Source organism: Haemorhous mexicanus, chromosome 13 (genome assembly GCF_027477595.1).
Source record: "Haemorhous mexicanus isolate bHaeMex1 chromosome 13, bHaeMex1.pri, whole genome shotgun sequence".
NCBI lineage: Eukaryota > Metazoa > Chordata > Aves > Passeriformes > Fringillidae > Haemorhous > Haemorhous mexicanus.
Genome location: NC_082353.1, coordinates 13,010,041 through 13,586,756, shown reverse-complemented (window position 1 = coordinate 13,586,756; position 576,716 = coordinate 13,010,041). Strand labels below are relative to the sequence as shown.

Genomic DNA, 576,716 nt, shown 5'->3' with positions numbered 1-576,716 from the left:
TTTTGCTGCCATCTTATTGCAGGGGTTCCATACTGTTGTCTCCTTATCACAAAAATTTCATACCTTCTTGGTGTTTCTCGTGGGCTGCTCCTCAGAGCACTGACTCTTTCTTCTTCACAAAGCAGCCAACTAACTCCAGTTCCCTTCTCAAACAGCCAACCCACTCTTTTACAGCACTCTTCTTCTCATTGGCCTGTTCCTAATCTTTGATCATTGGCCCAGCTGCAACTCCTCAGGGGTGAGATTACTTTCTACACTATCTTTATTTGCTCATATTCTATCCCCCTACAACATTTCCCCTTTAGGTGTCATCCAGGATACACTGAGTGCAGCACCAAGGCTGATGTCTAAGATAATTCTGCTTTGCAATTATTATACATTGTTTATAACTGAACAGCATCTAAGTCTGCACTCAGTCCAAGTCCACCCTCTGTCCTCAGCTGCACACAAACATTACACACTTTTCTCCCATAAAGCCCAACAACAGAGATAAGGCAAGATATGAAACATACTGAAATCATGAGGGTCAGAGAGTTGTTGTTAACTTTCCATGACAGCCCCATGTGCAGCAAAATGTTCCAGATGCACAATGCCATCTCTGGAGGAAAAGAAAATAAACCAAACAAACTAAGCCCTTGTCTTTGACTTTTCAAAGCAACTTGCAAATGCACAGAATAAGTTTTTATGCCAAAAAAAAAAAAAAAAAAGGAGTAGGGATAAGATGATGGGGGATACGCACAGATTTGTAAACACATGATAGGGCAACCACAGTTTACAGTCCCAGGTGTTTAGGATCCCTCCCCAAAAAGCTGCATAATCTTGGCTTACAATTACCATCAGCTTAATCCAGGCCCTTCATACAAAGAACAAAAGGGATTCAAGGGATACTCCACTGCAATCCTCAGTTTCACTCAGACAACAGTACTCAAGTTTCCCCACTTACTTTTCCAGCCCTGGTTTTCCACACCTTTTTTTACACATGCTCAAAGCCAAGCATTTAATTTTATTCCAGATAAGAGATGTTTTTCAGGGTTTCTGCCAGAATGGCAAAGTCAGCAGGATTTTGACAAAGTGCAGCAGGAATTTAAAGAGTAAAGGCAAAGTATCCCATCACCTGGGAAGTGCTGATAATGACAGCAACCAAGCTGGAGGAATATTTAATCAGGCTGTGGTACAGATTAATTTTATACTGTCTTTAAAGTGCTTTGAAGATGAAAAGCATAACTTAATTGTTTTATCTTCAGCCTCATCACCACCACTGTGCCTCATCCCACCTAACGGTGCAGGGCAGCTGCTGAACTTCTGCTGTCCCACTGGGCAGTGACAAGGGAGAACTGGTTCCAGCAGCACCCAACCCCTTTACCTGCTCTCAAGCAAGTAACAATTGATTGCTGTGTAGATATTTGTAAAAACATTCTACTCTTCATTCACATCAGCCCAGCTGTGCAATTCCTAATGTATTCTGGCTAAAAGTCAAATCAGTATCTAATGAAAATATTTAAAAACCATTAACAGTAATAGTGATTTTCACTTTCAAAGCATCAGCGGCTGTGACAGCACCCAGGCAATTAACAGGTTCCTTTGGCCTTATTTTTTGTATACAAACACTGTAACTCCTACAGCAGTTTAGGTAGATGAGAGGACACTCTAATCCAAAGACTGTTTAACACCTCTCTTTGAAAACTGCTTCTACCAAAAGAGTGTGAGAACAACACAGAGAAACTATTTTACGTATTAAAATAGACCAAATTTGGACAACAGTACAAATACATAGCAAGTGGTGTCTTCAGTCTTCAATTAACTCTTGAAAAAGCAGAGTTCTCTTAAAGGGATGACAGGCATTCAGACATTCTGGGTCTGACTGCACATTCATCAATCAGCAAACATGGTACAGTTATACTGCATTAAAAAATGCATGATTTTTCTTCATTCAGAGGCTATCACCTCTGGCTTCTAACCACACACTCAAAGACAAAAGCATAGGAAAACTCAACTCAGTTCTGCAGTGCTTCAAAATGCCCCAATGCTCAAGACAAGCACAGCACACAGAACTGCCAGGGCTATGCATCTTTCTGCACCTTCTGAGAGAGTGAGCATTTTGCACTAGTGGGCATCACATTCATCTCATATTACACCAAGGAATGGGCCTGCTGGTTTTTTATGGTGCTTAAAAACTCATCTCTCAAGCTTTGGGGATTTTTTGTGCCTTTCTTTTTGGTGGGTGGGCATGGGGAGGTGTTGGTGATGATTTGGGGGAGAAGGACACCTTGCCTTAAGCATGCAATACAGAGAACTGCACTAAGAAAAGTAATATTCTATCAGCAACAGAAAAACTTGGGGATGAAAGCAAACATAGGGAAAGAGACTGGAACTGCCAGGCTACCCCATAGCAGACATCCTGTGCAAACACAACACCTGGCAAATGTCTGAACCACCACCTGTGGTAACAGGGAGAGCACACCTGAAGAACCTCACGGACTGGAACAACTCCTAGGCACACATTTAAACAACTAAGGTATCAATCAAAAAGTGTATTTGTAAAAATTGAACATGTTAAGAATGAATCAGAGCTGACTTGCTTTCTTGCTTTTCTCAGACAAAAGAATCAAGTCACCTTCTCAATCCTTTTTATTTTCCTTTTTTTTTTTAATTTGGCTTTTCCTCATAAAAAACAACACTTAAATAAAAGAAACCACACAGCTACCATGAAAGATTTTAAAGACTTTCCTGGGAGAAACAAGGTGCAGCATTAGGAACACACGAGAGCCAGAGTAAAGAATTACAAAGTTCTTCATGGCTCTTGTCATAAATGCTTTCAGGCTTCCTTTAAGTTTATAAATACTTCATGTAGGGTTAACATAGGGCTTTATTAATTCATCCTCCTGTTGAAAGGACAGGATCCTACAGCAAAGCTCTGTGACACAAGACACAGAGAATTCACAGTAACTCAGAAATCCATTTGATTTCTATCCAAACAAATTGAATCAAGCAGATTGCAGATTTATTACAATTCTCAAAGTCAAAGAAAAATTCTGCAGCCTTTTCCCAGAATCCTGCTTTGTGGCTGGCTTTAAAAAATGCTAGAGGATTTCCCACTGCAGTTTACATGCCTTTTTTTTCACATGGCTTATTTCATTAGCTGTCTTAGAGCTGAGGGACCACATGAGTGTGCACTTCATCCCCTCTGGGCAACAGCCCCTCCAAAATTATTGATTTCACAAGGTTGGTAATTCAGCTGGAGTGTCAACCTCAAAATCCATGAGAGAGGCCTAAACATAAAAGACTTGACAAACATCATGGTGCCTGGCAAAAGCTCCAAGGTTTTCCATGCCTGTGAAGTCTTCCATTTCAAAACACAGGAACTTCTCAGTGGAATATCAGCAAGGTGGTTATGGCACTGGTGAAGCAATAGGACCCTTGGAGGCTCACCACCAGCTTTTACATACAGTGCTCTACACATAAGTTGAGAGAGACTTCAATGGAAATGTTTGCATTTCAACACAAGTCTCCCTGGTGAGTGGTCTAGCTTGTCTCCAAGATCAAAGAGATGTGCATTAACATCCTCTGGCTTGCAGGGGAAAACACACAGAACCCACCCCTAACTCAAAGTGTAGTGAACTACAGAAAAGCAGCCAGGGAAAACAAGAGGAAACAGAATGGATAAAGCAGATCATCCTCCAGAAACAGGACTAAATACAGATGCAGATTAGCCTGGCAAACTGAACATTTCTAGGAAGTGCTAATATGTCACTGTATTGCCAGAATTAGAAAAACTGTGTAGGAAGCAATTAGCTACTGTAGCTTCTCCCCACTTTAAAATGATTGTTCAAGGCTTTATTGTAATATGTGGTTGGTCATACCAATTCAGCATGCAAATGCTGGCATGAAAAATGCCATTTATTCAATCTCAACTTCAAAAAAAATCAAATTGAGTCGAGAGAAATAACAGTTCTTTTCTTGACCATTCTACATTTACACTTCAATTCTATTCCCAACACACAGCTTTGCTGTGCACATTGTATGTGTGTCCTCCATAATTAAAGCTTTATTTGAACCTCCCCCCTCTTTCCACAACTCTCTTGGTTAGATCAAAACAGCAGAGACAAAAACTGAAACATGCCTGGGGTGCAGGAGAGAACAAGACAGACTATTTAGTGAACTAGGCTAATGGTGTTGCAGAGGAAGGGGGCTGATTTTCACATCTCAGAACTGTAAAGCCTGCAAATATTACTGAAATCACATCTGGGAACAAAGCTCTGCTTTAAGTAAGTTCACCCATGAGTGTTGCTAAGCAATGGAGAAAAGATGAGGGAAAGGGAGGGTGCCTGACTTTAGGATTAGGAGGATGGATAGAAGATAAAGTAAGGCTTTTGCATAGCTTTATTTGTAAAAACTTTCAAGTTCTTTGTTTTTATTGCCTGTCTTCCAAACTACTTGTACCTCAATTAATCAGCTCTCATTCTTTGTCCACCCCAGTGCACAGCCAGCACAAAGAGAGGTGCTGCATCCTGGAGCACGGGCACAAGCATCTGAGCACCAGAACTGCCAACATCTGTCTCTGGATTTAACAGGTAAGAACAGGAGAAGCTTTCCTGATGCAAATACTACAGAATTTAATGTCTATGTTTTAGAGAAATACTGCAAATACTTGTTTTTATGTAACTTAAACTATGCAGTGTATGGGAAATAAAATACTTGTGATGGCTAGAGCTTGCTCTAACTCTATTCTTATGCTGATAGTTAGAGCAAAGTGAAGTATTTTATCTTATAAATTCAATAAATGTCATATCTTCACCTTGCTTAGATGAAGTTTTTCTGTCCACTCTCTACTGGCGTCTTGATATTGTAAAAGTTTCTTGTTCTGCTTTAGCAAGGTTGCTTCCAATCCTTAGGAAAGCAACTACACACTTTCAGCTGCAGACAAATACATTGCCTCATATTATTTCCCAGAAAACATTTGTTGCCTTGTTCAGCTAAATGCCTCCATAAACTATAGCATGTGCATTTGTAAAGCATGCATTGTTGGAACAGTAAATTGAATTCTTTGATTCATTTTTACATGGCAGCAGTGTTATTCTTTTTTTTTTTTTAATCATCACAGACCCTCTGGAATGCTCATCTCTTTATTACTCAGCATTATATTCCATATGCTAAGGCATTTGCAGCCTCACAGGTCATTTCATAGGCATTAAAGTTTTACTGTATACCTGTCTTTTCAACATTTGCTAATAACTCATCTGGAAAGAGAGTGACGTTTGTTGCTGAGTAACAGATGTCTGCACACACAGCATGAACCAGGAGCATTTCTCAGCCTGAGATCCTAGATTATGATTAACTACCTAGTCAGTATTCCAGTTAGAGATATTATGAAGGCCTTTCCCAAAACTCAAGATATTCAAAACCTATCACTTCTGCAGCACTCCAGCAGTGCTCCCTGCACATGGGATGCATTTCCCTGACAGGCAAATGGCATTTAACAGACTAAACAATAGAAACTAATTAAGAAGATTGAGTGTTGTAATCACATTTTTATTTTATGCACCTTTAATGTTTTCAGAAGCAGAGACTCTGAACCAAACATTTTAAGCTCAAAGAAGCATGGACACTACAAAGGCAAATTAAGCCACATGCTGAAAAAACAACCTACAAGTTTTTCTCTGAAGGGTGATAAATTAATTACTGAGATTGGGAAGTTTCCCATGCCTAACACATAATATAGGTCACCTCTTGTACTACATTTTATTTGCAAACACAGTCAGAAGCAAATCTATGGGCAGTTGCTTTAGAGCTGAACAGGCACACTCATATCATTTGTCATCCTCCAATAACTCATCCAGGCAGTCCAAAACAAAGTCATCAAGTGGAAATATAGACCAGGATGGAAGAAAGATGCTTTGGATAGCCCAGCAGCTACAAGTTTCATATAGCAAACCTCTTGAAACGGATGACATGCAGGAAATGCACTGAGATCCATCATGCTGCATTGCCTAATTGACTTTTTTCCTCTTTTGCTTTTTCTTAATGAAAAGCAAGGAATGAGAGAAGAAGAAATCTTCCCTATCAGCAGCAGCAGGGGTTGCTGCAGCAAGATGATAACTCCCTCCTGCTACTCTGCTGACAAGCACCAAGCACCACAGGAAGAGCAAAGCATTTTCATCACGGGATTGAAAAATGCAGCAGTTCCTAAAGCTTCACCTTCCCTTGGCTGATTCACATTAATTTAGGATCAACTGGCTTTCAGAGGAATAATGTTATCCATGGAAGATAACAGAGGAGGAAAAAATTCAGTGGAACTTCGAGTTTCCCTGTGCATAACATGCAAGGATCTTTGTATATAAACAGTTTTAGAGCATCTTAGATAAGCAAGGATTATTGACTTCCTTAAAAGCACAGTGCCAACTTGAGGGCTCCCTAATTCCACACCAAATGTTTTTTAAGTGCCACACTTGCAAATACACACCATTAAAAGGATAAAAAATACATCAGCAACTGGCAAGTGGGGGTCCAATCCAGTGTCCATTGGAACCACCAAAAATCCTGTGACAGAGGCCTCAAGGTTTTGTCTCTGCCTCTTTCATCATTTATAACAAAGGCACTCCATGAGGAGCTGCTAAGACAAATGCAAATCTTGTGTCAAAGACAGACAGACACCCCCCAAAATTAAAAATTTGAGCACACAGCAGCTTCCAGGCAGCAGCTTTGGGCATGTGGCACAACATCTGCTACAAAAACACTCGAAAGCAGACCTGCAGCAAACTGGAGCAGTGCCAGCTCCCAGATTATCACCCCTCCAAGGCTGCCAAGGCAATGGACAGATGGCAGCCAGTGCACTCACAGGATAGTTAGCTCAGTTAACAATCAAGTATGCTAAATGATTTCAGATTCACTCTGCACCAAGCATTGTACTTTCCAGTGAACCATTAACACTGTGTCCTAATAGAAATATGGTTTGCTATGAAGGAACTGGCAGATCCTGTATTTTACAAGACAGTTTCTCTGGAACAATTTGTCAGGGAACATTAGATCTGCCTTCATGAATAAAGTGAGAATCTGCCAAGTTTGCCAGGCGGGTTTGTTCACAATTTTAATTCTGCAGCATTTGAAGAGCGAGGATGGAAACAAACAGGAAGATGCAGGTGAGTTATGCACACGAGCTGCTCCCAGGGATGCACTCAGAGGAAAGCAGGAGGGCTGTTAGGAGCACACAGGATCTCACACCCCAGCAGCTGTGCCCCTGCAGTGCTGCCTGCCTGCTGTGGGGCATCACACAGCTCTCCTGCTCTGGACAGCTATCACAAGCAGCCTGCTGGGTGACACACTTGTCACCCGAGTGCACAGAGTGACAGCTCATCCCAGAAAAGCTAAAGGTTCTTGGGTTTAAATGGGTAAAATCTGTAAAGAAAATTTGGCTCTCATATATCAAGGGGGCAAATAATTCAGTACTGAGCACTAGCACATAGCATACAAGTGGACTTTTGGCCTCAGCATTACAAGACACACCTTGAAATTCTTCCTCCTAATCCTCCTTAGATATGATTGCTTTTAAGAACATTTGTAGACCTAGTGACAAATTTATTCTATTGATTTGCTTTTCCATAAATGAGGAGGTCAAGACTAGTGTTTGAAAAAAAATGTTGGTTTCTTCTCCCACCTCCACCTTCTGCTCCTGTTGCATATCCCCTTTATCTGTCCACCCAAAATCCCATGTAGCTAAATAGCTGGTCAAAAGTGTACTAGCATTTATTTATTACATATTTGGCTTCCATAACCATTTTATTCATCATTGCTGCACCTAATAAATACCCTGAGGAACTAGACACCACTAGCCCTTTTCTGCCTGCATTGGAAAAATCCTTCAGCAGAAAGCAGGGGAGAAACCCAAGAAAAACAAGGGGAAAATAGAAGGACAGGGAAGGGAGAGAACTTAGTGAGCTCTGTTGAAGGAGGTAGGAGTTGTGCCATGGATACCAGAAAAGCAGCACCTCACACTTCTTATCTGTTATCTCAGTTCCAAAGAGCAGGACTGTAGCAAACTGGAAACCCTAAAGCATTTCTAGTGGGCAATCAATCAACAAATGAGTTCCCCACACAGTCAGGTGAGTGCCAGCTGGAGAGCAGCAGCTTCTGACCCGTGCAGTGAAGTCTTGTGCTTTGGGCTCAGAGCTCTCCCAGTGCACAGAGCTCACTCTGCTGCAGCTGCTGAGCCCAGAGCAGCTGCATTGCATGGTGCAGGGCTGCAGGAACCCCAGCAATGCTGTGCCTGCTTGGCTCAGCGAGAGGGCATCACAGAGGTGCTCATCTGAGCCCAGAGCAGCTACATTGCATGGTGCAGGGCTGCAGGATCCCCAGCAATGCTGTGCCTGCTTGGCTCAGTGAGAGGGCATCACACAGCTCTGCCCACTCTCCCTTTCTGCTCTGACACCAGTTTCCTTCAGAAATGTTTCCAGGGCATTGCCAAAGCTATGCCAGGAAATCAGCAACAGCAGGCAAGAACTCCTATTCCCTCTCTTCCCATTCCACCGTGGAGAGGTGGCACAGACATATCAGAGCTGGAGCAAGAACTCTGCCAGAGCATGGAGCTCCTCAGCTGTCCTCCCTGCAGCTTTGCTCTCTCTTGAGGAGGCAATGTTGTGACCCAAGTGTGTGATCACCAGAGCAGGGAGCCAGAGATGCAATTTAAACAAATAACGAGCAAACTGGTCAAAGATGGAGACAGAAGCAACCTCATTTTCTGGCTCAACTTTATGAAAATCTGATTAGACCTCAGTGAAATTTAATCTTTGCCTTCCAGACCTTCTGAGACAACAATAAAAATCTCCTGAGCTCATAAAGTACACAGAGAGGAGAGATACCACCCAACCAGGAAAATAGCTGAGAAAAATTATTTTTCTTGGCCCTAAACACCAGGTAAATCTGCAAAAAACATCATTAAAAAGTAAATTATAAAAAGCTACACGTCACTATTTTCAAATACATGAATACACTTTATCAGACAAAGTAATAAAATAATATGAAAAAGACAAGACAAATTAGCTACACCAATAATCAGGAATGCCAGACATTTGTTCAAATTACTAAGGTAGTCAAGAGAGAGAAAATTTGACTCCCAGCAGTCCTAGAGTACTAATATTTCTTTTTCCTACTACAAATTTACAGCAAAAACAAACCAACCTACCAGATATATTTTTATATAATCAGCCCCTCTCCAGAACAATTCTGCTTTAAAACCACTCATTAAGCTGGAACTGGCAAAACCCAAAGTTCCAGTCCTTTATTCTCAGCCAGAGGATCCACATTTCTCCATGTCCTTGTAACAGCTGTTCCTACATTGCCTCATGAGACAAAGAAAAATGGGAATTTTTTTACTTTCCTCGAAACATTTTTACTTTCATGGACAGATAATACATGGAGGCATTAGCCCACAAGAGGCCACACTAAATTCTGCTTCTTGGATGTGCTGAGCACAGATCAGCAGGAAGCTCTCACTGCAGGAGGTGCTGATTTTTGGGTGATGTTCCCCTCTGCCAGCTCAGCAGTGGCACCAAAAGAAGCCTTTCTGTGCATCTGTGCTGGAATATTTGCCAAGGGTTTGATGTTGGCCCCTTGGTTTGTGCCTGCAGTGCTCAGGGTTCCCAGGGGGTCTCACAGCCAGACCTTTCCTACTTGGGGGTTGCTGAGCCCACCATAAGCCATGTTTTGCTGGCACAGTGTAAAACCAGCAAATCCTACAACACTGATGTTCCTTGGATTCTTCCAATGCCCTGCTCAGAGTCCAACAAGATCAGCTTTTGCAGCTTGCAGGAAAGAAAGCAAACAATTCTTACCAAAGTACAGAAATCTGGGAAATTAAAAAAGAAAGGGAAAAACCAGATATGAATGGGTGGTAAAATTGTATTTCCAGTCTTCTCCTCTAATAATGTAGTACAGCAGCCATCTCCTAACCAACTCATCATTGCAGACAAAGTGATATGTGCAGGAAATGTCAACTATTAAAGAAACAAACAGATGCTAAAAAAATCCTAAACTATGGGGTGTGCAGAGCCAAAATAATTGAGGACAATGTGCATGCACTAAGTAGAGTTAAAAACTAGAGGATGGTAGATATATATGTGTGTGTGCATATATATATATATATCAATCATCTAGGAACTCAATTTAATTTTTGCATGCACTGATTCCCCCATGTCCTCATTGCTGCTTATAGAATCCTTCACTTACTAATTCCATGTCTCATACAGCCATGCAACAAAAACATGGTTATGTTGTATATAGTTACCCAGCAGAATGCCTGTGGAATAAAGTTTGCTGATTAAAATCCTATTTTAATCATGCAATTAAAAAGTCTACACTAATATTGCAATTACATTACTTTTAAAATGCATCTGTGCAGAAAGCTAGAAGACTGGAATGAATATGGTGTTCTGATCTCTTACTGTACAAATGCACAATAATTCTCAATCTGTTCCTGCCTGGGCAAGTCAGAGTGTGTGCAGCATTCAAGATTAATTAGAAGGAACACGTGTTCCTCATGAATGATGCCATGTCTAGTACTATATGTAAATTAATTCATGTCAGCATGGGCCATGTTGTGTCATGATTTTTCCTTTTTTTTGGAAAAGGATGTACAATTTTTTGACTGCAACTGCTATAGGTTGTCTGTTGATTTTACAATAGCTATAGAGAGATTTTATAAAAATAAAACATTGGGCAATATGTAAGTCGGTTTTCTGCAAGGTTTTTTGTTGTTTTTTTGTTTGATCTTTGCCAACTAACTGGGATAAGAGAATTCATAAGGCATGAATACATTATATTCTGTTTGGGCATCTCTACCATGAACAGAGTGGTTATCACAAAGACTCCACAGCAGCCACCTCTTCCCTGCTTATTGCCTTGAGGAAACCTCCAACACCAAACACAAATAACATCACATTACACATGCAGAACCCAAGGTCTCAGCTTTAACTCTCCTTTGATCTTCCATAACTGAAGGAAGTGTAAACCAAGATCAAGTTTATTAACTACAGATCAAAGTGCAGCCTAGTTCTTCCCTTTCCAACAGCAATTAAAGACTGGAGGTAAATTTCTAGAGAAAATTATTTTGAGATATATAGGTTATTTTTGCCATCATTGAATGTGCCATTCCAATTTAAAACCACAACTTCAGGACATTATGACCCATATTTCTCCCAGCTCCTACTTGGAGATTTCTGTTCCTCTCTGGCATTAGGGTGTTTGTTAATTGGGAGAGTGGACATGTAGCACCATGTTAAGGGCTAACAGAACTACTGTGGTAATACAGTAAAAACTTAGATGTTCAATCATTTTAAAATGCATTTTTTCTCAAAACACATTCTTCCACCTGATTCAGCTGTACTGAGAGTTTGGCAGTACAGGTTATTTGAAAACTCATTGAATATAAAAAACCAAATATATTTCTCCAGCCTTGGAAATTGCCTTCTGTTCCCAGCATCATGTGAATTCATCACTTAAGTGCACTGCAAAACAAAAAGCTATGGTGCACTTGGATTTCACTTTTAGGAGCAGTTTAGTCACCTTTTATAACCCAAGAATTGCAGTTCCTTACCATAGCAGCAGTTTCAAAAATATTATAGTGTCTAATCTTTTTGAAACTTAATTGTAGAATGCTCTTAATGTGGCCTTTAAAATAAAACATAATCTAAGTACCATAAAAGCCTTGCAGCTTCTTAGAATTAAATTCTTTGAATGAAATGACTTGCAGTTTTGCAAGTCAAAGCAGCAGATGCATGTGCTAAAGCACAACTCAGAGTAAGCAGATGCCATTAATGACTGAGACTTATGACTGAACTTTTTTCCAAATATAAAGCAATATGAAACCAAGATATCTGTGAATTACATGTTTTTTGAGGGCATTCATACAGATCTATCAGTCTTGAAAGAGGACAAATGTTTTCATTAGAGGTTTGATCATTCCCACAGCAGTCAGCAGGAGGTTTGAGGTACAGTTTGGGGCACAGGTGTCAGGAGCACAAGACTGGTTCTTGTAAAGCATCACCACCCTCAGCTTCCACCATGCTAAGTCAGCCCACCTAAAACAACATGTCCTAAAGTAGATTTTATTTCTTAAAATACCAGTTGAGAGACAAGTGATAACAGCTAAAACTCAGACTACCTTCTTTATTAAAAATAACACAGCCCTGTCTCTTCAAATTAACACTTTCACCCCCTCTTCTCCAGCTCATCTCCTGTACCCTCTGCTACATTCCAGTGCCACCAGACCCCCACATCAGTGGCTGGATTGCATCCAGGGTTCATCATCTTACAGCTGGCTTCAAAACCACAAGGTCAATTAGCATTTACCCTTACAGATGCCCAGCAACCATTACCATACTATGTTCAGCTCTCTCCTTATATTGCCAACTCCTGCTCAATATAAAGAGTGGGGTTTAAAAAAACCCAACATTCTAAAACCACAGCCAATACTGACACGTTTCCTTACATTCCCAAATTAGTTGCATAATGCTGCTGCCCTTTTGTAAAGATAGATCACACTGGCACTTCGGAGATGGCTGCAGTTTCCAAGTGATGACAGAATTTCACATCCCCGCCCTATTCCCACCGAGTGCCAGGATCCTTTCCAACGCCTGCAGCAATGCTTTGAAGTAGGTGCAAATGCAGCAAATGCAAAAGATTAAAGGATTCTGGAGTTCATGGAAAGAGGTGCAGAGCTCAGTATCACCAGAAAGATTCAACTAAACATTTTAAATTTTTATTTAAAGAATTTCATCATGAGAGGAGTTACACCGTAGTACTTTTCCTCGGGATATATTTTACATAGCTGTCTATGCTGCCTGTGACTAAATCCTTAGATGCATAGAAATGGACACATGTTCAGCCTTCCACCATCCCAGCAGATCTCACACACAGATAACAGCATACCAAGAGCTGAAAGGTTAAAAAACGATCAAAATAGACAGCAATATTACCTCAACGTTTTCTTTTTTAAACAGCTTTCACACAGAACGTTTAAAGGAGAAGTTTCACATTTAAAACATCCTCCTACAGGGGGAAGCTGCAATATTTCTGACAGACATTTTCATTTTTGTTCAGCATTTCACTTACTCAGGATCCTGCCAGTTTAGGAGCTAGGAATCAGGGCTTTCAAAAATCAGCTGATGACATGAGTCCCAGTCACTGTCTGCCCCTCCAAAGGTGGCTTACCAAGCATTATTCCTTTTAAGGCAGGGGAAGAGGAAAAGTGGCTTTGATGATGATTTTTGTTTTGATTTTTTTATTGTTAATCCTTCAAATGACAACTGCTAGCCGAGTCAAAGTTGAATATTCAAGTCACAAAGGTTTCCACCTCAGTCACTGTTGCTGAATGTCCTGGAGTGTGCTAGTAGCAAGACCTGCATACCCACAGAGTATCACAAAATCTGTTCACTAAGACATTCTGACATCAGCTTCCATAAGATGCAATAATTCACAGGGTGCTGCAAATTCAGGTAGCTTTTAAAGTAATAGGCCATAAAAGACTCCCTAAAACTTTCTAATAAGTATACAAACAGTGGGAAATGAAGTCCATCAGCTGCAGTGATATTTTATTTCTGTTGTTGTCTGGAGATAAGTATGACAGATCTGGAAACAGAACTGGTCTTAGATTAAAGGCCATAAATTGAGCAGAGAAGCAGAAGTGCCCTTTGTTTCTCTGCTATTTCTATTCAGCTCTGGGTCTGTCTGCCCAAACCTCAAGCTCCAACCTCTTCCTTTCCCAGATGACATATCTCACCTTCCCCCATCAGGGCCTCAACACCACATCCCTTTTCCTCTGCTCCTAACACCACAGGCCTGCTCTCCCAGCCCAGCAAAGTCTTTCCCTGGCTGCCCATCCATGCTCCTTCCTTGCCCTGCTGGCAGTGCCCCGCTGATGCAGAGCAAGCAGCAGCACTGTGTGCAACAGCAGCATGTTGGAAATCCCCTGCAAGAGCTGAGCCACAATAACCCCAGCAAGATGCTTTTATATTTACTGAACCCTTGGCTCCACAGTCCCCACAAACCTGCATGCAAGGTGAGTTGTGCTGGATCTCTCCACCTTTCAGCTGACCCCAATAAGCACTAATTAAACTTCTGTTGCTGATGCACTTTCATTTTAGAATCAACACAAATTGTCTAAATACATTCAACAAAGGTTGAGTTTGGACTTGCTCCCAAGACCAGCATTGCTGAAATGAAGCTGAAGCAGATCCAGTTTCTCTTCCTGGACCTGTGATACACCATAACAGATTTGTCCTGTTTCTAATACTTGTCTTCCTCCCCCCTCCTAGACTGAGCTGCAGAAATAATTTACACATGGGCATTACCAATCTCAGTGTCCTTGTATAAGAACTCTTCCTTTTTCATCTGTTTCCCATTGCTTTATTAAAATTTAAGAAAGAGAGGAAGACTGGGAAAAAGGAGGAAATGAGGGAGTGTTGGTTACATAGTTTGAACACTTTGAACTGCTGCAAGGTGGAGAACACAGTATAACTAGGAGAAATATCTGTAAAGCTAAGTTTAAAGGCCTAGCACATAAAGAGTACTCTGAGTTACAGTGCTTTATCCTTAACAGAGTCAGCATGAGAGCCCTAAGGCTACAGTAAAGTTAATAAGCATGAACAACAGAATTGCCAACACCAGGACAGAGTTTATATGTGTCCTGTGCACATGCTTTGTCAAATGTAACTAATTTTTACTGAAGATAAATAGGAATACTAATGACTATCTTAGCCCGTGGCACTGGCTTGGCAAGGTACCACAAACAATGAGAAAGCACAACAAATTTAAGAACTTCTAAAAATATATTAGCAGTAATAGCAATGTTTAGCTTCTTGCTGTTTTGTCTTATATTTTCAGTGAGACCTAGTGAAGTCATTAGACTTATGCAATGATTTTATTTTCTTCACTTGTGTAGAGCAAGTCAGACTTTTCTAAGAGGGTCAGTGCCCAGATACTGGCATTTGACCCATCCTCTTTCCCAGCTGGAAGACCATTTGCTCTCCCCTGAGCCCTGTACCACGCGAGGTTAGAACACAACCCTAAACTACAACATCCTCAAACCTCCTCTGGTCTTAGGAGCTAAAATTATCATTTTTCACCAATACAGTCACACCTAGAGGCCCTGAGGAGTGAACAGCTAACACTGTTTAATCTAGTCTGCCCCCCACTCCTTCTCAACAAGTCCTTTAATAACCCAAAGGTGTGAAGAGATGAAAGCAATGCAGCAAAAGCCAACAACTCAAAATACTAAATAACTCTGTTCCCCGACTTGTGACTTCTAAGTTTCCTTGGCCAGTCCTCAAAGGTTCTTCCTGAGACCAGGAGGCCTTATCTGATGGAATTCAACATCAGAAACTTCAAAGCCATGCTCTGCAGGCATGGTGGGGAAATCAATCCAACTGTGATACACAGTTATTAGATCAGCTATTGCCACTCAGAAAAGAAACCTGTGAACCTGCCCGTGGAAGTGTCAGCTCACTGTTCATCAAAAAAGGAAAAAATGAGTCAGAGGAACAATCCTCCAAGGAAAAGAGAATGAAATCTAAGACACCTTCGTGTGTCTGTCGCTACAAACTTGGATGGAGGAATCCAAGCTTTGTTTCACTTTTTTAAACTGCATTCAGCTTACTTCTAATCCCAAAAGAACACTGGGGACAAGAACATTCTAGAAAAAAAAAAATTACAATTATTGATAGAAAATGCCATCAACACAGAAAGAGACTAGAAATATGATACTCTTTCAGACTGGATTAAAAAAGCCATTTAGATGGGAATAAAGTATGACAGCACAGTTTTGGATTTTAAAACACTTCTCAGTGCTGGAACACTTCTTCAAAGCACAACTCTGAAGACCCAGCTCAGATCCAGATGGCTATGGGCAAATCCCTCAGAGCCCCCAGCCAAAAGGTCATTTGAAGTGGCACACAGCAGTGAGAAAAGAATTGTACAGTATTTTCACCACCACCACCACCTCAGCCCAGGACAGGACCAGCCCAGGCTGATTCAGAGCTCCTACCAGATGGTGTGTGCCAAGAGCTCCCACAGAGCCCTGGCTAGAAGCTAAAGCTGCCCCTGAGATAACCTGCAGTCTGAAATGGGAGATTGTGCTAAGACACCACCTGCTCCCCCTTGCAGTGTAAGCAAGCCTCTGGATGGCAGCCAGTCCCAGGGGCATGGAATTCTGCTGCTTGTTCACACATACATGCACAAGAGATTGAATGTGTTTTTTCCTAGTGCAGAATTCTTATTCCAGAAAACATAGGGCTGTTGGGTATTTTCTCACTCCCCTCCTCTGTAGATGCCATGTAGTCTGAAGGGAGGAGAATGAGAAAAACCTGAACTTTTTTAAGTGACTTTAACTCCTTCCACTGCCTTAGGCAGAAGATTCAACCCAAGAGGAACCTGTGTTTTCATACTTTCAAGCAAGTCTCATCAAGACCAGGCTTACAAATGCAGCCCAGGAGTAACACAATCAATATTTCCCTATAATATGGCCTAAATGTAGAAGGCTTTTCCTATAAGTAAGTTGATGCAAAGAGCTTCCTCATTCTTTGAAACTTAAACCCAAGAATTTCTGCCAGAAACTGTCAAGTATTTTTCACCAAAAAGGAGACATGGCCTCCCAACCTCACAAGCTCTTGATACAGGCAGCTGTGCTCTCCCCTCCACAGCTCTAGTACAACACCAAACCTTTTGTTTTAATCCAGCACTTTTCTGTGAGACTGTCTTTGGGCATGGTAATCACAGCCTTTCTCCAGGCCTTCGTATCACAAAGTTATTGCAGACAGAGACCAAAGCCTGTGTCCACTGGTGTAAGAGCCCTGACCATGAAGGAAGCACATACCCCACCAGAACTCAACTGACACTGAATTGAATGCTCTGCTCTCTAATAAAGAAAAGGAGCAGAGTGTTGCTGCCTTTTCCCCAACCTGGATATGAAACTCGAGATAGTTTTAGTAAGGAGGCAATATAAAAGGGGATCTTTATTTGAAGGCCTTCAGGAGGCAATCGTGGAAAGACGTCCACAAAATCCTACCCACCCCCCCAGGGTGAGAACATTTTTACAGGTTGTAGGAAATTAGCATAATTGATAAAAAAGCACCAATAAGGGGGACAAATGGTGGTGCAATTCCCCCACAGGGCAAGCCCCCTCTCTGCAGTGCCCCCCTTGGCACAGGCTGTACTTTGTCCATGAGAATGTGTCTGGAAGAGTTCTTCTCAGCCTTGGTTCCCAGGGAGAGCCAAGATAGCACAGAGCTTGTACTTCCTGGAGCTTGGAGCTCTGGAATTTGTTGTGTCTTTCTGCTTAAGGACAGGCATGGAAAAGTACTGGGTAAACTAGTCACTAATACAATAGGCTGCAGAGAATATATGTGTGAGAATATAGAGAACATAGAAAAAAAGGCAAAATCTAAATGGCATCAGTGGGAGCATAGCAATTGTTATCTGAGATCCAGCTCAGGGGAGAATCAGCTCTAAGACTCTGTGTTGTAATATACCAGTCCAAAGAAAATGGAAATGAAATGTTTCAAATCCTGGTGCACCATTTATTTTCTACTTCAGGCACTGAGGAGAATAGCCTAAAGGTTGTTTGACATTACCAGCCCATTGCTCCAGGACTGGACCTGCAGATCAAACTTCAGCCTAAGCAGAGTTGTCCCTAAGGCATCCTGCAGTGCATACCTGGATTTTGTAGGTCTGATCTCTTCCAGGAGACACCAGCTGCCCTGCCTTGGGTAACAATCACCTATTAAAGGTTTCCACAAGTCATGACATTTAATAAATCTGAGGTTTGGGTTGGGGGGGAATTGCAGGGATGAAGATGAGGGGAGCAGTGGGAAGAGGCTCGTAGGTGACTGAAGCAGTGGGTCAGCTTTGCTCTCCTGGCTGGCAGCCTCCCAAGCCACCGACCTCCCAAAGAGTCAGTGAGGTGTCTGCCACAGGGCTTTCCCTCTGCAGTTTCACACCCCATTAACATGCCCGGCAAAGTCTACTGTCTGCACAGGAGGAAGCATCACCTCTTGAATCTTTACACCACTCACTGCTGTTTTGACAGTGCTTGATTATAACCTATGGTGTAAAAAAAATCAAATGCATTTGCCTGCCTGCATTGCAGAGTGAAGATATTTAGCAGATACACGGTATAACCTTTCGAAGTTATGTCCAGATATTAAATTGCAAACAGATATTCTGTTGACTGCTTCGAGCAGAAACACTCAGAGAATTATTTTAACAGTCTCAAAACTATTCATTACTGTGGGAGAAACCAAAACCAGGCATATCTGGAAGAGAGCAAGATCCAACAATACAGAAATACAAACTCATAACATGGAGGACAGCTGTGGAAAACAAAATTAGCAATGCTTTCACTGGTCAGAGCACATACTGAAATGATAACTAGAAACCCAGAGTGATATTATTATGCTTTTGTTATATGACCTTGTCAGAACTTCACTTGGCTGGAGAAAGTCTTGTAGTTCTGTTCTTTCATTTCACCCCTAGAGCCAAGTATCACTTAGATACATTTATTTTCTCAGCATGCCATTGTAGGAAGTTGTAATTTTACTCAATAGACACAAAGTCATTTCTCTGCTCACACAACAAAAAAAAAAAAAAAAAAAAAGAAAGAAAAAAGAGACCCTCTATCCAAACTTGTGCATTGTGCATCTAAACAGCAAAGAAAATCATTGCATTTAAAAAGCACTTCATTACCAGCCATTCAGACCACATCTTTGCTGAAAAATTGTAATGAATAGCACATTTATACTACAGGCTTCCTTATGTTGAAAACTATGTTTTGAGCACTATAACCACACTCAAAAACCTTCTTGTCCACTCTTGCATACCCCACAATTGTTACAGTGTAGAGTGAAACTCCTATTTTGCTTCCAACTAAAATTTCTAAACATACACATTTGCAGTGTAAGTCCTGCTGAAGTGCTGGAAGACAGAGCCTGTACATTTGCTTTTACTGCATCCATGTGGTCTGTGCTGCTTTCTGCTCCCCTGGTTAACAGCCCTCTCATTCCTGCTATGAAAGCTGCTGTGTTAAGTGGACCAATGCCTGGCATTTCCCCAGTATTCTTCAGTTGCCAAAGGGAAAACCTTAAACTGTAGATAAATCTTATCATGCCCCTGTATTAATTAGATGTCCTGAGCAGGGCTCCAAAGGCACTGGAACAGTAACACCTCCAAGAGGTCAATAGAATAAGGGTTAATTATAAATAAGAGAGGAAAAAGGGCTCGAGCCAGATGACCTCTGAAGGTACCTGAACCATTCCTCAGTTTCCAGGCCATTATTAGCAAATTCAGGGATGGCAACATTGCTGATACAGGTCAGACCTCCTTTATCATCACTTTGGTCTTGCAACTATATGAACTACCTGTCTAACAATCTAATTAAACCTTTTCCTGCTATGGTCAGGCCACATCATGAGCCATTGCATGACAAAGTAAGTTAGCAGAAGGAACAAAGCAGAAATTCATATCCAAAAGGTCAGCTCCTATTTGCTGCCTTTCTCAGCAGGGGCTCATAGCCCTGATTTTCCTCAGCAAACACCAGTAGAATGCTGATCAGCTTTTATAGACTTCAGATACTCACACACACCTTGTAGCAAATGAATTTTGGGAAGCAAAGTAGCACTGCAGGCTTGAGTAGGGCTTGGGCAGCCTGTCCTTTCCAAAGCAAGCATCCAGTTACATTGAGCACATACACCAGCCATTAAAATAAATATAAACCAACTTCAACCGGCCATGACCCTCCTGGGCTGACACCTCCCAGGTCACACCAAGTTTTTATCACAGGCTTGCTGACCCTTATCAGACAAAGCCAACCACACACAGAATTTCCACATCCCCTGTGCTGCCTTCAGTATGTGATGCCAGCCATATGTCACCAACTCCACACACCTGCTTCAAGGGCAAGCTAGACTGTGACTTTTACCAAATGCCTTCATCCTGCCAGGAATTAATTTCTCCCTACAGCCCTCCTGACATTTCTGTGGATCAGAAACTGTTAATTAAACACTTGCAGTCATGTCCTTCCTCCCAGTTTACATCCTGAATGCAACACCAGTGCAGCTGCAAGCAAGAGCCATTTATCTGCCTTGCTTCCAGCTGGATTTGTCTACAGCAAGGAGCAGAGCTGAACTCATCCATTTGTCCCCAGAACTCTTCTCTGGAGCCATAATGGACAAGGGAAGCCTAGCATTAACCTAGTGCAGCAATCATGAAGTAATTAAATCCTTGAGGAACACACAGGAACACACAGAACCCAGCACCACACAATTGCAGCTGCATTGCCATGGGTACACAAACATCAGCCATGCAGCTCTCCCCTTGGAACTCTTTGTGGGCTTCAACTGGCACACAGGGAGCCTGAGAGCTGCTACAGATGCCTTGAACCAACACACGGAAAAAGTTTCCAGCTCAATTCCAAGATGATATTTTTCCAATAGATTTTTATCTTACACATTCCAAAAAATGTGCACTCCTGGAGGTTTTTTCCAAAACCTGCTTCTGTGTAATTTTGCCTACATGCACAGGAGAAATACTTTAAACAAACCTGCTCCTTTAAGTGTTTGCTTTAGTGGATGCTATTGCAATGAATTATCTTTCTTTAGCCACAGCTGCCTCCCAATGGATTTCCTCTGTTTCTTACAGGGAATTTAACAGCAGTCTCTCCAATCCAAGAGAACTGACAAACTGCTTTAGTTTAGTGAGGCTCCATGCTGGGCGAGTCCCAGAACCTCCTATTCTTTACAAACAGCATTTCTTTTTAAAAGGTGCAGAGAGTTTGTTTCCATATGCTCAGGATTTCTCAATACTGCTGCTCTTACAAACTAGTAAATGAATGCCTCCAGCTAGCAGTAACATTTCTATCAATGTAACAGCCCAGCCCACAGGGATCTAATTTACTGAAACTGGTTAAGTGCTACACAAACATCATCTAGAGAGATTAATTGGCTGTTAAAGTTTGATTGCTTTGCAATCCCTTGGTGATGGTTGGAAAATGAAAAAGTGATCTTTTGTCATTACGTAAATACCTTAAGGTACAGTATATATGCAGGGCTTTGTGTACATTTTATAAACACAGCAAGTCTTCAGTGGGAAGGAGAGCCATGACCCATTTATTTATACTGAAGTTTATTTAGTATATTCATTATGGATGACATTTTCCTGAAGTTTATTTAGGAGCAAAGTCTTCCCAGGCTGTAATTAATCCAAATTAAAACACATTTATGCTGATCATTAAAGCAATTTGTTGCAGACAAGTTTCCATTTGATCATTTCCCAAAGTCTGTATTACTGTATTCTGAATCTTCCATTTCCTAAGTGCAACTTCTCATTTCTTCTTCTTCAAAAAAAAAAAACCACCATAAGCCAGATACCCCTGGCTTCTGGAATTTTTCCACTCAGAGATTCCCTGTAGTTATAGGGGAGTTTGGTGTCATTCTTCTATTACTCAGTTTTCTCCATTTCACAAGCTACCTCATTAACAGCACTTACATCTCCAATACCTACAGGCATGCTCAGAGGGATAGGTGCCCTTCATTATTGTTTGTATCAATGTTTAGGATGGTTCAGTAAGGATCAGAAATCCATAGGCAACAGAATAAGAACAAGTGCTGTTAACATCAGAGTGCAATTACTGAAATCACTACTAGCAATGTGAATGAGAAAAGAAACATTTTTTCAAATTCAGGAGAACTTGAAGCTCTTGCATTGTAGGAAAAATCCTTTTTATTCTTAGGCTCAGGAAAATCTGATCAAGAATCAGCAATACAAAATCCTCAGCATCCCACATTCAATTGCTCTTCCACTGATATATGACTAAATATCCATAATAGTTCAGCATCTGGGTTGCATGTAAAGCTGTAATACAGAGGGTGGGGAAAAACTAAGAGCCATAGCACAGACTTTATATAAAACAGTCTTAAAATAGACTTTCCAAAGGCAGGGCATGAAGAATTTAAACAATTTGCAGATAGTGATACATTCGTAGTCTGGATATATGAACAAAAACCACTTTGTTGTATGCTGTATGAGTGTGACAGCCCATTTATTGAGGAATTTGCAGTGTTCTGAAAGAGAGAAAACTGAATAAACCATCTCCTCCAGCTGGGGTGTAGGGCAGGGAGTGGGAGTAAAATCTTTAGTCCACAGCTGGTACAAGAAAATAGGTAATGGCCTTTGGGAAAAGTCATGGAAAAATCCATGGCAGGAGTGTCTGTTAGTGCACACAAAGTTACCAGAGCAGAACAAAGGTCTCAGACACCATGGAGATGAGCATGTTACTAAACAAAGAAGGAGTACCAGTTTACACAGTAAAGGGTTCTAGCAGAACTGTCCATCAAATGGGCCTGGACCTAGTTTGCTTAAAAAAAAGAAAAACAACCAAAAAACACCTAAACACACCAACACAGCCCCAGGAAAGGCATCTCTTGGCACAGGAGGTGCCTAGCTCAGTCCTTCAGAGCACATCTGCCTTGTTAATTAGAGCTTTCGACTTTCCTTTGGCCATTTCATCAGATCTTGGGCCAGCAGAGGTGAGGGAGGGGAGTTTGAATTTGGAAACCAAGTTCTTCCAAGCTAAATGCAGATGGGACCTCTGCCAGTCTTTTCAAAAGCTGGTGTACACATCCTTCCCCTTCCCACCCTCCTTCTCCTCCACCACCATTCTGGGCTGCCTGGAGAGCCATGCACTACCCAGGAGCACTTAATCCAAGAGATGCCACTTGCATCCAAAAGATTATCACTGGATTTGGCAGGTGAGATATGCTGGAGGCCAGGATTAGCAGGGGAAGAGGGAATGCACTGTTTGGAGCTGTTAATTATCGTCTACCAAGAAAACCATTTGCCACTGAAGCCTGAATTTGCCCTCTGCACTAGGGGTGAACACACCAAACTCAACTTTAAATTATTTGAAACTATCATGCAGCCGGCTTGGATCATGTTTGTGTAAAATAGCTGACACAAAACCTCAGATTGCTTATCCTGTTCAGATGACATTCCCTCACTCATTCTTGTATTTAAGTAAAAAGGTTTCCAATCAGGCACCTATATCACTTAGGAAAGAAATACACTTTAAAAGAAGTAATAAAACTGTCTCCTTTCTGCAGTGAAAAGGATCCTAATTGCCTTACACCTACTAACACCTCCCAGATTTATGGTGCCAGCTGGATTCATCTCCCCCATGTCCCATTGAGAGTGGCTATTTCCTGTCACAGATACACTGAGCAGAGCCTGTGCTCGTGCTCTAACCTGCAGATAACAAGAATGGCAGCTCCCTTATTTACTCTGCAGTCCTGGGGCAGGAGCACTGTTTGCCTTCTCTGCTGCAGCTGTGTATGTTGGGAGCAGCACTCCAAGGATTTTTATGTTCACTTGAAAGTGTCTTTCCTGGGCAGCATGCTCTGGAATCTCACCCATTATGTACAACACTTTAAACTGGCTCCCACCTTTTATAGCTTCCTAACTGACTGTTCTGCAATTTATGAGCAGAAATTTAAATGATCTGAATCTCCTGTATCTAATTGCAGCAAGGGAGGCCACAGCATTTGTTGTGCCTTTTCATTGATTTCTAGCCTCAAAACCCTTGCTTTGTACAGCATTGTCAGAGGCAATTATGGTACACGTGTAAAGCCTGGATTCCACCATAGATCCTAATATCTCACACTACAGAGAGCCTTCAGACCCTGTAAGGCTTACTGATGGTTCCAATTTCCTTTCTCAAGTTGGCCCCAAGTCCTTTCCCTCCTCCCCTTCCCACCATATATATTGAGTTTTTTGGTTTGTGGAGATTTTTTTTTTTAATGAAACCAATAGCCCATTTTCTTAATAACTTTAATAACTCTGGGCATGTTCAATACAGAATTTTTGTCACCTGGCTTCTATTGAGAGCAGCAAGACACTGATAACAGAAGAGCTGCCAGCACTTTGTAATGCCCAGCATCATCTCCACACAACTTTCCTCAGAGATTTCAGGATTCTGGAAGAATCTCCTTGGCTTTTCATACTGGTTTGCATCCTGCCAATGGGACTGGTTTGGAATTCAGGAGGTAAAGAGTTAATAATATGGCATTTTTTTTCCAAGTGTTTTCTCATTTGGACCATTAAAATTCATTTAAACTTTAAAACAGTTCCTAAGACTTTCCACTTGAATGACATCAAACAGTGCAGTCTAAAGTTTTCCAGTATGTTACTTGACCCCTCAACTGCAGGCCTTGTATGTTAGTCACATTCTAGACCTCAGGAATCTCTTAAACTTCGAGGTTTTATTTATTTGTTTTAAAGTCTGCTTAAAGCTTTTAATCTCCATTTCCCCATTCAATACTGGTAGATACAAGTTATGTTTGCCACATCCTACTTAGCATTTCTGTTATCTTAAAACAATTCCTGTGTTGCTTTTCTGGTAGAAATAGATCTGAATGATGACTAAAAGACATCTTTGCACTTCTAGCATACAATTACTGCACCTGAAAATCTTTCATCATAAGTTGAATGATTTTCCCATATTTTTCAAACAGTGCTTTCTCACTGAAGGAGTTACTAGAGTACCTTGCACTCCAGTTGGGATTTTTAAATCTAAAGTAACCAGAAAGTTATTTGACTTCCATAGATAGCCCAGTGAAGGGCTCCCTTAGTGCCACAATCCAATAGCATTCACAGCTTATATTAGATTGTTTTTGCAGTGATTAGATTGAAACCCTATACTGAATGCTTTTCTCAGCTCTGTTATAGGAAAAATTTTCCCTAAGTTTTGTTTATTTTATAAAGTAGAAAAAATTAAATATTTAAAGTCAGACATCACAAGAGCTTATGGATATTTACTTTTACAGATCTTAACTTGGTGTACTACTTTTCTTCTATGATGCTGAGCCTAATGCTCCCATTCATGCTATCACAGACAAACTTGAAATACCATCAAACCTCTGCTCACCCCAAAAATTTGGCCTTGAATTCATAAGATATCACATGCAAATGTGAAAGAGCTTAATAGCATTCCAGCCTTTTACTGAAAAGTCCAAGAAGTAACACTACACTTGCCATTTTCCACTGAGCTGAATTTTCTTTAGATCTCTTTGGTAAAGGGAGCATTGCCCACGTTTTACAGCAACAGAGGATTTAAATTATGAGAGGCTGATTTTGAAGTTCTCTGCTCAAGTGAGACAATAACACAGATACATGGCATTAGATGAGGTTGATAAAAGAATAGGTGAAGCCAAGCACTGCACAGATTTTCCATTTTCAGTTTTATTAAGAGCAGCACACAGAGGGGTAATTTACACCGTTTTAGCCTGGGGATAAAGGTGTGGGACAGAAGGGCTGAACAGGGCTACTGACCACATTTTCTCTATTAATTCCTATGTTTTTCAACACAACACAGACCTACAGAGAGTGGCTGGGTTGTGCCACAGTACCCTAGAAAGGAATGATGCTCTGTACACTTGCAAACAGAGCACTAGATCACAGCACTCATGTCAGTGTCAGCAAAGGGACAAATCAGTTTTGTTTCTACTAGACATAAAACAATGACAACACTTATCCCCAGTTCTTTCCCACCCAATTCTCCTCATGACTTTTCAAGCAAGAGCAGTAACCTCATTTGCCAGAATAAACACAAAGAGTGTTGTTACAGCCTATTTTGTTCATTTTTTCTTATTAAATTCTGACACATAAAGGCCAAACCCAAACAAAATATGCACGTTCCACAGTGTCAGTCATTGAAGACCTGCCTTACCCGAGCAAGCCTCTGTCTCTAAATATCATTAAATGTTACACAATCAGTCAATATCAACATACTGACTGCCTGCAAAAAGGAGCTCCCTCCACTTTCATGTCAACCCCCACCCAAAGAAGCCCCCCATGTTTGAGGTAAGGCCATTGTCAGGTTGATCCTTTGCAGAATAAAACTTTCAAGATAGTTCAAATTAACTAATTGTGAGTATTCCTATTAAGATTTAGAAACAAGCTTTCTAAACATAGTCCTGACAGCATTGCTGGGATTATAATTCTAAGAGTTTATGTAGATGCTGATCAGCTCCTAAAACCAACAGCCCTGGCATTTTTGTTAAAATAAAATAGCTTTCCCTGCAAGCATTCATCTCTTAGTACAGCCTCAGAATTACAACATTTCTTGTCATTCCTGAAGGAATTGCTCTAATATCCTTGACACTGTTTGTGTGGCAGATACAGGAGCACAGAGCACAAATGCAGACTTCCAGGAAATTTCACCTGTGCCTTTGTTGTCTTGTTTTCACTAGACAATTGCAAATATCTGGCTCTAGAATTACAATGTCTAATTTATTCTTATTAACCTTACTGAAAACTGCTACTCTACTGATGTGTCCCCCTGGAGAATCCATGGCTCCAGTTGCCCAAGGTGCTTTTCAGCTGTCTGTTTACTGAAGCAATACTTAAAACAGGAAAAAACAACCAGAAGACAGAGAAAAAAAAAAAAAAAAGAAAAGAAAAGAAAACCAAAACACAGACAAATGCAAGAGCTCTCAGGAGACTGAATTTAACAGCATTTGTACACCATAATGTGAAGACCCACCCCCCTCAAGTGATTGCTGTAATTTCTTCAAGAGAATTACAAATAGTATTTAAATTTATTTAAAATAAGGTTAATTAAACTGGAATGCCTAACTACAGTTTCTTTCCCTTGCCTTAGGAATAAAAAAAAAAAAAAAAAAAAAACCCAAACTTTGAAAAGCATTAAAAATGTTGAAGATGGGTTTGTTCAAAACATTTGTTCATAGCTCAGGTTACAAGGGAAATCTTTGCATCATTTTCCCTCATATGGGAATATTATGAGGGCATATTAATATTCCCTTTAAGTTTCTCAATACTTGAAGCTGAATATCACAGCCCTTTCAAATTACATAAAGAACAACTTGGCATGAAATTAATGTGGATGTGGGGCTTTGGTTATTTTTAACAAGTATTTCAAGCACTTTTTTCACTCTTGCCATGCAGCAAGAACTAAGAACATTTCAGTCAAAGTTTAAAAAGGCATTTGACTAAAAATTGGAAGTGGTTAACATTCTGATGCAATTTTAACTGCCACGTGAATATCTAATTGGGCAATCTCCTGCCTTAATGGACTGTTCCAAAGTGCTCTGTCCTCACAGCTAATGACTGATTCCGTTTTTACAGCAGAACCAACTCAGATTACACTTCTTATCAATTTTAATTCATATGATCTTAAGAGTTCCTCCAGAAAGTGTAGCCATTTACCAGACTCCTTAAGTAGATATTCCTCACACATTACCAGGGGGAGTGCTTGGGGGAAGCTGTGTGTGTGTGGTGTGTGATCCAAGACCTCCTTAAAGCATTGGGTGTCAGGAAATCCAAATAACATTTGGGTAGAGCAACTTCTCCCCAACACCCCACCTTTAGGTTTTTTAAAATATTTAAATAATTTATTTATTTAACTAGCAGCCAAGCAACTGCTAGTTAAATGCCACAGAAATGGCCATGATGCTACACAAACCCCATAAATCTCACTGCATATGCACTCATCACTCATATTCAATAGTGATGGGTATATTTTAAATTTCACATAATCCCATTATCTAGCAACACCAAATGCAGAAAACTGTATAATTTCCAAAGACAGCTTCTTGGCATATAAACAAAAGTTATCTCCTTGCTAATAAATTAAACAACTTTCATTGTGAACCAAAGAAAAAAAAAATATTGCTCTATGCCAAGATTATGCATAAATTTATGGGCTCCAAGAAATCAAGAAACTGTTATCTGTTCAGAAAGAACTCTCTGCACACACAATAACTCCATTCAGTCTCATGATCAGCATTTTGTTCCAGTCTCCTCATGAAGATCTACAGTTTCTTCCCACCTTTGGCTCCTAAAAGTAACTTTCTTTTACAAATAAGGAATAAATACAGACCCAGAGTCAGTGGGATCACCTAGCTTTGGCTCTGACCTTTGATATTTCTGAAGAATACCAAGCAGATGGACATGTGCAGCAGCTCTGTGTCCCCCTGCACTGAGGGAAGGCAGTCAGGAGGTGAGGGATGACCTTTAAATGAAGGTGCCAGGACTGGGCTGGCCAGAGGGACACAAGAACCTTCTCAGGAGCCAGCCCTGGTCCCTCTGCTCAGCACAAGATCATTCTCTTCACTGCTTTGCTGAACAAGACCTGGAACCTGCCCCATGAGTGGAGAGGCCTGTAAATGTACAGATCAAAATGTGTATTTGCTACAGATTCAAACTTAAATATGTTCAACAGGGGTGTTGCAGCCCAAAATAAATGACAAAATAAGCCACTTTTTTCTGATGGCTTTGATGTGACTGTAGAAAAAGCTGCTTCTCTCATCAAGACCTTTCATATTCTATTAAGTGACCTGGCCTAATCATTAAAAATTCATTAAATGCTACCAGCAGTTGTGAAGTAGGAAGACAAAGGAAAGACCAACAATTAACAAAGGTCTGACCAAATTGAAAGCACGACAAGAATTAGCTTGTGCCGATGGTTAGGAGAAAATGCAAAGCTTTAGATTTTAATAGGGTTTTTATTTGTCATTTTTCTCTAGGTTTAGGAATTGGGGTCAAAAGTGGAATTATCTGTTTGTTCTAAGCCATGACACTGTATTCTTACTTGAACTCCTCCTGTGGAATGCTGGATGAAGTCCATTGAAAAACAATCTTTTGGGTCTTTTCTGTTCAATCAGATGCTCATCCCTGCACCAACACAAGTTTCACATCCCTTACACAGCTGCCACCTCCGTGTGAGCTGAGGCTGCCACTGCTGGCTCCACCACCCCAAACCCAGGGACATGGCAGCAGAGCCCATGAGGAGCTGCAGCCATGAGCAATTTAAGCAGGCACAGACTAAGCATCTGCAGGAACATTACACTCCAAGCTTCAGTGGTTTGCTTTCTCTTCGCACTGGTGCTTGCATTTTTACTATGTGGTAAAAATATCTGGAGGCGTGGGCTGAAGGGGTTTTAATCTATGACTTGTTTAACTTCAAAACAATAAATAAAAAATAAAAATCAATTAGAACAGCCAGGGAAAGAGAGCTGCTTTTGTTGGCTTCAAATGAAGGAGTCTAATATATCCTTTCATAAACAAACCTCCTCTCTACTAAGTTTTCTTGTAAGAACAAGGCAGGCTTCAAAAGAGGCTCAGAGATTCAGTGAGGATAGGAACCCAAAAGTTCAGAAAATTCATTTGTCTGCAAAGCAGAGCTGGAAGTCCCAAGGGGACAGCTTGAGTGAGACTTTCTAGTACTTACCAGGTCTGCTCAAGCACAAAGGGCACTGTTAAAACAACCTCTCAGGGTGCTTTTCAGGAAACTAGACATTTTCTGCTGAACCAGCCAGAACCCATTAATTTCAATGCATAAAATGATGAATAGAGAGGCTGGCTGCCCTCAAAGGTAAACAGAGGTCAAGGTGGAGCTTGGCAAGCAGCTAGTTTTGGTTAAGATACCACCCCCAAAAAAATTGTTTCATGCAAAACCGCTCAAATTAAAGGAAGTAATGTACATAAAGATTTTATAAACTATTTTGTTCATCTTCCAGGAATAATTCACTTGATGAGTGTAAGGGCAGAAAAATTATCAGATCAGAACACTTCTAGGAAAACCAAAAAACCCCATGATTTTTATGTCTTATAAAGTGAAACCATTATTCCATTTAATATTATGGTTTCAATGACCAACTAACTGTGCATATACCTGTCCAAACAAGAGAGGCCTACAAGTCTCTATAGATTTTATTTCGCATCAAAAAGATTGCAAGTTATCTGCATTCATCAACAAGAGAAGGCTAAAAGTCCATAAATAAATTATTTCCTGCTTATTCTTCTTTGGATGTGAATAATTTTACCAAAATTGGCTGTTACTCCTTGAACCACAGAGCTTGATCTCTGCTGTTGTAACAGGCTCCTTGTTTAGACACCCAGGAGAGGGCCCAGCTTGCAAAGGAAAACTGACCAACAGTAAATTCTTTGAAAATATCTTTATGCTGTTCCAAGCAGACAAGAGCCTTGACTGACAAACCTTCCCAGGCCTCAGTTAGTGACCCATTGAACAGCACAGGTGCTCAAAAGTGAGATCTGCAGGGTTCCTGCTTTTTCACTGCACAGATGGAGTTAATAAAACCACCAAAACTGGGGCAACGAGAACAGTTCTGCTCTTTCCTTGCCACCCTCCAGATAATTCTGCTTTAATTTCTGCCTAACCCCACATACACCTTCACTCCCCTTCTGGTGCTTTGTTTTCCCTTCTCCAGACCCCTTTTAGCCCTAAGGCAAGATAGAGAAGGTGAGGAGAGTCAGAGGAAGGAAAGGAAGAGTGGGAGGGAATGCCCTTCCCTTGCAGCCTGGGCCTGAGCAAAACAGGGTTTCAGAAATTCCCCACTTTCTCATCTCAGGCAGTGCCAGAGAAAATAACTCTGGAAAGCAGTCACCTGAACCCATGGCCAGCTCTCCCTCACACACCCCACTGGCCTCTGCTTGCCAGCAGATGTGATCAAACACGTTCACAGCTCCAGGGATCCCAGACTGACACATTTCATACAATCAGCCCTGCACAGAAGCAGAAGGAAATCAATCACAAGGGTTACTCATCACTCAGTCCTAAGAATCAGCTGCTCGTGATGCCACTGGCTTGCTGGTGGATACAGGAAGGAGGCTGGAGGTGCATTTCAATTGCATCAACCCAAGAGATACCTGTCTGCCATCTTTATGGAGCAGAATCTGTGTAGAGGAATCTACCTTTACCCATGGCCAAAAAAAGCTTTGCAACAATGCAAATCAAAATGTCCTTGCCTTAGAAAAACATCACAAACTGATATTTTGCTTGCATTTAGAAATAAGACTCATGTTCTGACCCAGGCAAGTCCAGGCTAGGTTGCCCCTGACCTTGACTAATCTTTTCTTGGCATGTTTTTCATGTGTATCATCTCCCTAGAGCACAGCACACAGAGTTTCCAGTTACCAAAGCAGCTCCTTTTGCCTGAGTATGCCCAGATGACAAGTTGGAATCTAGATTTTCCATCAAACTTATTGTCATAGGACCTTTGAGGGCAAGGGAAGACTAAAGGATTGAAATAAATATATTTAGAGGAAAACATGGGATAAAGGAGAAGAGGGGAAAATTGGGATTCAGGTTCCAAAGGAGAATGGATAAATTCTTAGAGGGGAGACTAAAACAAGGAAGAGTGGCAATGCTAGGGAGAATAGGATAGAAATTAAGCATTATTATTATTATTATTTCACCCCCAGGAGAAACCCTGCATCCTAGGAGTAGGTGAAAGAGGGTTTCCCACAGGAAAAAAAGTTACCTTCCTACCTCTGACCCATCCTGCAAGAGCACTTGCAATCAGGGGTTTGGAAGGGCTTTGAGCATTGCACCCCTTTTTATTTATCACTGAGTGTCGTGGTCCTGACTAAAAAAAGACAATTCTCACAAAAATCTAAACTTATTAGCTGTCACTGAAAGGATATCCCTTGAGCTATCACAGTGACACGTGCCCAAGGAAGTGCCTGTCACACAGCAGGACAAATCACACACCTTGGATCACCCAGGTCAGCTAACAGCAAGGAAGAACTGGATACACAGTGCTCCAGTGCCTACAGAAGGGGTGTAAGGAGCTGCCTTAGCCAAAAGCCCTCATCCCTGCCCTAGAGCTATGGTTTATCAGATAAAAGTCGCTGTATGAATGCGAATTAAGTTATCCTATGATCCCAAAACCACTTTATAGGCCATGCATCCAGCATAATTTACCTATTCATACACACTCTCCAGCAGATGTAGCCACACCAAAGTCAGAAGTAATATTTCATTTTCACCAAGAGGTGAGGATGAAGCGTTTTCTTAAACCAGATTCCTCCTGCTAACCAGAGAAACACCACATGCTAAGTAATAGAATTTTCCTAATACTGGAATAAGAATCTAATTATTCCCTAATTTTGCCAGCTCCTATGAATCATGAGGAAGAGATTAAAGCGAAAGTAAACATTGGTTCCTAGTCCTATTTACAGTAATCACCTCAAACAATGAAGCTACTTGAGTCACTTATATTATTAGAAGGTGGATGTGGTTATATTTTCATCATGAAATTTGCAGATAACTCCCTGCAAACCAAGTGTTACTCTGGAGAATTACTGCAGTCTAAGCAGCAGCTGTGCCCATCCTACCAATACAATGCAATTTTTCTGAAAATTCAAATGCAATCTGCTCCAGGCATGAGCAGAGTGGCAGCGGAGAGCTGAGCATTGCAAAGCAGCAGCAGATTATAAACCTAACAGAGATCAACAGCCTTACATTTATCAGCAGCTAAAGATTTTCAAAGAGTGGGGAATAAAAAGCCTCTACCACTGCTCAGCCCCCCTTTAAAACACACCTCTCTTCAAAACTGGCTACTAAATTAATTTTCCAGGAGAGCTTCAAGTATCTCGAGCAAATAGCACTGTGCTGCACCCTGGCATTCCTCTCATCCCAGAGAGCACTGCACACATCACTTAAATCAAATACTTGTGTTTTCACTCCTGTTTTGTCAATGCCCAGCTGTTTGAGCAGTACTATCAGTGGTTAGGGAAGGAGCCAGAGAAGCATGATGAATAGCACCAGGATGAGTGGGCACCACTTCAAAAGTCTGTGCTTTAAATCCCTTAGAATTTAAGAGGTTTAAGTGCCACGATGCTCAATTCATTTTATCACAATGATTTAAATAGCCTGTTCTGCAACTGTAAGTCAGATAATCAAGGCATGAACATTTTAGTCATAAAAGCTTCAACAGCTACAACACTGGTTGATAATTATAGGTGTACAGTTTTATGGCAATAAAGAGCTCCTTAAACTGAAAGCCCAGATTTTTCTTCCTATAGCCTGGCAATCTTATTTACAGAAAATGAAAGTAAGACATGCTGTTTCCTAAAAAAAAATTTCAATAATGCTTCACCAAAAGATACCCAAGTCTTACTTGTGCTGGCCTTTGAAACAAAATCCTCCATTCAAGTGAAAGAAAAGCAAAACTGTTCACACACAAATACTCTTGACAGTACGAGTCTTTCAAGAAAAATTGGAATAACAAATACTCAAAAGTATTTTGGTGTAATCTCACCGTCCTTCTGATCTGAATGTCAAAAAGAAAAAGCAGAAAGTTAAAGTTCAAATCTGGTTTACTCAAAGTGTAAGTAAAAATATATCTTTCACACACTTCATTAGACACACTTCAAAGCTCTTTACTGGTTTTCTGTCTAAATTCCATTTCACCCTTTGCCTAGAAGAAACCAACTCTCCAATGGAATATGCAGCCTTTTAATGGCAAGAACTTTACTCTATTGGGGAATGAATATTGGAGAAAAAAATACTGAATGCCATATCAACCAGACCAATGAAGGAAAATTATCACCATCTTGGGAGTTCAGGTGCATTGAGGGTTTGCTCAACTCTCCTCTTAAAGGGGAAAAAAAGCCAACCAAGTCTCTTGAGCTCAGAATAAAGGACAAAGGATGGTTTTTCATCTGTGAAATGCCAGCAAGACACAGCCTTGCCACAAGTGCAGTGCAGGGACACTGCCTTGCTCTCCAGCCTGGGGAAAACATCACAGGCTGGAGACAGCCACAGAGCACACTTTGTGTCTGTGGCACTCTGTTTTGTGCCCAGGGGGCTCCTGAGCAAGAGAAAAAAAAGAAATAAAACACACACACACAAAAAGAAAAGTCAAAACATGCAAATAATTGTAGACTGAGCAGGAAAATGGAGAGAACATGTTTCAGTTCTGTCAGATCCCAAGGGTTTTAATCCAGAAGTATTACCAGTATGATCCACCATCCAGTCCAAAATTCCCTAACAACATGACAAGCTGGCTTGACAACACTGCTTGCAAAAGATAACACTCACAGAAAAAAATCCATAGACACACTTTCACAAAGGGTCACACAAAGAAAGAACAAGCAATGCAACATTTTTCCATGTCATCAGCACGAAACTCCACCAAAAAGCAACACTGAATTTTAAAGTGACAATAAAGTGACAATATTAAAAAAAAGTTTTCTGGCCATTTCCTGCATTTGAAGGCAAGCAACAGAATCTGAGTTCTCCCCAGCACATTCTAATCCTTCAAAAGCCTTTCCTCTTATGCCTGAGTCTGGGCTGAGGGATCCCTGCTCTCTGCACAAGCTCCTCACTCTTAATTCCCTCTCCTGCCACTCCTTACCCACCACGTACCACAGTCCAAAAACCTCTCCTCTGACTGCACTCAGCAGATCACTTTTCCCTCTCCTTCCAGATTATCTGTCCATTCATTCCTTAGAGAAAACTCCCCAAGCCAAAGTCAAGCAGCTGTCCACCACAGCTAGAAAAGGCACCTTGAAATCAGACCAGCTGTCATGACCTCCTGCCTCCTGTGGTCTCAGAGAGGCCACTGGAGAAAAGACAGCCTTCCACTTACCCAAGGGGTTGCTGCTTTTTTTTTATTTACTTGAAGTTCATCACTGGCATTGAAATTCTTTACCTATAATGCAAGGGAGACCATAACAGATACAGCAAAGAGTCTTACCACAGATGTTGTTTCTGCATTACCTCCTTTTCCAGAAAATGTGGTTATCTTGTATGGCATATACTAATGTCCTATAGTTCCCATTTCCTGAGTAAGACTTATAAATCCAGCCAGATTTGCATCTCCATTCTAAATCTCAGACTTCTTTTGAATGAATCTATTTGCTCCCACAGTTTAATGTTTCCAAGCTGCTTTTTCAACCACTAACAATAAATAATAGTAACAGTATTACCCCAATCAATACCACTTTTGTAACAAAAATCTCTAGTTACCTAGTTTTACCATATTCAAGTATTTAAAAGCAATGTTTTTCTGAACAATTTCCTTGGATAAGTTGCATTCTCAAATGCCTGTACAATAGTTTTTACATGACTACCAAGTCAAAGACAAAATGGTGTTCTGAGAATCACTGGGAATGGTTATCCTTAATTCCTTTCCAATTTTTTTAAAAGGTAATTTATAACATTACTAAAAAAACCTACTGGCAGAAACAACACACAGTTGCCAAAGATCTTTGATCTTCGTCAATAACTGCCACACCATGTTCAGTGAAGTGATTTATGATCAGACAAAATTCACAACTCTACATATTCCAGTCCCAGGCTCTCTCTCAGGCAATTGGCACGACCATGCATGGCATGCCATAGAAAATATTTTCTAAGAAACCTTGAAAAATAGGACTAAACCACTCAGTGACAGCAATAATGAGCCTTAGACATCTTAACTTGCTAGACAGTTTTTTTCAACCCTATCTTTGCTCCTGAATACTTTGCAGCCTTGAGTAGCTTGTTGTCTACACATACTAAGCACCTCTCAGCACCCTCCTCTTTCCATATTCCGACACCATGAAAGCTGAATTACATCAACTTCCTGCTCCCAGCACAGGTCTGGACCCTGTGACCAGTTCATCCTGCCTTCTAATGAACTTCTCAGGCACAAGGGGTCGGCTGCTGTCATAATCAGCCCTTTCAAGCTTTCATCATGAGGCTCTAAATCTCTTTGGCACACAACAGCTTAGGTGGGTTAAGAGTCAATTGAATCTTTTTAATAAAAACAACTATCTTCCACTGATCTGTGCAAATTTTATTTGCTTGATGGAGCTGATCAAACTCTAGAATCAATTGTTAGCAAGTGCTTCCAACGGTACAAGCATTGGCTTGTGCTGCTCTTTGTTAGTGATTGGTAAGGTGGTGATGGGGGATTTGAAGGATTTCCAAACAAGAACAGTCCTACAGCTATCAGTATGCCACAAGATGCAGGATCTATTTAAAGTTAACTTAAAATGGCTTGGAAAAAAGCTAACTTAAAATGGTTTAAAAAGTCATATGCTGTGAGCCAAGTGAAAAGGCATCCACCACAAAGGGTAGACAGCAGATCAATTAGCAAGTAGTTCATGTTGAAAAGAAACAAAACATGTTTGTGACTAAAGCAGTGAACAGCAGCCACTGAGAGTAGCACATTTATTTGCAGTTGAAAAATAAAAGGAGAGTATTTTCCAGCTCTGCTCCCAAACAGTATCATCTCTGAATGAAACTTGATCAAAATATCACCTAAGCTTATCCTGAATTCAAATAAGTTACTATATCATCCATAATAAAACATCTAAATAGTATCAGTGCTCCATTCACAGCCACCTATAATTTAAAATTAGAGTAATTCCCACTATTTTTTTTCTGCTGAGCATACAGTTTCATCAGGAAGTTTTAAACACACCCTTAGTCCAGTGCTACTCCTAATTAGGCAAAGACAAAGGTTTGTGATAACTCAGTCCTTAACTGGATTTAGGCTTCTTTCTGCTTTTCCCTCCAAGGCTGGGCAGGCCTGTGTTTTAATGTAGCAGCATCCTACTGGCAGACCCACTAATGAATCTGCAGAAGCCCATTAATCCAAGTAAAACTCAGTAAAACTCATTTGACACCGATTTAAACCTTTCCCTCTTGGCCCTCCAAGCCCCTTTTTCTCCAAGACTTTGTTTGAGTTGTTTGAGCATTTATTTCCAGCATCACTTGATTGGGTCCAGACATTTCATTGCATTTCAAAGTGAGATGTGGAGTGTCTGCCCGGGGCAGACAGGGTGCTGATCACCAGCATAAACATTAGGAGATAAAATACCCAGTGACACCTCAGCAGATCAACTCCCAGATGTGTTCAGCAAAGAGCAGGAAAGACTGAGGCCATTGCTCAGAAGGTGAGCACTGAGCACAGGAATTGCACATTGCAAATTGACAAAGGAGAATCAGACAATTCAAAATACTTTAAAACACTTGTTTCCTTACCAATAAATGCCAAAGGAAGCTAAAACACATTTTCTTTTTTGCTGCAGGCTAGGACCAAGCCACAGACTCCATTGAGTTAACACACCCAGCAGAGAACTGCACTGAAATAAAGGAAGAATGGACAACTGCAGTGAAATAAAGGACTGACTCTCTCACACAAGGAATATTATCAATATTTGCACTGAGGTAAAACCAGATAACAGGAGGAGGAATGCCAGCCAAACATTAAAGCCATAAAGATGGGGAAAATTACATCTTGAATCCATCAGTCTGTTATTACATCAGTCTTTGGCCACTAGACAACCAATTTATCTGGAAATGGCAGATTTTCACTTTTAGTGTATGCATGCCTGGACAGAGAGGCAGAATGTGAGATAGTTTTGTTTTAGAGAGTGTTTTGTTGAGGGGTTTTTTTAAAGCACAAGTACTCTCTACTATAATCCTAAGGAATGAAGCCTGTTGTGAAGGAAAAACTGCTCTGCACTTCTTAAAGTACAGCCCACCAGATACTTATCCTAAAAATAAGTTTTGACAGAACAAAGGTGAAAAGATAAATAAACTCTTTATCTTGTCCAGAGATGAAATTGTTATTGTTGTTTTTCAGCCAGTAAATTGTGTCAGTTATACTCCCTGCTCCAGTCTGTTCTCATAGACTGGAGCAGCATGGACAAAATAATAATGATTAATGGTCACCACTGCTCTGCTCTTCCTTTACCTGCCTGGAAATATAATTCTTTAGAAATAAGTAAATAAGCTCCTGAGAGACGCTTCTCAACTTCAGCCAGCCATTGGCTGCTTTACAGCATGGCTTAGATGGCCCCACGAGGGACAAGGACCACACTGTCCTAAGCTCTGTGCAAGCACACCAGAAAAGACAATCCCTGCCCCAAAGCACCTTCCTGTAAGCAAAAAAGAATCTGACTGACAAAATCAAGTTGGAACAGACTCCTGCATATAGGCCAAATAAAAGGAAGATTTCACTGGGTCAAGAGGTCTTCAGCAAACTCTCTGCTCCAGGATAATTTTCTCCCTAACTTAGCTTATCTAAGGTAAATATTGAGTAATGGATGCTGTCGTGGATAAAATATGCTCATAAAATTACATCAGATAAAGCAGCCTCTCATTTCATGTAATGAAAACCTTTAGACAAAGCTAAAAATACAAATTTAAACACACAGCTTTCATGCTGAAGTATCCAATCCTTCCATTACAGACACTAGCTATGTTGCACAAGAGAGCTAGTACTAAAGATCTCACATCTGCAGCATAGCAGGGTTTCCAGTGCTGCCAGCAGCATGGATTAGGACAAAGATGTCCCTGGACATCATGTTCAGCTCTAAGATATTCTGTGACATCTCAGGATGGGCATCCAAAACCATGCCCTCCTCTGGGCCCTGGGTGCTCCAAGATCTGTTCAAGACCTTCAGAAGGTCCCCAGCTGAGCAAGGGACACTGGTCCAGAGCCCTGTGTCCACATCAGGGCTGGTTTGGAGGCCTCAGTCAGCAGCTCAGGCAGATGTCCTGGAAATAACTGGATTCTTTGTAAAGAATGGAGTGACACTTGCATTTACTGGGAGCACTCCACAATTCTCAGTAACTGTTAGATTCAAAAATCTATTGTTGCACTGAACTTGACACTTCTGTAGATGACAGAAACTGTCATTTAATGGACCTCCCCAAGGTCAATAAGTGTTGGTGAGAGATGACCAACCAAGGGAGTCAGTACTGGCAAAGATGATAAATGGGCAAGTGATTCCTCCCTCCACATTTCATGTCTTCAGCCCATGAGGGGGGGTTGTTTGTTTTTTTAAATTTAGAATAACCTGCCTTTAGACCAACATAGCATTAACCAGAAGCCCAGATGGAGGCACACAGTTGACTACAGCTACTCATGCAATTTCCTCAAAACTAAAATATTAAAAAGCTGAAAGAGGGCTGTTTTTTAAGAAGAAAATAACAGTCTACAAGTCCAGTAAGGGGCACTTGAATCTTTTTTCTGCCTTTTAATAAAAAGATTCATTGCCACCACTACAGAGACCAGAAGAAAAATTATCTTCAAAAATCACAGATCTGACTGCAGAAGTAAGCAGGGAAACAGGTTTCTCTCCTTTGTGAAGTGCCAAAACCTTGATAGAGAGGTGAAAAACTCAGTGAGAATGAAACATGAGGTCAAATATTCAGAATGCAAATAATCCACCCAGACCTAGGAGTTTATATGCAGAGTAACCACAGTGAGCTGTCTGCCAAAGTTCTCTAGAAGCTCAAATTTCAAGAGGGGTGGAGGGGGAACCAAAAAAAAGCACAACAGAAGGCATCCATTTAGACTTGAACAGGGCAGTTCTAAAGCAGGCAAGAACAACAAAATTTTAGTACTAAACCCTGAATTTTCTTTAGTAATGCACATCTTCCCATGAATAATAGAAGAGTATCCTCAATGTTTTATGAGATATAGCTTGGTCTTGAAGACTATCTGCAGGACTTGCTTATACTGATACTTTTGCATTGAAGAGATCAGTAATATTCAGCTAACTTACAAAGGGCAACTACAGGCTACTGTGACAACCTCAAAAAGCAAAAATCAACAAGGTCTTTCTAAAAAATGGATTTGGAGCAACAAAAACCTTTTTTATTTCTTCACCTCACTGCAGTATCCAGGAGCCCTGATGAGCCCAGACCCCAGTGTGATAGATGCTACTGTACAGCCAATTCATGAACCAGACATGCTTCTCAATGGGTAAAAGAAAGTACATTCTAATAATGTTATTACAGCATTAGTGCAGCATTATCTTAGACAATGAAATGTGTGGAAGTTTTATATGCTATCTTTATTGTTATTAAAAGTAGCACTGTTACCTTGGCAACTGCTGAATCACTTGGGAGTTTGTTAAAGAAACCCAAATGTTACTTATACTTGCACATTTGCAATCAATTTAGGGAAAACAATTGGGGTTTTGTTTGGTGTATTTTTTTTAAACAAATCACACATTTTTTCCTTATGACTATGACCCTGCAAATTTCAGCATTTTTGGGGTTTCTTCTAAATAAATCAGTTCTTGGGATTTAATTAAGGCAGTTCATGTCTCATTTGCACACAAAGTAATCTGCACTTTCTTACACAACAAATTCTAATAATTCATCTCGGCTGTCAGTCAGAAATAGAAGCACAGACACTCTGCAGGGCACACAAAAATTCCCATCAGCTTCCCACCTCCTGTGCAGATCCTGGGAATGGGGACAGGCATTTTCCCTGGGGGAGTTGGGAGGGGGACAGGAATCCCAACGCCCTCTTTGGCAGGGGCTCAGACCACACTCCCAGGTAGAGGAGCACAGAAATGGGAAAAGGTGGTTGCACAGTACCCTAAAACACCCTTCCTCAGCAGTACCTGTCTGCTTTTAATGTAAGAACTGGGTGCATGAATAAAATGGGACACTGCAGGAGGATCAGTTTGTGAGATGTGATGATTGTGTGGGATGCCTCTTTTCTTTCTAGTTTTCATGAACATATTATTCCCCAAGTACAGGCCAACAGCAGTGAAATGCAGAATACTGGCAACTCTGTTTTTCTGTCAAGGAACCTCATGCAACTCAATTAAGCTGTAAAAGAGGGGCTGATTTTGCATCATCTCAAATTTTTAAACTGAAATTGCCACACACTATCAGTGTGTAAGTGTAGCCCAAATAAAATGCACATTTTCCTTAAAATAAACACAGCCTAAAGCACTTTAGACTCCTTCAGACTGTCACCTCTGAGGTGTACAGAGCCAACCAGATTAAAAGTCAAGGGTTACATACAAATTCTCCTAACCCACATTGCCAGCATAAAAGGAGGCTCAGGGAAAGCCTTTCCTCTCCCTGTACCTGAAAGGATGTCCTGGGGTTTTGTCTTCTCCACTAATTCTTTATCACATTGCACTTGGAGGGCCAACTTACACCATAGCCAGAGGAAGTCCTGTTTTAAATACTTATTAAATATCTTTGGTGAGAGAATAGAACTGAAACCCATCCTCCAGAAAACATGAACACTCATGAGACCAAGACCAGAATTCAGCTATAATTAAACAGAACTTATTTCAATAGGAATACTGAATAGTTACAGAGATCCTGAGATGGTTATTGAGGATTGGCAAGAGGATAAATACAGGGCTATTGGCACCTCCACCCCAGGGCTATGCTACCCTTATGGCCAATATTTATTAGTGTATTTCCCATACACCTTTAAGAACTGAATAATTCAATTGCTCAGAGCATTTGAACCTTAAACACAAAGTATTCCACATCTGCTTGCACATATATTGGTCTGAGACAATGACTCAGCCAGATACAACCTTAACTCTCAATTTCCTTTCATTTAAGCCTCTAATGAGATGATAACAGAAGGGCCTTAGGGTTTTGTTTTACAAGGTTGTGATAGGACTTTATAGCAACTAAAGACTTTTTCACCTGAGTTTGTTCTTGGGGATAAAGGAGGGCAGGACATGGAAATTTTTTTCTTCAAAAGGAACAGCAGAGAGCACCTCTCTAAGTGTGTGTTTGTCTCCCAGATCACTCTTTAAGAAGTGGCTCACATTAGAAACAACTAACATGGATCAGAGTGTTTATTCACACACACATTCCAATCCCCAGACATGTTTCAGCAGGAAAACAGAGTTCAGGCTCTGTGCAGAGACATGCATGCTCCAGCCATCATAAAAGTGCCATGCTTCTCCCACACCAACCTCTCAGATCTGTCAGTCCTCACTCTGGGCTGGCCCTCCTGCCTGTTCTAGTCCATGGGCTGGGGCTGTAAAGACCACAGAGCCTGGACCTGGGTTTGCTGGCTGCTCATGTCCCCTGCATACAACACCAGCCAAGCTCAACCCCTCTTTCCAACCAGAACTGCAGTATGGAGCAGGAAGATGAGCTTGGAAAGTGTGACTTCATGGGAGATGTGCCTTTAAAAAGTGCCCTGTTTCAGAGAGAGCCAGCAAAAGCTGGAGAGAAATAAGAGATATCACTGGGAGAGCTGTGCTGGGGTACAGAGCAGTGAGGCACACACACCAAACGGGCACAGACTTCTTTCAGATTCATTTTCAGACCCAAGTGACACGAATCTTAATAAAAACAAATACTGTGTAACATAAAGCCACCAAAGATTAAAAAAAAAAAAATATAGACAACAAGATTGGTTTTGACAACTCAGTGTTTCAAATTTGGTACTGATACCCATGTCCCAGAGAGGATACAGGTAAGAGGCTGTAGTAAAGGAGGGAGGAACAAAGCAAAGCCTCACTGCTATCTGTGGGTTCAAACTTGTCACTTTGGTCTTGACAGAATGTTTAGGGTCAAACTCCTGCAAACTGCAGTCCCCAGCCAGCTGCTCAGTTGCCACGAGTGCTGCCACAGTCCCCCTGCCTCACTTTGCTGCTGAATAAGCCTGAAAACAGCAGGAAGTTTGTGTACAGCTCCCTAGGCATAGAAAGGAGCTTGTCACCAGCACAAGTCTGCTCTCAGCACCCTCTCCTGAGAGGACTGGCAGCATTCACCCCCAGCACGTTCTGGGAGCCCCAAGAGGAAGAGCAGCTGCCATTTCCTCCTGACCTCACCAGGAAGGGGGAAGGCAAACAGGACAAGGGGGTGCCAGGGACACCCTCCTCAGAGCACTGAGCAACAGGACAGAGGTGAAAAGGCAGAGTGGAAGAGTTAGAAAGTTGCCATGAATGCATTCTCCTTATGTTTTAATTTTTCATACTAACCTAAGTTCTATTAGGCTGGTTTGTGTTTACCCAGTTTCACATGGCCCTACTACAGCACCCAAGGCAATTACCTCTGATTACAGGACATAATGACTAAACAGCTTCAGCACACAATGCCTGGTCTCAGAGCTGCCATACATTCCAAGATCACCTCCAATAAACGACCAAGCTGGGCACTTAATTCTGTTTCCCTGAGGGGAGAAGCTACCTTTAAAAATGCACCACCATCATGGTGGGGGGGAAGGAAATAATTACAGACTTCCATAGCAGAGAGAATAGCTCTTTCTTTCTGCCCCATGCCCACTGTCCCTTTCTGTACCCCTCCAAAGAAATGGCAGGGAGAAGGTCACAGGCAAAAGCACTCACACAGCAAGATTCTGCAGAAAGGTGCTGTACTTGTCCACTCGCTCCTGTGTCACCACATTTCCCACACAGCAGGATGCAGAACAGCAGCTCCATTTCTTCTCCAGCTGTTCTGCCCCTCTGCTTAAACTGCTTGTCACTTGCCATTGCTGCCTGCTACTCTGCTTTTTCCTATTCCACAGCCTCACAAGTGAGACCATGAATCCACACATCAGCCAAGCCTGCCTAGCAGAAAAGAACCCCACGGTTAAGGAACAGAAATTCTGTCTTGCATTTAAAAATAAATAAAAACAGGACAAAGAATAGAAGCAAAAGTTTGTTGCTGCATCTTACAAAAATCTCCCTTAAGCTCTGGCTGCTTATGTGCAAAGCAATTCACAGCAGTAAAAAGACAGGAGCGAGCTCTTGCTAAGCAGTGAATAGAAGCAATTAGCCAGGAGAAGAGCATAAGCAACTTGCACTGTGCCTTCATACAGCTTATCAGGTCTATTCTGCCCTGTTACATCTGGGTAATTTATATTAAAAAGCCAGCAGCTATTTGGCAAGATTTACATCTAGAAACAGCAATTTAATCACGTATGAGAGATCAGTAGAAGTGGATGCCTCAGGACATTGCAAACTTCTCACCTCCTACTAACCTGCCTGAAACTTGCCCTTGTCATATTAAATGTTCACTAAAAATAACTTTTAAATATCTGTTTCATTATTAGGCTCATCTCTCTAAACAGAAACAAAATTTATTAAGTTATCATGCAAAATATTGAATGCTTGCACAGCAGAAACAAGTAGCTTGCAAGTTCAGCAATCTTCCCTCTGCAGTGATGTAACTACTCTAACATAGCAGAATTCCTAGCAATTTCTTGGCCAGGCAGAAACAAGTTGAATGGCAGATGTTAGAGATTCATCATGAAAAAAATCCTGCAGAAGCAAAACTGTCAAACAGGACTTTACTCCCTAAAATAATAAAAGGAAGGGATTCACATACAGCCTGTATGAAGTAGCTAATCCCATCAAGTCCAGGGAACCCTGTCCTGTTGTTTCACTATTACATTTCTGATATTTTAATACTGAACAGCAGTTTTATTTACCAAATACTTCACCTTTGAAGCCTCTGACCTTAAAGTGTCCTGAAGTTTCAAATGCCAGCACCAGGACTAGCTAAGTGACTAATTTTAGGCAGTCCTGTATTTATTGCTGTTATACAAAGAACAGAGCTCTTAATCAGCCAAGGCTTTCAGAAGCCTCATTTCTTTCTCCTTTATAAACCTCTTTATGGGCAACAATCAGACAAGACCAGAAGTTGTTTACTTGCTGATTGGTGCTCAGAATTTTTTCTAAATGTGTGTGTGCCTGCACTACAAACACAGTTGTTGCAACAGGTACCTTCCATCAACTCTTAAGAATTGGGGTCAAGAACAGAAGGGGTTTTAAATTAGCATTAGTTTGCCAGACATGGCACTAATCACTCCCAAATCAAAGCTTATAGAAAGCATGGACAGCCTGCTGAGATGTACTTGATCTGTGAGTAACCCCTCTCACTTTATCAATATTCCACTTCAGAGGATGGAATTTCATAGTTGAAAAAAGGAAAATAACTTAAGTGTCCAAATCATAAGCAAAGCTCTGCCCAGTAGGCAAAAAATGACAATTCTACCACTTAATTGGAGCCCTAATGAAAAAGCAAAATACATTTCATACACAAAGTGCTACCCTTTCAGTAAACCCACTCTTAAGAAAAGAAGAATCTCTTTGGGAGCTATAGCCTGGGGGATTGTTTTTTGTTTGTTTTTGTTTATTTTTTTCAATAGTCATTTCTCTGCTTCTTGTAAAATACAAACAAGACCAGCACAGAGGAGAATTTCTACTGAGTCCATGAAAAAATATCAAGTGCAGAAGCTAATGTACATGTTGATGGTCAGAATGGTGGGGCTTTATACAATCTCATCACCTGATATCTGTGCAATGCCAAACCTCACTTCCTGCTGTGTCCAGCTGTTTGCAAACCTGACATTATCTCACCAGCTGCAAATCCCATGGGACTCCAAAAGCCCCAGGCCTTGGAACGTGCTCCTTAGCCCACAGTTATAATCAGACTTTGCTTGAAAAAAAGAAATTGCTACAACAGATTCAGCCACATCTAGGAGAGAGCAAAAAGAGATTCAGACTAAATTGGGAGCTCAATAATCAGTGTCCTGATTAAGATAAGCTAGAAGTAACCGAGAAAGCAAGAGACTTTTACACTGTGAGTCCACACCTAACAAACAACTCAATCCATCCATTTTTCCAGCAGCTCAGGCAATAAGTTCCACTGGGATTTTCTCTAATAATTCTACAAAAGTAATCATGGAAACCACCTTTTTCCACAAGCATCACTGAAATCTTAGAGCAGAGATTCTCTGTGGCAATCTCTCATTGTTGTTATTTTTTTTTTAATCATGCAACAACTGACTCTTCACTCATTTTCTTTCATCTCTGAAACACAAAAGGATTCTTGCAATCATGCTACTTAAAAACAAATCTGATTTAAAACAACAGTTGTAAATATTAATAGGTTTAAACAATAATGATGATGGCTTGCCTGCATTCCATCTGTAGCCAAACCTGTGTTAATTCACAGCAGAATTTCCAACTAATTTGTGTGGTGCCACAAGAAACAGAGCTGTGCTCAATTAGCATGACCAGTAAACTATCAAGATAAGAGAAAAATACATTTCTATATAAACACTGCCTTTTATTACAGCAAAAATACACACCTAAAATTAATTTATGCAATAAAAAGCTGTCATTTTCTGTAATTTATGATATTTGGACTCAGATGCATTCCAAGACAAGGATGCTAAAGAAGAATCCTTTATCACTACAAGGCTGCTGTTTCACATGGAGTGAAACAGTGGCAGAGTCCCTCTCAGCCTGAAAGGTTACCAGTCCAGGCTTTAAGGGGCACTCCCAAAATAAATAAAAAAATAAAGCAGATATTCCTTGCCATCTCAGACATGTTTATCAATTTCTGGTTTGTTTTTTTTTTTCCAAATCCTTAAGTGCAAAAACATTTCAAATTCTTACTCATCATCTGCAGAAACATTCAGAAAATCTAAGGCAAAGTACACACGTCAGTTCCACACTGACCCACTGGGACATGTGCACAAGTAATTTACACATTACATGTAAATGTAAGAGCCAACATCATCCTTCTGCAGCCATCTAAAAACCATAACATGATAAATCAGATTTTTTTTAAGAAATTGAAAATATAAGGAGTTTATAACCTAGAAGAATAACATGCACTTTATAATATCTAAGAGAAATTGTATAATATGTAAAATTTTCCTATCCTTCTTGATAATTCTCAAATTACTTTCCATAAACCTGGTCTATTTGGCAATTTCCAAGAGATGTCAGTAATAACAGCAACGTTTAACTCAGTAATGAATTTAAAAAAACAAGTTTTTTTTAAAGATACACTTCAGTTCTACAAACTTTGTTATGCAGGTTTTCTGTCAAAAGATTTTTCAGGTTCACAGGCAAATCTGAAAAGGCTATTAATGGAAAATAAAGAAAAGGTATTGCTTCAACCAGCTGGACCATGCTGTAGCTAACAGCAGTTTGGGGGGGAAAACAATAAATATGATCTTTCCAAAGAACACAGCCACACTGGACATGCAGTGCACACTTGTTCTGGAATACACCACATTTACACTCAAGATTATGGTATAATCATCCATGTGATCTAAATAGGGAATTAATAGCTTTTCTCTTCCCTCTTCCACAGAGGGAGCAGCTAATGAATGAGAAGGTGAAAATTATAGGTTTTAGAGACCTTTGAACAAAAGTCATTTAATCCACAGGAAATTAAGATCATATCTGAACAGAGTCCCTTTTTTTGAACTGGGAATAAAACTCTTCATAAGATTTTTCCATTGTTTCTCTGAGTTCTTCATCCTTTCTACTTGCTAGGAAAAAAAAAAAAATAACCAACCAAAAATACAGCCCTACAACGCACATGCCTGCAAAAAGTTTGGAATAACAGAAAATTTTGCAAACCAAATATATTTTAGAATTACTTTTTAAAATGCCTTCTGCACTGAGGGAGAAGAAATGCCTTCTCCCTCCACCCTCAGCTTCCTCTAAGTTTCAGCTACCTAAAACAGTTTAATGCTCTTATGTATTTCACATGTAGATCATCCAAACACATTTTCTGCAATAAATGCATTAAAATGCACAGAATGCAAAACTACAGTTCTCTCCTAAGAAAGCTCTTACAAAGTGAAATATGCAGCATTTTAATAATTTCCTTCCTTTTTTTTTTCTACCTAATAAGTTTCAGTCTCATAAGAGTTATACCACACATTATTTGAAATGTCATAAGACACCAAGCAATTATAGGTCTGATTATTTTTTTAAGGTACTAATTTAGAGCTCAAATCTGCATTTTCTAGGTTTATTTTCAAATTCATCTCAGTAATTTACCACAGTTCTTTCTAAACCTGGCCTCTAGTTAATAAGGCTTCTACACATATGGTCTGACTTTCTAAAGGGCCTATTAGGAAAGAAAGAAGAAAAAAGGAAAGAAATTCCATTACTGTTTTCATGCTTTTTCACTGAACCATCACCACATTCACTTGCAATAACTCTAAAGCAGGATTATAAAAGTGCTTTCCCAGAATGTGTGCTAAAAGGAAAGGAGCTGCAAACCTGGAGAGGGTCTAAAAGGGGCCTCTTGTGAAGAGAATTCTCCCATGCAGTCCTTTGAAACCCTTGGCCTGGTGGAGCTGCTGGGCCTCTAAATACAATTAGCCATTACTGCAGCTGACCCCAAATACTTTCAGCAGCCCAACACAGCAGTGATTAGGGAAGCCCTTATTGCACGTGTGTAATGGATGCATTAGCAGCATCCTACTTCACCTGAGAGCAAGTTGAAACAATTTTCACTTTCTTAACACATCTTCACTGCATGTGGGCTTTTGAAGAGCCACAGGTTAGTTACTTCTCTGCCCTCCACCATGAAGATTCTCTCCAGATAGCCAGGCTTCAGTGATCAGAGTTTTATTTGCAGTCCTGCTTTGACAAATATGAAATGTTCTGAGCTTGTTAACAGCGTGCATGTAAAGCAAAGCTCTGTTAAAAATCATTAATTTTATACACTAGGAGAAGTAAAAATAAAGCAAACAACCATCTGTACTCTTCACTGTTAGGCAACATTTGTTATCCTCTTATTGATGTGATCTCAGACTGACTGGCTAAAACCAATATTTGGGGTAGGCATCCAGGGCAGATGGAAATAGCTGCAATGTGGGCTAGAATTCTTTTTGCTCCCAAGGCAGCAATGCAGCAAGTGTCTATTTCTCTACATATGATCCCAAGGACATCATCCCCTTTGATAGTATTTATCTTTATGAGCCTGTCCCAGCCACCCCATTACTGGTATTTTCCTTGAACATAATAGCTGCACATCACCAGCTACCCATACTATGCAAAATCCCAAATCTTTTTATCCACTTATTCATGCAAGTGAAGAAAGACAGGAAACACTGTCAAATATCCAAGTAGCCCTAAAGACCATCCATGAATTAAATTTTAAAGAGAAGGGAACAAGGTCCCTGCACTTTTTCAGTTTTTGAACCAAAAACTTGAGGAATGCCACAGTACACCTTAAGCCACGTTGCTCCAGGGAAGAAAAAAATAAAGCTGCACAGTTTGACAATTGCACTGCATCTAAAAAGCAGAACTGGAAAATCCACAGAGGCTGAAGAAGTGCCAAGGGAAACAGTGGAATTTGCTAGAAGCTTTGAATTGCAAATGCAAGGGGAAATCCTCTTCTGGAAAATATATTCAAACTCTATATACAGAGCAGATGAATGCCAAAAGAAATCTGATACCTTTCTCTCCCTCTTCACCTTTTGTCTTTCAACCCTCTTTTTTCCCTGTCTCACTACTTCACCTTTCCTTATCTCTTTTTGTTCCCCTTATTAGCTGTGCTTTGTCACTGCTGTTACTTCCTTACAGAGACAAGAAACCTCAGTGTTTATTCTGCAGATCTTCTCAAAAAAAGGGCTCCGTTTTTTCCAGGGTACAGGGAAAGTCCCACAAGATCACCCATATTAGCAGTTCTTCCCTCACATTCAGACCTCTGGTGGTTTTATTTGTCCAGTGCACGAGGCTCCATCTGTTTTTTCCCCAGGTCATCCATCCCACCCCTGCAGGGGAAGGAGCATTCAGAGAACAGCACCACAGCCCAGGGCAGCACTGCTGGCACACACCACCATCACCTCCTGCTTTGCTCCCCAGCCCTATTTCCAGATGCAGATGGCTGGAAAACTCCTGGAATGAGAGAGAATCTCCAGTACAAGCCCCCAAAACCCAGATTCAAGCTATGAGCACAAATATAAATAAATGATGAATGAACCACTCACTTAGCTTAACATCAAGAGCTAATCTTACTGTCCAGCAGAACTTAAATCAAAGAGCAGACAAGGTTCTTTCCTCAGCAATGGAAGCATATCTCCAAGTGCCATGCTGAGCTCACTGTTTTAGTAATTAGGGTCTGATTCTGTACCAGGAAAGTCACTGATAGCCTTCAGATGAACAAAACTAATGCAAAAGCCATGGGATCACAACTAGGCATTCCGAAATTGCAATCCACCACATCTGCACGTGTTTCCCATTTATGTCTGATGTCACCTTTTCACTGTGAAAACTGATTTGCAGGCTCTGGCCATGCTTAGGAAATGAGGAGCAGCAGAGCTTTTACTGCTGCATTTACAGGACAAGCAGTTCAGTTGACCAAGCATTTTGGGAGCTCTATTGCTCTTGCAGGTACACAATTCATTAAATCCTTTTGTGGTATCATTTCCCCTTGGAATGGGAAATGCTGCACAAAACTTCAGTTGTGTAAGTTTAAACCAAGTAATTGGTACAGACCAAGTTGTGTAAGTTTAACCCAAGTACCTGGTACAGGATTTGGCATGTGCCTTCTCATTAAATCAGAGTACAAATGCCACACACTCCAATATCAGTAACCAGCAGGCTTCTTCTGGGAGATAGCAAAGGTTTTCCTAATTACAATTTATAACCAGAAAGGCACCCAAAAATCTGTTCTTCATTTGCCCAAGCACATTAAGCAATTAAAAAAAAACCCAAGCCAACAACCAAAAACAAAACAGAATTTCAATCTTGCCTTAGCAATTGGGTCTAGATATCAAAAAAAAAATAGAACTCCAGGAGTTATATCATGTACAAAGCTGGTGGACAACTCATAGGTTGTAGCAGTCAAACCTGGATTAATTAGACAGGAACAAACACTGAGAGGTCACACATCATGCAACATGTATGTAGCAAAGCAAAAAGCAGGTCATGGTGTGTTGGGGATGCAATACTAATTAAAAATAATAAGGCAGCACCATGCTTTAACTTTCTCTGTGTTGCTTCTGGGAAGTGTGAAAATCAGACTTGGTGTTTCTGTGAACCTCTCTGTTCTTGGTTTCCTCACCTCTATAATTTCCCTTTTTTGGAACACTGGATTTCTGAGCTAAACATGTATCTATGTGCCAGACTCTCTAGGCAAAGTATGCACCCTCCTGGGGCAGCCTGAATGGCATCTTTCAAGAAAGAATAAACACTGTGCAACACAGCAGCAAAAGACTTTAGGATGGCATAACACAGCCAAGTGAAACTGCAAGGGTAGGGCACTGTTAAGATGGGGATTCAGATGTCACCTGGTCTGATCTAACAATTCACTGCTACCAAAAGGGCTAACCCTTCCCCCCTCTGCTACCAAAAGGGCTAACCCTTCCCCCCTCTGCTACCAAAAGGGTTAACCCTTCCCCTCTCTGCTACCAAAAGGGTTAACCCTTCCCCTCTCTGCTACCAAAAGGGTTAACCCTTCCCCTCTCTGCTACAAAAAGGGTTAACCCTTCCCCTCTCTGCTACAAAAAGGGTTAACCCTTCCCCTCTCTGCCCAGCAGCTGGTCCAGTCCCCCTCCTGCCCTGAGCCCTGGTGCCTGTCTCAGCCCAGCTGTGCCAGCCTGCAGCCAGCCCTTGCCCCACCTTGCTGTGCCAGTTCTAGCAGCAGTGCCCTGCTCAGGGCTGGGCCATTCAATGGAGCAGCCTCAAACTCCCCAGGCCTGCTGAGATATACTTGTTACATAGCACCAAATAATTAGCAGTTGTCAAGCTAATTGTCATTATGTCCTCTAGAAAATTTCTGTCTTTTCAGTCTTGGCCATTTCTCTGCACACACCCAGGTGTAGCTCACATCTAATGTCTCTGTTTGGTTTGGCACCACGTGGGGCAGGATGCAGGTGTGGAAAGGGATTCCAAACCAGCCTTTCTGCTGCTGTGGTGCAGCCCAGTTTTTTATTTTGAGTGTGTCTCTCTCAGCAGGCAGACTACATTGAGTGGCAAATGCAACCCATACACTGTGCTGCTGGGCTATAGAAACTTCATTTCACTTTGGTTATTCTTGTGCACCACTGTAAATGATAGGAGATGCAGAATCCAACCAGCCCCAATGCTCAGACTGCATAGTTCTGAGTTTTCTTCAGCTTTCCCCTTTCAGAAGGTGGTTTACTTGGACAAAGAGGTGTCTTTGTCTCACCCTCGATTATGAAATTCAAATGACAGCCCTTTGCCTTAGGTGCTGCTTCTGCTTTTCCTCTCTGCTTCTTTCATTTCTCCTCCCTGCTGCTACACTGGAGTGAATAATGCATTTTTTAGCTAATTTCCGTGGATTAGGCTTCCAATTAATTCAAGACAGTTTTACAGACTGCCAATTCAGGTTGCTAAAATTCAGTTGGAATTATCGGGGTAGGGTGAAGGGGTTTCCTATAAATTTTTCCCAGATTAACTACAAGAATTCAGTGTAAACAAATTAGTCATTTTTACACGTGAGTGTATACCATCAGTACCTGCAGGATTTGTTTCAGCCCTAACTGAAAGCACAAATTACACTCTCCCTTTCTAAAAGGCCCAAACACGTATCACACCAACTGACAGTGGTAGTAATTAATGTGAAGGATCCCTGGGGTCTTTTAACCTCCTTTCTTAGCTTTTGATGGCTGAGACAGCACAACCTGTGTGCCATTTAACCATCTATAAAACTGAGGGGGGAAAAGCATTTAAACACGACATTGAGTTTTCTTTAAACTCTCTAATGAGCTCTAGATAGAGCAGGGAGGTTTTTACTGTGGATTTTAAGAAACACTTTTCCCCCTTCAATTGTTCTCCCTAGGGCAGAGCATTTCTGTCTCCTCACAGGCAGATGAAATCCAGGAACAGCTCCCACAAAATCCAAGAGCAAGGATTATGTGGAACAGGACTGCACAGTAAAAATCTGCTGTAGGACCATTTTACCCATTTCATCAGCTTGGTGCAGTTTGCCTTATCTCTTTTCAGATGTAAAATTGTGACAACTGTTTTCCCTTTGTTTCTTTCTTTGCTGCAGATTTGCCAGCTACTCCAGGGTGGTTCAGAATTATTAGCTCATTCAAATAATGCAGCTTTATGACACTTCACTTAAATCAGCTAAGCCCTGAGAGAGATAGCAAAGACTATCAGTTGCACCTGGGGTTGGGAGCTAAATTTTGCCACCAAACTGTGATATTGGACAAATCAGTCAACCTCCTCAAACCTAAATCTGTGTAATACCTCAGAAAGGAAGCATCCCCCTGGCAAAGCACTTCAATATCCTCTAACAATGGAGCTTGTTCTAAGTGTAGAAGATATTAAAGGACCAGGGAGAATTAGCTTTTAGATTGATTTCCAGTTCAGGGATTGCAAGTTAACAGCAGAGGAGCTGCTCCTTGCTAAATATTCCAGTACTTTGTACAGTAAATTACAAAATAACCTTTCCAAAATACACACCAAAAGAGAGGCTGCAGATGCAAAAAGAAGAGCTCACATGCTTGAATTGAGGCTGCCAATATCCAGGCTCTGCCAGAGAGAGTCCTGAGAAGGGGACCAGCAGCTGAGCCCTGCCCTGAGCCCCCCTCCAGAGGCACGCTCAGGAGCAGACCAGCTTTTCCAGAGGTGACATTTCAGCAGGAGCTGCCAAGGCCAAGGGGATGCACTGGGACAGGCTGAGCCCCGGGCAGCAGGGCAGTCCCTCTTGCAGGGCCCAGGAGCCCCAGGGAGGGCAGGAGGGCAGCAGGAAGCAAACAGCCAGGCAGGGAGCTGCTGCCACCCAGGCTTGCTCAGCAGAGCCCTGGGCTCCCCACTGAGGCTCTGCCCCTGCAGGACCTGACCCAGATCAGATCCCATTCCCAGGAACTGGGGAACTGCTTCAGATGGAGCACCAGCATGCACTTCCACTTACTCCTCCCCACGTTTGTCAAGTGCCTGAAATTCTTGATTTGGGCTGGAAGCGCAAGCAGAGCACGAGAATCCTTTTAAAACATTGCAGAATCTGCTGGTAATGAGAACAACAAAGCAGTTATGGTCTGAGCTTTATTCCTTTTATTTATGTAATGCTTTGACTTACAAAAACTCCTTTACAGAAAATTATGACACAGCCTTACCCTGTTGAAAATTAGAATTTAGGATCTGACATCTGAAATTAATTTAACATATGAGAAACAGTAAGTGAATAAATTGATTTTTCTATTTTGGGGTTTAGAAAAAAAAGAAATCAGTGAAAAACAGATCTGAAACAGAAGCTGTTGGCTGTTTGGAAGAATTCAAAAATAACAAACAAAATAACCAAAACCAAATCAAAACAAAGAAGGTCAGCTTCATCTTTCAACCCAAGGTGAAATATTTTGGAACATATTTTGGAAGTTTTCATCTATAAAATAAAATACTTTTATATGCTAGAATGTCATCCTAATTCTATCTTTTGGTTGAAATAATTCTCCAAATTTAACATTTTTTAAAATATTTCAGTCTTTTTATTTCCCAGCAAGATCACTTTATTTGAAAAAACTTTATCCAGAGAGGACTGAATTGGAATTTAATTTTCAAGTGCTAACCATAAGGATTTGAACCAATAGCTGCTTCCTGGGACAGCTACACACCATGACTGGGATGTAGACATTTAGCTTGGGAGAAGAAAAATCTTCAAAGAACATGCTGTGTGGATGCAGAAGCCCCAGAACAAACTTCTTCACTAACTGATCTTCAATTACTGCACTTATTTATGTCTTCATGTAGCCAGAGCATAGGACATCTCATGGTAACATCAGAAAACACCATCAAATCACAAACAGTTCCTTAAATTAAAAACAATAAAAGAAAACCATTTACAATATGAATCAAAAGAAAACAGGAAGGACACAGCAGAAAGTTTGTGAAATCACTGAACTTACATTTCTTCACAATAGTTTCCTGGTTAAGGCAGGCATTGATATCTCCTGTGTTAATACACAGACATCCCAGTGTCTTTTAGGTGATATTAGATAATATTTTCATAGTAAACCACCTTGCAGCAAACATATCAACAAGAGTTTTATTGGCAGAGAGATTGCAAAACCAAATACTGTAGCTGAGACAAAGAAATGCCAGCACTTTAATGGGAAAGTGTTCTTTTCCTATAATGGTCTTTTAAGAGTTAACATATAACTATGAATTCAGCCTAGGGTTTTTAATATGACCTCATACAGCAGTGTCTTGGCCTGGAACAAGCTGTGATGTCATATGCAAACTATCCATTACAAATCCACTAATTGAAAACTTAACAAAATCCTTTGGAGCCATATGCTAAAAATGTCATTTCTGCAAGCAAAGAGTAGAGATGAAAAGAAGCTGTCCTTCAGCTCCCAGCCCAAACATTTCTGTCCCAGCCCAGTCCAACACAAAAGGAAGAGGACATTTTTAAGACATTAGAGAAGTTTGCAGAAGTCTGCAAAATTACCAGAGATCCAATGGGTGAGACATCACAGACATTTTAGCTACATACAAAATTTCCACTCTGGGCCTGATGGGACACACCATGGTGGGAACTGCTGTAACACAGCCCTGATGTTCAGCTGGGGCCCTGGGAGCCCCCAGGACATCAGTGGGGAGCAGAGTGCACAGCCTCTGACAGCTCAGAGCTCCAAGGAGTTGGATTATGGCTCAGCATGCAAATCAGGAAAGCCTCATCCTGCTAAACACCTAAACCCCATCTCCTACAACATGTAGAAACTGATCACAGGGTCCCAGACTGGGGGAGGCTGGAAAGGACCACAGTGGTCTTTTCATCTGCTCCAACCTTCCTGCTCAGGAGAGAAAAAGTTGCCACTTGAGGACTCTTTATTATTTCACAGCCTGTGGGACTGTGGAACAAAAGGGATGGTAGCCATGTAAATGCTGAAAATCCACAACAGCTCTTTCCTTTTGGTAGATCTCACCTCTTGTCATTGGCAAATGGAAGAGTCAAAACCCAGCCTGAAAGACAGAAATAGGGAATGTTTAAAATAGAGTTAGAATTTAACAGATTTTCTCATTAAAACTTCCTTTTTTTCCTCCTTTGAAGACTTCTAAGGAATGCTCCACAGGTAGATAAAAAGCTGTCTGAATCAATTTTTTCCTTTACTCAGGGTAAGTTAAGCATCTGATCCTCCATGGTGACCCATCTCCTGGCAGAGAAGACAGCACCAGGCCTAGATATCATTTAAGTATAATTTTAAGAAATTCAGTACTGAACAAGCTCAGAAAAATCTCAAACACTGGTTTCCCTCAGAGTTTTACTGTTTCAGAATATAAATTCTCAGGCAATAAAACAGACATTTTGTGACATTTAAGAGAAACAACACCCAGAAACATGGAAAGAAGTAAAAATCTCCCTCTGTCAAGATTTGATCTGACTACAAGTCTTACATCTGGCTTTGTCAAACTGCTGCCATTGCCTCAACCATTAGCAAGAGAGTAGCCTTCCATAAAATTCGGGCAAATCAAAATTAAACATAATTTTTCATTCCCTGGGGAGCAGATAGGTCTGTGCTGTGAGGTGACCCACTAATTTTTTATAATCATTTAAACTGTAGCTCAGTACCAGGCAATCATATAATTTGTAGAGTGATTTTGTAGTTAGTTGGTGCCATTTCAAATAGAAACCAGGCTTCTCTCCTGTTGTGCCTGATAAAACATGAAAATGCAACTGTTTATGGCCAATGACCAAAGAGATATTTGGGGCAGGGGGTGGAGGGAGAGAGGAGGAAAGTGGAAAAGGTACCTCCAGAAAGATGACAAATAAAGCAATTAAATGAGTTTTGCAGTTCTGTGTGCCAGAAGACTTCATGGCTTCCTCTGGAGTGTCATGTCACCTTCCAGAGTTCCAAAATTCTCCAAGTGTGGGCTGGAGGAAACTCCAGTTTGGGGTGGCCAGAAGGAATATTTCAGCTGAGGCTTCAATATCAGCTATGAGAAACTTGGGTTCTTTCCTAAGTGTTTATGAAAACATGGGCAAGTGGTCTTGAGAGTATTCCAAGTTCAAGTTTATTTACTTTACTGGTTAGAATTAGATGTGCAGAGAATGGTTCTTGCATGAGAGGGGTGGGACCATGGTGTAATAAAACAGAACAGCTTTTTAGCATTTACAGATCAAACATGAGGGCTGAACCCATAACAAGCCTCTCTAAATTCCTAAAAACAACCTTTGGTCAGCCTGTAGTATTCAAATTTCCAGCTCATGCTCTCAGCAGAAGTAATTGATCAATACCAAACTATGAAGTCTCCAATTATTCCAAATACACTTTTTTTTGACAGGGTGCAATCCATCATGTGAGGATTACAGGCTTTTCATGTTAGGAAACTGCAATTTCTGAGATTTCAACACTTGCCATTACAAGTGGGTGTAGAGATAGGCCAGAGTTGGGGGCTGGGTAACACTGGTCTGAACAACCTGTGCAGTCAGTGGGGACTGTGGTGGGTCCATGGAGACAATCTAATGCAGTGTTTTAGGCAGACTGGTTAAACAATGAAAAGCAGAGGAGAAAAGGGGCTTCTTAAGAAGTTGCTAGCAGGAGACTCTACTTAGGACTGCATCTCATGACCTAGTTCACAACAGAAGAGATGCAGATGTTGCTGAAACCTTCATAAACATGAAAAAAAATAAAATACTGGAGTAAGATGTATTGTCTGAATGACTGGGATCATGGTTTTCATGAGCTTTCCAAGGCTTTAGGAAAACAATTGTGTCAATCTCCTTCATGTGTGGAAGGAAGCATCAATTCATTTCCCTCTGTCTGACAGATAATCAGTAGGATGAGAAGATCTATATGTTACAACTGAGAGGTTGCAAATGACAGAATGTGCCTATATGCTAGACAAGTACACAAAGTGCAGCATTAATAATTGTAAAAAGTGAAGGTGATGGCATTAACCAGGAGACAAGGGCATGGAAGCTCTGACAGAAAGGATGGACTGGATTGTTGAAAATGTGAGTTCAGTGTGAGAGATGCAGGTGAAGCATGTGCAGAAAATCTCACATCTTTCCAAAGAGGGAGGGTTCTGATGAAAGATTAATTTCTCACTGATGCAGATTCTAAGAGATACTAATTCTGGCCTTGTTTTAAAACCAGAAGGTTAAAGCTTAAAACCAGAGAATTTTCCAGGCATGGACCTGTAAAAGTAAAGCAAATTAAAATTTTCACTTATTTATACATTCACTTATTTCTCATGGTATTTTTGTACATTTCCCTTGTCTTACAAACTTGAGGGAAAGGTGCAATTTTGTGGTAATTATAAGACTGACTTACTTACTAATTTGGAAATACATGCACTGCACACAACACATCAGCCAGTCACGTTAGCAAGGTGGATGTGTTCCAGAGGTAGTATGAATAAATTGTTACCTGCAGTTGCCCTGGTAACTCCTAATTTGTCACTGCATAACAGATTTGTGTTTAAATAACTAGAAAACTTTCCTTGAGGCTGCTGCAAAAACACACAAATGCCATTTGCTTTTACTTTTCAAATTGCATACACGTCCTTGTGTGTACATATGGACATATTTAATAGGAAAAATGCTTTCCCAGCCTAATTTTACCTTTCTTACAGCTATGTAGCTTCAGGCTGCCATCATGGAAAGAAAGCATCTTCTCCAGGCAAAGGAAAGAAATCCTTGTCCTTGCTCTGGAAGAGAAGTCCTCCAGAACCAGCTGTTCTCCTTTTCAAACACCAGCTTTGTAATGACAGCCTTTAAAATTCCACTTTACTGGTCTCCTTTAGATGTTAGGAAGAAAATAAAAAGCAAATGTAAGATTTTTTTTAAACCTTATTTATCCCAGTTCTGATAGAAAATCAGAATGATTCAACATAGCTATTGAATGGTTTGATACTTAGCACTCACTGACAGTGAATAAGACTTTTTTAAACATTTGTTTCATGGTTTAAAATAAATAAGAACAGATAAGACTCATTTAAAATACATATACACCTCCTTATTAAAAAAAGAAAAAAATCCCCCACCTTCAAAGTTGCTTCTTTCAATGCTTCTCAACAGAAAAACCCAAAACCGAGAAAATGTTTTCATCAAATTTAACAAATAAAAAAGAACCTAATTTTAATCCAGTGACAATCTCGAAGTCTAACAATGAGGTAAAGCATCCATAATTCTATTTAACTCTGCTTGATGTCAAGGTTTTATTTTGTGATCATTTTAGTGCATAAACCCTGATGAATAATGGAATTTCAGAAAAAGAACCCCTATTGAGCCAAGCTTCATTGACATCTGACTGGTAGCCTAAGAGCCTGCAGAGAGGGTCCAAAGCAATGCATCACAGCCTCCCAGCAGGTCATTAAGGCATTACCCAATTAGAAAGCAAGGCTGGGGAACGACATTGTTCACAGCAGAGCAAACATAATTGATTTTTATTTCAACAGGGGGGGAGAACCTCCTTACTAAAGAGCTTTAGCATAATTTCTTATTTAGGAGAGGTTTAAAGAGATTTGTGCTGGAGTATTTAATTCCAAACCCTGGGACAGTCTCTGGCAATGTGTATAAATTAAGGGGCAGTTGACTTCACTCATTCATATTCAAAGTAGAGACCCGCTTGTTGCTCAAAAGTAGCATGAAGGTTTCTGAGCACTGGCATCCAACACCAGCTGTGCAGGGGCACAGTGCTTGGACCCTCCAAACCTTTATCCAGATCATGTAGCTACCAGCAAGGCAGTTTCCTGCCTTAAGGCTCCTCTCCAAGGCACTTTAACATGCTAATACACTGTTATGTAGCCCACAGCTCTTTAGGAGCACCGTGCAGATGGAATTTGCTCCCAGGACATCTTCATCATCCTCCATCTCCTTCTCATCCTGTTGTTTGCCCACTGCTTATTTTTAATCCCCATCTTTGCAGGCACCACTGGATGGGAATGTTCAGTGACAGCCTGTAACAAGAAAGGCTCCTAATGAACAACAGCTTGGGTTTTCCCAATTTACATTGTTGCAGTAACACAGGGGAAAACGTTAGCCCTGTTATCTCCCAGCTCCTTTTATATGTGAGTAACATGATGCCTCTTTTCATTGCAAGCCATGCAAATAAAAAAAAAATAAAAAGGTCCTATTGCAAGCACCACACTCCATCTTTGAGACTAATCAAATCATAAATTCTACAAATAACATTGTTTTAATTTATTAACACTCAGTGCTTCAATGGCAAGAAATAACTTTTGAAGAGAGATGGTTTTTTCCCAGTCTTTGCATTTAAGGTCCACTGGAGAACAGATAGCTGGAAAATGTAATAAAATTCTCACTTTTTATGAGGCCCAAAGCAACACAACTGAAGTTCTTACTGGAAATATTTGTAGATTACTATCTCCAAACTATGTATACAGTAGACTTGAAAAAAAGTTGTTCTCCTCTATTAGTTTTACTTCAGTATGCCAAATGAAACACTTAAAAAAATTCAAAGGACTTCTTAGCTGCAGTGGCAGAAGTCCATTCCCAACTTCATACTCTGGATCTGAACCTAAGAATCATTTGATTCATCAGTCTAATTTTCTATTTTCCAGCATGTTTCTGACAAAAACAATAATTTTAACTTGACTTATACCTTAGACACACTTTAAAAAAAAGAAATCCTATTTAAAGAAAAGCAGGGAAAAAAATTTACATGGCACTTTAACTGCAAAGCCTGCCAGCAACACAGTGACAATTTCATTCCACTTGGTTGTTCACAAGCCCACTTCTCTGTCTCTGTAAGTACTCTCCTGAAATACAAGGAAAGCAAAGATATGAAGCAAACAATTTTTATAAACACTTACATACTCAGATATATCACAAACCTAGCAGCAGCAAGGGCAATTTTGCAGTTGTTTGTCTTACCATGGCACTTAGGAGCCCCAGGCACAGATTGCCACCCCTTAGTGCTCCTCACAACACACATCAAAGCAGCAATCCCTGACCTGAAAAATCCTCCTGTAAAAATTTACACCCAGGACCAGCTGTTTATGAGTTTGTCCATATATTCACAATTCTGTGTCCCTTTTTTAATGTCAGGATCAAAATCAATTTTTTCCTGTTGTGCAGATCAACACAGGTATAAAATTTCAGCAGCAGCAGCAGCCATATATTTCCTGTGCACTGCTGCTCAGCCGGGTACCTGCAGAGTTAGCAGGTTTTTCTGAGGGCTGCAAGGCACACCCAGTGCCCACTTCACAAAAGAGCAGCATTCTCTCTTCCTCCAGTCAGAAGGACAGTGACTAGAATCTTCTTGCATGGATAATTTACTGTCAGTTGGCATTCAGTTATTCAAATCTGCCCACACTTAGCTGACTAAAGGATCATTGCTTCCACCACATCAATGCTTGAAAAAACTTTAAATTAATTGTGAAAAAAAATCAATGCACAAAGCAGTGTGATGATTTTTGTTAGTTACTACTACAGACAAATCTGCTACACCCCAAACTCTTTTAGCTGCAGTGATTCCTGGGAAATTTTCTTAACTCACAACGACATTCCCACCAACAGACCTGGTAAAAAGCTGCAAAAAGCCATCATTAAACACAGAAATTAGCTAGATCCACAAACACACAAAAGGATTAAGCTGATCCTAACTTCCAAAACAAATCATCTGAGCCGGTGCTGCTCCATTTTTGTGAACACCTAAAAGTTTTCTGGCTGTAACACAGACCCAGAACCATCCAGCAATAAGAACCTCTCTTTTTCTTGGGCTTGTTACAACTGTCATGCGTGTCTTGAGAACATTCACTGACAAAGAGGAGATTTTAGCCCCAGAGTGGGCTATTCCCACTCGGGGAGGGTATTTGCTCATTATATAGGGAGAGATATGAACCAAATACCTTGAGAGCATGTTGGAGTAAGGTAAAAGCTTTGAACTCTCTGAGCACAGCCCTGCCTTTCCCCTGCCCAGGCTGCACGAGTGAAGCAGCAAAGCTTCAGGGGTGCACTGTGCAGCCAGGAAACGTGGAAGAACAGGATCACATGCTGAATGAAAGCCAGACATGGGCAGAGGAAAATGCCCTTTCCAGCTTTAAGAAGGATAAGTGGAATGGCTTACATCTGGAATTAATAGGTCTCTTGACTTAATGAAAATAGGCAATTCATGTTTTGCATGCTAGGTTAGAGTGTTTTGATTTGTAATGAGGAAAGAAAGTGTGGAATATACTGTACACGTTCTCCCACAGGTGTGTGATGTGTGGGCTGGAAAAAATGGGCTAATTTTAGAACTTTCACCTTGTTAAATGTTTCTGGAGTTTAACTTTGTAATAGGAGACATGCTGATATTACGGTCCTTGAGCATTCCTCACCAGTGAGAAAACAGAGGGAAATGGTCTGAAAATTCAGTGCTTAAAATGATAACTATAAATTATACTGTAACTTCAGTCCTTTAAAAATGCTTATTTTACTGGAGGATGTTGACCAAGGCTGTGTTTTTCTCTAGGAAGAAATGCTGCAGTTGACCACAGTAAATCTGCATGCTGGCACTTACATGCACAAACAGCCATTACTCAGTCTATAAAATTCTTCTATAATATTCAGTAAATTGTGTGCTGTTGAGATCTTAAAAATAAATTTTGGAAAACTTCAACTTATTTGATTTTACATTTTACATAGTATCCTTTAGTCACCTTCTGTAACCTCCATTTACGTGCTGACTGGCTAACTGCATGTCCAATGCTGAACATGAATGTACAATGTATGTACTGTGTTTGTATCTATACTAATGGAGAGAGCAATTTTCAGAGAGGAAAGAGCATGAAGAGTCACTTGAACATAAAACAACTCCAAGGACATCAATAATGGGGCAACACAGAAAATATCTCCGACACAGAAGCTTAGTTCTTCTTTAGAGTCCTTCAAAATATAAAACCAAAATAACAAATGAACCAGCAAGGTAATTGACACGAAAAATTTATGTCACCGGGTTTCAGGTCATGGGCTTGATCAATATCACACAGACCAACTCAGTGTTTTGGGTTCATGCATTTATCCAGCCCTGACAGCTGCGTTCACAGACACCTGGGAAAAGGTACCCAGAGGTTCATTTACCTCTTCAGTGTTTCATGGCTAAAATCTTGGTGCTGAACTGCTCAAACTCCACAAACTTAGGAGATACAAAGTGTCCAGTAGGTTTATACCGAGCAAGAAACACAAAGCAACGTTGACTATTTAACTCCACGTTAGGAAAGGCTGTGGATAACAAGGTGCAGTCACAGTCCCAGCAGCAATGAAGTGGAAAAGGATACTATGTAAAATGTAAAATCTTTTCTTTAGCTCAGTGCAGGACAAAGAAGAGATAAATGTCACCAAGCAGCACTTCTGATCATGCAGCCAAGTCCCTTTAACTGTTCCAATAAGGTCTGTCCTGCAGCCCCATGGAAAGCAGATGGCACAGCAATGACCCAGGGCCTGCGAGCGTTTGAACCTGCTGGTGGTGCCATGCCCAAGGTTCACTGGTGTCACATCTGCCATGTGCCCCAGCACTAAACCAGGCCCATAAAAAACATCAGGCATGAAAGTGCTCAGCAGTCAGATGGGGCCATTCCTGTGAACCAGGATAGTCAAGAATAGATTTGCCTAAAATGGTTTCAAGCCTAAGGAGTTCATGGAAAAAGGTCAGAGTTTACCAGAGCATTTGTCAGAAAATGGTGCACCACTCTGAGTATCTAATTCATTTAATGTATTTCTCTAATATGTTACATATTAGAGAAAATTTTATCTAAAAGATGAAGACAGAGAAAGCAAGGAAGAAAACATGATTTTTCCAAATTTCTGTCTCTTGCTAATTTTCTACATAACAGTTTTGCAACTTCTCCTTTCAAATGGTTACATTAACTATATAAATTATATAAACATTTTAATCACTTACCACTGTGAAGATGTGGTCATAAACAACTATTTTGATTTGCACAACATTTTTTATTTTATGCTTTCCATAAGCCCCCGAAGTTGCAGGAATATACACAAGACAATATTTGGGTGGAATAAATTTTAACAAATTAAAAGCTGTGAAGAATATTACACTTTTTTTGACTTTTAGGACCAGGGAGCAAGTTCTGCCCATCTGATGAGAAATACACCATGTCCCTGAGAGGTTTCTCATTTACACCCCAAGAAGTGTTGAAAAAATATCTTTAATCTATAAATACCTACAAAGACATTCAGAAAACTTGCTACTGTGTCTGGGCAATTTACTGCTTATATATTTCAATAAATTATTCATCAGGATTTATTTTCCATAGCTAAGTATCACACATAAATTACTGATAAATTCTAGTGAAATCTGACAGCTGAAAACATCTGTCCTCCCATGCTTATACATCTTAATTTTCTTTCAGCTTGCCTTTATTTCTCAAAACTAACTATGCCAAACAGCTTAAGGATAGAGTATATTTGATTGATGTCATGCAAACCAGAGCTGCATGGCACACTAGACACTTAGAACGGATACAGAACATCGTTCCCCAGGCTGGAATCATCTCAGTCAGAGCACCAGCTCTTTATGCCTATGGCTAGCAAATTTATCTTCTGAAATAAATGTATCTTTTGGACTTGGATCAATGCATGCCTTAATTAAAACCATGTTTCTGTATAAGCATCTAGCAAGAAGACATGAAGGCCCTATTTAAATTGGAAGGGAACAGTATAAACCAGTATGGCTTTTAAAACTAACTGCTTCCAGGTGCAGAGAGAGTGGAAGTTTAGTGCTGTTTCCAACTTGATGCTTGGATGCCTTTGTTCTTGAAAGTGTAAGGTTTCTCTCATTCTCAGTTTTATGACTGCAGGTTTCTATGTTGCATAACACCCTATAATAGAGCACCAAAGGGCTTAGTTTTATTGTTTTGTTTCACTTTATTGACTGCATGTTTTATTCAGCTAATATGTGCCATGGAGGCAGGCAGTAACATCTCAATTACCATGCCAGGGCTCTTCCTTCTCTGTAAATGACCAGCTTCAATCTGCACTTTATTATATTCACATGCAGGTGTTAAAAGGAGAGGGAGGAGGGGTGAGGGAAGATGGAGTTGAAACAGACCTTTTAAAGCATTACAACTGGAAAGACTTTTTTTCCCAGGTAATCCTCTAAAGCTAAAGACATTTCAATATATGATGTTCAGGCTGTGGCAAGCCACCAAGCACCAGCAAGTATTGCATAGCAATGGGTGTGAGAAAGTTCAAATCTAAATAAAAACTCCTCCAGAGTTTGATCAGAGCTGGATCTGGCATTTCACTTTCCTCATTTCTACTATTGTGCATCCCTGCTGGAGAGCCAAAGAGACTTTGGCAATGCAACAAGTATACAAGCAAGAATTTGGCACTTCCTACAGCTTATTCAATGCCCTGAATATTAAAGCTTGTTTTACTAAGAAGGGGAATGCTGAACAGGATGACATTAGGAGTCTTCATGGTTCCTTTTCTAATGCCACTGGATTTTTTCATTCCCACATGATTCCCACAAGGGCAAAGAGACAGACCAGCTTCACATTAGAGACAGATAAAATCTTTTCCTGTTAATCAAAATATGCTGAGCTGGCAGGGCAATGGGTGGGAGGCTGAGGGAACAGAGGGGAGAAAATGAGAAAAAAGTAACCTGGAACTTCATTAATAATAGAGAAACAGGGCAATTCTTTGCAGGTGGAGATTAAATTTAAAAAATCTCCCTTATTTTACCTGAAGAACATCAGTTCTAATAATGCAGCAGTGTCAATCAGTTCAGCACATGAGCCCAAGCCCTGCTAATGGACTTGAAAGTTTAATGTCTGTTTTTCTGGCCATTGATAAATAAGATACCAACAGATACCAACAACTATCACAAATCACCATCCCCAGAAGCAGCAGACACTGAACACTGGAAGCTGTGAGAACAGCCCTTTGCCTTCCCATAGGAAGTGCCTGTGAGCCAGGAAAGGATTGCTCCTGTGAAGGCACATACTGTGGCATTTTGTAGCTTCAGACAAGGAAATATCTCTACAGTGTTTCAGAGATTATTAATAAATACTTTACTTCAGTTGAATAGTTTATACTGCATTGTGAGCCTTCTGGAAAATCATGATAATTTCATCTTGTGTGTATAAAGAACTCAAATATTCAATATCTAACTCAGCTAAAGGCAACTGCAAACAGCTAGATGTATTCACAGGGATACTTTGGGCCAATTTGACAACAATGAGAAAGAATGATTTCTTTTTAGCCTGCTATAAAGGGTAGCTTATTGCACAGACCTTTCCCTGTCTTCAAAGGGCAAAACCCTGGCTCAGCTTTTCCACATTTCTCCCACATCCTGACTTTAGTATTAAAAGCAAAGCCATACAGCTCAGCCCAATGCCAACATTAATCCCCTGTAGAAGGCACTTGAAGTCACTTCTCACTGACTACATCCAGAGAATTTACTGGGTGGGGAAACACTTGGCAGAGCAACCCTGCAAGGTGTGTGTGCTTCCTGCAAGGTGCTACCATCCCATGGTGACACCAGGTATCAACGTTTGGGCTGACACCTCACAGGAGCAGAGTCTTCCCTGGAGTTTTACCCTGGCTCTCCAACCAGCCCAGGGCTGATCCTAAAGTCTGCATGGAAACTAGATGGGAAACTTTCCTGACTGCTAGCAGCTCCAATTTGTTATGTCATACTGAGCTTGAGAAATTTTCCACCTTCCAATTCTTTCTTTCTTTAGTTCATAGCGAGTGTTTGGACAAGTACCTGTGGTGGCAGCTCTGTGATCAAAAACCATCCAGCCTCAGGTGTAGAAAAAGCTGCCTTACCCCAGAAGGGATGATTAAAAATTGCTTTTAGCAGCAGGCCAAAAGCCACTCCTTCCTTCCTTTAGGATGCAGATCCCTGAATCTGTCAGAGAAAAGGAAAAGGGAGCAGGCTGCAGAGTTCTGAGAGGACCAGGCATGGGCCAGCAGCTGCTCTGGTGTCCGTGGGCAGAATGTGCAGGCTGAGCAGGCAGCAGAGGTGCAGCAGCACTGGGACCCAGCACGGGTGGGTCTCATCCCCCAAGCCCTGTCCAAGACAGCTGCACAGATCCTGTTAGACTTCCTTGTCATTTATGATTATTTATTGAGCATCATCTGCAAGCCTGGGACTGTACAAGGGACAAACAGAGAGAATCCCTTCCCAAAAATGGAAACAATCAGGCTCTATGTGGGAACCTGAAATCTACCCAAATTAAAAGGTTTCAGTCTCCAGGCTGTTAATTTAGCACATATCAGGAGCAATACATTCACTCAAAAAAGGTTTCAGAAATCAGTGACATTTTGATCTCTGACAGTTTGCTCTGAACTAGAAGTTAGAAGTCAAAGACCAAAAAGTAAATAGATTTTAGCTGCAATCCTCCAGTTTCCATTTTTGCCAAAATATACTAAAGTACAGTGAATACCTTTGATATGCTGATATGATTCCTTCCCTGACTTTTATGGCCACATAAAGATAGTGTCTTTGACATGCTTTCCTGGCATAAATCAGTGTCACAACACTAAAACCAATGCAACTGCATAGAATGATACATAGAATGATATGGACACCTCTATGTGTCATTATTTTCTAAATGGAGAACAGGGCTTAATGATCCAACACGATTATTTCCTCCTGAAAGAAAAAAAGCTATTATTCTGATTGTACATAGTACATATTAAATTATTGTTATTGAACTTCCATGTTAAATCCCCAGTAATCTGAGTTCTGCTCTGTGGTGAAAACTGTATTGCAGCTCTGCTACTGATAAGATCATAAATACAGCATTATAATAACTAATGCTGCCCTCCTATGACACACTGCAAATTAAGAACATTATTAACAAAACCTGAAGTGGATGCATATTTCAAGTCTTGCTAGATGAAAATGTATTTTCTCCCTGGTTTACTCCCTTGACTATATCACAAAAACACCATTTTTCAGCTCTGTCCTACCATACTGTAAGCTTTTAGTATTATACTAAATGAAAAATCTGTTATTGTCTATGGAGGTTGACTCTGTCTGGACCCTGGGTGCCCACTAAAGCCACACTGTCACTCCCCTCCTCAGTTGCCCAGGGGGGAGAAAATACAACTAAAGGCTCCTGGGCTGACACAAGGACAGGGAGATCACTCAGCAATTACCATCATAACCAAGATGGACTCAACTCGAGGAAAAATTAATTTCATTTATTACCAATCAAATCAGAGTAGCATATGAGAAATAAAATGAGATCATAAAGTCACCTTCCCCCACCCCTCCCTTCTGGCAGAAGCCACTCCTGTAACCCCCCACCACAAAACTTTGCCACACAGGCCCAACACATTCCACCCCTCACCTCTGTAAAATATTAAGCATTACCACTGAAATCCACATTCATCCACAATCTTCACTCAAATCAACAAAAACAAATTTCCTACAAGAAAATCAAAACGTAACACAGAATGAAAGGGGGAGAATGACACTCAACTCATCCCTCCACCACAATTAGAACACCAACAATTCCCTATAACCATTCTTTAACATTGTCTGCTGGATGTTTTGCCTGTTATCTCTCCCAGTTATTGCCCTTATCTTGGTCCATGAGCCTTTTGCTCTGTTTTCTCTCCCCTGTCCAGCTGAGGAGTGGAGTGATAGAGCAGCTCTGCTGGGTACCTGCCATCCAGCCAGGGCCAGCCCAGAGATCCCCAGAGCTCCCAGGTTCTAGGAGCAGTGGCTGTTCTGCTCCTGCTCAACTGTGTTTGATTTTCTTCTAGTGAATTCTTTGGTCCTCCTTCCCTGCTCATCAGACCTTGATGGCTGAAAACCCCTGGCAGCCCCTGCAGCAGGCAAGCATGGTGGAGTTCTATGAGGCTCTTTGCTAACAGAGCAGAGTTTGAACCAAAATAATTGCCTCAGGTACTCTCCTCCTCCCTCTCATCCCAAAAATTATATTTTTTATATTTCTAGACATTGATGAGGTCAATAGTTCTTTTCTGAATGAAGCCTCAGCAAGCAAGAAGTGATGTGGCTGGGGAGCTGCTTTTTAAAGTGCCTATCAGAGTGCCTTGCCTTGCTGGGAGGTGAGTAACTATCTTGGGAGGGGAGGTACCAGTCTGGATCCATGGACTCACTGCCCCCCCTGGTTAAGGTGGTCCCAGTGTCAGTTAATCCTAGGGACTAATGCTGGAGCAGAAACCTGATGGAGCTGCTTCTAAGCCTTCCCTTGGCCCAGGAGAAAGAATTATAGGCTGAGAGATTTTCCTCCCTTACCAGAGGGGTGTATTCTCCACCTTACACCCGACACAGGCCGGTACCTGGAGCACCTGTTGCCTGAAAGAAACGTGTACACAGAGCCAACAACTCCAATTTTACTACGAGTTGTAAGTGCCCTTGAGTAGCTGGGAAAGCAGCAGTGCAGCAAGGACCACGCAAATGCACCATGTGAATATCTGGAGCTGTGAGCTCAATAAAAGCTCTTTACTACCACAAAGCATAGCTTATTATAACATTGTGTGCTGAGTATTTCTCCATGAACACTTTGGGTGAATTCCTGGTCCCACCAAAGACAGTGGGAGTTTCGCCCTTCACTTCAGTGGGATGCATTTCATCTTTTGTGTTTAATTGCCAGTTGTTAGGGAAAGGAATAAATTACACTCTGCTAAATCCAGGCACAGTAATAATCAACAAGTCCCTTTTTTAAAAAAGTAAATGCTACCAGAAGAGCCCTTTATATCTAGCTGAAGTCTCAGAGAGTCCTTTTTAAGTGTTCTGAAAGTTATTTTCTGATACTTTTTCGTATTCCCGGATGGTTTCACTGCATTTGCATCAAACCAACTGGATCAACAAGAAAAAACAAACAGGGGAAAGTCATTAATGGACAATAGGCAAGATTTAAAAACCTTTCACAACCATCCACTTAAAAGACTGCACTGTTTAGCTAGCTTGTCCAAATTTACAGTGTAGCAAGAGCAATAATCTCTGTCAGTGCTGCTTACAGCCCCTGCCAAGCTGAAAGCAATGTTCCCATTGGCTTCTGTATGCAGCTCAGATCCTGGAAAAGAGGAGCTCTGTGCCAGAGCTGGAACAATTAGACAAATGAACGTACACGAGATGGAGATATCCTTTCTCAGAGTTAAATTATTTTGCCATGAACAGGAGAGTTCAAGTTTGTATTGAGATGACCCATCTGTGTTTTAAAGCAGATTAGAGTGCACTGGGAAGCAAATGACACGCTGCCTTATTTAAGCCAAATGTTCAAAATTCCATTTGCTGTTGGTGCAAGCTACACACGCTGAATCTTCAGTCACGTGTCTGAGCACATTCCTGGTGAGCTTAAGCAGAGCAGAGTTAATTGAATCAGCCTATGGAATCCCTACCACACCACTGCAACCTGTCATTGTGATTTCTATTTTAGCAGCCTTTAAGAAATTTTCATCAAGATCCTCTGATTTCTCATCTTCTTCCCTACACTACCCATAAGGATTCCACTGTCCTGGTTCACCACAGTGTCTTTACCTTCATTTAGACATCTTCATTTTAGCTCTAACCTTTACAGCATTAAAAAACTCTTCTGTTCTACTATCATGGTGTTATGAAACCTGTCTGTGCTGATGCAGTTTTCACCAATTTAACACACAAAAATATAAGCACAAAACATTGATCTCATCCATTCTTCCCAGCTGCCTCTCCACTATCCCTTCCCAAGAGTCTCACCATCCAAGAAGCAGTTATGCAGAGCTGCCAGAGGTTTCCTTGCCATCCAGCCCTTGAACATTCCTGCTGCTGCTTGTGGCTTTCTCCAGGCAACTTGAGAGACAGTTTTCTAGAGTCTACAGATTTTATTGGTGAAAGCAACATATGCCATCAGCTAGAGAGAGGCTGGGAACGTGGCACTACCTCATCAGTCAGTGCTGCTGCTTAGGATAATCATTCAACATGTTATTCATGTTTAACACATCAGTTCATTGAGCTGGCACTCTCATCCCGCTTACAAAGGTAAATGAAGGCTAGAAGGGGCCTGTGAAACTCAAGCTAATGAAAAGGATGCAGCTGGCTCCAAACTACAATTCTGGCTCTGAGGTGCAAGATCTTGGCACCATCTGCTCCTTCCAGAGCTAATATTAATGAAGAACTCATCACACCCCTGCTGAGTGAGGGAATGCTAGCACACAGACCCCGATGGATGCACACAGCTCCCAGCCATATTTTAGCACTGCTGATGTGCAGTCCTGCCAGCTTTCTGTGATATGGAAATCTGAGCCACAGCATCTGTGGGAGCTCAGGCTGGAAGGCCAGGGCTGCAGCTCCTCTAAGCAGACATCCTGGGGAGGAGCAGGTCCAGGTGCTCTGGGCAGAGCAGGCACAGCCAGGTGGGTCTCCAAGCCATGTAGATCTGCCTGGGAACACAGTCCATGCAAGGTACTGCATCTCCAGGGCTTCCAGATGCTTAAAACCTTCAAAAATCACCCAGGTCTTCCATTTCCAGATTAGATTTTCAGGTGAAAAAAAGAAGGTCCAGGCAGCTCAGGTGGATGGCAGTCCTTTGTGGACTATAAAGCAATAAATCCATTTTAAACCAGATATCACACTTGAAAAAACCCCAAATGTGTACAATCCTTTTTCTGCCCCACACCCCTCTTGGTTCTATCCAAATCATGTCTTGTGGCCCCATTAGCCTCCACATACCCATCAGGCTCCCCTTTTTTAAGAAATACAAGCCCCAGAAAGTCTCAAGAGTCTGCTGAACACAAAATAATCCTTCTGTGCCTCCAAACACCCAATTACACTGCACTAGCATTAACACATGGGCAGACAACATGGTTTGTAGCAACATCCAAAAATATAGAGGCAAACAATTCCCACAGTCCAGGGTTTCCCACCAGTGCTTTTTCCCACTTAAATTCTTTTTCGGTGTGTCTGTATTCTGCATGCCACTGAAAGAAACAGCATTTTTCTATTTTACTCCAAAAAAACTTTTGCATGCTTGGTGTATTTTGAAACTCTGTGCAGCCAGACTGCCCAGCTATTTGCTTAGTTGCATAAGAGATCTCATGCTGCTAAACCCTCCAGAGTTATCTTGCCCCCACCCTACTGCTCAGAAGAGACTTCCAAAATAAAATAAATCATTGATCCAGTGTCAGGAAAACTGCCTTCCCAGTGTTAGCCAGTCCCAGGGTATTCTCTGTGGGACTGTTTCCTACAGATAGTAGGGATAACCCTGAGGCATTTTATGGATCCATGCACTTTAAATTTTACACACAGCCTTTGGCACTGACGTCCCTCTTCTCGAAGATCTAGGATCCCATGCCCACTGGCATTCCCAACAGACTGACAGTAACAAAATTGTGTGGAAAAAATTAGATTCTCATACTGCAGAAATTTTAAGATATGTGCAGTTGATGCTTAAATTGCCCAATTTATAAATATATACTTTGCACAAAACTACCCAGTAAGAACATTGAGGTTGCAAAGCAAAGTACTCACAGTTTCAGAGATGTTAGAATTAGGATTTCTTGGCACATAGTTTATCCACTTTCTGCATATCCCTTCAATAAGGTATAACCCCTGGAGGGCTGACTGCAGCTCAGTCCAGAGTGTGGCTGAAATTGGTTCTGGTTTTAGCTGCTAAATACACCAAAGCTGTCCCTATGCAACATGTGCAAATTATAAGTTAAGGAAATGCCTGCAACTTAACCAAATGTTCATAGATTAGAAATGGCAAGAAAAATATCCCTGAGTCAAGAGCCAGCCAAACCCTCCACACCAAATTTCAGATCCTTGCTTCAAAGCACTGAGATATTTTACCTTTTCAAAGTTCACCCCATTTTTTTTGACAGTGTATTGTTCTCTACGTCTATTCTCAGGCATAAGTTTGGATTAAATCTTCCTAAAGAGTTTAGGAGTTACTAAGCACAGCAAATTCCCTTCGAATTTTGTTCAAAAGGGTTCAAGTCTAGGAAAGCAAATGCCAATCAAACCAGGGCCTTGTTACACAATCTTCACAGTAAGAGACACCAGCAGCTCCGCCTGTAATATTTTTGCCACTTACAATTAATAGTCTGGAAAAAGACATCTTGAGAAAGTAAAATAAGTGGCACAAAGAGGAGGAGGGTTTCCAAGCAACTGCTTCATTTTCATTTTAAGCCCATGCTGCAGGAGTGTTAGCAGCAACTTAAGGGGCTAGTCTCATCCCCAGCCTGCAGGAGAGTGAGGAAACTAGGTTAGAAACAGTAATTTCTTTCATATAACCTCAGATTAACATACAACAGGAGGGATCAAAAGGAACAGGATTTTAAATTATTTTGCCCACAGTTAATTTCTAGATGCAATACCCCCCACAGTCAGCAAATGTATTTGTACGGCCAAGTTACATTCCCACTGGTTTTTGCAAATCCTCTGCTCCCCAGATCTTAAAATGATAGGGAAGAGAATTATAAAGAAAAAGCAAGCATAAGTGTTGCCTTTTCTTAGCCAGCACCTCCTGAAGAGCTCCCTTCCCAGCCCTGTTCCCACTGGTGCTGGCTCAGCGTGCCAACCTCACGCTGCCCAAGCTGCCCTCGCTCAGTCACCACTTACTGTTTCTTGGCTTTTTGCTAAACTGCACCTTGGAACTATCACAAACCCAGTCCCATATTTCAAAATCAGGCACCTAAAGAAGTCTTCTGATTTTTCAGGGGCTGCTGTGCATTGTCAGCAAAGCAGGAGGACTTGCACCCTGAATGCCCTGGAAATCAGGACGCTTTAGGCTGTGCTCCTGCTCTCAGCTTTTTCAGTTTTTCCTCCACCCAGTGGCCACTAACAGAAACAAATCACCTAATCAAATACACTGTACTACCACTCTATTCACTGGAATACTCTATTAGCAAGGCAGTAGTCTATTGTTCTCTGGACTGCTACTTACACAACATCACTGTGTTCCCCTGTTATAGCATGAAGTAGAGGATTACACCATGGAAAACATTAGTATGACATGTAGGTGACAGAAAGAAAGAAAATCACACTGGTTTTGGGGATGGACACAGGACCAGATGAAAATATTATATCCCCACAAAGTCTAGTAATAGAAATGCAGTCAAAACCAGTAGTTGCTGCCATGGACAGAAGCAGAAAAAAAGTCAAAATGGATTCAAAACTATCACCATGATCTAAGGCACAGAAATCTGCATTCATTCATACAAATCAAGCAGCTGATGAAATCTCCTGACCAGTTTCCTGCTGGTACTGCAAAAACACAGATTTCTTGACAGCTGTCTGCCCCACCTGAGCAGATGTGATGAGCTGCAGATCTGGGCTCCAGAACAGAGCTCCTGCAGGACACACAGCAGGGAGGAGCCCTCTTTGGTCTGGCTACAGACTGCCATCAAACCCTTTGGTAATTATAGTCTAATTTTGGATTTTAATATTCAGCCAGAGAATTGAAAAATGCTGTGCTTCTGTAGATGATGAGAGCACGTTACCTGAGCCAGCTGGCAAAAATGTGAAGTTGCATTTATGTTTCATTACTAATAGCTACTGAATTGACTCTGTAATTGAACCTTTAAGGGTATTTGCAAGACATATTCCACACAGTACACTAAAAAGCAGTTTTGCTAGCCATTAGCAGGGCTGCAGAGAAATGCAAACACATATATGCAGGTTTACCTGCCTGTTTACAAACACTGACACCCCTACACTTATATGCTGGATAAATATCTCCAGGAGGATTCAGGACTAGAGAAGCAGCTACCAGCTTACATAATTTACAGCTTAAGACAAAAAATACCAGGCAGACTGGTACAAAAGTACAGTATACTACCACTTACTGATTGAAAAGTACAATTTAATTATTTTTAAATTGATTCAAGGTTTGGTCTGTACCTATTTGACTGTGTCAGCAGTGCAGGGCTACTGATGCTGGTGAGCTGCTCCCCTTTGCACACCAGGTGCTTTCTCTTCAGATTCAGCCCCTTATTCCACTCTTTGACCAAAGAAGATGTTTTAGCTGGGCACTTGAGCACAACACACAAGTGCCCACTTTGCTCAGCACCATGAGGCAGCCCATTTCCACAGCTTGCAGCACTGCTCACTGCTGCCAGGACCTTTGAAGGCTCCATTTGCTCAAGGCTCTCTTGTTGGAAACCCCACTGCTAGAGAGCATGAAGAGCAAATAAGGGTTGGAAATACAATACCACAGATTAAACCTCTCTCTGTTTGAAAGAATGATTGAGACTTGCCCGAGTATTTGCCCAGCTCTGCCCATAAAGATTTAACCTTGTTTGCTATTTCTCCCTCACCTTGAGGCTGTAGTTTATGGCAAGCAGGGATGGTAGAAGGGTGGGGTAGCCCAGTATCTCCGTGGTCCTCAGAGTGCTTTAAGGCAACATCATAAAAGGGATCAGGGACAGAGCTCTTAGCCATGACCCCTCTCTGCAAACAAAGCAGGAATTACTGAGCAATAGTGTCATTCACAGTATTTTCCCCTTGAGAGCACCTCTGCAAGAGCCACCACACTTGGGCAGCAGCAGGCAGCTGTGTCCTCCAAGCAAGGAGCAGAGCCACGGGCTCACAGGGCTCCATGGCTGACCTGGCACTCCCTCCCTGCCCCACGGGGCTGCAGACCTGCCACAAAGCTCCATCAATTATGTTGATTGAGCAATTTTCAGTATTTCTCTGGCTGACAGCAGCAGTGGTGCTCTGTCTGCCAGCTCTTGGCTAGACAAAGCAGATTTAGTGTCCCCCATCTGGTAGTTGAACTCTGTGTGCAATCTGCATGCAGCCACAGCCAGCACTCAATCTGGGACCTCGTGGGGCCCTGGCAGGGCTGGTACCAGGTACAAGGGGTGCTGTGGCAAGCCCATCTCTCTGGGAAGCAACTCTGCACCTGTGAGGAGCAGCAGTGGTGACAGAAATATAACCCTAAAATGTAGCTAGCCAGCAATGCAGAAAAGAAGTTTTAACAGCTATGCAGATTTGGAAAAACCACAGATCTGGCAGTGCTTCTGGGACTTGTTTACACTTAATAGTAAACGCTGGTTACTAGTAATATCTTGTTTAAAATACAAGGCTATTTAAGAGGCAGCTATTGATAGTTTCCTGTGCTAAGATGAAGGCATTATTGCCAGATTTTTGCATTTAAATAAGCCATCATGGCCTATAAAAATCCCAGCTATTGCCTCTAGGCTGTTGCTTTGAATCTGGCTCAAATCAGTAATGACCAAAAGCAGTCACTGTGTGAGGCAGCTCAGTGACATGAGCACCCTGAGCTCACAGGTTCAGCCTCTCTGGGGTTTGAACACCTTGCCACAGTGCTGACATCCATCTCTGTGGCTGTCCTCAGAGGAGATGTGGCATTCCACCACCCCAGGGCCCAGGACACACACCTGTTAGCCTGATGTCACCCTCACCCCCTATGCTTGAGTCTGAAATTACCTGAAACTCATTTCTTCAAACAAGTCCCACTTCTCCCCCCGAGGGTCAGTTTGTTCTGTTCCCCCTCTGCTGCACTTCATGCATGGCATGTCCCAGCTGGGCACTGCAGGAGAGCCAGCCAGCACCAACAGCTGTCACCTGCCCCTGCCCTGCCAGCAGGGTCTCTCCAGGACCCATCTTCACTCATTCCTTACACTAGATGCTATCCTGACATGGAAGTAAATTGACCTAAATTTGGACCCCTTCTCCAAAACTGCTGCACAATACTGGACCTGAAGTACACCTCAGAAAGCTGCCTCCCTGCTCCCACATTGGCCAAGCAAATCCACTGCAGCAGGGCTCTACCCAATCATCCAAAGGCAGCCTGAACCCCCCGTGGGTGTTTCTGCCCCTGCATTGCACCTCTGGGCTCCTGAGGCTCAGTGCATGGGGCAGCTTTCTCTGTTTATGTCCTCAGGGCAGGGAGATGTGCAGCTTCCCTGCACCAGGGAGCTCCCAGCAGCTGCTCCTCCTTTATCACTGCTCCATTCAGGCCTTCTCAGAGAGCACGTGGAACCTGCAGGTACTCAAAGAACACCTGATCTCATTTCACCCCTCAGATTTTCTTATTAATTTCAATTAATTCATTATTATTCTTAAACTCATCACATATCCTCCTTGGATGCCCTATCAGCTCAGCACAGTGTGGGTATGGTTGTAGAGCAATGTGCTGTCCTCCCTGATCAGAACAGGGATGAGCACAGCCAAGGCCAGGCAGCACTGGAAGACAAGGCTGAGGGCTTACACACAGCAGCAGCCTCTGGAATCCTCTGACCCCACTGTACAGTGAAATCCTCTTGGTCTTCAGGGGCTCCTTCAGAGTCCATGACAGCCTGAAGTTTAATACAGCCATAAAAGCAAACCATTAGCAGCTTGGGCCTCCCAGTGACTGGATCCTCCCCATCCAGGAGCTCAGTCACATGTCCAAGCACTTGGTGTCACCTGTTTAACTCTTCCCCACACTCAGTTTAAAGCAGTGAGTGATTCTTATGACATTTGCACCATGTGCACGGGCATTGCAGAGCACACCACGGAATCTTCTGCTCTCCTAGCTGACAGCAGCTCTTCCTTTACCTACAAGAAGGCATATTGCAGAGGGCAAGGTCTGCACCAGCTGGAAGGGGCCCCTGCTGCCAGGCAGCTGGGCTGTGGCTGTGCCAGCACGCTGGGACCAGGCTGCCATCAGTGCAGCCAGGCACTGCAAATCCATCATGCCAGTCAATGCTCTGTGAGGGACCAGCAGCTCAGCCTGCTCTGGAGCAAGCCCACCAGACAGGCAGGCAGAGGAGGAGGCAGCACTAGATCTTCCACCTCGTCTTATCCCTAATTAGCTGGGGGATGATGGCTGCTCTGTCTCTGCTGGTGCTCTTCAGGATTTAAATAGATGCTCTCTGCCTGCCATGTCTGCACGGTTTTAGGCCAGCAATAATTGCAGGTATGAAAAATACACCAAGGAAAATCTGTGTGAGATTCATAATAATAGCAAAAAATTAAAACCAAAATGGCAAGTGTTCCAGTATTCTACAGTAAGCACTTGCTCCTTAATGTGAAACAATCAAACATTCAAAATATGCAGGGACACACACACACAATTTGTATGTATAAACATACATTATTTAGATCAGCTGAATTCTCAAGAGCTGCAAATAGTCCATGAATTATTCTGTAATTTATCCTTCCCCATCTGAGAATATGCTTCCACCAAAAGGATTTTTTTTTTTCAATTAAAATTCATTATGTTAGCATCCCAAGCAGGCAGCCAAGAGAACACAGAGGGACTGCCAGGTATGACCCACGGGCTTTGTGTGTCAGTCTGCTCCCAGACATCATTTTCTCCATCAGTCCCTCAAGGCACAAGCAGAAGCAGGCTCTGAGCCAGCTGAGCATTTCTGTTCACACACACCTGCCAGGCAGCACCTTTTCAGCAGGCACCTCAAACTCTGCTGCAGACTGAGACCAGCAAGAGCCTCCTGTGCACACCCCACTGGCCTGGTCCAAAACCAAGGAGTAACTGGGACTGGCTGCTCCTCGCTGCTGTGGGACCTGGGGACAACAAAGGGCTTTCACTTCTCTGAATTTGCGTGTTAAGCCAGCACTCAGAACTGATTTTAAATGTAAAGTTCCTGCTGCACATAGACAAGCAAGTTTCCTTAGCTCTGTCAGTCACACAGTGATGGTTTCCTCCCGTAGCATGGCTGCCCAGGACTGGATCCTGCACAACACCAGGGAAGCCACAAATATCTGTATTTATTCTGGAGGTTGTGGATTTTCTGCTCCTTTCACTTTTGCTCTTAACCAAGAGCTTCTGGAGGCTTCTCTAAATAATTATTTTTTTTAGAAAATAATTAGTTTTTTCTCTTATCTGTGATGCATAAAAAAACTTGTGAAGGAACTAAATAATTTATAGAGGAGGGAAAATATTTTGATATTAAAAAGCTAATAATTTGCCTATCCTAAAAAAACCAAACCCAAACCTATGAAAACTCATGCAATTATAGCTGCAAAAGAAGATGAAAGAAGAAATGTCAAGCCAGGCTGGTTCAAGTCCAATATCCTGATTTTTGCACTAACACCTGTTGAACCCAAATGCTTAGAAAAAAATTCTTCTAAAAACTAAATGCCTCTGACTCGCTGAGCCATGTTTCACTTTCCTGTCCTTGAAATCCCCAAGGAGTTGTCTAAGGAAAAAAGGGGGAGGGGAAGAGCAACAGCAGACTTAGTGTTATTTTTAAATATTTCAAAAAAAATCTCCAAGAAGAAATCTGGGAATATTCAAAGCTTCCCAGACCTTTGTACAACATTTTAAAACCCAAAGGGAAAAGCAAAACAAAAAGAAGTGGTAGGAGCTTATTTCAATGTTTCCTTAACAGGTCACCTCTGAGATGAAGTTACAGATTTCCTCGACAGAAAATGGTCTGAAAACACATTATTATGATATTGATGGTTTGTTTTCAAACCAGCAGTGCCAGAAATTAAATTAGGGCTGTCCCTCTCCAAAATACTGCTGAAGCACCCAGGCCAAAGTTTTGCTTTCTTGTAAAAAATTATGATCAAATAAAAACTCCTGTCCCAAATACAAGGGGTTCTACCTCTTGGAATAAAATTACAGCTATTGCTCTTAGTCCTGCAGAGACCCTTCCTATCAGCACACATCAAGTGGTACCACAGTCCCCTGCATGGCATTTTTGGCTCCTACTTCTTGCAAGCATCCCAGTTTGCATTTTGAGTAGCAGGAACACCACAAACATACATTAAAAAAGCAATTTGAAAGAGTCACACAGAAATATTGTTCTTAACTTCATATTTAAAGCCCCAGTTGAGGATTTGGTTAGAATTTCAGGTTAATTTAAAGAGAGAAATTCTGTAATTCACTTGGAGCAGCACAGTTACACTGAAAGTAGCTTCAAAACCTTGCTGAATGGTTTGCACTATTTTGCACTCTTACAAACTTACTGCTTGTGTTTGCCCACAGTCTGACAAGGCCACCTGACCCCACTTCCACACTGGAACAAAATCCAGACTGTTCAGACCCCACACAGCTCAGCTCCTGTCCCTGTACCCCTTACAAAGCCAAAGACACCTTTTTGGGGTCCCACTGCACCTGCCCAGCCATCAGCTGATTTTCCAGCCCTGCATCAGATCCTTGCTTGGCTGCACCTCCTGTGCACCATGACAAGCATTTCTAACCCAAATCAATGCTGTATTTGAAAATCATGTGGAGGGGTTTGGGGGCTGGTTTTGATTTAGCTCTGGCAGTCAAAGTCATGAGTGCACAACTTGCATCATCAGGCTATTGGGTCAGAATTTGAATGAGAAAACAGAAAGTAATGTTTTGCATTGTCCAAAACCATGATCTCCCATAATTTGTAGTAGAAACAGCCAGACTGGGAAGGGGGTCTGTATGCAAACCCTAAACTTTCCAGTTCTTCCCTGCACAATTTTTTGTTTCCACATTCCTTTGCTGCTTTCTGAGCAAAGCAGCCTGACAGGCTAAAGGCAGCTCAGACTCCCAACAAGGACTAGGACCCAAACTGTGAATAGAAAATACATCAATCCTAAGCACCCCTAGAAATTATTTATCTATTTATATCTTTACTCTTTATGAGATTAGACATGGAATCATCTTCAAAAGAGAGGTAGGGCAGAATCCTCCCCTCCCAAAAAATAAAGAAAGGACTTCAGCTCACAGCGTGCACATCTCCCTTTTATTGTGTTCTGCTGCTCCCTGAGATGGCCAGCAATGCCCAGCTGATCACATCTGATCTGTATAAAACACCAGCTTTACCTGACACTGTTTTGTCTGAGGGGAGCTCTCTAAATTAATTCCACAGGCTCAGAGCTTTGACAGCTCTTTTTTGATCTTCTCTGCTGCTTCTCCACGCTTTCAGGGATGCTTAAACCCAGTCAGAACAGCCCAAAATGAATGACAACTCTTCTCATAACACTGTCCCAATTGCTATGGGCACTGAGTTCCCTTTACACAACAGCCACAGGTAAATCAGGGCACCACACTGCCAAAATTAGGAGCACTGCAAGTTTGGGGTTTTTTCCCCCCTTCTTTTCTGTCCAAGTCTAGAAGACATTGTGAGCCTGTGTGCCACTAAGCCAAATCTCTGCAGCCTTTTCCTGAGCAGGAGTGCAGAGCTGCAGGGCAAGCACCACGGAGCTCTGGCTGCCAGAACCACCCAGCACCACGGCCCCTTTGGGGCAGGAGAGGTGGCACCACAAAGCCCATGGTGACAGAGGCCTTCTCATGCCAGGGTGGCTTTGCTCTTCACAGCACTGAGATAGAAAACATGCATTAAAAAAAAAAAATTAAAAAAAATCCACAACTTTGCCATTGTTGTGTCCACATATTTTCTCTCTCTATCCTGAAAAAACTTTTACATTTTCAAAAAAACCTCTCATCCACAGAAATTAGTATATAGCCATATTTCAGATACTCAAAATAAAAATAGCTCTCTCATCCAGGTCATCCTGGCCACACCACCAAATATTTCTCAGTGAATTAGACCCATCTCCAGTGGGAAAGGCGTGAAATAGATTTCCCTGATTTTCCTGTTCTCACTTGGATCAGGATTGGGTTTTGTCTCATTTCAGACCCCCCTGAGGATTCATTAGGTTGAGGGTGGGAAGCACACAGTGCTTAAAAGGAAAGCATTTTCCTGCTAAGGCTAATAGCCAGCATTTCTAAACTTGGGCCAGCCAGATCACAGTGGGCGATTACAGAAAATCCATGACATGCTAGAGCAGGAGCTGAAGAAGTTCAGTTTAGCTGAATTTCACACCATGTCAGAGTCCTATTTGCAGCTTAGAAAATGAATTTAATAAAGCTTTTCTGCTGTAACATGGAGTGTCAGCTAGCAGATTCTCTGACACCTGCTGCTCTTTGAGTCTGATACCATATTGCAGCATAATGTGGTCTAAAATTAGACTTCACACAACACACCAGGTTTCAATCTTTCAGAAAATAATTCTGTTCAGCACCTTTCATTCCCTAACAGGGCTTTGGGACACATGTCCTTTCTTTTGTGCCCCCTCCTGGATTAGCACTTGGAAATTTTTATAGCAAAGGTTTGAACTATTCGTAAAAAAAGAAAAATAAAAACAAACCAAAACTGAAATAGTTTCATTTTCACTTGATTGCAAACTATACCATGAAGAAATATACTTGCCAACTTATACAGTTGCTTCCTACCTGCACCCCCACAGACCAGAGATAGCATAAAGCTGGAAGGCTTTCAACTTTGGGTGCAGAGAATCATTGTCTGAGAAGGAAAAATATTCCAAGCTGAAATGACAGACGGGTGTTTGAATATCTATTTCAAGACTGAGAAGCAGCTACAGGAAGAAGCCAATGACAGCTCCACAGGATAATGCAATTTTTCTGTATAAATTTCTCTCATTACCAAAGAAAAGAATTAATCTGAACTATTTCTTTCTCCGATCAAAATACATTTTTGTATCTTCTTGTATAACTGTATTTAAATGCAATTAAGAGGTAGTTCATTCCTTTTATAGAGATCTGACTGCAATTAATGCTACCGTTTATTCTAAATACTAATTAGATTTTTTTAAAGTGTGCCTAGCCTTTAAATGCTAAGTTGGCTCCAAAACATATAGCTCAGCTAAAATCACATAGGAAGCTTCTTTCACAAGACAAATGCCTGTCTTGTCTTTCCCAGCTACCTGCAAAATCTTTAAGACAATGTGGAGCTTATGTACACAGCATGAATAGCATTTCACTGCCAAGAAATCTAGCACTGATTGGTGTGCTCCAACTGAGACATCAGTATTTTTCAAAGAATCTTTAAGGGGTAAAAATAAAATTTAAAAAACCTGAGCATAAGGTATAGGCTGTGGCAGAAAAGATAAAGATTTTCACTACCAAGAAGTGGCTCTGAGATATCCAATAGAATTAGTGACCTTGTCCTCATCCTGGGAATTACAATCGATCTACTTTTTGTATCAAAATTAAATTGCTTCCCAAGTTAGAATGCAACATCCTGTGTCAGCTTGCAAATGAGCTGGGGTGAGAAAGTAAACAGATCACAAACACTTAACTTTACAAATATAAATAGCATGCAGATTGAAGCAAATAAGATGTCCAGTGGGGAAGAAAAAAAATCCAAGTTCCCCATTTCAGCTCAATGTCCAGAATATTGTTTTGTACAGGACACCACCCATAGGAGTAAAACTGAATCTGACTGACTGCCTTGGCCAATTCATAAAGCCTTCCTTCACCAAATGTGCTGGAGAAGTGAACCTCCCTCGGTGGCAGCAGCAGGAGGGAGGGCAGGGAAGAGCTGCACTCAGGCCCTGCATGGCACCTGGAGCAGCACAGGGAGCTGTGGCTTTGCACCTGTGCCCCAGAGCAGTGCCACTGGCTGACAGACAAAGCCAAACCACAGGTTTCAAATCAAAATGCACCCTTCAAACTATCATCTCCTCACCCCTCTCTCACTAAATATATTTTTGACAGATATTGCTGTTTCCATTCAAAACGTGGGTGAAGACTGAAATTTTCTTCAGCACCAACATGTGCTGTAATGCCTGCAAACTACTAACCCCTTCCTGAAAAATAACATGGGGCTGAGCAGAAGCTGATGAGAAAGGAGAGCATAAAGCATTTCTACATCTCATTTGGTTAAACCAGCTTGACATCTTCTTCAAAATGCCATCTACATACTGAAACAAAGGATCCATCCTAATGGGGACACTACAACAACAGCTCCTCCCATCAGTCTCCATTTACACCCATCCATATGGAGAAAAAACTTGATAATCTCAACAGAGAGAAGCTTCTCCCAGCATTCTTGGAGTATTCTCAGGCTATTCAGCCCATGAAATTTACACTTATGTACATACCCATACCATTTAGAGATAATATTCATTAGGCTCATCAAAACTCTTCCTTTCTGTGATGGAGGTACAGATGCTTATTTACAGCTCAATTAAACTCTAAAAAAAGAAAATCCAACAAGTTTAAATTGCTATGACCTGCCTGTCTCAGAGGTCTTCTGCAAGTACTGAAAATGCTAGTGCCAAAGCCTGTCAGAAATACCAATAATCCAGAATCAGTGTGTTTGGTAACCTGGGTTGCAGTCAAGCCAGAGTCAGTCCTCCTTCCTACTTTGCACGACCTTTTGTTCCCCTGATGTATCTCTCTATAAACCAGGGGTATGACTAACCAGGCATGTAGGTGGCTTGTGAGAATTGTTCATTAATAAAAACGTACATTTGCAAAATAATGAACATTTTCAGTACCCTATAAATCTTCAGATTCATATAAATGAGGCTATTTTAAACTTTGAAACTCCACACATAAAAATTCTAAGATGGTCTAAGTAAGGCACATGAAACATCTTGTCACTTGGGACAGGTTTGGGGCCTGGAGAGGAGAACCTGTCTGCTCTAATTCCTGAAGTTTGGGCAGTAGCTCATTAGTGTTGGTTAATGGCTACCCAAAGCTGATGAGAGACTTATTCATAAATTATTTATCTTTTATTTTAATGTTATTTCATGAAAACCATCCATTAGATTCTGCTTGCTTATGGTGCTAGTTTGCATTTTAATCTGTTTTAATAATTTCAAACACTGTGATAAAGAGAGAAGCAAATTAAGAGGGTAGACCAGGACAGGCACAGTCTTGTCATACAAACCCTTAATTGATCCCAGGCTGAGATCAGGCTCATGTTCCAAATACCCCCAGAGCAGTGAGAAAGACCTCGCTGTCCTGAGGCACCAAACATTTCCACTCACCTCTCCCTGTGCCAGCCTGCAGCTCAGGCTGTGCTGGGTGATTCCCTGGGACACAGAGGGGTGTGAAGGAGTAGCTGGTGCTGGAGGACACAGCCAACGCAAGAGGCTGCACAGCATTCCTGCAGCAAGGCACAGGAGAGACAGAGTACGAGGGGGTGGTGAGGAGAGGAAATTGTGAAAGCTATTCAGAGGCATTGCCAGTGCAGAATATTTTTGTATCTCTCTCAACTTTGAAACAAGTGATATATTGCTTCATGTGTGTTCAATGTTCCCAGACCCAGAAGGACCTGAAAGCCAGCTCTGAAAGAGTGAAAGCTGCCTGGAGCTTAAGGCAGCAGTAGTGAAATCTTGCCCAAAAAACGCAGCAGAACGTCTTCAAAGCCAGCCCACAGCAGTGGCCTCCAGGACAGGCTCCATCCTCACAAACTCTTTCAGCTGTGGTGAAGAGGGAACCAGGGGCTTTATCCAGTGTGGTTAAACTGGCCACTTTCCTGTATTTGATAGATCTTGGCAATTCATGACGTGCACATGGCCACAGAGAACTCTTTCCAACACAAAACCCAAGAACTCATCTACCTGAGAGCATGGAAACCCAAACCCCAGTTTAGCCCTGTGTGACCCATTTCCTGCTTCAATATTCTGCCTGGATTCACAAGCAATGGGCAAACTCCAGTCTAACTCCCACCACAGTTTGGATGAATACTGTTCTGCTGCCTGAGTACTAAATGAGAAGGACTACTGGTAATTCCAGGTGATGAAACCAGACAGGTTGGAGAAGGTGGGCACAGAAAATAGCTTTAACTGCAGACTCTGTGCTGTACACAGAGACAATAAATGGACCATTAGGGGCTTACAACATCATAAGAAAGCTTTTTAGTTTTCAATTTTGATGGACATATAGTTCTGTACCCATTGTTGATCCAGACTAACTTAAATGAATTTTTTTTTCAGAAACTGGACGAAGTTATGGTTATTGAAAGAAACAGAGATTGTGTCACAAAGGCTCTGTGCCAGTACAACAGTGTAGGATAAAGCTGCAAATGGTTTTCTAAAAAAGTGCTTTAACATTTACCATTGCTGCTAACACAGCATGCAACCAGTTCCCATGGCATAAGGACAACTTAAGGCAATAATAACTTTCTTCTCTGCTTGGGAATATACCAGGTCACAGTCGGGTCCATGGTAGAGTGAGAAAACACTGGCATTACTAAGCACCTCAGAGCAGAACTGAGCATTTCAGACTCTGCATTCCAAACCAGAATGAGCTACTGGTTCCACAGGGGCAGATGAAGGACTGCAGTAAAACAGAGCAAAACCTTGCTGGTTTGCAATGACTGTTCCCATCAGAGCTCTCTGTGGGTTGCCCAGCCTGAGGGATGCTCTAGGAATGCAACACACAGAAGGGCTCTGACCACATGCCAAGGCTCCCTCCAGGAGAGAGAACTGTATGTCCAGCATTAGAACAAGTGGGAAAACCTGCACAAGCCACACGCTGCTTTTCCAAGAAATACTCCTGTCTAACTATAGCATATGTAGTCTAAGATTTGCCTATTCCATCAAATATGAGCAGGAGCAATGGGAGTTCAAAGCTTCCATCCACCCAGAGGTATGATGGATGGCAGGCAATAGATCTGTGACATACCAAACCGTTTCTTACTGGATCCACAGCAAGTTTTCCCTCGCTCACTGTTGCTAGGAAGTTAATCAAGATGTAGTCTAAAAAAAGTTGAATTATTTGTTAGTTCACAGTTATTGGCTAAAATGTGTTTCCAGTAACCTGGCTATTTGCCTGGTGCCTGATTTTTTTCTGAGATTCAGTCTATCAGGCAGTAATGAAGCCAAGATTCAGAAGAGATGTCCTCCTGTTTTAGCAGAGGAGGAGGAACTCACTTCCCTGCTCCCCCTCGCCGTAACTCCCAATTACCTCGCCTTGCAGAAGGTTGATCCAGATGGTGAACACAAGACTGCAGGCAAGCCTGCCTCCAATGAATTCTCAGTGTGGAAGGGTGGAATAAGCCATATGTTTTCACAAATTAGGGGTGACTCTCCAACGCCTGAATGATGAAGCAGATCCAAGAGTAAGTTATGCATGATCCTCCCCGATGAGTGAAGAGAAATGTTTTATTCAGTGCCTCATGCTGTGAGCTATATTTATACCAAATGTATCTTTGTACATTTTATAATATTATCTATTAGGGGATACTGCAACTGCAACACAGGACTATGTACAGCACCACTTAAAACCCAACAGCCATGGGAGAGCTGTAAGTGGCCTTGACACCATCCAGCTGTGAAGTTACTTGTCCAGGTAACTCAGGCTAAAGACCCTAAAATCCAGCCAGCAAACTGCCTCGAAGAAAGCCTTTTCCCTCTGTGCACAAGCTACAAAGCCTATGAAATCATTTGACCAGACAAATACACAGCCAACACCTTGTTTCCTTTGTTATGGTAACTAGCCAATAGCACAACGCTTGAGATTTATTTTTTTTTAAACCCCCAACTTCTGGATTCCTTGGATTATGTTACCTCTTTTCTTTTGCTTAAAACCTCTTTAAGAGAGAAAATTATACATCAAACTAAAATTAACATTCTTCTAATCTCAGAATCTTAGCAGGGACTTTGCCAGCCTCCAGCAGCAGGGAAGGCTGCTCGGGCGGAGCAGCAGAAGGCAGGCAGCCCTTGGCTTACCCTGCTGCCCCCGGGAGCAGCATCCCGAGGGAGCACAACTGCACAGGGGGAACCCACCCACCTCCTCGGGGACTGCCCTGCTGCCTCCAGAGGCCACTTGCAGCAGAGGGGAGATGCAGCCCAACAGTGCTTGTGCAGCAAGACTGTATTTCAGCTGGAAAGAGAATAATAACAAAAACAAAAGCAAAGATCATTCTGACTGAAAATCCATAGCTTCTCTTAAACATAATAACGACAACGGCATCTGTTGACCAAGTAACAGAGTTAAAGTCCACAGGCAAGGTCATCAGCTAAGTTGAATTGCCACAGCACCATTAACTTTACCCTTCCCTGCTTGATCTCACCCACTGTGCTCCCAAAATGGCCATGATCTTTTTTCTACTTTTATTGTACAAAAACACCAACCATTTTTAAAAGTACATTTGCTGCACAGCTTACATTTCAGTTATTTTACACCTCACTCTAATTCATTCCTCAGCCTAATCTATATCTAAACACACACAGCCATGCAGTCTACCAGCAGCCCACTTATGAAATTCATGAATCTAAGAGGCCATAGGAATATTTTTGAAGCCATCTCCTGACCTTTTAATCAGTTGTTACTCTCTGTAACTGAATTTCTCAAAGCTCAGCTGCTCTGAATCCTTGCCCATCTCATGTAATGAGCAGATGTGGCAAAGTAAGGATTTGAAACATGATGAAAGTTATGATGACAGGTCTTTCTCTGCCAGATTTTTATGTTTTTACAGCCTAACACTGAACTGCAGCAGGTTTTTTTTTTTTAATTCAGCTTCTGACAAGAACATATAAAAAGCATATCAAAGGCAACAATAAATTCACTAAAATAGTTCTCTCGATTCAAACAGATCTGCACTTTACAGGACCGTGCAGATCATGCTCTGTTTGAATTTCCTCATAAATATCGACCCCAGCATCTCACGGCGCCCTGCACGTCCTTTCTCCCACCTAAAAATAACCCCATGTGTTGCTTGGTGAGGGAAATGAAGATGATGATAAGGAGCAATGTTGAGCTGACAGAAGGAGGCATCACCCGAGCCCAGCAGCGAGGACAACGATGAGAGGAAGGCAGCGCTGTGCCTCCCCTGGGCACGCGGCAATTACGGCGCAGCGCTGCGCCGAGCCCGTTACTGCTGCTCAAGTGCGAGCGCTCTCCATGATTATCACAAATGTCTCCACTGGGAGGAGGCAAGTGGGAGGATTTACCAAGCAGCAAATCCTCCATTTCCCTCCCCCCACTCCCAGTGATTCCTGCTGAGCTGAGCTCTGGCAGCAGAGAGGGGCAGCCTCAGGCAGCTCCAGCAGGTTCGCACCCTGCTCCCAGCAGAGCCACACCAGGGCAGGGTGGTTGTGGTGACCACATCAGCACCAACCACCAGCTTGCCAGGCTCACCCTGAGCTAGTGAGGAACTTCAAGTGTCCTACAAGGCCTCGGGCTCAAAGCTGGGTCATCTTTGATGCTTTGAGAGGCTACCTAGAACAGAGGCTAGACAGAGTAAAGAACTAAATAGGGATTTATTAAAAAAGCCCTTCCAAGGGTATACCTTGGGCAGTGCAAGAGTCTGGCCAAGGATACACCCAAGATGGATGACAGGTCACACATTTTCACACTTCTATAAGTTTTGGTCCATTTACATTTTGGGGTTAGTTGTTCAATTACAGCTTCAGGTAATGAAGCCTCATCCTCCCAGTTTGCTCCCCACAGTTCGCTGTTTTTTGTAGTTCTTGGGCCTGAAGCTGCCATGAGGGCCTTGGTTCTCAGGCTGGAAAAGGATTGTTTTGTCTAACTAAACTGTGAAGAGGACCTGCTAACACTCAGAGTTATATACTAATGCAGCACAGAATCTGAAAAAGATGAGAGCTAAAACTTTAGGCACCATCTTGATATCCTTTCCAATACTTTTAAGCATGACCTTTTTAAACTTGACCTTGTATCCCTTTTGCTTTTAACTCAGGACAATTTGAAAAACATCTATGAAATTAAAATTCCAAGTCTTTTCTTTCCAAAAATAAAAAAGTCTAAATGCTTCTTGTTGGTGTCAACATCTCTAAGTGTTGTTCCACACCTAAAACTGTGCTCAAAATCTTTTGATGATAATAAGACAGAACTGGTAAGAATGAAATAAAATATGGTGATAACATCCCTCTGGATCTGAAAGGAAAAAAAAAAAACTTTTAGAAATAAGAGTTTCCATCTAGTTGCAAAAGCAAACAACCCTGGTGACACCTGACAGATCCCTCTAAAACAGGCTGATCACAGCAAGGCTGCTCCCTACACGAAGGGGGCTGATCACCCTGGGGAGCTGCTGGGGGTACACCTCTGCAACTCTTCACAGACTGACAAAAACTTGCTCGCCAGTGAGCCAAACCAAAAGTAATCCAAAATGCAATAAAGCTTGGCAGGATGCTAAGCCCAAGTCAAGATATTTCACCACTTTGGCCAGGTTTGAGAGCAGGGCTGTCCCCACACCACAACTGCTGCCCCATGAGGGGTATGACAGACAACTCCCAAGTGCCTGCTCTGAAATATGCTCCAGAAACTTTCTTCTAAATATACTGTAGACATTTGGAGACTCACAATAAGACCCACAAAGCTTCAAACACGTCACTATCCCTAGGACTACTTCCTCTGGAAGTGAAATGTGTTATTAGTGGGATAGAAGGGGAAATGGTCTGCATTGTCTCAGCAATACCTGGTTCATTAAGGGAAAAATCTGCCTACTGCCTGAGCATTTTCCTGGCTAGCCCAACATATGGTTCATTATTATTGTGCACTATGATAGCCCCCAAGGAGCCCAGCTCTGTCAGGGCCTCAGCCTGCTAAGCACTTGTACAAACACAGGAAAGGAGCCCCTCCTCTGAAGAGCTTGCTGTCTAAACAGAGGAGACAGACAAAGGGCTGCGACGCCGTGCGGAGGCTTGCAAAACTCATCTGGCATTCAGGGGGTTCTTTCCTCCAGTTGGTTTTGCTTTTTGATGAAAAGAGAATTTTAGTTTTCGAGAGACAAAGGAAAATGAAAGGAGGGACATAAAAAAGGCTGAGAACAGGGAGGTTAATGAGAAGAAACTGATATGAATAAGTACATACAATTTTTACGTTTCCAAAAGGAAGGGGAGCATCTTTCCACCACATGTGCAGCAGATAAAACAAAGAGAAATGGGCTCATACTGCAGAAAAAATATTAGATGTTACAGAAATCAGTTTTATGGACATAAAGATGGGGAAACTCAGGGACAGGCTGCTGAGAAAGCTGGGATGACACCAACATTGGATGGCTTCAAAAACACATTGAACCTTCATCAGGCCTGACTTGGACATAAGTGACTCTGGCTGGAGCTGGAGGCTGAGCTCCTTGCTCTTGCAACTGCTCTCCCATTCTTCTGATTCCAGGAGTGTCACCTCTATCCCAGTTTTGGGTGGGATCACTGCTCTTCCACAATGCCTGGAGGTAACAAAATGAGCATCTTTAAACTCACTCGGAAATAGAGTCAGAAGTCAAACCACCTCTCTCCTCATGTTCTCACTCATTTTTGTAATGATACCTCTCTAGGGTCCTCAGTAAAGAGGGATCACAGACACAATGAAACGTGCCCAGAAGAGGGAAAAAACCCACAATTTTTCCAGCTTCATGTAAAAAGCCAAGCAATTGCCAAAGTCCAAACTGAATTTCCTGAGAAATTACAAAGATGCCATAGGGCCACGTCAGATCATGCAGCCCACAAGCACGAGAGACAGCTCTCCAAAGGGAGGGACAGGCAGGAGGGACACAGCATGACAGCAGCACCAGTGGGAGGAAAGCCTTTGCTAAGGCCTGGAACAGACCTGTGACATGTTAGGCAGGGCTGATGTCCCACACAATCCCCTTCTTGGTGAAGGGACCCTTTCTACCCCTTCCCTGAGGACAAAGTGAGCACATGAGATTACCAGAGCTAGAAACACTGAGAGTTCACGGTGTGGGAGGAGAAAAAAATAAATACTGCTGAGCCTCCAAGTGTCTCCCTTGCCTGGTGAAGCAGCAGCAATGTCTAATAGCAGGAGAGAGCCCATCTGATACCTCCTGTTCTCTGCTTCCACTGCACGAGATAATTTTTCCTTTCCTCCAGAAAGAAGAGGTGGGATGCTTTCTCCCTGATTCACATTCTAGATGATCCAAAAAAACCCTGCCAACTCCCTCTGCTCTCCCTTGTTGAAGGGGACAGACCAGGTGACTCAGACAAAAATGTGAAGCACCATCCACTTATCCACCACTCCCCACAATCATGAACAAAAGCAAATTTAAGTAAGGTCCTAAAGGGTGTGGAGGATGATGCACTGCTTGCATTTTGGGCTGGCAAAGGATAATGCCATGTTTCTGTACTGCTATTGACTTTCCCACAGGAGAGTCCCATCATCCTTCAGATGTGCTTATCTGAAATACCTTTATTTTCCTGCAATGGTCTATTTTGACAGCATGTTCTCCCCTCCTTTCAAAACCTGTTGAGAAAAACACCATTATCCTGAATGAGGAAAGGGTCACGTGAAGCCTCTTCTAGTCTTGAGTGGGAGTCTTCCCACAGTCAAGACCAGCCTCCTGCAGAAATAGCACAAGTTAAGAGCCCTCTGTGTCTGCCTTCAGCATCACAGATGCTATTGTTCACAAAGCAGCACTTGGAAGGAGTGAAGTGCTCCAGAAACCCTTATCTTTATGACCTGCCTTCAGCAGAGAAACCAGCTCATTATTGTTTCCCTAAAATATTATTATATTAAAGTGTAATAATATTGTTTCATTGTTTCTATTGCAAGACCTTTGGTCCCACTCTCAGAAGTTTCTTGTTGGATCAGCCACACACCTAGAAAAAGGCAGTCTGTGTTTTACTGGATATAGGTTAATTTCAGAACTGCAGAGCTCTAGTGGTTCAGTTTCTTCTGCAGACTGAGGGATGGGGCCACAAAGACCATCCTCTGTAACAAACCCAGCTCTCCCCTCTCCATCACCTCCCCACCCCCACCAGAGTTATTAGCCTCAGCATTCAAGGAGAAATGGAAAAAACCCAAAACAAAACAAACATACCAAAGCTTGTAACCTGAAATCCTTATTCTGTACATTTTTCCTTCACTGGTTCATCTGCCTGTAGGGAATTCAGTCAGTTACATTGCTATCTTAAAAACCCTGAAGCTGTCCTTGAAATGAATGGCTCCATTCATTTAAGTGGGAGTGTGTTCTGCTTTTATTACCTGATCCCATATTTCTACCACAGAATCACAAGGCAAGTAAGTAAAACAACCTGCTCTCAACTGTGGCTGCCTGGTTATGTCCTCCTATTACATTATTTTCTGTTATTTTTCCAGGATTAGTTCAGTGCACCAGGAAAGGATAGTACCTCCCACCTCTCCATGAAAACACAGATTTTAAACACATTCTGAATGATTCAGTGCCACTCAACCCATCGAATTCCTGTCCCACCAATTAAAAAGAAGACCAAGAGAATTAATTTATAAACCAAGAGAAAAGTCTTCTAAAATAACCATTAGCAAAGCTCACTCAATGCTACATTAGCCTTCCCTTCATCTTCAATGGATTTTACATCAGATCCAAACTGCTGGCATTTCTTTCAAATAAAATAGAGCTGTTAAACAGCAGTCCAGAAAAAGCCCAACAGCATTCACACAGCTGAGTGCTGCTTTCCCCAACCTTTTCATCATTCCTTTGCAAGGTTTTCAGGAGTGCATCTCCAGGAATGCCCCTTCCCAAAAGCACTCCACAAGGCATTACCTCACAGGGGTGTGTCAGTGGCTGCACCCAGCCTTCAGCCCTGCTGCTCAAGCACCCCCTGAACCCCCAGCCCAGGGCATCCCAGAGCAGGGCTCACCTGTGCCAGGGCAGGGCTGGGCATGGGCACCCCCAGTGCTCCCACTCAGCACCCCCTGGGGGCTCCAATCCCTCCAACACACAGAAATAATCACACTCACAGTTGTGACATGATAGGCAAATAGATCTTGATCATTACCCAGCTCTGAAACAGATAAATACACTTTTGGACTAAATCATTATCTAACTGCCTCTTTCTAAAGGGAGCTGGGCAATTATTTTTAAACCCTGCTATGAGGAATAATAGTCTACTTCACAGGGCTGGCTGGGAATAGGCCATAACACTTGGGGAAAGTCCAGGCTGAAATGCTCTGTAGTTTAATGACATGTTACATAGGGAGAAAAATACATTTGGAAGGAAATACCATTAAAAGAGGTAAGAAATAAAATGCTGTACTGTGAAATGCTTATAAGAGAGGGAAAAATATTATCTGACTATTCCATTTTCAAAAGATTTCAGAGCTTGTCTGCCTGGACTGTGATGAGTAAACTACAGAAAAATGCCCTGGTTATGGATTGAGTCAAAGGTGACCTTACAGGACCTTTTTTGTTCTCAGAGAGAAACTAAGGAAGGTAAAACAGGTGCCATTGTTCAGAAAGGGATATTCAGCCCTAGGATGATTATGATCCTTCAAGCTGTAGAAATGCAGTCAGAAAAATCTGCAGCAGCTTTAACATCTATTAATAATACAGAAGCATGTTCTGGCATTAAAATAATGAGGAATGCTAATTCCAGATCCCTTTTGATCCCACCTCTCTTTTTTTAATGACGTATCTATTCTTTTCAGTTTAATGTTTCTGATTATTCAGGAGATAATTATTCATAAATTGTTTCTAGTAAAACCTTTAATAACCTATTTTCATTTAGCATCCCCAAGCAACACCAAATTTCTAATTGCTTACATCAGTGGTCACCTCTCAAAGATCACTGAGACCTCCCAGGAAAAAAAAAACCTTATTGCAAATGTCCTTCCCAGGCTTGAAAGTCAAAACCTGCCTATTCCACACTTGTGGTTCCTACAGAACCCATTTGGTGGCCATAACCCATGGAATGCTGGCATTTCCCAAGCACTCTGATTAGATACCCATTTCCTGACTATCCTTAAAGGAGAATTTTGCAGCTGAAAAATTAAAATTCTTTTAAAATTCTAACTGAGTAATTGATGCTTTTTTAAAAGGAGATAACAGATATTTTGCCTGCAAGTAGAAAGGTCACATGAATAGATAACACAGCACTGAGAGCTCTTTTAAACAATTTGAAAAGTCTTAATCAGCAATTCATGTATCAAGAGACCCATGAAACAATACAGAGCTGTGATGTATATTCAGTAGCTTCTGTAAAACACAGGCTTGAGATCCCACTGCAGCCAGCACCCTATAAATGAACAGAAGAAAGAAGCTTCAGCCCCAGAAATCTCATTTCAGGTTAAGATGGAGCAGATATCATTTTATCTTGTAAACCCTTCCAAGCTGCACTATTGCCTGTCTTGACAGCACAGAGGAAAACAGATCCATGTGTGGGGTGTGTAGGCACTGCCAAAATATAGGGAAAACTTAAATAAATTTATGATTTTTATTTTCTTTAAAAATTAACATAAGTACATATCAAGTGAAGAAGATGCAGCAAAAAAAGAAAAGAAGTGTGATGGACCAGTAAATCTGGTTTTGTTTGTTTGGAGAGGCAGTCTGGGTGATCTGGCTACTAACCACTCGCCAAATGTGATTAAATAATAAAAAAAAAATTAAAAACAACAACAACAAAATTGCTAATGGGAATTCCTTTCCAGGGCTGCATTTCCAAAGAGGAAGGTGGGAGATGACAGCCCAAGAGCTGCCAGCCAGTGCAGGGAGGGAGCTGCACTCGCTGGCGTGGCCGCTCCCTTCTCCCAGAGCTCAGGCTGGAGCTCAGCTCCCTCCTCGGGCACTCAGCAGGGCCCATCTCTGTCTCCCTGATGGTGACCTCATGGAATCCATGCTAATGGAGGGCATGTGTCACTGTGTGGAGTGTGGCAAGTCCCCTTTTGTGACCCAGGCTAGCAGAAGGATTTACAGCGCACGATTGAGCAGCACTTTGCAGCAGACAGGTAAAGCAGGACAAAAAATCTTCTCTGCTGCAAGGAGCTCAGAGCAGCACAGTACAATAGAAGAGGATGGCAGTGCTTGTAAGCACAGCGTTTGGAGGCTGGAGGGGAGCCCTTGTGCAAGCAGCAAGGTGGGAAGTTCAGTACAGCATCATTCAAACTATTCTTAACCACTTATCCATGTGGGTAAAGAGGCTGAAGGAGACCAGAGAATCAAAAAATATTTTAAAAATACAGCCTGAACAGAAGAAAGTGATCACTGAAGGGGTGACAAGGTGAGGGAAAACATTGGTGACTAGATGCAGTCATGAAGGAAATTGAAGGGCAAAGATAAAGAACAGGCTGCACTGATTGCCCCCTACTCACCATGTATGCACCACCACCCCTTGGGCAGCCATGGACAACCTCATATTCAGCAAGAACACACAGAGAATACCCAGCTGTGAGAAGGATACCTCCAGGGTCAGGTAGAGACTCTGCTGTTCTCTGCTGGTTGCTTCCCTAGAGAGCTAAAAGGCATCTCCTCTTTGGCTCAGCAAAGGTCTGCTAATTTCCACCTGGAAATAAGGTGTGCTCCTATCCCCCTGGGCAAGGGAGAGCCTGGTGGAACTGCTCTCCAAGGCCTCTCAGGTTTACTGGAAGAGACCCTGGGACAAGGCATGCATTAGAGGGAATTTCAAAAGCTTAATGTGGAAGAGACAATAGCAACAGTGGGAATAACCAAAATATCTACATCTCTGGTACCTGTCAACGAAAATCTCAAATTTTAGCCTGGCTCTCCAGCCCAAGAGCTGCCAGAGACCAAAGCTGTGCTCAGCAAGGACCAGCCCTAAGCAGAGCCCAGCAGCCTCTAACAAAGAGCAGTTCAGCTGAGTGTGACCCATAGAACCCCCCTGCCCCAGTGCAGTGTGACACAAGCAGGTGACACTTCACTAGTCAGTGCAATTCCTTGTTAGCAGGTACTGTAAGTAAAAGTGTGTTTCCAGTTTAGTGAAGCAAGTGCATTTTGCTTTTAACTTACCCTCTAAAGTGCTGTCTCCTGTCAAAATCTCCTCCCCAAGCCATGCTAGCTCACATCAGAGGCACTGCAGATGCAGACTCACTGCCTCGTGGCAAAGGGCTGACATTTCTGGTGAGGACCCACAGCCCTCTGCTGCTACTGCAGCAACATCCTGCCAGAAAAATCACTACAGCCTCTCTTTGAGGGAAAAAATTCCTGGAGATAAGAATAAAGAGCAACTAAAAAGCACATCCTCAGAGGAATACTGCAGCCTGGATGAAGGCAGAAAGAACATGGCAAATGGCTTTTAAACCCAGCTGAACCATACAGCCCTGCAAGCAAGGAAGAAGAAAATGAAAGGAGGTGGAGGAGGAAAGAAGAAGGAAAAATAACCCCACCCCACACCTCTACCCCTCACCCAGCAAGCCCTCAGGCTTCTAGGGTCCCTGTACAGGCTCATCCCACAGCTGAAGCACATCAAGCCATGGGGCCTCCAGAGATCACCTTCAGCTGCCACAAAGCCCCTTGATATCCAGCTGCATAGAAATGTAATTACAGCCAAACCTGAGCACTCTGTGATATCAACAAATTCTGAAAAATATCATAAATAGCTTTTTTTTATTCAGTATCACCAGGCTAAAGTTGCCTGCAAGCTTGCAAGTCGTTTTTAACTAGGTAATTGAGCTATTTAACTAGGTAATTGAAGCTATTTGACTGTCTGCTGGCTAGAGAAGCCAAAACACAAAGTGACCAACTAACACCTCTTTCCTCCAGCTCTGCTCTCACAGCTCAGGTGACCACAGGAAAAAATAGATGCCCTAGTCATGGTGAGGGGATTCAGGCACAGCTGGTAACAGCTTAGCAAGGTGCAACAACTGCACACCCAGCTGCCCCTGATGTTATCCCAGCCAGCTCTGAGCCCAGGGGTTGCAGCTTCACAAAAGACAAGTTTTTAGCCAGCTCCTTGAGGAGGTTTTACAGCTGCAGTGAACTCACCAAAATATCTAATAAAGCTCATGAATTTGTGTCTGAGGCACAGGCCCACACCTTGGTTACCCTGAGATCACACACCAGGAGCTGGTCTCTGCTATTCACCTCCACAGATAATTAATGAAGGTCTCTCAATCCATCACAACTCATTAGCAAGCCAGGACACTGACAGCTCTATCAGTTTCTTTTTACCAAAACTGGCAGGGACAGTGTCTCTTTGTTCCAGTGTTTGATGTGTCTGTATCTTCCCTCTCCTTTCCATGTGCCTGTTGTTGTTCCAGGAGGGATTTTGGTTGGGCCCATGTGGCACAGGGAAGCAGCATGCTCTGAGTCCAGGCCCACCAGCAGCTGAGGGCAGTGTGGGTATTCTGCCACTGAAATAAAAGTACTTTACAAACTGATTGTTCTTGGGGCCCAAGCATCAGCCCTGTGTGCCTACAGCTGTGACCATGGGCTTCTCTGGAGGAGCCAGTCCAAGAGAAGAGAATCACCTCTTGTGCAAAATGTGTCTTTCTGAAATAATATTCACTTAACCTCTGTGAACCACTGGTACAGGATGCTCAAAAAGGAGCCTTTCAGGGTCAAATTCTCCTGTGTCTGGTAACAGCCACTATCACCTGCATTACTATTCATCTCATTGGTTTCTGCCTCTAATATATCACTGCCTGAAGAACTGTTTTAGGAGGTAGCATGTTTGTGGCTAACACCTTTCAAGTGTTATTGTGGGTCTGCTCCAGAACTGAGTGCTATTTAGTGTGAGCAACAAGATCAGATTTGGTTCAGATGCTGATATTTGTGATATGTGGCACCCTTCCCAGAGATATTAGAGGAGATTCTCTGAAAAATAACATGAGAAATGGATGCTCCATTTTCTTCCTCTTCTGGTTTTTGATCCACTGCAAAGTACAGGTGTGATAGAATTAACTTGTGGAAACAGGATAATCAGGTAATTTGTCCTTTGCCTGACAAAGATAGAAGGGTTTGAGAAGTAAAATAAAACCTTACAGAACTACAGAAATCTTTTGAATTAAAAAATGATAAAGATTTTGTGGTTTTTAGCAATAGGACCTGTTCTTCCTGCTGCTTTTTGGGGTTTTTTTCTGGTGTTCTTCACATGCAGGACACTCCAAAAACCCACATGCACAAGGGACAACTGACCTGCACATACCTCAGCCCCTCTGTTTTTGAGAACCTGTCTCACTTTCCTCTTTTCCAACAATCCTTCCCACACATGGGGGTCACTCCACTGAGCTTTTGCACCTGAGCCTAGAAGAGCTGGAATCTGAAAACCAAAGATAAATTTCCCTGCTGACTACAGATATCCTTAGCATTCTTTACTTGTACTGCTATAGAATATATATTAATGGTGTTATCTGGATGCTTTGAGGATGCTTCCAGCGAGGAGGGGGTTGGTACAGAAGGCAGCAGTGACTTGGGGACAGGCAGACAGCAGAGAGCAGGATGCCATTTGCTAGCTGTGATGTAGAATAATGTGAATTTGCAGGAATGTCCTGATCAGCCTTCCAGGCTTAGGCATTGCCTCCCTCTGTGCAACTGCTGGCAAATTCTCCTTGCACATTAGCATATCAAAGCATCTACCGACAATAAAATTAACAAAACACAAGAATGAAGGAGACACGCTGAATCTGAATTGAAAAGGCAGCAAATCAGCACACCTGCCAGCATTTCCACTCGGGTGCACTTCCAGCTGAACACAAGCTGCCCTGCAGAAGCAAAATTGGGCCTGATTCTGCCTTGTGGAGCTTTTGCAATTCCACAGGTGACAAGCCTGTAAATGAACATCCACCTGCACAATGATTTATTGCTGTTGTAATTTTTAAGACTGTCTTCCACTCCCAGCCTGAGTGGGTTTTGGTCATCCTTCTGCAGAGTTTGGGAGGCAGGCTGGGAGCAGTTTACATGTATTAACCAATTTCATTCTGTAAGTGTGCCCAATATCTTGGCTAAATAATAATCTAATTACCACTTACAGTGGGATTATCCAAACAGTGATGGGTATCAAAATTCAAGGAATGTCAAAATGATGTTTATAAAGTTTTTTCAGATTTCTTATATCTTGATTTACTGAAACTGCTTTCTATCAAAGCCCAATTTTATGTGATAAACTTTATCTTTGTTATATCAAAGCAAGAACCTAGTGCTCTATTAGAGAATCCTCTATCATCTTACATCTTTCTAACCCTATAGGCAAATAAATATGGTATTAATGAAGGCATTTTTAAGTCTGAAATAGAATTGTACCCTGTACATTTCTTTTCTCTTCATTTAATCCAAATGAAATCCCTGAAAGGCCTATTCACCCCTCACAAAGGTTAACAAAAGGATGGAAAAAAAATCTGCTGTATCAAAATAATTATATAAAACATTAGTCTCAGAAGAAAAGGCTGGGATCACAAAACCCATTCAGCTTTCAGATGTAATCTTTTTAATATGAGGCTAGATTAAACAATGTGAAGTGAAAGGGGTTAAGTATAAATCCATATAGATGCCCAAAGTATTTACAGTGTGCATTAAATAAATCATTTCATGTGAAAGGACAGTTATTGTTACTGGAAAGGTTTCCTAATTCACTTTCAGATAAAAATTAAGAGGGCTGCATCAGGAAGCTTTGTACACTTTTTCCCTCCTGACAGCTTTCAAGTGGCAGCATATTATTTGGTGGCTGCTACATACAGAGCGTCTTAATTAAAGGTTGTCTAAAAATACAGAACATTTTCACAACCACATCTGCCATTAACTCTTGTGACAGGCTGGTGGCACGAAGCTCCAGAACATTCTCCTCTCCCAGTGCTCTGCCCCACTCCCAGCCCTTCTGCAGCACAGCCCAGGCTCTGCTCCCAGCAGAGAGCCCTGACACCCGGGGCACTGAGCCTGCCTGGCAGCTCTGGCCCATGGAAAGGAGCAGCTTGGCCTGTCTGGGTTTGTCACTGGCTTTGCTCACCAGCCAGAGGCTGTGGCTGGAGCCCAAAGCCAGCCCAGCTGGCTCACATTTCCCTGCCGGGCTGCACCCTGCCCACAGCAGGGACAGTGACCCTGAGCTGCCCCAGGCAGCCCTGCCACCACCCCATCCTCTGCCAGTCCAGGAGCAGAGCTGTGCCCACATCCCAGCCTGGCTGCCTCGGGGGCTGGGATGCACAGGGACACTTCTCCACCTCACACTGGGGATAGAATCAGTGCCAAAGAGCCCGAAGCAGAATCCAGGAGCTCTGAGAGGGGGCTGGGGATTATACAGCCAGGTTATTTATCCCAAGGGGACATAATGAGCAATAAAATCACTGAGGTTAGACCACAAGAGAAAAATCAAACCACTGCCCTTTTATGCCAAGGATTCATTGCACAGGCACCACTTCAGAATTCTGCTTTTTGTTCAGCTGTACCATGTGTGTGCATGGCAAAGGATCCTCAGGTGTCCAATAACCAACTGAGCCAACTCTGCCGTGTGCTCCCCAAAGGAAGCACTGATTTGTTTTCCCTCTGCTTCTCCTTATGAAATCTGCAGGACTGCAATATCCTTCAGCCCTTCATCTCACAGTCAAATTTGATTCAAATCAATGTTTCTCCACCAAGTTATATCACACAGGAGAAGCTCCAGCACTGACCAGGGAAGTGGGAGAATATACCTCATTTCCTCTAGAAGTTTGGCTAGAGCAGGACTCGTTTAACTCGTTTAACATCAGGTACATTTAAACACAAGGGAAATACACACTGCCCACAGAATTCCTCTCTCATTCTGACTACTTAGTCAAGCACTGTGGATTGCTACACATAAGCCATATTTGCAATTATCTGCAGTAAATACAGTTCATGGTTTAAGAAAAAGACCAACTCCCCTGTGAAATTAGGGAGTACACTTCCAAGTGCCTTGTCTGTCCCCCATTGCAATGCTGAGAAAATAAACTAGAGATTTTTATAACTCAGAAGACATTTTGCTCCCCTCAGACTCAGCTTTGTCTGATGCCCAAGCACACTGACTTTAGACAAGAACTGTGCTGCTCTCTAGCAAATGCTACACCCCTAAGACACACCCACTGGAAGAGAGATTAATTTATTAAACATCATGCAGGCAGTTTGTTGTTATTTAGAGTCTTCTGTTTTTTGGTTTGTTTTGCCTTTTTTTTTCCCCTTAAAACCTAGAATGCTTAAGCCACTTGTATTGATTTTTTCAAAGGTTAAAATACCTCTAGTGGATGTGCCCTAATGGAGCATTCAAGCTCAAAGAACAAGCTGTGTGACTCACCAGCTGTTAAGCAACCTTTAATGCACATGATTCTGAGAACTGCAAGGAATATAGCACTACAAAGTAGCCCAGGCTCCCTGGGAAGAGCCCGATAATAAAAACTACATTCTCACATTATTCCACTAGACAGATAGGTTGATTGGTGGGATATCAGGCATCTTTGGGGAAAAGGTGTTCCCATGCAAGAGGAACATCAAACTGGATGATTCCTTTATCATTCTGAAGGGGTTTTGAGGTAATTTATTCTAGTGTGAAAACTCACTGGAATATCACTGTAAAGGTTTCTTATGTTACAGACCTTCAGAGGCAGCACTTGGCTCCTCTCTGTCCTTGTACAGCACCTGAAACAAGACTGACCCAGCCCCCATTAGGATTTTTCTAGTAGGTGTGCTAAAACTGACCTCTCATGCCCTTACCATTCATTTTATTCACTCACCATCTCCTCCTGGGAAACAACACCAAGTAGGAAAACAGAAATCAGCTTTGATTTTTATTGACAATGATTCAGAGCTCCGAGATGTTGAACAATTCTGAACAGCACGACTGGCACAGAGTTAGCAATCCTGTGTGGAATTACAGCAGATAAGATGAAATTCATACAAAAGGCATGTAAAATGCACAGTGGCATGATCTGCCATGTTGTGTGCTTAAAGGCAGGCATGGCTTTAAGAGGGAGAGTTTTCAGTGGGAAGGAGGAGACTGGGATCAAAGCCACAAGGTGGGAAAGTTCAGGCTGGGGAGTTCCAGTTTGCTGTGCCTGTACTGCAAATGCCTCCTGAAGATGTTCAGGGTAAAAACTGCTCCAACAAATCATTGTTTGACCCACCCTTGTTGTTTGGAAAGGGATGTTTGGTGAAGGAAGGTTCCCTCATGTCCTTCAGCCCTGCCAAATGTCCCTGTTATGGTTTCAGGGGGCTGGCACCCTGCTCCCTGTGCTCTGCAGACTGGCAGAACAGCAGAAGCAGAGCATGTTCCATCCGAGTTCATTATTTTAAAAAGCAGGGAAGGGAGGGAGGAATGCCTATACCTCTGCATCTCCTTGCCCTGTTATTAATGCTTTTCAGCTGTTTTAAATTAAGATAAATGTCTGAAATACAATGGCATTATGTTTGAACTCCATTCAGTTCAATATAAGTAGATTTTAAACAGGAAACTGATGGTCTTTTTGAATGTGAAACTCTGTATTAGAACCAAATGTAGCTCTTTAATCTCATTTGGTACATATACTAAAATCATTATTACTTTATGAAACCTTTTTAAAGATTTATACATTCCATTGACTTGGACTTATATGGCAACAGCTTTTTCTTTTAGGTTTAAAATTAAAACAGGAAAAAAAATCTTCCACATTCTCAGAACTGTTTTATTTCTTTCTTGGCACAGAAAGCTGTTAAATGAAGTCATTTTCTCCATTGTGCAGCAAAGCTACAGCTACTTGTATGTCAGTCAAAATATACTTTACCCAGAAAGCTCATAGCTGCTTTGTTACAGTAAAACTGAGGTTTGTCTCATTGTTCCAGTCACACAGTAACCAGATATAACCTCTGAAAGGGAAAAATAAAGTGCACACAATTGCTATTAACCAGGTTCTCTTACTCATGCTGGCAGTCTGGCAATCACAGTGGCACTGAGTGTGGAATAATGTGGCTGTCACAGCCTGAGCAGAGGGTCCAAATCCAGCCAGCAGGAGAAAGTTATTTCATCCTATCTGAGAGAGGGAAGACTACTGCAAGAATTTTAATACATTCAGTGCCTGAAGTAGGTATTTGTAAAGGCTAAAATTATTACATGAGAAACAACATGAATAAAAGCATTATCCATCTGACAACTCAGAAGCATGCCCTGATTTCTAAGAAAACCATGTCATAAATAAGCTAAATAAATGTTCCTAGAGGTATAGAGCGAATCAAAGAACACATCATAATAAAATCCAATGAAGAGAGAAAGCTCACAGGCATATTGTTTGAGAACCTGTTTCTGAGTCAGTTACCTGATTGTCTGTGTTACTCTAACTGGAGACTGCACAGACCTCCAGCAAGATCAGATCCCTGCCGTGCTGGGCAGCCCTTGCACAAAGAGCAGCCCTGCCCCAAAGGATGGGTGGCACAGAGCTGTGGGACTGAGCAGGGACTGCTCCCTCTGCTTGGCCAGACCAGGGAGGCAGACACAGAGGCATTAAGTGACCCTCCTAAAATGACAGACCATGGCTGCAGCAGATCTGGGACCTGGAATCAGCTCTGCCACAGCCCAATTAATGCCTGGCCCAGAAACCACACTGCTACTGGCTTTTCACTTCTGCTGTCCTCGTGTGATTATGTACAGCTTCAGTTGTGCCAGGGCCAAGTGGACTCCCAGGTCAGTCAGCTTATCTGGGAGGAAGAGGAAAAATGGCAAAGCTGAACCATATGGAGAGCTCCTCTGCCAGCAACCAGGTCTGGCACAGAGAAAGTGTAACAGGGTCAGCCTCTTTCCTGGCACCATTCACAGTTAATTGAGGGATTTTGAAAGAAAGGTGGTTTCTAGAGAGCCAGTGTGGGCAGCAAGGGTGGAAAACTCCCAGTGGGGAAACCCGAGCGAGGAGGTTTGCACAGATGCCAGCGCTGCCTCACTCCAATGGGAGGAGGGACAGGCTTCCTCCAGAGAGGGAAAGTCACATTTATCACAAAGAAAATGAAAACACAACTGAATCAATTCAAATTTCTTGTTTGGATGATTTCCTTTCACTTCAAAGAGAGCAGAAAATGAGGTTTAAACATCAGTTTATCTACAGATTAATAGGTGAGCCTACTTTGTTCTTACAGAATCCATTTTCATCCAGCATGGCTGAAAACTTCACTGATGCCATGTAGAGTCTCAGGAACAGGCAGAACAGCTCCACTGGAACAAGGCACTGTCAGCAGTGATCACTGCATGTTCTGGGGGAAAAAGACAATTTGGAAGCCAATACCACCCTGAACTGAGCCAACACAGGGCTGAGATCTGCTCTAACAACGTCTGCAGTTGTTTCTTGTGACATGAAGATGAGGAAAGCAAGAGAAAGGAGTCCCCAGGAGTCCTCCCCAGCTCTCAGCTAACCTAGAGAAAGACTGGCACCTCCAAGCAGGTGGGTCCATGGCCACAATTTCCCCTTTAACTCTGCAGGTTTGAACAAGAGCAGCCATGGGACAAAAGCACACCTGGGTAAGCTTTTTAGGAGAAACTGTAGGGAGAAATTTCTCTTGCAGTCACTGTTTTTTTTTTTTGGGGGGGAAGACCCCATCCTTGTGTTAAACATCTTTTAACCCAATGACAGAACTATTTGGCCAAAGCTGCACAAGAGAAGATTGAGAAGCCTCCTCAGTTACTCCTGTCAGAAATGAGCATGAACACCATGGGAAGGAGTAACCTACACCCAGGAGTACCTTGGGTGCAATTCCAGGGCAGCCCCTTTCTCTGAGGAGCCCACCAGGCCCTGGTGCAGGGGGTGATCACAGCAGCTCACACTCCCAGCAGATCCTGACTGAGGGGAGCAACCACAGACAAACCTGGCACCAGGGCCACACTCAGGGAGGTTAAAATGCTGTACCAATATTTACAGGTTCTCCATTTGTTTCAAATTGTCTTTCACACATAAAGGAGATATACCCCTCCTCACACAAACACTAAAACTGGGGAAAACTGCTGAAAATTAATTGTCTGCTCTTTTAGCAGTGATATTTCCTTATTCCACGAAACATGGACTACCCTTCCCAATGATCCAATTTAAGTGGACCCATTTATAACAAGGAAATTAGCCTCTCTAACCCTTTGCCACTTCACAATTGAACCCACTTAAAGACAGCTCTTGATTAACCACCACTTATCCATCATCTTTACTTTAAATGACTTTCAATCTTTGAGAGAATAAAGAATAACATGCTGGGCTTAGTGATCCCACAAGGGATATCCAGTCCCTCAACTCTGGGCCCCTTTTGGAGCCAGAGCTTCCTTGGAGGAGGCACAGAGGGAAGAAGGAGCTGGGTAGAGGAAGCCTTTAACACCCATTTGGAAATCAGCAGAGACTTTAACAGCTGGCTCCAGGGAATGCAACCAGCATTGATAAAAACTCAGATATTAACCTGCCATGTCAGGGGAGGTCATTCTTCCCCAGCTTGCTGTACCTGCAGGAAACAACTGCAGGTAGCTCTTCAGAATTACAACTTGCATAAAGTTTTCTAACAAAACATCACTATTAGGATGATATGAGGCTCTGCACACACACACAGCACCTGCCAGGCTGCCCCTCCATGGGCTGGGCTCAGCCTGGGGTCACCCATCCCCCTGCTTAGGTCTAGAAAATTGAACCTCAGGGAGCTGTGCTGGTGACCTAAAGAGAAGCTAAATCTGCTTTTATGGTATTACACAACGTTGTGACCACTGGGCCAATGCAAATGCACTTTGCAAACTTCTTTTAAAAATTTTTATTGGGGTGACTCCGTACTGGAAGGCTTTACACCAGATCAGCTGCTAACCTTGCCTGGCTCACTGTCAGCTGTCCTCCCACAGCAGGCATAAAACTGATCTGGAAACATAAAGCTGCATAAACTTTGCATCATTCATCCAGGCTAATTTGACAGAAGTGTGATTGTGCTGCCTCTTGATTCAGATCACATTTATCTCACCAGGTGAAAACCTGTATCATGAACAGCCCCTCATTTATCATCAGAACACCTGTGAAAATGCACCTTGGCCATGCCCCAGCACTGCATCCCATCCCTTCTCTTGAAATTCTAAGGAATTTCCTGGAGTCTAATCAAATTTTATGCTAAGAAAAAAAAAAAAAAAAAAAAAGGCAAATTAAATTTACAGCATGGAAAGCTCCTCGTTTTGTGCCATCCAAAGCACCAACTGACCTGACAGAGGATTTCCCATTCATTTCCAATAATGAAGCAGCTTTCAGAGGGCAGTGCTGGTGGTCCTCAGTGCAGTCACCACAATGATGTGAATTCTTCAAGGAAGGCTTTTTACCCAACACTTGGCTTTCCCCTCTGTTGTTTTTCCAGCCTTTCTTCACTTCCTCCCCTTTTCCTCTGTCTGTTACATTTGTACTTCTAAACAAGCCTTCCCTTCTCCCATTTGCATGCAGAAGAGTGTCTCCAGACTGGTTTGTACCAGTAGGTTTTCCCTCAAAATTAAACTATTTGAATTTAGGAGGTTTAGCAACACCTGTTTAGATAGGTACCAGCAAACGATTCAGGTGATTGCAAATGCTCATTTCTCTGACATAGAACACATCTCACTGTGTGACTGGAAGGTCTGGATTCAAAAATTTTATTCCACCCCCCTGTGGAATAAAACTCTCTAGTTATTATTATTTTATTTAAAACTCTAAAGTTCTCTTCCCTGACTTTCACCTCTTACTTTGTGCCTGCAAGTTCTCAACACACTCAGGTAGCTGCTTGCCAGGTCTGGGAAAGTTTTGCTATATAAGTTTTGTGAGTCAAGAAGAAAAGAAAGAAAGAAAGCATCTTCAAGGTTTTCACCAGAAAAGCAGAAAAGATAATCCAGAAAGAAAACTCATACAGAGTCATGCAGTGGTTTCCAGTACCAACACCATGGTTTCCCATATAAGAGGATAGAAAGAGCAAGGCAACATGAAAAAAACATGACTGATCATTTCCAAGTCCAGGTGTAAACCTAAAGTAGTATAGAGGAAATGAAAAAATAACCAAGGTTTTAATAAATGCATCAGTGCACTTATTGACCTGGTGGTGGCTAATGCAAAGAGGAGCCATTGTGAGACAGGCAGGCTTCTGCTCCAGAGCCAAAAAATCCAGTAACACATTGAAATGAAAACCTGCAACCCCCAGCAAGCCCAAACCCAGACTCTGACTCCCTAAAAGATAGGAGCAACAAGAGGGTGGGGGAAAGAGATGAATAAAAAAATGTAAATAGTGGTGTATCACATTGAAGTGAGACAGAAGAGAAACTGGAGGAGTTTCTTCAAAGAACACAAATGCCCTTTCTCTTCCAGCTCATGATATTATACACAGATAACCTGAATAGCCCTCAGAGCAGGAAAAGCATGTTTCTGACAGGGGCAACACGTGCTGCCTGCATTCTCAGCCACACACAACACACCTGCTCCATGGATCCTCATGTGTGTGAGCACACAGGCAGCCAAACAATTCCTTGCTGTCCAGGCAGCAAATGTACATGGCAGGAAAACCCTGGATCCACTGAGATCAGAGAGAAAGCACACCTTGGCTCAGGTAGCTGGGGGTGACTTTGGACACTCCAAGAGTTTCAGTGCAGCAGGGCAAACCCCCAGTGTCCCTCTGCACAGCCCATCTGCTGCAGCTCATCTGCACACAGCCCTGAGCTGAGAGGGGAAAGGCAAGAGAGAGGCTGGATAAAACACCACACAGGAGCTGAACAAGTGTTACCTATGAAAACACACACAAATAAAAACTGCATTATCTGATAGAACTGATAATCCAACATGACAGTAAGTCTAAGAGTCAGCATATAGAGCCCACTGGTAAATATTACTGAAAATGACACCAGTCAAGTTACACAACTTTTCAACAACTCAGCATACAAGACATGTTTATTTTGCACAAAGTGTTGTGTGTTTTCCCAGCCATACAGAAGAACATCCCTGGTGCTGTTGGTATTCAGCACCAGCTGTTGACACCAGGAAAGCAATCCTGGAGTGATGGGGATGTCTCCTAATACAAAGCCATGTAGCTATTCAGCTCCTGGAATTCAGTTTTATGTGATACAATCAGCTCTAACCAGAAGAAATAGTAACACATTAAGCAAAGTTCTGAGAACACAACAAATCAAAATGCTGTTTCTCTGCAGCCTCCATCAGCCCAGCTGTGGCACATTTCTTAGTGGATCTGTTTTTCTGCCCCAGCACAGAGAAATTATTGCTGAATGCTAGGATAAACCATGGTGCTAATTCCACAGCATCTAACATAACAAGATGCTTCACATTTCTATCGAGCTCTCCAATCCAGAATTTGAAACATGTTTTAATGGCAGTTAACTTATCTTCACAGGAACTTAATACATCAAGCCCAGACTGTCTAAGAGCTAAATCAAACTCCCCAAGGATCATTTTTAGTCTCAGTTGCCCCATCAGTGCATTAAAATGCTTTGAGCTGCTCCAGGAATGGCTGAGGTGGACATTGGAGTGCTGAAGGAACACCACACACCTTAGTATTTCAGTCTGCTTTACACTATTGAAACAAAAGAAGCTCTTTTTATGTCAGAGCTGGTGGCTGCTTCATTAAAAATCCTATTTAGGCTGCAGTGCTAAGCTGGTCAGATTCAGCTCTCATTTACAGCAGCATCAGGATAGGGATAGCTCCTACCATTCTTATGAATTCATTCTGCTTTCAGAGATTCCCCCTCCAAAGGATCTGACCAAACTGGTCTGATTTTCTCTCAAATACACTGACTCCAGATATTTGCAATTACAGCAATGTCACCCGTGTTAACTGTGATTTACACTTGCCTAACATAATCAAAATTAGAAGCAAAGCACTTATAAGGAAACAGGAGAGATTTAACACTAAAATACAAGGGGTCAGCTCTTCTCTTGCAAATCACAGGTTTCACAAATCTCCATTTACTGGTGAAAACATAATCACCATGCATTTGCAGGTGTTAACGAGAAGATTCACCGGTTTTCCTGATTTGCAATTATTTTACTGCCACTACATCCATTACTATCCTAGCCTCAGATGTCAAGTCTTTCTGAGCCTACTGCCTAGTTTTCTGCTAGAGATAATGAATTTTTATTTATTGCTTATGAAATTTTAGCAACTACACTGCCATTTCAATCTCTAATGAAATTACCTTCCAAAACCAACACAGGGCTCTGATGATTACTAGGCTTTGATGTTTACAGAAAAATAGAGCAGAATTTGCAGAATTGTACAGAAAACAGTAAACTGATATTAGCTACATATTCCTGCACAGCAATACAGAAATCATCTCTCAGGTAATTCCCTCCATTTCTGGAGTGCTTAAGACTCTGAACCCTACAAAAACATCCAGTTCTCAAGAGGAGAGGTGATGGAGAGGCAGAGGAGGGTATCTTCCCTCTGAGTAAATTCCACAGCTGCAGGAATCCCAGCAAGTGTAGGGAAGGAGCTGCTCATGGCCAGCAAGACACAGATTTCCTGCAAACCCACCAGGACTTGAACCAGCCCCTCTGGTGAGAGCAGAGAGAAGGTGTTGGGGAGTGGGTTTAACTTCAACTCATGTCCCAGGAAACCAACAGAACCAAGCCCTGATACATGAAACCCTAAGTTTAACAAAGTTTTTTCACATGAACAGCAGTTAATTGTTTTTTTGATCCCTCGAAGTTAAAGGATACTCACAGATGCTGCTGTTGATTTATCAGAGAAGGACTAAATCAGTGTAGCTCCCTCAACTGAAGGGATGGTTCTGCTATTTATTGTAATTAGCATCTGCCTTGTGGAGGAACTGATAACAGCCAGCCAACATAAACTACCAGCAGCTGAGAACTGGCCTTGGCACTTTGGGCTGCAACTGGAACCTCTTACTTCTGGGAGAAAAAGAGAAGAATGTTTTTGGTGTTGTCATATTTTTTTTCCTCTCCAGACAGAAAAGTCACACCAAGCATCTTAAAACCAAGTTTTACCAGCTTAGTCTTTAATGTATGCTAACGTTAACTGATACTTTAAAAGAAGGGAAACTTTCTAAAGGGCAATAAGGCATGAAGAGAGATGTGTGCAAAGAAAAATAATCTTATCCTAAATACTAAAAATAAATGTAGCTTTAAAAGATCCTTTAAAAACAGCTGTTGACGTTAGAGATTCAATTAAAATGTAATTAGTTATACATTCTCCTTTGAAATGAACAAGCATATTACAGCCTTCATCTACAATGAATTGTGTTTTACATTCATACCTTGCTTTAGCCTTTAAAAAAGGCAGGCATTTACAGGAAGCATAAAGATAGGGTAGTTCTACCTAAAATTTTTGCAGTCAAAGAAAACATAAAATGATTTTTCTTTTAACCTATGGGTACAAAGCCATCTTCATTGTGCTTGCAGTGTTCATAAGACACTTCACAAGTGTTCTTAAATGCACAAAATAGAAGAAAAGATAGAGATAAATGGATGTGGGATGGTGCTTGCCATAAATTAGGATTCTGAATTAGGTCGCTAAAGGCTAAATCAATCTGACTCCTTAATTGTCATTTACCTGAAAGAGAAATGCACTGAAAACTGCCCACCCTGCACAGATTTGTACAGGCAACAAGCAACCAATGGCTTTCCCTGGGGCTAATGCTATATGGCAGCACCATTGACCTGGTTTTCTATGGAAACTCCACGGATGTTTTCAATTCCAGTGAGGAGCTGCAGCCTCGGTCATAGCCATCACACTCCACATTAGACATTCATGCAGCATTAGGCATCCCCTGGCTGCCAAGGGCCACACAATGAGACATTGTCTGACCCAAAAGTCATGTAATTAGGCTGATGGGAACAACACCAGCGGATGGTGCATTGAGCATATCCTAATTTTGGATAGGCCATTCTTTGGCTGCCTGACTACCAGTTAGCTGGGGAAGAAGTGAAGCCTGCTATTATCAACAGACAACTTTGCTGCTAAGCCAGAGCAATGATGAAAGGGCTGTTTGGCTTGAAAATCACCACTGGGAAGAGGAAGGGCAGCCACAGAGCTGAGATGCTCTCAGAAACAAACAGGAGACCCCACTTTTAACTACGACTTGTTTTTGCAGAGTGGGTGACCCTACCTTCTGGAAGCCATGTCCCCAGCAAGAGCTCCAGCATGTGGCTGCACCAGCTCAGTGATGGCCCAGCCCTCATTATAACATCTAATTCCAAAGGCTTCAGGGGCAGCAGGATGAACAGGGAGCTTGAGGCAGAGGGGAGAAGTGTGAAATTCCTCTCATTAGCAGCACTGCACATTTGTGCACAGACTCTCTCCTTAAAAGTCTGACCTCCTGCACAGCCAAGGAAGAGCTTTCCAAGAACCATGTGACTCCAAAGATCGAGGACATGTTCTGCCAGAGTGGGGTTTTAATTTAAATTAGTCACAGAAAATTTCATTTTTGTGGCCTGAAAACATCTTCAACTGTGTCAAACGTGAAGCAGTTTCATAATTGCACGTGATAGACTCTTCTTTTTAAAGAAGTGACATAAGTAGGAAGAAATACAAACGTTTGTGAAACTTTAAACCTCCCTGTCTGCACTTGTGTAACAGTTACAAATAACTCAAAAAAATATCTTGTGACTTCAATTTCCAACAAGGAGTGTATCAGGACATTTAGGAATGTGACTAGTCTCTGGAAATTGAAACAGGCAGCAACTGCATTCACCTCTTTTGTCAACTATGTACTCAAAATTGTGAGAATTCAGGTACGTGTTTCATGCTACTTAATTAGAACAAGGCTCAGACAAATTCAACTGTTTCCAGCTTTTTTAAAAATTATTTTTCCATTTTTAAACATGTAGTGTAAGACCTGCACAGTTGTAGCTGTATTTGTATGGAAACAGCAGCCCAGCCACGAGGAGTAAGAATGGACCCTGTTATCCACATAAATTGTGAACAATTTCACAACATCAATTCCCTTCTGACATTTCCTGGCGTACAACATCACTCCTCCCACCCACCTTCACCTGCAGGAACATCCAGCCCCTGCTGGGACGCTGGATGTTCCTGGTAACACTAACATTTCCATCCCCTTTTGAAAGGGCAGCACGTTTAAAGTGTTACTAATGTTACACCAGAGGAGGCAAGAAAATCCCAGGCTGAAGTTGCCTTTCTGTACCCACAGCAAAGCCTGCCAGAATGATACATGTATCACTGGGATCATCTATTTCCTCTCAATAAAGCCCATCTCACCCCTAAGTGCCACGGGAGGATGGAAGATTCTTACACTCACCAGAATAGGTGGTTCAAATAACGTTTAAAACCAGAAATCTGGGGAAAAAACCCCACCCACGGTTTGCAAATACAATCCAGTGTTTGTTTGCTGTAGATCAATGTGATTCCACAGGCTGGATTGTGGACTGATTAATTAGGAAGCATCAGTAATAGTACTTTGTACTTACATCAGGACTTCCACCTCAGGATACTTCAGTAATGTCAATTCATTAATCTTCACAATACTGCCTGTAAGTAGGTGTCATTAGTTCATTCACAGATGGAAATCCTGAAGCATAGAAAAGGTGAAATTAATTAGCTGAGATGATACAATGAGTCAGTTAACAGAACTAAAGATCCTGAAAAACACTCCTCTTTCTAACTCTTAGAGGGAGGTGATTTACTTGCCCTTTGCAGTTAAATCATGGAAATAATTTCCAAATGTGTAACAGAAACTTTTGTGACTCTTACAAAACCAGTGTTTACAGGTCATGCTCTCATTGAAATTTTCTTTTGATTAAAATGGCTTCTACTGTTTAGTACACCCATCAAAATACAAAGAACATCAAAATGAAATAAAACTACCACTAGATCTATAATGAACTGGAGCACTGCTACTGTTGTTTGAGGTCTAAATTAAAGCTCTTTTGTAGAGGGTAAAAGTGAATAAAACATAAAGACAAAGGACAAAATAAGAGATGACAGACTATTCACCCATTAATGGCCATCACATTTGCAAGGCAATTGCCATTCAAACTAATACAAAGTGGACCACACAATTCTACCAGGTATGAAAGGCAGAAGAGCCCTCGTACATAAGAGGAAAAAGCACTTTACTGCATTTTATCTCCATCACAAGTGGAAAACCAGTAATGAGGAACATCAAAAATCTCTTTCCATTCTCTATTGAAAGCTAACAAAGGACTTCTCTTGGTGCAATCTTATCAAAGGTTATAAATTTCTCTAGACAGCTAATGAATTACATTTGTCATGGCAGAGGTATAAGATACATTTAATACAAGAGTATTCAACTTTTATTTATAACTGACTGATTTTCCTAATCAATAATCATCTGAACAGTGGAGAGCTATAAGTTGTTGCAAAAAACAGGGCAACAAAAATTCCCTAACCGAAAGAACCACGAAACTCACATTAGGGAGAAATACTACCTGTGTGCCCTGGATAACTGTATATATGCAAACAAACCTTATTTGCCAGTTTACTTTATGAAGGGAACTAAATCCTACTATATCACGGAGGCCTAAACTCAGAAAAATGCAACCCAGGGCAGATACTCATGGCTTCTGTAGCCACATCCCCACCTGATATTCCTTAAGGCCACAAATTCAATTTCTCATTATAGATGCTATTTCCCAAGACTGCACAAATCTTAAAAGATCAGGGCTCTGTAGTGCTCCCAGTATTGTACATGTATGCATGTGTATACCTGGGGCACAGTCAGAGCTACATGTGCTGTATCTGCACAGATCACATTAAAGAATAATCCATACACCAAGTGCCTGGATAGTTTTGATACAGCTCCATCACAGGAGAAGCACATCGTGATAGAACCTATCTCACTAATACCAAATAAGCTTTTTGCTTTTTAATCAAAGTTAAAACTTAGATGAGATATAATTATTTCATATATCCAACTGTGAAAGCTTCATTAAAAACCTTACTATTAAGTAATAAAACTGCAATACGAGTTTTTCCATAATTACAGCAAGTTTCTGTTAACACCAAGGCACTAAAAAGGGAAAGGCTGTCTAACTGATGATTTCTCTGGGTGATTCTATGCAGTCAGTTGTGTACACAAGTACATATGGGATATATGGTCACATTTATCTGTAACTCTCCATGTTTCCTGAGTATGAAGCAGGAGAGCACAGGAGTTAGGAGTGCCTACCACATCACTCACCGTTGGGCAGAGCTCATATCCACCTGCAAACTCGGGCCCTTCGGCGCTTGCAGGCAGACTGACATAAACAGGTAAACCAGAAATGCAAATGATTCTACAGACTGAAGCCTCCCTTGCCCACCTTAGATTTAAAATAATCTTTGTTCTCTAATTAAATCATCTCTACTAGAGAGACAACTCAAGTTACAGGAAACACAAATAAGCGGAGGGAGGGTGAATAATTCCTTTTTGCTATTTCTACATCAATTAAACACAATACTCACCAGCTCTTCCAGCAGCAGAGTCCACATTTACTTCAGTGACAGCAAAGCATAATTTCAACTTCCAAAATGGCAAGACAAGGAGAATGGAGGAAAAAGATGGGTGATGGTGTTGGCAGAGAGGAGTGAGAAATATCAAACAAAAAGCAATTTAAATACCTTACTTTGTTAGATTCCTATTGCTAAATTTAAAGTTTGCTTTTTACTCTCATTTCAATGGATTCACAGAAAAAAAAATGTAAAGAGTAAATTTAGGTTTAATTGATCATTATAATTTATTTTATTAAAATAATATAGTGGAAAGACCTTTCTTCCAGTATAGGGTTCTGGCTTTGATGTCTGATTGTTATGCAAATTCTGTGAAGTACAAGATACGGACAGAGGAATAATTAAACTTAGGACTTTGTCTATAATAATTCTTACATATGTAAATGTACCCTGTTTTGAGATAATGATGTGTACACGCACTGGGAACCATACAGATGTGTTGGGAAAGCCAGGAAACTCCAAGAAACGAGCAGGTCCTCACCAGAGCCTCCAAGCAGGTGCTGGGCCAGCAGGGCCAGGCTGCTGGCAAGTGCCAGGGGCACCCACAGCCCCAGAGCCCCAGAGCACTGAGGAGCTCTGAGCTGGACACCCCCAGGAACAGCTCCCAGCACCGACACACAAACACTGGACAAACAGAGTGAGCTTTGTTCTGGAAGATAAACATTGACCATATACATCTATATATTTCAAAGCACTCAATTAGAAACTGAACTTTGCCCCTTTCTCAGGCTTTGAAATATTCTGGCCCCAAACATAGGCCTTTATTCTCCTTTGGTGTGGGCATCCCTCTTCCTCTCCTGCTCCAGCACACCATATGGCTCCCGACCCTGGGACAAATTCTGCACTGATTTATGGCCTCTGCACTCCGAGGGACTGACCTACAGCATAAATCCAGGGGCAGAGCACATGGGCAGCCTGCACACTCCTCCCCACACCGGCCCTGCTCCCACGTGCTCATCTCTGCCAGCTGAGGATGGGGGATTTACACCCCACACTGGCAGCAGATCCGGGCTCCGAGCACACCAGGGCAACACAGCAAGTGATGAGACCCTTCTGGTTTGTGCCAGCACACCCTCCGACAGAGAGAGGGGGATGCACCAGCCCTGCCAGCAGTGGAGGGTCCAGGCAGTGGAGGTGCCTCGGGTGGGTGAATGCTGCTGAGCCCCCTGGCTCTGCCACCACCACAGGGCACCACGTTTGGAAGGCTGGGCAAAAGGCACTCACTGAATGACAAAGCAAGAGTAATCCAGACTGGTCCCTCTGCAGGCAAAATAATTCCCAAAGAGGAGTGAACACAACCAGTTTTTAAGGTACTACAGCCCATCTTTCCATCTCGAGACAACACACACGTGGAGCACGTAAAGGGGTTGAAACAGTGTGCAGGGGCTGAAAAGGCAGCCAGAGCCATGGACCAAGAGGGGATTTTTGTTTCCACGACAGGCTGGTAAAGAAACAGCAAGTCCTGCAAGATGACCATGGACAACGAGGCCAGTTGGATTTACTGACAGGCTGGGCAGCCCATGGCAGGACATTAATGAGCTGCTGGCCAGGGGCTGCTCTCCAGAGGCTGATCACAGCCACCCATAACAGCACTGCCAACACCGGGGACACAGCAGGACTGTACATCACAGGGAAGAAAAGGAGTAGACTTTAGTTTTCACATTTTGTTCATCTTCTTTACCTCTTGGTTTCACTAAGCTTGAAAACCAAACAAAGTGATCAAATTCACTTTTTTATTCATAGTCATTTTCACAACTTCTCCCTGAAAACTGCACAGGATGTTTACACAGACATGAGAAATTGATCAACACATCTTGAGAGCATTTCCTAAACACGCACCATCAATATACACATGGACTTAAACTTCCTGATCTCTAAAATAACTGATTTTGCCTAGGGTTTTTTCAGTGTCTGTACCGCTTATGTATTTAAACACATCTTTGCCACTCTCTGAATTCTTTTCCACAGACGTAGGGTGGGGGGTTTCTGCCCCCCATCCAAACCTTCAAGATTCCTGACATAGATGCAACACTCAGTGAGGGATTTTAGCTCTACAAATCAGATGATACCACAACCACAGTTCAATGAAAGAAGCAAAAATCAAATCAAATCAAACAAAGAGATCCCATCATCCCCTGCAGCATCCTCCCTCCTCCCCCTTCCCACCCAACCAGCAGCTCTGGAGTCCATAAAGGAGATCGGGGCAGAGTAGCTCTGCCCATACACTGCTAAGCACGAGGTAAGGCAAATGAAATATGCTACACACTCTGCGTTTCCTTTGTTGTTTTCACTCACACACTGAAAAGGGCAATAGAAGCTCTAAGAGAAACATTTAGGGATGTGCAGCACCTTCTGCAATCTGCTCCAACACACATCAGCCAACAGCCACTTTGTCCCCATGGACTCCACTGAGCAGCACAAGTCCTGCAGGGCTTGCCCGGTGTGTCCGTGGGCTCGGCCGCGCGTCCCTCGCCCCAACGCCACTGCCGGCACCAGCAACGCCAAACCAACCTTACAGGGCAATAAATATCTTCTTCAAATAAGCCTGTCAACGCCAATTAGCCCAGCCACAACTGCCAAATACCACTGTCAAGGACCCAGGGAGGCTACTGCAGCCCTCGCTCTGCTCCAGAAGTGCCAAGTTTGGGATGCAGTCCTGAGATCCCTGGGCACGGCAGAGTCAGGAGAGTCCATCAGCACAGGGCAACAAAGGAGCATCCCCTGCTCCCTCCTTCACCTGCTTTTCAGTTTCCTACTTCCTATGCTTTGTCTGCCAAAGGTAACAATTCACATGAACCCAAGTACTTTTCATGACTAGAGATTTTAAAAAAAAAATAGTACTTTGTGCTGTGGAAAACCCCAGTAATGTAACACATATTAAAAAAAAAAAAAACACACCTCTTTTTTTTTTCATTAAAAACATATTATAAGGTATGATAGCTGGCAGGGTTATTCTGGTAGCCTCCATGAGTTCCAGCAACATTAGCATGACACAGTTTAAACTCCCATCATGTTTCACTGATACAACCAGGAAACAAAAATTCCAGAAAAAACTCTCAGCACATGAAATCAAATCACCACACAGAGTACCCTTTTTTTTCTGTAATATTTTATTTTATTTATATAGAAATACTTAAAAAAACATGAAGTAGCACCATTACTTAAGTTTTACTTTTATTATGTAGAACTTTAAATGTCAGAAAAATAAAACTCTTGATACAATTTCAAATCTTGTCTCAGCAAATATAATATTAGTATTTGACCATGAGGTTAAAGGCCCTTTATCATAAAATAAAATATACTTTGTTTTTAAACTTTGCTCAGTAAAGTACATTTAAGCTCAAGTAACGTCACCTACATATACATAAACAAGTGGTAAACAAATGTATTAAAATAGAAATACTAAAACTATAGTGGTGCAACAGAATTTTTGTAATTTCCACTGAATTCTATTTATACAAATGTTAGAAAGCTTCAACAGTTCCTTTTGACATATGTTTATACATTTCCATTTTTGTAATAATATAGAATAAAATATGCTTTATATCACTGAATAGAAAATATGCTGGGTGAAGCAGATTTAAAAGATTTTTTTCTGAACCTATAAAATCTCCATCCCAACAGAATACTGTTCAAAGCATTACACATTTTATGGTTTGTAATTCCGTTCACAATTGTGTGATATTAAAATAATACAGTGTTCTTTGCCATAAGGCCATACTAAAATAAAAAAGATTTAACCCAGCTACAAAAAGTTCACTGAACTTAAATTAAAATACTTGTAAACATCTTTGCAATATGAAATATAATTTTTCAAGTCAAAAAAGAATAAAATACTTCAATCTGTATTAATGCAATTTATCTTTAAAACCTTTAAACGTTTTTAATATATATAAGAGATATGTTACAGTTTTGTTGGTTTTTTTTTCTTTTTTCTTTTTAAAAGTCTGATAAAGCTGCAGTATCATGGTTTTTCACAGGAACTTCTTGCCCTTTCAAGAACATTCAGAAAAGTATCCACCCATAGATTTAATTATTTTGTAATAAGCATCCTAGAACTACCAGCACGTTTTACTAACAGTCCACACACCATTGTCATCATCATAAGCATCTTCTACTTTCAATTTTTTTTTTCTGTTTTTTTTTTCTGTTTGTTTGTTTATAAAAAAGGGGAGTTTTGGAAGCTTCGTATTAAAGTACAGTGTAAAAACTAGCCTAGCACTAGAATGGAGTCGCCCGTTATTATTTATAGCATGCACCCGCTGTCACACCACCCCCCAGCCCTCCCTCGGCCGCAGCCCGCACCCCTCGGCGTGCGGCGGCCCCGGCCCCGCCGGCCCCCCCGGTTCGTGCCCCCGGCGCTCAGGAGAAGATGCGGATGGCCTGGGTGACGGCGCTGTGGCACACGGGGCACTGCGGCTCCGTCTTCTCGCAGATGCGGTTGGCGCACTCCATGCAGAAGAGGTTGTGGCCGCAGGGCACCAGCGCCGCGATCACCTCGCTCTCGAAGCACACCGAGCAGTCGCGGCTGCCCTTCCGCCGCACGCCAGAGGAGGAGCAGGAGGAGCTGGACGAGGAGCTGGAGGAGGAGGACGAGGAGGCGGAGGAGTCGGAGGGCAGCCCGGGCAGGTGGGCGCCCAGCCCGTTGGCGTACAGCGGGTAGGAGGCGGCCAGCAGCCGCCCGCCGGGGTCGCTGCGCACCCGGCGCGCCAGCGGGTGCTCGGTGCCGGCCGCGCTGCCGTGCAGGGGCGGGGAGAGCCGCGCCGGGGGCGGGGCGGCGCCGCGCCGGGGGCCGCTCACCAGCAGCGCCAGGTTGGCATTGGCGGGCGCGGCGCCCGGGAAGGCGGCGGCGGCGGCGGGCGAGGGCGCGGGCGAGGGCGGCGCGGCGGGGCCGCGCTCGAACTGCGGCCAGAGGAGGGCGGCCCCGGGCGGCGGGGCGGGCGCCAGGTCGAAGCCGGGCGGCGAGTCGAAGGGCAGCTCGGAGCAGCAGTCCGGGGAGGAGAGGACGTCGCCGCCGCCCCCGCCGTACACGTAGCCGTTGGCGCTGTTGTTGTTGTTGTTGCCGTTGTGCGAGAAGCTCAGCGCCGGGCTCGGGGGGCTGTAGTCGGCCAGGCGGGCGCTGCCGCCCGCCCCGGTGCCGCCCCCGAAGTAGGAGTCGGTGGAGGCGCTGCCCAGCGAGCTGGAGCTGTCGTTGCGGTAGTTGCAGAAGGGCTTGCGGCCCGGGGTGGGTGTGATGCTGGGCGGCGTGGGCTTGCTCCAGAGGCTGCCCGTGCCGTTCAGCTCGAAGCCCACGTCCGTGCCGTTGGCGTGGAAGTCGTTCTCGTCCGTCAGCTCGATGATGCCGCCGGTGCGCATGGCGATGTGTGCCTCGATCTCCTCCCGGGCCCGGTCCACGTTCTCTGGCATGCCTGTCACCTCAAAGACCGGCTCCTTGTCCCGGCTCGGGGTCACGATGTACGTGTGCGTCTGCTGCTGGATGCGCTTGATGGTCGCCCCCTTGGGCCCCACGACCAAGCCCACCACGCGATAAGGCACCCGCACCTGGATGGTGGTTTGGCCGGGCAGGTTCGGGGGGCCGGGAACGGTGCCGTTCAGGGCTGTGTTCTTGTTCCGCGAGGCTCGGATCATGGAGAAGTGCTCGGCCGCAGAGATGATCTCCCTGCGGGCCATGGCCACATCTTCCTTTCTGCCCGTCACAACAAAGAGCGGCTCCTCCCCGCGAACCGGGGTCTTGATGTAGGTGTTGGTCTTTGCCCGCAGAGCTTTGATTTTACAACCTGGGAACGAGATGCGGAGATGGAGGGCGAAGGGGAGGGGGAGGAAGGGGAGGTGGTGGGGGAGAACCGGTTACAACCCATTGTTTGGGTGCAGCTAGGGAGGGGAAAAAAAATACACACCCACCCGAAACACATTGCCCCCAACCCCAGGTGATCGCTGGCATCTCGTCCGGGAGCCTCGGTCACGGTGTAAAGTAATGTCAGCCCACAGCCCTGGCACACGCCCAAAGGCATCGCAAGTGGCCACCGACACATCTGCCATGCAAACTGCCCCAAAACTACCAACGTGCAGTTCACAGGGTCGGTAACAGAGGGGGAGAAAAAAATAAAAAAGGGAGCGACAAAAAAAAAAAAAAAATTAAAAAAAAAAACCGTGCAGGAAAACTGCACCGCCAGAAAAAAAAAAAAATAAAATGCAAGCAGCCCTCACAAATCAACACACCCGCCAGTCCACATTCCTGCTCAGCACTTTCCTTTTGGAAAAATAAAATCAGTTCTTAAGGTGAGGAGCAGCGGCTGTACCGAATGAGCCATATTCCCCACTGCGGATGCTTTATTCCAACCCCATTGTTCCACTTCTCCACTCCATTTCTCTTCCTTAAAAATAATCCACGATTTCTAACTTTGGGGTGGTGGAGGGGGAAAGCACCGAGGCTCCCATTTTCCTCCCGTTTCCTCTTGCAAATCTTAACTTTTGCAGCCGGAGGAAAGGACAGATTTTTATTATTCTCCTGATTTTTTTCCCCAACCCGGCAGCTGAAAGTGCATCTCGAAACTGATGCATAACACTCCTCGGAAACATCACGTCTGCCGCTGCACTTTCTTTGTCTGGGGGAAGCCGGCACTGGCCACCGCCGCACGGCTGCAGCGTTCCTGGGAATGGCCAGTGTCGCATCTGAGCCGCCCGCCCGGCAGCGCGGAGGGGAGACCCGCGCCCCCACACCCCCTCGCATGCAGGCACCCACCTTGTCTCCCCACTATCTCAGCGACATGTTCCGAGCTGGGCACCGGGACGCATTCAGTCATGTTCACGCTCTTTTTCCGAGGCTCGTTGTCGTAAATGGAGCCCGTCTCGTCGTTGTCCAGCCCCAGCAGGGAGAGCTGATCCAGGGCGATCTGAAGGGCTCTTTGGTCATCCAGGGTCTCTCCCCCGCCACCACCACCACCACCGCCGCCGCCGCCGCTCCCGTTCCTCTCCATGTCTGCAAAAAGCGAGCTGGGCATAGTCCCTGTGTGTGGTGCACCCTCCGCCTGCGCTCGGCTCAGTAGTAAGAGATCAGACACAAAGGAGAACCCAAGGCAGATGGCCAGCAGGAGAGAAGGAAAGGGAGGGTGGGCGACTGCTGGAGACCAGGGAATTGTTGCCTTTTGCTTGTATATTTTGTATCTTTTTTGCTTTTTTTTTTCCTCCTCTCAGTGCAATCCGGTTTATAAGATGTTCTCAGGACCCCCCCCACGACTCCCCCCCGAGGTTTTTTTTCGGTTGGCTTTTTTTTTTTTTCCTTTTTTTTTTTTTTGTCGGCTGGGGGTGGGGTGGGGGGGGTGGGAAGAGGATAAGCGAGAGGAGCTCCGATGGCTTCCCCCCCTCGAGTTCCTCGCCGGCCACAATGCCAAGCGGCGGCAGCGTTTCTTTAAGGAGCCCCTCCCAGGCTCCACTCCACTCACTCAGCGTTTTTTTTTTCCTCCTCTCCCCTCCTCTGTCTGAGGCTCTGCTGCAGCCAGACGGCTCTGGAGAGGCGGGCGGGCGCGGGGCGGGGAGCGGGGGCCGCGCCGGGCGCCGCAGCGTAAGCGCCGCTCGCTGTCACCGCGCGCCGCCGCCGCGCGCCGCGATTGGCCGGGGCGGCGCGGAGGGGCCGGCGCTGCCCCCCCGGCCCGGCCCGGCCCGGCCCCGCTCTTTGTTGTCGGCTGCCGAACAATGCCGGGCACCGGCCCGCCGGCCGCCGCTTCCCCCCCCCCCGACCCCGCCCCGCGCCCACGAGCGCCCGCCGCCAGCCCCACCTGAGCGCCGGCGGAGGGGGCCGCGCTTGGGGTGCGTTTTTGCGGCGGGGGGGTTGGTTCGGGGTGTGGGGGGGTGCCCTTTGTGCGCCGTCGGGTTCGGGAGCGGCAGCGCCGCCGCTTGCCGGCAGCGCCGCAGAGCCCCCGGCACCGCCCCCGCACCGGCCCCGACCCCGCGCCGGCAGCGCCGCCGCCCCTTCACCGGCCCCGCGGGCGGCGGCCGCGGGCGCGCGGAACCCCCCGCCGGCTCCCGCGCGGCCCCGCCCGGCGCGCGCCCCGCGCCTGCGCGCCCCTCCCTCCCCCGGCGCGCGCAGTGCGCCCGCGCGGGGCCGCGGCCGGGGCGGGACGGGCCGAGCCCTCAGCCCGCTCCGCCCGGGCCCTAAGCTCGCTCCGCCGCCCCGAGCCCGTGCTGCGCCGGCGGAGGCGCCTCCTGCCCGCCCCGCGGGCGCTGCAGTCCCCGGCGGGCGCGGGGTCAGAGCCGGTGGGAGCCGCGGCCCCGCCCCGTCCCGCCCTGCCCCGGCGCGCCCCGGGCGCGGGGTGACGGCCGTGACCCGAGCGCGGCCGTGTCCCGGTGCCGGCCTGCGGCCCCGGCAGCGCCTGCCGGCCGGAGCGCCCTGACACCTCCGTCCGCTCGTAAAGAGCGCGAAGGATGGGAACGCCTCCCGCACAGCTGCTCCAGCGTACCAGCATCTTACACCGCCTCGCTAAACCACTGGGAAATAAATCACCTCTGCCTCTTCCTTGGACTTTGTATGACCAAATGACTTCACCTCTACCTCTACCACAGGACCCTGCACCCAGCAAAAGCGGTTTTTTTTGTCAAGTACTCTGTCACAAAGACCTCCCTTGATGGGAGTATTAGACATGAAAGTGCCCTCACCGTTGTCATAAAACCACCAGCATCACATTTGATTGCTCTGGCACTTTTCCGTCCGTAAGCATCCATACTCAGTCCTTGCCAGCTGTCAGGTACAAAGCCCTGATTTTTTCAGAGTAATCATATAACAAGCAATTGTTTTCCAGTATCAGGTATGACAGGGACTGACGTTTACAAGTGCACCCAGATCTGTTTAGCCAGCTGCCTGTACAAACAAGTGTAACAAGTCACAGGTAATTGTTTACATGCAGTGTTTATTGCAAATTACTGTCACTTCGCCAGGATGTTTGAATGTTGTATAACAAAGCTCCAGTGGATTGTTTTCCAGCAAGGGTACACACTGGTGATGTGCTTTCCTAAGTGCTGAGCATGTCCCATCAACTAAGGAAACTGAAGTTTCATATTTATAAGATTACTTATTATACAGATTTACTTGCATAGGCAGCAGGGCTGGTTTCCATAGGGTAAACAAGAGGTCACTTATAAGTGCTCAAGGGTCCCTAAAACTTACAACAAAATAATACTCTTTGTTATTAAATAATTTTTTGAAAGTTTAATTCTTTGCAATCTTTTTAGTTCAATGAGTCTAAAATCTATGAGACAGAACATCACTGTACCCATTTACCAGACAGGGCAGGACAGGACAGAGATGAGATGAGATGAGATGAGGGAAAGACACATCAGTGTAAGGAATTGGTATTGTTGGAATCCAACAGTGAAAGTCATAAGTAATGAAATGCAGGGATATGAGGAGAGTGGTTGCTTGTGCTTGGATTTTACCTGTTCTTTGTTTTGTTTCTTCACCAGACTTGTCAATTTTTTCTTCCTTCCTCTTCACACCCCATCTGCTTAAACAGATCACTGTACCTTACTGAACAAGGAGAAAAAGAGAAACAAGTTATCATCAGGTTTATGTTCCTCTATGGAAAAATTTCCCAAAGCAAGATTCCAGGCAGAGCTGGCTTTATTTTTAATGTTAAGCTAGAAGCTCTAATTTAAAATGCTTAAAATGCACTTCAGAATGAGCATGATACTTCCAGGGAGCAGGGGGAGAAGAAGATGCATTTCTGGGAGACTAAGCCTGCACTGGTGTTCCAAGAGCCCCATGAATCCTGTGGAATGCTCCAACATCTCAAACACTATTACTTTTTTAGTATTTTGGAAGACATTTAAGAGCAAACTAGAGGGAATAATAACAATTAAAAAGTTATACTGGTGTACCTTAAAACCCCCATGTGCCAAGAGCGCAGCCCTTGGGGAGCACAGCAGCTATGCAGCAGTATGTTCATATGGCAACAATAAACATGCACCAGATTCATACAAATCTACTCCCTCCACAAAAGTATTGCTTCAGAATAACTTAATCAGGTCTAAATTAAAGTGTTATCTGTCTCCAGAACGCCTTTCGTTCCATAAAACCTTGAAACATGCACAGAATTAAACTCCATCTCTGGGGGAGAGACCAACCATCCACCTAGCAATTTACAGCAACTTAACAAAAGCAGGAAGGGAGGATATATTACAGGCAAATACAGGACTCGGTGCAGGAGGAGTGTAATTCTCAGTCCTTTTAGTTTCTCTCTGTTATCATTTCCCATTTGTGACAGAAGTAATAAAACTTCCTTCCTCCAACCTTTATTTAATTAAAGTGTAAGGTCTTTGGGGCAGTGAGCTTACTGTGTGTATATATACAGCACCTAGCATGAAGAGGTCATGAATTCATCTCAGCCCTTTAAATACTCCTCTAAATACAAAGCATTAACAATAATAAGAATAGGATATAATTTTCATTTAGAATGGATGAGTCTTCTGTTTTCAATTATCACAAAGAATAAATTACATGCATCTCAGGGAATAATTAAATTAAGGGTTAAGGGAAAGTATTTCATACCAGAGGCTTGTAACTCTGGGGTTTTTTTACTTAAAGACACTGCTGCCCACTCTTACAGCATTTACTCAAAATTCTTATTTGCCATAATATTACAAAATAATGTCCCAAATCCCATAGGCCAGCTCATCAGTTAGTGTAGGGGTATGGTTTAATCTGAGGCAGTGCATGTGATTACTGTGATAACATACCCAAATTAACCTTTTGCATGTGCAATAAACTGCAATTAGCAATCTGCAGACAACTGACAAGTTCCTTCGTTTCCTGTAATATGCAGCAATACACAAGCCAGATTTCCTATTGAATCCCATATTAACCTATATTCGGTGGCAGTGAAATCTCAGAGCACCGTGTCAGAATTTATCATCTTTCAATGATGTCAGCTCCACCTCTTGACAGTTCTAGATGAGATGTTTATAAACAACTCATCCATAATCTGACCAATTTCAGCTGAAAATGTTTATCATTTTTTCACCAGTTGTTCCAGCCACTTTGAAGGCTATTACTAAGGGATGGGCCGAGCTCTCACAACAGTACGGTTGTGTTAATAAACAACAAGAAATGAAATGGAGATTGAGTAGTGAGTGGCTTTGTGACCCCTCTCTGAGGGGGAAGGAGGCTCAGGGGTAGGGAAGCTGCAGAAGTGCCTCTTTCCCTTGTGATAAGGAATGTCACATCAAAAACTACAAAATGGGAAGATGATGTTTCCACAAGCACTATCATTCCCATAATTCCACACCTCTCCCTGCTACAGAATTCATTTGCAAAATATTTTTTTAAAAACAAAGATCTTCTGGGACAAGTCATGAAAAGCAATTTTGCTGCAAACCAGAATAAGTCTTGCACCTTTAACAGTCACCATCAGTCTAATATGTTGATACAGTACCGTAAACCTGAACCAGCTCCTAGCAGCTTTACTGAACTGCTTGATTCCAATATAATAAAACAAAAAAGATTTTTGTAATAGGCATCACATAACTGCACTTCTTTCATATGCCTTTGCCGGTAGTGTGACATGAGCGATGAGCGTGTGCATGCATGGAGGGGATGAAGTGCCTTATAAGAATGCAGTTTTGTTTAACGTGAGTGATGGAAGGGAATTCAAAAAGCATAAAGATGCCTTTGTAATAAATCAGAACTAACCAGCCAGATCACCTGCCCACTTTAAGGCTCTCCACCAGGGTTTGTGAGTGGCCTCCTTCACAGTTATTGTTCCGCCCTGCCTCTCGCTCGTGAAGCAGCGTTATCGCACGGTGTATCTGAATGGAGTGGTGTTTAACAACCGTGCCAAACAGAGTTCGAAATTCAAATCCCTTCTGCCCCTCCTTTGCTTTCACACGACGTGTTTGGAGCCCATCCTTCCCGTCTGCTCCCGCGAGCAGCTCTCCCTCTCCCTCTCTCCCAGTGGAGCGCTCCCGCTGCGCGGCTGCGGGATTGGAGCTCTTTGTTACCATGGCCCGTGGGCCAGCTCTGCGGCTGCGATGCAGCGCCAGCGTCTCCGGGCTGCGAGGCACCCACCGCACTCGTGGGCACTGCCTCTTCAGCTGGGCTGGGTCAAAAAGGAAAAAAAACAAAACAAAACAAAACAAAACAAAAAAGGAAGATTTATATCTGTATATATATTTATATCTGCTTAGACTGAGCTAGATAACTCATAGATCTGTGAGGTACCTCATAACCTTGAGTCTTTTTTAATCAGTTTTAATCTCTCAAATAGTAAATTATAATTAAAATTTAATATCATTTTAATCTCTCAAATAGTTAATTATAATTATGGTCATAAAACATGTACAACCTTTGCTTCCTCTCTCCCCCATCCCTCACCTCCTACTCACAGCTGCTACATGAAGAAAAAGAAAATAATTGTCCCTTTAATGGTAATTGTTTATAAACTCCTTTTCACAAAGACTATGTTTATATACAATGCTTAGGCAAAAACCAGGCAGAAATGCAATACTCATAATAAACGAGCAAATAATATATTTCTGACCATAATTCCAGTGCTCTCCAACAAAAGAATATCTAATTCCTGTCACAGAATTGCCTTGTAGGTTGAAGTTCAGCATATAAATACACATGGGAAAAAGATTAGATTTTAATTGATAAGTATTAATCATCATTCACTGCTGTCTCTGCAGGAAGCCCCGTGTTAAAGCATCTAGTTAATATACAGTATAATGGATAACCTTGAGGCAGAAGCTCTTGCATCTGTCTCTATCCAAGAAAAAATGTCAACATCAGCCTTTGTTGTAGCAAAATACCCTGACATCTGAATGGAGTTGCTGCTGCTGGAAAATTGACTGTCCCCATTGCAATCCTTCCAAACATGGGTCCAGTGCTTAACCTAGAGATGAGGCCAAATTAAAAATCTTTATCTGTGCACACCTGTCCTTAGGAATATTTGAAATCTGGTCTGGGTCAGAATGCTGTGTTTGTGCATCTCCTCCTCTCTGAACAAACACATTCCTCATGTGATGCTCTCACTGCAACCACAAAGCATTAGCACTCACAAGAGCATCATTGAAGATACTCAGGCTGTTCATTGAGAACAAAGCCATTAATGATTAATACCATGGTAGGAGAAAATGTAGCAGCATTTCTTGGCAGCTGAAATGTGGCAATGTCTGTCCTACGTGCAAAAGACTCACAAATACCTTCAGCTCTTCTTACATAAAATCATTCTTATTAACTCTGTGGGAAAGGGAATCAAACAAATCCCCCAGACTAAAGAGAAGGAGATTTTCACATGTAGAACTGGATATATACAATACATCTCTCTCTGACTGACCCAGCAGATGCAGAGATGCATTTACGTATCACAGGCATTACTGTCCCAGCAGATGCTATAAAGTTGTCACTGACACAGACGCTCACTGTCCCCACAGATCTGTATTTTGGGAGGGAATTTTCGTACCACAGACACTACTGTCCCTACAGAACCACATCTGCTGGCCGAGTTATTGTTTGACATACTCTTTTGCCTCCAGCAGATGTGAGAGACTGCCAGGACAGCAGGCATTTCTGTCACAGCAAATCTCCATCTACAGGGAATTAAACTGCAGCTTAAACTACTGCACTCCCTGAGCCCTTTCTGTGGACAATACTGACAGGGAGGAGGCAGCATAAACCAATGAAAATGTAATGTTGGGCACCTAGAACACCATTAACTCTGCCTAAATATGGCTGTGTTTGGGGATATGCCAGGAGAAGAAAAAGAATTAATTGCATCCTTCTCCCACCCCTCCTTTAACAAATATTCCTTCAGAGAAACATTCAAAGAAAAATGTGTCTGACACCACTTTCATATAATAGATCCAAAAAGGCAGAAGTATCTCATGACTACAAAGTTGACAACCTTAATGCCCTGTAACAGTGACCAAGTGCTAGGTCATTTCCATCCTGATTTTGAACTGAACATTTTCTGAGTTTCTAATTTATTAACACCAGAATATTTGATCCCCAATTCTAGAGGTGCAGAAGTAAAGGGAAGGGCTTTGCTTTCAATCCCTTTAATTTGGGCCTTCATCTTTTGAGACTCTGCATGCCTCCTCTCAGACTCAGGGTCCAATGGCAGCAGCAGCCACAGGATGCTTTGCTCCTGTGCTGCTGTGCTGCCAAGCAAAAACTCTCCAGACACAAGGAAGAAAATCCTGGGCCTGTGCTAAGACATGACTATGGCTAGACTCTCTCTCTGGAGTGAACTCAGCCTAACCATACCAACACATGTACCTACATATAAATAATATGTATGGTATGTGAGCCTGCACTTGGGAGCTGTATGGGGCCTTTTTTTTGCCTGAGTAGATTTGGTACCAGAGAGAAAAACCCTCCCCTGGTAATCTGCAGTAATGCAAACCCTACTTGAAGACACACCATCCAGCTTTGGAATTCCCCTGTGGGGAGTCCAGGCATTTATCTTTATCTGAAGCATCAAGAACTGTCCATTGGCAAAGGCAGGACACACAAATTCCCAGGGTAATAATCTGATACAGCACAGCAAAACCTATATCCTTGGAGCAGATTGTGGGAAAGCATCAAGATTTTGGTTGCCCTGCCAAAGCAAACAAGATGTTTCAAGCCCCATCATCTGCTCTGCAGTTCACACCCTTCCAGTGCTATCTTTTTCAGATGCCACGCCACACTGGTTAGTGGCAATGCTGTTGTCATGTGTGACTCATTCCATTTTACTGGAAATTAGAAAACCACATGCTGCACTGAAGAACTGCTTATTTATGTAGTCATATAATCCCAGAGAGAACTCATCCTGCCATTATTTGTATGCAGATTATTTCAGAATTTTGGAAATGCAGGTTTTTACCAGGGTTCATCCAGAGGACAGATTAATCAATAGCACATTGCTCTTTCCAGGGTCTGTTGTGCCCTTCATACTTTCCAGTATACCCCCCCTGGAAATGCAAATGGTATTTCAGAACAGAGTACCTTCGTCATTACAGCATGTGTGGGAAGCAAAACAGAACACAAGGAGCAGTGGAATTGGAGGTGCCTTAGCACAAGAGTCTGTCACGTATTTATTTCAGCTTTAGGCAGGTGAATTTCACCCACAAGGAACAACACAATCTACTTGGTCTTGTTTGTTTCTTTTTTAATGGTGTGCCTTTCTAAAGCCTCCTCAAATATTTCCTGAACACATCACAATGCTACATTTAGTGATTAATTCTCAGTATGAGTGAGATGAACTGGCATATTCAGGGCAACAAAAAATTGCAGAGATGTCAACAGCACATTCTTTCTGTAGATTAAGAATTACTGGATTAAAAACATTAATGCTTTTAACCAACATTTTATGGTGACAACAAATCAAACTGGATAATTCTGAGTTCTGAAGCACAGGTCTGGAATAACACGTGATTCAAAGAACAATTCCCTATATTATGAGGTTTTCCAGTCTATATAAAATTGGTGTTGCTAAAGCAGCAGCACTAGGATCAAAAGTTAGATTTGATTGTGTGTTGACAGGCAAAGGTTCTAGAAATTCCTAAACTAAGAGATTGCATTACCTTTTACAGGTGGAGATAAACCCAGTCTTATCTTTAGATGAAGAAACTGTTAAAAAGTTTCAGGCACCGGACATTTATGAAGAAAGAAAATAGAAATGTGAGCCATTCTTTTTTAAAGGTTAGCATAGCTTAAAAATTCCTGAAAATATTTATTATCATAACAGACTAGACCTGCTGAAATGTTCTCACTTAGGATTTGGTCTTTGACATTCTCAGAAATTCTGTTCACTTCATCAAATGGTTGCCATGAAAAGCAGAATTTAGCAACAAAAAGGAAAAGACACAAAGTAGTTAAAGGCCATTTGGAAAAAGACATTTGCTTTTAATGTTACTGACTACCCCTCAGGACCCCGATTAGAGATCTGTTATGTTTTAAAGCATTGCTTTCAAGCTTGCTGGTAGTGTCAGACAATTTAAATAGATCTCCATTTTAATTTCCAATCTAGCAATATGGAACAGCTGCCATAACTTTATGCAATGTGGCAAATTGGACATTCTCATCCCTCAAATGGCAATCATCAAGAAGGGACTCTGAAAAAAGCATAATATGCTTCCATTTTTACTGCCTTTTAGTAACTCCCAGTCAAAATTGTACTTTATCTAAAGAACCCTAACTCTCAATTGTACCTTTAACTTGCACTGTCTACACCAGGAAGTAAAGGTCTTGGGTGAAAGTTGATGGAATTTCTAGAATTATTTTTCCTTCTTCCAGCGAGTGAGCTGGAGGTTTGTCCACATCCTTCTGACTTGCACATCACCATCAATGTTGAAGGCTCCCCAGTCAGGATTTTCCCCCCAAGCTGTAGAGGGAAGTTGTAATGGAACAAGTCCCAGCTCAGCCTCACCACATCTGCCTTGTCAAAGCCCCCAGCTTCTACAGGTCTTGCAGCTGGAGTGAGAATGTGAACTGAAGTGTGTCATCCTCATGCTTTTCTGCTTCCTAGCAGAAAGAAAACGTTGAAAGGAAGATGGAAATAACAATTCTCAATGTCTTTGTTTCTGTTTTTTTCAGACCATGTTGACTCAAAAGGGAAAACTGAATCCAAAAGGAAAGCACTCTGAGAGTTAGATGAAATTCCTTAGCACTGGGCCCCAGTCTGGGACTGTCTAGACCAGGACAAAGTTCAGCCACAGTCAAGGGAATTTGTGTGTTTGGTATATGGTACATCTCTAAGCACAAGCCCATGTTACATGTAGTTTGAGAAGGATTATCTCTTTAGAGTACTGAAGCATGGATGTGTTGGTCTTATTACAGGAACAATGTCCCATCTAGCTCTCATTGTGTATTCACTCATAGATTATACACTGTGTGCACTTAGGTGAAGCTGCCTCCCACTCCTCTCCTTCATTCCAAACAGAAAACTCAAAGGAGTTTTGGGACCTATCACCACACATGGTGCTGTCACCAGTGCACCCAGTATGAAGAAACAGAAACATTCAGGGTCCAGAGACCCTGTTGCTCCAGGAGGGACTATTTGTTTCTATAAAATAAAACACAATTTAAAAGTCTCTGGCATGTCTGATTTCAGTTGCTAAATTAACATCTCTATTCTTGTTTCTGCAACGCTTCTCTCCTACCGAGTTTGTGGTTTCTTGCCTTCCACACAACACAACCAGCTTCCGACCCTGAGATTTCCTCCCTTCAATCTACATTTCTCATGAAACTCAATCTCCAAGCACGAAACCAACTCTCACTAATCTGTTTTCTGTTATCAGTTTACTCACAGGTATATTTATAAAAGGACATACATGTGGGTAGTATGCATGTCTCTCACTTGAGTTTGCCTCTGGCAGTTGCCATTTAAACCACAGAAAGCAGAACAGAAATATTAAGCTCAGCATTTTCCAAATGGGCTCCAGCTTTGGATGGCTTACTTGATATCATTCACTTCCAGTCAATAAAAAATATTTCTTCACAAAATCAGATTTTATCCCACCTTTTACACAGTCAGCTTAGATCTCAAGGGAGCAGGAGCAGGTTAAGAACAGGTAACACAGAAAGGCAAATGGGGCAGGTTAACTACATCTCACCTCTGTCCTAGAGTGGCTGTGTATGGCTGCATGGGACTGGAAGCAGGCTGCAAGCTTGTGTGATCACCTCCAACACCTATTCTACCACTTTACATTTTTTTTCATTACTGGAGATAAGCATTACTTTGAGACCAAAAAAACTACATAAATAGAAATACAAAACAAGCTGCAATAAAGTGGAACCAGGACTCATTTAGAGATGGAAGCTTTCTGATTTGGAGGTTTGGCCATGAGTATGCCCAAGCCTTCCTCTACACGCAGGACAGCCACACCTCCCTAAGCTCAGCGGGGATCTGTTTGACCTCAGACACAGATCTCATCTGCACAGCTCCTCTGGGATCACCAGTCCTGCTCCTGGGAAGGGCCAAGTACTGATCCATTCCTTACAGTCACTGTAATTCCTGCCAGTGCAGCTCGTGGACACTGGTGGCACAAACACAGTAACTTCACCTGGCAATAAGCAGTTCTCTCTCAGCCCGAGTGCATGCCAAGAACAGCCTAATCTGCTCAAGAAATTATAAGCCATGCAGCTATTTGCACTGAAACCCCTGCAGAAACAGCCCTCCCCCACTTCCTTCTCTGCTAGCTTGCTCTAACAGCAGGCAGACATAAGTGAAAGGAAAAACAATGAGAAAGGAAACTTGGGAGGGACAGGTTAGAAGCAGAAGGAAGAAGCAAAAGGTCTGACTCTGCAGACCGTATTCATGATGAAAAGCATTTGCACAAATAACCTAATTGCATTCTGTGGGACTGCCGGGCTGAGTAAAAGTGCTGCAAGTGCAAGCAACAATTGCAGAGGCAGGAAACAAGTAGGAAAAGAAAGAAAAAGGAAGCCTCACATGAATCAGACACCTGCACAGAGGAGAGCAGTCTCACACACCCCAGGAAAAACAAATCAACCAAAACACTCACTGCCTTTGAGTTACTGCAGAAATATTTATAGCGCCTTTCCCGACCTCTGCCTTGCTTCCTGGCAGGCAACACCACAGAAAGAATCTTTACCACTGGCATCCCCTTCTTCTGCCAAACAAGAAAGCAGTCCCTTCCCAGAGCTCTGCAAAGGCAGGAAAAGAGAGCAGGCAGGCTGCAGCAGTGGCCTGGTCTTCACCTGGGGAAGGACCAGTGTCAAACCAGGCACACACTCACAGGAGGGAGCGTGGGCATCTCTTCCTGTGTGATGAACTGGGGCAAGAGCATGGATTTTGTATTGATTACTCTGAGCAAGGAATAACACAGGAGCCAAGGAAGTGATGGGTTCCAACAAAACCCCTCATCTTCTCTAAATGGTCACTTCTTTCCTTTCCCAACAAAGCATGATGAGGCACTGAAGAGAATCTGATGTCCAGTAACTGAATTGCTCCTTTTCCAGTGAGCTCTTCCAGGAATTCTCAAGACACCTTCTATGACAGAGCAATTCTAAGATTATAAATCACTAAAATAATGCATTGATTTATCAAAAGCTTTTCTCCTAAAATGAAACACTAGAGAGCAATCCAATCATTCCAATGAAGACATGCATTTGAATTCTCCAGGCTCACACTAATTGGCACTTTTCAAAATCTTTCCAGTTAGGTTTGTCCATAAGTATAAAAAGGAAAATCAAAATATGTCTCTCTGAGATGGGCTGATGTTTGTGAAACAGAGCTATCAAATCAGGGAAACCAGGGGACTAAATTCAAAGCAATGAGGGTTTGAAATCATACATTAAAGATGACAGGATCTTTCTAAGTCACCTCAAACATGAAACACTTGCAGTACTAAGTCACAAACTTATCTGAAAAACACACACTACCACCTACTGGCAATTATTCATATATGTTATTTACATACTGATAAGTAGCAACAATACATGCACATTTAATTTGCATGAACTTTGCTGGAACAAAGATCATTCTTCATCTTTACAATTACTAGACTTGAAGAAAAATATACTCCTGTGGATGCAGTTCCCACAGCATGTGACTAGTTATTGTTTTCTTTTCAATAAGATCTTAAACCAGAATAGCTGTTTAGTGAAACACTTCCCATTTAAGGTGGTTATTTTTGCCAGTAATGTAATACTGGGTTTTTTTTGGCCCATCCATAAGTTGGTAACGTGGTCCCACCAGGCTTACAGATCTTCCCATTTCACACCCACTGTCCTGGAAATGGGGCATAAATTATTACAGTGGTGGTATGGGACCAGGGAAGAAACCTGGGCAAGTGCTGCTCCTGGTTACAACCACTCTTCTGCCCCAGTCACGCAGCAGCCTGGGAAAAGGAGGACCATGGCTGATTGAGGAGCTAACACAAAGGAAAGATGACACTCTGAAACACCTTTTCCTCAGGTGATTCCCTGCCTTTTGCTGCAATTCTCACCTTCTTGCCCTAAGGTTCACAGTAATGTCACAGAAATATCCTGGAGGCAGAAGTGCTGTGATTTATATGCCAGATTTGTACGTTACTTGAAGGCCCTGGTGTGCACACCACACACATCACCCTGGCTGAGCTGGGGGGACATTTTCCACCTCCATGCTCTCAGAGGAGACCTCTGCATGATTGCTGAGGTGGTGCTGCTGTGGATGATGCTTCATTTTGGACATCATTCAGAATATAAAGTTGATGCTGGGACTATGTCAATGTGCAGCCTGACTGAGCCCTCACCTCAGAAAAAGAAAATGTGCCAGGAAAGCCAGGCCTAACTCCACTGAGTCACGCTCCAACCTGCTGTGCACTTGATCTCAGTCCTGCTGCTGCCATTTCTTGCATGAGATCAGCTTCCAGGGAGGATTTTGGTATGTGGCTGGCAATGTCAGAAAGACTGGCTGGCCCTGATGTAAAGGCTCCCTGAAGGCCAAAGATGGAGATTGAGAAGAGTTGTCCCTGCAGCTCTAAGGGCACCTGCCCACACGACACCACGTTAAACCCCAGACAATGCCTACTCAGAAGTCAAACCAGCAACAAAAGAAGCTATTGCAGCTCTGCAGGAAAACCATTTTTCAGCATCTTAGAAATAAATCATTCCATCCAAGAATGGCATTTCAAAATTAATAAACTTTTATACATTTACGATTAATACAATTTATAGTTTAATTAGATTTTTTTTTTAACCTGAGTTGATTTTTCAAAACATTTTTTCTGTTAGCTGAATCCTAATTATACACCAGGTTTCCTGCTGGCAAGTATCAGACTAGCTCAAGACAGGCCTTCAGATATGCTGTGCTAATGCCTGACACTCAGAACAGACACTTTTCGTTCTCTTCAATATATGCATTGCAAGTAGTATTTTAATTGGGCTCCCAATTCAGAAGGCTGGAATGAGCTCGTGAGTCATTTTTACAAGTTGACTCACATGCTACAGAATTGAAGAATTTGGTGCAGGGGAAAAGAAAAAGCAGAGGCAGGGTTTGTGGATTTCTGCACATCCCTGTGGTGGGAAAAGGGTGAGTCTGTCCCCAGCACCCAGCTTCAGCAGCACAGGGGCTCAGCAAGTGCACTGCTCAGATGAGGCTTTTTCACCTGTAGCTGTTGAAGGAAGGATGCTCTTGGGACGCTTTTGTTTCATGAAAGCTGATCAAGAGATTATATAAAGTATTATAATTTTGAGATCCTTTTCCTTTTGGAGAAGGGCCCAGTCCCAGCATCACAGGATGCCTGGTTTCAGGGTGTTTCAGTGATTGCATTTCAACAGTTCCATTTCAAGACTGGGCAACATAGAGACAACAGGGAGAGAGCTCCTCCTCTCCCTCAGATGCCAACCCTCTATCTCCAGTCTCAAACTGGAGACAGAGTTGGATGAAGTTCTTTTCTCCCTGCACATCACCAAGGAAATGTCCCACAGCTCCCACTAGATCCATGTGAAAACGCTGATGTCTTCCCACTGCACTGCCTGCATTGCTTGTGTAACCTCAGAGCCTCAAACCATCTGCATGGGTGCAAGGGATGGGAACTCAGTCAGAACAAGGCAAGTGGAATCAAACCTATCCTTCTTTTTGCTGTTACCTCAAAAAGTGGTAAACCCCACAGTTATTCAGTGTAGCAAGGAAGTGTGAACTGCAATACACAGAAACTGCAAGAAAATCCTTTTCCTTATACTGAGAAAAAGGCTTTTTTGACCTGTCACTTTGCCTGTCATAACCACATTTTAACATTTTCCTTTCCCTATCCTTAGAGGAATCTATACAAGACACAAATGAAAGGCAAATTCAGAGAAGGCAGAAAATGCCAGGGTGTTTTTCATTGTCATGAGGACAAATGCCAGAGCCCTTCTGGGACATTCAGAACATCTACTCACTGTATCTTATTCAAGGGAAAAGCCATCTGTCAACAAACTAATCACTGGACAGATTCAGAGACAAGTGAAAATAAAAAGCCAACACAAACATGCAGATGAGGTTCCAGTCAGCAGCTAGCCACAGAAAACAAACAAATCCCATCCACAAAGCCTGGCATTTGGGTTCAGCCATTTTTCACTGAAGTCAAAACTGGGGAGAGAATAATTCAAAGTGATCTCCAACAGGAACTTTCAAATCAATCAATATGACTGTAGAAAGATGGGCATGAACCAAACCTGGATCCATACCCTACCTACATAAGCCAGTAAACACAGCAGAAGAGAGTATGAACAACAACTGAGCTCCTACCCCATTATTAACAATATTAAAAGCCCTACCACCTAATATTTAAACATTCAATGATACTGAACAATTTGAGTCTAAGCTCATGGCTGACTGCAGCCTTCATTTTTGATCAGAAACACACTACCCCAAGGGAAAGGCTCCAAGTGACTAATGTTCCAGGATTGGAACAGGCCAGGATTCCATCACCAGTGCACAGAGAAGCATCTGCCCCACGTGTGGGCCCAACTCCCATATTTTTTTCAAGAGTGCCTTCTATGACACGGGACTTCATGATATGTGGACTGAGATCTTTGCCAGTCTTCTTCTTGAAAAATGAAAGCCCTCTCCTGGGTCACCCCAAGTACCCTTTCCTCAAGCACAAAGGCATGAAGAGCACTCTGCAAAGGAGTTCCCTGATGTTAAAGCTCTGTTTTTCCTTTATTTTCTAAGCCTCACTTCAGGATGTGCATGCAAATGGCAAAAGGACAATTGTTTTGATTCTGCACCAAGTTTGCTCTTATATTGGTGAAAAAGATTGACCAGCAGAGGAAAACTGGGATATTCCAGATCATTAGCATGTGTCATGTTAAATAAACAACTGAGTTCCACTTCAGTTTCAGCAACATGAAACATGAAAGAAGTTCAGCTTAGCACTAGCTGAAATCAACCTGAAGGAGTCCAAACTTCTGAGAGCTAAAATCATAATTGCTTCCTTAAAGGCATCACTTGAATAAAATTAAATGCATTTCTCCAAAAGCTTCACTAGCATAGCAACTGATTGGCCCTTGAGGATTCCTATAGATACTTGTCATTCAGCATGAAATCAGGTCAGCAGCTAAAATTAAACACCCACCTCTCCTCTGCACCGCATGTGGAGTCACTGCTTTTAGTATTGCTCAGCTCTGCCTCCCCAAATGGGTTCATTCTTACCACAAGCTTAAAGGCTGTCTTATCAAGGAGCACTGATGGATACAGTCATTCCTGCTCCCAGATGAAACTGTTGGGAATCAGGCTGGCAGTCCCTTTGACTCCATCTGCATTGATTAGCTCTCGGGCAGCCTGCCAAGGCACTGTGCTGCCTCTCACCCTCGCCACTGTTCATCTGCCTCAGCGAGGCCTGCAAGCCCTACATAAACTGCAATTTCTCTTCATTAGTGTGATTCTGCCTGCATGAATCTGATAACATATGGGATATTATCATAAAACAGCCTATTTCACCAATTCATTTTCTCCTTTATGAAGATTATGAATGTACTGCAAGTGCATAGGCAGGCTAGAACAGAGGAGTCTACTGTACAGTTTAGCTTTGATTCAGTTTTTAAAATGCAGATAGCCTTCCTTTTAAATTCACATTTCCCAATAATCCTGTGCTAATATATTACAAAAACTGCTGACTGTCTCTCCCTGACTCTCTTTGGTTCATTATGGCTGATGCACACTCCGTGTCACTTGCCTGGATTGAGACTTGAACGATGAACAGAGCTAGCAGATGCCACACAATGGAAAAAATGGGAGCTACAGTAACTGTTTAGTCAACCCTAATCACTGCCACAGTCTGACTAAGCATGAACATGAAACATGATCACAGTTTGACTACGGATTATGTAATTTCAAACATATGCTTCATGCCCCCTCACTTCCTGCCTGTTTCAGATAAGGCCACTCTGTTGGAACGGGCAGTTTCTGCACAGCTGAATGAGCACTTTGTCTGGGAATGACACAGATGCAGGTAGATCCCTACCTGCTTCTGAGATTTATTAATTAGCACGTGTCCCCAGTTAATGAAGTCTGCGTGCCCTCTGCTGGTACATGCATGCACTCCTAGGAACATCAGCACTCACACACAAAGAGCTGCTGACACCCCTTAGACAAGGTGTGTGTGCCCATCCTGGTGTGCTTACATGTGTAACAAAAAAATTAAGATTCCCTATTATTGTAAACAACACAGCTGTTTTCCCCTTCAAACAGGTAGGTGGCTTTGTGCCTCTGTTTTGAAGGCATTTTCTGCTAAAAGGTACCATTCCAACTGCTCAGTGCATGTCTCCTGCAGAGATTTTGTATGCACTGATCCCTCAGGGAGTGGGTCTAAGGGGATGCTGCAGAGGACAGAGAACATAGAAGCCTGAAGCAACAACAGACTTGTTCTGAGCTGCTCCCAAGGAAAAAAAAAAAAAAAATCAGCTTTCCAGGATTAATCCATTATAAAATGCTACACTAACTCCTGGCTAATCTGTATCAATTACTGAGTACAGACACATGCAGTAAAGGTCATTGTAATAAGCAGTTCACTCCCTAAATTGCTTCCTCTGCCAAACCAAGTCAAGATTGCTAGGGATCATTAGCTTAACTCCTCTGACAACCTCTTCTGCAGACCCTTCTAACTCTTTATACTGCCAAACAACAGCAACAGCAGAACGCCCAAGACTGTGGAATGGCTATTTTTCTCGAGGAAACAAACAAAAACCACAGGATGGGCAGGGTGAAAGTGGCATCAAATGAAGATAAATATGCCCATATACTACCAGCTGGCACCAGTGCCCAGAGAGGTACTGACAGTTCCCTTCAGCTGGATGGTTCCAGGAGAAATGGGACATACCCATGCACCATTCATACATGGCTGTAGAGTAGAGGGGGAAAAACCATCTCCCTGCACCCTAAACTATGATAAATCCAATGAAAAAAACCCTCAAGTTACAATTAAAACAGTAACAACAAGGAAAATGTAAACAGCTGAGCGTGTGGCTGACTTCCTGCCCTGGGAAGCACCAGCAGATCTGCTCCTGGCAGTGCCCAGCAGCAGTGGCACAGGTGGCACTGTGAGACTCTGTCACAAGGGTTAACCACTGCACTTCAAAGAGAAGGGGCAGGCATGAAAGTCATTGAAAACTGGCTGGCTCAGGGCAGAGGAAAAGCTGTGTAAATTTTCAATGCTGCTCATGTTCAAGACCCAACACTGAGTGTGGACTAGTGACCTGTGCCAGGGAGGTTTGCCAGCTATTGCTTAGATGCATATCAAGGACTCCTGTCTATTCTTTCTGTTCCTTTTAAACTGAGCAGAAGCTATTGCACAAATGTGTGAGTACAGACCAGTCTAACTGCTGCAGGAGACAGAAATGTCAAACAGGCTGTCAGGAATAGGAATCAGAGTTATATTCAGTCCTGCCCAGATGAAAGCATAGCACAAAAATTACCTACAGTGGCATCTTCTCTATCTTCCTGTAATTTCACTTCATTATTAAACTCCATTCTCACTGCAGTCTCATCCAGACTAGAAGAGGTCACAACCAAACATGGAAGCAAACACAGCATTAAACCCAATTTTATGTTCAGTGTACTGCTATTTCAGCTGTGTTAAAAGTACTGTGATCTGCCTGAGAAAGGAGGGGAGCCAAGAGACAGGTGTAGGTAGAGATTTTTCAAAAGTGCTAAAAAGCATGAGTTTCAAAGCAGAACACAGCTGGGAAGGAGAGAGGAGGCTCATTAACCCACAGGTACTAATACATTTTGAAACATGACCTATTTTACAGAGCCAGAGTACAGAAAATGTCCACACTGTGGCTCTAATAAAGCCTGTGACAGCAATAAGGGACACTGAAGAGGTACAAGAAGCTGTATGTGTAGCTGAGCAGGAGATGGAGCCAGGCCAAACTTCCTGTCATGAACACACACACGTGTTATTTTTCCAAATCCATACACAAGCTTATTTATTCCTATTTCAAGGATGTACACAATGTACTAGAGACACATTCTCAGTAACAAAAATCTGTCCCAATATGGTCAAACTACCTCCCTACAGCTACTCCTGCTGGCTGGTGATGTCTCTGTTGAAGCTGTGTCACCACTAGTGCTGGCATCTCCCCACAGCAACAACCCAAACTTCATAAACAACTCATCCATGGCTAAAAACCTCCTTCTGACTGTATGTCCTCATTTAGGATTTGGTTGGACTGGAAGATGAGATCATCTCCCTTTCCTCCTTCTCCTAAGAAGATGCAAAAGAGACACAAGAGCTAGGAAACTGACTCTCTTTTTATATTTTTTAAAATATTTTTAATATATATGTATAGAAATCATGGCCAGATGGGAACATTCTGCCTGAGTCCAGGAACTCTTTATATTAAAATATGTAATAGATATATATATAAGTGGTTGACCCCCATCAGAAACAAGATGCTGGTCCAGGCAGACCTGTGGCAGTCCCAGTACAGCTGGGCTGCTGGAGCAGAGGGTTGTGAGCATGTCAGCAGCCTCAGTCTCTGCCTCTCTTCCCACACTGCCTGCAGGCACAGCTGCTTGCCCTGCTAAAGGAGCCTTTCCCACTGGGTGTTTGCAGCAGAAGTGTCTGAGCAGGTTTCTGAACCAAACAGGTCAGCTGCCAGAGCCAGGGCATTCATTTTCCCATCTGGCCAGGGTTAAAAACATGTTAGCTGGGTTTCCTGATTTCCTCCTTCCACACTTGAAGCTGAGTGCAAAGGAAGAGGAAGGGAAGGAAATAGCATCTTTAGAGTGAGGTTAGATAATAAATATTAGAAACATGATTACAACTTCCAGCCTGTGAGGACCTAAGCAAAGATCTTCAAAGAATAAGCTGCTGAGGTGCACTTGTGCAGGAGACTGAGCAGGATGGTAGTGAGAGCCTGAGAGGCCTTCCTAGTTTGTGGCTACCTTAGCTCCTCATTACTAACGCTCTACTCTGCCAGTAATGGGTGAACAGCAAGACTTTGGTCAGTAGAAATAACCACACTTCAGTTTCAAAGCAGGAAGATACTTATCAGTTTTCTGGATCCAGTTCACATCTGGGCATTCAACTCTTAAGATTAAGATTAATGTTCATAAGGTTGCCTGCCAGGTCTATCTTCATTTCTCCTACATGTCTTGATCAAGGAACAAAGAGTTGTGTAAGATTGGATTTTATTCTTTTAGTCAAAACAAGTATAGAAAAGAGTTCTTCATTTCCTGTGAACAGATCTGGCTCACTTAGTGTCTTCATCCTAAGATTACAGTAACCTTAAAGCTTGGCAGTTGTTTTTGCAAGTGTCCTCACTACCAACAACCAGCAGCAACCACAGCAACCACTGCAGAATCAAAGCAGGGAAAAGGTTTCTCTCACTGGTATTAAAAAAAAGGAAATAGACTGTTGTGAGATTTTAAGAGCAATTTCTGTAGTCAGAGAGATCTTAAAGTTGAAGTGAACTGGGAGTTCTCACTAACAGAGACCCATTGACAAGCCCAGAGAATGAAGTCCTGTTCCCATCCAAAGAGCAGATACCCTGCACAGTACAAGTTCTCCCACTTCCACCTCAATCTCCTTCTGACGTCATGTCTAGAACTGAGAAAGTTGCTCAGTCTCCACAGCCATTCAATCATACTATTCTTGGAATTACATTTGTGCCTTCAGGCCTCAACCTATTCAAGATTCAGTTGTATGAAGCATTCAGAACACGAGACAGTCCCTGCCCCAAAGAGCTTTCCATATAAATAGCACTTTCTGCAAGCAAGGAGCTCAGAGTGAAGCTTTGCATTTCTGTACCAGCCCGTCTGCAAGGATGCTAATTACTGCCAGGATAACTCTGGGCTTGTGACGTGAAAACCTTGTCCACTGGGAATCAAGGCTCATATCCAGCAAAGCAGCCATCAGATGATAGTAACTATTTTTAGGCTACTTCTGACCTTTCACAAAGTAAGGACTCTTCAAAAGATGATTAAAATACTATGTGAATTATGCAGAGAGTTGAACAGTCTGAAGAAAATGAAACTTCATTTAGTCTTGCATAACGCCTTTGGTAACACGGTTAGATTCTTCTGGCCCACAAGAGTCTGATTTTCCACTGAAGTGTCAGGATGTAAGTTGGGCTGGTTATTAAGTAATAGAGAGGGCTTTCTTATTTGTGCAAACTTCCTAACCTTCAAGAGAACAAAGGTTAATCAACAACATTGAAGAGGATGTTGTCATGAGATCCAGTCATAAGATTTGTAGGGACTCCTGCAGGGGTTGCAGTCCTTAAAACTATTTTGGAATAAAATCTGAGAGATGGGATCACATACAGAAAACATTTTCAAAATAGAATCCAATACAGTTATTAATGATGGAATCAAGGAAGTTCTACCATTGCAATAAAGATCTGAAGAGCAGAATTCAGAACAAGAAGAAAATATTGTGAGGTAGAAATAAATGCAGAGGCAGCCACCTGGTTCTGAGTTTGGCATCTAAAGGACCCACTGGATTTCAAAAAGAAGTACTCCTCATTTGGAAAATTACTTCTGAAATCATTGCCAGTGCACTTTTACACTGGCTTCTTGTGCTTCAGGCTATTTTAGTGCTAACATGGAAGTGACATAAAGGGACATCTCTGCACCTTAAAGCAAGGTACCTCAGGGATTCACAGCTATGTGGCCAAAACAAGTATTCACAAGTACCTGCAGCTGGCATGGTTCCAAGAAATCAGGGGCAAGATTTCCAAAACTTCAAGATTGCTGACTTCACCCTACTCAACACATGCTAAGCAAGCTCTTGAGAATGGCCTCCCAGGGTATTTGGGAGGATTTGAAAAGAGATGGGCTCTGCTGCTTTGCCTGAGGCCACATTGAGCTGCTTGTGACAACTGCAGCTGAAGAGAACTAAGCAAAACTTCCTAATTAAAGATGAGTTTCTGAAATTCCTTAATAAGGAAAGAAGCCCCCTCTCCTGGCTTGTCACACAAGGCAGCCTGAGACAGGGCAGGGGCAACTTTTCAGATCACCTTTTCTCAGCTGCAAAACCTTTTAACTGTGGTTTACAGTAAAATGCTTAACACTGCCTAGGGGTGGTGCAGGACTGGCCAGCTGAGGAGCTGAGCAAGTACCAAGGCATGCCCATGTTAGAAGATGCCCCCTCACCTCCCTACAAAATCATTACTTACCTACCAGGTAAAATCCTCAATCATCTGAGTGTTCAAATATCTGAGGCTTTGCTGCCAGACCTCTCAAAACAAGGGAGAAAAGGAACAAGTAACCAGTGGGAATCATTAAAATGAAGCAGCTGAACTTAAAGAGAGGGATTAGCTATCTAGATAACCTGGGGTGAAAAAGAGAACCAGGGAAAGCTGGAAGCAGTTGGATAAAACTGGTACAGCTGATTGAAGAGCAAGTTCCTGATGAGGAACCAGTGGAAGCAGTCACAGGACTAAAAGGCTGGGCTAGAGGCAGCAGAAATGCTGTTCCAGCTGGCCTCTGCTGCAGCAAGAGCAGGTAGGTCCAGACCTGCATGTTGTCTGAAAGCAGCACAAGCAGATCAGCCAAAGCCTGAAAGTCCTGGTTGCTCAACTATCCCAAATAAAAATGAGCATGGCACAGCAAAGGATGGTAAAGGCAAGTGGTCTGTGTGGAATGTTTGCTGCGTTTTCCATGGGCTGTCAGCAGCTCTTTGAGCACTTCAGAGCAGCCATAAAAACAAAAAACAACAAAAAAGGGAAGAAACCAAAAAACCATGGGCCAAGCTGAAGGCAAAGCAGTGAGGGCTGAGCACAACAGCCTGCAAAGGGCATCCCTGAGCAGCTGCAAATCACAAAAAATGAAGTGTGAAGAATCAAGACTTGCCTTGGCAGGATCCAGTGGCTGGGGACCCAAGGTGTGCAGGGAGGAAGGGAAGCAGATCCCAGGCTCTGTGCCAATGCAGATAACCAAGGGGACCAGAGGAAGGAAACCACAAAGCTCTGCAGTAAACACAGGAATTAGGAGAGGGGGTAGATGAACCAGTCAGACAAAATAACTGACCCCAAAGTCTCTTCTCAAAACTCAGATGAGATTTGTGTTTTAAAAATATACAGTGCTTTCCTCTCCTCCCACTTCCTCTATATATATATATATATATATATATATATATATATATATATATATATATATATATATATATATATATATTAACACTTTCTGGTTTTGGCCAGAAATGGGTAAGAAAGTGCCAGGATACTGCTAGAAAATCTGTCTGTTCTCACAGTGTTTCTGGACCAATCAGGAGTAGGAGGGAGCTGGACTCCCAAGAGAGAGTCTGTTTCCATTTAATTTCCAGGCCAGTTTTGCAGACTTACAAGGTTAGGTAAGGTGCCAGACTTCTGGGTGCTGCTGAAAAAAAAAACCTTGAGCCCTTGGAAACTTTTCTTCTCAGCAGTCAGGAGAAATACTGTAAACACAGAGGGAAGAAATCTGAGGAAACAATGATGTCATAAAAGGAAACATGGAAGTTTAGAGCCTCCCATGCCACCATGACCACCTCTTTTAGTCTTTCCAAGGCTAGGTGTTTTTTAAGAAAAGCTATATAAGCCTATTTTAAGCATTAAGTTAAAGACAACATGAGTTGCACAATGCAAAGCAGAGACTGAAACCAATTATTTCATTGATTGTTTAGTGTTTCTTCCACTTCTGTATTTTACACCTAAAAAAGAATGCAAATGGAGAAACACTTACTGTGAGTAGGGAGATGTAGGTAACATCTGGTTAAAATGCCAGAGGGTTGGCCTGGCAAGGGGCCCTTGCAGGCTGCTCACTTACTTGCTAGAATCCCCTGGGGTAGCTGGGAGGGTTTTGGAGAGGCCAGAGACAAAAAATGTTCAGGGGCTGACGACTGAAAGGCAGGAAAAGCTCCCTGAGAGCAAGCAGGAGCAAAAGCAAAGCCTTGTGGGAGCTGCTGGCATAGGTGTTACTTGTCAGAGGCTTGGCTTCTCCCCTCCTCCTGTGGCAGCAGAGCCTGAATCAGGGTGTCCTGACTTCCAGCTCAGGCAGGCTCTGCTCTGGCTGCTCCTCAGAACAGCCCTGGAAAAAGCCCAGAGAGCCTTGTGATGGCTCTGGTGTCACTGAGCAAACGGTGCTGAACCTGCCCTCCAAGGGCTGTGGAGTCAGCACAGGAATTTGTCTGGCTTTCCTTCAGCACTTCCCTGGGGTTAAAGTCTCAGCCCTTGTGAATGTATTTGTTTTCTTTCAGCATACCAAAGAAACCACCCATTTAAAAATATTTGCTTTAAAAAAAACCTCGACCCATCCATTTTCAAAGACAAATCATATTTTCTTGAATTCTGGGGAGGGAAGGAGGAAGGATCCACACTTTGGAGTTTGAAAGAAACAGTCAGCTTACCTCTAGATGCAGTTCAGACTTATTTTCAGATTTTTATTCTAATGAAAAGAAGTCACTTCAGCCCAACTCTTTGTCTGCTGCCAGCACCACTTTCAGTCCAGGGGAAGCTACACCTATCCCCACTCTCTGTTTACATAACTGGCACCTCCAAAGCAGGACTGCAGCAAGATGGCCCATACCAAGCACAGAGCTAGCAAGAGACAGAAAAACAGGATATAAAAGCAGCTGCTTGACTTAAGGTAAGTGATGGCCACACATGACACATAAACCCCAAATTTTGAGAACTCCAAAATACTTCTAAGCAAAAGCAAATTCAGAATAAGCTCCCACTGACCTTATCGAAAGACATGGGATAGGAATAGTTGTTATCTCTCCTAACATTGTTCCTAGAGCACAATTAAGAAGCAAATATCACATTTCCCACTCTAGCAGAGGAATTTCTGAATTCAACTGCATGTTTCAGAGACTTTCCAAGGTCTGAGAATTCTTGTTAACAGGAGAAACTTCTGTGAAGGTACAACCAGACCTAACAGATGTTCACATTTGCACCTGTTTTCCTCACTTTCCTCCCTACATGCATTTTTTCTTGTGTTTATTTAGGAATTCTGCCCCCTTCCAACCCTCAGTTAGGACAGACATCCAGGACTTTCTATGGTCCAGCAGGTCTCACAAAGCCTCTCTGGAGAAATCTCCCTTCTGAAGGATTTTGGCCTGTCTGGCAAGGGCATAAATGCAAGAGCACTGGAGAGATCCTTGCAGGGATTCAAAACCCAGCTGTGGATAATCCTGCCAAGGGCAGCCTGAGCAGGGGCTGGACAAGGTCACATCCAAAGGTCCCTTCCAGCCACAACCACTCTCTGATTCTCTGGGTATGAGCCCAGGACTGTGGTGACAAATGACAGCAGACATGGAGACAATGCATTTTACCCACACTGACATTTTTCACACTCTCCTGTCCTCATTTGCCTCTGCACCATCCTGTACCTCTTTTCCACAGTGTTCCCTGCTCTGAGGTCCATGCTCTGGTGGTTACCATGTAGGTGAACCCTGAAGACAACTTTGCAACAATTCATCAGGAGTTTCCACACAGATATGGAAGGCAAAGAAAAATCAGTTGGAATTTTGTCACTCAAGACATTTTGGAGATATCCATAGAGAGGCTGTCAGGAAGGAAATGCTGAAAAGCCAGCAATAGACATGCTGCTTTAAATTCATGTACCTCTCCCAAACCTGGACTTGCTTTCCTAGAAGACATCCCATATTTATTTTTTAAGAATGTAGGAAAGTTGTGAAAAACAAGCTCACCAAGGCAAGAGACAAGGTGCAACCTTGACTGTGAAACAGCTACAAGATTTCCAGTTGCCAGCTATGCTACAGCATCTCCCCAATCTTTTTTTGAATCACACAAAGAAACCTTACAGGTTCTATTAAAAATTAACAAATATTATACATATGCCTGATTTATGTACAAAACCATTCTAATTAGAAACAAAGAGTGAAGGCTAAACATTCATAAATGTTACAGGTAATGGGAATGTGGGCTGGTAATCTGCAGTGCTGCACAGATGGGAGGAAAAAAGGGCACCAATGGATATCCAAAAAACAGTAAAAATGACATTTAATTTAAGCTTAATAAATGTATTATAATGTTAAAGTAGTCACAATATGCATGAATGTTAAAAGGTGGCTCAGAGCTAGGAGAGGAACCAAGGATGAAACATCTGATGGTATTCATTACATAAGGTGCCATCTACTATCTCAAAAGAAAGCATTTTAAAAACCTCCAAACATATAGAGCATGTTCTAGAAACAACTTTTCAACATCAGCATCTTGGTTTTGAGAATATTCAAACAGCAACAGCATCTTTCACCCACTTCTGGGGAGAAGGGCAACTACACATTATGATATATAAAAAAAAATTATCTCTTTTATGATATATGCTACCAAATAATTACCAGAATCACAAAGCTAGCTTAATGCTAGAATTATTTGGTTGTGTTCAAGCATTGTGGGTTTTAACACTGGCCAAAATGCTCAAGGCCTCCAACCTCCAAAAACCTGTAAATTAGTACTGTGAATGTTATTTGGTTACCCCACAAATTCTTTAGCACTGTAATACTTTTTTCAGTACACTGAGCCTTGACCTAAGGACAACCCTTAGTGACTCAAGAGTGAGGTTTATGTTTGTAGCTGCTGAACTTGAAGGATTCTTTGAGCAAAAGCCATAAGACAGATAATGCATCTAACATTATCCCCATAACTGGGGACCTCAACAGAAACACTGATTCTTTAGCCAGTCATGCAGCTGCAGGCTCCAGCAGATGTAAGGAAATACCCCAATTATTACACTGCCCAATAATTTTAAATCACAGAGTGAATAACCATTTGGGCTGGCTCAGTTTACCTGTCTAGGAAGAGAAGAGTTAATGGACACAGCAGATGATGGACTTCCCCTGGCCCTCCTGGAACCCCAGGCTGGCAGGCCCCTGCCAGCAGCAGCTGCAGCCTTGCTCAGCTGCCACATTTCATGTCAGGACACATGTCCCAGCACAGGAACCTCTCCTGGCCCAGCAGCTGTCTCTTGGACAGGGCTGCCCAGTGCACTGTTCCAGACATCAGCAGTTTCTTTCTCCTTGCACACATTGGTGCTGTTTATGGGGCCAGTGTGCCCTGGCATGGAGGGATGGTCCTGTTCCAGACCATCTCTGCTCAGGTGAGAAACCAGAGTAGTTTTGTTCTGGCATTCAGGCTGGAGAGCAGGTAATCCTGTGAGTGAGCTGAACTGGTCACAGTGAGGAGCTTTCAGAGAAAGAGCATTATAATTTCATAACAAACCTCAAAATCAATATGGTAAACACGTGCCCAAGTCAAAGACTGCTCTCAGAAGGATAGCACAGATAGCCATCTTCCTAAGTAGATTTTTACTTCCTTTAGTGGAAGCAAATAGGGTGGATAAGTGCTGGGACATGTCTCTGAGTGAATTCACATTCAGAAGTGAGGCTCTTATCTCTGCCATCTCCTCGCTGCGATAGGAACAGGGTAAGCAAAGCCAAGGTTAGATCCTGCTCAGCTCACAATAGCAGCATGTGGTGCCTTTCAGAGCATGAATGCCACTTTTTTACTGCAGGTGCTCTTGTGGTGTGGCCACGGGAGGAAAGCGATAACTGACATCCTTTTCCATTCAATTTACAGTCAAAAGAGTGTTTGTAATTTAGCAGTTGACTGGCTGAAGCTCAGCCCATATGGTAGCTGTTGTTCAGCAAAGGAAAAAAAAAAAAAGTACAGTACTTAAACCGGAAAGAACAGGCAGTCTGTGCTTCAGCTCCAGGCTTCAAGGGGGTTCTGGCCCACTTTCATTCATATTTAAATGTGCACGTTCACACTGGGGACAGGGACACCGAGCCTCATTTCCTAATATTGCAAATCACTCCTTTACTTTAGGGTCTTGTGCTGTTATACACAAAGAGGGGAAAAACGTGAATGCAGATTTGCATCAGTGTCCCAGGAGGAATACTGAACGTTAGAAGCAAAACCAGCTGGAAAGTACATAAAGAGCACAACAGACTCCAGTCTGGTTCCCTTTTCAGAATATTTCTCTCCCATTTGCCTTCTGATTGCAGCTCGAAGAGGCCCTGAAGTCACTGTCTACAGCACATAATTCTGAGCACAAAGAAAACAAAGACAAACTTCCCAGATCATTTTAAATATATCCATGAGGTGAAATGTAATTCTGAACGGAAATGTCGACTTATGAGGAAAAAAAATAATCAGTTTCTTTCCTTTCAATCTTTCTAGACAAAGATAGGCTGCTATCAGTATTTCCTTAACATTAAAAGGAGTTAAAAGTGGCAAATTTGCCCCACAGAACAACAAACAGAAAGAATGACATTAAAAATAAAAATGGTAGAATGATGATTTCAGGTTAGTTTTAGCTTGGGGAGAGGACTGAAAAGAAACCAGTACAGGGTACACTGGCACATGCAATCTTGCTGGTCTTTTGACTTCTATTCTACAGCTATGGAGCTTCCCAAGAAAACAAGGAACAAAGGAGAATGGGCAAAGAGGGAAAGAGGGAGGGAAGGGAAAGAGGAAGGGACCAAACCTCATCTCTTTCACTTGGATTTCACTACTCCAGTCAAGTTTTTTAAAACATTTATGACACCACTGGAGACCTGGAGCTGACACATGACTCAAAGGGGAGATGCAGCTACTAAAACTGTGATTAGCAATTACAAGTGCAGGGCTTCTGGAATGATGCTTTTCCTGTGCAAACGCATCCCAGAGACAGGAACTTCACAGAAATTGTGTTTGCACATCACTGTACACACTGACTGCTACTGCCAAGCAGCTTCAATTTCTGCCCATCAGTCCTTTAGTTTAGGACACAGACCACATGAACAAGCCAAAAATTATATGTGCTAGCCTAAAATAAAAGAAAAAGTAATTTCTGCATCCTTCCAACTAGCTCCCAAACTATCCAGGTGTGTACTTTGCAATCCCATCCTCTTAGGAACTTTTCTTCTTGCATGTAAAAAGCCACAAAACATAACAGGAAATTGTCCCAACGTGCAGGAGAAATAGTCAAAGTCACTGTACACAAACTGATCTCAGACACAAAAATCAGGTGAAAACCTGAGTTTTAATGCCATTATATGGGGCATTAAAAATTAATACCAACAACATAGAAGACCTACATTGCTCAAAAGGTAAAATGCACAAAAATCAACACATGGAAGGGCTGACAAAGGAAACAGGCTGTCTCTGCTTCAATCCAGCAATGAACTGCAGCAAGAATATTCAATTCTTCAGCCTCTTTGCAGTTCCCACAGTCTTGCACCCCCTGCAGCACCCTGGATGCCGACATGAAGGTATTTACTGGAGAAACTGATAGGCATCATTCTGAGGTATTTTGAAAGCAATTTTGCATCCACTAAAACCCTGCTGTGTTAAATGAGAAAATTGTCTTTGTTGGTTCATGTGAAACTGGCCTTTGCTATGAATTGAGGTCATTTTGCTGTGGCTAAAGTGGTATGTCTATTTTTTACAGTGTTTCTGCAATTTCAAAGTTGGTCACTGTGGAAAAGTGTTTCCCTTTGCTGCTGTGTTTCAGGCTAATTAATAAAGGTATTTAGTTCACAGAATTAAAAGAAAACACTGAAGTTACATCTGAGGTAGATGCACATGTGCACAGTACATGGGTTGGCATAGAACAGACATGTTAGGAAAAAAATGATTCTGCAAGGTTATATATTCAAGTTTATCTCCAATTATCCAAGTTTACTACCTTTAAAAAGTAGTTTTGAGCAGCTAAAAGCTAGCTACACATCCCACAATATCAATATAAGCATTCTGCTATTCCATACTGTATTTCTGCAGGTTTCATTAGCAAGGTCAGGAGTCAGCATCAGTGATTTACAGTCTGCAAAAAGGATGATGTCACTGAAATATGAAGAAGGTCAGAATCCCCAAAGAGAAATTATCGTAACAACAGAGTGAGATCATTGCTTGCACTTATCTGCTCCAAGGGGCAATAATCAAACAGACCTACATGTAGAGCCTGAGCTGAGCATCAGATAAAAGCCACAGAGGCAGTACTTTCCCAAGGTAATACAGCACAGTGCTGTAGATTTTGTTCTGAGCTTCACTCATGAAAAAACTTATTCTGCAAGGGTCTCAATCCCTTTTTTCTCCCCTAAAACATTACATAGAAAATTTCATACACACATGTGAATAAAAAACCTGGTTCCATTTCAAATAGAAGCACTGATACCTACACAGAACTAAACAAAGGGGCTCATTAAAAAAGGAGTTTGTCTTTGACCTTTCATTTAAGGTTTAATACACAGCTTTTCCCTGCACTGAAATCCTAAAGGCTGCTCAAGATCCCAATCTGCACCAAGAATAAAATCCCCCTAAGACCCTCAAGCAGAATAAATACTTAAACTTCCCTGATCTACAAGAGCTGCAACACTGGCTAACTAATGTTAGCTACCAAGACAAAAAATTACACAAGTTTATACTGAGAAAACATCCACATTTTTATTGTTCTACCTTCTGCAACATTTTCCTGTGGATATGAGGGGTAAAAGTTGCAGTGCTGTGGTAAAAAGAAAATCTGTCTTTACAGAACAGAGTGCTGCTAATCATCTGCAATAGGAATGAGCAATTCATCAAAAATTAAGCTTAAAATGAATTTGTAACCAAGGTCTCCTCTTATTTAGAAGTGGTGTCAAGTTGTTAGCTCGCCTCTTTCATCTCAAATAAATATAAATTGCCAAAGTTCAGTGCTTCTGAAGTGAAAAAGATGTCCTACCAGTACATTTAAGGAAGAACTGCAATTGTGCTCCCACATGAGAGAAGCAGCTTCCTGGACGTGGGTGTTTCATTTAAACTTTTAAGAGGACATCAAAACACATTTACATGAATATAGATCAGTGCTTCTGCTGGGTGATTTAAATGCATCTTACAGCTGTGGAGAAGGAGTTTCTCAGTATTCAAAACATCCTTCTTAAAAAGAGGAATTATTAACTTATTTCTTTCCATTTATACACATCAATAAAATCACAATGTGTATACAATCAATTTATACACATCAATTTTATTGATGTGTATAAAAGGAAAGAAATCAGCCCCACCTCTGAACCCCCATATTTTCTTAGCAGCAACCCTCACACTCCTGTTTGCCCTGTCCCAGAACTCCCAACACTTCTGCCTGGCAAACATTCCATGGCACACTGAGCTCAGGGTGAGTGCTCAGTGCCAGACACACTTCACACCAAACCCACCTGAAGCCACCACATATCCCAGCACAGAAATCCTGAGTTTGTAAAATCAGGTCTTTTCCACTACTAATGTGGGTGTGCTGGAAGAACAACCATCATGAGGAAACCATCATCTACAAAACCTGTTGATTCCTGGTGTGTCTTCTAGAACACCAGGACAATTTATTCTTATTTTCTTTTAAACAAACAAAGAAAGCCGAAGGTTGTTTCTTTAGCTGAAATGTGAGTGTAGAAAATCAGTTTGGGACTTCTTCCCTGGGCAGTTCCACGTGAGCTCACTCTGCAGCTCCTCTGTGTGGGTGAGGGCAGTGCTGCAGCCCTATCAGCTGATCTGGGGAATGTGATCCATTAGAGAGCCATCCTGCCCTGGGGGACCAAACAGAGGGTATGTATGGAAGGCTGCATGAATTAATGCTGCACAGACCGGTAATGACTTCTGATTAGATAATATAATACATCCCTGAGCAATCAGCACAGAAAAAACACCCCAGATTCTGCCACCAGCTCCTCCACTGCTGCACCAGTCACAAATCATGCACTTCCCCAAGTACACACTTCGCTTTTTAAACATTGTAGAGAAAAACAGGTAGTGTTCACAAAGATATCTGTCAGGGCAGAATGAGAAAACACATTTTTTACTGACTTGGTGAGTTCCTGGGATATTCTCCCCTGTTTTTATATCTCTAGAGAAAGCAGCATGCTCTTGGAGAGTGGCACTGGAAGTCAGTGCTGAGTATCATCACCAAGAAGTTTGACACAGCACCATCAGAAAAGGAAACATGGCATGACAGAGGAAGCCCACATGTTTGCCTTGAAAATATATCTATAATTAATAAGATTTGGTTAAATCTATGGAGTAAAAGGGATAGAAAATAAACTAGCTCCCTTTACTTTGCTGTAATTCCAAAAAGAAGCTTTTTAGAGTATAACAACATAAAACCAACATAGCTCAAAGTCATGGAAAATATCTTTTGATTTCAAAATTAACAAACATTGCAAAATTTCAATCTCTTAAGTATCAGATAATCATTGTTTCTGCTAACCTCCTCTGCAACAGCTCCATTAACCTTTCCAAAAGAAGGTTTCTTGTAGCAAAAAGGCCTTTGAACTTACCAAATTCTTATTTTCTCTTCCATAATCTTACCTTTGGTTGCACAATTCTCAAAAGTGAAGTTTGCCAATTTTTCCAGTAATCATGTTTCTCTCTTCAGCCCTGATAACTGCTTCATCTGTAACAGCATTTATTGTCAACAAAAGCAGAGTGAAAAGCTTATTCAATGACTTTTTTTGCCCTTTCATTACTTATTCAGGATGATTAAATCTGATCTGGAGTAATTTCAAATTGATTTTTACATCTGAAATATCAAACACAACAACTTGCCATTTTTCTCCCTTTTGTTGGAGTGCTGTATAATTATGTTATGCAAGACTTAAACATTTAATCTTTCTCTCTGTGAAAAGAAGAGTGGTCAATTCACAGGAGTGGGTGAGAGGAGGAGAGCTCCAGTTCAGTTTGCAGTGCCCAGACCCACAGAGATTCAGCCTGAGCACCTGAAGGAAGTGATGACTTGAGACTTCTCCAGGAAAAGCACAGCACACACACACTGGGTTGCTGAGTCAGACTGGGGGCTAAGGGAGGGCTCTATCATGAGAAAATCTTCAAAAAGTGAAATCTGACGTCTAAAAATGACAACAGAACAAATTTCTCCTTAAACATTTACCCTGATGAAAAGCAGGGATAACTCAGCATACATTGAGCAAAAAGGGAAGAAGCAAGACTGGCACTTCCCTCCACAACAGCTCGATATTTCAGCAGATTTACTGTCAGCCTCCAGCCCTTCTGCTTTGGATCATGCAGACTCAGATCAAGAATCACATCTAGGGAAAAAGGCATCTGTTCAGGGACTATTAGCAGCTCTTTGTTTTATGAAGTGACCAATGTTTCCAAAGGATGCAACATCTTTTCTTTTTCAATAAGGATTTTGCAAGAAGCTTATCTGCAATGAAAAAAACACACCACCACTTTATAAAAAGTATTACAAAAGTCATTTTTACAGTTACAGTAAAAGACCACAACACAGACATTAAGAGTCTGTCTCTCAAAACCACAGGTCTTTAATTTGCTTGATGGTTTGGGATTTTTTGTTTGTTGTTTTTAAAGTAAAATACTATATTTGGGAGTTCTTGTATGCATTTGTTTTTTCTGCCATCATGGTGAAGCTACAAACATTGTCATGTTTTTCTCTAATTTGGTGCCAACATCAAACTGGAAACTTTTTTTTTTAAATGAAAACCAAGATTCTGATGAAATACAAGACCTGTGGTTTTTAGGAAAAACAAAGTATCACAAGATTTGCCATAAAAAGAGAGGGCTGGCAACTGTAACAATCTTATGTACAGTAGCCTGCTATTTATAGGTGCACTCACAAGTCTGCAGACATATTTCTGCTCTCCAGTAACAAACCTAGGAGGAAAAAGGGCTCAGCAACTATCACAGATACCTGTCACCTTTTAAGTCAAGAACAAAATGAAAGTGGCACAAAACCCAGATCCTCATCTGGCAGAAATCAAACAGGATTCAACTGCAGTCACATAAACAACAAATTACTCAGAATGAGATTCTGGTTCTAAAACTCTGTACAAGTCCTAAAAAATCCTCAAGTCCTAAGAACCAAAGGCTCTGCTGTATTACATGGAATGGGAGGGGCAGCAAAGGGAGGGATATCCATTCCTTTCTATATCCACCTGCCACACCAGTCCTGGCTCACTGAGGGGTGTCTCTGACACTGTACATGTGATTTTCAGACTCTGCACTGACTCTGCCAACTGCTCAGTGCCTTCCTGCACTGAACAGCTCCTTTGTTCCTCACAAGCTGAGGTTTAAGCTCATATCCACCTCCAGCTCCTCTGGCCCCCGTGTGCCTGCTCACAGGACACCCTCTGGGGGTTAGCACATCCCCACAGCATGGACTGGGCAATGTGGCTCTTTTTGGATTGTTCCAGAGTGATTCATACATAATATCACAATGACATTGCTCAAGTCCTAACTCCTAATATCAATACTAAATCTGTTTATACACAAAAGCAAGGAAACCTTTCAGACATATTTAGAAAATGCAGCTGTTTGACTTTTTTTTAGTCACCTATGAAGAAATGCATAGCTTAATTCTTTCTGACCAGAGAAATGTGTTCCCTGCAAGCTCCAGAGGAAAAGCAGAGCTCAGCTTGTCAGCCACCAACTCTTTGTCTTCACAGTTAAGTAACTGTGACACGGTGATGTTAATCACAGTTTTAATAATTTCTCTTTGGAAGAAATGATGCTGATAAACTCAAGTACAAATGGCAGCTATCAGAAAGCAGGATGGTTACTGTATTTCCATTTTTTATAGCCCAACTCTGCCAGCCCAGGTTAGCAAAGGCTTCTTCATGTGCTCTGAGGTGTTCAGCCAAGAATCACAAGACCAAAAGAACAATTAAGGAACTTCTCTTACAATATTCTTTTAGTTGAGAAAGAGTAAGTTCTGTAATTTCATGATGTTGGGCCTCCCACCTTCAGGCAGTCTCAGAACTGCATCCCCAGTGGATCTCAGAACACCAACCTGCAAAATACACTTCCATTCCGTTCTTCAGGCTCCACCTGTCCCAGCAACAAGATTCACCAGAAGCCATGATTCAGTGGGAGGTCCTGGCAGAAATGGGATTAAAAAGGTTATTTAGAGCTGCTTTCTGTAGCCACTGAACTGCTAGCTGGGGAATTGCTGCTGCTGGGAACGCAGAGCTCCCTTCCAACAAGCTCCCAAAATTAAGAGCCTGCCACAATCTTTTTATTGAAGTTACAGGACAGTAAAGGAGACAGAGGCTTGTTTCTTCACACAGTCCTCCACAGAAGCAAGGCTACACAGAAGGGCTGCTCTGACTGCTAATACACTCTGCCTGCCAAGGCAGCCAATCTTCCACAGAGCACACTTGCACATTATCTATTATTGACCACTTCTAGAGCACAAAGCAATCTCATTATGCAATGAAAACAGTTCCTATAAAGGCATCTATGCAAGTGTGACAGGTTTTTTTCCACAACATTTTTACATTACCCTTCCAGCCTTCCCCTTTCACACCAGCTGCAGTCGAACTACTCGCTGGCCTTGATGCTTACAACGTTGGATGTGATAGGAACAGACTAGACATTGTTTTAACACAGGAAGGTTAATTTAAAATAACCTTCCTAAGCTGTTCATACTGCAAGACAGCAACATTACAAGGAGAAGACATGGATTCATAAATAGGATCAGCTTTCAGTGCTCAGAGCAGTGGCAGCAGCACTTGTCATGAGCACTCTGTGCCGAGTCTCCGGGGAAGCGCAGCCTCAGCTGCTGCTCACACAGCTCCTGCTGTCAGTCACTCACAGCAGCACTGCCAGCCTCTCCTACTCAGGAGCCTTGCTCTTCATCTCCTAAAGGTAAATGCTACCACAAGACAAGAGATGAAAAGCAGAAAATGCTCCATAGCATGTCTGCTACTGTATTTCAGCACCAGTTGGCTTTTGATGTATCTGTATCCCCCAGCAAATGAACCAGCCTTTGAAATTAGGCTGATTGTTATAAAATCATCACTTAAAGGAGCCTTAGAAAGATTTAAGAAAAAAACCCAGGACTTACAGTCACACACATGTATTAGAGGCAACCAAAAACCACTACTAAAAGGCTGTATAAGTCCTGCCATAAAAATTCCTTGAGGGATTTTTGTCATCTTAGTCTCTACTCCCACATGACTGACCTTGACTTTGCATCCTCCCCTTTGAACAAAGCAGGAATAATATCTCAGAGTGCTCAGGAGGTAAGTCTAGCCAAAAAGATACACTGCCTTCAGATGCAGCAAAGGATTAGAATTCCTGAAGCTGTCATGGACTTTGTCAAGGCCTTTATAAGCATAATTAAATGTGTCTCTTCCTCATGATCAACCTTCTTACAGCTCCACAAAGACAGCGTTTAGGCAGCCTTGCATGATGACCACTCCAAACTATTTCCTTGAATCCTACAAGGAGAAGACTGCTGAATGTTGTTTTCCAAATGCCATAAAAATATCCCACTGAGTTAAAAAGGCCAGGGATTATTCTGTACTAGCCCTCTGAAAAGCCTGTTGCTTACTCCACAGACACCTTTTTAGATAAACAATGTGGGCTTTGTCTTCTATTTTAGGAAAGTTATAATCCAGAATGACTGTTTTCATGAAAATATGGCAGAGGGGACAATGAACCATATAACTGTCATGGAATCATCACTAAAGCCCAGGAGTTTCTCAAGGCTTGTCTCCCCTAACTCTGAGGCCTCTGCTATAGCAAAAAAAAAAAAAAAAAAAAAAAAAAAAAAAAAAAAAAAAAAAAAGAGCAAATACTCCAGGGTAGCAGTTCAGTTTGCACAGGCATAAATCATTCTGAAAGCAGTGATGTAACAGTGATTTATTCATTACCTTACTTATTACAGTGTAAAAGAACCGTATGAAAAAAACTGGAAAGAGCTCTCCAGAGATGGGAAAAAGCCAGCACTGAACTGGTGATGATGAACAATCTGCCTTCCATTTGTAATTCCACCTGAGAAGATGCAGATTTTAGCTGTGCTCAGTGGCCAGTTCACAAAAAAAAAAAAAAAATCTTGTAACAGCACTGAACTCCCCTCCTGCTCAGGGGGCAGCAAACCTGTGTGAGCATGTAGGAAATGCAGGGCTCCTGATTAAAGTTTTATTTTTGCTGCCTGGGCAAATTATTATTTATTGTTACCCTTTTACACCAGCAGCTTTTCTGGGAGAAAAAATGCATCCAGATGTCTCACTGGAGCACAGTGAGACATGTCACTTTCTAAGGGTGAAGGACAAGGCTTTTACAAGGCCATGAAAATGCTAACAGGAAAACACTACTGAATTTGGCTTTTTTTTTTGGTTCAAATTCCAGAATCAGCAAGTCTTTACAAAGATAAGCAGTTTCAGTATAAAGAAGTAAGATGATTATAAAAATATTCCTCTAAAGAACCAGTGGAGTATTATGCAGTTGGATCTTTGCTAAAAGCGGAAATTAAGGAGGAGGGATGAGGGGAAGAAAGGAAAAATTAACAAATAAATAAATAAATAAATAAAGCAAGCTCCTGTAGGAAAACAGCATCTGTTGAAATAGCAAATATCTGTCAAACAGCCCAAACCACACTATTTCATGGTATCTATTTTTTCCTCCCATTAGTCATGGTTTGCAGGAGTTTTAGAACCATGGAATGATGCAGCTGTAAAAAACCAAAACCTTTTCAGTTTATTAATAGATGCTATAAAAATAAATACTAATTTTTATCTTATCTACTTTTGAGTAGATCCAAAGTAGCACAAAACAAATCAAAAAGCACAAAATCACAACAGAGGATATGACTAAGCCACATCAAGTAGATAAGAGCCCAAACTTCAGACACGCTGCTAAATCAAATTGGTATTTACATGTAAATATTTTATCTTGCATGTAAACTATTTGTCTCAACACCAGTAAGATCAGCAAAGCCTACACAGACAACTCATGTTGGAAGTGTTTTCCTTCTCAGGGCTGTACTGAAGCAGCACATCACAGAAACTGCAGATTTGAGAAGTAACACTGGTAAAGAATAACAGAATATGAAAAGCACACACTTTTTATCACTACCCCAACATATCTATGGATGGTTTTAAATAAGAGGTTCTACTCCAAGTTCCAATTTCAAAACATTTTATGAATACCAAAGGACAATGTGCCAACATTACAAGAGGTACTAAAAAGCCCTTATCTCTGTTTTCATGACTGTCCCTCTCCTACACATGATGCAACAAAGAAAACTACACTCTCTTGCCTAGTTTCAACTCTTGGGCTTTCACAGGGAGTCTGGTATGAACAAGAATCAAAATGAATCAGAAGCCATGTGAGAACTCAAATTATGCATTAAAAAAAATGGTGCTGACAAAATAGTCCAGCTCATTCACATCCTCTCCTCCGCGTGCTCTGTTTCTGTTTCCAAAGGAAACTAGCAAGAAGCACAGAAAAATTTACACAGCATTCTGAAGCAAACTGGAGTCAGAAAGGAGAAAGCCTAATAGAAGAGGCAAAACTATCAGATACCTTCCCTGAAGAATTTAAGTTGATATGATCAGGGCCAGGAGAAAAGTCACTTGAGCTCCCAATTCGAGTTCTGCTGCCAAGTCACACTGTGGGAGGTTTTAGGCAGACCTGCAAGCTTCTAGTCCCATCTGTAAATGGCACTTGTCTGGCACTAGGTTTAAATATGAAAAAACATTTCAGACAGATATATTTGAGGAAGCCCTCTCTAACTGAGAGTGCTGTTTTACTTCCAGAGTTTTCAAGTACAATGTACTTTACTATCTGCATAAAGTAGGGGAAGAAAATTGATGTCCAGTTTCTCATCTATACTGGAAATACTCATTCCCTTCACCTAGTCTGTGGGAAATGAAGTTTTTAATAAGGTGTGTTCTAAGGAGGGAAAACAAAACAAATCCTGCTCAGCTTTTTGCAGTGCTGACTTCCACATATGCTATTTTTGCCCTCTGATTTAAAGATATATTAAAAGATGTAAGATATAAAGATATCTTACTAGTTTAAATAACTGCTCACGTGAGGAATAGAGTAAAACAAATAGTTTAGAAACTCCTAACAGGCCTACATCTCTTTGCATACAGGTAACTATGAAAGGTATGGGAAAGAAACAAATACATCACAGAAATGAATTTAAAAAACAGTCAAAACCACTAAAGAGCTAAATTCAGTGCATGGTTTATTTGCAAGAAGCTAGCTAACCAGCTCTTACTGTAACTACATGTGACAAATCAGAAAGAAACAAACTGAATTGGGAGTTCCTAATTCTTGTGACAGGATGTTCAATAGGGCATTAAATTTTAAAAATTGAGACAATTGCAGTGAATACTTCTATTTTATTTCAATAAATAAACTATTTTCTCTGTACAAAACTTGGAAAGGCTTAAGTTTATTAAAACATAAGCCAGAGACAAAGCATGTAAGAAAAATGGTATCAAAGAACAAAGTCCAGATGAAATTTTGCATCTGCTGCATATAAAACACTCCACCCACACTTAGCTGTGTCAGAGAGAAAGGGGGCAGACACAGCTACTTATTTCTGCTCAGAGTTCTTTGCTTCTCAGCGTGCTCCACGATTTTTTCTTCCACATAGAGCCCCTTTCTCTTTCTCACTGCATTCATGTACTTGCGGGCCTGGTTCTCCGAGTCTGCCTTCTCCCCAAAGTGCAAATATTCCTCCTCAGTCGTGGGGACCCAGAATGGGTCACTGGAAATGATCTACAAAAGGAAACAAACAAAAAACCAGTAAAGTAGAACAAAAGTTTATTAGCATATTTCAAGCAATCAACTGCAGAAGCAGAGAAACCAAAGTGGAGCAGATCAAGCTGTCTGGAAATCCTGCAATTAGCCATGGAAGCAGAAAACAGGAGGTCAGACACACTCTGCAGCTCTTGCCCCAAGAAGCCCACAATAACTTTTCAAATTCAGCTACAATTATCTGCACAAGTTTTTCTAAAAGCAATTTCAACTGCCCATCAGAAAACAGTGCTAAATAATGTTCAGAAAATTCTCAACTTTCAAGAGAGAACTCCTTATTTAGAATATTACCACACAACAATTGTAGTAGAATTTATCAGAACTGAAGATTTCTGCTCATTTCTGTGCCCTATGTTTTCCAATCCCAAGCCTAAGTTGGACAGATGGTTTAAAAATCACTGTTTCTGGCTCTAACATATTTAGCAGAGTTGTTCTTACAGTTTTGTAGCCCTTCTCTAGAACAGATTTTAGATCTAACATGATCAGACAATAACTGGACATGCCTCTATTTCCAGTTCATCATATATACCCCACACTTGTGGGATTACCAGAGAGGGTATTACAGAGAACCCTAAATATGAACATTGGGAAGGGATGGAATTGACCATATAGTGTTACACAAGTTCTACTGCAGATTTCAAAAATACTAATTTTTCTTGATTGTAGATTTCCTCACAAGAGGCAGTTACAGGTAATATATTTTTTCTAAAAAACCCCAAAGGTAATAATGTACTGATTTCTTTAACAAAACCTGCATGGAAAAAGCAGTGCAGACATGTATTAGTTAATGCAAGTACCACAACAGTTGTAACATCTGAGCATATTACTCTATAATTTCTGAAATATTAGCACTAGCACTAATAACTGACAAGAAGAGAAGAAATTTTCCTAAATTACCAATTTTAGCTTAATGCTATAAGCCTTTTCTACCACTGCAAACTTTTTCTTCTGACAAATTCTTTCAATTGCCACATGGTACTTTAACCTAAGCAAAATAACCTAAAGCTCAGGTTACACAAACAAACAAGAAGAGGAATTAAAAAACGGTGACTGAAGATGGATAGTTTTCCCCAGAAACATTGACAATTGTGGACTCCTAATTTAATACCTCATGTTAAATAACTCCTAACACAACCACACAAATTACACTTCATGGGGAATTAGGAGAATGACTATGGCAGCCTAATTTGTATCAGGCAATACTGTAGGTTCAGTCTTGCAAAAATGGGATGTAAAGCTAAACCAAGAGAAACAGTTCTAGTTTGCTACAGTTAAGCACATGCATAGACTAAATTAAGTGGGTATTACTCGTGCTGAAAGTGACAGCCAATCTCAGTTATTTACATGGGAAATGACTATGCACAGGGTTTTCTGGCTGAAAACCAAAAGCAAGTAGAGCTCAGAAATAAACAGTCTGAAACTCAGCTTTCCAAATTTTTCTGTGTTTATTTTTCACCATAAACGTAAGGACTGTCTAACCACAGAAGAGTCATACCCACTCTAATGTCTTGCACAGGGCCTTCTAACCAATGCACAGAAACTTAGAAGTAATTCCTTGAGAGCTTACATCTATAAAAAAAGAATGGTCCCCCCTCTGTAAGAGTTTGAAAGTTCCACCATTACTTTATGCACCAGAAGTACAGAGAAAGGGCAGTGAAGATTGCATGCTGACTTGATAAAGCTGCTGTGATGCTCATCCTGAACATCTTCATGATGTAAAGCTACAAGGGACTTCCCCTTTCATGATTTCCCTAAAGAACTGAACCAACCACAATTTCCAAGTCTAAGAACACATGAAGAACAAAAGGTGATTGATGCTCAATGGATTTGCTTCAGACTGTACTACTGAGGGAGGTTCTACAGCTACAAACTGGTTAGTTAAAGACTGTTTCTATGCCCTTTGATGATTTAATTGGCAAGAAGTGTAACACACAGAAATTATGCCCAGAGAGAAGCAGTGAGGCAGTGGTTCTTGAAGAATGAATATAACAGAGGAGTCCAAGAGTATACAAAATTGAACTTACAGATCTAATCTACCTGTAAATATTTAGATACTGTAGTGATGGATGTTGAAGAAAATCCCCAGGTTTGACAGACTGGCTCTTTTAATAATTGATTAAAGACTTGCTCTACTGAAGTTTTGCACTGGATATTTCTTCACTGACAAGAATTCTTTATGCTTCAGCAGGTCTAAGGGAAGTCAGCATAACAGCAGGTTTAAATGTACTAGTCAGTATTTATTAGCCAGCAAGGGTAAAGCTATTTCAGCCCAGGGTTACAGAATCCTGAGTGAACCTTGCACTGCTACATGATGCAGAGCAGTGCAGTAAAGAGGTTAATTAGGTTTTAAAGAACTACCTCAGGAGTAGCTTGGCTTATCAACCTGTCTAAATAATTCAGCCACTACACACTGCTTCTAGAGCAAGATCTGGTGACATCAGAAAATTTCTGTTAGAGGACTACACCTACCTAAATGGTGCAGATCCACTATAAAAGATGAAATAATCAGCAGATGTGTTACCATGCTGTGGTAAGCAATGGGAAAAAGGAACCTAGGCCATCATCTTGAAGAAGTCACTGTAACCCTATTATGACACACAGGGGTGTTACTGACACAGTGACCCAAACAAAAAAGTAGGAAGTTTTTCTTTTTTGAAAGTTCTGATTCTGTGAGTGAAGGCAAAGACATAAACCAGACTGTTCCTCTTTACTCATATCACATAAATGCATCAAGGCAAATGTTCACAGCAGGTGGAATCCATCATTCTCCTGCTCTGTTAATACAGTGCAAGCATGCAAAAGGAGAACGGTCCCAAAGCATTGTCATCAATTTCCTGACAATGGGAACTGTCAGAATGGTGGGCCTGGATTTCCTGGAATCAGAGCTAAGAAGCTTTTTAGGTCCTGAGCTATTGTTTGTATTCATGGGAACCACACAGGGATGGTTCTGGAATTTGTAACAGGAATTGAGTTTTTGTCTGACTGAAGCCCTCAGTGATGAATTAGATTCTAAATGGACCATTCCTTCTGGAATATGGTATAGTAATTTCACAGAGAGCATTTACTTTGGATCCTGAAAAATCCACAGGCTCAAAGAAGAACAGATACCCAGAAACATTATTTATTCTATGTTGCATGCCACTTTTAATTTAAAATTATTTAAATGTTTCTATGTACTACTTTTTCAGTACTAAACTAAAACATATAGCCTAAGACACTCCCCTTAAAATCAGAAATGTGATAGCATCTTAACAACACTTTTACAAAAAGCTACACTCCTCAACAAAACCTTCAATCAAAAGAGAACTGGACATTCAAAATAATATGCCTTGCACAGCTGGAAAATCTTTAAGGGACTGAAGCAATTCAGTCAACCTTCTATCAAAGGTCTGCCTCTCTCTCTCTGCCAGTGTATTGGGTGTCTGGGAACCACTGAGCAGGGAGGAAAAGAAAATTACCACAGCCAAACCTTACATCCCAAGTTTAACAGACATTGGACATCAAGAGGCACTAACATTAGGAATAAGAATCTGTAAAACCAATGACATTATGGTATTGTCAGCATTATGATTAAGTACATTTTCAAGTACCACCACACTGAGCTTGACTTGGTAACTGGAAAATTCAGCACACCTCTTCTCCAGGAATTTTTCTAGACTTGGGAATTTTTCTTTTTAATAGCATGAAGTAGCCAGTGGCCTGTGCTTATTTATTACTCAACATCAGAATTCTCTGACAGGGACAACATCAGCTTTAACTGCAAACAGCCTAGCACATCCACGATTACTCCTCCAAGTGTACCCAACAAAGTGCTTTCTCCTTAACACCACCAAGTATTTCTATACACCTGAAAGGCTCTTCTGAAAGACATTTCTTTTTAAAAGTGAACTATAAATCAAGATCTGTGCAGTGGATCACTGGACCAGCATTTATTCCACAACAAGGTTTTCTCTAAATGAGCCCATATAAATACAACACAGGAAAATGAATCAGTGCACAGCAGCTGATAGTGTTCTTAAATCCATTACTGCAAACACAATGCCTAAGTGATGGAAATGTTCCTATTAAAGGAGCATTGAAATTAAGGAGCATTTTAAATTAATCTCCATTGATTTATTTTCCAGAAGTCTTGAGTTATATAACTTGTTTAAAGTATGACTATAAGCACACCTGTAGAATTCCATTATGCTTTAAAGAAAAATAAAACCTCCCAGACAAATAGATGAAGTGTGTCCCACTGCTCACTGCAGAACCCACTCTAGGTATAAATAAAACTGTTCATAATGTAGTCAGCTGGGATTAGGTATTTCAAAAGAAGTGAAGAGATTACTTCAAATATTGTAAGCAAAGAGTGTTCTTTAGAAGAAACCATTCTAAAGCAAGATATTTCATTAAATATAACAACTATTCAAACCAACACACCCAAACAATGAAGTCTCCTAAGACTTGTTTAGTAAGAGCATGCAGAGTAGCACAGGCAAAACAGATGTCACTCTCTTTTAGCTTAACAACAACACTTTAATTATTCAAGATATAAATGCTTGTATCTCTGTGAGAGACATAATCTGAATACCTGTAATAATAATCAATAAAAACAGAAATACTATGAGCACACTATGTCAATACTGATAAATGATAGAGTGTGTACTAATGCTACAAATGATTATGTTAGCTAATCAAGCTTTTCAGTAAGACATGAGTTAGAGCAGACCACTTGCAATTCAAGAGGACTTGGAATTTTAAGGCTTAATTTGAGGATGATTTATTATTTGCATTTCAGTGTCACCCAGATGGCTCCAATAGTGATCCTGCTCCCATTGTCTAGTGTATTTCACAAAATGATGGTAAGAAACAGTTTCTGCCTAAGGCAGCCTAATTATGCAGAACAAGGTTGAGAGAAGCACCAGAAGCAAAGAGAAGGGATCTGCCTAGTTCATCCAAAAGGTCAGGCAGATTTGGGAACACAGCCATGCTCCTGGTAGCATTTCCCCTACTGGTCCTTACTGTCTGATGAAGACAGAAAATTTCTTTTGAGCCAAATATCATCAATGTGGAAAATGCCTTAGCTGGGCCATGAATAGAAAGAGCAATCTTACTCTGTCTCATAGAGATTTTAAGACCAGCAAGCAACATTATGGCCTTTGTGAACTGCTCAGTAAGAAACACTAAACTCAGTGTGACTGGGCACTACCACCAGCAGCCATGAGCAACCAGGAAAAACATTATGCCAGAAGTTCTTTCTTGTGGAAAAAAAAAACAAAAACAAAAACAAACCACCAAACTATTATGCACAATTTCAAAGATGATATGGGCTCCAGTGGATCAGAATCCTTTCTACCTTTGAAAATTTGATGGCAGAAAGGTATTTCAAGAGCATTTACAGCTCAAGTGGCGTCCATCACCTAGTAATGTCATTGACAGACACAGACTATGGAACTGAGAAAGGTACAGCTGATATGCATGTCTGAGATATCTGAAGTAGCCCTGAGAAAGAATACAGAGGTATATGAACAGTTACCTACTGTTTTTCAAGAAAACCATATGTAATATGCTGGGAAATGCTGCACAAGTGATTCTGCACTGAGCATAAGCAAATTCAAGGCCACTTGGGTACTGGCACTGTGCTTCCAGAACAGAGAATACCCTACATGAGTGTACTGGCTGTGTGGATACCCTGCAAATAAAAGAAGTATCCAAAACTCTCCCACAATTCAGAGCTTCCACTCACAATATAATGGGGACTGCCAAGGCCTGAAAATGCCTGGTTAGATACAAGAACTCCTCTTCCAAGAAATATTGTAATAATGAACATTTACACAGTAAGCTAAACTCATACAAGTTTATTTTGGCTCAGGAGCATCATCCTTGTTTGTGTCTCAAACAGTGACAGCTAAACTTTACCCTTGACTTCAGCCAGGAGCTGTTAATGGGAATTTGGTAACTGGAAATAAAAAAGGAGATGTGTGGCTCTACTGCTGCATTTTTTCCTATTACTTAAGAAACATGTATTGAGAAACAGAATTAAAGCCACACCCCTACCACTCTTATTTACTGTTTCAATTAGCTTCAGATGTTCCTGCCAAAACAATGAGCTTTTTATATTTGAAAGGTTCCAGGTTACTCCTTGAATTCATTTATGTGCCCAAACTGTCACTGGTGCAATAATGTATGTAAAATTAGAGTTCAAACCCAGAAGAGATTCTCTCATTACCTCAGCTTGTTTCCTGTTTAATGCAAGCCTAACAATCTCATCCAGCAACTTCTACATTAAGCCCCATCTTCTGAGCTGTGAAATGACTTACAACTCAAAAGGCATGAATTAAAATTCAGAATATAAAACTTCCACATTCAGAAGTCTCATATTCCTAGCAATTATTACACACAGCCCTTCTCTTAGCTTTCTCCAGAGCCCTAAGGCACGTTCTAGGCACTATTCTACTTAGAAGGGACAATAACAAAGAATTCTGATTAAATGTATTTACAGCTCACTCATGGCCCCTCAAGTAAAAAAAGTATGTTTAATAGTTAATCTTCATGCAATTGAAAGATGTGAATTAACAGGAATACTATACATTTCACAACTTTACAACTAGTAGATGTCGTGGACAATTCTTGCTGAAAACTCAATCAGCATCTGAATAGAGCCATATGCATTTTTTACACTTTTTTTTTTTATTTTTAACACAGATTTCCCAAATGGGATGAGAGTTCCATTATTCTAAGGATTGTGCAATCACAAATACCTTCTTGTTCAAAACCTTATGATTAAGATAAAATTGCATGACTGAGTAAAAGATTTAACTGCAAAGAACTGAGAACAAAAGAAACAGGCTTAAACAAAAACATACATTAACTGAAGGTGTATTATTAATTCAAAGTTTAAAAAATACAACTAGTTCATAATTATACTAAAGTTAAATATTTTAAACTAACAATTGAATAGGAAAGTTTATACTCAAATCAAAGAAAGTACTGCCAAGTAAACCCAACACACCTAACATTTGCCTAACTTTTAAAATGAGTTTTTTTAAGCCTGGACTAAACTGAAAGCTCCCATTAATGGTTCCTTGGTGCTGTTCTTTACAGGCAGGAATAAATTGTATAAGCATGCCAGAAGAAATGAATAAAAAAGGAGTATCTGACAAGACAGGCCTCGATAGATGTACTGCTGCATCCCTTGGGGCTGGGGCAATCCCAACTACACAAAATCCATTCATTAACTGAATTTAAAACAAAAGGCAATATCATTTCCACAGAGACCAAAATGGCTTCATTTAAATGTAGGCTCTATCACTGACTTTCCTGTGTTCAGAGTCTACAAATCATGGTAAGGAAATACAATAAAAGAGAGAACTCAAACCTCAATTATTTAAACACACTCTATGCATGTGATTTCCATGGGACAAAGTGTTGGGAAGTTTAAAAATCCCCCAAACTGTCTATTCCCCTTTATGTAAAATGGGGTTAACAACACATTAGAAGGAAATGGTGCAGACAAATGCATGACCCAGGTACTCAGCTAATGACCTGAGCACAGTGAGAAAACAGCAGCAGCACAGAGCTCATTCAGAATGCCATGGAAGAGTTTGGAGAGGGGGCAATTAAAGCAGCAGCCACACTCTTCAGTAACACAGTTTTAACACTAAGGAGAAAACCAGTTTAAGATTACACAAAGTTCACATCATATTATCTTACACAACGATGCATTAAATAGCAGGGATTCAAACAAAATGCTGGAGTTTGTCATGTAGATACATATACCATAATTCATCAGTAAAGTGATAATGTCAAAGTCATTCCCAACACTTGATGCATCTTTGTGCAGAATTCAAAGAGAAGAAGAAACAGGAGCTGAGATACAAATAATTTCTCATGGTTTCTCTGTCAGGCTAACACCAGAGATTCTGAAAATTGTATTTATTTAGAAATTCTCTTGATGATGTGAGAGTAACATGCACTCCTTCTGCCATCACTGCACAGAGATAACATTACCAGTAGCTCAGTAAAAGGCTTATTTTATCACAAAAATATGAGCATGGCTTTCATGGAGACAAAAACCCCAATCCTCCCCCTGCTGACAGATCCCCCAGGTGCAAAGGTGACTGCTTACACAGTCATTTTCCTACTACCAATGCATTTAACATACTAGCTGCAATTACAGTCTCTCTCAGAGGTCAGTTTTAGAATATGCTGCCAGTTGTTCTAATCCCTCTGTCCTATGAGTATCTATAATTATGTGTGAATATTTTCTTATGTGAAATTCATAACATCTGAGAGTGAATGCACACACCAAGGCTTGGGGATAGAAGGGGAGGCCTGGGAGCCACAGGGTTCATGTTTTTGCTTAGTGCTGGAGCACAGGAGCTACAAATCCTACAGAAACTGGCACAGAACAATGGTTAGCTGGAATTGACGTCCTACTGGCTGATATTCCTTCAGGGCACTGATGTCAGAGGTTCACACAAAAGACCACTAAAGCCACAAAACCTCACCAGCTGCACTTCAGAGGCGACCATCCAGAACTGACAAGATTACTGTACACAGTACAGCCAACACTCACTGGTTTGAGGTGCCTGAACTGTAACTGGCTGTAACCAGAACCTCTACACTTAAAAGATGCAGCTTATCTATTTTGTTGGGTGTGTAGACCATGTGTGAAGGGTCTTTTTTTTCCTTTCTGCATTCTGTGCAGCTGTTTTTCCTTTTGTGGTTCTATGTGAAGGTGTACTTAAGATAGATTAAATAAATCAATATAAAGGAGGAGAGCCAAATCCTTGGTGCCTGCATTTACTAACACCAGTGAGGCACCACTGCCAAGCAAGACATAATGTGCTTTTCCAGGTGAACTGTTTCAAGTACTCTTCCCAACTCTTTTGCTAGCACGTGGCCAGTTTGCACAGGTCCTCCTTTTCCCTTATCATCCACATCAAATTTCTGACACAGTTACCACAGTTACTAACAAAGAAATATACTTAGTGGAGTATTTTACAGATAGGGGGACAACTTAGCTGTGGATGAAGAATCCACACCATGTGAAAAAGTAGCACATACAGAGAAACACTGGTAAGCAGCCCATAGCTGGTAACTGCAGGGAGTGTCACTGACCTCCAAATCTACAGTTGGTTCCACTCAGAGACTTGACATTTGAGGTGACAAAATAAATCAAGGATCAAACAAAGAACGAAAGATTTTTTTTCATCCATTTACAAAAGATTCTATTGTTTTCTAACACCAAATAAAGGCAGGCTAGACCAAAACAAACAAACACCCCCAACCCAACCCAGAAAAACCTAGACTCTGAAGTTATTTTAAAAATTTAAGGGGAAAAGTTTACACCCACTGACTTCTGCCCTTGAAGCCATTTTTAGTTTCTTCACTGGAGTCTTCTGAAGAGCCTGACAATGCAGGTGTGTTCGTCTTGAACAAGGAGCTCTGATTTACAGCCTTTTATTTCCCCCCCTGAATGTCTACTCTCCACATCATAGAAATAAACTACACTGCACTTTCAGCTGATGACACTCCTGACCAGTTTTCCCACTTGATTTACACCTTCACATTCAACTCTTCATTTCTTTAAGTGACAAGGATGACCAAAAGGAATGATTTTGAGGTCACCACTACTTACTATCAACACATTTAATTTTGTAAGCAAAAAATCTTTTTGAAATCTATTTGATTTGCCTTTTAAGCATGAAAGTTTATGTTGGCTTGGAATATGGAAGGTGCCTGCTAGACCTTAAGAGGTTAACTTTCATGTGCATTACATTTGCTGATACATTTATTTTCTGTTAGTGGTAGGTTGGAGCTGTTTTGTGGTTTTGGTTTTTTTCCCATTCCCCAAACAAGTTTACCAGAGAACTCATGAAAAAGGGCACATAAATACAGGAAAACGCATCTATAAAGAAACAGTTTCATTTATGGAATACTTACTTGCTGTTGAAATAAAAATACCATCTAAACAAAACAAATATATTTCTGAACAGTATATCTACAAAAAGAAATAATTTAGGGTTTTTTTCTCATTTCAAAAAGGAATTAATCAAATATCTTGACCAAAACTTAACCTTTTCTGCTTATTATTCCAGCCTGCCACATCTACAGGAAATAGATCACCAAACCAGATGGAATAAATAGATATTTTTACCTCCCAGTGGCTGAACACCAGCTGTGGACTGGCCAGGCCACTGGTTCTCTTCCTGATTTCATCAGCAAAGCCAAAGCTTTCTGCTACTGGCAGGACAGCCTTAATAATAAACACATCCGTGCCCTCCTTCATCTCCTCCTGCAGCACTCTGCCTTCCCTTTTGGACAGCACAGCATACACACGACCTGCAGAGACACAATCCTCATCAGCTTACCAACATCACATCCTGAATACACCATGAAGAGAAATACATCAATGAGGAAGGCTCAGCTTTAAGTAAAATGCATAACTCTTTTTGCTAAAACTCTTTTTTTAAGTCAATCAATTAAATGGACACATTAAATTCAAACAACATATTCTGCCATACAATGTGCACAGCCATCTGAGTAGCATCTAATCAATTATTACTGCTGGATGAGTCCATCTATGTCCATTTCATACAATCATATGACTGTTTTAAAAAGGCACTTTGCCAGATTATGTGCCTAACTTGTTTTTTTCCTTATAACCAAATATTTGAGAATCATTACTAAGAAATATTATTGTGTTTCAGGTATTGAACCTAAGCCACTGGTAGAAATTTGCTTGCATATCCCTACATGGTACTTGTTTCAGAGTGCAGAGCTATTCTAATCACAAAAAAATAGTTTATCTGAAATACTACATATTTATTATGCTTAATGACTTCAACTGGTTTGTTAATCAATTCAGTCTTAAGTTAGTCATGGATAATTTCAATTTTCTTTTCCAAGTTAATATTCAATCTATTGAAATACTGTGTATTTGTCATGAAAATAGCTGTGAAAATGCCCATGTTTGACTTTATAGTAGGTATCATGTTTTTGAAAGTATTTCACAGACAAAAACTAACAAATACATTTGTGTTGATCAAGATAGTAAACACACAAAAAAACCACTTAAAAACACTGTGTCCCCCTCTCCCTGCTCCTTTCCTCAGCTTCAGTTTGAGTTACTGATTGTCAGAAAAGTTTGATGGAAAAAGTTTTATATTCTGAGAACACAGAAGACTTCACTTTTGCAGAAGTGACCATCTCAGAAAGAAGCAGGTCAATATGGAGATATATTAAACTTCCCAGGGTATCAACGTATGGAATGCCAAAGGAAAGAACAAAGATACAAAAGGCAGTGGTTTGACACATGTCAACTGCTAAGCCTGACTGCACTGAAGGCCTGCTTTTCACTCCTCCTAATGAGCATGCAATTTATCAGCTGAAGTTTCCACAATAAATATTAAACCCATGAATTTGTAATGAACTAAGTGCATGTCCATGGCTATTACAACACAATTCACATTCATTAGGCTGTACTAATTCGTTTGCATGTCTGAGTCCTAAATTACACTCATTAAATATATATATATATATATATATATATATATATATATATATATATATTAAAAAGCCATGCTTCCATTTGGGTTTATGGCACAATAGATGAGCCAATGCATGTTTATTACTTCAGTGTAAACAATCATGCCTTTTGGATACCGAGTAGTTTGGGAAATAGCAATTTATACAGTGTTCCTGAGGTCTAAAAATTGGTACCTTGCTTACAGCTTGATATAGAGACTCAAAAGTAATGTGCCCTAGTGCTTCTGGAACAGCCACATGGAACAATACAGAGTCCAGTTTTGACAGCTATTAGTAATCTTACACATTAGAAAAGAGTCTGAAATGCCAAAGTTCCCTGCCACAGTAGGGGATGTTGAGGGTAATGTGCCCATAAGCCCAGGGCAGCACACCCTTTACCAGGCCTGCTACAGGGCACCTCCAGCAAAGAGCAGGATCATGCATCTGCACAAAACACCTGCTCACTCAAAGCCATTTATTTTCATCACAACTGTAATTTTTGGTCTCTGGACTGCTATCAGTATGATTGTGTGCATAACAGCTGAGATTTCTTTACAAGTAACCAAATATTTAATTATTGTCTGTTGGATATGCTGCAACTTGTGCCATGATAAGTACAAAGTAAAACTGCTGGTAGCTTAAATGCATTGGAAGTTCATTTTTAAGAAAATCTCAGTGCTTTGGATCAGAATCAGTGTGCAAGCAACTCCCATGGAACACTCCAAGAATAAATACAGTTAAGTGGTGTCATAAGTAGGTCATAAAAACAAGTTTAAGTAGGTGTGAGTGGTAAGGTAATATCAGTGACACCATTTGCCATGTACTGGGTTGAGCAACTTGCACACCAGAAGAATAGAGATGCTACTTAAAAACACAAAATTTCCAACTGGACTGCAACAATAATTTAATATTCATTTTCTTGATTTTCTTTTTGTAGTATTGTATTAAAATACCTTGATATGGCATTTGCTAAGATCTTGCACTCCCTTAATAAACAGGAGAGGTTTCCCTTCTCTTCATGGGACTTATGCTCAATTATGAGGCACAGTGTTGATAATCATGGTTACTGAAGCTGGTCTTACAGAAACTCCATAGAAAGGCAATGTTTTGTATCTTGCATTTCACAAAGGTGCAGCATTGTTCTTTATGCCTATGGCTCAGAGAAGCCAGAAAAATGCTGAATTCTCATTCAGAATAGTGTAAATATTACAGGCACTAGAAAGTCATTGGAGAATCTACTGGAGAATGATAAAAGACTCCTGACAAAACCTTTAATGAAGCTATACCTTCTGATTCAGTCTCATTTATAAAATCTCACCTTAGAAAACAGAAGGCAAATTCTTGGCAAAGGTTTATTTTCCCAGTCTTACCTAAAACTTCTGCAGTAGCCATGATTTCACACGTGTACATTGCTGCCATGAGTCTCTGTGGCTTTGCCTGCAAAGCATAACGACAGGCTTCCTTCATGGTGGCAATCAGCTGTCCAGAGAAAGGGCCATAACAATCTGCAAGTGGTAATTCTCCTTTGTGCTTACTCATTTTCTCAGGTGAGTCTGTGCCACTTTGGTTCCTGTCCTGGTGTTCATTTGCACTGGGACCTTCAGCAGTGCAACTGCTTGCTGGACTATTATCTTCATTTTGCTGATGTTCTGTGGCATCCAGTTTCCCTGAATCCTGCCTACTATTTGACAGACTATCTCCAGCTTTACTTATTTCCCATTTTTCCACTGAAAAACAAACACCCATGAGAGGCTCTTCACACATGGGACCTGAAAGTGTAGCCAGCTGAAATCCACTCACTATGCTGTTGTCAAAGTCTCTATATTTACCTACTTCTTTCACAGAGTTCCCAAGGCACTGCCACACAGATCTTTTATAGCCCCCAAAATTATGTAACAAAATATTAGGCCCACACTTCCGTGGTCCAAATGACCAGATCTGATTGACGGCATTTCTCCACTTTCTTCCCTGAAGACTTTTCTCCAACTTTTGTTTGAATTCTTTGATTCTATCAAGAGTCTTCTGATTTATCTCATGTGTTTTTTTCTCTTCATTCAGAGATGTGTTGAGTTGTTCCATAGTTCGAATTAAGTCACTGTTTTCTTCAAGAAGTCGAGTTACCTCCTCAGGGAGTGGCATTGCTCTCACACTGAGAGTAGCTTGTTTATTTGGAGTATTCATTGTAACAAGCCCATCTGAATCAACCTGAATTCCTTCAGGAATTTTATTTTGGTCCTCTTTGGTTTGGTGTATGACAGCAACTTTCTGCTGTTTTCCTATTTCTTCGTTCACCATATCGACTTTGGGAGGTCTTGTTATGGTCTCTCGGAAGGGTATAATAGGAGCAGACACACTGATCTGCACCTTTGCAAACCTGCAAAACAAAGTTTAAGAATTAGTTTAAAATCTTGAAAATAGATTCAAACTTGGGGGTGGGAAGTAGGGCAATGGCCTTAACACGGAACAGATGTTCATGAAGAAATCTGATTGCAACATAGATTACTAGGTAATGCATTTCAAACTCAAATTTTATGTACTTCAAAAAAGAAGCACTGCCTTTTATGTCTTCAGAAATATTTGGAAAGGAACTCAAGAAAATAAAAGCAAAAGCATTGCTATGCCTCTGCATAAATCACTGGTTCACCCACATCTTGGAAAGTATGTGCTGTTCTCTGCCCTCAAACGAAACAGAACTAGAAAAAAACTGAGAATAAAGATGATCAAAGGAACTCAAGGACAAGAAGCCTTCAGATGTTCCAAGGGTGCAACAGAGACCTACAAAACCACATGGGGTATGGGAAAGGCTGACCAGGATTAACTGTCAACCAAACCACAAGGGGCCCTGGACTGAAAATGACAGAGGCCTGGGAAAGCATCCCAGTTACTCCAGTTTTACTCCTCCTATCCCTGCTGTTGGCCACACTGCTCAGACGTGGTACAGAGACGGACACTTGGTGTGAGCCAGCACAACTGCTCACACAGGGAGATGCCCAGAGAAGATGAAGCACTGGGAAAGATTAACAGAGCTTTGTCTGATAACCACTATTATAAAAGCTTAATGCTATGAAGTGATGCTTTAAAGTCAGGTGCAACGTTTTAGGCATGTCAAATTCTGTGAATGACGGCAAGGAAAAAGGAGGAATTATTTATTATCTGACTGACTCAAAGATCAGAGCTGTGTATCCTTCTTAACCATCCACGAGCTCTGAGCAGGTTCATTAAATGACAACAGAAGGACTAACCAAAATTTCCCATTTGGAAAATAAATAAATTTATTTATTTAAATAAATTTAAATTTATTAAAAAAAAAAAGTAAATTTATTTACTTAATAAATAAAGTAAATTTTGGCAGTGATAAAAAAAGTTGCAGAGGAAAAGCAATACAATTGTAAGATTTATTTCTATGGGAGTTAGAACCAGAAGATTTATCCCTTTTGCAGTTCTTTCAAGAATTTGCATTATACCAAAAAACCAAACACAAACCCATCCATATGTCACCGCTACCTTAATTCTCTTTGTTTCTCATTCTGAAAAGGGTAACTTAATCCCCTCATGCTTAGTATTTGCAATGCTCCCGGGAAAGAAATTTCTAAAAATTTCTATTGAACAATGCAGAAAATAAAATGTTGAAAGTTACAAGGTCTAATTTCTTACTCCATTCAAAAAGAACTAATTGGGAACAAAAAAAATATAAATTTGGTGAAATCAAGCAGAACATCCATATTTAATCATTTAGATGAACACAGATGACTAATCTTTGAGTTGTTTCCATGTCTCTCCACATCTCTGACAATAACTGTCACTTGAACATAATTTTCTAAATACACAGGGGGAAAGCTAAAATTAAATATGTGCCTTCGAAAAAGTCTGAATAAAATCTTGACAATGCAATGTAGTTTGAATTCAGCAGAACGTCCTCAACTGCTGTAATGAGTCCAAAAGCATCAAATCTGCAAAACCCAGTTGATGAAATTGTGATAGATGCCAATATCAGGATCCTACCCCCTTACTTCAAGTGTGACTCAAGCATTTTGAATAACCTTTGTCAGTATTTTGGAGGAAAAACTTGTGGGTCACATTTTAAGGTTATTATATGCTGTCTTGATCCCTAGTTCACCATTTGCTTTTCTAAATTATGTGCACTTAGAAGAAGTTAAACATTTACACAGAAACAAAGAACACATTTCAGAGCACAACTTCTCCCCTTCACACTGTAATAGTTAAGGAGTGCCAGTTTACCACTGTCAGAATTAACACAGAACCCATGAGGAATGGAGCAAGACAAGAATCCTATTCTGGAGTTTTACTTCTACAAAATGGGGAGAGAAGGAAGGGAAAATTCTTGTCCCACTGATGCCTTAAGGTTTAGCTTTCATATTTTCCAGATTCTGTACTGCATTAGTATATAACTCTGAACTTCATATAAAGTGTGAGCAAGTTCTCTTCACAGCTTAGTTAGACAAAACAATCCTTTTCCAGCCTGAGAACCAAGGACACCACTGCAGCTTCAGGCCCAAACAACAGTGTAAACAGCAGTGAACTGAGGAGAGCAATCTGGGAGGATGGGAAGCTGCAATTGGATAATTAACCCCAACATGGAAATGGAACCAAACTTACAAAAATGTGGAAACTCAGGACTCAGAGACCATCTTGGGTGTAGCCCTTGCCAGGCTCTTGTACTGCCCAAGCTGTGTCCTCGGAAGGCCTTTTAATAAATACCTACTTTATTTCTTTACTCTGTCTAGGCTCTGTTCTAGGTAGCCTCTGAAGGCATCACCACAAGGGATGGCAACTAAAATATGCCAAATCCTGAGAGACTGAGAAGGAGCATGAGCTCTAGAGTGAAAACACCTGCTCCCAACTCCTTCTGGGAGCTGGCACCCAACTGAGAAATCATGAACCACAGTCAGGCAGGACAATGGTGGGAGCCCAGCTCCTCTGTGTCTCCAGGTGTTTCTTGTTTGTGCTCACAATGCCACAGGCACAGGGTCCAAAATGGTCACTTTTGACAGACCATCATTCTCTTAACAAAAAACAAATTAGATGACAAATCAAAAACCTCCAAAGTCACGTACATGAAACAAAAGTTTAGGGATGAAAATGTACATAAATGTATGTAAGTAAGTCCTACTAGCTGCTCACTATAATCCTATTACCCTGTCATGGAGTATTATTTTAACTGTCTTTTTTTCAGATTTGGACCACTGCCAATAATACAATCCTGCTAAGCAAACTGCAGCTAAAGACAGGCACAACCAGTTTTGCTTAAACACATTACATTTGAGCAAAATGTATCAATAAATAATACTACATTTTTAGTTGCAGTAAAATACGTTGCACTAAACTGTAATGAGAATAACCATTAAAACATACACCCAGTTTTACAAGTGATCCAGCCTAATTCAATAAGAAACTACAGTTCCCTGATATTAACTAAAATGAGCATGGGTACAGTAAGACAAACATTCAACCTCTCATCAGGTTTGCTCTTTGGTTTAGGAAGAAAATGCCAGTAAATGTATGTGGCGGAAGTATCAGAAATGTTTTAGTAAATGAAGTTACAGGAAGGGATTGTTACAGACATCTATTCTTCTGCCATTTGAAGAGACATTAGAGGATACTAAATATATGCATGTGTGCTTGCAAAAAATACTACTCATGAATAAGAGCAGATTAACCTTTGAAAAAAAATCAGTGAGGAAAGGCACAGGAGAGAGTGTGCACATACAATTCTGGCCTTGGTGCTTTATGATTTTTTATAGTTCATTTATCAGACATGAGGCCCCTCAGTTTTTATTTTGTACAAATGCTACATTACATTCTTAATTAGACTCCTGAAAGTACTGCAATTTGTAATTTCTAGAAACTGCCCCAAGTCTGTGTTAGATGTACAGAAGCAATAAACTAGTGGCTTCTGCCAAACTACAGATAATTTTATAGCTACAAAAAGGTACATTTATGACTCAATGGTAAAAACTGTTTGTGGATAAAGCTCTATTTTAACAGAATATAAATCAAAGATATCCATCTGACAGAGAAATACAACAGACACCTACTGAACTAAAAATATTTCTTCCTCCTTGCCCCTCTAACCTTTCTTTCAGGTCATCCAAGCAGCGTTGAAGATGAACTTCTCCTGCTGTCACCAGCACATGTTCTCCTGTCTCCTGGATTAAAACTTGCACACATGGATCAGCTTGGTTTAAAAGTTTCATCCCTCTGACCAGCTGAGGCATATCACCTGGCAAAACAGGGTATTATTAACAAAGGAATACTGGGAAAGAAATACTCAAAATAGGATAGACTTAAACTGAGAAATAGTAACACACATTTTTATGGAAGCCTGAACACAAATGGGTATTTTAGGAATACACAAAAACTTTCAGTGGGCAATTTTCTGCTTATGAGTCACACAGAGCAGTGTGGTTTAAGAGCACCAACTGAAAACATAAGCAGCACTCAGCATTTGTCACCAACAATTTATGTACTGATGACAAAACTCACATCATACAAATATAACCATATAACACCACACTTCAATGGATTGCACATTTTTTGTTTACACAGCTTTATAGCAGGTTCAGTAGAACAGGTCACCCATTGACTATGACTGTGCTAGGTTGCTTCCTATACAGAGTTAACTTCAGATACAGCTCATACCCAATAAAACCCCTAAATTTTACTGAAATTAACTGATTTAAAAATTCAGGACTTCACTCCTCATTTTCACAAATTATCAAATTATAACCTTTCTTATCCATGACAACTTTTTAAAGTCATCTTTCAGTAAATAATTTCATTTCCTTGCAATCTTTTATAACTAAGTGCAATTGCTAATGCTTAAAATGCTCCAAATAAATAAATAATAATATTAACTATAGCAAAACAAAAGTAAAAGTAATAATATGGATTACTTAGAAGGCATAACTTCAAATAAAGCACAGGAAGGATTTTGAAGTAGCTGTAAGCCACTAGAAAGCTTTAAAGTAATGAAAATCTGAAAAGAGGAATAATCAGGAATGTGAGGGCTTTTCAGTGAAACAAATCACAGCTGTCCCTAAAACGAAGGTGTTTAAAATGAGCTGTCTTAAAGTTAATGGAGAATGAACAAGCACAGCTGAGTCAAATTTGGCTAGATTACATCAAAGCTATGCATAAACACCCCATGTCAGCAGCCTTTCATAATGAACACCATTTAAAGAAATTAATTATGAATTCTTTTTTTATTTTACACAGGCAGAAGAGAATACCCCAGGGGTTTCCAGGAATGTATATTCACATTCAGAAGGAAGAGTGACATTAAAGTTGTCATTCACTTGGAGACTATTAAAAGAAATATGACATTGTTTATTTACTGCTGAGCTTATAAGGGTGTAATAGAAAAATGTCCTTGAAAAACAAACAAAAAAAAAAAAAAAAGAAAAGTGGAGAAACTGCAGTGTTATTTCACATGGCCAACAGAGTTGAACACAGACTTTCAACTTTGTCTCTGCATTTAAGCTCACAGATTGATGAGTACTTTTTTTTCTTTTAGAGCTTATGGCAATCTTACAGGAAGATTTTGATATGAGCATGAAGACATGCAGTAATTTTGTAAAATGTACATAGGAAATAATTTATATGAGTCATTTTTCAACATAAGCAGATGCATACTTGAAGCAGGTCTGATGTGGCAGTGCAATGCACAGATGTGACAACGTGTGAGGGCCACTTCAAGACTACACACAGCTCTCTGGGCAACTGCAATGGCCACATTTTGCTTGTCTTCCTGTTATTGCAAGAAATGGTGGATTTTCAGGAGACTTCTGCAGGTATAACCACCTTTCAGGCTTTTGCCCCCTAAAAATTTACTTCAGATCATGAACACAGGAGCTACTGAGGAGGAGAAACTAAGTAATGGTGCAAGAATGATCCAGCTTTATTTCTTAAGGAACAAAAGTTACCCCCAAACTGGTCAGCAGTTCTAGAATTACATTCCTTTAATATTTTGAACTTAATATTACAATCTGCAGAACCAGTAATTTCCAATGCTTTCAAAACTGCTTTAACAAATGTAGGATGTACAATATATGATTATCTGTTACTCAAACACATGAAACAAAGAGCTGCCAAGCTGTCTAACGGCTCTCTAAAAAAACATGTAATCTCAGTGTCAGAGTATTTTGCAACTGAACAAAAAGCCAGTTATTTTGGTTCTACCAATGCTACAACAACAAATAGAAATGGGGCTGAAATTCAAACAAAGCCAGAGGTATCCCACTCTGTTTTGCAGGAAGTGGGATGGAGGCATCAAGGAGAAGCAGTACTGCAAATCTGCAGTAGCACAAGCTTACTGGCACCCATAAAAGAAGGGCAGCAGACAGAACCCACAGATCTGCTCACCTTCACAGTAAAGGAACACTGAACTGTTTGCCCATGGAGTGTCTGACTTGTGAACAGCTGTCACAAAAGGGCACAACAACTTCTCCTGTGTCTCCTCACCTACCGAGACACGAGGGAGGCAGCTGGAAGAACCCACACTGCCCTCCAGGCAACCTGTAGGTTTATTTTATACTGGGCAAGTCTCTGATTCAGGGGCTAGCTCAAAAACGAGCCAAATCACTGAGGGCTGGAAGCTGCACTGCAGCCACACTGAGCTGGTGGAACCATCCCCATTCCTCTTGAAGCTTACTTGGATGTTTGGGTTCAACTGCTACTCGCACAATCGGGGTAGCTTCGAAGTTGAGAGGTGTAAATGGTGGACAAGCAGGTGATGTTGACAGTGTTGCAGACTTCAGCACAAAATCTTGCAAGCCTCCTATTCCTAATAGAAATTGGGGGAAGAAAAGGCAAAATGACAAAAAAAATCACCAACTGTCATATTAAATGAGACTAAAAACATGACCAAGTTAATAAAAGGTGAAATCATTCTAATTACAAAAGGAGGATTCAAGAATTCCTCACTGTTCATATAAAGTATCTGTTAAGATACTTGTCCATAAACTAGGTTTTTAAGTCTCTGGTGTGACATTTGATATTTAGTCTCACAGTTCCCACTGCATTCCCTCAGTATTTTAAAAGGCATGTTTATAGCTCTGAAGAAGAGAAAGGACATGAGGAATTTTTTCCCTTCTAGTGTGTCCAAGCCTTTGTACAGCTCGGATTTAATTCTGGTGGTTTAAATTTAGAAAAATTTAGATTGCATGAGGCCGGCAATGATCATCCAGTCCAACATCCAGGCCAAACTTCACTATTAGATCAAGTTGCTCAGGACCTTCTTCTCAAGGTTTAAATGCTTTTCACAGTAGAGACTGCATAGCCTCTGCTGGCAACCTCCTCCAGTGCTTCATTATTATTATTATTGTGAAGAATGCTTTTTTTTTTTTCTTTCCACCCCCTCATGCCCATTTGGGATTCACTTTTTGTCCAACTTGATTCTTGTAAAAATGAATTCATCCCATTGTAAGCTATTAATTCTCATTCTATTATACATTGTAATACTGACAAGTTGAAGAAAAGTCAGATTAAATTGTAGTGATAAGAGAAAATATAGAAAAAAATATTAGCTATAAATCTGCAAAATAGCTGCTGTAAATGCATACTGAGTTTTGTCTGGCTGGCACATTTAAGAGAATGTGAAATTACTGCCTTCAAATTCCTAACCAACTGCACATCATTCATAATTTACTCAAAGCTATTAAAACACGACTAGAAGTGTGTGAATAATAAAGACAACAAATAAAGCTGATATCAATTTATACAATCACTTTTCCTGATGCTCCCTCAATCATAAGCAATGAGCTTTGCAGTTCTAATGGAGTATGAATTAAATGAGCATGTAACTTGTAATGCTATGAGAAAACTGAAAGCTTCAGCTCATAATCTATATCTGCTTAAAAATTCAATTCCCATTGTAGACTGCAGTAGATTTGTGCTCCTTCCTCCTTATTCTCTCCTACATGCCCAAGGAGTTCTTCACCCCAACTCCCCATTATCACCCTAATACTTTTCCAGGTTTTTTATATTTTTTTGGCTTAGCTTTCTTCATCTGAGGCCAGAAACAAAGAGGGTCAGCTTCCACCCTATGAGATCATGCAAGAGTTTGAGGTCTGGAGTTTGAGTTCTGCTGCAGATTCAGCTGCAGAATCAGCCTGTTCCCCCAGCTCTGCAGGCTGGATGCCTGGCCAGCAGGGTAATCTAAAACCCAAAATGTCATTATATAAGAAAACCTGCCTCAAAATAACTGGAAGCAGAACAACATTCAATGGCTTTAGATGCAGGATTGCAGATCCTACAAAGAAAATAAATCTGTATAAACTCTGTGTTGCACCTGACCTATGACCAGCATGTATTTCCTCTTTTTCACTTATTCAACATGTGGTTTGAATGAAAAACAAATGCTGGATCATCATCACCACCAGGGACTGAGAAAAGGGATGGGTCCATTTTATTCTGATCTTCTCCAGCTGGTAAAATGAAAATGATTTAGAATGGGAGGTGAACAGCTTCTTTGCACAGTGTAATGTGAACCAGAGAAATAAAGTTACCAAATCTTACTTCAGATAGACTCACTCTTTTCTTAACACATTCCTGTACTTTTACTGTCATAAAGAAAAATTGAAGCTTTTTGCTCTTCTGTTTCATATTTGAAGGCAAAAATACACGAAATATAAGTGTCTGGCACCAGTAATACACTAAAAATAAAAAACTGTCAATTTTCATGAAAATCTGTTAGGCTTACAACCTGAGTGTTTTAATTGCTGAAGTGTGTGAGCTAGCAGAGAACTTTGTCCAGGCATGTTGAATCTATTTAATTTAAAAATGCTTATTAACAAATGTTGGAAAAATCTATAAGGATTTTTGGATACTCTTTTTGCACAACGTGATTACTAAGTAACTGCTAATGTGTTTTCTGAATAATTTTAAAGGAAGAGGTAACATAACTGATTCCAAAGTACCACATGTCATCAATGGAAGAATTCCACTAATTATGATGATACATAAATCTTCAAGTTAGTTATTGTTCAGACCACTGAAATTTGCACATACTACTTGAGATCACAGATCTCAAATGTGTATCAATATGATACTTGAAAGGTCTTAGAAAAATCACTCAAAAAATAAGCCTTAGAAAAAGCCTGGGAGATAATGCTAAGTAAGACCTTCAGAGGTTGGTGGTTTGTGCTTTTAAATGTAGCCCAAATGATTGATCAGGGAGAATTATTACAGAGGGAGTGAAATATGAGATTTACAAAGGTTCTTCTTTCATTTAGTCCCTTCTCTGATTTGCCCTAGAAGATAAGAATACTAAATCAAGTATATACCTACCTGTATCACCAGATATTAGCATATGATAGAAGCTAAATGATAAAAAGAGATAAGAACATCATGACAAATTTTCAAAAGGAGTAGGAGTTGTAAGACAAGTCTCAATTTACTTTTCACTTCTATGTCTTGCTGGTAACCACTACACTTTACACAATAATTTTGCTGCCTTTAAAGTATGCTTTTCCAGCTCAATTCAGCTATAAAGATCTGAACACATAAAAGATCAACTTCAAGGTATCTGTAATTAGTTTCTCTTGATGTAGAAAGATTTAGGCATTTAACGTTCTTTCAAGTTGAAAAAAAATGAGGCAGACACCACCACCATGCTAAAGGTTTTCAATCAGATAAGGGAATAATTTAGTTTGCAGTGTGAAAAATCAAACAAAGAAGAATGAAAGCTGTTTAAATTTTAACTTCTGCCACATTGTTACTAGCCTCAGCACATTAGTTCAGTCGATCTTTATCTTCTCTCACTGATGATATCACCACTTAGGAATCCCGGGCTGCTTTGGAATGGAGACTTGTCAGGCTTTGGACTAACCATAAGAACTAAGTAAAGCAGAGAGCTGATGTTAATCTCCCCAGTAAGGCTCTGTCTCCACTGAAATCTATCATTTCTTATCAATGATACCTCCTTAGAAAGATTAGGACCTTACAATATGTAAAGCCTCCTGGTTTAAATGCTCCATGCACTTCACTATGGATCAGTGAAGACCATGCAAGCTCCTCCATAATTCATGGGAATTATGTAGGTGTGAGGCAAACTTCTGTAAATCTACTCAATCTGAAATCTCCAAGTGAGCATGTGCCTGTGGCTTCAACAGGATTGTACAAACACAATGACACTTCTATAATTTTTTGGAGCAGTAATACAAATACTTTTATTGTGCCTTGTGAGAGGCATTTTAAATGAAACATCTTTAAAAGGTGATTTAAAAAATATGTATGAGAAAACAAATTCACAAATCCACCTTAAAAGGATGATTGGCTCTAGATGTTTCCAGTTCATTCTTGAAGTAAATAGTCTAAAGGTCGACCAAAACAGAAGAACAAACTATATTTGCCAAATAATATTAAAAAAATAAAAAAAAAATCAAGGAAAATGCTTCCATAGCAATCATCATTCTTCCTCAAATCTATGCAAATAATTTTCCTTCTCCCAGTATCTAGATGAAGACTACAAAACATTATACCATTAGCACACTGTTACCTCTTGGGTGACTAACACTGGTTCACTGCAGCCAGATAAACTTTAAGAATCAGCCTCCAGCCTTTCAGTCTCTCATTAAAAAAAAAAAAAACAAAAAAAACAAACAACAACAAAAAAAAACAAACAAACAAACAAAAAAAACCAAAAAAAACACCAAAAAAAAGGAAAGGAGGGATTTTGGAAAGAAAAAGTGGCTTTTGGTAGGATTAAACTCAGTTACAATAGTATGGCTTTACATTTGAGGAATCTTAAAAGGTTTTACTAATCACTGAGATTATATGACTGTAATTGCAGGGGCAAGTAACTACTATGGCTTAAGAATAACTTGTATTTTACATTTATCACCTCAGATTTTAAGCATGTTTCTCTTGTGTCTCATGGGCACTGCAGAGAGACATCTGAGGGCAGAATTTGACCTTTCTATATTAGAAACTGTTTCTAGAAGAGAAGGGAATGTAAGTCAAGACACAGACCACATTCTAGTTGAGATTTCATCAACTTTTTCCATAATACACACCACATGTTAGCACAGATTGCTGGTGAGCCTCCCCTTCTCAACCCTAATTGTGCACTTCCCCCTCAGTTCTTGTTTCTAGGCAAGTGAAACTGTTTGTATGGAAAAAAGAATATAGTAAGGTATGTGCATGCTTTCAGCTGCTCTCAGTTCCAATCAGTTTACAGAAAGGTTAATTAAACATTTTCTTTTTCCACTTTCCCATTTTTTTCCTCGAGCTGAATCTCTCAAAATCACCAGAATCCAACAGACTGCAGAACCATTTGCCCCAGTTCCTTCCTGAGTTTCAAAAACACAAGTTCTACCCGAGGATGCACTGGAGATTAACATGAATTCAGCTTCTCAATACCAAAGTGCTCAGGTGTAATTTCATTATGAAATGTTACTTTTCAGTTCACAGCAGCTGAGGGGAAATTGAGGCTAACTTTCTGATCACATGAGAGAAAACTCAGCCATATTACAAATAATGCTACAACCAAACTCCCTCTTCCCAAGGGGCACGATTGTGCTAAGACACTGAATGCAATAAGCAGCTTTTGACACAAGAAGCCACTCGGTGCTTTACTACTGAATCCTCAGGAAGTGAAAGATGAAACAGTGCTGGAGCACCCCACTGGGTTCTTTCAGGAAAAAAACAGCAGTTCAAAGAACAAAGCTGTCTGCTTTCAGAGCTGCAAGGAGAGCAAGAATACACTCCAACAGCACGTTCCCCTAACAGGTCCCATTACTAGATTATAGTTTCTAGAGGGATTGCAAACACACCTAATGAGTAAACCAGCCTCATTTATCTTCTGCTGAGTGTCTTTGGGAAAAAACACCATAGATTTCACTAGGCCCTGAGACTGCATGATAACACACATTTCCCTAAGTGTTGACTGAGCTACAATTCTAATTATGAACATTGCTATACTTCTTCCGATGAGACCATGAACAATTTCAAGGAAACTGTAAAAAATACCCTTTACATTAAACAGTAATATCTTTAAAATGTTACAGTGAATGGCTTGAGATCTACCTGCAATCAGTCTGACATCAATCAGCTGACATCAAAGCCGAGTCAGAGATTTGCTTGCTAAAATACAAATTTACTTTAAAGTAAACAGAATTAAACCAAAATCTGTTAACATTCCAAAACTAGATTCTGGATTTACAAACTGTTGTAGTCAAGATAAAATATTGATTTCCTTAAGCTGCTTAATGAGACCAATAACTACAGAAGATGAAAGTATTTCAAATAATCATGTTTTTCTTACGGTACAGAATTATTTCATTTATCATGCCATACTAATTTTTGGAGCTTAGACTGAAGAAAATGATCTCAATTTTTCAACATTTATGTTTAAGTGTCATTTTAGCACACAAACCTAGGAATTTTGTACTTAGATCTGTAACAGTCCTGCATCCATCTTTGTGTATTATGAAATCAATGCACTTGTAGCTCCACAGAAAAAAAAAAAACAAAAGGAAAAAAAAAATCTTTACTCCAATTAAAACGACTTTAACCTTTTAACTGTAAACCATTCTTGATAAAGGCACTGAACAGCACCTTTTGTGGTTTTATAAAATGGTCAGTAGCTGTCCTTAGCAATATATATGCAATATATTTTGCCTTAGCCCACACGTTAAAGTTCCTTTCCACGCACCAGTTTAACTTGACATCACTTGAAAGCAGCAATCCTGAAGAACAGTAAATATCAGGACAGATCTCTGTGCAATGTGACCACATAGGCACTGGAGCTCACTGCAGTTACAGCCTGTATGTCAAATGAATGCTTCTACTACTGCATGTGGGAAGCATTTAGTGCCATGCAAAACTCTGAAGGCTTTCTGAAACACAAACCAAATTTTAGATTTATAATTACTTTAAATAGATTATTTTAATTTGACCTGACAGCAACACATCTGAATTTACTTAATTTTTAAAAAAAATTACTACCAGAACTTCAGCACCAGTTGAGAATGGTTGCTGTCCCAAACACATGGAATTTAGGAATAGCTGTCCAACATATTTACTTTGATAATCTACCAGTCTTTTGAAATGCTGATTTGTTGTTGGGGGTTTTTATTTAGGAATAGTAAATGTGCTTTTATAAATAAACAAATGAAATTGCATGCTGTACTGGAAAACAGATCAGCTGAATTCCTATGAAGCATCCTATGCAGGGAAAAAAGTTGCCCAGCAATCCTCTAAGAAAAAAGGAAGTCTTCAAGTCAACATAGCTTTAACTATACTCTCTGAAGAATCTATGTGTCTTTCTGTGAAGATGAGAAATGTTTCAGGTGTAGCTCTGGAGGCCTCCCTGCATGCTCACACATGCCGGCCATCCACTGCTGGTTCCTACTGGTAAAATGAGAAAACTATTAAACAAAAAAACTTAAAACACCAAAACCACAACAACAACGACAACACCCTCATCCATCAACAAAACATTGAAGTTTATGGTAATATACTTCAGACTTAAGCTAAATATGAATATCTAAGTTTGTAAAAGGAAAATATACCAAAAGATCCAAATTTCTTCCCTCAAGCTAGCAGAAGAAAAAGACAAATCTCCAGCAGTCATCTAGCAAAGACACATTTGATATTTCTAATTTAAACTTAAAAAAGGAGACAAAGTTATTTACAACCAACTTCTCTGGCTAGTTACGTTAGAAAAAGGTACAACAATCTTTTGCAGGACCACCATCAAAATGTTAGCCGTGCACATATAGTCAGTTCCAGAAATCTATTAAAAGAGGATCACATGTTATAGGATCATGAAGAGAACAGTTATCAGAAGTATTAATCAAAACAATCACTTCTCAATTTATTTCAATGTTTTTTTGAATATTTCACCTACATTGAAAGGTATGGCTGTTCAGAAGGCAGAGGAGAGGGAGGCAGCAGCCTGAGGCTGGGAAGGGAAGCATGGAATCACTTGTGCTCTATCTGACTGAGCATGAAAAGTGCTTAACATGAAAAGAAGGAGATGGAGGCAAAGCCTTTCCACTTGAACATGTAGCAAAGCTCAATATTTATTTCTAAGCAGACAACAGGAAGACAAAAACTCCCATACAATATTTTACTGTTTTTATGAGAGTACTAGAAGCAAGATGCAAATGAACAAAGATCTAAAATTCATTAGGGGTTTCAGCACAATAGAAAACGTAATTCTAATTTCTTGATCAAACACTTCCCGTAACAGAGCAAAATAACTAATGTCAGCTAATAGATCAATAACATCAAAAGACTTCTTCATAAATCAGACTAGTTATATATAGCATAGTCTACAAACCACCCAAGAGAAAATGCCACTTTAGGCTTTATTCAGTTTTAGTAATGCCTCCTGAAAATGGGCAGACTTCATGTATATCCTGTTTTCTTAAACAGTAGATTTGAGAAGATTGTAAAATATAACTAACATCTGTTACTTCCTAGAGCCAATTATAAGATGTTAAAATTAATTAAGCCTTCAGGCACTCATCTTGCAAAGAATTCATTTTAATCTGTAGCACTCTTCGAAGTTTTGTCATGTTTGCCTAGGAAAAGCTACATGAACATATTCCTACAAATTTTGCATTATATATCCCAGGTACACAGGGAATTTAGAACCTACTGCTGGAAGTGTCAATTACAAAGGACAACGGCAGTTAGTTCAAAAGCTCATTAAATTTTATCCATCCATGTGCTGATTTATGTTTAACTGTAGACTCCCAATGTATGTGATTTATATTTCATTACTTAAAGAAAGAACATAAGGCCTTTATCATCCAATACATCAGATAAATGCAAATACAGACTAACCAGTTATGAGGATATTCCAGATAGCACAGGCAGAAGCAGCACACTGACTACCAAATGTGTACAATATCCTGTGGGAAATGCCTGAGCCACTGACCATTTATCCTGTTAACTTGTAAGACATGCAATAACTAATTAAAATTCAATTTTCCAAGACCTGACCCAATGCCTAATGTTCTCTTTTAAAGGCAGCCTCCCCACCCCCAACACATCTGTCTATAAGTGATTTATGCTGCCTGATTTTGCTGCCTTGGGAAATATGGCTTAGAGTCTTCCAAAGCACCATGAATAATGGACTGCTTCAGCCTGCATTATACAGAAATTGATGTTTACTTTAAATACAGTAATTCTCAAGATGGATAAAGAAGAATATAAAATTCCACTTCAAGCTAAAAGATATCTTTAAGTATCTCATTTGTAGTTACACAAGCAATAATATTTTGGGAAATAATTATTCAGAAGGATTCTAACCAAAGAAAGCACCTTGCAAATGTCTCAGATTTGGACTATTTGACACAACGGGTGTAAAACAGATGGCATTAGAGGGAACAGGGATGTCTTAAATACACTTGTTATATCAGCAGCCTAGGAAGTCATTGATAATGAGTTATTTATCACAGGCCCCAGTTTAAAAGCTAAACTAATTAAAAAATAAACAGAAAATGCACTCAAATTGTAAGAAAAAGAATGAAAAAAGTTGCTGCCACATGAAAACCTGTTACGGGGCCATTAATACTGACTTCAGATTGAAAATAATTCTTATTTTTCCACCAAATTATATATAAATAATGGATTTTAAAAGTCAGCTTCACCTTAAGTAGCAGTGCCAGTCTGAGTAAACTAAGCATACCAAAATCAAGTGTATTTAAAATGTAAAAAAACCTTAAAAGTTAGGAATGCTATTTATCCTCCTTATCCCTCCAAACCTTTTTCCCCCAAAGGAAAGAAGACTGTAATTTTCACCCTAATTTCTGATTACTTCAGTTAATGTATCATCGAGAGTTATTACTGTAATTTGCAGTCTGCATAATTTTGACTTCCTAAAATATTGCAACATATTAACTTCTATTAGCTCTAGGACAAGAAAAAAATGGAAAAGAAATAGAGATCATTCCTAAGGTATGAGAATTCTTAGGACTAGTGCAGAGGACCACATTATTAAAGTGAGCTTTAAAACATTCCTCTATTTTAAAATGAAGATATTAAATAGAACTTATCTTGATTTTTAATGCCTTGTTGCTATAAAAACCCAAACCCCAACAAAACAACTAATAAGATTTAATTTTATTTACATCACACGAGTCTATATGCATTGAGAACATCCCCAATACTGCTGTCTTCATTTGCTACAAACAGGCACGAGCCTCACAGTGACAAAAGATCCCAGGGAGGCAGCTTGGACCTTTAACATCCCCCCCATCTAGAAAACCCTGTCTTAATTCCCTTCTTTACAGGACTATCACCAGTCACTGATCAATTCATTTGCATTCAAGGATAAAAGGAAAAGGGACCCCACCCCAGAAGGCAGTCTGAGAACATCATCCCAAAAACTGCTGGGATGACCCACAGCCAGCTGTCCCCTAAAACACCAAGCCTGTCCCCACTTCTGGCTCCCCAGCACCAGCATTTGTCAGACTCTGGGTGAGACAATTCAGGACACTAAATAAACAGAGTAAAATCTAATAAAAAGCAATTCTGCACTCCCTCAACTATCAACGAATTAAGAGGCTGCTCCTGACATTGTGTCCAAGAACAGGAAACTCAACACATTAATCCTAGTGAAACCCCAATGGCATGATGAAACCAACCACAACACCAGGTTAAACAACCAGCATCTCCAAAAACTAGTTGAGAGATCTTTTTCCTCTTTACCATCTATGTACAGGGAGCAGTTTAACACCTCTGGGCTATGAAAAAAGTTCATTTGTGTCCATGCCCCACCTCTGTGCCCTCCCAGAGGAGGCCAGGCTGGCTGACACTGTGCTGCCTAAGCAGCAGAGCCCACAGATGAGGTATCCAGTGTCACCCACAGGCAACAGCAGTGGCTCGGCTGCTGCTTCAAGACAAAGAAAAACTTAAAACACACGGGGGGAAAAAAAAAAGTCAGCTGCTTTTCTGAACAGAAGAAACGTGGCCATTTGCCACTGCTCTGTATCAGCTTTAAACACTTTGGAACAGTTCCAGATAGATAAACCTTTTTCACTAAAAATGAGAGGCATTTCTGCTAAAAATGCCTGAGCACTGAAATGATTCTTTTTGGTTTAGAGGCAAGGCTTTCAACACAGTGTGTCATACTTCCTGATGGCACTGTGGACACAAAAGAATCTGTTAAAAATGGAGTATGTTTTTAGTCCCATTTCCAAAGTAAACGCAACTCCTGCAATCACACAGGCTCCCCTCAACAACTTTTAAACATGTTGTCAACTTCCACTAAGTTCACCAGCGAGAGAGAGCAGAGGGTTCAGGTGTAATTAAGTTTCCACAAGTTATGTAAAATCATTGGCTAAGTACTGAAGGGAGACCAAAATTGGTGATCTCACTGAAGAAAGGGCAGGCAAAACACGATCATTATATGTCCCGCCTGGAGCAGCTGCCTGGCGACCAGCACGCGCAGCCCGGCGGCCAACTGGGACACAACTGCAGCAGAGAGGGGAGCTGAGGATTTTGAGGACATCAGTCCACAGGAATCCAGGCTTTGTTAGTAACACTGCTCAGAGAACTTTCTTTTTGAACATCACAAAACAATTATTCTTTTGTGCAAAAGCTCCGAAAAATATAACCATCAGGATTCCAGACATTTTACATCCCATTCGGAGAGCTTCTCAATCGTGTGTGCTTTCAACTGCCTGGTCCTCATCAGCTCCAGCAGGCTAAAGAGTGGGGAATGGGCATCAATGTCCTTGTGTAAGTGCAATACCTGATGGAACAAGAACTACCAGCATGTTGCATTTTCATTTACAGTAACGGGTTCAGAGCCATGCAGCTCACACCAGTTGGTGACCCAATACTTCAATATTGTACAAATCCTAACATATGACACTTGGAAAACATCAAGCCTTTGGAAGAGTATTAGTTGCTCAATATTATGTTTCAGAAATGCAGTTAGTCACTGAAACAGACTTGTATCAAAGCTGCCATTTCATTGAAGCTTAAAATGTCAGTAACAGACTGACTAATGTCCCACACATTAACTTAAACAACTGTAAAACTTACACACTCAGAGTGGAGTTTTTCTATTTTTCCACCAGTACATTGTCTCAGCACAGATCTGGCTACATTCAAGTCAGTAATAAGTGTACTTAAACCAACATCAAGAGTCTTAGAAAAACTTCCCAACTTCAAATTTATTGGGATGACAGAAATTACCTCTATCCTGTCAGAAAAACTTTGACTCACATCACAGCTGGGGTCCTTATACTCTCTGCAGTCTTCCTACTTCAATCTCACTGTTTTCACACAGACAAGGAACAGAAGCAAAGATTGCAATATAAAATTCTCTCCCCCAAATTAGCTGAATTATCTACCAAGACATGCATGCAAAAGGAAGGTTACCAAATGTAAAACCCCACAAAAAAACATTAGCTACAGTCCATGAGAGTCATGAAAGAGGAGCAGCCTTGGAAAGTGGAACTTCGAATTTTTAAAAATCACTCTTGAATTTTGCTCCTATACATAACAGACCTCACTGGAAGGAATTAGGTAGTAAGGAGCAAGAAGGTTTAGAGAAGAACCCTACTTCTTTTAGTCTTAATTAGATGCAAAAAGATATCTAAATTTGGTCCCAGGCATTAATGGCAAAATTTTAAATACCATCAAGTAGGGTGAGCAGGTGCTCTGCATCTTAAGACATAAACTCAATGTTACCAGCCCTTCAAACATTATTTCTTGTCTGTGACTGGAATTAACAATTCTTTATACATAATGTTCTTACCCATTCAGATTCTGAAACATGTAAAACTAGAAGTACCATCTAGGCTTGCTCTTTTGAAATAATACCACTTTGTCCATTAAATTACAATAGTTTTTACTACCTAAATACAAATGGAGTTGAAACTTACACTGTTTGGTTTGCAGAATACTTCTAGTAAATATCAACTTTCCCAATTATTTACTACATCAAAAAGCACTACAAACAACCTAAACTTTGAGCCTAAACTATCCAGTGCTGCCCCTTTAACAGAGTTGTTTAGCAGTGCTCCACAGTTTGACATCAGTTGATAATCCTAAATATAGCTGTGCCTTAAGTCCCCCCCACAGTTCACAGCCCAGACAAAGCCAGCTCCATGACTCACAGCCTGACACAGGCCAAACAACCCTCACAACACTTCTGCAATTTCAGCTGAGACACCAACAACATCCAAATCTGGGATAATATTTAGAAAATAAGTCATTGAAACACAGCCCTTGTTAACAGTCTCTTGACTTTTGAACCTTGCTGTTTGTTACACAGGATTGTGATTCTCTGTGGATTGTGTGCCTTCAGTGGGGTTATGTGCAAAAACGACTCCAAACTGGTCTTCCCCACTGACTCCCGTGCCCTCAGACACCCCTCACTGCTTTCTCTGAACTCCTTGAAGAAGCTCTGGTTACAACAGACAATGGAAGCAGAGCAGAAACACCCAAAGGAATAAATGAAGGCTTCTGTGCCTGGTCCAAATGTAGAAGTAGAGGCATTTCACAGCCACAGATGGAATTTATTTATTTATTTCTTGTAAGGATGCTGTGTATTGCAGACACCAGGGCTACCACGCAGTAAGAGGAACACTTCTCCACAGCAGGTGGGGAAACAGGAATCCTGCTCCTCTCTCCCTTACACTTCACTTTAGGAAGTGCTCCAGGAATTTGGAACACATTCAAGTAAATTGCCCTCACAGATAAGTGGTTTTGCATAAACAATGCCAGTTAAAAGAAGAGTTTTGCATTAGTGGTTTTAATGCCAGTTAAAAGAAGAGTTTTCGTTTGTTTAGCCTGTGGTTAACTAAAATATTCTCATAAAGCCTTACTTTACTGACATGGGTAACTAAGGTAATACAAATTAAAAGCAGAGGTAGAATAACATAAATACAGAGAGAAAGGTGGAATAGAAAGGGAAAACAAGAGGTTAACAGTAAGATTTGGGCTGGGGGGCTTAGGGGAAAAGGGTCAATTTCAGAGCCATGTTAACACTCCAAAAACAGCTGAGGGAGGTCCAGCCTAATTTCTACAGTCGGGCTATTACTCTGCGCAGAAGGCAATTAGTGTAGCCATGAAAGTTAAAGAAACATTCAGAGAGGAGCTCCTTTTCCAAAAAACAGTAGCTTTTCTCAGGACAAAGAAAGTGTCAAAAAAAAGAGGCTGAACAAAACGTTTTCATGGCAGTGGCTTTACTCAACACTACACTGCCTCTGAAACCTGTACATTTCCAAGTGGAGTTCATAAGTAGGAACCATGCTGATTGCAGATTTTTGGCTCTCAGGCTACTCAGTGAGATTAATTTAATTTAGAGTCAAAACATTTGTAGATTTTCTGCATGAAGAAATATACATTAAAAACTATAATCCAAAGTTTCCACTACACTGACAGTACCGTGAATACATAAGAGACTTTCATCCAAAGTTGAAATAGCAGAACTTTTTGTATTGTATGAAAAACAGTGCCCTCTGGCTTCACATTAAATGGGAGTAAGAAAACAGTTTAAGACTAAAACAAGATAACTGGTTCCTACAGCCAATTCTTGTAAAGAAACATGGAAAAGTACACAACAACTCTCTAATTACCCTAATTTGTCAAGGAATCATCATAACTCAGATGCCCTGAATATTGAGATATTTACTATACAAACTAAAATATAATCCTTATCAGAGAGTTGTACATATGTTTCAAGAAACTGAAACTCAGTGAAAAACAGAAAACCACAAAATTTGTTCTTTAGAACTGTTTTGTTCACAGGACACTTGTTTATAGTATAAAGATGGGAAAAAGCCTTATTCAATCAAATCCACATTAAAGAGTTTGAAATTTGCAGAACCTTAGAAAAGATTTTATACACAAACAGAGAAGATTAGATGTTCAAGAGAAGTGTAAATCTTTTATTGCTAAACACATATACAGAGAGCAACCTCATGGTGTACTAAAGGTGAAAAAGGAAAGATTGAAAAGAAAATACTCAGAAGTGAGTAACTGTGCAAAATTAGTGACAAACTAAATGTAACTAACAAAGCCTACACTCCCTAGAAAAACCATGGTTATTTATCCATCACTTCAGGGCACAGAGAAGATAACATTTTCAGACAACTAAACTAAATTCTAGATCCAAGCTTCTCCTCCCCTGCCCAAAGTGTTACACATGGTAAATTTCAGCAGTATAAACACCAGGAATGAGAATATTTTCTATCATTAATACAATTATTTGAGTTATTTAGGCTGTGTTGGGAAAAGCACAGTGCTTGAGACTGCAAAGATCAAGAAGCAGGACTGTATTTGAGGCCTAGCAAGAGAGAAGCTGTGTTAGCAACAGAGGTGCACACACATGTGGAATACATCTCTATGAAACAGAAAGCACATTATCCACATGGATAACTTTATGATTAAGGTCATTTTTTACAGCCTTCTGTATCTTTGCAACTGCACACTTGAGTAAAAGTCCAGCCTAAATGACACCTGCAAGGCAGTATTCCAGCTGTAATTTTATTTAGTTACCTGCCCCCAAGTATACTATGACTTGATACTGACAAACATCTCCATTTCACAACTACCTTTTAGTACATGAATTGACTACTTTTGCAATCAAGCTGCAACTTAATTCATCTGATGGAAATTGAACTTTATCTGCCAAAACTAGAGAAAGGAATAGCCAGATGATTAAAAGTACACACATCTTTTCAAAGATGTCAGGATTTGATTCATGTACACCATCACAGTAGCAAGAGATGTATTTTCCATAAATAACACTGCAAAACTCCAAATCCTTTTAGAATAGAACTTCTTTTCTGCATTGGTAATTGGACACATTCCTAAAGAGACTTGATTTATGGTGTATTTTTCATGTCTGAATGACTATACATGAATTTACATGCAGAAAGGCATGTATTTTCAAACCCATTTGTGCTTAAAGCAATTATTTTGCACCTATTTCTGAAATGACACTGAATGCTCTGTCTGAATTTTAGAGAACCTATGGTCACATAAAATAAAGGAAATGTTCCTTCAGAACAGCTTTCTGAAAGTTTGAGTCCTATAGCAACAACTTCTGGAAAGGCAATTCTCTAACATATTTAATTCAGAAGGAAGAAAAGCCCAATGCCATTTTGTACAGGGGTACAAAAGTTTCAATTATAGAGTCTAAATACAGAGCCTTGTTAAATCAGATAATTTACACCTCTGTGAAAAACTGAGCCTCAAACACTAACTCCTCAAGTGAGGCCTGTTTGCTGAATCTCTCAGACATTGACTCTAATGCCCTGATGTTTCAAACTGGTGATTCCCACTCCTGATCCAGCATCTCATAGCTGCACCAACAGGCAAGATTTTCTTAGAAATGGAATGCTATTAACTTTGAGAATCAAACTGAAGCCACTGTGGTTCTTCTATTATAATTCCTCATTTAGTAATGGATACTGAAATCTCTTTAGAGATTTTCCACCAATCAAGGCAATTTAGATGGATTCCCTTAGAACCACATCAGAGGAAAGGAGGAAGCAAACAGCTACACTACAGACACCTACTAAAAAATGCTGACATTCTAGTTTTAAAGAGGATACTGGCTTTAAAAAAATACAACACACCAAAGAAAAAAAGCATGCTCCAAGCAGTTTTTATAAGCAGACTAAGGGGCATAGCATTCAGGCTCTTCAAATGAAAACATGAGGTCATTTCCCCAAATGATCACTGACGTATCTCAGTGTGCTGTAAAAAATCCCAAATGCAACACTGCAGATGTGAGCTGAGCAAATAATCTCAAAACTTCACCTTAAGATTTCTCTTACCACTTTACATTGATGATAATTTACATTAACTACTGTAACTTCTTATTTTCATACAGTATTGGAAAAGAGGTTCACTAGCCAAGTAATAAATATGGATATTTCTGTAGATAACTGTTCTCCCTTTATTTTTCCATGCACTTTCACAGAAGAAGAAACTGAAAATAGTACACTGATGCTGACTTACAGACAGTAAGGTGTGAGATACTGGGAGAAATCCCTGTCTTTTCATTTTAAAGAGACTTGCAAAATTACACCCATCCAAGCACTCAGAGAAGATTTGGAGATTTTGGAGATAAGCCAGGTAGTACCTGTGACCTAAAGCCAGAGTTAAGGCTGAGTAACACCTGCCCAGGGGTGACTACAGGGGTCAACTGTCCACTCTGACACAAGAGGAGTCAGACCCCTCTACCACTGGCCCTGAATCCTGAACAATGAATAGCAGTGTGATAACAGGCACTGGACAAATTTGAAGTCTCATGACCAAAAATCATTTATTTTTGCAATAAACTCTGGGGTGATAAACAGACAACTGCCTGCACCTCAGAGCCTGTGCCCACTCTATTTCTGGATGTTTATATTAAGGAGCTGCAGAGCATGTGGCTGCTGCTGTGCTCTGAGCTCCTCCAAGCAGCAGTGCTATGAAATTGTCTTGATTCTTGTTAGCCCCACTGCTGCCCACAGGCACAAAAGCAGCAACAACCAACACTGACAAGTCTGGGCAGTTTTCCTTCTGGTATTATTTGGGAAACCTCAAGCAGCAGCAAGTAGCTGTCTGCTTGCAAACCCCAAAGAATCAGGAGTGCTTGCCTCACATTTGAGAAATTATATAGAGATCTAATTTCCATTCACAGAAAAACTCAGTTTTTACAGATTATAAAAATTAAAAGTTGCTATAAAAGTGGCATAGAATGTCTCATTGCATTCTCCCCTTTCATCAAAAAGTTAATAATTTGCTTTTTTTTTGACATTATAATCCAGCAGGGGTCAAGAGCAAATTTACAGGTATTGTTATAGATGAATGTATTATGACTTTAGCTTAAATAGTCTTATACAGTTTGAGTTTTAAACTACCATTTAAAAACCCCTTGTATTTTAGTGGCAAGACTAAAAACATTTGTAAGACCTCATAATCAACTCCTGAAAATTAGAGCAGAGAACATTCCAGAAGCACTAGAGAATTTAAAGTGTTTCTCCTCAGAAAGGATTACTACACTTATGATTTCCTTTTATAGTCTTAATAAGCTTCAGTCAGAAAAACAGAAAAAATACTCAAAAAGCAATTTAAATTCTCAAAAAAAAAAAAACCAACCAAAAAGACCCACCAAAACCCCACTAAACAAAAAGGGCTTTATAAGGAAACTATTAACCATTCAAAGTATGCTTCCAAAAAAAATTTAGCTGAGTTAATAAAGACACATGTCAGTGCTATAACTCTGACCTAAGACATGGCATATTTTTTTCCTCTCAAGTGATATCTTGATATTGATTTGAAAACAATCCCTTATTTCTTTTGCAATAAAATTTGTCAAGTCAAAGCCCCCAAAGTAAGCCATATGAAATGGAAAGGCAAACAGGGCAGAGGAATCTCAGCAGATGATCAGCAAAATACACTTCTAATTTCATTTGGTGCTAGTTCATTAGCTGTGCACTATGTCATGTAATGTTGCCCTCAAAGCAATACAAATTTCTCAGCCTGCCTTGTTAGAAAAGCAAAGGGCAGGAAGTGCAAAGGCACTAAACCCACTACAGCAAAAATGGAGTTAAAGAAAATGGTTTCAGTTTCCAGCTCTGAAAGAGGCCAAGCAACAGATTAACTATTATGTCTTTAACTCAAACAAACAAACTGAACGTATTCAATTTTTTCAACAATTTAACTATTAATAAAACACTAACTGGGTAGGAAAATCATATAAATACTACGGTGTCAGGTAAATGCAACAGTCCATGGAGATCAAATGTCATTCAACAACAAAAATCTATTAAATTATATACCTTTTCCTCAACAGGGCTGAATTACTAAAAACAAGTTAGAAATGCTATTTTTAGCCTTAGAAGGCTATTTTCTAGACATTATAAGATGGCAGTTAGAGATAAAAATTGTAAGTATTCCAAAACGGAAGACAAAGGTTTGAGTTTTCTTTGTTTCATTCAGCATTTTGGGCTAAGCTCAGCAATATTCTGGAGGAAGACTGCCCTCCTGTGTTCACCCACCACAGCAGGCTGGGCTGAGACAGCCCCTGCAGCTGGAATCACTTCAAGCTAGCGATTTTATTTATTTATTTATTTTTTTTTAAATAATCACATTACTGATTCAGAGAGTGAAATTAGCCCACCAAATGTTTGCACAGAAATACAAGGCTGGTGAACAGCAGGTCTGTTCCTAGTGCTCTCACAGAAGGTGGCAATGCCTGCTAGCTGGCATCAGGCCTAGAAAGCCATTCTGGGCCTTTAAAATGGCATTGCTGCTTGCAGCTGCTCTTTGCTCTTAACAGAGACTGCTTATTGAAAGCTCCTAAATTGTTCAATGAAGTCCTAAAGGAATAAAGTGCTCGTGAGACACCTTGTAATGAGGTTAGCTGTACTCCTTCACACCAGCTCTTCATGCTACTGCAGTGCTACAGCACCTATCTTCAAAAGGTACCAAAAAATCCAGAGGAATGAATCCATCATCACCCACATTTCCTGCACCACATTTTTCCCATGTCAAGAATCCCGTGTGTGCTTTATAAATAACTAAAACATGAAAGAACACTGTATGGGAAAACTAGCATTTTAGAAATGGAAACACCAAGGTACACAACAGTGTGTCATGTAGGAAGTCTGACAGTGAGCTGGCAACAGAAGGGACTTCCAGATTGCTGCTTTTAACAATGTCATTTGGTAAGTTAAAAAACAAAATGCTCCTAATTTGGTAGAACTCTTGATATTCACACAGCTAACTGCATTTGAAAACATTCAGGAAATCATCTAGCCTCCTATGAGCCCTACACTAAAGCACTACAAATCTAGTGGCAAGGGAAAGCTTTGCTTTTAACAGTATTCAACAAGACACAAAAAGCACTTCAATAGTTGTATAGGCAGCTCTAAGAAAAATCTAGGTTTTGTACACTAGCAAACACAAGTCCATTGTGTCACCTGTGGATAAAAAGCAGCACACAGATCAATAACTTCAGATGCATGTCACTCTGAACTTGTGTGTGTGCATGCACAACATGCCTTGAGATAAACTCTACCCCAATTAACAAAAATGTATCACTGAATGATCCTTCAATTATTCATTCAGGAAAAACATGAGACTGAGTCAATTTTAAAAAATCCCACATTCATTTACACTACTATCTCAACCAGTGTTTTCAAATGTGTGTTGTTTTTTACATCAGCACCTTCCTAAGAAGGAAGGTCAATCAGTATCTCAATGGTATGAGAATCCTAAGTCCTTCATCTGTGCATGATATGATCACAAAAAAACCACTGCCTCTTCTCCCTTTTTTTTTTTTTTAAATACTTCTTTACACTACCTCCAACAACCCTTTTTTTGCAGAGAACAAAAAAGGTATTTTGTTTTCAATTACAGGACGGAAACAAGAAAAATTTTTAAAAAGGGAGGGAGAAAAAAAGAAGCTATTATTCTGGGCGTCTGGAGGGCATGCACTTGTTAAATCTTTACTTATGAGCCCAAATTACTTTTTCCTCACATACTGCCTCATGATTATTTCTTTGTCACTTTGGGGATCACTCAGTTCTTTTTATAGTCTTCAACCACAAGAATTTCACAACAATTGTTGCAAAGTGATGCTTTTCCTGTAATTGTACTTTTTCTTTGAGTGGTTCAAGCAAATAAATAAAGTAAACAAATAAATAAATAAATGTATTTATATACATAAAGGGAAGAGCTTCTTACATGGGAACAAGCACATCAACCATCCCATCTTCTTGCATTCCCTGTAATTCAGACTTATTAATAGTTCAAGACACTTACCGGTGTGAAACAGAGTTTTAATTTAGACTAATATTCTTAACATAGAAACATAATTGAAATTATTTAAAACTTGCATATAATAATTTCCTTTGTGGAGCTTTCAACACTGTTTCAATTTAAGTTATTGTTTTGCCTCCTGGTAAAGAAGGCACATTTTTTCCTTCATGGAAAGACCTAATAAGTGTTGCTTCCCCACAACTTTCATTAATTAAAAAAAAAAGAAAAAGAAAAATTGTTTATGGTAGTGTTAATTCTTCTATTTGTGTTCCTGCATTATCAGTCTCTACAGCTTGTTAAACAATACCTAACACTACTTAGCAAACAGAAGGTCTTACATTCAACATCCAAACTAAATCAATTACTGCATTCTAACTAACCATTTCTAATTTTCCTTTTCAGAAGAGAAACCAAGCACTAGCAAGGACAGCTATGATAATCAAATTAGAGAGCAGTGGATTTCAGGCTACAGCCAGGGCTCACCTCCTGTTAAATACACCCCCTCTGGAGATGTCTGCATGGGGCAGGAACCTCCAGGGCCACTGATATTCCCAAGGGCAGTGTCCCAGCAGGAACCTAAGCTACTATAACACTCACTAAACTGAAGAAGCTAAAAACCTCTGGATAGACAGATGATTGTCTACATCAAGCTTCTTCCTCTGTTACATTTTTGCTGTAGGAAAGAAGGACAAGCCTTTAAGGAACATGGGACAGTCAGAATAGCTTGCTATTTGCACAGATGATATTATGGAAACAAAGGCCAGTGTTAGTGTCTCTAAGACAAACACACTATGCTCCATTGCCCTTTCTGCTTGGGGTGTTTGGCAATCTCAGATTTTTATCAATTAAAAGGAGAGGAGTGTTTTAAGGAAATATTAATATTACTCTCCTTTTAATTGAGCCAAAGGAATAAGGGATTTCATCTTCCCATCTTCAGTAAAATGACCTCTGTATCAAGTTTTGTCTTTGATCACTAAACCTTTCCATAAGCCAGTATAAAGGATGAAAAGGCCACTTACTAGAACTAAGCAGATCCTCCCTTGTAAGAAATAACAAATAAATAATAGCAAAACCCCCCAAACACTGATGAAAAAAATCTATATCATGAAGCTTAAAGTGGAAATAGGCAGTCATGATTAACTGTGTATTCCTTATGGCAATAACTTAATTACACAGAGTGAAACCATAGAGCTTTCAGAAAAGCTTCCTTAATTTACTGGATAATCCACAAGCAATTTCCTTATATGGCTGGAGAGAAATCACTGCTGTGTGCACTAAAGCTGCAAGACAAATGGCCTTACAAACAGAAATCACTGTTGCTAACTGGAATAATAAAAGACTTGCATCACCATTGTTGCACATTCCTTTCATATAAATGCACTGCATATTCTTCTGAGTGTGATAAATCATCATCAAATCATTAAATAGCTTACTGAATTTGTGTAAATTAACAGTGCAGCCTTATAGGGAAATGGGAGAAATAAAGGAAAGGCATTTAGGATTTTTAGTCTAAAAAAAAAAATCTTTAAAATTACATTATGTTTAAAAACTCAACATACAGACTTGAGCTTGTATGCTTCAGGTAAAAATGAAAACTTGCTTTGCTTGATCACTTTACAATGATGTGATGATAAAAGATGAGATACCAAACATAGTCTGGCTAAGATTGTCTGTGAATTCTGATTTTAAAATTCTAATGAATTATTCTAAATATGACTATTTAGAACTCTCAGTACTCAAGCAAACTGCTTTTCTTTATGGAAAAGTTAGACCTCACTGAAGAGCAGCCTTCAGTACTGGACTACCAACAAACTCTGGTAGAATCTGATGGTTACAAAAACCTTCTTAAAATTTGGTCCAACTCTTAACACTGAAGACACAACAAAATCCTTACAATACATTTTTTCTCTGCTGGAGGCAGCTCCAAGGGTATTTACTGTTTGCTATGCACAAAGACCATATTCTTTACTGTAAAGTGTTTTGGGATGGATTTCCCTATTTTTTTCCAAACTCTTAATCATTTTTTGAAGTAAACAGACCATATACTTAATATATTTTCTCACACTCACTCACTCTTTTTATACTGCAAATGGTCAACTAGAATCACACTACAGAAAGATAAAATTCCAAATTTTAAAATATTAAGCTTCCAAATAAAAGTAATTCAGCAGCTGCTAATGTTCTGAATGCTAGACCCATGATAAAAGAGACAAACCATGGTTAGCTGCCTAAATTATTTCAACCCTTACAGAGTACACATATTTTTCATTTACTGCACATATACAACATAAATTTCTAAAAATTAGGCAGTACTCATTCTAGAGCAAAGCAGCTCAGAATCTGGCACAAAAGAGCATAACTCAATGATTAGGTTGACTTTTACAACTTTGTCCACAGAGAAAGTGAAAAAATTGCCACAGCCATAAAAGAAGTAATTTTTATCACCAGGGTTCAAACAGACCCATAAATAAAACTACACTCATCCACATCACTAGTAAAGTCACATTAAAGAACTTCCACTGTTGGGAAAATATTATAAATAATCTTTGCAATCTATGAAATATGGAAATTTCCTACTGCCTTTGGCAATTCCTGGCTGCAATGCTTACCTGGCAATCACCCAGCCTGAAGATAACAGGCTAATGTCATCTGTACTTTTCTCCTATTCAAAGTGTACAGAAATCCCAATTTAATTAGACTGCCTTCCCTTTTTGCACATACACCGTGCTTAGAAATATTCATGGATTTAAGGTTTCATATTTATTAATCATATTAAACCAACTTCAGCGTATTTTGGATGACATAAGGATTCAGGCTCTAGGAAATTAAATCCTAGTTCTTACCCAGAACATTTCCTGCAGGCACTTCCTCAAGATCTTCAAGCTCTCTTCCCATAAGTAAGTAGAGGTTCTCCAAAGTGCAGCACGTCATGTGAGGGACTGCTGGCAGATCATCAGGGGCAGAGCACTGGGATGACAGCTACACAGAGCACAAAACCAGCATTTGGATCTTCATCACTTAGCTCTGATAAAAACCTCTCCCACAAAACCTCCTCGCATTCCAAAGCTTAAAAATACAATCCAAAGCATTTTCATCTCAAACCTCAAACGTTAGAAACCAACACAGTCCCAAAAATCCACACTTGAGGCAAACACGTGAATGTTACCAAGAAGATAAAAAATAATGCTTTCTTTGGCAAATTTTAGGTGTATACTACTTCTACCTCACTTTTCATTATCACTGAAAACACAAATGTTTTGAAGTAAATTCAAAAGTAATGAACTTCTTTGACCAGAACCTCGAAACATTTAACACCAGTTTTTCCCAATACTATTGTGGACCTTCTCTTCCCTAAAAAATTGCTTTTTCTTTCACATTTTTATTTTAAAATAAAATAAATACATACTGGATTTATGGTTAGCTAATACAACACTGTACTTAAAACTATTTTGGAAACATTACGGTTTATAATGAGTTTACAGACACAATCAGCTATTAGCACAACTACCTAAATTACTCTGATACTTTTTGGAATTATTAACTTGAACTTTTTTTTCTCTTTTTTTTTTTGAGTGAGACGTGTAAGAAATTAAGTTATCAGTTTTTCAAAAGAATCCCAAGTTCCTACAACAGTTCACAGTCAGCTCTTACCTTATGCAAAGACTCAGCAGGATCATATTTTGGTCCTAAAACAAAGATTTTTTGCCCTCTTTTCACCACGCCACTGAACACTCTGGCAAATGCAATGAAATACTCCTTGTTGTCTGCTTCCTGTTTCACTGCCTTTGAGGTCACACTGTCTCCTTCACCAGGGAGCTGTTGCTCTTCACCTAACCAGTCAAAAAAAATATATTAAGCATAAAAACACTTTCTGCCTCATCATCTGGAGGAAAAAAAAAAATTATATATTATACTGTCACATGTGGCAATCACAGAATTGTTCCAGTTAAAACAGACCTTTAAGATCCTGAAGTCCAACTCAGCACTGCCAGGTCCACCACAAACTCACGTTCTTTTGTGTAACAAGTTTTAAATACCCCCAGGGACAGTGACTCAATGACTTCCCTGGGCAGCCCCTTCTAATGCTTTACACTTCTGGTCAAGACATTTCTCCTCTAAACCTTCTCTGGCACAATCTGAGGACATTTCCTCTTGTCCTACCACTTGTTACTTGGGAGAAAAGACCAACCCCCACAGCTGTTACCACAATCCAGTCCTGCTGTTCACACCCTGCTTTTGTACCAATTTTGGCGTTGACAGTGACTCAGGTTTTTAGCAGAGCATCTCCTTGAAGCATCATCTCCCTTCAATGACTCAAAGTACTGAGATCAAACACGTTCTCAGACTATGGAGCATCAATCTATGGCACTATTTTACTGTTTATGACCTGTCAGCTTTCTTACAAATCCCTCCTCACTCTTGGTTCAGCTCCATGTGTTGCACTTTAGACTGGATAACTCACAATGTGGATTTGTAAGATGCCCCTTGGCAGCACTACTAAACATTTTCCTAGAAAATCAGCTATTCAGGTACCACACACCTTTTGTATCACCAGTGTTCCCAGTTACTTCAGGTGAATTTTCACTTGGTGTTTTTTCTGAGAGCTCCTTCCCTTGACTTGCTGCCAGTTTTTCTGCATGCCTTCGTTTGGCAAGTTCCCGCCGATGAGCAAGTTCTTCTTGAGTTAATGGCCTACATTGTATTTTAAAACATCAGGATTTGGTAATGTCATTTATTTTAAAACAAATTCAATAACAGTAATTAGAATACTATATTTGACATAAGTAAAAACGCATGCAGAATGCCTTTTGTCCCCCAATACAGTAATTTTAAGTTAGCTAAAATTAGCAAACTCTTCCTCTACCATATTTAGACTTTCCTTTTTCTTCCAAACACAGAGATCAAATACTGTCATTTTTAATTACTCATGTTATCTTTATTACTTTAAGGTAATCTTTACAGCAAGTGCTCAAATGCAGAGAAGAGTCTTTGCTTGTTAATGCTCCTTTTCATAAACTGAATAAGCCCATTAAGGCAAAAGATTTAAAACAGACAACAAAACCAAAAAATAATTCTAATAGGCTGATGCATCCATCCACTCACTGGTACACCCTGCCCTAAAGCAAAGTGCTTCAAAGTATGATTTAGAGCAATAAATAATAAGATAAAGAATATTATCTATCAACACTCTTACGTAAGGCAATATAAAGAGACTTGTTTGTCAATGCAAGCATTTCAAACAGCAAAGTGATATTCATTACACACATATGAAATCTAACAGCATTGCCCAAAACTGTCCATTTGATTTTTAAATCTGGTCCTAAATAAAAATATGTTATATGATGTTATCTTCTATTTGATTATTTTAAAAACTGAAAATAAATTCAGACACTAGTCATCTTCTCTTTTCAGTTATTACTCTGTTTCCATTAATTTCCCATGTAAACTAGAGGAACCTAATTATTACAGATACTTCTATGAATAATCTATTCTGCTTACTAATTTCATATCAACAAATTCTAAAGTAATGTGCTGTTATGTGCCTACATTAAAAAATAATCTTTAGTGCTGTAACTTAAAAGCAGAAGAAATAATGAAGTTATGTAGGCATAATTTTTTTAATGGAACCAGAATGCTGTCAATATTGGTTTTGTCTTTTTTTTTTTCCCCACTGGGAGCAATGAACATATAAACTGCTTTCCAGCATTAAAAAAAATTTCCAAAATAAAAACCTATGTATTTTTCATATTATATTACTATTCTTACTGAAAGTCTAACTCCAGAGAAGGAACAGAAGTCTTTCTACCATAAAATATGCATTTCTACATCACAACTGGAAAAACAAGTCCCAAGTCTTGGACTATGACTTCAGCTGAAGAAGGAGAACATAATCTCACAGCAAAACCTCACCTACACGATTTGTACTGCATTTGCTCACATGATGGAGACAAAACCAACAGTCCTTACTGTAAAGATGGTTTAAGATTTTTTCAGTCAACTGCACCAAGCACACAGCATTAAAACAAAAAGTGCCCTGTTAGTAGTTTTAGCTTGGTGAGTAGCCTTGGACAAGTTACTTCCCCTCTTGAGCCTCCACACTTACAAACACAGGTCAAGATTTCCTGAACAGCAACAGCAGCAATGAATGATAAGGGGAAGAAAACCACAGGAAGTACTACAGCAGTAATTTTTATTTACAGAAAAACCATATAAATATGATCTCAATTAAAAAAAGGCACAAAAAATGGACTCACTTTGCTATATCAACTATTGCACACTTTGAAACCCTATTAACCACAGGTCAAAGGTTTTATGTGCAGTCAGTAGAAAGAGTTACTAGACACCTACTCTGCTCTTAACTGGATTAATTAGGGGCAGGAAGTCTTGAACAGATTACATGGCTGAGACCAACTCACTGCCAGTAAGGTTTTTATTTATATCATAATCAGGATGGTTTTCTGCATACAATACCTTCTGCAAGAGACTCAATTTAAACAATTAGACACTTCATTAATCAAAATTCTTCATAGAACTTGAAGAAATCACGGTTGTCATACTTATCTTGAACCCAAATGTACAATTTGAAAGAGTAAGGAAACTATATAGAAGTTTAAAATCTCTCTAAAAATTACCTAAGAGAGGCCCCCAGGATAAAATGTCAGAATTTGAAGCATAGACATTTAGAACTCAGAATCTGGGACAGACATATTGAATGTTATGGAAAAGGAGAATATAAGAAAATCACCACTTCAAACTTCTTAGCAACTCAGTTTTGTTTTTTTTTTTTTTAAAGGAAAAAACTGTCTCTTAAACAGTCATGACAGAATTAAGAATATATATCTCTAAAATTTCAAATACTGTGGTATTTCTGCTTGGCTTGTTTATTTTACTGTTGAAGAGAGTGAAGCTTAACAATACAAAATGCAAAGCAGATGGTGGAGAAGAAAACTTTTTGATTTTTTTTTTTCTTGAAGGCAGCTGTTCAAAGTTATTTAAAGGTTTGGAATGTCAGAAAAATTTCTAGAGGAGATAGATTGATAGGGAAAGTACAGATCAGAGTGCCAAGGGTGACATAAACACAGTCTATAAATGATGGCATCGTATACATACAGAGACTATGCATTCCAACACATCTGATTGTCCAAAAATACCTATTATTTTTGTAAATAATCCTGAGAGTAAAAGAAAAAAAGTTTCTTTGCTTTTTTCCACTTTATATGGTATTTTCCAATATCAGTATATTTAGGTGTTAAATAGCCCTAACCACAAATATCAAAGGTACCTTAAGATTCTGAATGCACTGGTCTAAGTTGCAATATATATAAACAATAATATTCTCATTTTGATAAAAAAGCAGATTGAGCATAGGTGGGACTTTTACTCAGGTACAGCCTAGACTTCCATCCTGGTTTCTGTCACCATCAATTTCTATAAAATTAGTCACTCCCAGCAGTACCATTAGAAATGACAAAAAGATAAAGTTGTCAAATAAATACTTATATTGAGTTGTAACACAATCAAGCAGAACACAGAACAAGATTAATTCACATAAAGCACTAGATCTGCAATTAAACCAGTTTCAAATTATACCCTGAATTATTCAACTTCTCCAGCTGGCAAAACCAATCAGAAGTAAAATCAGAAGTAAATTTTGAACAAAAGCTGCCCACACCAAAAGAAAGCTTGGTTCTTCTTCTTCTTCCCCTCTTCCGTTCCATTAGAAAGGAACAACAGCCTCATAATATTGGCAGAAAGCAAAATGGCAACATGCAGTCACACAAAAATCAGAAAATAAAAATTCTGTAGAAAAGAGATTCCCTGACTCCAGAGAAATGCTACAGCACCCAGACACCCTAGCACAAGTAATGAAATGGAGCTGGCACAGAAGGGTGACCACACCATTACCAACTCATCTTAACCTCAAACATGTGGTAAACAAATGCTATGGAAATAATAATGTGGGAAAGGGTATCATATACATGCTATTGACATTTAATAGATTGCTGATTAAAGGCATTAGATTTCAGGTAATGTTAGCAAGCTCCTGCTGACTTCTCTGATTCCCACATTCCCCCAGGATAACGCATTTAGTTCAAACTGAATGACAACTAAACTTCCTTATGCAATCAATCCTCTGAACATGACAGCTTTTCTACTCTTTCACATTATTGAAGACAGGCTTCAAAAATTCACTCAGAAAGAGTGAATAACCAGAACAAAACTGCCAAAGATAAATTTGTCTTCGATTACTGAAGTGTTATGTTTATGTTTTTAACCTCCAGACCATTTTAAAAAGGAAACACCACAGTCAAAACATAACTGCTTTCTGAAAGACTAATAGTACTGCCAACAAATGTCTGTGATCCATCTCTCATGCCATGAACAATGGTTTCCAAGCTCTGAGAATGCTTTCTCTCCATACAGCTTTTTCCAGTTTAAACTGCATGAGCTCACAGACAGATGTTTGACTTGAAAAAGGTGTGGATGTAGTAACTCCTGATAACATCTTTAAATCCATGTAATTAATAGAGAATCCTATTCATGACTCTGCTCTTCAGAATTAAGCTCTAGTGAAATCATTGGCTGCTGCTCTGCTCACCTGGCACTCAAAGAATCCTGTCAGCAGCATCCCTAAGGACAGCATGGTCAAGTGCAGTTTGCTGTATCTCAGTACAGTGTATGTCCAGTGGTCTCCCACATCCTTTAGAAGCTCATTAATTTCTGAATTAAACTACTTAATGTCTGTGGAACAATTTCCATTCACAAACTAACATACATCTACTCAGATCATTTACTATCAGTTCTACTGCAATGAGACTGGTACACAATTCACAGTAGAAGTAAATGTGTTAACACAAAAGGAACAACTGAAAAATATCCAAATCACAATTTACACAAATTTTCATACAACAGACTTACAGGACTCTTTCAAACAGGGAATACTCAACTGTTTGTATTACATTATATAGCAGATATTCATTCTGAGACAAGTAATGAAATAAGGTATCAATCCCAAGCTGCCTGGAAAAACACTCCAGACTGATAGAGAGACCTCTGATTTATCTCATATGCTGAATGTGCAAAAAAGAAAAAAGAAACGTGAAGCAAAACTCTTCCAAAAACATTGCAAGCTTTACTCACTTAAGCTCACCATTACACAAACTATAATATATCCAGAGATTCAAATTTCAACCATTATTCTGTATTTCTTTCTTGGATCAGTTGCCAAGGTCTTAGCCAGACTCAAATGTATACTATTACTGAAATCTATTTCATGATAACTCTAACAGGGGTTCTAATTTTTGAAAAGCATTTATTAGTTATGCAACTGGATGCCAAATTCAGATGCTAACCTGTAAATCTGACAGCCCATTCAGATGATACATATTCTATTAATTTCTAGTGCACAAACTGCAGTTTAGAACAAAATGCTAATGAAAACAAAAGATGATGAGATCTGATCACACTGAAGCTGCTTCAAGTCATATTGCCTTAAACACAGAAATTAATTTACTTGCAAGAAGATTGTCATTTCTTACAGAGCTTGGAGCTTTATACAGGTTCTCATTTGGATCAATGTCATTTCAGCTGAAGATCTGGCAAAGATCACAGGATTTTTTTCCCAATACACTTTTTATAAAACATTAGAAAGAATACAAATGAAACACACTACAATCTGTTTGTTTTAGAGATGCTAACGAGCTGTACCACAGTACAAAGAAACAACTATCCCTGTAATTTCATGCAGAATTGTATGGACAGTGTCTTTCAGGGTGACCCCTAAGAAAAAAACCAGTCCTGATTTCAAGCTGACTGAGGAGAAAGAACTACCTTTCATATTATCTGGAGGAAAATAATAGAGGTATTATAGGTTTTATACCTCCCAGGCTGTAATGAAATATAATTTTAGTGCACTAGCTTATCTGTTGAATAGACTTTTCTTTATTACCACTGGAAAGTAGAAATCGAATTTCTTCAGTACACTTTATTTATTTACATTATTCAGGATTATAAGATGGACTTGATGTAACGTAAAAGGTTTGCTTCCTATTGCTCACGTGGCATTATATCACTGCAAGATTAACACATAAAGCTTTACTAAGTAAGTAGATGATTTCATCATAACAAACATATGATATTCAGTTTATATTTTCTAAACATTTTACATTCAATACCCCTAGCAATTAGTTGGAAGCAATTCAATTAACTACTAAATATTTCTCTTTTACACTGGGTTATACGAAGACAGAACACTGAATCTCAAGAAAAGCAAACTGGTACATTTATATACTCTGTACCTAAATGCCAAGCTTGGCTTTTATTCCTACACCTACACTTGAGCATTCTGTCTCAGACTGGGCTTCAAAGTCACACACCAGTAGAAAACAGAGAAAGAAACAGCATATGCTGAATGAACACCTCATATTGCACACAGAAATACTTTAGAATAAATAACCACAGGCATCATCAAATAACCATTACATGAAGCAAGTGGAGGAGGGGCCCTAATCTGTTCATCTTCTCCGCCCAACCAACAATTTACATTTTTGCCTGACTTGGTGGGAATTAGCAAATAATTTCATAAAATCAGACAGAACAAACTGGAAGACAAAACACTTGCAATCCTCTTTTCTCTACAAAACCTGGTAAAAATTAATGACATAGTAGTACCATACAAAAAGACAATTTACAAATCTTTCCAAGGCAAGATAAATATAAGCTGACAACCTGCTTTAACTTGACAACTAACAATTTTACCATGTATTCTGCTATCTAAACAGTAAAAGCAAAATCATACCAGCTTTAATATAGAATCTATTAATTTTAAAGTGACCTTCAAGGAGATATTAGTTGCCAACAGCAGTCTCAAAGGAGGTTGTTTTAATTAAAAATCCATCCTTTGTTATCATTTACTGTACACCCTGGACTTAGAAGAGCTTTTTGCTTTTCCCAACTTATGCTTAATAAGTATTACAAGCAGATGGCAGAAATAAGGCAAACTATCAAAAAGGACAAGGTCAGCTGGAGTCTTCCAGCAAAGTTACAAAAAGGTAACCTTTTTTACCCAACACTGCCTCACAAAAGGAAAAAAGAGACACTAGCGTAGATCTACATTTTTTCCCTCTGGAAGGAGAAGACAAATCTTGCAAAAAAAAAAAATCTGAAGAACACTGAGATTTTTTTACATGCTTTAGCATGCTTAAAATCAGTCCTTCCCCACTCTCATGGGATGCAAATAATCTTAGGTGAGGCCAGCATTCAAACATCAAGATACACAAGAGCACAGCTATGGCTCTTCAAAATTAAATTAACATGTAAGTGAAATACACAACATGGATTAATGTTCTTCAATAGGAAAATGTGGAACAATTGGTAATAGACATAGTGTAGATATTCTCTATTTCTCCCCATGTTCAGACATTCTTATGGAGCACCCTCATGGAATGCCAGTTTAAATACTGCATCTCACATGCGGCACTCAGCCATCACTCAATTCTGTTAAGCACAATCTTCACTGAGTAACTGTAAATAGCACACAATGACCAATACAATTAAACACATGCTCAAGAATCACAGGCAAACAATGCTGTGTTTTTAAAATACTTCAATTCTTGAGAGTGCTTTCCTTCATTAGAACTAACCTCCGTTTCCAATTCCTTCAAGAACTGCTTACCTGTAGAATCTTAACAAACCAAGTATTGACAAATACACATTAGCTCTATTGCTGTTTTTCAATTAATGGAAGCCAACTGTCACTTCAGAACACATCTCAGACATTACCTAATCAGCAAAAATCCCACAGTACTAATAATGGCATTCTCTCCAAGAAAAACACACATGTAATTTCATTTTAATATTAGATAATTAGTAATTGAATTATTTAATACAAAGGCCAGCAAGAGACACTTTTCACACAAACTAAAGAGCAACACATTAAAATTTTCAGTGCATTGAATGAACAGGGAGAAAGGAGGGTAACTACAATACTGAAAATTTCTGTCTGGTGTATGTATAAGCCATCTTTGCCCCTATTTCACATACTCATCACCTCAAAGACTCTTTATTCTCCCAACAAATAAAAACCCAGGTCATTATCAGTGACAGAACAGCCAAAAAGTGATGGCCTCAGTGCAGTAGCTTCTGATAACTGGAGCCCATCCCCAGGAAAGGAGACAAAGCAGGAATGGCGCTGCTGTGCCACACCTGAGTGAGAGCTCCTATGCCAGAGACACTTCAGGACAGCACTGGAAGCAAAACTGCACCATCTAGTGTCTGCCCAGCCTATGCACACGGAGCATCTTCTCCCCGAGTTCAAACACTGCAAGGAAGATTCCTGCTGGAATACTCACAGTAGATAACCTTGTTAAGAAAAAAACTGAAATAAATCTAGCAAGCTCAAGAAAAAGCTAATAGCAAAGCTTTCAAATATTACTACAGTAGCAGAACTGCTTTTCACACAAAGATTAAACACATTTTAATATAGCAGGAAAATTATCATTTTCTATATTACTTTGCTGTACAGTGACAATTCCTCCAAAAACATAAAATGGCCAGTTAACATAGAAGTTGCCTACTGAAAATAATCCAGAGGCTTGGAGGGATGAAAGGTTAAGATGAACCTCATTCTTGTAAAGTCATCAGAAAAGTAAACCTCACTCTTGTAAATTCATCAACATTTCTTCTGCACAAAAAGCTGGTGGTTAAAGTAGTACAGTTAAGTGTGCCAGGAAAATGAGATCTAGAAGGACCTACTCCTCAAAGAAAATAGGATGGCTATTAAAAAACAAAAGGCTGCAACAAAAAAATCTTCCAAACCTCCCAGAAAAAAAATCTTTGGAAGGGCATTAATGCCCTTCAGATCACTGTAAAAAGTCAGTCAGGATTTGGACTACTTTAATCAACCCATTTTATTTTGCTGTTGCAATGGACAGGATAATCACTGAGCTGTTTGATGGGACGCATTCCTTGGTACAAACACAAGCTGCTACGATCATGCCAACACAGCCTTGCTGAAAAACCAAGAAATTTTACAACTCCATCATTTCCACCAGGCATCCTGAAAGTGCTTACACTACACACATTAGGATACCACCTTTGGACAACAGTACTATTCTCCAACAGATCTGCTCCATCTTCTAAAACTACAAATCACCTCCTCAACTCATTCACAAAATCTTTACTAGCAGAAAAGACTTGACTACATTTCAAGAATTCATTCATTATTTTCTCATGGATAAATTGACCATTTTGATCATGGTCAATTTATCCATGCCTTCAGCATATTTTTTTTCCGCAGAAGTAACTAACACAGATCAGAAAATAAAATGTTACATTTTCCTACCTTGGTTTATTCTGTGGCAATGCCTTTGCATCAACAGGAAACATTTTGGAAACAAAGACAATAACTGGGGCTGTTCCTTCACTACTGCATTTCATAAAAGCTGAAACAAAACATAAACACAAGTTATTTTCACATTTTTTTCCTTTGTAGGCATTACTGTTTATTTCCAGTTTCAATAGATAGTATGCTAAGGACAAACCAACAAGAAAAAGTAGAAAATTTCTCAGGACTAATCATTTGATAACACTGCCTGTATCTTAAAGTGTGTTTCACAATAAAATGATCAAAACTTCAAAAACAGAACTCTTGATAAAAAATACATATACCCCAATTTAACAACTTGAGTTTACAGACCGATTTACATCACAATGGAAACCAAAGAGCAGCACAGGATTAAGACTGGACACTATTTATTCAGTACCTCAAAGTATTCTCCTTCCTTTCAAACTAAAGGAGGAAGTCCTGCAAATGTCCAGATGCTCACACAATCCCAACAAATTCACTGCAAGAACAGATATCCCTCGAAAGGTGAAAGATTCACACAAAACTCATTCAATACATAGGAAATTCCCAGTAACCATTTTTTCCATCCAACTTGAAACACATGAAATTCAAACCAGGCAATACCATTCAAAACTTCTAACATAGAAACTGAATCATCTTCTCCTACACTTCTCCTTTTTAGCTGAAATATGAAAAGACCACAGAGCTACGACAAACAAAAGCACAAGACTACTACTAAAAATTAGCAAAATACTCACTAAATGTGGAAGTCCACTACTTGCTCATAGCCAAGAGCAATAAGATCCAAGTTTACAGAGGCAAATTTCTTCCCATTAACTTACGCTAATACAGTGTTGAATACTGTCTGGAGAATACCATGTTTTAAAATGTTCAATAAAGGATGAAAAGCCAGTCTTGTCACCCCTGGGAAACAATTCCTAACAGCCTGTCAATTTGACGTTCACATCTCATTTTTAATTGACATTCTCTTAGATTCCATGAAGCTCTCCTTAAAGCACTGTGCTATGATTCATTATTAATTACTAAAAGCTAATCAATACACTTGCAAAAATTAAATTCAAATTCAAACCACTGCTGGCTAAAAATTAATGATTTTAATACACAAGTTAGCAAAATATTCAGTTCTCAATTACATAATGACTTCTACAGCTCAGAACTAAAAACAAGTATTACCCTTGTATTCTTGTAGAACTCCCAGTTTCAGACTTAACATCATCTGTAGCTTAAGTTGTCTAAAACCCAGGAATATATGGGAGGGAAGAAAAATGCATGGCCATAAAACTATGACATGTCAATAACAAACATCAACAAACTTAGTGGAAGTAGAATATTTATAAATTTGCATGCAGATTACTACACATCTTACCAGCCAAAGACAAACAAAACCACCAGGACAGAAACAACCTTCACGTTAATGGGAGAACACCCACTCACCACTTTTCAGTTCCTGAGTTTCTGGTGGCAAAGAATCAAATGTTCTTGCTCCAACACACATCAGCTTTTCCACTCTCTCTGCAGTGATGTCCAGAGGACTGGGAATCTTATTACACACCATGGCTAAAACACATTGTTAAGGATACATATTTGTATTTTCTTACTGAATGCAACCAGCAACACAAATGCTTTCAATGCTTCTTTAATTGAGCCCCATGCACTAACTGCCAGCAGCAGCAGATCCAAAACCCAACTCTGTTGTCACAGTGCATTCAGGTCCCTCTCAGGTCAGCAACTATTTTTTGCTATTTATCAGGGGCAGAGTTAAGGAGGGGTGGCCCACCCTAGATGCAGCTGGGAAGCTGAAAACAGCACAACTGGGGTAAGATTTAGAGAATTAATTAGTACTTATACATCAACAATTTGTGCACATCTACCATAAGATAAGACATATCTTATTATAAACAATGGGCAGAGCTGACAAACAGCAAAGGCTGATTTAGAATTAAGAAATTTTATGCCTAAAACAACACCAGACATCTACAGAACTTCATAGATGGAAGACCTATAACACTATTATAAACAGGAGATCAGTTTCTACTCCAGGAAAACCACTAAAATATGAATATAAAACTACATAAAGAAGGTGTATTGTCGAATTACCTCCAGTTTCATAACTCTGTTTCCTAAAAATAAGATGTGCAAAAGCACAAAGTTGGCTGAAATGTAAAAGTAATGGTAGATATGTAATTTGTAACGTTATAAGCAAGAAGAAAGGTGCAGGTAGCTTAGGCACAGACATTACAAGAAAAAAACCAAATTACACCAAATCACACAGTGAAATATGTGAGAAGTCTGAGAACAGCCAATAGAAAAAAAAATTGTATTTTTTTTAAGGATACAGAGGACTGCATCAGATATTGGTAGCCACTGGCTACAAATGGCATTTAGCTGAACCTTTGGATCTGCATGCCGTGACTCCCGAGCACCAATTCTCAGTCCCAAAGAGGTAACTATCTTTTCTATTTTTTCTTTGTCTCTGTAAGGAAAATAATAAATAGATTAAAAATCCACAGAAGCAATATACAACCAGCATCTATTATTCCTGAGTATTTTAAAAAATCACCAAAGCACATGGAAAGAGATGCCATGAAAACTTTATAGATATTCTCACCTTTTCATAACAGCCTCATACAGACTCCAAATGTTGTCCAGCACCAGCTGCACAAATAAAGGTTTCTTTCCTTTTGACTGGTAGAAGATAAAAACAGCTCATTACCAGCAATTCCTCACTTTTTCAGTAGGCTTATGATTGCATTTTTCATTAGGAACATGCAAAACCTTTATTCAAAATCAAGAAGTCTGTATTTTAAGAATGGTATAAGGCACAAAACAAACATGAAATTTAAAAGTGGAGGACAAGGGTTTATTTCAGAAAAGAACCTGATAAATATGGCACGTGACTACCTTGAGCCTACTTATTGCCCTTTTTATAACTATTAATCATTACCTATGCAAACAGGAAAAAAAATCATGATTACATGAAAATAAGGAAACTACTCTCTCCTCCCTTAACTTTTAAAGGTGAAAATGTTTAATGCTAGAGAAGTGCAGTTTTCAGACCAAGGCTTCAGTACAGCATTCAATGGAAATTCCCTACGGCAAAAAAGATTTTTTAAATCCTAAATCCCGAGATAAATATGAATATCCTAAACCATCAGCTTTGGAAGAGCTCTTCACAGAGGTCAGACACCCAGTCACAACTATTGCTTCTACACTGTTAATCTTCCTTTCATCTTGTGTGTTTCACTGGATGCTGAAACCTTGAAGCTGCAGTGTCCCTTATTTAGTGAGCACTGGTAGATGAGATCTCCTCCATGCAGCCCTTGAGTGGACAACTTTGGAATGTTCTATGCTCCAAGAGTTGTTGCAAGGCTGTCCTGGTGACTTTATACCTCCAGTAACACCAAATCACCAGGCACTAAGGTCAAGTTTCAGAATATACTACGAGGAACAGAATTAGGTAAGAAAAAAAGTGAACTCCAAAATAAAAATCAGGTTATATTTTTGACATCTTCCATACCTGATCACCTTTCATTATCTTCTTTGCTTTAGTATTTAGATAATAATCTCCCCATAAAGTCTTCAGAAGTACTGCAGGCTTGATTCCAATTTTTTGGCTATACAGTTTGGCAAAATGTTCAATTCTGAAAGCAAAGAAAACATATTTTGATGGAAGTGTAATGTTTTTTACAGCAACAGTCTATGTGAAAATCAGACAAAAATCTCAGATCCTTTACTCCCACTTTTCCAATTGTCTTCAGTTCACATTGTTTATTTACAACTTACACCTGTAAAAATATTTGGTCCTAAGAGATCAAAAACATCAACAGTATTTGAATGGCTCTGTTTTGTTTCAAGTCAGCTTCAAGGCTTTACTTGAAATAAACATTTGTGTACTATCCCCTCATCAAAAACTCAAAAGTATAACACAAATCTTATAAATACATTAGTGATGACTCTTGAACTTATTCTTTGAAAGACTTCCCATGACACATTTAACTATGTTCTGGGACCAGAATAGAAGGATGTTAAAAACCAAGCAATCTTTTGAGTCACACTTCAGCCATCAGATAGTGATAATTATTTTTAATTAACCACTTATGAAAATTCTTCTTGTTTGAATCATTACTTTACTAATGAGTAAACCCAAGAAAATTATACAAACTGTAATGCCATAACTATGTTGTAAAGCCAATTGTGCTGTTCAGCAGTCCCCATGAGTTAACAAAAGCAGACTGCTTAGCCCAGACAGGGAGTCCTGAACATGCTATGGTTTCCTTGCTGAAAATGTTCTATGAGCAGTAATAAAAAATATTTCCACATATTTGCTCCCTGTGCATGCAGAAGAAAAAGCCAAAGTTATAACCGTATCTATCCTGTTTACAGAACAGTGCTATTTGGTAACCTTTTCTTTGAAATTCAGAATTCTTAAGTTTTTACACAGATAAAAAAAGGACCTATCCATGTCAGCAACACATAAGCTGCGAGTTCTCAACTAAGCCCAAAGAGATTTCTTTTCCAGAAACTACCTAAACTCTCAATTCAGGGAGAACTTTCAAGATTTTTGTGCCAGCAGCTCCTGCATATATATTAATGCCATTTTTCAATACTTGAGAATTGTGTGAAAAGCATATGTACTTACCACATTGGATGAGGCTGGCATTGCCTAACAATTTTTTTCTGCTATCACCTTCAGGAAAAGAACCCACAACCAAGAAACAGCAGTCAAGACTTTCCATTATTAAAAAAAAGCTCCACTGATCCATATTTCTGCACACAAAACTGTAGTCCAGAAAAACCTCTCTAAAGTAATTAAGAAAAACGTTCTTTTTTACCCTCTCCATTATATGATTTATCAGAGCCAGGGCCTGACCATCAGAAGAAACAAAACAGCCTTGAAAGATAATTAACCTAAAATAGCCCATTTCATTTTCCCTTCCCTCTTAAGGGGCAAGAGCTGTCGGACAACAAACTATGTATGGCACCTTATTTACAGTCTGACTTGGATTTAAAAATCCTGGAGATGATTTTCTGTAAGGGCTCTGCAGTACCCAAGACCTTCCCTGTGTCACACCCGAGCTATCCCTGTAATTACAATTCAGGACGAAGACAACGCCTCCACCTCGTGGCCAGCGACCAGAACACGGGCACTGCTCAAACCCTGCTGCCCTCCCCACCAAACAGAGTACCCTGAACCGGCTCCTGCCCCTGACTGCTTCAGTCTACCCAATACCAGCAAGTAAGAAAATAATGATTATCAGGCTAGCCTGGAGCCCACTGTGGGCTCAGAAGCTCCTGTTTAAGTAAATCAGGGATCCCTGTCACCCAGATAATTTATACACAGCTGCAGAGCACAGAAGAATCTAACAAACATCTTTAGAAACATGATGCACCTGAAATCCTTTAAGATGAACGGCAGTAATCAATTTAAAAAAAAGGTCAGTCATTAAATCTCAAACTTACCCAAAACCCCAGCCATCAATTGCACTGGCAAACACCACATTTCCATGTTCTGGTGAAAAATAGAGATGTGAATCATCAGTGTCTTCCAACCCAGTACTCCAGTCATAAATTTGATCTCCTGGTGATGTATCTGAAAGGGTTTCACTTTCTGTTTCTTTTTCAGCTCTTTCTTCTAACACTTTGGAGGTAAACAGTGTTCCAGTGACTGCATTGATCTAGAGAAAGATATGTAAAAACACCCTCAGATTCATTCACTCTTTCACAACCCCTGCAATTAAAATGCAATTTTCCCACCCTTGAAAACATAAAAAGAGAAGCTGTGTTAACAAGCTAGCATGCCTGTGATTCATCTGGCAATTAAACCCCACCTAATTCTACACATTTGAAGACCACGGGAGTTTATGTTTTGACATAAACACCCTGAAGTTTCCAAGTCAGCCATACCAGGACAGAATCAAAGTATCACATGTAACACACTTTGTCTCTCAGAACAAGAAGTGGTGAAATAGGAACTTGTTTCTGCCAACAAAGCAAACAATAGAGGGCAAAGGGAAACCAGGCAGATAAACGCTCCCAAGTGAGCCTGGGTGGGAAAGAAGTTTTGAGGGCAACTTAAACTACAATTCTAAAGATGAAACAACATTATTCCTACATAAATCCATCAATATCAGGAACAGTCTTACCTCCAGTAAATTTAAGCAATTTAAGACAAGAACAAAACATTCAGCATATTACTTCTAAAAATGAAGACTTTTCCTGATGACCTGTCAAGAGGCCTTTACTACCCTTTTCTCCATCACAGGCATTCTGAATCAACCTCAAAACAAATCAGGAATAAGATGCACCTCAATGTTAAAAATCAGACTGGATGCTCTACAGCGCCACAAAATCTGCTGTGTGAAATGACACCTCAGCACAAATACCTGTTCTAGGATATTCTTAAGGTGCAAATATGCTTCCTGAGGGGTGAGCTTCAGCTCCACAATCAAGCGGTCGATTTTGTTAATCACCAGGACGGGACGGATATTTTCCAGCCATGCCTGCCGCAGGACTGCCTGGGTCTGAGAAGGAAAGAATTTTGAAAAAACCCATTACAGAAAGCCTGATAGCACCAAAAAGAACATTTAAAAAACTCAAATATAATTCTAAAATTTAACAAACATAGTAAAGGACAGGCTGACACTCAAACCAGAAGTTTGACTCCCACAATGTATACAGTGTTAGTTATTGAACAATTCTGCAGAATGGTGGGATTTCATGGCAAAAACACCCAAAACAACAAAAACCAAACTACTTAGAAAGTAAGCCATGGAAAAAGCAACCTCATTTTGTGTATTCTTTTCCAAACCCTGAAAGCCCATGGGAATATATCCAATTATTTCTCTATCAAAATATTCCATTACACCCACTGTTTCAACCCTGCTTCTCTACATCCCTTCACCAGCACTGTTCAATTTTTCAGCACAACTATTATTTTTACTACTCACTTTAACAGCTCAATTGTATTGTCATTTATTAGAAATTTTGCAAAGCTTCTTAGACAGCTTATCTTTTATTTCTATATAACCCACTTCAAACTTTGCTTACTTCCCTCTTTCTCTACTTAATACACTTTATTTCACCTGTGGACAGACTCCTTCAACAGCATCCACCACTATGATGCAACCATCACAGAGTCGGACAGCAGTAGATACTTCTGAAGAAAAATCCACGTGCCCTGGCGAGTCTATTAAATTAATCAGATACTCCTGATCACCTAGGATCAAACAATAAATTAATATTTCAGAACAGTTTTCAAAGATATTTCTTCCAGCCACCCAGTTATACTGCTTCAGCTATTATTTTTTCATGTCCTGACACTAACACACTATAAAAACCCTTACAGCACAGTGTAACAGGTATCTCAACAAAGAAGTAAGACTGTACTAAAACTTGAGTTCTTTTTGAAAGAAGGTCTTGCCTTTAAGTGATTCAAGACTTAAGATCAAAATATACATACTTATATCTAAAATAAAAGATGAGGCAACTATTCTCATGGCCTCCACTCAGAGATATGATTGAAAATGTTGTTCCTGACCCTGAGATGGAACTCAATTATCCTGACTGACTTGCCTAAGTCGCTGCAGAATTAGAGCCTAACACTGAGAAACACAAAAGCCAAAGTTGCACACAAAGACCACAAAAGCAACAACGAAGAGACAGGGGAAACTAACAGAAATGTATATTAAAATTGATACAAGCCAGCATCAACAACTTACCTTTCACAAAGTGCAGTGAAATTGCACTAGATTTCATTGTTATTCCTCGGATCTGCTCATCTTCCCTACTGTCGAGGTATCTCAGCTGAGAACAGAAGCAAGAGCAAAGATAGTAAGTCTGCAGAAACATCTTCACAATTTACTTATCAATCATCAGAGTATGATGGTGAGAAAATGAGGTTTAGCAAGACTATAGATGGAATTTCCTTAATGATCCAGAGTTTACAATCCCAGCATGTACAGACCAGAATTGTGTTAAAAGTGGCAGTGTAACTCTACCTTTCCTGCCAAACGGCTGGAGATTATTCCATTGCTAGATATAAGGCAGTCAGCTAGAGTGGTTTTGCCTGAAAAGAAAAATAAATTACTTACACTAAATGAATACAAACAATGGCAAAGATGCAACATACAGTATCCTAAGAGATCAACATTAATAAAGACAATCAAATACCACGAAAAGTACAAATTAACTTTCAAGAAACAAATCAAATTACCCCTGTTACATGCACACAAATTTATTTTTGAAGAGTGGGTGCAAATTTACCTCTCATGACCAGAAGAGCAGTTGAAATAACAAACAGTACATCAGGACCTCACTGTATCACACCATCAGACAAAGTATCTGTGTTCTAAAATAAGTGCTTACTATTTCCACCTACATAACAAACTTGTTCTACTAAGAAAACATAGAAAAATATTATTCTGCCTCTCAAACATCTATTAAATTCCCGCCAACATTCACCATCATAGCAAACATTCAATTTCAACTATTCATTCAATTTCAATTATAGTGTGATGCTCTTTTACGTAAGACAAGCTGAATCAGGCCAAGAAAAAGGCGCATAAAGCAGATTCACTTTCCTGAATCATGTTCAAGACAGTTTAAGGCTAAATACACAAAATCCTACTACTTCAGAACAGTGAGCAAAGTATGTCACCACCGTTCAGACACACACAAGAGGAGCAGACACCAGCCCCTGCCGTACCGTGATCCACGTGGGCCAATATACAGATATTCCTGATGCCGGACGCCTTCTTCTGGAGGCCAGCCATCTTCCCCACGCTTGTGAGCACCATGGCTGGCTAATTCTGCGAAGGGAGCAAACTGTTTTACTGGGGTGTCAGCTTGAGGAAAGGCTTAGGTTTTTAAAGGCTTTGGTTTTTAATGCGATCAGAGCCGCTCCTCGGGGGAAGCTCCGCGACACGTAGGGCGCGTCACGAACCCTGCCCGCCGCGGGGACACCCGAGAGAACCCACGGGCCGTGTCTGCCCTTTGAACGCCCCCAAGGAGCGGACACCGAGCTACCCGCAGCGGCACAAACCTCACGGCTCCCCCGGTTCGCCTTCCCCTCCCGCCGCTCCGAGCGGGCACGGCCGCGTTGTCCCGGGGCCACCCGAGGCGGGGCACAGCGCTGCCCTCCGGCTCGCCGCGGGGCGAAGGCCGCGCCGGGGCCAGCCCTCCCGGCGCGGGCCACACGCACCGGCACACGCACCTGCGCCCGCTCCGCCGCCGCTGCCGGAAAGCCGCGCCCGCCCCGCTCGGCCGCTGCCGGGCCCGCCCCGTGACGCAGGACGGAAGCCGGGCCGGGCCGGGCGCCGCCGGTGCCGCGCGCGGCGGCGTCCCTAGTTACCGGCCGAGCGGCCGAGAGGGCCGGGCATGGGGCCGCCGCGCTGCATCTGCGAGATCTGCAACTGCGGGTGAGTGAGGCGGGCACCGAGCGAGCCAGCGCCGCCCTCCCTTGGCACACTCGGCCGCCACAGCGAGCTGGTGGCAGCTGGTGGCAGTAGGGTAGGAAGGTTCTGCAGAGGGACCTGGACAGGCTGGACCCATGGAATGATGCCGGTGGTAAAAGGTTCAACAAGGCCAAGGGCTGCCCTTGGGTCACAACAACTCCACACAACTCTACAGGCCGGGGCACAGGGGCTGGGCAGGGCCAGCAGAAAAGGAGCCGGGCGCTGGAGCAGCAGCTGGACGGGAGGCAGCGTGTGCCAGCAGAGCCGAGGGCACCGGGCCATGGCAGGAGCAGGGTGCCCAGCAGGGCCGGGGCCGTGGGCATCCCCTGCACTCAGCACTGGCGAGGCCACAGCTCCAGTGCTGGGTCCAGCTCTGGGCTCCTCAGCTCAGGGTGGTCACTGAGGGGCTGGAGCATGTCCAGGGAAGGGAAAAGTCAGTCAGAGCTGGGGAAGGTCTGGAGCACAAGGGTGATAAGGAGTGGCTGACAGAGCCGGGGGTGTTCAGCCTGGAGAAAAGGAGGCGCCTTCACCCTCTGCAGGAGATCACAGCCAGGTGGTGCTCAGCCACTTCTCCCACACAGCCAGTGACAGGACGAGAGGACACAGTCTCAAGCTGCACCAGAAGAGCTTTAGATTGGACATTAGAAAGAATGTCTACACAGAAAGGATGATTGGGCATTGGAATGGGCTGCCCATGTCCCGTGGGGTGTTTAAGGAGAGACTGGATGTGGCACTCAGGGCCTGGTTGTCATGGTGGTGTTTGGTCACAGGTTGGACTTGATAATCTCAGAGGCCTTTTCCAGCCTCATTGATAACATGAGCAGCACCCTGGGGAGTAGGACCCAAGTATGAGCATGCTCTCAGTAGAAGTGAAGTAGTGTTATATATATATAAATCAGGTAAGGGTGAAAGAAGGTCTTAAATGGACTAAAATAAAACAGAATGGAGACAGTCTTTAAAAGCCACCCAGACTAAATCAGAATCAGGATTTTCCAGAAACCAGAGCCAGCTCCCATTGAAGGACTGCACCAGAGAACCTTTGGAAGGGTTCTAGCAACCTTGTCAGAAACCTGTGCAAGCACTGCAGCCCTCAAAAGAGATTTCAGCTATCTGCCCTTCTGCCATCACATCCAGTAGCACTCACCGCTTTGCCTTATGTTCCATGATCCCATAGAGAGACAAACTGTTCATCATTGTCCTGTAGCCTCTCTGACCCAGGGAGTCTGGCACAAGAGGGTACAGTAGGCAATTTTTAAGGGAAAATTTATATTACAGGTCTATAAGCAATGTTATCCATGCCATAGGTGAAAGAAAAGCGCACAAAAGTCTCCCAAAATAATAAGGCACTTGGACCTTTCAAAATTCATATATAAATTTACAGGTTGGAGTCACAACTGTTAATATTTTCAATTTCTTCTCTGTCTACTTTAAAAAAAAAATCACAAAAAATAATCACCCTAGGATTCAAAAATTCATACTAAAAAAAAATAAATCTAACAACTACAAGAACATCACAGAGGTGTGCTCAATGTTTATGGAAGTATAGAGCAAACCCCATGGTGGCAAAGTGCACCATGACCCACAAGTTTCATATCAAGGTCTGCAGAGCAGGCCCCCTCCATGTGTTTCTGTGGGGGAAGTCTATCTGTTCATCAGCCGCTTTTTTTGTCATCTGTAGACAGAGGTGTGAGGCAGGCATTGAGTAAAGCTCCTCGTGTTCTTTTTGGCCAAGCCTGTGGTGAATTTTGCCCCATAAATTTGTTTCTTAAGTCCTAGATTAATGGAGAGTTGGAATACAATGTTTTCATGATGAAATAACAAACCTGGCTCAGGCTCAAGTACAAAGATGGTGAGATAACACAATGAGACAGCACAAAATGAGCTTCAACTCAACCAAAAATTCTCAATCCCAAAACTGAGTTCAATAATATGAATAATTTAATTAAATATGCATAAAGCTTGTGGTTTAAAATAAACCTCACTGAAGTTTTTACAGTCTATAAAATCTTAAGCCATTATTGGTTTAGGCAGCACATTGTGTTTCTTCAGTGTACAGAGTTTCTGTTGTCAGGGCAAGGCTGCTTGGTCACTTGGCAGTGTTACCTGGACATGGGAATGCATACACAGCTTAGCAGAGACTTCAAAGCAACTATAAATATCTAATGTTTTGTAGATATTATCATTTAGCTATCTGCAGGAAATATAATTACTGCCTAATTCTAAATAATAAAATAGAAGGAAACAATCTCCCCTATCAACAGAATTTAAAAAACACTGAAAAACTTAGAGGGGAGCAAAGCCAGTAAGACAGAACTTCATTCTGCTTTCTCAAGTACAGGATGGTAAATCTGGCTTCCAAAGAAGAATAAAGCCTGTGTGGTAGTTGAACTTTCTGCACTCAAGAATAGTATTAGTCTGCTACAAAAGATAATCACAGCCTACAAAAGCATAAACGTTGTTTTGAGACACGAAAAGAAACTACTGCTATATCTCCTTCTCAGTCTGTCAACCTTTCCCCATTTCTTGCCTTTTGTTATCATTATCATAAAAAACCTATATTCCTGAATAAATGTAAGTTAAAAGGAAAGATTTCTCTAAAGTATGGGCTACTTTAGCTATCATACTGACTACATATAAATACAAACCCAGTAAAAACTACCAGATCTCCTGTCAAGGACAGGAGAGTAGATGACTCTCAAAAACAGTGTCCATCCATCATTTCTGTCTTCCAGACCATAGTGTATGCACTGGCAAAATTAAAAAGAAAGTAAAAATAAAAGCTTTGAGCTGTGTTTGTGGAGGGGCAGTAAGTTTTCTATTATGTAAAGTATTAAGTTTTTGTCATTATTAGTCTAGTTCTCTGAGAGGAAAATGCTTTGCGGTAGAATTTCAAGCATCTTGCTAGCATCGTATAAAAAAAGTACATATGCCAGGCCTTAAATAAGTTAAAATCATCAGCATTCTGTTAAAATAACCAGAACAAGAGCATTTGGCACAAGAGAGCTGATGTACTGTCACTTTTACTTAGCTGAGATTCTGTTCAAACCTTATGCAAGACACAAGATAGTCTACCACAAAGAAGGGAAAGAATAATAATCCATCAAAGCAAGTGCCAGTCAGGCATGGGAAAAGGGATATTCTCACCAAACCCATTTGAATTATCAGTGACTCTGGCGTGGAAATTATGATAAATAAAAGGAAGAAGTTAAAAATAAACAATGCCTCCAGGAGTGCGGGCCAAACTCCAAGCAACATATTTCGTGTATCAGAGCTGTAATCTGTAGTCTCTGATGATTCCTAGCAATGTGATGCCTTATAGAATTAATTTTATAAAATTGTTACCTAAATGAAAAATTTTGGTTTAGCAACTGGACAACATTCTAAATTTGACAACATCCTAAAGCAGATTTATCAGTTAACCAAAAAGAACCCAATCTCTTCTCCAAGTCAAATTCACAAGGTAATTTTACATTACCCTTCAGGCTGACTGAAAGCACTTTCACAACATAGAGTAGGATGTAGGAACTTCCTCCACAATATCATGTGATTCTCAGTAATTTTGTGCACAGAGTGTGTTCAGAATTATTTTGTGCACTAGAAATGAGTGGTTTGAAGGACATTTTGGGATCAACAATGAATTCTAATAAAATTGCAAACATCTTTCCTTGAAAAGAGTAGATTTCACCTCTGTTTTGTATTTACCAAGAACTACAGGTTCATTCTGCAGGAATCATTTTTCTAGTATCTATTTCAGTTTGTAGCATGTCCATTCAGCAGTACATGAGATATATTCACAACATTGTTAAAAATATTCAGAATTAAGTCCTTAAAGAATGGTGACCCCAGAACACAGAAGGTGATTTGACTGGTGATTGGTCTTCCAGACCAGCTTACGGCAAACTGAAGATTGTCAAAGTGAAGTTTTTGCAGATGGATAATGTTTGTTTCCAGCTCCTTTGAATTTTAGGCCAAAAAATACATGAAGAACATTATAAGTTGGTAACCTGTATTTCAATCAGCTTTCAAACCATCCATTCAATGTCTTTTGTTTCTGCTTAGCTGTTACTTTTAGATGCTATGTGACACAGCATGTGCTGTTTGTACTTGCTGAAGAAAACATTACTAAGGTGAAAGTGAATTTCATGACAAATATAATGACAGGCGAACACTGTAGTGAGAAATAGCACACACTTACCTCCTTGTTTTCCTACCTTTCCTGTTCTTTCCCTCTTCTTCCTTTTTTCTTTACTGCTATGTTTTGAAAAGGTCTCTCAATTGTTAATTTACTTGATTGAAAAGGAGTAAACACCTGAGGCTTTGAAAGGATCTGAGTTCTTAGACAGGGCTACTTTATTTCTCATTTTTTTAAACTATTGAGCTGGCAAAATCAGGCAGCACAAACTAATACCAGGTTTAGGATCTCCAGTCTCCAAGAACTTCTTTCAGTGTTTTTTTCATTTTCATTTTTTCATTTTCCCAGCAGGAGTCCTTCATGTCTGTTTCTGTATTCTATTTTACCTTGCTTTAATTTATTTTTTTCCTTTATGGTATTCAGTGCTAGCTAAAATTCTCTGCAGACCTTTGAAATGTTCTTTGGATATCTAGCTTCCTGAAACTTGAATTTATTTCTATTTACTAAGAGCTGTACAATGTTCCCCTTCTTGGGGTTCAGATAATTAGCTCTTCATCACAGAATTTTACAATACTTGTTCATTTTAAAAAATATTTATTGTTTTTTCCCTTTTCATTACAAGTTGTCAGCCATAAGTAGGAGGAAAACCTGTCATTATATATTTCCTTGAGGTCAGCCAGAGATGCGCATTGTGCAAATTGGAACTAATACAACAAGATTTTCAAAACAATAACATTTAAATTTTAATTTTATGGATCATTAATTGAAAACAACAAGGCATAAATAAGGAATTATCATTATATACCTCCCTTTTTTCCACAATGGTGTCATTGATATAAGCATCAACGAGAAGCAGGAGTAATTGAAATAAAACCTATTAGGAAAAAGAGATGTCATTACTTTCAAATAAACATGTGTTTTGGGTAAAGAATTTAGTCAGTCTGTGGAGGAAAAAAAGAGTTGAAAGTTCATAAATGGCCTGCAGACCACTAGAAAGGCACATGAGATTTCACACCATAAAATTTTAATCAAAAAGTGTTAATCAGTAGTGGTGAAAACAGGTGAGATGTACAGAAATAAAAAGACAAGCAATGAAGTAACAGCAGTAAAAAAGAGACAATATGAGACAGAAATGAAGCATAGTTAGTTACTTTTCCAAATAAAAGGAGGAATATCATTAAACATTACAGACAAGAGGAAAGTGCATCTTGGTGCTAGCACCATTTAGAGGACTGAGATCAACTCTGTCCATGCCTTGTATTCTGCACCAAGGACTAAGTCCCAGCTGGCAGTGCTTTTATTACTGTATTAGCATGATGTGCCCTGGGACCTGTGCCATCAGCAATATTTTGTGGCTTTATCACCCTGAAAAGATTTTAAACAAAAACTACTGACATTGTTCAATCTTCCCCAGTGGTTATTCACTCCCAGTAGACAGAGTATGGGTTTTCCTCTTCAATGAAACAATTCAAAATTCTCTGCTCTGATGTGTTTGACCCAGACGCCACCGCTGCTGCCACAGACCCACAAAGATTTATGATGATGGAGCGAAGCCGAGCCACAAAACTGAGTATTTGGAGAACTACCCTGGCTATGGCAACATCTGCCCTCCTGAGAGCTGTAAGCCAAAACCAGAGCTCCAAGAGGATAAGGCAAGAATGGATGGCACCACTACGTTCAAGTAAATATTTTCAAACCATGTTTTATAGTTAGTCTGTCAAATTTTTCATTTTTTGTTACTTAAGTGGAGGCTTAACATTGTATTGCAATCTTCTCAAAATGCAGTCATTGCATCCTTTGCACTTTTTGCATATTTAAAGTATAAATGTTGAGTATAGATATACAGTTACCACAAAAAGGTTGTAAAAAATAGCAAAGTGTGCATCCAGCAAGATTTGCATTCTTTACAGCAGCCTTTGACCTGTAAAGAGAATCAAAGATTTTGGTCTTGTTTTCAGCCTGTTAGGAAATTTAGGTCTCATGGAAAACCTGGTGAACTGGGGAATTCTCTGTAATATATACGTAGAATCCAAGATAATGAAATCTTAAGAAAAAAGAAAAGGAATTATTTTATTGATTTTTAAAATTCAGATTATTTAAGAAAATTATTAGCTTTAAGAAAGCAAACTGTAAAGGGGTTCAGTATATCTGTCCATAGACTCTGATTTTAAGCTTACAGAATTAAAGAGCGTCTTTCAAAGAATTAGAAAAAAAATATCACTCATTCATTGTCAGTGATGTGACAGCAGCATCAATGTTTACTTTTTCCATTATTATTGTTTTTCTTTTAAGCTGTGAGGGAATCTGGTGAAATTTCTTTGTTCATCAGAAAAAAGAGACATAAATAGAAAGGCCAAATGCTATTCTGCCAGACTGGTCATGTGCTTGTATGGTCTATTTAAACACCCACATATGTAATATACATCCTTTTACTGTAATGTGCCCATACGAAAACAGTGAAATGCTGTTTCTGATTATATTCCATTCTCCTCATGCAATCAGTAAATGCTACCACTTGCAGTAATTTGAGCTTTGCTCTGCTTCTGCTTTCTGATCATTTTTCTTTGCAAAATTATAGCAACTTTGTAAATCTCCTTTCAGACACTTTAAATAATATTGTTAAAACATGAATGGGACTTGGAGTGTTAAAAAACCATCTACCTCTTAGTAAAGACTCTATAATGCATCAGAGACCCTAGATTTATGTACTGTGGTTTTCTCTCCTTTGTGCTATCCCTCCAACATATGGTGTCTGATAGATTTTTACAGAGTAAACATTTTGTTATTTCTCCAAATAGTGGAAAAAATACAGAAGTGGCTTCAGAAGGAAGAAAATATTTTTTTGACCAGTGTTTTCTTTTCCCCAATTCAGGTCTGATTATTTGCCATATGAAATTGTTCCGAGACCTTTTCGGCCACAAGCAGAATATAGGCCAAAGTCAGGGAAGATTGACCTGGGAACCATTTACCAGAGAGATTACAATCCTCATAAAGTAGGGCCAGTGACATTAGCAAGGCCTCGAGAGAGGAAACACACTTCAGATGCCAAAGTGGATACCGTCCCAACCTACCGAGGTAATAAGAGGTGCCCCCTACAGAAAAAGAAGTAACCAAGATGAAGGTAGCATTGGAATTACCTATGTTAGAAACTGGATTTGTTGGTTTGGGACAGGGAGCAAAACATACTAGGAAGCAGGTGATGATGCCCTAAAACATTCAGCACTCCAGTTGTTGAGAGGAGACCTACTGCTTCTAAGCTAAAAGCCCTCTCTCAGGTTTGATCAGCTACAAGGAAATTCCAACATGCACCTGGTTGGGCTATCTCAGGGAAAACTGGATGGAAATTAAGGTGCAGTATATTTTTCAGATCGTTATAGTTCATGTCACTTATTTTTCCACAGAGTAGGTCAAAAGTGGAGTTTAGGCTTCTACTTGTGTACAGTATAGCTTACATATCCATCATCCTAGTAATGATCTGTCTTGACACAAATTATTCTATTTTGATGGTTAGTGCAAAGGTGCTAAATCTTTTAAGTAAAATGGAAGATATTGTATTTAAAGCATGTATAGGGCTATTTGCTATATAATTTCTGTTGAGCAAAGAGTCAAAATACGGCATCAGGTGCCATTTTGCATGTCTGGTTTTATCACACACTATAATAGTGACAATTTTGTCAGATCAGAAACATGCAGATAATTTTATTATTTTCACTTACATGCAATTTCTTTGTTTTGCAAGATTTAATTCCAGAAGACTTTGTCTTCATTTTAAAGGACTGGTTTTAAGTAATAACACCTATGTGGTGGAATTTTGGTTTTGCTTTACAGATCACTACAGGTTATGGAAAAGTCAAAGAACAGAATCCTGTAAGGTGGAGCGTGACTACGAGCCACCTTTGGAGAGGTTTGGAAATCCTTCCACGTTTCAAGATGACTACATCCCTAAGCAGCCCAATCCCCCCCCAAGCTGCAAACCTTGTGAAAGCAAGCTGCCAGAGGGGCCTTTTGATGGCAACACCATCCATCGCACGGCGTACGTCGTCCATGAGTTGGGGCCCTTGTTCGTAAGGCCAAGGGAAGAGTACAAGCCGAGCGACGAACCCTTTGAAGATCTCACAACCCACCAGAGAGATTTTAAAGGGATGCCTGGGGAACAAGCAAAAAGCTGCAAGCCTGAAAGTAGAAAACATGGATCTGACGATCCTTTTAAAGGAACCACTGAATTCCAGGATCGCTATCAGCCATATGTGGTCACCGCGCCCGAGTTCCACAAACCAAGAGAGTACGTTCCACCCACAGACAAGATGGACCTCAAGTCTTCAAACCGTCTGGATTACATTAAACACAAAGTTGTTCCTAGAGCCCCTGTGAAACCAGCTCCTGGAAGAAAAAACACTGGCCCTTTTCAAGGGAAGACTACTACAAAAGAAGACTATCAACCCTGGAAAGTTTGTCCACAAGGGCCTATTAAGAAAGAAGAGGAAATTCAAAAGCCCACAGGAAAATTTGCTAGTTTAACTACATTCAGGTCCCATTACATACCTCATCAGGCCAATCCACCTCAAAGTTTCAAACCTGTGCAGGTTGTACCTCCTGGAGTTCCTTTTAAAGATGAAACTTTGTATCGCACTGAGTATACGCCAAAGAAGCCCGAGGTCTGCCCGGGACTGAATCCAGATGCTGCGGGTTATGTCTATGTCAGCACAGATTGTCAGGGTCACAGGTTCTACCGCCGGGAGTCCCCAGAGCGGTCCGGCTCAGACTGCAGCCCTGTCCCAGAGGAAGTACCTGCTGTCTCATAATACTTACCTGCAGTATTTCAAGCACCTTAGTTAAGTAATTGGAAACCAACTTGTTCATTTTCTCTTTAGGACTGAAGCAAGTTAAATACTGCAAATTTTGCTTTTAGAAGTTTGAAGAAAGCCAAAGCTAAACCAAAGTCCATTGCAAGACTAATAAAGATTTGCCAAATGCTGAAGGAGCACTACTCCCTACATAGCATCTGTGCTTTTTCTGATTGTGCATTCTAGTTTTCTTGACTCTCCAGATTTCATCATGCTCCATCTCAAGCATTTTTATAACATATTTAGTTATTTGATATTTTCTGAAATCAAATTACTGTATTTGTGAAATAACAAGTGCATTTTGCTGATAAAGTATTTTACACAGTAAGCAAATAATGCTATTTAAGATAATCTAACAAATCAGTCATAATCTCAGTAATCTGCAAGATTTTTTTTCTTTGTATTTTGCTGCTCAGATCACAAGATAGCATCCTATGACACCTAGGCATTTCTAAAAACCTGCTTTTAGCTGTAGTCATCACTACTTTAACTTCATTCAGATCTGAAGTGAGTATAAAGGTCCCACTGTAATTTCTAGTAGCAATTAACAGGTTCTAATCTCACTCTTTTTCTGTTCACACAGTTGAAATCACTCAACCACCAGTAGCATGTCATTAGACTCCGTTCCCTAATTTCCCTGATCATGCTCTTTCAGCCTTACTGCCAAAGAAAACAAAACTGGTGCTCCTTGGACACACTGATAAACTTAGTGCATGTCTGAATCATCTTTAAACCCAGTGTGCAAATTCAGTCAAATCTCATTTAGAGACTGCACAGATCTACACAAAAGAGAGTAAACTCAGGTAAAAAAAGAAATACCAGCTGAGATGCAGAAATCTGTGGGCAGCCTGGCTTCAGTCTGTCTGCTCTTCAAAGAATTGCTTGTTCCAAATATACAGACACCTTTTTTTTACAGAAATTTTATATGAAATTGCTTCTGTATGAAATAGTTAGTATTTTCTCTATGTATCTTTTGCTGATTTTGAAAAATCCAGATGAATCAATTTTAGTTTTATCACATTCAGGATTTAAGCAAGTCTCAGTTCATAGTTCTGTAATTAACTGTCTTGTCATGCTCTACCACACCACTCCAGTATGATTTTTTTTCTCAGTATTGCACATCTTGTGGTGTAGAACAGTATCTGGGTTCTGCAGAATCATGTGGCTGTACTTCATAAACAAAGTCTCTTATTAAAGGGCTAAGATCAATGATGGGAACATTTTTAAAGCAGGAACTTGGTCATTTGAAAGCAAGAAAGCTGAACTGAGCAAATCAGCTGTGCACAAAAGCATTGCATGGCAGGATCCAAATATTATTATAGCACCAGTCACTTTTACAGAACTTTTGTCTTTGTACTGTGATTTTTTAGTATCACTTACTCTGTTAATGACGTGACAAATCAGTTTTACTTTTCTGTTTGAAAATTATTCACCTCGCTCAGACCGAATGAACAAGGATGATGTAAATCTGTGAGATCCTAAAAGCAGGACAGGAAAAAGTCTAATTGATTGTCATCTTTCTGTACCACAAAAGAAAAAATACACTCTATTGAGTCTTTCTCTGTCATGCCACAAGTGAGGAAACAAAGCCAAAACTTTGCACAGTCACACCTACCCAGGTCCACATGCTTTACACAGTCCTGGTACCTCTGGAGCCATTTACAGAAGCTCCCAATGCCCTCCAGCTCTCCTCTCTAGGGAGGGAGAAATGCAGTCTGAATCCATGAAGTTACATGTGCTTGCATATTCTGCTCAAAATGGCTCTTCTGCTGGGCCTGTGAGGGAGCCCAGATGCTTTTTTAAATTTTCACAGCTGTTTTTTCAGTTCTGAAGTCACTTCCCTCCCTTAAGTTATGGAAAGTCATTTGCTGCCACCTACCAGCACGGTACAAACATTTTGAGAGGAAGGGAAGTGGAGGGCATATTCAGATACATTTAACAGTTCCTCTGCAGATGTGTTTAAAGGCTTTTTCAGGGTGGAGGGGCATATTTCCTTTCATTTTGTCCATAATGTTTTCCCCTAAGTTTAATAGTGAAAGAGAGAAGCCTTTATTACTTTACAATTGAACAAGCCCCAACACACTGATTGTGCTTCCAGGGAAAGCATCAAATGATATTATAAACCTTCAGACACTATTCAATACCTGACGTCAACCTTTTCATAAGCAACAAATTACTGAAATGCAGACCAAGTGAAGAGACGGCTGGAAAACTAATATTTTTCCAAAATAACAGCTGTTAAAAGAGCATTTTATGATGTCATGCTAAACCAAGATGTGAAAGCAGCAAAGTTATTCATGGATTCAGCTGCTATTCTGAGAGTGCTTTCTGTGCACTCTGCCATCCAGCAGCAGGCTCCACAGCACTGCTGTACAGGGCCTTGGCTTTTTTTAAAGACTGCACAACTGGAGTTCAAAAGGAAAATTAAGCCTTTGCCAATGTTGTTATCTAGGATAACTCTGAAACGCCACCATTAAATTGTTATACATTTATTTTCTATTTAATAAAATTTTCTTTAAAGTTTTTATTGTTCATACTATTTCTTAGACTATTCTTTCTAAAGACTCTTTACACATATTGGATATTCTGAAACAATTTCTTTTTGAGGGAGGTATTCCCATCAGTCACTAAATAGAAAACATGGAGCTGTTCTGTCACATCTAAATGAACTCTGCTTGGGGAAGACACAGAAAAGAAATGAATTATTATTCCACCCTTAAAAGAATCCTGATTCTAGATTTCAGTGAATCAGAGCTGACATTTGGATCTTGGCAAATTATCTTCCCACTTTTTCAGTCAGGTTATATCTATGTTGTCTCTTAATAGTAGTGCAAGGCAGACTGCAGTGAAAATTGACAATATGTCTGATAGACTGTTAAAAATAAGAGCTAATCCGAGGCTTTGGAAGAATTCAGAATTATGGACAAAGTAATTTGAGAAAATAACAAAGAATGAAAGCATGGTTACCATGCAAATCATGGTAATAAACAATCTCAGGGTAATCACAGTGGTGAATAATCAAACTATACTTTTATTTCAGAAAAATCCAAACTACGTTCAAGAAGCTAAAATCTTCAGGTACTGGAGAAGCAATAAAATAATCTACAGAGGAATGTCATGCCAATTGCAATCACAAACATTTACAGCACTGCTTTGGTATAGCATGCATACTTAACCAAAGTTAACGCAACAAAAAATGTGCTATGTGTTAACATTTGAAAACTTTAAATATAAAGGGAAAACATGAATAAGAAATTTTGGTAATAAGAAAAAATATATGTCCAAAAATCTTTATTAAACACTGTACAAAAAAAAATATTGCACTTTAAAATCAGACAATAAATATCTACAAAAGTATCTTACAAATGTTTAATTTAAAAAACTGCTTAAACAATCAAGACCCATTGCTGATGAAAAACGTAATGATCAGGAATATCCTCTCCTTGCAATCAGCCTTGGACACGATAGTCCACCCTAAACATTTTCTATACAGTAGTGCTACCCTAATTCTCAGTGATGCAAACCCTCTGTGCAGGATGCTGTGGGTGAGCTGCCCCCACAGCACTCCCAGCTCTCTGCCTGTCGCACAGGTCAGAGATGGAACACGAGAGCCAAGTCAAAGTCAGCATTCAGGCCTCCAATATGAGCAGTAGTTTGGAAACTACAAAAGCAAAAAAACATCTATTTTCTGCCTCCTGTGGGGTCCTCTCTGCTTAAAGCCCTAGTCAGACAATCTGCAATGTGGAAGATAATTTACCCAGGAATATTATGGTAAGAATTTATCAGCTTGCAAACGACTCAGATGGTTAATGGTCATGATGGAAAAACCATCTTGATGGAAAAATGCTCAAAATAGATTTCTTGCACTTGTCTATCTTCACAATTAGTAATTCTTCCTTGGACATTTTTCCCCATTAATGGAGAAAAATAGAATGATTATTCAAGACAAGAAATCTGACAGCTATTTTGGCCAGTTACTGGCTCCTCATTTGACTTGATGTGCAAGAGACCAGTGCTCACAATTGTTTGTTCCCAGCTCTGACAAGGAAGCCTCTGTCCCATTTAATATCAGTACAAAAGTATAGCCATGCCAGAACTTTGATTGTACTTCAGAGACTGGAATTAGAATAGAAACAATAAAAAATGACACCTCATTTATTCAAAAGAGATCTATTGCTGCTTTGAAAATTGTACAAGGATCTATAGTTTCTTACTCTATACACAGAAATCCAAGCAGGAAAAATTCAATGTACTTCTGTGTATCCATCTGAGAGCAAGTATCTGTAAAGCACATCCTGTGAGATCAACCCTTAAGCTCAAGCTGTTTATGAAAATGAAGCTGCTGCCAAAATTTTACAGCTACAAGCCACAGCTTCTGTAAATTTAAAATGGTGTTAAATATGATCAAAAAACTCCCAAACCAAAATCTTGGGAATCAATAGTTGCTGCATTTCCAAAAGTTTTTCAAGTGTTTTTGTGACTCTTCCTCATAAGTTAAGGACAGTAACCAGTATTTCTTGCTTTAAGGTAATGTTTTTTTTAACAGATAAATTTATAAATGATAGCCTGGAAAATTTTACAGATGATATGCCATAATATTATCTTGCTAATCCATACGTGTTTAAAACATTAGAAGTTCCATTGCAAAGAATGAAAAATGAAAGCTCCCAGAAACAATACCTTATCCAGCACATCAATCCACAATATTGTGTTTTCATTAGCCCCACGTTGCCATTTAACTGTTACAACTAATGGCTCATTTACAAGAGTATACCTCAGGCAGGTTAGTTTAATGAACCACTCTTCTCATCTCTTCACTGCAGCATCATGAACTTGCCATAGAGGACTTATATTTCTTGGCATGATTGACAACATCTTTCTTTGTAGGTGTCTATCAAGCATAACTTTAGTTGCTTTACAAATGTACAGTAGTGAGTTGTATCCTTGCATTCGCCTTCTGAAAAATATATTTAAACATTACAAGGCTTTATAACAAGCAAAAGAGAAATAGCACAGCTTGCCATTGTAATTGTAAACAACTGATGGGTTCCTGTTAGCTTTGTAATTATTTTAGCCTGCATTTCTGGCAGCAGTGGATTCAAAGCTAAACAAGGTCACAAGTAAGAGGTGTGATCTCACTACACTCATTTACTCATTGTCTGTTTCAGAACACAACCCCAGCTTGGAGGCATTAACAGCTCGCTCAGAGACTTGTGAGTCACAACTGGCACAGTCATGTAGGGAAGTTTGCAAAAAAACTTCCTAAATATCCTGTTTCTAAAAGTGCTTTTGAGGCTTTAATATCAAACTGGCCTACTTAGAGAAAAGAAACCCCAGCATGACGAAGTGCTCCTTGGAGAGGATAGTTTTACCTTTGATGTACAATCAAATGCTTGTAGAATCAATAGTGTACAACTGTGAGTCATTTTCTAATATAACTGCTACAAACTATTACTATGCTCATATTTAAATAAACATTTACATACTGCCACAGGATGTGACACTGCAGTGTTGCCAGGTCACTGGTCTCTTCCTCCCTCTGCAGAACTGCTCAGCCACGGGTTTGTTGCTCTGCCTGTGCACGCAGGACACTGCTCTGGACTGGAACCCAGTGCCACAGCCCACACTGCAGGGCCTCCAGGGGCCTGGCCGCCAGTACACATCACACCCCTCTGAAGAACAGTTCCTTCTGGCAGGAGGGCTGTGCAGGGAAATAAACAGCAGTGAAAGGTTTGCTTTTGGGCTAAACCCTTATTCATACAACACCAGAAATGATCAGCCCCCATGCCCCTGCTCATAGCACTGCCAACTAGACCAGGATCTCGAGATTGTCTCTGTGTTTTGAATGTCTCCAAAGATGGAGATACCGCAACGTTCTGGGTAACCTGTTCCATTTTTTCTTATATTTAAGTTGTATTCCCTTTATTTAATTTTGTGCTCACTCATCCTGCCTTCTCACTCATGAGAAAACATGTTTCTTTAAACCAGTTTCTTAACCCTGGAATAGAAAAGGTATTTCACCTTTAAGGAAACTTAACTGACCCTGAAACACTCCATACTGGATGCTGTGTGTTCTTCAGGCATAACCTCTCCCGGATTCCTGAATTCATCCAGGGTCCACAAAGGGATGACTGTATCTCCTTTCCTTTGTTTGACACAGAAGAAATTGCCTACTTGTACTGCAGTGACAGTCCTGTACCTTCAATGTGATCATCTAAAGAATCTAACTTGTAACTTCTCCCCACTGTTTACCTCTTTCTTTCATCACAAGCAGAGTTTGGCACTGAGGATCCGTTCTGGAGCTGACATTTGGACTCACGGTGCTGTGAGCCTGCAGGGCGGCCAGCACAGCGGCCAGAGCACTGGCAGTGGAGAGAAAAGGGTGAGGGCAGAGAAAAAGAAACAGCCAAGTCAGTAACAACAGAATTATTCTCCTGGAGTTACCCAGCTACACAGCCCAGCCATGGTTTTTTTGCATCTTGCCTTGTACAGCCCTGTCACACCTCAGAGTGGATAAGGCCTACATATTTTTGGTTCTCTCTGTGCAGTTTTGCCAAGACTTTCCTGCCTGTTCCTAAAGCTAAATACATTGTCTTCTCTCATCATGCCACATCCCTACTGCTACAGAATTCTTTCTGTAGCTCTGCCCATTACAAACTTGCCTTGCTAAAACCTGTATTGGGAATGCAGCAACAGCAATTCTAATTAATTACTTTGCACATTGAACAATAAATACAAATCTTATCAAGATGAACACAAGTTTGCTGCATGAAGGAAGAAATAGAAAATGGAGGAAAACAGACTTCAGTGCATTCTGTGAATTGAACAACTTCTTCAATGTGCTGTTGAAGCACATTCATATATTTTTTTGGGGGGACTTGACAAGTACAACTAGGCAAACTGTGTACTAACATGACTGCAATAAAAGCAATAAACTAGCTTGGAAAATGGAATACATCTTAATGGCTTAGCTTATAAAATACACTGCAGCTAATAGTCTGGTGTCAGGTCATGTCTTCAACCAAAACAGTTGCTCAGAGAGCATAAAATGAAAAAAAAAACAAGATTTCTAATTGTCTGGTCTGAAAGGTAATTACAACCACAGAGCTCCTGCCTTGTGCAAGAGGACAGATGTTGAGGCACGAGGGGACAGATGTTGAGGCAGTTCATCAGAGGATGGCACTGTCCCACTTCCATAAAACAAGGAGGCTGCAGACAAATGCTGCCACTTACCTGTGTGGTGGCCTGTGGTGGCCCTGGGGGACAGGGGTGCCCCGGGCAGGGTGTCCTTGCTGCAGGCTGGTCCCTGGCTGGGCAGGCCCCTGGCAGCAGGGCCAGGACACTGCCACTGGCCGTGGCCTGGTGACAGGAGAGCCGTCGGTGCCGAAACCCGCTGCCACAGGATGCAGAGCACTCGGACCAGGGCCCAGCTACCCACCTACAGGATGCACAGAATACACATTCACAGCAATTATTGCAGTCCTGGAGTAGCTAGCAGCAACTGTTTGCAAAGAAAATGCAAAGGAACCTGTCCTTGCAAGTTTTAGATGCGAGAATGGTTAGAATCAGCTTCTTCTTCACTTGAGCAAGGTCTTCTTAACGTGGTTAACTGATGTCAGCTTGTTTGCTAACAGAGGTTGCAATGTTTGTTACCAGAATCTGTTACCAGGTGAGCCCTACAGACCCTGCTGGATGTGGCATTCCAGAGGAAGGAGAGTGTACTTTTCCATTGCTTATATAATGGATGGTAACAATTTAGTTGGTACTGAAGTGACAGCTGCCATAACTCACCCGAATTTATTACATTGAGATCTCACCAGCCAACGACTCAAGCAGAACATGTTATTTATTGATTAGAAATTGAAAATATTTAGTCACTCTTGGCAGCTAGGAACAATACTGGGGAGGCAGCAGGTGGTAATACAATCGAATTGCCTTGCTCTTTGCATAAATCCAGGCTAGAAATATAAAATGGACTTTATATGTATCACAACAGTGACAACAGGAAAAAATTCTATTTTCTTCAGCAATTATTTCATTTTCCTTACACTCAAACAGCTTATATCCATTCTAGGAAGATTAATCTTTTACAGTCTGCATCCTTGTCTTTTCCTCCCTTTTAAAGCTGAAGTGCTTTTGCAAACATTTGGTGCAGTGCCTGCACAGCAAAGCACAAATTAAGTAGATACTCAAGGCCTTATATTTGCTTAACTCTAGCTGTCCACTGTGACACAGAGAAGTGACTAAACACGTGCAAAACTCTTTGAATAATTGAGGTCATACATCTAAAGCCTTTATAATTCTATGGATGCTTTCTAAAGAGCTGCCTTGAGATGAGAAGGTTGTGCAGAAATCAGTAAGTGGGGATATGGAAAGGACATTTTGCACTTCCCTCGCAGGTCAGTAATCACAGGGAGGGCAAGAGGCTAAAGGCACCAAGAAATGTACACAGGGCTATTTTCCAGGCATCTGGGATGCTCTTCCTGTATAGAAAGCATGGAATATTCCATAAAAGAAAACCAATTCATATTTCAGCATACAAGTATGGCTTGAGGCAGAGTTAATTATGTTAGTATACACACAATTGCCTTCCACTGGTGATTACATAAAGGCAAATTAAAAGCAGAACAAATATAAGCATACAAAAAGACAATTCAGTTCCCATTCTCTTTAGATCTATGAAAGAACCAGTTTGTTTATATTGTGAATACTCCAAGGCCAGTGATAACCAGATTATTTAGTCATGCCTGCAATCCACTGAAAGGCATGACCTTGCTCAGAGGAGCCCCAGGACCCCCTGCACCCTCCTGTCATCTGCTCCAAATGCTGGAGCTTCAGAGGGAAACCTGCAACTGAAGCTGTGTTTCAAACTATTAGTTTGATTTTAGTATTTTTCTACTGGCAAAATGTTAGCTTTCTCTGGGCTGGCTGGAGTTCAGTATCACAATTTAGGATAATCTGGTTTTTGGCTGCTAATAATGAAAGACAAACAACTTCTCCTGATACATATCTGTGGCTAGGTTTTCTGCATTTAGAACAGAATTTAGAACATACTGGCAAGATGCACTCTCACAATGTCAGCTAAGGTCTTAACACTTCCCTGCCAACATTTTCCAGTGAGAGACAACTCTAAAGTGTGTGTATCCCCCCCAGAGTTCTGCTGATAGTGATGGCAAATTCTTTAAAGCAACAAAAAGCACCTATTTTGAAGATCCTGTGGGGTTTCCTGTAGAAAACCTGGAGAAACACCCTGTTGAGCTGGAATGCTCAATGCAGCTCAGACAGTCCAGAGGTGTGGTTTTGGCCTTTGGAGTCAGATGCTGTGATACACCTGTCTGTGATATAAGTATTTTCAGCCCTATAATCCCCAGCTGATCCAGTCAGAAATCTGGCAGGGAAGGACATTCAGGGAGCTCTGTGGTGAGGGGCAATAGAGAGAAATGAGGCATTCCTCAGAAAACATCTTACTGAGAGCTCTGCCGGCACAAGGGAGAGCAGGTGAACACAGAGTTACCCTGGCCACTCTAAACACAAGTTATCCCTCAGGGGTGGCACAGATTCCACAAAACTGCACATCCCAGTGCCTCAGAGAGAGCTCCAGCTTAGCTTTTGAGGTGTGGTGTGGTAGCAGCAAGACTTGCTGCAGCAGCATGGAGACACCCTCAGCTCTTATTTATTCAGCTGAATCAAGCACTTCCCTACTTGCTTGTGATCCATTTCCACATCTCTCCTGCTTTAAGGTTCATGATGAAATAAACCCCACATCCCACACTCAGAGCATAAACACAGAAACAATTTCAGGAGGTGGTGAGTGCATTTTCAGACAAAAAGAGCTCATGGAAATAGAGCAGAAGGGAGTTTACCTGGGAGGGCAGTCCTCTCTGTTGCAGGGCTGGTAAACAATCCTTGGTTTTTGCAGCTCTCTGCATTGGGACTGATTTACTTTCTGTTTCTCTGTGTTCATGCACTGCAGGCTCCTGGAGCTGGTTCCTGAATGCCCACAGGTGGCAGAGCAAGGACTCCACTCAGCATATTCCCAGGTGTAACCTAAGAAATACAATTGGAAGCAGTGTGAGAGAGGCACTGTACACTGGAACTGTGTCCCACTTTGATTGATTTGGCAGCACATTCTGTAGGCTGGATAGACACCACATCCTCTGTAGAAAAGCAAATATTTCAGCACTGTGAAAAGGGACCATGGGCCAAAGTACAACTAAATTTTAGCTCTGCTCAGCTTCCCCTCAAGTTCAGCCCTTACCTACGAGCATGAAGCCCTCTAGAAGGCAGATGAGATCAGCACATGAAGGGCAGAACCTAGCTCACAGTAGGAACTGATGAGCTTCCTTTAGAACTTTCATAACATTTTTATACAATGAGCATTAAAATGAGGAAATTGTAAATCAGGCTCTCTAGGTTTCCTGCTGTTCTACAGCAAATTTGTCCTGAGCAAAACTCATCTTGCTCCAGACACCTCACATAACTTTAGGATTTAAGAAAATCCTGCACTAAACTACAGAGAAGTATTTAATGTAAAAATAATTTGCCACTGAGGCATCTGGCAAGATGAAAAAGAAATTTGTTCTAAAGAGCGTTTTATATTAAAAACCGATCACCTCTAACAATTACTACCTTTATATTTAGTCAAAATTCCACACTTACCCCTTCCTCCACAATTTTTTTTGACACTTGGTAAAAGATGAAGTACTATGCAATGTTGACAGATTTTTATGTGATCACAGAAGGAGTCAGGTTTTTCTATAATAACCAAGAATAATTGATAGCTACCAGCTGTGTCCACAGACTCACTCTTGCAGCACATAATGAATTCTTTAACTTATTGTTTTTCAATGTTTCCTTATTACTTCTGGATTTCTTAAAATAATACAAAAGGGCCTTTTTCAAAGTAGAAATAGTTAAATTTACTGACTGCAGCCATGATGGAGAGACTGTATTGTTTGTTTAACTAGGATGACACTGCTCAGAAGTGCCCTCAAAATGCCTACTGTGCAAAAACCACCAAGGGGGTTTTACAGCCTCACACATGCATGGGTATGGCAGTGATGAAACTTTTACTTAAGTGTCAATCACAGTTAAAGCTCAGAACTAGAAAATGGAATCACCCCAAAATACTGCCCAACCTGTCTGGAGAGGGGATTGGGCAACCAAAAGGCAGTGCAGCTGAAGACTGCAGGGGGACAGTTCAATAACTGGCAGAAATTCTAACTGTAATGAGATTTAGATTAGGATCTAGGGCTGGACCTAGTTTTTTGAAAAGTTCTATTAGGGTGTTTTCTGATTTACATTTGATTTTGAGAAGTAAATGTTTTGATTGTAGAGATATCTCAGTAAGATTCCTTAGGAACTGTAACTTCCTGCATAACCTCAGGCACTGCAGGGCCCTCCTCACCCATGAACAGTCACCAAGAACATTCTCATAGGGAGCCCAGGGGATCTGATCCAGCTGCTTGAGTCCCCTGCACATCAGCCATAAGCCAAATCAAACTGATGTGTGAAGAGATAAAAAATATAGAAAAGCTTACAGCAGATTATGCTGGGGAATCTTACAAGACATTCTTGAGAATTTCACATGGGAATCTGTGAGTGTGCAGTGTGCTCTAGCATATTGATGTGATTACAGGTGTCTGCAGTAAGATCACTACCATATTAATTGTGATGGTCCTGGAATATGGCAATTACATTAAAATTATTTTTATTATAAGGAAGATATTTCCACAGATGACCTCAAAGTCAGTTTTGTTTCAGTTTGGTGGGCTACCATGGAGAAGTTTGTTGAAGGAGAAGTTGATAAAACCTGTCTGATTTAATAATGTCTAAGCAGAAAGACACATTCTCTCAGCTTCTCAGATACACAGGCAAGCAGAAAGAGCCCCCACAGGATATTTGGATACACATTAATTACCACATCCAGCCCTGAGTATGGCATTGTCTACTGACTTAAATAAGACCATACATGATGAATTACTTTCAACAGAGAAAAGAAGATTAGTCATCAGGAAAGTCTTTACAGAGCAAAAGAAGATATTTTTAAAATTCAAGAATTTGTCATATAATTGTCAACAAACCTTCCTTCTTGACATTTACCCAAACTGACATTAGTTTTGCACTAGCTGAAGTCCGACATTGGAATTGTCCAGCAAATTGACCAGAGTTGGTGTTCACCTCTAGGATACGACCCCCAACCAGGGTTCTGTATTCCAAGGTCTGAACTTCCTCAACTGGGCTGTCTCCAAAGAGCCACTGGACTGTATTCCTGTGACTGGGCAGCACTGGGCAACCTAAAAATCAACAGCATTTTAGCAGGTTTGTCTCAGCACATTGAAACGTTGGTGAACAAGTGTGTACAAGTGTGTGATTCTACATAAAGGCCATTGCCATTCTAAATAGAAACAAGAATATGCATAAATCCACTAAAGTCCAAGCTAGGGCCCAGCATCCTGACTGGCCCTTGAGGGGCATGAGCTCTGTAAGCTGGTGTGTACTTACCACCCTTCTCCATCACTTCCCTTTCAGTAAGTTCTTATAAACTTAACTTCTATAGGAACAAAGTGGAAGGCTGGAGCAATGATTTAAATGGAACAAAAATTTCAACCCAGACTCTACAATATGCAAATAGGTCTGCAATTAAAGACCTTCTATCTGTTTGGGAAAGGAGTCATAAATGCATTAAATGAAATTGCTGCTTTTTCCCTCCACAGGGCACAGGCAGGGATGGAAACAAAGGCATGGATTTAGACAGGAAAAAACCACAAATAGAGCCCAGCTGAATCCCTTCCATTTTTTCAGTGAACTCAAAGAGCAGTTGCATGGCTTTAGTGTCAGGGTGATTCACCTCACAATTGCACTCACTTTTTTCCATGGGCCCCCCTCTATTTTAGTAAAATAAATCAATAATATTAATGAAAAAGAAGAAAAGACAACACACCTATCCTTAGTGGATCACCAGGTACCACAGTGACATTTGTACCAATCCCAGATGCCATCAGGACACGCTTCCTTCTGCTTCCCTTCAATAACTGAGCGTTATTCTCTGAAAGTCTTTGTTCTGTAACACAGTGCATAAGATCTCTTCTGAGCAAGAATTAAATCATGATGCCAAAAAACATTTCATATCAAAATATCCAGCATGCTAGTTATGAAGCAGAAAGATAATAGCAGTTTGGAATTCTTTAGGATCAACTTCATTTATGCAGTTAAATTATCAGTCTAGGAAATAAACTACACGTGTACAGGGAAACAGAAATCATTTATGTTTATGCAAGTTTCTGAATAATTCAATAAATCAATAAATTTATTGAATTTGTTAGAAAAACAAGCCTGTAACAGTGTAAAAACAAGACTTCCTGTTTTTCATGACAACATTATTTATTATTTCATTGCATGCAGAAATTGCAAGAAAAATAATTCTCTCAGTGGAATCTGGCCAATTCCTCTGTTCCATTAGGTAGAGTTATGACAAAATGTTATAATAGAAAAAAGAACATCTTTTGAAATCTCATTAAGCATAGAGATAGCATAATGAATGCAGATTCAAATGCCCATCACTATAGCAACTCCTCCTTTTTCTCATATGCTGGCAGAAAAACTGCCAAAAATGTGGGCAATCTGTCAGCAACACACAGTTCTTACCACTTAGTCAACATTTCTGTTTTAATGAATGTACATAACATCTATGTCTCTCCTTCCAGAAGGGTTTAAATCTTTTGCTATATTCCAACTTCTCTGGGTCATTTTACATTGGCTCACCATTTTTCCTCAGTGTGTGATTTCTGTACAAAGCCTCCTGCCTGGCTGTAAACACCAGGACAAAAAAAGTCTCCACAAAACCACAGTTAGGCCAGTTCCACAGGCAAAGGACTGATTGCCTCATCAACCCTTAGGGAGTTTTATTGGAAAGGCTGCACAGACTTTGTGCTACTGCTGGACTGGACCTCATCAGGCAAGCAAGTCCTGCAGCCAAGCCAAAAATCTGATGGCATGTTTCAGACAACACTGAGCCACTGCAATCTGCAAGTCCTGACAGCAGAAGTCCTCCCCTTTCAGTGCAGTCTTGCACAGCCAAAAACTTTCCGAATTTGGCCCTCTCCTATCCACCCCAGATTTATTTAAACTAATGTCACATGACCAGGAATTGAAACAAAATTTAGACTCTTGTGAGCAATTCTCCAGTCACATCATTGTAACAATATTCCTCTCTGGCACATCTGAAGTTTTGATGTACTCCAGGAAAACTGAAAGCAGGAAGGCAGCTTCAGTCTGCACTCATCCTCACACGGAGGCTCCTGCTCTGTCTCTAGAACATTCTCTTCAGCCAACAGCCCCAAACATCCACAACCTGCCCAGGTGTGTGCCCAGGAAGGGGATGTGTGTAGCAGGACTGGTCAGGAGCTGTGCTGCACTTTGCACAGCAAAGGGTGGGACAGCTCTAGAGCCAAATGACCCAATGACTGCAGTGATTTGCAAGGTGGGATTGCATTATACAGAATTACATGATTAATCTGCTTACAATAGAGGTATTGAAATGGAGTTTTTTCTTTACATTTTCTATTCTGAGAGTCTGGGGCTCATAATCAGATATTTTTCTTTTCTACTCCCCTACATGTTATTAGGCTCTATAATTAAAAAAAATAACACCAAACCCCAAAACCAGCCTTTGCTTTCTTTTTCCTGGTTTCCCTGGAGATTTTCTGAATACTCAAGCCTGCCCTGTGCCTCTAGTTAGAAGCACTGGGCTCACTGTCATGTGGCAGTGGATTTAGTTCCTAATGTGTCAGGTGGTTCAAGGGCTGATTATTTGTCACCTGGAAGCAAGAAGATGGAGCAACCTTGAAGTCACAAGTCAAACCATCTGTACCTAGATCCACAATACAGGGAACACAAAATAGAGAATACATCCAGGGGAATCAGATGCAATCAAAAAGTTCAAATTTCCAATAACGTGTTAAATATGCCCCCAACTATTTTATGGGTAAACTTTTGATTATGAATTGGCTGACTTTTGTTATCAGTAAGGAATTCTCATTTAGCTCTTACCAGTTATGTGGAGAACAGATGCAGCCTCAGCTTTTCCGAGAGCATTGGTTGCTCTGCAAGTGTATGTTCCTGCATCTTGGTAGGAAACATTCCTCAGAAATAAAGAGCCATTCAAAACCAGGGAAGAATTGATTTGTAAAACATCCTTCTTCTTCAGCCATGTTACATTTGGTTTGGGAACGCCTTTTAAATGAAAATAATTAAAACATTTATTGTGAGAGACAAGCCATAAAGTTTGTGTTGCCAACTGCTACCACAGCATTCAAGAATCCTGAGCTCCTTGGTCATTTCACAGAGTGTGAAAACCTAAGTAACAACATTGCAGTAAAACAAGCAGTTTTCACACTCACAAGAAAATATCTCTGTTGTGAGCCCTATTAATAATTCAGCATCCCACTACAAATAAAGCTCAAAGGTTAAATTCTGCAAGCCCAGCTCACAGACAGCTTTACAGACTGCTGCCAGTCCTACAGAAGCAGTGTGCTCACCTATCCCACTGAAAGATGTGACACACTAAACCCCGCCAGGACCAGCTGATGGAAAGGTCTGCACAGCTCCTTCTCATTCAGCCTGCCTCCCACAAGGGAGGAAGGACAGAAGGGAGGAAGGAAGATTGAATATTTTATCAAAAATCAGGAAAAAAAATTGGGGCAACAATATTTGTCTTGAAGAAAAAAACAGATTAGAAAACACATGTGGCCAATTTATGCCAAAAGAGTTGTGACAACTTCTCCAAGTTGCAGATGTGATCTGAACAGCTTGTAATGGCAGAGGGTGAAGGGAACAGAAAGAGCTATAAATAATGGAAAGAGGGGTTCTCTTGTTAAGCCATCTCAGTTACTGTGGTACAGAAGCTGAAGCTCTACCATCACTGCTGCCATAGTGCTTGAACTCTGAGAGCTCAGCTCTTGCAGATAACTTGTCATTTTCAATTTTAATCAAAAAATTACTTTGAATACTTATTTTTAATGAAATTATTTTTCCACTGGCACACTACCAGTGGGAAGACTTTAACTGTTTTATTTTCCTCAAACACTTGCCCTTAAAAAGAGATTTTGCAAGTTGGCAAATCAGACACCTCATTGATGGGCTCTGGTTGAGCTGCTGCAGCAGAAATGCTCTTTCCAAGTTCCAAAATCCTGGGGAAGCCCCTGGGTAAGTTGGCACACGTGGCACACTGAGCAGCCACAGACATGCACAAAATTGTGGGGATGGGACAAGTCACAGATGGAAAAAAATCTCTCCCCTGAACCCTTTTTTTCACTAAATAAATTGGTCAGTGCTCACTGAAGACTCCTCAGCTAGGTTCTGCTGCAGGAGCTGACCCCAATGTGGGACATTTGGAAGCTCCAGCCATCCTGAATGCTAATTCAGTCTCCTCTCCTCACAGATCATTGTGCAGTATTACTTTACAGATGATGTCTTCATGATGTGGAATGGCCTTTAGGAACAACTTTAACATTTCAATCACTGGCTTAGCACTTCCAATGCACACCTCAAGTTTTTCCTTTGCTGTAATAGGAACCAGACATATTTTTTGGAACTTGCTATTCCACTGAAGGAAAAAGCTCCCCCTGCCATTTTGTCTAGAAAGGCAGTATAGAGAAACACTCTCTGGGTAATCACAGATTTTATTCTGGACAATTTAGCAGCTGTTCCATGCTTTTAAACTCATGGAGAACTGTGTTTTACTGAATAAAGCTGATTAAAACAAGATCTGCCGAGTGCACAGTGGTCTGAAAACCAGGTTGTTTTTCAAGTTTCTAGAAGAAGCTTTATGCCACTTTGAAAAATCCATCTGGAATTAGGATGAGGTCTTGGTTTAAGGGTCTTTTTTCCATTTTACCCAGATTTCTGGCTAAAGTGTATAATTCTCAGACATTTTTCCTTTACAGTGTACTTTCCACAGCCATTCAGGCATATATACTTACTCTGCAGATGGGCTGAGGAGGTGGTGTGAGGATCTGAGCTGTTTTACCCCAAGACCTAGAGGTTTGCAGCCAGACTACCCTCACTGGCACCAAAGCCCAGCAGGCCAATCAGAGCCAAAAAGAAGCCAGAAGCAGCACAGCTGAGATGGGACTGGAGTTAAAAGGTTTAAAGTCAAATTCCACAAAACACAAAAACGTTTGGAATGGCTCAAATTTAAACTTTTAACCTGAGCCTCTATCAAACATCAGTGCAATATCACCTCATGATAGTCCTCCCTCTGCTCTCATGACATGATTCAGACGTGTAGCTCATTCCCAGGATTTAACTAAAGTCAAATATTTTTCTTCCAAACACTTTATATCCTAGAGCTGTCCCAGAAAAACTGCCATGTCTTTATTCTTCTACATGTGCCTCTTTCAGAGACAGGTAGAGCCTTTAAAAATGTGAACTGGAGTTCAGTTTGCAGAAGACATCTGCAGAATAGCTTTGCCACTCATTTTAAGTTCAAAACTGGGTATCTGTCACACACCTTAAAGTCAAGTTATAGCAAATGATTCCTCTTTCTTTCTCCAAAGAGCTGTATTTGTTTCTCTTTAGGGAAAACAAGCGAGTAATACCACACACACAAGTAAATCAGGCCATTACTCAAGTGAATAGTGCGAGCACACAAACATAAATTGTGGGTCTGAGGAGAAGTGCAGACAGAGCCCTGCACCTCAGGCCAGCAGCCAGCCCAGCTGTCATGCACCAGGAATCCACCCAGGCCATCCTGGGGGTGCTGGCAGTAAGAGATCAAGGGGGTGTGAGGGGGAATCATGGAACACAAGCAGTTAAATAGATCACACTGAAAGCACCACCAGTGCTGGTTTCCAGCAGCTGGTGCTCCATGGACACCCTCGGGGTGCTCCCATTAAGAGGAGATGTTTGAGCTCAAAACAGCAGTGGGAATAATCCCAACACCCCTGCCTGTGTTTTACCCCAAACTATCAAGGAGTAAGATTTTAATCTAGGAGTTAATCATTGTTATGTGAACTGTGTGCTGAGCCCCTCTGAGTTGGCCTCTTCACAACCATTCTGAGGACCCTTCAAGATTTTGCATTTCATGGTTCCATTTCTTTTCCCACCTTTGCACTACAGGGAAACCAATTCACTGTCTGAGAGTGAGACTGGGAAATATTGGACCATGTGCTTAAGAGCACGTGGTATTTGTAATCAAGCTCCTTCTCTGACCTCTCCACTGGCTTTTGGTTAAGTTGCCATTAACAGTATTAAGGCAAATGCTCAGGCTGAGTCCTAAGGTAAGGGGAAAAAAAAATATTCCTTTAGAGAATTCAGGGACCTATTACAGACTGGAGTAGAGCATGAAGAGAGGAGAAGAGAGGAGGACTCTGCAGCCAGGACACAGCTCTATGCCAGAAATCTAACCCTGCCTGTAACCCTGACTTTTAGAACCCAAAACTGAGATAAAAAGCTTTCAGGGTTGGGCATCCAGAGAGACGCAGTAGAGAAAGCACTCAGAAAAAAGGCTGATATCTCCTAATAGAGACCCTAGAAACAGATTAAAGAAATAAAGATGGAGTAAAAGACATCCCTTTTGTCCAGCTCCTTCACATTCTTGGGCAAAGCAGCACAAGCATTTCAAGCCCTTCTGGACAGCTTCACTCTATCTGTATGTTCCTTTGGCCAGTAAAAAATCTTTTTCTGCTGTACATCTCATGAGAGACAGGGTTCTTGTTTATATTTTCATTTCTGGAATTCCTACCAGGAGAAACTCCTACTGTTAGAGGACACGTAGGAAAACTAGTTTTAGGTGTGCATTTAGTTTAGCTTAGGAGTACCTTGCATAAAACTCCATCTCACAACCCATCACAACCCCAGCACGCAGTCAGCTTTAGCACATCTCAGGTGCAAAATTTTCCACTGTGCAGATTTTCAGTGCTTCTTCTTTAGAAATTAGATTCCATATTTACTGCTCCTGAGATAAGATTTCCCTTCCCTACTGGTATGCAGCTCTGCACACTGAGCTGAGTCTCGGCTAGGAGCTCTTGGGAAAGAGCAGGCAAAGCACACAATTCCCACATTCCTCTTGTGACAAGGCCCTTCCAGGCTCTGGTGTGAAAAGCACCAATTTCCATACACAGAAACTGCAGGACAGAGTTCAAGCATACCATCAAAACCAAGAAAAAGTTCAAATCTTTTTTCCTAGGCAAGTAGTTAAGGCCTAAAACCCTGTTTTACCCTTTAGAACTCATGTAAATAAAAACCTAAGAGTTGAAAGCAGTTTTCTCATTCAAGGAAAAATGAAACTAAGCAAAAATAAGCCAAAACCAAGTTGTTGCTTTTTATTTTTTCCTTCCCTTAAAGGAGCTGAAATTACTCTTAAGCTTTAGGACATATTTGTAGGAATTCATGGAGGATTTTGTCCTGTGCACAAGGTTGAATTTTACTGCAGATGCTTGACTCTTGCTTGCTTAAAGATTGATTTACATGGGGACTTTAAATAAACTAAAATAACTTCCACACTGTCTTCAGAGCATGTGTTCATTACAGAACTGCAGCAAGAACGGTTAAAAGCTGAATAATTCCTGGTTTGATCCCCAGAGAGTACAAAAAGGGGAAGGAGGAAGAGGGAAGAGATGGCCTGTAGCCACCTTTGTTTCCTTCCTACCCCATCTCCACACAGATGCAGCTGAGGATGAGCCCAAAGACTCAACTCCCCCAAAGTGCCAAAGGCTCAGAATCCCTGAGTGCAGTAAAGATCCCAGGGGTTCAAATGGGAGATCTATCACTGGATCCAGAGAGCAGCAGAATCCAACAATTACATCCTACAGCTCCAAGTCAGGAAATCACTCAGGCATGAGACTAAATCCATCCCTATCAGGGAATACAATTAAACACATACTTAAAATTCAGGATGGCTGTAATTGTCCTTCATGAACAAAGATGCATTCCTGAACTCAGGCCTTCTTAGTTTTAGAAAAACCTTCAAAATGCAAATCTTACTCTTACAACGGATGTAAATCCTCTTTAAAAGTTCTTCTATAGAGCTAAGTGGCTATAAAACTTTAAAATTAGTTTAATCTATTTTTCTGACCTCAAACACAGGTTATTTTCCACTAGCACTGGAGCAGCTCTACAATACTCAATGTTCCATGAAAAAAGTCATTTTCCACCATGAGTGGCCCTGGGACAGCAAATGTTATGGAAAAAAACTCTAGCTCCGGATGGGCCTGCAAAACACGTGTTTAAAAAAAGAGAAAAAAAGGAATCTGCACTATAGGGTGCCCTTAAAATATTCAGTGTTCAAAAACAAATTTCCTCCAACCTTGAAAGCCCTGTGAAATATTACACACCATAAAAACCTTGGCCTACTAACTACCTGCTCTAAAACACTGGATACGTCTTCAGAAATTTCTCCCCCAGCTACGTAGGATCTCATAAAGTATTCTGAGTTTCCCATTCAAGAGCAAGGCAGAACTGTGCTGGCACAAAGCACATTTTGCTGCACTTCACTAGAACTTTACCTTAGTTCAGAGGCAAAATTTGCATGTTTGCCTTTCAGAGGAATCAATTCTGGGTCAGCTACGTCCACACAATGAATGTCACCTGATTTTTATTTACTCTACACCCCCTAACACCTCCAGTGCACTGAGCATAACCTACACAGCAATTGCTTCCACTGCTACACCTTTGTATTTTCTCCAGCAGAATTCTCAAACTGCCTTTATATTCATCTGAGTTATGCTTGGGCAATCAACTTCCAGTGAACCCTAAAAAGCCTAAACCTGCTGCTACTGAAATTACCTGTATGAATCTTGCCAGCTTCACCAGGAACAAACCAGCATGGGACATTTTGGCACTCAGTGTTATCCCCAGCCTGCCCTCTGCCACTGCCCCTTCTCTGGCAAGCTTTCAGAGTCTTACCTCTCCTGCTTCCCACCAGCCTGGCAGCAGCCCCTCTTCCTAGGTGGTAGCAGCACCTGGCAGGATTTAGGTATTCTAACCAACATCTGGTGACCTCCTTAGACAGGTTCCCAAAGCAAGACCCCTTCCCACCCCACTCTTGCCACGGCTCTGTCAGGCTCTGTTTAGCTCTCTGGCTGTCAAAGAGAACTTAATCTTTTTTCCAGCTGTAGAAGTTTAAGGCTAATATTTTTCAAAATCAGGCATTTAAAATAAGGCAACTATATTTAGCAACTAATGACTGCTAGAGTGAATTCTGCAGAGAACCCCCATCAAAGACCCAGTTGGTGAGCATTAGGGCACTTCCACAATTCAGCACTGTTAGCAGAGACTGGTTTACCCAGCTGGTGTAATTATATAATTATACTTTCACTTCTCTGAATAACAGTACTGCATCAGCAGGGACATCAGATGTTTATCATCAAAAAGTAGATACATACACATGGACTTCAAAAATATTATTTTATCAGAAATCAAAGCACTATACAAGAATTGCTATCCTTAGTTAGACCTGAAGTCCACTTAATCCTGCATTTTCTGTCCAACGATGTGCACTTGGGGATGTGTAGGCAGAGCACAAAAATCATGTCATCTATTGAATAACCCTTCCTCAAAATACCCTCCAGAAGTAGCCTTTAGCTCATGCCTGTTTCCTCTTCTGCTCTTCTCTCTACCCCTTCCAGCTCTACTATATCATTTTTGAGATGAGGTCAGCAAGTTGCAGACAGGATTCACCAGAGTTTTAAAGAATGGCCCATTTATATTTTCTATTATTTCATCCATTCCTCTGCCATTAGTTTTGGTCTGGACAGCCCCCAGCAAGTGTGCTGGTGTTCCATGGAGCTGAGAACCATCACTGCACAGACCTTCCTCTGACTGCCAGTCCTCCAGGGACAGCCACATGCACTGGTCTGCCTTTAAGGTTATTTGTTCTATATATGCATTTATTCTGCAAATATCAGCTTTGAACATCCTTTGAGCTAATTTTTAAATGTTGCTTGTGTGATCATCCTGCTGCAAGTCTTTGCAGGGAGTTTTAGATACATTAACCTTTATAAATCTTTATTCTTCACAGTTTTAGTCAACTAACTGATCACATTCCTTCTCAGAACTTTTATAAAAATGTTGAGCATCAAAGATCCCAGAACAGCCTTTGGGGCACCCTACCCTCTCTTCACTGTAAATTTAACCACTTCTTCCTCTCAGTCATTTAAGCAGGTGCTAACCACTGAGGCAACCTCTTTCTTTACATAATTAGAATTTGTTAAACTTGGCCTAGGCAACTTCCAAAGAGGTTTTTGCAAACTGAGGTAGGAAGTATTTGAAATTTTACCTTCCTCTAACACAATCCATCTTAACCCTTCCTGAACCAGAAATTTAAAGGAAAATTCTTTTCTAATTAGCAAAGCTGTGAGAGGGGAAAAAAAAAATCAGTGCTGTAAACAATTTCAATTTATGGATGTCCCCCACCTCCCTGAGGCTCCATCTGCCTCAGAAAGTAGTGGAAAGCCTCAGGAATGTGTTCTTACAGAGACCTGGTAGGAACCAACGTCCCAAAAGACACCCAGTGTGTGTTTGGATGAGGGTTGCTCTGGACTATGCAGTCTTGCCTGGACCCTCAGCCACACTGCCCATAATATTGGCAAAGTGTCAGGCACAGTCCCCAGGCACACCCTTCAGTTTAGTCACATCCAAAGGGATTCAGTTTTCAGGTTCCCAGACTGTTACCAGACACAAAGCTAAGCACAATTAAGCTTTTGAACATCTTTCAGTCCTTCCTGCTTAAGCCTGATCCCAACAAAAACCTCTAATGAAGAAGCATTTCCTGTAAAAAGCATAAGAGTAAAAGATTTTCCTTCTATTATAGTAATTATAAATACTGTCATTCCTTCCTCATAAAATAAATCTGTACACACTCCTTTAAACTTTTGAAATCTATTATTAATATCCTTTAAAACATACAATAAAACCTAAAATAAATGAGGAGCCAAAATCTTATGTATTAAACTTCTATATTTCTTCACTGATGTCTTCTAAAGGGGATAAGCATGGAAAACAAAGAACAGCATCACAGTTACATTTGGAATAGTGTGGGTAAATGAAGCAACAGATGGAAAAATCAAAAACTTGATTTTTATGGACCTTTTTCAAGTTCCAATACTGACAGCAAATACTTGGTCCACCTTTGTGAAAATTCTGTGCAAAAAGACACAACAGGCTTTGTGTATTTCTACAATTTTTTATCAGCATGTTATTATTAGAGAGCCAAAATGTATTCATAGGAATGCAGAATTTGGATGAAGGTGCAGATTCTACTTTTCAAGGCCTGTGTGCCAAGATATTTCAGAGCTGCAAAGAGAAGTGTAAACAACCTCAGCCCCCTGTGTGTCACTTCCCTGCTCTCACCAGCAAGCGGCAGACAATGCACATTTTATTCACATTTCCACTCTTCCCTCTGTTCTACTTCAACTTAGAACTTTCAAAGTTTTTACAGCAAATGGAGTCTGACAGTTTTAGTTTATTTTAGCAATAATCACAAGACGGTTTTTTCTGCAAATACAATAAATGTTATCCAAGAGCAATTTGGAGCAATCAGTATTGATATTTATACCATGTGTGTTGATTGAAAAGCTCTTGGCTGTAAGAATGGAATATGAATCTACCCAGAATGTATGAATATCTTCTAACGTATGCTCGTGTGGGAGCTATAAAAGGGAGCTTATTATAATTAGTGGAAAAATGGTCTCGTTATAAACTAAGAAGAGAAAAGAGAAACCACCAGTTTGTACAGTTCAGCTAACTTTTCTTATTCTGTTCTTTTGATGCTCTTCTATTCACTAGGACACACTGGTCTTCAGCAATTCAAAGAGCTTTTTACCATCTCAATATCATTTTTGGAGTGTGAGAGAAAGTTTTTTTAAAGGATAAAAGAACCAAATTGGCAACAACGAAAAAGAAAACAAACTTGTACCCAAAAGGCCAACGCTGTACAAAATATAAAAGTTTACATCTTCAATAGGTCAGTTTCTTTGCAGAAGAAACTATGGATTGAACAACTCTAGAAAGGTCCTTTAGGTTATTCATTATACAGAAAAAAAACCCTCAGAGGTCACTGCAGCCAAGAAATTTAAAAGTAATAATTCCACTACTGACATGGCACTAATACTCTTCATGCACACAGACACTTTATTCATTAGATGGCTCTTCTGGTGGAGAACTGCTCTGGGGGCTAGCAGGAGTCCCAAAGACCAGATGTGACACCAGTGAGAAATCTGCATGAGTAATGTCTGCGTGGAAGGATCCTGAATAAACTCCTGGCAGAACATGGAGAGCACAAAGGCTCATCCAGTGATGTTTCACTCAGTGAAACTCCCAGGGCAAACCCATCCTCTGCAGAGCAGTCAGGAGGAAGGGCAGTGAGGAAGAGGTGCTGCAGATCCAGCCCAGGTCTCCCTGACTCTGCAAGAAGGGCTCTCTTATCATTACTTTTGCAGGTCTGATCATTCACATCATCTTTTATCAGCATTCACAATGAAGTTCTAATCCTCCTACACTGCAAATGGACACATTTTTGGGTCCCACCCATCAGACAAACATATCAGCATAAGGTGCTATTAAATTCAATCTTCTGAAGTTAGTGGTTTATTATTTTCCATTAAGGAAAGAAGAACAGGAAAACTCTGCTTACATCACTGCAAAAGTTTTTCTGCTTCCAGACTTAGTGACATTTTAAGACATGCAAGCTCTATTTTATTCACAAACAGTAATACTTACTTCCTTGGCAGTGACAGGAAATAAAGCAATTAGATAAATCACTTTCTAAGTCAACACTGGTGTCTCAGCATAACTAAAGTTTGGCTCACCAATATATACAATTCTAAAGCATTTGGAAATCTACAGTCCCATGTGAAAATATTAATTTATATTTAAATTGCTAACTGCTTACCCATCCTAACAATATTAATATTAACAGTGTGACATGAACTCTCTGCTGAATTTGAGATGTAGGTCAGTTATACAAGGAGTTGCCAAACTACAGTTGGAAAATATTACTTCATCAAAGAATTAGCCTTGGTACAACGGTGAATAGCAGAGCCACATGTCCCAGTATATGTCAGCCTGGCGCCACTATTGTATGCAGAGCTATTTGCATATATATATTTCTATCACTACCCTGGTTCAGTATCAACACCCTCTGATCTGCATTTCCCAGCACATAAATGTGAGCAGCACACTGGCTGCTCCGAGATCCTTTGCACTCACTTGCAACGTTTGTGGTTATTTGCACTTTCACACATCATCTTCACAAAAGGCTGAGCTCAGCTTATTAAATGTTTGACAGAATATTGCTGCTGTGACTGAAATATTACACTTTAAAACCTCACAGATAGCAATGGTAAGATTAAAAATAAAATAGATACCTTTTCAGCACAGGGTTAGAAAGTAAAATGCAGGAGTGAACTTCTTAATGCATGTTAATTCTGATTGATATTATTCTTCCTCCACAGATGTTGAGCTAGAAAATATCTGTATTCTCTCATAGCTCGGCACTTTCCTTTGTTTCCTCACTGCAGCTGCAGACTGATGGATCTAAAAGGTGAGTTTACTTCACCAGCAGGTTTAAAGTTCTATTAGGCTACGGCTGGAGATTTCATTTTCAGTTTTAACAATAGTCTAGACAGATGTGCATCTCCAACAGGGATAAGGAAAGTTCTTTGATGAGCAAGTCAGCTGGCCATGCTCACCAATGCAGCAAGACAGCCCCTCACCCTGGTGGGCTTTAAGCTCTGTAGTGGAGCCCTAGACCACTTCTTGGAAAGAAAGTCCATTTTAGGGAAACCCTGAACCTACAAATGTGTATGTAAATTGAAGCGACAGGCAGAAAAGAAATAGGACTGGTGTGGGTGACATGCCTAATAAAAAACCATTATTGATCAATGACTTTCAGGCTTCAATGGAAATTTATTTCAAGATATAAGGTAAATTTCTGATTCCAACATTACAAGCAACATCACTGCAGTTCTTACTTACCTTTCACTGGACATCCAATCAAAATATTTGCTCCAATTCTTGCCACGACTGTACCTCCAACAACTGTTGAGAAACTGCTGGCTTCCAGATTTGTCATATTTAACACAGAGGACAAGATGACAGGCACCTCTTTGAAATGAAAGGGATAGTAAAGCTTTATTTAACTTCTAAACATAGATCTTGTATTTAAATTCATCATGTTTGGAACAGAATTTAGTCTGCAAAGCAGCAGCCAGAAATGACAGGTGGGACAGATACAGGCGGACTGAGTCCACACCTGCTGTGGTTTTAGAGCAGCAAGACCAACTTACTGCTGCCTATTAAATCAGGCAGAGTTTCAATAAAAGACACTATTTCACACTGCAGTGGGCATGGGTGTTTATATGCATATATTTATACACACATATGTAGTCTATATGTGTATATAGGGGTGTGTGTGTGTGTGTGTGTGTAAAACCTGGTTGTGTGGAACGCCACTGTTTTACCTGCACGCAACAGCAGTGATGTTTCCATGTCAAAACCAGAGTCATTAACAACCAGGCATCCATAGGTACCGAGTTCCTTCTGAGCAGGATTCCGAATCTGCACTCTTCCAGGGGTGTCCAGGATCACCCTGCACAATAATCAACGAAATACAAGGGTTATTACCCTGGGACAAACCCAGCTGAATCCCCTTGCAAGAGTTACAGATAGAGCAGCAAAGCTCCTTTTTAGGAGTTTGCAGATCCAGAGCAGCACAGGCAGTCCCAGCTCTGCCTCCTCTCGGGTGGCAGAAGGGGAGCTCTCAGGGACACACACAGGGAGGATTGTTCACATCCCCTTCTCCTACAGGGCTGTGTCCTACTTTGCAGCCCTTGGAAGGGCAGTGAGTTTGCTACCACAAACCAGGATCCCCTGGGCACAAAAGTGTGAATAAATCAGAATACCACAATTAAAAGTATTAGGCTTGGCAAGAAATCGATCTCTCTGGAGCAAGCTTGGTTTTCAGCAGGATTGGGGAATTCACAAATCTATGGCCTGACCTGACTTTCAAGTTGCTATGGGATTGGGATTGTTGGGGCTTTTTTAAAATGTCATCATTGAAGTTAAAGTCTTCCACCAAAACCTCACAGGTGTCTTGAGTATCTTGCCTGTCCTCTGAGGAAGATCAGAGCCTGGGGAAGAAGCTGGAAATAACAATTTTTCTCCTCTGTTACATTTCTCAGCACTAAGTTACGTGACTTGCCATACACTCAGCACATCCCAAAAGCCTGCAGTTGGTGTTTTCCCACACCGAGTACATTTACAGAATAGATTAACAAAAAATAATATAAAAAATACTTGTGTCTCAACAAAACAAGCCACCTCATGCATGGCTCAAGTACATCCTTCTTTACAAACCTGACAGATAAAGACCATTTAGCTCCTCACACTCTTTCAGATGTAATGCTATTAACATCACTTTCAGGTCCACACACACATATATGTAGATTTGTGTATAAGAAACCTTACTGGGAAAAAAATTAGGAAATAAACCTACTTTTCTAATATATGCCTTAAGTGCAAGAATATCAGTCTGGGCTAAAATTAGGAAGCAAACACACTCGTGAACAAACAAAACACCATCATGTCCACAAAAACTGAAGCATCACTTGCTACAAATTAATGGAAAATCATGGACATTTCACAAAATAAACACAACTGTTGGAAGCCACATGATTCCAAAAACATTTTCACTTTTTATAATGGCTTCATTTCAGTGTCTTTGCTTTAATTGATAGCCCTGCAGAAGTATATTTTTCTTGGCAGTGCATTTAATCAGTTAAATATGTTGAGAAATATCCAAAAGCGTCTTTATCATTTCAGAACCAGTTTTTTCATTACTCAAGAGCTAGCTATAATTCCAAGAGGCTCACAAACAAAGTTAATGTTAATATTACCAGGTAAGCTTCTAATTTATCAGTACTGAAGTAGAAGTATTTGCTCAGTCTTGAGCAAATATCTGATTATAACAGCTTGCTGTACTCATTTGTCACTCTCAAATGTGATTGTAATACAGGTTCTTTATTAGTCTGAATTTCACTGTCCTCAACAGAAATATTTTAAAGTATTGAAAAACATCCATAAAAGCTCATATTTTTCTTTTTCAATTGAAGTAATGCAGCTCCTGTAATACCTAAATAGTGTGTTGAAGAATGGTGTGGGTACCATTTATATTTTCCCTTCTTAAAATGAGTAAGGGCTAAGACTTCTTTTCATCTATACCATGACAGATGTTTTTAATGTGTTCCCACTGTATTTAGTATCTGAACTAATCCAATAGCCTCTCTAATTTGAGGGTAAATCTGCTCTTTTTCTGACACAGCTGAAATGATTAAAACAGATCAAAAAATACAGCCAGGACATCCAAAACACTTCACCTTATAAAAACAGTAAATCGTCCTATGTAGTATCCTGGAAATGGCCAAACACTTGGATGTCAGTAAAGCCAAACAACGTGACAGACACTCAAAAGAATAAAAATAAATTACTTAACTAGAAAGATGGCAGGCCCAGTGGCCATGCTTATCTCATTTTTACAACAGTATGTTCTAATATTGCACAGCAGGGTGGATTTTTTCCATTGACAGCGACAGAGTAAGTCATTCAAAAGTAAAAGAGAAGCTATTCACTTACTTTGCAGAGGCTTTTAATGTCTCGCCATCTTTTGTCCAAGTATATTTCACTTCACTCATACCAGCTGTTTCACACAGTAGATTGACAGCATGAGTATTCTTGGTCAGAAAAACTGTATTTCCAATTCGTACAGTTACTGTTTTGTTGAAGGAAACTTGAGGAATTTCCTTTTGCCTCATAATAACTGGAACCTTCTGGTCAAACATTAACTTATCAACCGTTTTTGTGCTGAAACGTTCGGATTCGTTTGGCGATTTGCTCGAGAGTTTTGAGGAAATTTTCTCATCCTGGGCCCCCTTCCATTTGTCAGCAGTTGGTTGTGGATGCCTGGATAATTCAGCAATCAGCTGGAAGATGAGCTGGGACGCCAGGTCATCGCTGACTTCTCCAGCTTCAATGAGCTGGCTCATGTTCCTCATGAGCTCCTCGAAGTGAGCAGTGTCCATGCTGTAGGCACCCTGGAGAACTGCAGCCTCCAGGCGCTTGTTCCTGAACTCTCGAGAGCTGAACTCTTCGGCTGAATTGCTCCCGAAGCTCCCAAGGTTCCGCAGGAACGGCTGATCACTGACTTGCCTGTCACCCAGGTAGAGCTCATTCTTCTTGCTCCACATTTGCCACATTTTGCTCATCTTGTGCCATTTGGCCCCGAGGCTGTTGGCCTCGTTGTGATCTGGCTGGCTGGGCTGCTGTGGAGGGGGAGGGGGCTCGATGAGCCTGTTGTCAGTGCCGATGAGTTTGAGCACAAAGCTCTCGTGCACAGAGCCTGCCATGCACCGGTACACGCCGATATCCGCCGCTTCCAGGGAGTGGATTTTCAGTGAGCCTGACTTAGTGATGCCAAGCCTTTTGGAGTTTTCTAAGTGCTGCCCATCCTTCTCCCAACGGATAAGGGACTTCTGGAACCTTCTCACGGGGCACTTAATCACCACAGATGTTTTTGGGAGTAGGTAGGCTCGGCTTCCTATGGTAAAATTGATGCGCTTCTCTGGCCGCGTCTGAATATAAACTCGGTGAATGCTGACAATCTGAGGTCCATGGGCAGAAAACTTTGCTGGAAGCTTGGGCTTGATCTCTGCAAGAAAACAACATGTTGAAAAGCATCTAGTCATTGGCAGTCATGCTTACAAAATCTGCTCTTCAGAGAATGCTTGAAAGAGCTTGTCCTGACTTTGTTCAAGTCAGACTGCAACACACAGAGCTTTTATCTGAGTCGCAAAAATGCAAAAATATGAACAACATGAAACCCTAACATTCCCTTGCTTTGGCCAAGAATTCTATTGCTTCTTCCCCAAATCTCCTAACAATAAAAGGATCCAGGCAACATATACCTGTGTGAAGGAGGTAGATAGTGCACAGATATATGAATGGATATGTACCCATACCACTTATTACTCCATGTAAATGTTCATATTTCCTACTGCTGCCTCGGAATGGCTAACCATGATGGAAATGAAAAAACTGTATTAAAAAAAATGTGAACACATTATCACTTTCCCCACATTTGAGCACTGTTGAGTGCAGAATGACCTAAATAAAACAGAATCTCTCCAAAATGTAAGGCTCCCCTTGACTCTTATTTAAAATGTTGGCTGGCTGTGCTGGTTGCCTGAGTTGAGCCAAACTGATAGCAGTGCAGGAGGTGAAAGAAACAGACAGTGAAAACACAGCTCATGCAATAGGCAAAGCCACCCTGTAATCACACACTGAGGATAATTCATTAGGGTTGAAAGATGTGTTGTTGACAGTATTGTGCCAAGAAGGCAGGGAGGGAAGCGAGGAAGGAGAGAAATAAGGCAGATTTTTTAGAGGCTGAATAGATCGATCAGATGAATTTAAAAAGCAGTATGCAATAACAACATAAAGCTTTGTGCAGGCTGGGTATAGAGACACTGGGTGTTACTAAACTCCTCCTGCACTGAACTACAGGCACCTGGATGCTGGAAGGTTTCTAGGGATCTGCCTGGATGAACAGTACCACGGGCAGGCTTTCCCGGCAGAGCTGGGAGGCACAGGGGGTGTTTTGGAAGCCGCTGTGCTGACTCACTGCTGGCAGCAGTGCCCGCTTTGATCGGCGGAGCGAGCCGGGCCGGGAGCGCCGGGCAGGGCGGGACAGAGCGCGGCGGGAGCGGGACACGCACCCCGAGCCCTTCCCGGCCGGGTCCGACCGGCCACACGGGAAGGGTCGGGAAACAATGCTGTCGGTGCTAGAAAACAGCCCCGCTGCGTCTGGTGACCCAGCACTTTGGTATGTGACGGAGAGAAAACTCAGAGCCCGCAGAAGGAGCTGATGGCCAGGAAATGGACACAGGGATCAAAACACTTCTCAGCTCGTCTGAATCTGAAATCGGTACTGCTTTTCCACTTGGGAGGTACTTAAATAAAAAGATAACTACGCTGATGGCACAGAAATGATACCCGAAAAGCTGTGTATACATGTGCTCCAAATATGCTGTGAAGAAATAGGTGAAAAGCTAAATGCTTCAAGCATTCAATAAGTGTGTACACTATAGGAACTACACCCTGGAGTGCGTTCTTATGCTTATAAAACAAAATGGTTATTTTCAATGTTTTGGGTAATGAGTTCAGACCTGTGGGGATATCATGGTTTCATAATTACACAGCTTTTAAATCGGCATTTGTTATCCAGATACAAGGTTCCCCCAACCATTTCACATGGTACAACAATTAAATTGTTTTAGGCACTCAGTTTACCAAAATTATTAAAGTAGCGTCCTGTTTTTAATAAGTTTTTGGGCCCCAAATATTTATTTTCAGGGAAGCGTTCCAGTATTAAATATTCTATTTCCAAAATCCATCTTACAGACACAGTAAGTGTAATTTTAAACACACAAATTAAAATACTTCAGGCTGTGGTCTGTTTACACTAGTTATTCCAGCTTAGAATTAAACCCAGTGCATACTTATAAATATGTTAACAAGTCTCATCCATTTCATTTCTTTAAAAAAGACAGACCACTAACTCTCATTAGCAGCTCAGCACTAAAGGGTGTGTGTATTTTTACTGGTGGCTGGTGAGCAAGGCTGAGAGTGAAACAAAGTTCAGAGTTGTGGATGGCAGGCCGTATAAATATAGAAGGTCATATGAATGTATGAGGCCACATAACTTTGCATTCTCTAGGCCCTTACTGTCATTCAATCTTGCAGCTGCTGAGGTAATGGACTGTTTGGGAGGGTCAAGGTAAATCTTAAGGAATATGTGCTGGAGCCTTTGGACCTCATTATCACCTGATACAAATCCATCTGCATCTGTGACCTGTAATGGTCCTGAACAGCTTCAGCTGGGTTTCAGATCCTGGTGACCTCAGGGCTAGACTGGTGTTATTTCCTATTTCTCAGAGCCCCGAGTCAGGAATGTTTCTACTTAATAAGCACTCCTAAATCAGAAAACAGCCTCAATTACCAGTCTCAGGGTAAAAGATTAAGTCTAAAATGACTCAGCATTGTCATGAGACAGTAAAAAAGGCACTCATGTGAGCCACAGAAGCATCACCTTGAGGAGGGAGATTTAGAAACTGCTCTCCAAGGCAAGAACCCCCAACAGCACTCATGCCACACTGCTCCTCACCCATGCACATCATTCCTTGTCCTACAGAGGCGATGGAGATGCAGAGGAGATGCCTCCTGCATGTTCCTGGGAATCCAAAGCCTGCTGCTGTCCCAGCCCTGGCTTCTTCTGTAAGACCCAAGCAGGAACTGCAGGTGTGGAGCAGCCTCACACCTTCCCCTGTCTTCCTGCTGCACTCTGAGAGGATCTCCAGGCAGATCTGAGCTGCCAAGGTTTCCTTGCTCCACAGGGTGGTGGAAATGCAGGGAGAGGACAGTGATTCTCTTTATGGCTTTGATCTGCTCCCTTTCTGGCTGATGTTGCTCCCTCTGCAGCCCGTGTGCTGCTCTCTAGGCACTGTGCTGGAAGCTGACATGGTAACATTAATATCAGTCTGAACTAAGCAATTTGCAAACCAGCTCCACTGCCATTCAACTATCCACAATTAATTAAATTCAGATAGATATGCAACTCAAAATATTTTATTAAACCTTATGCCAAGGACATTCCTGAGAGTCCACAGGGCTTTATTTAAGTGGAGTTTTGAACCTCAGAATTTTGGCATGTTAATCTGAAATGCAGGCCAGGAAAAGAAGTTTCATATTATGTATGAATCAGTAATTATTCTATTTCTTGTGTTGTTTTGTGAATAATTTTTAAAGCAAAGCTTCAAAATGTATAAAGTAGCTATTTCTTCACAACACTGCAAGTTGAGTCAAAACATGGCTGTGTCTGACTGTGATCAAAACCAGGCCATTGATAAAGGCTTTTTGCTTTCCCCCAGCTCAAAACTAAAAGTTCCCCCCCCCCCCCCGTCTTCTCAGCCCCCTGCTCCCCAAATCTGCAAACCAATATTGTCCATTGTAAAGGAAGGGGAGCACAGGTTCAGATATAAGGAACCTGCATTTAGATGAGCCAATTCTAAATTAGTGGATGTAACTGAACACACTCTGTATCACAGAGGGTTTTCCATCACTGTTAAACTCACTATTAGTGCAACTACCATCAGTACCACTAGCCAATTTTGCCCAAACTGAACAATTTCCATAGACAATTCTTCTGAAAAGATTCTTATACGGACAGTAATAAAACATCAGATTTCTCAAATAATGTCTGTATTGTCACCACTCCCTGTGCAGCTAACGAGGCCAGGATTGTAATTTTTACAAGGAAAGATAGAAATTATACCTAAAATTATCACTGGCACGGAGTTTCAGGTTTTGAATTCCACCATGTTAAGCAAAATGTCCAGTGTAATACAAACATACAGAGAAAAGACAAGGCAGATCTGGATTCTTATCTTTTCTAATGTCCTTTGTAATTTACGTTAAATTTATTAATTTTTCTTTTTTTTTTCCAGTTTGAATAGTGTAAATGATAAAGGAAAAATCAGATGAAGTTGTGCATAAGAGGGTGAGAGGTATGTACCGTAATATATGCTTAAAAACTACTTCTTGAGATCATAACCTTTGTTTTTGAGTGGTAGAAATGACAATAAAAGCAATCCTGTTATTACTGGTATAGTAATTATGACACTCAGTTCGTGCCAAGTTATGTTGTGATAGTACAGAGAGATGAGTGAATTAATGTGCATACAGATTTCTCTTTATAAATAGATCATTCCAAATCAGCAAGGAACCAGATAAATTCACATACTTACTGTTGCAGGCATTCATCTGACAAGACCTTACAAGCAGTGAAGGAGACAGAGCACTGCACATCGATCCATTTAATGTGACATATTGGCCCTTTGCTGTGAGGTTTTGGCAGGCAAGTTTCCTTCTCTGGATTCCAACACCACAGCTTACTGAGCACTGTGAAAGGAAGGATGTAGTCAAGCTAAACTTGGTGCTCCACACCACACACGCTAATTTTAAACTAGCTTGTTTTGTGGTGGTTTTCTTTTAATATTTTTTTTTAAATTTTGGTTCTGAAAGAGTACACACACACTATTTCAGAGGAATCCTGGTGTTGTCTAGTTATTAGGCTCTAATATTAGTTATTAAACTCTCTCCACTTTTCCAGGCAATAAGAACATAAACCAGACAGTTTTTCCAGCAAGCAAGTCATGAATTAAAGTAACATGAGAGTATTTATGCCCAGCCATAGGCAAAACAGAGCAATGAGATCTGGTACCTGAGAAAAACAACTCACCAGGTTCTAAACAGTCTCTGGCAAGTCTCTCAACCCTCTCTCTGAGGTTGTATTGCATGAAACTGTAATTGCAGCTTCTAAATTCAATTTTCTAAATAATTTTGAATGGGGAGTGGTAGCAAGCTTGCATTAATCAGGAAAGGAGGAGGATGTATTCCAGAATAATGCAAAGATCTGCTTTTTGGAAGCTGTACCATGAAATTATTGATAGCAAACATGTCTGGTAGAAAGCATGCAATGTCCTCCAGTGACTGAAGCACTGTGATCAGTCTGGCTGCAGGCAGGCATGCACAGTTTAGTTCAGGACAGGCTTTGTGACAGCTTCAGCTGCCCTGGCAGCTCCAAGCAGCTCATTTACCCAGGCAGAAACCCTCTGAGCTTTTGTTACAATGGAGGGTTTTGGTTGAATTATTGAGGTTTGCTCACCTTGGACCATTCTCCAACGACCAGCTGAGGAGGACAATCAACTTTTGCACATGCTTTACTAGTTGGCAATTTGGGTTCCTGGCAGGTGTCATCAGGGTGTTTCAGGAAACTTCCATCTGTCAGCAGCTGCTTACAGGACACCCTGCGGGTCTGAACCCCCCCTCCACAGGTACGTGAGCACTAAGGAGGAGAAGAATCAAATACAGCATTTACACCAGCATGGACATCTGTGCTCCTGAAAAATAACATCTTCTTTCAGTGAGAAATCAAGCAGCATTGAAAATTCAATTTTAAAATATTTAATATATTGGAGATGAGAACTGGAGTTCAAATCTCAAACATACTACCTGAATGCATGGAAGTAGTAGAAATCTTAGGGAAAAACAGGCATCTTATGCATAAATCTATGTCACTCACCATTTAGTATATCAAAAAAAGAAAAGAAGGTTATTGTGCTTAGAGAGCATAGGGAGAGAGATAATGTATGGAATAACAGGTATCCAGCCTTCTGAAATCCTAACAAGGAGTTCCACCTCATCCTGTGGCTACTCATCAGCACAGGAGTTCAAAGCAGTGCTTTTGGGTTAGTTTGTTCTATGACACAGAAGGTGAAACACACACAGAAGGTCGGGAGCTGCCTTCCATGCTGCAGAGTTCCAAGTCCCTGGCCAGAGGATCCCATTTAGACTCTTCCTGTGACCCAGCCATACCTGTTGCCACTCCTCAGCGTGCCAAGCAGGGGGACAGTCAATCTGGTTACAGGCTTGCAGAGAAGGAGGCTTTGGGTCCTTGCAGTGGTGGGCAGCGGGGGCGGGTGCCCCGGGCTGCTGGCAGGACACGGCGCGGCTCTGGATCCCCACCCCGCAGCTCGCCGAGCAGCGGCTCCAGGCGCCGCTCTGCCACCTGCCCCAAAACACACCAAGAGCTCTCCTTCAGCAACCCACCTCACCCTGGGGAACGAACAGTCTCATCCAGACAGAGCCCAGCAAAAAGCACAGCTGCAGGCACAGCTATTGATTGATGGCTAAAACACCTCTTTGGTTTGGCTGGAGCACAAAAGCGTAAATTAGATTTATAAACCTTGCAGGTAACAAGCAAATGCAGAATTTATTAACAATAAAGTTATAAACGGTCATTTTCAGACAAGTTTTACTCCAGTATTTACCTTTAGAGTGCTCTTCTTAAAAACAGCCTGTTAGCAACCTGCTGATGTTTACATTGATAAATGTAAATATGTAAATAGACCTTTCTTATATTTAGAAAACTTCCTTTAAATGAGTATATGTTTTCTATAAAGCATCCTGTTCCTGTTAACTTGTTCCCTACATTTAACAAGAGCAGGTTTCTGCAAACACATAGAAACAATTTTTAAAGGATCTGGGGTGTCAGACATCAGAAATGGGTCAACATACATCAAAAATTTCACATACGGCCCTTTCAAGTGATGAGACAACCTAGAGGTTTTCTGGGATTTAGACTGGGTTTGTTCTTTCCCCAGAATCTCCAAATAAACACAAGAATTACATGGGGCTACTAAAGAAGCATTAAAATGCGGTGACTTTAAATCATAATTTCATATTTTTTTTTAATTTGGTAAAGTTAAAAAGTGAATATCCTCAGCTTTTCTTCTGTGAAATATCCTTGAAATTTTCCTTCCACTACTAGGAGAGTTAATGCTCTTTTTCCAACTCTGGCAGATATTCAACATGGAAGAGATTTATTTCACAAAATGTCCCCTATTTCATCAGTGAGATATGAAGAGTGGAAAAGGAGTGAACAAGACCAAAAAAACACCCCAATCCCAAAACCTTGTTGAAAACGGAAGTAGTGAAATTCCATCCCAAAAGCATGACCACAGTCCTGCAATCTGAACCCTTTCTGAGAGAGGCAATGTTTATTTAAGTCCCATTAACCCTTCCTTTGCCACCACATAATTCCATTATTCCAGGGTACCTCGGGGGGCAGAGCTTCGTGTTGCAGGTCCGAGTCATTGGGGGTGGCCTCTTGGATTTGTCACACAGGGTTTCACTGACACCTTGTTTTGTGTCCACGTGCAGACACATGGCAATGGCTTCCTGTGTGCCTGCATTTGAAAGGAAAACACACATGAAACACTGAAGATGGAGGAGATTTCTGTCAAGCTTCCTCTTGAATAATGATGAGTAAAAAAGCACTGGATTAGATAGCAGGCTTAAAAGTAACATCTCAAGTGAAAAGGAATGCAGAGACAGTTTATATATTTAATACTCAGAAAATATCTGCAAATTATATCTTAACTTTGCTTCTGTCATATTTAAAAGTCGTCATTTGACGTTCTACTGCTCTGAAAAACCAATAAAAACCCAGGTTTTTCTGTCAAGCTACTACCAGAGGCTGCATCCACTGGTTCTGTAATGATCCTAAACCAGCTGCTACCTCCATTGCCAAAACTGAGGTGAAAGTGATTCCTTCTCACTTACCTTGCCTTTAATAAAAAGCTGAAGATCTGCAAAAATTGTTATAAAATGCAGAAAACTTGCAAAGCTATAGTCAGGAGAAACATTCTGTGTTTAGTCAGCCATTCTCAGTGGCCAAGAGATGCAATGGTTTTGCTGAAGGCAGCAAATCTGACCCAGCCTAGAGCTTTCCTGACTAGTTACCATTCTTGGCACCTTCTGATCTGCAGCTCTTGCTACCTGGATCTCATTACTGAAGCATGGAAGATTACTAATGCTCAAGTTTCTATGAGGAAAATGAAAGGTAATATAAGTTTCCTTTAGAACAAGACAGCTTAGTGAATACACATTCAGTGAACTACTTCTATTTTAAACTTTTGCAATTATCCAATTTTATATATCATATTTTTTAGTATGAAAGCCTTGCTCAGTTTCAAAGCTCACTCACATGCACATAAATTACAAGATGGTTTTGATGTGCTTGGGGGATTCTGTGTATCTGGGTTGTTCTATACAAGCAATGCTAATGATCCAAATCCTATAGAACAAAAGAGCTGAAATCATAAAATACCTTTATTTTTTTCCATGTAAAAATGGCTCTTGAAGAGCCACTTCCATAGAATTTAAATTCCTTTCCTTCTTATTTTTCACTTATCTTCAGTGATTTTAAGGACACTGCTGACCACCAGCCATTCTGATTCCAGAGGGCTGCAATACCTGATACAGAAAGTTCCACCCCCCAGCCACTGTTTCTCTCCTGTACCAAGCACTGTCATTTTTTCATAAACCAAAGATGTTCCCTCCATCTAGAAACAATTTTGATTCAGTCCAGTGTATTAGCCAGCCCAACTGCTTCAGACACCTCAGCAGGGGTAAACCAGTAGCAATTTCCAGAATAACAAAAATTTCAATTTCTTTCAGGCTCTCTGGTACACCTCGAGATCCCCTCTGGGACTCATTTGCAGTTCAGAAAGCCCTTGTTATATAAATGTTTTGACTACATCTACACAGTGATGAATTTTTATAGAACAAAATACCTGACCTTAAATATGATTGACAACCTATTCAGTTCTCTTGTATCAAAGTATTGATAATTCTATTAACACAGAACACATGCATTGTGGGAAAACTACTTTGCTAGTCAGACTGAGAATAAATATTTAACAACAAATACCATGAGTGCAATACAGGCACGAAAATGCCCAAAGATGACAAAGCAATAAACATAATTTTTCTTATGGAAGGAGGGGAATCAAAAGCTTTCTTTGCAGTCAGTCCTCAAGTGTTTGTTTAACAGGAGCTTCCCTTTCCCCTTACATAGAAATGCACATTTGACTGTCTACAGGAGAAAAGGAAGCATTTAGAGTTGGGTTCTGACAGAAACAGATTTGCCTTATCAGGCAAGCAATCAATTCCATGGCAAGCATCCATATAATTCATAATCTACTCTATGCTACCAAGCTTTAGTTTTGCTGACCTCCCTGTGTTGCTGTGAGAAAACCTCACCCCAAGGTGATGCTTCTGCTCTGGAGCAGGTTGCACCACATAGAATTGTCTTAACATCTCCCACAAAGCAGGGGAATGAAGTGAAATTCCCCTCAGACCATCTAAATTGGCAATAATGTCATGGGAACTTTTTATCTTGGTGTTATATAGGCTAAAGTGGCCAGCCAAATGAACAAGAGGCATGTCATACCTGGTGATGGGGTCTGTCTACAAATTGGCACCTGGAGTTCATTAAGGGGTTCCTGCCTTGCAGCAGGACCTGTGGAGCTTTAATCACATTAAGAGAAGAAAATGCTGATATGTGGTGTGTTTTTCATTTGACTGGAGTACAGAGCACAAACTGCATTAGCAATTCTTCCCCACAGGGGCCTTAGTGAAAGAAAACTTGCACCCTGTTTTGATGCTCTAAGTACAAAATGGATACTAAAGAGTTGTTAAAAACCCACCACGAAGTCCCTTCCTGTTCCTTTGCTCTCAGTTCAAGAGTTCTACTCAATAAATAGCTGCACCTAATTGATGTTAAATTTGCTTGAACATAACTGTCAAAATGTCTTTACAATTAATCAGATTTCTCACCCCAAAGTATAATTTTCCATTAGCTGGGAACTTCAATGGCTGATAAACTTATTCTATGTCGATTGGAAAATGGAAAAATCTATTATTCAAACAAGCAAAGTTTTATATGTATGACTTTCTTGGCTTTAAATATAAACATAGTAGATAATTTAACTAAAACATTATGTATGCAGCAGGGAGCATTAAGTATTTTTACAGTAATCTGATGCACTATTGTAGTAATTACCCTACTATTCAGTGAAATAGAATATTTTCTATTTTAACCCAACTTTCAAACCACATACATTTACATTCTTCTACAATCTTTTCTGTGCAATGAAATATACAGTGCTTGAAGCTGTTTTAAAAGAGCAAAATGCTTGAATTAGGCCCAGAATTTCTCTTCCTGCATTTTTAAAGTACAAAGAAAATGGGGGTGGAAAGCTGCTGGGCAAACACTAAAAAGGTGGGTCTACCCTCAATACCTGAAAGAGGAAGGACATTTATTTACATCAGATAGTCTCAGTTTGGTGGCTTCTTAAAAATATTTACTATAAGCTGAAAATAACTCAGAAGAAATGCCAAATTCTACATATCCTTGAACCTCTCTCTGCATCTATTTTATACTTCTGTAAGAGAGTAAACAACATCTGCAGCTAATGAAACAAATACACGAGTGACCAGGTATCAAGGTGACTCCAACACAAGCTGAGAGCAAATTCTCTCAGCTTTATAGGTGAGTCTCTGAACGGTCATTGTTTTTCTTAGAACTCTTAAATTTGGCTAGAATCCATTAATATTCTAAGAATCTCAGGTTTCTCATAAATAAAATGGTAAACTTTTAGCCCTTATGGCCCAGACAAAAGCCTGAAAACACAACTTGACTGCGCTCTGAATTTACCAAAGCCACAGAGGCTATAGAGGACATAACAGGATATGCACATGTTATTTATTGCTTAATTTCATTATTTTTAGGCCAATGTAATGACTTTAGGTGGCCAAATAACCATTTTTGAAGCATATGGAGTAATAATAATAATAATAATAATAGTAATTACATTTAACCACCGAAATCTGCCTCTAAAGGTATATTTAAGTTCAGAGATTTTTAAAGTGAAAAACATCCCTTTAAAATATTTTTGAGTAGTAAATGATTGACAACACTAAAGAAATGCTATAGATTACAACAAAAACATTTCTCTTCAGGCAGATTCTTTATTCTCATAATGATTATTAATTCCCTACTGATGGTATTATGTAAATGAAACTTACATCTGGGGCTCTCACACCACGGCCAAAGTTCTTCAGATTGAAAAGAACACAAAACAAAAACAAAGAAACCCAAAAAAAACATTCAGGGAAAATGAAGGTAAATTTTGAGATCCCCAAGCACGCAGCTGGCTTATTTTCAGTTTGGGATTTCTTCAGACACTGAATAAAAAACCAGATCTTTAGATTTCAGACTGGTTACAGAGCTTCCTATGGGTATTAGAGGTGATGTCTGCCTATGACTAACAGGCCTCGACAACTTTTATTTACACTCATGGAAAGACTGATGAAGGAAGCATTAATTATGCTAAGAGGCATAAAGCAACTTGGCTGCACTCAAAACCTGAACTTGTTTGGCTCTTCACATGCTGTGTGAGAAGGCACAGAGGTTTGGGGCAGGAGGCACACCAGTGACCCAAGACTGGGGTGACTGTTGCTCTAGAACTGGAAAGATGATGTTTGATAACACCTTGAAAATCACTCTCTGTAAGCCTAATGCCCGAAAAACCCAATGTTTCCATCTGCATTTTTTCATCTGCTTTGCAGAGGGACCAGAGGAGACTGAATTACAAGTCTAGTCTGCGTGAGGATTAAAAAAAAGGTGCAAGTGACAAGCTCTTGAAAGAGAGATTCGGACTTTGCTCAAATATTGGCTATAAAAGCTTCCAGCCTGCTTAAAGCCAGCAGAATTTTCCCTCATTCAGAAAGAGTTAAGCACCAAGAAAGGGGGGTAGGGAGTTCCGAGGATACAGAAATCCACAGGAATTTGTTTTAATAGCCACTGCTAGATGCATACATACTAGAGAAAAAGTACCTAATATAATTTACATTACACTGGGTTATTCCAAACTCAGACAACATTTATTTCTTATAACGAAAGAGTTCATCTAATTGAAATGAGATTTGAACATAAAACTTAGCAGAAATGGATCAGCTCCTTTGAACTACACAATGGAAAAATAGTAGACAGTGAGATCATTAGCTAGTACATTGCAGTGAGCTGGAAACAGAAGAGATGTCTGGTTCCCTTAAAACTATTTATCGGCAGGTAATTTTTGGTCTGTTTGAAGGGCTTTGCCAAGGCAGCCAGAAGGCCAGAGCTGATAGAAAGGAAAAATCACCTAACTAGCACACCAACATGGGGGCTTCTGAAGCTGCTCATTGATAAAACACCCTGACAACTTCCCACATTTCCCAGGAGCATCACATAAGGAAAATGTCTAGACACAGTACCAGTGATACCACAGAAGTCTTAAAAACACAAATAGATATTGTCTTTCAAACTTCTTCAAGTGAGTCATTTCTACTGAATAGCAAACAAATTTTTAGATTACTGTGAACACCTACAGGACAATTCTGGGTCAGAGAACCTCACAAATTCATGAAAGGGTCAGAAGTCAACAACAGAGTTCATGCTCGGCTCCCTCAGGAACAAAATTTAAGCTGAACGCAAGATTCTGCTCATCAGTCATTTTGAAGTTCCTTCCAATGAAACTGCTGTGTTCAGTGCAGGCTCCTTAAATTACCATCAGTCTGCACACCAAGGGCAAGTTTTTATGGGGATGCTCTTGCAAGAACAAACTCACCCTTGAAGATGCAGAATGCAATTGCAACATGTGCAATAGCAGGCAAAGACCAGAGATTATTTCAGCCTACATATCTGATTATATCCTCAAAAATCAAAAACCTTGGAGTTTTTGAACACCTCTGGCAAAGACATTGGCTAAAAAGCAGTAAAGTGGATTTAAGAGGGCACGAAAATGGTTGTATGTTACAGAAATCAGTTAAGATACCAGAACTACAAATTTAGAATTAATGGATGGGTTTTTCTGCTTTACAGCACAATTTCCTTATTTCTAAAACCATTTATCTTATTAAAATATGAAACAGAGTCACTCAGCCACAATAGCTGTCACTACCATCTCATGCTGCTACAAACACACTTGGACTACAGTCTCTCCTCCCTAGCCATGATGCCCACTGCAGGTAGTGCAGGGAATGGGATGCTCCAGCTTTTGCAATCACAGGTGCTGTTATTCCTATGGATCAATCCCCTCAGTAGGCAGCAGTGTTAAACGATAAAGGAGCACTATCAGTCACTTACCATGCTGCTGATCCCATTCTGGGGCATCCCTCCCAGCTCCTGCCTTCCAGCTTTGAGCTGGTGAACAGCACCAAGGAGGGAGGCTGCTGTCTGTGAGCTCTATCTCGCTCCCCACTTCCAATTGTTTCTGTTTCCCCTTTTTCTACATTTTTTATTTCTTCTATGGGTACAACTGTCTTCACTTCCCACTGATGTCAGCAGTCCTGTCATATATAGGTGTGTTCACAATTCCACTGCCTCCACTTAACACTTCATAACTCACTGTGTTCAGTCCCAAAGTACAGTAAGTAGTAGCAACACCAGCAGCCTTGTCTGGTAACATGTACTTAGGACGACAGGGAGATTCGATTACATCCAGGCAGGAATGTGCCTAACTACTTGCAGACAGATGTATGGCACAGAGCTCCAGGCAGTGATACAGAGCACCCAGACCCAAACCAGCTCCTGTTTGATCTCCACACCAGCCATGTCTCCCTAATTACAGCTCTGTATTCCTACTGTTCTGCAGAAAATGGCAGCTTTTTGGAACAAAAGGAATAAACATGGGAATTTTTACTCTGAAACCATATACTTTTGGTTCTTAGGAAAAGGTAGATCATCTAAACTTTTCCACCACTGATGCATCAGACATACTGGTACAGCAGCCTGGCAGCTGACACTCCTGCTAAAGTAAGTTGCTGTATCAACTTCCTGCACCTTACTTTACCCAATAAGTAAAGTTTTCCTCCTTTGCTGAAGGAAAGAAAGTAGTTTGAAATACTCTGTTGATAACCAAAAATACGTTAAAGCTTGTAACTGCAGGTTTTCCTACAGATCAATATAGTTACTTTAAGGTAACACTAAGAGGAGATGCAACAACACGAAACAATGCCAAATTCTTACAAGCCAGGATAAATTCAGAAAAAATAAAAGGTACCTCCAAGACAAGTGGCTGAACATGGAGTGAACCCAATATACTCCCAGTCATAAGTCACAGTGCCATCTTCAGCATGAGGAAATTCTGGCGTGTAGGGCACAGGATCACTGTCACAGGAGGCCTGGTGACAGGCTCGCTCTGTGGGTGGCCTCTCCTCCTCACACTCCTCCTCGGGCAGCTCCACCTCGGTCTGAGTAAAGGCGAGAAGGATCCGGCACTTCACCTCTCGCACCTGGGTGCCACTGCCACACGTGGCACTGCACGGAGACCAGGGCTCAGGAATAAACCTGCAGATCATCACAGCACTGTCATTTATTGCACATAACTGTGCCTGTGTGTGCACAGCTAAAACAGCCAACAGACAGAAATGAGTGCTTACACACAGAGCAGGAAATACATCATACTAACACTTAAATAGAATGCACAATCAAGTATCTTAAGTCTCACACTTGACTCTCACATCCCAGACCATTTACCAAAATTCACACAAGAAGATGTAGGAAAAGAGGAGAAAGAATCATGAGGAACTGGGAAAGCTGTATCCTTTGCTGAGGGAAAAAAAACCACTTTAATCTTTTCTCAGTCTCCTTCAGTGGGGAAAAAATGAAAAACTCCAGGAAGATGCATCTGTACAATATAAAATAACTCCCCAGATACACAGACTTGGGCATATGCCAAAAGTATATTTGCAATCTGCTTAAATGTGAGAGGTCCTCATCTTATGTCATACTAATAATCAGCAACCAGAGAAGAGAAGCACTTTTCAAATGGAGCCATATCCAGTGCACACCACTGCAGGCTCTTCAGATTCCATCTTGCAAGCAACCTCTCATCTTCAATAAAGTGGTCTAACCAGTCTACAGTCCATCATTTTTATTAGAAAGCATTTATGCCCCTGATGAACTACAATAAAATCTTGCTTTACAGGTCATGAATTTGTTATAATATTCTCTGACTTTGAGGTTCACATTAATATCTGATAGTAATTTTAAAAATGGCACTAGAGATAAGGGGTTGGATTTCATTAAGAAAGTTATCCTGGATGGCTCTGGGGTGTACTTTATAAGGAGTCAAATACAGAATTTCCTAGAGTTTTTTTCCCCATAAAAAGACTGCAGTTGGTCTTTATTATGCGTCCAAATGTAGCTGATGATAAAAACATCAGTGGGAGATATAGGAGGATAATTTGACTGACGTTGAAAATGTATTTGGAAAGAAAGATTCAAATTAGGATTCAAAGCTTTGGCCCTTATCTTTCCCTTACTGCAGGCAAGCTGCCCTTACAAACATAAGAACAGTTGTGTAAGACAAAAATCAGTATTTACACTCTGCATACGCAGTAAGCACAGAAAAATGTCAACAGTGTGGTTTGATTCCATGCAGTTTATCATCTTGCCAATAATTTCTTGCCAGTATACACAGAGGAAGAATCAAATAGAAGGAAGGAGAACAGATGGCTGGATAACCTGTAAGGATACTCTAAGTCAGTCCTTGGGATAGTCACCAAGGCTGTGATTGGGACAGACCCCAAAAGTGACTTTTCCTGTGGAAAAGACTGTTCCTATTTCTAACAGAAGTTAAAAGATGAACTGGTCATTCTTTAAGGAGATGTTAATGAAATAGCTTTACAGCTCTGCTACAAAGATAACTATATCTAAGCCCATCAAAATTTCCTTGAGCTGTCTCAGAATTTTGTTAGAGCTCACTGGTCCTCACCAGGCTTCAGGAAAAGGCATGTTAACCCCAGCTCCTCCTGACACCAACAGCTCCCAGGGCTCATCCCTTCACAAGCCTGAGCACCTTCCAAGCTGGCCAGATTGATGTGGTCAAGGATGCTATCAGAACAGTGCATGGCTGTGTCCTACAGAGATCAAATCTGAGCAAATGCCAGGTCAGGAGCAGCCCAACACTGAGTCCATGGCACAGCTGGGGGGGTCAGTGACCAGGTGCCTCTGACACAAACTCTAATGACTGTTCTGTGGCAAAAGCTGCAAAGGAAGGCCTTCTCCTACCCCAACAGATAAAATCAGCTTAATCCTGGAACAACAGGTCTCAGAGCCTTTTCAAAGACAGCCATGCAAACTACCTAGGGTGGCAAAATCACCCTGATCCAATGAAATGCTTAAGCATGAGCCTAACTTAAGCATATTAGCTGTGCTTTGAAGACAACAGGATGACAGTATGTTCAGAGGGAAACTTGTGCTTAAGTGCTTTATTGGATCAAGGCCAGTGTGCAGAGGCTTAACAGAATGATTACTTTCTTCTCCTTCTGTGTAAAAAAAAAAAAAAAAAAAAAAAAAGGTCCATTTATACTTATGTACCTAATTGGAAAAATAAAATTGATGGACTTTTATAGTTGGACATAGTTGGTCTTCTAACCATACCTAAGTTTATAGACTGAAAGTAATAACTTCTTTTGGTAAAAGCATGACAGCAGCATACCAGAAATTAGTGTTAGCTTTGTGTACTGTTAGTTGAGGGCATTTAAACATTCCAAAAATAATGTATTTCAAAAACATTCTTTTGAAATCCTGTATAAATTACAGGAAATTTTGAACCACAGCAACCATTTCAACCAGCAACAAACTGATTTATAAAGAAACTCAGAAAATTCTAAGCATTTTTTTTCCTTGACTTATAGCAAGCCTATATTAGAATTGAGCTTTTCCTGTTGAATATTAGTGTCTGGTATTTTTCCAGTGAAGTGCAAGATAAAAAATGAACACACAAAATACTTTTCATGGTACCTTGGCATTTGTTAAACTAGTCATGTGACTATTTACCTATTGAAATCCTAAACCATAAAACTTCTCCATGGATGATCACGTTCAAGTCACACTAAGCACCTTCAACAGATGCCAATGGAGACTGCTAGTACAAAAGCAGAGCAAGGAACTGACTGAATACTGAGAGAGCTGATTTTTATCTAAATTTTGAGTTCAGGCAGATGGGGCTTTTTAAATTTTTCCTTTCTCTTGAACATACAGAAGCAAAGCCTATGACAGGTCACTAAAGCCAACTCCACCAGCCTCAGCTGTGAGGTGTTTTGGCATTCACAGCATGCACATGGTAATGCTTTGGACACAATACTTCCTGAAGTAAACTCAGTCTGCCTTCAATGGGCACACACTCAGAGTCACCTCAGGTCAGGATTAAGGAGCATCCGAGTACTTGTACTACAAGGCTTTGTAGATCATCAGCAATTTCTAATGGAAATTGCTGATGATCTACCAGTGGTAACTGGAAATTTTCTGAAATCTTTAGGTTTGTAGATGAGACTCCTCTTTTTATTAAAAAAAAAAAAAAAAGAAAATAGAAAAATGCAAATTTGAGCAGGTACAACTTTTTATAATCAATCAGCTTTTTTTACCCATTCTTCCCAATGCTACATTGAACTAAATTTCTCCTAAACCCATCTGAGCAGGTATAAATAATGAAGACACTCCAGATGCAGTGGATGGCACATCCGTGCTGCAGTGTTATCAGTCTAACACTAATGGAAATGTGCACTCACCTGGCACATGCTGTAAAAGCAAGTGTAGGATGACCTGAGAAATGAAGCAGCAACCTAAACTAATAATTATTCAAGTGGGACAGAGCAGTCCAACTCAACCAAATCAAATCTGAACTGAAAACTGAACTCAGTGCAGTCCTCTGCAGCTTACTGAAGAGCTGGAAAACATGGTGTCTCTTAACTTTTAATTTTTCTCATGACCATAGTTCTTGCTTTCAGTTAAGACAGGAAATGCCTAAATAATGAGAAAAAAAGGGCAGCTCTAGCATTACTTCCAGTCCAGTCCTAATGCACCAAGAGTTCTAGATAAAAGTCTAAAGAAGCATCTACAATGTGGGCTCTTACTGAGCAGAACTTCCATGATGCTGCCACCCTACCCCTCCCTGCAGCACCACCCTTGCCTGCTCTGAACAGAGTCACACTGCTGGTTTTATCAGCCTCAAGGGTAACATGTTGGACAAAATCACCAGCCCATTTTCAGAGAAGGAGCTGTGAGAAATGGGTAATTCTCTATGACCAAAGGCACAGTGGGGACATATCTGTGAAAATGACTCCAATGCAGTAAGTGGGAACCTTTAGGAGAAACACTTCATTTCACACCACTTTTTAGCTCATATTGCTGAAAAAATATATCAGTTTTTGAAAGCATTTTCGTTTTTCCCTAAGCAATGACAAAGAAAGGCAGCTGAGGTGTCTATTTCTTTAACTTACAAGTAATAAAAAGGATGCAAGAACTTGCTGGAGCTTCTCTGCGAATCCCACTGTAACTAAGAAGGCTCGAGGGAAGAACATTTAAAATAATGATTGGTATCAACTGTCATCACATTCCACAACTGAAAACTAAAAAGGTCAGACCTACATTTTTCTTGGCCTCACTTTAAGGACAGTCATTTTTTATTTTGCTAATAATAAAAAAAAGAAGCTTTTGAACATTCCCCCTCTATGTAAATTCAGGACACCAGCCGTGGTAGACCACAGCGGCAGAAGTATTTATCTTCCACAAGCTACTTTTGGCATATCCATCACTTGTGGGTTCTAAAACACAGCTGCATTTATTCTCTTATTCATTATCAACTAAAGCATCACATAAAAGCATAGAGAGAAAGCTGTCATAAAAGGATGGACTAGAAGTTGAGACTTCATATTGTGGTTTAAATCTGGAAGACGAGAGAACAACTAAAATTAAAAGTGATTGCATTTTACCAAGGAAATAATGCTGGGCAGAGGTGGGCTGTGAGTTATCAATGTGCCATGTCTAAATTACAGAAAACAAAGTTAAACAGATCTGAACCAGAGGGAAATCTTGTTATAACTTATTCTGGGAGAAGGAACAATTTATTGTCACAGTTTCTCTTTAAATCTTAATCCCTGCCCCAAAAATCTGACTCTGGCTAGAAAGGACCAGAGCAGTTTGGGCATGATGTTTAAAGCATTGATGGAGAAATTCTCTGGTTGCAAACCATTATTGTCCACATGACCCACAGACAATCTGCAAAAAGGAATGAAGTCAGGCTTCAGCTATTTCTCATCTCTTCTTACCTGCCAGCTTCCTTAGAAGACTAAAGAGAAAGCAACAGGCTGCAGGAGACAGTAAAATGAAACTCATGGGGAATGTGGCTACAGTGTTAGAGCTGGGTCCCAGGAGAGCCCAGAGTGGGGTGCACAGCACCTCAGAGCACCTCAGCACAGAGGGGGTGGTGAGAGGAGTCAGCAAGAGGTGGCTGGAGAATCCTTTCAGACTTAGGTGAAGATGCTTGTGGAAATCGTGAAGGAAAGTCCAAGGACAGGATGAGGCTCATGAAAGAAAGATGGAAAATACCTAAGTCTCCAGAGTAAGTGGAGAAGAAAAAGGCCACAGTGGAATATAAGGGTCACAGCTAGGAAGGAAGAATAACTGCTGTCATTGTCAGGACAAGGCACAAGGCAGCCCATGACAAAGTTTCCAGCTCAGCTCTGTTACATTGGACATCTCCTCTGAACCAGCAGTGCTGTGTCCCTGCCAGTCCTCCCTGATTGTTCTGTCAGACTGATGCTGAAGGATCCTAAAAACCCAGAAAGTGCATTAGCTCATTGTTGCCACAGCAGGACTTTGTAATGCTAGAGATAATTTTCTTTATAGCTTCATGCTGAATCCTCTCTAGCAGTGACCTCATATACCTTCATTCTGCTGTCCTGACACTTAAAAGGCACATTTGATTGCATCATCCCCCTTTGACAATCACACTTTATTTTTATATCTTTGCTACTACCCTGTCTGAATTCAGGGCCACTGACTTGGAGAGTGAAATAACCCCTCACAGTAGGTTGACACTTGACTTGAGAGGCTAGAGCAGTGAAAAGTTTAAACTACAGTCACCATAACTATATAAACACCTGTTTGGCAAGAGGTTTCTTCTGTGAGTCATTGCAGGTGTAAAGATTTTATTACTCATGGTCACACCTGTTGCTGCATGTGTGCCAAAAATCAGGAATAGCTTGATGGAAGAAGAAAAATAAGCATAAGGTACACTCTGCTATCAGAGCAATATAAATCCAAAGCAACTTCATTAAGCTCATCTAAATTATTTCAAACTGATATTACTTCCAAAAAGAGCAGAATTCAACACAGCACAATAAAATACTGTGCAAAATCTCACCACATACAAAGCTAATACTTTTTAGAAATTTAAATACTTTAATGTCTATATCTTGAATATATTACACATATAAATAAATGTGTGTGTGTGTATGAAATGTACACAGGGGATACAAGGAATTGTGTGGATGCCCAAACATACAAGGGTCAGGAACAAGTGTAGCTGGATTTAAGTTATGCTTTCATCCCCAGGACTTGCATGGCTTAACCTCATCAGTTTTTAAGAGGACTCACAAAATCCAGATGTTATTTCACACATATACACATGTATAATAGCACAACTTACCCCCATAGATGCAGCTAAGCACAGAGATCAGCAGGTTTTTCTCACTTTATGCATTGGTCTCACCCCCCAAGGAAATCCTGGCAACCCTACAAAGTACCCTTTAAGTTTTAATACCAGCACTACATTCTTGAGGTAACAGCTATGACCAGGATATAACTAAAGTTATTTAATTTATTTCTGCTGAAGCATCTCCACATGCATTAATTAGGCCTTAGTTAGGCTAAATCAAGATCCCTTTGAATTCCTGAGTGATATGGGGGCACTGTAACAGTGTAGCTGTGTATCATCCAGAACAGGAGCTCCAGAAGCAAAGTTACTGAGATGTAAAATTAGGAACAGCTCACCACAGGACTCATCTCCCATGGAGGGCCAACTGTCAAAGCAAACTGCATAGCAACAGTCATTCCAGAGGTCTGCAAAACACACTGGAAATGTTTCTTCACTGCAAAAGGCCGTGTACTTACGTTGGCTCTTCTGAGACTGTGATGGTCTCTTCCATTTCATGGGCCTGTTTAAACCATGGCAATTTTGCTTCCACTGGACTTTTTTCTGGTAGAGGACAAAGACTCAAAACATTCAGTAATTTCTCCAAAATCAAAGCAATATGTAGATGCCAGCATTAATCACCTCAGAATTTCACAGTCGACATTGCTTATTGATCTAATGCTTTTGTAGATATACAGGATAATAACACAAAATTTACTAGAAAATTTCATCATTTGTTTTAAATTTGCAGAAATGGAGAAGGAAGAAGGAAAATAACAAACAAGAACATCCCAGGTGATACACATGGACTTTTATTCCCATTTCAAGCATTACTGAACAACTCCTCCTCCCTGTGTTAAGCTCATTAATTCTGGTTTTCCCAATTCAACCAGACTGTATGGATTTAGTTGGCATGTTAACTTCATGACAGTCTGGCCACATTATCAGCAAAAAATATCAGCAGGGCACTTTTACTAGCACCAATAATTAAAGTGCTTGTTTCTGCCAAAACTGAAAAAAAAGAAAAAAACCCTAGTAAATTCCAGCTTCTGGCATTTCTGAAAAAGGTTACCAGGGGCTTTTAATTCTCTGGACAAAAACGTGAAACAACAAGAGACCCAGACAAAATTCCAGTTACCTTTTGGCTTGTAGCAGGGTACTGGCACGATGCACTCCTCCTTTATGTGCAGCTTGAGCTGCGGGTTGCAGCCCCCGACGTGCTGCCCGCGGTGGTCGATGCACAGCACGACGCGGTAGCGCAGCCCCCGGCCGCAGGTCACCGTGCACTGGGGAGACAGCAGAGCAGCTCAGCCTGCTGCCCCCACTGCAAACACTGCTCAGGGCCATGGCACCAGCAGCAGTGAGGGGTTTGCCAAAGTTTTCCCACAGAGATGTAAGAGTTTGTCCCTGCGTTGCTTGGTGAATAAGGAAGAGGTTGATGCTGGGGGAAAAAGTCGAAGTTTTGGGAATGCAAGTGGTTTCTTGGGGCTCTGTGAGGCTTATCTGGTTGGCAGCAGGCTGAAATGAAAGTGGCTATGCACTGAGAATGCACTCTCTCACAGTGGTGATTTTCAGTCAAGGCTGGGTCAGGGGAGCTGCATTTTCTACACTCTGGTGTCACTGATGTCATCTGGATGAACTAAGGAATTACAGGAGTGCTGGCCTATCTGACTGTATCAGATAACCATAGCCAGGACAAGCTGGCTTAGGCTATTGTTACTGTAATGAAAGGTAAGAATGCTGGAAAATCACCCTTGAAGACTTGCCAGCCCCTGAGACAGACATGCCTTTAACTATTACAGCCAGTGAAATACTACATTTATCAAGAACTGAGACAGAAATGACCTGACTGAAAAGGGGCCTGACCTCTGTCTCTAACTTCTCCTGCATGCAAAGCAGGAATTCAACAGGCACAAGGAATTCTACATCTGCATTTTGCTCCACACAGACATAAACATAAATGTTCTGATTATCAGGCAGAACTGCTTAGAGCAAACTTTTCCCAGTACTATTGATTATCTTTCAGGGCTGTACTTTACTAATACTCCCATGGTAACACAAGACCAGAGGCTTCCTTTAGAAAACAAGACTGAAGGTCCAAATTACTTCTCTACTTACTTGAGACCACTCCATTGCCACCCATTTTGGACAGTCAAACAGATTGCAGGTCTGAATGACTTTGGGCTTTGGGGCATACATGCATTTCCATTCCTCCACTTGCAGTATCTCTCCATGGATGGTCTCCTCTACACACACAAAACTTCTCCTCTGAATACCACCTCCACAGGAAACTGAACATGCAGTCCATGGGTTATGTTCCCACCTGGAAAAAAAAAAACTCATAAGGCTCTTTCTTATTTCACTAACCTCTACCAAAAATGCAAAGTATTGAGTCCAACCTTAGTGTCAATTAGAGCTTACTGGTAGCTTGGTTGCTGGATTCTTACCACATACAAATACACTGACTCTCAGACCTACCTTGCATTATTCAAGGCTTAAATTCATGTGCAAAATCAGAGGTAGAACTGCAAATGTAAGTATACTCAGAACATAACTGAAGCTCTTATCCTCATACATAAGTTAGAAACTGTGAATATACTGAGTTTGATTACTGGAATGAATTTACTTTCAAATAGTCTAAATCATCTAAATTGAATACTTTTGACAATTCATTTGCATGCTCACACAAACACTTATAACCATTGGCAGAGACCAAGAAGCCCCTGTGTTTAGGATCCCATGAAGTCTGAAAGACAAAGACAAATCTGGATGCCCTGAATGAGGGTGTTATTACTTACAGGCTCATTGCTGCTCCCATAATTCAAACTACCCTTAAAAATCTGTTCCTGAAGGAATTTTTATGGCATTTCTAATACTTTGTGTCAAGCCAGCCATTTCATACCAAACTGCCTTGATCCAAAAGGACTGTGATGAAATTAAATTGTGGCAGGTACCTTTTGGCTGGTCATGACTGCAGTTCTGCAGTTTCCCACCCTCATTAAAATTCCATTGAAGGACCTTGTGTTCACACTTTTCAGCTTGCTTCAAGCAAAAGGCAGCTGCTCATCCATCTCAGCTGCTTTGGCTAACTCAGCTGATGGCTCCTGCAGCAGGGCAATGCACAGATTAAGGAAAATTTAGGATTACAAAAGCCTGTGAATCAGCAGATCTCTGGGGTAGTAGCCTCCAAGAGAGATGATAAACAATCTGCTGGGAAGAAATATCTTCAAAATGAACATCTATTCACAATCTTAGACCTAACTACGATAAAGATGCAAAATGTTGCACCATCTGAAGTGAGAATGACATGGAAGTTTTTAGGCTACAAACTCAGTTTCATTCACCTCTCAGCATGAATGCACATTAAAGCAATTACCTCTCGAAAAAGGCTAATTTCAATGATATCCTGCTCCTCTCAAATTTGGACATAACAAGCTTGTATCAAAGTATTTTTCTGTAGGTTCCAATGACCCCCACACAATAACTTCTCACCCTTTACTTTCTATTTCTTCCTTTCTTTCCATCACCCTCCTGAACCAAAGCCAAGCCCTTGGAAATGATTGAGTCCTGCAGTACATCTTAAAGTTCATCAATGTCTTGTTAGTTAAACCTTATCTCTATTACTGCAGAGGTTCAGAAAGGATCATGAAAATAATTATATCTGTTCTGAACAATGGACTCAGCAAGGACTATGATATCCCACCAAAAGCAATTAATCAAGAGTAATCAACTTGGCTATCATAAAGGAAATTATAATATCAGACTCAATGAAGCAAAAGCCAATAAATCAGAGGTAAATTTAAGCAATATTCTTTTTATGATACAGCAGGTAAATCAAGGACACTTCCTATTTTAGGCAATTCATTAGGTTGCCTACAAAAATATATTAATCGTGCTTAAGCTCAACAGAAGAATGAATATGAAACACAGAGCAAGCCATGGGACACCAGCCATGGAGTACACACTCAAAAGCATTCTGAATAAAGCCATGTGCTGAGATACTGATGTCATATCACAATAAAAAAATGCATTTGAAGAGCAAGAGTTACACTCTTCTTTGACTTAAAGGAATAGCCAGTGTTAACTAATTTTCTTTTTAAAAGTCAGGAACTAAAGAGCAATTAACTATTTAATGAATTAGCAGCTCGTGGATTTATATATGTGAGGCTCACTGTGCTGTATGTAATATAAGGCTTGCAAGTGTTTATAGCATGAAGTTTTATAGTTGTTTTTCTTTATCTCATCAGTTTCAAACACACTCCAGATCTCATACTCCCACAAGAATTTTCAAGATGGAGTGAGGTCCATGGCTACTGGGGAAAAGGGGGGTCTTGGGCAGGCAGTCAAGGAGATACTTTCCAGAACCCACAGCTGTCAAGGGATCCTCAACAGTCCAACAAGTCTGAAATAAATGGAGGCATTCCAAAAGCTTTAAAAGAAAATTTTCATCCTGGGAAATTTTTCTATTTATTTCAAAAGAATTCTCCATCTGTAAAAATATTTCAGTGGGGCATTTACAACTCTAGCCACAGGAGAACCCTTTCAAGAACTTGTGGTGTGCACCACGACTTTCCCACAACTTCCTCGTGTGAATGGGAAAGCAGTGGTGCACTCCACAGGACTGCCAGGCAGCCTCCACATGGCCCTGGTGTTATTGGGGGGTGAGATGAAGGACTGCTGCTGGAGGGGAAGCAGTCTGCACAGCTTTGCTCCAGTCTGCATCCAGGAATTTGGTTTTCTGCCTGCTTTGCAAGAACAGTCCTGGGTCAGCATGCAAGAAACAGGTAAGAGAAGAGAAGGAAGAAGAGCCAGCGCAGGGTAATGCATTCCAGCTCCTTGCCAGGCAACAGCACAGACAAATCCTGCTGCACTGAAGCAAGACTTGCATCCACACTGGACCAGAGTCCTCTCCTCATGCAGGTAAACAAACTTTCAGCTGCTGTTTTCTTTCAGCAATTCCTGCAAGAGAAGGTGTTTCTACATCTTTGTGGTGTTTCCTTACGAGCCCTCCCAGTACAACACAGCCCATTTCCTCTCTCCTTCCTGCTGGCACCAGCTCTTGGCTGCCTGCTGTTTTACAGTCCTTCCTCTGAAGCATCACCCAGGAAGACCATGATGCTTTCTGACAGAGCACACCGAGGTGCTGAAATGAGGTGGGACTCTGCCTGTAGTTCTTAGTGTTTGAAATAAGAGATCCTGCCCACAGCTTTATCACAGACATAATCTATCTCACCACAGTGTCATGCAAACGTGCTGAGCACAGCAAAGCACAGAAAGGGGGATTAAATTTCTCTTCCAAGTGGTCTCCAAGCCCTACGTGGTTCAGAAGATGAAATACTCCTGTAAATACATTAAGCTGAATTCCAGGAGAGATCTGAAGTACAAAGGCATTGGCAGAAGGAATAGAAAGGGAGAGACACAGAATATAATTAGAGGACTCTACAGGATAAAGCTATAGAGGAAAAAAAATCCCCATCTAAGCATGAAAGCCAAAGTACATCACAGGATAGCAGATCCATAAGGACAAATTGCTACAGAAATAAACTATGACATTTATATCAGCTGTAATCAGTAGCTCCACTAAGCTGTGCAAGTCTATGATTTCATTCTTATTACTTCATATCTTTACTTCTTTAGAAAAATACACATTATTCATTACATGACATAATAAAGCAGAGTTCAACTCACATAAATATGCAACTAACTCCTCAACTATAATTCTTTACATTAAAAGCAAATGTGACTCAATACTGTTTAATCCTAACATTCTTTATAAAATATCTAAGGGTTCCTGAGAAGTTTTAAATCCTTGTAACTAATTCAGGTGTTAAAAAGAAGAAAAAAAGTAGCCAACTGTTCTCTGATGCCCTAATTTAAGGAAACAGATATTTCATCAATTTTGTGTCTTGAAAGTGATGTGTCATCTTTGATGTCAATAAATAGTCTGTAGCTCTAAAGAGGAGAAGGATCAGTCTTCTCAAGAGAAAAAGAATTTCCAGAATCCGGTACATAGCAAGGTCTGTTTTATAAAACCTCATACACTGTCAAAAGAAAAACCTTTCAAGACAAGAATTCATACATGCAGTTTAAAGATGATGATCTTCTCAGCACTACAGCCAGAGAAGGCTGAGGGGGACAACTGTTTATTTTAAAGACTTCACATTGGTATTTTCAAGAACAGCATATTAACCTCTGACTGTTCAGCTAATCATCCAGAGCACACGAAAATAAATCACAAGATTCAGAGATGTTTACAGGACTCTTGTAAACTTACCCTCCTGTATAAAAAAAAAAATCAAAACATGTCCCATTATCTAAGTACTAAAGTAGTATATTTGCAGAGGAATTGTGCTAAAGCTGGCACACATGCTATCCTGGTTACACATACCGGGGAAGCGGCTGGAAGTGATCATAGGGCATGATTTCTTTAAATCCATCACTGTCAAAAAAAATAAATATTGCATCATTATTTCTCATACCCAAGACTGTACATCAAGTACATACTTTTATGTGATCATGCTTGAAGCAAGCAATTCCCAATGTGAAATGCAGGAATCTTACTTCATTGCACATGAGCCTTATGGTGAACCTTATGACTTGTATAATCTTACCTTTTCTGCATGGATAAAGAACTATTCACCATACAGCTTCTCTATTTCATACCACCATAAAATATTAAATGAGCAAGCCTCCAGCAAAGAAATTTATTATCAGTGACCCTTTAGGTCTGTGTTACTTCATTAACAAAAAAATATTCACATACTTCTATCTGTAACAAAGACTGCTGGGGGACATGAATGTCAGTGAAATAAATACATCACAAGATTAATCCTAGATAGGTTCTGAATGCTGCTTAGGACCCTTCTAGAGCTGTTTATTTGAACTGCATAGCATAGAGCAGGCATCAAGCCTTACTTCCCATGCTAGGAAATATGGTATTATATCCAGTAGTACTTTCCTTTTCCTGTCTGTATAAGCTAAATTTGCAAGGTAAAATATAATTGCATCCTTTCTTTCCCCTAATTTTCCCATTCCAGCTTTGGAACATTTGGCACCCATTGCCATCAAGCATTACTGAAGTCTTTCTGCTTCATGCAGTGATCAACTCTCCAGGAAAAACTCTTGAAAGTCTGCACATCTATAACTGTTAGAGGTCACTATCAACGATTATGTTCAACAGGAATGAAAGGAAATGGACAGTTTAGCTATAGGAAATGAAATCCATTGAGAGTGTTTCCTTTTCTTGCATATAACTCGAGCTCAGCCAGCTGGCATATTAATGTGAGGTTCTGGGACTTGATACTGTGATGTTATTTTAAGATTCTTTAGCACAGCCAGGAAACCTCACCAGACAATCCAAAAGTTAGTTTGAAATACTGTAGTGCAATTCAATACAATTTATGTGTACTGTAGCCTTTACAATTTGGCACTAATATTCTGTGGCGTTTGTACCAAAGGATATTTACTTGGAATGATTTTTCTAATGCCTAGTTTTAAAAAACCCAAACAAACAGACCCAAGCTTCAATTATTAAATTGTCAACACTACAGTACCAATGAAGAACCACACTTGTATGGTAGGCAAGTGAATAAACCAAGTTAAACCATATGCAAAACTTGCACTGACTGAAGCTTCTGTCTGGCTATTGAGATGTTCTGAATGGCAGCATCAATAAATCCAAAAGTAGGCAAACCCTCTGTCCTCCTCACACAGCCTCACAAGATCCTCACACTACTGCTGAGCTACTCAGCAATAGACAAAGCAGAATAAGCCCTTTAGCAAACATATTTACAATATCTCTGTGTAAGCAAAGTCTTCTATTCTGCAACACTGAGGAAGTGCCACACATCTAGTGGCAGAGGTATCAGCCTTTAACACATGCAATAACCAACCAAGATTAAGTAGCCTTAAAGGTAAAAAGAATTGAAATTAGGTAAATACAATTCCTGCTTCCTTAGTAACTGCCTGTGTCACACACAAATTTATTTGCCATACAGACCTGGAAGGGCAGGGATCCATGTTGCACTCTTTCAGCTTGGGCTTTGGTTTCTTGTTTTCTGGATGATAATGGCAGTAGTGGTCAGGAACAACACGCTTCAGACGAATGTCCACACACTCAGCTGAATTGAGCTGATAACCTAGGGCAGAAGCAAAGTTAAATGCTGTTGATGGAGATAAAGTAAAACAGCCTTTTCTCCCCATGGAATTAATTTTCTGTCTTACTCTTTTTTGGTTTGCTTTTAAACAAAGAAATAGGAAACGCACAACCAGACCTTCATTTAAGGCAATCCAGCACAGCAGTTACATTAACCTGTCTTAACACTAAATGAGCTTCCATCTCTTTATTCTACTAACATTCTAAGAGTAGAGGCACACACAATTCCTTCTGATGCAGGAATACTTGTACTGCACCAGCTCACCTGTCAGAAAGCAAAACTATGAAGCCATATGGCTCTAGTACATGTTCCACAATGTGTAACTGCCCTCCTCCAAGGAGGAGCTACCAGTATGTTGGAGAGCTATATTAAACAGTCATTCATGCTAAAAGAAATAAATACTTGAGACAGAAAGCCAGAGGAATTGAAGATGGGATTCAAAAACATTGCTAAGGAACTGTAGAAAACCAAGAAATAGATTCAAGAACATTCCGAGTTGAAGAGCCAACAAAAGAAGACTTGAACTAACTACTCAGTGAAAAACAAATAATAAAATATATGTGGAGACTGGTTGCAAGAAGGGATCTGAGTTTTATAAACCACTAGGTTATTTTTTGGCTAAGAAAAAAAGACTCATTCAAAAAAGCTCACTTGGACTTAAACTGAGGAGAGGAGGATGTTCTGGTATGTGCAAAGAAAAAAAGCTTTAGACCACAAGAATTAAAATCAAACCAAGTCAACAAACTAACAGCACAAGTCCCTGTGCTTACTGAAAATGCTAAGTATCATGTATCAATAGCTTCAGTTGTGTGTCTCTTGGCTGATCCAAAGTGTCATCATGTATGAGAGTGATAACCATAAAGAAGTAAGCAATTCCAGTGCTCACAGCATCTGTGTTTCAGTTCTTGTAAGTACTGAAAGGACCCAGAAGAAATGTCACTTGAAAACAAAACAATTTTTAAACACTCATGCTCATTCAAGCTTGGCTGTGCTCTCTGAGATGCCCCTTCCCACACATGGAGATTACAGAATTAAAGATAGAAGCAGCATCTAAGTGAGAAATGGCAATGCACTAATGCCAAATCTGTGTTGTGAGGAACCTTTTCTCTTACTGCCAGTACCAGATGCCAAACAGACAATCTGGACACTAAATCCAGATAAATCTAAGATAACAAGTTAAAGCCAGGCAGCTGCAATACAACTTCCCTGCATGCCATTCTTAATACTACTGCTGTCAGAACTGAGCAGCTCAGTTTTTGTGCTTCTTCAGTTCCTGTCCTCCCTGAGGATTGCCAAGCCCCTCTGATAAAGGTACCAGTTTTATATTAGAGGCAAGCAGCCACAAAGCAGGGCTTTGAACACCCTGGATGGTTTCAAAGAGATTGACATGTAGCTATAATTTTCAAGCCATAACAGCAGTCTGAATAAGGCTGGATTTGAGCCAATACCTTTGAAGGTAAATATGTCCCTTGAGCTATCCAGTGTTTACATGCAGTCCTCAAAAGTAACTGTGATGCTTTATACTTCTTCCCTTGTCAGACAAGTTAAGGAAAAAAAATTATAAACACAGTGTGATGGAATCATGAGAGGATATGCATTGCCACTCAGAGCTCCAGCAAGGATCACACTTCATGAGGCCAAGTATCTCATAAGATACAGTAGTTTCCTGTGGGACTGCATATCAGACACATATATTGTCTGCATTTCAAATCACAGGGAGGTGCAAATGCCAAAATAGATGGTCCTTCAAAAGATCCCCAGACTCTGCTTGTACTTTAAACATCTCTCACTCTCTTTATTCATGCCCCAAGTAACTATTTAAACCACATTTGCACTCCCCAGAAAATCCCTGTATCAGTATCACCAGCATCCTGCTCTGTTTTCCAGGTGACCTGGGAAATGCTTGCTGAAGGGAAACTGCTCTCTGCAGTGTCAAACACTCCTCCCACCATGAGCTCACACTTCTTTTGCAGAACCAGACATGACAGGCTGTGGGCTGGGCTGGATGAGCAGAGCAGAGCAAAGCTACACTTCATCTAAGCTGCAGTGCTTAAACCAGGAGTAGATGCTACAATACCACATGTGCTGCTCTAGCCACCATCAGGACTAAATGTCTAAAATCAGACAGCCAAAGGTACTGATAGCAGATGCTCTTTAAATTCTATTTATTTATTCTGCTTTCTGTACAACTAATTCCTCAACTAAATGTTCTAAAACTCATCCTCATGGATACTACTGAGGCCAGGAATTCTTCTTCACCTCTTGATTATTCTTAGTTTAAATTCTCATCATGTCTCTTACTTTCCCCAAATATCTACTATGAGCTGCAATTTTCTATTTTGAATGTTGTATTTTTATTTCTTAGTCAATATTCTTACTCAAATGAACATCAGCTAAGGAAAAATATGATTTCCAGTGACAACATGTAAAAACCCCTGTGCTGATACCAGCTTAACCAACCTGCTTAGCTGCTGCTCTGTCATTTATTTTGCTGAGGAATTACCAGTGTGCAGAGAAACACAAACATCTGATCACTAAAAATGCAGAACAAAGTTTGTAAATCAGCCCCTTTTAATCTTGAGCTGTTATCACTCCTGAAGAATTGACATCACTTACCTCCTCCACACGTGACTGTGCAGGGGAAGAACTCTGTCTGTCTCCACTGGTGACTGATGGGTTGATAGAAGAAGAACTGAACCACACTCTCTTTTGATCCAGAGTACCTGGTCTGAAGAAATTTCCATTACAACACACATGTACACTGCTCATGCCATTTCAAAACAGAGCTCATGCATAACAGCAGTGCAAAGTAAGATGATGACGGACATAAAACTTCTAGAAAGTCCAGAGCAGCCATTAAATTTAGGCTCCCAATAGTAAAACATTTGAATGTGCTTTGTTTTTCAAATTATTCAAGGCATTAATGTGACCATTTGATTATCTATCCTCAAATAGCAGAGTTCTTCACTGCATTCTTTTGGTTTATCTCTTTGTTAGCAAAAACTTTAAAATCTGCTGCAGAAAGAAGTCTAAAAGTGATCCAAGCACGCTGTCAGACAAGTCTAGCTGCACATGATACTGGAGATGCAAAAGGAAAACAACTGAAATTCTGTTTCCACAATGTGACAGGTAAAGCCAGGCAGTCTGATAATACTGACATTTCTGTCACTTCCAATGGCAAACTGTGTGAGTGCCTTCCTTTGGCAGTCAAATACTGATATGCTCCTACTTATAAATATCTTGATGTGTGATGGAAGCCACTGGTATGTGTTCTGGACAGAAAAGCAATTTAAAAGGATTGGAAATGGTCAGTGGCTGGATCAGCAATGTCTGAAGGAGATTGTAGGGTGCTGCTGGAAGCAGTGTTCAGGTTCAGTAGGTGGCAGTCTGCAATTGGATTAGCACTGCACAAGGTCACACTGCTACTCTTCCTGCAGTATTGGAAACAAAAATCCTGGCCATTTTTACCTTTTTTTTTTACATATTTACATTTTTACAAAGATCCTGTGGTACTTTCCACCAAAGGAAAGACATTATTCACATAACATTTTAATTTGTTTGGATTTTCTTGGCATAAATGATCTCTGGACTGTAATTAGGATTTCTTACTTGCTAGCTAGAAGATTTTGTTGTATTGCTACAAGCTGATGGACAGCCACCACTGTGTTGCACGTACTTGCAATAACTTTGTAGATTTTGTACATTCACACACCCCACCTTGATAATGAAATCTGCTCCAAGAGGCCCCTGGATCTTTATGATTTCCCTGTCTGTACTCTTCTGAAATTCAACAGTTGTATTTTCAATGACAAATGTTCCAGGAGCGTTGAAACTGTGCTCTCCCTTTTCTCCTTGTAGTGTTTTTGACTCTATAACTAAAGAAGAAATGTGCAATTAGTAAAATTAAACAGGTTTTTGTTTTCAAGAAAGTCAGAAAGTAATGTTTACAACTTTGCCTTCCAAGTACCAGCTTCAAATGTGCAGTAAAAACACACCCAGAGAATCTGTGAGAATATTAACTGCTTCAGATTATAGGCTGATAGATAATTGCAAGACAAGTCAACACAGGAATATCTGTCTGAACACTCTATTCTTTCATACCAGAAGCACTTCTAAGGCAGTTTTCCCTACACCAAGTTCTCTGTAACACTTGACATAAGCAATAGCTTGAGCAGGAAAAGCTGAGAGAAACTCAAAATTGATAGAATCAATATAGAGAAAAATACCTCATACTTTCATGCAACTCAAAAGCCAAGCAATCTGAGCAATCAGTCTCCAGAGAAGCCTGAACGGTGCCAAACCCACCTGACACTCACCTCAATCCCTGAATCACTGCACCAAGATCCTTAAGGCAGCTTTGAGTATTTCCCCTGTGAGGAAAAAGCAGGGCCAGGAGGTGGGCAGCTGCAGGGTACGGCCCTTTCCCAGAACAGCTGGTGATGAAAACCCTTTCTGAATTGTTCTCTACTCCTTGGAAACAGATTAAACTAACAGCCCACAGCCTCCAGAAGACAGATGAAGCATTTTAAGATTAAATCACTTCCAGAAAACTGACTGAACTGTAAGTGGACAAAGCTAAAGGAAGATATTCATAACAAAGGTAGAACTTTGGGCTCTGTGTAGTACAGCATAGAGGCACAGCAAGATGCATGAAATACCCTGGTCTGGTTACAATCTACCAGAGCACTGCATGAGAAAAGCATGGATCTCAGATGAGCTCAGGGCAAGCTAAAAGGAATCTTTTGATGAGCTATAAATACCCTATTTCTCCCACTGCCTTGCCTTTTTTGGTACTTTAAAGAAAGCTACCTAAGTCAGGCTAGACCATTTAGGTTAAAAGCATCTGGTTTTACCTGCACTGAAAACATACTCTGAATGCTGCAATCCATCATGAACTGTTTTCTTCCTTCATATTTTTAAACAAATATGCATTCTGGAGCACCCCAACAAAGAGAATAAAGAAATTATAGAAGGAATTAAATTCCTTGACAACATACCACCATTATGCCAAGCTTCTAAGCATTAGGTCCCACTGTGCTCATAGGTATAACAAAGATCACATACATGGCTGGAAGGAAGTCTCAGGAAGGATTTGTTTCTAGGAAATGACTTTATGTTAATCACAGGGTATGCATCTAGTGGTGAATAAAATGTACTTTGTCAAAGAGAAAACACAAATCTCTGGGAACCAGTGTGCCCCACTGTCCAATACATTCCCATTAGGAACAAACAGATATAAACTAATCCTAGAAAAAACAAGTATTTAGATGATTACTACGTATTTCTGTTTGTCAATTTCATGGAAGTGTCCTTTCCTGATTGCATTACAAAATAACCCTTTAAATTATATGGAACTCAGAATTCTTGGATTAAGCTTCTGCAAGCATTGATCCCAAACTTCATGCTTAAATCACAAACTTATCACTAGATCACAAACACGGCTTAAAAGTAAGTAATAATGAATGGTGCCTGTTATTGTCTCACATTTTAAAATAAGTGTCAAATCAAATCTTAAGTACTTCCAACTCAAAATAAATTCAGTAAGATCCTCAGGAGTACAGGACCCTTTTGAAACTGGCATTTAAGGCATTACAATCCAGCTGGTGCAAAAAGATGATGAAAATGGTTATTTAGTGACCTCAGCTGCATTTCTGAACAGTCTTTTTACTATTTTTTAAATTAAAAAACATTTTTAATGTTTTTCTTAGCAGAAACCAAGAATATTGTTCAGCAACTAACAAGACAGTAACTCCCAGAGAGCTGACATGTTTACATGAGAGCTACACTAGATGTGGATGCAAATAATGGGTTTATTTGCAAGATGCAGCTATTGAGCCACAGCCTGTGACTCTGGAGGTGACACCACTGACCCCAGAACAGCTGCTCAGACTTTCCCTGTGTCACACAGGGACATGAGGAGCTATTCCCCAGCACAATGGATAAGCTCTGGTGCAATGCATTCCTGCTCAGGAGTACCTAGTGCTTGTCACCACAGGCTTCCAAGACAGAGTGACACCAAGCATTTGGTGTATTTAACACATCCATAACATAATGATGCTTATTGGGGAGCAATTCCTCCTTCAAAAACTGTTCATTTCTTGATTTCAGAGAAGTAACTGAGAACACAGGTTTGATCAGCTGGTTTCATGACAAGAAAAGAATCACCAAATGTTTCTTAGTTCTGCAGAGTCCTGTTATACCAAAAGACCTGGGACGTTTGACTTCAGGAGTAAGCTTCCCCATCCCAAATCAATTCCTTGAGATTCCAGATGTGAAGAGTCACATGGACAGGGAATTCTCTTGAGTGCTCACCTGTTCCTGTGCCTAGCAGGACAATCACCAGTGCCAAAGATCTAGAACTCTGTGTTTAGTTACTTTCCCTCCCTTGACAGAAATGGCAAATGCCTTGCCCAGCTGTGGGCAGAAGCCCCACGGCTGAAGCCCCAATTCCCCTGGTGGCAGAAGGAGCAGGCAGTGAGGCACAGGAAACCCACTGCAGGTACCTCCCTGTGCATGAAGGAGCTCCCAGGGAAACAGTGCAATGCTCTGCTCCCAGTGCAATGAAGAGCAAGTATGGCTCTGCCCAAAAGCTGCTTCTTTTCTGTGATTCATTTGTAGGTAGCACAAAACCAAAACATTCTTCTCAAAATGCAGCAAAAGCAACACCCTGCTCCTCTGAGCATCTGTCAAAGACAGAGCAGTGCACAAACCCACTGCTAAAGGCTGTCACATGATGCAAATCTCTGTGAGCAGAGAAAAAATTGACAAAAAGAAAAACATTTCAGTTCCTTTCAGTAACGTTTAACCTCCCTAAGTTCACGAACTCAGTTATCTAGCATTAGCCACTTGTAAAAATATTAGCTTCTGGTTTTCCTGTTTCTTCTGCTGGCGGATTAGTTTCAGGGAACTTTCAATCTTGCTTTTGATTCTAATGCTCTTAAAACAACTACTAGAATAGCCATGATACAGTCCAAATCTAAAACAAAGCCAACACAATGAAGCATTTTATTCAGACCCATTTTTGTGCTAATTACTTGGTTATTTTCCACCAAATCTTTCACCAAACCCTAGCAGGCAGAAGTACAGGGGGGCCATATTTGTTAAAAACCCAAAGTAACATCCTGATGAATCTGCTGCCTGTCTTTAAGAGCCCAGAGACACAAACAAAGCACTTATTCTAACCAGCTACAAAGAAATTCGTCCTTGCTCAAACACTAACTGCAGGTTGCAAAACAATGCTCAGAGCATTTGTTTTGAATCTGTTATGTGCTACATCTCCAACCACATTTCCATTTTTGATTAGTCCAGCAGCTGTGCTTTCCTGGAACAAGACCAGATCATAAACCCAGGATGAAGCCCCACTGAACACAAGATAAAGGGAAAAGTGCCAGACACTCCATAGTGCTCTTCAAATTTTTGCTGTTGCTGCTGACACTCCTTGAAGGACAAATATATACTGGCAACAGGAGGCAGTATAAAATTTTAACAGTAAGTAGTCCCTGCTTCACCTGTTAAATTCAACTACTTGCAAGCCAGGAAAAACATCTCTGACAACTGGAACCTGTAATATTAGGTGATTTCTTTTTAACTTCTGGCTTTAATTCTACCAGCACACCCACACAAAAGTTGAAGTTGCAGGAAAGGATCATTTGGTATCTTCTGTTAAGTGACAAACACCCAGGAACACGTACAGAGGGAAGGTGGAGAAGCACCTCTGGAGCACCAGCTCTTGGAGGCCTGGCTATGAAGCCAGAAGTAATTCTCACCTCCCTTCCCACAACTGCTCTCAGTTGTTTTTTACCTCTGCAATTTTAATTTTAGGTAAAAAATGTCTAAATCCTTACAGATTTGCAAACAGATGTGCTGGTGGAAGTGGTTAAAGGAACATTTCACAATTCCTGTCCAGCTAGAGAGTGAGCTAACAAAGGTGATGCCAAGCCACAGAACCACCCTGGGTAGGAAGCCAGGAGCACTCTGTACTCAGTTACTGAGTTGCTGCTGCATTCCTCAGGAGCTTTCCAGAAATCCCCCAAGAGCCACTCAATCTAGTACTTTTTCCTCATACAAAGCTGAAACAACAACTTCCCTCTGCAGAACTACTTAAGAAAGTCCAAGAGTCCTGACCTGAACTGGTCAGGATCACTCCTTCACACATCCCCTCAACAGTTTTAAAGGAATATTATTTATTTCAATATAAATTCAGCTTTGTACTTTTTTTATATAAGTAGTATATCTAGAAGTTATTGTCACTCTGGAGCTGTTCTGAAGAGGGAGTTTTATTTCAGCTTTTTTTCTTTGAAAGGTTGTGACAATTTTTTTTGAGAGCAAACAAACTGATGAGCAATTTTCAGATAAAATACATTTTTTACTTCTGTTTACATATCTCAGAGCTTAAGTTCTCTTTATTTCTATGATCCAGACTACATCTGGATAAAAAAGTGTTCAAAATTAAATGAATAGTTTATCTCATTGCTTGGCAGCTGCACTTACCATTGAAACCATTAATTCTCTTGGCAAACTAGGCCTATGGATAAGGAAATTGCCATTAAATACTGCCATCAGGCTTATAAGAAAATATTGGGAAAAAAAATGTCTTACAAAATAATAAACTGTTTATCTTTGGTGGTGTGTAATGACTAAAAGAATTACATGGAAACAGGACTTCTGTAGTCGTTCACCCTACTTCATTTGGACCTAGATCACTTATCAGAGGCATCAGCAGACATCTGGTGCTGAGTTATGCAAGGCTTGTTGGTTCCACACATAATCCTCTGGAACTGTTTTTTTGTGTGTGTGTTGTTTAAGAGCTGTATTTGAGATGCCTTATATTGGTTTAAATGGAAGGAACAGAAACCACCTCCATGTATTCCATTTCCATTTACCAAGTCAACTTTCCAGTGTTCTCTAGGACTATCTCCAGGCTGGATAGTAAAGATGGGAAGAGGAATAAAGGTATTGAGGGCATGATCTTACCCATATTTTCCAAAGTTTGGATGAGTTCAGATACAAGGTTCTGTTTTTATCCTCTGCCCTATGTATAAATACATAAAACAGCTCAGTCATACCGAGGTGTGCTGGTCCTTTCAGGGTAATTCTCACACTGCGACTCCCATGTGGTACAGCAATCACAGTTTCTTCCCCTACAAACATTAAAGAACTGGTTTAGAAATTATTTTTCATCAGGGAATTTGTACATCACATAATTAGACAGAAAACCCTCAGACGTGTCTAAGAAAATATTTCACAGCTTTCACAATTTTTCTATTAAAAATTATAAGTTATTTTACTAAGTACAGTGTACTGAGTCTGTTCAATATGTCATGCAACTATTAAGACCTACAAATGGACTTGTAAATCTTGCTTACTCTTGGAAAATAATTTGCTATTAACAATAACAACTGAAATGTCAGTAGTGTATTAGGAACATATTTACACTCTGTTGTCCTAGTTTTATTTTCTAATCACTGAATTGACATCAGGAATCTGCTAAGTAGTCCTTCCCCCTTACCAAAATCTGCAGCTGTTCAGTCTCATTTTGCCCACACCTCATTTCCTGCTGCAGGTCACAACTTTAATAAGTGGCAGGACTTACAGGAAATAAATCATCTACTTAACACTAACCCTTAACCAATTACAGACCAGTTAAGAGCAAATATATAATAGCTATAAGGTATATGTTATAACAGTGTCTGCATCTAGCTTACCATATAAGATCATTTCTTCCAGTAAGAGGCTCAATTTAAAATGAACTATAAACCAAACCAGCCCCCAACAGGACATATCAATACAAAACAGCTTTTGGCTGCCTGAAAGGCCTCTTCATATATAAATGTGCAGCACACTTACTTCAGTGCATTTTACAAAGGCAGAAAGTTATAACTTCTCATTTCAAATGTAGGAAATCTGTGATTTGCCCGAGCAAACTGAGTTACCAGTCAAACCAACAGGCTAGAGACCCTCATGCCAACAAAAGCAGTGCTCTCAGAAAAGGGTATCCACAGGGATAGCCACAAAAGGAAGAGAGAAGCACCCAAAGAGCTGTCACCCATTTCCACCATGGCCCAACTGCATCTCTTCTGCAAGGCAGGCCCTGCCACACGTGCCCTCTGCAGCTGCATCCTGCACAAGATGCTCTGTTTGGTGATGAAACTAATGCACATTCAGTGGCTGGTGCAGAGGAAGTTCCTTTTTGCAGATTCAAAAAGTAATGTGTGTTGAAAGTCAGTGATACGCCGGCTCCAGAATTACTCATAAAATATTTAGAGGAAGAACAGTTGAGTTTAGTTCTAACTAAAAAAATAGTTTCAAAAGGTTTCTTTCCACTTTAAACCAGACCCCTTTATAGTAGATGCTAAATTATCAGCTTCTGGTTTACATCTCCTTAGCATAAGTATGATTTCCTGCCAAATGTTCAGAAAACTTCAAGCAAATACTGCAATTATTTTTTCTGAAATAAACACCTTCTTATGTTACAGTTTTTATATCGTCAATTTCTAGGAAGGACATTGAAATATAACAATTTATTTTGGATGTAATAAAATATGAGCTTTATTAATTTCATTCTTGTGTATTCCACCAGAGTGAAAAATACTACAGTAAAACAATAATACAACTAAGGAGTCCTGGAAAAAACATTAACTACTGAACCACTTAATATCTTTTTGCATCTTGGTTTTTCATCAGAGGAATTGCTAAAGATAGCCAGGAGGTAGTGGGTGTGTATATCTTTAAAGTAAGGAAATAACTACTGAATTCACATGTGCTTGACAGCATTTGAGAGAAAGCAGGTTTGAGGGGCCCATCTGTGCTTACTTGGTGGGGAATTGCATCCCATCCTGACAACAACCAAGGGTCAGTCACAGCACAAAACCTCCAGTTAAGTCAGATGATGACCAGTTCAGAATACATGACCTGCTGCTCTGCAGTGGAGCCGAGGGCAGCCCGTGCTGCAGGGACACAGCCTGGGTTTGCAGATGTGCACACATGTGCAGCCCTGCTCCTCTGGAGAACAACGGGGTCGATCTGCTGAGCTTCCTGCACCTCCCCACAGGCGGCTCCGCTGGCCCCGGCAGACCCTGCAGATCCTTTTCAGGATGCCTCACATTCCTTTAGCAGTACTACAGACATTCCACCCTCACCCAAGCACTCTCTGATATGGTCCAAAAGTCTCACGAGGGTGCTAAATTTGGTGTTTCTCTGCGGCAGAGACAATATTACCAGCAAGTGTTTTATTTGCATTAGGGAGGACTGAGCTCACTGCCGCAGCAGCAGGCAACCTCTGCAGCCCACAGACCTGTCAAGAAGTCTGACAGCAGGAGGTTTTTGTAACCTGACTGAGATAATTATGACCTAGGGCAGTCTTTCCTTGAGATGAAGTAAATTACAGGAAAAAATAAATGTGGGATTTTTGGACTTCTGAACAGAGATGAGGGTTTGGAAGAAATGGGACAGAACTGACCATAAGGGTCAGTTCCTTCTCCTAGGGACGGCTTTGAAACAATAGTTAAGGTTGTCCAGGTCTGGCTCCTAAAAAATTATATATTCCAAAGGTCTCTGGTTCTCAGTTGAATGTAATTCATATTCTTAAAGAAACACAAGGCTCTGTAAACCCATTTAAAATGGTTATGCTGTACATTTCCCATTAAATCAGTAGGGTCCACACTGCTAAAAGCAGTGAACTCTTACAAAAACATAAGGGGAAATTGCTACCCTGAAATCCATATTGAGAATTTTTGATTAAACTTTTTTTCCCCTTACAGTATTTCTTTGAAAGTTAATTGCTGACCTTTGTCTAAAGATGAAAATAAATTACCCCCAAATCATCTGGAACATGCAGAGACACCAGACTCTAACATATGAGGTCAGATTAAGGCTCACCTTAAAAACTGAGAAGCAGGTGAGATACTGTCTCTCTATTCTAACACTGCTTTCAGGACAGGGATTCCCAGCAGCATGTGGAGTCATCTCCCTCCCCTCTCACCCAGAGACTCTCTCAGCACATGTATGCACACAACACAGCCCTTGCTGATTGAGCTCCTGGATTACTTTTACTTTAGATGTCAAGGTTTGATCCTGTTTCTATGGTGTTAATGTGGATTTAGATTTTGGATCTCAATGAGAGCAAGATCAGACTCCCTGCTATGGTAAGACTGGGAGCTAATCCCCAGGATCAAAATAAAGGAGCCACATTCCTAAACTCAATCCAATTCAGCAGGTTTTATTTATTTTTCCATGTGGGCCATGGTGGACCCATTTACTGTTTCACATATGGGCCAGTTGGGATTTTTCCCTCTCTCCTCTTATAGCAGGCCAGAGGTTTATTTCAGGTCTATAAAATGTGTTTCTTTCTATGTATTTGCTCAGAACTTATTTGCTGGCTCCCTGGTTCTGATGGAAGACCTTTGTGCTCTCAAAATACAAACAGTAATCCAGGAACAACTACAGCCCACAGGAACTAAAAGTCTCAAAATATTTGGAACCTTACTGCAGTGGCTTCCCTCATCCACTCTGGCATCAGGCATAATTCCAGAAGGCACTGCTGCTGGGCTTTGTGCTGACCTGCCTAATGAAAGCAAACCCAAGTGCATGCACTGGAGAAAACACAAAAGACATGTAGGAAACAGCTCCTCAAGAGAATGGATCTTAAGGAAATGCAGTACAAAATAAGTCATGAAATAGCCAATGCTCTTACTAAGAAATTTCTTCAAGACAAAAGGGACCATGAAAGCACAGAAGGAGGCTTCATACTATCTGTAACAGCCTCAAGTAAACCAGCCAAAGTAAAGGGATGTCTAGGCTGAAACAGCTGGTGCTGAAGACCCAGCATCCACACTACAGAATTGCAGGTGCCTTGTTGGGACTAATTTTATCTGTTCCATGGACTGGATGTCCTAGAGCTGCTGGAGAACATCAGGTGCTATTCTGGGACACATCTTCTGGTTTAGCTTCATCCAAAAAATTCCAATTTATGCTCTCCAAGACCACTCTGTGATGTGAACTGATGAACAGTATGTTAGGGCCATGGTGAAATCTGCTTCAAAAACATGTTCCTTATCCATAATGGAACACTAATGCATTGGCATTCTATCCCTCCCCACACACAGTTTTCCTGCCAAACCAGTCCCAATTCCCTCTTCTGGCTCTACAGACAGTTGATTTTTCCCCCTTCTCTCCAAGTGTTTTTGACTCCATCTCCCACCCAGATTCCTTATCTAATCTCAGTCTTCTCTTCCTCTTTCCTTGACTCAGTGTGTCTGTACAGCCAGTCCCACAACCTCCACCCACCTTCTCACATCTGCCTTTCCTTCACTGCATGAACTAATGGCAAATTTTCCTGTTCAGCTCATCTCATCTTTCCCTCTCCTCATGTGATCTCATTACTCCCTGTCATAAGTCTGAAGCTCAGGAGATTGGAAGCTCTCCACAAAACCCTTTCAGAATGCCTGAATGTTAGGTAGGAGGCATCACAGAATTCATCCCGTGGCACTTGGTCCCCATTGCAGTAAAGCAGAGAAACCTCAAGGAAAAATTTCCATAGCTTATTTCTGAAAGAACAACATGCTCATGTATTCTAAGGAGGCTACACACATGCAATCTGTTTGCTGTCAGGACTTGTAACAAGCTAGAGAACACTTAAAAGGATAAGTTTTCAGAAATTTCAGCCCTTAACATCCAAGAAGATTCCACTGAAACTGAAGGAAAAGGTTGGGGATTTTTGTAAAGGTTGTAGTAAAATATGTGTTGATGCTCACAGACATTGCAAAAGACTTATCCATGACCAGAAGATCATTGCCTGCCAAATTTCAAATCCCTGATCTGTGATCACGTCCAACAATGGGGGGATTTTAAGACATGTTAAATAAAAGGTTTCAAGAATGTTTAGACAGTGGGAAACAACATGTTTTTCTCCTCTGTCCTTGGAATATGCTGAGCTGTTTTGGCTGATTTTTCTCCAAAACACATAGCACCTGGCATGAGAAGTTAGTGACACAACTGTCTAATTTTGGAAAATAATCTTTCATACAAAATGAAGTATCAGGCAACTTTGACAATTGGGGTTGCTAGCTACGTGTATGTTTATTTCAAAGAAGGAAAAAAAGTGAGGCAAGAAGTTGTCACAAAGTTGAGCTGGCTGATGACACAGAAGAGGGAGCTGTGCCAAAGGCCTCTGTTTAGATAAATGACCAAAGTGAAATTAGGTTTTTGGTTAAGCATGCTTGGGGATGATGGCATACATCCCATGAGAAGTGACCAATGGTACATTAAACAAGTGCCATAGGAAATAAAGCACATGGCAAAAGGAAATTCATACAGTTACAAAACCATCACCAGTGAAAGCTTTTATAAGGAGATCTTCAGCAAAACATTAAGAAAGGCAAAACTTGCAAGTATCTTGCAGTTTGGGAATCAAATAAAACCAGACTGGGATCAGTCCATACCTTCAACTTCACCCCCCACAGAGCCAGCATCTTGTCTTCTTTGCTGGTATCAGAACCAGAACATTTTTCTACCATTTCTGGCCAACAATGGTGCAGAAAGGAGATACGAGGGCCCAATCCAACAATTTTTCCATGTGCACAAAGTGCAGTAGAGTTAATGGGAGTTCCATGCATTTAGTACTAGAAACTTCAGGCCCATGATATCTCATTTCCCAGTGGGATGGTACATTTTACAACCTATTACACTTTTTGTTTGAATATCGTTAGTCAAACCTTTAATCATTTTACCAGAATGTTAGAATCTGGCTTGCTGACAGAAGTTTAACTTACTTTGTCTTTCAAAGGCAATTAAGTGTTAGTGGAAAAAATAAACTCTTGAAATAATTGTTCCTTTCATATTTGCAAAACAGTAAGCTCCCTTTCACTGCTGTTTAACTTTCTGATCAAAGACATGAATTTAATGTAAAAACATATTAAAAAGATAATAAAACAAAATTAGTCCTTTTTGAGAAATCATTTGCTATCAAGGCCTAAATTTCTTTGTTTTAAAATAAGGGCTAAGATAACCAAGCACTTTATTTTCCCTTATACCTCTTTTATATACTAAAATCTTGGGCTCTTGCTTTCCTTCCAGTTTTTTAATTTGCTTCATTGAACAGTAAAATTTACATCCTGCTCACAGCCTTAAGCTCCCTCCTAAATACATTTCTGTCATGTGTCGATATTTTCTCAACACCAGTTCTGAAAGCTTCCACATGACTCTTTGGAAGATAATGTGCCTCCCTTCACTGACATTTTACCACAAAGAAAGTATGGCTTTATTTCCACATTTCATTCACACACAGGATGATTATATGGAACTCATTGCATAGTTCTGAACAACTTGACCCAAAATATATTTTGGCACCATCACAATAACCAAGAAAAACATCAAGTTCTGAATTTAGTATCATGTGGACTCTTTTGCTAATGCCAGTGGTAATTCATTCATATCATCCAGCCTACTGCAGTGCAAGATAAACCCAAGACTTGGCAAAACTGACATCTTTCCTCAGAATAGACTTTTTTGGTCTTTAATTTTAAAGGATTCTTAAGGAGACATTGAGTTATGACAGAGGAAACAATGAACCATGGGCATTCTTCAGAACCTTCAAGGCAATGGGAGACCTTCCACCAAGTGATGTCAGCTCTAGTCAGCTCTTATCTGAGCCAGAACACCACAATGAAATTAATATTTTCTGTCATAAAATTACAGTTTCAAAACCAGACCCCTTTTACAACTTTGTCTTTACTGTTCTTCCGTCCTAAGTAGCAATTAAATGTGAAACTTTTTATTTCACTTATCATGAACTATCCAATCAGAGTGACCAATCCAAAAAGTTTATTTGGGCTGCCTTAGAGCCAGATATGCTGTCCCCAGGAATCATCCTTCTCCAGGAGAATCCCTGGTGCTGTAAAGCTGGAATAGACAACAAAAATCCCTTCAATTCCAGCTGACCTTCACGTCAGAAAGGGAAAGAGCTATTTTTTGTATATCCCTATATATCTGTATCTATCTATAGACACAAAACAAATACAGCTTGGAGACACTACAAAAATATTTCCTTTACAAGTGCTTGATCTATGCTGCCCAGAAGTTCTGAGTCTTTCATGGCACTTTCAAATCATGGCAAATGAATAAAAAAGTGCCCCCCCATGAAAATTCTTTTTCAGCTCATTGTAAGCATTCGAGACATTTTCTCACTCTTTCATGATGAAAAATTTTATAAATTACTGAACTATACTCTCCCATCAATAAGAAACACCTTTAGTCAAAGCAAGGCAAAGTCTAACACTGATAGACCATCTAATATGTAAAAAAGGCATTGAAACCCCCATGGGAATAGTTATATATACTGCAATAAGATTTTAGCATGATTCAATATACAAAACTCTTTCAAAATCAGTGCACAAGAGAAATCTTTGCAGGCTGAAATACAATATTAAAATATTGGCAGCTGTCAGAGGCAGGGGCTTCATCCATTAAAAAGAACTTTGGAAATTTGAGCACTGACTTTAGGAGCACCCTTCTATCTAGTAACCTTGCAGGAAGGTATTTAACCCCAAAGGCCCCACAGCTCCATGTGACAAATACACAATGTGAGTTCAGAAAAAGAAAAAATTATGTGAGGCAACTATTCATATGATAAACAGATGGGACATGTGCTGTGAGATTCCAGGGAGCATCATCTGTGAGGGTGGAGAGCACCAGTGTCAGAGGGGAGTCTTTGTTTGGAAAACTTCCCCCATGTATCAAAATAGCCAGAGTCTTCAGACTCCAGAACAGGGTCTAATTCCAATACCCCTCCCCTTCTATATTTTATATTTTTGATATTACTGAGACCTACAGACTTGCTCTCAGTAAGATGTTAATTATTTTGATAAAGAATGGTGGAATTTGAGCCAAACACACAAAAAAGAGATGGAAGTATTAGTCCCTTTCACTTTGTGCTTTTTGTACCATACAAGTAGTAACTTGCCCCTGAAGTTCAACTGTCATTGGACACCACAGAAAAAACAAAAACAAAAAACAAAAAAAAAAAAAAAACAAAAAAAAAAAGAAAAAAAACCGCAACCAAAAAAAAAATCAAAGTTAATTTGAAAACCAGGTACTTACAAGCACAGGCCACTATTTCCATAAAACCATCTATAAGATGTTTCCATGGATTAATAGCACTGCTTCAGCATCACATATACTGCAACATGAGGATACCCTCTAAAATAAGATGTGCATCTTGATGGTTATTCCTGATAGAATGAATTGAGCAGCTCTATTAGAAAATATGCATATCTCAAATTCTTTCCTAGCTATACCCTAATGTGTGGTATCCCTCGTGGAATTTCAGTAGACTAATCTAGCACAGACTTTAGAATAAGTAGCTTTGTAAAACGCAAACAAGTATCTGGCTAAAAGGTCACTGCAATATGCATGCTAATATACAAGCAGAAAACACAGTCTTGGATAAATCACCACAGGATCAATTTGCAACCTACTTTTTTCTGGTGAGACATGTGCCTTAGCTTGTCCCCTCACAAGCCTGCATGTTGAGCCATCTCCTGCACAGATTCCACAGTTGTCTTCCTTGGCATTGCTCCCAAGTTGTCGATCACAGCCTACTGCCTGCCAACATCAACACCACAGTCAGAAGGAGGGCAAAGCTGTAGTAGACATGCTCAGGTTTCTGGAATTTTATTTATTATGTTATCCTTTTGATTTTATGAGTTGGCCTCATTCTATCAAAGCATATCTTGCCATTTAGGATTTTAAAAGCATGCTGTCATTTCCATGATTTCAATGATGAACCACAACAACTGATATATGAAGCTATTCAAGCATAGGAAATACATGAATCCACTTCCCACTACTTCTGTGAATGAATACCATTGAGCATTATTCTTTCCAAGACAAGGCATAACTATGTTATTTACAGTTTGGTTTTCATCACCTGTTTAATTCTGTCTGAGAAAGGATAAATGCAATTAAATAATCCAAGTTAAAAATTTAAAGGGCACTCAGCCCTCAGCTTCACAGACAGGCAGTTGAGGGCAGTGCTAACATTCTAGTGTCTTGGCCATTCAGAATTGAACTGGCACTTGTGTACATCCATTTGCCATTTACCTCAATGTCAATTACATGCACATTGGCTAACCAGCTTTTAAAAACTTGGACGAGTCACTTCTCACCTTTGGATTTTTTCTGGTTTATGAATATAAGACCCATTCTATAAAACTTTCCAAAGATTATTATAAAAACACCCAAACTTAAACACTGCCAAAAATTCAAAAAGCAATTTTAAAAAAACCCTGTCAACTGAACACCCTCCAAATTATAATGAAAACATTTTTCCAGGTTTTTCTTTTTCTGCGTATCAGTCAACTCCACAAGAAAGATGGGAGTGAGAATGGAAAGAGAAAGAATAGACAAAAATTGACTAAAAGCAGCTTCCTGATGAATGGAAGATAAATATTTGGCCTCACCTATCTTACTCTTTACCATTTCACAGAAGAATCTTGCAGGGAGTACCAAGCACTGAAGAATGTGGTGAAAAGCTGATCTCCAGCTTCAAGTTTTCTCGAGTCAGCCTACCTGGCTCTTACATTCACATATGCCTGAGAAGGGCAGCTAATTTGTCATGGGTGTATGTATTTAACAAAACTCCAAACTGACAAATGGATAGAAAACCCTCTGGAAACTCAGAGTTAAAAGCAGCGCTAGAACTCTGAAACTGGCCAGCACACGCCTCTTCCTATATAAAAATGCTTGGAAGGGGCAGTCTCAGCTGCCAAGATCCTGGGTCTGTGCTGTGCCAGAACTGACACACGATCCCCTTGGAGAGGTGAGCATCCAGTCCACACGTAAGAGGCAGGGCTGGGTCTTCCAGTCTGAGTCAACACACACACACAGACACACAAATCACACACATCCACTGCCAAACACGGAGAAATGCAATCTCAAAGTTTCAGGTGTCTGTGGAAAAGAAAACAAAGCAGCCCCACCTCCCCATTCAGCCCCTTTCCCTCATTTTCCCATTTCCTTACAGCCTGAATTCCCTTCAGAAAAGGGCATTAATGGGGACACTTCACAGTCCTTCACTTGAGAGACCTGCAGGGAAGGCATCTCCTCCCTAAGGGCTTCAGATTTTCCAGAGAAACCTACATTAGCAGCAGGAAATTATTTTATTCCTGCAATTGAAAGAGACCTTAATTCTAGCCCAGCAAGGAATTAATTTAAAAAATAAATAAGCCACTTAACACTAACAGTAAATCATTTGGGTTTTAACAAAAACTTAGTTGTAAAAATAAAGCAAATGTACACACATGTGAACTCAGACCATCTCAGAACAGGTGCTTATTTACCACACAGGAGGCATGTGGGAACACTGTACTGTAATTTAGGCATGGATTACAGATTAAAGTATTTGCACTTGAAGTTGTCTTTAGCATTAGGTCTGTGTTCATTATTGACACGCAAAAAAACATAAAAAGAAAAAGGTTGCAAACAAATGACTATAAACAAGTGTATGTTCACACTTTATAAACGATTAACATTGAGGAATGAATGAAAACACCATTTAAGAAACAGAAACTGACTGGGCCACTCTGTGAATCAGAAAGCAGATGAAATTTCATGGGATACAATAATAATAATGTGCTCAACAGCATTGACAACTCTTTCAGCTCCCAGCTGCACAACAGAATTTCTTTTCTGACCTTTCAAAACTCCTGTGCTTTTCCATTCCAGTCCATGGAAGGGGTCTAACTGCAGAGCCCCAGCTAACAGAGCCATTGCATGAATTCATCTCCTAAAGTCTGTGAAGCATGCAGATGGTGCAGTGGTGGAGACCATACCAGTGGTTGAAAGAGTCTATAATTCTCTTTGGAAGACTTTTAATGTACTTACTGCCCTCCACTGATTCTCCTGCCCTTATCCTCATAAAGGCACTACTAGAACATGGAGGTAAGTTGTATCACAGCAAATCTCCACAAATATCTCTAATACATCTCTGTTTCATACTGAAGTCTCCTTTTCTATATATTAAAAAACTGTTTATTCACTCATCAATTAATTTCAAAGGAAAAAATAAGCTGCACATTGTAATACCCTGTGTGGAAAAGTGCTGTTTCTCTTAGTTTAAGCTCTTGCATATTTGCAAGCTACAGATGCTGCAGGTCTTTAGTGGGAGGAGGGCACTGAGCAAGCAGAGCAGGACCAGCCCATTAGGGCCCAACATGACAATGACAAACATCCAGACTGGGCTCTTCCACACAGCCCCTGTGAAAACAAACTCCCACTGGGAGTAACAGAAATCACACAACTGTGCAAACACAAGGCATTACTGTGTCCTACACAGATATTTTGTACAAAAAAGATAATCAGCACAGCAGCATGCTTTAGAGGGCTGTTTCATATAGTATTATTGCTTATTTTTTAATAATACAGAAATGCCTCAGAAATAAAACAGGAGTGCTAGCTGCAAGGGACTGGGATGTGGGAAAAGGTTTACAGCTCCCCTGACAGAAAAGGTGGTGTGTTCAGCTAGATGCATTCACCCTCTGCAGACTTCCTTGCCACATTATGTTTGCATCAGCTGTAACAAATATGAATAGCAAGCAATGATATCTGGGAACACAATTTAGAAAACTCAAATTATAATCACAATTTTGACTTGAACTGAGCATAGAATCCCAGATTTTGTTTAACATGAAGGACCCAAAAATTTCACAGGCTTTTAAGTGACAAGCCACAAATTTAGAGATAATTCAAGAAGGAATCTTAATAAGTGAACACTGGGATGGGACATATTTCAAACCTAAGAGTCTAGAGCTAGCCTTTTTTATGTGTTTGTAAACCCTTGATCAGGTATGTCTCAAGTGAGCTGAACAGCCACACATCATAACAGAAGAGGAAGCTGTAAGGTATAGCCTTGGAAACAGGGTCTCAAAAGCTTATGGCATTGTGACACAAAATATTATGAATTTAAGATATTCATATTTTAGCCAATAAGTACTGGAGAGGAAAAAAAAGTGTTTGATGAAACATTTTGAAGACAGTAAATTTGGTTATTTGCAAATAAAGCTGCAACAAGGACAAGAAAATGATAAATGGCAGCAGCCTTCCTCCACCTCAGCCAGCCAAGAGGCTGATGATTTCCACAATTAAGGCATTTTGTGGGATTAATTTGCCCCACATTGCTTGCTGTTTACAGAGCAAAGGGATCAGCTGTAAATATTACAGGCAGACTGGGAAAACATCTGCAGGCTTTTAGGGCATAGTCAGAAATAATATTAGGTGATTTTAACATAGTCTGAATAAATGAAACAAGTGATAACACAAACTGTGTAATGGAAGGGTTGGGACTCAGTGAATTTAAGAAATTTGTAATCATAAATATCATCCTCCCAAAAAACGATACAGGTATTTTAATGACCTGGTTGTAATTGAGCTCCTCAGACAGCAGGGAGAGTATTCACCAATATGTAACAAAACAAACAGCAAGCAGAAATTTAATATAAGAAGAGTATTGAGGAAATAAGCAGTTTTTGAATTTATAAAATTGTCCATCGTGGGGTACAAATGAATTTGGATATGGCAGGATTATTTTCAGAAACAGATCGCCAGTCCATTAATATTTTTGGACAGAACCTGATTAAGTTACTTGTCTGTTCTGACAAAGGGGAAAAAAAAGAAATATGGAAAATAATTATATAGCTTACAGTATTATAAATACTTTTCTCACAAGCAGCTCAGATAGAAAGCATCTGGTTAAGCAGTGAACAAAACTCATCTGCTTCAACAAACCTTAGCATGGCAGTGCTGTTGTGAAAGACAATCCTGAAGGGTGTTAAATACTTTGGAGCATGCTTAGAATAGTTCATGTAGGTTCAGAAAGGCAAAGGAAGAGCAAAAGGTCAGGGTATAAAATACAGCAATATAGATGAAAGAGAAGAATGAAATCACTGCTGATATGTTAAACGTGGCTATGGAACATGAAAAATATTTTTGCAAAGATGAATCCAAAAATCACTCAGAAGCTCATGTAAAGCTGTTTCTTTAGGTCATATTCAATTAGTAGTGTTTCAGCTGAGGACTTGGACTTAAGCAAAGAAATTAATGTAGCATGTTAATTTTGATTTGTGAAGGTCCAAGAATAATCTGTTCAATTCGAAAGGCTTCCTTTGTTAAGATGTTTAAAATTAAGTATGATAAGAAAATTGACAGGACTTCAAGGTGACAGAATTTTAACAAATTCCAATATGGTAAAAAAGCACCATAGTGAAAAACAAGGCAAACCCCACCCACACCCTCCCTCCATCCTTTCAGAGATTTCTCTTAATAAATATAAACATGGGCTACAATAGCCAGTGCAGAATCTGATACAGAATAAGTTTTAAAATTTCAACATTTGCTTGTGAGACCATTGCTTTAGCCCCCCTGAACTGTGGCACTACCTCAGCAGGACTCACCTCCAGCTGCAGGCACTCCCAAAACAGGCACAGCACCACTTCTTTGTAGAACTCATTCTACAGCAGTGAGTTGCCAGTTATAAAAATATTACCTTTCAATTATTCAAAAAGGTTTCTGGAATGCCAATGACTCAAAATTATATACTTCAAATAAATAAGTTGAAGGTATACCTATATTTTTTAAGATAAAAATATTTATTTCAGAGATGAGTAAAACCAGACATCTCTGTATAATAAGCATCATCCAAGTGTTAAGTGTCAATATTACTCTCAAAAGCATGAAATCATATCCAGCAGTATAGATAATTATAAATAATATTTCTCTTTCAAAGTGAGCTTTCCCCCTTCTAGGGTCCTCTAGAGCCAAAGACCCAGGTATAGCCAGAAAAAACAAATATTCTGAGTTCTCCTAATAGAAGCAGCCACAAAAGAATAAATCACTGCAATTTTTATTTGTGACAGATACATAAATTCTATGAAACATTAAAACTGAAGCTGCACTAGAGCCATTATTTTTCTATCTACCATGTCTTAGACTAAGCTCTTTAGCAGACATGCCATTTAAATAATCAGCAATGTATTTGTTAGATACTAAATAATTTCCTACTTCAACTAAGAAATTTATTATTGATACAGACTCTCATTTATCAGTGATTCCATTAAAATTATTAGGCAAGTGTTCTGTTTCCTTGAGGGACTGGCAGCTCGGTGTCAGGGAGTAATGCCCTTTATTAATGTGATTTGGTTTAACAAAATGAAAGCAGAAGATCAATTCAACTATATCTCAATATGACATAATTACCATCCCTCTACAGCTGCTGAGCAAACCCCCCAGCTGTCAGTAAAGCCCAGCTGAAGGCTACTCTGGGTACATTTCTATTCATGTGCTTCCAGTGGCCTGGCTCTTTCAAGGATACTCCAGGAACTCCCTACAAGTGGAATTGCAACTCAAACACAGATGGCATTTAGTGAAATTCAGCTGAAGCAGAAATCCCAGCAAATAATTTATGGGGAAGTGCCCAATGTGCTTAAAATGTCAGAGAGGTGCTGTACTTCTGCTGAGCAAGGAACTGCACTGCAGAATGCAGACATGGAGACAAGAATTGTACTTCCCACAAGGATGTGATAGAGTTACTGCACAGGAGACCCTTCCCTTCAGGGCTGAACAATCTGAATTACCTCAGTACATGTTGTCCAGTGGGTCTTATTTCAAAGCTGGCCAGCAGCAGATCTGAAAGGTGGCAAAGGCTTTGTGTCCCAGGTGCAAGTGCCTTCCACTGCCTTTCAAATTTGTGAGGATTTGCAAAATATACTGTGAAAATAAACTATTAAACTAAGCATATCCAACTTAAGTGATCTGACTGCCCAGCCACCAGGATAGCAGTATTTGGACTTCTAGAAACCAAATTATTTATGTCAGGCTTACAAGAGATTAGAACTAGGATAAAAATGGAATAAGAACATCTACATACTTCTAAAGGTTAACAGCATTGCCCAAAATACAAGATAACCTCCAAATTACTTCTGAAAAAATGCTTTTTCCAAGTTTTTGACTAGACTAAAAAATGACATATTTTATTTCATCAGTAAAAGAAGAAAACAGTGAAAAACCCTTACATGCTCAAAAAGACAAATCTCTATTGCAGTTTATTAGAATCACTCAATAGGGAAAATTAAAGTCCTTTGGGTCTTGCTCAGAGAAAAGGGATTTCTATTTCCAAAAACTTAGACTCTCACAAAATCCAGAACTCAGAGAAATTAAGGTTGTGTTTCATGGCACAATTGCACGTGCTATGACAGTACAGAGACCTCACTGCATCAATGAGAGTTATTTGCTGCATTTTTCCTGCTCTACTTGTCTGAGCACAGAATCCAGCACAGGCAGATGTCAGGACTGAGTGCATCCACACAACAAATAACTACTTTTAAATATGGCTCTGGGAATTCATTGTAATAAAAATGAATGAAAAAACTGTCATGTGAAAATCCTGCTCTCCCTTGGTCAACATTTTCCATGTCTCTTTGCCCTGCTGTAAAACCTTGCTGTCATTCAAAGCCCATCTATTCATGGACTTTGCAATCTCTGCGCACATCACTCACTTTGTGATAGCTTCAGCTTGGCACTTTATTCCTACACAGATAAAATATGTCCCCAGAGAGAACATAAAGAAAAAAGCTCCCACTGTCTCTTTCCCATGCTCATCACCCACAAGTAATTGACTCTGACAAGCAGAGGGAGAGATACCAGAACATCCCTCCAATTAAGCAACTTCTTTTTTTTTTTTAAATTTACTTTAGAAGTAGTGTGGAATCTTAGCTTCCAAACCCCAGTTTACCCTCACTGAGGATTTATCTTGGTCTAAAGTCTGATGACTTTATCTGAGTCATGATTTTCTTCTCATATGGTCCTGTCTCACAACTCTTCAGTTATGTCTGAGCTAACAAAGGCCTGATTGTGGCACGGGTTCTCACATCTCTGGGATCCAACCAGCCCAGGACAGCAGCAGCCCAGACAAGCTGACAGGCTTCAGCATGTGCCAATTAACAGAATAAAGCCCCTCCAGGCTCAGGACAACAGGGAACTCCCCAGCCCACGAAGCTGCAGTCCCAGCTGCCAAGGTGAATGGGCAGCAGCCCTGCTGGGAGGGGGAAAACTTCCTCTGATTGAGGATTTTCAGTTCCTGACAGTAAGAAATCAGACAGCAAAGGCAAAGTGTGTCAAAATGCAAACCTCAGAATGGAAGTGGAAAATAAGTCAGAATGATGGGCACAAGGAGACACTCCATGATGTTCAAATTCCTGAGCCATCCATACAGAGGAAAAGAATGTAAAGCAATAAAAAAAACCCTGAAAATAAAAAAATACAGTGCATAAAATTCACTGCATACTAAAGGGCTCCTAAAAAGACTTTCCACATATTTCTGCTGACATTTTATATCTGAAGGCAAGAGGCTAAAGAGTGTTCCACAACTCTGTAAATCCACTTCCATCAAATAAAACAAAGTGCTTCCAAAACCTTTAACTCTTACTACAGGATCTGTCACATGCTAGAGGAGCTGAGAGATTATAGGACCACCCAGCAGGAGCAAGTACCCTTTCCCACATGGTCTCCATATAAAAAACACACATACACACAGCCAGAGGACAGGACACAAACTCCCAGTGAGCTTCTTGTTTGTGAGAACGCTTTCAAAAAAGAAATCAGTGTATGAAATCAAATTACTTTGCTCCATTTCTGCCTGGGTTCAGCCAAATCTGCCTTGCTTGGTGAAGTTAGCCCTGGGGGATTCGAAGGTTACTAAGGCTCTACTTCAAGATGACACCCAAATCATGAGTTTTTCTGCTATCACTGCTCACATGATTTAGGTCCTTGCTAGGCTGGGAAGTAAAGTCACATTTGCACTCAGCTCACTAACACAAAACAAAACTTGGCAGTGAATCACTTATGACCAAAGAGGTATAGATAAGACACTGGAGATCAGAAAAAACCCACTACTCATCTGACAAGAAAGGATAAACTTCCACAATAAGAAATCCCTATGGAGAGCATTCTCCATAAGAAACAGTAGGAGAGAGACTAAGATAAGACCTGAAAAGAAACACCAGTTTCTAGCAGAAGTGGGAAACTGCAAAAGAAAAACAAGCGATCCCAAAAACCTCTTCAGTGTCTGAGAGCATCCTGTTATTACCTGCAGTGTCTGAGAGGACCCTGTTATTATTATTTATCTATAAAAGCCCACCACTGAGTTGCCAACAATGGCATCTCAAGGGAACCACTACACCAAGGTGAGCAGTGACATTCAAAGGGGCAAGAGCAGCCCTTGAAGGGTGGCTCCATGATCTGCTGGCCTGGGCATTGCCAAGAGCTTCCACAGATGAGAAACCAACCCCCTGAGGCTAGGGAGGGTGACACTGACAGGTCACTAGGATGTGGCAGCCCCTGCTTAGCTCAGCCCCATCCTCCCATGGGACTTCTGGAGAGCCACCACATGTCCCAGCTGAGCTGCAGCTGGAGCTCCCCACTCCCAGTTTTATGACCCTGTCACACGTGTGCAGTCACATGAAGTTTGTCATATGCAGCTCTGAGAGCCAGAAAGTTTTGCTGGATCTCCCTGAGTTACTGCCAGTCTTTCTGGGCAGGGTCCAGCCTGCCAGCTCTGGTGCAGTAACACACAGACAGAGTGCAGGCATCTACACAGGGGTTCCTTCATGCTCCAAAATGCACTTCACTCTGTGCATAGAGTGAAGAGAATGTCAGGTTTAGTATAACAGCTGGCCTGACACAGAGCTGCCTCAAAATCCATTCTTCCTATGAATCACTCCAAGGCTAAAAAGAAGAAAAAGGCAACACAGTCTTTTTATTTTTTTTTGGTAATTTTTAAATATTAAAATCAGATTAAGAGTAAGTATTAATTTTGGAGGAAAAAAAGGTGCTTTTTTACCAACTGTTCAGGAATTAACTGCTCAGACTAACATGTGTTAGAAAGATGTCTGGAGTAACACAGGATGGAAAGGAAACCTTCCTTTCTGAGTGTCTGCACACCAAACCTCCTGTACATCCTGAGCAGTCCTTAAACATATTTACAGGCAAAAAAATGAATCTGCAGGAACCAAGAGAAAGTACACAAAACAAACAGTTTGAGAAAGCAACTCTCAGGATAAAAGGAGCCAAGATTCAAAGAAATTAATAACCTGCTATAATTTTAAGTTTAAAACACAAACAAAGGTTATTAAAAAAAAAAAAAAGTGCAAGAGCCTTCCAAGAGCTTACAGAAACTGTTTTCAATGAAAACTCTGACAGATATTTACATCCAGCACAAGAGAGCTTTGGTGGTGAGTGATACCTACTTGCCATATGATGACATGTGACAGAGGAGAGCTAGCATGGCAGAAGTGGATGGTGCTCCCCTTGACATGTGGGATGTGTTCTGATGTCAGCTAAATTTATGCCATATGCTACAAGGCACAGTGTAGTGTCTGCCTTTTTTGGAACACAAACAACTTGCTGACACTAAATGGAAAGTTCACTGCAGGATTTACATCATCCTTGACCTAATTGTGACAGCCTAGGACAGAACTACTCAGGCTGCTCCTCAGGACTCCAGATTTTTTGGGTGATGCGTGTATTTGTTGTCCAAACATATTACTCCATATTAGGAAAATTATCACTGTAACCATTTCAGGTGCTGGCACAAGCAACACCCCATTCTGCATTCTGGTAGAAAAAAAAGCAGGTCTGCACAAATTAAAAACAAAACCCAAGAAGAGGCAGGGCCCCACAGCAGGAGGAGTAACTGGGTAAATGTTGCCCACATATGTGTCTGACATGCAGATGTTTTTAAATGTCTCCACCCACAGCCAGATGGGCACAGCAGGAACACATTATATGAAAAAATGCTTTGGGAGTTATGCAGAGAGTAGAAAAAATATCAGAAGTGTGAAAATCCTGGCAGTGAAGTTTTGACCTGTCCCCATTTAACACAACAGCCCCGGATATTTGGGTTGGTAGCAGAAGCAGGGCAGTAGCAAACTAAAACATGATCAAATGGTTTGAGTTTAGCCTCAAGCAACCCCAAAATATCTGACTAATTTTCCCAATAAACCTTTCCCTGTTCCACCATCTTTGGATGTCACCCCCTGTAAAGCCTCAGACCTCCCATTCAGAGTGCAGCTTTGGCATCTCACAAGTTTCTATGACAAGTTTCTTATTTAGCTTGATTTGCTTGATAAGGGAAGCACAAAGGATCAGAATTGAAGCTGGAGAGCAAGAATTCACTATCTTTTTAAATTCATATGCTGCCCAGGTGAGAGCTTGAACAAGAGGCAGAATTAGTGATGCAGCCCACCTTAGCAGGAGCCAGAACACAGACCAAGGTGAAATCACACTGGGGAGGAGGGGAAGTTGAGTCAACTTCGAGACAATAAATGATCAAAACCAGCACCAGTCTCCTTACAGAAAGTCTTTGGTGCTGCCAGGCACAGAAGTGAAGTTCCCCACATTGTCAGTGTGATGTGCTCATTTAGATGAGTTAGCTGTAAAAACACTTGCCAAGCCATTTGCTGGTTGTGCCAATTACATGTCAGAACCCACCAGACAGATCTTACAGCAACAATTGAGGAGAATCACGACTGTGCTGTCTCTCTTAAGAGCAGTTAACTAAATAACCATGTTTTTCTGGGAAAGATTAGGCATCAATTTGTTTTCTTTTCCTGCTCAAACAGGAGTAGCACAAAGCTCTGGGTTGTTTTCTGAGGAAGACCCCACCTCCCACAGCCCCCTTCACAAGTAAGAAACCTTTCACTCTTCCCTCAAAAGAGGAAAAGGTTATTTAAATGAATCTTAATTTCATTTAATTCTACTTCAGTTTTTTTGCCTCAATAAAATTATCCAACACTAAATTATCAAATATATACTTCAAAAAGCAAAAATTTTCAATTTGTGCAAAAATACCTCAGGAATAGCCAATGACTTCAAGAAAATAAAGTTAAAACAGTTAATTGTTTATGAGTATCAGCAATAAATTTAAAAAATTGAATAAGTTACAGCAGAGGACTCATTCTAAACATGTTTGTTACAGGTTTTTTTCCTGAAGATGTTACCTCACACTGAAAAATATTCTTGTGAAACTGGAAGAAAAGATGAAAAAAATAAAAATGGGACACAGAGAAAAGAAATTTTTTTTTCCTCCACACTGTAAGAGTTCCAGTTCCTGCTTCTGGAATGATTAATTTCTTCTCCACCGCTTCATTTATTCTAAAAACTGATTATTTACATTTCCAAGCATTTTCCATCATATATACACACAAATACTACAAAATGCTAAGAAGGAACATTGAAAGTAGCCCTTTTAAATAAACCTCCCAACTCTTCTTCAGAAAATTGGATCCACTCTGAGCAAAGAATATTTTATGCCATGTATGAAGGATGGAAGAAGGAGTTTGAAGTCACTGTGGGAGACACTGACACCCCCACAGCCCCTGAAGAGTCCAGAGCTGCCTTAGCTCCAGCCTGACACTCAGGCTGCACTGGGCACAGACAGCAAAGGCTGCTGTGAATTCACCTCCTAGAAAAGGCTGGACAACCCTCCTGGGTAAAAGCCTTTTACTGGGGCAGGAAGCATCACTAAGAACACAGCACAAGAAATGCATTATTTGGCCTCCAGTAAATACATTATTATACCTCCAGAGTTTCTGGGGGTATATCCTATTTCCAATAGAGGGTAACAAACACTGCTGGAGCCCAGAGTGAAGCACCATTGACAAATGGAGTCTCCCTGTGAGGAGTTCTTGTGTTCCAGAGGCAGCAGATGCACCCCGTGCTGACACGACTGGCATCGGAACTGCAGCGTACACAGAAGTCACATAAAACCCACAGCAAGGTCCAGATCATACATTAATGCTGCTATAATCCATGCACCAGTCTTCTGCCAAATGTGTCAAATTTTCCTCTATAATAGAGCTATTTTTCTCACTGGGCCATATCCTGCATTTTTGAGTCACACACATTTTAGACATTTAACAGAGCAACAACCACTTGCAGAGAAAGAAAACTAATTGCAATAACATGCCCATTCTCTATAAACTGCTCTGTTCATAAAACAGCTTTGCAATATTGCTCTGTAAGTGAGAGATGGGCAAGGCTAGCAAGCCTCAAATATTGTAACTCTCTGCTTTTACACTAAAGTCACTAGCATAACTAATAAATAATAAATATATCTAGAAATTTATATTGCCATTTAAAGATTCAAACACTCAGTTCATGCAACCACAACATACAGTCACTCATGCACACAACAAGACAGACCTACATACTCACACCTGCCATTATGAGCTGGATCCCATAAAATGTCCCATTTTTTCCTTAACAGAGATTACATGAGACTCAGAAAATGAATAAAATGAAATGGAAGGCTCTGCAATTTCATCACATCCTCACAGATACACTAAATTTTGGAAAGGTATAGCTACAATAACTAGGTTCATTAATGTTTACATGCATAAATAGAAGAGTGAGTGAATTTTATTGACCTTTTATCTATATAGATAAATATCCATGGCTAAGGCAGTCAGGAAGCTCTGTGTCTTCCTGAAAAGTCAAGTTATCCACAACCCATTCAACAGCACTTGTAGATACATCTAACTGATAAATAGAATGAAAACCAATCCCAAAACACCAACCAAAGGGCAAAGTGCCTCTCAACAAAGACCCCATTTAGATTCACACCATGAACATACCTGGCAAATCCCACTGATGCACATATCCAAGGATTCAGTGTTGCAACGAGTGCCATCTAGCACTTTTGGAGCAAGCTCCACAACCAAGTTCTTTCCCAGAGCTTGACATTTCAGGGCACAAGGTGCAGTAGGATCATTATACACAGGGATCCACTCGTACAAGTGTCCCTGGTATTTGACATCATTGTAGGCAGAACACTGCTGTGCTCTGAAGTCACCAACATCTGAAGGGCAGTCCTGAAAACAAACAAAAAAAAATTTTTTTTTTTTTTAATTAGGGAATACTTTGCATTTGCAGTAAAGTTATCTAACAAATAACACAGAAGCTCTTCAGGCAGGCTTGGTTTAAGAGCTGATCTGCTTTGACAAATACACCACACTACAAAGTTTCACTGTGTGTATTAAAATAATTTATGTTGCTTAATCCATTGCTTGGAGTACAAGTACAGAATATCATGCATATTCCAGCAACAACAACATAACTGATATGAGAGGATAATTAAAAATGCTAATTTTTACAACACCAGGTAGTACAGTTAAAGTCTGGTTTATAGTAAGAATTGGCTTCTAAAGGAATCTATATATTTCAGGTAACCACAAGGTGATGTCTGATATTTCTCTTTTCAGCTTTTCCCACCAAAAGGATTTCTGAGGCCTCTATGGCAGAGTAATGAAAGAGGTATTATGGCTACATATAAATAAAAAAATAAAATTTGTCTAAATAATTGTTTGGTACTGCTTGAGAAAAGCACAAGATATAAGAGGAAACACCAGAACTTTCAGTGCTTAGTCCTTCAGTCTAATTACAAAGCACCTTCACCTCATGGAAGCAGTAAGGCTTATTTTGTTGGAATAAACTTCCAATTGGTAACAATTGATCCTGTATTGCCAGTTCTAATGAGACAGTTCCCTGCCTTCTCCCACACAGTGCCTCAGCATACACAGCAGAAAGACCAAATATGAGAACTGCTTGAAATAAAACATTCTAAAATTTTTTTTCTACATAAAGGATTGCACCCAAACAATGATGTTAGTATTAAACTATAGTGACAGGAATGGAGATGAATACCAATTGATTTGAAAATAACTTTGGTAAAGTACTGGCAAAGGAGTTACTGTGTCAAACAATTCCTCACTGCAGACTTCATTTAAAAGTATGTCCAGTGTCAAAGAGTCCAGATGCCAGACTGAAAGGATATTCTTCCAAGAATTCCAGTTGTACATATGAGCCAGATGTGGGGCTGATTTTAGTAAAGTTTTGTTTTCGTTGGATGGAAGACTGAAAGATTGTGATGTGTCAGGCAAACTCATGGAACTTATTAGTAAGTATTAGTTAACAATACTGATCCCAAGCACAGCTTCAACCTTATCAGTGAGCTGAACCTTCCCTGAATAAACCTGACAAAGTACTAGGGGCATGATACAGGACTGGAGAGTAAAATATACAGGAGAAATTTCAGTCCAATGCCCCCAACAGCATTGCACTCAGTCTGGGGTTTGTTTCACCGTGGCAAACAGTAGCCTAGAACTGTCTCTGAATTGGTTGTAATCTACATAAAATCCCTTCTAAAAAGCAGTATTCAATCTATGGACCAACACATGGAGGTTTTGCAGCTGAGCACTGAGCACGTTACTGAACTTTCCCAGCAAAACGTTTCAGCTCTGTCCCATGCTACACCTTATAGAGAGACTAGTTTAGAAGGATACTAACACATTTTGTATTATTTTTAATCTGGGATAATGATAGTTTGAGCCATATTTTTTGAAACTGTACAACGATGGAATAAGACACAGGGAGTATTTTACCTCTACAAAATCCCTCCAGTGAGAGCTTCTAGGAACATCAAGTAAATACTGTGAGAGGCCACACGTACTTACTGCAGTGTCACTCCCCAGAAATTCCCCACGTTTGCACTGGTGTAAATGAGAGCAGAATTTTGGCTCTGACTTATCTGTCACCTCTCATTTTCCACAATAGCAAGTCTAAAAAGCAGAGAGAACTTCAGAGTTCATATGGATCCCATATGGTTCCCTCCCACCAATGCAAGCAGAGGAGCAACTAAGGATCAGAAAATAAAAAGTGGACGTTAAATTCAGGTAAAGTTAGAAGCAGCATTTAGGAGCACTGTCACTCAGCCATGCACAGCTACATTTTCATCACAAAGAATTAAAGAGTAATCTGTACAGCAGGCAGAGTGATGGCCTTCAGCTGAGCTCTGACAGGCTGCTGTTGCAGTCCATTATCACTGGGTGTTGATGCGATGCCAAGACACAAACACCACAAAGTCAGGATGTCAAGCCCATGGTTAATGCATGTTTCTCATTGATTCAACACAATGCAGCTCCTTCCTTCCACTCCCTCCTGGCTGCTTCAGAGCAAGGGAATCCTCATCTCCCTATTCTCTTTTGGCATCTTCAAAGAACCCAAAGTGATTCTGGCAGCTCGATTCACATGCCAGCTCCACCTGCTTTATGTTTGAGCTTTGTGCAAAAGCAGGAGCATCACAGAGGGGTATCAAAGAGCTGAAATTATTATAATTTGCATTATATCAGAGTTTGGATGGCAACCAAGTCCAGATCCCAGTCTTTCAGGGAACAATAAATATTTGTGTAAAGAAAAGAGCCTAAAGAGAAACACAACTAAGGACAGGATGAATGCAATCAAGACAACAAGAGGACTTGTAAACATCAGATTAATTTCATTAGAGTGGTTTGGAAAAGTGAAAGGGAGTTGTAAAAATAGAAAGGAAAAGGCAGGGCAAAGATGTGAATGGTAGGCAAGGGTGAACCACGTTCAGGAAGTGGGCAGGGTCATAATATCAGACAACGATATGGGGGACCCAGCCCTCATCCTGTTTGTGTGTCTCTGGTTTTAATCTATTTCAGACATCACTTCATTCCACCATTCTCTCTTCCCTCTCAATATTTCATTTTTCTTACTTGTTACATATTTTTGCTACTAATTTCAGGATTTCTGTGATTGCCTGATTCCAGCAATAGCTTTTCTATCACACTCGATCCACTGAACCATGGCCAGGCCATTTGTAGGTTCATACACTGCATAAGGAGCTGAAGACACATCTATGAGGTCTAGTACATGAAAATGTTGGCAAAAACAAGCACACCCAGACCTTGCAGTGGAATGAAATGTATTTATGACATGACTTATGAACGTATTAGACAGATCTGAAAAAGATGCTTTAGACATGACTACCATGAAGATTAAAAACACACACACACATATGTATTCCCTTTTATTTTTTTTTTTTTGGTGACTCACAATTAAAAACTACTGCATCCAAGGGCTAGCTTCTTATGAAATGTATCTTTGAGCTTTGGCAATGAGCACCCTCAGCCTTTGAAAACAAAGCTGATCTGGGAAATCTGTATCTTTGTAGGCAATGTTCATGTACAAAATATGAAGGTTGCATCAGACCCTGTGACTCTTGCCAACAATTACTCTACTGAAAAAAGCACAAAAGAGAAGGCAAGAAAATTCCCAGTAAAAATGATGACACCAAAGAAAGTCTAGCCCTTTGTCTAGTTTTATTCTTTGAATCTCATTTTGTTGAAACCCAGCCAAAACTGATGAAGTCATTGTTTTGTTTTCTTTTTGAAATTAGCTTCAGGTTCCATGTTTTTCCTACACAATTTTCAGCCACTTCTAAGCAGAATCAAGATACCTGAGCAGGAAATCACCCCAACCAAGGGAGCCTTACAGTGCATCAGAATTGTAAATAGAAACTAAATAAATGAACAGATTAGAGAGAAACAATGTAACTCAAGGTGAAATGTTATAGTCTAAAGTAGACACAGTACAGCCAAAATTTTTCTGAATGGGGTAAATTAGCTGGTTAAGTGGATGCTGGGACAGTTATAGATGAATCTGTTGAACAAGTGTGAGCATTATTTGCATATAATAAAAGTTTACAGTCGAATTAAACATGGGGCTACCTTTTACAAAATAGTGTTTTTTCTGACTGTAGAACAATCACTCTGGCAAAAATATAAGCGAGTTTTTGGCACACAAGAATGTGAAATTTATGGGGAAATGGCCCAAATAACTTGTTCTCTGAATAGGACCCTAAAGGATTAACTTAAACATTTCCACATAGTGCACATCATAGCATTAGAATGTAACACTATATACAAAAACTGAAACTTAAAAAAGGGGTGCAAGAAAGACTGAAAATCTCATTGAATAACATACAATGGATAGTTTATTTCTCTAAAGTCTCTATATGGAAGGCTGAAAGCACACATGCAGTTGTAGGAAATCATGCACCTGGCATCTCAGTCACGATAGAAAGATAAGCAGGTTATACATACACCTTAATCTTAGCAATTATTTTGTTGTTAAGACCTTGAATTAATTTTTTGATTGAAATATCACTAATATTATTCTGGAACTATGCTTGAGTTCAATGAACTTACTACTATTCCATTACAAATCCACATGAAACCAATTTTCTGGTAAAATGATTCTTGTTCTTTTCATTAGAATGACACACATATTAAGTTGTGCTTCATTTGTACTCCCCAATATAGATGTTAGTGGTGTAATGTATCATGTAGCAAAATTACATTTGCAGACAGCTTTACACTGTGTATTTATACCAAATGTCTCATGTGGTTACCAGTAATACCTATTAATATGGAAAGAAGCTAGTATAAACTCTTAATTTTCAAACTACAATTTCACTCCTAAAGTGAGAAGCCTTGATTAGAAATAATGCTTTTGGGAAAATTATATCATTTGAAACTAAACTGGCCTAGTAGTCTCAGATTTACATTAGGTGTAAGGTCCTGTTTCAAGGTTAACTCAGATCTAACATGGGGTTTGAATTCAGGGATGCCAATTTCAGAGATCAACTGTATTAACAGTGGAAATCTCATTAAATATATTTTTCTCAGGAGTTCTTCATTATCTAACCCATAATCTAGGAAAAACCATTCCTGAGAAATTCTGACTGCATCTGAACTGAAATGGGAACCTGATCCCTTTCAGGCATGCCCCAAAAGCAGAACTGTAAAGGCAGTTTCCTGTCTGGAAATTAACATTTGAATCATCATAAATTCAAACAGATTCACATACAAGGCGCCTGCCACTTATCGCTTTCAAATAAGTCCTCAAGTCAAAAAACAGGCTCCAGTGACTTCAGATCAATTCTTTGGGAGTTCAGAGAGGATATGAGAATCATCTTAATTTTCTCTATGATGAGGCATAAAGCACCATCATTTCCATTAGATTTCTACTGCATAAATCTTAAAATGAACAGTGCCCACAGCTATTCTAAAATACAATAGATATCCTAAAAGCATATAGACCTGTTCATGACAGCAGGAAACATGCCCAGATTGACCTCACCACGCTCCCTTCTCCATGCCCTGGGCAGTCCCCCAGGCCTGGTGCTGGAGGAACAAGGGGCACTGGGGTGACCTCCCTGTATTCCTGCAGGAAGCTGCAGTGCACAGGATCCAGCACTCAGAGGTCTGTTACTGTGTACCGTGCATACAAAAAGACATTTAGACAGGCAGTGGAAAAGTAGAGAATTTTGTTCATTGCTTACATCCTGAATGGCTGCAAGTTACTAATTTATCACACAGATTTTAAACATCAGGGTATTTTTGCAGGTAGCATTTTTGTTTATGAGCTCAGGCACCAAGCTGCTGGGCCTTTTCTTCTGAAAGGGCAAGGGACAGGGTTTGTCTCCAGAATCTGATTTCTGCTAGCACTGGGACTCATTCATTTATCACTTCCACTTGCTTCTGCCAGCAGGAACTTCGGCTGCTGTGGTGGGAAATCCACCCAGCACTGAGCAGTGGAGTGCAGAGCAGCTCAAGGTGTGAGCAAGCCTTGTTCTCAAGGACAGCAGGAGCCAATGCACAGCAGACTCTGTAGGTGTGGCAAACTGAAAAGCAGGAATGGGCAGTTCTCCTAGGAGATGCACCGATTCAATATTTACTGGGCAACTTCCAGGGTCAAGCCTCCTAAGGAGAACATGTCCCACTCCACAGCTGCCTGCTGCTGGCAAAAATTATGGGATTGGTAATGGCTGAGTATCACTTGAGCTTACACACCTTTGGGCACAACTCAACCCATAGGAAACTCAGGCCTCACCTTCTAGTACTATTATTAATTATTTATCTGCCTGCTGTCTTTCCTGGAACACTGTAAGGTAAGCCAAGCAAGGGCAGAGTGCAGACCATAACCCACCCTGCATGACTGTGCTTGCACACACAAATGTAGACCTGTGGTACCACAAGGTCCTGCTGAGCTGCAGTTGTTTAAACAGCACAAAGCACAACTACGAGTCAGTGGAACAGAACTCATGAGGTTTGCTGTACATGAATGGTTTTCAAAAAACGTGTCCATAAAAATGAAATGTGATTGCATCACAGCAACAGAATGGTCAAACCTCCAGCTTCAGACTCACTCATGGGCATTGTCTGTGCCAGCGCACCTCAACGTGCATGTTCTTGCACACAGACATGTAAAGATCTGGGTTTAGGCAAACAGAGGGAATACAAGGAGTCATTATCCTATTTAAGATCTGAAAGGGACCAGGCACTCTTTGTTCACATGAGAAGAGTCAGCATACCACTAAGGATCACAAATGTTCCAGAGCTCAGTTTAATGCTTCATCTACAAGACAGCACCCCCAGGAAAAACACTCGCTAGTTTAAGATGAGAATTGATCTGTTAATCCTCCAAAATGTGTAACTCTCCTAATAAGTGATATAAAACATTCTGAATCACAATTGGCACTATAATTTCAAAAGAAAATGTCCATTTGGGAAGTCTAAATTTGAGACCTCATGGTGTCATGCAGACTGAAATGTTTAAAAATGGTAATAATGATGGAAAGAAAATTATGCACCATAAGGTTTTAAATAAGAAGCAGCATTTCTTAAACTTTAACACATTTTTTGAATGAGTAAAACAGGATTAAAGGCCAGACTCACATTACTACTGCAGGTTTTGTATCGAATATTCCGACCTTCACAGTTCCTAAAAAAAAAAAAAAGAAACAGAGTAAAAATGGTTACACTGAGTAATAGCAAAACACAACCTTGCCTGTTTTACAGCTAGTTATTCTCTCAAAAATTAGACTTTTATTGCTACTGCCCTACCATAACCTGGACTCAAAATACAAGGTTTAAATACAAAGGGGACAGCTTTACACTGCTGTCTCTCCTCAGCAAAGAACGTGTGACTTTCCCTGTAAGCCCAATTTACTGCAAACCTTATGAAAACCACATTTATTTTGTGAAAAAGACATCTCTTAGCCTGCTCTATGCTGATTGCAACCAAGTTATTTCTAATAAACATGATGTGACCTAGAGAAGAAGATCAGAATATCTGATTCATAATTTTAAATTAGACAGAATTCTCATGGGCTGCATGCAAATGTGCCCAAAGCATGTGAATCCTGACATCCAGGCAATTCAGATCCTCAGTCTGTTGTTAGTAGCTGAAATAAAAGGCATGTAACAGAGTCATGGTTATTTATTGTGGTCTCATAAATCTGGGGAGGTTGGGTTTCACACTTTTTTTAAAGATACACTCTGCCAAACTTCTCACTAACAAACCAGCACTTCTGCATAGTGTAAGATCTTCTTCTATGTTAAAAATTGCAATATCAAGACTTTGAAAGAACTTAAAACATATTTCAAATGTCTGGACAAGAAATTATAATTAGTGATTTCTCTAAAATCAGGAACAGTGTTTTGGAATAATTCCTTCATAACAAAAAAGATGTGCCCTACATTAAAGAATGTGTGAACATATAACTGACAATTTACACCTCTTTGATTAAATTTTCTTCTTCTTGCATGAAAATAACAATTTTTTTAATAATGTCTGAGAAAGACTGAAAAATAGCATTTGAAAAGGATGCCTGAAGAAAGAGCTCAACTCAGCTGAAGGTAGAACTGTTAAAGCTCAAGGTATTTCAAGTCTCAAATTCCCAATCTTTTGCAAGACTTACTGCATCACAACATGCAAATTAAAAATGTTTATGATACACACAAAAGTGAAAACTTTGTTTCACAGATGTGTGTTTCCCAGACATTACATTAATTACAAAAATCAAACATAGAAAAAACCTTTTAAACTGCATTTGTCAAGGTATGGAAAACACATGTTTTTCACAGGGGAGCACATTAAAAATATTAATAAAACCACAGTGGAATTTATACTGCTACAATTTATTGAGCTTGTTTCACAGTCCCTAACACATTGGTAGAATATCAAGGCTTTTTGCTGGAATTATTACTTTTCTCCAAGATCTTTGTGCAATTTTTCACTAAAAGAAACAGGCAGTGATTTATCAGTCATCTTTAGCTCTGTATTTCATACAGTTTGCCCTTAAGTATCACATCAGACTCCAAGCCTTCTTTAAGAAAAAGTGACTTCCTGGCTGATACTGCATTCAACTAAATAAAAACGTAAACACAACCATCAATTTTAAAAATGTTTAAGAATAATTCAAGTGAAACAGGCAATTATGGATGCCAGCACAGATGCCTCAAAGCTGGCTGGAATCTTTTCTTGCCTGACTCCAGGCCTAGTGCATTACTCCTACTTTAAGGAATACCAAGTCCTACATAAGTCCAGTTTCACCACTGAGGTAAGAGGCTTTCAGTGCATGTATTCTTCTCAAGTCACACTAAGGCTTCTACATAAAAACATACAGCTACCAGGACCACTGCATGGGAAGAGCTGGCAGAGAGGAATCAGAGAATCAATTTGGTTGGAAAAGCTCTCTGAGACCTCTTAGCCCAACCTGTGACCCAACACCACCGTGTCACTTCAGGCCATGGCACTGAGTGCCAGGTTCAGTCCTTCCTTAAACACCTCCAGGGACAGTGGCTGCACTGCCTTCCTGGAGGGCCTATTCCCGTGTCTCATCACCTTTCTGTGAAGAAACTCCTCCTAACATCCAATGTGAATCTCCCTTAGTGCAATTTGAGACCATGGCCTCTAGTCCTTCCTTCCCTAAGAGAAAGCAGCATTTGATAGCTCCATATGAGCAGCACATTCTGTCAAGTCATGTCCAAGTGCAGGCTAATTTGTACACAGGTGACTCACCCTTTGATCTGTACTACAGTGAAAGGGACCCCCCTCTCTATGTGACCATACCAAAGAAATAATTCCTGCCATTCCACAATCATATCTCATATCACCTTAAAGGTCAGAGTTAAAGTTATTTGTCTATTACAAGCATATATTAAAGGCAGTATTTTATAACACTTGATCTGTCATACACAGCACTCAGTCTCAGAAACAGAAGCAACCAGAAGAGGATTGGAAATGTGCCAGAGCTGCAGAAGAAGCCCCCCACACACCAGCATGTGGCTTACCTGCCATTTAAGCATCTCCTCAGAGAATAGGAGGCTCCCCCTCCACAGGTCCGTGAGCAATCACTCCAGGCCCCCCAGGCATCCCAGGAATCATCCTTATCTTCATCTGAGCGGGTGGTTCTGGAGTTCTGAAAGAAAAGAAAGGAAGACAGAAAGGAGGAAAAAAAAATTGTTTGGAGTATGTTTTACTGCTTGGAATTGATAGTATCAATTATGTTACTTTGCTGCTTATTTACCATATTTCAAATTTACTATTTTAATGCATTATAATTACATGGGGGAAAAGCAGAGCCTTTGAAGATCCAGTGTAGATGATGTGTTGCCTCCTGCCAAAGCACTGCTGTGCCCAAACATGCTGCTGTTCCCAACTCCTCTATGTCCAATTTGCTGTGTAGGAACCAAAAAGTCTCAAGCACACAGACAAGGCATCGTGTTCAAACACATGATGGGCCTGTTACAATGCAACTAAGACTTTTAGAATCCTACGTTACACCCAGATTAAAACACCAATTTCTCAAACCACCATGGTGATAGTTTGCACATAAAAATACCACTAACATAAAGTAATGGCTTTTGGCATCATTATGAAAGATTGTTCATAAGAGTGAGGCAGTGAGTAATTTTTCTCAGGTGGCAGAGAATATTGACCAATATTTAATCTGCCCCAAAGAATCACTACTGAGAGAATATGACAATTTAATTCAAGCTTTAAGAAAACAACTATTTCCAGACAAATTTTTATTCTCATTGACTTCAGTGCTCAGCTTGTAAAAAAAAACAACAAACTGCTTATTAGAGGATAAGCATCTCTATTTGAACACTGAATTGTAGAAGTTGGTCTAAAAACATCAGTTGCTTTTTAACTTTCTTGCTCTTACAAATTTACAAAATTTACAATTGCTTACAGTAAAGCTTTAAAAGCACTCTTAGGCCAATCTACCATTCCAAAAATGATAGAGCCCAGCTCTGCCAAGCTCCCTGAGGAATTTTCACACTGATGCTAGGTTTACTTTATATCAGAAGCCAAGTCTGAGATGTCTGACACTGAAAATGGAACCAGCTGCCTTCAGTCTTGACAAAAAAAGCTCAGCCCTTCCCAACAAGTCACTCAGCTCTGAAAATAAATCAAGATGAACAAGAGGGTCAGTTCTTTCAAATTTATAGGTGCAAAATTAGTTTGTTCTCTGCAAGTCCAAAGCAAATGATTGGGTTTTAGCATGTTGAGGAATGGCTAAACTTGAGATATTAAAAAAGCAACGCATGCCACTCTTTTTTAGAACAGCTATTTTCTTTTGACAAAGCAGTGACAATGCCTAAAATAATCCTAACTTCATCATTGTATTAAAACCAGCCACATGATATTAACAGACAGAATGTCATCCAAAGCTCTAAACAAAGCCCAGTTGTTCACTTCCCAAACTGCTTTGATAAAAGCCATTGTTCTGAACTGTATCTAATTAAAAAGCTGTAAATACTATGGCGATCAAAGCAGAACTTTATGCCAACAAAGCCTTCTTTAGAATCATTGACTAATTCAGTGCCCACAGTGTTGATTTAAGCTCCAGCTAGTTCAAGCTATTTGTCCCATGGGAAAGAGTTAAAAGCAGTTTGCACTGACTTAGTATTTACTACCAAAATAATATTGATTTACTAGCTGTCTGGTTTCATGAACTCTACACATTACATTTGTCTTCACCATGGTACTAAATTGAAGTAAAATAAAGAAAAGATCACCAACATCATGATTTACACCAACAAAGCCTTGGAAACTCATTTAGAAATTAGATTGAGAGCTAATTGCAATTGGACACAGAAGGATATTATTGTACATCAGGACTGCATTCCCAGCTTGCTTTACTTCAGGTTTTTCATGTCTTTATTGTCTTCAGTCATAATTCTAACATGGTTCAGCAGTGAAAAATTGAACCATATTAGAAGAGTTGCCTTTAGTGCCTTAATTTTGCAACAGATGAAGTGCAACACATATATTTTGCATATGCATTGTGGAAGTATTTATGTACCAGCACAAACGTAAATGTGTGCATGGACATGCACATGTGCACCCATGATGTTACATGAAGCCACAACTGCTGCAGTGAATCCAGATAAAATAACTTAAACCAGCTATAGACACAACCTAGATTGTTTGCTGCTCTTTACCTAGAGCTGGATGGGAAAACACGTCACTGGAAGAGCTGTACCACGTGTCAGAGGGTTAGATGCAAACATTGCAGTCAGAGCAACAGCTCAGAAACTATACAGAGTTTCTGTAGAAATCCAGTGTATGTGATAAAGGTAGACTCAAAATATTTCATCCCAATCTAACTAATTTTGAAAGCAAAAAAGTCACAACACTAAACATGGACCTAGACAACGATTATTTGTATCGGGGGGAAGGGAAAATAAACTCCTGAGTTTTGAAGCACTTGGTGACACAGACAGAGCCTCAAAGACTGAGATGACAATTTGCCAAGGCTTCCTCGAGGTCTGAGGGCCAGTGATGTACAATCTGAGCTCTGTGCTGACAACCCTTAAGTGACAGAGACAGTGCTCTCCACGAAGAATTTTACTGAACTGTGGCACTGGTAGATTTGAACAGAGGGGAAAGTGCTTGTGCCAGTTTCCCTTCTTCTGTCCAGGGCTCTGTTTTTGCTTCTGTCACATATGAACACATACTGTACCACCACGTTCTGCAAATTTTTGGTGTGCATGAGGTCTCAAGCCATATTCCCCTTGCAACCTACTACCCAAAGTAACCCAGTATAGCAGAAGTGGGCATTGACATAAAATAAATGAAATCCAGATGTTAACAGGGCTGATCACTGCTCCAAAACAAGGGGATTTTTACTGTCACTTGTAGCACCCAGTAAATAACAACAGCTACACTGACACACATTACAAAAATCAAACACAGCGCTTTCAGATGAAGAAAAAAAGATTATTTGGCCAAACTTTTGTTTGGCTGTTATGAAGGATGACATAATTGTCTTGAATTTGGTCATGCAGACTTCAAAGAAGAAGTGGTGCCAGAGAACCAAGGTCAGCTTATGCACTTTTATTATTATTCAGACAACTATTACATAAGGCTTGGATATGTAAATGTTTAGCATTCAGTGTAACAAAGATTCAGCTTCTCAACAGAAATGCCCTGATACCTTAAATGTTTGTTTTTTCAGAGTTTTTAGCATACAATTTTCTTTAAACACAAACACAAGGCAAGCCCCATACTATTTGACACAAGAGTTACAGCAGCAGTATGTGCAGTGAAAGAAATGCACAGACCTGGCACACAGATTCTTCTGCCAGAGTCCCCAGGTGACAGTCCCTGTGCCATGCACACATCAACAAATCCTGCCCTGTGACAGCCCCTAAGCACCTCCCCAGGGCAAGGTACCCAGCTCTGTCAGGTTCTAGAAGAGATTCAGAGCAAGCTCTGGGCAGCAGATGTAGCAGCGGTACACAGAACACCCCTGGGGCTGGATGGATACACAGAAATTCAAACAAATTAAAGTGATGTGGCCCAGAAAATAAGACTTTGTCATTTCAAGTAAGGGCTTGGATATGGAGGAATATTTACCAATACACCTGCTATTATGCCAATGTCACTGCAGCTCTCTGGGTGGCTGTGCTTTTGTTTTTCTTACAGCTGCTTACTAAACTGGTTTGTATTAATTCACTAAGGCTTGCCAAATTCTAAAAGAAAATCACCAAAAGGAGTTACACTGGCACAGTTATAGCATATTACTTTTTAATAATGCATTTCTTATAATTAAATACAGAACTTAGGTTCTTCAGATTAAACCCAGCCAAGGGAAGAGTATAAACTGTTGAAGAGTATAAACACCACTTCTGCACCACTGAAGGCCTAAATTAAGCAATACCCAAAGCTCAGTGCTGGCCCTTCTCCCAGGAGTGAATTTCATCCTTGATGGTGTTTTGAAAAGAGATGAAGCATTTCCTTTTCATTGCTTCTTCCCACTCTCACAACCCATAAATACTATTAACACTGTCCTGACTTGCAGAGTCCTCCAAAGCACGAGGTTATTTTGCTCTTCACTAATCTTCATGTGCAGCACTGCACTGTGCCATTTGCTTCTCCTCATACCTGCAGCAGCTCCAAAGAGAGGTAGCACAAGGAGTTATGGCACTGAAGGGAACACATCCTGCCTGAGGAGCTCTGTGATGCATTTCCCAGATCCTTGTTTCCAGACACCACACTTGCTGGAAGAGGTATCAAATTGCAGTGATGACTGTATCCATGAGCAGGAAAGAACAAGTATTTACCTGCAATAATCACTGCATGGGCTATTCAGCCTCAGAACTGTATCCTTCACTTCTAACTCTGGCTGTTATGTCTAGAGCTTTGAAACGAGCTGCACTAGAAATCTCTTTCACTGCTAAGGTCACATACAAAAATGATTTACACCTCTATTTTTTTTATTCTAAGTGAAGTACAGAATGCAGATTACAGATCTAGGAAAAGTTATTTCACTTGTGGCAGCGACTAAATAAAACAGTCAAAACATATTTCCAGACAAATAAGAATTATTAATAAAAGATCTTGCATTACCTGTTTTTAGCATAAAAACACAGGTTTCCTTAAAACAGGTTTCAAGACATTTCCTGGTAGAATTCTACTATTGCTGAGTGCATTATATATTACCTAATTGTGCACTGTATATGTCATTGAGTTTAATAAATCTTTTATTTCTATGTACCAAAGTAAATTATGTATTATTCTGTATGTTAAAAAGAACATATCTGGAATTTTTAAATCCTGGAGAAAAAACAATGCATCATTATTTCAAATTGATAAAAAACACCTGGGAGTAAATGCAGCTATTTTAAGCAGATGTTTAGAATTATTTACTTTTTAAATTGTTAACATTGTTAACATTTAAATTGTTACATTACCTATTCCTTGCACTTGGCCTCAGCACTGCAAACTCACTACAAAATGGAACCTGTGCCCCATAATAACAAGAGCATTTCAGAAACACAAGCTGGTAAAGCTCAGTAACAAGGTGAATCACAGCAAGGAAGCGGCCAAAAGGCAGATGATGGACTTATTGAGCTACATGAAAAAACACATCTGAGGGCTCAGATGGACTTTGGACCTCTCAGTGTTGAATTCTGCAACTTACCTTCATTTACAGAAGTTTTGAACAAATTCAGATTTCGGAGAATAAAGCATGCACAAGTGTCACACACAGGAAATATTTACAGCACAATTCATTTTCATCCTGAACTGAAGGCGAATCTCAGCGTGGTTTTCAGTGTTATACTGCATCCAGATTTTTTCCGTTGTCAGAGTGTTGCAAAATTTCACATTGACAGCACAGGCCTGCTCTGCAGGAGTTGTCAGGACAGAGTTGGAGGTTTTGGCAGGTGGAGCAGGGATACTTGAGGCTTTTGGCATCCAGGAAGGGATGAAATGTTGCTTGGCTGTTTGGCACCTATGAGCTAGTTGAGGCTTTTGGCACTGAAAAGAGTCTGTATCCCCTCCTTCCTTCTTTGTGAGCAGTAACAGAGGGAACATGGAATTTGTGGGCACGGAGAAGAAATCATGGATCCCTCCCTAACCAGCCCCAGCAGAAAGCAACTGCACTGCAATACCTGACACCTACAGCTCTCTGCATCTAGCTGCTCAGGACAGCACCTACATGTTCCTGCTAAAAGGAATCAGTATTGAAGTACTTAAAGCATAATTAAAGTTGCTATTTTTCAATTTCTGAATTAATTACAGGTTTAGAAAAACTCCAAATTCTGAACAGAATTACACAAATTCTATTTTACTCTATTTTACTGATAGATTTGGTGACCTGCATCAGAGTCCTAGGGTACCCTTTCATTCCATTACTGACTTTGACAAGAGAAGGACTTGCCTCTGGCCTCTCTGAACAACAGCAAACTGGTTTATTTTCTTGGATGATTTTTCATAAATTACTATTTTGACAGAAAAACCTCTAGAGAAGAGAGAAACCCTTTTTAAAACCCCGATAAGCACATCCTGCAGATAATGCTATATTACATCACTGGCAATGCACCTGAAAATCTAGAGTTAGTTGCCCAGGTTTACATTCATGCTTGCCCTACCAGAGCCATATAAACCCTGGATCTGCTTGTCTGCCGTGGTAAATACTGTCCCACATTCACCAGCACTAGCAGACAGAGAAGACACTCTCCTGAGAACAGGGAAGAAGGCTATTCACTACCCTTGGTGATAGTCAGGGAGGCAGACCAAGTCTCTAATCAGCTTTTAGGTCCAACCATCCAGGACAGCTGCCCAGGATGAAAAATTTTAAAAACTTGTCCATGAGCTTCCAGTATTTAATTGTCTTCCAAGATTAGAAAGTATATGTGACTTCATAGATGGAAATGTATAAATCTGAACTCTCAATACAGAATCATTCTTCTGAATCTGCCCCATCTGAAAGATAAACTACACTGAGAAATGTTCAGCATCACTCCAATTCCCTCCTTTTCTAAGTGGTCTGGAGAATTAGAACTTGAAGATTTGCATGTGTAGCTGGCAAACAGCTCCAAAGTCACAGACCCTGGAGAGCACACGGAGGTTCTCAAAGGAAACATAACCAATAAACCAATATAAATTGTAGCACACTTTTCCCACTTTCTCAGTAGCCAGCCTGAGGCAAACACTTGGCAGGGCTTGGAAAAGAGATAAACGCAGAATTTTAAAATGGGCAAAAAAGACAGAATGGAATGCTTTATAATGTTTGTTAGAAACATGATATTGTTTTTCAAAAAACCAGTGATTATCTTAACATTCTCCATGAAGAACTTAGAAGTTATATCCTAGAATGTAAAAAAAAAAATATTATACATTATCATCAATTAGAAAACATTCTCCACAATATGGTATGTAAATACTCAGCCCTTGCATGTAGTTGTGCAAAGAAAACTTGGCACAGACATGAGAGCTTTTAAAGGTTATGCATTATGTCCATTTTACAGATGAAAATCTGACCTCAGAAAGAAGCATGAAGTGCTTTGTGAGAGTAGCACAGCTGAGAATTTTATCTCAGTGCCCAAAAGCAGATTTTCATGCACCTTGCAGAGCTCTTTCACCTCCTGTTCTGCAACTCTAAACATTGCCCTTTCCAATATGGGTATGCACAGTAGGTCCAAAGTGTGAGGGGGAAGACAATCTTCAAGACATTTGGGTATGTCAATTATCTCTGGGCCTACCTAAAAATTTGCATTACCACCAGTCCATCTATTTTCTGGAGTTCATAAAACAGTAATGATGCACAAAAGCTTTACTGAATGCATATTCAAAATTTGCACCTGGATACAGTGGGTTTTTCCACCTTCACACAGCACACCACATGTTCCCCATCCAGCACAAACAGTGTGACAGGTCAGCCAGAGTCCAACATGCAGAATGCCTCAGGTGCATAATAGAAAGAAAGATTCCAATTTCTGGGAAGTATATCTGGCATTATTTTTTTGAATTGACTTATTAATTGTATTTGCAAACATCCAAATGAAGGTTCGTTTAAATGCTTTACCATGTAATTTTTAAAACTGGTCTCACTTCAGTGCATGCAGTGGAAAAATAAAAGAAACACAGATGAAAATGTGGACATTATGTCTGCAAAAGGAGAGGACTAACAGCTTTCAAAAATCACACCAGGGCACATTGGTGCCACTGTCAAATATGCAAAATCTTTCCTGTTGAGGAAAGACTTTTCAGGGTTTCTTTTCCCATATTCAGATGTCATATGAAATTGCAATCCTACTTTTGTGGTTATATATTTCCAATGCTGTTAAATAAAGCTTTCCATGCAAAAAAACAGTGCAAACAAAACAAACCCTGTGCATTTCTCCTGAGGGTCAGGCAGCTATCATAGACCCATCTCCTTTAGATACAACTCCTGTGCTGGTTTAGGACTCCTCCTGTCCTTCTTGATGCGCTCATTTGATGGAGACCCACTTGGCAGTATTTGAGGAAGTCATTCCAGGCTAAGGGGAGCTATGGCAGGAATGCTGTCAATGACTGACCCTCTAGACTAAAATCAGTCAGGCAGCAAACTTACAGCTCACTGTAGGAGAAAAGTGGCAGGGGAGAGCATGGGGGCACTTGTTTCTCAGCCTACAGGTGAGCTGTAAGAGCTACAAAAATCTCAAAATCTCTCCTGCTGATTTGTGGTGGTCCAGGTGGCCTTTGCCCAGATTACCACAGCAAACTGAAGTATGGGAAAGGCTGTTCTGCTCCCATGAATGCTCACACAACCCCAGTGCACTCCCGCCCTACAGCAGACTGACATAATGGCACCACTTGCCCACACAACAATATTAATTATTCTATAGAGCTGAACTTGTTGAAGAGCTGATTTTCCAAGACTCTGCGCACAAAACTTACAGGCAGGTTATGGAAAAGTAAATCAAGAGGGAGTGTGGGCATTTAAAATTACATATTGTGCATGCTATTTCCCTAACAGTTTATAGCATCATAAACAAGCTTTATTCCATCACAGTGACACATGAGGTATTTGACTTAAAGCAAAATCCTAAAAACCATCACTTAAAAATACACAAGTCATTGACACCTATGCACAGTACCTTCATACACATGCTTTTGAAAGAAAAGTTATGCTTTCACTATTTGGTTGCAACATTTTTTTTAAAATTTGTTTTTTAGGAAAATGTTTAGAGAATTTACAATGAAAAAAACCCACTGAAACCAATCCTCTTTCTCAGAAAAAAAAACTACTGCACCTCTAACTTTTAAAAGAGCCCCAATACATACATTTAAAAATTTTGTTTAAAATAATTTTCCTAACTTGAGACACTGTCTGCCAAGTTCCTGCTAGGAGCAAAATTTTATGGCTAAATGCCAAGCCTATGAATAAAAGGAGTTTATAGGGGAAATACTGACAGAAGAATAAACTGCAGCAAGAGCAGCCAGTGTAGGAAAGTCTTTCTTGTGCATTTTGTCTATCTATAATCTACAATATTCATAACCCTGGATATTGGGATATTGCATTCCTGCCTGCCTCAGTTTCATATCAGGATTATCCATAGTGCCAGACCAATAATTTGATTATAGGTATTTATACCCTGTCATTGAGACAAGGCATCCAAACTCCTCAGTTGTGAACAAGTGATTCTACTCATGTCTCCTGCCTCACCCTGTTATTTAATACTACATGTAGCACTTTTAATGGTACTATTTCTATAAACATAATGCAAAACAGATCACAGACCATGAGCAGATACAGCAGGCAACAGAACAAATGTCAAAAGGAAAAATATTAAATCCATATTCTTAGATGACAGCAATTATATGAATCCTAATTTCTATTTCTATAAATGGAGACAAATTCATAACTTTTGAATTTCAAAGGAATTATTTTATGTTAATGTATTTTTACCCCAGATTTTTAAGGTAGATATCACTTTTTGAAGAGCCATTTTAAATTAATATACTGAAGGAGAAGATTTACTAAGCCTATAACTTAAACGCAGTCTGACTGAAATTCTGCCCAAAGTAACTCTAAAACTTGTCAGCCTGATCATGGTGCCTCTCAAATGTGGCATAAATCAAATTGAGCCAGATGAGCTTTCTTCTCAGAGAAAGCAGTTCTTGCCCCTTTAACCATGAGCTGATCTTTGGGTGATATTAAGCAATGGCATAAATGATCCAAAATCAAAATTTCAGTATTTCTTATACTATTCATCTTAACTTAGAGACAAATTTAATTTTAAAGTTTGCTCAGCTCTATTGGCTCCAGCTGATTTCCTGCCCTTGAAGAACAGTTTCCTTCATGGTTTGGAAGGGGTTGCTTTACACTGGGCAGCCTGTTGGGAACCCTCCTTGGTGGGCACCTGCACCAGTCAAACAGATCCTTAAGCTACTTCTGCTCTGCCAGAGGTGTAACTTTTGTTTGATCTCTGCTTATTCACAGTCAAAAGCCTTGTACCAACTCTGACATCTCAAGCTTCCTCCAGCTATGTTGCCTCACAAGCACCAAAACACTTAGATTTTTCAGGAAAGGTTTGTGGGTTTTTTAGATAATTTAAAAAAAAATCCAAAAAACCAACCAACCAAAAAAAAAATCAAAAATAAAAATCTTCTGCCTAAATCTCATCTTGCAGACGACCTCAATATTCAGAAGTTCTGAGGGCAACTTTTGGATATAACTTATGTACAGGTTAAAAAAGACTGTTGCTGAGAAAAAAAAAAAAAGTCCATGTGCAGCGAACAGTTTCCCAGAAATGTATTTTATGTGGGATTAAAAATGTAATATTCTCTTGTCATTCCTTTCCACTTTCAGTCAAATAAAATATAATCCACTGAAACTCATTTGATATCTGGTGAATAGTTTTCCTTTTATTGATTGTCTAGCTTCCAGCTTGGGGAGAAAAAAACCTGTCTAGGGAACAGTTACAATGGCAGCACAGGTTCCAATTCCCAAAGAAGCAAGAGAAAAAGCCACTGACTTCAAATAAGGGAAGATGAGGGCTTAATTACACATGTGGGGTAAAGACATATATTTCCCCATTTGGAAAAATGTTAGCACAACTTGCTTCTCTTCTGTGTCCAAGTTCCTGGCTTTTAATTCTCCAAAGACGGAATTATCCAATGAATTGCATTCATGGGAGAAAAAGACAATTTCATCTATCTTGAGCTGACTCTGATTTCATTCCAGATCTCTACTACTGTGTGTGTTTCAGCACAGTATCTTTAGCACTCGGCACAGGGCAGCAGGCCTGGATATGGAATATTAGCATGACTCTTTCCATATCTGTTCAGTGCCAGTGTTTCCTATTATCAGTCCAATATTTTATGGTTATTGTATTAGCTTCCCAGCAGTACCTTCTCAAGTTCTGTAGCCTGAAACCTCCATTAACAGATGCTAAATACAATAGTTGTTTTTCACTTTTAGATCTTGTGAAAGCCCATAAAAATGAGCGGTCAGTTTGTCCAATTTTCTGAAGAAATTTTCCAAGATTTGAATGGGCAACATATAAAACCACTAAAAATACTCTTGGCAGCTCATTCATTTGGATTATGTTCCTTCTGCCAAGCCAACTAATGAATAGTTTATTCCAAGATAGGACTTCCGCATGAATTTTTTGTAGTAAAGGTAAGAATATCTATTTATAAAATTCCCTGGTTGCTTGTATTTGAAGGGTTTGGAGAAGGGAGGAGTTTGGGGGATTTTCTGGGTTCTGGGTTTTAGTATTAGCATTTGGACTTAAGGAAAATTTGTGTAAATAAATTAACCAATAAATTCCCTTTTTGTTTTTAATTCTGCTGTATACTCTGGTAAATGAAAGATAACCAAACTATCACTGTCAGGTACTTAGAGAAAAAAGCTTGATATAAAATCCATTGAATCTGATGGGAAGTATCTCACTCACTTGGTTGGGTTTTGTATAGGACCTACAAGAACCCCCGACTTCCACGTGAAATACAGCCAAACTACAGATGGGGATGTGATTTCTTACACATATGGGCAGATAAAGATCAAAGAAGAGGGGAAAAATCTCCTACATACTTTTCTCAACTTCATTTCTTTTACCAGTCTCCCTTGGCTATAAAGTATTTGTTTAGACTCTAGAATTATGCTTCTTCAAATACCCTTAAAAGAGATTCAGTTAAGAATACATTTTTACACACACACACACACATAGATTTAAATGGTCTTTTTTTTTTTTTTTCAACATCTTTAGCATAGCAAAGTTCCTTTTTTTGGCATGAAAGAGGGAGATATCTTTTATGTCTTTTCCCATATTCCATATTCAAATTGATTTTGAAAGCCTGAAACAACTTCCTGCTTGGTTGCACACATTTTTTCCACTGAAATATATAAAGCTGAATTAATTAAGTGAAGCTTTCCAGAGAGCTAGGAGATCAATGAGCTGTGCAGTCCACAACACACAGTTAACAGATTTTATGTGAGTTTATCCACTGTCAAATTTCAAACACTTTTAAATGTTCCACATTTTATGGCATTACTTATTTCTCTTCTTAAAATAGATCCTCAAAAGAGGCCTTTTTTCCTCAAGAAAAGGTCTTGTTCACCATTTATCAGTCAACTCAAAGACCACAACATAACTAGCTCATCATATTTATCTTGCTGAGCACAAAGGCAGATAAGCACCTGTGGTTTTCCTCACTGATGCACCACCATCTATAAATTCCATTGTTTTTCCATGCACACCATTCAACTCTATTAAAAATTATCTAAGTAGCAACTCGTGGGTTGAAAAATAAAGAACAAGCCTCTTAGCCCTTGTAGAGATGACAAACAGATCTCTTTATCTCTACAAAAAAGATCTCTTTGTAGAGATAATGGTAAAAGTATAAATTTGGCTTGTGATCTCATTCTCCTTTCCCCTTTGTATGCTCAAAGCCACAGCAGCAGCTAGATAAGAATAACAAACAGTAAGGGAAGCTAGCTACAACAATAGGGAAATGCTGGGTTTGGAAGGCTTTGTAATCCTGGTCAACAAATAGATTTAAAAACAAGCTGGACAAATACCCAGCAGGAACAGCTCACTTGGATTTGATCCTGCCTGGAAGCCAAGCATAGAGCAGGGTGTCTTCCAGAGCCATCCTCCCTTTGATCTGTACTGTGGTGGGGAGAAGGGCTAAGGTACAGCTACTCTAAAGAAGCAATCAGGACTCAGAAGACAAAAGTAACAAAAGGCCTCCACTGTTTTAATCCACAGGCCCTGCAAGGTCTCATATTTGGCTCAGAGACAAGGTCCATCACTCAGCTGTCTGCTCTTTCCAAGATGTGTGTCCCGGTTCAGGCCTGCCAGAGGGAGGCCTCTTCCAAAACACGTTATCTCACAATATATTTCCCACTTTTAGCAGCATCCTTCAAATCATCTAACTACTGTTCTGCTCTACTCTTTTATCATGAATCAGCTTTGTGTTTCTTATTTAATATAAAAGCAGCCTGGATGAATCAAGTCTTCTGTCTTCTGGAGGCTAGCTTTACATACCTATTCCCAGATGGTCTGTCTGGAAACAGATATATTGCACACCCAAAAGCTACTTCTCTTTTGGGGCTTTTAAGCTTGCTGATGAACAGTTCCTGCCCAATTTAGATCATTAACTGAACTCCCAAATCCTCATTTGCACTATAAATACCACCTATTGTACCAATATATTTTCTCATTCTCTTGGCGACCAAGGATTAACAGCTTTCTTTAGAAACTACTCATGAAACACTAGGAAACATCATAAACACAGACAGCAGCTGCTCCAGCCACATTCATCCTCACTCTGCTTCATCTCAGCTCTCAGCATTTGCACAGAAGATACCGGGCTGTATTCTGTGTGATCCTGGAGAGCTGCAAAATCTCAGGGGAAGCAAAGAGAGTGAAGAGGGGTAACCACCCAGGACTCATCTGTGTTCTGAATCTGAACTGTTGTAGGGGCCAGGCCCTCCCCTGCCCTTCTGACACCTTTTGTTACAGCAGGTCACTGACCTTCCTGCAGGCTGCCTTACAGAGGATCTGACCTTAAGTCAGGCTTTACATTCGTGGTGTACACAGTCATAAACCTATAGCACTTCTGAGCCAAAGACATTTTCCTCAGCCTCAGCATTGCTTTTCTGTACCACCAGGTAAATCCAGATTAAACCCACTGCTATTATTTTACCTCAGTCAAATAGTTTATTGCTTTTGACATCTGGGTCTCCTGCCTTTTAGGCACCCATACTGCTGGAGGGACAGTTTAATACCATCTATACATTGTTTGTCTGGGTTTTATAGTTACACAATCAGAACTCATATTAGATGCCAACAGAGGGTTTTAAAACATGAGTATGAAAACATGAGAAGGATTTTAAATCTACTTTGTGTAATTTGGCTGAAGTTATCATGTTGCAAGGGGATCTATTCATAGGCAATCCTATGGGGTTCTTTTTGCCTAGTTCTCACTAGGGAATGTTTTGGAAGAAAAGTATAAAAAGACATTGTTTCCTTATTATATAATACTCCTGACTTATGCCAAGAATATTCTCATCATAACCATGTTCATAATCTCAAAGACTGAGCTATTGCATTACTTGTGTCTATACAAATAATAGGCTTCTAAAAATACGATTCCTTGACAGTTTTTGAAAGGTGACTTACATATGATTAAAAAGCTGTGTGCTTGTGTTTGCATTTCTGATTTGAAAATCCTATCCAGTAATTAAAAGCAGATCTCAAGTGTGTCTGCACACATACAAAGTGAATACAAATCTAAGTCAGAGATGCATTGAGGGAAAATACAAAAAACCAATTTTGCTGGCATGTAACTGTTTAGACACTACCAACAATTTGCCCAAGTAAGAGAAAGTTCCTCAGTTAACAGTAAATCTGATTGTGTTTTTAAAGGCAATCTCTTCTAAAATTTTAACTGTAAAATGCTACTTAAGGGATTGACAAATCAAAGAGCACTGAAGTGTACCATCACACCAATTCTGATACAATGCATGAACAGAACACCTGAAACAGCTAATAAATTCTCTGTTGGAAAACAGGAATAAAGCACTGATTGATGCTTGAGAAGAAAGATGTGCTGATCATATACTCTGACCTCTTATAACACCAGCAATAGAATTTGCTCTTCCTGCTTTACTGAGCAACATAACTCCAATATGTCCTTCCTTTCCAATTTTTCAAACAGAGAGAAAGAAGCACATCCTGAGCTGGACTTAAGGGATACTTTTCAATTGCATAGCTAACAATTTTTATTAAATCCTAATTCAGAACCCAAGTGATTCCTTAGTTCTTAAGCTCATAAAATCAAAAATCCCAGTACAGACAATTTGCATGTGTCTCTTATACGACACATTTTTTGCATTTATGAACTCATTCAAATCTGCTCCTTCCAAACAAGTTTGCAATAAGGAAGTGTTTTACTTAACTGACACAGATGTCAGTAAAAGATCTCAGTCTGTCAATACAAGCCCTTTATTCAAAGTCAGAGAGCTGAAAATTCACCCAGACAACAGAGAAGTACTAAGGAAAAAAAAAAAAGGCAGAAAGAAAGAAAAAAAACTTTCCTAATTTTCCATACTTGGTTCAAATGTTATCCTTTTCCACTGTGCAGAATAGGAGGCTCCTATAGTTTGATGGAGCCTGGCAAAGGACAGATTCCTTAACAAGACTCATGATTAAGGAAAATTGGAGAGGATGTGGAGACAGTTAACAATACTTCTGGAAGAATGTGTGGCAGCTTTGGAGCACAATATTGTGTGCATTGTTTTGCCTCTTTAAAGGAATAATCTTTAACTGTAAGAAAAGCTACACAGTTTGAAGGTCAGTAACCTCACTGCCAGTCATGATTGGGTACCCAAGGACAAACAGAGTTTACAAAACATTTATGCTCTACCTATTCTCCTGTTTTACCAAGGCCCTGAAGTAGGAGCACCTTGTAACAGAGTAAACCTATGCCTCCATCATGCTCCTGGCTGAGTTTGACAAAGAACTAAAAGATAGTAAAAGTTAGACTGCTTCTCCAAAACCATTTTTCCATCCCTTGCAGTGCAAAAACCTGTGCATGAAGAGAATGTTTCAGATTTCACTCTTGCTGCAATAACTGCTCCCTCATTCAGCTTCTGGGTCTAGCTGAGAAACTGGGAAGCATCTTCAGGAGCAGAGCAGAGAGCTCTGTGCTGTGATCATACCACACAGTGCTCTAGTAGTCCATCTGTGTCAGAGAGCCAAAATCCCCACTCAACACTGACTGTAAACCCAGCTTGTCATAATGTTAACCTCCCAAGTGAGAAAAAGAATTGTATTTTAAAAAACACAGTCCTCTCTGCCAAGCAATCCCTTGAACTGGCCCAGTTACTTTGCATAAATCCCAGCAATGCTAGGGAAAAAACTCTGAAGACGGACTACGCCCTTCAGTAATTCAAAACCACAGAGCAAAGATATCCTGTTGTAACATACATGCTATTCCAGGATTATAATTTTTGCTTTGAGCCACCTTTCAACGTAGACCAAATGGAAGCAAAGCTCATTCCTGAGTGCTACGAAGCCAGTTTTGTGTCTCTCACAATTATGTTTGAAACCATAATGACAGATTACAGGAAATGAACATATGGACAGGGTGATTTATAAACACTTTTAAACAATGTAACTTTTATCAGTTCTGCTACATCAATCACCAATCTAGGAACAATTATTTTCTGTATAAGATACTCTCAAGAGTGGTCAGGACAGGAATTGCTGACAGCCTATCTTACAAACAGAATTATAAATTGCCTCCACTTTCTGTGCCAAGGTAATGGCTCCATACAGATAAGGGAAATCATGAGCTTCTCACAGACAGAAGAGCATAAGCAGAGAACCAAGAAAACTTTGCTGTGCACATCAACAGAGAAGCAATCCTGTCAAATAAACCCAACGCCACACTCTGATACCAGGTGTGGCTGGGAGGCTTAGTGGTAATATAGAACTGTTTAACTTTTGGAGAGCATTTGATCTGGAAGGCATAGCTTTGAAACCAAGATTTATTTTTGAACTAGGTACAATTATTAACTAAAAAATAAAAACAGCTAAGGTGAGCACTCAGTAGTCAGTAAGAATAAGAAAATAATTACAACTGCACTTACAAATGGTGATTTTTAAAAACTGATTTTTAAAAGCCCTCCACAATTTTGGTTGTTATATTGTTATAAATTTTTGAAAAGCTGAACATCCAAAAAGTAATAATAAAAATGGCCTAAGGGCCAAGACAATGTCTTACCTATGGATCTTCACAAACAGAGAGAACACAGGATTACAGTATTGCAAATACCTTCCCATGAGCAAATCACAGGTACTAGAAGTTTATTTATATCTATGAATTGTAGGACAGTATAACAAATCAGCCATTGGAAGCTGAAATTGGACAAAGTCAAATGAGACTGGGCACACAATTGTCACACAAAGCACAAAGAACAACTGCTTGGCTTGAGGCAAAACTGGATTAATTGACTCTACATAAGGTCACAAATATCACCTAATAGTACTTTTCCTTTCAACTTCTGTGACTATCTTAATAATACAGAAAACCAAGTCCAGTGTAGCATTTTATTATGGGTGTTCCTGACAGCTAGAAAGAACCACTGAAGAAACTGAAACTGCAAGAGGGAATCTTAAACCACAAATTTTGAACACAAAGATCACTGCAGCTGGAACCATACAGCAACAACAGGCTCCCAACACAGCAAAATGTGCAGGTTAATGGATTACAGCCTTAAGGCTTCTTTCTAGAGAACAGGAGTAACCAGAGGATGGATCTACCACACTAACTGGTATAAAAAAGTTTTAGAGGAAAAGGAGCGGAATATAAAAAAAAAAAAATCAAAAACAAAACCAACAAAACCACAGGAAAAGAATAAACATCTACAATGCAATTCATAGATGACTTCAAGCTCCCCAGTCAAAATTTATAGCTCCTGATTCCAGGAACCTGAAATCTGTCTACTTTTGAATATCCGATCCTATATGTTGTATAGGCAGAAACTTAAGAAAATAGCAATAAAAATTACTTTTATGTAGACATATATGATCTACTCTTGCCATAAATCAATGAAACCCCATTATCTTAGTCTGAACCATTTCATAAGTCAAAAATGTCTTCAAAGAAGATAATTTTCAGTACAGTCTATGTCCCTTACTCTAATCCTTGTTATTAGCAACTTCTCACCAGGGGAACTACCAGGCCAATTAATTTATAGGGGAAAAAAAAAAAGTGTAGGACAAAACTATCCATGTTCCACAGACAGCAAGGGGACAGCAGTATTTTAACAGAGCAGCAGAGGGCATCGAAGCATAGTACAGCTCAAACATCCCGGTGAAGGGAAGCTGCCTTTAGGTGACAGCACAGCATGGACGAGTGTTTAGGACAGAAGATCTGGGGTCCAGGCACCTACTCTGATGCCTGATGAGGAGCAGCTGCAAGTGTCTGGATAAATAACTTCCTGACTCAGTTTCCCAAACAATAAGTGAGATCATGTGCAACCAATCCTGACCCCGCACAAGGCAGGTTTGTGTTTCACAAGTTGATGTGGATGTAGCACTCACCTAAGAAAAGAACAGCTGGAGACAGTCCAGTTAATAACCTTTGAGAGAAAATGCTAATTAGACACTAAATAATATCACTGCAATATACCTTTTAGAGCTAACACAGGCAGTCCAGTGCTGCCCAATGCAAAACCAACTGTACTTCAAATCCTACTTGGAGTTTTACCACTTCAAGCAGTCAAATCACAAGGTCTCACATATCAGGGCATGAAAGCCAAGTGTGTAATACTTCCTTTGGAGAGCTGCCCAGGGTACAATGGCCTCACTGCTCTTCTTTATAGCCTTCAGACCTGCTCCAGCAACATCCTCTGCCTGATCCAAGATGACCATCAGCTAAATGGAATATTTAACTGCAGCTGAAATGGTCAATAAGAACATAGCTGGAGAAGAAATCTGAAGAAAGCTGCCATAAGTAACCAAGTTGGAGATTCAGAGTTGGGTTATAAACTTTAAAGAGTAAGCTTCTTGTCTTCATTTTTCCTCTCCAAATGCTATCACACACAAAAATCAGAAGGCAATAACAGCTTGCAGTCAGCCAGTGCTTTTCCATATAAAACCCCCACACACACAAAAAAGAGTAAAATATGACAACCTGTTTTAGCAGGGAAGTGGCTAATAACCTACACAAAAAAGGGCGAGGAGAAAGACAGATGTTTCTTATTTTCTTTAAATTGTTTTCAACCTTCTTTTTATGTGCTTTTTTGAAAAAAACCCAACATTTCTATTTCTATAATGTACAGCAACCTCCCACAGAGATGGGAATCACACAGGAAATTTCTATCAGTTATCTGCTACCTAGACTTCTGTACCATGAACTTGATTTACTTTGGATTAATTTGCATTTTCTGAAAATGAATTATTCTGACATTCATTTTTTCAGCACTCCAATCATGGACTGCTACCCTGCAGCCACCAGGAGCAAGCTCTCTCAGCCCCAGAGCAGAGCTGTTGGGCTGTGAAGACTCTTCTAGGAGTTTACACAGTGATATAACACCAGTTCACCCATAAAAGAGGGTTGGCACACTAGCAGCTGTCACTAACTTTGCTGTGAGGCCTCACCAGAATGGTAGGAAAACAAGCAGACAGAAGAAACCCTTTTACAAGTTCTGCCTGTTCTGGTTTTCAGTCTTAACTAAGTCATGCTGCTGGGTCAGGAGAAGACCCTATCCTAGCCCAAAAAAGGAGATTTCTCAAACAACGTGCTCAAAGGTTAGCTATGTCTGCTCTCCATCATCCCCATCTTCCCTGCAATAGTAATGAGGTGAGAGAGATTTGCAGCCTCTCAGACCATGGTGCTTAACCCCCCTGGAGGCCTTCAGCAAGCAGCACATCTTGGGGCAGACTGGTGAAGAATAAAGCACCACGACTGTCTGGCAAGATGGTGAAAACAACAAGTGTTCTCTCCATGTGTGAGGTAGGGCTGTAATACCCTAGTGACACTCAGCCTGGGAAAGGCTCAGTGAGAAAAGCCTCTCATAATCCTTCCTGTGCTTGTGCTGTGAGCCACACATCAGGGACTGCACTGTTGAGTTATTTGCTGCATGTTCTTTTCATCTGACAAGGGTAAATAAACTACCCCAGAAAGCTATTTGCTTTCTTGCTCTGCACACACCCAGAATGTATTGGCTCAGTCTTCCCAAACTTCAGCTGAACTTCTGAGTCAATTACCAAGGTTGCTACTAATCTTCATTCAGAGGATAAATTGCATAAGAATGGTATTCAGTTTTCCATGAACAATCAGCTGTACAATTGCCTACAATGTCTCTCCCTAGTCACCAAAGTAAGCCAGAGCAAAATCTAATCTTTTTTTCCCCTTTTTTACCAAGACCATCACTGCTCTTCAAAGCATACTTTGGGATTGAATATTTTTTAAATAGATATACAAAACCAGTTAATTTCAAATTCCCACCTACAAGACTTCATCTAAAATTTTAAAAAATATTCTTGTTCAAAAAATGCCTTTTTCAAAGAACAGTGACTCCTATCTTTCATGAAGGGAAAAAGCCAACTGTTTTATTTCAGGAACAATGAGTCCAAGTTTAATCAGGTGAAAAGAGGTATTTCAGAAAGTTGCCTGGCTTTATTCTAATTACACACAAAAATTGCTGTATGTAAGTGGAACAATCTGTTTTTGAGCCATTTATGGTAACCCATCAGGCAAAGCCTCAGCTGAATGCAAATCATCCACAAGACAGAACACCAGAAGTGGAGATACGAGATTAAAATAACAAACTGGGTTATTTCACTTTTGTACTGTCAAATAATGCTTCTTCCAGAAGCTTGTTTAAAAGCTGTGCCCTTAAAAATTGCTCTGGGTTATGTTCCTGATGATTTTTGGCACCAAACCCAGTGTTTCTCCACATTAACTTATTAACAATGAATAGAAGTAAATCACCAAGTTAAGGGAAAAAGTACTTAGTATGTATTTTGAAAGTTTAGAAACCATGTTGATTCCTTCCCCTTGGCTTCTCTCCAGAGAAATTTACTGGGGTAGCTGAACTGATTTACTACCTGCAGGAGATTTTAAGGTAGGTCCAACCTAGAGACAAACATGAAAGGTATCTTGGTCTCATCATAAGAGCTGTGCTTGCAGGGGAATGTACAAAGGTGCTTTGGCACAGGGGAGAACGGGCTGAAGAAACTCCAGGAGAGGGAAGACTGTCAGCCCTGGCACCAGCACAAAGCAACTCTTCTGGCCTAATGCTGCTTTCAGAGCAGAAAGAGCATCTTCTACAGCACCAGGCTCCTCCTGCTCATTCAGCACTAGACCATACCTGTCTGCTGGAAAATGTGGGTCAGCAGTGACACCTCCAGTGTCATCCTCATCATGAGCTGTGTCTGATATGGGGCAACAGAGAAGGAAATTGGGATATTGTAAAAAAAGCTGAACTGTCTTCCATTGTGAGTGGTGAGAAGATGGAAAAGAACATAGATGTTTAAAACAGGAAACAAGAACAGCTCTTTACTCTGCACAGAAGAGACAGAGGAGTGTCTGGGTCAGAGTATGTCACAGCAAAGCAGTGAGTGTTACAGCTTGCAAGAACAATGAAGGGCCCAGGAAAATGATAGAATTGCCAGGCTGAGACTCCCAAAAGCCTAAACCTACACTAGAAAGTCCCGACAAGTTTCACAACTGACTCCAATGACAACAACATTTGTTTCTTAAATGGAAGAAAATGAGAAACAGCTGTCCCTGGGCATCAGAAGCAGGTGTGCTGCATCACTTCAGATGGAAAAGAATGAAAAACCTGATGGGGAAAGTTATATAACTTGAAGAAAACAAAAAAAAAAAAAAAAACAACAAAAAAAAAATCACATCAACCAAAAAACTATGAAGAGAGTACAGAATATTTCATTTCAACTCTATTAAACATGTTATATTTTTCCCTTCAGCTTGCACATCTGATTCTTAACTTTTAATTAAATAGCAAAAGAAATAAACTTTCCATTCTTCTTTTAATGCACTTTTTAGTGAAAATTTATGTTGCCATATCTCAGTTACAGTTTCCATAACTTCTTTATTACTTGAGTTAATTAAAATTAACTTTTATAAGGAGGGTAATTTAATAAAAAAAGAACCAGTGAGATAAAAATGTAATTGAAATAAGAACCCTGAGATGGCCAACAGCACAAATTAGAAAAACACAAGAATGCTGAGCTAAATTTGGTAAGCTGAACTTCAAGGTGACAGAGCAAACAAAGAACCTACAGTGTCCATAATTTGGCTATGGAAAGCAGTACAAGAGGCATTACAAATCTTTCCCTCTAACCTATTGAATTACATGTTTGTCATTCCTAATTAGTTTTGTCATTGAATATACACATGGAGAAAAGATTTATTAAAAAAAAAATAACCTTACGTACACACTGGATCATTTATTCTAATTAAACAGCATTCCAGCCAGAAATACAGTTTCAGCTATAGCCCATTTCATCAAGAGAAGATGAAAACAGTTCAGATGAAAGGAAAAACAGAAATATAGGCTCAGTTCTACCATAAGAGCAATATGGGGGTCGCTAGAAGGAACAAGGGTTTCCTGAGCACAGCAGTGATACAGCTTTGACTCCAGCTGTTTCAGCAGCTACCAGTGGGTTACAGGAGGTGTTTGCAGGAAAGATGTGGGGCACTATTCCACTCACACACAGTGTGTGCCCAGCCTGGGGACAGAGCTAGGGGCAGCTAGCAGGAAGAGGCTCTTAACTGGGAATAAATTTTATGTGAACTAGGGCTCCCCCCTCCAGTATCCTCAGTGTTTTGTGGTCTTCTGAAAATACCATCATTTACTAACATGAAAGCAACTACAGCAACATGCTTCAGGCTCATTCATTTTAGAAGAAAAACCTGAAATCTGATCTCTGGTCTCAAAAGCAAAAATTAAGATTTCCTGCATTTCACTTTCAAGAATTTCTTGACTTTATTCAAATCTGAAACAACCCTGACTGGGGTGAAGTATTGTTCCACCACATCAGAGAGCGATAAGACAGCATTGAACAGGATCTCCTCTGGCACCAAGCAGGCAGAGTGATTTCTGCTCAGACTATTAAAGAGCTGCTGCTCTAATGGGCAGAGTGACAGCACCAGAAAGAGTCCATGTGCTGGAAGGCACTTGGAGAGTTCAGCTAATAAGTGTGCATTAACAACACTGATTCTTCTGTCATTGCCACTCAGTTATGCCAAAGTGCTTCTCACATGTCCAGTGGTAGCTCCAGCTCCTGCACAACCTGACAGCAGGTCATTCCAGGAGGTACTACCGTAAAGCAAACCAAAGCCAAATTATCACTTCAAACTACTTCATTCCACCTTAAATTAGCAGGATCATTTCTTAATGAAAGTTTTCTTGGCTTTTCTTGCACTTGAGAGAAAATGGGTACAATAAGCTGGTTAAAACACAGCATGGTTTAAACACTGTGCATTTACAACTTCCAGGCTGTAGTAACAGCTCACAGACCATCTACCACAAGTATCCACCCAAATAACTTTAAAGGGCTATGTTTTCATTGTGCAGTAATTGCAGCTTTGGAATTATTATGGCTCAATACAATCATCCCTGAGCAAACAGCCGAAACAATTCTGGATGCAGCACACCCCACAGATCCTCCCCAGCCATTGTGTGGTTGCCTAAACACACTGAAATATACCATTAATTCAACCACTTTTGCTCTGTAATACCAATCAGGCTATTCCAAACAAAAAGTAATATCTAGTGTTATTAACTTGGAAAACAATGAATAGTATCTATTCCTTCAAATTTGAAAGGGTTTTTCTTGCTTGGGATTAATTGTATCTGTGGTAAACATCCACTACAAAAACCTAAGTTTCAAAAAATGACACAATATATTGACAAGATCCATTAAAATTAAGTTGACAGAAATTAACACCTATGACTGGTGAAAAGATATTTTTAAATACAGCAGAAGTCAGACAGCAAGAGAAAAAATGCAACCAGCCTCACTGGTAACCCCAGCATAGATGGAGAGCACTGTTATCAGGGCAAACAAAAATTCAGAAAGGGAAAAGTGGGTATATATTTGGAGAAGCTGATAAGTTAGTGAGTGCAACTGAAAGGCCATATTTCCCATATTAACAGCTCTTTAAAGGTTTTAAAAACTGGACTGAAGTTGATGATCACAGAAACAGAAGAAGAGGTGGTTTTTTCCTGGTACATCATTAGGTGTGCACAGGTTTTACCTCTCAGGTGAAGTCAGACAGTTCCACACATGTTCAGGCAGGAGATATCAAGGCACAAGAGTCAAAGTGCACAGTAATAAAATGACAAGTGAGAAGACAATTATCAATCCTGGCTGTACAGATAGCTTTCTGCCTCTACTAGCCTCTTCATTTTTTGTTTTCCAATTCCACATTAAATTTTTGAGTTTTCCCTCAGAAAATACTGTGTGAATGCTGCTCTTCAAGCCATGGTGCAGTGTTCCCAGATTTCCTCCCGACGTCTTACAGGTAAGCCCTCCATACCTCCAGCACAGAAATAAATAGCATTTTTCACTGTGCTTTAAGTATTACTACACATAATTCTTTTCACTATGCTTTGCATAGATGTGACAGCCAGATGTGTCTTGTAATCACACACAGACAGTTCAAGGGGATAAATGTTGGTATAGCAGAAGATTACAAAGCCATGCCCACTTGAGGGAGCAGCACTGACATTCTGAGATGGTCAAACAGGAACACTGAATTTCTCTATAAATCCTTCAGCAACTACCTCCATTTTCAAGTCAACATGGTTGCCAAAACTGATGGACTCTCCAACTCCCAAAGGTCTCTGCCTTAGGGGAACCATAAATATACTACAAAGGAAGGTACTACAATATTAATGATCTGGCCTGTCTCCTCCTATTTCCTTGCTCGGGCTCTTACTATGTTCCCCAAGAAACACTCACAGAGGTTGAAGTCATTTCAGCCACAGAAGAATACTGCAAGGGTGCTCAGCTTGGTTCAGCCTCAACTTCTGCAGCATAATGTCTAAGCACAGTATAAGCACTATTTGGCAAAACCCAGTCACACAGATTTGGAACTTGGAACATTAGAAAGAGTTTATAATATTAAATTCAGAAAGAAAGCCCAAGGAGCAATGAAAAAGCAGATTGGGACGGTGCATATTTTCCTGTTATATGTGAAACTATTTGCTTTTGCCATAAAAGGGACTTTGCATACAGCTCACGAGGAACTTGCATACAGCCATACTCCCAGTATGCTGCAGCCAATAGCAGATTCCCTGCAATCAGAGATGAGTCAAAGGAAAAACTCTGTCCAGAACCACGCGCCAACAGACGACCGATTATACATCGGTCCCACGGGCTGCTTTGCAGCCAATTTAAAAACCAGCAGCATCAGGGCCAGCCAAAGCAGCAAACAAGTGCCAAGTCAGTACTATAATTGTTTGTGCCATTAAGCATAAAGAATGCCATTGCTTCCTAATCTTATAGAGAAAAATGAAGCATGGGAATGATGACAATTACTGCATGATAAATTATTTTAAAAACCCTATGCGCTCGTTACATCACTGCTCACACATGAGGAAAGGAATTTTGAGGGTAGTCTTATTTTTAAATTCCCCCTACCTCCCCAGGAAGTAAATTATGATGTCATGGATGAAGTTTATTTAAAAAAAAAAAGGTTTTCAGGGATGGTTCCTGCTTTGTTTTCTCCTATGAAGCCACATAACATCATACATAAAAATAAAGCAGGAGTGAAACATGAGTGCATTTCATCTCTGAATTTGGAGAAGGCATTCAGCCCTGCCTAGTGCCAGGCCTCCTAACAGAGATACTCCAGTAAGCCAGGACAGAATAGCAGTGAAGGATCCTTACTCCATGCAGTAAAAATACTCAAGAATTTTCCACACTATGCACAGAATCACCTGATGGGAGAAGCTCTTTTGCCTTCTTTCTGCTCTGTTGTCACATGCACCCACTGCGGGTACACTGATGCCTTGTGGCAACCAGCAGCCAGAGTGGGAACCTGATATAGATATCTGTGAGAGTAAGGGTGTGCCTGTTGGTGCATGTGCTCTGTGAAGTGAACCAAAAGCATTACTACATTTTTATATGTCTGAGTCTAAGACACAAACTGTAAACTCTTCTCCAAAGGGAAAGATAAGATGAGAAAATTTTGTTGCCATAAACTGAGGTCAATTATGTTACCTCACCCTTCACCATAAACAAGGAAAACATAAAAACAGAAAAGGGTCCTAAAGAAACTTGGCAAAATCAAGTTTCAAACAGAATACTTATTTACATATATTTCTTTTAACTTTGAAGTTTACAAACTCTAAGGTGACATAAAACATTTAGTATTGATTCTTCTTTCTAGCATTTAAGGGGATAGAAATCACTGTCTCATTCTCCTCCAATTCTTTCAGGAAAAGTACAGTGTCTCTACTCACTTTGAACCAATAATTCTGGAATAAAAAACTCCAATCACTATCACTATGAGTCATCCCACCCCAAATTTTTCAGCAGTTAAGTGCAATACATGGTTTAGATTTTTTCCCTGTCAGTCTGTTCCACCGTCCCTTTGAAAAGTACCACAAAACCTACTCATTTTTTAAAGATTACATCTTGAATCATTTCCCTGCAATGTATTTTTATAGGTGTACTAGAGCCACAGTTCTCCAAGCTCTACAGTCAATGGACTTTGGAAGAGAAACAGTTTTGTCTTTCTTCTTGTATTACAGGAAACCTATCACCCCTCTGAATCAAAAAATATAGATCTGTATCCTACAATCTTTAATATGAGCTCCCACTAATTTCAATGGCTATTTTTGTTCTCACAGAAGCAGCAGTACCCAGCCTACAGGCTGAGAACCCTGGTATCAGTCCCTAGTTCTTCAGCTGGAGCACTGTTCCTGTCCTACAGGAAGAGGTGCCACATACAGTACCTTTCCATCCTGCTTGTATTCATTATTTCAGCACCTACTTAAGCAGAAATGTAGATAAAATCATAGACCCAACCTCTTCTTGGACCAAGTGGGGGTATCTGCATACAATTTTAAACCTTCCAAAAACAGAGTCCCCAGTCCTCAAAGATCCATGCCTTCCTTTCACTCCAGAGTCTTTGGTAACATCCTGTGCTATACAGAGGAATTAGGACTGAATTAGAAATGTTCAGAAATACTTTGCTATCTCTGGAAATACCAGGACCAGTTTGACAACACTTACTATTATTGTGTCAACGTTGCAATTTAAAATACTTTCACAACCAACCAAAGGCAATTTTCCAAAGGTTACTACCAAGGACTTCATTGTTCAGTTGTTCCTTATGAAGGCAGAAAAACAGCAACTATCTGAGATGTTATCTGTGGGGGTTTTATACCCATACATGCCATGTACATATGAAAATTTTATGCATCTACTCAAGCTGATAGGATCCTCCAGAGAAAGCTACTCAAGCCAGTTAATTTAGAGATTAACTCTAAGCTCCAAGCCACTTTTCAAAGCAAAAAAGCAATGGAGAGCTCCCCACTGAAATCCTCCATTCAGTCCAGCCCTCAGCAGCACTGCAGAGCTGATGCTCACTGAAATCTCCCTTACAAACCTTTGACCATGGACTTTAGAACTCAACAAACTGTCAGCCTGGAACCTTCCATGCACTCTATAGCCATGCACAGGGACATGTGCACCTGAAAACCACTGCAATCTCACTGGCAAGTGAAAATCAAGCAGGAAAATACCATCCAGAAATGCACAATGATCATCAAAGACCCAAAGGCTGCAAAATTCTTTAACTATGGAATTCCTGGGCCTGTACATACTACTTCCCCAATCACTTAAAACTGCCACACTGGGGTTCTACAGCTCTTTAACACAAACTTTGTATGTTCTTATTCACATATTCAAACCAATTACTCAGAATCCTTTGGTCTAAAAAGAAAATTATTTTCTTTTAAATTCTGAAAGCATTACATCATATTGCTTATCTAAATTCCTTTATAAATTCAAACATTAGCCCTGTCATAATCACAACATTTATATTTAAGGCTCTTTTCAGTCATAGCTTGTTCATTTTGTTATTTCAGTAGTGTTGTCTCAGTGAAAACTGACTTCACTCACTCAGCTCTCCATGAACAAAAGCTAACTATTAAAGTTTGTACGATAAGAGAAAGCTGGTTTATAAATCAAACTGAAGCCCATTAGTGAGTGGGCTTTGAACAAATATATGAACAACTATCGCCTTGAAGTCAATGCTTATTTCCCAGTGAAGCCAGACTATCTCCAGGTGATAGTTTTAAAAATAAATTACAGAGATAAGAGAAATGTGTTGTTTAAAAAGGAATCATGAACAATTATATACTCTCCTATTCATAACACTGCATTAAAAAAGCCCAAAAGTTTACCCAGCAATCCCATTTGTGCAATAAAGGCCTGCTACTTGTGGAAACACAGTAGCAACAAAAAATACCCCCCATTTAATTTTGCCATGAACTGATAACCTGGCAAGAAAGGAAGTAGCTATAAAAAGCTACCTACAGATCAGTCCATGAGTTATACTTCTAGATGTGCCTTAAGAAGAGTTTATTTCAAAAAGCAGCACAAAAACATTTGTCATTGGAGCTGCTGCAAATCCCTAAAAACACACATGCACTGCCTCTGGTCTTCCATCCAGGACTCCTAACATAAGCCTGAAATGAACTTAGCACCCAAGCAGATTGACATCAATTCCTTTCAGTTTTACCTGAACTCCTTGGTTATCAGACCATACCTTGGCAGGAGGGGGTGTGTTTAATGCCTCATCTGTTTCTAACTGGCATCTAGTACCAATCTGATATATTTCATTACAATTTCCAACAAATACATGAGAAGCTTTTAAAATATCAGTTTCAGAAAAGTTAAAGACCTCCCAAGTCCATTACCCTGCCATTCAGAAACCACAGCACTTCCAGATTTATAACAAGCAATACACACTGATGTTTTTACTCTCATGATATAACCCACAAAAAATCTTAAAATAATGCCAAAATAACAAATATACAGAATCCAGTTCCATTGTCTTTATTTTTGTTTAATGGGGCATACACCTCTGGAAGTCTTCAAAGGGCAGTGTTCAGAGAATGGTTTACATACTCTGTGATAAAAGAGATCTATTAACTTTGTGATGCTCCACCCTGCCCAGGATCCCACAGCACTTTACAAAGCACTATCTAATTACACAGAGGAGATAGGGATTAACAAACCCCCCCTACCCTGAAGTCCTGCAGGGCTAAAGCATACAGAGTACAGTTTACAATTGTCTGGGTCTAAATTTGGAAAGCTTAGAACTTTAAAAAGCATTTATCACATAGCATAGGATCCAACCCTCAAAGCTCTGCATCAGTGCATGAAATGGGTCATGCTGAATACATGAGGGAAACTTAAACCTTAGCAAGAGTCCAGACTGAAAAAGGATCTCAGCAGTGAGACACTGAGAGCCAGAGAAGTCACCCAGACCCCAACAGCAAAGGGGCACCATCTAATTGGCTCATTCAGGGCCACCACCTATGAAAGCCCAGGGCATTTATGTGAAAACACAGAGAGGATGTCTCAAACCTACTCCTTCTTCAGGCCACAGATAAAAAAACATACTCATAATAGCTGGCCAATTTTTAAGCCATCCATTTTATGGCTGGCAAACTCTTATCTCAATTCAGTCTTAATAGTGATTTCTGCTCAAACATGAGCAACCACAGAGTATCCTCAAATGAACTTATCTACAAAGTGAAGATTTCTAAGCAGAGGAGTTCTGCTACTTGTGCCAAGAGGATCATCCCTTTTTCTTCTGAAGATGAATGTTGCACATGTCAGTAAGTTTGGGTTAGTTAATAAATGATACAAAAACATAAGTATTTCCAGTTGAAAAAAATACAAGCGTTAACAACTAAAAAGTTATATTAAAGCATTAAGAATAGTAAAAATTGTTTATTATTATATGATTCTCTGCTTGGCAGAAATGCAGAATACCAAAATCACTCCTAAAACTAGTCAGAACTATAAGAGAGCAACTCACTGGCAATACATCTAAGATAAACAAAACTCTCTTGCTTCCATGCTACCTTTTCTCTCAGTTATGACTTTAGGCCAAAATACTGTCAGGTAAAGTAGAGGGAACAACTCAGGCACAGGACATACCTGTCTGGTAACTCTGAATGAATTCTGAAGACAGCCTAATGCTGCCTTCCTGCAGTTATCAAGGACCTCCTCCTCCTCAGAAAATCTATTCAAAATTTGTCTCCAAAGTAAGAACAAAAGGGCTTTTTCTAGGAGAAAAAGCTATTGCCCATGCTCCAGCAAGCTCAACTCAGCAAAAATATTTGAAACCCTTTCAATCACTCTTCACAAAAAGTCAGATTCAGCTGACACACAGCTAAGCTTTAATGTCTCATGGCTATGAACTGTCACCCTCCTGCCTGAAACCTGGTGCTTAACTGCACCTCAGAAAGACAAAACAAGCCCGGACATCCTCTGGATAAAAACTCTAAGCCCAAGGGAAACATGAAATTCAAACATACAGTACATGAGGGCAGAAGATTTAATGTATGCAGCTTATACCTGATATGAACCTTTCGTGGCACCAAGCAGATCCTTCCAAAAAGTTTCATGTGTAAAACAGAATCTAATTGAACTGGAAATCAGCAGTGCCCCACCCTTCAGCATCCAGTCTCAGAGGCAGAATTGGGTCAACTCAACCCTCTGCTTTTCCTAAGGGCAGAATCCCTGCACAATCTGAAGCTGCAGTGCAACAGCCTTCAAACTGTGAGCTATAAAACACCACACCTTTATGTAAAGAAAGGGAAAACTGCTCCATGGTTTAAATTAGAGTCATTGAAGTCAGCAGAACAATTTCCACAGTGACATCCCAGGGCTTTGCTTTCAGTATTTTTACAGCAAACATAAGGCCAAACCAAGCAACAGATATGGACAAAAGGAGGGAGTGGGTAGAACTGCATAATACCATGCTTAATAAAAACTGGAATTAAATTTTAATAAATTGTATGTATTCTCAGTATCTCCTCCTCTTTATTGCTCACCCATTTTTGTGTTCTGTGTGCAACATTTAAAAAGTGAAATAACCATTTGCTTGGTCCACAACAATCTTTCAACATGGCTGTCAAAAATTTACCAATCAGGAGGTTCAGAAGTTGAGTTTTATTAACATTTCCTATTCTGTACAGGGAATAAGAGAAAGTAATTGATACCTTAACTCTTCATATAAAAAATGAATGGCTTCAAGCAATTTTCATTTAAGAAATTACATCCTCTGGACAATACTTAAAACAGCAGGAACCATCCTAGTGTAAGCATATAAACCTCTAAAGTTACAGAGCTATTGCCAAACCAACTTGAACAGTGTATGGATGCATTTGCATTCCAGCTCACTGGCGAAAAATGGCTGGAAATTTTCTTCATCTATGCATGTCATCCATGAAATGCTGGGTTAATGGAAGGAATTTTATTTCACAAATAGGTTAACAATGGTAAGAATTGCTAAGAAAAATTATTGTAATAAGGCAAAACATAAAGCCAAATGAGCAATGCACAAATACTTCACCAAGTAATACAGGTTAAACTCAAATATGCGTGCTTGACCAGCATGGCATGTATTTCCTCACAACTAGTACTCCAAAAAATGAAGTTCAAGAATGGAGCTCCTGAGGCTCCACATAGAGACTTGTGACAGCATTACATTTCTCTTTTTTAAAAAATAACCAGCTCCCAAAGACAACGTGTACTCCACAAACACAAATACTCCACATGGTTTAACTGAATTCACAATCTCCAACTGTACAGATAACAGGGACAGAGCAAGTTTGGTCTGCAGTACAAGCACAGGATCAGATCCCAAATAAGCAATAGTTTATGCAGACACCTAGCAGGCTTAGATGTAAAGATCTGTCAAGTTAGATCCCCCTTTCCCTTTTTAAATCCCATTATATTTTTGCTTGCTTGTTTCCATCCTATTCCAGTTTTAAATTCACAGCAATGGGGCAACATCACCCGAGACTGTGGTTCTAACATCTTGTTTCACCTTAACATAATGTTTGCTTTAGGTGGACACTTTGCTGCATTATTATAGTCTGGAAAAAGTTAAAATCATTCTAGTAGGAACTCAGCTGTCTGTGCCAGGGGAGATTCATCAGGCTGCTGGAGTATTTGGGGACTTGCCTGTGAAACACACGGCACGGCCTGGGCAGAAGAGTCAGGGAAGAACTAAGATCAAATCAGACAATGGCAGCAACTCCAAAGACAAAGCAACATTCAAGAAATTCAGTCTGACTGATTTTGAGTTAACTGTTAATATCCTATAACCAATTAGACCAATTAGTGACACCACCCTGCAGACAAATAAGCTTCCTCCTTGTCAGCTGCAGTTATTTCAGATCTTGCCTTCCCACCTCCAAATCCAAACTGTTGCCAAAGTGCAGCTGCAAAAGTCATTTCTCCTCCCTCTCTAGGTCCATCTTCTCCTGGATTCTGTTGGCCTCCTGCCAAGTCATATTCAAGTTGCTTGTCTTCACCTACAAGATCTTGCATAGCAATAAATAATATAGAAATGACCACAACGTGCTGAGGAATTACCAAGTCCTTTCTAAAAGCAAATGAAGGAATAAGACCTTTGATTACATCCCTTTCCATCAATTAGAGCCCAGTCAGATTCACACCCTGCATCCTCCTCCACTGCACACTCCCCTGCCCATGCTGTCACTCCCAATGAGAAGTGCAGCTTCTCAGCCTCCCCCTGCTCCAGCATCCCACAGAAAGAGGCAGATCAGAGAGAGAAGCCCAGAGCGTCCCAGAGCAGAAAGGGAACATGTGCAGAACAGCAGAGCCCCACACAGAGAGGTTTCAGCCAGCTGTCTCCTAGCTGCAGCCTCTCCCCACGGCCTGTCCCAGCCCCCTGAGCTGCAGGACAGGGCACACAGGGCACTCTGTCCTCCCTGGGCTGGGCTGCCCTGCAAAACACACAAACTTTGACCTTGCTTTGGGACACACAAAGGCAACCTGAAGGCAGAGGGACTGGCAAGCACTCTGTGGCACTGGTGCAGCCACAGGGCTGCAAGCAGAACTGGCCTCCAGCTCATTTTCAGACCTTACACCAATGCTCAAGGCAGCTCTAAGCAGGTGGCTCTGTCCTGATCCCTGCCTGCAACTTTGTTGGGCCTGTCTAGCAACACATTCAATTACAGTTTAGAGATTAGATGACCAAAGATTAACTAAACACTAAATAGAAAAAAAAAACAGGCTTTCTGAGACATAAATCTTACAAATATGGTTCCATAGAGCACAAGTCCAGATTCCTGAATAGTTTATTATTCTGTAAAATCTTCACTGTAAAAGACTGCATATACTTGAAATTTGCAAAGGTAGCAGCTTAAGTTATTTCTAGTCAGCTCATAAAAATCTGTCTTTAGCACTTTTTTCCTAAGAAGAAAGAAAGAAACCCAGACATACTCTAAGCTTAGTGAAAAGATAAGACTCTGGATATAATACCAATATGACTTCACCTTTTATTTTTTAAAGGTCCGAAACAATACTGGATGAAAGTTTATATGTAAGCATAAGTGATCTGCCAAAAAGAAAGTGAAAACCCAGCAAATTATATTTCAGACACCTTAACATATTATGCACCATAGATGCTGTCAGCTTCACTGTCCTTTCCTTTGCTGTAGGCCGAATGCTTGAATACCAATCTTATTAAAGTACAACTCTGAATTTATCCACTCTATATAACATTCCAGATGTCGTACCAGCTGGGAACAGGCCCTTAGGCCATCTTTGGTTGATCTCTTAGTCGCTTTCCAGCTTTTGCCAGGCATTCATCCAAAAATATGAAGCAAAGTGCTAAAAACAGATGTCAGAGTTAATGTTTTTTCTTTTTTTTTTTTTTCTTCATGGTAGGAAATACAGGAAACTTGCACCCCACACCTATTCTATGAAATATGAATGGTGTCAAAGAGCCATAAGTTAATTTTAAATTAAATCACAATGTAGAAGGGTTAATTTTTACACTATTTTTCTGACAACAGGCCAGCCTCCATCAGTCTGTTCTTTGAAAATATTATGTGGTCATTTGGATTTTTTTCATTAAGTTGGAAAATCTTCTGATGTCGTCAATCTGCAAAAAGGGGTTTGAGTCCCTCATTTAAGGAAAATAATGGTTAAAATGTAAACTAGATTGATTGCAATTCATGGTAAGCTTTATGACAAGGCTGAAGTAATGGGAGTTATTAAATCAGTACACATCTGAGCTATGAAAGGGGAAGACCTGTTGGCCCCATCTTAATACAACAAATTATTTCAACTTCCACTCACTGCAATATGAGCAGGAGATGTTCAGGTCTTCCCAAGAGGTGCTGTCTCTCTTTGGGGTCCTCACAGGAGTTTAAGCATGGAATTTGAAAGATCAGGGCTGGAAAGGAGGTCCTGATCCTGCTGACACTGTGGAACGTGTGCCGCTTCACTTACAGGGTAGCTCTGACGTACGTGGGAGTCCTCACAAGAATTGAGTTATGCACGTGCAGAAGTGCCTGGGCTGTAGACTCCAAGGTCTGTGCAAAAGGTAATCTATTTTATCTGCTCTAGACAGGGCTCCAAATCTTCTCTCCACACACACCAGAATATTAACAAACATATGCAGAACCAATTCTCAAAGCCCCCGTGGTTCTGCCCACAGAGCCCCCCCTCAGCATGCAAGACCTTGGTCTCTGGTACAGCAAAGTACAGGAGATCATTTCCATTAAAATTACACCTTACAAGGATGATCATCTCTTTTGTCCCCAAACATATCCCTTTGAAAATTAATTTTGGAGCAATAGTCTTCATTGAAAGTCACTCAACTGTATTGAAAAAGAACTTTTCTTAAGAAATATTTTCACCCTCCTTTTCCTTGCCTTGCATTCATTAGAATGCAGAGCTGAAAGTATGAGAAAAACAGACTATCCTATAGCCTCAGTAGTGAAGGAGCAGGAGAAGAATGAACATTAACTGGCAAGTTCACTGTAAAGTATAAAAATACCTGCAAAAAAAAAAAAAAAACCAAAATATTTTTCAAATGGAATAAAAAGGGCAGGACAAGTTTAAAACAGCCCTAGTTTTTTAATAGTAGACTTAGGATATAATTCTGATTCATACATTAGAATGCAATATTGCCCTGAATAGCTACCACTGGAGCCAGCATTCAAACGTGGTAAAACTTCATGGTTTATAGTCCGATATTTGAACACATTTTATGTCATCTATTAATAATATCAAAAAACATTCAAGCCAATGCAGTACACTTCTTTTAAGTAAAGGTGATGCATTCCAAGCCTTTTTTTAATAAACAGTAAAAAAAGGTATTTTGCCATGTGTTATGTTGATGTTATGAGACATTATGTGAGCTGCCTGAAAAACCACAGCTTGTTTCTTCAGATTTATACCTTATACAATCATATTACCTAGACAAAGGAAGGTCACTGACCTATACCCTACATATATCAGCAAATATGTGTATTTTTAGCAAAGATTTTGCACAAGAATGGAGTAGTAAACTACATTTTGTCAGCATTTTTTCAGGTGACTTGAGTACAACGTAATTACTGAAACAGATCAAATATTTTGAATACAGGATTCACTTCAGCATTCATGCTGTGTAAATAGGTTTGCTTGTATAAATCACAGAAAATTCTGTGATCCTCACCAAATCCAGAAGCTGGAGAAAATAAAGGTCATGGCACAAATCTTCACACATCATTTGGACGCCAGATTTGACAGAAACAAACAAACACCAGTGAACTTGTCTGTTTGCAGAGACCTGAGGCTGCAATGCTGCTGGGTTCCAGTAGCTCCCTGATCAAACAGTCTATAGCACTTCTGTGGGGGAGCCTGAATGCAATCTGCCTGAAATCAATGGCAAATCTCTTTTTGCAGTCAAAAATGAAGGGCTGATCCAAAGTCTATTGAAATTACTATGATTTTTGGACCAAAGCCTAAATAATCAGGTAAAGGAGAACATATCTTGTATTTACAATTGCAACCATCTCCCAAGGGCTATTTAAAAAATTACAAAAACATCCCACATCATACAGCAGCCTATTACTACTAATTTTTCTCACCCATGTGCAAATACCCTAGTCTGTTTCATGAACCTGTAAATCAGTTAAAGGGTTTGGTGCCATTTTAAAAGTCCTTTTTCTCTTATGCAATGTAAAAATGTTAAACGAATGAAAACTTACATCAACAAAGCACAAAAATATCTTACAGCTATATAACACAAACAAACAAAAAAATTTACTACCAATGAGATAATTTTATAAAGCTAGATTACATAGGCTCTACTGGAAAGAGGTCAGGTTTTATAGTCTTAAGAGTATTAAAAAGAGTCCAGATTGTTTCCAGTTCTCAGAGGTCTGACTGCCTTTCCTTCCAGACCAAGAATCAGCATAAGAGTTGCCTGTCTATGGGAAAGCAGGGGGAAAAACACAGAGAATAAAAGGGAATGTTTGATTTGCCAATCATTCCACAAAAGGCGGGACCCACAATTTGTGTCAAATACAGTACAGTACTTGAGGCTCATGCTCAAATCCAGCATTACTCTTTACCAAAGACCATGCTAAACACTCAACCAAGCACTGAGCACCTTCAACTACTGCCTCAAATCCCATGCAAGCATTTATTTCTGTAAACAGTTTCAGACATGCAAAGAAATTCCACTGACATTCACAGGACATGCTGCATGCTGGAAGTAGCACCCAAAGTTTCACTGTTTTCTTGGAGGAAACACTTTAAAGGGATCAGTAAATAGCAAAAGCTTGTGGTCCAAACAAATAGCAAGTAACTGCTTTATTTAAAACAGAAGAAGAATGAAGAAAAAGTCAGAGCTTCCATAACATGAAAAAATTAGTAACAAATTCCATATACTTTTTTTAAAAAATACAAACTGTCCCAGTTCTGTTTCTGAAAGTCATGGACACACTCTGCACCCCTAAGCCCCCAAGCCAAGGCTCAGCAGAAGTGCTGGTGGGAAGCTACACCTACACCTGGCACACACACAGCACCAGGGTGTTGCACATCAGGAGAATTAAAATGCCTCAGATCCTACAGTACCACAGCCTGCAACACATTCCAAGCTTTGAAAATGAAAAATACAGTTGTCAGGGGTGATCCTCTCAATGAACCTCCATCTACCATTTTTCCTGTTATTGCCGAAATTGATAATTCATGTGTAGGTCATTTTCTGCTGTGTAAGAAAATAGCATTTGAAGTCTAATAGTAGAAATAAATTAGGTTTAATTGGCAATACTGACAGTTATTTTTGAAACAGTAAAGAGCAAAATTACTGTTGGAATTGGTAACGAGATTGTTCTTTAGTTGTCCCAAGCCTGGTTCATTATGCAACTGTTAATGACATCAAGAAGCATTTTAACTGTTTCTAGAAACAAAGCCAAAAGATGCAGATTTTTAAAAGAAGATTTTTCACGTCATCTTCTACATTATTGGCATACAAACTGGGAGAAATTTAGGTTCAAGTACATCTCTATTAAAAGGGTCATTGTGACATTCAGTCTCTCCTATAAATAATTTTTCCGTGCTGGACAGGCCTGAAAGGATGACTGTTAATGTTATGAGGGATATTATCCACATGCTCAACAATATAAATCCTGTTTAAATTACCCACTGCCTTGCAAAACAACGTCATTCTATCAGAAACACCTTAACATGGGATGAATCCTTTTATCAAGTGAGCATTTTCCTAATCATTATTCTAGGGACAGCATAAAATGAATTTTCTTTCAATTTTTTTACTAAGGCTTTCCATGTTAAAAGGAAGAAGCTGCTATAAACTCTCACAGGGCTTTAAATGTTATCTCTGGCAGAAATGACACAAAGAAAATTAAATCCATATTGATCACATTCATCCTTCATGAAAAATTCAGCAAAACAATTTCATCTTCTCATTTGCGCAAAATTTAACAGGAGCTTAAGCAGCTCAAGAAGTTCAATAGATTCAGCTGAATTACCAAAAAACGAAATACAATCTGCTCTTTCCTTGTTTAAGACCAGAGAAAAGAACATAGTTTCAAAATGTTAGTGCTGTACAAGCAAAGTGATTAATGCACCATCAGGCTTTATCAGCCTAAAACATCCTCTCACCATGTATATCTGAAGAATAACTTTCCAGTTCCAAGCACTGCATTTCCCACAGTACTTGAAATATTTCTTTTTGATTTAGAAGCACTTCTCCACTGTATCTCAATGAACTCTTATTGATAGATGATAGCAGCACTACTGTGTAAGCATGGGATTATTTCTGTTAGCTCCAGACCTTTCAGTCTTAATTTAGAAGGCTGAACCTAAGCCTTTATCAATGTCAAAATTCTTGGATAAGAACATGTACCAACTTCTGGAGGTTCACCAGGGGCATGAGGAGGTCAGTGGGAAATTCACATTGCATTGTATCAATCTCTCATGATTTAATCATTGACTCCTCTAAAGAATGTCAGATGAGCACCTATCTGTAAAATGTTAATTCATCAGGTGTCCTATTACTAGCCCAGTGTAGCAGAATTGAGTTGAAGAATTTACAGAGGAATATTTGCCCAAGTACACATCCTTTCTGCTCCTTGGGGATAGGTTAAAAAATAATATTACTAATTAAAAAATACTTTTAATCTATTGCAATAAATTAAAAACGTATTTGAGAAAACTTATAATTGCAAACATTACAACATGAGACACTGAATGTGAGTTTAAACATTTCAGTCTTTTATGAAAACTGTTCATGGTGGAGATGCTAGAAAAGCAAGGTACTTAGCATTTAAAGTGGGTTTTTCTATGCAGCTCAACCTCAAACTGAATAAACATCAATTTGCGGCCCCGAAAGTATGTCTGAGAGAAAAGGAAGAAAATCAGTACCCCCTGCATAGCATTTATCATCCACCAGAGCAGCCTCAATATCGTTCCAGCATCCAGGGGAGCAAGAAGAAGAGAAACAACTAGAAGTTTTGGTCCATTCTCCTTTCTCCCTTGATAAATCATTCTAGGGGATGACCTTGCAAATGAGGGGTCACTTCTGCTACCTGGGAATGCTCTGCCAGCTGCTGAGGTCAGTATCATCACAGCCACAGGAGGACCATGGACCCAGGCAGCGAGTTTCACCACAGAACTCAGTGGAATAGGATTACAGCCTCTTGGAATGTATTTGGTCCAAATTGAAATGATATAAAATGTGTTTTCTGCAGAAACTGTACTATTACAGATTCCCTGTGAAGGCTGTTATAATGCACAAGGTGAAGACCTACTGGCTTCTGTAAGTATGATTTACACACAGAGACCTTTGGCAGGGCTGGGACTGAGGCTGTAATAGAAAACAAGGAAGTCTGCAATTCTTAGTGCACAAAGAAACATGGACTGCAAACAGCAGTTCCACTATTTTCTCTGAACAACAAAACCCTGAACGAAAAATGGTAATTGGTGCTTTTAAGAAGTGCCAGTTCCCCATTCTGTTTGCCAATAAACAGAAGTATTTAAAAACACTTCAGTTCACTAAGCAACCTATCACACACAAGTAATGATATAATTACTAGTGCATATGCTGCTCACACACTTCCAGCCAGCAATTAGCCTAAACAAAAGTTTTGTTTGAATAGGATCATGCCTGACTTATGCAGTACCAGTCTCTCTAAGAGTAGTTTTGCCTGAAATTGTAAGTGGTTTTCATTTTCTCTTAATCCTTGCCTCCTTTCCCTCCTTTCCACTCCAAATCTGAAACACATTTCATTTGATTACGGAGCTAACTTCCTTATCCCCCCCAAAAAACAACCAAAAAACATACCCTTAAAAATAGAAACCAAAATTAGACCAGTGAACAAAAAAAATAAAGGTATATATATACAAGGTATAGAATTAAAAATATTAGGGAGCACCTATCATCACCTTCAGTTATATTTTCAGAGAAACACGAAATGATGCTTTTTATCTTCACACAGCCTTACAAACATATAGCTGTAGACTCCTTAAATATGATTATAAACTCATTACAGACATGTGTAGGATTAGTATGGAATACCACAAACCCGACCTAGTAATTTGTTACTTACACAAGATGTCCTAGCTAAGAGAATGGGAAGACTTGCAGGACTCAAGTCAGTGAAATCAGTGTTATTCTAATATCAGCAGACTGCCTGAGTGAGGAGTGCAAGGTCAGTTCTCTACATAGCAGAAAATGAGTATTTCTAACACAGTGCTGAAATTCCCACAGCCACATATTAGTGCTTGCAGTTCTGGTGCTTGGATAAAATTAAGTCCATTCTCCAAACACACAAATGAAACCACCAAGTGTTCCACAGTGGAATGCTTTCATTATAGAAGAATTCCTGTAATAGTCTGTGGCCACTTGAAAACTGTTTGTTTATTTTTTAAAAATCTCTAAATGAAAAGCTACACATTGAGATTCAAGACATTAAGTCTTTTTTAATAGTTCTGAATGTTTTTTTGTTTTTTTTTTTAGGTTATCAACAAAAATGACTTGCCAGAGAAACACACAAGTTTCAGGCTCCTTCTCAAATCCAGAGTACTGAAGCTTTATATGCATGGGTAGCAAGTGAGCCACTAACTACAAATCTTCCTCTCTTCCCGGGATTAGAGCTTGTCTTCACTGATGTGTTAATTTGCAGTAATGTCCCTTACATGACTCATCCCCAAGCCTGAAAACGCGTGGCTCCGTTTCTCTGGTGGTTTAGATGCAAACTACCCGGGAAGGGAATAAAAAGGCTCAGACTGGGAGCAGAAGCCAGCAAGCAGCTGACACTCAAAGCCAGGCTGTGACTCGGGTACCCTTCCAGAGGCAGAGCAGGTAGGATGGCAACCAGCAGGTGGAACGGGGAAAGAGATGAAGGAAACTGTGGAAAAATGGTTGTCAGCCCCGTCAGACTCATAAGACAACTTCTGCCCACACAAGAGTTTCCTAGGTGTAATTTGAAAAACTTACAGAACAGACACAAATAGGTAATGCTGCTGGACTACAAATAAAAAGGTGGAGTAATAGAGACCATCAGTTTACTTCATTATTAGTTTTTGAAGAACTAATTCAGTAATTCAGATCCTGGGTTCCACTGCATTTTTTTCAAATTAATACTTCAAATGTCATGCTCCTTTTCCCTGTGAAAAATCAGAAGCCAAGACAGACTATTTCTATTTGTGGAAGACAAGGCTTTAATGAGAATACTTTCCTGATTTTGGCATTCACTTTATAACAAGGCACTTTTCTAGCAAACCCAAAGAAAGACTAGCTTTAAATGAACTGTAGCAGCTGCAGCCTGGGTATTACAGCTTGCACATCTAGTTGAAAACAGACTGACCAGTTTCTACCTTACCTTGTATAGCTAAACACAAGCCTGATAGTGCAGATTTTCATTATTATTTGTTTAGAAACACTGGATTTCTTTGCCAAGATTGGGGTATTTAGAGCCATACATCTAATTCCAGAATCAGGCTATCCTTGTTGTGAGTTTAAACTAGTAAACATCATACAATTTAGAAGAAGCAAGGTCAACTAGAAAGCTAACTGGTCAAGCAAACATTTTCTCTCTTTAAAGATAAACTTGTTTTCTTTTTTCCTTCCCTTTTTTTTACCCACACCCCCAAGAGAACTCTCAGCCAGCCAGCCAATCAAAGTGGAAATGCACTTCAAACACATTCAGCCCAACCAAGTTTTCACTGCTGTCCTTCTTGGTGGTCCGTCATATGGAATGGTTTTAATACTTGGAAGCAATACCTTAAGTGTCAGAAAACAAGAACATTTTATTTCTGCAAGAAAGCTTTCCAGTACTACTAGTATTTTGGAAAAGAAAAAAATTCCTTGTAGTAGATTAAAAGGTGAAAAGCCAAAAGAAATCAAAAAGAATACTAGGAAACTATTCCTTATGGCAAGGTTCAACATGTATCTCAAAGTTGGAGTAAGGGCTATTACTTGTATATTCATTTCATAATTTAATTTATTTTCAGACATTTATTCAGTTATTTAACTATTTTCATGAATGGTAAGGGGGGGCATTTTTTTTAATCTCAAATTTCTAATGACAGTTGAAGTCTTTGGCTATGTATCAAAATCTATTTGGTACCAAGTTAGGCTTAAATTGCATTGACTCAGTAGAATCTCAGAAATGAAGGATGCAATGCACTGATACAAGATATCCCGTGGTGAACAATACAGAAGCCTTTAGAAAGTGTTCAATTTAAACATTTCTACATTTCTGTCCTTTGGGATCCCTCAAGTGTTTGCTTTGAATCACTGTTTTTCCCTGAAGATACAGCAATAAATGTGTCAAAACTGTAATGTCCCACTCCATGGAGATGACACCCCAGTGAATCATTGTCAGTATTTAATCAGATCTTTAAAGTTATTTTCCTCTATAGTCATAGAAGTGGTAAGAAAGATATTCACTGAATTTTGAAAATATCTAGCCAAAGAATTTCATCTGCATGTAATTCTTAAATACACATAGAGCAACAAAATATGCACAGAGGTTAGTGCAGTCCTGTACAAAAATGAGAGCACAGTCCTGCCAGATTAAACCAGAACAAAATGTACTATCTTGCATGTACAACATGAATCCATGTGTAATTCTGCTGGGCTAGAGCAGAGTACAGTGTGTTCCTATTAATATTTACTCATCTTTCATTTCAAACTGTAAGCTTGTCAGTTCAGATAGCAAATACTTTTGAATATTTAAGTAACAGCTAGTTCTATTTTACTGAGATTACTTACTAACAAAGGAATGAATGATTCTGATTAAACTGGCTCCCTGCTTGAAAAATATCACACACAACAGCCAAAGAAAACCCCTTTGAAACATTCCTGTGTTTGGAGGATGTAAGGAAACTAATCTTGGATCATGACGATGATGATGCTGCTATGCAAAAATATTATCCATCTCTCACTGGAAATTTAACTGGCCTGGAGAAAAGGAACAGCACAAGGGGGAAAAGGGAAAATTGGGAAGATAGGGATAGATGGTTTTCCTGCAAGGGTCTCAAGACTGGTTAACCAAAAGAACAGAGGTTGTGAGCCACCCTCTTCTCCACCTCCATACCAGTCTCAGGAACCTCTCCCCTTTTATCCATTCTGCTCCCTTCCAAGGAACTGGAGGAGGGATCACCCCCACAGCAGATCAGATCAGACTGATCTTGTGTTTTACTGGATTCAAGTGCACAAGGTTATTTCAATTTTCCAATTTTCAGGTGTAACTTGGGATGCACAGGAACACCAGGACCCTGAGAGGATGCCCAGAGGACAAGTCTGGACATCAGGGAGAAGGAAGGAATGTATTTCTCCAAGGCCAGCAGCCCTTCACAGTAGGACAAGATAGAAAATGAATTGCTGAAACTAAATTAAGGAATTAAGGTGTGTGAGAAGATGCTGCTATATTCTTTGTTCATGTGGTACCCTCCCAGTACTGATTCCATTTCTGTGTTGGATAGGTTAAAATGGGCTTTCAATGTATATATATTTCTCTCTTTTTATTCACCTGTGTATTCTTATCACATTTATCATGTATCAAAAATATCTATTCCAGCTTATACAAATTCAATAGATTATCCAAGGAAGGATTTTCACCCTCTGGTTTTAAGACTTATATTCATTCATACCAGTAAATGTCATAAGAAAGAGTTGAATGAAGCACAGAAAACTAAAAAATCTAGTTTTCTTACCCAGTTTGACCACGATACAATTGAGTTTTGTATTAACATTTCAGCAAAAATATAATTGTAACTGTGTATTATTACAAATGTATGATTAATTTCCTAGAAAATCCAGGAAAATCTTTTTATTCACCAAAGAAATCCTTGTTTACTTGCAGGAAGGTAAAGCTAGAGATACAGATCAGTTCCCATCTGCATTCAATGTATTTATAACTTTCAATAAATAATGCTTAGGACTGAATTTTCTTTCAAAAGAAAATACTGCTAATACAGTTGCTTTTACTTTTAACATTTTGATGTTTCAGCACCACTTTCAGTTCCAGGAATTCAAACTAAATTCATACTGCTAAGTGTCTGGGAAGAGCAGGCTTCAAAACTAAATCACATTTATGAAAGAACAGAAGCTGGCCATACCCTAGATCCAATTCAGATCTCAATGGAATTAATGGAAAACTTTCCAGCAAATGGAATTCTTTCCATCAAATGGAATTGGGCTTTGAACTGGCTCCTGCACAGAGCTATGCTGGTATTTGAGGCTTTTTCAAGGGGATTCTTTTTGTTTGTTTTTTAATCAGCTATATTATTCACATAGTCCAAACAGTCTAGTCAAAGACTCAGACTAAGCCTCTGTTCCATTTGATTTATCATCTTCTCGAAAACGTGCTCCATTAAATGGAAACTATTCTGATCAAAGTGTACAACCTTTATAGTGTTTTTCAACTACTGTCATTAAATGCAGCCTGAGTTGCAGCTGCATTTTACTGTCCTCTAAGTTATTGCTTTCCCAGGTGTTTAGTCCAAGGAAGGTCTTATCCAAGAACCTTTTCTGTTGATAATCAAGACCCTCAAGGGAAGCAAAAGTATGAATTATTGCAAACATTTAAACTAAATTCAAATATTTCACAGTGGCTCAGCATGCTTTCCATGGTAGCTTTTCTGCTTCCTTTTGTCTATCTAAAAACATTGTCAGTTTAAAGCTTAAATAAACTCACCTCAGTTCTCTTTTTTAGGATAGTGATGAGCAAACTGTTTTCTTCAAGTAGCTCCTGCAAGAAGCCCATCTTTCAAAATAAATCAGCCCATCACTGACAGAACCACACCTTGGGATGCAGGGGAAGTCTGGCTCTTCTCTCACTTCTAAAGGGAATGTTTCCTAACAAACTCCTTCCTCATACATTAAGAAATGTACTGTAAGTGTCTATGAATGTAATTCAGACAGTTTTGATGTGAAGTTCAACTGACTCCTGGAACACATTGTGTTATGAGTAAATTTCCACAGCACGCCACACATTTCCTAGGTTTACTTCAGATCTTTTGCCAAGATTAACAGCATTTCTTTCACGTTGCTTTCTTTACATTTATATCTATATTCCATGTTTAACATAATGTTTCTATGAGTCTGGAGAAAGCATTAAAAATTTTTAACTTCAAAAAAAATTGTTTCTTTCTAAACACTGTTCCATGCATTATTCCCATTTGTTTCTTTGTAATTCACCCAACCTTCCCTTAAAAAACTTCATGAACTAATACAATATTCTGACTTTTCACAAGCTGGAAAAGGCAAAGTCTGCTAACACTGATTTTTCCATTAAATAAAACAAATTAGTTTAAGTCAAACAATTCACAGAAAGGACAATCACTTCTAGTTCTACATATTCTGCAGATGTAACTATAAACAACTATCAACACATCACTAAAATATTGCTGCTTTTATCTCCATTACATCCTATTAATATTTTCCAAAAGTGTTTCCACTTATTATTTATGCAACTAAGTGCCTTAATTTGGATTTTGCATAGTGTGTTATCATTCAACTTGCTATAAATTTGATGTGCCTTCAAAAGACAAGACATGCTCTCCATCTTACTCTGTTCCACAGCAATCTTTGTCTCAGAGCTGCATGAACCAACCAATCTCTATAATTTTCTCACATGGCACACTGACCTGGTCATCATAACGGTAAGTGAGGAACTGCTCCCCCGTGGTGTCCTCAAGAAAACTCCCCTGTGGAGAAAGTGCAAACTCAGGCAAGAAGTATGCACCTTGGGACTGCTCTGCTCTTGTCTGTAAGGAAATCAGAGAGGTCACATTACAGCTGCTACAAACACAAGTAATTTTTTTTCAAAACCATGCATATAATTACAAAAATCTAGACATGAACTTCTGGAGGGGAAAAAAAAAATGTTGTGCTTTAAGGCACGGTATTTCTGGGTGGATATTTTGCTGTGATGAAGACATGCTAAATACCTACAGAGGTTTAAACCAAGATGCCTCAATTGCAAAATAATCTACTAAACCAAAGGAGATCATCTCTGGCTTATCAAACATCACTGCTCAAAGACATTCAAAAAGCAATGTTACACTTTCTTTTTCCTCATACACTTCACTAGAGAAGAGGCTACTGCAGGTAACAGGATTTTGGTTAAATATACTGCACATTATATTTTTACAGGAAGAAACAAAGAATCATAGATTAACACAGCTTGGAAAATGTCTTGAAGGCTTATCTAGTCCAATAGGAAGCCATGACACTATGAATTACTTATTATCTTCCTGAATCTTCAGGAAGACAATACTGCAAAGAAGAAATAGGGAGTGGGAACGACTGGAGTGAAGACAGGCAGGGCTCCATATTAGTTCAGGATGCTATTCACACCTGGGGAAGAGCATTTGAGAACAGGCTGGGAAAGAAAAAAGGGCTCACTTCAAGCTACAGAGGAGTTAATTCTGTCAGAATCATAGCTGGTACCTCCAGCTGGGCTGTCTGACACCTGTCTGGTTGGAGAAACAGCTTTTGCTTGGAGGGTCTGTGCCTGGTCAGCCATCACAACACACCTGAGGCTGCTCAACACACCCAGCCCATGCTGGGCCAGCAGCATCTCTCTGCACTGGAGGTCTCAAGCAACCCAGATATGCAGCAAATGTTCTGCACAGACTTTTCTGCCCTTATTCCTCCTGCATTTATCACTCCCCTCACAAGCCACCTGGTTTGCATACAAGAGAAAATAAGCAATCATCTCTTGAATGCAGAATATTGAGTCCAGCTGTGTAGTGAGGACAGGGCAAGGAGATGAGCATTCTCTTCCAAAAGGTTGAAACCTTTCAGGGAAGAAAAAAAGGCCTGAAGTGTGCAAGTTACTGCTGAACATTTAACAATGAATGAACTTAATAAATAGGGGTGTAATTAAACTGTATATTTTTACATTTACATAGCAATTTCACATGAAAACTGGCATCTGCCATCACCCAGTTTCTAGACTCTTGGCTAGAACTGTCCCAAATATAGGTGCCAGCTAACTAGAGATTCCTAAAGCAATCAACATAATTCAAAGCAGTTTGTGGTGGAAAAGGAAGCTAAGACTTACTGCACTTTCTCTCTTGCAGTAAGTTCACCTTCTGAAGCTCAGAAGTTATCTCATAAAAAGCAGATGGCATGTCATTTACAGGATGGTCTGGAGAAGCTTACAGGGCTTTTGCTTACTCTGTTGAGAGCTGTCAGCATCTCAGACTGCAAACCCCATCAGTCATGACAGCATCAGATTAACATACTTGGTTTAAATCAAGCAGCCTTCATATAAACTAGAAATAGCTTGCAAAGGACATGTCTAGACTAGGGTAAAGGTCATATTTCAGCATGCAAGACTGAACAAGATTGTAAAGAGGATTTTTTCATCAGGCATAAGAGTAATTCATATTCACACTGTATGATCCTTACATTGCTATAAAGCTTATTGCAGAGATCTCCCTTTTACACTTTAGCCAACTGCCCTTATTTACGCATAATTAAGTAATAAAATATGGAGAACAAATCTACATTTGGTGACAAGAGTTTCCCCATAAGGCCACCAAAAGAGGTCTGCAGCGCTGCTTCCTGCTGAACCCGAGCTGGCTGCAGCTGATGCAAGCCTTGACAAGTGAGGCACAGCCCAGACACGAGAGGAGCTGACATAATCTGGCATCCTTCCCCCCTGCTTTCACTGGGCTATCCACAGATCCTCTGCGAGGGAATATGGCAGTGATGTCATCCTGTGATTTCAGCACAGGGCTAATGGATGAGAGATATGCACTCTAAACCTCTAGTGGCCTGGGTTAAAGTACGTATCATTTCTACCTCGTTTTTGCCAGGTGTAAAACAATTACAACACCTATTGACCTATCTCAATGGTGCATTGTAAAAAATTTAGTTTCTATTTGTAGAATACTTTGGAAAAAAATCCTGTTAAGTGCTAGTGATTAATAACAATATTTTTGGAAGATTTGCCAAATTTACAGGCAGAAGAGAATCAAAATTACCCCACCATACTTCTTAGCTAATTGTATATATCACACTGTTGCCTAATCTCTCATAAACAAATTTGTCAGTAGGATACACAGCAGTAAACTTGTTTACATTTCTCATCTTTGTAGTTTGAACATTTAAAATATAAAGTCTGGACATCAGTCAGTATTATGCTTTGAATATAAAACATGCCAATATTTGAAGCTGAAATAGCAATTTGAAAAACATAAGAAAAACTAGGGATTTCTAAAACACATTCCATTTTCTTGTGAAAAGCTCATGAGCAGCTATGTACTGGAGGGGAAGAGGAATGCTTGCTAAATTCAGGCAACCAAAATCTGGCTTCCAAGCATGGAAAAATTCAGTGTAAAATGCGGATATTGTATAAGGTTACACAGGAGGTTACAATGGAAAAACTGTCAGCTGCAGCAATAGGTACTGATACCTGTCTGGTATAAGTCAAGTAAGAAAGAATACAGCCAAGCAATTAATTCTAAAAAAAATAAACAACCCAAACTGAAAAGTTAATTTTTAAAAAATCAAATCTTCGAATGTTCAAAGAACTCTTCTGTATCCACTCACCAAAGCAGCAGAAAAGCATTTTTACCACCTAGATGCAGGCACCTCCAAATAAACTGCATGTTCCCAATGCACTTTCATTCGTACATTGTACTGAACATGGAATAGAATGTTTCCACTTAGTCCATTTTATTCCCCACTGAGGAATCCACCAATGCTCCTTATGAGGCTTTTATATTTCTATGGGCACTTTGGCTTAAACGTAATTCAAATTTCAACAATCTGTGGGTTTATAGTATATTTGAGATCATCTCTGAATGACTTAGCTAATCTGATATAAATTCATGTTTTAAAGTAAAGACTATAAGTGCAAGTTTCAGAAAACAATTACATTTCATGTTAGTGTTTTAGGTCTGTTTAATGGCCAGTTTAATCTCAATAGCTTTAAATTAAATATGTCAAGTTACAAGTACACTTAAGATTTAAAGCAGGCATTTTAAACCAGCTTTTATGATCTTAAGCATATGAAGACAGTAGAAGGTGATAACGTAGCCAAAGCAGATATAATACTAATCACTTCATAAAATTCACTGACATTAATCTAACATGTAGCAAGGAAGTATATATTACCTACTGACAAAAAAAAAAAAAAAATTGGAAACAGATCAGTGTTTGAAAATCTTCCTGGTCGATTAGTACATGCAACTTATTAGTCAGGAACTGAAAAAATAAGGCCTTCCATGCTACATCTTTCTATCTTTCTAGCTATGTGATCAAGGAGAACTATCCTGATCAGCAGAAAGGGGAAGTGTGAAAGGCACTGGGTTTATTCAAGCCTTTATTATGCTGGAGCACAGCTTTGATGTCAGGCTGTGATTGCTTCCTCACTCACCACTCCCCACCTGAGTGCTGAAAGACCAAATTACTCTTCCACTTTCAATTGCACAGGACACAAAGAACTGCCTGTATCCAAGCTCTGGTTTTTAGATCTCCTTCCACCAAGAGCTGCATGTTGTCTCTGCTGCTGCACAGTTTAATTGCTCTGTAGAACACTGACTAGAAGCTGCTGGAGTTGAGGATTTGAGGATTTTATTTTATTATTGAGAGTAAGAGGAATGGTCACTGAGGGCTTCCCAGTCTGTGCTGCCAGTAGCAAGCAGCAGGGCTGGGAAGGACTGAGCCTCTCCCAGAGACTGAGCAGGAGGTGCTGCTGGGGCACAACTTCTGGTTTGTTTCACCCAAAATGAATCCCTCTGGCACATTCTGAAACCACCACATAATGCAAAGTACTTTAACTGCTCTTTATTTCCCTAATACCCAAGATTCATGTCAGCTGTTTTCATCCAGTTTACTTAAAATTATCAAATCACTAAACTGCAGAGTTTTCCATTACTAAAAATTATAAATATTCATCATTGGTCATTCTTTTCAAGTTAGAGAGCAACAATTTCATCCAAGGATTTAAACTGCTATTGTGATTTCAGATAAATTTAAAAATCTGGTTTAGTCTACAGTTCTTGGGAGATAATTTGATACTAAGGCCAAGACAAAGCTCAACCAAACCTCATAATAGGGTTTCTACTGTTCTACTTAATCACAGCCACAAGGAGACTTGAAAGTAATTGTTCCAAATTTGCAGGTAGACAGCAGCAGTTTTAGAAATAGAGCTTTCTATTAAATCTGAGCTGTGAAGGTCAAAAAATGAGAAAACAGAGGTGTAATATCTCAAAGAAATTACTTGACCATAATTAGAAATAAAACATTAATATTTCAGATACAGAGGAATTTTTAATTTTAGAGTTTCTTGGCACCAAGAACCACATACAGACAAAAGTAAGAACTCTTCCTGTCATGCACACTTAATACCTATAAACATTACCTGGACTTAAATCAGTCATTCCCTAATGAAGTCTGTGTTCTTGCTAAAATTGGGAGCATAATGAGAGCAAACTGAAGTAATGCAGAGAAAAGCTTCAAAATTATCTATTTCAAATGCTGAATATGACAAATACCATGTTATTCCTGAAACTGCCTCAATATCTTACTTTTTAAAAGAAACACAGACAAAAGATAAAAGGTACAATCAACAAAAGCTTTACAGTTATGCACAAGTGCACTACCCTGCCCAAAGTAAACTCTGTAAAGAAAAGAGAAATACAGTGAAGGCAGTTTGCTTTCCATAGTTTTGTGGCTCTTTTATTAGTTCTTGTTGGAGGTGGAAAATGGGCAGCATTCATTTCCAAAATCATTGTTTTAGGGGGAAAAAAAAATATGAGTAAAGCAAAATGAGAAAAGCTATCTGCATTCTTAATGACTTGTAAATACATGTTTGTCAGATTAATATGCACAGCAAGTCCAATCATATACCAAAATGTGTGTATTCCCATTTAATTCAAGTTAAATATGTGTCTCCTGAGCTGCTGCAGCATTTGATTTACGCCCCAGGGAAGTAATATACCAGCTAAGTAGCAGTTTAGTTTAATGGATTTTCAAGGACTCCAATACAAAAATGTCAGATGGAGCACAGCCCTCCAGCTTCATCACAACATGAAAAAGTGTATTTCCAGATAAACAATGTCACACTAACAGTTCAGAACCTCAGCTATCTCCAGAGCAAGCAATCCTGATGAATAAATATCTAGTAAGAGTCAGATTAGCTTCTGTCATGGCCAAGATCTACAGAAACAGCTTCCTAATGCTAGACACTCTGAAACATTTAAAGACCCTGCAAGGGAACTGAGTTTCCACAGAAGCTGCCAGCAGCTCAGCATTTCTGCAGACCAGGCCAATTATTTAATTATTAATATTAAACTACAAGGCCAGCATTTCAAATCAGAATTAAAGTATAAATGTAATTTCTCCTAGAAAAATGAAAGAGGACTTGGCTGAACTCAAGTCAAGCACTTCGTAGAAGAATCCTGAAAGACAGTTTGGCTGTCAGATTTCATCAGGAAAGTCACAACTGAGGCAATCTGAAACACCGAGTCAAAAGCTCTGCTGGGGACTGAACTAGAGTGGGAGACTCAAGGATTGTTCTTCCATGTTTCATGCTCTGTATTAGCTAAAAGCAGACTTAAGAAAGGGCTGATTTAAGCCCAAATCTAATTATTTTTCCTCTCATCTCTCATTCTAGGCCTGCCTGAACATGAAGAAATAAAACAAGCTTGGAAAAATGTGCCTCTGAGTTGAAGATACATAAAAAGATAAGCAAAAGACAATTCTTAAATATTTTGGATAAGCCAGCATTTTTCCAACACAGTAAAATACTGCCAGCAAGCAATTTAGAAACTGATAGTTCAGCTATTGTTTGAAGTGCCTATCATTGAAAACTGAACCTAAGCTGTAGCTACAATCACATTCACAGCTGCAAGAAAGCAACTGCCTACATCACCTCTGCTGCTCGAACCATCCTGCGCCTGCTGGAGCACTCGGAGCCGCTCCAGGGACTGGAATGTGTTTAGGATCACGTCACCAGAGCAGAAGTGCTCAGCCTAAACCTCTCTTCAGGCTCTCAGTTTGTACAGCTTTAAGCCAACACCGAAACAGGAAGAACAATGGAGAGCATTTAGTTTTTTAATTAAGATCCCATCTCTCAGTCTTTTCAAAAGGACATTTTTACCACAATTTTTCTTGATTAAATGTAAATACATTTTCTTTGGCATAGCTTGAGCTGCAGACTGAGATCAACACATTCTGAAATCTTTTTCTGCACCCTCTAAAATTTATACTAGTGATTAGGCTTTTGGATATTTATCAACAATTACTTATGTTTTCTCTTGTTATTGTCTGGCTAAAGGATTAAACATTTCACTGAAAGGCTGCAGCAGTTTTTAGCCAAAACTTCGTTTACTTTCAAAACCCAGCTTAAATATTGACTGTGCTTCATATTTCTAAAAGAAATATGAACCCTGAAATTTTCCTGCTTCCAGTGAAGCTTCTTCTAAACACTGTGCTAGGCAGAATCTGCCTTCTGTCCAAAGAATTGATTGGATGTGCCTAGCATTTGCTCTAAAAAGAGCAGCACCAGCAGACTGAAGCTGCTCCCGCTGATATCAGTGGCAAAGTTCCCAGGGACCCTCTCACAGAACCAGGGCCCAAATCCAGCTGCAGCAGGACAGCATCCCTTGCAACATAACATTTGTAGGTCAGTGAGCAGCACTGCTTGCTCTGGTCTCTCTAGTTTCATATAAAAAAGAGCCAAGGGGTAAAATTCAGCATCTAGACAAGATAACCCCAGAGCAGTTCACTTCCAATTATTGTCAGAAAGTTAGTGACTGTGGATCAGATCCTGCTTTCAAAATATGCAATACCCAGTTATTTCCCCACGTCTTTAGCTTAGCCTTGGGGAATGGAGAAGGGGCACAGCTATGTCTAGATCCAAGAGAAAAGAAATTTTATAGCATCTGGATAAAACAATCTACACTGGTAGTGAAGATTCTACCTGCATGTTCCCCAAAGCTTGTGCTCTGAGGGTATGGAAATGGTTGGGGGATGTTCTCAGCCTTTTTTAAGATTGAATCCCCTTTATCAACTCTCCTCTGTGAGGAAACCGTGAAAGGAAGGAATATCTGGAAATGAGACAGAAAATACTATTTCACTTAAACCCCTTTTAAAAATCTTGCAAGACAGACATAAGTGACTGAAGCCTAAAAAGGTATTTTTAATCACCTCTTTCACCATATGTTCCATTATTCCAGACAAAAACTTCTTTTTAATCCTTATTTAGTAACCTATATAATTGGTAAAATTCTTGTCATAAAGAAAGTCCTTTCAGTATTATTGGAGCATATTCTCATGAAACTCTACCTTTTATTCACTGACAGTTTCTAAAGGTTCTCATGATCCTCACAGAAAAAATACATTACAAAAGTATTATGAGCATTCTTAGCAAAGAAGATGGGATAATCTGTAATATTATTTTAAAGTTTTGTGTTGCAGTTTAACCTGACAGAGGCTAAACACCACACAGACACTCACCCCTCACAGCAGGATAGGGGGGAAAGAATCAGGAAAAAGGCAAAACTCCTGGCCTGAGATAAAGACACCTTAACAGGACAAAAAAAAAAAAAAAACCCAAACAATAATAATGATGATTTTTAAAATGTACAAAACAAGGGATGCCCAGTGCAACTGCTCTGTATTTGCTGACTGATGCCCAGCCAGTGCCTGAGCATCAGCCACCCACCCCTGGCCCATTTTCCAGTTTTGCTGTTCAGTTTGTTCCCACCCAGCATGTGACACCCCAGTGGCCACTTGGACTCACCTGCCCTGGCTGTGCCCCCTCCCAGTTTCCTGCACAGCCTCCTGGCTGGCATGACAGTGTAAGATGGGAAGTCCTCAGCTTAGTGAAAGCACTGCTCAGCAACAACCAAGACACCATTATTCTCATCCTAAATCCCTAATACAGCACTACATCAGCTACCAGGTGGAAAATTAACTCCATGCAGCCAAATCCAGGACATTTTGTTAGTGTCCTTTATCATGAACACCCCGTGTGAAGGATTTTTTTGTTGTTAAACTGACAAGCTGCTGACAACTGCACCCCTCTGCAGGAAACTGACAACCCTGCTCGTCTGTGATCCCAATTACAGGTCCAGTTACGAACTGGAGGAGACTGGGAGCATAATCTTTGAGGAACTGCAGATTTCTTTACAAAAGGCAAGGAAGAGGAATAGTTTAAGGCTATGTAGGATTGCTGTCAGAAGCAGCTGGATCATAAAGCTCAACAAATCAACTCATGTACTGAATGAAGATTCACATTGCTTAAGGAGCAAAGGAAAGAACAACATGAAATGAGAAAGGATACAGGATCATTCTGTTAATGGGTGGAAGAAGCCTCCACCATGAAGGGCCAAGACACCCTATGCACTAACACAGACCTCAGGTTTACTCAATTACACAAAATATTGATGAATAGAGTCCTCATAAGAAAAACAAGAAGCTGTAGAAGCCTAATCCTTTCCTAGCGAGATAAACAGCACCCAACTGGCTTGCAAGACCAACACCATCCTTTTCTAATAAATTACTCCCTCCTCATTGCCTTTCCCACTATCCAGACTGAATAACTACTCTAATAATGCTGAAGAAAGGTTACCAGAAAGGTATGAATGCTCCCAGGTAGCCAAAAGTTGCAGTTTAACAAAAATCCTCCTAAAAACCAACATAAATCAAAAATTCTGGGCAGGTGAAACTTCACGGCACCATTTTGTTAACAATTCTGCACAGACCTTGTGAAATGCCTCTTTGTTCTCACCTGGCCACAGCGACATGCCCACATTGGTGTGACAGCAGGATTCAGATTTAAGGAAAAATACCTTCCACTACATATGACTGACTTTTATCATGCAGGTCTCAACATCCCAAGGGAGGGAATACAGGTGGTAGCAATTTGTATATTTACATGTGAGCAAAATGGGACCTAGGACACTGTGGGGCACAGCAAGAGAGTCCTAGCACCATTAGAAAAACTAGATAAGGGTGAGGGAATGCAAGACTTCACACAATACTTAGCTCCCACACAATATGTTATACAGAATTAAAAAATACACTTAATTCTTATATACTCCAGTATTTTTGTACTACTCATCAAGACATATTGTGTGACTCAAAGTTGTCAATATCCTCATTTACAATGGCCACTCTCAGGAGAGTCTGGGACTTCTGACTCAGATTTTCCCAATTCTTTTTAATTTAAATTATAACCTTAATGTTATTAATGTTATGTTATATGATTATTTATATTTAATTTCCTTTTGAGTTTTTTCTTTAATAGTGATATAATTTGAACTGACACAGTAACACGCTTTTCATATACTTCAGTTGAAATTGTGCCTAAGGGCAGTGAAATTCTCATCCATAAGCTGTGTGAAGAAAAAAACTCTGGCACTCAGAAGCCAAACACCTGCTAGAGCTAGTGGCAGATCCAGATTTTTAAGAGAATTCCTGTTGCATAATGAAAACACAAAGAAGGGAAATGTGTGGGGTGATGGAATGGTATTAAAACCACGGCACTGAGGGGGAAAAAAAGAATCCTAAGCCACTATACACTTCAGAGCTAAATGCTGAAGATTTTGGCATTAAAGCTGTTCATGGGTGGAATTAAAACCAGAGGCTTTTGTCATGTGAGGAAACCTGAACAGGGACTCTGTCATATATTGCAGGGCACTGCCATGCCTTTCACTGCTCATGACAGAGTTTTCTCCCTGCCCTCAGTCTCTGTACATCTGCTTCTGATTCAGGTGGCAGGGAAAAATTGGCAAGTATTCAGCCCCCAGAAAAGGCTGCCCTAGCATTGCATGCTGTTTATACAATGTTGTCATCAGCAACAGTGTGGTGTTTATCATGAACTAAACAGGTAGATGAAATGGATGGAATTGCTCTGCTACTGTAAATGACTACAAATTCTCATAACAGAAATTGACCTGGACACAGGCAAAATCTCAGCCACCAAAAACTGGAATCATTTCTCAGCAGGAAAATAAGTCTTTTGCACAACTCTAAGATCAAATAGCCCAAAAATCAAGTAGAAGAAGCCAAAGGGCATGCAACTAATCAACTTGGACAGATCAGGAAGAGAGAAAGCTTCTGATAATCAATGTCTACCATCAAAAAGCTTCTCAATGACTGAATAGTCCTGTGGGTGCCACAGGAGAGCTTGGGCTAACACTGCTCTTCATCCACCTTTCTAGCGAGCACCAGGAGCATCTGCTACCATCTTATCACCATTTCTTTAAAGAGGGGCTGCAGAGGGGGTGTATCCCAAAATTCTACTTACAAAGAAAGACCACCCTGAGTAGGAGTGTAAATATTCAAAGTGGATCTCCTCCCTGCTACCTCTAGCAAATGAATCCTCTCTCACCTGGAAGAAACCAGACTGCAGAGAAATGCCCCAGCCAGATGTTCACTCCCAGGCTCACTTAGGATTTCCAACAGCTCAGCACACAAATGTATTTAACATATGGTGAGGAAAAAGTGATTTTTCCACTGCTAGTTTTCCACTACTTCTGATAATTTTAGAGATATTAACCCAGTTCTTTGTCTACTCTTCTTTCTCCATTGCAATGAGTCCCTTTGCAGGGTTTATGGACTGAGCAGCCTTGCACATTGAGTTGGTCAGGCACATTTTCACAATAAGGAAGCAGTTAAATGGTCATGGTTCTGCTGTAGGAATGTTGGTTTAAGGCTATTAATAAGGCACATGAGGTGAATGCCTTTCAGCCAAACACCCTCCACGTGTGCACACCTGTTTCAGCACAATTTTTAAAAAAATTCCCAAAAGAAACTGTTCATAGCACGCAGTTTCTAAGTCTCAAACACATTTCTGCAAATCCTCTAAAGGCTTTAAGCTTTTTGTGCTTTACTGCTATCAGGAATTCTGATACACCAACCATGAAGCAAAGCATGCTACTTTATAGTAAACCATTTTTCCTTAAGAAATTACTTTTTTCTTACCATTTGTCTGCCACTTTGACATTATTGACAGTGACTTCCAGCATCATCATTCCCACCTGATGTGCTTCTGCTGAAATGGTTTCCCAGACTGAGGCCCACTGTTCAAACACCACAACTCACTTATCCAAGCACTCTAATTTAGCTACATTTAAATCTCAGCTTAACTATTCCTTCAGTCCAGTGATGCCAGTCTTGATATTTATAATCCATCCATTTTTCAGCTTCCTCTCACTTTTTGCAAGTTAGAAAGGGTGGTTGTTCAAGTATATTTCATCTTTCTCTCTTGCCAGTGAAAGCATCTCAAGCAGAGCAAAGTTTTAACTGTGTGCTGCACTGAGCCAGACACACTATGCAGCATTAGAAATTAAATGCTAACTAGGAAAAGGTTCAACAGCAGAACAAAAACCAAATAATGTCCTGTGTAAGAGGACAAACCATTAGTCTGAAGATTGTTCCCTTCCTGGTCACAACTCATTTACCAGCACTAACTGACAGCATTTCATGCGTATGCTCACTAATAAGCCACTACTTAGATTACTCTGCTTAAGCAGCAAACCCCAGAGCAATTAAAAGCTCACATGACAGGCATCTGTTCACTGACAACTGTTAAGACTAATGGTCATTAGTTTAATGACTCATTTTTATTCTTCTCTACAATGTGTACAGTAATGCTGGAGGACTGATACGGTGAAGGGGAAAGGGCTCTTACTGAGGTGAGAAAAGATAAACACAGGCTCTGCTGCTGGAAAGAATGAAATAAATCCTCTGAATGAAGTAGAATTGCTGAAATGTTAAAAGACACAGCTGAGCAAGTCAAACATAAAATGAAAATAGAAACTGCTAATTCAGAACAGGGTGCCTGCTCTAATCAGGATAATTTCAACACTACAACTTTATCACCCATCTTCCATGGCCAGCAAAGAAATTTTGTTAAGCAATTTTACAATGATCCAGGTGATTACAGAAAGACATTCAACGAACAAATAAAGGATAAAAAATGGACAGCACTTAGGAACATCTGTAATTCAAAGGCAAGCCATTGTCTAGCGTTTTGGAATTTAAAAATGTATGATTCCCTATTAAATGCTCTGCATTTTCTTTAAATATTTTAAGCACCAAGTGTCTTCCTTGTGACTGATCCCATAAATAGTAATTTTAGTCTTCTAATGGTCAATATTTCAAATGCAACAAGTAGCAAGTAGGAGTGAGTGAGAGAGTTATCACAGAAGGAACACAGAAAGATGGGCCCTGTGACTGTATTCCTGCTCACTCATCTTGTATTCTCATTCTAGCAGCTGAGTGAATTCCTTCTCTCTGTGTGCACTGCTCTGGGAACTTGGCCCCCACGTCCACAACACGGGGTTTGCCAATACATACCACCTGCATTCTGAGGGAACGGAAGACCTTCCTGTGGAGGAATATCTTCCCATCCTGTGTGGGTGTACAGGAGCAGATGTGGATGCACAATGGATAGTTCCCAGGACAGATGAACTGAGACAGGTCATAAGTCATGCACTGCTTTCCAGTTATGATTGTCTTTCTACAGGAAATTTAACAGAATAATTTTACTCCGGAATATCGCTCTGGAGTTTATGATGGCATAGCAGATGGACAGTAGGATAAATGGTCATTTCCTTCTCCTTACCACAGTTTGAAGAAGGTAACTGGAGGAAGTGATAACTTTTCAGCAGGTACCAAGCTACTGGCATTTCACTGAACCTACCAGCAGCTGAACTTAGAGACCCACAACTGGATACAAAGCACAGACTGTAGTTAAGCTACTGCAAAATCCTCCTGATTGAACAGTAAGGGCTGTGGAGGGACTGACTCTTATTGTTGCTGCTGGTACAATCACATCTCTTAACACATTTACCTTGCACACAAAATGAGCAACCAGCTCTAAGTGCCATGGACATCCTTTAAAGGCCACTCATTTGGCCTCTCCTGCTCCAGCCAAGTGGCAAACACCACTATTTTGCTCAGAAGTAGGATGACTACTTAGGAAAAGCTTTTCAAAAGCAGCTTTTATATACTGAATTCTAAAAGAGTACATGTAATCTTGGGTTTTCCCCTTGACCTTGTCTTTTGAAAAACTGTCATGCCTCTTGTAGGACATGGGATACTCTGCTCACTACTCTTAAAAGCAGCAAGGGCCAGAGGAAATGTGGAGTCCCCAATACATGCCTCATGTCTAACCAGTGGTGCAAGATCATCTACTCTTGTATATCTAGCAGCTGATCTTTTACCACTACCATTTGCACTTAAGGTTAGACAGAATTCTTGACAGAATAGTTTAATTTTAAAGATTTACAGAGGGGCACTATGCCTACAGAATATTTTTCAACTATTCCTGAGCACTTTTGGAAAGATCTGAGGCAATAACCTCCCCTGAATTTTCTTATCCACAGTCAGCTCTTAGTTTGCCAGTACAAGCTAATGTGAGCTCGGAGGCCAACCCTAACAGCTCAGTATCTAAAGCTTTAGCATGGTTCCAGATTCTCATATGTTTGTCTTTAGCATTCTAAGACTTTTCAAAATACAGACAGAATCCAAGAACAATGGACTGCGCAAAGGGAGGGAAATAAATTAATCTGCCCTTTTATTTAATTGCAGAAGATTCCTTTTGCCCTATACATCTATAACTTCTCAGACTAAAGACAACCACAACTCCAGAAACTACTGAAGCTGGAACCTTCACAATCTGGTAAACTTGCAGTGGTGTGAAATACTGTGATCTTCCTGATTCAGCTGATCTATTCTTATCCTGCATAATTATACATTTCTTCACTGCTTTGCAAATTGAAAACAATAAGAGTATCACTGTTCAGCCATGCTGGAGTTATCTGTGGCAAGTATTCCTATTTTCATTTGCACATTTTACAGTCCTGGTTTCCTCTGCACCCTACACAGAGTAAAATGCTATTATAAGTAGCCTAAACAGCAACCATTTTAAATAACAAGATCCAAATATAAATTTTAACCTGTGTATTTCTCTGCAAGATTGGCTGCACTTGGAATTATCAGTCCAGAACATCTCTATTTCAGAGCCCAGTTCTTTTGGCCAAGATAGATGTTCTTTTATTGTGATTATAGTGAAAAAAGCCAACTTGCTGGCCTGACTCAGGCTGTAATTATTCTGTGTCTTTATACAACCTTTTTATAGTTCCTGGTGGAAAGGCTGAAGGAAATCCTACACAGTGCAGAAGGTCTAAAATTTTTTGCCCTCTTGCAGGAAACCATTCAAAAACAACTGAATGAGACTTATCCCTTCTCTATATGATTTTTCATTCTTTGAGTTAAGATAGTGCATCCAGTGTTTTCTCACATTTTGTGTTGTTCCAGCTTTAATAACAAAGGTACTGGCTGCAAAGTGTTCTTTAAAAAAATACAACCAATTAAAAAAAAAAAAAACCAAACCCTGATTACCTACTTATTTAAAACCCTCAAAGAAGCAGCTACACACTTTAAAAGTAAGTGTGGGACAATAATTAAATCTCCAGTTCAAAAGTTCTAGGCCAAGATGATTTAATATGGTCTCTAAATCTCAAAATAGTCCAAAACTCTTCATTTCTGCCATTTACAAATATGGAGTCATTCCAAATTACCTACAAGTCATAAGAATCCAAACCAATACCTATTCTAAATCAGTGTGTCCTGTACTACTACTTCCTGGGAGGCTGGGGGCCAAAGACACGTAGGAAAAGGAGAGTCTCCCTCACAGTTCTTTACAAGGTATAGAAATTACATCTTAAAAAAAATCTAGTAACATAACAGGAAACCTTGTGCTTAAATCCTCAAGTCTACTGTGAGTGGACAAATACAAAATCAGGGTACCCCACTAAAATAAATAATCCACCTATTGCTACTAATTATATTTTTCTCTTCTCATGTAGATGAAAAACAGCCAATTTGTACTATTTTCAGAATAATGTTCAAGGAACAGAGGAAGTTATGTACAGCACATTTTAAACAAAGTCAAAATACAGAAATCAAATTCAACTTCAGTTGAGGAAAGTTTTCAAGAAATTAAAGTTAATAGAATAAACCCTCCTCTGTAAATCTCTTCTTATAATTTCCTTCAGTTAAAGATAACAACATATTGGATTTAAGTCCATACATAACATATCAAGTTTTTTTTTTACAGAGGATCTATTCATAGCAGCTTGTATTTGCAACATATGCAGCAAATTATATTATTAAACACTTAATCCCATAAAGTTTAAATTTCACCCCTAACAATAAAGCATGTATAGTTCTTGCTCTACTTGAAATCAGATTCTAGAAATAAACAATAAAAGTCATAGGTAGGTATCATGACAATTAATAATTGAACATTTGAGAGATATTTGAAATACAGTTGGTTATGTAGAAATGTTCTGATGAAATATTAAGACTAATCATTAAATTTTTTGCAGTTGACAAGTAAAAAAATATAGAATAAACATTACCAAGCTGTAGAAAAACATCAGCTTGGTGAGAACATTGCAACTCAGCTTACATGCCTCTGAAAACCAGGAGCTCGTATGTGCCCTTCAGAGCAGGCAGGACTGAGCCCTCTGAGAGCCCTCTGCAGCTCCAGAGCCTTGGGGAGGAGCTGAGTACCTCACCAACCCTGACAAAATCCAGAGGGAACAATCCCTTCTGCAGCACAGATCCTCAGGTACTGACAGCCCAGGGAAACTGCACTGCTAGGGCAGCTCTCCAAAAAGAGCAATAGACACAGGTGAGCTACACCAGCATCTTAAAAGCTGAACAGAACAAGCATCAGTGAGGAGAACTGGACAAATTTCAACACAAATACCTGCACAGAGTAATGAGTTGCTGAAAGCAAGATCCACTAGAATCAAGACTGTCCCCAGAAATCTAAATTTTATTCCTACTCAGGCACTTCATACATTATTTCTGACCTATCTGGTGTTAATTATGCAGCTCTGAACAGGTTTTTTTTTTCCTAAGCTAATTTATTAAAAGAGTCAATTCCAACACAAAATCATGCAAGCAGGTCTCTAATTTACAAAACCTATCATGCCCACTGCAAGTCCCAGAGCAGGTATTCAGCCTAGCAAAATGCATCACCTTTCAACATGAAGCACCAGCCCTCATTTTTCTCATCCCATATTCTTATTCAGCTGCATAAAAAGCTGATTGTGTCTAATTTCTCAAGTAAAAATAATGCTGGGGTAAATAATTGTTTTATGCAGCAGCACTGTAACTTCTATGTAGGGAAGAGTCCATCAGGAGCCTGCAGCTTTTTAACACTTAATTCAGACTAAAATTCAGCTAAAGACAATTTCAGTTTGCCTGAGACTTTTTTAGTGCAATCATACATACTACACATGCATGTATTTCCATATGGCATACACACAGGAACACAATTTAAAATTTCAGCAGTGAATTGAGACATTACACACCTGAAGCAGAGAGTTGTATTTTTCTAGAGTTGTTAAATGTTCCTCATGAAAAAATGTGCTAACTTTTCTCTGCAGGCAAAGGAACAGACTCAGTGCTTTTGATTTCACCTAAAAATGCAGATGCAGTTTCTCAGAATACAGATGTCTAACTCTTCCAAATCCATCTATCCCAGACACTGAAAAAAGAACTGGGTCCTTCACTACAAGAACAGGTTAATGGAACTGGACCTGTCTCCTAGCAGGTGGGGAACCCCATTACTGAAGTCAGTAAACTGCTTTGGTAACATGGAATAAATTCATGAACGTGTTCAAAGCAGCCTGATTTTGGGAAGAGCTGGGGAAGAACCAGCAGGTGCAAGGATGTTGCACTTAAACTTTTTCTCAGGAGACTGGATAGAGCTGATGACATGGGAAACTTGGGTTGCCAACTTTCTACATAGTATATAACTCTGGGAAAATTAATTGGATTATGAAGGTCAAAGGGAGAGGCCAGCCCATTATTGAAAGATAATCTAATTGAATTTTGCCAATTTTATCTGAATGATTACTCTCCAGATGAAGAACTAGTGTCACTTTTTCATTGTGTCTTTTTTCTCCATTTCTAGGCTCACTTCTTTCACAGACCCATCTGGAGCTAAGAAATCACATCAGTGGAAATTTCCCACAACCAAAGGGTTGGTTTTGTGCAGCCAGCTAAGCTCTCTCCACACTTAGTGCAGCTCTTCTCGAGAGAAGATCATCCAAACTCAGCATCCTTACTTTTGAACAGAATAAGGCAATGTTGAGTGGTAACAGTGGAACCTAAAGGCTGGCTTTGACTTTTCTGACCCAGACATACACATTACTAGTTAATGTTTGCATTATTCATTCACATTTTGTGCCAGAGGAATCTTACTCCATGAGTTAAATTTTATTCATAGCTCAAGTCTACATTCAAAATAAGACTGGGCTAATATGGAAGCAAAGACTTATAAAAATTGAAAACTCCCTTTGAAACACATGCTTTCCAGTAAGTGCAGCTAGCAAAATGCAAAACACTGTCAACATTCCTACACCATGATGTCAATTTTCATCTGCACAGACAAAATGCTGCTACATGTAGAAAGCAGCTCTGTCTTCCTCACTGGTGGTGTACTCATGTCTCCCTTCTCTCACTCTCAGAACTGCACCATGCAGTGGACACTGCAACCCCTTAAAAGGTTCAGGGATACCTCCTGAAGATAATATTCTAACAAAAAGCCACATTAATTTTTAAAAAATGAGTTTCCACATTCATCTTTTTGACATCATTTCCTAACATCCAATGCACATGCTCTAAGGACCAGTTTTGATGTTTGCCTCTACAGCAGCTCAGAGGAGCTCCTGCCAACAGGGAAGGACCATAACACCTGATAAAATGGTCTTCAGTGACACAAAATAAAGTGACTTGTAAAAAAAATGGAAACCACTTCAACTCTTGCAAGGTTTATAAGCAACAGGAAAATTATCTTTATTATTTTTGCTTTTTTTTTTTCCAGAGAGACAAATACAGCCATTTTACAAGAAAACAGCTGCAGGCAACCCTTTTAAATGCCATCTGTCCTTAGCAGATATATGATGAAGAGATGGACTGTTTCACACCACACAACAGGAAATATGACAGCCAAGTAGTTAGCACTACCAAAATCCAGCCTCAGCTTGCTTCCCATGGACAGCTCTTCCTCCAGAAAAACTCCCACTGATGTCTCAGTAGAAGTGCCTGCAGACTTCACCTATTACTCAAGTGCAGAATGCTGTACTGTTGAATAGAAAGCCTGAATTTTACAAAATAAGGTCTCACTTGTGGCACAGCAACCTCATGAAGGATCTTTTTCAGAACTGAAATCTTGTAGATTTCAAGAGCCCTCATACTATCACTGATTTAAAGTGAGCTTTTGGCAGACAAGGAATGATGAGACATTCAGTACAGGACAAGAGGAATAGGTCTTTTCCTCAGTATTCTCAAAGATTGGCCTTAACATTTGAAATAGTAAAAAGAAAGTTTATAATTCCAACATTTCCCCCATTTCTAAATAGTGGCATCTATGTGACACATTACAGATGGCTCACAGAGGTCTAAATTCAGCAATAAAAATAAGCAATTATAAACAAATGCATCACTGATGTCTGCTAAGGACATAATTCAAGCAAGATCAAAAGATCAGAACAAAACCCACATGTTTTGTTATCCCAGCTAAGGCCCTTCTCAAGATGGTTATCTACAGGAAGAAATTTTCTTCAAGAAAAGCTTAGTGTTCCAAGAACATCTCTGGTTCCCTTGGAGGAACCATGCAAGTTGGGGGTTTTTTAATTAAAATGAAATTATTAATTTTTATTTATGAGTTAAACAAAAATTTCCCTTTTATTGTCACACTGCATAAGGGAAAAGCTTTAAAAGGTTGGGTGTTAAGAACAGGTGATGCTAACAGGATATTGGAAAGCCCATGAGACTTACAACATTAAGTAAAATCTATTTGCCCACTGATCTAATTGCTTACTAATTTTCAAACCTATTCCCACCAGATAACTAATGGCATTTTAAGCCCAGATCCTGGCATTAAAAATACATTTACAGTTCCCTCCAAGCAGAAGATAAACAGCTGGATGGTAAAACCCCATATGTTAAGAGAGCATTCTGGAGGCTTTCCTTATAGTTTTAACCAACCTATTGTGTTCCAAATTTAACTGGAAGAGGGAGGAAAAGGAAACGGGAAAAGCATTTGGGTGTGCAGTTTCACACTGAGGGGAAGGCAAGTGCTCTCCCATGCAGGGAAAATGTCTGGAATATTTTTTTTACAGAAGGACTGATCACATAATGAAAGTGGAACTTAAGGTAAGCCATCAGAAGCTGTTTCTCTATTTATCTTCCTCAAGAAAATACTAGTTTTTGCTTAAAAACAATAAGCTATTCCAGCAATTATGCCAGAATTTCCTCAAATTCTTGAAAAATCATTCTAAAACTCTACCATTTGAAAATATATCAGAAGCATCCTAAAAATATTTGCATTAAAAAAATTAGTAAGAATATAAAAATAAAAATATACTCCCAGCAGACACAAAGAAGCTCAGAATGTAGGCACCCATTTAGGTCTAGAGCAAGTTCTCATGTCCAGGACAATCATCCAGATACTCCTGGAGTTTGAAGCATGTATTTCTTTGGTAGTTTTTAAATGGTGATTCATAAGTGACATAAATCTAGAACTGGTTCTAGTTCAACGATGTTCAAGTATTGCCCTGAGGAACTCCAAGATGACCTAAGAACAGCTGAACTGGCTCAGACCAAGGAACCATACAGTCTATCAGCTTCCAACAACACTGTCCAGAGCAAGAATGCTGCAGTACTTTCCTGGACTCACCTTCTCAGCCTGCTGGGGTTCATCTGTATAGTACTGTGAAGTGGATCTTCCCAGTACTCATCCTGTCTCCCCCGACATTCATGTAACCTACTCAAAAAGTATGGCAAGGAGTGCCAAATACCATTATCATGACATGGAAGAAACCCATGCTTCATTGTTTTCAGTCTCCCACCTAGTACTTTTATTAAAGGCCCTCAGTTCTTACACTGAAAGAAAGAAGTTACCAGCTGATTCCTGCCTAATCTTTCCAACCCATTCATAAAGGATTTGAGCTGAATACAGTGCACCAGTACAAGCAAATCAGGAATTCCTACAGTGAAAGGATGATACTTTTGTCTTACATCTCCCTTTCACATCATTTCCTAACATCCAATTAGCACTGTTAACTGCTGTTCTATGAAAACACTCACCAGCCTAGAGGAAACATGTAATTTTTTAGTCACATAAAGCACCTTACATTCATATAAATAAAGTTATAAAATCAGGGTGCAAAACCAGAGCCTGTTCAAGCAGTCTCATCAGTTAGTGGCTTTAGCAAAATCCCCTACACAGCATACAGCACACACAGCCCATCTCTCCAGGAACAGATGTATTTTCTGTCCTGCTTTCAACAGAAGTGCTGATGAGATCAACTGAAAGAATCCATAATATGCCACATGTACCTGGCAGTTTACAGCTAGGATATTGCCTAGCAAGCAGACAATATTCAAGACACTACTGTGCTATCGGGTTTTTCAGCCAACATCCATGTTACTCAACCAGGGAATGGTTTTAAAATATTTGAAGACTCAAGAAAACAAAACACCAAATGAGTAATGTGACCTTGAAAACATCTAATAAGAGAAGACTCTCAGGAGAGGAAGACAAATTACATATTAGCATATTTCTTTTGTTGTACATCCACAGAGAGCACTGAACTTGTTCAGCCTTCTGCTTCCACACCACTGCTACACCACAAGAAGCTGCAGTAGTCAGAAAGAAAATTGAATGTCCATCTGAAGAGGCAAATCTGAATTTATCAGAACCAGTACCTGTCCCTTCACATTTCTCCATCCCAATAGATAGCCTGGAACAGCCACGTATATAAGCAGGGAAATTGCAACAAAAACAGGGGGTTTGGAGTTAATTTCTTGCTGAATCAGCCAGCTGGGAGTAAAGCCAGTTCCTGCAATCTTCTCAGAGCTTCAGTAAGGTGCATGCCAGGAAACACTTACTGCCAGACTGAGGAAACACAATCCCTCACTCCTCACATTCTGCAGCAGTGCAGGTGTGTCCATGTCACCTTACTTCATTGGTTCTAAAAGGCAGGAGATCAGGCAACTAAAACTCTCCTCTACACCTTGATTTACCATGCAGTGAGCCCCCATAGGTCCTGTCACAAATATACACTGTAAATGTTACCCTGTTTTTCTTGCATGCACTAACAGGAGACTGCATCCTATAAATTTTAAGCAGCTTCAATTTTTTGGCAAAGCACCTGATGACAGAAAAAAACACCATTACATAAACACAGAAATACATGCTTCTACATATAAACAAACATTCCACTTATTTAATGCTACAAATCAGTCTCATTAAGCAGTTGGGACCTCCTACCAGGACACCAATGACAACCATTAGCATACAGTAACAATCTAGTAACTGCAATCATAAATGCAGTTTTAATATTGCTTCACAATTTTGTTGAGCTAACTTGCATTCACCATGTTTCTAGTGCATCCAGAAGCATGACAAACTGACAATTCTTGGAAACCACATTTCTCAAAACAGTTTGAAAATATTGTTCTCATTTTCCCTCCATAATGATGTTAAATCTAATAAATACAAAATTAGAAACAGAAATAACATTGTTGCTAAACACTTTATGTAATATGCACTCTGGAAGGGATTTATTAGGCCAAGTTCTCAAAAACTGCCCTCTCTTTATATAAAAACACATGACACTTGCACTTGCGCTTCTCAGATGTGCACTTGAGTACTAGAATTCACACACCACAAACTTATTACTTCAAAAGAATTTTTAGGGTGAAAATTTTGGTTTAATCAGCTAAATAAGATGAAAAATTCTAAGACAGACTTTTTAGAAGTGCCTAAGGCACCTAATGCCTGGCTCCCATTAGGTTAATTGAAATTAACCTTGTTTTGAAAAATCAAGCTAAGCATTTACCAACACAATTGAGAACTTAACAATGTTTTTGTTTAACATCTCCGGTCTTACTGAAAGACATCAAAACAAAGACCCCACAAACTCTTCTGAAAATACTGCTCTATCTGCATTAATTTAGCACTTGTATGGCTGCCATCATCCAAAAAGGAGTTCACAAAACTGTCCTTTCTCCTACAAGTTGAAGTGAGGGAATTTTGAAAACTGACCCTTAAATGCAAGGGCACTTGACAGTTTATAGTCTTCAGCTAATATCAAGTTCTCCCCTTACAGGAAAGGAGGTTATGTGCAAGACTTCAAAACCTAAAGGAATTATTGTATATCACTGACAAAGTGAGTGCATGGAGCACATCAGAACTGCAGTGCTGTACAGTTCCTACATGGGTCTCAGTATTCTCTCTGGAGCTGCCATGGTTGTATCCAATGTCCCTTCTGGAATGTTATGCTCACTATCAAACTGTACTTCAAAAACAAACCCATTCTTTCACCATGCACAAACTGTCCCTGTTTTGCAGAGATTTTACCTAATAAGAACTACACTGGAATTGTTCAAGTGTGATTCTGTTGGACTGCACAGCCACAGAATTATCATCAGTGTTGTTAACTGTAAAAAATTGTACTGACACATGGATTTGACTAAAGTACATTTGTCAAACATTTGAACAATATAAGTTATACCTGAGATTTCCAGCATAGACTTACAATGCCAACAACTATAGATGCATGATTATGAATCTGCTTCCACTATCACTGAATTCACTTTACTACTTGATTGCAAGCCATATTGGAGCTCCTGGGGATTCAGGCAAGCATGGAGAAATGTTTAAAGAAAATCTTCAAGCACAAAAACTGAACATAAGGACAAATATGTGAACCTACAGGTCATAGAAGTAACAGCAAATAAAAAGGACTCTGATTTTAAAATGTATGTTCTTTAGAAGCAAAACGTATTAAATTGGATGGCTAAATCTTGAGTTCTGGATGAAGAGTAAGAGCTTTAATATCAGTACAATCAATCATGTACATTTTCTGTGATGCAAAGGCAGGAATGGAATTTGGTGCACTGTGCAAAACTGCCACTTCAGTGCTGTTTATGCCCCAATTTGGTAAGGAATATGAGGGATGCAGCTGCACCAAGAAGACCTGAATGATTAATTCTCAGTGACTAAGCATTCAAGTGTCTTCTAAACCAAAGATCATCCTAGAGCCATTCCTTCATTTCTTGACTACTCTTTCAAGAGAAATTAGAGGATACTGGCAGCTGTTAGAGAAGCCTCAAGAATAGGAATAATTTCTAAGTATACCAGACTCTTGGGTATCTGGTTTTGGAAACAAAAACATGCAGCTCTACACACAACTCATCTGAGAATTTCTGTCCAACTTGCAGTGTAACTTCATGAGAAATTATCATCATAACAAATAACTTAGCAAAGGGGTGCTTTTTCATTGGTGACATCTATACTCTTGGTCCTCTCCCATAGCTGACTTTAATTTTTAATGACACATTTTAAAAAGTAAGTATTCATACATAGTTTGTGTCTCAAGTCACAAGAAGCATCAACGTTTCAGGCAATTCCACTATTGGATTGTAAACTAGGGGCAACAGCAGTTCAGATTCTATGAGCACTGGCTGAGCAATCATTACCAGTCATAAATTTAAAGCACTTTCAGAAACTTAAGCATAAGTTTTCTGGTAATGCAGTCACTGAGCTGCAACCTTGTCAATAGCAATGAATATTTTAAATCAGAATACTTGTACAGAGTCTCAGATATGTTATTTGTCTTTAGAAGCAGCACCTCAATCTTCACACTAAGTATAAAACCACAGGCCTTTTGAGGTTGATGGCAAAACTCCAGATGGGTGCAGAATTGCCACCTGCCTACCGAAATAGAAAACTGCTTCAGGTTTACCTCGGGACTTGCCAATCTCACCCTGATGTTTCTGATCAGGGTTACTGGAGACTTAAGAATGTAGTGTGGCATATAGGTCATAATCTATTTTCTGGACATCAGTGTGCAATATATTCAGTGACTGTAAAACAGTAATCCAAAGGTTTTCCACGAAGATGGTCTCCAAGTCCACTATGTCATATAATGGACATCAGATTTTTGGCCTTGCAAAGCTCAGCCTTAAAGACATTTACTATGTTGGTAGTTTTTGGCAGATTGGTTACGGCAGAATCATTTTGAAGACAATAATGTTTTCAGTATGTATATCCTTCATTTCCAAAATATCACAGATAGTTAGAAAAGACCATAATGCAGGCAGGGACATAAATCATGGAAGCAACCAACAGTTTATTGAATGAATTTATGACCTATGAAACTTTCCCTTCCATAGAAACCAGGACTTAATGCTTCTTAAATACCCAGACATGGTGTCTTTGCTGTTACTCCCTCTGCACACATTACCAACCCCATGGTCTTTGGAGGCAGAATGTACTGACTTGTAGAGGGTTTAATTTGGACTACAGGAACCTTAGAAAATATCAGCTTATTCCTGATTTGAAAACAACATACCAGAGAATAAATCTAAAATGAATCCATGTGTAAAATTCTTGATATATATTTGCCCATACAAATCTGATAGCCATCGTTTCTTCCTGCCAGTAATCCATTAGTGAGACTATAAAGATATACAGTCCTACATACATTTCATAACAAATAGAACAGCATCTAGTTGAATGGTGTAATAAAATATCATCACAAGGTTAAGAAAGAGTTGCCTATCAGGCTGGACATCCTGCCTTTTCAATTACCAATATGAAGCAATGTATACTCAAGAGATCACTTCAAAACAGCAGAACTGGGCTTGGACACTTCTACTTTGTTAGCTTAACCTTCTCCTAAAATCTGTAGAATTAATAGCTCTCCTGCTACAATGTGAGGAAAAATGAAGAGCCTTTTAAACAATATTTTGCAATAAATTCAATGCTAGGGATGTTAACATTCCCAAATATACATAATCAGATGGTTCTTTGGATAGAACCATCATTTAAATTTTAGAAACAATGAGTTATTCCATGTTGCTGCTGCCATTTGACAGGCAAGTATCTTGTTTGTTTTCAAGAAAAACATACATACGTAATCTGCTTGTATTACCACTGGTTTTAGACTAATGCAGTTCCATTCATTTCATTTATATTGGCACATACAAGAAAAGGTCAGCTCTGTACTTGCAAAAGAACATGGCCAAGCCTCACCCACAAGGGATCTCTTCCTGAGTGATTTATGTCACAGCTCCTGGTCACAGAGCAGATTTAACAATTAGCCAGTTCAACAATGCTCAGGGGTAAACTATTCCCTGGGTTATCCTAGGAAACCTAATTTACCTATTAGTATAGCAACTCATTTGCCATTTACAAAATAATTTTGTCATATTTGAGACACAGCACATCTGCAAGAGCAGAGATAATTTTGGAGCCCAGCTAACCACCTCACTGCTTACTACCATGCTGTGAAGACTCAGAAAGGACTCCTATGACCAAAGTTCCATTGCTTCTCAGGAACAGCTACCTCTTTTTCACAACTTCTCATGTTAAAGTTTTCTTTGCATTACATTCATACCACATTTCCACCACATTCTTTTTAAATGGTCATTCTTTTTATTCTGTATCTGCCTCAAGCAGGATGAAATTAATCAATTGCACGTAAGTGATATGACAGAGACTTGTGACCTTGCCCAGCATCCAATTGTTTCTAATTGATTAGCTCTAGACATAAGCACTTTAATAGCCAAAAACAACAGAAGTGGAAGTTATGGTACAATATTAGGGTAAAATGACTGTGTGTGGTCCATTTAGTATGGCCCCAAGCAACCAATTAAAGAATTAATGGTTATTGGATACCAAAAATGTTATGTTAAATAATATAAAATATCTTTAATGTGCCTAAAATTGTGATAAAACACCAAAAACTTAGGAGCAAAAAGGCCTCCTACAAGATTGGGGTTAAGTGCTAGTAACTCAAATATGCCAAACAGATTACAGTATTTTAAAGGACAATCAAGACCATAACATTTGACCTGGATTGAAGTGTTCATAAAGCTACTCACAATAGCCAATTGATTACTACAATGTGTTTGGGCTGTTTTTATTATAAAGAGACAAGTGAAGCTATGCCAAACCATTTGTGGAGAAGAGGAAACTATGCCACTACTGGTTCCAGCTCTGCAATAAGAAAAATACGAAAGAAAAAAATACAAGAAAAATACTTTAAAAGCAAAAAATGGTCCCTTCATAACCAAAAGGCACAAAACCAAAATTAACATGTCCCTTCTCTGAGCTTCTATTCTTATCTTGAACAGAACTGTTAACTGAACTCCATGAACTATTCCCTGAGTGTTTTATAGGGCTGGCTATTACAGAATCACTCAACTGCTTGCACACAAAAATACAAGCTGAACAGGCACAGAAAATCTGTAACATTTTTGTCCTTGCATAAGAAACATTTAGGCAAAAAGCAGATCCCACTGTGGCCCTATCTGCTCAGACACATTGAATACACCGTGTTTTACTGCACAATTAATACAGATGTAAATTTTTACTTTAAATGGCACATTCTTTATTCAAGTAACCAGTGCACTGGTTAGCTGCAACCATATCCACAGAGAGGAGGTGTTCATCACCTGCCAAATCACTCACAGCACTCAGCAGTGCTACTGAGGATGCATTGGAGCCTCATTCCCACTACCCTGAACCTCAAAATCCACCATAAACTGATCACAGCTTACTCAGCTGTCTAATACAGTCTCCTTGGTTTCATCATACTCCTTTTGCCTGCCGTATTGCTCTTCAATTCAAAATTCTTCAGGATGTATGTTTACATCCTGCCCAGCACATCAGGCTCCACTTCTCACCATTGCAATAGTACAAACAATACACAACAATACTGATCTCATTTAAAGAATTTATTTTCTTGAAAACTACTACAATGCTTTAAAAAAAGGTTCCTGCTGATTATAAAAAAATAATTCTCAGTTTATTTATCTTTTTCTAAGGATTAACTGGATTTATGTATACTTAAGACTCAAGAATCCTTGAAACATGTTGTGCTGTGGGAACTATCAGTATAGAGAATGACATACTATAACACTGCTATCTCTGCAGCATGCCAGCACACCATATTTCTTGAAATACTCACCTGTTGGAACTGATTAGCCCTGGTGTCAGGCAATAGATCAGATGGCAGCTATGGGTTTTCCTCCGTGGTTCCTGTACTCATTGAACACTTGGAGCAAAGACCTTTTTGGGCCACCTTCCCACTTCCAAATGCTTTAGATGTTTCTACCAAGGTATTTCTATAACCCTTGTCACTTACAGCACCTTAACATTTATCAGGTGCTTAAACACCCTAGGGTAAAGAACAGCTGTGCTGCCTAGAAAGACCCATGGCATTACACAGCTGGCAAGATCTCCCTTTGCTCACCCTTTGGAAAAGTCAGCTACAGTGTATTAAGCAGGAGAGAGAATATTCATTTCCCAGATGAATGTCTTTGAAAGTTTGGTGAAAGGAAAATATTCTCATTGGGAGACTTTTAATTACAGAGCAGCTCCTTCAGCAGTTTTCTGGTTTAAAACAGTAATGCAAAGTGTGCAGCAAGATCACCTGATACAAGACCAGAAATAACAACAACAAGTTCATTACCTACCTGTAGGTGAGCATAGAGAGCAAAAGCAAGCCAAGTGATCTCCCAGGACAGCCCAGTGGCTTTAGGGCTGGCCATCCTCACGCCTTGGGGCTCTGCTGAGAGAAATTGTTTCAAGTTACAAACAAAAATCAAGTGGGCTCCGCCAGAATTTCAATGACTAAAGCAAACTGGGCCGGCCGCTGGAAGCAGTGCAATGCAAACACCGCAGCGCTGCACTGGCCAGAGCGGCAGGCGCAGCGCATGCCATGAGCACAGCCTGCAGGGTGAGGCAGCTCCAATTAGGGCACAGAAAAGGACCACAATGAGGGGTCGGGGAAGCTGGCAACAGCGGACAGGCTTGCGTACCTCCTGAACGTAGGAAAATTGATTAAATTGAGAATCCCTCCCACCTTGATCTCTCGAAGGTAAAATCCAAGGAGCATAGAATTCCTGATGTGCTTTCCAGCACTTTCACCATTCAAAGATGAAAGCCCATCCCTGGGATTTCAGCAGTCATTTGCATTGCCTTTGAAAGCTCAGAGACTAAACAATCAGAGCTTAATAATAGTTCAGGGGGGAAAAAAAAATCAATTTAGTGATTATCACAATTACAAGGCCAGCATGGGCTTGTCAATTTAAAACTGCCAAAAACACCATCATGTAATAATATTAATAATTCTGTTAATTTGTTGTGCCTTATTGCCTTAGACTATACACTACCAGAGTGATCTCAAAACAGTGCAAGTTTTATGCACCCCAATACACACACACACCAACAGTCCTCCTTCCCCTCAGCCACCACCCCACGAGTTTGCCAAGTCGCACAGTGAATACAAACTTCTCCTTCAAATAAAGTACTCCTTTCTAAAAAAGCAGGCATCGCAAAGGAAAACCATCAATCCAAACAGCTCGTGCACCTGTTCAACTGAACATAATTAAGATTCCTCACAGAAAGAAACGTTTTATTCCCTCCCTCCAAACACATCGTAAAGTTCCCCTTCCTCCCAAAATCATTAGCACTCCTGGATGCTTTTGTCGTTCAAAAGTAACAACTATGACAATAAAAGAAGGAAGACTTGTTATTTTCCCCCCTTGCCCAGGCATTGCCGAGAGCCCCAAGTGGCCGAGCACACCAGGCTCCGGTATTTCCCAGGTGCCGGTGCTGCGCTCCCGGAGCGCCCACTCCGCCGCGCCCTCACGGAGATCTTCCAAAGCGACCCTCGCCCAGCACCGCGGCCGCCCCCCTCCCGTCGCCGAGGGATCCCGCTCGGGGCAGAGGGTCGGGGCTTCTCTGCCCCGGGCGGCCGCCGAGCTCACCCACCTGGCGAGTTGCGCCGGGGAGCGCGCAGCGGGGCCGGAGGGCGGCGGGGAGCGGGCCGGGCACGGGAGAGCCTCGCCTGTCACGGCACCGGGGATGCAGCATCCTGCCCCGCCAGCGGCGGCCCCTCCCTCACGCCAGGCTCCAGCCCACCGCCGCGCCTCAGCCAAGGTCCTACAGGCTGCTGGCAGCGGGCCGCCCCCGCCCGCCCGCCGCAGCCCGGCCCCGGCCGGAGGCGCCCGGGCGCCTCCACCTGCGGCGCGGGGCCCGGCCCGGCCAGGCTCCGGGGCTCGCTCGGCACCCCCCGCGCCGCCTCTGCCTCCCCGGCCAGCGAGAGCGGGCGGGCGGCCAAGAGAGCCCGTTCCCCCCCGCTCCCCCCCGGAGGCACTGGCGACGCTCCGATGTCGGGGGCCGAGACCCCGGCAGCCCGGGACCAAGTGGTTCGTCTTCCCCCGAGGGGCAAAAGCTACCGTGAAGTCAGCCCCCGAATCTGATGCAAAGCAGCTTCCAAAACCGCAACCATCCTGTGTCTCATCTGCAAGTAACTCTCACTATACAGCTACAAATCTGCTCGCACACCGAGTAGGTCTTTAATCATGCTGCCCTCTACAATAATTTTAGGTTTCCTACTGTAAATCTGGCGAATATGTCTCGTACGACAGCTTTGCTCTCGTTCTCCCTCTGAGCTTCAAGCGGCTGAACAGGAACGCCAAAAACCCCTACCTCTGCGCTACGGCTTCCACTGATGTTCCAAGCTTTCGTCGAGTCCGCTAAGAGCAGCACGTAGAGAAAGGGCTCTGATCCCTGCCACTGAAGTTAAAAATATGCTCCAGTGAACTAAACATAACCGATGAAGAGTTTGTTAAAATATGTTGCACTGGAAACTTTTCCAATCTGTTTAGGTTTCTCACCAGCACGGGAAGGCGCCTCCTCTATCGTTAGGAACAGAGTGCCCTCTGCTGAAACCAGCCTGCAGAGCCCGGGACCGGCAGGAGAGCCGCACGCCCGGCCCGGAGCAGCGCGAAGGATCGCGGGGACCCCGCAGAGACACCAGCGCTGCCCGGGCGGCCTCCTCCGAGTCACAGGCTGCTCTGTTTCAGGTCTGTCTCAGCCCGGACACCTGAGGCAAGCTGTTCTTCCCAGTCTGTACATGATGATAATAGGCTGCGTAACAGGCAAGAGGGCTGCTAAGGACCTGATCTCATTCTTCTAATACCGCTCAGCTGAAAGTGTATCAGCTTCCCGGAAAGCCTGGCTTTCCATCCATTTCAGTTGCCACAGTTACTTAAACTCTCCTTTCACTATGACATCAGTCATAACCCTGAAATTATTATCTTCCAAAATTATATACCCATGCAGGTAGCATGTACTTCAGACTAGATCACAGGTAATTTTAAAGGCAGAATTTAGCCATGTAGAAAGGACATTTTCCTTTGCCAAAACTGTGGAGATGAAGCTGACCCTCAAGACTTGCTGTCTTCTTAAGAATGTACCCAGCTGGCACCATCGTTACTTAGAATATCTATTCTCTTATATAGAAGTATTATAAACGTTTGTTCATCTGCAATAAATTTAAGTGTAGAAAAAATGTGTAGTACAAAGCACCCTAGATTAGCTCACATCAGATTCAGCAACTCAAGCCAGGTTACTGTTTACACACATGCCTAATTCCTCTTGTGATCCTGGTCCCAGGTTAGAGATTCTATGTCTGAATTTTTACAGCACATAAGAAAACAGAGGTAAGCACCTACAAGCATTCCCCGCCAAGGAGATTTCAGAAAGCAGCATTACAGTCAACAACACAAGTACCTTGTGGTACCTGCCTTGGAAAGTAAAGATCAGGAAGGTCCTACCCCAGCTGCTGAAACGACTCAAGTGTTTTAAGTGTTGTTAATTCCATTCTCTCCCATAATCCATAGGTCTGGTTACATTACATTGAAATCGTCCTTTTTTCAAGGAAGATGAGCACCCAGAAAAATAACAATATTTGGAGCATAAAAATAGCCTTAGCCTACTACTAGAAACTACACAGGGGTTTAGAAAACACTTTCCTATGTGAAAACAGGGCATTTTCCTATGTGAATGTCATTCACATTGAATGCTGATTTGTGTTCTCATTTATCCAATTTAATTTCTTCATGCAGCCTCACTCCACACTCCTGCCACTTTACTCTTTTCTCTCTAAACTTCCAGTGAAACTGGAAGTTTTGAGATTTTGACTCCTGTTGGAGGTCTTCATAACCTCTTCTGCTGAGCCAAACAAAAACTGAATGAAACTCGGTAGTCCAGGCAAGATGTGATTGAAAACAAGCACTTCAAAAATCACAGCACCTGCAGCTCCATAGCAAACTTCTTAACACCCACCCTAAAGTTAAAAGGACCACAAATTAAAGGTTCTGGTCACCTAATTTTCATACCTGGAGAAGTTTGTCAGCAATTCTGCAGAAACTAATTAACCACTTGAGTTTAAAATAAAACATCATTCTCTAAGAAAATGCTTGACTTCCCTTTTGCTTACCCTGTCTTGTACAGATTACAAACTCTTCAAGGCAGAACTTCTGCTCTTTGCTTATTACATTGTGTTTGCACATCCCTGGTCCAGTGTCAACTGCTCTAGGTATTATCTTCCTAGCAGTTTTTACCACACAGTCTTAATTCCCACTCATGCCATATTAGCCCATCAGAGCCAGTATAAGATTTTTGAGTAACAAACGATAGCAATGCTTTGGTTTTGCTGGTCTCTAAAATATATCTAATTTAAATTACATGGAAAATAACAACTCTAAAGCCTTTGCTGTTCATAAAATTGTGAAATATGGATGTTTGCACTTATTATTCCATTGAACACATAACAGCAACGTCATCCATCTGTACAGCTGGCATGGGCTCTAACAAGGATGAAGGCTGGAAATATGATGGCCTTATTCTTCATTTTACACAGACTTAAGAAGTTGTGTCTTCACAATCAAGCATAACTAGGAAATAATTTGTAATTTCTCAATTTACGGTCAATTGCAACAGAAAATTTCAACTTACACTTAACAGTACAGGGAGAAATGGCAGAGAAAAAAGATTCTGCACGATATAGCTGCCAAAGGGCCAAACTGAAAAAAAAATTAAATCTCTAGTCTGGCAAAGAGAAAACCTCTTAAATCCCATGACAACCACCAAATTTCCCTCTTTGAACATTAATAGAAAACATTCATATTTTAAGGAGAAACTAAACACTTCTCTATTTATCTTTGTCCTGAAATGCAGGTAGACATACCTCTTCAACAGATTCTACTTATATATAGTTATTTCCCCAAACCAAGTTCAACCACACAAATCTGATGATCATGGAGGCCATCGCAGCAAGAGTCTTTACTATTCAAGAGAAAATATGTTTGGCTAAACTACAAATTTAAAATCCATTGAAATAGTGCAGAACAACATTTGGCTCATAAATCAGCATTCTGAATAACATATAGCAAAATTGGAAATATCCTGCAGAGGCCCCATGAAAAAACTGCATTTTTGTTCAACATCCCAAAGTTATCAGTAACAGAGCTGCACCTGATTGAATAATGAAAGCAAAATGTTAAATTTCCTGTAGCTAGAGTAATGAGGACCCTGACACAGTCTAATCAGTTTTTTGGCCCTGCATTGTATGTGCACAGGGTTCTTGTTTACTCTGAAATAACAAGGCCTCCAGGGCAGAGAACAGTCACACACTGTCACCCTTTACAAATATGTTATACCCTATGAAGAGTAAAGCCTCTGTTAGTAAAAAGGTATAAAGTTCAGCCACAGCACCTTGTCTTTCATTTCTTGGTGTTATAGAACCAATTGCCTTCCATGTAGATCCTTGCCCTGGGCTTTGGAAACAGCTCCACCACAACAGTAAGTAGAGAAAAAAATCTGAGGCTTTCAGAAGAGAAAAACTGCTTATGTTTAGATCTAAACATTGTAGAAGAAAACTACTGTCTTCTTCTCAGTTTGTGTTCAAATGACTCTAGAATTGCCTAAACAAAATATTCAAATGGTCACTATTTCAAGTATTCGAATAAATATTTGTCCTTTCTTGTCTTTTGAATTCCTTTTGGTGCCTAAGCAAAACAACTTATGGTTCATTTTCACATTTATGATCCTATACTGTAAGAGCAAAAACACACCTTCAAATGCCACAAGCTTACTTTTTATTTTAGCTCACAGTTCACAGCCTTAACTAAAATGTTATGAGTGTATTATAAGTTTATCTCAAAATGCTTATTCTATGATCATTTTGTGGGTTGGCAAAATATATTTTAGAAAGGATTTAGGTGATTCTATCGGGCATAATTAGAAAATATGAATTTGTATTGATAAAGGTTGAATGCAGATAAAGCCAAATGAAAAATTCATTGCAGAGGTAAAATAGTTTCAGTTCATCTACACATAGCTATGTGTTAAAAGATATTCTTTCTACTTGCAAAATAACATATCCTTGTGAGCCTATGGATATGGCATATTGAATTCCTGAAGTTGCCTACCACTTTTTTCTCATGCAACAGTGACCTCTTTTCCCCATTCTGTGATGGCACTCACTTCTGTGACTGTGCAAAACAAGATGTTACCGAGAGTTATGTGGAAGAGGCAATATTTGGTGAATAAACAGGGGCTCTGAGGAAATCAATTAAATTGTGAGTCATGAGCAACAGACAAAGGTCAGCAGGACCTGCCCTCACTGTAATGGCTCACTGGGGAAGAGAAAGAGCAAAGCAGGTGGCCTGTGTGCCACAAGGGACTTGTGCATGTCACTACATGAACATCCACCACAATGCATACCAACATGGAAATGGAAGAGAACATAAGGAACAAACAGGGAGAAGGAATAAAAAAATTAAAGATTGGAAGAAATGCATGATACAACATGGGGATGAATAAGAGTGAAATGCAGAGTGAGGCTATGAAAAGAGAAGATGAACCTCACTGTGCACCTTCACACAGCAAGTCAGGTGCTGGGCACAGCACTACCAATACACATCACACACAGCAAAATCTTCTGTGTGCGCAGCTGAGAGCAGTGTAGTCACTGGCAGCTGGAGACCAGGACAGCCTAAGCAAGGAATTTGCCCAGCATCACCTACAAAAGGCTATTTTCTGGTCTATTTTCTACATTTCATGTTCTACCAAAAAAACCTATTGTTTACTTCTGTATCTGGTAAGGCCACAAAAAAATTAATTTTTTCCCCTGTTACCATCTTATAGAAGACTGCTTGTTCCATAGCAGACAAGAGCCACTATAGGCCAAGTGACTTGTGCTGCTTAATATAACCAGGCAAATAGAGACACAGGCTGGAGTCCTGCAGAGGAGGATCACTTACACAGTGATGTGTTCTTCAAAGGCCTTTCCCATGTCTGTGTGCTAGCACCAATGACACAGAAACTGCCCTTTAACCTTTCTGGTGGGTGATCTCTACTTTTCTCAGGGAAAAGTACCTACTTTGGTATTGTAGCAACCATTATCAGGCCAACAGAACTCAATTTGTCCTCATTAGCTCTGGTCACGTGGGAATCACTAACAGCCCTCTGTAAACAGACTGCTTAGGAAGGTATTTCTTGCTATAGTCCAACACCTCAGAGTAATATCATCTGAAACAGTATTGCTGTTATACATAGTACCTCCTTAAGGTGTGATACTGTCCAGTGGTACCTTGATTTGTTTCCAGGGGGTGTTTAGGAAAAGACCCTCCTGACTTACAGAGCAGAATACTATCCAGAGAAAAATGCCAAAACGCTACATAGTTTTCCATTGTTCATGGAACAACGATTCTGCATTTATGCCTATATTTGTCAGTGCAATATTATCACAATAGTCAAGCCTGACTGCTTACTATGTACAGCCACAGCTGCATGTAACCCTTGAAAAGTAGATAGGAATTCAAGCATTTTGTATTAGGTCACAAAAAAATGAAATCTGAAAAAAGATATTACTATCAAGAAACTTCTCCTTACGATAGTATGCAGCAGACATGGCTCTAACAAACTATCATCCAAGGCGTGGCAAAGTTACAATAACCAGGCAGGTACAAACCAAGCCAGAAAATCTGTCCACGGGCCAGCAGAGCCCACAGCTCAGCACAACCACAAAGGAGCATAAAGGGTGGGGTTTAAGGCCAGGCCAGAGCTTAAATGGAGCTCCAGCAGCCCTGGGCAGAGTGTGGGCAGAAGCCTCAGCTGAGGCTGGTCAAGGTCATGACGGCTGTTAGTGCATCAGGAGCCCTGACAACATTTTGGGACAAACACACACACATTGCTTACACCTGGCTGGAGTTAGTTAAAAGATACCTATATAAAAGGATAACAAAAAGTTTATTTGATTTTTTTTTCCCCCCCCTCCTGCATTTTATTGTATTACTTCATTGTTGTTTTCTTTTTTTTCAGCTAATTTCACCAACTCTATATCAAGGGCTTATTAAGATGCTTGGAAAAAAGCCACGTGTTTTATTTCAACTTTGTGGCACCTACTAATACCGTCTAAATCTCCCATAGCTATATTTTATTGTAAAAGGACTGTTTGTATAATATTTTTACTGTGATTTAGTCTGGGATGTGTACCTTTTCCCACATTTCCTCCTCCCCTTCTCTTCCCCCCCTCAATCTCTTAATCTTGGAACATTCCTACATATATCTTTAAACTTGAAACAGTAGGAAAGAATGGCACAGGCTTATCCCTGAAGGAATTCCTCAGCTATATTTGTGGTCTAAGCAATACAGACTATCAAAGAAGAAGTCAGAAAAAAGTGTCACATAGAAAAGAATCAGCAACAGATTTTCATTATGCTTTTTTTTTCAGTTGCCTCCTTCTGTTCTCACACAGGGAGAGTAGGTAAGGAATACAAAAGATAAAACTAGTTGGGACTATTTTTGAACTATTTCTTTCAGCTGTTTTTGTTTGCGTTATTACAAAGCCTTGGCAGAGAAGGAAAAATATTCTTAGAATAGCAGATTTCTTGCTTTGTCCTGCATCTGTTCCAAAACCATACAATGTATTTGAACAGCTGGCCTGTAACATGCAATGATCAAGCATGGCAATGACACACAATCTCAGTGCTCTTTGTAGAGGACTGAGGTTTCAAAGCTGAAATAAACCCTCAGATGTACACATCTTGGTCCTAGAGATACATTTTCAGATTTAAACCATGCTTTTTATTTTTCTTGAATTGAGCTTTCTATTGGCAATGAAGGACAAACAAGTACTCATTATATCAAAATAAAACGCTGGAACAGCTCTGCAGAAAAGAATTTCCTGGTGGTGTTGCTCGGATGAGAACCAGAGGAGCTTAATCTGGCTCTATGTCACTCCCATGCTGTACATAGCTTTAGAATCTTGAAATTATATTTTGGGTTTTTATAAAAATGTGTAAAGATGCTCAGAAAAAATAATCTTGTTGTGGATTCACACCTTCTATGCTTATCTGTGCTGTAATTTTGTATCCAGAGGTATAAGTGACTAAATTCTAAACTCCCCAGCTACACTCTTCGGGCAAACTATGTTGTTCTCCTATTTTTACCTGCCTGTCCACCTATAAAGAGGAGCTTGAATTTATGCCTACACTCTTCATAAAATCTATCTTTATACTTCGAGAAGAGGATGCCAAGATTATTTTTCTGTTGCAAATAACACCTTAAACTAAGATCTTAATTGATGTTTCTTGTAACTGCTACAACAAACAGTGTAAATTACTGTTATAGTAATGTTCAGAGATTTTTATGCTCATACTTGATGAGTTTTCTACAGCATCTACTCTCAAAAATGTATGTTAAAAAGGGTAAATTAAGTAGCTGGTGGAGAAAACTGATAATTATCACTGTTCACATTGCTATTAAAGGTTGCTGAAGCAACATTCTTACTAAACACTGATTTTTATTAATATAATTAGTGTAAGGCTTTACAGACTGCTTCACACATTTGTCTTCACACAGGTTCTCTTTCTACATCCATTCTTCCTTTTGCTCACGCATCAGCTTTTAAGCAGAACATATAAGTGGGATGGCTGACAGGAAAGCTAAAACGCCCACAAAGAGCAGAACGGTTATTTTCATCAGCTGAACAATTTGCAAAAGAAAAAAAAAATCCCAGACACAACAGTCAGAGCACTGACGCAGCAGCATGCTGGAGTATGAGCATCACTGCAGCTGCCATGCATCTTCCTAGAGCTGGGATTTTGGTTTCGCCCCGACCCCTTGCACCGGTCTGTGAGAACGCAGGGCTGCGGTAGGTTTTTCCTTCCCCGCCTTCTCCGGGCAGCACCATTGGACTGATAAGATGCAGCAAGGCACATGTGAAAAATAAAGCGAGGGGGGGAGAGGTCGGAGGGGAGGAGGAAAAAAATAAAAATAAAAATTAAAAAAAAAAAAAAAAAAAAAAAAAAAAAAAAAAAAAAGTGTTTTCTACAGGGCTCGGCCGGGCCGGGGCGGCCGCAGGGCGCAGCCCGAGCCCTTTAAGCTGCCCACCCTCGGTGCGGGCCGGCGGCAGCTGGAGGCTATTTATACCGGGGCGGCGGCGGGCGCTGGGTGTCCTGCGCGGGGCGGTCCCGGCGGCGGCGGGGCCCGGAGCGGAGGCTGCCATGGCCACGGCGCTGCCCCCCACGCCGGCCAGCGGGAGCCGCTCCGTCAGCCGCGCCGCCGAGTCCCCGCTGAGCCCGGCGCGGCTGAGCCGGCTGCAGGAGAAGGAGGATCTGCGGCAGCTCAATGACCGCCTGGCCGCCTATATTGAGCGGGTGCGGGCGCTGGAGGCCGACAAGTCGGTGCTGCAGCAGCGGCTGAGCGAGCACCAGGCGGGCAGCGACCGGGAGATGGGCTGCCTGCGGCTCCGCTACGAGACGGAGCTAGCCGACGCCCGCCGGGCGCTGGACGACATCGCCATCGAGCGGGCCACGCTGCAGGTGGAGCTGGGAAAGATTGGCGAGGAGCACCGGCAACTGCACGTCAGGTCGGTGCTCCGGCCCCGAGCAGGCCTCCCCGCCCGGGGACACCCCGGGGAGCCACCTCTTCGGGCTCCTGCAGGATGAGGGGAAGGGGATGCTTCCGGCAGGAGCTCGGGCGTTCTGGGAGGAGTGCGCGGTGATGTTTCACGTACAGGTCGTGCAGCGTGATAATCCCGAAGGTGTTGCGCTCTGGGGTTAGGAGAAGTCTGGATGCTTGTTCTGAAGGTGTGCTGGGGCGACTCTGCTGAGCACCTCCGATGCTCTGGGGTCACATCAGCAGCTGTCTGAGATGGACATGGGACTCCTGCAGAATGTGGGGTGCTGGGTGCCCTTCTGGGCTATGAATGCATAGCTGCATGGGTTTGGTACCACACTTGTGTTTACAAACACTGAAGATCATGGCAAGTACGTGGAAAGTTATGAAGCAGTGGAAGGAGTGTTTGTATGGAGTCAGAGTGCATCTTTTTTTGGGCTGTTTAGCTCAGGTTTTGCCCAAAGGGGAATACCAGATAGAAGATAGTTCTGAGAGCAGTATGGCTTACCTGGTCCAGGTTGGTTCTGCTCAGAAGTTTTCCTAGTTGCTTTTAAGTCTGAGATGAGCTGCCTGCTGTTTTAGCTTGACTTTCTTGTAAGCTGTGTGTCCTGAGGCTGGAATAATCATCTTGACTAAGCTCACCAAGCCTGAACAATGGCAATGTAAGTGCTGTCCCATCCTCCAGAAGGAGGAAGAGGTGTGTGAACAAGTGTCCAATCCCAACAAGCTTCCTCTATAGAAATAAACAGCCTGCTAGCATTGCTAGTTACTGTAATACCCTATTGTACTCCCATATCAGTTATAGACTTATAATAATTAGGATGTCCGCAGACTCCTCACATCTTGTTATATACCTGTATCAGAGCAAATTTAGGCACCACCTTCTTCTTTTAATGCCTAGAGGAAGTATTGCCTCCTCATAGACTCAGTAGGACTCAAGTAGCTGTTCTAGTTGGGAATACATGTTTTTACTGTAAGCTTCTGTTTTCAGCTGCGTAGTTGTTGGGCTTGTCTCTGTCATGCTGGGTTTTGGCTCACAGATCTGTTTCATAAATCTAACCAGCCACTTGAATGGACAGTGAGGAGAGGGGTGATGCCTGTTCTAAGACTTTTCTGCTGTTTGTGTTTGTATAACTCTGGCTTTGTTTGTAAAGCATTAGACTTGGCAGATATGCAGTTCTCTAGACTGTTGGGTTGGGTTTTTTCCTTTGCAGTAAACAGGTCTTAGAAAAGGGTAAATTTACAGCCCATGGGAAATGATAGATAGTACATATTGGTTTCTGAAGGGACTAGACTGAAGTCCTAATATTAATGTGTGTTGTATCTGGGCTGCCTAACTGCAAATGTCTCAGATGACTTGGAACAAACTTTGAGGGTATCGTGTCCTTAGATATATACACTCTTTAAATAACCTGCTGGCTGTTTAACTCTTATAGAATGAAATGTCACCAGATAATTTCCCAACAGCATTAACTATTGGCCCTTATTCACTGATTAAGAGACTCAAGGTTTTTGACAACAATAAACTGATTGCATTTGTTTTTTTTCTTTCTACCTAAACAATGGTGACTGGAAGCAGGCCAAAGATGTTTGGGGAGGAGGAATTGTAGATAAGTATATTGGTTGAATTCAGAGCCTCAGGAAGGTCAAAACAACTGCAGTAAATAGCAGAGAAAGACAAGACCAGTTCCTTTCTGCACCAGAGAGTGTGGATGTGCATTTTGCTGCTGAACAAACACAGTGTAGCAGCTGAGGTTGTAAGAATGAATTCTGTACCTGCTGCTGACATACTCCAGTCTTGACATACCGGAGTCTGTTTCAAACACACCTGAAATCTTCTGGTAAAATTATTTAAATTCTCCAGATCAAGCCTATGTGACATCCTGATTTACAAGGCATGTGATTTGCACTGCCTTAAAGTTTTTGCTTGTAAGTGATAGTCTGTAAGGCCACACTTAGCTCTGGAATGGTTGGTAATGGAATGTGGCAGAGTACTGTAACTGTCACTGCTTGCTGCATAGGGGTGTAAAGTGGTGTTCTGAACCCCAAACTTGGATTACAAGGGTAGTAAATGCTCTTGTCAAAATCAGACTTGTTAATTTGTTGCTCTTAAAGATGAAATGTCTCACTCCAGGGTTCTTTGAAAATAATATTTTTCAGGAAAGAATCCAGGAAATCTGAGCCTGGTTGTCAGATGCTTACATTGGAAAGTGAACTGTTAAAACAGATACTAATGGAATTTCTGTTTTGCACACTCTTTGATTGCAGAATGAAATTTATATTATTGTAGGATGAAACACTCAGTATTACATAGTGATATTGACATACTTAATATCATATGTAATACATTAAGGGGTAGTGGTAGCAGAGACACCAAAAGGGAAGGTGAATAATTAATACCTAGAAAAGAAAGAAACCTTAAACTACAGCATGTTATCTTGTTTTTCACTGTTAGTAGAGCTATGTTTCTCCTAGAGTCAGAGTAAGGCGTAAATAACTTCTAGCACAACACAGTGAACAAATGCCTCTGACGAGCAGGGCTAGAAAAGGCCTTGAGCAAGCACCTGATGTAGCCACATGGCCCAGGCCTGTGCTGGACCCAGCCATACCTGCATCTCTTCCAGCAGATTCTGTGTAACCCTTATTTTAAATTCCAGATAATGGAGATTCCAGAATATCCCCCCCAGGCAGTGTGCTTCAGTGGTGAACTGCCAGTTTCCTCTCCCTAGCATCTAACCCACATATTCCTCCCTGCAATTTAAGCCTGGAGCTTCCTGCCTTTTCTGCAATAGACATGGAAAACAGATTCCCTAACTCTGTGCAGCGGACCTTCATGTATTTAAAAACTGTTCTGTCTCTTGTCGCTATTCCCTTCTCTAGACTAAACAACCCTTAGTATTTTCCAATCTTTCCTTGCAGTTCAAGCTTTCCAAAGCTGATCAATCCTGCAGAATTACTTTGGACTCTTGCCAACTGGTCTCAGTTATCCACTGGAAAACTCATTGTATGAGTTGACACAACTTTGCCACTTGGCAGAACTGGTGTTGCCAAAATAAATTGAGGACTTCCTTTACTCTTTGTAATCTCAAATACCTGTTTTGAGCTGGGGACTGTGACACTGGATAGTGGGCAGGCAACTGGAAGGATTTTAAAAGTTGGAGCAGTCTGGGGAATGATGGCAGTGTTCTTCCCTGACAGGAGCTCGTTGTGGGCCCTTCTCTCACTTCACTGTGGTGCCGATGGCCACTGAAGAGTGTTTGCCATCCAGGTGGTACCTCCTCGGTATTGGTCTGGAGATGACATGGATATTTGATGATGGATATTTGCTCTGAAAGCAAAGTTCCCCTCAGCCTGTACCTGCTTTGCCCTGCGAGGGAGGGGAGGGAGTCACTCGCGGCGGTGGCTGAGGAGCTGCAGGAGGCAGATTCCCGGCGGGGCAGCTCCCCGGGCCGGCCGGTGGCCTCCGGGGGACAAAGCTCCCTGTGTGCTGCGGGGAGGAGGAGCGGCACCGCCGGCCGCCTCAGCCGCGCTCCGCCCCGTGAGGCACCCGCGCCGCCGGCCCCGAGCTGCCCTCACGGCCCGGCCTGGGCTGCCCGGCCGGGGGCGTGCGGGGCCCTGAGGCGCTCCCTGCGGGGCCGGGGCCGCCTCTGCTGCCGGGCTGTCCCCGAAGGATTGTCCGGCCCCGGTCGCTGAGCGTGCCCAGCTCTCACCCGTGCAGCCGGGGGCCTGTGCCGTCCCTTCCCTGTCCCGTTGGGAATGCCGTGGAAAATAACTGGCTTCCGCTTGGGCTTCGTTCTGAACGGGCTGGAAAATGGGTCAGGAATCTCTCCGGTATAACAAATGATGCTTGTCGGAGGGCCCTGTCTGGTTTGTTTTCTGCTCTCGCCATGAGCCTGACAAACCTCTCCTGTGTTTAACCACGGACCCCTCTGAAGGGAAACGCATTGAGGACAAATTCTCCCACGCTAGCTGCACTTAACAGTGTAAAACTTTCTCCTGTAGGAATTCCAAAAAGGAAAGTGATTTAAACGTGGCCCAGGCTCGTGTGAGAGACCTCGATGCCCAGCTAAATGCAAAGGAAGCTGATTTAGCAACAGCCCTGAACGAGAACCGGACTTTGGAGAACGAGCTCCGTGAATTAAAGGATCAAGTACTCAGTGTAAGGCTTGCTGATGGAATCTAAACTTTGCTTTTCCTCCTGCAGTTTTTGCTTCATTTTCCTCAATTAGTTATTGATGTTTAAAAGCAGAGAAGGTCTGGTAAGTATGACAGTGACAGGTAGACAAAAACCTTGCTGACAGCAAATGCTACTGATGGTGGTTTCCTTAAAACTTCCACCTGTTGTAGGTACCTTTAATTCTATGACCATAGGATGTAATGTTTCTTGTTCCAAAGACAAAGCAAGATGAAATGTTCTGCTATAGTCCCTGTAGCATTCTCTAACACATCAGGGAAGTGTATAATACTGAAAGTGTATATTAATTTGTCAACATAGGCTGTATTTGGAGGATTGTCAAAAAATTATATTAGTAGGAAGACGTTAGTAATAATTACAGTTTTAAAGGGGAGGAATATATATGGATAGTACAATTGATTCATCAGAAGTCTACTTTGAGGAGTCAAATTTAGCTGGTGGGATAAAGGGCTGTTCTATATTTGCCTTGAGGGAAATCTAGTCTACATAACAACTAAATAGGATTCTATCTGTTGCTGATATTTGGATCCCACTGACATAAGAACTTACACAGAGTAACCCACTTCACTCAACCAGTGTGTTTTGATTATTGGAGTAATTAAGTTGAATGACTTGTAACAACCTGGCTGCCTAGTTTGAAAAAATACCTCTTAATTTTGATAACCCTGTTGTCTACCTTTTCTAGCTGAATCTGTCACTGGAAGATACTAAAAAGCATCTCCACAGTGAAATGTTGAGGAGGGTGGACCTAGAAAACCATATGAAAACCTTGCAGGAAGAAATGACCTTCCAGAAGCGCCTTCATGAAGATGTATGTTTTAGCTTATTAACAAGGCATCTTTTTAGGTGTCCATGATCCTTGGATGCACTTAAAGCCCATCTTAACATTGCTTTTTTTCTCTAAAAAGGTAACTAGCAACCTGTAGCAGCCCATCACGTCATAACATCCACTTAAATAGGAAGGCTCAAGAAAGTATTTAACCTCGTGTTAACTGGGACAGTACCAAGAGGTATCTGGGATATGAGAAATTTCTTAGGCTGCTCTTCTAAAGAGAACTGAAATCCCAATATATTACTTTGTGTAGGTGATAGTGCATATATTAGTTACTATGAAATGATTCCAGATGTTTACTTGAAGCCTAAAGTAAGAGAAATAGTTAAATTTCCTTTAAACAACTTGTGTTCCCAACTTTCTTAGCACTTCTGAGAGGTGTCTGGTAACCTTTGTGAGAGAAGTCAGTACCTACAAATAAATGAATAATTGATACATGAATGTAAACCAGCTTCCTTCTTACTGGCAGGAATCTCAAAGTGTACAGTTTGATAAAGAATTCTAATTTTTCTAACTGCTATTACTTTATGAAAAAAACAAGAATAGATGAAGTTACAGTGCTTAAAAAACCTGAACTGTATATGCATGTGTTCTAAGTTAAAAAACCAAACAGAATCTATCTAGTTCAAAGAATTCATCTTGCAAATTAAATATTTAGTACATTTTAGTTTAAGCAATGTTGACAGTGAGATGGAAAAACAATAGTGAGGCAGCAAGGTGGATGTGCCAGTCTTAATGGATGAATAAGATATGCATAAAGAGGAATTACTGTGTAGTCAATGATAAATCTGCTTCAACAGGGATGGATTTGTGAAGCTGCTACACTAAATCCAGTTTCAAACTGCATTGGCTTGTTTATTCTCTGAGAAATTTCTTCTAGGAGCTCAAGGAGGCAAAAAGAGTCCATGAGAGCAGGATAGCAGAAGTAGAATCTGGCCATCAAAGAGAATTTGAGAGCAAGCTCTCAGATGCTCTGCAGGGGCTCAGAAAACAGCATGAAGAACAAATTCAGGGCTACAAAGAGGAGATGGAACGAACATTCAGTGCAAAGGTGAGTTTGGAAAAGATGACACTAAAACAAAACTGAAGTTCTCTGCACCTTGACATAATTAAGGTCGCACGGGCAAAGACAGCTGATAGATGGAGCCCCCCCTGCATCACTGCATAGCTTCTTGGCCTAGGTTGTTATTAAATTTCAAAGCAGCATCAAATTTGACAGCAGGACTTCTGCAATCATTTGATCCCAAACAAAACTGGTTCAGGCATAAATACAGGCAGGGATTAGAAGTTGATAATATTTCAGACTTTTGACAGATTCAGGACCAAGGTGTGTTATGTTTGTATTAAGCAATTTCAGTCTTAAATAAAATCTAACTTTTCCTACACACCAACTTGCATGCCAACTTGGAGAATTCCTTTGGATGCCTGTGTTTCTGTTTCCACTGAAAATTCTCTAAGTGCCTCTTGAAGGAGCACTTTATCCTTTCTTGGGATATCCAAACATTGAGGTATTTGTAGAGCAATTCAATGCTGATTGTAAAGATGCAGGAACTCTTTAATAATAGACCTTTTGGGGAAGAGTGATAATAGTTTGATCTGTACACCCAATATCCTGCAGATCTAGGCTTTGACAAGCAGCTTCTAAACATATTCTCCATTGGTCTTCTGGAGAATCAATTTACTTAATATCCATACAAAGTCCTCATACATTACTAACTGAAATATCCTAATCCAGAAATTTTCATTACCTCATCATTGCTGACTTTTTCTGACATAAATGTCAAACTTGTGTAAACCTCCATGGAAAGCAATACAGAACTTTCTGACCTGGACTTTATGGGTATTTGCACACTTCAGAAAAAGATAACTATTTCCAGGTGTAACAGGTGAAAATTATTTGTGTTCCTTCCTTGTTTATAATACATGGTAATGTGCAATTCAGGACTAACAGTGACTTATCTGCAGGTGGAGAATGCCCAGATAACTGCAGCAAAGAACAGTGAGTTTGCTAATGCTGCTCGGGAGGAGCTGATGGAAACACAGAAGAGAGTTGATATTCTGACTTCTCAAGTTAATCAATATCAAAGCCAGGTTCTGTCTTTATTTGTATAACCTTATAATTATTTTAATTTACTCTCAGTTTAAAATACTGGCCTCTAATCTTCACTTACAGCTTGATTCCCCCCCCCCCCCCCCCCCCTTAATTTTAGAATGTTGCTTTGGAGAGCAGAATAAAGGAGCTACAGAATTTGCTGGATTACGATCGTGATCTCCATCGAAGGCGTATGGCTGAAAAGGAGGAAGAAATGGAACAAGCTCAGAAGCGGGCACAAGTACAGCTGGAAGAGTATGAGCACCTCTTAGATGTGAAACTGGCTCTAGACTTGGAAATAAATGCGTACAGAAAGATGTTGGAAGGAGAGGAACAGAGGTAGGCTATGACAAAATCTTCATTAGGAGAACTCGCTTCATTCAAGACCTCTACACTAACTCTTTATCCTCCAGAATGTGGGGGGACAAGAAACAAATATTAATCAGGTCATTAATATAGCAATTCAGTTACTGAAGCATCATCTTCTGTAAATGGCATTTATATCCCACATCTACCACAAGGTATAGTAAGATGAAGTAACGTCATAAATCCAGCTGATAAAATTCAAAGGTCCATTAAACATTCCTCAACTCTCTCAAAGTTTTGCGCTACATCTTAGACATAAAGAGCGTTCCATGAATGAAGCTGGGAGCTTGAATCAGCTCCTGTCTATGCAGACATGGTATCTTGCATGTATGGTGAGAACATGAACTCTCAGTACTCTCAATACATGCTAGGAAGGGTCAAAAACTTAAAATTACTTTCACTAAAGGTTGTGTCTGTTGAGACTTTAAAGGAATATTTAGTGCAGTTTTAAGTCTTCTCTTATCAATATAAGCCTGCTCTGGACTCTGTTTAGTTTGGAAGACAGCCCCAAACCACTTAGCTACTCTTGCCAATAAAAGTAAAATTTTGTATTCAAGACTCCATGGAAAGCTTGGATATAGGAAGCTGTTAGGCTTGGATGAAGTGGGAGGGTAGGCATGAGAAGAAGCAAAGCACATCAGATACTCAGGTGAATATTATCGGACTCTCTTCTAGGCTAAAGCTGTCACCCAGTCCATCTTCACACAGCACAGCAACTCAAGCAGCAAGTCAGGGGCGACGATACCTACATGGGAAGAAAAGGAAAATCAAGGAAACCAAAAAGAAGGAGCATACTGCTGCACTTAAGACTATTCAGCATGTTTCAGCTACTGGAAATATATCTATTGAAGAGATTGATGCAGATGGGAAATTTGTCAGGCTTAAAAACCACTCTGATGAGGTACTTCCATTTTCAAGTGTACATTGCAATGTGTGACTGCTCAGGGATGGCTTTGGCTTAGTGACAGACTAGACTGACCTTTTGGTACTGCAGGTGCTCTGTTCCCAGGGCTGTCTGCTTTTGGGTAGAGGTGCAGGGCCTTCTATTATGCAGAAATTGAACACCTTCAGCTGTTTGTCATCAGATTCAGGCTAGCACTACCGGGAGTACTACTCACTTTTGATGAACTAAATAGGTACTCTAGTAAATTGGATAAAGATCGCTTCACAATAATTGAAAATATTTAAAACACCTAAAAGGTTGAAGAGAGTTGGTGATATATAATCTATGTAGAGGGTTTATATGGCCAATTAGGTAATTCTTCCACTATTTTAGTTTGAAAATTCAGAACTATTAGAGTTCATCATCAGGATTTCAAACATATGGCATGTAGTTCAGCCATTTCAGCCTGACATACAGAATGGCAAATGAAGTATTAAGGTGTTTGTATATATATATAGTTGGTGTATATATATATGTATAGTTGGACATGGCAAACTTCATTTATCAGAATCTCCCTGATAAAGAGTATCATGACCCTCCCATTAATGGAAGGTAAGAATAGGTGTGGCTTAACTTGATGAAAATTTATCCTAAGGTACAGGGAGGCTTTAATTGAAATGTGGCTGCTTCCTCAAAATTGTTAGATAGTTGTATGCTACATGAGTCTGGAAAGAACCTTGTGTTTCAATTATCTGGTGTTGGTCTCTAATGCTGAGAGAAATTTCTTGTCCCACAGGATCAATCTCTACATGGCTGGGTGTTGAGACGACGTATTGGAAGTGTGGCAGATGTTAATTACAAGTTTCCTTCAAGTTTCACTCTTCAGGCAGGCCAAGAAGTTACAGTAGGTATTGGGTTTGTAAAACTTCCTCAGAGCTCTGTTATGTTAGATGTCAGTAGAGATTCCTGTAATATGGAAAACTAAACAGATAGTCCAAAAGTCTGAAGAACAAAAGCTCTTATTTTCTGTGTTGATAGACAGGGGGAAAAGCCTTGGAGCAACTTGATCTGAAATGCTAATTACATTGCCTTTAAAGCTTGGACTGAACTTGGATCATCCCAGACTGGAGTGTGCTCTAATTGTAAACAGAATCATTGTATTCTAGGGCTTTTTTAGGTTTTCCCATACTCCTGTGACTTGATAAAAGTTGTGTGGAGACTCAGACTCTTGTTAAAATCTTTAGCCTACTCCAGGTCAGCAATGCTGAGGTCATGATCTGTAGTACTAAGAGAAATACTAGCTCTAAAATCATACTCTAAGTACTCGTGTATGGTGATCAAAGACCTGAACCAAACTGTGGAGGAGTTTGGTCAACAGATCAGCGAGTGACTCCAGGTGAGAGGCTCTTGCACACACAAGTTGCTGCCCTGAGCATGTCTGTGACTATGGCTTGGCTCTGTGACTCAAATGTTCTATGTGGCCAAGCAGGGCTACCTCTACACTGGACAGAAGCTGTTAACAGCCTTTTCTGCACTGTTTTACAATCTTCAGCTAGAAAGACTTTACAACCATTCTTGGTAGTCCTGAAAAGAACTAACTTGCCAGGGATTACAGTGGCTTAGTTTCTCCTACTGGATGTCTGTGGTATTAAAATACTTAATAATTATATTTGTTTGACTGAATTGTAATCTAACTAGAGAAGAAGATTCTTCAGAAGCTCACTGTAAATCTGTTGCAGATCTGGGGTGCAGCTGCTGGTGTTAGCCCAGGTCCTAGTGATCTGGTCTGGAGGTCTCAGAAATCTTGGGGAACTGGAGATAATATTGGTGTTACACTCATCACAGATGATGGTGAGGTAAGTGAAATAATAAAATGCTTCTACTGTCCTGATGGTAAATTTGTTTGTGCTTAATTCCTGTGGGGTCTTGGTGGCAATTCAATTGTATTCTAGGAACTCGCAGAGAGGAAGATAATGCTTGTACCCAGAGAAGAAGAAAGTGAGCAAGATGATGATTATGAAGAAATAACTGGAAGTGAAGCAGAGTTTGCATCTCAGGTAAGCTGCCTGAAGTTTAAATACATGCTGTCAGCAGAGTCATTCAATGGCCATTTCTTTGCCTTACTAAATGAAAATACTTCTCCAAGTACTCTACATATCCCACAACAGTTAATGTTTTTCTTGATGTCAGACCAAAAGAAGAAGAAAAAAGAAATGTTGTTTGGTTTCATGATAGTGGTTCCTGTGAGCATCCTTAAGCAGGTGAGATGGTGAGAATCATGCTTGTCACCTCATAGAAAACTTGCTTCATCAGTAGTGCTGCAGTCTCTTGTCCCACATAGGATGTAGCTTGCATGGCTTTGCATCAGAAATGCAACTGAAGTTTTGCTTATTCTCCGAGTATGATCAAACAGTAGCATTAATTGTTTGCTATCTTATTACTGACACACTGAAAAGTCAATGTCGATATCATCTGCATATCTGACTGTGAATTAAAGCTGTTATCCCAAGAACAGAATGCAAACACTAACTACTTCTGTGGGATGAAGTGATTTGACACTCCAGTGTCCCTAAATTGCTTTTAAGACAATTTCAGTATGAACTTAAGGTCAATATACTTAAAACTTTTGGCTACCAACTTGCATGGTGTAATATCCTTTGTAAGACTATCCAGCCCCCTCAAATGCCTTTTGACTGACCATAATGCAAGTCTGAACTTATAGATTTTGGATGCTCATACTGTTCTTTGATATACTTTGAGCTATCTTTAATTGCTGAAATGGTCTAAACCAACTAATATGAGGGCTTTAAGTTGGTCCTAATCAAATAATTATGGACTGTACTTGATTCAAGTTGGTTTGTGTCTTGACCTGAAACAGTACTATGGTACAAACTCCAGAGCCTGAGAGCAAGGGGATGCTTAGCTAAAAACTCTCTCCTTCCTGCTGACAAATGTTCAGCTACTGCAGCTCTTCCTGAAACTGATCCTACACAGTTACAAGGAGGGTCACTCTTACTGCACTAGGTTAAAGCTCCCACTGCCATTTCCTAGATATTTTCATAATGTATCTGTCTGAAAACTAACTTAAAACTACTTTAGTACTGTCTTTCTGAAAAAAATATAACTTAACAAGCAGTTACTGCCTGCTGGTTTTTTATTTTGGTTTTTTTTGTCCTTTCAAACAGAAAATCTGAGTAAATATCTGTTACTACAATACCATGTGGCTTAAAGGGTGTTTGTTAGTCTCCTGACTTGCATGCACGTTCTTGTAATATTTTCAGTCTCCCTGAAGGATGGTGAGACCCCATTAAATAGGCTATTGAGGAGGTCTATAACGCTGTTCTGCCTTTTGGGCTCTTAGTGATACAAGCTTCTTTTCATACTCTGAGTGGGGCCTCTCCTCAATGATGGCTTCTTCTTATTTTAAAAGGCATTTTTTGAATTTACTTATATGACTTGTTTAATAATCAGGAAAGCAAAAGTAACTTTTTTCTTTACACTTCTAATCTGTTTTATCAGCAACTTCACAATTCAGTTGTGTGCCATTTATGGTAAGAATCAATTCTAATACTTCCAATCAAATTTTAATGTCATTCCTGTTTGCTGAATTCCTGTCAAAAGTTTGATATTAGTACCTGTATGCTGCTTCTGCCTGGTAGTACTGAAATGGCTGCTTAGTAAACAGAAATTAACTTCTTGTGTGCAGTAAAATAATGGGAAGAATGCATGCTGTGCTTTAAAGGAAGGCAGTGTTTCCATGTTTTGCTTCTGCGTTTAACCATCCTACGAGGGCAGCACGTATCTGCATGCCACTTAGGTTCTGCTGCTTGGGAAGAGAGGAAGTGATGGGCAGTTGGACAGCCTTCTATTTAGGAAGGCACAGGCTCATGTATTGCATGGACTTAAAGACTTGTGTAGTACAGTTCCTGTACTGCCTCTTGAAAATCCAGTTTGCTTTATTAATAAGTAACTAAATCTACAAAGTGCTAAAACCCTACCTGCCTATATGAGGATCAAGTAGGTAACCAGCAAGAAATATTAAGTTTGTACACATGCTAATTAGCCTAATGTTTTCATGTTTTCTCTCTGCAGCAAAATGAAGATCCCAGCTGTTCAGTCATGTAATGTGGACAATAATCTGAAAACACATCTCAGTCCCAGGTGACACAGACTGTATGTGTATTGATATCTTCTGTCATATCTGGAATTTGGAACTCACATACTCCATCTGATGTCTTTGTGAGAAGCATTGTCCATAACATGATGGAACCTCCTGCCTTCTGATACTGGACCCTGGCCTTGGATTCACTGATACAAAGAGCAGTAGAGTACAAGCTCCATGTGAAGTTGTTTATACTTTTACACAAGGATCTGGTTTCTGTGACCTGCTGAAACAGAGAAGGGTATAGAGTTTACAAAGCTTCTAAACATGTGCCCTAGAAGGATGTTAAATACTTGACAATGTACATGAGGCTGCCTCAGCTTTCTCAATATTCTGACATGGAGTTCTCCAAAGGTAATTAATTTCTCTTTCCAGCCTGAGTGGGAAACATGGGACCAATCACACCCTTGCACCTTGAGCAAGTCTGAAGTAAAACACTGTCCTGAAGAGTGATGAGTGGTCTGAAATGTTTCCTGCTCAGATCCTGATGCAGAGATACATAAAACTGGTCTGGATCACTTCCTAGAGCGAAATACTTAAGCATTAAAAGCAAGTTGTCAAAAATATTCCTGCCTGTTATTAAATGTACTGTTTCTGTAGTCTAGCACCTGAAGTCCCTGTTTCAGTATTGTATATTCCTAGGTACAGTGTATCACAGCAGTGCTGTGCCAGCCTTAACTTAGACAAATGTATCCTGAAAATGTGAAAAAGCATCTCATTCTGACAGAGCAAGTACTGTGACCTGTGCTGCTGGCACTGTTTGGTCCCAACAGCTTTTGAAGGAGCTAGAGAGAAATATATGCTAAGTCAAAAATCAAAGCTAGAAAGCCCCAACTGTAGTGAAAAACACATCAAACTCACTGCTCTTGGAGCCCATGCAGACTGTAGCTGTGTGTGTCTATGGGACAGCTGGGGGAAAACTGGTTACTGCTCCCTGTCATTCTGGTAGCTCTGTGCTCCATGGCATGCTGTCCTGTAACCCTCAGAAGGGGACAGTCAGCACTGGGGGCACTGCTGTCACTCTATCTCTCCTCCAGACTGCTCCCCTGCTGGCCCCAGGGGAAAGGAAGGGCTTTGAGCCACATGAAGTAAACTTCCACCTGAGAGCAGGAGGGGAAGGGAGCAGCTGAGCCTGCAGATTTCTCTCCATGCTGGAGTAGTGTTTTGACTGTCTTTTACCTTGCCAAAGTGTTCAGTTCCAAATTCAAGACTGGCTTTGTGTGAGGATGCAGGTGCTAAGATGAGGTTTTCCTATGCTAGCTTAAACTCTTATATTATTTAAAAATTCTAATTTTGAGACATCAAGAGTTAGATGCTGGTTTAAGACTTGGATTTTAGCAGATCCAAATTCTTGTTCCATCTCAGACAATAGAAATAGCTGCTGCTCTAACTTTGCTGTATTTATCTTTATTTCTTAAAACTTTTTTAACTATTAAAGATATTTTTCATGTATATAAAAGCAATCTTGGATTTAAATATTTGCAGATTAAATAATAAAGGTCTATCTGTTCAATGATTTCTGTTGAGTGGTTCAAAAGACTGAAGTAATAAGCCTGGTGATTTTAGGGACTGCAGAGAGCAGAAACCTTCAGCAATGCACTCTGCTCTCCTGTTTATCACTTACTTCAACTAGAGCTAAACTGCTAATGAGCTTAAGAGAAATCGTCAGTAGACAACTTCCCTGTAAAGAATCCAGCTCTCTTCTCATGAATTTGTCTTTTATGGAGAGCAACTGGCAAAAGACTAATCTTCCTCCAGGGCTGCTCAGTTTCTTTGGTCACTACTACATTACTAAGCAAAGCAGGAGCTGGTAAACAAAACAAAACCAAAGTGATTCTATCTGCATTTGGATAAGTACTACTGCTGCCAGATTTCATCCTTAATTTTGAGGCTTTTCTGTTATGTTTTTAGTTATTACATGTCTTTCCATCACTGCCTATTCTTCTTTCTCCTCCTTTCCCTCCATAAATATAAGAAATAGAAATGTATTGACTTCTCATTTGTGTGCAGTAGGCACCAGTGCTACTCACCCCTTTCTCTCACTGGAGTTCTGTACAAACCCTATGGAACTAGGAGCAGTTTGTACTCAGTTCCAAGGAACTTCTCTCTTTTCCTTCTGCTAAGATGTTAACAGACATAAATGCTAAACAATCAATAGAGAAGTAGCAAGATTATTAAAATAGCAGTGTAGAGGTGTCATAAAACTAATACTTTATTTACTCATGCATTGTTTTTGTCACTAAAAGCTGATCTATTCAGCAACAGTGGCCTCCTGCTCAAACAAGTGCAGGAACCATCAGTACAGAAGCAGCAACCACTTTTTTTATCCCACAGAAATATTTATTCAGTTTGGTCAGTAAATTATACCAATTTTCAATGCTGAGAACTTGTACTTAGTACAACATCATCTTAATATTGACAACAACCACTTTGCCTTTTGTCAACATACAATGCAAAAGATGAATTAACTTGTTCACAATAAATTATGGTGTGATAGATGAAAACAGCTCAAGGACATCAGTAACTGAGGAACTGGTTACAGTTAGCTTCACTAACAGTATTTTTTTAAAATGGTTTTCAATAGTAAAATCATTGCAGCCAAAGATTAAAAAAAATCACATACAATAATAGCAAGGAAATGCAGTTTTGGAGCAACAGTGAGCTACCAGTAAACACTTCATACAGTGATCTTCAAGGCACAAAGCAAAAAAACTGGGTATGGGTTTTTTTGCAGGTTGACAAATCAGGGAAGGTGAAATTTTTTTGAATATAAAATAAATACATTTTAAAAAGACGCATACAAAAGTCAGTAAGTCAGTCAAATAGCAAGGCTTTCACAGAATGCCACACTGACAGAACATTTGTGAATCCATTTCAGTCATGAAATCATGTTCACAGCTCGAATGACACGATCACTGAGGCAAGGGAACTATCACTTCAACATAATTAATGGGGAAGAAGCCAGACTCTCCATTTAACATCCCCTCATACCAATTCTCATCGATCTGATTGGTCAAAGTTATGATGTCCCCTTCCTTAAATCCAAGCTCGCCTTCATTTTCTGGCTCAAAGTCATAGAGAGCTTGGCAGCAAGGCTGATCCATGTGCACTGAAGAACCTGCCCCAGTGACAGAAAAAACAACCACATTAATTGAGCTTCACAGCATCCCACCAGCCACTAAGCACAAAACAAGGGGTCACAAATGTAGCCCTGCTGTCATGTCAACAGCAACAGCTTTTCCATTGCTTTTATTCATTAACATCTGGTGCTTCTACATATAAAATACAAGATTAGTGATAATAAATTTAACACATAACTGTTCCTTAAGTTCAGATGCTACTCCTCTTTCATTCCTAGCTGCCTTCCCTCTCAAAAGGATGTTTATCTCCAACTGAGGGTTTGAGTAATCAGTTGTCAAACCCCATGTGCTCTCTGTGGAGCAGCTGCCAGAGGAATTGGAAGGGCAGGAGTTGAGGAAGCAGAAAAGTCAACAGGGGAAATGATAAGGAATCCTTTAAACAAATGGCACTGCAGCACATTGGGCCTGTGGGAAAACCTACCAGGGGCAGGGGCTCCTGGTCTGTCCTACAAACACAGCCCTGCAGCTTGAGGCAGACCCCTGGATTTTCACACCACACATGCAGTGGCAGGGGTGAGGTTCCACCCTCACCTGAGCAGTGACAGTTCTGGGTTACTGCTTCCTGAGCTTGTGTGCTCCACTCCTTTATTTTACACATCCTCCATCTGAACTAAGGCAAAGGCTGTGGTACAGACAAAGGCACCTCATCTGTCAAATTACTTTAGGGATGAAAACAGTTTTCTGATACAGTATCTGGCTGTTCTCATGATTTGCAATGTTTATCCTAAAAGATCTTAATTTCAAATCACCCTTAAACATTAAAAGAAAAGTTAACCTTGTTAACTTGGTAATGCAGTAAATACCTTTTTAAAATATATTCTTATGGAGGAGTATTAATTAGCTTGGATTGGTGGTACTATTCATATTTATAACTAAATAGAATACTTTTTATTAGAATAATTATGTTCAAATTGTAAAGCTCAATTCTGTGGTTAAGGACTAGTCCATGGTTCAACTGTAGTTCAGCCATTACAGATTTTTTAACAACATACGTAATGTATCCAAGTAAAAGTCCAGTTACTTGAAATACATTTATAAATGAAGAATAGGAGAAAAGACTGCTGCTGCCTTGTAAAGAGGAGTCCCACTCCTTATAGCATGACACTTCTAGAACACTAGTACTTATATTTAAATTATTCAGGTTGTCTTATTGGGAGCATTGCAGCAATACTCAAATAGTCCAGTCTTGAGTCTCCCAGCTATCCTTTTTTACTGGGTAAACCTGCATCCAACTGGTAATGCAATACAGATATAACAGCTAAAATAGCAAAAGTGCACTTTAACTGGTTAATCATGATAACACATAGAAAACTATTAAAGAGTAACTGCTTGGGCATTTTCTAGATAGAGGAGTTAGGAGAAGTCTCTCAAGGAAACCAGCTAAGAACCTGTGGTGATCACTCAGAGAAAACAGAGAGGTGAAAGCATCTTTTTAATTGACAACAATACAATTGGGGGCAATATCTGGTGTTAAAACTGGAAAGTATGAATTGCTTTTCTCTTCTGTGGGTATATTTTACCCTTGATAGCAACAGAAGAGAACTTTTATTTATAACAATGGAAGAGAAGTGCCAACAGAGACTAAACCTTCCCAGAGCAGCACTCTCACAGTGCCAGGCTCATCCTCTGGAAGGCTCAGGGTAGTGACCAAGTCCTACAAGAATCAGCTAAATTAGAGCTACTCCAATACACTGGTACAGGTGAAAGCTTGGCTGTCATACATTTCCTGAAGGACTCCATGCAGAAAAAGAGATGATGAGCCAGTTGCCCAGCAAAAAATGGACTGATTGTGTTTAAAAATAGCAGAGTTATTTTCAGCCTTTGCCAAGGCAGGAGTGGTACCAGCTCTCCGGAGCTGTCAGCAGCAGAGGGCGGCAATCGCGGTAATTGAGAGCTGCTCGCCTCCACCGGCTGCTCCGACAGGGCTCATTTGTTACTGCAGGCCACTTAATTTCTGACAGTAAGCTACCTGATCAGAGATGGATCACATTTGGTTCATTTTAAGCTCCAAAGAACTGCAAAGAAACGTCTGGCAGCCTGGAAAGGTTTTTAAATAATGGCCACAGCACACACAACCAGTTTCACTCCAGGCTGTAGGATCAGTCAAAGTCTTCATTAGAGTCAGGCAGCTGCTGCTACTGCATAATCCAGTGAGACAAAGCTTCCCTGACAAAGGTAGGGGGGCAGCACTGCCTGACACTCTGCAACACACACTGCTTACCATCACAGAACTGCTGGCACCACTCCAGCCTTTTGCTGTCTTCTTGCACAAATGTTGCAGAGGTTTTAGCTAAATAAATTGCACTCTGCAATTTCTGCCAACAGGGTTTATGTTAATTTTCGACTCCATATGCACCTCCTTTATTTCTCTAATTTACGTCCATGTCACAGTCAAAAAAGAACTGTCATTAATTTCCAGACCACTCAGATCTGGACAGCACAAAATCAGGGTAAGCAAAAAGCTGTCTGTTATTCCTGGAGTGTTACAGGATGAAACCAAAATGCCATTCCATGATGGTTTGGGTTTTTTGTTTGTTTTCCCCAAAGGGAGGGTGTTACTGCCTATACCTGCATCTACTCTGCCTTCTACACCATGCTGTATACATCAGGTAGCAAGACTGTACTTTAATAATCACAAACTGGAAGCTTGCTAAGATAATTAATCCCAGTCTCCTTCATAGCTGAAGTGAGTAAACACTTCGATGCTTATGTTAAATTCCAGCATGTGGCAACCAGATCCATATATTTCATATCACAGTCAAACCTGACAAACAAACTGAGGGAAAGGCATGATGTAATACAGCAATTAAAGAGTTCTAAAATGAGCCAGATGATGCTCACAGCTGCAGCTCATTAATGAGGATAACAATGAATTAGAAATAGAGAATTTTTTATCTGCATTTACTCAAAGCAGCCAAATAACTCCCATCAACATAAAAATTAAGTTTATGTGAATCTAGCCCTGCAAATGTGTGCAAGTCATAAGCAGTAAATATTCCTCACATGTTAGAGACTATACAAAGGAAAACAGAGTTTCTGCTCCAAGAAGCTGATAGTTGAAAAAATATTGTGGAACACAGGAAAAGTAATTTCCATGCTCAGAACTGTACCATGGCAGTTGTGCTGAATGTGTCACATCTTGCTTTGAACTGTCCTACAGATCTCCATGGCTTTGCTGAGTACCAAGATGTTACTTACCCTGAGGGACAGTACCAGAGAAATTAAAGATCTGCATTTTGATAGGGTCAATATGGAAGCAGGGAAAATGAATCATGGAAGTACTTGTTTGAGTAGAATGGGGAGGTCAGTTTCCTAAACAAAAAGAAGGTGATTACAATGCTATCTCCCCATCTCATGGAGACTTTAAGACGTTTAGCAGTTTTGCTTAGAACTGCCTGGTTTGCATTTCTAAATCACAGATCATAAAAATCTTATCTGGTTCATGATTCTGATTTTAAAAAGGGACAGAAAAGTTTTCCCATTTACAAGCAGGGCAGATTGAGCCTACTGCAGTTCACAGAAATCCATATGGACAATGTCTGAGTAGAAATAGGAAAACCAAAGAGAATGAACAGAGATTTCAGTGATGATTTGTACCTGCTGGGGAAGTGCAGCATCCACAGCTTTAGGAGGAAAAGACCAGCATACATGGTCTTTCTAATGCTATTAGCACTTAAGTATGGCAACAATTATCTCATAGATCCTATTTCTCCTTTTCATCTCTTCTATGGTGGTTTTATTTTGTTTCCATTCTGACAGCACTAAGCAAGTGAAGCAGTGACAGCCCCTCATTCAGTGAGATGCAAACAGCTGGTGCAACAGTCCATGGATGGAGTCAGTGAATGGAGGTGCCTCACTCCTTCCCTGTCTTAATGATTAGTGGTCATTTATTTTCCAGTTTTCACTGAATTTCAGCTCATTAAAACTGAGATTTTTCTTTAACTAAGTGGGCTGGAAGCAACATGGAGAAGTTATCTTAGACTTTCTCCAAAGGCAGGACTGATTATCCTTGAAGGACATCTTGGAACAACTGCTGGATGGCAATGATAAACCACTGTAATGCAGTTTGACACACTAGCTTATATACAAATGCTGAATCTGAATCTCCTTTCTCCCCTGCACATGTAAAACAGGCCAAAAAAAATCCTATATAACTTGGTGAGAAGTTGATAGGGCCAAAAAATTTTATGGTGATTTTTAATGAAGTTGCTATGTTTTTGCTACTTTCATCCAGATGTGCTGTGAAAATACCAAGGAAGTTACTGATCCCTGCAAACACCTCCAGTGCTTTGGATGAAATGTGTCCTTGTGTCACAGGTCTTAGGAACCTGAGATAATTCACAGAGAGGGTTGTCTCCCTCCCTCCCACAATTCACAGCAACACAAAAACTCAGCATTCAGGCAGCACAAGGAGCTTCAAACAAACTGAGGAATCAGATCTCGCTGGGTGGATTTATGCTGCCAAACTGCTGCAAATCCCCTTCAGTATGCACTGCATAATGGTTTCCTCTTGTAGCACAGTGCAAGAAAATTCAAGAGACATTGGAAGGAGCATGAAGTTACAGCACCAAGCTTTATTCTTTCACTTTTAGTTCTCTCATTTCTCTCCCAACAACTTTTAAAAAGGGACAACACTGGTGGGAAGAAGAAATCGGAGAGTTAGGAAAAAACCCAAAGTAAGAAACCTTCAGGAAAAGATCCTAGATGCCATGCTAAGTACAGAAGGGAACCTTTGGCTTACTACTTCTCCTCTATTTTCCTTCCAAATAATGTTTATAGAAAAATCTCTGCCTTTTTCATTCTCTTTCCTCTGCATATTGTCTTTGGGGTTTTGTTTGGGTTTTTTTGTTTGTTTGGGGATTTTATTTGTTTTGTTTTTTAACTGGGCTGATCTCATCATACGATGTAGTTATGAAGGAGAAAGGGCAAAATAATTTCATTCATGAGATGAGGAAAAGCTGGTTTGATGTGTTACTAACAAAACTTTCAAAAGCTGCCTCTTTTTTTTTTTAAATCAGGGCCTTATCAAAGGCCCCACCAAGAGGTACTAAAAGTACTTCAGTTCATACTTTGGTGCATAATTTAGGGGATAGTAAAGTTATAAGATGTTAAAAACAGTAAGGGTGCAAGTCATCTCTGAATTTTACATGGCTAATATTTGAGATCCTGTACAGATCATTTATGCTCTGAGACTGTGGAGAAAAATTAGCACCTGGAGATACTCCAGACTGTGATCAAACACACCCACTGTAGGCATTTGTCTTTGCAAGAAATGAACTGTTTTCTGCAAGTGCCTCTCCCTCTCTCTTCTCCTACCCTCAGTTGCAATTCAGAGACCTAAAAGACCAAGGAGAATGCCACACCTAAATTTCAGATGGTGAGAGTCTGTTGAGAGGAACCCTGATTCATAGCTCTGTTTTGAAATCTGGGAAACAGTCTGGAGTCAGATGCACAGATACTGATGCCTGATGGATCCATTGTTCTCATGGTATAAGAAATACCTCAAGCAACAATCTGGCAAAACATCTAGAGACACATTAATTCTGTGGTGACAGACTCACCTGATGATTTTATGGAAGAACTATAGGCAATCCCATTGTGCTGCTGATTATCACCAATTTCCAGAGTTGTAGTTATTACAGGCTTTGGCTTAAATTCCCGCTTAGGCCGACTAGATGCTACATTTATCCTGTAACACAGAGAAGAGCAGCAAGAGATTTACTTAGGAAGAAAGAAGGAAGAAATACTTACAGAACTTAAGTTGTTTGAGAGGTGAGGTAAGAAAATCTTCTGCTGGTTCTGGTTTTAGGCTTCTTTTGGTTGGTTTGTGTTTCGGCTTTATGGCTTTGGGTTTGGTTTTTGGTTGGTTGGTTTGTTTTGGCGGGGAGTGTGTGTTTTTATTAAAAGCTGCTTAATTCTCATGCAATAATTGAATTTCAACAAGTCCCTAATTTATCTAATACTTTGGTCCTGCTGACAAAGGCATAAAGCTTAACAGCCTGAGTTTGAGAAGTGATGAGCACCCACAGCTGCCACTGAGTTCAGCACAAGTTGCAGGAATGAGCTCCCTGGAAAGCTCAATGCAAATGACATATGGAGAAATACATCCAGGACAGAGGCCCAGGGACTGCATCTCACACATGGTCTTTTTATTAGGGGATACAAGAAAAAAAAACATTTAGCCAGCAAAACTGTCTAGTACCTCTTGCTGTGTGTGCCCCAGCTGAGAGCTCCTTGCCCCCCTGGCCCCTCCAGCTGGGATGGCACTGGGTGTCTGCAGACAGAGCTGCCCTCATGCCAATGCTCACAGCCCCCACAGCCACCCTGAGCTGAAAGCCCCAAGCAGTTCTCCTGACCCTGCCTACACCACAGTGACACACTCAGGTCTCTGGTGACCTGAGTGACACACCAGTGACAGCAGCATTTCTCCCTTTCCTTAGGCTGACACAAAGAACCTGGGCCTTTCATACATGTGTTAAGCACAGCTCTGTTCCTGGCCAGCTGGCTGGTTCCTTACGGTGCTGTAGAATTTTGTTATACCCCTTAATCTCAATAAAAACAGGCCAACTTTCAAGCAAATCCTCCAAAACACAACTCAAAGTATGCAAGTTGAACTAAACCTCTAAACAAAGGGAGGCTGTCCCCGTTAAGCACCACAGATGGGAGAGACTCCGCACACACTCAGAGCACCCTGGGCAGGTCCTGTGTTACATTAAAGTCTCCCAGCACAGCGAGGAGCTGCCAGGTGGCAGGGCTTTAAAGCCATGGAGCTCAGTCTGGCACAAAGCACAGCAAATGTCCATCTGGGAGGTGGTGCTACAAGATCTGTTGCTTCAGTGACTTTCCAACGTTGTGAACCTCAGCTGCAGAAGAGGTTCAGCATTTTCTGAGGAGTTCTGTCTTACCGGTTTTGCAGCTTGCTCTGCAGGTCCTCCAAAATTTCTGTGGATTGTTTATGGTAATCGAGTGCTGCCTCTACAAACACGGCCAACTGGCTGACTTGTTCTACCTGAAAGACAGAGGAAAATAGTTGTAAGGGCTCTGCAGTACATTCAGCAGAAGGATAAACAAAAAGATCATTTAAAACAGACCTGGTATCTCAAAAGACCACAGTACCTTGTAGAGGTTACTGGAAAAGAGCACATGTGATTCTATCAAAGAAACTGCCAGTTGGAAACAGAACAAAACTGAGGTGTAACTTCTAGTTCACTAACTCAGGGCTGGGTCCTTAAGTCATTTCCTTTCACAATGTGCAAATCCCTTCTGCTTTCAACTTCCAAGCCAGCTGTCTGTCAACACCCAAGCCCAAAACATTAAAGAGGACATGACCCTTCAGCAGGTGAAAGTGGAGCTTTTCTGATCAATGCTGGAAGAAATTACACTGTGATAGCTCTTATGACTCAGACCCATTAGTGTTTATTATCAATGTTTACAAAGTGCAGTTCTGAAATGATCTGGACTTACCTCACTAGATGGCAGCATTTATAAACTGATAAATGAAACATGATTTATCTACTTGGATTTAAAGCATATTAGCCAATCATTCAAAAATATGAATGATGAGGAAAGAGAGAATGTGAAGAAGAAAGAAAAAACAAAATTTTATTATTCATGAAGTAACAAATAATCTCATTCCCCTAACACAAGCTGAAAAGTTCAAGCTGTATGGGAGTATGGAGCAATAACAGATATTTGTCTTCTTCAACACAACATTAAGAAGACAGACCCCAAGAAGTCTGACATCTTTCCATTCCATCATGATGTCTTCAGACATTGGATCACAAGAAAATATCTGAGTAAACTTTCTACAAATGTTTTATGGACCCATGGCAGTTTTGTGTTATACTTTGTCTGCTTTTACTCAGTTAAAAAGATGATCAAAAATTCTGCCAGGATTACAAGAGAGCCAAACACTGTCACATAGCACAAAGAAATGAAATGCACAGAATCAAACCAACAGCTGAGACAATCCCATCACAGTCAGAAGAGAGCAATATAAACAGCTGAGGACAAAACACAAAGTGCCTGGGGTTTGGATGTGTGGTCAGAAAAAATGGATAAAGGACTGTCCAAACAAGACAATTAAGAGCTAGGCTAAATATGGAGCCGTGGATTAGGAGAAGATAGAGCAAGAGAGACTGGGAAAAAGTCAGAGAAACTTGAGAGACTAAAAGTTACTTAGGAAGATGAACCTGGGACTGGTTGTGTGGGAATGGCAGGAAGATGGATCTGATAAGAAGTGAATGCAACAGTGTCAATGTGGGAGGTCTGGAGCTGGCTGTGCAAAAACCTGAGAAAGGTGGGGATCAGGACTGAGCCTGGGAAAGGCACCTGGCAAGATGGCTGAGAACCAGAGCTCAGATAAGAGACTTCAGGGCAAGGAGACCAAGGGAGGGAGACACTTGGGGAACTGCAAAGGATCAGAAGGAGGTGATTGCAGTTAAGATCTCCACAAACACAGTGTGACCATTTGGGTTAGACAACAAAGCTATAATGAGAAGTTTTGGGAGGACAGACAGACTGGGTCAGCACAAGAATGAAAGGGGAAGAGCACAGTTTTCTTTAAACAGAAACAATAGGAAATGAATATAGCAAAAACTTCAGAGGGATATAGAGTTCACCCCCACCCAAAGGCAGAATTACTTACACTAGAATGCGTAACTCATCTGTTTTCTAGTGGCTGAGCTAAACCAGTTGAATTCCTGCACTCTTTTATCCTTAGTTTGGTGCTCTGACTAATGATAAACAGTACCTGAAACATTTCTCAGCTGCCCATGCAAGACAGAATTGCTAAACACACATCCACTGCAACCAGGCAACTGGTAGAGCCGACAGTGGATCAGTGCTGAAATTGTTGATAAGAGCATGCTCCAGCTTTTGCTGCCCTCATTAACTTACACTGGTAAAACAGCAAGAGGCTTGACTGCCTTTCACTAAGCATTGCTGTAACAAATGTGTCCCACTTACAAACAGTTCAGCAGCTACAGGCTGCTTTATAACTGGGTATGCATAGAGAGAGAAGTTGCTTGCAGTTAAATCTTCCCACTTCACAGCTCCTCACTGTTGCAGTTTGCTCACAGAAGAGAGCACACTTTTTACTTTGTGTGTTTTCTGTGATGCTGCACGTACAGAAGAAGACAAAACTGTGGAATAGGCCCAAGTAGGTCCAGCTTTCTTTTCCTACAATTCCATGATTATGCAGGAGACAGCACATCCCACTATTCCTCTGTGTGTGGACAGAAGAGAGGATTATCCTGAATGGCCACAGCTGCTCCTCATTTAGACATAATTTCATGATGGACTTGGAGTCTGAGCCAAAGTCCACATATCTGAGCCCAAGCCACAGACTCACTCTATGGACTCTGCAGAGCCAAAGAGTAATAGTAATGATTTTCTGAGGTAAAATCATTCAGAGACTCCCCATCAGCAGGGAAGTTTTGCCTATAAGTGAGCTAAAATTCAGAAACCTCAGAGGGTACATGCCCTCGCTTAGATTTTCAGCAGTAGGTCTTGACTACACCAATTTCCCAACCTTCACCCTCTCACTGACCAAACTGAATTTTATTCTCAGCTGGTCCTACTTGGCTACTCTGTGGCCATCTTGTCTGAGTCACTGTATATCCAGAAGAAATTCTTGAGTTCTCCCATTCTCTGCTGTGCATTATGTTCTTCTCTGAGAGGGGATTTAAAAGTGGGAAGAGGCAGAGTTTCTGCTTTCAGACCTTACCTCCTGTGAAGGATGGCACTGGCTTTAACCAATCCTACACATTTGCCCCTCCAGGACGTACTGCAGCAAACAAAGATGCAGCACAGACTTACATCATTTTCTAAGAAATTGAACATGCTTCTTTCAGCCAGCTCCTTTGACTCTTCAAATTTTTCTACTGCTTGTTTAACTTCTTCATCCGGTATCTTTCCAAAACGCTTCTTTTTGTAATCGTAATCCAAGCGGCGCCCTTCCAGTTTCTTCAAGTGATGCTGAAAGAGACACAACATCTGTGAGAAGGACCAAATGGGACATGCCCAAACAAACACATTGTGATCTCAGGAAATATCAGTGATGGATGCAAATATATGCAGACTTAAAGAAAGACAAGGCCTAGAGACTTGTACAGTCCCTCCCTATGACCCAAGGCAGCACCAGGTAAATGGAGGACCACAAAAATGAAAGAAATTTTAAACAAAGAGCCCTTTGGCAGCACTTGGGGTACTGGCAGCCTTGATTTGCCTACTGTAGGCATCCACCTCACAGACTTCACCAAATGTGCAACAGTACAGATTCTCTGAGCTGTGGAGAGAAGCAGGATCCAACTTAAATATTTGTGCACCACCATATTCTACATGTAATTCAATTTTACATCTTGAATTATCTGCAATATGACAACTAAATTTAAGGGGTTATATTCCCCTCATAAAGCAGTGCTCCAAAAAATCTTGTATTCTTCCTGTCCTTGTTATGTATCAACTTGACACTTCTATCTGATAAAACTACACAAGCTTTTCTGTTGCCAAAAATCCTGGGACTGACAGACTCACAGAATGGACTCAAAGTGACAGTACAAAATGCTCATTAAAGCTAACATCAAACAACTTCTTTTCATCAGCTCAGAAGAACACAACTGAAAACAGTTATGCTTCAAAGGAGACAGATACAGACATTACTGCTATCTTTTTGCTATGCTTTCCACATTCATTTATGTGTAAACAAAAAAAATAACTTCCATTTCTGCATTTCATCAGGGTTTTAACTTGCTTATTACCCAAATCTATTGGAATCAACAGACTCAGACAAAGACTGTCTGGATTTCTTTGAATTGTCACATTGCAAATAAAAACACTGAAAAACTTAACTCTAAAGGTTAAAAATGTGTTCCTTAGTATCCTGTATTTCTTCCTATAGTGCCATATGGCACTTCAACATTTTATGACACTATTCAGATCACTCTGTATTTGCCCTGAAAAGCCTTTTTTAACAGTTATATTCATTCTCCATTATAAACAGCTTTAGGCTGACAGAGATGCTAAGATAGGATAATCACTAGCAGTAAATCACAGCCCACTCACATGTTCATAAGCATTAATAAAAATGTTCATTAAAATAAAAAAGAAGAAAAATAAAGAATATAATTCTCTTCACTATGCTTGTACTGACTGTACAAACAATATAGCAAATTGAGTAAGTCAGACAAGGGAGAAATAGTCCAGCATTCATCCTAAGCAGATTTTGTCACTATTTTGCTGGACAGAAAATCTATTACAACAAAATTTATTTGCCTTATTGCTTTCAAGAAAAATATTTCAGGGAAGTAGGGTTTATTTGACTCTGATTATTACTAAGTGAAGCTCTACCCTGGAAAACTTACCCCAATCTCTTTCAAATCTTTGTCCTGCAATAACTGTAGAGGATCAATAAAATTTTGTTTGACATTAATATCAAGAGAGTCCTTCACTTCTGCCATTTGCTTCATGCTCTCACCAGCATCCAGTAGTGCAAGGCCTGTGGTAAAGAATAGGGTCTTATATCTCAAGATATGTAAAAGAAGAAAACTTGTCTTTTAAAACAGCCATTTCAAATAGGTATCTTTGTATTTGCTGCAGTCCCTTGAAGAGTGAAAAAGAAAATAATGCAAGTCATGTTTGTTCTCTATACAAAACTGGAACTAGAAAATTTTTGTTCTGAATTACATTTTGGCTTGTTTTTTTTTTTCCCCAACAGATATCAGAGGGAAAAAAACTTTTCTCCCTACTGTACACAGGTCATTACTAAAAAAAAAAAATCATCCAGTGTTACTGTTTATTTCTTTCTACAAGAATTTTTCCTTTAGTTTACTTCTCAAATTGAGTAGAGCCATTTTATATAAAAGTTTAAAGAAATAAACTGCATTTAAGAATCACCCTAAATTATTTAGGTTTGGTGACTTAGAAGCTAAAATTCTTAATAACAGGGATGATCAGCCAGCATCAATAACAATGTTATCAAACCCACCTGCAACACAGGCAGACAAATGTGCAGGAGCATTCTGCTTCTGAGCTGTATCAACCATCCCCTGAGCCCTGCACTTAACTTTCCCTCTTACCTGCAGTGGCCAGCTACACAGGTTATGTCAGTGAGCAACACTTTGCAAAGGACTTTATCTGAAATCTTGGCAGAGGAGATGCACAACTCACCAAACATAGACTCATCGCCCAGCTCTCTGCCATACCGTATCATGCAGTCTCCCAGGAGTCCCTCTGTCTGGGGGTAGCCTGTGGCTTTAACTTGTCCTCTGATCTTTGACATAGTGTTCAGCATTCCCAGCTTGGCCCTGTATGCTAAGAGGGACATAGAAAAAGGAAAAAAAAAATATTAAAAAGTGATAAAACCAGTTTTAAAACGAATCTATTTAAAGCAATAAATTATTTCACAAGCAAAGCCAGGAAGCTCATCTCAGACTGGTGATTTTTTTTGTTGTCAGTACCTCATAGTCCAAAGTTGAAAAAACATTCCATTCAACAATATGGGTAATAGGAAACTAGTTTTTATTCCCAACTAAAAAAGCTTTATTTCTCCAGGCAAATATTCACTGGCACTCACATTCCTTTGAATAGTCCTGGTTGTGAGCTCCTTGATTAGAAATACTGCAGACAGCAAATGCAGGATACAAGCACAGCCAAAGCCAACTTCCTCTCCCTCTTGCTTAGAAGAACTTTGCAGAACTCCACACAGAAACCTCACAGTGATGACCTAATGAGCTTTTATTTACCTAAAATTAATTTCCAAGTTATAAAACAATGTTCATCACAATCCAACACTTATTGCACCTATCCTACCTGGATTTGGCTGAAGGTACTCCGTGGATTTGGACAGAAGCTCTGTTACAGCTTTATTAGTAATATCAATTTTCTGAAAAAGAAAAGTAAATCTACTATGAACATTAAAAAATACATAGAAAGACAAGGGCAATTAAAAAAAAAACAAGACACATAACAATTGTAAAAGCAGAAACTGGCACTAACACTGTTTAATTTGCAACGCAATTCATCCGTGGATAGCAAACATGTCAATTTCATGTAAACTCCTGAACATGGATTTAAACTAAAAGATACAATCTTTTACCAGGAGAAAATCTGGCCCAAGTAGTCAGATTTTTATCATTAATTTTATCAAATGCAAAGGCTTTGTGATATTTACAAAGCCTCACTAACACCACAGACTTCTCTAAACTCCCACACAGCCAGGGGAAGGCTCCTCCTGATGTTCTGCCTCCTTCTTGGAGGAATTTCTCTTCACTGTCAAGAGGTGTCAGTGGAACCTCTGTTCAAAAAGCCTTTGTGGGTGCCTCTTCTCCCTTGGCTGAGCTGACAAGGCTCAAGGACAAATTTGCATTTATCCTTTTATCTTTCTGTTTGGAAGCACATTACAGGGTTTCCTCCCCCAGGTAAATCTACAATACCATTCAATCACTTGAAACATGAAATATTTTTGATTCTGCAATAGCTTAATATTGAAAAACATAATGTGACTTTTCTTACCCTTTCCATCTCTTGAAATTCCTCATCTAACTTTGTTCCTTCTGCTCCACTTATTTTTTCACTGAAGAGCTGTAAAAAGATAAATTTAATACACAAAAAAAAGTATTGCTATTTAATTACAGAATAAATATCTCTGAGAGTTACAGTAATTGACTCAAGATTAGAAAATAGCCAGCATCCATTTGAGGTAACTTTGCAGGACAAAAGTAAATAGTCTTGGAAATGAAGCCCCCCCCCTTCAAGAGAGACAACCTGATCTGAATTTGTACCTCATACCAATTTAGAACAAGCAAACAAAAAATAAAAGCTTTCTCATGCTTGAAGAGCTTATACTCTACAGGCATGACCTACACTGCAGATTTCAGCACAGGGACTGCAGGTAAATCCACAGTAACCTTTTCAACTGTGTCTCTGCAGCTTTGTACTTCTGAGTGCCTTCTGTGTGCCAGCAGGTTCAGGGATGCAACTCCCATTGCTGCTGCTGGAGTTGTGTGCAATTCTGTGGAAGGAACAGACTTGTGAAAATGCTTCACTGTGAGACTGTGCACCTTTATGACCAAAATAAAAATGCCAGGTGTTCTTCAAAAACTCAAAGCACCAGTTTCAGATCTATATCAGTAAACCTTCTGAAAAGGCTAAAAGTTAACTACCTTTGGTGTGAGAACTCCAGGCTGACTGTGGTTCTCACTGAGAAAATCATGGCCAGGAATAAGCCACTGAGCAGAACTCAGCCATCTGCTTCTTGCAGTGCATGGTACCTGCACTGTGACAACATGAAAAGAAAGCCAGATCCTCACCCAGTGTGAAACAGCCTTTGAAAGCATCCCTCCACTAGACAGTGATTTAACACATATTCAACATTAAATTCCTTCAAAAATACCTAACAGTTCTCTGTTTTAATTGGCTTTTATCACTGAAACTGTAACAGCGTCATGTGAAATCCATGCCTAGCTCACTGACTGCTGCTGGTCCCCAAACCTGTCCCCAATAAAGTGTTTTGTTTGTCCTCAGCACCTTCTAAAAGGGAATTCATCTCACTGAATTAGAAGGGCCTTGGGGACTCGCATAACCTGAAAATGGGTCAAGGCTCTGAGCAGTGCAATGGTTCCCTGTTCTCGGCCACTGCCAGCACGGCACAGGTGTGGGGGGAGAACAGTGCCCTGCCAAAAACCAGCAAGGAGCTGATGAAGCAGAGCTGGGAGCTCAGCAGTGGTTGACCTTGCATCAATATCACTGCTACCACACAGAGAACAGTCCTGCTTAAGGGAAAATGTGAGTTCAAAGAGAGACGTACAGCTAATTATTTCTATTGGCTTTACAGGCACTCGCAATCTTCATGCTTAATATGCCAAGCAGCACACACACTTGTCAGGATCATTTCTCTTCCAGAGCACTGACAGAACAAGCACAAAAGCAGATAAAACAGATGGAAAAGCCCAAATACGAGGGAGCTCCTGTGGGTCATCATCTTGCTGCTGTAAGACATGACAGCAGAGAAGTGACCTGAGGTTACACGAGGAGCAGGACACTGCCCTGATCTCTGCAGGAATGTCTGAGGAGTCCTTGAGCAGACAGAGAAAGGTACATGACAAGGCTGCATGAAAAGCAGGAATTCCTATCAGGAGTTCTGCAGCTCCCCCACTATAACAGTTTCTGTCTCCTGTCTGTGACAGGAGACAGAATTAACTGTGTTAATTCCAAAAATAATCAATGCCATTTTCCACAGCCTCACACATGTCTTCTTTCTCCAGCAGGCAAGGAAGAGATCTGTGGTTTCCCAAAACCCTTTTCAAAGCCTGAATGCAGTGGGGAAATTACTCTTCTCATGCAAAGTTGCAAAACTCACATTCAGTAGCAGCCCATAGCTGTACCATTACAGATAACCCATTTATAGGATGGTGAAAAATAAACCTAATGAACTAACATGACTGTTTGACTGTGAAAGTGTAATTGATAAAAAAATTCTAAATCTACTTTGGTGACTAGTGGACACAACTCCTCAGAGCCAGCCAGGGGATCTGCAGACACGGTTTCATACAGACTCTGAAAAAAACCTAACACACACCTACACCTGGGGAAAAAAGTACTGATCATAAGGAAAACAATTTTGTTAAAAAGCTTTCCCAGTTCTATGCAAACATTGATGATACTTCAATTTGTAGCCCAAGGACACACTTCAGTGGTATTTACCCTGAGCCTTTGAAAAATGAAGCTCCATAAAAAATGATTCCTTAAAGACTGTAAGCCATCTGAGTTACCAACAGTAAAAACTGGCATAAAGTTCTAATAGTTATAATTAAATTTTACATCTCTACAGTTTATTTCATATTGGTATGATCTGGAATAGCTGTACTAGCTGGGAATAAAAAAGCTTTTGTTCTGATCATACTGAATTTAGGAGTTGTAAAACTAGCATCACCCTTCTCACAATTAAAAGGCATAGGATATCCAATTAATTATTGAAATGGATGCACAAAGGAGACAGCTGCTGAGCTTTAGTTCCCTGACTATTTGCTGAGCATCATTTACATGCTTTATATCAAGCTGCAAAATGCTTTGAACACAGAGGATGGCCAGCTGAGGGGCTGTGCAGTTACATGGCAGTATCTCACAGGCTTTATGAGCCACCTCACCAAAGACAGAACTGCTGCCATCACACAAGGCATGTACTCTGAGGGAGCTTGGAATTTCTTTTACAGGAAGAATCCTTCACCTCCAAATTCAGAACCTGGCCAACATGGATTCAGCACCATTTAACTAGACAGGGCCACAATTCATGTCTGTGAAAAAAACCAGTTCCCACCAGGGGGCCAGCAGCCCCTTACTGTTCCACTGCAGGTCAGAAGCCAAAGCCTTTCATTAGTCCTGTTTCTGGTGAAGATAACTAGCCTTCCTCTGGATCAAAACCCACGTTCAGAGAACAGCTCTGCAATAGGAAAGATTTCTTTCTCTCAGCTGTCTGTTCAACTCTCTCCATCACACTTAGAGTTAGTGAGAGAAAGAGAAAAGCAACAAAGCTTAATTATGAATACGAAAATACTTTCAAATCAGCCATTTGTCTTATCACCTCTCATTTGAAGTTACACATGATAGCAAACTACCTTCAATGATAAAACTTGCATGTTCTATATAAGACCTTTTTGCCTGAAGAAACATTGCAGTTTGTACATAAATGCTCCTTGCTTGTTACTTCTTGCTAGATCCTGCTGCTCTTTTCAAAATTGAAAAATTAAATATGACAAATTATAAACAATCTGATAGTCTCTGGTGGGCTTATGTATGATTTTAGATTTTAAAAAAGTGCAATAAAACAAACAGGCTTTGAAAGAAACCCCTCCATATATACTGATTTCTATTTTAGTTCTGTATATCCAGCTACAATTCAAAATGCAACCCGCAACTTTGTTACAGTCTTAAAAGACTAAATATTTATGTGCTAAGGTATTTATATTCCAAGAAATTCTCTGAGAAAAAAAATTTCCTATAAATCTAATATTGGGATTTTTTTTCTCGTGATAGTTCTTTGTGATTCTGGTTTTTTTTCAGATAATATAATTTTCCTTTGATGTGTTTTGTTATGATGAAGCACTGCCTCAACCCTGGCAGTGTTCAAATCCTGGAGAAGGCCTTGAGTAATCTGGTCTAAGGGAAGGCATCCCTGTCCATTTCAGGGGTTTTTGGGACTGGATGATCTTTAAGGTCCATTCCAGCCCCTTACCACTCCGTGATTTCATGAACACAGCACATGAGCTGTCCATACTTTAAAGTAAAATCTAAAGCTCACCAAAACTCTAAACTAAAAACACCTCAAGATTTAAAATAAAAATACTGAAAAATTATGTTAAAATATTAAGATTTATCTCCATTGCACATAGTACAATGTGCATTTATAGTACATTTCCCCATTGTTATATGGATTATAACAAACAAGCTTCAGAAAAATGTCATATTTTACTGAATTTTTGTACATCATATCCACTGAATTACACTAGTTTTTCATATTTCACTATAGAAGGTTACTGAATGTAAGAAGCTGCCAAAAATATCCCAGATCAACAGAGAGCTGATAAAACTCTCAAAACAATTACCCTATTTTTTTTTTAATATATCCACTGGGTATTTTTTAATACAAGTCAATGGGATTCTTGCCAGCCAATACTTGCACACATGCTCTGACCTTCTGTTTCACTTGTTCTGCCCTTCCTTTGCAACACTCTAACCAGGATTGAACCATCACAGTTCTTTTGTTGCTATTCAGCTACTGCTGAAAGAAGTGGCTTGCCAGAAAAACTCTCTTGCACATACCTGGCCAGGAAATCAGCCCACGCTATTTAAAGGCTGAATCAAAGGTATCAGATTCTATTAAAGGCTTAAGAGCTTTTAATGACTCTTTACAAAGTTACAGCATTTATTTTGTTCTGAAGGACTAGCTGCTGAAATTATCTGTTGAAACTTTAATGGGATAGAAAATTCCTACATTTGTCATAAATATGGACGCTGTCAAACCCATGAGGCAAAACCTAGATTTTTTTATTCTGACAAAAAAGCCAAGGCTATGAAAAGATTTTAAATTTATTTCCCTCTCTCTCTCTAAAAAGGAAGCAAGCAATCAACTGGGAAAATGAATAGATTCATCCCAAAGTTAACACAGGGAGAGCCAGGAAATAACGTAACTGTATGGCTACATTTCCCATAGAAACAGAACTGGGCCAAACTGCAAAAATGCATTAAATACATCTTAAATACAGTACTTAGTACAAAACACTACATTCCAGTCTGGTTAACACACAATAGTTACGCTTCTCTTAATAAATCATTAAAAGTTCCAGCAATTTCCCTGCAGCCATGTAAGTGTTTGATTTGGTTTAATGCAATGTGACAATACTAACAGCTTTCTCATGGATCTTATTTAAGCCTGTAATAAACAAAGGGAAGAATAAGGTGGCTGGCAGGACAAAGTCAAATCTCTTTGCAGTATTCAAATCCTGAGGGGAAGGAGAGATTTTCTTTGTCCTCTTCCAGAATGCTCAATCAGATTAGAGACGAAGATTTCAGCCTCTTTTCTGGATCAAAAGTAGTTTAACCTCAAATATCTGGAATTCCCTGTTTTGTGCTTCTAAGTTCTACTACAATGTTATGCATATTACTTGTTTTCCTTCTTTCCTAAATGTTGTATTTCATATAAATTGTTAACTCCCACACTCAAAGCAAAAGAAAAAAAAAAGGTTACCACTAGTTCATGTATTGCAGACCACCAAGATCTTGTCCTACAACACAGCTTAATGTCTTGCATCCTAATAAACATTTAAAGGAATACACACTGGCAGAGCCAGCTGCACAAAGCTTGCCACCATGATAGAAAAATATTCCTTATAACAAAATAATAAAAATTCTTCTTTACTAACTAGGTGAATGGGCAGCTATTAGGCATCCCTGTGATTGATTCCTAGAGATTTTCTAAAGGTCTGGATGCTCAGAAGAAAAAGCAGTGCCCCATGCTGAGGAACTAAACTAAGATGCACATTTTCAAATCCAGATCTGAACAAAAGACTAAAGAAACACAGTACTTGTCTCTTAGGTACATAATCATCTGCAAATGAAAATGGTAATATATACCTAAATAGATATTGTCTCCTAAAATACCCCTACAAGAAAGAAAAAACCAAACTATGAAAGTGTACTGGTACTCGGACCTCTTAATCAAATGGACATAGCTCACTCTATCCTAATGCTTTGGAGAAAATACAAATCCCTCATTTTAGAGGTTAAGCACTCAACGATGGCAGGAACTCTGGAGTCACCTCAGTACGTTGTGTTTTCAAAGGAAACAAAAATTCTCTTGCTCTGATGTTCTTTAAAGAAAAAAGATTTAATCTACCCTCCAAAATAAATAGAGGGTCTACTACAAAGTGCAGATGTTTCTGTCACACAAACACAGAGCACTCTGGCTTACCTCCAGCAAATCATTGCAGTTCCTCCTCAGTAGGTGCTGAAGTGCTTTTCTGGATGGAGCCCTGAGTGCTCAGCACCTCACAGTGTCAAGCTCAGAGGGTCATCACCTTCACATTAAACATTTTGTAACTTTTTCTTCTACTAAACTTTCAGGTAACAGTGGCACAAGCATTTGGTAAAATGGTAGAAAAGATTTCTGACAGCAGCAGCGGGAACTGGGGTTTTTTTTGAAAAATTAATCAAGCAGCTGAACTGGGTTCTACTGCTATTTAATCAAAATTATGGTGTGCAAGAAGCTGTGCCCTAGAAGTCAAATACTTGTTATTGCTCCCATGGCAGCACAAGTGCTATAAAATATCTCTGAATTTTACAAGGCGTGTACACAGGTATTTAAGAAAGTTCAGCTTTCTCCTTTGGTAATGGTTCATACATAATTATAAACCATAATAACATTTTGGAATTTATGTGAGACATGAATACATTAAAATTTATAATCACATTGAGGATACAAAATTCAATGAGCATTCTGTCAGTATCCATGGCAGAGTAGACTTCTATAGAAATTCATGGAAACAAAGAAGTACTGCATAAAATTGGACAATTCACCCAGAATTCATTACCTACAACAAGCAACTGAACCAGAACTCCAGAAAACTACATCCATGGCCAGAGGAATTGACATCCTAATGTTTCACTGAAGATGTATATTCTCAGGTATTTAAAGCAGAAACATAAAGAACATGGACATGCTTGTACTTCAAAGACACCTCATGACTATGCTCACACTATCAACTTCCTTAGGGATTTCTGACGGACCCAATAGCAAATCTCGTCCCTGCAGCCAACAAAATTAAAATACCAAAAATGTCAATCTCAAGGGTCTGTTTCCCAAGAAGGAAAACATACTTTTTCTACCAAGAGATCTCTGAATCATACAAACAAAGTTAAAAAAATGCATGAGAGTACTGCCACAGTGTTTATATTCACAAAGAACATTCCTGTCTCACTAATATTTATGAACCCACTACTTCATTACTTGTAACTTCTCAGGCAAACAGGAGCAACAAGATTATTTTTAGGAAGACAGGTGAACAGAGTTACACAAGGATATGCCCCCTAGAGAGGAATAGAAGAGAAAGGTGTTTGTGAAGCAGCTTGCCTGGGAAGGGGGATCCAAGGGTGCCCCCAAACACCTCTTTCCCACAGGAGATGTTCTGGCAGCTGCCAGGGCAACACGAGCTCAGCTTCACTGTTGAAGATCACCATGCAGATCTATGCCAAGCATTCTCCAATTTACTTCCTAACATGGAGCAAACTGTTCAGAGCTGAGCACGACCCAGTGTAGAGAAGTCCAGCCAGGCAAGAAGCTGAGACCTCTACAGTCACCCCTCCAGCTGCCAGCATCAGCAGGAACAGACCCAGTCCATCAAAACTCCTGATGTGCTCCTGCAGAGAGATGTGCCCATGGACACAGGGAGTGTCTGCCTGCAGATCCCATGAGGAATCCATGAACAGCCTCAGCTGTGGAGTGGCAGCAGCACAGCCCTGGCCAAGGCTCAGTACTGCAGCTTAGTTCTGCTCAGAAAGGAAGCCCCAATAGTGCAATCCATGTGTTCTGGGATCGAGAAAGCCCTTACAAGCACTGGTACATCTAGGGAGACTGAGCAATGACAGCACTCCCCACTGATGGAGGAGTTTCAGCAGGCAACCAAGATATACCTCACAACCCAAGATGTCTTCCAGCAAAATCCCCCCACCAACCCACTGTGCCACTGATTGTGTGAGATACCTATGCAGACAAGAACTTCTGCTGATTTCAATTCTTTTATAAACAGTTGTGCTGTACCACGTAGTGCAGACTTTTCTAACTTAGATCAACTTGTATAAATAAGGACTGCAGAAGACTCCTGGGTACATGTCAATGTATTTAATCAACTTTACAGCCTTTGCTTGGGAAAGCCAATCAAAGAAAAAGGAAAAGGCACAGAGCCCAAGAACATGACAAGCAAGGTTACTGGTTGAGGAATGTGTCTTTTCTTGAGGAAGGAATTAAAAAAATAAAAAAAAAAGATGGAAGAAAATAGTTTAGAGTGTTATATGTCAAACAGCCTGATTTCACACAGTCAAAACAAAAGATTCTGCCATGTGGGAGGATTATCACAACAGAAATTTTTCAAAAGAGAAGGGCAGCCATTTTAACCAAGCTAACGAGGGCTTTTCACAAAGATCTGCCACACAATGTCTGTGATGTGGGTGCCTGACCAGAGCCTTTGCAATTCTTTCTGCTGACAGGAACTCCAGGATGCATTTAATAGTTTTTGATTCCTGCTTTATCAAGACAAAGAAAGAAAACTAAAAGGAAACAGACCTGAGTATATTAAAGGTCTTGACAGATTGAAAAATTCTGTGCCTGTGCTTTAAAAACTCATCATTTCTCAAGAAAGCAGCAAAAGATATAGTAACACCTATAGTAAGACCTCTTGGTCTGAGCAAAAGTCTACAATTGATTAGCTAAGATGAAGTACCTGGCATTAAACTAAGTCATTTGCAAAAACAGGCCAATATGCCAGATATGGTCCTGCATTTTAAGAAAGCCAATAACACCTAGTGAAAGATTTATTAGTCAGTTTGATATTTGCTATATCTGTTTAAAAAAAATTAATCTAATTTCTTTGACAGTGATACTGAGAACTTACCACATATGATTCCTGTGTTCTTCCTAGGGTATTTCTTGCATGTAATTTTTTGCAAGAATTAGGCACAAAATTACATGTGGCTTGGTTTGGGTGATTTTTTAAAAACTAATTTAGTAACAGAAACATCAGACACTGAATTCTAGCTCTGATATCGCTTGAAGTTGTTCTACAAGTAAGCCTATGGCAGAAAGAGAATTTTAAGTAGGGTCAGGAATGCTGAGCGCTTGATGTTCCTTAGTCAACACTCAAAATCCTGTACCCAGCTGATTTAGTCTGCACACAATCATGCAGCCTTTCAAATTAACCTTATTAACCAAATCCAGCCAAAGTATGTGTAAATATAGACTGTGTAATCTAGACTTACAAAGAAGTCTGCACCCTTCTCAGTGTGCTGTCTCTTGCTCAAAGCAAGCATGTCCTTTGAAAGATCTTAGCATATTTCAGAATATTTTATCCTCACCATGTAATGGACAGCTTTACCCTTTCTGTGACACTCCAAAGGTCTCAAGTGTCTCATTAAAAGCAAGGCCCTGCTACTTGTGCTCCTTTTCCACATGTCTGGATTCCAGACTTTCTGCTCTCAGCAAGAGCTACTCTTTAGCCCTTCGGATGCTTCAGGAAACATGGGAAACAAATTCACACAGGCTGAAACTACACATCCAAGCTCCTAATACAACATTAATGTAGGGGAGGAACTACAAGACTAAATGCTTGAATTTGAGGTAAACAGACTTGTCCTTGGCCACACAGTAAACAACTGCTAACTCTGAAATGAGAATGCCAGAGTCCCAGATCTTCACTCTCTGCCCTGAGGAATGCAGTCTTAAATGACATATTCTATCTGTATTTCTGAGCAGGCAAACCAAGGGGAAGTTACGTTTATGGAACTCGAATTGTGAGCTGCACACACAAATTTATTTATATGGGAATGCAATTTATTTATTTATTTATTGTGAGAATGTAATTCCAGATTTTGTTGCAAAAATTAAGAAATGAATGTACAATCTAGGCAAGAGAGATTTTACAGCACACAGCCTCTGTAGGAAAGTGTTTATATCTATTTTCCATGTCAAAATAGGTAAGATAAATGATCTCAAGTTTTCAGATTTTGAGTGATACCACTTCAATTCTGCAAAATGACAGGTCAAAAGACATCCTTTTCCATGCAGGTCAGAAGGGCCAAGGATTAACAACTTTTTCTTTTGCTTCAACAAATACAGGCAAGTAATGAAAAACAAGAATAAAACAAAAAAAAAATACAGAAAAAGAAGATACAAGCACAGCAGTATTTGTGAAACAACTCAGTGGCTGGAATGCTATTTCCTGTTGAATTTTACATGACTTTTCTTCAAAATAATAGAATTAATCAACAGCTTTTATACACACGCACATGTGCATATACACACTCCCACATTCCCTTAAGTAAGTCAAGAGGTATTAGAGACCTGGATGCTTTTGAACACCCCACCAAGTGCTTATCTAAATCTCTAGGCATGTAAATCCTTAAGAGTCTAACCCAAGAGACCCATCAGAGAAGCACATAGGACTCAACACTGCCAAGATATGAGCTCTGTTTCATTTCAGATTCTAGTCACAAACAGCTGAGAACAGCTAAACTACTACTACTGCATTACTATTACTTAATGTCTCCTTTTGAAGAAATATTTTGTCCTTGAGTTTCATCTGGCAGAGTAGAGCAAAGGCTTCTCTCCACCTCTGCTGGATGGCCTGCTCAAAACCTGAGCAAACCTCATACACACACACACTTTTTCCAGAAGGTCTAATCATGATGTCCATTCCAATGCTCAGCCAAACTCAGAGGTACCAAGAATTGTTCAGCTGTTGCTCCATTTTTGTTGCATAAGTGTCAAAAAACATGTTCCCACAGCTAGGAGCAGTGGCTTGATATTGATAAATTGTTCAGAGAAATGACACTTAGGCAGGAAATGAAACATTTTAGAAAAACCAGCTACTTTGTGCATCTACAGATGATAAAAATTCATTCAATTTTGCATCTTAAATATTCTCTCTCACAAGCCAGCTCCTCCTTCCCTTTTTGCTGCTAGTGTATCTCTTCTGTTCCCATCAAGAGATGCATTTACTTTTGTTCTCTTCAGTGTTCTGTTCAGGAATCATTTATTTGTACACTCCCATGTTCTTTTATCAAAGTACAAGACTGGTTTATCCTCGTAACTTATAATTTCAACTCAAGGTTAAAAGAATAAAGAGTCCTAGGACAGAAATACCATAGAGAACATCCCAGAGAAGATCATGTACTTGCTATTATTTTGAGAAACAGAAAGTAACAAAAGGAGCAGGAAGAAAACAGCCAGAAAGAGATAAAAACTACCTTTGCTTTCAAGAAGGGTTGCAAAAAACCCTTCCTTGAAAACCCACCTTTTATCAGCTTTGCTTCCTATCACATGGACAAGCACCCTTTATGACTCCACATTTCATTAAATTTGACCTTCTGCCTTTAAGTTGCAAAAGCACTTTTCCTCAGATGCCCTGACACCTGAACTTCAGAACACAACAGATAAGGATCAGCACTTGCACTGACTGGGAACACTTGCCAAATGGCTTATAAAGTTCTGAGTGCCAGGCTCAGAAAACACGATACAGCTTGGTTCTAAATCACCTGCAAGAGTAAAGGCTTTTGATTAGAAATCTGTCACTTAGACAAAATATCATCAGCATGTGTTTAACCCTTCATTTTTTAAATGGGACTTGAGTCACCTGCCTGCAGATCTGTCAGCAGCAAAACATTTTTTGATTTAAGCTTCAGGTGAGACCTACAGCTCTACTATAATGTTAAATACATGAGTAAGAAGCATACAGAATGTTTATTGTAATTGTAGCAGAAAATGTTTAAAGGAATATATTCTACCACTGAATAAACCTAAAAGGCTAAGTGCTCTCTCTTATAATGCATACAGTATTTGTTTTGAGATAATTTTCTTTACAAAGGTTTTTGACAGAAAAATATTAAGCAATCAGTAACCACATGCAGATAATTATGGCAGGACCCTCAAGTGTAGTTGTAAAAAGTGTTTTTTATTTCTTTCCCATAACAGAGCAGCTTTCTCCACTCCCTAATTACACACATTCCTTGTTCCTTTTAACCACTAGCACAAAGTTTAAACATTAGCCACTGAACAGTGTGAAAGGAAATGTGCTGTCCATCTGAAGGAAAAAAGAGCAGCTGTCACAAAGCAGACACTTGATTGCAGCCACAGAGACCTAGAACACCTCAATGGCAGTGACCCAGCACTTGCTCCAGTAAAGAAGAATTCAACTCCTCTGCTCCCCCATGGTCTCTTCACAAATGAGCTGGACCACCCAGTGATTAATGGGACTTGTTATTAACTTACCCAGACAATCTACCCAGCAATATCATTATCCTGAAACTGGACTTTTACCTCTGAGTCCTACAGGCTCTTAAACCAGCTGAACTGGGGCACCGCCCCTGCTTCTAGGTCTGTAATTCTGAGACACACAGTAATTGTCTAAAGTCTTAAATGCTTTAAACTTGAAATCCCCATCAGACTTGGCATCCTTCCCAGGTAACTACACTGCCTTTCTGAGTGCACCCACTAACTGCAATTTTCACTTTAACTGTTTGACCACAGCAGTGGGATGAAAAAGTAAGAAACACAGGCTTCACAAAGGCACTTCCAAACCACAGTGCTTTTACACGTGATGCCTTTGGTAGCTACTGAACTTTGGAGGCAGCAAAACCGCTGAGAAGTACCTTCCAGAAACTGTGTCCATCTCATGGTAAACTCAGTTTTTCAAGTAACCTACATGCCACCTACTCCTCATTGCCTATAAATCCAATTTGTGGCAAAATCCAGACACATTTCAACCACAAAAATCATATTCCCAAATAAAGCCTTCATCTCTATGCCATTGCATAAACCATGGAGCTCCAGTAACTCTCTCTCATGCTTTCTCCAGACTTGTTCCAATTCTCTGCACAGAAAGGTTTCCCACTGCCCTTTCATGACTTCAAATGTAGTCCTTCCAAGCAACACTAAATGACCTTTCCTACTTACTGCAACTGTTCAGTCAGAACATAAACAGTTGCTCTGAAGCAAGCCCAAATGAATACAGATCTGAGACCAGTATTTCAACATATGACAAAACAGCCACTCCAGTTGGACAACTGTACTTAGCCTTTAATCAAATCCTTAAAAGTATCGAAAAAGGAGAGTAAGATACTGAACCCTGAGAAAATGAGGCACCAATCCAACAGGTCATTAGCATGAGATGGTACATACACCAATGCAATGCTGCCTATGTGCTTAAATTAGATGCACACAGATATTGAAGAAAACCATGATCATGGACAAAGGACAGTCCTGTCCATATATGAATAAAGTACAAGACTCTAGACTCTATAATGTGATTTTGCATTTCTATAGAGAGTGACTCATTTTGCACCAGGCAGTGACACATCACACTATTACTGAGCACTTTAGTCCAACTTGTCTGCTACAGCTATTCTTCAGCACTTGCATTGTACAACAAAAACTACTTTGTACTGCAAAACCTTGAACTCTTCCTGACAAACCTCCACTGTTTCCTAAAGAACTCAATAGTGATGCTTACACATGCATTTCTACATCTAAAAATTCAAAGTCATCATTATTATACACAACTCTAAGGGAAAACATCTTTGTAAGAATTCAAATGTAATAAAATAACCAATCTAAGTTTTTGGACACAGACACATTATTTGCTCTGCAAGCTTACTTGAAGAAAAGTAACAGTGTCAGACTCAAGACTGCCAATTTTCAGAAGAAAAAGTGCAGGTGCTTTTAATGAGAAACCTGATTACATTAAAGTCTCTGACAGTAATTTAAATTATTGATGTAAGACTTTAAATAGCCAAGAACAATGACGAACCTGAAACCATGAATCTCCATGCTCCACACTTTTACTTCTCTATTTCATTACGCATATCTAAAATACTGTTCCCTAATCTGCTGGAAATCTTGTTTGTGAAAGTGAGCATACCCTAAAAAGAGAACTGTAAAGCCATCAAAGAGCCATAAAAAGATACTCATAGTGATTATCCTTCCTCACTTTATAATTTCACTGATTCTCACTCAGTTCCAAACTCATGCTTAAAAAAAAATTCTGAATTTCTTTGAAAAGTAAATTCTGGAGGTTTTTTATTCTAAACTATGGTTTTCCATCTCATTATGTTGGCAGCTGCTTGTCCAGACAATACAATGAGACAATGTGCACGAGCACTGCAGACAAGTAGACTTGGTGGGTGCATCCCACAGACCCACCCTCCTCAGGGTGACCAGGACAAGCAGTACCTCAGGGCTTGTCAGAACCATTTTCTGCCTCTCTTTCAGCATCTTGTTTCAGGTACAACTGGGCAATATTTCATTCTGTTTCCTCTGCATGGAGAGGAGTTGGAGCTGTGAACGACAAGTTACACACTGCGTGCATTCCACTGGCTGTTACCACATTAACACTCCTTCATCCCTCCACAGGTTCCAAGTGCAAAATTTCACTTGGCAGCAATAACATTCTGATTTGGCCTTAAAACAATCCCCCTTTCTGAAGTTGTTCCCTGTGCTTGTAAAGGAAGGCGTGGCTTCTTTCTGACCTACTCATATATATTCACTACAAAAATGAGAAAGGGTGATTGTACCATTAAAAAAAATCCTTAAAATCAGAGATTTAAATAACCCCTTTACACACTTTCTTTCCAAGTAATATGAGAAGCTTCCATGTTATCTTCTTCCTCTTCACTCCTGTGTGATTTAAGATGTTTCTATACTGGATGTCTCTCATGACTATATTTAAAAATTGCTTTTACAGATGACAATAAGTAATTGTGAAAGAAGTTTCTTAAAACATTCTGTTTTTCTCAGAGTACTGAGAGAACAGGAGAAGTTACGCCACATTTTTTACTTGATACCTTTAACAACGTCATTCTAACTTGTGTCTCTGTTGTACATCATTTGTCCCAGTAGAACTTACTCTGAGAGAACTTCCCTCCCAAGACTCTCCTCTCAGTTGAAATAAAGGCAGTCTTTCCTCCACTTAAGATATGTGTCTGTCTTTCCTTCAACAGCATTCTCAGTCTTTCGCTGAAGCCTGGATGAAGCCCCTCAGATCTCACATAGCTTGAGATGCTGCTTTCAACAGAACCATTGCTTTTACCTATATCCAGGCTGATCACTATTTCACTTAAACCACTCAGCTGTCCTGTTTGAATTCCAGGCTTGATGGATTAGGGGTAGATCTTTTTGCCCTCACATGAGATATTATCATAATCACAACGTTCACCATTAACCCAGGGTGAGCTGGTAGCAGAGATTCTTGTGGACTGATAATTCAGAACTTCTGTGAGATACAAATACCTTATAAAGTAGAATTTACTCTCTGAACAAAACAAATCATTAAGGTACTTTCCCACAGCTGCTTAGCGTTCTCTAAATCCTTTTCATCCCTGCTGAGACATTGCCTCCATTTCCCTTGCACTGGTAGTAGCAACTCTTGTGTGCTGTGAGCTCCTCAGTGGGTTAATCCACCTGAAAGCTGCTCACACACTGGAGCTGGGTTGATTTTGAGATGGATAAGCTGCCTCTAACAGCTTAGAGTGTGTGATCACACAAACACCCAGAGCTGACTCAAGGAGGTGGGACCTTACCCTGAAGGTAGAACAAAGCAACCAGAGCCTAGATTTAGGTGATGCAAGTTGCCATGGAGTTTTGTACTGCATCTGACAGCATCCAGCAGTTAAAGCTGACTGCACAAACTGTGTTCCTGCATGTGCAGTGCAAAGGTGTGAGTACAGTGAGGGGGTCTGACTTCTTTAAGGACCTCTCTGCCCTACATCAGTACACTTTACATTACCATTCAATACCTCTTCATTTCTGCTCACTTTCTATGACAGCTGCAATTGCCACCAGTCTAGGGGAAATCTATGCTCTGCCTTGTTCCAGGGAATGTTGGCATATTGTCAGTCATAGTTCTGGAAGAGAGCACTACTCTGATTCATAGCTCCTAAGAGAAATTGAATACACTTCATGTTCCCAGAACATTATGTGACCAGTTCCAGCACAATGCCCTGGAATTAAACCCAAAAACTGGATCCTTCACTCTTTTCTCAGGTTAAACTACCTAGGTCATTCAGGAAGATGGCTCCCACTGGCTCGTGCAAAAGTTAACACTAAATACATCACTGATTGTAGCACAGGCCTGAACTCAGGAGGGTCTAGTCAGCTTTCAGCACATCAAGAGTCACAGACCTACCCACAGATGTAAAGCTGTAGAAGTACTTTACACCTTACTGCAACCATAACCCAGTGTGGCACCCTGTAGCTGGGTTCTGCATGAAGTCTGACTAGGTTAGAGTTGCTACAGAATAGCCAATTGCACTATTTTTCAGCAAGAGTAACATGCTGTTGTTGGTATTTCTTTTACACCATTTGAAATTAAAAAAAAAAAAGTCCTAGTTTGTCAAATAGGAGAGACCAAGCAACACAAAGATCATAGCCTGCATATGCAGAACAAGAAATTAAAATCCTTAAAACATGTAAATATTTTTTTCTTCTTAAAACATGTAACTGCACTGCATAATTCATGACTACCCAATTGCATCCCTGCATTTCCACCACCAGAGACTTCTGCTTATTCAACAGCTTTACTGAAAATTCATTTAAATACAAATCAGCTGATCTAAAAGTTCAATTTATTTTTTTTTTAAGACTGAATACATTGGGCCACCTTATTAGGACACCAAGCACTTACACATCTTCAATGCCCACATGCACCATTAGAAAGATCACTTAGACACAACTGATGTCAGAGAGCTCTGTCAAAGAGCAGGAAAAAGTCATGGATAACCTAATTCAGTTTCTGTAAAGCCAGAATATATTCACATCACCTTTGCAGAAGTCACACCTATTCATTAACATCCAACACCAAAGCAGTTTATTTGAGTTTTAGTAATTTCTTGGGAAATAGTTTTAAGCACCAGTGCAAAATAACTACAGGAGAAATAAAACAGACAAGATGTGGGCATTTTTAATAGTGACTTACAGCTTTAAGCTCAAAGCTTATGTATTTGGGCCAAATATTTTTAAATTTCTCAAAGCTCAAGAGCTGCTAGCACTAAAAGATACGATAGGAGTATTACTTTTAAAAGTTACTATGTGACTACATATTTATCTAAAGTAAGAACTTCCTTGGCAGTGCCATAGCTTAAAGTGACAGTTTTAGTGAATCCATTACCAGCAAAAATGTGGTCAAGATCATTCCCTACAGAGCCCCAGGCGAGCTGTGCAGAGGAAGCAGAACAAGACTGTCAACAGAAGCTGTACACAGCCAGATAGACCAACAGTCAAAAATGGTAATTTTAAGTTGATTTGCTTTAGAATTAACTTCTCCTCACATTAGCATGCCATTTCTCATCACCACATCTGCATATTTATCAGCAAGTCTACATTTTATGCATGAAAAGTGACAAATAATCTGTTTATTGCTCTTTCAGAAACTACTTTCCAGACTGTAATTCTTACAGAATCCCATTCCACATAATCAAGTAAGAAATTTATCCTTCAATGTTATTAAACTGCTGCTTACATGTTTTAGCACTTAAGACAAGCTGTGTGGATTTTAAATCACTATAAAATGGACTGAGAACTCCTTCTCATACCCTTAATTTTTACTGCACATTATTTTGATTTAAATGGCATCATTCCTACTTATCTGAGCTGCTAGTCCTGTAGCTTCCTGTGCTTTTGGTACAGTGTGAAACACCCACATTCTTCTGCCACAGTCAGCCTCCACTACTTGATACACAAGGCAGTCTACCTGGTTCTGCTGTACAAGGATTGCACACTTTCCCTTTGAACCAGCAAGCATATTGTCTGTGCTGCTTGAGAGGTTTCTTATTTGTTTGATTTTTTTTTTTTAAGGCATCTTAGTTCACAGTTTTTCCAAGCCTAAGTTCACATCCAGCATCAGAGCACTGTGAAGCAATGTACTTCCAGTTCCTAGGTCTGCTACAAATGCAACTGAATTTTTAATGGTCTTAAAAGTCTCATTCCTCAAATATTTTGAAAAATCCATCAATGTGCTCCTAGCAGCACTGCTGACTTAGCTAGGATCCATGGGGGCCCTAAGAAACACTATCCATGCGAAAAAAGAAAGAACTTAAGATTAGCTTACTCTTTGCTAATGCAACCTGTGTTCATCATGAACTGGGAAAACTAAATGGAACACACAAGTCTCAAGCACTTTCTTGTATCAGAGTGTCTGCAATAATCCATGCTTCTTTCATTTACTTACTAGAAAACCTCCAAGTATCACAGTGAAAAGGGAAGAAAAAAACCCACAACCATTATTTCATCAGTTTGTTCACTATGACTAGATTGGAAAGGAAGTCACTGGACACTTTTGCCTTATTTTCGTAACTCTATTTCAAAATCTGCCAGTGGTGTTAGGCAACAAGACACTGGTACACACAACACCACAAACTTGAATGTAATTGGGGATAACAGGGTTCCTCAGCTCCATTTCTAAGAAAGACACACACTGTCCTGAATCTCCTCAAGGCACAATTCTTTCTAGTGGTAAGAGCAGCACTGCAGAAATGCACCACTGACTTGACCCATGGGACAGAAAAGAACTTCCCTCAGCACTCACACAGAACTGACTTCCACTATTATCAAATTAAACAAATGACAGAGAAAACTGAAATAATTTCCAAGTATGATTTACACATAGACTACAGACCCCTGCAGAACTCCCCAATGAGCTATAAAACACCAGTGCAAATGAGGTCAAAAGGCTCTGTCCTCCTCTGGTGGGGCACACGGCTTTGCAGCAAGAAATTCCTACAGAAAAGGCAGCACATCCATCAGTAGCAAAACAAGCCAACTCCCATGAAACAGAAACCTTTAACCACAGCTGAAGAGATCACTAAAGGGGAACTCTTAATCATCAAACTCACAATGAAAATGCCATGATTCTTGCATTCTCCAGACAAAACAAAGCAGTAGATATGGCCCTTTGGATCCTAGGTAGTTACTGCAACATACTGGGAAAAAAGCAAGTAGGGATTATTTAGAAGCTAAATCCATAAAATGATAAACAGTTAATCTTAAAAGTAAGTAACAGTTGCTATGTTCCAGTGCCTCAGGCAGTCAATCATCCAAGCAGATCACACCAAAGACAGAATTCATCCTAACATCTTTAAAAATATTATTTTCTTTGGAAGAAATTTCAGAAGAGTAGACTGGAACTGCTGGTTCTGAATTGATGAAAGGTCTTTGATTACCAATTTCCTCATTTAATGGGTCTTCTCCCCCCTCCCCCTGCACACATCTCTTGTGACCCAAATGCCAAGCTGGCAGGTGCTACATGCTCTGCAGGAAAGAAAGACAAAGCGTTCCCGTGTTTGTGTGTTCTCAGACCATACAGATGGCCCAGGCACCAAATTTCACTTTTTCTATCTCTATAAACAGGATGGCAAAAGGCAGAATCATAATTTTGAATCAAAACATTGACTTTGTGACTCCCAATCCAACATTTTGTTTATGGCACTAAGCACATTTCACACACACACACTCTCTCATTCTCTGCTGAGAAGATACCATTACCCAAAAATCCCAGTTTCTAAAAGATGGTTTGTCCATTCCAGAGGGGTATGAAACACAGTAAAGGTAATTGAAAATACCATGTTCAGCCATGCCAAACTTTCAGTCAGTGAAATTACATCACATTTACATGGAAACATTAAGCCAAACCCATATCTACATTTTGCATTTATCAATACATATGCAAAATATATTTTGAAACCAATAAATAATTAAAAAAAAAACCACAGAGACTGGACATTGCCTCTATAGTCTAGAAGCACAAAATCTACTTTTGGTTCTACCACTGACCAGTTCCTTATCCTTGAACTCATGTCACTTTCTAGTACCATATTTATTGACAACTGTAAGGAAAAGAATGAGAACAGTAAGACTACCAGCATTTGTAAAACACTCACAAGGGAATAAATGGGCTGTTACTACCTAGGACCATGACCACTGGTTTTTTATATTTTATTTCTTTTTTGCTTGGCTAAGAAAAAAAATTAAAAATACCTTCTCTACTTTTCCACCTTAGATCTGTAACCTGACTGCAATCATAGAATACAGAATTTTAGAACCCCTTGATTTCCTTCGAGTCCCGGATTTCTTAAGTCATGATTCGTTGTTAACCAGACTAATTTCACTGTAGTCACTACAGTTCATTAAACACAATTACAGTATCAAAAATGCACCTTAATTAGGGTGGTAAGGAAACAGAATTGATCCTCCTCAGAGGCTTGGCATTGTCCTTAGAATAGCAAGTATGTAGGGCCAAGTTATTTTTGTGTTTCACGTGCAGAGCTGCTGCTGACATGTTGCAGGAAATTAACTGGTATATTCTCCCATCAATGGATAAAACTCTTAGTAACTTTGATAACAGAAACATGTACACAGTGAAAGGACACTAGGGCTCTAGAAAATCAAATTGAAGGTGTAACCTGATACTTGAATGGCTCTTTTCTAATTGGACTTCTGAAAAGCATTGTTAAAACCTACAGGTTCAATTCTCAACTAGCCATAAAACTCCAGCAGTGCCTTCCTCTCCATGAACAGAAAATAGACCAACACTGAGAACTCAGCACAATATAGAATTAGACTATGGCAATAAACTGGGGTGAAAGTGGCATTAACATAAACAGAAGCACTTTGTCCTTAACAGTATCATTATAAGAGCAAGTCTGGGTTTTAAATGCTTTTTACAGAAGCTATGAAAAATAGGATGAATTTTATATTTTATTTACATGTGTGTTTACAGAAACTGCAGGTGCACTGCAACTCCCAAGTAACTCCAAATGCTGCTAAAGAAAATCTCAATGCAGTGCTGCTGCTGGCCTTCCCTTGGCTGTTTGTTTTTCAGCATTGCAGGATTCTCAGGAGCCTGCACTGCAATGTATTACCCAGCATGTGCCGCAGTGACTCAGGCAGCAGCAGGAGCCTGGGATGGAGTGCCAGCTCTCACTCCAACTTTCAGGATGCCTGTGCAAAACTCCACTGCAAAGCCAAGCTATAAAAGGAGATGAACTCAAGGAGAAAGTTTGGCTCCCCCTCTATTATGCCACTCTCTATTCTTTTTCAATGCCATTCAGACTTTCATATATAAATATTTTATGTGTAAAATATAAATACCCTCCTTCCAAATTGCAGCTGCATCTCTGCTACGTTTCTGAGTTACTGCATTACGATCCCCTCTTGCAGGCTCTGGGAGCTGCATTGTTAAAGGCTGCAGAGCACATGACCTCTACCTCCTGCTAACTTGTTCTATGCTAACTGCCTTACTGCCACCTTAGCAGCTGATAAATACCACTGTAGAAGTACAGTTACTCATTTAAAAACGTATCAGACAAGAAACTAAATTCTATTGTCCTTTTCACCACTGTCCTTCTTCCACAATTCTGTAAGATGTGAAGAAAAGTAAATCCAACTATCTCATAAAAACTAGAAACAGGACAGAAGCTTTCTCTGCACTACTGACATGGATTTATCATGCCCAATTCACACTGGCTGTGAAAGGACAGTATCTCTAACACACTGTATGATAACAGCTTATAGTCCTAGGAAATAAATATAAGTAGTTGTAGACAATAAAACTTCCTTTCATTTCTCACTGTCAAGTTCAGGTTCTCCTTGTATAAAGTTTACCAAAGTACTTCCTTTGCTATCAAGCCCTCGTGTAATTGAAGTTTTTTGTGTATTAACTCAATGTCAACATGGACATTAAAAGAGGCTTAAATATTATGTCTAGGCTAATATCTATAGCATAACAGAAAAGAAAAATAGTCAAGAGAACAAGAAAAAAAAAATCACCAAAAACCACCACCACCACCTCTAGTAAACTAACAACAAAATCCAATCACACAACTTATTCTGTCTGAGGAACAAGGTGGTCTTGATTCTGATCTGGCTTTCACTCCAACAGATGGGATCAAAATGCTACACAAATCAATGGAGAAAAAGCAGAAATCTGGGATATATGAAGTAGCATCCCTGCAACTGTTGGTGACAGCTGAAAGCTTAAAAAATATTTAAAACCAGAAAAAGGCCATTTAAAAATTGCTAAAAAAATGCAACAGTTGAAAAGACAAATGCCATTCAGGATACATAAAAATTAAAACATAGAGCATATTATTTATATATTTATTACACTAGGTTAAATCACTTTCAGAAAACAAAAAAGTAGTAACAGATTTTGGTTGTTTTGGTTAGAAAATCTGCTTCCCCTTAGGCTCTGTCTATAAAAGGAGATGAACTAGATAGACAACAGAACCAGCTCCTGGCTCACCCTCTCTTGGAGCCTCTCTTCCTTCACTGACAATGGGAGAAGGTTTAAGAACCCAGTCTGCAGAGGCTACAGTAGCTGTTGACCACATTACAAATAAGACAATAATTGTGAATACTGGCAGATGTGTTTCCTCAGAAAAGCATTACTTTCCACTACCTCTGAGAACCTAAGCCTAAGAAATACAACATGAATAAGCTGTTGAAAGTGAAAGTGCTTCTATACACAGCCTTCAGCTACAATTAATTTAAAAAATATTTTTAAGAAAAGTGTGAATTCAAAATCAACAGATTTCCTATGGCAGTATCATGACTGAGCTTTCAAAACATCCTAAGAGAGGGAGGTTCTGAGCTCACCAGCCTCCAAGCACTTGGAAAAATCATACATCTTTACACAAGGATCCTAGCCTGGCCGTGGTTTTAGAGCACAGCAGAAATTAGAAATGCATCTGACACCTGTTAAGGCTTTCTTATTCACTCTTTGTGCTTCCTACTTTTCTAAGCTCTAAAAATACTCCCAGCCCACTCCAGAAGATGCAGTCCTCCCACCACCTGGGTTATCCCACATGCACAACCATCACAAGAGGCAGGCCTGCAGAAGCAGCAGGCAGATACACACACCTACATCAAAAGCTTTCAAACTGAAAACAGGAAAACAGATCTGATCTGGCAGGGGCTGAAAGCAACAGGACACAAACTCTCACTGCAAACACAACTCCACAAAACTTAATTAAAAATATATATAATTTTTAAAAAGCTGAATTTCACGGGAGTTGCACATGAATTAATCAGCCCTGGAAACAGCCTGCCATTGCTTATCAGCCAGTGAGAGGTGGTAAGACACTTCACAGGTTCTGCTTGGTATTTCATGTGTTAAATGAGTTATACTCAAGGAATCATCACTGATATTTAATGGAGAGAATGGAAGAGATCCTCATTGCAGTACACTTTCAATTAAAGAACTTCAATTTAAACTTATAACCTAACTAGAAAGCATAGTAAAAAAAATTCTACTAACATGAAGGGGGTTATCACTTCATAACAGACACAGAAACTTTGAGATACATCCCAGCTTCGAGTCTATCCATGCCATGACACCAGGGGAAGAAATCATTAGGGAACAGATAATGGAGTAGCACTGCAGCTTTATGTACAGAACAACAGCTCAAACTCTACTCATCTTGTGTCAGATGTGTAACACAAGAGCTGTCTTTTAGATATCACTGCCTGACACTTCAGTGAAAACCAAACATGCAATTTTCAGTGGAAAAAAATGCAACTGGGTAAAAAATTCTAGGGGAAAACCATCTAAACACTTCCTCTGAATTACTGGATTACAAAGAGACCCATGGTGATTTTTACTACACCAGCCAAGTTTGCAATAGCTTGTCACACCTGATTTTGGCAAGGGCATTAGTAACCATAAAAAGTTAGCTGCTGACCTTTCATAAAGCAAACACTTATTTACGTAAGTGTAATTTCAGACAAACCAAGCTGACAAGCATCAGACAAACATCCCAGAAACCTCAAATGCATGTATCAAATCATAAGTAATTTTTGTTTTCCTGGACTCCTGCACTTAGAATTTAAGCCTACACACAAAGGTGATCACCACTAGTCAACAAAAGCTGTACATACAGAGGCTTTTTACAAGCACAAAACTGAAATGCAGTTTTTTGCAAAAAAGCTCAGCGGTTCAGTAAGAGCAAGCAGAGTTTACAGTAACTCCATTTGTTTTACCTAATCTTTATATATGTATCTATACTACTCTATATTTCATTTAGAATTGTAATTTATTTCCATTGAATAGAAGTCTGCTTTAGCATGGAAATAGTATATATGTATCTTGTAATTTTTGGTATTTAGTCACATTTCTGACTGAACTGTCAAATACAGACTGTCTTAATACACTTGCTTCAGCCTTCAGATTTTTTGTCCTTAGGTTCTGTCAGCTTTCAAATATTATTCTTATTCCTTAATCACATGTCCTGACAGTAGTCTCATTCCCTCCAGTATTCCTCAATGTCCTCTGGGACATTTGCCAGTTTTTGTCATCTGCCCCCATTCTCCTTTGGGAACACTAAAGGAATTAATTTCATTCTTTCCCCAAGCAATGCCTGTCTCTGCTGTTAACAGTTACCACTGGCATCTTTCATCCACTCAATACACAAAGGTCTCTGTCTCCTTAAGTGATCCCACAGTACTTGGAAATTTAACAAATCTTCTGTAGAGAAATACCTCTCATGCTCTGCATCTTCTTGCTTTAGCATTTTGTAAAAGAATTCTTCTAAAAGATGGAATCCCAATATTACCATTTTTCATGTCCCACCTTATTTTTGTTAGTTCACTAACTTTATACATCCATGCATGACTGTGCCTCTGTGTGCCAGAGATAAGCAGTTCCTTTGTTTAGACATGGCTGTTTAGATCCACTACATATATATGCTGTTTCTTCTGTTATTTTCCCACTAGTATTTTGCCCAACATCCTATCTGAATTCTTACAGAATGAACTTTTAAGAAGTGCCTTCTGTTACCTTATGTACCAAAAAAACCCAAAAAAACCAACCAGTATTTTATTCCTGAACTTTAATTTCCTAATAATGACAGACTTTTTCAATCAGCTGATTTAAAGTTTCTTGCATTTGAAAATAAGTTGAAATTTTACCTTTGACCCACCCTGACAAGAAGAATATTCTAATGAGTTATGCATTGCAGTTCCTTACTGTATGGAATATTGGAAGTCATACCACAACTTTCCAATAAATGCAGTCAAATTCAATATATTCTACAGCTCCTTTCTGTCATTATTACTACCGTTATCAGATCCCATCCATCCTTTTGTTTGTTTGTTTACCTGACATCTGAGCAGGATTAAGTAACCTGCACTGTTACCAGTTGCTAGACAAGAGGGCTCTTGCTGTGGTTACCTTTCAAACTTCCTCAATTAAGTATCATCTGTTTCCTGATTTACAAACTCACTACAGCAAAGGCTGCATCACTTACCAGCATATCAGATGCAAAACAAGCCAAAGTCTTTAATAAATTGTCCTTGGATTTGCTTACTCTACAGATCCAGCATTTTCTCAAAGGAACAGTGAAAGTTAACTAAAAGATACCAATTCACAACATTTTTCAGGAACAGTACATTCCATGAAAGAGAGCACACTACTGAAACATTAGATACAAATATTTAGCATCTCTGTATCCAAACAAAGTGCAGATTCTGCACTTGGGCTGCTGACAAGCTACATAGCTGAAGGAAGACCTAGAAAGACAACAGGCAAGCACTCAAAGAACCTTTATTTTCCTCACTCTCACCAAGACAAGAACAGCTGTCAGATTTTACTGAACAGGTCACAGACACTAATTTCGATATTACGATTATCATTAATGACAGACTGCAGAAATATAGATCTCTTTGACTTGGAATGAGCAAGCAAAGCAGCTGAGACTTCCAAAAACATTCAGTGGAAGAATCCCACTGCAGCCACATCCTGAGGCCCCTGCATCAATGCAGCGTTTGGCACTGGCACCATCCTGCCATGGAATTCAACCACTCTTCCTGCTTGGCAGAGAGGTGCTTCTCTCTTAAAAGAAACCAGTTAAACTATTAAAGCAAAGCACATATAAAAGAGGAAAGAGATAAAGGGGTCAGAAGATGAAGATTCACTCTAGAGAAGGTAAAGAGTACAGGACCTAGAAAAGAAGGGAAAACTCTAGAAACATCTGATACCCTCTACAGGACAAATACAGGGCGTTCCAGGTAGGATAACAAACCAGCCATTCGTGGCAGATCAAAACAATGAACTCTTTAGGGGAAAGCTGCTCCCATACAGGCTGTAGCTTTAACTGAGGCCTCAAAACACGACCACGAACCCACCCGTAAATAACAAATATTATTAACTAAAGGAAAGACCTGAAGCCCCAAGCAAAAGAATGGAAGGGGCAACCTTCTGCTGTGAGAACAGCACAGGAAGCTGACAGGCAAAACCACAAGCGCAGGACGCGGAGGTAACGCTGAAGGAAACACTCCAGGGGTGCCAGGGTGATGCTGCCACAGACGGAGGGGGGACCCGCCGCCCGTGCGGGAGCGGGCGCTGGGCGAGCCGCCCATCAACAGCAAAGCCCGGCCGGCCCCGCCGCGGCCCCCCTACCTGGCTGGCTTTGTGGAACTGCTTCTTGAGCCCCGCCACCGACATGGTCCCGCCGCCGCTGCCCCGCGGCCGCCCGGGCCCAGGGCCGCCCGCGCCCGGCAGGTCCCCGCGCCCGGCCCGGCCTCGCGCTGCGCCGCCCGCGCGCCGCCGGGAGCATCGCCCTCCGCGCGCCCGGCCGCCGCCGCCCCATTGGCCGCCGCCCGGCCACATGCAAATGTGGTGGCAACGCCGCCCTCCTATTGGCCGTTCGCCGGGCTATGCAAATGAAACGCTGGGAGACGCCCACGCTGCGCTGTCGCATGGAGACAGCGGCGGGAGCCGGGCGGGGGCTGCGCTGGCCCGGCGAGGGCACGGCGGCGGCGGGGAGCACTGCCCGGGTACCCACAGGACATCCACACGGCATCCCTCCTACGGGGAGCACCGCCCGGGCACCCACAGGACATCCACACGGCATCCCTCCTACGGGGAGCACCGCCCGGGCACCCACAGGACATCCACACGGCATCCCTCCTACGGGGAGCACCGCCCGGCATCCTCAGAGCATCCACAGGCACCCCACCCGTGGGCAGCACCGCCCGGGCACCCGCAGGGCACCCGCCGGTGGGGTGCACAGCCCCGGCACCAAAAGGCCAGTCAGCTGCCTGGTTTCATCTGTCTTATTTCTAATAAGGCTGAAAATGTCTCATTATTTCTTGTGGTTCAACGGAGCATCTCTGGCTGAGCTCATTAACCTCAGGTCCATTACTGTAAGTGGTAATTCAATTATAGCTCTCAAAACATGAAAGCTCTTGCAGCAGCCCTGAACACATCTGGCTGGTGCTGTGCACCCGAAAAAAATCCACTTGGTAGTGTGGCTCCATACCTGCAGTGATGCTGCTCAGGGTTCCAAAGGGCACAGTCTCTCCCTCAGAAGAGAAGGAAGACTAGAAAAAGATGTTTTAGTTGTTTGGTTGGTTGTTACATGAGGGATTTACTGATTATATACTGAAATATGACTGTGTATCAGGAATGTGCTGATATAAATTAGAGATGTGGCTCTGCCTTCATGGTAGAGCAATTCCAAGCGATGCTCAGATTCTGGGGAAGATAAGCTCTGTGATAATGCTGCTTGATCCTGGCTGTAAGGATACTTGGGAGTTATAATTCAGCTGGAACTTATGCAGGGACCTGGGGAGCAGTTCAGAGATAAGCTCTGCTGGCTGCAGCAGGGCTCTCTGTTACTCACTGTCATGCTCACTGCATTTTGATTGGGTTGGGAGAGAAAAACATTCAGTGTGTTAGAGTTACTTCTTTAGAACAGCAAAGAAGAAAAAATACAAGAACTTTCATACTGGTTGTCGCACCGTAATTTGGGAGAATGGAATCACTGTTCCCACTTCTTAGGAAAAATTATTACACCACTAAGAAACTAAGTGTAAAGACAAACACATTAATGAGTTAAAGATCTGGCTGTTACTTGACAAAGGACTCTGTAGAGGAGAGGCAGAAGAGAAAGCAAAGAGGAGAGCACCAGTGAACATTTGCTCTGGAAGACAAACTGTTAGGTGAAGTCCTTGAGGGATTTGGTAATGTTTGAAAGAAGCCTGCCATCACCATGTTATCTGGTGCCACCTGTGTCTAGGGAAAGAGCATTTTTGGCCTCCTTCCAAGTAAACATGATTCCACCACAGATACCTGATTTCAGCAGTTGTTTCTCCTCCCTTACTGAAACTGGCAGCAAGATGTTAACTGTCAGGGCCAAATTAGTTATGGCTTAAATTAGTGACACGTTTGTAGACACCTCAGGTGTGGAAATAAGGCCTAAACTAGGATATTTGAGCTCCATGAAAGGAATTAAAGCAAGCTCTTACTGTACTATGGAATTAGGGAGACAAGGCAGCTTTGGTTAATCTTCAGCTTTAGGAACGGCTGGACCAGAGCAAATAAGGAAGGAGTTTGAAATAAATCACTGTGGAGGGGAATGAATGGATTATGAAGCAGCTGTGGGTGTTAGCTGTAAAACTGGATTAGATAAAGAACTTTAGTAAGACTGTATGTCTATAAATGCTTTTTTTTTAAAAAAAAATACTGCTTGTAGCCCAAGGATAGCAGCCATGTTGTCTCTGCTGAAGAGGTACAAGAATTTGCGAGTGGGAAATGCCCTGTGGGAATTTCACTTCATAGCCTAATTGCTCAGTGATACAGACAAGATGAAAACCTAATTAATGAGCCAACTTGCGTAGTCCAGGTACTGATGACTTGGTGGAGGAACCCTGAAAGACACTGGTATTCTGTTCAGATACAAGTAAAAGTTATAGCTTGTAGCCAGCAAGACACAGTGGCTAAGGAATGTCTAGAAGGCCTTATAATCACATAGTTATATCTCATGGAAAAAAAGGGATTGTAATTTGCTGGGTGATAATCCTTAAGTTTTATGCAAAGTTGGTGATTTAGTCTACAAAATTAGAGAAATGAGAAGTACTCCAAAAAATCTGGGGAGTGGTTCAGATAAATACTGATATTACAGAGAAAAAGCTTCTATTAAAGTTGTTAGAGGTAGAAGACAGGCTAGGGCATAGCACTACAAGGGCAGAGTGAAAAATGCTTCACAGAGGGGGCCTTCAGGACAAAAGTTCTAGATGTCTGGCTATTCAAACAACAATTACACTTCCACTACTCAGGAAACATTAAAGTGCATGAGAGGAATTCATAATGGCTCCAGCATATTACTGAATCAGGTGTGCTAAAATGGACAATGGAATTTGCACAAACTGAGAACTCCTAACTGGGCTCAAATCAAGGTAGTGACTAGAAAATATGCACTGCCTGCTCACATGGGAGAACTGTGCCTGAAAATTGGTCCTGAGAAATTCAAACAAGATAGAGTCTTGAATAAAAGGTTAAATTTATAATTCACTTGCATTTTAGTGTGGTTAATACTATGGAGAAAACACTGTCATCAGAAACTCAATCTAAAGATATGATAAACAATCTTATAGGTGTTTGGTTTTCAATGAACAAATCATCTTACTTGTAACAGCTGAAATTGCAGTAGCAGCCACACAAAGTATTAGCTTTCCAGCAAAATGAAAACTAGAAGTATTTTTTAAGTTATCTCGAGGCATCTTAGTATTTAAATTTACTTGGAATTTGAAGCCAACTACATTCACATTCATTTGAATGTCTCTTAAAAATAATGAAAACTGTCATTGAAATATAGTCTGGGTCTTTGGTGGTTACTGCCATAAAAGAAAACATCAAGAAAGGGAGGAAATATGAGTTGCAATGAAATTCTATTTTATTTGATACTGGGCCACGCTGACTGCATTATTAAAGCTTTTTTTTTTAATATTTAGGCCTTGAGGAAAAGATAAATTACTGTGCATCAGCTTATGATGCAATGCATTTCAACACAAGGCATTAGAAGGAGACTTTGGATGTACTCACCTGAGCCAGGACAAGAGCAACTGCAAACGACAGTGAGCAAGACTCTCAGACATGGTGTGGTATCCATTAACGGTCTGTAAGGATTATCTGTATGTAATGACAGTGCAGATTACCTAGTTAGCTTTCATGTTAGTCATCAAAATTGTGGCAATAGGCTGTGGTTTTGGTCACAGGAAGAGGCCATACTTGAAAATTATTGTTTAGAAAACAAGCATTTGGAAAAGATAGTTCCTAGGAAAACAATGCCATTTGAAAGAACAGCTGGCCAATAACCTACTCTACAAGAACAAAGTTGTAGAAAGCCTTCAAAGTAAAGCGGGCTCAGATTCATCTAGTTTGACAATTCTAGAAAAAGGGGGGGATTACTAAACTCAATTTACACTGATTCTTAAGTTTTGACCCAAGAAAATGAAGATAAAACACAGCGTTCCAGAGTGAAATCCAAAGGACTAGAACACTTGGTGAAATGTCATCCATTTCATTATTTTACAGATGTCACACAACAAACTTGGGAGCTGACACTGTGAAAGCAATGCCAACAGCAAATGACCCCAATAACAAGAACAGAAGAAAATCCTTCTGCAATATATGCCCAGGATGGTAAGGATATCTCAAGTGGCTGTTTTAGCAGCTTTTCTATACATTTAAATGAAATAATTATCTATAATTAAACAAAAAGAATTGGTCACACAAAGATGTGTTCATGTGCAGCAGCAGGCCAACACTACATTTTTGTTTCTAGCACACAACCAAGCAATTCTGCAGATCAGCACATTCTGCACAGATCAACTGGCTCAGGTATTTCTGAAAGGGCTTTACATTGCAGTATACATTTCATAAGAAATCATGAGAAACGGAAAAGAACAGACAGTTTTCCTTCCACAGCCAGCACTGGCCAGCACTTGGAAAGCTCCTCATTCCAAAGGGACACTGCTGGCAGTTAGAGCAGGAATATGTGACCCTGGGGCCAGCAGACACTCTGGCTAACCTACTGCAGTTGTTTAGGATGCTTATGTTTGCTCCCCAGATCTTCTAACTAAATGTAGCTGGTGAATTATCTTTGGCATATGTGACTGTTCTTCTCAAGCTGACTTTCCATATGTGTTGCTTTACCTTTATGCAGATCTTTGCTTTTCTTGTCTCCTTCCTGTGTTTGTATTCCACATGCTTCTCCATGATACTGCACATACCTTCTGTCCTCACTTTACTAAGTCCCTGGCTGTTGTTCTGCAAGTGTCAGTAACAAAACAAAGTTTGTTAGGTCTTCTGTTATTAAATAATAAAGATGGTTCTAATTATGTGTTTCTTTTAAAAAGACATCTAAACAATTCAGGTGAGTTCAAAATCTAGACAGAGTATTTTTTTAAAGTCACATATCTGTACAGTCTGTACTATAAGTAGATTCTCTAATTTTAAAAACTCAACAACCTCCATTTTTTGTGTATGCAGCTCTTTCATTCTGAATTCTCTAAAAATTATAAGTTCTAATCTTGCACATTATACCATGTGGATGGACTCCTGGACAGCTCCAACTTGGAGATCTTATAATTTTTAGGTGCCTGTGTTGTTCCTGGTATCACTAAAGCAAAAAAGGTTTTGTAATTAGCATGTACCTGGGCACTCAGTGCTCTCAGACAAGCAACTAGACTGCTCACCAAAAATTCATTATGTGTGTAAACTGAAGTAAAGATGTGACTGTCCAAAATTACTCCACAGAGGAGACAAACCTGAAAATACTGGAGTATTATTAATCCAGCATTACAAATTTTTATTTCCTCCTTCCTTGCAGTTTTCAACTTGACAAACTATTGAAAAAAACCTGTAAGATGTTTTCCTTTGAATAAGTCTCTTGCCCTAAATAGAAACATTTCCATTTTCTGACCAAATCGGAAAAAAACCACCACTTAAACTTCGAATCTCATTGTAGTCAGTGCAGCAGCATTACTTCCCATGAGCTGGCTGCTTGATCTCTCTGTGGAAGTGTTGCCTCCAGGGCCTGCAGCCCCCAGAGCAGATCCCTGTGTGGGGCTGCTCTGGGGCAACCGTGGGAGCCACGGGCTGAGCACAGCAGCGGAACCGAGCGCCGGAGTCCAGGGGCAGCTGCTTCATGGAGGTACAGAAAGGTAACAAATCCACCAGGAAAGGCTGGGTTGGGGAAAAAAAAAACCCTTTCTCTATTGGAAAATACCAAAAATAAATATGTGGCCATTTCTGAGCTGGAATTTCTTAACCTCTTTTCTGGGAAAGGAGAAACAACCTATTGTAAAACCTATTTGATTTAAAAGAAAAACAAATGTTCATGGTGTCATCATTAAGCACAAAAGGAACATCTCTCTGAGGTGGCCTTTTTAGAGTAGCTATGTTCCTTCTTATTAAAGAGTAAGGCAAAATAAACTTTTGATGTCATTGTAGTAATGTGGAGAAATGTTGCTTTGATTTAAACAGATCGCACCTGAGTTCTCTGTGCTGCTGATTCACAGGTGACAAAATAAAGGTACTGATTTTCTGCATACAGCTGCCTCTGTTCATCAGAAAATGCTGAGACTTTCATGGCTGAAAATGCCAGCACAAAATATGAAGTTGAAATGTTGCTAAAAGAGTAGCACTAGCTTCAGAAAGGTGTGAAGGATATTCATAGTAATTTTAAAGTTACCGTATCATAAGCTACGGTATCATTCTGTTTCAAAGCAGAATGTTGTACCATGCTGGTGTAAGCTGGATCACATTTGCTGTCTGAAATCCCATCTAGAATTTCATTTCACTGTTATTCAGGTACAGAACAAAGGTTTAAGTAATATCTTAGTAAGTCTTGATCTTTATAATGGTGTTTTTCAGTGGAAAAAAGCCACACTGAAGAACAGCACAACTGCCTTGCCTTGCTTAGAGAATGCAATGCACAAGCTTTAAAAAAATCATTATTTATTCAGCTTTATCTGAGAAAAAAAAAAAATCAATAAATCTGAGTAAAAATATGCAAGGACACAGATTGCCTGTAGTGAGAGGAGACATATAGTAAAATAAAGTAAAAAAATCTATTGGTTTATATTCTCCATGTGTAAGTAAATGCTTAATTCTATTTTAACTTGCTTTATATTGCAGAACAGAAAATTTTATCAATTCTGTGACACAGAGTCCTTTTATAACACACAATGTAGACATTTCAGAGTTGGACTGATTTGTAAAAGCAATTTGAATATCAGTAAGTATCTTGTAGCAAGTTTGTGAATATTCAGGCATACCTGAATTTAACAAAACTTCTACAACATAGATGTTGTTTTGCTTTCAGTGTAATTTAATAGGTCTTTTGGGATCTGCCGTGTTTGAACATCTGGGAAACATCACATGTTGTCTGTTGATCAATGAGGCAACAGGAAAGGCATGATGTGACACAGATGTTAAATATGGCAATACTCCATAGACCAACTGGATCACAAATGGCAATGATCAGACTTTGAAAAATCTGATTAAGATTCATTGACTGGATAAAATTCAACTGGGTTTTTTCCCCTTCAGATTTCCTAACTGCTCTTATAACAGTATTTAGTGGGTATTATTGTGGTCAATGAATTATTGCAAACTGGCTTATTTGGAGGAACAAAACGAGGTAACTGAAGACAAGGACTTTTACTATCAAATACTTTACAGGAAGATGGATATAACTTGCCAGATCCCTGCTGTCTCATCATGAAGATTAATGTCTACTACTGGAGAACTTTGCCACTTCTCGTAAAACAAAGAATATATAAAGCAAATTTATTGCAATAGTTTAAGCCTCAGTTAATTGACTAACTACCACTATAGTAAGAAGCCTTTTTCTCTCTCATATGCAAAAGCGAAATTGTGTGTACGAATTCCTTTAACTGTTACCCAGGAATGCCACCTCCTGGCTACATATAGAAATGCCCTTTGAGAGGGAGAGGGGGAAAAAAAAGCAGCTCTCATTCTGTAGTTTCCATAAAACCATTTCAATTAAATATATTTTAAAAATGTGTGAAACATGGGCATGCCTCCTGTCAGACTTCCTATCTTGCTCGTTGAAATGTAAAGGTACTCAGATATTTACTTTTCTAAAGAAATTGTGTGGTTTAAAACAATAAACACACCTGACTGACTTTCTGTAGAAACAGCCTTAAAGCTGTTATATTTAAAGGTAGCAGCTGAATCAATATCACAAATGAAAATCTGACCTTACTGAAGCTGACAGGACTTTTGCCACTGACTTCAGCAGGGCCTAAACTTTCAGCCTGTATTTTTTGAAAGTTGCTCTTATGAGCTGGCTTCAAATTGTCAGAAGTTTTGAAGGAAACCAGACATATCTTCTGCAATTCAGTGGGCACAGGATTATCAAGGGGAAACTGGTTGTGCAAAACAATGATGGTAAAGGTTTTCAGAGTCAGAGATCTCTCCTTCCCTATAATCAGACCAGATTAACTGTTGCTTTTCTTCCTTGAACTTGTCCAAAAATAGACTTGTTTGGTGTTGCTAGTACAATAATATGGTCCTTGAAGCAATCATATTATTGTGCTGCAATGGACTCCCAAATCAAAGGAGAATTCTACTCTGGCTGCTAGGATAATCTACAGACAGTAGGACAAACAAGCCAGGGAATTTCTCTCTCCTGGAAAGCAAGTAAGAATCATTGGGCAGACAGCAAATGAAAGCCCCTGCAATTACAGATTGCTTTAACTCTACTGCATTTAGCTTCTGCATTTTTTTTTAACCTAAATATTACAGCTGTGTGATTTCTTGAAGACTTAAATTCTCCAGTTCATAGGTAAAAATAATTTCAGTGAGCCTATTCCTACACTTAGATATTTCAGAGGGAAATAGTTATTTTTGGTTCTGCCCATCAATTTCTTTACTGTATCAAGTGTAACATGGCAGAAATGGAAATGCAAGCTGCCAAATAACTTACCCTTAATGGGGACACTGGACTGCTTTTAATTAGCCAAATCTGTGATTGTAATATTTTTTAATGTTGTCAGATGGGCAGTAATGCCAAGAATTCAGCACCTATTGAAAGAGATTCAAAAACAGTGAATGTTGTGTCTTAATAATGGATATCTGACATGTTTGATAAACATTTTTGTTACCATAAAAAATGTTCTATCTAAATACAGAAGATACAGGATGGAAGCTAGGAATTTTATTCATTTTTCTTTTTAAGGTTATATTAATTGTAATGAGTTTTGATAGTCTGCAGATATGTGGTTCTTCTACAATCAATAAAAGTAACATGAACCTTTATCAATTTTGTTAATCCCTTCTTTGGAGGAAGAAAATAAAAGATATTAAATTGAGATTAAGCTGTATCTCTGCTGTTCCTGCAGTGCCATACTTGCTTGTCTTTCCTGATGTGTCACCTTGAAACCATGACCCAGGCAGTGGAACGTGGAAAGCAGGTACTTACTCAATCCATCTACACAAATGGCCACAGAGTTTGCTATTTCTCTCAGCTGCCTTCTGAGAAAGCTGTAAGAAGACATTTATAATTTTGACATGTATACTAAGTTTTGACAAATATAATAAGTAATGGAAAGCACATTTGTGAATCCTGCCTTTTTTTTTTTTTTTTTTCCTTTCAACTTTGACTTAAAACATTACAGGGCTTCTAAGATTCTTACAATACCATGCTTTTTCTTTAATGAGGGTGATTATGATCAGGGTGCCAAAGAAATGATAATGTGTGTTGGGTGACTTTGTGGAGTTTTTTAAGAGGAAGGCAGGGTTGAGGAGACAAGTGCTCAGGGGAAAAAGAGAAAAATGTTCCAGCATGAAACTGTTCCAACAATTTGCTCTAACATTAGTGATACTATCGCCTATCTGTAGATGGCAGTGATCTCCCACTGCCTGCTTCAGAAGGAAAGGGGGAATGGTGGTGGTGAAATCCTAAAATTAAAAACCACTGTGCTAAACAGATGTGGTGAAGAGAAGTCATAAGGTATGGGAAAGTATATGCCTTATTGTATTTCATTCATGTGATGAGATGTGTCATGCCATTGAGAATTTATTAATTTCTGTACCAAAGGATTTTGACAACTAATTCCAAAATATAGTGTTTTGAAATTTATCTATGATTAAAACCCTTTGTTGGCTTTCTGGACTTCTTGTACGCACCTTAGACACATTTCATTATTTTAAACAAGTTTATTCAAACAATACATGCTGTTTTCCTTCCAAACCCCTCTGGGTACTTAGCTACCTCCTTCATCAGTTGTTCAGCAGGTCTATTACCCATTTAATTTTTAGCTGTTTTTCTCTTGACACTTGCATTAGTTTTCACTTTCATTCAAATAAAATGCAGTAAACAGTGTGTAAGTCTATCTGGATATACTTCAGTGAAGGGTGTGATGTGAAGCTCATTGAAAGCAAAGAGTTTTTATTAATTTCAGTAGGCTTATGATCTTGCCTCACAAAATCTACCATGCTTGGTCACCAGCAGAGAGAATCTTCAATATACAACATAAAGTCACTATTTTCAGTTGTGGATTGTTTTTATCTTAACAGTTCTGACTGAAGAATTTCAAAATACAATATTTTTCATAAAAATCAGACTATAAAAACTACATTTTTGAAGTTCTATTTCAAGTGTCACATAGGCTTCTAGCATCAAGATTTTAAACGGAATCTAGACACACAAATGCAGATGAGGAGCCTAAGAGGATTTCAAACACCATCTAAATAGCATTTTAAAATCCGCTTCTGAAGTTTATAAATATCAAGGAGATTTTGGGTATTGTGGGGCTGAAGATGCCTCTAGTGCATGTATATGCAAAGTGGACACAGAGAAGTACCTAAGCCAGTTATTTCTTATGAGCCATTGTTTTTAGTAGAAAGTGAATCACTGCAAAGAGGAAAAAAAACCCAAAATATTAATCTGCTTCTAGGGCAGCCCAGCCTAGTGTAAATGGTATGAGCATTAGATACCTTGGAGTGACTTTGAGACATTCCTCAGCAAATCATGAGCAGCTATCTGTTTCAGCTCATTCCATTTAACCCTAAGTCTCATTCCTTGCTGCTGAAAGAGGTTTTGCAATATCAGCCCAGCTCATCTGCAGCCACTGCTGTTTCACTGCAGTCGAGCAGAGGCTTGTCATTAGTATGACCAGTGGCAATTTTGACCTCTAGAGCAGAAAGCCAGCATAAATTACTGTGCATTGCCTAAATCTTTTTTGGAAAGCTTCGCTGGGAGTTTTGTCCTGCTGCACAGGAATGTATCACATCCAGTATGCTCTGGAGCAAAAAGGACACACACTCCCCATCCCAATGGCAGGCTTTCCACACTTTCCAGTAGTAAGACAAAACCATATACATGGCATCACTGTATTAAAGCTTTCTATACATGAATCCTACATTTTCTCCTCTGAGTTTTGTCACCTCTTTCTTGCCATGCCAAATCGCTCTTCCTCTTCTTAACTGACCACACTCTTCTGTTCTTTGAAAAGCAGCAGCAGTTTCTCTAACTGATCTGTCATATTGCTAAACCTGCAGTTCTAAAATGTGTTTATGAATTTGTTTTTTTAATGAGTGAATGGTTAATCTTTATATTCCATTGTCAAAAAAATAGTCCATTAATCCTTTCTCAGTATGTAGTTTCAGAATATGCGTTCTCAAGACAAAAAAAAAAAAAAAAAAAAAGGGCAGCTAAGGAATTGTGTATGAAGGAATTGTGTATGGCCTTATTGCCTATTATTTACAGATCCACACATGCCTATATCCAGACTTGCCTTTTCCCTCACACCACTGGCAGGGCATAGTACAGAAAATTATTTTTCTTAACACGCCCATATTGTTCTCCCTCCAAAAAAGACTATTGTGAGATAGTAAAACCTAGGTTTAATAGCTCCACTCATGCTCTAAATGCACACAGTAAGATCCCTTCTTTGGGAGTTTCCTTTGGTCACTTCACAAAAATGTCAACATTGGAATTTTGCAAAAAACCTCATTTACTAAGCTGTTGGCTCAGTTTGCTTTATATACACTTCCAAGAATATTTGCGGTTTGAGCCCAAAGTGTGCAGGACTCAGTGTAATTCTCCCATAGCTTCCAGTGACACTTGCAGTGTTTCTGTCTACCCTTCCTCCCTTCTGCTTCTTCCCATCCTCATTCTTTTGCTCCCTCTCTTCATCTTTCTAATTCATTCCACATGCCCTTGAATATGTACCATGCAAGCTGCTGTTTTGCATTCAACATTTGTTTATCCTGGGACTTATCACAGTATCTGAGAATCTCATAACTTTCACAGATTTTTATCCTCCTGAAGCCTTTGTGAAACAAGGAAGTGTGTGTCAATTTACAGGTGGGGAGTGGTCACACTGCAGATTAAGTGAGGTGCTCAGAGCCCTGCTTAGCCGTGGGAGCTCTGTTCAAGTATTTCTTGGCTCCTGATCTGCTGTATAGATTGAACATTCCTGTCGAACTACATCTCCTGCAGTGCACCACAGTCTCCTTTCAAAGTGAGGACAGGCCATCACTCCAGCATTTTTGGCTTCTGGGAGATACAAATTGCATGGGGAGGCTGTTCTTACATTAGAACAGGGAGGTGAGACACAAATTCAGAAATTTCAGAAAATCCCAGTGAAACTTTTCCAAATCAAAATTAATGGATAGATAGAAAAGAGAATGTGTGTGGGAATGGGTTCAAATGTCTGACCTACTTTTCCATTCCCCCAAAACAAACCAAAGCACCCCAAAAAAACCATGCAAAGCAGATACTTTACTCATAAACAGGTAATGATCTAAAAATACTGGCTTCTGAAGAAAATCCTGTAATGGCCCTAGTTGTATCATAGGCTGGAAGAAAAGCTCATATCTAAGATTTCATTAGAGTTATCTTGTCTTTCTAATTTCAGAGTATCTGCTCTAGATGTAACCAGCATGCCTTTTGCAATAAAATTCACCTACCTGTACATCCACACAGTAAGTCTCTTAATGCTGGTTCTAAATTAATTATTTTTGAGTTGTCAAAACATAGGACTGTGTATCCATGTTTTCCAACTCAAAGGGGAAGCTTCCAAAGCAGTGAAAGGAAGGCTCACATAAGGACTGAGGCTGGCAACATGTGAAATTTGGGTGCCAGGTTATTAAGTATTCTGATTTAGCCACGATGTGAAACTCCACAGTGAGCTCTAAAATGGCTTTGCTGATACTGAGGTTGTGACCTCTGAGGCTTTCATGTGACTGTGCTGCCAATGGGTTGTCTGGTCCACCAGGGTGCCACTTTCCTTTGATTTACCTTTGAGTCTGAGGAATTTTTTTTTTTTTCTGTAGTAAGAAAATCCTATTTCAAATTCATTATTAGAGCTGGCCCCAGTGGATAAATCCTAGTAACTAGATATTTATTTTCCATGGATATATGTACTGACTTTAAAAGAAGCCTCATGCAGATAGATGTCTGGTTTTCCTTATTAATTAAGGGAGTTGGGGAAGGGAGGAAAAAGAGGAATACATAATAGCTTACTTACCTGAGAAAAGCTGTGCAGCTGGGTGTGCTCTGTTGTATAATTCAGAAAATATGCATCTAATCAATTGTACTTTCTTGGAACCTAAAAAAAAAATTGGTTTATAGCAAACGTTGTCATACAAATGGTGATAAAATAAACATTCTGATTACTTCTGCATATTTCTGCAGACCAAATACAGTCACTACAAATGAAGTTTAAAAAATAAAGAGAAAGAACAAAAAAGTAACAAATGGTTTGTAAAACTACTCTGGTAGTGAGCCCGTATCTCCTATTATTGGGATTCAAACTTCTTTGCCTAGTGAAAATGTTTCAAAACTGACATGCAGAAAGAGCCTGCATTCTGCTGCAAGCATAACTTCCACTGAACTGTGTAAAAATAAGGCAAGATACAATGTCAACACTAAGAAGTAAAGTTAACTTACAGTCCTTGTAAATTTGATAGGTACTGCATAAGAAAGCCTTTTTTCAGTAAATCAGTTTAGTGCTTTTTTCTGTTCAGTGTTAAAAGCATTTCAGCAAAATCAAAAGTTTCTAGATCTATCACAGAACTGTGCAAGTAGCATTTCTACAGGCTACAAGAGATATTTTAAATCTTATCAGAAATCTCATCAGGGGACTTATTCTGCCTGCTGAAATTTTGCAGAAGTGGGCTATATTACCTCTATGCCAATCTACCTAAAGTCACACACAAAACTAGAGATGAATTTCAGTCTGTGCTCAATGTTTTATGCAAAAGAGACAGTAAGGAGAGTAGTGTCACCTCCACCCTCCCAGCAATTCCAGCTGCTGACTGCACAGTCAGATGCTGTGCAAGGAGCTCAGCTCAGGTAGTTTCAAGAAGTGTGCTTCATGCTAAGCACTAACAAAAATAACCAGTATTAGCTGTTCATACCCTGAATATAACACAAAGGCTATTGCACCTTACTGGATTTTTCTCCAAAACTCCCTCAAAAATTACCTTTTGCACAAAGGGAATCAGCAATGCAGCTGGTGTGCAAAGGCTGGGAGTCTCCTGCACCAAGCTAGGCTTGAGATGATGCCAGTTACTGCCATGATGGGGTTTTCCCTTATATTTTTTACTCTCTGAGTAATGCTCTTTCTCAACATTTTTGTTCATCTATTTTTTGCTTCATATTTTCAGATACATAAATACATGGAAGCATTTTACAGGAGTTCCAAAGCTTCCTGAGAAGTGACTGACCTTTCAAACTCTTGGAGTATGTGCACTTAATTGAAAAGTTCTCCCCTCGATATATTTTCTCTAAACAATGGAAAAATATCTATGTTAAACAGAACCCCATCCAGGTGTGTGTGTAAACTTGAGAGAAGAATGCAAGGCAGTTATTTATAAAAGAATGAAAATATTAAGTATTATTTATTTAGTGCCAACTATATTCTTAGTTCTTATCTGTTCTTACAAGCAGCACTCTGTTCATATATGGTAGATGCAATTTGAAGCCACAGCATCTGAGCTACAGTAATTTTGATATAATGGCAACGAAAAGCTGCCAGCAAAGTACCTTTTAAGTGTGAGTTAAACTTAGCTTTGGTTGACATTGTGCCCATTGCAAAACATACACAATACCTATAGGAATGATAAACAGAGCTTTCTCCAAAGAAAGATTTTGTTCCCTTCTGTTGTAACTTAGTTATTAATTTAGTGTATAATTTAATCTATCAATTTCTTATCTATAAAAGGGATGCATCAGGACTTCTCTGAGTCTTGTCCAGGCACATTTCAATGTCTTGTGAGAGGAGCTACCCTGCTACAGGTGTTGCTCCACCCCTGCTACTCCACAGCCCTAGTCAAGACTGGGGGCTCAGACTGTAACTGTTATATCCAACATAATATGAAACATTAATTTTATTATGGTAGCTGCAGGCATTAAGACTTTAAACAAGGAACAAAAAAATTACTGTTTGACATGTAAAGAATAGGAAGGAAAGAGTTCTGGAAATGTTTTAAAATACCTTAGTAATATTTTCTGAAGCTCTACACATATTTAATATGATCACATCTCTCTTTGAGTCTTGTAAACTAACACCATCTTATTAACTTTTAATATATGAAAAATATGCACTATAGGAAATGTAATGTTACTAATGAGGTAAAGATCTCCCCCCTCACTGTTATTTCCTGTCCATCTCCGTGGTAAGTAACCATGTATCTTTGTATATGGACATGTACAAGATAAGTGAGATAGCTACTTACCCATCTCCAGTCCCAGTGGACCTCGATTAGCCAGTGAAAAGGCAGAGGCCACATCAAACCAACGCTCTGCAGAACAAACCCAAAGAAGTGCATTAAGATTCTGCCCTTGTAATGCCAGCTAGTGAGATTTTCACACATGGGGAATACTGAACAGGACCTTCTACAGCTAAAAGATCCTGCAATCACATTTTGTCCCATCAACTAGTAGTTCCCGCTAAGATAAATACAGAGAAATCTGCAGTAAGAACATAGGGAAATACTCCCAGAAAATATCTCAGACTTTTAAATCACAGCAATATTCCCCTTGTTAAAAAGCAGATGAAACGTTTTTGCTTGTTAAACACTGCATTCATAAAAGAAAACTTTTCTTTGCTAAGGATTGCACACAGATTTCAAGTACTTTTCTGCAAGCCAAATACAGACATCATATTTTTTCTGATATAAAACGCAACCCTTCTGCAACCTAATCAAAAGTTAGACTGCCAGATCCCAAATGATACTAAAAAAAAAAGGGTCACATTAAATTTCTAAGGGTCATTATTAAAAATATGTGGAATTTTCCCTCCAGTACCTTTGGAATTTAATTGCACACTGCCTGGACACTCAGAGTATTCCTCTTAGGCAAGGAACAAAACATGCTGATGTTAGAGGCCACACTGAAAGCACACCCTTGCTTCCCCCTGCCCATCCTCTTGTCCTTCCCTACCCCTCTGGCCAAACCCTAAAGACAATCAGCACAAGAAATAGCATGATCATGGAGGAGTGCTTGAAAGTACTGTTAAAACCAGATTTTCTCCAGAGTAAGAAGAAAAACTCAAGAAAAAGCAGTTTAACTGACTGGTCCAAATTTAAACAAAACCCACGCAAAGCAGCAAACCAGGCAGAGCAAACCAGGCTCTGAATTAAAGCCAACCCCTGTGAACTTCAGGTCAACCAATGGCTAACAGCAGCTCCACAGGGATTAGGTGCTCTGCCTGCTACTAAACAGAGCAACCCTAAATGTAAACTCACTCAGTCCTTGAAGCCATGTTGAACATCTACTGGAGCGTGACTCAAATCAATCCATAGAATTCCAGTAGAATTTGATTTAAAGGGGTTATTCAGAACTCCATGATACCTCCTCCTGTTCTTGGAAAAGCTGATTCAATACAAAACTTGCAGCATTTCCATGAGCTTTAGATACCCTGACCTCCAGTGAGTGGGAGGCTTATTGCAGTTTCCCTGGAAGTCTGAAAACAAATCCTTTTTTGGAGGGGCACATTGAGCATTTTGTCACTATTCAAAGTGCATTGCTGTCTGTGCTGAAATTTAGTTTCCATAAATGAAATAACATTTGACAAGTGCCAAGAATATCATCATCCATGGATGTCCATCCATGCAATGTTACAGCATCCTTGCTCTGATTTACTGATACTTAGTTCCCTAAAATTAGCTTGTTGGAACTATCTAGAGGGGTATGGAGTTTATTTATAAGCTTTAGTAAACCTGCTCATAATTTATTTAAAAAACATTCCAATCATTTATTTTATAAATCAATTAGCTTCTACTGATTTCCTTCCAATTTATGGTGAAATATCTTCTGCGGGTTGTTATTCTGCTCATTTAAGTTGGGTAAATGTCCTTTAAATCTAGTTCTTATGCTGTAGGATGATGCCCCGAAATCACTTTTCAATAACAAATTTATTTTAAAATTCCATTGAAAAGTTTAGTAAGAGGATGATGAGAAATCAATTAGGGCCATGCTGATGAATCAGGAATTATTATTATCTTAGCTTTGCTTTGAAAGAAACAGAAAGAATATGCAATCAAACAGATGAAAATGCCATCCATAAGGAAAACAATTTAAAAAGGCAGAACTAGTACCAATGTACAGAATGTTCTGTGAAATCATATTCCTGAGTTTAAGGAAACTCACTGGGATCTGGGTCACTGGGTTAGAAAGAACTGTGTTAGCAAAAGAAAAATTATTGTCTTTCTATTTTAGTATGCTAGACAACTAGGGGAATTGATTCCAATAAAATGTTTCTGATATTATATAGCATGGAGTTATGCACACTGCAGCTAAAAGCAAGTTAAATTCTTAGCAAATAAATGGGGAGAAATGTAAATCTGTCCTCTATGCCCTACTTCTTCTGACTATGTACCACAGAGTGGGAATTCTGCAAGGACATAATATACAAAATGTATATAGCTAGGCTCTGCAAGAGCACTACATAGAAACATTACATTTTAAAAGTGCAAATCAAATTTGCTTTTAATCTCCCTTTATGTTTTTTATTAAAAAAAGAGGAAAATTTGAAGACTTCAAAAATTAATGTAATGACATCTTAGAGAAAAATTAGCTTACTATAAAAGACTCAGTTAAACTTTAAAATTTATAGCTAAAAGTCCTGAAATATTTTATGGTTTACCACCTAACATAAAACAACAACACAGAAAAACAACAGCAAACACACTCTGCTGCCTTAACAACCAAATCTGTTCATGTAAAATAAACCCATGCAATGAGTGCTACGCTGCATTAATAGACATGAAAATCAACAAGTTCCCTCTTCTAGGCAAGAATTTCTTGTAGCTTCATGCTAAAATCTATTGCAAAGAAATTAATACTCCCATAAGAAACTTCAGATGGCATAACAGTAGCATTGCAAGGGCATTTGAAATAGTCTGGAATGGAAATTTATTCCCAATGATAATACTGGGTATTCCTACTGCATGGAAGGCTTTGACTTGGATTACCTTGTATTTGGATTGTGCTTTACCTTGCAAGACTCTGATCTCACAGTGAATGATTACAAGCATTCCTGGGTGGTAAGGGTGATGTGAAATTTAACTCATCATTTAGGGGAATATGATCCATATCTCCCCAGTAAAGGGATTGAGATACAGACTGGTTAAAGGGTTTGACCTAGAAAATTCTTCAGAAATGGGTACTGAACATCTCTCTCAGGTTCCACAGCTGTGCCTTAGACAGATGCTGTGTGCCTGCCTGGTGTTCAGACCACACCTCACTGGCAGGGTGTCACAGCACTGTTTAGTCCAGAGTTTCACCCTAAATACATGTGAAATTACAGGTAAAATTCTCACTTTTTGAGTCTGCAGAGACAATTTTGTAAGGCATCCTGCCTCAAAATTCTTTTCACTGATATTTAAACTTTTTTTATCTTTTCCCTAGAGGGGAAGAACAATCCTACTTCAATATAAATTGCTACACAGAAGAAAAACACTAATTTCTCTTTCTCTCTGTTTGAAATCACCTCTGCTTGGATATTCAGATACAACTACTATAAACTTACAGGCCTAAATAAAACTACTGATATATTTCAAACAAACTGGTAAAATTATTTTAATGTTGCTTGTATAGACACGAAAATCAGATGCACATGTAGTTCTTCTGCTCACTACAGGTGAAAGGCTGCAGATGGGTGTATGTTTTCAAGCACTGTGAGATTATAAAAAAAAAACTAACAAAGATTTCAGCTCTCACACGATCAAGTCTGTGACCAACAGGGTGAAACTGAAGTTATTCAATTTCTGCAAAGCTGCAGGGGCACAATCACTAATGAACAATCTGGTCCACCTTGGGCAGCTGGAAATTTTGTAGTAGCCCTCACCAGGGCCACAATTTTTTACGATTTCTCTTTTCTTTGGTACAGTCCTCAAAACCTTATATATTTTGATATAAACCCAGTCCCTCTGCATCATCTCCCTTCTGAATCAGCCCCTCAAAGAACACTGCATTGGCAGTAGGTACTGTGCACAGAATAATCTTTGTTCTCTGCCATATGCCCCATGTGGTATTTTAAAAAATGACTGATTGCTGCATGATTGTTCTGTTTTCCCCTGTAGCTCTTGGGCTATATATCTTCAGGTGTGTTAAGGTACCCATGGTACAATGCCAGACTAAAATTTGCCTTAAACAAACTCCCAATAGCTCTGATATCACTTTTAATTTATATTATAATTTCTAAATTCTAGTTGTTCCCTTGTGACCTTTTCTTTTTCTTTTTTTTTTTTTTTCCCACAAGCACATCTGGAGCTGAGAAGCAGTTCTGTGCAGGAAGCAACCATGTGTATTAAATGACACCATTCTGTGGAACTTGTGTCTCAGTGCAATCTGAGCTTTTTACCCAGAGTGGCCAGTTGAGTCCCACAGGTTCTGGGCAGTTCTTACTGTTTTACCTAAAGCAAAAAATTCCTGGGAGTCTCCACAAATCTGAACCGGCATCTGTTCTTTTCCTGTTGTTCATTCTTTGAAAATATAAACAGAATGTTAATTACCTTGCCGTGATTTTATCCTGATGCTCAGTTTGTTTCCTTTTAACTTCTGAATCTATTACCACCTGCCAATTTGTCTAATCCTCTATTCTGGCAGATGTAAGGTTTTAGCTGAGATTACTGCAATGATCCTGAAGGAAAATGAGCCATATTCCACTCGGTCAACAAGACTCAGAAAGACAAATCTGTTACAAACATTACTTCATCACTTGCAAGAATTGGAATCTACACACAGAAACTTATTTAATAATTTTGTTCATGGATGTATTCAGAGCTCACATGAAAGAAAGTCACAAGATTTGTGCCTTCAATACTCTCAGCATCTTTTTTATTTTTGTCATGTTTTGTTCTGAAATGAATAATAAAATAAAACTTTAAATAATTGGAGATTCTTCCCTAGCTCTCAGCACACACAGAAGAAGAAAGCTGAATCAGCGTTTTCACACGTGCTTAACTCCATAATTATGTGCTGTGCTAAATTAGAGAGCTGTGCTCAGGTTTCATATTACAAGGATTACTTTAATTCTATATGGAAAAAAAAAAGAATATTTTACACTATATTTTAATAAATAATTAATATTAACCTGCATCTATTAAATAAAGGTTCAAACTTGCACAGTGCCGTAAGCTCCCACTGGATGGTGTTTATCGACTTGCAAAATCAGGACCTGGTACAATGGTATTTGGAGAGAACTTCTGTTTCATACTGTGCCAGTTCAATATTGCTAACTACAGGTGTTTAAAAAGCATAAAGTGGTCCATCAAATATCAAAAGATTAGCTTATGCTTGCCAAATCTTCAAAAAAATAAATAAATAAATTTTGGGCTCTGCTTATTTGCCTTCTGGTTTTTGATACTCCAGGGCTCAGCTGGCTCATGTTTTCATGTTTTATCTCTAACCATAAAGGCGAGAACTCTTTTTTGATGGAAGCTGAAGTTTGCATCTATTCACTAGCCTGCAGGAGCAGACTTTAGGAAAACATCAAATATCATTAATGCTCATGGGAAAATCATGAAAATGGGCTATGCTGGTTGATAAGTTACTAATTTACAAATTTTAGTAATAGGCATTGGTGCTTTGAACTACTGACGTGAATTAGCCAGGTTCTACAACTTACTTAATAGTCTGTGTTCCTTGTGGCATTGAAATTTCTGTGGCTTAGAAACCTACTCTACAACTGAACACAGCGCTGCTTGCCATGTGAATCTGGAACAGATTTGCTCATAGAGCAGTGGGGGGTTTACATTTTATGCTGGAATAGAAACAGTATTTTAAGAGTAGATGGAGTATCTTTAGACTAGTTACTCCAATTGTTTCGATAATGAAACTGGTTTCCCCTCCTTTTACTGTTCTTTGCCTTCAACAAGAAGCTTCACAAGGTGCAATTTCATCCCATGGATTTTCACTGTTTGCTATTTGATGGATGAGACATAGTCAGAAATGTTTTGTGAGCCATTTTCAGGATGGAACTGTAAAACCCTGAACATCGACATCTTTTGGTCAATACAGGAGCTACTGAAACAAGTGAAATGGTGCAGATTTGTTGGAGGAATGAATAACTGAGTAGACAAGAACTAATAGACACTTGGGCACTGTTGCTGAAATATCACAACATTGTTCCAGTAATAAACTTTGTTCCAGTAATAAACTTCTCCACAGAATTAGGACTACGATTTGAAGGCTCATTCCCCTGTAATTTTTGCACCTGCCTAGATTAATTGCCTCAAGAACTGAAAACAAATACAAAGATTTAAAAATTTTGGACCCATATTTTACCCTATGTGCTGTGACAAAAGTAACTGAGTTCTTTTCTTTCATAAACGACTTAGGGCTTTAATTGGCTGTTGGGTGACAAAGAAAATATAAAATCTCATTCTATACCTCATACCTTAAAACCTATGAATCTGTCAGTTCAAACGAGACTGCCGTGGTAATCACAAAACAAAATTAGCTGAGAATGAAAGGGAAACCTTTTTCTCATTATCTTTTAAAAATCTCTTGTGTTGCTCTGTAGGTATAGTAAGTAGAGAAGAACAACACATAAACCCACATAATTCAATCATGGTGCTTTTATAAATTGAACTAATAATAAAAAAAACATTTCAAATTATGAATTAATTAAATGTCTAGATATTCTCTTTACTGTTGCATTCATTTTTACCCAATTTTAGGATTAACAAACTGCCATGCTCAAAATTACAACTGAGGTACCAAATCACTATTTATGTACCTCATACTGTGACAGTGCTTTGTGAAGCAGTCTCAGGATATATTCCTTATTTATAGGTGTAACATATTTTTTTCTAATGGTCTGTAATTACTATTAGCAGCTGAATAAACAGAAAACTATTCACTCACCTAGTAACGCAAATATTTAGTATTTTAAATATTAAGCATTCTAAGTATCAGTGACTGAAAACCCTGGTAGATTCAGATCATGCAGAATTATTTCACTGAGGAATGAATAACCTTGCCTTCTCACCTAATTGCCTCTGCTGGACTCCCTGGCTTTACAGCCAGACATCTTTAGCAAAATGTGCCATGGCCCATCACTGCAATCACACTGGAATTTCTGTTAATATCCAGCATCTTTTGTTGCTTATTGCATCCTATCCATGCTAACACAATTATTAGTAATTTTGTATGAATATTGAATGAGTAAGATTTATGCTTCCTTACAGTATTATAAAATCTACATTTATTATTATACATAACATTAAAAATCTACATTTATTATTGTTATTCAGTATTTTAAAATCCACATTTGTTCTTTGTAAGAAAGTAGGACCCTTTAGAACACTTCTGTTTGTATGAAGTCAGCAGTAGCTTGGAATGGGGAGAATGCAGGTTTGAATTTTTGCTTTAGTAAACGTTAATTACACAGGCATTTCCTGCACGAGGAATTACTCTCAGAAATACAGAGCTGTGTTTTGAGAGTCAGTATTTTTAAGAACTTGTTTTCTTGCTTTCTTAACCAAAAAGGATTTTTTTCCCTCAAAGTTTATTTATTGCTTTGGTTTTTTTACCCCCTGAAGTACATTCCCAAGATTTTGATTTTTAGTCTGGAGTCCTACTGGGTTTAGAATTTCACTGAATATTTGAGAAGTGTCCTGACCAAGGAAAGCTTGCACAACTAGACACTTTTAAGCATAGAAGTATTTTTAGTGGCAAATATTAAAAAAATGCACTCGCAGCTGTTCACACAGCAGTGATTGGAGTGGTTGGAGTACTGGAGAATGCTGATACCTTGATATGTTTTATGAGTGTAATGTAGCTGTGCTTCAGGCAGAAATTCTTCAGAAGAATGAGGAAAAAGAACATGAAGGGAAACTGTTTAATTTTTTTTTAAATGGAGTTACTTTTTTTGTTGTTTTTAAAAGGGACATAAATAATACTGGAGTTCATATACATATATACTGAAATGGAATATTTTCATTAGGGTACACTGTGCAATCCTGCTTTTATTAAAATTATCTCAAGTAAATGCCATAACATGAGAACTACATACAATACTGGCTTAGAATTGATTTGGGGTTTTGTTTTTGTTTTTTTTCATACTGCTCATGATTCTCAAGCAGTCAAGTGATTGAAGAAATGCATGTAAGAACATAGACAAAACTAGATTTTCCGGGGGGCTTAGAAAATGTAATCTGCATGTCTACTTGCCCAGTGCCCTATTCCACTTTTCCTTTGACCCATCTGAAAGGAGCACCTGCATTTCAACATAAATGTGTTCTACCAAAACCCACCCAACCCCAACAGCAGCCTCGTTGTGCATCTGATCAGTGTCCCACCAAGCCCAGCAGCCAGAGAAGCCAGTATTGACTACAGGGTTTTGAAGCCAAGCAATTGATTTCAGTCTGCAAAGACCTCCTGAACTGAAGCTGGCAGTTTCCATCAGTCTTAGAAAATCTGGTTTCAGACTTTAGAGATTTAAGACAGCAGTTGGTTCAGAGAAATTTGTCAACATTTGGGTACTTTACACAAATAGATGTTTTAAGTTTAATTTATTTTAACTTTTTTTCTTTGATTTCTGCAATGCCTGCTTGGAAGAAATCATGACTGCCAAAACTGAGAACTGATACTAATTAATAACTTCCAATGCAATATATATCAAACACTGCATTTAAAGAAAATCTTCTGGTGATTTGCTTTTACTTCAGGAAGAGAACACATAAAATAACTGAACCCTGTAAATAAAATAAAATTATAAATTAAGATAAAATACCACCCTTTTTCTTTTTCTCTATAGCCTCATGCATTCCTTTCAAACATGAAATAACTTCTGAAGGAAGGATGGCTGTGGTGAAAATCAATATTTTTCCTCTAGCTGAGCCTACTTCAGAGAAAAGTCAGATCCTGCCTATGCCCTCTGCTTGCATCTAAAAATTTTAGGTTTCATTCCCTGTGGTAACTATCATAACTATACAGCTACTTCATACAGTATATATTGACTTTGTAAACTGTGGTTGTTCTGTGGTGTGGGGATCAGTATTCTGGACTGAGCATTCAAGTGTGGAAAAGGAAAATTCTGACATGTTATTAGATGCGTCCTTACTCATGCTCTTTGTAAGACTTCCTACATATCCCTGGATAGAAAATCAATGGTTACGTATGAAGTATCTGTGGTTACCTATTGGAAAGCAGCAATAAGCTTCTTGAGCTTGTGAAAGAATCTTGGCTTTCTTATTTAGCAGTGAAGGACTGCAAAAGACAAAAATAAAGTTGACTAAAGAATATCATAATCCTTAGTTTATTGCAAGAAGCACCAAAAGACACAATGATCAGGAAGTGAAGACCTACATACCAACAGTCCCCTGCTAACCACAGCAAGAAGGTTTGCCTTTGAGCAGAGCAGAATCTATTGCTTCTGCAATGAAGAGAAAGTTAATGAGGTAAAATAACCGAAGATGAAAGAAAAGTGACTGTAGACAAGAAGAAAATTAAAGAGAAGGTATTTATAAACAAGAATTAATAAGCCTCAGAACTTAATATAAGCTATGAACAGTGTTTGCACAATTCTAAGTTTTAAAAAAATCATTACACAATATAATAAATTTTCAGTAGAACATTAGTTAGGAACAGGGCCTCAAATAATTATCAAATAAGAGATGATTTCCTACTCCAAAGAGCTTTCTATCTGAGTTTCAGTCAAAAAAGTCAGACAAAAATCTGTTGCTAAGTGGTCAGTTTGGTGTGTTTAAAGTTCTTAAATCATACTGGTCTTAGCATCTGCAGGTTATCACATACCTCACATAGAATTGTCACAGAGTTGACAATTATTGCTTTGTAACACAAGGTCTACTCCCTCACATTTCAGAAGTAAAAACAAAGCAGAGGATGTGCCCTTACAAGGCTGTAGTGTCTAGTTGAGGAATCACATCCTAAAAAACATGATAGGCCAGATTCTGCCCCTGGTTATGTGCCTTTGTCAAGCCACTGACAACATTAACTACAAAATAATATAAAGTGACACAGGGATTAAGCATTTTTACAGCTTAGAAAGCAGCAAGCTCACCTTAGAACATCCAGGTATTCTAGGCTTAACATACTTATATCTTGCAGCTGCAAAATGTTCTTTCTGTGGAGGATACACATTACACAGCATGCAGGTGGCAGTCAGATCCTATCACTATTGTAAAAGCAGTTTATTAAGCATACACAGTGTGACAGGGAAATGGAAGATAGCCAGGAATTTGATCTTACCTGGTGCTCTGTGCTGCTGCTTCACGGTCTCTTGCCATGCTCAGAAGTCCTATGCTTTGTATTTGCTTCAGGCCTAGAGCGTCAAAGTGTATCAGTTCTTTTACAAAGCCACACAGCATCAGTATGACATGTGAAACTAGCCAGTTCTGCAGCTCTTTACACTTCAAATGTTTTCATGATATTGAGCCTTACAAGAAGAAATGTCAACCCAGCCTGATCTTTAAGCCTTTCAACCATTGAATCAACACACGTATGTCACAGATATTTAACAGTAACTGCAGAGATGGATGAATGAGTTTGTGGAAAATCCTGACCCAGCATGCATTTGCTCCAAAAGCCCTCCCAACCCTCTCTCAAGTTCCTGTCACATCAGTGGAGATCTTATTTCTACGTTACTCCTTACAAATTTCCTGGTCATCGTGCTGCTTGCTGCTGATGTAGTAAAACCACATCCATCATCATAACCAAACCCTTTAGCTGAGTCCACACAGCTTAATTATAAACCTTCATTTTGGTAAGGTAGATAAGCAAATACCTACTGTAAGGAACAAGAGGCATCTGCTGAAACAAGCAGCACATGCTAGAAGTGAAGAATGTGCCTAAATACTCTGCTGTATTTTAATCTTATATAACAAGCTATTTTTTCACAGAAAGTAGATTAACTCTGTAAAGGAGGCAAGAAGAGGAGTCAATGTGTTTTGGGAAGCATGGGTCTTTAGTGTATCTGCTGTCATTTCTCTACATTCTCTAGTTTAATAATACATATCTTCCCTTTTCCACTACTTTTTTCCCCTCAGGTTTTCCGCCCCTTTATTTTCTGCTTCTCTCCTTTTGCTTGCAGACTCCAGATCTATAGGGACTTTGCTTTGTCACTTTGTCTTGTACAGAATTAATTTAGTACTTCTCCATTATTTTGTGTTATTCTGCATTAAATGAGTGAGTTCCACTGTCCAAGCAGGAGCAGATGAGCTGAGTGAATGCTGGTGAGCACCTTGCTCTCTGTGGCTGACAGGGTATAAAGCCTGTCACTCTTAATTGCCACCACAGACGACCTTTCAGCCTGAGGTTTGAAGTTCAATCACGAGCTATATGGTATTTCCCAAGCTATTTGCACATGTTTGAACTGAAGGCTGTGTGTGTGTGTGTATGCAGCCACGGGTCATTACACAAAGTGAAACCACCAGCTTGTGTGTCGTAGGCCACCAAACAGCCACCAGCTGACAACAATTCACTTATTACTAACCAGGGTCAAATTCATGGCAGTGACTGAGGAGAAAAGGGCTCCATATCTCATTACTAACATTCTGAGCTCTCCAGTCCCTCTGACCACTGCATTCAGGTCTTTAAGTAAAAAAGGAAAAAAAAAAAAAATGAAAGAAAGAAAGAAAAAATAATCAGGAAACGAAGCCAGGTATTTTAGTAAAATGCATGTGTGGTATATGACCACATTAAACACCATCCAGAGAGTGAAATTCTTCCACTCACAATCTGATAATGCATTCTCAGCACACAGACACCTTCTTATACAAAACAGCTAAAAAACTATCAGCTAGGAGTTAGTATGATAGAGAAGCATCTCCAGTCTGTTGAGTGAATAACAGACATTTGGAGGAATCCCTAAATACTTTTTTACTTGATATGCCTCTAACTTTTCTGAGTGAGTCACTCTGGTGTGCTCAGTAAATAGAAAAGATTTCCACAAGCGTCTCAAGTGCACTTTGACAGAAGAAAAGGCATTTCAAAGTCTTCATTAACTCATACCAAGATAAACTGTAAAGTTTAAAGACATTTCTTTTTCTTAAATCCTAAGACATTAATGAAGTACATTTGCAAATATCAAAATAGGGTCTCACTATTCAAAAACTGAATGTTAAATTATTTTCCCCCATTTCAGGTTCTTGTGCAATATTTTTGTTTTCTATTTTGGGATTGTAAGTAACTGTTGTAAAGTCTCTGGATATTTAGACAGAAAAGACTCAAATCTGCAGGATACCTTTAATGTTATAGTGATCCAGCAAAGAAATTGCAAAAGCATGCTTCAATTCAGTTAAATTGCTGATTGCCAGAACACATTTTAGGATTTAGTTCTAACAGATCCAGGAATTTGAGGTCTTTAAAGCCTAACTAATTTAAATAATGTATACACTCGGCTCTTTACTTTCCTTAAGATGATAAATAGTACAAAATCATGAACACTAAGTCTTTCCCACATTATCTGAACTGCATATAAAATATTTCTAATTTAAATGTCCTGAAGTTGACAAGATACTCATTAAAGTAGGAGAACCCATAGCCCCTAGCATAGAGTTATGCTACCCATGTATTTTTTGAAATACTAATCCCAAACTCAGGCTTGGTATGTAAGTAGAGAAATTAATTTTTAATATTTTAGTTTACTATAGATTTGCATCATTTGGTTCATGAAGAGCACATTATTCAGCTATTTATTTGGGCTTTTAGATGTATTCCTTCTGAAGCAGGCTATTAGCCACCTTCAATGCAAAAAAATGTGTTGAAATATTGTGTCCAAATTAGTTCATTTGCCTGAAAGGGAGTGGGAGGGGAAGAGTGATAGTAAGAAAACCCTTGTGATTGTAGTTCCAGGCATGATAGCAGCCTTGCCAAATCCAGGTGTTCAAAAACCAGAAGACAGTTCCCAAAACACAAAATTGGATCAAACATCACAAGATTAATATCTGTTTGTTTTTCTTTTGATTTACTTTATGGCTTCTGAGATTTAATTTTTAAATGAAAGCGGAGATTCTTACCTAACCACAAAATTTTGGAAGCTGTGAGTTAAAGAAGAAAATGATACTGAAAAGTTCATCTGCTCCTGCTTTTGCCCACCTTCTGTTGCTCTGGATCTACACTAGAACTGCAAGGAAGGGACTACATGAGCCTTTTCACGAGAGCTGCACCACCCGGACTCCCCAGCACACTGTGAACCTCTGGGCTCATTAAGCCTGCTGTGTGTAGAGGAAGTGATGCAAAAGAAAATTAATGGCCCAGTAAGTTTGGTCCTGCAGGAATCCAGTAGCAGTAGCACATCCTGAATCTAGTGTGATTTTTTTGGGTTATTATAATATAATAACATATAACATAATTATAGTGTGATTACTTGGATTATTCAGAGATTCAATTGTATTTCTTCTGTAAAGGACAGTCTGTGAACTCTGAGTCTAAATTTCACACATTTGAATGATTTTGCCTCTACATAAACTAAGCTGAAGGAATAGATATATGAAATCTCAGAGACTTCCCATGAGTTCAGTATAAGCACCTACAAGTTAGTGATCTGCCAAAGAAGATTGCACTGCACATTTCCACAATGTCAAAATTTTCCCCTGGATGATGGTGCAATTAGCCTTAAAGACTGTTCCAGATTCAAAGTCATTTCCATGATGCAGAATGTGGAAGGAGAGGCAATGTGAATATGCTGACACAAGCAGGTCTCTTTGACCCTTTCCTGGGATAGCATTATTTACAGCGTTTAGGAACCTATCTGATCTCTGAATCTGTTTGTCTCCTTCAGTCTAGTGAGTACACACCTAAACAGTGCACTAGTCTAGTCTGGCTCTCAGAAAGCATTACTTTGGTCCTAACCTGATCATCCCAAGCTTATGCAACTCTGTTTTCTGTCTTTCCCACTAACTTTTGAAACTATTGGCCAATGTCAAATAAATTCGATAGAAGGGCAGTGATCTGAGATATTTAGTTCTACCCAGCTACATGAAAACTGATGACTAGATAGATGACTGGCCTCATTAAGAGAAAAACTGCAACGTGAACTTAAAAGTTCTGTTTTGTCTGGCTCACCAGCTGGACAATCAACACACAAGCAGCCACAGGACATGCTGCCTCTTGCCCTGCAAGTAATTAGGTACAGCAATGAGACCTCAGGATACTGTGTATGGACAGCAAGAGAGGACAAGAAAGCACAGGTGGAATATTTGAGGTCCTGGATAGAAGAATCATAAGGTACATAAGAGGAAGCAGCTGACATTACTATCATGGAGCCTCACAGAGACATAAGATTGAAAGACAAAAGTGTAGGTGTTGACTCATGACAACATTCTTCATCACCAGGAAGGTGTGTAGTTGGTGCTTATCAATAATATGCTACTCTTCCTTTCTGATTTTTAAGACAAGAATGCATATCTGAAAATCAGGTCTGTTAGATGCTCAGTCAGAAGTCAGTGCATCTATATCCAGCTGCAGAAACCAAAGATGGCAGGAGTGAGAGCTAAGACAATGCCCTCCACAAAACATTTATAGCCTAAACCAGGGATTTTCCACGGTGCACTTCAAAGGCAAATCCTGCACTGACCAGGATTTGTCAACCCTGCTACAAACTGCACCATAGCAAAGAGGTCACCAAGAACAGGACTGGAGTTTAGAACACTTTGCAACTGCAAAATAAATAGGGACTTTCCACTGGCATTCACTGTGTTGGACATCATACACACAGGTGGCATAAGTTACCTTCTAGGTAACTTAAACAGATGATTGAAGCTACCTATCTGGGTATTTTAAGAGAATCAGAGTCTACCTGAAGATCATAGAGCCATAATGTTCCGTGATAATATAGATTTAACACTATGGATTTAATAGTTCTTCAGCAATATGTGATTTATTAAGGTATTTGTTGCATAAACTAAATATAGGGGTCACAAAGAGAAGAATCAATTCTCCTCCTCAGCTATTAAAGCACTGTGCATTTTCCTATTATTCTTTATTCTCTGACAACTGTGGATATTGTTATCACGACCTCTAGTTAGTTTTCAGTGTGCTGAACAGAACTGAGGAAAATGTGCCAAGATTGCAAAGGTGAAGTTACATTTTCAGTTGTTAACCTTTCTCGTCCAAAGCTTCAACAAAATGCTTCCCAATAGAAAAAGGAAAAATTTAGAACCGTATTCTTTTCTTTGCCCAAAGATCCCAGGATGCAGATGAACCGAAATTTGAAGAGCAGAGCCATCATAAAGGAAATGGTCATGCATGGGGTTTCTTCTGAAAATAGTTCTACTGATTTTGAGTGGGGCACCCAAGTACAAAACTGGGTACTGTAGTCTCTGAGTGCTCTTGAAAACCATTTTTGATACATGTCATGCTTTGGTAGACCCATTATACTACATGATTAAACAACACAGATAATTTTCTTATGATGACTTAAAAAAAGTTGTCATCATGCTATTTTCCCTGTGTAGAAGGAAAGCAATGACTGTACAAATACTTCAGCACATGGTAAGAGAATAAAGGCAGGAGTTTTGATCTACATCTCTGACTCATGTTCATGAATTCATTAACCTCAGTGGACTCATTCACCTCTGTTTTCAGAGTAAAAATTATTCTCAGTGAAAGATGAGTCTGCAAATGGTAACATTTCCCCAAAGTCGTGGCTGACAAAAGCCATTTCATTGTCTGGTATATATTAGAGTGCTGCTAGGGTTGCTGTGAATTCAATCCCTCTACCTATAACCATCAAAGGACTGATGCTCCAGCTGGAGGTCAACAGCCATGCACAGCAGTGACACTGCTGGAAATGCTGTACAGGAAAAATTCTTATACAAGAGGAATCAACATCTGGAGGTACCTACGAACTCTCTGGTCCTTTGTACCCCTGGAACAGCACATTCTGCTCAGAGCTCTTGAGCAGGAATTAGCCCCTGATTAATTTATCCATCACAGTATTTCTAGTGGGTTCATCAACAAGATAACTTGCTCAGAAGTGCTTAACTGCTTATTCAGTTGAGCATTATTGACATCAGCATTTCTCATGGATCTTTCAGTGAATTTACAATTAACCAGTCCTCAGCTTGAATCCACAAAATCTTGGCATGTACCAATAGCAATGGGGAACAGTTCAAAATCAACAACATGAAACAAATATCACTACCGTGCACAAAAATCTATATTTTCCCAGAGCAGAACAAAGAGCATAACCTACATGTTTCTTTTTATAGTCCATTAAGTTATATTTACTGAATTTCCCTATAATAAAAATATTATCTGGTAAAACTTTCCCTGATAAATAGCAGCACCCTCAAGAGTCTTTACTCTAATAAATTCAATACCTGTAACAAACTTGAGAAAACTAATCATGCTATAGCTTAAACACTAGTGGCATCAGTCACTTCAGAACTGGTTTGCAGCAAAAGCATCTCCTCAAAGTATGGAGCGCCACAACTCCCACTGAGCTCAGTAAGGTTGGCACAGTTTTAGAACTTTTGTGTATGTGTAGGAGAAAAATAGATCAGCCTAACCCACCCACAGCTTATATATTGTTTTCTTGACAAAAGTTCAGCTCACACAAATAAATGTTTAAATTTGCAGGCTCTTTTCTCAACTGTATTAAAGCAGATCATATTCTGACATATTTGCTCTTGGTGCTTCCTGATCCTTGAGTGTTATTTTTGATACACAGCTGCAGATTTCATTTATGCAATCTCAGTGTTTTGGGTTTGCATTAATGAAAGCTGTTAGAAGTAATCACCTGCCTTTTGCTTTTCTACATCGTGATCTTGTAGATTATCAGCATGAAAGAGAAAATATTGACACAGAACAACTGATGCAAGGGATTTTTGTCATAAAGTGGTTTTTTGTCAAGAGCCATCGATCTCTTCTCTCTGCTATGAATTCCTGTTGCTTTCTAGATTGTGACAATCAGGGCTTGTCAGGACTATCCCATATATAAAATATTTGTGCCAGCTGGCAGTTCAAACCAACACAGCTCATTGTGAAAATGTTTTGCCTGGATTTTAAAATCAGATCTAGGGTTAAACTAAAGATTGTACCAACTGTATGTCTTAAATCCATTCATTCCATCTGACCTGCAAGTACACATCTGCTGCATGTTAGCCTTACCCTGCTGTCTGACAGTGGCACACATTTGAATCCTCATCATTTTGATTAAAGACTTGGTTTTGTTAGGATGTCATGTACAGTATATCAAAGGAGATCAGTAACCAGTCTGAAAGTCAGATGACAAAGAAAACAATCAGCACATGCACAGTTAAGCACAGTTTCATGAAAAGAAGGCTTAACATAATGAGTCATAATTTGGAAAAGTGTCTGTAAGTGGTCTCTGTACTCCGAGCTCACAGTGGACAGTTTAGGATTTTAGAAACAGTTACTAAGTACCGACAATCACAAGAGGTGTGCTGTCATGGGCTCTGTACTACTCTGAGTACAAATTGGTTACCTCAGATCATCAAATTGTACAACATTCAGATTTAGGACAGGCAAAGCACAATATATTTCAAAACATTTGGTAATAATCTTTTTTAAGTTTTGGAGATTTGTCCAGCTGCTCAGTAAATTAACGTAGGATAGAAAACCACCTTTCCTTTAATCAATGGATAATGAAGAGCATTTGTGTCTTACTTGTAAGACTATCTAAAATACTAACTCTGTCTTTGTTTAGTGAAAATATGATGTTTTGCCTATCACATTAAAAAAACCTGCTGGTCAACCTTCCTGACTGATTTCTGGTTTAAATATCCTAAACTATTATGTTTCCTATTTGTGTTTATTAGTGTATATATAAGTGCATCTGTGTCTGTGTGTCAAGACCATTATTAATCATAGTAATGGCAGGGAAAAAAAAGAAAACTTCTAAGCCCACTGGAAGAGCAATAGTGTTCCAGTAAGTTCAAGGTCTGCTAGGATTAAGGTTTGGCTGATCTGAGCCACCTGTTCTTCAAGTGAATACAAAAAGATGTGAGTGTAGTTCCTGAAGAAGAGAGCATGGATTAGCTGGTCTTAGGAAAAGACAAATCCAGATATTTGCTGAGCAGAAATGGTCAGTGTTAGCTGCCAATCCTACCAAAACAAAGTTTAAGGTCTGCTGTTTGTAACACTTCCTTTGATGGTTACCTCTCTACATGTCTTTATCTGGTATTTAAAAGGTAACAACTATTTATGTAAGCTCTTTATATACACCTTTTTTTTTTCCTCAAGGAATACAGGATAATCAGTTAGAAATCTTTCAGCTAACTTTAAAACTTTATTATTAAACGAACTAAATTGTTCTTAAAACAGAAATCAGTTTTTTTAATGATTCACCAGTCCTTTTGTTTACCACTCCAGGATTTCACAAGTGAGTAATTCATAATCACTTGAGCTGTCCACTGAAGGATCAGGCTTCCATCCAGTGTACATATGGCACTTGTGCCTTCAGGCTTAGGGTTTTAAAGCCTGTAAAGAAATGCAGTCAGGCATAACGTGGACTACCTGTGACCGAGAAACATGTGCTCATTAAAGAGCACCTCTGCAGGAGAGGAGCAGCACAGAGGCTGGGAAAGCTGCAGCAGGGTGGATTTCCTTGGATCACTGTGCTAAATGCATTTGTAAGGCAAAAAAAAACACAAGCAGAAAGATATTACAGGAACACTCCTACTAACTGGGAAATGTTGATCTTGAACATATGATCAATGTATTTCCCAGGTTTCCTTTTAAAATCATCTGCATTCTTTTAATGCACTTAAAGGCATCCTGTGTTGTATCTTCTGCACTGACGCCACCAGAAAATTTTCCATGGTATGCCAGTATTTGTGCATGAGCTTCAGCAGGAAGCTCTCCTTTGGTCTCCTAAGCCATGTGCTATTTATTATAGAACTAGGATAGCAGCTGATATTTTCCCAAGCAATTATGTGAATGGGGACCACAAGCTCTTTTGACTTTCAGTAAAGCTCACCTGAAACATTTAAATATTTTGAAATTTTACCAGCTGCATTTTGAAAAAGCTTTTAAAATAACATGAATACAATCCTGTACTTAATATTTATTAAATAAATATTTTACTTATTTTTGATACTCAATCCCTCTGTATTTTAGACCAGGCTAAAAGCAAAGATAACTTCTACTTGCCAATTTGAGTTCACGAGGATTTGCAAACATTAATTTACTAAGACAGTAATAGTTTCACTGTGATTTCCTTGTAAGGACTTACTGAAAGTCTTCACAGTCATAAGAAAATTGAATTGCTATATTGATGAGACCACCATATCATAAGTGATTTTGACTTGTCTTGTACATTTCACTGCCCTAAAAAAACACTCAAGTATCTTATCAGACCAGAAACCACTGATTAATAGGATGGCTGTAGTAACTTATTTTCCTGTTAGTGTTTGTTTAAGCTCTGTTAAATCATTCTCTCTTCAGTCACTGGATTAAACATTGGGAAAAGACAAATTACTCTTATTCAGCATAGTTTTCTTTACTGAACATTGCAAAAGAGTTAAGGTGATCTTTATTGCAATGGACAGCATCAAAAATTATAATACAGTTTAGGCTCTTATTCACTGTACATTCATTAGCACTTTTCCCTTCCTCCTCAAATTTTTGTTTCTTCATAGTGACCACAATCAGATGTCTGATATACTCCTCCAACATACATCCTCCCTCAACATTGTTTTTTTTCAGGATTTTCCTTTCCCAGGCTGTTTGACAGGTTTTGTAGAGAATATATTTTTATATGTAAGATATTTTTAAATATCATTGAAATCTATTAAAGGGATTTTGCTGTATTAATAGATAAATCACAAGTTTATAGCAACAGTACATTTTTAGGACAATCTGCAGATGCAACATCAAATTTGTGTTCAGTTTCAGTGATGCACAAGAAGCATGTGTTCATATTCTTTAGCTATCTTTATATCCCTGTAGAACAAGTAGTACCACGGCTATACACGTAACATCAAAAGCCTTCCCTCAAAAAGCAACACAGAGTAGTTCCATTTAAAAAATGAGGGGATGAATCAAGCCTCCCTCATTATTTCTGGGAGATCTGTCACATCTATTTCCATTAAAAGAACACTAGAACATGAAAATGAGCCCACTGAGCCACATCAAGAGTCTCTCCTGCCCTGTATCCTACCTTGTACACAAATGGATGCCTAGGGAAAAGTAGCAATGAGACAAACTCCAGAACACAACACAGTCTCAATGCGACTGATGTACTGCATCTGAGGGCAAATCTTTGCTTAGTTCCTTTCTCAGTGAGCATTTCTATTTACATTTAATCTTATATTTTCTTCCAGTTTCTACAGTTTCACAGTTTTTTGCTTTAGCAAATTGTAAATTGTTTTAGGAAATTAAGTTCCTACAACAACAAAAGTCCATCTTTATCATTAGCAAAGCTAACTGATACTGGCAGAAACTAAGAACTTTGCAAACACAAAATGAACTCCACAGCATTGTGAGATAATATGCATCTATAAAATGCAGTTTTCCAATTTTCTCCCTTTTGTCTCACTTAGGAAAAAACCAGAACATTTCAGCAGCAAGTTTATGGAAGCCCTGTTACAACAAGAGGCTTTCAAAGGTACATGCTGGTTCTCGTACCTGGTGCTCAGCCAGCAGATGGGGCTATTAAAGTCACAGGCATGAACCAGAGAAACACTGTAATTTGCAAAATTAATGAAAGTCTCTGAGTACTAAAGGTCAGAATAAAGTATGCTTTACAGCTTAGAAGAGATCCAAATGCAGTCAATGGTACAATAATTTACTGTATTTTTTTCTAATGTGTGCATGTGCTGGACAGTGAACCAAAGGTACTGTGCATATTAATTTCTTTTGAATGGGTGGAATTTCATTGCATGTGATGAAGCCCGCTTATATCAATGTGACACTTCTAAGGTAAGATCAAAAAAAAAAAAAAAAAAAAAACCAACCCCAAAAACGTGTCATAAATGCACACCAAGTACTAAATCAGCATAATTTCAGTGTTTTGAATTGCCATGGGAATAGCTGAGTTCTCATCAAGTTAAGTCTTGCAGAGGTAGCAGTCATACTTCTCTTTTCCTAATGGTGCTACCATCACTTCACTCCCTTCCCCGTTGACTATTGTTCATGTATAATTATAATGTGCCTGCAGAAATCCCATTAAGTGTCTAGCTTTTGTTTGTAAATTATATGTATCGTAAGGTTTATGAACTGATTTGTGTGTTAAAAATTCACAGAAGAATTCCAAGTCAAGAGCCTTAGAGTATTATTTTTCAGTAAATGAAAAGAGCATGTCAGTATTTTAAAATGGAGATTTGGGCCCTTTTCTCCAGCTCAACTGAACCTGCCTTTCAAATATTACAAAGGAAAAATGGGCATTGCCCAAAGGCTGTCTGTTTGCAGGCAGCACAGCCAGTGAGCAATTTATTTATTAAGGGCACAGCAAACATGTCATTCAGCTGTACACTTTGCCCAAATCTAAACACAAAGATGCTGCTGCAGATCTTAAATTCTTGAATTGCTCTTCATGCTATCAAAATATATTGCTAGAGTACACTTTTTAATCAAAATTGATCTGAAAAGTGATATAAGCAGAAAGAAGTTTCTTGTTTAAAAATAAAATTTCATCCGCTCAGAGATCTGAACTCACATAGGATGCTGAAGAAAAGCATTAAAAGAAAAGCAGGCAAGGAGAAATGAAGGGATGTATTTCATAAAGTATGAGGTCACTCTGCTGTCTCAGCAATCTTGTCTGTCTCTTTTTATCACTGTACTTAGGTATTACTTTTCCACATATTTTATGTCTGGAAGGTTAGGATTAATATTTGCTGAAGGGTGTAGGGTCGACCAAACACTCAGACTGCCCAGCTGCACAGTAGTCTGCAGCTGAGATTTGGACTTTTATAAAATTTAAGCTATCAAAACTGTTACCTGCTTTCTTAAACAGCAAGGAATACACATGACAATTTTAAACTCTGTTTCTAATGCCTTTACCTTATTTGAGTTTCAAAACATTTGGCTTTTATACATCAATTAGTCTTTGTATATTGAGATGGAGAATGACATCCAATAAATCTGGAATTAGTACATTATTAGACATAAGACGAAACCCTGGCTTTACTGTAGAGCTCTAAATTTTACCTTACTCTAGAGCTGAGAAACATGGAAATGCTAGCACTGGTACATCAAAGCATTGGAAAAATTTAATCAACGGCACCTTCAAGCTATTATGCATATCAAGTGGCAAGATAAAATCATGAATAACAAAGTTCTGCAAAGTGGTTGCACAAACAGTGTTGAAGCAATCTTATAAAAGCGTATTTCTGCTGGACTGGACACGTCCTTTGCATGGAGGACACCTAGCTCCCAAAGGAAAGAACATGTAGTAAACTTTTAATGTGTGAAAGATCAAGAGACCAACTCAGGCAGAAGTAAAGATGCCCAGGAAAAAAAGAAAAATTACCCTCTCCCATTGTGACACAGGTAGCAACACATGTGGCAAACAAAACATGTTGGCGAGACCCATTAACATCTGCTGCAGAAAGCTTGGAAGAAATACATGCAAGCCAAGAGGAGAATAGGGTAACTGGCAAGCAGAGAGAGTGTGAGAGTGAGAGCACGTGCAGGGAAACTGCAGAAACAGCCATGAAAAACGATCCCAACGTACGGAAGCTGATGTCACACAAGCTCGCGCTTCTTTCGTCTTCAGAACAACAGGCACCAACCAACGATGACAAACTCACATTTGGACCTTCATGCCAACCTCTAATCTGGTGCAGCAGCTAATGTTATTCTTGGAGCTAGACAGAGTCTTGCCTAAACAGCAGTAACCTAAAAGAGTGTGTTCACTTCAGCTCCATTAAAAAATGTGGGTGGGGTAAAATACATGGGAAAGAAGCAATCATGAAAGCAATCCATAAGGAAGTTCATTTCATGCTTCTAAAAGGGTTTGGCAATAAGCAATTTGGGATATTTTGATCAGGAAAAAGTCCTTGTACTCAAAAAAAGAGAGAGACCATTTATTACAGAAGATTTGAGAGAGAAAGGGTTCCAAGGCATCCATTTTTATAAAAGAAATCATCTAATTTTTGTATTTTCTCCTTTTCCCCTGGCAATGTCTGCTCCAATTCTTTGTTGCTGAGCTTAGGAGACTCTTACTTTTACAGGAGACATGAAAGAAGGACATTAAGTTCACGTCACATCTGTGAACATGTTGCCATGTCAACAGGCAGTACTTTGTGGCTTAATTATTGATTGACTCATGTTCCTTTAGGACATAGCACAAGCAATAACAGCACACTGAGCAGCTTTTCTAACTTAGATACTTCTTTATGCCATCTAAGAGGTGTGGCACTTCCAGCCTAGGCATGGGTAAAGTCTGTATTGGAGCTTTAGTATAAAAGACCCTACCACAGCCATCCTGCATACAGAATATGCAAACATAAATAATTGTATTAATGACATTGATAAGGAACTGGGATTAGAGCCTTTGTCATTTAGAAAAAAATCCTTAGCATGCACAACTCCAGCTAAGGAAGAGATTTTATAGGTAATGCATAGATTAGTTCCTATAATCACTCAGTCATTCAACAAGTCAGAAACAGCAACCAGAACAAGTTATTTCCAGGCATAAACTGTGAAGTAAGAGAAGGTAAAAATTACAGTGCATTATGCAATCATGGCAGCTATTCATGCACACATTGTTCTCCTCTGCTGGGTACAAGATTGATTAGCCCGCTTTCATTGACCATCAAAATACATAAACCTACCTTATGTTTACCAAGATATAAAAGCACATATGCTAATTATTAAGTATCAAATACTACAAACTACCATCCTAACTTGCCTCATAGAAATTTGTTCCTACAGCTACATTCCAGGTAACTGCCTATATGCACAAAGCAAGGGCCTATAAACAGGCAGAGAGGAGCCTGAGTAGTTCCAAGAACTCTCAGTAAAGTTTGAGGGAGATAAGTAGAATGGGAAGAAAGATGAGATATTTTTAGGATGAAGTTCTTAATAGTTCAGTATGTTCCATTTAACAGTTGGGTAAATCAGTATTATCTATGCTGGAGTCTTATGAAGCCTTCTTTGCAAGAGTCAATTCATATCTTGTATTGGAAGTGCAGTCAGGCAGGATTCCTATGAACTCAAAAACAAAGCAGAAGGGTAGAGTCTTGGTTTTTTTAAAGAGGATATTTAAACTAGGAGAAAGACATATAGAAATGCAAGACACATTCCTAATCTAAAAAGAGGAATTTTTTCTTTTTTTTACAGTATAGCTAGTTCCATCGACAATTTAATCTATCATTTACAATTTTAAGCTTAGCATCCAGGAAAGTGGATGCACAGAAAGAGGTGGACAGCATCGTGGAACATCCTTTTCATGTGTGTGGTCATGTTCACATCTTGCTAAGCTTATTATTTTAAACCCAACTTGTAGACACCATGGTGCTCACACTCCATTTGTCACTGCTGTACCATTACATACATGCTATGGGCCAAAATAAGTGCTCCTTCCTGCTTAGTTCTTTTTCTGAACCATTTAGAAACAATTAAGATATGGCTTTTTTTTAGAAAGTTGTATTTGAACTAAGCAAATTTTAATTAGGAATATTGCATCATTTTTAATAAATCATGGAGAGAGAACTCTTCTAAGTATGTTTTTTGAAGTAATTTCTACATAAAATTGTATTTTTTACAGATACATAAGTTATGCTAAAAGATACGTTTTCCAAAAAACTTTAAATTTCTTTTCAAATTAGATTGTATATTTATTTGGAGATGCATTTCACATTTGTTGACCTGACAATATTTGCTTTTCAGCACTTCAATGATTATTGGAATTTACTGTTGTTTCCAGTGAAGTATCATCTCCCAGTCAGAAATCTCATCTCACGATTAAGTAAACACATTCACTCATCAGATCTACTGATTTTCCTCTGTGGCTTGGATCAAGTCTGTCCAGGCCGCAGAACCTCCCCTGTGTAATCAGGAAAACAACACTTGCCTTCTGCTTTTGTTCCACAGTGTCTAGAAGGGGGCTTGGACAGTCTCAAAAAATACAGGATTCAGCACACTGGGATTACAAACTCAGAGCTTCTTAGTGCAATAAATGAATAATAATGAGCTTGTTTTAGTTTCAGAGGAATACATCCATCCAAGCCATTTATGTAAATAAGTTAACTTGATACACAGAAGTGCTGCAACCTTACAAATTCTACTTCTCCCCATCTGTAAAAATGACATTTCTAGCTCCTCATTGCTCTTGCTTAGAGCTACTTTTCAATTTAATGAGCAAACTTTTCTCTTGCCCCTTAACTCCCCTCTCTTTGAGCATTAATCTCTTGGGTAAAACATTGTCAAATGACTCCTGAAAATCTAAAAATATAATGTCCATGCTACACCCTATCTTGGCAGTGTTATCTTCAAAGAGTTCCAGAAGGCTAGTGAAGCATGACTTTTTTTTTTTTCCTAAACCATGTGTATACAACTAATCAGGCTGAAGGATGCTTTTACAAGATACTCCTTCCCCTAATCTGTTAAAATTCTTTCAAATGCCATTACTACAGATGAAATTAGCCTAACTGGTCTAATGCCACATGGTAAGATTTTTATTAAAGAAAGCTCAAAGTGAAAGAAAGTAATGATAAGGAAGAGCATAAAATTTGGGAGGGCTTGACATACACTTCTTGTGGAGCTGTAATAGTCAGAAAAGTCCTCATTTGCCTCAGAAAGTGTTACCTGAGTTATCATGTCATGATGACTCAAACTTTCTTCTGTCTTTTTAAACACTGGAGTTATGATGACTCCTGGCCACCTTCAAAGGAGCCCTCTGACTGCCTGGGCAGAGAGAATCCCCCAGGAATCTCAATTGGTTTATATAACCTGAAGAAAGCAATATTCCAGAGTACTCCTTTTGCTACATTTGTTACAGAGAGAGCCATTAGAAAGGAAAAGGGCCCTGGACTTGTTCCCCACAAAACTAATCAGTAGAGTCAGCAGCTTAAATGCAAAATGCCTTCTGCTCCCTCTGGATTGACACACCCTTGACATTACCCAAATCAAATTAATAACATTGGAAAGTATATATTTATATACATTAATGAAAAGTACCATTCATTCATACTTTCTTGTTACGCCACCTTTCTTCTGCAATTTATATGGTCCACTGTATGATGCAGTATTCTATCTGCCAACCACTGAATGACAAACCAAAATTTTGTTTTCCTGCAATTCCAATTTCATCATTGCCACATTAATGCCCCCACAAGAAGAATCTCTCAGCTGGCTCAAGATAGAGACTCTAGCTGGCATGGCCTTCCTAATGCATGATATCATAGCCTGACATGTTCACTCCTTAACAGAGGTACAAGAGGAACAATTTGAACCAGAAGTGAAACAGAACCATGTCATTTTCAGCAGTATGATTAGATTGCTTATTTCTTTACAGCTGGACATGTATCCTTCTTATCTACTCACTGTGCTGAGCCAAAATGCCAAAAACATAAAACATAGCTGTATGAGGTCACTGTGGCCTTAGTCAATTTTTTTACTGAAGAAGAAGACATGCTGTTCATTCTATTGAATTCATATACTGATGCATGATAAAAATCCAACCTCAACCAAAGATTCATGCAGGGAGACTGAACAAAAACGTGCAGCTGGCACACATCACATGACTTTTTCCCCTAGTGGTTAGAACTGTAATTACTCTTAAATGCATTTTCCAAAGATTCTAGAACACAAATAATTTACAACTTGCTTATAAAATGCTATAGCTGAAGTTTATAATAGTTACAATACAGTAATTATTACATAACAAGGCTAACTGATTCCCAAAAGAATTACCCCTGTACCTTTTATTCTCCCAATAAGTACAACTCTACTTTTTTCTAATGCAGTTCTAAACAAATTATGGACAAATGTTGCTTCTCCCATATGTAGTAGGCAATACCATCTGAGTAACTATGATTGAGTGAAATTATCACAGCTGAAGATCAGGAAATTACCTGAGGGTAAAGGGAGTCAGAAAATTATCTGTTCCAGGGTCCAGAAGGTCTCCTAGGCTGCTGGGGTCTGCAGTGGCTGAGTATGAATGAATTAAACACAAGAGTGAGAATAAAAGGCAATGCTCTTGAACAATACAAACTAATGAAAACTCTGGCCTAGGTTTTATATACTTATGTGTTTGTACTTCAAAGTGGCATTTAGTCACACTTAGAGTTCAAAGACCCTGAAAATAAAGAATATTTTATCCAGGATTGTATTTAGTATTGTGTAAGTTGAATCCCTACATGACTGAGAAAAGTTCCGAGTGATAATTGATGAAACTTTGAGTATGGTTCCTCACATTTCTTCCTCAGCCAAATATAAAAATGAACTGTGAAGTTTGGTTATTTATTTGATATTGAGTGTTATATTAGGGACTCCACTAGGCCCAGCTGTTTTCTCAAATATTTTTAAATGGGCTTTCTTTGGCTTATCAATTTACTGATTTAGCAGTCAGTTTGTTTACTTGTGCACATCTCTAGGTGTATGACCATGTTATATCAACAGCTGTACTGTTGCCTGTGGATATTTTCTTGGACAAAATGGATGACTCAATGCCTCTTCTCACATGAATTCAAGGTGTGGTCACCTACTTCATTGTGTTTCTGTCTGGAATAGCAACCTCTTATGACATGCAGCATAGAAGAACAACTTGTATAATACTTTTATAATGCTTTTTCTGACCATTCTTTCACATTCCAAATATTTGTGGTATCCTATGCCAACTACTTCTGACTAAGAACATCAGTTAGGGAGTGACAATTTTTCAGGAATATAATTTACTTACAGTTTTGCTTAGGAAAAATTCCTCCTTCATCGTTCTTCCCGCTCAGTAATCTAGCAAGAACTTGGCACACCAGAAGTTGTTAACTTCTTTTCCACATGCCCCAGAAAAGGTATGGAGATGTCATCCTCTTCACAATTAACAACAAATCAGAATTATCCCATTATCCCAGTAGGATGACCAATATACAGGTTCTGGTATACTGAAAAAATACCTTAAAGTGATCAATAACAAAAAGGCCTGAGTTTTGGTTGGTTGGTTTCTTTTCTTTTTTTTTTTTTTTATTTTCCCCAGAAATCCATTCTGAACAGTCAACAGTGAGCTACAGGAAAACAAAAGCCAATTTAATAAAACTTTTCTGGAAACTTTTAAAGAAGTGGTTTTCAAAACTGGTCTGGAACTCTTGAGCATACTCTCCTAATCATTGCTGGCTAATGAAGCTTGTGGAAGTAGATCCATTGCCTTGCCTTCACTCTGTCTCTTTTTATTGACCAGGATCCCTTGAAAAGTAGAAAGAACACAGATTGAGACTACACAGAACACAGTGGAGATTACAACTGTGGCTGCACCTCAGGCAGAGCTCTCTAGTGAGGGGATTGTGGTTGCTAGCACACACCTCTCCATTTAAATACATGCATGTTTTGAAATAAACAGAAATGCTCACAACATATTTGCGTTCCCAAATATTCACATTGATTTTGGCGTACCAGCACCAGTATTCAACAAAACACTGGGGGATAAAAATACAAGTAAGCATCTCAAACATCCCATTTGGATTTACTTTCTTGTGGACTAACATCTGTAGGTGGTCCCAGTGCTGAATTGAGACTCTCTGTTGTACAGGCTAGCTCATAACTCCAGGGTTTAACATTACACTGCACCATGAAGGAAACTCTAGCTCACATTCCAGCCCTTTCACTAAACAGCATGGAAACTGTATACACTCATTCCAGGTATAAAATTAATCTCTTCCTAGCCCTCACTGGCCTATTAGCTTGGCAGCCTTTCAGCACTATGCTTTTAGAGCATCGACACATTTCAAAGAGGAAAGTAATGTGTCTTTAAATTCCTGTTTATAGAATTGAAGATTCTTTGATTCTGTTTCAAAATCATGATGATCATGACATAAAACAGGAGAGCTGTGTGTAAAATGAGTTGTCTGTAAGATCTCTATTATTCACAAGCATTTTAAACCTTCTGAATTTGAAAAGATCCATTTATTGAAGCAGCTTAGTGAACTTCAATATTCTGGTAATTGTATGCTACACATTTATAAAAGATTCATTTAAGAGACTTTTTCTGTTTGTGTTTCCCACACTTTATTGCAAGACCAAATAAAGAGTACAGTAGTAAGTTCATGCATAGCATTAAATCAATATGATGTTTTTTCCCCCAAGCTGCTTCCTTTCTGAATAGTTCCAACATTTGGCATTAAAGAATTTCAGTACAGAAACTATACATATCAAAAACCTCATATTATGTTCTCAGATTGCCTGCTGTAATATGCTTCATTTATTTAATTATTTGAACTTTTTTGTCTGATTAATAAGTTGGTTCTGTAAACAGATTCTTACATGATTAACTGTGGAAAGTTGGTTGACACTAGTTATTGTTTCCACTAAGACTCAATGAGATTCCAAAGGGCATAGAGTGATTAAAAGGTTCAAATTCTATACATCATATGAGCATTAAATTATATTTGCTTGTTGCTATATGAAATCATATACAGTGGTAATAATAGAACTGTAAAGCTGTAACCACACCTTTCAAACTGATCTTCCAGAACTGTGTGACAACCTTTTTAGCCTGGATTAAAAGAAACTAGTTGTTTTGGCAAAAAAGGTGCTAAGGTATTTTCCCCCTGTGTTTTGCATATACAATACACACAAGTATAGTTTGTGTATGTCACACAATGAATATACCATAGTCTCTGTTTCATACAGTGATTCACAGGAGCCTCACCTTTGAGTCACTATTTTTAAATGAGTTTATCTTCTTGAGAAGACAAGTCGAATTCAGACAACTATTCAATTTTCTGTTTCTGTCACTGGTTGCTCTTCTTAGCTGTGGAAGCTTCTAGAAATAGAGAAGGAAAAGGTTCATTTTCGTGTCACTTGCCCAAGTTTTACACCGATGTAGTTTTGTACACTGCTGTGGGATCACGTCCCCTTTCCACTATATTAGAAGGCCAATTCAGACTTCCCATCGAACTCTTGCTAGGCTGGCTGATGGCAAAGGCCACCTCTTGGCTTCTTGGAGCAGCCAAGGACTGCGCTCCTCACGGTGCCCGAGCTGTGGCCTCCTCCAAGGCCGGAGCGCTGCCTCCATCTGCGGTCTGGCTCCCCAAGCCTGCCGGGGCATCCCGGGCCCGGCTCCTGCCCCTCAGCCGGCGCTGCGGGCGGCATCGAGGGACGGGGCAGACCTGGGGGCTGCAAAGCGCGCCCAGGTGCGGCGGGGCGGAGCGGGGTCACAGGCGGCAGGTGACAGCCCACCTGTGACAGCCCACCTGTGACAGCCCCACCTGTGACAGCCCCACCTGTGACCTGCCCCCGGCCCGGGGCGACGAGCGTTAAATACCGAGGGGGCAGAGCCGCCCTCCCCGCAACACAGGGGGTGCCGCCGTTGGTTTGGGTCGCCTCAGGGCTGGTCCCGGCGCCGTGTGCCTTGTGGTGCCGTCAGCCATGGAACCTGTGAGTACCTTCCCGGCGGGCAGCTTCGGGACCGCGGGGTTATGTGGCGTTGGGATAAGGGGCAGCCCCGCTGGAGCCTGGGGGCCGGGCCGGTGGCTGGAACGGGCCGTAGCGGGAGGCCGCTCGCTCCCGAGCCCCTGAGGGGCCGTGCGGCGGGGCCGGGCCTCCCCCGCTCCCCGCCGGCCGCACGTGGCGGCGCCCGACGCCGAGGAGGCTCCGCGGGGCGGCGGGGACCGAGCGGCCCTCACGGGGAACGGCCTCTGCCCGAGCCCCAGGAAGGACGGGGCGGCTTTTGGCCTTAACCTTTTGAACTTGTTTTTGTGTGTATGTGTTTTTGCTTTTTTTTCGTAACTGCCAGAGGGCACGATTTTTTGCTCTTTCTGTTAGCAAGCTTGGGCATTGCGCATTTAGGTGATGGTTAATTGCAACCTTGTAAAGCTTTTGATAGAAGTCAGGGATGTGTTTTTGTGGTCGTAACTTATTGAAATATACATGTATGTTTACAAGATCACTGAGAAATTGACAGCAGTATCACAATATCCTCTGAAGCCTCCTGGAAGACACTCTGGTTTCATTTTGCTTATTCTGCTATTCTCAGATTTAGCTTTGATTCTTGAATTTTAAGTGAGTTAAACGAACTGTGTTTTTGTGTCCTATGAGTTAACATTTTAAGGTTGATTTCCTCCTCCATTCAAACATACCAACTTGGGTTTTGGCAGTGCCTTTGGTTTTTCAACTACCAAGAGTCTGGGACAAGGTAGAGCTTTTGAGAGCAAGCATTCTCGTAATGCTTATCACTTACAGGTGGATGTGACTTTTTCTCAAGTATAATGATCTCTACAAAAAGGCAGCTCCAAGGGATGCACAAAAATGTGTTAATACCTTTCTTCTTTTGCACCATAATACATTTGCTCTTAGAATGTTCTCTGCAGTTCTTGTGGCCCAGTTGAGGGTAACATGTTACTTTCCTAAAAATGAATTGCTTATCTATGGAATAGATTGTCTTAATTATATAATTTCATTTGATATGTATGTCCTTTGGAAAGTTCTTCAGTTGCAATATGTTTGCTTTGAAGGACAGTTTTGAAATAGTGAGTGTTTTTTTAATCTTTCAGGGATGCTGGATGCTTCTGCTAAAAAAAGGGGGGAGAAAAAAACCCCCACTCTTTTGGCTCCTTTATGGTCTCATGTGAAAGAAGGAGTAGATAAAAAACACTTAATCAGCTGTTGATGGGTGTAATGGCTGTCCTCATTCTATTTTTTTTTTTCATTCTTTGTTATTTTTAAACCATTGTAATTAGATAACAAGTGGTGGTATTAATTCCAGTTGGGATAGCAAATAAAAAATACAAACATGCACGGGATTTAATTATTTTAGGTAACAGAGCAATCTGACAGCCATCTGTGCAAACTCACAGCTGGACAGGAACCTATGATAGATAAATCAGAGAACTCCACTGTTCAAAATCAGAATGCCAAAGATAGCTTTGAAAGCCTTCAATGGAGGGAATTCCTAGGTGGGATAGAAGACTGGATGTAAGTTTGAGCATTTTATGAATGCCAAAGACCACTCCAAATATGTGACCATCTGCTAATGAAGAAAGCTTTGCTTGAGGGAAGGCAAAAGCAAAAGGCTACAGAATCAGGTTCTCAAGCTAGAAATGGTATTTGCCTGGGCAATCTTGAGTCTGTTACCTTGAGTATTATAGAATTCATTAAACTTTTTCTCATTGTGTGCTTTTTCCAGGCACATGGTTTGCTCATCTCACTTGAAAGGGTAACACTGACTTGCTGGGGATCTCTGGTTTGTCTTTTCCTCTCTGTAATGGGATAATCAGATAATCACACTGTAAGATATAAAACTGAACTGTGGTGTGCACATACATGCAAGTCCCTTGGCATTCCTTAATGGGACGTTTCAGTTTTGCAGCCTGTTTTGTGGGGGTTTTTTTCCAATATGTATTTTGATGTTATTTTTCCTGCAAGCAAAAAATCTTCAGTAAAACTCATAGAACCATGCTCCTTGGTAATGTGGGAGTATTCAAAGGGAGGGTCTGTTGAGTGAACATCACACATTGGATCTTCGTTTCACTGGGGTTATTGGTAACAAAAAACAGACTACTAAAAGGATAACTGGGAAGAGAGCAGACTTCTGTTTTTTAAATGGATTTTGTAGCTGTTTGCTGACAACTTGTTTGAGAAATCTCTATTCCTGAGCTCTTTACCCTTTCACATTGGCCCCCATCTGTTCTTGTCCTTCCTATCTCCCTTCAAATCTGTCACCTAAGTATGTTTCTTGTCCTCTGTTCCCCAGGGAGGCGGGAACTTGCAGAAGGAATTTTATTTTTCTTCTTTGACACCATCTGAATGTTTTGAATATGTTCTGTAAAGGCATTCATTCTCCTCTCTGTTCTGGTACCTGTTGTTACACTGGCCACTTCCTTCAGCTAGTAGAAATATTTTGATTAAAATTTATGTTCAGTTGTAGCATACCCAGCAGTCCAGAGCTTCTGCAGGCTCTACTCCTTTATAAATGTTTATGACTTAACCCTTGCTGTACCATTGTGCTAAGGAGGCATTCATTTTTCCACACAGGGACGAGAGGGAGGAAGGTGCTCTGATGATTCAGAGCTGGGAAGCCCTAGCAGGATCTGCACATGAAACTCCTGGTGTCTTAAAACAAGTTTTCTAAGATCACTGAGGAAACTGGGCCAGGGGCTTGGAAGCATGTCTTCAGCTTAATCTAACAAACACTTTAAGTGCAAAGCACTCAATTACATTTGCATTTCTTTCATTCTAGTCCAGTTGTCACTCAGAATATTGATCCTCACAGTTGGTCTTTTATTCATCTTAGTATGCATAGAATTTTTTTTAATATATACTTCTATGCCCATTTTTTTTAAGTATAAGCATATTTATAAATATATGTATCTCTGTTTTGGTATAGACTATTTAGTAGATGATGATGTAATTAATGTTTTTGGTCTATCCCACATTGCTTCATACTTCCAAAGACAGCTCTTACACCATGACTGGAAACAAATGCTGCTTCCTAGTGAAAAGTAATGTATGATACATGAAGTGTCAGGCAATTCATCAGGAGTAAGGAGGAGATGGCCCTAAGGCAAACAGTTTGCTCTTTAGAATATAATGGTTACTTAACCCTTTAACTTAGTGAGCACATGTATGAAGAACAAACTGGAGGAAAAAAAATCCTTCTCAAGAAGAAATACTAATTCTGTCTTGAGATGTTTGTATATGAGAACAAACCCTCAGCCTATTAGTGCTGATATTTATGAGCAATTGATTTCAATTATAAAAACTGCATCTAAATTTCTTTCTTGTGAACTGTGGAGAGTTATTTCAAGTGTTTTTAGTGGCATGTTCCCTGAATGAAAAATAGTGACAAGCATTTTGGTGTCTTTCTGCCAACCTTGATTATTGTATGTTTGTTTTCAACAAGAGCTGCAAAACCTGTATTACTTTCAGTGTGATTTCTTCCACAGATGAAAACCTAAAGTGTATTCTTTAAATTGTTTAAAGAAATACTGATGGTCAACTTGAATCCTTACCTATTGGAAAGCAAATTGGTAGTAGTTTTAGGAAGTGCAATATTAATAAGTACATTTGTTGATAGTGCAAGTCTTGCCTTATTTTTTGCTGCTTTACTTTTTTTATGAAAAGTCACACACAGAGTAGAAATTTGAACGCGTTTTGCAAGTTGCCTAGATGTCTGCTTTTAAATCCACAAAATAAACCTGGTGACGAGCAGGGGCCAGTCTTACTCTAAGAGCTATGACCATTTGCTGGCTGTTATAGCCACAGATGCTTTTACCTGCAATAATTTACAAAGAGTCTTTGATACACTTCACATCTACTATTGTTATTATTTTTAAATAAAATTGATTTTTTGCCTTTTTGTATGAAGTGGCATGCATTTATATTTGATGATGGTTTTTTAGCTGCTGTTAAACTACTGGTAGGTCAGTACGTGCTTCTAGGAATCAGTATGTTTATTTTGTTGCCTTTTTTTTCCTTTGGTACAATTTTTACAAAGGAAAAATATTTTTAACAATGTTATTCTTTGAATGGCTGCTGTTTTTATTTTAAAGTAGCTGGTTTAGACACAGAGTGAACAAAGTACTTAAACACATGTGCAACTTTAAGCCCAGGGACTATTCACAAACTTAGAAGTTGCATGCAAATTTTTGTCCCTGGGGCCAGATCAGACCCAGAGAAAGAGTTGTGGAGTTTGCTGTACGGCTTTTGGATTAGAAATCCTGTTGATTTAAGGCCTGAATAGTTTGTTTGGCTGAAGGGCAGTTAATGGGTGTTCTGATTGCAAGAGGGTACAGTAGTGTCCTGGGTCTGCAGACGTGAACATAAAACTGTTAAGAAGTTTTTACTGTCATTTTAGGTATGGGACCACAGCATGGTATGAAAAAAGGAATGTTGTCTGATGCTAACCCTTAACTTCTAATTCCTGTCTTTAAGGAAATACAAGGGTAGATTTACTAATTGTCACTGATAGCCCTCTGTCTGTGCTTTAGTTAGTCAAAGTTTCTGGAAGAGTGTTGTATTTTTTTCTGTCCTTCTCCCCCACCCTGAAAAAAAAAAATAAAAATAAAGCAATTAGTTAAAAAAGGTTCAGCAAAAAGCCTTCAGTTACTCCTGAAGGGGTTAATGCAGCAAAACTCTTGGAGACATCTGGCAGAAGCTGTGGGTGTTGGGTGTGGCAGATCCCAGGGCCGTACCAGTCTCTACAAGGGAGCTGTCATCCTCCTTGATTTATCCTTCCCTAATGTCACGGGGTATGGATGTTGAAACTGTGGCTAGAATGTGAAATACGAAAAACATGAAGATTATGATTTAGTGTCTGGGGAGGCTCATTGTTGGCCTCTGTTCACAAGTTGTAAGCATCGGAGGTAGCTTGACACAGGTTACAAAATCTGGTATGTAGCACAAAAAAAAGGCAAGAATATTTTGGCGTTTGGAACTCCTACATGTGTTAGTGCACAAAAATGAGTGACGGCAACAATTAAATCAAAGGCTGTGCTGATGATATATTACATTGGAAACACATTGAAGGTGCTTGTAAATAACATTTAAATAAATGTACTTTCTGGTCTTTCATTTGCAAATAAATATAACAGGAACAGTAGATGAAAAATAAGGAATTAACTGTCTTCAGTAAAGACAGTTTTGATAAATAACTGATAAATTCATAGAGCTCAAATATAGGAATATTGTGCTCATGATTTGGCATTAACCCATCGATAAGAAGCTAAGTTTTAGTAAAAATTTACTTTTCATGCAGTTTTTTGAAATTCAAATAATAAAATTGATTTTGTTATTTAATTTCTTCTATCCTTACACGGTTAACTATTCTGTTATTACAGTGGTTGGATCAAAGTGAGTACTGTGGATTTTTTGTCAAAGTATCCCAATATAAAAATGTTAACTAACTGAAAGTTTATTGCTTAAAATTGTTTTTCTTGTTTCACTTTCTTAAAGCAAAGCATAATGATGAATAGGATTGTGCTTTCATGATGGTGGAATACAGATATGTTAGTCATAGAAGCTGTTAATACTTAAGTATCAACTTACAAGTATCAGCTAATCATATCTCATCTGTAAAATGTTTTCTGATACAGCGTGATGTATATAAAGTCTCACGGGTGAAGTTCTACATACATGTATTATTGGGTTGGGTGATAATTCCATTATTATCAATAAAAGTAGTGTATTTTGAATTGAACTGCTCTCTACAATTCAGTTTCTAAAACAGCACTTTCTTGAAAAATATCTGAGTGTTATGCAAAATCTGTGCTTGAAAAAGCTGTAATTTAGCCAGTTGATGCAGAAATTTATAATTAAGTTCCAGACTGGGAAATGCATTTTGGTGGATTCAGGTGTGAGTGACCAAAGGAATAAAGGGTATTTGTCCTGAGGAGCAAAAACAGTGGTAAATTTATATTGAGGGAAAAAATTAGATTTTTAAAATACTATGTGTAGCATATAAAACAATATGTTGTTCAAAGCCGTATTTATGGTTTTTTCCTGTTTGTTATTTTTTGTTGTAGTTTGGGTTTTTTGTCATCTGATTTGTTGAGTTTACAGTTATTTTAAAGGACAGAAGTACTGTTGTGCTGTTAATGAGGTATTTTAAATTGATTGGATCTTTGCCAGAGACAGTTCCTCACACTGACAGCTGGGAAGTTTTTTTCATCATAATGCACCTGGATGTATGAGCAAAACGCTACAGATCAGTTTATACACTCAGGAATATTCGTGAAACTGCTGGTTTTAGATGTGCTTTATCAAATGTGTTAAGAAATTTGCAGAATTTTCTGAGGTTTGGAGTAGGATTGTGTTTTGAAATGTTGCTGACATTGTGTTCCCCAATTTCCACAGCTGGAATTGTATTGGGATTTCACAGTAACCTGCTCCAAAGGAGGAAGTAGCTGCTTTTCTGATACCTTTGTACATTGGAGTCTATCTTGGCATTGCTTTATATTAACTTTGAACAGATCTAGGTGATAAAGCTGGTGCAATAGAAGCTGAGGGATGGTGAAGACTTAGGTATCAAATATGTGTTACTCAGTGGATTATCTTACTGAATATCTCTGTAGTCTGAATCTTGTTTGGATTACCAGGTCATTTTGTTTCAGTTATAGTGTTGGGATCTTTGTATAATCTTATCTTTGCCTTCTTGTGTTGTCATGTAGTACCATCTGTGCTCATCAGCTGTAACTGTCTGAAGAAGTCTGGAATAGTGGAATATGGAGCCGGTAAGATTTTGTTAGAACCATGTAGTGGTAGTGAAAAAAGAAAAACCAATAACAATAAAAGTAGGACCACAATATTGTAGGTATTCTCTCTCAAAATAATGTTATGTTTAGACTAGTCAGGATATCGGGAGGGAGTTTGAAGCCGAGAAAATGGCTCAGCTATACAAGGCTAAATGAAAATATAAAAGGCGGCTACATGGATTCACTATATATGCATAGACCAAGAAATGAACCAAGTGATGATCTGTAGGATCAGACAATAAATGTCAGCCTACCCAGCATCTCTCATAAACATAGTGTGTTTATAAAAACATAAGGATTGGCATTTTTCAGAAACAAAAGCCTTAGTTTTGGTATCCTGCTGTCTGCGTGAAAGTAAAAGGTTTGAGAAACCCTGTACCAGCAGTCTTCTGCTTCCTTGTCTCCACAGTTGTGTCTATGAGTGGCACTACTGTGTATCAGACACAAGCTGTTACTCATCTCTTGTCATGATCAGTCAGTTTCCTTGTTTCATGTCCAAAGAGAGTTTTCCTGGTAAATACAGATAATGGGTTTCCAACAACCAGGCTTCTCTGCTGTTTTGCATCATACCAACCTGCAAAAATGAGATCAGCTGCTTTTCCACTTATGAATGCTTTAATTTAAGAGATACATTGAAACAAACTAAAAGTTGTCATAGAGAGAAGGATTGTTCCTTATAGGTATAGAAAGTCCATGGGCTCACGGTTTGAAAGGCCCTGTTAATTATAGAAAAGGATCTAGGCACACACAGAAATTCAAATGTGTTGGAAATAGATTTCCCAAGTCTTTGGATCTTTTCAAGATCATATTTCCAAAGTAAGTACACCACTTGAGCAAGTTTCATGCATTTATTAAGAGCTTAGTTTCAGGTTATGAGAAATGTGTTTTTGCTTCAGTTTTCACTGAGTTGTTTTTGTTTACTTAGTCCACTCGCTACCTTACAAACTGGTAATGAAGAATATACAAACCTAAAGTGAGGGTGTCTTAATTCTTATACCCATCTTCATACAGATATGAAAGCTTCAGAAGGATGACAGCTGAGAAGAGTTTTTCACTTGCAAAAATATTACACACATCTCTGAATCTTGCTGTACTTAGCAAAGCAGTTTATTTGTGTAAGGAAAGGTCACTTTTTTTAGAGCACAGTTTTTTCTTGTGCAAATCCTATTCAAGACCTTGAGTATTATTGCTGGCTGTGAATAGGCTTTCGATCATTTGAGTCTTAAGAAATTAATCCTGTTGGGTTTATTCATCCTTTTTTCAAAGAGACTGAATCACATGGTTAATTTGGAACATCCAGTTATTTTTTTTCATAATGATGCTAAAAACAACTTGTTTTGTTGTTGTTTAGAGTATGTCTGTGGGAAAGTATACAGGAAAGTATAGTGTATAGCCTGCTTCAAGTCTAAACACGATTGCAAACATATATACAGTGAAATGAAACACCTTCTAGATTTGAATCTAACCTGTCAGTTGCCGCATTACAATAATCTTAAATCCATAGACCTTTGTTGGGCCAGTTACTATTAATAATCCAGAATTTGCTGTGAATTTAAGCTGAACATATTATCTTTGGTTTTTATGGAGTTTTGTATTTTAAGATGCAAGTTCACCATAACTGAGAGCTCCACATTTCAAGCAATAACACTTTGAACTTAAGTGCAGGCATTTGGGATCTTCTGGTGAGCCATGATGTTTGTGACCACTGTGATAAATAAGATGCAGGTTGGAAACTACTTACTCAAACTGGAACTGTTCCTCTATTAAATCAGGGAAATTATTCCTTTGAGTAGCTGTTCAGCAGTGTGGATAAGAAATTCATAATCTGTCTGAAAAACCACATGCATATTTTCCAAGAGTGTTACACATTAGCTTCTGTTCAGTCAAGCAGAAGCTAATGCTTTCTCTGTAGCTGAATCCTCCTCGGTTTAAAGGCAATATTCTTTGCTTTCTGTCCTAAATATTACGTAGGAGTTCTGTCTGCTGTTAAAGCTCTTGTTCTCCACCCAGATGTAGCTGCATTTCAATGGAGAGGGAAATGATCCTTGTGTATCTCTTTCCTCACTTGCCACAGAGGCAGGTGGGGGGGTAATGAATTGCTTGTAGAGGAGTTTGCAGTGCTTACATGAAGTGTGCTGCTACGGAAGTTTGAAGTTATTTACTTTCAAGATGAATAGTTCTTTAAGAGATGGGTTAAACATTCTGGCTAATATGCAGGACATTAGGTCTCTAAAAAGTCATTGTACATATCATTTGAAACAGCATAACCCCTCCCTCCATCTTAAGTTTATAGCAACAATAAGCCTTGCAGATGCTTTTCCTGGGAATTAAGGACCAGCTGGGGTAAACAGACCTCAAACTATCCTCTTAGCCAGTCATTAATCTTCAGGGAAAGCCTTTGCTTTGATCATTATTGCTAAAATATGCCTAGTGCAGCCTGGGCTTACATGCCAGTAAAAGCAAAGTAGTATTTTGCCAAAACATGAATATTCTTTTGTTTGTGAAGTAGCCCTATGTCTTGGACTCATTTTTGATGTGTGTAAACATGCTTGTGTATATGTGTGTGCACACAAACAGACATGAGGGCATGAGTTTCCCAGTTAAATTATTCATTTTGCATTTATAGTACTCTAAATTAAGTGGGGTGTCTGACTCAATGCTGTTGTATCGATCCGTTTTTCAGTTAGCTTTGCTTTGTCTCAAAATTTGTGAAAGGTCTTGGATCAGGTATCTTTGATTTTGAAAATTAAGAAATACTTTGCCAGTTTTTAACCTTATGAAGACCCAGTTTTAATTACCCCAGGGTATCTCACTGAGGACCAGAAAGGAACTGTGCAGCATAATCTAGCCCAGCCTGGCCCTTCCTAGTGCAAGTTGATTGAGAGTTGTGTTGGTGCTCAAAATGAAATAGCTGACAATTAACAAACCAATTTTCTTGTGTTTTTGGAAGGGTCTTGTTGCTGTGCAGTGTATCTAGTAAATAATCACAGGTTTCAGAAGTCAGCTGTGCTACAATATTTCTGTATACAGGTCACAGAGCTGAAAGTCCAGCAGGCAGTCTTCCTGACCTTCCAGACTTTAGATTTCCTGAAGTGTGGCAAATACAGAGCTGAGATTGGAGGTGCCGTGAATCACTCTTTCCTGATGAGCTTGCCATGTGTTATGTGTTAGGCAGTGTCTTCTAGTCAAGAACTAACAAGAAAACAATGTGCACTTCAGATATTTGCTGCTTTTTTGCAAAATGACCTGTATTACTTGTATATACGTAAGCCTGGATTAAGAAAGATATTCAGTGTTAAAATGTAAAGTTTCACTAGAGAGAGCAATTCTTGGTGAATTTCTACAAACATCCCCGAATTTAAGAAAATATTGGTATTTGTTGAAGGAAGAAAATTTCCAAATTCTATAGTTAACTCTGCTTGTGGGGGTGGGGGGTGTTCTTTATTTTCTCTTGTGCTGTCTGTCAGAAATAGAGGTTGTGTGGTGCCCTGTTGCATGAGACATTAGGCTCTGTAGCAACATAAAAGGAGGTGCATGGAGTTGACAATTGGATTGTATTGAACAGATCCAGAAGAAGGGAGCTGTTTCACAACTTGTGTCCTTTGCCCTAAAAGACTTTTGGATCTTCCTGCTACCGCCAATGTTGATTTTCTTTGTTCTGTGTTCCCTAAGGGGAATCATCAAAGTAGCAAGAGAAGGAAATCATTCTTATATCTTCTTGCCAACAGCATTTTCCCTATTTTACTATAAATGAGCACTGTGGAGGAAGTGGAGCAGGGGAAAAAATAATTCTGCAGACCTTAAACACCCTGAGCAAAATCTCAGCTGTTGCAGAGTGTGAAGCTTATGGTTGCTCTTGAGAGCCCTGTTGGACCTTCTTGTAAGAATCAAGCAGCTGGAATGAAGGCTCTCGCTGGTAGAGGGCTGGGTATAATCAATTACTCTCTGGTCTGATCAAAGATAAAAGTGTATTATGTACAGCATCTGTAATGTGAACTTAGAATATTTTTTCTATGTTTTAACCATATATTTTAAATTACAAGAATCCACCTCTGATACACTGCAGTGAGCTTCAATGGGCAGAAACCCATTGCACTTCATTTGCTCCCCAGTGCAGTTGCCCATGCAATTTTTCATTATTGTATGAGAAGAATATTTCGGAAAAGCAGTCGATACAGTTGCTTGATCTTGGTATCAGATTTTTTTTTTTTTTTTTTCACAAACCCCTCTCCCAAAAGTACAAAGCAATAAATAGCTAGGCATGATGCTCTGTAGAAATAGGTTTTTGACCTCTCCATTTATTGGTATACCTTTAACCTTGCAGGTTTTTAACAGTCCCGTTTGGTCCCACTTTACACTCTGTAAAAAGAGAAGTTACTGTTATTGTAGCAGCAGTAGTGTTACTTTATTTTCTGAACAGTTTTTAAATTGTTTCTCATGTATTAAGGGAGTCTTTAATTAAAAAGTTATTGGTTGCAATTTATCTCTTTGTATTTCTGCTCAGGCTGACTATTTTCTATTTAAAAACTTGTTTCTGCTCTGCAGTGTAGATGTGCAGGCTATTAGTATTTAAGTAACTTCTCTGCCTCTATAGACACTTCAACTATGGTAGGTAAGTAAATCCATGTGTCCAATTTAAATTCATTACAGAAGCTGCATAATTATTGTTTAGCTTGTTCCCATCATCCCTTAAAGTTACTTTGCTTTTCTTGTTAGTAGACATCCCTGGATGTCTCAAGCCTGAGAAGTCACTTGAGAATTCCAGTCTGTTTTCCTGTGCTGCAGGAAAACTGCCTGCATGTTCCCCAGTTCCACAGAACCATTGCCAGCATTTTTCTTTTGCTTCCTAGCAACTGCCAATTTGGCAAAAATGAATGTGTGGGACCTGGAACTTTCTAAACTGCAGGAGATGCAGAAACAAGGGTCTGTTTGTATTGCATGAATGTGTTTTATAGTACTTGAATAGCAAAGAGGTGTCAGTGTCACCAGCCTGCCAGCATGATAGATCAAGGAATAAATTTTCAGGGCAAAAGATATCCCTTCTCTCTAAGAGGTGTTTGTAGAAGAGAGCAAATGCAGCATGGGGAAACCACAACTGTGCAATGTGTGATACCATTTGTGTTTAACTAATGGCCTTCAGCCTGGGATAGTGTGCCCTCACTGCAGTCAGGAGCAGGGATGCAAATTTAACAGGGATGGCTTTAAAGAACTGCATTACACAGATACAGCATTTTCAGATAGCCGTGGCAAGATAATCTTGTCACCATAAATCTGCCTCCTCACTTGAATTTTGCAGCCCACACTCAGCTTTGTGCATCTTACACTGCGTTATTTTTGGTTTAAGCTTAGTCTGAGGAGTGCTGACACTCACTGCCAGTTGTGTGGAATACAGTGTGCACATGTGAAAGCTGTCAGACCTGTACCTCCTCCCTCATTCCCTGAGGAAAGCCTGTGTTGTCCTTGTGGTCCTTGTCCTACTTTTCATTTCTAAAAGGTGGTTTTTCCTCCATCCTTATAATTGCATAGATCAGTCTCTTTTTGATCAAGCTAATCCCAATTGCTTGTTGATTGTTAAAAAAAAAAAAAAAAGAAAAACCAGAGCAGTACAAAAACAACTCCAAACATTTGGGATTTTGTTCTCTGTATTCATCTTCTCTACTTGCCCATCTGCAGACATTCTTCTGTGTAGTATTTCTGATAGGAGCTGGGAAGCAACTTGCTCTGCACTGAGAATTCATGACTAAATTTTCTTTTTTAGTGTTTTGCTTCTTTAAGCACATTTAAATTCTAACATTTGAAGCACCTGATTAATTTTTTCAGAATGCTGGAAACAAGTTATCCCCCGGCTGAGATCTTATACAAAACATTTCAGCCTGCAGCAAGCTTTTCTGTTTAATCTGGAGTTTTTGTAAACCCTCAGAAAATCAGGTTTATAATTGAAGTGACAGCACAACCCTAATTGTAGCACTGCTGGCACACCTTCACAACTAAAAGCATGCATTGCTGCCATTTTTAAGAATAAAATTAAGCCCTAGTATGTTAGGCAGTGGACTTTGCTTCTTGCAGTTTTCTGCAATTTTAGAGAAATCTGAAAATTACAATTTGTTGCATTTAGGATGGACTATCCACTATTGGCAGAAGGCAGTGGGATTCAGTTGGAGGCAGTGATACTGTGTAGATTAGCCTGAGGTGACAGAGTAGCATAATAAATTTTAAAAGTGTGTAACGTGTAGGGAGCTTGTGTTTCTCAGGTGGAAGAGCTGAGGAATAGGGGGAATAGCTGAGTATTTTTGATATGTTTTGGGGGCTTTTTTTTGTGTACAATAATACTGAAAGTGTCTTGAAATTTCCAGTCACATTTTGTGAGCACCTGCTTACTTAACCGCATTTCATGCACAACTTATCCTTTCTGTGAATTGTTGAAGAAAAATAAAAATGCTCTGTAATCTTACATCAGACCTAAGGGGCCTGAGCTGCTGAGTGGTCCCAAGGACATGATATCCTGCCAGTCATATTTTGCATTGTATAGTGACAGATTTGGGTGAGGAGAAGAGACCAGTGTCATCTCCTCTTCTCATGCATGTCTCATAATATTTGTTAGCATGTGAATATGCAATTCTTTATATAATCACCTGCAATTCTCTGTGGTGTAACACATCTCGCCTTGGGACTCCAGGTCCTTGGCAGGCACATAATTGCACATTAGATACTGCCTGTTACTTTCAGTTGTCAGGAGTGACAAGTGGGGCAGAGTGGAACAGTCATATCTTAACAAGTGGGAGGATGAAAAAGTACTTTGAAATGGCTTGTGTTCAGCTCAACAGCCAAAAGTCATAACTGTGTGGACAATTTAGGGCTCTCTGCTAACAGTTCCCAATTAGCTGAGGTCTAACCAGACTAGAAAAAACACTTTTCACACCTTTCCAGGACTACTGAACTTTGCCTTGCACTTCTGTCACTATAAACCTTCTTTGCCCCTACCAGCAAAGCTTCTGCTGCCACTGGTTCAGTGTGAGGAGAAGGTGCAGACACTCCTGGCCTGGCCCCACGTGAAGCCAGCACAGGTCCAGCAGAGCTGGCTGTGTTTGGGCTGTAAGGGCACAGCGAAGGTGCCCACTGCACATTTGCTGGATTTGCAGCTCTCCAGGCTGTGTCCCAACTCTCCATCCTGTTTTTCCAGAGATGTGCCAGAGACACAAAGGCACAATACTGTGTTAGCAGTTGGACACCCCTTCTCCTTGTGATAGAAGGGAAGCTGATGGGTGAGTGTTTTAGAAGATAAATGGTGACCCTGTCTAAGAGGAGTCTCTTCTGACCCAGACTGAGGTCTGCCTGTGCAAAGAGAAACTTAAATTGCAGATACTATTGCTTGTACTACTTTTGTTGTAGGAACTGATAAGCATTTTGTCACTTAACATCTGTTAATCTAAGACACCCTGCAAGTATCCTCTTAAAAGAGCACATAAATGACAATTTAATGTGCTTAGCACTTCAGGCAAACCTGCATGTATTTAATAGTTTAATTGTACAATTATGAATTTAATATTGCATTGCTTAACATTCTTGATAGTTATGCAGTAAGAGTCCTGCCCCTCAGATCAAATAGCTCCGTATTTCCCCAGAGTCCCTGTGGGGAATTGTTCAAACCATATTTGGCTCTCCCATGAAGAGTAAATGGGGGATGCACATGACAAAAATGACTGTAAACATACCAGTCTGTATCACTTCCACCAGCAGTTCTCACTGGTGTTATCTCTGACACTCAAGCTAACTTTTGTAACCATCATGCAACATCATGAGTAATAATCTGTTGTTAACACACTGTCCATCAGACATGTTTACTCACAGAGTGACAGCTAACACATCTGGACTACATACCATGTTTGAAATACCAGACTCACTCTGCTGTAACAATGACAAAAGCATTCCATGGCTGTGCAGTTTAAAGCATAAAATATAAGGACTGTGTGATGTCTGATGTGATTTAAATATTTATAAAAATATTGGCTACTCTAAAATACATATTACCAATATTGTCTAAAAATTATTACCATTTGTAACATCTCTCATAAGTGCAATTTTATGGTGTAATTGGTACTACAAAGTTAGAAAAGCCTTTTTTGAACTAGGTTTTCTAAGTATACTGTTTAGTGAATGTGCTGTACAGTAGAGCATAAAATATACATAAAATCTATCTTAGTGCTTCTAGTAGAGGTCTTGTGCAAAGCACTCAGTTTTGAAGCCCAAGTATCTCCATTGTCATCAAAGCTGTATTGATGTAAATCAGGGATAGGAATTGCTGTATCCCATGCTTTATTGCTATGAAGGCTTTTCAGATGTGGAATAAATCTTTTGCAGCTGTAGAAGGGGACTCTGTAGAAAGCTCTCTTACCACCTGGGTGCCTCACACAGGGCTTTCTGTGGGCTGCAATATTCCTCAGGGAATATTGCATCCATACTCTGCTCTAGGTGCCTTTCCAGGTGACTTCAGCACCTGAAAGGGAAGAAGGGCAGCTTAGTCCCAGCCTGCCTCAGTCCCTCTTAGAACAGATCCAGAGCAGTTCACTTTGCCAGTGAAAATAACCTGTTATAGGCTTGGACCCAACAGAAAACATTTGCCCTCAAGCCTATTGAATGGATGAGCTTAGCCTGACCATTTACCCTATTCATACCCCTAGTACAGTCAGAGCTGCAGGTGCATTTTCCTCTAGGAAAGAAATATAACCTCTGTCTTTCTAACCATAACCTGTATATTTTCCAGTAGACTATTGTACCTACAGAATACAGGTGTAATACTTGACTGTGTATACAAAAGAGAGCTTGCAATCTAGCAAGATTTATATTTGAAGAAATTTTAACACTTAATGAAAAGATCATCATTTCAGATCAATTCATTCAGTAAACTGTTTCCTAGGACATAATGGATTTGTTTCCTTCCAAAAATCTAAACCATTTATATGCTTCAAACTGAGAGTTTGTGACTTAGCCTTATTAAAACTCACAGGCAATGGGTTTTCCTTTCAGATTCCTCATGAAACTTACTCTCAAGATTCCCTATCAAAAAAAAAAAAAAAAAAAAAAAACAAAAACCCAAAAAAGCACTCCTAAACTAGATATTTGTTTTCAGAATGTAAATGAAGGAGATGACAGTAGGGAAATAGCAATAACTGACATGGGGCAAGACAGGAGATAATGACTATTTCTCTGGATCAACTTTAGCAGGATCCTGTGTAATGAGGTTTTTTTGTAGACTGAAGAAGGCTGAGATGCAGATGTTTCTTGTTTAAGGTGAAAAATCAAATAGTGCTTGGTGGTTTATTTAGAATGATGCTGTAAGGCAAGAAAAAGCACTGTTGCATGTAACATGAAAAAAAGATCAAATAGACATTTCATGACTGGAAAAATGAGTACTAAAGGGGCTTACAAGACAGAAAAAGTGGTTATGCAGTTTTTTCTCTATTCTTCTTTTAATGATCACCTGATTCTTTTAATGACTCCTCCTTGCTAGAGGAGCTCCACCTTTAGACAAAAATAATCATTAAAAGACTGTAATTTATATAAAATTATCCCTTGAATCTACTGTTCTTCATAAGCCTAAGTGTGTCTTTTTGCAATTATTATTAATTCTAAGAGGAAAGGATATTTGAGTTTTTCCTTTGGTCTTTTACACCCCAGGGGAAAAGCGTATTTGGGGTTTTTTACAGCACTCAATGGTTTACAAGATGCACAGGAAATATTATGTTACAGATAAAAATTTTGAAGTAATTTTCGCATCTGATGGAAATTAGAGCCTTACTTTTAAAGTGATTCTGAATTATTAAATACCAAGGAAGGTACTTCAAAATTAATAAATGGTGTAGGTATTCACTGGAAGGACCTGATTCATTGTCAAAGGCTGAAATGAGATCCTTGGAAAACTGAAGCCCTATTTTCCTAAAGAGCCTTGAAGCAGTGTCATGGGTTTCCTAACTGTAGTCATGATTGCTCTGGCATGAACTTTCAACCTACCTGCCTCCTTCTGATTAGTAAACAGAAGAGGTTTCTAGAGTGAAACCAACTGGACTTGTGGATCCTCCTGCATCAAAGAAGCAGTTGCACTCTTGGTTGTCTGCAGGTGATCTGTTTCTAGAAATTGCACCTTTCAATTGCTGCCTTAGTGTCTTGTAGTTCTAAAGTTGTGGATGACTGCATCTCTTGTATTTTCTCTGGTTTGTTCAAGGTTGATTTCTCTTATCTGTGAGAAAAGCCAAAAAACAGTGAACACTTTGACCTTGAAGTTCCTGATTCTGAATTTGCAACATTCAAAAAAATGGAGCACTGCCACAGCATTTTGATGACCTCTTACTTGCTTTCTGCAGGTTATAGTGGTTAAAGTAATGAGGAAGCTGAGAGATGCTATCTTTTATTTCTCTGCACAGAAGGTACTCCTCATTTTTTACTCAGCTGTTCACTTTATATGTAGGTGGAACAATGTATGCGTTTAAAGGCATACATTTGATAAGTGTAGTAAACTTAAAACTAGTCTTGAGAAAATGACTGAATTCCCTGGGCTAACAAGAGTCCTCTTGTTTATGTTTTCATATATTTCATTGGACAGTTTTTATTTTAAAGCCAGCTGTCACAACCTGATGTTTCACAGCCTTCACTGTTGGAACGCACGTGAGTTCTGGCATCAGTCTACGTGGAATATCTGTTTGAACAAATGTGGTATCAGGGCATGCCAACTGTGGCCAGTTGCATTTAGTTATAGCAGTTGCTGAATGTACCTGGAGGCTCGGCATTCAGCGGGGAGTGAAGTCAATTTTGGCATCTCTCTAATAATGCTTTGACTTCAAAACTTGTACCTCTTCATGTATGTGAGGAAAAAATGACTTTTCTCTCAAAGCTGAGATAGCTTGCTTGGCTGTGGGACAGCATAACTGTGAGGACTCAGTTTGCACTTGGGTCATGAAGGACACTGCAAAGGCTTAAGTGAAATGCAAGTTAAACTGAAACACGGATCCCTAAGACCACTGTAAGAGCCCCCAAACCATTATCTGCTCCCTGAGTTATTTCCTTCCACAGATTCTCTCTAGTTACAAGAGCATGTCTAAGGCAGTTGGACAGTTTCTTGTTGTCTTCAATGCAATTTTGACATTTTGAGGGAGCAGTATGTATATAAGGAGGCAAATAATTTATTAGGAATACTAAAATATATATTGGGCCTAAGTGCAGCCCTAGCATTCAAAAGTATAGCAGGTTCCCTTAAAATAACCCTGTGAGGTCACAGCTTCTTTCATAGGAATTAATGCAACTTATGTACTCTGGCATAAATGGTCTTTTCTGAAATATGCAGTCTGTTCATCTTCTTTGCAGTTGTGACTGTTGGAAGTGAAAGAATCCAATAGTCTGTGCTAGACTATTTGCACACAAATCAAGTTGTCATTAATCACACTCTGAGAGAGTGTGCCCTATGTGGTGTGAATTATTGTCAGAAAACTACAAAGCACATCCAAATCATTGTGCAGGGAAAAAAAAAATCTAAACAGTAACACACACTAAAATCTAAAAAGTAACATGTAAAGTATTTGAAAAATCAGTAGATTCCAGTCAGTGAGTTAATGTGGGTTTTAAGAGAAATACTCTAATTAATTGAGCCTGTTACAAATGTTATGTATACAGGTAGGATAGAGAAGAAGTATTAAAAAAAAAAAGGAAATATTTCCTTCCAGAAATGTAGGAAGGCTAGTCCTGACAACTCCCACTGACCTCATGGTCATGTTCAGTGAAATAATGGATCACAGTTAATTTGGGGGCCTGTCTGGTGCTGGGAACAATATGGAGCAAAGCACCTCAGGGTGGTTCTGCTGAGTGTTGTTTGAATACTGTCTGACATTCCTGGGAAGCACAAGTGTTGCTCCATCTTCTGTCTACTTTTGTAGTTCTGGTGGGATGAAAAATTAGATGTATTTATATCTGATTGTAGCACTCCTCTTGAGGTCCAAGGAAGGAGGAGAAATTAGTTTGTGTCCTTGGAAGAGTGCAAGGGCTGTAAAATCTTAACTGGTCCATTAGTGTGACAGAAGGCTATTAAAAGTCCTTTTAGTTTCCTTTCCATTCCAAATGATAAAGGGAAAGCCATCTTCATCTAAGCACGCGGAATATGCTGAATCATGACCATTGTCAAACCACTGCAAGGGAAAAAGCTGAAGCTTCAAAGCAAACTCTGGAATTGCAAGCTGCAGGCACCAGTCTATATCCAAAGATGCCAAATCTACTTTATGTTCTGGCGTGTAGAAGGACCACTTACAGCAAAGTTACAAAGTTCTGCACAGTTATATATAGATAAAATCTTAATTTGAATACCAATATACTGCTCCTTGATATTTGGCACTGCCTGAACCAGTTTGGGGCTGATTTGCTTTGGGGAAGTGGCATAGCTACCCTTGCGTAGCTTTGTCCTGGCTTAAACCCTAGGAGGAAGAGTCAATGCAAATGTGACTTTACTGCTTCCAGGCTTCAACTGGTACCTGCAGAAAGGTCTGCAGAGCTCTGTGCAATCCTGCTGTGTGAGTCAGCACTCTGCCCCGTGCACTGCTATGCACTTTTGACATGAGTCAACATTTATGTGGAGTCCATGGGCCAGGAGCTATCTTGCAGGAGTAATCCCACCAGCTGTTTGCTTGACACTTGTGCTCTAATTCCATCCTTGGAAGTATTGTTCCTATGTGAATGCAGACCTCCATGATACACCTTTTGTGAGCACCTTTTCTTCCATGTTTTATTCATGGAAGAAAACATTTTGGAGGATCAACCCCAAAACCAGGAAACTGTGTGGTCACACTGAATGTAAGCTATGAAGGATGTATGTATTACACTAAAGTTGTATTGAATATGGCATTACAGAAGGAAAGCTCTGGAAAACAGAGCACTGAGAGGTTCCAACACTGGCAGCAGTTGGGTCTAATTTCAGTCTTTAACCTCTTTCTATATAGCTGTTCCATTGCCATGTGGAAGTATTGTTTTACATCCATGAGTAGGACAGGCCCTTTAAAGTATTTCTTTGGTATATTTCAGAGCCCTCTGAAATAATGTGGAGTTGTGTACACACATCACCAGGTTTTGACTGGGATGCGAGAAAAACAAGTTTTGAAAAGACTTTGTTTTCTGATGGATGGAGAGAGATTTCTTGCACTGCAGAGTTTTGGTGGTGGATAGAACATACAGAGTGCTTGGTCTGAAGAACAAAAAAATTATAGCCATGATTTTTTTTATATAATTTGTGTACATTGCAAATAAAAATCATAGTGAAATTGTGATGGGAAAGTGAAGAACTTTTTCAAATACAGTTTAGATTTCTTTTGGCAGCCATGCATTTTCCCAAGTTCAAATGACAATGTTTTGTCCAAGGAGAAGTCTTTAATTTTCTATCTATCTGATATGAGTGATTTGCATACAAAGGATCTATGGCAAAAAAAACCCACTTAAATGTTGGTATTTTTATTGGTTTAAAAAGACTTGCGTCTGCACCCTTCATTTCAGAAGATCAACATCTCTCTCAAGATCTGTAGGTAGATAGCAATTACAAAAAGTGGTTCGCCCACACATACAGTGGCTTAACTCTTTAATTACAGTCATTTTTGGAAAAAAAACACAACATGAAAATATCTCAATCAATACACTTTTGTTGTTCTGCAGAATTTCTTTCTTAAGCTCTTCAGAAGCATGAACTGATAGCAGGGTCATAGCAGTACATCTGTGGTGCTCACTCACTTGAGGAAGAAGTGGTAAAGCCTGAAGAGCTCTAGTTTATTCTCTCCATTTTAGCCCCAAAAAAGGAATGAGCAGTGAATGCTTTGACAGCACATAAAGAAAAATTATGAATATATTATGAATGAATAATAAGTTAATTTTACCCTAGCTAATACTGAAGGTAGCATATGGTTTTACATGGCTTTATATGGTTTTATGTGGGTTTTTTAATATGGTTTTATATGGGGTTTTAATATGGTTGCATATGCTTTATATGAGGCAGCATGTATGGTTTTATAAAAACCATGAAAACAAATTCTATCATGTGAGCATTCAATGGTATTTAGTTAATGCAGAAGTATGCTTTGTCTTAGACTAAAGAAAACTCAGCTTGATAGCTGCTATTTCTTTGTGTTCTGTTGTTTCACTGCTGTCTTTTCCTTCCTCTGTTTAAACTTTTGTTAGGTTGCACAAGTATTGATATTGTTATTTTGGCTCCTGTGGAGTCCAGTCTTACCTTGACAACCAAAGACAAAACCTTCAAGCACCACCAGGGATGTCTTGAGCACCCTTCACTTTCATTCCTCTATTAGTCTTTAGTTAGTCCTCCATAGGAGTCACAGCACATTATTTATTCCTCTAAGGAATAAAAGCTTTTTAAGTAGGGAAGCTAGCATTCAGCAATCTTTTCACAAAAGGTGTCAGAAAAGGAGTTGTGAAAAACCATAGTTCTGGAGCTCTGCTTTTGTCTTATTCATTTTCTCTTGGAACATTCAGCTGTTCTCTCCTATTTTACTTTTTTTTTCCTCACTAATGTTCCAGCACCAGAAACAAAGAATTTGCTCTGAAACCACTCCAGAATGTGCTTTGGTGGAGGAACAAAGCCTCTGAAGCTGTGGAAATGTCAGATGGGTGCTATTGAGGTGAAAGGGCAAATTTGCTAATGAAGGCTATGGATGATGCAAAGCATTGCAAAGCTGACATGCAGAAGGTATTTGGTGTAAGGGTAGTTGCCAGGAGTCTTTTTTGCCCAGTGTAACTTCCAGGTGATCATGGCAATGAAAAAAATCCTAAAACTGAAAGAACCCCAAACCCCAGCCCAATTAATTAAAAACCTTTTTTATAAACATAGTTTAAAGCATTCTTCATTATCTGTATAGCATCAATACAGGGGGCACAAGTGTGTGTGTGTGTGTGTGTGTGTGTGTGTGTGTGTTTATGTTCACTTTTTTTTTTTTGCTTTTTACTTCTGTTCCTGGCATTGCTATCTGTGTCTCTTGTTGCCTTTCATCTTGTACTTACATAGATTTTGGCTTTGTGACCTTGTTTTTGTGATGCACATGTTTGATTCCTGGTGAAGTCTCAGGTTTAATCCTGATCTTAGGTTATGGGAAGCCCCTGCTATGAATCAGTGGTAATAATCAACACTTGAAAATGGAGAAATGGGGGGACATGACAAAACTTCAGATGCACTGTGAGTTTTTCCCCCCTTTAAGCTAGCATGAGTTTTCATAGCTCTTATCTATAATGGCTCCTAAGAGTTAACTTTTAAATGACCAGCTATCATGTTTTGCAAAGTGGATTGCAAGATGGACTTTTCTTGAGGCAGAAGAACCCTGCTTGTTGTTTGAACTTGAATATTATTTGAAGTTGGGTTGGGGTTTTTTTTTTTTTGGCCTCTTGGGCATAAATAGAGCAGGTGTGTGTTTGCCACAGGCCACAGCTCAGGAAAGCTATGTCAAAGCACAATGAGGTCATTGTGAAACATCAGTATTCTTCCAGAGACCTGGCTGTTACAGACAGGAATCCTTAAGAAAGATCTGTAGACTGGATTGCAGTTGATAGACAGAAAAGACTTCAAGAAAAATCTTTGTCTGCCTAATTGTGTTTGCCCAGTGAGAACTACATCTTATCACCCACCTCTGAACAAGCTGTTTGAAGCAACTGTGTTGACAGTGAAGTGGGTTTGCACACATCCAGTGTTGGGTTGATCTCTGAGTGCTAAGGAGATCTGGTTTCTTTAAACAAATCATTCTGCATGTGAACAAGGTGAATGTTTTTGTAAAGTGTGCTTTGACTTTGAGTGTGTCAGGAAATACTGTACCCACTAAATGATTATTAAATGGAAAGGAGGGAGGGGTTCCCAGGCATTATGGAGCCAGGTTCTACAGCTGGACTCCTAGCTGACACCGACAGCACTTAGCCAGGAGTGGAAGAATATGTTGTATAACTCACTGGCTCTACCAAGTACATCATGGTACTCTGCAAATAAACTTTCTATCAAGGTATTTTTGGACTTCTGCCTCAAACCAAGCGGATAAGGAGCATTTATAGCTCTAGCTATAAAATTCTGCAGATGTTCCTTTTTGTATGTGCAGCACTAAAAAGGAAAGCTGTGCTATGCTTTTATCAGATCAACTTGAAATCAGTACAAGTGTAGCTTAGAGTTGGGATTTATGTTTTTGCAGCAACATACCTTTTTACTCCAAAAGGCTTTCAGTGTTTGTGCTTAAAGTCCCACATTAAGGCCCCCAAAGTGACAACAATATGGTTTTCTTTGTGAGATTTGAATGTCTGGATTAGGTCACTTCACTCTTTTATAGCTTTAACCAGCTTCAACTTGTACTGTGGTGACACACATCTGCTGACTCGATGGATCAGTGCATTAAGCTTCAGGCTGACTGGTGGGCCATGCTTGAAAGACTTTTGGCATGTGCTGGTGCCTGCATTTTTCACCCTTGACTGAAAGCATATGCTTCATACAATTGAGACAGTGTTAGCATGTGGGTCTCAGGCAGCCTCCTACACATCTGGCAGAGCCTGGCCCTCCTTCCAGGTGAATCATCTCTCCTGGGAGGGTGGCTTGCAGCACTGTGGCATCTGCAGAGTGGCAGGAAGTGTCTGAATTCATCTGAGAGTGATTTTTATCTTCACATGCTTTTCCAATTTCATCAGGCCCCTCATGCTACATTCCAAGTGACATGATTAAACCTGCCAAAGACAAAGGGAGGCTGATTGATAAAAATTATCTCTGACCCTTCACAATCTGTCATAGCTTAAGATAGTAGTAATAATAGTAGTAATGATGGAATGAAATAAGTGTTATGCAAAGGAAGTTATTATTGTTTGAATAATATTCTGTTAAACAGGATTACTTCCTTGCTTTTGTTTCCCTTTTATCAGCCAAATTAACTTGTCATCAGCATAAAAGAAGAATGGACTGCATAGGATTATAAACTTTACATTGACTTTAAGTGGCACTTTACTGTGATTTCTATTGTCTTGGCTTTATTTTAACATTTAAGTTTGAAAGCACAGTAAAGATGCAGACCAACACCAAAGGATCAGTTTTCACAGTGGAGGTCAGACATTTAGGCAGAGGCGTTTTTCAACAAGGAGTGTATGGATCTATTTTTCTCAATATGAGAAGAAAATCTTTGAAGGAAGGTTCTAAACATAACTGGTACTACACAGCAAATAGAATACTTTATAAGCACAGAACATAAAAATATTTTTATTCTTTAGTCTGCTGTACTAGACCAGCAACTTGGGTTATATTTCCTTCCAACCAAGCATCTGGACTGATACAGATGATCTGTAAGAAAGGAGATTAACTCTTTGTACTCTGAGATGTGTTACAGATCTGTTGCATTTGCTGCCATTTCAGTATTGCCAGCAACAAAAGGTTCTTACAGAAATATCATCAGTCTCTTGTCTTCTTAGAAACTACCCTTAATTTTGCCAGAGGAAAATGAAAAATACTTAGGCTAAAAAGCATATAGCTAATTTGAAGTACAAAAACTAGCACATCTGTGTAAGTTACAGTGCAAAGACAACAATGCAAATTTAGTTATTGGTTACTCCAGTGTTAATGACGGGTAATTCTGTTGATTTCATTTGAGTTATTCTGAATTAATGTATCTCGTGGGGGCAGAATCTGACCCACTCGACTTTGATGTGTGCTCTGCTCTGTCAGGAGCTGCGAGGTTCTTTTGAACAGATGCCTGTGTTCTGCTGATACGTGGGGTCATTAAAAAGATCAAGATGACCAAGGCTGAGACGGTCGGATGGTTGCAGACAGCTGCGCTTTGCCTCTGCTGGCTACACGGGGTGGATTCTCTATGAATTTCCCCCCTGAGGTTAGGTGTGTGGGAGCATTTTGCATACTGACCACTGCCAAGCCCCAGCCCCATGTCTGGATGTACAAATCTGGGGGAAGATTACAAGTTATGGCTCTTACTGAGAAAGCAGTGGATTCCTATGTGTCATGTAGAAGGAAATTCATGTAGGGCTTTTGCTAGGCAGCCTATGAGAAAGTTGCAGGGCTTTTACGAGAGAGACAAAGTAGCAAATAAATAGTTGCTGAGTGTGTTGTTTCTGTACTTAAAGGTTTGGTGTTTACTGTGTTCTCTAAGTACGGGACTTAGCAGTTTACTGCTACCACAGCAAAGCAGGTGGTCACCAAGTAGCTGAGTCAAGGTTAGCCTGAAAGTCTTCCTTACAGATATTTTTATGGAGGAGTTAAAATTGCACAGGATTCTACGGTATCATCAAATGATTGCAATGAATAACAGCTATCAACTAAATCAGGATAGAATACTTCAAATCCTGCCAACTGGCTGACAAGAAGCTCCTTCAGGGCTCTGATGGTCATACCTTGCTAAAACCCAGAGATTTAATTTTACCTGTTCAGTGTTGTTTTCATGCCTTTTTATCTCTTTACTGCTGTAATAGGTACTCTATTTCAGTATATGCTTCAGTAGATTGCACCAGTGTGCATTTTTTCACTTTGGATTTTTTTTTTCTTTCTTTCAAAGCCTATTGGAGATAAAAAGTGAATGATGTTAATGCTTATATACAAGTACATATGTAAGCAGAATGGCATCATCCAGCATAATAAATACAGGGTTTGTTTCTCAATGTAAATAAAGTTCTGGAGCTAAATTTAGCTCAAAATATTGAATGCTTGAAATAAGAATAGAATAAAGCTGTACTTCACTGTTTGGATAGTGAAGCACAACTGCCCTTCTGCCCTTTTTTTTTTTTTTTTTTTGGAAGTCATTACACACTTGGGATCTTTCCCAAACATGTTTCTGATTCATAAACTCTGTTGGTGAAGGCATTGAGATGAGCTCTGAAGAACAGAGCTAGATGTGGCCATCATTTGTATATGGGTTGGCAGAGCTACTTAGCTGTCACTTTTCCATGGGAGCCCAAACACAAGCAGTGCCCTCAGCAGTGCTGTGGGGTGGGAAGAAAGGCTGTTGAGCTTTCCCCCAGCAAATTCATTCCAGCTGAAGAGTTAACAGCCCAGTGATGAAACTGGGCCACATTCAAAGCACTGTGGTAGAGTCCTGTGGCAGGGCAGCTAATGAGGCTCTCATTTCGACTTGTATGGTTTTCCAGAAGAGGAGAAGGACAAAGTTGGCTGACACTTGATCCTTGTCTTGGAAAGCCTCTTTCATTAAGTAGCTGCTGATAGGAAGTGTCATTCAGCAGTTATAAAGGCTGGCAGTTCCAGATAGGTCTCTGCAAAGGCTGTAGGCCAGAGGGAGCCCAGGAGGGGATGCAGGTGCAGGCATGCTGAGGCAAAGCCTGACAGGACAGCACTTGGCAGTCTGACCCAAATGCCACTTGCCTCTCTTGTCCACTCTGCAGCCAGGCATGTAAAACTGTCTGATCTTCAGAAATGCTGCAGTGACTTGCACTTATGGCAATCTGTCCATGTAGTAGTAATTGCCTTTTTCCCTCCCCACCAGTTATGGTGCAGGGGATTTTTTTAATGAGTCAGTATTTCTTGCCAGTGAGCATTTAGCAGCTTACACAAGAATGTAAAGACATACAAGCACCATGCTTCTTGCATTCATTCAACAGTAATTCTGTTTGAGATAATTGTAGTAAGTCATAGAGATATACTCCATTGTGGCAGAATTGTTCCAACCTCTAATAAAAGAAGTGGAACTGCACTTTTTTTCTCTAAAAACAGAGTTGTTTCAGAATTCCTGTTTCCAGTGTTCCTGAGCTAGCTTCTGGTTTTTTGGTCTTGCATTCAAACTTGGAATCTCCATTACACAACAGGGTTTTCTTTCTTTCCTTATATGCTTTAAGATAGTCAAGGTAAGGTATTTTAAATTAGGAAAGTTGGGATATATACAATTTTTCATATATATTCACGTGTGTGAATTTAGATGTCCACCACTACATGCTATTAACAATGAATGTATGCTTCTATTTCTTACTCAGTTGCACAGGCTCAGAAATGAGTGTTTGTGAATGCATAATTGTAAGGTAATGGAGCAAAATGTAACATTCTTGCCTTATTTCTTGGCACTTGTATTTTATTGTAACCTTAACAATGAATTGATTAATTTGCTAAGTGCAAGGACTGTGCTAAAACTTACTTCCCCATGTCTCTGAGTGCCTTTGCCACTCGGAAACAGTCTTTTTCCAGCTTGTGTTCTCCTTGTCTGGTAGAAAGGTCTGACAAATAGGTGCTGGGTGTGTGTGTGCATGCATGCACATGTGCATGTGTTTATTTTACTCTCATTTAGAGCCATTAAGAACTTGATCCCATAAGGTTCTGAGCATTTTTATTTCCTGCCGGCTTTTCAGGGGGAACACCTTGTAGAAGGCATTTGGCCTTGATGATAATACTCACTCCAGAAGGAAAAAAAAAAAAGTGGGGAGGATGAGGGCGGGGGGGAGATGGGAGAGAGTGAGTGACGGATCATGACCAAAAGCACTGAATCCACCATTTTCTTTCTGCCTGCCTGGTGTGTTTGCTGCCATTAGATTCATGGCAGACAACCAGCTTGGATTCAGGACATCACACAGGTTCATAGGCATGCACGGCTTTTATCTGCCACTGCCCTCTACTGAATAGAATACAAGAGATGATTTTTCAGCTATCTGCTTCTGTAATAATTTCAGCCTTGAGGTGTCTGAGCCTCCATTAGAACAGATGGTAGAGGTCACGTACTTCTGGACATCTTTAATTTTTTGCAGGAAGTGATATACAGCCTTCTGTCATGTAATGCAAAGGCATGGAGCTCGGAGAAAACACTCCTACTAATGTTCAAATCACAACACCATTTAAACCCCTTATATCCTGCACAAGTAGAATTAATAGCTCTCAAGTCAATGCATGCAATGTATGTCTAGCTTTAGGAAATGTCACCAGCTCTTGTTACATAAAAAAACCAAAACAAAGCACTAGGCAGCCTGGAAGTAGAACAAAGTTTAATTTTCACGTAATGTTCCAGTTTGTAAGAAATTATTTTATTAAATTAAAAAGAGCAGCAGTTGTAACTTTTAATTTCTTTGTTTTGGACGATTCAAGGCAAAAACTGTATTTGTATTCTTTTAACCTCTGACATGGAACAAAATAGTAACTGAAGCCAAATGTGATCTAGGCCTGTCTCAATTACTGGGGGAAGAAACTCTTTTGGGCTGTCTCACTATTTCATCAGCTTTCCCTTTAACTAAAGCAAGGGACACAGTTTCTTGGTGAAACAACAGAAAGCAGTAAGAGCTTAACCGGGCCCTCCAGGTAACATGAAAGAGTGCCTCAGTCATCCTCTGTCTTGTTACTCTAAACACCAACTGCATTGTCTCGAGTCGTTTTCCCTTGCGGGAACACTTAGCCTTACCAAACACAGCTCAGCCTTACAGGTACATTCCCACCAATTAAAGAGGAGGGGTTCCTCACAAGTGCTGCCAATGCACCCACCTAGCTTGAGCGAGGATTGCCAAGTACAACAAACGGTGCCAAAGCGTGTGGTGGTTTTGGGCTCTGCTCCAACGGGGACCAAGATGAGACACTCAGTCACAACTTAGCCTTTACAGAAAGCCAAATCTTTGTGTATTCCCCTGGATTATACTTGGAGCCATCCTCAAAATATAAAGAATAGCTGGGTGGCTTCTGGCTCATCTGCTGGCAGAGCTCCAGCCTGGGAGGGACTGGGCAGTGGTGCATGCTTTGGGTTGAGGCTTAGTTTGGGGCTTACCAGTTAGGTTGGCAAGTCTGGTTTGTGGCTATCAAAATTGAGATTCTCTCAAGGTTTTCAGCTGTGAAGCATATGAATTTGGGGCCTTGCAAAACACCAGCCTCTCAGAAGAGAGAAAATAGGTACCTTCCAGTCTTGGATCTAACAAAGAACTGAGGGTGGGGTTTGGATGAAGGTTCAAATCTGTATTCTCTGTTTAGTTTCAGCATTGTGGTTTTGGACCATCAGTAGTGGTAACATACAAATGATTTTTCACTCTAAAGAGCACAGTAAAATGCTATTATACTTGTTAATCTTCTTTTTTATATCTTGCCAAGTGAGGACTGCTACACTGCAGCTGGCATAGTGGAGGTGCCTGTGTTTTTGCCACTCTTTGTTCATGGGGGAATGAGGACAGTTTTCTGTACACAGTATTCTGCCTTTCCCTTAAAACATCTGAGTCACACAGCTGTTTCCCAGTTAAATCACAGACTCAATCTCACTGTACATTAAATTGTGTTATGCAACAGGGGTTGGCAAGCTTGTCCACTGATACAAACTGCACAGAGGAATCTGAAGATGGACAAAATCCCATTCCTCTCAGGGATTTACTCTTCTTTGTGTCAGTGACACTTCCCTTATAAGCCCCTGCCTTGATTTGCAAGAGGTTTGGTTACAGTAGGCTCTGCCAAAGACTGCCTTAAAATCTCCTTAAACCTCTGTAACAGAGCCCAGAGTAAAAGATGTTCCCACGTGCACACCATGACATCTCGGGCTGCCACAGCTGTGAACCTGCCTTGCCAGGCCTCTCCTAGTGCTGCTGCCACTGCATTTAGACCCCCAACAAAGAGGAAGGCAGTGGGTGCTTTCCACTGCTGCTGCCTCTCCCTGCTTTGCTGGCAGAGGCCGCGTGTCCTGGTTTACATTGGCAGAAGCCAGCATAGCTCAGGGATGAATTTAGCCCTTGGCACTCCTTAGAGAGCTGACTCAGATGACTGCACTTGAAAACTACAAGCTGGTCTCTTATTTAATTCTCCTGAATGTCCAGATTTTGTTATTTTAAATTTACCTCTTGTAAAGCTGTTTTTGTGTTTAGTAGGACAGCTTTGCTGTTTGACTCCCTGGGCTGTCCTGGAGTTATTAAAAGAATAGAGTAGTAATAGTTTTCACCTATACAGCACCTTATCCCAAAGAATATCAAGTTCTTCACAAAAAATAAATCCAACCTGATCACTGGGCCAGATGATAGGTTATATCTATTATTTTTTATATGAGAAAAGGAAAGTATGGAAATTTTAGGTGGTGTGCTTAAAAGTGCATAGCAGATGAATTTCAGAACTAAGATAGAAGATAAATACCACAGTTCCTTCTTCTGATATCTGTGGGCAAAAGGATGACCTCTGGATTTCTTTTCTTCTGCCAGCTGCTTCCGTGAATCACATTAAGGTGCAACTAGATCCGTTTGTGCCTTGTACTTCTTTTGAAATGGATTGATTATCTCTGAATTTCTGCTCATATTCTGAATTGAGTGTCCTTCTGGTCTTTGCTTTGTGGGGGAAAGCTTGAAAATGCATCCCGAGCATAGATTTGGAAGGTATGGTAGTTTCCATAGCAGCAATTCATAGGCAGTAGCTCTGGAGCATACCTGCACTGCTGAGTGTGCTGCTGGCAGTGTCCAGTGCTACTGGGGGCTTGATCCACGAAATCCAGCAGTGGGAAGAAGTGGCTGGAATTCAGCCAGCCTGTCTGAACAGATACCCTGTATCTGCTGTGCCTGCATTAGTCAGGGCTCTCAGAAAGGACAAAGGAGCCCCTGCTGACAAATCTACAGCTAGAAAGGAATCCTCAGTTAAGTATCAAATACCCATAAGAATAAGCTTGGGCAGTCTCTGCTGTCCCAACTGGGTGCCAGGGTCATGCTGTATGCATGTTTTGGGAAGATTATACATTGCATGTTGTAGGAGGTGTCTTTTCAGCAACCAAATGTTATCTGTGCCTGGGTCTCCACAGAAACAGAGACTCCTTCCACCGTTTCTGCTCACTTGCAGTTTTGCAGTATGCAGCACATTCCTTAGATTTTGAGGCAGAAAAACTGGAGTTTGTCTTTCATACTGTGTGAATTCTTTGGCTTTGGAAAGAGCTCTAGACAAAAACAGGAGGAAATAGAGATTTGCTTCAGAAATGAAATTCTGCTGTCCTTTTTGCCATTTCGCTATGAAACTGTCTTCTGCCAACTTTGTGTCTGACACACAGTTTATATCGGAAGCAGAATTGGTTGGGGCAAGTTTGTGACTGTAGCTGGCATTTCTGTCATGCCATGTGCTGAATGCACAGCCTCTCCCTGCATCCCGGGTGTCTGAACACATTAGGAGCGTTGAGGGGAGGAGGGCTTTGGCAGTGAGTGCTGGAGAGGGCAAGCTGCAGGCACACAACTGCACAGCCCTAGTGAGCAGAGTCTGCTGGTGCTCCTCTTGGAGGACACCTTGTTAGAACTGTGGTGGACATGCCTGAGACACCACTGGCTAATACAATCTATGAGTTAAATCTAGCTACTAATGTGAGGTTTCTGTGAAGCTATAAAAGTTTTTTTAATCTAAATTGGTCTTACATGCAACATGTAAGCATACCAACGTCTTAAAACATCTTAACAGGGGAAACTGAAATTGCTGGATTAGTTTGCAGTATAGGGACTCCATTAATTGTTCTAATAACATTTGACTGAAGAATTACCCTGCTATTCAGTAGTGCTTGGGTTTTTTTTCTTAATCCAATTGCCTCATGACTGCTCTCCAAGCTTTCCCCTTCCTTTTCTATTCTTAACATGCAATTAAAATGAAACTCTCCTGTATTATTACTGTAAATAACATGGAAATAAGAGAAGAACATACTTTTCAAATGTCACAGCTTTGCTCGCTTCTGTTAGCTAAACTGTATTGCTTTGATCATTTAGTTGACTTCATTGAACTTATGATAGCACACAGTTTTTTCTCCTTTCTTGTAGAATTAGTAAATGTTCAGTAACGAATAGATCAAATTTTATTTGTCACTGACATAAAGATGGGGTTTGCTCTTGCTTTAAAATAGCCATGCAGGTCTCTTTGCTACATCTACACTGAAGAAGACATACCCAGGTATGGGGAAGCTGCTAAGCTACAGAAATCTTTCCTTTCTGGAAGTTTCCAGGTTTCTGCCACAACTATTTCTCAGTATTATATATAATATGAAAGTCCAAATTAATTGGGGGGGAAAAAAGGTGCTTTCAAAACAAAATTTCCGTTCAAGCTAAGTGATTAATTCCAAATTGTCAGTCTGATGTCATGCTGCTAAAACATTTGGTTTAGACTAAATTCTCTTGCAGTTTAGAAAGTTTTTGTTACTTCTGTGACCTGCTTTAGAAACTTACAGAAAAGTTTCTGTAATTCTAAATTACAGAATTCTATTGCTCATGAAGTTTGAACAAATGACAGTAGCTGGATTGTAGGCAGGCCATGCTGCCGAACTGCATAAATGTCTTCTGAGCCCAATAAGCTGTGACTTGGACCTCCGTGGGCTCTGGAGCAGGTTCTTTGTGTGTCTTAATTCAGAGCAGCAAAGCCTTTGCAAAACTCTGAATGGGGTTCTGTAAAGATGGCTGTACACTATGAAGCTGGCCAGATGCTGTGATTTTTGTGATGAGGGTAAATATCTGGGACGAATTAAGGTGGATTAGTCAAACTACCTTTATACAGTTGCCAAGCTTTCAAAAGTGAAAGGCTGCCACTAAGCCACAAGACCCTTACCACAGGCAGCACTATGCTACAGTAACTGTTTTTTAAATTATTGCAGTGGGATGTGTCTCTTAATAACCATATTAGTACGGAGTTGCTTAATGACTTCACATGCAAATAGATAATTAAACCATTAAATGCTATAGAACTGAGAACCATGTCCCCAGCGAACTTCAAAGTTGTCTGTCTTCTTAATGGACTGTAAAAACCAAGCCTGGGTCTGAATCACAATGTGAAGTGGAAGAAACCGTTGGAGAATATGGATCTAGATTTTAACTTGAGCATTCTCCTGAGTAGTCAGGTTTTTGAGTTATCTGCTTTGTAAACATATACCTTTAGATGTTTACACAAGAACAACAATTTCCATCAAGTATTGCACTATGAAGGGGCTTCTGTGTATATAGTGGTTTTTATCTTTGCTTTCATGGGAAAATAATATTGAGTTTAATGGGAAGAAACTGTGAGTGAGAATTCTAGTGGAGTCATAGTTCTGAACTTATGGGCCCAAGATTTCTAATACTGCAGAGTTTTTGTAGTTTTTATGTTAGCTGCATTTGTATTCTGAGATCAGACAAAAACTGTGTTCTGAAACTGGCCCACTGAAAGGAAAGGTGGGGGTGTCTCTGTGTGTGACATTGAGAATGGGAAGAGGTGGACACTTCAGTAAGTACTCCCTGGAATTTCTGACATGTCATACTTTTTTTCCTTGTAAACGTAATTGAAATAACAAGAAGAATGGCAAATGGCATAAATCTCAGATTGCAAGATTTGCAGTGGTAGGGATTTTGTAAGAAAATAAGAAGCCACAGATTCGGTCATGTCATTGGAACACATATTATTTAATGCACATTTCTGTTCTAGTATATGCATGCATCTTTTTTTGCAGGCTAAAATTGAGCATTTTGATACAGAGCTTTAGCAGACTACAGTGTTTGTAAGATTAAAGACAAGGTCATCAGGCCACAAGGCATCTTCAGTTTGATCCTCTGAAAATAGGTGAACATAGTAAAAAGTTGTAGGAGAGTTTTTATAAGTGAGTAAATATTATTTCTGTAACAAGACTTTCATTTCTTGTCACTTGCTTTTATTAGGTATTTCAGTTTTCAAATAACATTAAAAAAAATAACTCTCTGAAAAGGACCCTTGCCTGTAGCAGGAAGCATAATCTCCCCATTTCTCTCTTTCTCTCTCTCATTATATGCTGGCATGAACACTCTGACATTGCTAATTGCCTCCACATTACACTGGCTGAATTCCAACAGTAGTGGCATAAAAATTAATGAACAAGACCGAGCTCACACATAAGGAACATATGGTGCAATAGCGGTCAATTGCATTTGAGTTTAAAATAATGTCTTGAGAGAATCATGATCAAAGCAGTTTCACAAAATGAAAAGGGCCAGATTCTACTTGTGCTATGTATCTATGCTACCTCACTGTCCTCACTAAGAGTGTGAATGTGAACAAGGAGATTCCCCAAACCGTAAATAGAGAATGCCAAAAAGTTGCTTCATTTGGAAATGTAGTAGGAATTTACCCCACTATTCTTACTGTGAAAAGTAGCGTGATTTAATTTTCTGCTGGGAAGCAAAGCTAGGGAAAAAATATTCTTTGAAATTGAGAGAATTCTTCAAAGATGTTATCTCTGTCTCTAACAGTGCCTCCACAGTGCAAGCTATGCAGTTTACAGAAAGGTGACACAGTTATTTCCCATTATCCCAAAATGTGCAATTTAAAGTTAACACAAGTCAGTTTTATCTGTGTGTATGCTTTTCGCAAAATCCAGATTTCAAGGCAATTAAGATAGTGTTAATACAAGGTACTCTCAAGATTCTTTCAAGTTGAAAGCTTCCTTAAGATTAATGTTAAAATTCAGGTTTTATTCTCTTGCCAAAGCATGCTAGGTAACCTCTTGTTAACATTAATGGGAGTTAAATATTTGCACTCAGAGGAAAATAGACCCCAGATATGATACAAACTGCTTATATTACATAATATAAATAAGCACTGCTTGTTTAATAGCTTTTACTGCCTTATTGTGGAAAAAACTGTTACAGTAGTATTGCAAGGTCCTACAATATAAATTATTGATTTTTATTATGCTAGTGATTTCCTACCATGTTCTTTGTCTCGTGAGATTTGAACACTAACTTTAACTTATATGGGACAAGTCCTACAAGAGTTTAATGAATGACCCATATAAATCACTCTATCCGTGCAGAGTTCATATACATGGAAAGGAGCTTTGTATCCCTTCAGTGCCTGTTTCCTCTGCCAGATGAGGTACTTCAGCCCATTCCCCAGGTTAGAGCAGCCTGGGTGTTGCCCAAACTGAAATGTGGCTGCAGATGGCCCTGCTGGATCATTACAGGACTGGAGAGAGCTGGAATGCAGAAATGCTCAAGCCAGTCCCCAGTATGCCTCCTGTACTCTGCAGGAATTTCCTTGGGGCCTAACTCACGCTGGCTCATAGCCATTTCTGCTTTAACTCCTAGCAGGATAAAGAAGAGTTAGGACAGCTTTTTGGGGCACTGGGAATGGCTGGCAGACAGTTCTTTATATGGATATGAGTCTTACCTGTATTTGAATTTTTCTCTGCTACTTAAAGTGTCTCTTAAAGAATTAGTGAACTATCCTTTTGGTAATCTAATCCTGAAGCAGTAATTTCTTCTCATCTGGATTCTCAGATTATGATATATTGTTGATTTCAGTTGAGCTTTTATTTGCTTAATTTTCGGTTAAATAAAACAGTTGATTTTAAATTTTGAGCATAGTTTTGGGTTTTGCTTAAGGCACATTACAAATGATAATTTAAAGGACAAATCATGCAACAGTTGAGAGCTGAGTTCAGTGCAGTATAGTAGCTTCAGCATAACCATTTGCATTCACAATGTAATTAGGTGCTATTCTCCCACAATTAATGGGCCAAATGACACTCCCACTTACTATAATAAACTTCCCGATATGAATCGGAGATAACTGAATTGATACTGAGACTTATGGAAATGCCCTGTTCTGCAGAGATGCAGCAGGGAGAGAACAGCACCTGCTGAGTTGCTGTTTCTGCTGCTCTTACCACAAACTGGTTTTAGCCCACTGTGTCTTGGTTTACACATGAGGAAGCAGCCTTTCTCTCTTCTCTCCCTTTTCATAAAAAGAAGGCAAAGGGTACCAGATGGCATGTGTTACAGAGCTTTTCCTTCTAGCAGAGAATTTATTTCCAAGATGTAGAATTGTGAGGATTCCTTCAGTCATCCCCCCAGAGTCACAGGTTTGGTATCTCGCCAATGGCATGTAATACACTTCCTGGCATGCTGTAGGAGAAGTAAAATTAGTTCAGAACTTCACTTAACTGTTGCGGCTTTTTTTTTCCTGTGCTATTTGAACATGCCTAGAAAAGGATCAGTGTTTAAGATTTTTTAACCATTTCATTTCTGAGTGGGCCATAGCCTCTCAGCCTGGCTGTAGACTTGGACAGTTGTCAAAATCTGTGAAACTGAGTCTTGTTGCTTAATGCCACGTGCAAATATCTCTCCTGCTTTGTTCTTTTTCCTTGGTATGGACTAAAACAGTGAGAGATAACTGGAAGAGACCTTAAAAAAATCCTTCATTTATGCAGCTTTTCTTACAAAAATATTACTAGTAAAGCCTATTTTTCAGGAGTTAGGACTTCCAGATGTGGTTTCAGGGTTGCTTTTGTAGACCAAAAAAAAAGGAAAAAACCCCAGAAAGTTCAAGTAATTATTGTAGGTTGTTTCCCTTAACATTTTGAAGTGCATTTAAAGCTAGATGAAAAAAATCCTCATGAAATAGTTATTACAAATCATTGATTTTTATAGACTAATAGATATTTCTCTGGTTTGCAAATTTAGTTGCAACTTAACAAGTTGAGTGTCGAAAAGTTTATTTCAAGGGACTTCAGCAAAAGACTTCATTTAGGTATTGGGATGTCACAAACTCTTTGGCACTTGCTTTCTATCTTTTCTTTAGACAATTTTTTTAAAATTATATAATGAGTATGCATATTTGTTTAATATTATCAGAAAAACTATTTATGAATTTTTTTTGCTATCCCTCTTACCCATTCCCTTGTCATTTTATGGTGTGCTGCACTGTTATCTCAAGAACAATACACATCACATTGTATGCATGTAGTTGAGGGCATGTTTATATGAAAAAGGAGATTTGTTTCTGTCTTGCTATAATCCATGTTTGTACAATTCTTTCAATGTCTTTTAATTGTTTTGAACTCTAAAATGAAATGACTTCTAGATAAAATGAGCTTTCAGCTCTCTCCTTTTGTGACAGATTCCAGAGCATCTCTACCTCAAGGTACGTTTGGTCACCGTTTTGCCTTTGTGACCCTTTCTAACCTGTACCACTCAGCAGGCTAGCACTAATGTCAGTACTGTTTACTTGGGCAAGACTGATAGCATCCAGGTGGAGTTTCCAGTCCTCTTTTTTTTTCTCCTTTCCTTTTTTTTCCCTTTTTCTTTATACAGCCGTGAAATACATACCCTAACCAAAGAGTCAAGCAGCAGAGTGTTTTGCAGATCTGCCAGGTTTTTACTTTACAAATTAGTTGACATTGTCATTTTCTTCTGCACAAATGCAGGAAAAAACCCCCATTCAGTGGGAAACAGCATGGTTTAACTAACTTCAGTGGTGTTATACCACTCCGAGGTGTACTAAGGATCTGGCTTTTAAATCTGAATTTTTCCCTTTATTTGACCTTTTCTAAATACATTTTCTTTACACTTTGTGGTCAGCTTGTAATCCTCACTTCTCACTGAAATACTGACACCAACACACTTCATTGACCTAATCACTTGTATGCTGGTTTAGTGACACCAGTTACTCAAATGCCTTTTCCCTGCTTTTGTTTCATTATTTCATCTAGATGTTGTTCAAATTAGTATAAATCAGTCCACTTACAGCTTTTGACACTTACAATTTAAGTACTGAATTACTGTCCTTGACAGCTGAAAGTTGCACATTCTCTGAATTTAAGACTGGAATGTAATTCTTGGCAATTAATAATAGATCATTAGAAATACTCTGAAAGTATCCACAACTGAACTGTAAAAGCAGTGAGACTGATCAGAATCCTACTGAGTGCTGCAGCAGCGCCTGTCGGGGAGAGAATATTTAACAGCGAGTGCCTGCCTTCCTCTGCAACAGCAGCTCCTCCAGCCAGCATAAAAGCAGGGTGGGAAAAGTCCGTGGTCACATCTTGGGGGACCAACCTCTGCAAAGAGCTTCAATACCATTAGTGTGGCTAACTGTGCCGGTACTTCTCATAGTCAAGTACAGGAAGTCCAGTATAACCCCAGTGCTCAGCTGAGGTTACATTTCTTTAATGCACAGAGATCAGGAGCCTGCCACTGGAATGCAGCGGGAGGCTCCGTCCCTTGGCTCCAGCTGCAGAGCTTATGATCTTACCTCATTTCCAGATAACAGCTAATGCGGTGGCTGCTTTTCCAATGTTCATACCTGTGTAGGTTCCTGGAGAGGATGAGCAGATGCAGCCCACTGAATTTTAGAGAGAAGTTGCTGAATGATTTGCCCATTCAAAAAAATATAGAATTGCCAACAAGTGCAAATCTCAAAAGATGAAGCTTTGTAAACGTATTTTACTTCCTTCCCTTTGGTCTTGAAAGTGATTTCCTGATTGCAGGAGCAGTGTGCAGCACTCCTCTTGCCTGTGCTCACCTATTGATGCTGCAGCATCTTTGTAACTCTGCCACTGAGTGTTTGTGTGCTGATGACCTAGTGCTGAGATGTTAAACCTAAACAAAGAACTCCAAAAATGACAATTTGCTGTTCTCCAGTTTTAAAGCAAAATGTCCAAATTTATTTCTGATTAGAATTGCAGAGCTGTTTTACACATAGGTGAGTCTTTCATTGTCTGTTCTGCATTAGCTTGGTGGTCAGTCTGTTTAGAAGATGGAGGTCCCTGCAATAGGAGAAAAAACCTGTTTGTTGTGCCTATTTTCTCGTGAAACTGAGTCACGTGCTTTTGTTACATTTATGACAGTTGATTTAAGTGCAGAGCAAGAACTCATTTCTAAGGTTTGTAGCATTTGTGGACTTGTTACAAAATACCCATTCAAGAAAATAGTCAAGATTTAAGTCTCAAATGAAAATTTATTTACCACAAAACAACACTGTCTTACTATTACTTTCTGTGTCTTTGTGCAGGTGCACAGTTGCTCTTGCTGCTTTTATTGCTGATAACATACTAGGAGCTAATTTGAAATAATTTTGAAAGGGAAATTAAACTAAGAAATCTGAAGTTTTATGCTATGTCTTGATCTGGTAGTGTTTTCTTCAGTATGTCTAGAGGCAAGAGAGGAGGAAGGGAGAAAAGATGATGCTTACTGAAGCTAATCTTCCTAGGCCCCCTGTATCAACATTTCTATAGAGTCCTGTGCAGAACTAGACAGAATATCTGCTTTAGGCTCCTGCTTTGAAACACCCACAGAAGGAGCCTCTCCCTCTGCCCTGAAGATAGAGGAAGCCTGGACAGAATAAACTTTCAGAATATCCTCTGCTGATGCTTACTAATTGTTAAAGAAGTCAGGAAACTGTCGTCCTAAAAAAAGCTTACTCAAGTTGCATTCATTTGAATGTATGCTTTTCAAAACTTGACAAGCAGTTAAGTAATGGCACAACAGCGCGAGGCTGGCTGGCTCTGAAACAGCCCTTAGTGCAGCCCAAGGTATTTCTTGCTGCTGCAATAGGGCAGATCCCTGCACAGGCAGTAGGGTGGAGAGAGAGGTATCCCTGCCTGTAGTCACACGATTGCCTGGCAGAAGGTTAAGAATGTGGTCCAAAGTCAGCATTCAGCCCATTAGGCCAAATTCTTTGGAAAACTATCTAATAAATAGATAAAAGTCCAAAGGTATATGAGCTTAAACTTGCATTAAAAATTCTTCCTTTGTTATGCAGAGAAACATTTCAAAATGTTGTAGTTGACTGCTGCTGAGGTGAGTTACATTTTCACATGTAAGATGGATTTAGACAATGTTTCTGCAAAAGCTAGGTGGTTACTTGAAATGCTAAAATGGACATTTGCTCAAAAGAGAAGACATGTCTAGTTTCATTGCTACTTCAGAAACTAAAAAAAAGAAAAAAAAATTTAAATTGCACCAATAAAAAGGTCTTGCATCATGCCTAAGGTCATTAGCATCTGGCTTTGGGAAGCTGCCAAAGGGAATGAATTTCAAAGACTGAGACTATTAGCTGAGAGCCTGCCAGTCCCAGGAGGTCTTACCTCAGTCTTAGAGCAAGAGCTTCCTGGCAGATCTTAATAGCTGTGACAGTACTTTGAGTGTGAGGATATCACTTAGGAGCGAGTCTAGGACTACGTGGGACTTGGAAGGAACTTTTGTAACACAGTGAGTGGCTCCAGGAAGCCACCCAAGCCCAGCAATCGGGCAATGTGCAGGTGTTGCCTGCTCACAGAGGTTCTCTCTGCTCCAGGGGAAAACAGATGCTTTTCTGCACCTGCTCTACTTTCAGCCCAGCTCAGAGGAATGCACTGCATTAATCTTGTACAGAGGTGACCAAGGCAAGGTGAATCGGCAGGGTCTCTTCCCCAGCCATGAACAGGCAGCTCTCTGGATGAGCACTGCTGTATATAAACCCTCAAGCCAAGAATAGGCAGTGCATATGTATAGCAGGCACTGCTCCTGCTCATTCCTCCAAATACTTCTCCAGCCAAAAACCCCAATCTCTTCTAGCTAACCCGAAATGAGTCAAGTCAGGCTGCTTCATCAAGTCCCCTGTCTTTGTCAGGCACTGAGGAATGGATCTATGATTGCACATTATCTGCCAGTTAATGTGACACTGCAGATGAAAATAAGTGCCCATCCCTTCCAGCAGCCTTTAACAGGCACGGTAGGGAGGTCAGAGGAATGCAGGCTCTTCTGGGATACAAACAGCTGCCCGGGGGTGTGCTTTGGAGCACATACATCCATTTTAAAAGGGGAGAGGGTGTGTGTGTGTCTGTTAGTGTTTTAACACATCCATAAAACCAGCAAGAGCTTTGGGCTGAGGCATCCAGGAAGTGAACTACTAAAAAACTCCCAAGAAATAAACCCCCCAAATATATGAGGCAAACCTGCAAGTCAAATTCAACACTGGTGTAATTCCTTTCCTTCAGTGCTTTGTGTCTTGTTTCCAGTGTACTGCTCTACTCAGTGTCAGTTATTGTCCCCAGACATTAAAAAGCTGATGTTCTCACCATGCTACTGATGGAAGTGATGGGAGTATTTCACTGATAGTAAAATGAGTGAGCATAAGCACAAAGGTTCATCAAAACCTGCCTTGCTTCACTTTTGAGTTCACCCTCCTGTTGTTCTCATCTATTCTGACAGATCACTGGCAATCCAGGTGTAATAGAAAGAAGTGCCTAAAATCACTTGCATGGCTGCGTATGAGTGTACAAACATGAGGCAGTTGTTCCAATAGCATATTGGTGTTGCAATACATAGAGATGAAATACATCTTCTTCAAATAAGAACCATTGTTGTTCCACAGAGAACCTGTGGCTCATCAGTCTTCTACATGAGATCATTGCACAGCAGAATGAATTTTGCAAAACATAGTGCAGGTAACTCTAAAATAGGATGGATTACTGCCTTGCTTTAACCTCAGTAATGATGGCTGGTCTCAGTTTAGTTCCCATATGGATTCAGTTTAGTTCTCACATTGCTAAAATGGGCATCCCTTTTCTTGGATTTTTTTTTTTTCCCTGATAAATGGAATCATATTCAGCAGGATCAGGAAAAGCAAGAATTTGAGTGAGCTGTGAAAAGAAAACATGTTTTTCTTCAGTTGATCTCTCCAGGGCTACATTTGGGTGGTAGATAGGACACGGTAGGAAAGCACACACTGTCTGCAGGCCCCTCAAGTGTCTGCGTGATGCCTTTAATCAATAGCTGAAATAAAAAATAATTTTAAATATCTGCTTGTGCTATCATAGGCCCGGTGGATTTTGTATGAGTAGCCAGGGAATTTTTTGCAAAAAATAGAGGAAGACTTTTTCATATGGTTCAGGTTTGTTCAGTTGGGTTTTAATTGCATTTTCAGTGGCATCCTTTTTGCAGTTTTATCTGTAAAGTGAGAAAAGTTTAAAAGTGACACACAAGTCACTTAAGTATTTAAAAAATGTTAACAATCTGTTTATGCTTAAATTTAACTTCAAAGAAACCATCTGAATCTAAAATAAAATATTTTGACAAAAACTAAACAGTTTAATCCAAAATAAATTTGTGAAGAGCTGCTCAAATACTTTTTCCAAACTATAACTGAAAAATAAATTGACAATATTTTTGCTGTTAATATTAAGTGAAATTCTAGTTCATTGTTCTTAAAAACACGATTTTTAAAATTTTTTTAATTCTGAAATACTGACAGGCTAGTTAAAAGGAGATCAGTGCTCATGCCACTCCTGCCACAGCTGCTTGGGGCCCGGTACTGGCATTGCTAATTGGGTGTATTTTTGCCTAAGGCAGCACAGCAGGATGCTGGACCTGGTGTCCCCTCCATGTTCCCTGTATGTGTGCTTGAGTGATGCTTGTGCTTCCTGGTACAGAAGTGTTTCATTTCAGAGAGGAGGAGCAAATGCTCTTTAGTGTGGATGTCTTTCTTTGCCCAAGATCACAATTCCTTTATTGGCTCATTTATTTGTCAGTCGTGTTTCAAAGTCCAGCTGAGTGTTCAGAGCTTGCTAATTTCCAGTCCTAGGTATGACTGTTAGACACCTAAGATTTGCAAACTGCAGCTCTCTGGTAAAAACTTGTTTCAAACTGCATTTATTTAGTAGAGAGATAATAAAGCAGGTATCTGCTGTACCTCTGGTCACAAATGTTGTTTACATAGGCTCCTTGGGCCAGTTTTTCTGATTATAACTGGCTAGGTGTGATGCAACACTTTAATTGGTACATAAAATAAGCAGTGTGTTCCACTGCTAATGGCTGGACTGTATAGAGAGTTTCTAATTAGACTAAAGACACTCCAAATACTGGCATTGTCACAAACTGGCTTTTCCGCTACTTACTTACATCACAAAATCTGTGTATGAAAGTAGCTTGCAAACATGTGTTTCTTATTCTGTAAGGCAGATGCTTCACAACAATGTCATCCAGGTAATGTAGTTTGGAGAAAGTATCTTGATAAACAGAACATGAAATTTCTATGGCTAGAAATGAGTTTTTAGAGCTTTCTAAAGAAGCCTATTTTTTTAAATAGACTTGTTGCAAAGGCTCTTCTATTTCTCTTTACTGGCCAGTATAATATGATGTTTCAGCACAAAGACAGCTTTTTCTAAGTGGATAGAGGAAGAGTTTGTAAAGGCAATGGGAACTATACCTGTACTCTGCTGGTTTTATAAGCAGCAGTTGCCCCTCACTTCCTAAAATGGAGCTCAGGAGACAGTGCTGTTCTTGGGAAGAGGACGGAGCCACAAAACTGACTGAATGACAGGCTGTCTGTGTCCCAGGTTTATTGCATAATTTTGGGTAAATCAAAAATTTACCAGATGGATCAAAGGATATAATGCTTTCAGTGAGGGTTGTGATGTTTTATTGGTGGGTTTTTTAATAAAATGTGTTGAAATTACTTGAAAAGAATGGTGTCAGAGGTATATGGAGTTTATTACAGATCTGGTATAAATTGTATTTCTGGGAACTAACCATTTATAGCAGTGAGGATTTGAATGTATTCATAGGATGGCCTTTTAGTAGTCCTTCCTTACTACAGGGAAAATTAAAAGATCACACCAAGTATTTAATTTCTATTTGAAATTGCAACAGTTTTTTAATCGAGGTTGTGCTGACAATACCATAGCTTCATTTTACCATGAGGAATTTCAGAAGAAGATAGCACTGAATTTAGTGTTTCTTCCCTCTTCAGGTTTTTGTCTGTGGAGTTTTAGTGCTCCTTTAATCAGAAGTCACAGAGGCTGGATGCCAGCTGCATCTCCTGTTTGTGGAAGAGACAGTTCAAAAAGAATATTCTCTAAATAATCTGTTGGACAAGGAGCTTGTGTTAGAGCCATATCTGGGTGAAGAGTTTAACACAGAAAAATTTATGACAAGCTGGGAGCTTTGGAGCAAAGCATGTGGCTGGACTAATAAAAATGTCTCACAGTTACTGCTGGAGGGCTTGATCCTGCTTCCCTTCAAGCAAGTGACACAAGTCACGATGGCCATGCAGAGGCAGGATAAAGTCTTTCAGCTTGTGGACACCCTCAGCAGGAGGGGACACCTGTCCCAGCCATTGAAAAAGGCATCAAAAGTAATCCTGAGCTGCCATTAACCCCATGCTGCTCCAGTATGGGCTGTGGCACGGTAGTGGCCTTTACATCTTAGAGGGCAGTGACCATTCAGCTTGTCTTTCCAGGAGCCCCAGGCTCCTTCTCACCACCACTGTATGGTTTATTTTAATACTAGGACAACATAAAAGAGAAAAGGAGGTTTGTGAAAAGTCACACAAACGGTGTGTGTGTTTAGTATACCTGAAGGCTCGTTACTTCCTTGTGCTAATCCTGCCAGGCCTCCTCCTTCAATCACTTCTGTGTCGGTCTGGCAGTCAGCTTCCTGCAGATATTTTACCCCAAACCACTGCTCCATAAGAGACTTCTGTTTTACACCTGCCACCCTTCTTATGATTGTATGATTTCGCACCTTGTTCTAGGCACCTGGCACTCCTCCAAGCAGTTCCCAAACGTGCACTAAAAAGTGGTTGGTCTTGAAGCACTTTTTCTTTTCCACTTTTCATGCTATGCATACTTCCCTATTATTTTAAACCACGGTATTAATGGAGGGAAAGCCCAGGTAACCAGTCCAGGGCTTCAAAGCTATAAACAGGGCAGCTCTGGTTTCACCCTAAAATAAGTTTGTGCTTGCTCAAGTGCATTTCAAGAAGCATCAGTGATAAAATTTAAGGGATGCAGTAGCCAATACAATACTTAATTCATATCAGCTTTGTGTTTCTTGAGTTGCTTCTCTCTGTTGCAACACTCCAACATTCCCACAAGTTATTTACTTCCCAAAGTTGCTAGCTGTCTGTGGCATCCCAGCCACTTTAACCAAGTCAAGTGTCCAGATCACCCAGATAGATACAGCTTGAGCTGACAGTTTAGCTCCAGTCTCAACACATTTAAGCTGATAATTTCTAGTATGCAAGTCTGTTTCTAATGCTGCCTAAATACCGGATAGGAGAGGTTCTGTTTTTTCTATACAGTCTCCTGTCAGAAAGCTGAGACAGGGATTGGCAAAAGGAGGAGAGGGGCTGGAAAGCCTGTAAGCAGAGAAGGGCTCTGTGCTGTAAGTCTGCTCTGGGTTCAGAGGAAGGCAAAGTGGTGAGGAGATGAGAGGAGGGGAACTGCGGAGGCTGCCTGGGCAATGGGGCAAGGCAGCATCGGAAAATAAATGAGAGCTCACGGCAGATGCCAATTCCTCAGCCAGCTATTCTTGGCATCGAATATAAAGCTTAAAGCAAGGAAAAGTTATATTTATTTATATATGTGTGTGCATGTGTATGTATATATGATTTTATTTTTAAAAGGTTTCTCTTATTTCCAGGTTTTAAATTATTTCAGATGCTGCCTCTCTTGGAGGTGCCACAATAACTCAAAGCATCACAAAGACAAATCTATTATAGCTTATATCACAGGAATGCCCAGAGGCCTCTAGTAGGGACAAAGCCCCATTGTGTCAGATGTTATGGAAACATCGTGTATATCTTTGATTTATAGTGGATTTTGAATCACCCTTAATAGTTTAATATTTTTTACCATCGGTAAGTTTCAGTTTTCATGCATTGAAAGGGGCTCTGAAAGGATTTTCCTAGGTTCAGGCAAAAATTTCTATAGATCACTACAGCCACCTCTGCCTACAGTTTCTATATACCACTATTTGAAAATACCAGCAGTAGGCAAAACACTAGATATAAGTGATTCTGAAGATGTATCACAGTGGTAGATTTGAACAGTAACTGTAAAAAGAGTAGGAAAATGAGAATTTTACTTTTTTTGTGAAGTAATCTAAGAATTGAAATGTCACTTCGCTGCAAAGTATTTAGACATTCTGTGACCAAAAATGAAGGAGGTAGAAATGCGATGAAAACACTGAAGGATCTTTTGGGAAAACTTGGTGTAATATTTTCAGTTAAGTATTGTCAGTTTTGTTTTTCCCCAGTAACAGTAGGATTTATCCCAGCTGTTTGTTGCTAAGCTGTTTTTTTGGATATGATAATCTTACAGACACTGGGTTGACTGTACGGTATAAAGTTGTTCTGTGGAGCATACCAGTGGTGGGATAGTTGCTTGCACAATTTAGCAGCAAACTCTGTAAATAATATTTGAAGACTACTAGGACTGTTAATTTATTTTAACAAGTGCTTCTGTAAAGTTATAGCTTTGACCAGGAATGGTAATTTTATTCAATATGTGAACACAGTAATTTTGAATTTGTTTGGCCTAATTAAGTAGCATCTGCTATGCACGAGTGTTGGAAGACATTTGGACTGTGACTGCATAAAGTGATGGTTTGTTGTAGCCAGAGTCCAGCATATTTGCTAATGCTGCTCACATCATCGAGGCATTTCCAAAGCTACCACCAAGTAGCCAGGCAGCTTTCACTGCAAGTTTCTCACATATTATCCTTCTGCACTCCACTTCTAAAGTCTTATCTCCCTTGTCCATAGCCAAAAGCTACTAACTTGGAACAAAGTTCAATCAAGACCCAAACATAATGAAGAAGGAGAAATCACAAAAGATGGAGTTAATGGCTGCAGCTACCGCTGTGGATCCTTTTGCCACAGGCTCTGAAAGTCTGGAAAATTAATCAAAGTTCAATCAAGGATGTATGATATTGCGGCTGCTGCTGCAGCAGTGTCTGCTGTCACCTGGGAGCTGTCCATTAAAAACAGCTCACTGCAAACCGTCCTGGTATCGACGTGCTATCCCGGTCGGAGGGGGTAGTCAGATGCTACTCCAGGACATTGCTATGCCTTCTGCTTTCACTCCTGGGTAAACTTCAGAAGTTTAACACATATTCTAGACATAAAAAGAACAGGCACATGTCTGGAGTAAGTAAAAGAGGCAGCTTTGAAGAAATCTACTAATGGAGGATGGGTAACGCTTTCAAGGAAGGTTTTTTGGAATATCTGTAAAATAGGAACTGAAATTTTCTCCCAGTCAATTAGAAGAGTATGTAGATGGGAAGAGAACTGAGAATTAAGGTTTTGGTTAAAGCATAAAGCTGTAAGAAAAGTCTTCAGCAGAGGGGGAGACCTGGTAAATAAGCCTCTTTGACAAGCATTGATTGTCATAGAAGTGACAGTACTTTAAGTATGGTTGTGAAACTCAATCATTTGGTCAGATATTTGTAGCTGATGAGCTTGCAAAAGAGTCTTCAGTAGATAAATTAGTAAATTTTTTTGCAATAATTCTCCATAAAAAATTTGTTTTAAAAAATACACACTGTTTGCTTTTTACTTCATTGCCTGGGAAAAACATGTCCTGTAACTTGTTTGATGTTTATGATTAAAACTTGGCAAGAGTTGTAGGCAGGGAAAATTCATCTTTCATTTTATCAGTCTGCCACTGAGACATGTCCTAGTCATCTCTCTAATACTCTAACACTCCCATGAAACAAAGCAAAATTGCCACCACTGGTATTACTGCTGTGTTACTCATCAGTTATTATATGCCATGGTTTAAACGGTCAAAAACCACTACCTGGTATTACAGAACAAGAAGGGCAGAAAAAAGAGGGGAGAATAAAAAACAAAGCCATAACCAAAAGGAAGGAAGAGGCTGGAGGCTGTGAAAATAAATACAAAGCTCCATAGAGTAGGTGAAGGATCTCCTCCTGTATTGGTAGGATTCATCATCTTTGGGGGAAAAAAGGAACAAAGAACATTACTGTTTCAGGTGTTATATTGCCAGCTCTCCTTTCTTTAACCATGTGAATATGAGTGGCTACCAGTTTTATGGCAGGCATTTTATTCTGTCTTTGACACACCTCTGGCCCGATGTCACACCCTTTGGCCCCAGGGCACAGTCGTGGTTCCTGACTGTTCCTCTTATGACAACACCAAGTCTCTGGAATTCTGTCTCAGCCCTTTCAATCAGATAGCATAAACATGTCTGTCTCCCCATTGTATTTCTGCCTGGTTCATCAGAATGGCTTGACTGAAATTACTGGTATTCTTTTGATAAACCATTAGTGTTAGAAAGGGGTTTGAATTTTTTTGTCAATTTCTAAATCTTGGTGAAAGGCAGAAACTGCCTGTTAAAACTTGCGTTGTAATTTGAGGATTAAATGCTGCACCTCTGAGAAACATCAGTATCAAAACTGATTTGCTCTAAGAGACTTAACGTTGTTAGGAGCTGCATTCTGACAGGGTAGATTCCTTAATAACAGAGTTAGCAATTAAATATTTTAAACTCCTCACAGGGCTTGCAAGATTAGAGGGCAGTTGGTAGATTTGTGCAGAAAGGGACAAGTGTAGCCAATAGAGCACCCACTTTAATCCCTGGCAGTGAAAGACTTCAACTCCCATTATTGTTTGGTTATTAGATAAAATTGGAGAACTGCATTTTGCTTGCTAACACCTTTCTCATCTTTGGGAAGTTCTCAAAGAACTCAAGTTTGCAAATTCTTATTTTTTGCTAGCACTTTCATACAAACCCACCTCAAACTAGACTGATCATGCAAAGAAAGATGGGCAGAGCTGCCAGGAATCTTTGGGGGTGTTCTAGCTGCAGCATTCCCATCTCACCCACCCAGCTAGAGATAGGGCTATAAAGAGTATCTCATACATCTATATAACATTGTATATGGAAAAATGATGTAGTCTTTTGCCATCCATTTAGACAGAAGCTGCATGTCATTGTAGGTAAAAATGTTTAGAAAGGTAGAGAACAGAACCAATAGTTAGCTAGTTTTCTATCTCAGCCCAGAGTGGGGGGCAGTGGGAGGAAGGAACAAAATAGAGTCCTTTGGTGCTTACTCTCCAAAACTATTTAATAAACCTAATTTGGAGATTTTATACATGCTCTCAGGTCCTAGAATGAAATTTTAAGCAAGCCCCAGTTATGACAGAATTGGGTGAACTCACCACTGTGGCATATGTGAATATGCTTTCATTAGGAGTGATAAAAGCTGTACCTGTTTGTCATCAAGTGTATGTTAAATGTCTTTTATTCAGTGCAAAGCAGCATTGAAGGGAAGAAACTAAAACACTAGAAAATGGAAGAGTAGAATAGAGTAATGCTTCAAGGTTAATGCTATGAACAGGTCAAGCGGGGCAGTGTGTAATTCTGGTGTTCCTAAGAAGCCTCCAGAAATATTTACACAAATAATGAAGAATCCAAATTGGAGAATCAAAATGAGAAATCATTTGGAGTGGGGGAAGGCTTTGGTAGGAGGATCATCAGCAGGAATATCTCAAGTAGTGAATAATAATAAACTGTGACATGAACAAATGTACTGATTAGCTCAGAGGAGTCAAACCAAGTCCTTTGGATTATTATGTTTTATGGTTTAAAGCTATATGCTTTAACACCAGTATACTAAAAAGCTTTTGCTGTGTGATGCATAATTAAGCCACATTGTATAAATATGCTTCTATTAGTGCTGAGAGATTTGCCTTGAAAACATCTGTAACTTAAAAACACCAAACTTCATTAGATGCAAATGTACTACATAATCAAATTTTTCAGTGGCAAATACACTGTGACATAAAGCAACCATTAATAAGAGTTAAAAAGAAAATTACTGTTCAGGCTAGTCCTAATTGTTAATTGCAGTTTCTTGATCTTAGTGGCAGTCAGTGGAGAGGCACCATTTTGCAGGGGTGGGTCAGTGGTGCTGGTGTTGGTGATGTCTCTGGGTTTGCCATACATGCTATTTTAAATGTTAGTATTTTGTAGTGCTAACTTCTTCCTACTGTTTTGGGCTACAGAAAAGTAATGCAATGAACAGTTAGGTGAAAATTACTGCTGAAGCAGAGGTGCAAATGCAGAGAATATTCAATAAACTTATCTCGCTGGGTTGAATTTGTCCAATTACCCTAAAGGGGATGTAAGCAGCAAGACAGGGTAAACATTTAAATTCTGCTTAAACTGTTAGCAGAAAACAGTTTTGGACACTATAGCTTAGGCTGATTTTGTATGGTAGCCTATGTGGAAATACTGAACAGGAAATTTGAGTTTCCCTGTTTCTCAGTGAGAACTGGAGAGATCTAACTGGCTTTCCACACATCTTAGGAAGCTTTATCTTATACTTTATGCCTTTAGCAGGCCTGTTTGTAGTTTAACTAGTGTTCAAAACCTGTGCTAGACTATGCACAGACAGTACACTAAGTTTAAATATCTTTTCCTCTTCATGTGCTAGATTTTACAAAACATTAAACTTGCAAGTTGTTTTAAACCCACAACTGTCTTTGTCTTGCTGGCACCTTTTGAGTTCTCCTCATTTTCAAAGTCCGTTTCTTCTTTCCCCTCCTACTTCCCCAAAATCTTGTGTCCCTGTGGCCCTGGACAGCAAGTCTTACTCTGTTGGCTTTTCTCCCTGAAAGGTGACCTGGGGCCCAGTGGTACAATCATGGGGCTGACCATTGCCTCACATTTCTTCTGAGAAATGTTTAATCCACACGTCTCTCCAAGGCAAGCGAGCAAAGCATTAAATTAGTGCGAAGATCTTTGCCAGGGCCGATTTAAGTAAGAGGGACATAGTGTATTATGTGATTGGAATTTAGGCCAAGCAGGCAGGACATGGATGTTAATGCCATTGTGCAGCCAGCTCTGGGAGGAATGGTGTGTGGCAGCAGCATGGGGTTGGGGAATTCAGAATTTACATGCCCATTTGCCTAGAGAGGGTAGTGGCAGAACAAACCTACTCCCAGTGTTTAGTCAGTGCTTGGTTATTTTCCTGGTACTCTTTTAAGAATGATTTTTTTGAATCAAACCTGAATCAAATTCAGGTCATGATTGAAATTTAAGACTCAGGAAAAATCTTTTATTAGGGATCATATTGCACTTTGTGCTGTATGAATCAGTTTTTGTTTGTAATGATTCCCTACAGTTAATACCATTTTTAACATACCCTAGAGAATAAAATCAGTTTAGAGCAGCAGCTTTTTGTTTATGGTCAGTTCCATGTGTTGGAACTCTTCTCAAAACCATGAATACTCTTGTATTTGTTGAAGAAGTTTTAGCACTTCATAATCTGCCCTACATCCCCCTACATTCATGCTGCTCTGCTCTGAGCACGCAGGCTGGGACATGGAGAAGAAGGAACAGGCTGGGACAGGTGGGAGGAGAAAGCTGCTTTCATTGGGCTGCATTGTTACACTGTGATTTTAGGTATTTGTTATGACATATGTGGAGTTCAGACCTAGGGACCCTTTCCCTTTGCTCTCAGCACTGTCCCTGAGAAGAACGTAATGAGGTGCTATAACTTCCTCAAAGAGTTTAAAATTTACATACATTTGAAACCAAAAAAAGCAACTCAGAAGCAAGGAAATATAAATCAATTTAAATAACTTGCCTGAGGTCAAATAGTAATTCAGTGGCAGAGCCCCAAGTGAAGTCCAGGACCTCTGTCTCAAGGCTGGTGCTCTGTCCCAATGTCTGTTTCTTTTCACAAGAATCTGGTTTTCCAGGAAGCTGGAAGAAGCTTTAGGGAAATCACCCTCTGCTTTCCATTTTGGTCATTCTTAAGATACATCTCACTAACTGCTCTGTACAAGTAAGCTTGACCATGAATCACCTGAAATTACTAAGAATGCTGTTAATGTACCAGTATTCCCTTAGAAGTTGACCTGCAGATACAAATCGTGCCTTGCACATGTCACGTTATGCTAGGGATCATTGGATTCTGCTAAAAGACACACAGGTAGTAAAACACTGAAAAATTGCTAATCAGAAATTGTGAACAATTTAAAAAGAGAATGAATATGCTCCCATTAAATATTCATTGAAAAAGCTTGAATAATGAAAACAATGCTTAAAATAAAAGACTGTTACTAGATAATTAATTAAGAAAACAGTAAATTGGTCCTAAATTGTAGTGGATAGTTAGCCCATTTATTAAGAATTATCATCTTCCAGGCAACTGGCAGATAGCTGGTAAATAGGTTTTTCCTGGGAACTTGCTAGAGGGGAGTGCAGCTCTCCACACATCTAAGTTTTAGTCACTTATCATTTTGAAGTCAATTCAGAGCTTCTGGCAGTTTATGTAATCTTAAGCCACTCTTCTCACCTTTGTTGCAGAATTTTCAATCATGCTGAGTCCTTTTTAGTTAACATCACTGCTTGTTTCATTAAGAAGGAAATATAATTTTAGTAACAAGGTGTGCCTTTGGCTTTGAGTTAACATCTTGAGAGAGCAGCTAGGTTTTGTGCCCATCACAGAGCAGATGCTCTTAAAACACTGCTGTTAAGAATCAGTTCAAATAACACCTTTTTGGCCATGACTTCTTGGGCACTTTTTCCCCACCGTTTACCAGACCAGTGATAATCCATGTGTCCTGCCTTGTGTCCCTGAGAGAAGTGCCTGGGGCATCTTGCAGAGCCCAGAGGTGACACTGGGGCCTCCATGTGGTGCTCTCTTGGGAATGGACCAAGTCATCGCTGGTGCCTGACTTTTGTCACACTTGAGAGCTTTTTGCCAGGAGGATCTGGCAGACCATTCTAGGAAACTCCATCCCCCTCTCTGTTTTCCCATCTGGTTCAAGAGCTCAGCAGGAGAAATAAGGTATAGATGGAGAAACCTAAGGATTTAGGAAAGCGTGTGCCTCCTGTCATGCTCTGTTGGACCAGATTCTGGGATCATGTTGGCCTTATCCTGGTCTGATTCCAATTACTGCCGTGCACTTAACATTAGCTCTATGCCAGTATTTAGCTAAATGTAAATTAGGTTCTCCTTAAGCCTTGTGCATTTATCTAGTGAATAGTAAACAGGATTAGCAGAAGACAACTAATAAACCAACAATAATAATATGTTAGCTGTCTTCTCCCTACAGCCATCTTATTTCCTACTGCCTTTCCTATGGGATTACAGGTATTCATCTGGTCAGGTGTTGTCCTGGTATGTTCCTACCGGGATTCTCTCCGAGTTCACTGCAACTTGGTCATGTCTCTGACCTACTACAGTGTATTCCTGAGTTAGCAGAGTGCAAAGAAATTATCTACAGGAGTGAAAAGGCGAGGAGAGGAGAAGTGTTTTGTCCTGGGGGTTTGTTTTGTTTTTTTTAAATAGGTGAGAAAGGACTATGACAAAAATCCTGCGCTAGCTCATGAATGCAACCCAACACCTGAATAACTAAAACCAGATTTTGGCCCAATTACTAGAAAGTAATTCTTCTCCTGTCTTTATGACCTGTACTGCTGTTAATAGGAAGCTTCAACTTAATAAAAAGGAATAAAATTCAGCCCTAGCTCAAAAGTCAGTTGATAAGGGGAAATGTTTTAACTTTAAAAAATACATACCCCACTCACAGAACCTTTGAGACCTGCAAATGTTTTAAAAGAAAAAATAAAACCTGCAGCAGCTGCAATTTGAAAAACAACACTGACGCTAAAAATAAGTAATTTTCCTCGTAAGTACCTCATAGCTTATTTGCAGATAGTTGTACACTCCGAGAAGAAGAAAAAAAATTGTAATAGGCCCTAGGTCAGCTGCATTGATTTAATGCATTACTTAGGCTGCCAGAGCAGAGGTAGAATCTCCTCGCACTGCATTAGGAGCGCCTCAAGCCTCCGTGACTCCTTTTGATCAAATCTCTGTGAAAGATGAGTGTCATGCCCTCTCCAAGCCAGCTGTGAGGGGACTGCCCTGCGACTGGAGGAGCGCGCTGGAGCACAGCACTCCGGGGCAGCGAGGTGAGAGCTGGCTGCAGAGGTGAGAGGCAGACACAACTTCGTACTGTAGGTCTGGAGAACACCAAGGGGGAGGATCTTATTTCACTCCCCTGTGCACAGCCTGAGCATACATCAGACCTTGAGGTGCTCAGAGTCAGACAAGAGTAAAGAGGCGTGTGATGGTTCTGCCTTAGTACTTGTACAGGCAGGAGTGTTTCCAGTACTTCTTTGTACAACTCACTGAGGGAATGGGAAACTGTTTTATAGCTCTGGAAACATAAGCACAGTAAGAATGTCTGAGGTAAGGAAAGTTCTTTGCAGTTCTATATGAATGTATGTTTTTACTGTGCAACTTTTACTTGTGGCTATGCACTGTGGAGATATAAAAAATGTTGCAATGGTGTTGTTTTGGGTAATGAACAATGGAGATGAGAGCTGTAGGGAGCTGTGCTCTCTATTTCTTAATTATGAAAAGATACTGTAAAAGTAGAAAACTAGTTTCTGTAAAAAAAAAATCTCTTTTCTTTCTGCTGTTCACTGTAAACAACTGTGTGACTTTCCTGTTCTACAGTAAGTAATGCAGAATTGCAGGCTGATTATAATAAGCAGAGCCATCACTTGTGTAATTGTTTTCCAATTGAAGTAGTAGCATGTAAATCATAAATACTTGACAATGTTTAATTGTACAAGTCTTCAATATACATTAATAGCAGTAAAATCTGTGATTTGTGACTCAGATGTGTTTTGAGTCAAGTGCTTTAACCAGATACATTATCATTATCATGACGTATAAATGCACTAGAGAGCAGACAACAATGTAATTTCACTGTGAAGTTCTTTAGAAATTACCACTAAAGTGGAGTGTAATGTATGCCCTTTATGTACAGTTTATTTTTGACTATTTAGCATCCAGAATAAGGCAAGCAATTCTTTTCTTAGGATCAGTCTGTTTGTATTTTAGTCGGGGGGGAGCCGGGGGGTGGGGGGGAGAGGAGGTGGGTGGGTTTAAGTATGTGTGTGTGTGTATGGGGGGGGGGTCTAGGTTTTTAAATATACTGTGCCAATTAAGTGTCTGGTATTGTGATGCATTTAACGTATTTATTTGGATTTTTTTCATCACATAGAAAAATAAACATGGTTTAATTGTTAGCTCATACATAATGAGGTTTTGTTAGATGTGTTTCAAGATGCAGCATTTTACTTTCTGGTTTATTAATTGGTCAAATACTTCCAGTTGTCTGTGTAACGAATTCTTGGTTTAAAAATGACGAGAGGGCAGATCACTAACCCAGGGGAGGACTACTGATATACACAGGCTGTGGTTTATCCTTCTGTAAAATCCTACGGATAAAAAGTGACACTTTTTTCCTCTTTCCTTTTCTTTTTTTTTTTTCCTTTTCATTTTTAGATATTTTTCAGTTTGAATAACCTGGGAGCCAGGCAACATTCTGGTATTTTGGGGATGTGGGAGAGAGAAAATAAAATAGACTAGTTTTGTTTTAATTTAAAACAAACCATTGTTTGAAAGGCATTTAACAGTCAATTTTCACATCTGATCTGAAGTTGGATTTTATTGTGCTCATTTAGTTGAGATTGTTGTTCAAGCAATTCATATAAATTTTTGTAATTCATGTAACTACTTGGCTTCTTGAACCTCAGGAGCTGATTGTTTGTCTTATCTTTTGGTGAGCTAACTCTGCGTTATGTTGCAAAACCTTGGGGCATGTTGTGTTTCTTCGTGTTCCTGCAGTCTGCAAGTGAAGTCAGCTTCATTAGTTTCATGATGGCACATCAGTACATGGCTGGTGTTGCCGCTTCCTTCAAGCTACTCCCGGAGCATGATCTGGGCTGCCTTGGTTTGGATAAGCTTGTAAGGATTTGTCAGCCAGATGTGACAAGATTGTCAAGAGGCAAGTAAAGAAGGAGATCTGATATTAATCAGTGCATAGCTTGGAGCCAAACTTTCTCAAATGCAGTGTAGTAACATGTTCTTCTCATTTACTGCTTCTCTTTGTGGCTATAGAACTGCCACTGTCTGAGTTTGACGGTTAAAAGGGATGCCAGCTAATAGTCTTTAATTGTAAGGATACAATTCTAGGTGGGAAAAGATCATATGCTTCTATTTTTAACATCCTTTTGGAAAATAAGTGCAGTTTGTTGTAAGATATGCAAGCGTTATGTTAGAGAAGAGTCTCTGTTACTGTCCTTTAGTTTTAAAACAGTGAAATTGTGGCTCAGCTCTCAGTGCTAGAGGAGTGGGAGGTGGGGGAGTCTCACTCCACTCCAGGTCATGGGGCAAAGTGGGTCCATCATTATTTTAACTGCTAACAACAGTGCGTGTTGGTTTGCTTTGTTGTAGTGATTAGAACAATATACACTGAAGAATATCTTTCTAATTGCCCCTTTTACAGAAAAGGGAAAAATATGGACTTTTGAAGGACGTATTAGATATTGAACTAGGTTATTTACCATTGTATGTATAGTGCTGATAGTGGTTTTTTAATAATCAGTGTAATTGTGCAATTCTGTTTGAATTAAGTGCTAGAATTTTGAGCCGTTTGCAGCTTAATCAGACTTTTAACAATAAGTGAACACCTAAAAAATAACTAATCTTATGGAAAATACATTTTTGTTATACTTATATATTTTAAAGATTTTTGCTTGATTCATTTCTTAAAAGTAGTTATTCTGTTTATTCTTTGAACTACTGAACCATCTGCAGCCTATTCAGAACCCTAAGAATAATGGTAACTGCCAACATATACAAAGATTTGGGAAGAGCTGAATCTTCATAGAAATAGGAAAAATTATTACAAATATTGGGTCACTTCATGGGCTTTTACTTGAACTTCTGCCTCCTAAGTCTAAGGTGAGGTTTGGCCTTTTGATACCAAATGTCTTGACTTACAGCTTCTGTGTCTGTTCGTGATACTGTTAAAAGATCTGTTCCTACATATTGAGCATGTCATTCCATTTCCAATTCAACAAGCCAGTGAATTATTTGGTTTGCAGTAATAAAGACTCCATTACAATGTTGCTAAATACACCTCTGATAAAAATAGAAATGTTCTTGTTTTGGTTTAGATTACAGCTTTTGTTCCAGATACGTGTTGTTAAAAGCATTTTGGGATGATTTGGAATTTAGCAAACATTTTTCATACAGATTTGAGCTGAAGTTTAGGTACGGATCTTGAAATCATTATTCCATTAAATATCCACCAAAATTAAGGGAGAAAAACTGATTTTGCCCTCTGGGTCATCTGTCCTTTCTGGCTTCAGTGGTGCAGTTACTCTCACAGTTTCTATTTGCTGGAAACCAGCAGGTTTTGTCCTAGTCGATGCTACATTTGAAGTTTTAGAGCAAATGTCATTGCCTGTGTTCTTTTTAGTTTTTATTTCTTAGCGTTTTGTTGCTGTCATTTAAAAAAGTCCTAGAGATTGAAATTTCAGTGTTCAGGCTCAAAATATATTGAGGGAATGAGGAAAACTGGAGGTTTTTAACTGACTTTGGTCATTTTAGCATGAAGAACAATATTTCATTCCACACTTTAATACCATTTGAGAATTTAAACAGAGGAAAAAAATATAAAAAATAAAAATGCTACTTTTTTTATTTCAAATTTCAAATATAAAAGATCATCAGTGAAAAAGAGGTATTTTTTTCGTGTGAGAGAAACTGATGTCTGAAAGCCAGGTGAAAATTTCCTCACCTGTGTTCAATAACAAGGAATACTGAGTTTTAAATTGTGAAATTACCAATGGTGCTACACTGTTGCGTAAAATATTGCATAACTGTAGCACCATAGATAATATCGTGTATGTGTACAAATAGTGTTTGGGTTTAAAATTTATGAAATTGCATTAAATGGAATTGTGTAACACTAAATATTTCAGAGAGCTGTTATTTCACTTTTATTCTTTAATCCGTGTCTTCACTCCGTAGCAGGAAAAGGGAAGAGATTTTAAGCATGTATATTTTATGGCTTTGAGACTTAAGCAGCGGTGTGAGGAGCTGAAAAATTTAGGATTGTCTTTAGAACATTAACTCATCCACATTGCACACATGCACCATTTTATAAAATATGTGAAGAGTTAAAGACATATTTTAAGAGCCTTGCAGTTGATATATTCTAATATTCCTCATTTCTCTGATACCTGTGCATTTGTGTTAATAACACTTACTTCTTGCGTAGGGTTGGAGTTAAATATTTAATTCAACTGCAGTTCGTGGCTAGATCTGTAGCTTCAGCATTTAGTGTAGCATGCTTAGCATGTCAGTATGAAAAGCAGTATGTGCACAACTTACTTGTTAGATTAACTAGCACCTAGTGCTTTATTGCATAAAATTTCACACTCTTTCTGTCCAGTGGCTCACCTTTACCCCTAAAGTCTGAAAAGTTTTTCTCATCAATATGCAGCAATCTGTTACTCATTTTTGAAATAAGAGTGATTTTTCCCTTAGATTTATTAAAAAGGGACATTACTTTAAGATCTCGTGATAGATACACTGCTTAATACCAGCAAAATGTTTCTGACCTATGCAGGCTAGGGCAGGTATGTTGTGGAAATTGTAGCATCGCAGTCTGTTTCAGTCAAAAGTAAGTAACAGCTCTAAGACAACGATAACGTGATGTTTTTCCTTCCTCAGTTTGTATTTCTTGTTTTCATTTCCAAACCAAACCATCAAAGAGGCTCTGCCTATGTCCCTGAGGTGGACCAAGCTGTCTGTCAGCACTTACCTGTTGTTAACAAGTGAGATTAATTGCAGCATAAGCCAGTCTATCTACAGCCACGCTGCTGAATGGCAAAATGAAGTTCTACTGTCCAGTGTTTTTTGTTTAGAGTAGCACTCGAGTTGTGTGTGCTCACGCTCACACACACACACACACACGAATTCTTCTCTCTTTATAATTATTTTGACAGTGCCATTAACAAGAGTTGCCCTAAGGGGCCCTGTAGGGTAAGTGACATGCATGAAGAGTGATTTTCATCCCACAAGTTATGCTGTGATTAAAGCTTGGCCTTGCAGCGTGGCTGCCTTTCTCAGAAGCAGCTCCTTGTGCTTCCTCGCCCGCCGCAGTGCCCGGGACTGCCCCGAGCTCCTCTCCCTCTGCCACGAGAGCTGCCACAGGGCCCCAACCAGCTCTGGGTTGTGAGGAGTGTCAGCTCAGTCTCTTGTCTCAGCTCCTCACTCCTAGGACTCTTCTCACATAGAAAAAATGTTTAATGAAGTAGTGACATGGGGATTGTCTTTTAAATTAGCAAGAAAGGTTGATTTGACAGAGTGGTGCCATCCTGTGAAGGTATTGTCTAATTTCACTTCTATCTTGCTGAGCTCATTCGCCCTCCTCAGATTTTTGTCTGTTTTTGAGGACATTTTAGTCAATTATTAAAAGGACAATTAAACATTCTAAACTCAAAGTGCTCAGCTGCCCCCAAAAGAGAGAGATTTGGTCAAATTCTAGGCCAAAAATTGTTTTGTTCAGCCCCACTGAGGGGGAGGGTAATGGAGTAATGCAATTTGCTGCAGGCTCAGGGTTGTAAATATCCTGATTATGTGTCGTCTTAGGCTGTGGATGTTTAAAAGGAGGTCAGGTTTTGGTATCTGACCCCAAATAAACAGTATGGATATATACATAAGGATCCAGATAATTAATGGATTGTATTCCATCGTCTTATCTAGAAAATGTATTCAGCTTGTGGCCTTTGTGTACTTCTAGAATAAAAATCATAACATAATTCTCCCACAGAACAGGGGTAAGTGGGAGTTGAGTGGTAGCTACACCAGCCAAAATTTTCAGTAGAATAGGGTAAGATCAACTTTTAAATCAATGGTTGGCCTCTGAAACAAAAGCTTCTTGTCTGGACTTTTCAAAGGTTCTTGCACCTCTTAAACTTGGTAGGAATAAATGGTTGGTGTGAATAAAAACCAACCAGATTACCAAGGAGCTATTGTCAGATTAGGAGCTGAGATGTGAGTGTAACTTTGTGTTTAGTGGCACTGTAGTAGCAAATTGTGGCCCACCTCCACCTTTCCCATCTGTCTCCTAATCGGTCTCTTAAGCAGCAGACAATAATTTTCCTAAATTATTTTACTAATAAAAGTTTGTAATATGAAGCATCTCAGGCCAGCATTTTTCATGTGTCTGAATGGAGAGGTTGGAGCTATTTGGTCAGCTGTTTTCTCTGTCACATCTGTGTACAACTTTACTTAATTAAAAGCTCAAAATACAGAAGATATCAGATATGTTTTCTGGATATAACAAGCTGCAAAGCTGGTTTGCTTTTTAGGAAAGTTATTTGTTGTTACTTTTGTTTATTAAATAACCATTAACAGCAGCTGTTACTTTATCAAAAACCCCTGTTTCTTACATAAGACTGTGAAAGTAATATGTGCATTCAGTCCAATATAATAAGAAATCTTATAAGGACATTTTTCTTATTTTAATAATTTTGTGTAATTATTTATTTTAAATTTTTCTAAGCTTTAGTATAGAAATAATAGAACTTGCAGCAAGCAAGTGTAGTGGCTTAGGTGGATATGTACTTGAATCGAAATCCCTTTGTTTCAGGGGCTCAGCCTGTGAAAGGCAGGCAGTGTTTCTGTGCTGTGGCAGTGAGGAACTTTCCAGGACCTTAAATACAGGACAGAAGGAACCACCACAATACTGAGCTGAACACGTGCGAGTTGTAGCATGGGCCAAGTCTTTGTGCAGAGTAACTCTCAGCCGGGCCTTGCTGTCAGACCTGTGCACATCAGTGTGCTGCAGTGCACTGCTCTTCCCTTTTCCCATACCCAGTGTGTGTCTTCCCAGCTCTACTTACAGGCAGCACAGGGCATCTATATTCTGTCCATCCTCCAGGCATCTTGTTACCTCTTTGAAGTGAGCATGTCAGGAAGAAGAAAATGGCCCAGAGCCTTTCCTTGAAGATGCTGCAGGGGCCCTGCTAATGGTCTCCACAGACAGATGGGATTTAGAGCCTTTCTAAACTGGGAGTACATTGAAACTTTCAAGGAACAATTAGAGGTACAAGGTGCTTAATTGAACAGATTTAATATCAACATGCATTTCATGCCTAATTGTTGGGTTATGTCTTCAACAAGTACTTCTACCATCTAGAGCAGCCCAGCACGTTTTTTGATTGTATGTGAAACATACTGGAACTAAAATATATGCCAGCAAACTACAGAGAGCTCAACAGTGTTTTGAAAACTGAAGTCTGTCTTCAGGAAGAACAGACACAAGGACTAAATATGTGCTGTAGAGTGGATGGGGGGATACAAATAGATGTGGAATGGATAAAACCCCAGATATTAGTCTGATATGGGTAAGCTGGATTGTGATACTGTGAAAGTAAGATTAACAAAATGTAAATTGAGAACTTGTTTTAAATAATGAGAAAACTGACTGACAGTGTTATTTATCAGCAGAATATATCCCAGGGGAAAGTAGCATAAGTTGCCTGACAAACAATGGACAAAGCTTTGCTCATTGTATTGTGTGGAAAATCATGGCACTGAGAGAGATGCTTATGATAAGGGGTTTTTGATTTGTCTCTGCTTTCAGTTGTGCAAAGGATTCAAACACAAAAGTAATCAAGTGTAACTCAGTGAGGAAAAAGGAACTTATGTAAACTCTGCAAACACAAGAAAACTGGTAGATTATAATAAAAACTGGGAAGAAAAAAATATAGACCAGAAGGGCAACACTTCACACTCATTTATAGTTACTGTTCTCTGTGAAAGGTGCACACTGATTTGGATTTGGCCTTTGAGTTAGCTGTGGCTGTACTTTCAATTTGAGATGGTAAAGTACAATACAGTACAGTATCCCTTTACTTCCCTTGCAAGTGTTTTACAAGAAGCAAGCAAGAAAATACTTCCAAATAGCCAGACATATGTCCTATGTTTAATTTTATTTCTTCCCCCACTTTAAATCATGCCTTTCTCCACAAATGTTACTGTGGAGCTACTATGGGTCTATTCTGCAAATATAGGATTTGTCCCATTTCTTTCCTATAGGATTGGTGCCCACCAGAGCTCATTTCATGGTGGGTTACATATATTCAGTGGGATTACCACTGATGATGATGAGATGGCCATAGGAGATATGGCCTGTTGCTAGAAACCCCAGAGAGAGAGAGAGAGGAATGAAAGCAGTATCTGCTATAGCTCATCTAATGAAAGTTTCTCTGGTGTATTTGTTTCATTTAACTCCTATTTCTTCTTCAAACTTGCATTTTAAACCAATAGAAATTTCTAAGCCATGCCTGCAAAATGTATTCCGGTAACCTGGCATCAATGACACCATTTTGTCGGTAATCCTCATAGCAGAGCAGGGGAGCTCTCAAGTTCTTCATATGATGGCAGTAGCTTGAAAAAAAGGCAGCAGTTTTTAAAGTGGGGAGAAGCTTTGTGCAAAAAGGCAAGGGTTTTTTCTTAAATGCCAGAAGTGAGGGTGCTGTCCTGTGCATTTCTGTTGTAAATAGCACCAGGGTAATGTGGGACTTGCTCTTCCATGTTACTGATGTCTGCACTTGCAGCCCTGGCTGTGTGCAGAGACCCAGAGCAGTTTTGCAGCATGAGCACAGATCTCCACCTCAGTCCTGACAAGGTCTTCAATATTTCCTTGCTTCTTAATTTATTTCCCAAGCCAAAGTGCTGTCAAACCAGAACCCTCTTAACACTGAATGAGATTGGATACCCTTATTGTGCCCTTCTTGTCTTGCTGCTTTTTTTAAAACCTGTTGTATGTTGCAAGTAAACATAGGTCCCAGAAGACTTCCTCAAACTTGCTATGTGAAATGAAGCCTGATTATATACCCAGAATCAGCATGAGTATATCCCA

At 40.1% G+C, this 576,716-nt stretch overlaps 7 protein-coding genes across 19 annotated transcripts in view; 3 read left to right on the top strand and 4 right to left on the bottom strand.

Annotated features, from left to right (window-relative positions):
* Positions 1-117,036: 117,036 nt before the first annotated feature.
* On the bottom strand, positions 117,037-121,864 carry MEX3B (mex-3 RNA binding family member B). 2 transcript variants are annotated; one of them, XM_059858489.1, is made up of 3 exons: positions 121,720-121,864; positions 120,687-120,923; positions 117,037-119,721 (listed from the first exon to the last, which is right to left on the bottom strand). In XM_059858489.1, the coding sequence occupies exons 2-3, from the start codon at positions 120,919-120,921 to the stop codon at positions 118,307-118,309; spliced, it is 1,650 nt and encodes a 549-aa protein (XP_059714472.1). In that variant the 5' UTR covers positions 120,922-120,923; positions 121,720-121,864; the 3' UTR covers positions 117,037-118,306. The 2 variants fall into 2 exon arrangements, with proteins under 2 accessions (XP_059714472.1, XP_059714470.1); XM_059858487.1 differs by lacking the exon at positions 121,720-121,864 and having other exon boundaries at positions 120,687-121,496.
* A 37,926-nt stretch (positions 121,865-159,790) lies between these two features.
* On the bottom strand, positions 159,791-223,298 carry EFL1 (elongation factor like GTPase 1). 2 transcript variants are annotated; one of them, XM_059858485.1, is made up of 20 exons: positions 223,229-223,298; positions 222,722-222,824; positions 222,015-222,082; positions 221,736-221,820; positions 221,100-221,233; positions 220,401-220,538; positions 219,478-219,692; positions 217,535-217,658; positions 216,626-216,702; positions 216,354-216,490; positions 215,452-215,574; positions 213,994-214,093; positions 205,192-205,343; positions 204,303-204,481; positions 203,495-203,630; positions 180,571-180,702; positions 177,993-178,140; positions 173,270-174,273; positions 170,530-170,714; positions 159,791-160,346 (listed from the first exon to the last, which is right to left on the bottom strand). In XM_059858485.1, the coding sequence occupies exons 2-20, from the start codon at positions 222,810-222,812 to the stop codon at positions 160,158-160,160; spliced, it is 3,417 nt and encodes a 1,138-aa protein (XP_059714468.1). In that variant the 5' UTR covers positions 222,813-222,824; positions 223,229-223,298; the 3' UTR covers positions 159,791-160,157. The 2 variants fall into 2 exon arrangements, with proteins under 2 accessions (XP_059714468.1, XP_059714469.1); XM_059858486.1 differs by lacking the exon at positions 223,229-223,298 and adding an exon at positions 223,058-223,105.
* A 26-nt stretch (positions 223,299-223,324) lies between these two features.
* SAXO2 (stabilizer of axonemal microtubules 2) lies at positions 223,325-234,970 on the top strand. 2 transcript variants are annotated; one of them, XM_059858479.1, is made up of 4 exons: positions 223,325-223,433; positions 229,103-229,282; positions 230,474-230,676; positions 231,430-234,970. In XM_059858479.1, the coding sequence occupies exons 1-4, from the start codon at positions 223,393-223,395 to the stop codon at positions 232,401-232,403; spliced, it is 1,398 nt and encodes a 465-aa protein (XP_059714462.1). In that variant the 5' UTR covers positions 223,325-223,392; the 3' UTR covers positions 232,404-234,970. The 2 variants fall into 2 exon arrangements, with proteins under 2 accessions (XP_059714462.1, XP_059714464.1); XM_059858481.1 differs by lacking the exon at positions 230,474-230,676 and having other exon boundaries at positions 223,331-223,433.
* Positions 234,971-235,453: 483 nt separating this feature from the next.
* ADAMTSL3 (ADAMTS like 3) lies at positions 235,454-405,916 on the bottom strand. 2 transcript variants are annotated; one of them, XM_059858472.1, is made up of 31 exons: positions 405,716-405,916; positions 403,696-403,787; positions 375,792-375,911; positions 330,627-330,754; positions 328,227-328,272; positions 321,261-321,497; positions 308,055-308,181; positions 299,649-299,723; positions 294,301-294,458; positions 293,200-293,311; positions 290,427-290,565; positions 288,816-288,866; positions 284,546-284,750; positions 283,566-283,713; positions 282,907-282,991; positions 276,008-276,294; positions 269,176-269,305; positions 267,933-268,125; positions 267,223-267,402; positions 266,303-266,456; positions 261,078-262,149; positions 258,908-259,035; positions 258,423-258,551; positions 247,497-247,679; positions 245,389-245,508; positions 244,529-244,741; positions 242,309-242,492; positions 239,679-239,883; positions 238,698-238,807; positions 237,932-238,146; positions 235,454-237,402 (listed from the first exon to the last, which is right to left on the bottom strand). In XM_059858472.1, exons 2-31 carry the CDS (start codon positions 403,768-403,770, stop codon positions 237,293-237,295), a joined length of 5,319 nt encoding a protein of 1,772 aa, XP_059714455.1. In that variant the 5' UTR covers positions 403,771-403,787; positions 405,716-405,916; the 3' UTR covers positions 235,454-237,292. The 2 variants fall into 2 exon arrangements, with proteins under 2 accessions (XP_059714455.1, XP_059714456.1); XM_059858473.1 differs by lacking the exon at positions 405,716-405,916 and adding an exon at positions 404,996-405,099.
* A 7,631-nt stretch (positions 405,917-413,547) lies between these two features.
* Positions 413,548-428,020, top strand: LOC132333410 (lamin-L(III)-like). Of its 6 annotated transcripts, XR_009488154.1 has the most exons (13): positions 413,548-413,948; positions 417,980-418,136; positions 418,858-418,983; positions 419,885-420,055; positions 420,970-421,095; positions 421,215-421,435; positions 422,138-422,363; positions 423,142-423,249; positions 424,085-424,201; positions 424,298-424,402; positions 424,536-424,606; positions 425,865-425,896; positions 426,438-428,020. XR_009488154.1 is itself a non-coding variant. In XM_059858474.1 (12 exons), the coding sequence occupies exons 1-12, from the start codon at positions 413,584-413,586 to the stop codon at positions 426,508-426,510; spliced, it is 1,827 nt and encodes a 608-aa protein (XP_059714457.1). In that variant the 5' UTR covers positions 413,548-413,583; the 3' UTR covers positions 426,511-428,020. The 6 variants fall into 6 exon arrangements, 5 of the variants coding, with proteins under 5 accessions (XP_059714457.1, XP_059714458.1, XP_059714459.1 ...); XM_059858474.1 differs by lacking the exon at positions 424,536-424,606; XM_059858475.1 differs by lacking the exon at positions 425,865-425,896.
* Positions 428,021-428,825: 805 nt separating this feature from the next.
* On the bottom strand, positions 428,826-477,790 carry SH3GL3 (SH3 domain containing GRB2 like 3, endophilin A3). Of its 3 annotated transcripts, XM_059858482.1 has the most exons (10): positions 477,693-477,790; positions 473,891-474,004; positions 443,160-443,228; positions 442,458-442,530; positions 441,816-441,959; positions 441,011-441,144; positions 439,467-439,625; positions 436,553-436,656; positions 435,209-435,336; positions 428,826-429,625 (listed from the first exon to the last, which is right to left on the bottom strand). In XM_059858482.1, the coding sequence occupies exons 2-10, from the start codon at positions 473,963-473,965 to the stop codon at positions 429,420-429,422; spliced, it is 1,092 nt and encodes a 363-aa protein (XP_059714465.1). In that variant the 5' UTR covers positions 473,966-474,004; positions 477,693-477,790; the 3' UTR covers positions 428,826-429,419. The 3 variants fall into 3 exon arrangements, with proteins under 3 accessions (XP_059714465.1, XP_059714467.1, XP_059714466.1); XM_059858484.1 differs by lacking the exons at positions 473,891-474,004; positions 477,693-477,790 and adding an exon at positions 472,778-472,802; XM_059858483.1 differs by lacking the exons at positions 473,891-474,004; positions 477,693-477,790 and adding an exon at positions 469,352-469,472.
* Positions 477,791-567,927: 90,137 nt separating this feature from the next.
* The window catches only part of BNC1 (basonuclin zinc finger protein 1), a 20,910-nt gene continuing 12,121 nt past the window's right edge, over positions 567,928-576,716 (top strand). For both annotated transcript variants that reach the window (XM_059858470.1, XM_059858469.1), the window contains exon 1: positions 567,928-568,168. Coding sequence is in view for 1 of the 2 variants with exons in the window: in XM_059858469.1 (XP_059714452.1) it covers positions 568,160-568,168 (9 nt within the window). In the remaining variant the exon portion in view is untranslated. The remainder of the gene's footprint in view (positions 568,169-576,716) is intronic.

Excerpts from the sequence above, each read along its gene's own strand:
- SAXO2 (XM_059858479.1), top strand. The coding sequence starts at position 223,393 with ATGGGGCCGCCGCGCTGCATCTGCGAGATCTGCAACTGCGG. Across the intron at positions 223,434-229,102 it reads TGCGAGATCTGCAACTGCGG|ACGCCACCGCTGCTGCCACA; the intron begins GTGAGTGAGGCG and ends TGTTTGACCCAG. Across the intron at positions 229,283-230,473 it reads GATGGCACCACTACGTTCAA|GTCTGATTATTTGCCATATG; the intron begins GTAAATATTTTC and ends TCCCCAATTCAG.
- MEX3B (XM_059858487.1), bottom strand. The coding sequence starts at position 120,945 with ATGCCCAGCTCGCTTTTTGCAGACATGGAGAGGAACGGGAGCGGCGGC. Across the intron at positions 119,722-120,686 it reads TGAGATAGTGGGGAGACAAG|GTTGTAAAATCAAAGCTCTG; the intron begins GTGGGTGCCTGC and ends TCTCGTTCCCAG.
- SH3GL3 (XM_059858482.1), bottom strand. The coding sequence starts at position 473,965 with ATGTGCAGTATCATGGAGAAGCATGTGGAATACAAACACAGGAAGGAG. Across the intron at positions 436,657-439,466 it reads TCAATTTCTTAGAAAATGAT|GTAGAACAAGTCAGCCAGTT; the intron begins GTAAGTCTGTGC and ends TCTGTCTTTCAG. Across the intron at positions 435,337-436,552 it reads CAGAGCAAGCTGCAAAACCG|GATAAATGTAGCATCTAGTC; the intron begins GTAAGACAGAAC and ends TCTGTGTTACAG.
- EFL1 (XM_059858485.1), bottom strand. The coding sequence starts at position 222,812 with ATGGTGCTCACAAGCGTGGGGAAGATGGCTGGCCTCCAGAAGAAGGCG. Across the intron at positions 205,344-213,993 it reads TTGCCACAGAATAAACCAAG|GCCATTAACTCAAGAAGAAC; the intron begins GTAGGAAAATGT and ends AATACAATGTAG. Across the intron at positions 203,631-204,302 it reads CTGCTGAGTCTTTGCATAAG|CTGTCATCCCAGTGCTCTGC; the intron begins GTAAGAGCTGAC and ends TGCTCTGTGTAG.
- ADAMTSL3 (XM_059858472.1), bottom strand. The coding sequence starts at position 403,770 with ATGGCCAGCCCTAAAGCCACTGGGCTGTCCTGGGAGATCACTTGGCTT. Across the intron at positions 328,273-330,626 it reads AGGAGATGCTTAAATGGCAG|GAACTGTGAAGGTCGGAATA; the intron begins GTAAGCCACATG and ends TTTTTTTTTTAG. Across the intron at positions 258,552-258,907 it reads ATCACTGCTGTTGCGTGCAG|AGGTGCCTGTCATCTTGTCC; the intron begins GTAAAACAGTGG and ends TTCATTTCAAAG.
- LOC132333410 (XM_059858474.1), top strand. The coding sequence starts at position 413,584 with ATGGCCACGGCGCTGCCCCCCACGCCGGCCAGCGGGAGCCGCTCCGTC. Across the intron at positions 413,949-417,979 it reads CACCGGCAACTGCACGTCAG|GAATTCCAAAAAGGAAAGTG; the intron begins GTCGGTGCTCCG and ends TTTCTCCTGTAG. Across the intron at positions 423,250-424,084 it reads AGGCAGGCCAAGAAGTTACA|ATCTGGGGTGCAGCTGCTGG; the intron begins GTAGGTATTGGG and ends AATCTGTTGCAG.